Here is a 576,716-nt window from a genome sequence, read left to right as displayed (position 1 = left end):
GATCTGGCCACCTGGTCTCTGCAACTCAGGAAACCACTCCCACCTCCCACAAATAAAAGGGTGGCTTTGTCAACTACACAGTAAGGTGGTTCTTCCCTGTAGTCACTAGTTCATGGGAGGGAAAGGCATAACTAAAATATCCTTCCATTTGTTGATGATTCCACATACCCTAGTCTTATTTCATACTGTGAGGTTGGGAAGCGCAGGAGAGCAAATGTCCTGTCATCACCACTGCACTGCATAAATGTGAAGAGGTCATTGTATTCTGAAGGTGAGGCAAGAATATTCATGGAGCTGTTACCTGTGTTTGGAACACTGTGCAGGTCACTGCAACCTCTTCTCCACCAAGCTTCTCATTGAGCGTTGCCTTACAAAAGCCATATTGCTGCCCACAGAGAAAGAGGAGTTATTTTAACTGATTTAAAAAATGGATCCCCCCCTCAATTTCATTGACACTCCAACCTTAAATTAGTTTGAGAAACCATTTTTCTTAAAGTTATAGTTTCTGCTTGTGGAAGGTATATGATTCTATATATAAAATGGAAATACAGAAATACTTTCTGAGTGAGAGATTACCCATAGTCCCTTTCTGGTGGTGACCTAGAAAGAATGAGTGTTAACATTGATGCGTTTCTTTCTTATTTTAAAATACTATTAAATATGATTTAAAAATTGAGATCATTGTGACTATACAATGTTGTATCCTGTGTTTTTTCACTTGCCACAATAGCATTTTCTCATATCATTCATTATTCTTTGAAAACACAATTTTTAGCATCTGCACAATTTTCTATTTACCGATGTGCATGTATTATTCAATGACACCTTCCTGTTGGACATACAGATCTCTCTTTTTTGGTCTTTTTGTATCTATAATAAATCATTTTCATAGATATATTCTGTCAAATGTCACTGATGATTTCTTTTTTTGAGACAGAGTCTCACTCTGTTGCCCAGGCTGAAGCGCAGTGGTGCGATCTCAGTTCACTGCAACCTCCGCCTCCCAGGTTCACACCATTCTCCTGCCTCAGCCACCCGAGTAGCTGGGACTACAGGTGCCCACCACCACGCCCGGCTAATTTTTTTGTGTTTTTAGTAGAGACGGGATTTCACCGTGTTAGCCAAGATGGTCTCGATCTCCTGACCTCATGATCCACCCATCTTGGCCTCCCATAGTGCTGGAATTACAGGCGTGGGCCACCACCCCAGCCACTGATGATTTCTTTAGACTAAAATCCTAGAAGTGTACATTATCAGCTCAAGGACTTGAAAGTTTCATATCAGAGTTATATGCCTAGAAAATGTGCACGTCACACTCCCAGTGGCTGGGCGTGACTTGACTTGGCTTCATTAGGAAATAGCCTCTGTCTTTCTCCTAACTCCATGTGCTTGCAGTGGGTGAGATGACTTGGTGATGGCTTTTAAAGAGGTGAGGTGACACCCTAAGGAAAGACCTGCCATGATCCACAGGGAGCGGGCATTTGCACTGTTATTCTCTGTCTGCAGCCCCAAGATACAAACTACCCAAGGATGTTCTGTTCCACAAACAGCTCTGTCTGAGTGGTAACACCCCAAGGTCCCAGCCCACTCACCTTTTTTGCCAGCAGGTTGCAGTTGGCTGCCTCTGTGGCCTCTTTAGCAACACAGTCAGTGCCAGATATTGTAAACTCCACATATGTAGAAGGTGGGAGGGGCTGAGAAGAGTACATGAAAATGCTCTTGAGGAAACATGACTTAGAATGAAAAGGGCAGAGAAGGAGAGCGGGAAGTAGCCTCCTTCCGGGAGCGCCATTCATGCAGACCATGCGTGGTCCCAGAAGGCATGTCCCTCAATGGCTTACATAGGGCAGTCGCTATGGGGTTGTGTTCTGAAGTGCTTGTACTTTAGAGATATGGATTGTGTCTTCCTTGTAGGAGGGGCAAGTATCCATCTCAGATCCTTCAGGTTGGAGGTGAGTTTGCAGATAGGAAACAGGAATCAGAAGGCCAGCCTTAGACTGGTAGGAGTGGGAACCCTTCCTCCCCACAGCCCTCACTCTTGGGCTGCACTTGAGACCCAAGGTTCAGGTTACTCCAAGATAGGGTGGGAAAGTGAAGAGATTAATACCTCTTCCACCTACTTCATAGAGCAGATTCAAATGAAAAGATTTAGATGAAAGTATGGAAGATATCACTTGAGCTTTTTTTTCTTATAGTAGTTGCAGCATATGGACACAATAAAATATCTGTTATTTGGTCTAGTCTGGGGTGGGGATGTTCTGAGAATCACATATCTGATTAATAGAATTGCCATCTATACTAGTGTATTTCCAAGTATGGCCATGGCTGATATCCAGAATACATTTTCTTAAACATTTGAATTCTGTTGCATTCAAATGTGCTAAACCACGCACAGTACAATGAGATGTTTTCTCCAGTGACTCGAAAGACATTTTAGGATCTTGCCATTATAAGCTCGTCAGCACAAGTGAGTATTAATTACGAGTCTGTGGCAGATGTTCAGCAGAGATGGGTGATGATGGAGCCCAGTGAATTTACAGAGTGCTTCTGGCAGACGTGGGAACCTCTACCCGCTGACACCGAGCTTTGGTTTTAGCTGGAACTGAGGGAGTGGGGATGTACCTGCCTGCAACTGTGGCTGCTGGATGTTACAGTGGCTCAGCATGGCGGAGGAGCCGGGGGTGTTGGGGGTCCTCATGACACTCAGGGACCTGATACCCCTTAGGATGCTTTCTTCCCTTTCCAAGCAACCCTCTCCTTGCTTTCTCATCCCTGCCCCTGCACCTGTTCTTCCCTCCCTCCCGATCCACCACGTGCAGTACATTCCCGAAGTGCCACCAAATTGCCCAACCTGTCAAAAGAATCTCAGTCTTTACCACAAGTTGAGCCCGGGAAATTTCCTCCAGCTGAAAATTGGAGCCGTTGTTTTGGGCGTTGAAGGCGGTCACGGCAGCTTCCGCGGCGTGCACCACCCTGGTGTCGTTCAGCGGGGCCAGCAGGGGGCAGTCTCGGCACACTTTGCGCACGTCTTCGGCCGAGTCTGCTCGGAGAGGGGAAACCCGGATATAGGCAGCCAGTCTCCGTGGCATCGCCCCAGCTCTGCTGGTTAGCAAGGGCTAAGGCACGCCCCAAATGGCTTCAGGCACTTTCACTGCTTCTTACTAAACCTTCAAGCAGCTCGTGCCATGCTGACATTTCTGCAGGAGCCCTTATTATCACGGGGCAATTTTCACCTCCAATAACAATAACTTCTTTTTATTTTTTTGAGACGATCTCACTCTGTGTCACCCAAGCTGGAATGCAGTGGCGTGATCTCGGCCCACTGCCACCTCTGCCTCCCAGGTTCAAGCGATTCTCCTGCTCCAACCTCCCTAGTAGCTGGGATTACAGGCAAGCACCACCACACCCAGCTAATTTTTATATTTTTAGTAGAGATGGGGGTTTCACCATGTTAGCCAGACTGGTCTCGAACTCCTGACCTCAGGTGATCCACCTGCCTCGGGTGGGTGGATTACAGGCATGAACCACCGCATCAGGCCAAGAGCAGCTTCTTAAAACACAATTTTAAAATCCCAGAACCCAGGAAATTTGGCTTCTACTTTTCCTCACAGACAAAGCGGCTAGAACTACTTAGGTTGAAAATCATTCAGATCCTTTCCCCGCTTTCTCTACAAGGAAAAAATAAGAATAAGAATAGTCATCTGTACCTGGACTGGAGTCACATTTTGCGTACTCCACGGAAAACTTGCCATTTACTTTCAACAACTGGAAATCACAGTCTCCTTCGACAGCCTGGAGAAAGAAACCCACGTGAGGATGGCTGCCCTTCCCCTTCGCACCCCGGGAAGGCTTCCTCCAGGCATGGCTGTCAAAGGTGACCCTTGCAAAATCGCCGCCTTTGGGTAATACTGAAACATGGCACTCTCTGCTTTCAGGGATACAACAATATAGTTAAACGCTTGTAAAAAATCAGCCTCAGGGCAGGTGGCATCAAATGGCAATTTTATTTATGATGATTATTATTATTATTTTGAGGTAGAGATTCACTGTTGTTGCCCAGGCTGGAGTGCAATAGCAGGATCTTGGCTCACTGCAATCTCCGCCTCCCGGGTTCAAGCGATTCTCCTGCCTCAGTCTCCTGAGTAGCTGGGATTTACAGGTGCCCGTCACCACGCCCAGCTAATTTTTGTACTTTTAGTAGAGACAGGGTTTCACCCTGCCGGCCAGGCTGGTCTGGAACTCCTGACCTCAGGTGATCCACCTGCCTCGGCCTCCCAAAGTGCTGGGATCATAGGCATGAGCCACTGCGCTCAGCCACAAATGGCAATTTTAGAAATTGTACCCTGGCTAGACAAGAAGGCAGGTTGACAAGCTGGGTGAATCTGTGGAGCTGGCCGAAGGACCACCCACAGCCACCCTAAGAAGGGTACTCACATGCTCCTTCAGCTGCCTCACTCTGCATCCTGCCACAGGGGTGGGGTCCAGCACATGGCAGGTGGTCTCCAGGGTGTCTATTTCAATCTCAAACATCTCTCCAAAGGGCTGCTGTAGAGACAAAGAGTGAAGCCGTGAGCAGCCCATTCCCCTGATCCTGTGGTGTGGGCCACGGTGTGCGCCCTCACTGGGCTTGAGCACACGCCCCTTTTAGAGAGGTGAGGGAAATGTCATTCTTATTGTCAGTCTGCAACTCCGTCTAGCTCTGAACTGGCCCATGGGCAGGACAATGACCAGGGCTTGTCTGGTCTTCGTCTGTCGATTACGGGAGCACCAGATGATGCTCGCAAAGCAGAGGAGGTCTTGGGCTTGAACAAGTCGATGGAGCCACAGCCCTCACTCTGAGCCCTATTTGGAAACTACAAATGAGTATTAACGCTTATTTGTATTTATTATTTATTTATTATTTTTAAGATTTCACTCTTCAAGCATTGCTTTGGAAAATCCAGGTTTAGATTTTTCTCAGATAAGCTGCAAAATAAGGTTGTGTAGGGTAACATCTTACTGTCCTTTTTTTTAGTCTCCTCTATCCCTCCCTCTCCTTCTTTCTTTCTTCCTTTTATTACTTTCCTTCCTTCCTCCATTTTCTTTTCCTTCCTAGAGGGTTTTGCTGCTGTTGTCCTTGGCTTTTCCTTTGTCTCGGTGTGCAGCAGGTGCCGGCATGCAACGATGCCGCTCTCTACTTCCCCCTGCTGGCGGTAATGGGGAAGGGCGAGTCTCCCTCTGACAGGAAACTGGGTATCACTAGTGTAGACATGAGGGAGCTTGCAACAATCCTTGGAGATGTTCTTGTCAGTTCACCTGTTTTTGTATCCTGTCTTCGAAGCCTGAAAAATCCAGAAGGTACAAGTACGCCTCTTATTCTCTCAGCCCAGCTCTGCTTGCCTCTCATTGGTTCTGCCTGACTCACTAGTACCTGAAGCCTCAGCATCTCCTCCCCTGGGAGAAGCTCTGCATTTTTATGACGTCCAGGTGTGTGCAGAGTGACCGCCTGAAAGCGTCCACAGCTCTGAAGAACAGGAACTGGGTACACATGAGTTTCTCAAGGAACCCAACTCTGAGGCTCTGCCTTTAGTGAAAGTCACAATGCCCATTCATTATTACCTGTCCCCTCAGATGTGCATGTTGCGTGTTAATTTCCCCTGAATTGATCAGCATTTCCTCCTAACCACCATTGTGCTTTAATATGGCTGCAGCACTCTTAAAATCCATCCAGAGCAATCCTGATTTCAAATATTTTGTCTCTTTGTGAGATGGATGGCAGTTGTCAGCCGGTCCAGGCTTCCTGCTGTTGACCTTATTTTCCAACCTAGATTGTAAACTCTTGTGGGCACATATTATGCCTTTTTCACCATTGTATTAGGTTGAACCATTAAAACAGTCAATATTTGGTTGCTTTAGATATAGAAAAATGGCAGTTTTATATGGTTCAACCTAATATCTCTGGTTCTTGTCCAAGGAAGGCTTATAATACATATTTGCTGAAAGAATTGTCATTCATCAGAAATAAAATCTAATTTCAAAACAGGCAGTAGACAGACAGCTTCTTCCCACCTCTCCAAATCTCTTTACTGATCCCCGAGGCATATTTCCAGCTTGACTTTTCTTGTCACTGGCTTCAGGCTGCGTTGGTTTCCTGTCTAGCGTGTGAGGAGGTGAATCCTGTTTATGTCACGACTTCTCTCTGGGATGTGGGTAACTCTCTTAGGGAGGCAGTTTGTATAGAAGAAGGAACACAGATCTGGAATCAAATCCCAGCCTGAAGACTTAGTAATTATATGATCTTGGACCAAAACACACACACACACACACACACACACACACAACAGAGCCTTGGTTTCCTCTTGTGTAAGACAAGAACAATATACGCACCACACAGCACCAGGAGGCAGGACTGGGAAAGAGTAAATGAGATAATCTATGTGAATGGGCCTGGCATATAGTAGGCATCTGCCAGATGCTAGTTTTATTTATTCTCGGTCTTTGTCAGAGAGAAACCAAAACAAAGACAGATACGTGATTTTCAGCCAGTGGTAATGTGGCAACCAGGAGCTGGTTTCTTGGGTCCTAGTTTTTCGAGCAAGTTACACTTTCCACCTGTGATCTGCAAACTACCATGGAAGCACTTTTTCTTCTGCACACCACCCCACACCCTACCCAGCTCCCTCCTGAGACCCATGACTGCTGTACAGAATGTCTCCTCTCTTGGTCTCTGCCTGCCGCTTCCCTCACTCCTGGGAAGAAATCAAAGAATTTACTCCTCTGTGGTTTCCTTTGCACTGGGAGATGGTGATCTTTTGAGGCACCTGGTTGAGCTCCACATACAAATTATTTCAGCTCATACACAGCAGGTCCACTTACCTGAGGCCACACCTTCACTTCATCAATCTGGTTCAAGGTGTGTTTGTATCCCCAAGGAAGGTTTTGATTGATGTAGTCTACAGCCACCAGAGCTGCTTCCTCAGTTTCTGGATCATCGCAGTTCGGTTGTCTATAAATCAGCCCTGGGCCATGTGGGGCTGAGTGGCAGCCCCAGAGCCGAGCAAGACAAAGGAGCAGGACAAGGGACTTCATGGCTGCCCCAGAGAGGCCCTGGCAGGTGTCCAGGTGGCTGGAGGCTTCGGGACCAACCCAGGTGCTCTGCTGGGAAAGGTAGACTCATGGAGGGTAGTGGGCTTTATTTATCTGTTGGAGCCTGCCGGAAGAATTGCATAAGGATACAGGATGATTTCTGCTTTGGTTAAAAAAAAAAAAAAAAAAAAAAAAAAAAAAAAAAACACCTGCAAACATCAGCCCTGGAAAAGCAAACAGGTTAGGACATCGCTGGTCCCCAAGAAATCTGCCAAAGTCCGTGCTGCTGTGGGGGAGATGCTCCAAAGTCTGCTTGGAACATGGTAATAGCAGCAAAGAGAAGACAGCTGAGGGGATGAGGTGGACATGGTCAGCCTCAGAGTGCCATGGGTTTGGGAGCAGAGGAAATGTCTTCTACTGTGATCTGAGCATGCCATGGGGTCTGTGAGAGGGAAGGGAGGATACTCAGCAATTTGAAAAAATTATCTAATGTCAGGGGGAATTAGCTTTCCAAGAGGAGTCTTACAGGAAGAACAAGGCCCACAGATATAGCAAAGGTACAGATGTGCTATAGGAGATGCCAAGATTTTGGGGGAAGATTCTTGGAGAAAAGAAGAAAGAACGAGATATGTTTCTGCCTAAAGTGGGTAATGGAGGTGGAAGGAGGGGGTTCCCGTGGCAGGACCAGGATGGGAAATGACCAGCAAAACGTGTGGGGTTCCCTGCCTCTTCTCTTCCTTCTCCAGACCTCACTGCCAGGGCCCTGCAGGTGGCAGCACAGAGGGGCACTGACCTGAGTCTCCTAGCTGGCTGAGCATGATTAGCACCAGTAACCTAGTGCCCCAGCCAGTGCACAAGTGCAGCAGAGGGGAGTGCTGATCTAACAGCTACTCATTTGACACAGCTCTGGGTTTGAGTTCGACACTGCAGGCTGAGACGCTGCACAAGCAGCTAAGGACACAAATTCCCCCTTGAACACTCTTTGCAGACTCAGCAGAATTATAGTGTGTCTTTCTGGCCAGAACACAGGGCCAGTGTTGACTCCAGGCACTGCCTATTAAGTGACCCTTGACAATTCCAAGTGTGACCTCCAAGGAGGGTTGGCAGGATAAAGAGAGGCTTGGGAAATATCACACAAGGACCTGATTTGGTTTAGTCTGAAACAAAGAAACCCTCTCATGGAGACCAACATGATCTTCAAATATTTAGAGGCCATCATTGTGTGTGGGTGAATTTGTTCTAATGTTTGATACCGCTTCAGAGAGAAAAAAAAAAAAAAAACTGGTTAAAAAAAAAGAAAGAAGAGGGGCTCCTCCAAAGGGAAGCTTAATATTGACTTTCTGGGGTGAGGATCGGGATGAGGGAGGTGAAGTGAGTGGTGACGGGGCAGAGAAGGTAGTTGGCAGGACTGTTTTCACATTTACTCTCAGCCGCTTACACACCACACAGAATCTTAATGACAGAAGCTCAGAAGGTGTGGCTGGGACTCCAGGTTCTTTCTGAGATGGGGAACATGACTCTTCCAGATGCAAAACAGACTCTGGTCATTTAGCAAGATGATCCTCAAAGCCAGGGGCAATCTTCCATCAGCCTTATACTCCATTTCACTCAGGGCTCTGACTCCTGAACTGTGTATAGAAGCTATGCTTTTCTTTACATAATCTTTAAAAATATTGAAGAGCTGGGCGCGGTGGCTCACACCTGTAATCCCAGCACTTTGGGAGGCCAAGGTGGGCAGATCACGAGGTCAGGAGATTGAGCCCATCCTGGCCAACATGGTGAAACACTGTCTCTACTAAAAATACAAAAATTAGCTGGGCATGGTGGCGCACGCCTGTAGTCCCACCTACTTGGGAGGCTGAGACAGGAGAATCACTTGAACCCAGGGGGTGGAGGTTGCAGTGAACCGAGATGGCACCACTGCACTCCAGCCTGGCAACAGAGGGAGACTCCATTTCAAAAAAAAAAAAAAAAAAAAAAGGCCGGGCGCAGTGGCTCACGCCTGTAATCCCAGCACTTTGGGAGGCTGAGGCAGGTGGATCACGAGGTCAGGAGATCGAGACCATCCTGGCTAACATCCTGGCTAACACAGTGAAACCACGTCTCTACTAAAAACACAAAAAATTAGCCGGGCGTGGTGGCGGGCGCCTGTAGTCCCAGCTACTCGGGAAGCTGAGGCGGGAGAATGGCGGGAACCCGGGAGGCGGAGCTTGCAGTGAGCCGAGATTGCGCCACTGCACTCCAGCCTGGGCGACAGAGCGAGACTCCGTTCAAAAAAAAAAAAAAAAAATTGAATAAAGTGTGGTGTGGTGACACACACCTGCAATCCCAACTATGAAGGCAGGATAATCGCATAAGCCCTGGAGTAAGCTATGGCTGCAGTGAGCTATGATCGTGCCACTGAGCTCCAGCCCAGCCAACAGAATGAGACTCTGTCTCAAAAAAGAAATCATTCACAATCTCATCATGCAGAGATAAACAATGTTAATGTTTTGGTGCATTTATATCTTTTCTTTTTTCTATATAAAATAATATTTTAATATAATTTTGATTATACTGCATATACAGCTTTTAAAATTTTTATCACCTATCATTTTAACTTTAATATTTTCCTATGTCATTAAGTAGACTTAAAAACAGGTTTACAGGCCAGGCGCTGTGGCTTACACCTGTAATCCCAGCACTTTGGGAGGCTGAGGCAGGTGGATCACGAGGTCAAGAGATAGAGACCATCCTGGCCAACATGGTGAAACCCCATCTGTACTAAAAATACAAAAAATTAGCTGGGCGTGGTGCTTGATGCGGTAATCTCAGCTACTTGGGAGGCTGAGGCAGGAGAATCACTTAAACCTGGGAGGCAGAGGCTGCAATGAGGGGAGATTGTACCACTGCACTCCAGCCTAGGCAACAGAGGGAAACTCTGTCTCAAAAGAAAAAAAAAACAAACACAACACATTTTTTTATTTAGGAATCTCTGGCTTTTGATTCCTTTTTTCAGGATAGATTTTTAGAAGTAAAATGATTGATTCTAATGATTTGCACATTTTTAAAGCTCTTAATTTCTATAGTGAAATCACCTAGTTGGCTATGCCAATTTATCCCCTTCCATTTAGCTGTTGTGTGATATCAGCTCAGCTGTCTTCTCTTTTCCTCTGCTACTGCTTTCGTGCTGACTTTTGTGGGAGCTTAGATATGTGAACACTACCAGAACTCTTTTTTTAAAATGTAATTTATGAATATCTTTGCTTTTATCTCAACTTCTCCGTATGCCTAATACTTATAAACTGAAATAACTTTGGTATCAAGCCGAATAAAATGGTTCCTTAGATTTTTTCAGTTTCCTTAGAAAGAAATGTTGCCATTTACTTACTGGAAATGAGGAAGAAAATAGATGATATTTTGGTATGTTTTCCAAGATGGCTGTAGCATTAGTGCCAATGGGTAGTTCCCTGTGCCTGCTGATACCAGTTTTAAACTTTAAAGGATTCTCACTTACCAATTGTATATGGGACTCCTGAGTGATCTTCACATGTTGAATACATATACTCATGAGCAATCTTGGGTCAGTTTGATCTAACTGGCTCCAGCTTCTTTGCATGTCAGTAGGAGATAGGCATTTCCTCCATTTTCTGGTCCTTTGCTGCATTATTTTAGTTACTTTTCTGTGCATTTTTCTATGAGGTTTGCATCACAGCAATAAAATAATCCTCATTCCATTCACACTATGATGGCTGATAGTGTGTTGAGAATATCAAGGGCTTGTTAGAACTGGTTAAGGAGAGCAGGCCCAACAGTCTAAGGAGCAGGAGAGGATCAACAATCTCCAGGAGATGGCAGCAGGGCACCGAGCAGTGCTTGCTGGGTGCAACCCTTGTGCAGTTGATGGCAGAAGTCTCAAGATGGCAGGTTGTCTTAGTCCATTTGTGTTTCTATAAAGGAATACCTGAGGCTAGGTAATTTATAAAGAAAAGAGGTTTATTTGGCTCATGGTTCTACAGGCTGTACAAGAAGCATGACACCAGCATCTGCTTCTGGTGAGGGCTATAGGCTGCTTCCACTCATGGCGGAAAGCAAAGAGGAGCTGGTATGCGCAAGCAAATGGTGAAAGAGAAGGGAGACCACCACCTTTTTTTGTTGGTTTTTCTTTTTTTTTTTTTTTTTTAACAACCAGCTCTCAAGGAAAATAATATAGCAGGAATTCACTCATCTCCACCAGGATGGCACCAAGCCCTTCATGAGGGATCTGTCTCCATGACCCGAACACCTCCCATTAGGCCCCACCTCCAGCACTGGGGATTAAATTTCAACATGAGATGTCAGGGGACAAACATCCGAAGTAGAGCAGCAGCTGAGGATGGCACCAGTGTGTCTGAATTTGTCAAAAGGACTCTTTGCCAGGGAGCCACTAGGGCAGGTGAGGTATTTAAACTATTCCAAGGCAGAATTCAGTGTTTATAGTTGCACGTCAGGAGCCACAACAAGAAAGATCACCATAAGCTCAGGGTCAGAGTTTCTCAGAGGTTGGTTCCATCAGTGGACGTGGGTGTGGGAGAAAGAGGATAGATCTAGAAAGATGTGAAATATCCAGTCAGGCAGCAAGAGCTAAGGTGATAGCTAGAAACCAGTCTCTCACAAAACAGAAGATGAAAAAGTGCCTGTCAGCAAAAGCCAGAAGGAGGACTTGTTTCTGTAGGGAGGAAACAGCAGTGGTTGATTTTTAAATCATTAGGTCAGGTTCATGGCTCTGCCCTTTCTGCTACTTAAAGGGCCTAGGCCCTGATAGACTGAGTATTAATTTCACTCTGAGACTGGGTGTTTCTTCATTCATATGTTCAATGAACAAACATTCATTGAGCACCTACTATCTGTGTTATCAGATGCCTGGACACAGAGTAATGAGAACCACATGCTCTGGAGGAGCTTATCTTGACTCATTTAGTCCAGCAAGGTCTGATTAGCAAAGAACTTTATGTTAATATACGAAATTATCATTCTGTTATTAGACAAATTATCATAATTTCCTGTGAAGGCAGATTGGGATTTATTTCTCTAATGTAAAGCACCAGTGAATGAAAGCAAGTTACCCTTGTCCAAGGACCCATCTGGTTTCTTGTGAAGGTAACTTAACACCAAGTGCCCTGGAAGTCATCAACCCATAATTAGGAAGAGCCCCTTGCACTCGGTGCCAAAGTTGGGAGATGTGGGCCCAACCACAGCATGGCAAGAATGACCATAAGTAATGGCTCCATGTTTTGCGGTGGAAAAAGGGCTCTGCAAACCTTCCTCCAACCCTGCCTGCATGAGCAGGACCTAGCTCTGCAAATCCAAACCCCAGAAAGGACATTGCATTTGAGAACGTATAAATGGAAGAGTAAAGCCTGGACTAGAGTAGGGCAAGGGAGTGGGTAAAGGTGCAAATTTCAAGGAGGCCTCTCCCTCGGGGTTGCGGCTTCTTAAATTTTGTGCTCTAGCCCTCTTGTGCTGCACCTTTGTCCTGCCCTGGGGAAGAGGCATATCTAAACCCAGGATAGAAAAAATGTGTCTGGCAGGGTGCAGTGACTCACACCTGTAATCCCGGCACTTTGGGAGGCAGAGGCGGATGGATCACCTGAGGTCAGGAGTTCAAGACCAGCCTGGCCAACAGGGAGAAACCCCGTCTCTACTAAAAATACAAAAATTATCCAGGCATAGTGATGCGCGCCTGTAATCCCAGCTACTCGGGAGGCTGAGGCAGGAGAATCACTTGAACCTGGGAGGTGGAGGTTGCAGTGAGCCGAGATCGTGCCATTGCACTCCAGCCTGGGCGACAGAGTAAGACCCCGTCTCCAAAAAAGAAAAAAAAAAGTTTCCATTTCATCAAATATTTTTTCTCTTTCAAGTGAAGTTCTTTTAACATTTGGGCTGGTGATCCTATGTGTGCAATGGGCCCCAACACAGCAATCCTTGCAGTAAACTTTTCGTCATCACATAAGAAACAATGGGAACCTTCCATTCTCTTTTGCACAATAGAAAGGAGATTTCCAACTACACACTGTTTAGTGTGGCCTTGACACTCACTTAACATTCTGTCTTATAAGAGAATCACTTCACGGTTAAAGAAATCGGGAGATTTGAGCTTTCCAGGCCTGGAACAGCACCTCCTCAGGAAAACAGCATCATCATAGCTCCTGTTACTGACTTATTCATAAAAGGCATGAGAGCTGTACTATTCTTATCCTTCCTCCTTTACAGAGGGAAAAAGGGCTGAGAGGTTCTGGAACTTGACCACATCACACACCAAGAAAATGGAAGGGCCTGGATTTAGCCCAATCACTTTATTTCTGTATTAACCCCAAACCAAAAGTATATGGGGCCCAAGAAAAGCTGGGGAGGTTGGCTACTAGACACCAATCTCCTGCTAGACACTAAATTGAGCAAATCATTATTCTTAACAATAGAAAACATGACTGCATTAAAAAATGATGAGTTCATGTCCTTTGTAGGGACGTGGATGAAGCTGGAAACCATCATTCTGAGCAAACTATCGCAAGGACAGAAAACCAAACACTGCATGCTCTCACTCATAGGTGGGAATTGAACAATGAGATCACTTGGACACAGGGTGGGGAACATCACACACCAGGGCCTGTCATGGGGTGGGGGCAGGGGGAGGGATAGCATTAGGAGAAATACCTAATGTAGATGATGAGTTGATGGGTGCAGCACACCAACATGGCACATGTATACATATGTAACAAACCTGCACGTTGTGCACATGTAATCTAGAACTTAAGTATAATTTTTTTAAATGGCTGCATGTTGCTATATTAGAAAGGAAAACTGATTCAAACTCATTCTTGTTGATATGAAAATAAAAATATAAAACACAAAAAAGAGAAAGGAATAGAAAAATGTATTGAGTTTGGTCAACAATTAAATAATTTAAAAGTCAGTTTGTGCCCATAATTTCAGTTGTAGAAAATATCTGGATCTCAGTTTTTCCAAAAAACACTTTGACTTGTTGACTTTAGTGATGACTCAGCCGGTATTAAAGTTATCTCTATTTCAGGTTTAGAAGGTAAATAAAGGGTAAATGATTACACTGTTTCTAGTCAAATGTTTTTCAGAGAAAACACTAGTCAATGCAGATAGTCACATCCATCTTTCCTGCTGGTTTCTGTCACCAAACTTTGATGTCTTCAAAGCAAGGCAAGTGAGTGGCACTCTTCAGACAAGAAGGAAGATGGCAAGTGAAATCATCTTCTTCCAATGAGCCCCGTGCTGTGCTTGTTGATGTCCTTGGTCACGGAGATTTTCAGAAGAGCCACGGCCTTACCAGTGAAGGTTACACAGAGGCCACTGGAGTCAAGTAACTCATTGCACCTTATTACATGTAGGCACTTATTTATCCATCATGCAGATTATTGGGATTGCAATGAGTCCTTTCAACAATTAGTCAATATTGAAGATTCTATGGATCCATTTATTGACACATATCAGGTATTCCCTGGACACATTCATTATCTTCAAAACTGTTTCTTGGACATTGTGCTAGGTGCTAAGGAAACACAAATGGAAGGAATAATTCTTGTCTTCCAGGTGCTCACCATTGGGTCTGATGCTATGCAACTATTGTGAACACATGAGGGAAGTGTAAGCTGTGGTTCTTGCCCTCAGCCTGAGGAGCACAGTCCCTGAGGTGGAAGGGTCTCCAGACGACAGCACTGTCCATGTCTTATTTACTCTTGATTTCCAGCACCTGCCTCCTGCCCAGCACAATTGGGTCCCAAACCTGATCACTGATGGGGTTGCTCTGGACCAGCCCATCACTCAATGCAGAGCTTCCCTCCAGTGTTTGGTGTCTGCTTGAGGATGTGGAGATAGGAGGGCCTCTCTCCCACTCCTGCAGCCCATTGCATTATTGCTTCGCACTGATTACTAAGAGATCTCCCTGCCTGCCTTGTAACCTCACCAACAAACCCGGATTCTGCCCTCAGGAGCTACATGAACTAAAACACTATACTGACTAAGTCCCTGGTCTCTATATTATGCTTCAGGTGTTTAGAGACATCTGTGCTGTATCTTGTTTTCCTTCCCTGGCCTCCAATATCCCTATTCCTTTAGATACTTCTCAGGTGAATTAGTTTTGATACTACTTCATCATCCTATTGACCAGGCAAGACTAGCACCAATGATTAATAGGATGAATCATCCTGTGATTAGGAGTGAAATTAATTCTTAGCTATCTGAGTGGGTGTGATCTGATGCCTGCACATGTGTGTACATGTGGACAATTCAACAATTACAGGATGAAGATTAGCCAGCTGCTACTGGCAGGACAGAGGGGTTCTCTTGGTTTTCAGAGGCTTATCTGGACCCTCAGAAGGATTAACAATGAAACCAACAAACAGGTCCTTCTTCTCCATAGATTACCTTGATGAGACTTCTTGAATGTTGAGAGGGAAAAATGTATGAGGCTAATGGAAGACCCATAAGAGGGGACTAAGTCTCCTACTCTGCTTGGAACTGGCATGGCTCTTGGCTCTAGCATTTCTTCACTCTTTGTTGTCTGATCTCTTGAATACACTTGAGGATATGGGCAATCTTAGCCTCTCATGTTCTTGTTAGAATAGAAGAAGGAGACACCTTGAAATTGAGAGGGTGCAGATCACAGGGCCAGGGCAGCTAATGCGGGCAATTTTCTTCCTGTGCTGGGATTATGCAACAGGCAGTGAGATAATTTGGTGGGTTAAGCAAGAGATTGAGCCTCCAGAATTTAGATTCTTTTTTTTTTTTTTTTTTTTTTAAACAAAGTTTCGCTTTTGTTGCCCAGGCTGGAGTGCAGTGGCATGATCTCACCACTGGGTTCAAGCGATTCTCCTGTCTCAGCCTCCAGAGTAGCTGGGATTACAGTACAGGCGCCCGCCACTACATTCAGCTAATTTTTGGTATTTTTAGTAGAGATGGGTTTCACCGTGTTGGCCAGGCTGGTCTCGAACTCCTAACCTCAGGTGATCTTCCTGCCTTGACCTCCCAAAGTGCTGGGATTACAGGCATGAGCCACCGCGCCTGGCCAGAATTCAGGTTCTAATGGAGACTGAGGCGTGGGAGGATGGATACTTGCAGGAAGGTAAGGGTAAGATGAAGAGAGGCTGGATGGGTGGGAGGCTGGGGTGTGGGAGCAACCTGATCAGGGAGCTTACATCGAGAATCAGGATAGATCCAAGTCCAAACCCTGGTACCACTATTTACTTGCTATGTGACCTAACTAGAGATTAAATCTGGCTATGCCTTTGTTTCTTCATCTGTTAAATATGGACAGTAAAACCTGGCTAATAGAGATGAGCTGAAAATTTAGTGAGATAACTTGCAAAATGCTCAGCGCAGGGCCTGGCACATGGTAAGCTATTAATAAATGGGAGTCCTTTTTTTGTTTGAGATGGAGTTTCACTCTGTTGCCCAGGCTGGAGTGCAGTGGCGCGATCTCGGCTCGCTGTAACTGCCACCTTCTGGGTTCAAGTGATTCTCCTGCCTCAGGCTCCCAAGAACCTGGGATTACAGGTGCCCACCACACCCAGCTAATTTTTGTATTTGTAGTAGAGATGGGGTTTCACCATGTTAGTCAGGCTGCTCTAGAACTCCTGACCTCAGGTGATCCACTGGCTTCAGCCTCCCAAAGTGCTGGGATTACAGGCATGAGCCACTGCACCTGGCCACTAAATGAGAGTTCTTAAGAGCTCTAATAATACACTAGGACTGAGGGCACAAAGAGGCAACATAGGGAACACTAAAGACCAAGATACAGTCTTTGCCTTCAAGTGGCCTATCTCTAGAGGCAATACATCCTAATGGCTAAGAGTAAGGGCTCCTTAGCTTTATCACCTCGTGCAAGTTACTTAACTCACTGCATCTCATTTTATCCTTCTGTAAAAGGAATAGCAGCAATGCATACTTCACAGGACTAATAAGAGCATTAAATAATATGGTATGCTTAGCATTCCTGGCATCAGGTAAGCGGCTATATTACCACTTACCCAGACGGTAGAAATATAACAGGTAAACAGAGCTAGGGCCACATCTTTTTGCATCGACATGCTGACAAAGAGAGGGTTATATGTCGGCAACTTCCTGTAACAAGAGGAACCAGGAAAAAAGGCGGATAGTGGTATTGCAGGAAAATAACCGATCAATCTTTCCCCATTCTTTGTGCTACAAAGACCACTGTTCCTGTGCTACAAGGAACAGTGGCCAACTCGGGGAACCCAATGAGGCAGGACTCAAAGAAAAGAAAGCAGTAGGCATAGGTCAGAGTGGCTGGTGGGGGCTCGGGATGCCGAGTACACAGCTAAGTTTCCTGCAAGGTGAAGAAGCAGGCACAGAGGCTGGGACACTGAAACAGGGCTAAGGAAGGAGAGGGAGCAGCTCGGAAGCTTCCCTGGGAGGCGATTCCAATAGGCATTTAAAAGATTGTGTTTGCCCAGTGGACTTTCAGCTTCCCATTGGAGTCTGCAGGTATAATCCCCAGGGCTGGCTTCCCAGGTGGGTGTCCTGTGCAGGGTCCTGCACTTAAAAGGACCCTGTGCTTGTGGAATGCTCTGCTGTGGCTGCCTTGAAATTCTTTTTTTTTTTTTTTCAAGACAGAGTCTTGGTCTGTTACACAGGCTGGAGTGCAGTGGCGTGATCTCGGCTCGCTGCAACCTCTGCCTCCCAGGTTCAAATGATTCTCCTGCCTCGGCCTCCTGAGTAGCTGGGTCTATAGGCAGGTGCCACCCTGCTCGGCTAATTTTTGTATTTTTAATAGAGACTGGCGTTCACCATTGTTGACCAGCCTGACTTTTTAGCAAGGGCCTTGGGTTTTCATCTTGCATAGGGCTTGCATATAGCCAGTCATTAATCATAACTAGTACATTAGAGGAACCAAGTGGCATTTGCAGGACAGTGGGGGTGGGGGGAGTGGATCAGCTGAGGGTGGAGAGGGGGACAGGAAAGAAGGTGTCGTGGACAGGGGACACTTTTAATTTGACCCTGAAGGATGGGCAGGATTTGGATAGATAGAAATGGGAGCACGGCTATTGGTTGGAAGGAATATGTTGGCAAAGTCGAGGTGTAGGAGTATGGACTTTGCTTAGGGAATGGTAGGAATCCTTGTGAACCTGGAGTCTGCTCTTGAGCTGCTCACATCTGAGCCCTTCCACAGGAATGCCATGCTCAGCTGGCCTTTCTACAGGGAGCCTTTTTCAAGGCCTTTTAAGTCCTTTCCTGCAAGTACCACTCTGCTAGGTGCCTGCCCAACTAATAAATTAAATCCAGCCATGTTATTCACCGAAACCTCAAAGCACGGGTGGAGAAAAGCAGATTTTTTAAAGAATCAGCAATTTTTAATTGAAAATACAGTTACTGCCAGGCGCGGTGGCTCACGCCTATAATCCAGCACTTTGGGAGGCCAAGGCGGGTGGATCACCTGAGGTCGGGAGTTTGAGACCAGCCTGGACAACTTGGTGGAACCCAGTCTCTACTGAAAACAAAAATTAGCTGGGAGTGGTGGTGGGCACCTGTAATCCCAGCTACTCGGGAGGCTGAGGCAGGAGAATCACTTGAACCTGGTAGGCGTAGGTTGCGGTGAGCCGAGATCATGCTACTGCACTCCAGCCTGGGCAAAAAGTGAGACTCCATCAAAAAAAAAAAAAAAAAAAAAAAGAAAGAGAAGAAAGGGAGAAAGGGAGAAAGAAAGGAAGAAAGGAAGAAAGGAAGGAAGGAAGGAAGGAAGAATACCGTTATTGAGGCTGGGCGTGGTGGCTCACGCCTATAATCCCAGCACTTTGGGAAGCCGAGTTGGGAGGATCACTTAAGCCTAGGAGTTTGAGAACAGCCTGCCAATATGGTGAGATGCCGTCTCTAGAAACAAACAAACAAACAAACAAAAAACAACTGTTGTGGTGGCGTGCACCTGCAGTCCCAGCAACACTGGAGGCTAAGGTGGAAGGATTGCTTCAGCACAGGAGGTTGAGGCTGCAGTGAGCTATAATAGTACCACTGCACTCCAGCCTGGGTGACAGAGTGAGACCCTGACTCAAAAAAAGGAGAAAAAATTGTTATTTAAATAAAGAAAAATACTTAAAATAGGTTAAATAATAGATTAAATACAGACCAAGGGAAAAATCAATTAAGAATCCCCATCAAACTGGGTGTCATGGCATGTGCCTGAAGTATCACCAGCTTCTAGGAGTATCTAGTAGCTGATAAGACTACTAGGAGCCCAGGAGTTTGAGTCCAGCCTGTGCAATGTAGCAAAACATCATGGAAAGAAAAGAAAAGGGAAGGGGAGAGAAGAAAAGAGGAGAGAGAAAGAGCGAGAGAAAGAAAGAGAGGAAGGAAGGAAGGAAGGGAGGGAGGGAGGGAAGGAGGGAAGGAGGGATAGAGGGAAGGAGGGAGAGAGGGAGGAAAGAAAAGGGAAGGGAAGAGAAGAAAAGAGGAGAGAGAGAAAGAGAGGAAGGGAGGAAGGGAGGGAGGGAGAGAGGGAGGGAAAGAAAGAGAAAAAGAAAGAAAGAAAGAAAGAAAGAAAGAAAGAAAGAAAGAAAGAAAGAAAGAAAGAAAGAAAGAAAGAAAGAAAGAGAAAGAAAGAAAGAAAAACAGAGAGAGAGGGAGGGAGGGAAGGAAAGAAAAAAAGGAAGGAAGGAAGGAGAAAGGAGTAGGGAAGGAGAGAAAGAAGGCAGGAAAGAGAAAGGAAGGAAGAGAAAAGAAAAAAATATACAATTCTCATCATCCAACTTGCTCTCTTGGTCTTTTATATCACAACTTCTCTGTAGGGATTTGCATAGCTGGCAAGTGGTAGAGGCAGAATTCTGACCAGGATCCAAATCCTGTCCTGTGTCCTGTGCCCCACAGTGTGACAACTCCTGCTTCACTCCCTCAGGGTGGGTTTCCCCAGACAGAAGCCTGGAGTGGTTCAGAAAACAGTGCAAGTGTTGGCACTTATAAAATCACCTAGAGTCATACCATAGTGACACAGATGAGAGACAACATAAAAAGAAAAAGGCATTTTTCTTTTAAAAATCTCACAATTTCTACCCTCAACTGACAATCCTAAAATTTGCATTTCAAATTGTATGTCTATGAACATGATATGACTGTCATTATTTGTGTGAACTCAGCATATTGTGAATGACATGCCAATGTACATTTTGTTGTATTCCTTAGATCTGCATAAATATTGAGCTTCGCCACTTGCTCAACAAGCTTTAATTTTTCTTTCTTTCTTTCTTTTTTTTTTTTGAGGCAGAGCTTTGCTCTTGTTGGAGTGGAAGGTTGTAGTGCAGTGGCATAATCTCAGCTCACTGCAGCCTCTGCCTCCTGGGTTCAAGCAATTCTCCTGCCTCAGCCTCCTGGGTAGCTGGAATTACAGGTGCCCACCAGCACCCCTGGCTAATTTTTTGTATTTTTAGTAGAGATGGGGTTTCACCGTGTTGGCCATGCTGGCATTGAACTCCTGACCTCAGGCGATCTGCTTGCCTTAGCCTCCCAATATGTTGGGATTACAGGCAGGAGCCACCAGGCCCGGCCGAGCTTTGGTTTTTCTTTTCCAGTATGTGTCCCATGGCTTCTAAAAGTTTGAGCTCCTGCTCCTGAATTAAACAGGACAGAGTTGCATAGATAGGTAGTATGTTTTGTGTAGTCCCAGAGCCTCAGCCTCCTCCAAGCTGTGCTGCTGCTCTCTGGGGACTAGTGGGACAGAACACCTGTGGTAGGGCTGACGAGTCCAGACCAACAGACCTGGCCTGGTAACAGAGCCTCCATGGTCAATGGGAACAGAAAGAGTGTCGCTTAGATTTGGCTTGTGGCTCAGCCCTACTTTGAACTCCTATCCAAGTTCTGTTACAAGTAAGAACTGAAGAGACTGTCCCTAGAGGACCCCAGGAAGTTCAGACATCTCTGTTTTGATGCCTGTTGACAGCTTGTAACACAGCAGAAAAAAGAGGCCTTCTTCTACAGTCTGCACAGAGCTCTGGTTGCCCCTGGGTGCTCTGTGGCCTCAGCAGGAGAGGGCAGGGTCCAGTAGCTGGGTGGGGTCCAGTAACCAGGCAGTGCCCAGGTTGAGAAAGCAGTGCCCAGCAACAGGCAGCAGTGTCTAGGAGAAGGCAGCAGTGCCCAGGGCAGGCAGTCGTGCCCTGAAGAAGGGAGTGGTCCTCTCATAGTCCCTATGTCATTTGATCACTGCTAAAAAACAATGTCCACTCACTGTATACTAATACGCAGCATATTCTGAGAAGTGAACAGAGAATACAACATTTAACCAAAAGAAATTTGGGAACATCACATTTAAGAAGGGATAGGAAATGGTTACCAAGGACAGTTTAAACCAACAGTGACTACATGTAAAGAGGAGATTGTAAAGTGGGGCGGCAGCATTATCTCTTTGTAGAAAATCCAAAACTAACAGGTCAAGGTTCAGTGACTTTCTGATGTAATGAAGTGTAAGTTCAAAGTCCTTGTGTTATTCATGTGTCCAGGGAAAAATTATTGACCAGAGAACCCGAGCAGGGAATCAGAGCATACAGGGTGACCTGGAGTGGATAGGAGTGGGGTCTGGGGCACCCTAATTTCCATCAGCACTTCCCTTTCTTTGCTATGAATGACTGGTGTTTTCTCAGTTGAACATAAAATGCTATGTGAGTGCCACTTTGTGAGGTGTCAGCTGCCTCCCCACTTCCACCTCACCCCCGGCCAGGTTACCTGAGCTCCAACCCTGAGTAGAAATTCTAACACACCAGCAGCTACGAGCCTAAGTTCTGTCTCTGCCCAGCCACTCTCTGATGGTGTCTCTAACACACACATATACATACTCATGCCGCATGTACTTTTCCACTTACAGGCCGGGCTGTTTTGGGGTGCACAAGGGCAGAGCCAGGGAGCCTACTACTCTGGAAACAGGGCTATAACCATGAGGTTGTCAGACTTTGATTTTTTGCAGTTGCCCCAATTGCTTAGTTTTTTCCTTAGCCAAGGCATTTTATTAAATATTAAAATAAGTGTGATTTAAAGTTCCTATCATTCGAACACTTTCCATTCAGATGCATTCATCAACCAGAAAAGAAGTCACCTTTCAGAGCACACGTGTCAGGTCTGGAGCAGCTACAACTTACTGCTGTCCTGACAGCACAGGGCCTGCTTGGCACAGCTCCTCTACTATGGCCTGCTTCTCTTGCTGTGAACAGCAGTGGCCAGGATTTGGTTCCGTGCCATACATAGAGGAGGTGGTGATGACATTTTCAAAGAAGAATGTGTGTGAAGGAGGAGGAAGGGGAGGTGGGAGAAGGTGATGAAAGCCATATGCTGCAGGAGTGGAGAAAACCAGAACTAGGGCAGGCACTGTGGCTCACGCCTGTAATCCCAGCACTTTGGGAGGCCAAGGTGGGCAGATGACTTGAGGTCAGGAGTTTGAGACGAGCCTGGCCAACATGGTGAAATCCCCATGTCAACTGAAAATACAAAAATTAGCCGGGCGTGGGGCCGTGTGCCTGGAATCCCAGTGGTCGAGTGATTCTCATGCCTCAGCCTCCTAAGTAGCTGGGATTACAGGAGGTGGAGGTTGCAGTGAGCCAAGATCGAGCCATTGCACTCCAGCTTGGGTGACTAGGGGAAACTCTTTCTCAAAAAAAAAAAAAAGAAAAAAGAAAAAAAAGAAAAGTAAACCAGGCCAGGGCACAGTGGCTCACACTTGTAATCTCAGCAATTTGGGAGGCTGAGGTGGGCAGATTACTTGAGGTCAGGAGTTTGAGACTGGCCTGGCCAACATGGTGAAACCCTGTCTCTACTAAAAATACAATTAGCCAGGTGTGGTGGTGGGCACCTGTAATCCCAGCTACTTGGGAGGCTGAGGCAGGAGAATCGTTTGAACCTGGGAGGCAGAGGTTGCAGTGGGCCGAGATTGTGCCACTGCACTTTAGCCTGGAGAACAAGAGTGAAACTCTATTTCAAAAAAGAAAGAAGAAAGAAAGAGAGAGGGAAAGAATGAAAAAGAGAAAGATAGAAAGAGAGAGAACAGAGAGAAAGAGAGAGAAAGAAGGGAAGGAAGGAAGGGAGGGAGGGAGGGAGGAAGGAAGGAAAAAAGAGAAAGAAAGAAGGAGAGAAAGAGAAAGAGAAAGAGAGAAAGAGAGAGAAAGGAGGGAAGGAAGGAAGGGAGGGAGGGAGGGAAGGAGGAAGGAAGGAAGGGAGGAAGGAAGGAAGGGAGGGAGGGAGGAAGAAAGAAAGAAAGAAGAAAGAAAGAAAGAAAGAGAAAAGAAAGCCAGAAAGGAAGAAAGAGAAAAGAAAGCCAGAAAGAAAGAAAGAAAGAGAAAAGCCAGAAAGAAAGAAAGAAAGAAGGAAAGAAAGAAGAAAGAAAGAAAGAAAGAAGGAAAGAAAGAAGAAAGAAAGAAAGAAAGGAAGGAAAGAAAGGAAAGAAAGAAAGAAAAGAAAAGAAAGCCAGACTAATCTTCAGCAAACCCTAGATCAGGATGCCTACTAGATTGGAAGGCACCTTCTTATGGTGTGTGTTGGGAGGAGTCTGAGCTCAGGGATCAGCTGCGGAGGACAGGCTGGAGCACGGCCTGCACCCCACCCTGCACTGGCTGTACTCCTCCGTGCAGGAGTTGGGCTCTGGCATCCTTGGTTTCCCAGTGCCTCCTAAAGTTCATGCACATAGCGGCTGTTTAATAAATGTTTAATTAAGCAATGAAGTATATTGTTTTAATCTTATTTTTCCCATTGAAGAAAACTACAATTGTTTCTGATTGTTTCTTTATACCAAATTAAAACTTTCATGAGTGAGCTCTCCCTCTCTCCTTTGTAACTGTGCCCACTTCATCTCTACACCAGAGACCGTGGGCTTTCCTCTGGCTGCCAAGTGTACAGAGAGCCCCTCCCTAAGTCACATGGGGAGGGGTGGGCATGAATAGGCCTGGGCACCACCCGGAAAGGGGAGTTAATATGACACTAGAATAACCTGGAAGCTGGACAGCAACCAATCGGTTTCCCTGTATGACTCACCGTAGTTGATAGAATGCATGGGCTCCATCCTTTTACACAGCAAGCAGTGCCCTCTCATGGAAACAGAGAAACATTTTTAAAAATGTTCTTTGCAGACGGGCGCAGTGGCTCACGCCTGTAATCCCAGCCCTTTGGGAGGCCAAGGTGGGAGGATCGCCTCAGCCCAGGAGTTCAATACCAGCCTGGGCAACATAGTGAGATCCCCATCTCTAGATAAAAAAATTAATAAGCAGCATTTTAAAAATAATAAATTTTTAAAGGAATACAGCAAACAAAAGTGGGAGAATTTTGCCAACATACGATTAGAAAAAGACAATTTTAAAGATATTTTCGACCTCATCTCTACAAAAATACGAAAATTAGTCAGGCGTGGTGGCATGCACCTGTGGTCCCAGCTGCTTGAGACGCTGAGATGGGTGGATGGCTTGAGCTCGAGAGGTCAAGGCTGCAGTGAACCATGACTGTGCCACAGCAGTCCAGCCCGGGTGACAGAGTGAGATCCTGTCAAAAAATATATATATAATATATATATTTTATATATAATATAAAAATTTTATATTATGTATTATATTATAAATTTTATATTATATATTTATATTTTATATATAATATATATTTATTTATAAATATGTAATATATGTATTTTTCCCCCAGAGGCCTCTAAGCCTATAACCATGTTAAGTAGCCTATCTTCTTAGTATGTATAAGTGTTTAACATTATTCATTAAAATAAATGGAAAACTGAAATGAAAGCAAATTCTAATTATGCTTATGTTTTTATCACATAGTACATGCAATAATTTATCTTTAATATAAAGCAAGAGGGTGCATATACAACTTGTACCAAAGAAAATTATTTTCTCCCCTTCCCCTGCATCAATGTGCAATGTAGAATGTTGTTTTCAGTGTGTGCCAGTCTGTGACATCGGACAGTCTCAGAACTCAGCCTGGCTCTAGCCCCTCCTGTGCCTTCAGCCATCACTCTGCACTTGCTCATAACAGTTCTGAATAACGTGAGCTGCAGGGGCTTCTGTGCAAGCAGCACCTTTCACGCTGGGGCTTAGAAGGATCAACTGTCCAGGTTTGCCTGGGACTGAGAAGTTTCTGGGATATGGGACTTTCGGTGCTAAAACAGAAAAAGTACCAGGCAAACAGAGATGATCTGGTTACCTCAGTGCTGGTAGGGAAAGGCAGCAGGTCACACCAAGTGCTGTAACTCTGGTCTGCCAGATCTCTAGCAGTGAAGGTCTTCTTCCATGTCTTCAAAATGCCCCTACAAGGGCAATGGCCACGCACGAAAGGGACACACTTTAACCACTTGCTCAGCAGCAGATTGGGCCCCCGAGGCCCAGGGCACAAATCCTGGGATTGATAATGCAGGCAATGAAAAGTGTGGTCTCCTTCTCTGCTTATTGGATAGAGTATTGAAACGTGTTTTACTGTCATCATTTTTTTTTTTTTTTTTTTTTTTGAGACTGAGTCTGGCTCTGTCGCCCAGGCTGGAGTGCAGTGGCCGGATCTCAGCTCACTGCAAGCTCCGCCTCCCGGGTTTACGCCATTCTCCTGCCTCAGCCTCCCGAGTAGCTGGGACCACAGGCGCCTGCCACTTCGCCCGGCTAGTTTTTTTGTATTTTTTAGTAGAGATGGGGTTTCACCGTGTTAGCCAGGATGGTCTCGATCTCCTGACCTCGTGATCCGCCCGTCTCGGCCTCCCAAAGTGCTGGGATTACAGGCTTGAGCCACCGCGCCCGGCCTTTTTTTTTTTTTTTTGAGACGGAGTCTCGCTTTCTCACCCAGGCTGGAGTGTGGTGGTGCGATCTTGTGGTCTTGGTTCACTGCAACCTCCGCCTCCTGGGCTCAAGTGATTCCCCTTCATCAGCCTCCTGAGTAGCTGGGATTACAGGCGTGCACCACCATGCCCAGCTAATTTTTATATTTTTAATAGAGACGGGGTTTCACCATGTTGGTCAGGCTGGTCTCGAACTCCTGACCTCACGATCTGCCTGCCTGGGCCTCCCAAAGCGCTGGGATTACAGGCATGAGTCATCGCGCCTGGCCACTGTCATAATTTAATTGTGAATGCTCCTTCTGTGGTAAATGAACTCAGCTTTCCATATTTAACTAACATATTTAAGATTTCTTACTGGCCAATGATTCATCCTTTGTTAGTCTTGCTTGCTGGCTAATTAGGTGTATGCATTTGTGTTAAAAAGCTCTCTTATATATCCCAGCACCTAGCACAGTGCCTGGCAATCAGAAGAAATGGATTCAGTGATGATTATGTTGAGTCCTGTAGAGTAGTAGAAGATACAATTGACTTGAAGGACTCTTCTCGTACTGTTAGGTTTAAAAACAGATAGTTGTCCTCTTTTTCTGGAACTGGGATCTGAGAGGTGTTGGCAGCTATAGTGAGAAACCAGATCTGTCATTTGACATTCCTCTCAGTTTTGAGTGTCCATAGCTTTGATCAGCATCTCTCATGTTCTCATTAATACCACAGATGTGTAATCCACATTTCCCAGGCCCCCCAGCAGAGAAAAGGATAATCCTAGGGGCCAGAATGGTGTGACATTTACTCAGATCTCATCCCTGAAACTCCAGCTGCCAGAATGCTTTCCTTCCTTGATGGCAGGGATGGGGTTGGTACTTACGGACTTGCAGATGGTCACCTCATTCTTTTTGAATTCACTTGCCTATTGTGAGCACTATGTGGCCCCTCCATGGCTGTTCTGATGTTCCACAGTCTCAGCTGCTAATTGTATGGCTGTCTCATTTGATCACCTGGGGCAAACTATATTTTCCAAAAATGGCCACAGCAATATTTGCAGATCTACATACCCTTCAGAACCTTAGAGTCTTTTATTGAAAGGTCAAGTCTAATTCCCCTCCCCAGGAAGAGGGGTGAGCCTTTGTGGCTGCCTCCATGAATGAAAATGTGGTGGAAAGGATGCTGCATGACTTATGAGGCTAAGTCATAAGAAGAAATAAGCTTCTACCTGTTTCCACTTCCTTTTAGGAAATGTGTCTTGGGGGCCCTGAGCCAAGATGTAAGAAGTCCAGCTATGTATAGCCACCATGCTGCAGAAACCACACAGAGACAAAGATTCGTGAGGAGCCTCCCCATTTCCAGTCCCCAGCTGCTTGAGTCCTCCTACCTCCCAGAATTAACTGCCAGACATGTCAGTAGAAATGACTCCAGACCCAGCCTTCAAGCTGTTGTCCCAGCTGACACCAAGTAAAGCAAAGGAGTTGTCTCTATCAGTCTAGCTCATATTGCAGATTTGTGAGAAAAAAAAATGTTGCTGCATTAAGCCAGTAAATGCTAGGATAATTTGTTACATGGCAAGAGTAACTGGGACATCACCCTTAGGTTATCATTAGGCTCTCACCTTGTTTCTTGTGAGACCCTTGCTTTTCTTCTATACCAGTTGCTGAGAAGAATTAGAGGAAGATCCTTGCTCCCACCAATGTCAGCATTTCTTTACCAGAAAACACAGAGGCATTTAACTCATAATTTGAAGCCTTATAGCTTTTTATAATGGCCCTAGTGGTTATACTTTTTATTCAACTGTCTCTGTTTTGTTAGTTACTCTGCCCACAAAATTTAGTGCAAGACCCCTTGTGATTGTTGTGAGACATCAATTCAAATGACACCGTGATAGCATTATTGTCAAATCATGCTTCCCTCTCAATGCGGTTGAAGAAGCTGGTCCACCCCAACCCTGTTCCTAGAGGTTAAGTTGCTTTTTCCCACTTGAAACATTGTACAACAGCCAAGAGCTTATCTGGTCAGTTTTAATGTGTCCTGCCCCCTCCTAGGGCTTTTTGCAATGACAAACATATAAGAGATGTGAAAACTCTGTGACTTACACACAGTAGGTACCTGGTGTTTTAAGCTCTCTTCCTGAAATGCTCACTGACAATAAAACTATTAAACAGATCAGGATTGAAAACATAGCTTGGTTTTGTGCCAGCAAAGACTCTCTTCTCTCCTTTCCAGATTGACATTGATCCATTAATCAACAGTATGTTCAACAGTAATTAGTAAGTTATGAATCCAACTATGTGCCTCTATTTTATCCCCAGGGGATACCACAAGATGAATCATCAAACACCTTGCTGAAAACATCATCACATTTCCTGTTCTAGTTTAATGTTACCTAACTGGTAGAAAACATAGAAGACTTAATTACATGATCGTTATTTTATTTTATTTTTTTTGAGACGGAGTCTCGGTCTGTTACCCAGGCTGGAGTGCAGTGGTGGCGCAATCTTGGCCCACTGCAACCTCTGCCTCCCGGGTTCAAGTGATTCTTCTGCCTCAGCCTCCCGAATATCTGAGACTACAGGCACGTGCCACCAAGCCTGGCTAATTATTGTATTTTTAGTAGAGACAGGGTTTCACCATGTTGGCCAGGCTGGTCTCGAACTCCTGACTTCAGGTGATCCACCCGCCTCGGCCTTCCAAAGTGTTGGGATTACAGGTGTGAGCCACCGCGCTTGGCCTTGTTCTTAATCACCTAGTTTGGCCCCTTGCAGTGGCTTCCATAACTGTTACTAATTGTCAGGAACTATCCCTTAATTTATTATTATTATTTGGCAGAATCAGGCTCCAAATCAAAATCCAGACTGTGTGGAATCTGCCTTGTTTACATTAGAATTAAGGGAGGCTAAGAGAGGAGGGTCATTAAATGCATTATTGAGTTTGCATTGAAAATTATCATTATTATTGTTTTACTTAATATACTGATTTTTAGTGGCAATAGCTAGAAAATGGCTTTCCAAAAAAAAAAGAAAAAAAAGGTCTGGGGCTCCAGAGCCGATAACTCTCACACTATTTTAGCGCCACCTTCACACAAACATCATGCATTGCAGATGGAAGGAAAATTTTAAAAAATCCTAAGCCTTCCAAACCTCAGTTGTGCAACATATATTATTAACTCATTCTTTATTGCCTGTCTGTCCCAAGAGAGGCATTCCAGTTGTAAATGTCAAATCAACCAACAACTCTATGAAACATGTACTATTATTGTCACCATTTTACAGAGGGAGAAATTAAGGCACAACTAGTAAATGGTAGAACTGGAATTTGAATCTGATCAGTGTGATTCTAGAGCATGTACATGATAACCACTATGGTATATAAAACCTCCCGTTTTGTTTCTATATCCTGTCAAAAAATGATGTTTTCAACATAAAAGGGTAGAGTGAACATCAGTAAGAGGAAATGGAAGCCCAAGAGGGAAGAGGTGACTGATTATAAGAAACACTTTCTTTGAAGGAAATCCTGTCTTCTGGACTGGAGACAATTCCAGAATACTGAGAAAATCACCTAAATGTGAAAGTGAAGATCCCTAGGGTCCAGTATGGGTCCACAAAGAGTAAGTCATATCAGATACACCTAATTTCCTAACAGGTAGTCGTCTAACTGGATTTCAACAAGGTCTCTCAGCCTACCTGTGTGGACAAGATAAAGAAATACGGCAGATGCAAAATCAGTTATTTTTATGGAGGTTGATATGACTTTACCCTGATGTTCAGATGATTGTCAATCTGGAGCAGGCTTTCAGTGGCAAAATCTAACTAACAGTTGGCTTCAATTCTTTGGCTAGGGCTTTTATTAACTGTTTAGATGAAAATCTCATGTCTCAGTCAATACAGTGCACAGATAACATCAGGTGGAGAGGCTCATACTGAATGACTGATTTGGAAGATCCCAAAACATGGTAACAGACTGGACCACTGGGCCGACTGAGTTGGGGGGAGGTAACTGAATAGGAGTGAATATGAGGCCCTTTATCTCAAAATACTAGTCAACTTCTGTTGAGTGACCTGGCGCAGGCTGGGCGATACTCTTTAGAGCAGTGCAATCCACAGAAATATAATGTGAACTACATACGTAATTAATTAAAATTTCCTATTAGCCAAATTCTAAAAAGTGAAAAAAAAAAAAACCCTCAGGTGAATTTGAGTAATATATCTTGTTTTTAATATCTATTTTATTTCACCAATTATATTCAAAATACTATCATTTAAACATGTAATCAATATAAAATTGAGACATTTTACATTTTTTTAATACTAAGTCTTCAAAATCTAGTGTGTATTTTATGCTTCATAGCACCTCTGTTTGGATGAGCCACATTCCAAGTACTCAGTTGCCACATGTGGCTACCAGATTGGACTATGCAGCTCTAGAGGGTTTTCACTGACATTCAGTGTGATGAGACTGCCCCCAAATTATGTCATTCTCAGGCTGGCTGCATTATTAGAGGAACTGTGCTTAAAGTTATACTACTCAGAAATATTTTATTTCTCTTAATGGAATAAGAGAGGGTCAGGGCTCTTTGACATCTAAAATCATGATGGAAGCTGTATAGGTGCCCACTGCCTGTGACCTGTGTCCAACCCTTCACTGTGAGTCCTGGGGCAATTTCAGTGACAAAAATACTAGAATTTAAAAAAGTGAACACTTACCAAATGGTGTCTTCTTCTCTTATCTTTCAGAGTCCTTGGATATCTTTTGTTCATGGTAAAGGTTGCTACTGGAGCCAATAGCAGCTTTTTTTCAAGGAATAGAATAAAATTATCTTTCCATTCCCATTTCTAGTAACACCTGATGGAACTTTTCAGACAGGTTTTAAGTTTCCATATCCTGTTCCCTTTTCAGTGATTGCTGAGCACTAACATCCGTCTAGGATTTGGCAATCCAGCACCTAACCAATAGTGAATGCAGATAAGGGGCAGAAGTATGCGTAAGTGAATAAATCTCTGAATAGCCCAAAAAGATGTTTAAGATGCATAAAAGACCAAGCACAAAAATATCACCCTTCATCGTCTCCATTTTGCAGAGAAAACTGAGGTTAACAGGTTTCCTCAGTGTCATAGCGGTTAAGTCTGATTCCAGGCCAAGCATCCTTTCAGTCTCATTATATAGCTCCCTGGAATGGCTTTTTTCCTTGCAGAACTGAAGACACTATTATCTGTTCTTCCACATTAATTACCTAGCATCCTTCCTCTACAGTGTTTATTTTCCCTTCTTAAGAAAATCTATGGAACTTTAATATAAATCTTTCCAGAATACAATGTGCCTCAGATAAAGCACTTCAAGCTACCTGAAGTTGAGTCCAATAATGAAAGAATATTCTTAACTCATTAAATCATGACAATCTAGACAATGGATAAGAAGTGACAAAGCCCCATTAAAATTCTTCTTTGTAGGAAACACATTATCCCTCTGGGGTCTTTCTCAACAAGACTAGTAGCTCTAGCTCTTAGTATCATGACTGACCCTTGCATATATCTTGGAAAAATGGGGATTAGTAAGTGCAAATAATGATCAAGACTTCGCCTGGGCTAAGATATATAAAGGAAATGATGATGACTCCTAAGAAATGCTCAACTAGAGGCAATTCAGTACATAATGAATCTTACAGGTACAAAAAGTCCACTAAATTTACGTACGTATTTATGTGGTTTCACTTGATGTTTTTTTGTTTTTTTAGGGACAGTCTTGCTCTGTCGCCCAGGCTGGAGTGCAGTGGCACGATCTTGGCTCACTGGAACCTCCACCTCCCAGGTTCAAGCAATTCTCCTGCATCAGCCTCCTGAGTAGCTGGGATTGCAGGCGCCCATCACCACGTCCGGCTAATTTTTGTATTTTTAGTAAAGACAGGGTTTCACCATGTTGGCCAGGGTGATCTCGAACTCCTGATCTTGTGATCCACCCGCCTCAGCCTCCCAAAGTGCTGGGATTATAGGTGTAAGCCACCGCGCCTGGTGATTTCTAAGATATGTATAGCCAAAAGCAGGGATGCTGCTGGAAATATGCTGATGTCTAGAAGGCAGCTCTGCACACAATGAATTGAAATACTCACTAGCAGAGACCAAAAGCCCAAAGTACATGAGAAGTAGAGTGTGATGTGACTATACATATGAAAATGAGGGAGATGCAAAAGTCAAATGTACTCATCGCATAGCATCTGAATTGGGTGCCATGAGAAGAGCAAACATAATTTGCAACTCTAAATTCCTTTTCTGGAACCAGTGGTAGTCATTGTTCCTAAACAAACCAAAGGCTTTCTAACCATGAGGTCAACTGAAATCATATACATGAAAGGTGCTTCCTAAACAGTAAAGTGTCCATATCAGATTATTATTCCCAAATTAAATGAGAGAAAATATACTTCCTCAGGGACAATTAGATCTTTGTGTAACCTTCATTCATGGACCCCAATCAACCAGTTTCTTCCAAGCTCCTTTCTAGCAGATGCCGTGTATGTAATTAGGCATGGGGACTGGATCTATATCACTCTTTTGCATGCTTGTGCATCCATCTTGCTTGATGGGAGGACAACCCAAATAGCTCACAGAAGAAACAGGAGTCATGAAAAAAATAACAACAAAATGTATTTAAAAACAGACTTCTCCAGTTGGCATTTTGAATGAAATTGCTAACAACTCCAACCCTCTATGTGTGTTTCTTTTGCTCCTGGAGTCCTCTTGCAGCTTTAATTCTTGAAACTCAGGCGGCAGCACCAGACATTAAATCCCCAAAGGGAGAGGTATTAGTAAACCTTTTGCTGGTCATTCTTTTCTGAATGCAAATGGACAAATTCTTAAGCCCTCTTATTCATTTCATGATGATCATTAGACAAAAAAAATTAAGCCAAACTTGCATATTGAAAATAAAAACAAAAACACACACAAAAAAACCCTGTAGATAATAAATATCGCCGATTCACTTATTTTAAACAAAGTCCAATTTTATTCACTGTTAATATCCTTGCAGTCCATTGTATACCTTCTGCACTGACCCTTGTTTCAGTAGCTGTTTGATACCTGAAGAATGAATGAACAAATGACTCCATTAACAAAAAAATGTTACTTTCCTAGTGTTTAAAGAGCATATTTCAAGAAAAGGCTCATAAAAGGCCTTATGACAAACATGGATGTGAATTAAATAACTACCAATCTCCAACATAATCGCATGTAGGTAATCCCACACATGCACATATGTTTCCAGGATGATCCCTTGTCTCTTTTAGGCCCACATACCACATACATGTCCCACAAAGCTCTGCAAAATGAGGAATGAGAAGAGGCAATCAAAAGGGAAAGAAAACTCTTCAGTTAAGTCTCCCATTCCTTCTTCTGTATCCTCTTTTCAGTTTTTACCTCCTTCATTGCTCTCCTTTCTCTTACTATTTAGGACCCCGAGTGGGGCCCTCTTCTCAGCCAGTCATCCTAGACATGCAACCATAAGCTTCTAATCTTTCTATTGTCTACCTCATCTTCCCTTTTACAGAGTGGTCCAGCTCATTTGTTTTAAGGGATTCTGTTTCATTCCCACATACTCTATCACTCCCTAGGTTTCGAAGCACAGCTTACACAGACTTTTGTAACACAAAGATGTAGGATTTTTAACATATCACCTTTACAAAGTAAGATGAGTTCATTCCTATGTTAGTGTTCTACTAGCATTAATGATTGATGTCTTGATGTCTCATGTCACTGGAGAGTTCTGCTTCTATTGCCACCCTTTTCTCATCACACACACACACACACACACACACACACACACACACACACACACACACTCATATGCCATACCTTCTCTTGCTTCCTCTGTTAACTGTTCTTTTGGAAAATCCACATCAAAAGTGATTATCAAAGAGCCCTTGATATTATTGTTGTCAAAGTTGGGGAGCCCTTCCCCTTTCTTCCATAGCTTCGCTCCTGGCCTGGTGATCTTATCCCGGGAAATATGTACCTAGGAAACAAAAGGGAATGCACTGCAGCAGGAGCGGTACATCTGAAGTACATCATACAGCTTCTAGTGAGCACTGGTACACAAAGCTAATGTCACAGCTCAGCAAAAAGAAAGAATGAAGGAGCAAAGGAAATATCATTAGGACAATGTCAGTCAAGAACAAAGGATTTTATTAAAGAAGAAAATCAAACACAAAAACAAGTAAACAAAGAAAGGTTTTCATCAATAGAAACTATAAGGACAAGACTGTCAAAGGCTGTGCAATCCATTCTGAGTAGCTGAAAGGTCTGGCACTGTTATTGCAGGATGCTCAGCAGCAGAGTAAGTACAGACGAAGAATACGACTGAGAAAGGAGTCCCTCTGGTTCTCAATGACTGAAACAGCTGATACATCTCAAAACTACCCACATAAAGGCTTCAAAAGGAAGGAGAACAAGTAAATTGGTTTGTTTACCTTGTGACCATCCAAGTGAGTAATATCCATCTCAAAGCCAACCAGCGACTCAACTAATGAGATTGTCACATTTGTGTACAAATCATCTCCTCTCCTTTCAAATATTGGGTGCCTAAAAACAGAATAGGTAAACATCATTAATTTCCACTTTAAGTTCAAAGAGTTGTTAGAAAAATCTTGGAAAAAGGTGAACACCACTCTTTCAAACCATAAACATTTCTTAGACATACGTTTGTGTGTAGTATTAATCGAGAATATAAAGTTGTTTAAGTCTTATTAAATGCTACTGTTAAGGAACACACAATCAGCAAAAGCCAGAGTATAAGTAAAACTATAATCATTAGATTATGGAAAAGAGAGAAAGAAAGTTTCTGGGGAGATCATCTTCAGAAATGGGTCTACAGAAGTTTCCTGAGCTGGGCTCACAAGACTAAGTTGGCTGTAGAAATGCAGATAAAATGGGTGGAAGGAAGGGGAAATAGAGTGAGAAGGAATTCTGGCAAAGACAAGGAAGGTGTCAGGTTTATTCAGGAAACAACACACGTTCCAGTTTCTCTAAGAAGTGATGATAAAGACAAGGTAGGCAAAGAAGCTGGGGAAAACAACACTGAGAATAAAGAGTGCAGGAAGGAAAAGTCCCAGACAGTGGGCGGCCATTTCTCCCTATTCTGGTGGGAACTCTGTTTTGATGACTCCTTATAGATGCAGAGATATTACTGGTTTCCAAAGCGGTAACAAGAGAGAAATACTAATCAAGAAAGCCGGAGTCCCAGGCAAAATTGTCTAAGCAGCACTTCATGCTGAAGAGAAGCTCACAAAAGAAAAGCTCTCTCTTCACAGAAGCTGCATATTACGTAGAAAGTTCTTTCTATGGCAAAGTCTCCTATTCTTGTATGGTGCCATAGTTCTTCAGCTAAAATCTCAGCTTTGACTCCCTATCTTGTTTGTTTCTCTTTTATAACTCCTTACTTATCAATTCTTTCCTTTCAACATCTTTTGCATTTGTAAGTCCTAAGTAAATAAATAACTGGGGCTCAATCCTAGGGCCCAACCCCAAGCTTTCAGCCTTGTAGAGGAGTTACAAATCATCGTTTAGGGTAATAAGGGTAAGAAACAGAGAAAAAAGTCTCTAACTGCTCTGGTGGCCACCCACACCTCTATAATCTGACTCATCTGAGAAGACCTCTAAAATTAGATAACTTACTTGACAACTTTGATTCGGAACCGTAAATCTCCAGGCTCCCCATCCACATGAGGCTCACCTAGTCAGAGCAGATTACAGCATATTGTAAATCATACGAGTTGAATACCACACATCTATTTGGCAACTGATAATTCTTTTTAATCCACTACTTTGGGCATTGATCTGTCAAATCTGTGGCGGCTGTGTCTCTGCCTGGTTCTATCAAGTTTCAGATTATTAGAAATCATTACCTTTGCCTCAGATACAGCAGTACATAACTTGACCCATTTCCTAAACCAAGAATGATTCACTAGTCTATTGAACCTAAGTCTCAAAGCTTTTTTTTTTTTATTTTTAGAGTTTTAAACTTAAGTCTAAAGGTGAGGTCCTGAGAACATCTTATTAATGCCAACTAGAGTTACATATCTTCTTTCATTGCTGAGTTAAAATTCATTAAGGTCTGAACACCCTAAATTTTGAGGAAACTTAGGTTACCTCATAATAACTTTTGGCCATGACATTCAAAGGATAAACGGTAATGCTACTGCTTCAGGTAAACAAAAAGTTTTGTATATCCTAAAATTGGCTGAAGGGTATTGGAAATTATATATGCATTTACTATGTGAACATTAAGATGGAGCAAGGCAGGGATGAGAGGTATTCACAAACAAGCAGAGAGCAGAAAGTTATGACAATAAAAAAATCAAATATCAATATTTTACCTTCTCCAATAAAGGGGTACTCCATGCCGTCTCTCACCCCAGGCTCTATTTCTACTTCCAGCGTTCGTTCTTCATTCACTAGTCTGAGGTAAAGACAATTAAAAGAGGAGAAAAATAATGAAAATATAAACAAAACATCAGATATATATATAAAGTTTTATCTATTTTATCAGAGCTTTTTCTTGGAAGACTATAGTGTGCCTCTACTTGACAAAACTATCTGATAAATCTTTTACACCTTCTATATGCTAAAATCCAGGGTGAAGCTACTATACATTATATAAACATATAAGGCTGCTCTAATAGTACAAGAAGGAAGAAAATGAAGCATTAATACTTGTTGAAAATATATCAGAAATAAAGGGCACTGCTTGTTAGTTCAGAAACATAAAAGGAGATATTTATAAGAAATACTTCAGAAAAAAATGTACATTTTTTTGCTTTATCCTTTTGCAGAACATGGCAGTGGGGAGGGGACAGAAAAGGATCTAGTATGGACCACTAGCGTTTGACTAGATAAACGAAATTAACAAGTGTTTCTTGGTAGAACAAAGAAGGTACTTCACTTACTTGACATTAGGGCATTCATCGCAGACCACCTCCTGGGTCATTTGGAAGCGCCCAGGGCCCAGCTGGGTGGTCCGCATCTCTTGCCGGCAATTGCACTTCCGTTTGCCAGGAGCCTGCCTTGCCACAGGTTTGTTTCTAACTACCTAGAAAGTGCATAAACAACATCAGCTTCTCTCTTGTGTAAAATAGGCTTTCGTTTCCTCAACTGATCAAGGCTCTGCACATATGCCTGGACTGAAACTTCCCCTTCTCTGGCAATCTATCCCTCAGAGATCTAAAGTTGACAAAACTCTTTGAAGAGTACAAATCAGACCCCAAACAGGAATGAAGCAAACACATACTTAAATGACTCAAATTCTAAAGCTGGAGAAGTAGAGACGGGAGTAAGAAAACAAGAGAACCGAAAAATAAAGTGTATGATATCAGCATTTCTAAGCCACAATTAAATGCTACTGAGTTAAAGTAGTTCATGTAATGATTATCTTTTAAGAAATCCAAGCTGTGTAAAGCATAACCCATGAGGAACAATCACCGCCTTCAAAACCTGGTATGTGGCTACCATCCAATCCTCTGATTAACCTAATGAAAATGTCTCCTTATTTCAGGAAACTCAATCTAGGACTATTTCTGGAGCTATCTCCATTCAGATACTTTAACACATAGGAAGAGAAACAATGACCATCTCTTTGTACTTGACTGCAATCAAACATTCTGATCCCTCTAAGAATGTAAAATTGATATATATGCAGAAATGTATTCCTAGTTTTGCCTGTTTAATTAGTCAAACATCTAATCACAAGGTATGTGCTCATGCAGCAGAATGATGAATGCTTGGAGAAAAATCCCTTAAAGCCTACCAACACATGAAAGGCCCAGGTCAACAGAGTAAATATAGCAACAATAACAGTAATCAGAGCAAACACTTTATAGCACTTACTACATGCCAAGCAATGTGCCAAACACTTTTACATATTCATTTAATCCTCACAACTGTATGAGATGGGTACTGTTATTATCCCCATTTTACAGATGAGGTAACAGAAGTATAGAAAGGTTAAGTAACATGACCAAGGCCACATGACTAATACACGGCAGAGCCAGGATTCTAAACTAGGCAGTCTAGCTGCAAAGTCCATGCTTCTTAACTATTGTGCTATCCTATTTCTCAAGGTATTTTTTTTTCTTTAAAAAATAATTTATATACAGAAGGAGCAGGATTGAAAAAAAGGAAAAGAATTTAACATGGGGTTATTGAAACAGCAAAGCCACTTACAGCCTTTAGAATAGTCGTATTAAAAAAGAGTTTGTTCGGGAACACACTAACAGCAAAAAGTGATGTCTACTGTGTATTAGTGACAACTGCAGAACAGGCTTGGAAGGGAACATGGGCGCTAATTAGGCTCACCTCTTTCCTCCCATCTAAACAATCTCACTGGTTTATGAATATTTTTAATGCCCTTTTCTCCTGCAGCCTGAACAGTATTACAAGTCAGTTGCATCTTCTGTGATTTTCTACGTCTCTTCTTTCAATTATTCAGAGAAGCAGCTACAACTAAGAAGAATACACTTCTTGTCAAAATGGCACATATGCACAGGCTACCGGCTGTCTCCTCCAGTAGCTTGGAAAAACTACAAGAAAACATGGATTCCAGGAAACAGTAACTACAACACAGAATATATGAGAAAATCCCACAGATAGAGGGCTGTTTTGAACTGTTTCCCCTGACTGCAGAGAACAAAAAGACTCCAGACAGCAAACAAAACAAAAAACACCCCAAGAAACCAAACAAAACACAGTTAAAACCAGTGGGCCAGGGCTCAGCCCACGATGCTCTACAGGGAAAGGTAGTTGCTGGTACCCATAAGGGAATATCAGCTCAAAGGCCAAGACAGCTAGATACCTGAGAAGGTCAATCATCTGCCCCACAAAAGACAACAAACTGAATAACACATATATTTTAAGCAATTGTACTTTGCCTAAAAAAAGATTAGACAGACCAAGAACTTAAAACAAGCATGATAATACTTAAGGAGGTAAGGCATTAGTAAAATGATATAGAGTAAGAAATAATGCAAGAATCAAGTAGAAATATTATGCATAAAAATATGAGTTGAAATTAAAACACAGCAGATGGGTTGTTACTAGAATGGATATAGCTGAAGACTGAAGTAGTAAGCTAGGAGATCAAAATGAGGTACCTCCCAGAAGGAAGCAGTGAAGGATAAAGAAACATAATTTATTTTTCATATTTAAAAGAAAATTAAGAGCAGACAGAAGTAGAAGTGATAAAAGAATTGTAAAAAATTATGAGACATATTTTCCAGAATTTAAAAAAGATGAATAACCTCATATTAAAAGATCCCAGAGTTTTAGCAGAAAATATAGGTGAACAGCTTTCTTATTTTAAAATTTTTTTTCAGATATAAGTTTCAGTTATGTTGTCCAGGCTAGAGTACAGTGGCTATTCACAGATGCAATCATAGGACATGACAGCCTCAAATTCCTGGCCTCAAGCGATCCTCCCACCTCAGCCTCCTTAGTAGCTGAGATTACAAGTGTGCTCCACTGCACACAGCTGCTTTCTTATTTTAGAAAAAAGAATTTCTTTAACAAGACACAAAAACTAACCATTAAAGACTGACAGATTTGATCACATTAAAATTAATTAGTTCTGTTTGCTGAAAATTGAAATAAATCTTAAACATAATGAAAAGACAAGTTACAAACACATAGGCTATATTTGCATTACATACAGCCAACAAAGAATTAGCAGCAAGAGTGAAGTACTCTTAGAAATCAGTAAGAAAGAGGCAAAAGAATGAACAGGCATTTCACAAGAGAGGAAACAAATATGGCCAATAAACACAGGAAGAGATGCTGACCCTAATTGGTAACTTAAAAAAATGTAAAACAAGACCATAATGAGATAATATTTTATACCCATTTGATGGGCAAAAATTAAGAAGTCTAATAATTCCAAGTATTAGTGAGGCAGTGAATCTATAGGATCTCATAAATTGCACGTAGAAGCGTCAGGACAATCAATTTCAAAAACAGTACAGTATTAGCTTGTAAAAATGAACATTGGTTCATATTACCCAGCAATTCTACTCTCAAGCATATCCACCTAAGAGATATTCTTGTTTATCTGAACCTGGATATATGGATTAAAAAGTTCATAAAAGTACTGTTTGGAATTAAATAAAACTGGAAGAAACAAAAATGCCTATTAATAAATTATGGTCACAATATAGCAATAAGCAACACGGGTGAATCCTAGTAACATAATAGTGAGTGAAAATAACCAGTCTCAGGAAATAATGAATAAAATACCATTTCTAAAAAATCAAAAACAATATAATAAACAATACATTATTCAGGTATTCATATATACATGATAAAATAAGAATGGCAAAAGAAAAATAAAGACATAATTCAATACAGTAGTTACCTCTGAAGGGAGGCAGGGTAATGGAACAGAGAAGTAGCATGTAGGCAGATTAAGTCATGGTAATGTTTTACTTAGTTCTTAGGCTGGGTGATAAAACAATGACATCACTGTATCATGAACCAAGGATTATAATTAATTCAATTTTGTGCATTTGATCACTCCCTCTTACCCTCAAAAAGACAGAGAAGGTACATATAAGCCTCTTATTCTTAGTCAAAAGTACAAGTTCTGGGAGTCAATATGAACAGCTATATTGTTTGAACTTACTTCCACAAAATTTCCTGCATATACTTCTTCCAAAGTGACTTCTAGATCTACAATAATATCACTTCCTCTTGGAATATTTCTGTCTTGCTGACGAGGGGTTCCTCCAAACATGAAACCAAAATCCCCAAAGAAGCTAAAGGTAAGTGCAAAATCATCAGGAAAGAAAAATCAAGACTCCATGTTTCACAATTAACTCATTTTCTTTACATTGATAAACTATTGTTTCTACCAATGCGTTGTGCAAAACTACAAGGTATTTTTTAATACAATGGAGTCATACATCATACATCATTTTAAATTTATATACTATCAACCATATTGTAACTATATGGTCCCTTACTACAAAAAAATTCACTTTTTAATACAATATAGCCCATACATATAGTACAGTACATACACACACAGTATGCCAATGAATTCAATGTTGGACCCAACCAATGAAATAATAATCTTTCAATATTGGGAAAAATCTGAAGATGGTGGACTTATTGAGAAAGAGTACAGTATACACAAACTTGTATAATGCTAAACTTAATGGTTTAAGAAATTTTTATCAGTAATTTTAATATATGTAGTGTTCCCTTTACATGCTTTTTAGAAGTGAACTTGTTGAAAGAAGCTACTGTTCTGCACAAAAATCTTGAGTATGTAATTAAATAAGCTAAAAAAGCACCAGCCTTAGTAAAATCCTAGTGCTTAAGGAGAAGGAAGTTCTAGCCTCTATAAGACCCAAACTAATTTTTGTAAGTCACAAAAGAGTAACTTGAGATCAACAAAGAAGGTGACCTTCAATCCTACAGGTGGTTTAATCTAATGTTAATTTTTGGTGTTATTAAGAAGCCTCAGATATTAGCACAGCGATGATGATAACTATATAACTCCCTCTCCCACCAACCAACTCAGGTGAATGAATTCCCTGAATCTTAAATAAAGGCAAGGAGAGAGAACAGCGTGGGGGCTGGGGAAGCTTTTTCTCTTTCTGGTATCTCCTAGGGATCACTTCAGACAGCCCAGTTGATCCTGGGGGGAGAAAAGATGTCCTAATCATGTTACTCACACATCTTTACAGGCCCTAAACATCTACTCCCCCACCCCAGGCCCTCCAGCCAAGCACTAAATGGTGGTAACTACTGTATGCAACAGCGATTCTTACTTCTTTTGGGGAAGGGTTCACAGAACCCTTTGAGAATCTGAAGAAAACAATGAACTCTCCCCATAAAAATGCAGATTCAAACATCTTTTTGTTTATAATTTCAGACCTGAAACCCCAGATTAAGGTCTCTTAGTATATGTAATAATCAGGGAATGTGGAAATTCAAATGCTCAATAAAGAGAGGTTCAAAGAGTGAGGAGGAAAGGTGTTTATTATTCCAACCACCCAGCACTCCCAGAAAGCAAGAGATAAAGGTCCTCTACCATAATTCCTTCCCCTAATGCTGGTTATTATAATCACCCTCACTTGTTGATAGGATGAGAGAGAGAGGCAGTTCTGGGTATGGGAGTAGGAATTTTTCTATCTCTGCTAACAATAATTTTGCTCATTAAGTGGTTTGCAGATTCCAAGATAGCAAGTAGGCAAGGATGAACTGGTTTCCAACACAGGTCCCCACCACGAATTCTCAGCATTGATTTAACTGATATGGTTGGCTAGATGGAATGTCTTTTCAATGCCATCCATCTTTCCTGAAGGTTTGCGAAAATAGAAGACTATCTTCCCACAGGGAGGACAATAATTGATCTTTGGATCAGCTAACTTGTACTGTTCATCGAAAGCTTCTGAACTAGGGAATGAGAGGAATTCTTTAATCGCTAAGTGACCCTCTCTCAGACACTAACACATTGCAGATGGGTGAATTACTCACTGTGAAAAAATGTCTCCATGGGAGCTCTGATGGCCATCCTTTAATCCTTCTTCACCATAAGTATCGTACTGTTTCCGTTTCTCACTATCTGACAGAACCTGGGGATAAAAACCAGTGGAGAAAAAGATCACAAGCTGGTAATATCCAGTTAAGGCACAGTCATATTTATGTTTGTTTTTACTTTGACAATGGGTCTAAAATTCTAACAGAATGTAGTTTCCATTATGTACTGTATTAAGGCATATTTACAAAGTTATTTTCTCTAAGACTAAATTCTTTGATGCATTGTTCATTCCACATTGCTCAATTCATGTTTTTAAGTTAAAGTTGTCAAAACTCGCCTAGTCACTAAAAAATAATACCTGAGATTAGTAATGCAGCTGTGAAGGTCAGAGTGGTAACAGGAAAGAGGTAAGATGGATTCCTCAGGTTTACTTCCCATGCAGTTTGACTCTGGTGCTTATGCTGTTAACTACTATACTGCCTTCAAAACAACTTGGCCCCGCAGGTCTACAACACCCCCTACCCAACACACACACACACACACCCCCACACCCACACCCACACACAGAATTTCTGTCCCATAGGATCCCTGAGGTGTTGAAAGAAAGGACTCCAACAGCTCTTGGGTTCACCTGGGTATAACTCACTGTTTCAGTTCCAGTGCTTCAAAACAACTTGGCCCCACAGGTCTACAACACTCCCTACCCAACACACGCACACGCGCGCACACACACACACACACACACAGATGCACGTATTAGGAGATTGTCAAGTCAAGGAAATCAAATGACAGGCCCTCCAGAGAGGTCTATACTGATATCTTTTCCTCCTCCTTTTTTCATTTTTTGGTGTATGTAGAAATCCATTTGTGGAAGAATGCTGCCCGCCTTTTATACATATATATGTATAAAATAAGAATGGCAAAAGAACAATAAAGACATAATTCAATACAGTAGTTACCTGTGAAGGGAGGCAGGGTAATGGAACAGGGAAGTGGCATGTACGCAGATTAAGTCATGGTAATGTTTTACTTAGTTCTTAAGCTGGGTGATAAAACAATGACATCAGTGTATCATGAACCAAGGATTATAATTAATTCAATTTTGTGCATTTGATCACTCCCTCTTACCCTCAAAAAGACAGAGAAGGTACATATAAACCTCTTATTCTTAGTCAAAAGTACAAGTTCTGGGAGTATATGTAGATACGTAGAATGAAGCAAACACATACTTAAATGACTCAAATTCTAAAGCTGGAGAAGTAGAGACAGGAGTAAGAAAACAAGAGAACCGAAAAATAAAGTGTATGATATCAGCATTTCTAAGCCACAATTAAATGCTACTGAGTTAAAGTAGTTCATATAATGATTATCTTTTAAGAAATCCGAGCTGTATAAAGCATAACCCCTGAGGAACAATCACCGCCTTCAAAACCTGGTATGTGGCTACCATCCAATCCTCTGATTAACCTAATGAAAATGTCTCCTTATTTCAGAAAACTCAATCCAGGATTATTTCTGGAGCTATCTGCTCTTAATTTTCTTTTAAATATAAAAAATAAATTATGTTTCTTTATCCTTCACTGCTTCCTTCTGGGAGGTACCTCATTTTGATCTCCTAGCTTACTACTTCAGTCTTCAGCTATATCCATTCTAGTAACAACCCATCTGCTGTGTTTTAATTTCAACTCATATTTTTATGCATAATATTTCTACTTGATTCTTGCATTATTTCTTACTCTATATCATTTTACTAATGTCTTACCTCCTTAAGTATTATCATGCTTGTTTTAAGCTCTTGGTCTGTCTAATCTTTTTTTAGGCAAAGTACAATTGCTTAAAATATATGTGTTATTCAGTTTGTTGTCTTTTGTGGGGCAGATGATTGACCTTCTCAGGTATCTAGCTGTCTTGGCCTTTGAGCTGATATTCCCTTATGGATACCAGCAACTACCTTTCCCTGTAGAGCATCGTGGGCTGAGCCCTGGCCCACTGGTTTTAACTGTGTTTTGTTTGGTTTCTTGGGGTGTTTTTTGTTTTGTTTGCTGTCTGGAGTCTTTTTGTTCTCTGCAGTCAGGGGAAACAGTTCAAAACAGCCCTCTATCTGTGGGATTTTCTCTGGGAGTATATGAAGTATATGTATATGTGTATATCTATATATATACACACACACACATATATATACATGTTTAAGTTTGTAATGTCCTGAGTTTGAAATGCAGAGAAAGTAATAAGTGAAAATACTCTATGAAGGTTATTTAAGGTCAATTTCATTGCTTGAAATAATTCTTGAAGTTTTAAGTTTCAGTGAATTACATACACAATCATGACTAATGCTTCCTCTCTGTATAATATTAAAGAATGTAACAACAAAATAAGCTTCCATCCTTTTCGAAATTTGTCTTCAACATGCAAAAATTCTCTTTTATTTAGAGCAATCTGATATATATGCACATATATACTTGTGAAAATTAAATGGCTTTAAAATCTTCCTTTGATATTTATAAACTCCTACTTAGACAAGAGGCTGAAGGAGAGAGTTATTTCAAAACCATACTCACGGTGGCCCAGAAAAAGAGAGGTTCAAAGTAGATGGGGCTTGTTGACTTAAAAGAAAGGCATATTCACACAGTTTTGGCTTAGGGCCCAAATGAAGTGTTAGGAGTCATGGCAAAAAATGTATTAACATTTAAGATATCCTTGAAAGGATAAATAGAAATTGAATATACAAGAGAGTGAACATTCTTAAAAGCGAAGGCCAATGGGTTATTCCAGAAGTGACCACAGTACTTGATTAAAGCCACTATGATAGAAAAAGGGAGAGGAAAGAATGTTTTCACAAATATCTTTAGAAAATAGGTATTTTGGGGAAGCAGAAATGGGCACAGCTGACTTAAAAAAAAAAAAAACCCTTATTATTATCTGGATCTCCAATATTTTCACTTTTAGTCTACTTCTCTGATCTGATCTTGGAAAAGAAATGAACCCTGCATTTGAGACTATAAAAGACACCATTTCAAAACCCCCAAAGACTAGTTTTAAGTCAGTTTCTTTTTAGACATCAGAGGCTTCTGTAATAACCCCCTAAAAACTACTCATGAAGTCATTTATTATCATTCACTTCCTCCTCACTTTTCTTCCACCAAGGAATGCAATTTTATTCCATGGTCTTGGAAACTATTTTAAAAGAAAAAAGGTTTTTAGTTGATTGGCCAACCAATACACAGATTCTCAAGTAATTAAAATGCCAGCAGTAATCTTAGCTCTGTAGAGAAAACAAATTTGTATTCACAAAAGATTCTTCCTAACTGTACTCGGATTCTAATTTGCGAACACTAATTTACCTAAGACTAAAGGCAATCAAGCTTGAATGATAAAAAGAAAAAAGAAATTTAAACTAGTGGCTAAAAGGGTTGTTATAGTTAAATAAGCCATAATTTCATGATTGGCCTTTGTATAGTCTGCCTAGGTGATGGATAAAGAACATGAAGATTCTTTAGAGAGCATGGTAAATTCAGCTTCCCTAGAAAATGTTTTTGAGTATTGGGTTCCTAGCAAACAAGGGGAATATTCATGGAAAATACAGTACAAAATATGGAATCCATATTATCAACAAGAAACAAAATATTACATATAATTTAGGACAGGCCATCAGACTTCTGAAGTTTATTTATGTGCCTCCGGTTAAGAATTTCTGTCCCTTGGCCAGGCACGGTGGTTCATGCCTATAATACCAGCACTCTGGGAGGCTGAGGCAGTCGGATCAGGAGGTCAGGAGATCGAGACCATCCTGGCTAACACGGTGAAACCCTGTCTCTACTAAAAATACAAAAAATTAGCCAGGTGTGGTGGTGCATGCCTGTAGTCCCAGCTACTCGGGAGGCTGAGGCAGGAGAATGGCATAAATCCCAGGAGGCAGAGCTTGCAGTGAACGGAGATTGTGCCACTGCAGTCCAGCCTGGCAGACAGAGCGAGACTATGTCTTAAAAAAAAAAAAAAAAAAAAAAAGAGAGAATTTCTGTCCCATAGAATCCCTGAAGGTATTGAAAGAAAAAGGACCCCAACAACTCTTGGGTTCACCTGGGTATAACTCACTGTTTCAGTTCCATTGTTTCTTTTTTTTTTTTTTTTTTTTTTTGGAGACAGAGTCTCGCTCTGTTGCCCAGGCTGGAGTGCAGTGGCCGGATCTCAGCTCACTGCAAGCTCTGCCTCCCGGGTTTACGCCATTCTCCTGCCTCAGCCTCCCGAGTAGCTGGGACTGCAGGCGCCCGCCACCTCGCCCGGCTAGTTTTTTTGTATTTTTTAGTAGAGACGGGGTTTCACGGGGTTAGCCAGGATGGTCTCGATCTCCTGACCTCGTGATCCGCCCGTCTCGGCCTCCCAAAGTGCTGGGATTACAGGCTTGAGCCACCGCACCCGGCCTCCATTGTTTCTTTAATCTAAGAGATCTTGGGATTCCTTCCTTTCAAGGTTTATGTCTTCCTAAAATACTTTTCAATTTGTTTTTAGCCTTCTCAATATATAAGAATTTAAACTTAAATTCGGGAGTTTTAGCTCTATGACTTTTAGTTCAACTAATTTTTTTCTGTGTCCATTTAGAAAATGAGAATAAAAATATGCCTAGCTCTAATGTATTTCCTGGTGTCCTAGTGAAGGTTAAATGAGATGATACAAATGGAGAGTGTTTTGGTCCCCAGATTAGAGGTTGGAAAATCAAATTAAAACTGTGCTTTGTTTGATCTACGTAAAAAAGAAATTTAACTGAATTAGTTACCAACATTTTTACAAGCAGAACTTATATAAAAGTCTAGATTTTCAACTTTTCTGGAAAAATTAAATCATCTAGGAACATACTGTTTGCATTACTATGACAAAAACTGGCTAGGGTTGAGGTAACAGCTGCTCCCTTGAAATGGGGCCAGAAGGCTTCAATTTGTCAAAGCCCTCAACAATCCTTATTGCTTCCCAACATGGAGGCAGAATATCTGCTGTCATGTTTTAATTTATACCTGCCCTGCATGTTATTTGTCTAGTTCATATGAACATGTAGGTTTGCAACTCTCATGAAGGCTTTCTTTTTATTTTTGGTCTAGCTCCCGAACTGACTGACTGACAGACCAATCAATTGATCTACTTATTAATCTACCAATCTTTCATTTATTCTTTTGCAGCATTATTCTCCTTCTTAAAATAAATATTAATATCAAAAGGCAGAAAATGGTATCTACTAACATGAATGTAATATCTAGTACAATACAGTATCAAGTACTACTTTTACTTTCATCTACCATCTACTTTTAAATAAAAGTGACCTGGGCTGGGCGTGGTAGCTCACACCTGTAATCCCAACACTTTGAGAGGCCGAGGCGGGCGGGTCACTTGAGGTCAGGAGTTCGAGACCAGCCTGGCCAACATGGTGAAACCCTGTCTCTACTAAAAATACAAAAATTAACCAGGCGTGGTGACATGCACTTGTAATCCCAGCTACTCGGGAGGCTGAGGTGGGAGAAGTGCTTGAACCGTGGAGGCGGAGGTTGCAGTGAGCAGAGATTGCACCACTGCACTCCAGCCTAGGCAATAAAGTGAGACTCAGTCTCTAAATAAATATATGTGAGCTGAAAAGAGTATTTCTCTGTATTGTATATTTTTTCTAGAGCTACAGATCTTATTTGTTCTTTATCACTTTTCCTGACTCACCTCATAAGCAGCACCCAGATCCTGGAATTTCTCCTGGGCTTGTGGATCATCAGGGTTCCGGTCGGGATGAAGCTGTAGGGCTAGTTTCCTATAGGCCTTTTTAATATCCTTTATAGAGGCACTTCGAGGCACCCCCAAGATCTTATAGAAGTCTCGTCTGGGAAGTAGAGGGAGAGAATACTTCATCAGAGTTACATGTTACATTTTTAAAAGTAAAAGATTTATTTTTCCTCTACATTTAGGTTTGTATCTGAGCAAAGAGGTACGAAAGTGAACGTTTATGTGACACATATACACACAAAGAATGACTAAAAAGAGAACACCAGAATTTGTAATGAATCTTATATATTGAAGTAATTACAGTAAGAAGCTACATACTTCTTTTTAGATTATTCAAAACATCTGTGGCATCTTCTTTCAGAACCACCTTCAGTCAAGAAAACCACTTCCTTATTTTATGGTCTCATGTTATCTTTAGGCAATAACCATATAATCAAATTAACTCTTCCCCCCTTTCTCTACATTTGCTCCAAATGATTTTGACTTTTCTAAAAGTCAAATAACACTCTCAAGGGATGATTTTCCTTATTTAAAAAGATTATGCCACATAAATGTCCTAACAGTAGCATTGCCAGAATGTTAAAGACGAAGCAACTTAAGACAATAAATAGCTCAAGAAGCTGGGAAGCACAAGGGCTCTCCAAAGGGTCTTCTTGTTCCCCTCCCCATCCAATTTCCTTCAGTCCCAACTCGGCCTGGCATCATCCACCCACTTTAATGTCAGCCCCCCAATGGCTCTTCGCAGGCTTGGCATAGAGCATCGTCCGCTTCTCCAGCTCAGCGGGGCACAGCAACCCACCTCTTTGATCAAACAAACGTCCATCCCCCCAACCTCAGCCTAGCACTGTCACTACCTTTCCTTACAGTCAGGCATCCCTCTTTCTTCCCCCAGCTCTACGTGACAGTGCTCCAGCTCACAACCACCTTCTTTCCCTCATCCCCCAAATGCCGTTGGCAATGCATCCACCTCCCACTCCTCCGGGCAAATCTAGCTCTACCAAAGACCTTCTCTGGACCTAACGCCTTCTCACTGGTGTCACCTACGGTTCGCTTCTCACCCCACTAGTCTGGCCCATACTACCCCTTCCTCCGCCACCCCGCCAACCCACAGCGATGCCCCTCTCCACTCCCTCAGTCTGCAATACCACTTCCCCCACCCCCTCCCACCCCCTAGCAAAGGCTGACCCCCGGGCCCCGCTGTCTGCGAGTGTCTATTCCTCACCCGGCAATCACGGCCCCGATGAGGTACAGTAGCAACAGGCAAAAGGTGCTCAGGTTCTGCGGAGCCATGGTTCCTCTGTCCCGGGTCTTGTCCCACACACTCCTCACAGCCTCCTCCGCCGCCGCGTCGGCTCGCCAGCCCACCCAGCGCTGTGAGGCGCCTCACACCGGTGGGCGGGGGGGTCTCCTCCTTGGTCCGCAGAGACAGCTAGCTAGCCCCCTCCTTTTCCAGTCCACTTCCCGGGAGTCCCAAGTCCCGGTGAGAGAAGACCCCGGTAAGCGAGAGCCAATCGTTGCCCGGGACATCACACGCGGCCGGCGCCTGAAAGCCAATCAGCGCAGTACACTTCACCTCCGAGGCGGCACGCGTAGCCAGTTAGGCTTCAGAACTGCAGTCGCAGATCTTGACCAATTAGAAGAGGAGACGTCAGAGGGTCGCGCCGCTGCAGGAACCCGCTCTGCCCGAGCTACCCCGAGTCGTAGAAAATTACGTAATGGTAGGGGGCTGGTCCGAGTAAGGGCACCTGAGGTACACGAAATCCTCCTCGACTCACCCACTTCCTCGAACTTTCCACCAATCAGGAGGCTCCTCCCCAGCACCAACCAATTGTGGGAGAGAAGTTTTCTCTGTGTTTCAAGTTTGGAATTTCATTCATACCCAGCTACGCGCCGAATGCGGGAGCAGAATGAGGGAACAGCGGCAGAATGAGCGGGGACGGTTATTCCTCAACTGTACATCGGACGCATTGCTTAGGACTCTTATTTTACGTTCTCCAAGCAACTCCATAAGTCTCGGAAAGGCGACAGTGATGATTGACCGACTTAAGTGCGGATTCGGCTTGCACCGCTTCTCAGTGGTGAGACTCCTTACTCCTTCCCTCCTCCTAAGTCTGAGCCTAAGTTTCTTTATCAACAAAACTAAGGCAAAGCACTTATTGGCAGTTCTGTGAATTTTAACAGGGAAAAAAAATCTGTAAATCGCCTGGCGTATAGTAAGCAGGCAATGAATAAAAACCATTATTACTGTTCGAGCATAAGTCTTTGATTCCCCGTCTTCCCCCCCGATTTTGCTCATCACAGTTACACAACACCTAGTTGATCAGGACAAAGCTCTAGGTGTTTTTACTCCTTTCATATATAAGCTATCCAAATCTTTACCTCTGAACTATACTTGAATCTGTTCACTACATCTCCATTACTAGGTCTCTGGATCACAGTGTATCTCTCACCTGGCCAGGGCCTCCTAACTGGCCTCCTTGTCTCCACTCTTAATATCTTCCTTAATACCTTCATATATGTTGCTCATCCCTGTCCCTCACTCCTTTTTTTTTTTTTTTTTTTTTTTAAGGGCCGGGCGCGGTGGCTCACGCCTGTAATCCCAGCACTTTGGGAGGCCGAGATGGGCGGATCACCTGAGGTCAGGAGCTTGAGACCAGCCTGGCCAACATGGTGAAACCCCGTCTCTACTAAAACTACAAAAATTAGCAGGGTGTGGTGGCGAGCGCCTGTAATCCCAGCTACTCGGGAGGCTGAGGCAGGAGAATTGCTTGAACCTGGGAGGTGGAGGTTGCAATGACCTGAGTTCCTGCCACTGCACTCCATCCTGGGCGACAGAGTGAGACTCCATTTCAAAAAAAAATAAATACATAAAAAATAAAAGTCAAATCATGTCACTCCCCTGTTTAAAAGCCTGGAATGGCTCTTCATTTGCACTTAGAATAAAATCCCAGCTCTATGCTAGTTTACAAAGCCGTTTATGCTTTGTCCTCTCACCTATTATGCTCCTAACCATGTTCCAGCAAAACTTGCTTCCTTTCTTTTTTGTATACACCAAGCACATTCCTGCCGAAGGCCTTTGTGTTAGCTGTTCCCTTTGCCTGAAACGCTGTACTCTCCCTCATGTCTTACCATGGGTGATTCCTTCTTTAACTCATGTATCAGCTTAAAGGTCACCACCTCAGAGAAGACTTCCCTGACCAATCAATCAAAATTAGCCCCTACTGAGCTCTTACTCTTACACCACCCTGTTTTCTTTTTTCTTTTTTTTTTTCTTCCTGAGACAGAGTCTTGCTCTGTTGCCCAGGCTGGAGTGCAGTGGCGCAATCTCGGCTCACTGTAACCTCCGCCTCCCGGGTTCAAGCGATTCTCCTGCCTCAGCCTTCCGAGTAGCTGGGACTCCAGACGCACACCACCGTGTACGTCTAATTTTTTTGCATATTTAGTAGAGACTGGGTTTAACCATGTTGGCCAGGCTGGTCTTGAACTCCTGACCTCAAGTGATCCAACTGCCTCAGCCTCCCAAATTGCTGGGATTATAGGCATGAGCCACCGCGCCCGGCCTCCTATTTTATTTTCTCATCCCTGGTCCCTAGACTGCACACACTGTAATGCCAGTTTCATGAGAGCATGAATCTATATTGTTCTGTTCACAGCTGTATAAGACAGCACCTTAGAACAGTGCCTGGCATGGAGTAGGTGCTGAAGTATTTTTGAGTAAAAGTTACTTGGATGGTGATCATTGCATGGCTGGCTTCTTATTCTTCAGGCCTCGGCTCAAATTTGGCACTACAACGTGGCCTTCCCTGACCCCCCTCCCCCAATTTTCATAGCATTTACCGCTATCTGAAATTATCTCATTTTACTCCTTAATATGTATTGTCTATTCTCCCTGTTACACACTCCAAGAAAGCAAGGACCTTGTCTATTTTGTTCACTCCTGTCATTCTAGTATCTACCACTGTGCCAGACACACAGTGGTACTCAACAAATAACAGCAAGGTCACTGAGCTAGTAAGTGGCGCAGCCTGGATCCTAACCCAGGTCTGTGTAAATTTGAAGCCCCTGCTTTCAGGAAGATACCCAGTAGGGACAATGGAGGAACTAAAAAACAAAAGAGGAACTAAATTGCATTTTATGGTCTAAATTACCTTTGTATATTTAGGTGTGTACCTAAGTAGGCCATAAACGAACTAAAAAAAGAAGGAAACTTTCAGAAATCCTGAAATGGAAGTTTAAAGAAAGGAGTGATGGCTTCTGCCCGGCAATCTGAAAAAGCTTCATGAAAGTGGAACACGGAGGAAAAGCTAACAGAGATAAGGAGTTGACACTGAGGGGCTGTAGGGAGTGCCAGTCTCGCTTCAGACGCCCTGGGTTTGAATCTTGGCTCCATCTCTTGTGTGACTTTAGGGTTCTGTTACTTTCACCTTTCTACGCCCTAGTTTCTTCATCAGTAAAACTAATGTACTTAAAGGGCTCTTGAGAACACTGAGGAAATATAAAGTTGCTTTACACAGTGCTGAGACCATAGTAAGCGCTCTATAAATGCAAACTGCCATTAGTAGTATTTCTGATGAAAGCGTGCTGATCTTACCAGCAGCTATTGGCTGACCACAGTTATGTGGAGCAACAGAAAGCTTCCTACTCCCCCTGGGTTGAAAGGTGCAACACCAGAAAGTGGTGTGTCTGGCTCCTGGTGCCACCGTCGCGGACTCTCGGTCCCAGCCCGGATTTTCTCAGGCGCTTAAACCTCAATCTGCCGCTCTAGCAATGGGGTCCGCCAGTTCTCAGTGGTGCGGGGCCTCGCGCTTGCGCAGTGGGCACGGCGGCGGCGGCGCGCGGGAGGGGCGGGCCCAGCGAGCGGACGCGGGTTGCGGCGGCGCGCGGAGAAGTGCGGCGGAGCGGCGCCTGCCTTAGCAGGTAATCGCGCACGGGCTGGCGCCGGGGAGGGAGGTGTGGGTCAGTCAGGCTGCAGGCTTGGGCCGAGGAGGCTGCCTTCGCGCTCGCCGCGTCTCGGGTCAGCTACCGACTCTGTCAGTGTGGGTGTCTGTGTTCCTGAAGTCTCGTCGCGACGCTGGGGCGGCCCACGCAGAGTCCCACCCGGGATCAAGTCCAGGGTGGCAGCGAAGCCCCAGTACAACTGCCTTAGACCCACACCGATCTTCCGACCTGAAAATCCTTAACCCCAGCGCACCGCCAGGGTCAGAACCCATGTTTGTGTTTGTTTACGGGTTGAGCCCTCTCGACTCTCGGAGTTAGAATGGAGGGCTCATTCCTGGGATCTGGCTGTTGACAGGGGCTCAGTACCTCACAGAGCAGCCTCTTTACGTTTTGGAGAGAACCGAGGTCTTCCTCGCCTAACTTTTATCGTCTGGTTTTACTCAAAACGACGCCAGTCTCTCCACATTGGAAGACAGCTGCCTTTTGCCCTTCCACGCCCATCTTTTGAGTTTACACTCTCTGATTCTTTCACCTGGCGTCCTGTCTAAGGCTCTTTATTCTGGAAATTCTCTTCTGGATCCACTCCCGTTTTTAAGAGATTCTCCCAAAACTGGATTCCTAGAGTACATTTGTAGTAATGCAGTTCTCAAGTCGACCCGAATCCTAATCCAGGGCTGTGCCAGCTAAGTAGGTGTCCTTACGGAAATCTCTTAATTTCGCTAAGCCTCATTTTTTTCATCGAAAATGTGTACAGTCTTAAGTACTGTATCTCCAGGTAGTTGTGAGGGTGAAAGGGGGTGAAGTATGCAAAATGATTAGCATGCTACCTGGTACATAGTAAGCACTTGATTGATGTCAGTTATTTTTCTAAACAGATGATTCTCGAGAGAAGCAGTTGGCGGGCCGGGTGCGGTGGCTCACGCCTGTAATCCCAGCATTTTGGGAGGCCAAGGCAGGCGGATCACCTGAGGTCAGGGAGTTCAAGACCAGCCTGGCCAACATGGTGAAACCCTTTCTCTATTTAAAAAAATGCAAAAATTAGCCTGGTGTGGTGGCAGGAGCCTGTAATCCCAGCTACTTGGGAGGCTGAGGCAGGAGAATCGTTTGAACCTGGGAGGTGGAGGTTGCAATGAGGCGAGACCAGCTATTGCACTCTAGCCTGGGCAACAGAGCAAGACTCCATCTCAAAAAAAAAAAAAAAAAAAGAGAGAGAGAAGCACAGTTTTCTTAGAATCAAATGCAAAATATAATAATAACAATAAATTTTTTATCACTCATATAATTCATTTTTTAAATGATTTTTTAGATTTTTAAAAAATGATGTTGCTAATGTTGAGGAGTGCACAGTGAAGTGGCTACCATAGTCAAAGGATGGTACAATTTAATAAAATCATTTGGAAGCAACGAGAATATATTTCACAAGCTTTAGAAATGTCAATTACTCCATTTCACAAAAGTACATCTGAAAATTTTCTCAAGGAAATAATTTGTAATGCAGAAAATATGAAGAAAGATGGTTGTGATAGCATTATTTACACTGGTGACAACATTTGAACTTTAGTAATGAAATTTTTTAACATACACAAAAATAGAATCAATGAGCCCCCCATGTGCCCATCGCCCCACTTCAGTAATGATCAGTATTTTGCCTATGTTGTTTTTGTGAAAAATCTGAAACCTAGTAAAGTGTCTAAAAATGGGAGAACAGTTGAACAAAATGGGATACATTTGTTTAGAATACTGTAAAGCTTTTGAAATAGTACAGAATTGTATATGTAACATCACAACTGTGAAAATTCAAAAACTAACATCTAATTTATGTGTAGAAAAAAGACAAGAGGCTGGGCATGGTGGCTCACTCCTGTAATCCTAGTACTTGGGGAAGCTGAGGTGAGGGATCACTTGAGGTCAGGAATTTGAGACCAGCCTGGCCAACACGGTGAAAACCCATCTCTACTAAAAGTACAAAAATTAGCCAGGCGTGGTGGTGGGCACCTGTAGTCCCAGCTACTGGGGAGGCTGAGGCAGGAGAATCGCTTGAATCTGGGAGGTGGAGGTTGCAGTGAGCTGAGATCATGCCACTGCACTCTAGCCTGAGCAACAGAGGGAAATGCCATCTCAAAAAAAAAAAAAAAAAAAAGAAAAAGAGAAGAAGGAAATACAATAAAATATTAATTAGTTGCCCTTTACTTGGGGGATTGTGGATGATTCCCTGTTTTTGTATTTTATAAGCATTCCATAAAAATCATGTATCATTGTTACAACAAAATCTAAAAGTATCACACCTGAACTGAGCAGGGTAGAATATGCCAGAGTGGGTTCACTGTTACAGAGAATAAAGATGCTGTAACTCCTGATCTATTCTTGCAGTCTGTGTTTACATTAGCATTCTTGCCTGCTGCCTCACGTTAGCACTTCATATTGAGTTTATATGGTCAGCTAACATGTCCAGATCTTTAACCAACTGTCTTCTGTGTAAATGATTTAACTTTGTGAAATATATTTCCCTGATTTTGACCAGTGTTCCCGCTCAGAGTAGAAGAAGGTTTCCTGTGATAGGATGACTTTTTTCCCCTCATTCCTTTTCTTCCTGGGATCTCACTCAGACTTCATGCATCTACACACACTTCCTGAAACAAGGAGTTCTAACAATTTGAGTAAGATAATTTTGTTTTATCACAAATTTTTTTTCTCAGATTATAATGTGATCTGGTTAAAAAAACTGTTCTGCTCTTGGTTGATGAACTAGAGCTGCCTTTTAAGCTGATGATGTAATACATGCAACACAGTTGAGAGAGAGTCACCTTCCAAGAAAAAAATGCATAAATGAGACTTGTTTCAAATCAGTTTATGAAGAAACTTTATTTCCTAGGTATGCAAAGAAGCCTTTTCACCCAGATGTCCTTAGAGATAATATGGATCAGTCCAGCGTTCTCCTCTGGGTGAAAGCAGAACCCTTTATAGTGGGTGCCTTGCAGGTCCCCCCTCCATCCAAGTTTAGTCTTCACTATCTCAGGAAGATATCCACCTATGTGCAAATCCGGGCCACAGAAGGAGCTTACCCGCGCCTCTACTGGTCAACATGGAGGCACATCGCTTGTGGGAAGCTGCAGTTGGCCAAGGACCTGGCGTGGCTTTACTTCGAAATATTTGATAGTCTTTCAGTGAAGACACCTGAGGAGCGCCTGGAATGGTCTGAGGTTCTGTCCAACTGCCTGTCTGAGGAGGAAGTTGAAAAGCAGAGAAATCAGGTATGGATTGATATGTGGTTATATTTAATTACTTTTGGAAAGAAACCATTCTTTTTTAAATAAAAAATTTGTGTGTGTGTGTATTATTATAATTTTTACATTTTTAAATAGAGACAGTCTCACTTTGTTGCCCAGGCTGGTCTTGAACTCCTGGCTTCAAGCAGTCTTCCTGCCTCAACCTCCCAAAATGTTGGGATTACAGGCATGAGCCACCATGTCTGGCCCAATAAACCATTCTTAATTTTTGTTTTAGCTGTAAAATTTTAGGTTTTAGGCCAATGGCCATTGTAATCGCAAGATATTATTTGAGTTGTAGTAGTTCCAGTTTGGCAGCATTTCATGTATTCAGTGAATTAGTCCTTACTTACCAGACCTTACTCACCTACTCCCAAAGCAGTAATGTTACAGGAACTCTGTTATTGAAAAAGGGAAAGATTTTACTGACTTTAAAAAGATTTTGGGGTGAACGAGTGTTATAAACAACTGATATGTTACAGTCAGAGCACCTGACTATTTTAAAATGAACATCTGCTACATGATAGGATTCAAAGATGGTTAGAATAGCATCTCAGCCCTCATGGAGCTTATGGACTAGTAGAGGAAGCTGGTATTAAAAAAGAGATGCTATTTAATAGTGTGATATGTATGATAAAAGAACATGCAAAGTACATAAATTGAATAAAGACTGATTTATTTTGGTGAATCAGGAAAGACTTCACAGAGAAAGTATGTTAATCAAGTAGGCTGATTATAGTAACAGACAGCCCAGTATTTCAGTGGCTTTCATTCAGGCAGCAATCCAACACAGGTGCTCCTGGCTGGACAAATCTCTGGGCTGCTGTCATCCAAGCAGTGACCAGGGTTCCATGTTTCTGTCATTTGGAGTCACTATTAATCAGCTTTGTTAAAAGCTACTTTCATTTGTTAAGAACAAACAAATGTGAAATTCCAGTGGCTTACAGGGGAAAAGATTTATTTCTTGCCCATTTTACATGTGGGTTTCATTTTTGCTATGGCATTTGTCCAGGCTCTGTGTTTTCCCATTTAGGGACACAGGCTAAAGAAATAGCTTCTGTGTAGATCATTCTCGTTCTTGTAACAGAAAGGAGGAACAACAGAACGGAGGAAACTCATGATGGCTCTTTTTAAATTCTTATTTTATGTATACAGCTCAATAAGTTTGGGGATAAGTATATGCTGTGAAACCATCGTGACCATCAAGGACACAGACATACCCATCACCCCCCATAGTTTCCCCCTCCTCTTTTATTCTTGTTATTTTGTGTACCTGTTAAGAACACTTAATATAAGATCTACTGTCTTAGAGAATTTTAAGTATACAACATATAATTGTTATCTCTAGGCAGTATGCTGTAGAGTAGATCTTCAGGACTTAATTTTCTTGCATAATGGAAACTTTGTAGCCTTCGACCATCACCTCCCCATTTCCCCCTCCTCCTAGCCTTTGTCAGTCACCCTTCTCTCTGTTTTTATGAGTTTGACTATTTTAGATTCCACATATACGTGAGATTATATAGTTTTGTCTTTCTGTATCTGGCTTATTTTACTTAGCATAATGTCCTCCAGGTCCATCCATGTTGTTGAAAATGGCAGGATTTCTCTCTTTTATTTTTTTAGGAGACAGGATCTCACTCTGTTGCCCAAGCTAGAGTATAGGGATGTAATCATAGCTCACTATAGTCTGGAATTTCTGGGCACAAGCAGTCCTTCCACCTCAGGCTCCTGAGTAGTTAGGACTACAGGTGTGTGCCATCACACCAGGCAAATGTTTGTATTTTTTTCATAGATGTCGGGATCTCACTGTGTTGCCCAGGCTGGTCTTGAACTCCTGGCCTCAAGTGGTCCTCCCACCTCAGCTTCCCAAAGTGTTGGGATTACAGGCATAAGCCGCTGTACCCAACATGATTTCTTTCTTTTTTGAGGCCAAATGGTACTCCATTATATATGCATGCCAAGTTTTCTTTCTCTAGTCACCCATCTGTGGACATTTAGGCTGCTTCTATATCTTGGCCATTATCAATAATGCTGCAGTGAACATGGGAGTGCAGGTATTTCCAGGATCCTGATTTCAGTTCCTTTGGATAAATACCCAGAAGTGGGATTGCTAGATCATATGGTAGTTCTATTTTTAATTTTTTGAGAAACCTCTATGCAGTTTTTTATAATGGCTATACCAGTTTACATTCTCACCAACAGGGTACCAGGATTCCCTTTTCTTCACATCCTTAGTAATACTTGTTAATCTTTTGTTAATAAGTGTGAGGTGATATCTCATTGTGGTTTTGCTTTATATTTCCCTAATGAGTAGTGATGTTGAGCACCTTTTCATTTACCTGTTGGCCATTTGTATGTCTTCATTGGAGAAATGTCTATTCAGGTCCATAGTCCATTTTTTAATTATGTTATTTGGTTTTTCTTGCTATTGAGCTGTAGGGGTTCATTATATATTTTAGATATTAACTCCTTACCAGATACATGGTTTACCTTTTCTTCTGTTGATTGTTTCCTTAGTTGTGCAGAAGCTTTTTAGTTTGATATAATTCACTTTTTTTTGCATTGGTTGCCTGTGCTTTTGGTGTCATATCCAAAAAATCATTACCAAGACCAATGTCAAGGAGCTTTTTCCTTGTTTTTCTCTAGGAGTTGTACCATTTCACCTCTTACATTTAAGTCTTTCATCCATTTTGAGTTGATTATATATGGTACAAGCTATGGTCCCAATTTCATTCTTTTGCATGTGTAGATCCAGTTTTCTCAGCATCATTTATTGAAGAGACTATTCCCCATTTTGTATTCTTGACACCTATGTGGAAAATTAGTTGACTATATATGTGTGAGTTTGTTTCTGGACTCATGATGCCTCTTAAAACTTTTATTCAGATTTGACATAAACTAAGACTGCTTTCATTCCATTGGCTGAGGCATTATTCCCATGAAGATGGGAAGGTAAACCACCTTTCAGGAGATAAGGAAAATCCCATGGCCGTGGGTAGGGCTGTATAAGCCTCTTAGAGAATTTGAAAGTAAACAATAGCAAATAATAATACAGTTTGCCACAGCCATGCCCATTGGGGCCTCTGAGTCCTTTTGCTTCCATTTCTTTTGGGAGTTTTATGATTAGGCTTGAAAGTGATAAAGATAAATTCATTCACATTCAGTTGCTGTAATTCATTTGTGCCATATCTAACTGCAAGGGAAGATGGGAAATGCCATCTAATTGCATGCCCAGGAAGAAGATAAAAAGTATTTAGTAAGCATCTAGCAGTCTCTGCCATATAGGGTAATATCTAAACAACGTTTTGGAAATTGAAAAGAAGTTTGTCAAGCAATGAAGAGGGAAAGGGCAGTACATTTATTCATTAATCAAATATTTATTATCTACTATGTACTCGGTATAGTAGTGGATGCTGTGCGTATAGAGATGAATAAAACCTTCAGGAAGTTCCAGATTTTTTTAGTGCTTTTTATGTACCAGATGCTTTGCTAGTTACTAGGGGTATAAATGTGGAGAAGGCAAGGATCCTGTAGTCTCCATGGAGAAACAATGATAATGTAACAAATAATTGTTTAAAATGAAAGTATATATAAAATCAGGGAATTATGCTTACGGAAAAAAAGCCAATCCCAAAAGGCTACATATTATATGATTCTATTTACCTCACATTCTTGAAATGACAAAATTATAGAGATGGAGAACAAGTAAGTGGTTGCTAAGGGCCTAAGGAAGGGGTGAGGGGGACAGAGAAGTGGGTATGGCTGTAGAAGGACAACATGAGAGATTCTTCTGTTGATGGAAATGTTCTTGTATCTTGACTGTATCGGTGTCAATATCCTGATTGTGATACTGTCCTATAGTTTGGCAAGACAGGTAAAGCGTACATGGGATCTTTCTGTGTGAATTCTCACAACTGTATCTCAGTCTACAATTATCTCAAGAGTTCAATTAAGAAAGTAAAACTTTATAAAATATACAAATTCATGGGGCTTCACATTGACAGTTGATAAAATAGGTCTGGGTGATCCCGAGAATCTGTACTTTTAAGTTTCTCAGATGATAGTGTTTTTAGCCAAGTTGGGAATCAGGGTGAATATAGCTGTAGACCCAGATGTATTACTTTACTTTTTTGCCTCTCCTGTTTGGGGGTAGGTAGATGAGGGTAATCAGGAGCTTCAAATCGTGAGCTTCAACCACACCCTCCCTTGAATAAGAAATGACTATACATCTATCAAACCAATAGTGTTTTTGTCTTTAAGTCAAACACCCCTTTAAGAATTTGGTGAAAACCTGAGGCCTACTTCCTTAAAAAATGCACATATACCGAAGAATTACATACAATTTCAGGGATTGCACTGGTACCCTAAACTTTCTTGATAAGTTTATGAATCTTAAGTTAAACCTCTATGTCTTAACTTAATTTTCTTCTTACTTCATCTACTTATTTATTCAAATTACTAAGATTGGGTTTTTTTTTTTTTTTTTAACTGTAAGGTTAAACTTCTGAAATATTGTACTTAAAAAATGTATGTACTTCATCCTTTCATCAGTTTTGGGAGATAATTTCTGTAGCCATAGATGCTATACAGCTTTCTGTGAAGGTAAGTTATTCCACCTTAATTAGTTTTAGGAACTCTTGGCCAGGCACAGTGGCTCATGCCTGTAATCCCAGTACTTCGGGAGGCCGAGGTGGGTGTATCACCTGAGGGTCAGGAGTTCAAGACCAGCCTGGCCAACATGGTGAAACCCTATCTCTACTAAAAATACAAAAAATTAGTTGGATGTGGTGGGCACCGTAATCCCAGCTACTCAGGAGGCTGAGGCTGGAGAATCACTTGAACCAGGAAGGCGGAGGTTGCAGTGAGCTAAGATCGCACCATTACACTCCAGCCTGGGCGACAAGAGCAAAACTCTCTGTCTCAAAAAAAAAAAAAAAAAGAAGAGAAACTCCTACATCTGGGTATCAGAGACATACATATCAAAACTAGCAATGTTTCTAAGTTTGTTTTTTTTAGGATCAGCCAACTCGTGAATTTACTATCTCTACTTAGTTGTTAGACTAGTGGTTGATGTTTTAAAACGTCTGTTCGTCTTTTATTTTCTTCTTGGACAGCTTTCAGTGGACACCCTACAGTTTCTGCTCTTCTTATACATTCAACAGTTGAACAAAGTCTCCCTAAGGACATCTTTGATTGGTGAAGAGTGGCCTAGTCCCAGAAGCAGATCTCAGTCTCCTGACCTGACTGAAAAATCTAATTGTCATAATAAGGTACTCTTTATATCTTGATGTCATTCTCTAAAAGGGACAATTTGTGAGGGAGATGGTTCACTTGCATTAAAAATTATGATGGGATTTCTTACATAAGTCAGTGATTTGATGGCTTGTTTTGTTTTTCACTTTTTTTTTATTATAAAACAAAATAAGTGTGTACAGTCTTAATCAAAATAGAGAAATGGTTTCAGTTCCTTCACTGACAGAAAAATCACTTGCCTGATTTTTGGGCATGTCATTCACTATATTCAATTAGCATTCCCATTTTCAAAATGTTAATGAATGTGAATCAACTTATTTGACTAAGGATCATCAAGAAGATGTAGTGCTTGCAAAGTCTTTTGAAATCTACTGAAAAAAATTTATAAAAATATCTTCTCATGTTGTTTAAGTATAAAAATATCTTCTCATGTTGTTCAAGTTACATACGTGACAACCCAGAAGCTAAATTTAACTGCCTCACATTGTGAATTTTAGAGGTTGTCTTATTGCTTTTTTTCTTTCTGTTTTTATAAAGAAAACCAAAATATTTTTACTTATTCTTGTTTAAGTATTTTGAAAAACTTTAAGTAAAATGTAGACCGCAGTATTAATGCCATGTACAAGCTCTTTAAAAATGTTCTAAAGCTAAGAAAAAATATCTCTTTGCTATTTGGAACTTTTATAATCTCCTTTTTAATAAATCTCTCCTCCTTTATATTCCATGATGCTATTACTCTTGGTTTTGCTTCTAACTTTCCCTTTTCACTGTCTTTCATAAATTTCTCTCCCCTTGCCCTTACAAGCAGCTATTCTGTCTGGGGCAATTTTCTCTTATTCATTCAAGATAATTCTTTATATTCCTATGACTTCATATATCTCAGTGACTCCCAAGTTTGTCTGCTTCCCAGAGCTCTTGCTTTATACTCACCACTTTATATTCTGTATATTTTTTATTGAATTTAAGCTATAGCTTAAATTCAGAATGTTCAAGCCCAGATGTATTAGAGATGCCAGTCACTACCTCTCTCTCCGCATGCAGTTCCTGCAGAATGGGCACTGTTAGGAGATGTGTTTTGAGCCAAGGTAGCCTCCATTCAGTTCTGCCTCTATCATTTAATATCATTTAGTCATATGATTTTAGGCAAGTCAGTTAACTTCTCTAGGCCTTGGCTTCTCTTCTCTAAGTGGGGATAATAATGCGTATTTCTGAATGGCTATGAGACTTCAGTAATATATTAGCGTGGGACTTGTTAAGCACCAGTAAATGGTGACTTTGGTTTATACTACAGCATGACCTCTTGCAATAACTGATTGGACCAGTGATGGACACTTGAGTAGCCCATTTACTGCTATACATTTGAAATTGGCCAGATTTAAAGTGATGACCTTGGCCAGTCAGTTCCCCCAGGAAGAAATTATACATTGGTGATAGGTATTTGAACTGAAAACCCATTTGACATTGGGACTAGAACAGCCATCATGCTCATGAATGAACTAGAGTTATAAGGGATTAGAAATTCTGAGACCAAGTCGGGCAGATCACCTGAGGTCGGGAGTTCAAGAGCAGCCTGACCAACATGGAGAAACCTCGTCTCTAGTAAAAACACAAAATTAACTGGGCATGGTGGCGCGTGCCTGTAATCCCAGCTACTTGGGAGGCTGAGGCAGGAGAATCGCTTGAACCCAGGAGGTGGATGTTGCGGCGAGCTGAGATCGCGCCACTGCACTCCAGCCTGGGCAACAAGAGCGAAACTACATCTCAAAAAAAAAAAGAAAGGAAAAAGAAATTTTGAGGTAATCAGAGAAGCACAGGTTACTTATAATCAGAGAAAAAGAAGATAATGGAACAGACATGCAGGTTCTAGATGGCTTTCCAGTTCCCGTTCTAATGAGGTTTGCCTCTACTTCAGTTTGGGAGACAACTGAGTGTCCATACAGTAAAATCTCCCTTTACTTGAGTTAACCTGTACTTCTTATGTGAGTAAAACTCACCCGTGTTCTCTCTCACCACTCATACCTCATTGTCAAGCCTTACTGATTCTGCCTCAGACACTTTAACTCTGTTGCTTTTCTTCCTATTGTCTAGGCTTTTTTATCAAATGACTTTTTTTTGCCTTGATTTCTAGAATTAGGTCCTGCCTGGTCACTCTGCTTTAGTCAGCAGTCCACTTACTACCACACTGGACTTTCCAAAATGCAGATGGATTATATTTATCTCCTGTTTAAACTCCATCAACAAATCCTCATTGTCATTGTTGTTTTATATTGTACTCCATGGAACCACCTCAGGGCCTACTTTGGGGGAGGGGGATGGGGTGAGAGGGAGGAATAGGTTGAGACTAACTCTGCTTTTATCTGTTTTATTTGTCATCCCGAGGAAAATTTATTAAAAATAAAAAAAAAATACAGCTATTTAGAAAATAGTTTGAAAGTCCCTGGCATACAAAATAAAGTCCAGATGTTTTAGTATTTCATAAAAGGCCTTTCATGATTGGTCCCTGCCTACCATTTTAACTTCAGCTGCCACTTCCCAGAATGCTTCCTGTACCCCACCCAGAACTTGCAGTTCTCTAACATAGCAGGTACTTTTTCTCCTGTGGGCCCTTGATTATGTTTTCCATGCCTAGAATGCTTTTTGTCGTATCTGTTTGCCTAACTACCAACATCAATCAAGAATCTATTCAAATAGCACTCAGATACGATTTATTTTTCCCCAGATGGAGTTAGTTGTTTCTTTCATGCTTATAGAACATCTTTACAGGCCTCTGCTGTAGGTCTTATCTCACGGTTATGGTAATTTATTTATCTTCTTACTACATAGACTCTTAAGTTCTGTGAGGACTGAAAAACTATGTCTTATTTAATTTGAATATTCATCACTTAACATTGTTCATGCCAAATAAGAGGGGTAAAAATCATCTGGCAGATGAATGGGTCAAATCACTGGGACATCTGCCAACTCAAAGCTTATTCCCAAAGTTATAATTTCTTAAATCTTGTCATAGTAAGATTGGTTGCCTCATTTCACCCAGTAGAATTTGAAATTCCTTCTGTAATTGCAAAAGGCAAATTAAGAAACCCAATGCTTCATTGAATGTCCATGATAGTTATTTTTATGTTTGATCTAAAATTTTTAAAGTATTTACTAGCTCTGTGATCTTGGGCAGGTTTCTTCTTTGTAAATTCATTTCCTCATCTCTAAAGTGGGCATCATAATGGCATCTGTTTTAAGATTATTGTTAGGTTTAAATATGTTAAAGTATGTTTAGCACTTAATGCCTGGCACACACGAAGGGTTATTTATTAGTATTATTTTTTAGTTAGTTAAGGTAGAGAGAGAATCTATTTATACTTATCACATACACACAAAAAAAACTTTATGAGGTTTATATAACTACCTAATTCCTTTTGGGAGATGAGGCAGAGTATAAATACAAAATAATTAAAATATAGAAATTTTAGATCTTGTAGAATCTCTTTATTCTTTAAGAGTGCTTTCTTTTAACTTTTTTTTTTTTTTAGAACTGGAATGATTACAGTCACCAAGCTTTTGTCTATGATCATCTGTCTGATCTCCTCGAGCTGCTTTTAGATCCAGAACAACTCACTGCATCATTTCATTCAACCCATAGTAGTCTAGTGTCTCGAGAAGCTGTTGTGGCGCTCAGCTTCCTTATTGAAGGTACAATAAGTAGAGCCAGGAAGGTCTATCCACTTCATGAACTTGCACTGTGGCAACCACTGCATGCAGATAGTGGCTTCTCAAAGATCTCTAAGACTTTCTCTTTCTACAAACTGGAAACCTGGTTGAGGTCCTGTTTGACTGGGAATCCATTTGGTACATCAGCTTGCCTCAAGTCTGGAAAGAAATTGGCTTGGGCTCATCAAGGTATTTTTTTTAACATTTTAATCCACATTAAATTGAATGACAAGTTAAGGAACGTAGTGTTTTCTAATATGTTAGTGATCACATGTCTTCTCTAGAAGACCTAAACAATACTGCTCCTATAAAAGAGAAAAAGGAACATCTGTCTCTTCTGCATGACTTTTTCTCTCAAGGATTATACTAAAATATTAAAAGTGATGGTAGGATTACAAATTATTTTTATCTTCTTTAACTATTATTTTTCTAAATAACCGTATATTATGTACCTGGTACATATGTAATAAAAGTAAGCGTATGTAATAAAAATGAACAAGAAATGTTTTAAAAGAAGAATAATAGTACACTCATGTGACCTCTCAACATTTCACCAGTATTGTTTACAAGGGTGTCCCACTGGCTTGCCAGGAAGTACAGTCTGAGAAGGCAGTCATGTAATGGTGTGACTGTGTTAGGAGGGGAACCTGCACATATTTTTCGAGTGTCAGTTTGTGCAACACATTGTATGTGATAGGAAGATGTGCTCTCAGGTAGTTAACGATCTTAGAGTAAAGACATGAACTCAGGCTGGGCACGGTGGCTCACACCTGTAACCCAGAATTTGGGAGGCCGAGGTGGGCGGATCACGTGAGGTCAGGAGTTCGAGACCAGCCTGGCCAACGTGGAGAAACCTCGGCTCTACTAAAAATACAAAAATTAGCCAGGTATAGTGGTGTGCACTTGTAATCTCAGCTCCTCAGGACGCTGAGGCAGGAGAATCTCTTGAACCTAGGAGGTGGGGGTTACAGTGAGTGGAGATTGCACTACTGCACTCCAGCCTGGGTAACAGAGTGAGACTCCATCTCACAAAAAAGAAGAAAAAAAAAGGCATGAACTCAAATAGGATTCATGGGATAACGTGGCAAGTGAGGAAGGGTACAGAATTAATATTATGGTGATTTAGAGAGGTGAATTATGTTTGGGATGATAAAGTAAAGCATCTTGGAGGAGAAGATATTTGAGTTAGGACAGTGCTGCCACTTACTAGCCATATGACTTTAGGCACATTACTTAAAGGGTAGACACGAAAAAGTATCTTAGACTATAGGCAATCTTAAACGCATTATAGGTTTTAAATTTTTTTATAACAAAAATGAAAATTCCAAACATACAGAAAAGAATAGAGAATAGTATAGCAAATACCTCTATCCAAAGCCAAGATCTAACATTTTTGTCCCTACATGTGGTATCTAACTTGAGACACGTATACATGTAGACATATATAACCTCATATGTTTGTTTTTCTTTGATTTGAAACTGTCTCAAATTTATGTTTTCTTAAATAGTTGAAGGGACGACCAAAAGAGCTAAGATTGCTTGTAATACTCATGTGGCCCCTAGGATGCACCGACTGGTGGTGATGAGCCAGGTTTACAAGCAGACACTGGCTAAAAGCTCAGATACTCTGGTGGGGGCACATGTAAAGATTCATCGTTGCAACGAATCTTTTATATATCTGCTCTCCCCCTTACGGTAAGCACAGTTTTCATGGTGTTCTGATGTTCTGACGTTTTCTTTGGACTGTAACTGATTCTTTTTTTGCCATCAGAGAATAATATTTTAGTCAATTTTTTAAAATCTTATTGTCATTCAGAGGAATTTACCTCATTTTTTCCTTTTTTTCAGATCTGTGACAATTGAGAAGTGCAGGAATAGCATCTTTGTCTTGGGCCCTGTAGGGACTACACTTCACCTCCACAGTTGTGACAATGTTAAAGTCATTGCTGTTTGCCATCGTTTGTCCATCTCTTCTACCACAGCTTGCGTCTTTCACATTCTGACGCCTACGCGCCCACTTATTCTCTCTGGGAACCAAACAGTAACTTTTGCCCCTTTTCATACCCATTACCCAATGCTAGAGGACCATATGGCCAGGACTGGCCTTGCTACAGTGCCTAACTATTGGGATAATCCAATGGTTGTGTGCAGAGAGAACAGCGACACAAGTGTCTTCCGACTTTTACCACCTTGTGAATTCTATGTATTTATTATTCCCTTTGAAATGGAAGGGGACACAACAGAGATACCTGGGGGTCTTCCATCTGTATATCAGAAAGCACTGGGTCAAAGAGAACAGAAGATACAGATCTGGCAGAAAACTGTGAAGGAGGCTCATTTGACAAAGTGAGTATTTTTTACAAGTAACAGTTTGTGTTTTTTGTGAAACTCCATGGAGAAACAAATTAGTCTGCACATTTTTACAGCTGTGTTAAAGTAATAAAAAAATGTAAGCCTGGGCGCGGTGGCTCACGCTTATAATGCCAGCACACTTTGGGAGGCCGAGGTGAGTGGATCACCTGAGATCAGGAGTTTGAAACCAGCCTGGCCAACATGGTGAAGCCCTGTCTCTACTGAAAATACAAAAATTAGCTGGGTGTGGTGGCATGTGCCTGTAATCCCAGCTAATCGGGAGGCTGAAGCAGGAGAATTGCTTGAACCCAGGAGGTAGATGTTGCAATGAGCCGAGATCGCGCCATTGCACTCCAGCCTGGGCAACAAGAGTGAAACTCAGTCTCAAAAAAAAAAAAGTGTGTTTTTAAATTGCGGTTTGGATTTCAAATTAGTATTTCAAATACTGTTAGATTGGGGATGGGCGGGGGTAAATATCCAGTATTAGACTCCCTTTTCTTAAGAAGCTAAAGTTTAGTTGGCAAATATAAGACTTTTAAAATATGAATTTTAAAAATCATACATAGAGTATGCCACATAATCCAATACCATTCTAGTCACCTTCTATGTACTAACTCATTTATTCTTCATAATAACGCCTTATTACAGGTGTGGAAACCGAAGAACTGAGGAATTTAATACTTTACACAAAGTCACACAGGAGCCAGGGTTCACACCTAGTCAGCCTGGTTCCAGAGGTTCTTTTTTTCTCTGTTCTGGCTTCTCAGTAATCAGAGGTTCTTAAATGCCTCTAGTGTCTTCATCGTTTTCTTTCAAATATTGTCATACCATATCATACTGTACAATAATAACATTATAATAATGTGTTGTAAAAATGGATGATCTTGAAAAAACATTCTTTTAAAGCAATTCTGTTGTTTGAATGGTTCTAATATTTAAATGGTTAGATTCTCTACACTTGATCTCAGCCAAAAGGCCAAAAAATGATTAAATGCTTAGATTCTCTTACATGTGAAAAGCTTATACATATACATGTGCAGAGTGTGGGATGTAAGCACTTAATAAATGCTGACTCTGAATCATAGTGTTTTCAAGTGGTGAGATCCACAGTGATACCAGAAACAATGAAAGTAGTCAGTTTAACTTGGGGAATATAGGAAGACAGAAATCAGTTAGAAACAAATTGCCAGTGTGATCCTTTTAACAGTGATTAGATCATGTCATTTCCCTGCTCCGACCCCTCTAATGGCCTCCCCTCATACTTAAAATCCAACGCCTTTACCATACTTACGCCTTTACCATACTTACCAGGCTCTCTTGTCCTCAATTTCTGTCATTCTTTTCCTCATTACTCCTTCTCAGCATACAGCAGTCATCTTTCTATCACTTAATCACTGCCCTCTGACCAAAGACCACCAGGAACACATCTATAGAACAAAGGTGGATTGTGTTGACTCATGGCAAGGGGGGAGAGAAGTGTGTTTCTTCTCAGTAAAAGGTCGGGGAACATGGAAAACTGTGTTTCAACTCAGTAAATAGGTGTTAAAAGGAACTTGTTGTTGGATTTTGGCTTGTATTAGTGATTTGGGGGAGAGTTCTAGGAAGCAGGACTATCTGGAAGTGAGAGTAATCTGTGATTTGGCAGTTTAATAATTTTTATATCTAAGGCAAGAGGAAGGAAGGAAGAGCTAAAACTGTAATTGTAAAGAAGTAGCAGCCACTCCTCCAGGAAAGAAGTGTTTGGTGTTTTGGTGTTTTATGGTTTGGGTCACAACATTTTTTTGGGGTTTCTGAACTGAGATACGATGACGGAGTGATCTTGTTCTTTCTTTGGTTTATCATCATCCCAGGGTGGCTTTGTCTAATGTTGGTGGTTTGAGGTATTGTTTGTGTTCAACAAAAGAATACAATAGCAAGTCCAGATCCTACACCAAGGCCCAGCTGACAGTACTAAGCTAGCTCCTGGCTGTCAGGAGCTTCTCTTCTCTTTCTTATCATGAACATGTGAAATATGCTCACTTTAGAACCTTTGTACTTTTTTTGGTCTCTTCTGCTTGGTATATTCCTCTTCAAATACTCATTCTGCTTACTCCATCATTTCATTTAGACCTAAGCTCAAATGTTATCTTAGGGAGGCCATCTCTGTCCATTCTTTCTCTGAAATAACATTTTCAGAACTTGCTATTCCTTCACCCTGCTCTATTTTTCTCCATGGCACCTAGAACTACTTAACTTTATATTATGTTTTAATTGTATTGTATTGTATTGTCTTGTCTTGTATTGATTTTGAGACAGCGTCTCACTCTGTTGCCCAGGCTGGAGTGCAGTGGTGTGATCTTAGCTTACTGCAACCTCCACCTCTTGGGTTCAAGTGATTTTCCTGCCCTCAGCCTCCCGAGTAGCTGGGACTTACAGACACATGCTACCATGCTTGGCTAATTTTTATATTTTTTGTAGAGGCAGGGTTTCACCATGTTAGCCAGGCTGGTCTCGAACTCCTGGCCTCAAGCGATCCGCCCACATTGGCCTTCCAAAGTGCTGGGATTATGGGCGTGAGTCACCATGCCTGGCCTATTTATTTTATTTTTACCTATCTTTCCTGCTAGAATATACAGTCCTCAGGAGCATGGATTACATAGATCACAATGTGAATGGTGCCCTCTGGAGTCGTGAAGTGTCATCCTGCTTTGACAGGGGCCTTGTCTCTTCTCTTTATACATTTATCCCCATCAGTCAGAACACTACCCTGTGTTCACTTGGTCCTTGGTAAATATCTGACAATGAATAAGTGTTTAGAAAGAGGACATTGTATCTGATCAATCCTTTGTGGGGTGGGGGTGTCCAGTGTACTCTGAACAGTGAGAACAAGAGGATAACAAGAAATAATCATTTAACGTTATCCTATTAAAGTATTGTATAATTGCTTAGAGTACAATTTATATGAATTCATGTTCTTACATTCTTTTTACTCTCAATTTCAATTGTAGGGATCAAAGGAAGCAGTTCCAGGTACTGGTAGAGAACAAGTTTTATGAATGGTTGATTAATACAGGACATCGCCAACAGCTGGATAGCCTTGTACCCCCTGCAGCAGGCTCCAAACAAGCGGCTGGATAAGGATCTTACATGCAAACACTGGTAGGCATTTCTACCACTTAAAACAGATTCTTTTGGGGAAATCTTTCAAGCATAATTAAAAAGGCACAGAATATTATATACTAAACATGCCCAAATTTTCTTCTACCACTCCTACCAGCATACACAGACCTTTGTGTACCCATATTTACCATATTTTATAGTGAGAAAACCTACCAAAATATTCAGATGGAGCCTGTAGAATTTGGGGCCAATATAATGGCCAAATTTTGTCTTTTTTTGCTTTTTGCCTGGCACAAGTTATATTGTCCAAAGATACCACATTCCCCCATACATAGTTTTGTTATTAACGACAGTCACCATGTTGTACATTAGATCTCTTAAATGTATTCCTCCTATCTAACTGAAATTTTGTAACCAAAGATATTGGATGTGGCATTGTTTGAAAAAACTGTAGACTAGAAACACCCCAAATGCAATGTATTTATATGCTAATTATATGCCTAACAATCTTTGAAAGAATATAAATAAATTATAAACAGTGTTTGTCTTTGAGGAATGAGATTGGGTGTCTAGGGTAGGAGAAAACTTCTTAAAAATTTTATTGAGATAAAATATTACCACATAACATTATGGGAAGTAAAATTCACCTTTTTAAAGTAAAGAATTCAGTAGTTTTTAAGTATATTCACAAGTTTGCGCAACTGTCACCACTAAAAATTCCAGAACATTTTCATCACCCTCAAAATAAAGCTCATACACACTGTAGGCCACTCCTCATTCCTCCAACCCCCTGTATTTCCTCTTCCCCTTAGCCCTTGACAACCACTAATCTACTTTGTCTATTTTGAACATTTTATGTAAATGGAATCATGTGACATGTGACTTCTTATGTCTGGGTTCTTTCACTTAGCCTACTATTTTCAAGATTGATCCATGTAGCCATGTATCAGTACTGCATTCTTTTTCATGGCCAGATAATATTCATTGTGTGAATCTACCATTTTGTTTATCTGTTCATCAGTTGATGGACATTTGGCTTGTTTTTACTTTTCAGCTGTTGTGAGTAATGCTCTGTGTACATTTGTGTACAAGTTTTTGTGTAGACATTTGTTTTTATTTCTCATGGGTATATACCTAGAAGTAGAATTGTGAGGAATATGTTTAACTTTTTAAGGAACTGCAGTTTTCCAAAGCTGTAAAAGTGTATTTTTTACTTTATATATTTACATTTCTTAAGGATGTATTTTTTAAAAGAATTTAGCAATATTTATTCATAAATACTGAGAATTAAGAATTAGCAGTTTTGCTGAGCACAGTGGCCCATGCCAGCGCTTTGGGAGGCTGAGGTGAGAGGATCTCTTGAGGCCAGCAGTTCAAGACCAGCCTGGGCAATCTAATGAGACCCTGTCTCTACAAAAAATTTAAAAATTAGCTGAGCATGGTGGCACATGCCTGTAATCCCAGCTACTCTGGACACAGATTGGAGGATCCCTTGAGCCCAGAAGTTCAAGGCTGCAATGAGCTATGATTGCACCACTGTATTCCAGCCTGGGCAACAGAGTGAGACCCTATCTTTAAAAAAAAAAAAAAAAAAAAAAATTAGAAATCTGATGGAGATTATGCAAAAGAAATGTGAACTATAAGCAGGTAAAAATTTTTGTTTAATCTTCACTGCTTAACAATTTTTTTGTATTCATGTATGAATTTCTCTTTTATTATGATCTAACATTACACCTAGCAAAAAGGAATGTTACTAATCTTAAACTTTGTGTATTTTACATTCTAATCTATCGTTTGACCTTGATAATTTATGTGGTTTTTTAAACATAGAGTTTTAAAATCATTTACATGAAGACAATAGAAAATTAAGTGATTAATATTATTTTTTCTTTGATCTTCAGGGCCCTGGAAATACAAGGATAAATGGAGGATGGTGCTCATCTTGAAACTAAATTGGGAAGGTGCTCTTGCTGCTTAAGAGACATTGGGACTTTTCTGTCCTTTTTTTCTTTTTTTTTTTTAAGATAGTCTCGCTCTGTTGCCCAGCCTGGAGTGCAGTGGCGGGATCTCTGCTTACTGTAAGCTCCGCCTCCCGGGTTCAGGCCATTCTCCTGCCTCAGCTTCCTGAGTAGCTGGGACTACAGGCGCCCGCCACCACACCCGGCTAATTTTTTTTGTATTTTTAGTAGCGACGAGGTTTCACTGTGTTAGCCAGGATGATCTCGATTTCCTGACCTCGTGATCCACCCGCCTCGGCCTCCCAAAGTGTTGGGATTACAGGCATGAGCCACCACACCCAGCCTTCTGTCCTACTTAAGAACTTTGATTTCCATTCCATATTCATTTATTACTGTGTAGGCTGAATTTTCGCTAAACTTCTGACTTTTATATAAATGTATTGTTTATAGAACATCAGAAGACTCATCTTTGTGATGCCCAAATGAAAAAGTTGGTGAAGGTAGTACCATTGTATGTATGTTAATATTAAAGCAACTGAGTGTAGATTTGCAACTATAGTATGTATCTTCATTTGTGTGAAGAAAGAATTTTATTCTTTCTAGAGTTAAATAAGAGTTTTACAGTTCTTTGTAACTATTTAAAAGGAAATTGCTACTCCTTTTAAAAAATAATTGGAAAGAAAGTATGATGTGTTGGTATATAGATATAGCAGAAATAGTTTTATACTATATTTCAGTCCTTAAAGTATGGAACTTAATGAAATTGTGTAAAAAAATCTTTATTTTTCACGTCCTGCTTCAAATTTTCAATAAACAAACTCCAAAGAAATATTTCCTATTTTTGTAAAAGATATAGCTTTACTTTTAATTTTAGAAAAGGTTTGCAGTGTTATTCCTCAAAATGTCAAGTAAAGTTTCCATTTGACTGGGAAAACCTTCTTTCAGATAAGTGAGTGAAATTGTCAAATTACCAAACGAGTGAAACGAATCAGATTGCTGATAAACATTGGTTCGTATGCTCTCTGGCCATTTAATTAGTAATTCTATCAAAAAAGTCTTTTGTATTTCTAAAGTAAAAATTAACCCTCAGAATGTTTAATTCTAATTGAAGTTTACATAGATTTTATTTTAAGAAGAAATTTAAGAAGCAGACTATTACCGAATAAACACTGGAGTAACAGAAATATATTTTAGATATTGCTATTTGTTAATGAAATAAATGATACTCAGACACTTTTTTTAAAGTTTATAAAATTCAGAAAACTAAGCATATAGCTTAATATTTTCTCAGTAATCTTTATATCAAGGCACATTTGCCATTTTCTGAATTGACCATAATACCTCCCATTTATTAAGATATTTGTTGGATAGTTTTATTAATAGAAAGATGAGGAAGTTGGACTTTTGAGAATATACTTGATCAGTTAAAGTTAAAAATGGAGAAAAGTTAATTTGTTGTTGTTGTTGTTGTTTTGTATTTACATAAGATGCAATCTCATTCCTAAAGTCAGAGGTGTATTAGGGCCAAAAAATGTTCTCCAAACAGGTTTGAATGTTGTATTATGGGCAAAGAAGACCACCTAGCCGGTAGCAGGTTGTGTTTAATTAGGTAACCCTTGGCAAATTCAGGAGTCCCAAGTCACTTTTATACATACAGTGGCACCCTTCTTATGAATTAGAGCTCTTTTTCTAAAAAGAAATTGTGTTTTGAAAAAATTAAATAATAGTTGCAAGAATAAGTCAGTGAACTGTAACATACCCTTTATCTAGATTCGATTTGCCAGTTGTTAACATTTTGCTACATTCTCTTTACCACTCTTGACGTGATAGTATTGTTTTATTTTTGCGCAACAATTTGAGAGTTAGGTTGCAGACATCTTGAACCTTTCTTCTAAATGATAGCATACATGTCCTAGAAACAGACATTCTCTTACCTAGTCATGGTACAATGATCAAATTCAAGAAGTGAAACTTTGGTACAATAGCATTATCTAATTTACAGTCCATATTAAAATGTTTCTGATTGTCCCAGCAGTGTTCTTTATAGTGACTTTTTCCCCAAACACAAGATCATGCATTGCATTTAGTTGTCATGTAAGTTTTGTTGCTTTTAGAACATGTCGCTTCTGTCCAGAATTAGAGATAGTCTTCTGACTCTTACCTCTTACAAGCTTTGTTGAAGAAAAAGGACATTAGGAATTTCAAAGAGGCTGCTTCCTATTAAAAAAAAAAGCAAAAAGGGACTCTTTTGTTTTTAATTTTTACAACTTTGTCTGGGTTTTGGTTTCTTGACTCAGCAAAGTCTATAATGCAGCAGGGCTTGGTAAGCATTAAAGGCGGTACTGAAGCTTTCCTTTATTTTATAATCCCAGTTGTTTTTTCTAGAAACCATCAATAGCGTCTAAATGACTGACTCAATTTTTGGATCCTGTTCTCATGACTAAGCAAATGTTTGACTGAAACCAGCCCATATAAATGTCACTGTGCCTCTAACTCTCTGTAGCCATTCCTGAATTTCTTTCAGCACTGGGCAAACCAGTCTGTGCACCAAAAATGTCTAAAACTGGAACCAAGGTAAGTAGTCATATTGATTTTTAGCCTACCCACTTTTCACCTAATGATACATTAAACACACAGAAAAGCTTTTGCTTTTTTGCCTAGAGGTGAGTATGATAGTGGTTAGAGAACTGGGATTGAGAGAGAAGATTAAGAAATGCTTATTATATTCTCTACTCTTAACAGAATTACCAAACATTATTAAGGGTTTATCTTTATGTACGGTGCTATGTTGAATACTAGACAGGTAAATAATTTATAAATATCACTATTATTTCTGCCTTCTAGCAACTAATATTCTATGCAACTGATATTCTCCATAGGAATAAGACATGCTAATGGGGATTATATGGAGAAGAAAACTTTTAATAATCAATTAAAATTTTGTTTTCTGAAATATAGCCTCAATCATTAGTGTTCTAAAAGGCCAAAGTGGATGGGCTAATCAGGTGAATAAACTCCTACATCTCTCCTTCATTCAAGCAATTATTTTTACTTGTTCCCCAAATAAAGTGCTCCCTTTTAGTCAGAAAATTGCCTCTAAAGTATTTGACTCACGATTGCTGGATTGGAAATTATTCTCTCAGGTAGGGCTTTGGGAATGAGGGAATATGCCTTCATCTTCTTTTTAGCTCTTCCACTGATGAGACAAAACCGCTGCATGATTTTTACCCCCAGCTATTCGAAAATTTTCAAACCCATTGAATCTTCAAAGAATGGGAAAGAAATGTTGAATGAATATTTGTTTATCTTTCACTTATATTCTCCAGTTGTTGACATTTTGCCATATTTGGTCTCTCCTATCTCCATCTCTTTCTCTTTACTAAATCATTTGAAAATTAGTAGCAAACTTTATTATACTTTTGCCTTGAGTATTTAGGCATGTATCTCCTAAAAACTAGGGCATTTCCCTGTATAAACACTGTATCATTAGCGTGTCCCCAAGATTTACCATAAATACAATAGCTAATATTGAGACCATATTCAAATCTCCCCTGATCGTCCCCAGAAACGTGCTTCATGGTGGCCTTTTCCCCAATACAGGATCAAAAACGTGTATTGCACTTGGTTGTCATGTCTCTTTATTCTCTTCAATTTTTTTAGCCTCTCTAAAAAAGTCCCCCTACCCTTTTGTTGTTGTTGAGACACTGACATTTTTCAGAACCTAGGTTAGATGTCTTTTAGGAAGTCTTGCAATCTAGATTTGTCTAATTGTTTCCTCATGTTTAGATTCAGAATAAATATCTTTGCCAAGAAAGCTACATAGGCAATGTTGTGTACTTCCTGTTGCATCATGTCAGAGGTACCTGTTAGCTTGTTCTGTAATTTAGTGTCTTTAGTGCTCTGAGGTTCTTGAAAATATACCATGCAAATCCACTAAAAAAGAATTTTAAGTCCTTAAAGGAGGGATATCCATGTGTCTTGAGGTAAAGCTGTTATACAGCCATCTTAGATGAAAACATCTGCTTTTAAAGATTTGCAGAGCAGTAATAGTGTACTCTTTTTTATTTATAGCTGAGTTGTTCATTTAGTTAAATAACTTTTGCTTGCTAGGGTAAAGGAGATAGTAAATTATTTCTTACTCTTTCTCATTGCTTCTTCCTTTCCCACTATCCTGCTAGCAGTTTAATCAGAGGAGTTATGGGCTTGGCAAAAGGAATAGATTTAACTAAGTATGTTTTCATTACCTCTGGGATACTCAAGACATTTTTCTCTCTGCTGTATTGGATTAGTAGGCCATTTTTCCACAAATAAACCTAATAATGATAGGAATTTTGTAACAATTTCTGAGAAAACTTTCTGCACATTTCTTAGCCTTCTCTACAAAATGTTTTGCCCAAGGGTCAAAACCTCTAAGCTGACAATAGCATGGATTTCATGGTTATTCTACAAATAGAAATTGAGCACAGCTCGGTGCAACATTCTCTGGCTCTGAGATATAGAAGGTCTCCCACTGAAAAGAGAGCTTAGTCTTGGAGCTCAGTAATGATTCCATAGCAACAGGGTGAGGGCTTTGTTTCAACTGTTGGATGGTTGGCTGGTCTCCTGGGAGGGTGGACATCAGGTGACCTTATCAGGTGTCATGTATATTTTTACTTAGCAGGTATTGATAATTAGTCAAGCAAATGTGCAGAAGGCAGTAAATGTGAGAAACTATGAAGTGAAATCAATAGTATTATTAACTTCATTTCCCGTAGGATATCTTTTGCAAAGGCTCTTCTTGGTGACTATTTGGTCAAAAACCAAAGGCAAATAGAACATATGAATTAAGGAGTTTAGAATCTATCCATTCTCAGATAAGTTATTTGACCTTCCTAAAGATCTCTCCACAGGTCACGAGGAAGGGCCCCTCAGGCTTAGGCCCAGCCTTGTTTCTTGTCCAAGAGAGTAAGTGCTGCCATGTTAAACGAAGCTAACTGTGCAGGCAGAAAGACAGCAAAGGAAAATAAAGTGAACAATAGATTACTCACCAGGAGTTTTGCACTGCAGCTCACCAGCTTGTCTGCAACTAACTTGTAACTAGGTAGTGACATTAGGCCAATCACTTAACTTCTTCATCTGTAAAAACTGTAGCAAAAGCTTATTGCCAATTGTGAGTCAGCTATTAAACTAAGTACTTTATCAACATCCCCTTGGACCCTCAGAACATACCATCTGCAAGAGACACTGTCATGCTGTTTTGCAAATGAAGAGCTGTAGAGTAAGGTTAATTGCCCTGTCCAAGGTCACATGGCAAGAAAGCAGTAGTACTGGGTTTTTTTTTTTTTTCTTCATCCATAAACTGAGGTGCCATGTATCTAAATCTATATACTGTGCTAAGATGGGAAGGGAACTGAACACATAAAGAAATTTGGGCAGGGGGTAAAGGAGATGAAGTAGATGATTTAGGGGTGGGAAGGAAAAACGACCCTTTTAGGGAACAGGAAAGAGAATAGTTGAAATAAATGGGAAGGGAAGGGAAAGATTAAGGTGGAGGGAAATAATTATTAGTATATTAGTATCTAGATAGAAAGAAATACCCAGGGTAGAGGAGAATGAGGTTTTATGCCTTTTTGTGAGTCATTCTTGGTTTCTTCCTCTCCTCATTCCCTCCATCTAATTAGTCACCAAATCCTGAAGTTCTTTACTGGTTTCTCATCATCATTCACATTGGAGTTGCATTTTGGTTGGCCGTCATCATATCTCACCTGGCCCACAGCAGCCATCTGTTTCTAGACACACACTACTAAGTCCAACTCACTCATAATCACCAAAGGGATTCCAGCGTGGTTCTTGTGTCATTTTTCTGGCTTTATTTTCTAGTACTTCACCACATGTTCAATATGTACTGGGTTTAATGAACTACTTATTGTCCCTATAATGGGCCATGTTCTTTCACTTCTTTATTCTTTTGAACATGTTTGTTCCTTTTCATTTGCCTCTGGAAAATACCTACTTATCCTTCAATCCTCAGCTCAAAGATCCTGTCAAGACAATACCTGGCTCTGCTCCTTTCATCTGAAATGACTCACATAATTTTCTCCCTTGAAGTCCATAAAGTAAATCAGCCACAAGGTGGCAGCATAATGCCAGGTAATTAACTGTTCAAAGCATGACACCTGTGATTTCAGTTTATAACCTAGCATTGATCTGAAATTCCATCTTAAAAAAAAAAAAGATGAAAATATTGTGGAATTATTGAATAAGAAGGGACAAGCTCTGTAGCCCATTTGTAGTTTTCATCATGGTTTTCAGGAACCGCTTGGTGAATCCTTGGGAGTTCCCAGGAACTCTGTCTCCTGTTTTAGCCAGAAAAGCTCTGAGAGTTGTTTTAAACCCTGGACTTCCAGTCTGCTGTAGTCTTCAAATAGGAAGCTGAAGCTCAGAGAGGTGGCTGGATGAAGATCGTAAGGCTAATCGTGGAGAGAGAGCTCTGTAGTCCAGACTTACTGTTTCTGGTTTCACAGGGCTGCATATTTTTCAGTGCCATCAGAGACTTACCCCAGGCATTGTGGTAGAAACTTGATAATTGGAGGCAAGGAGCATTCTTGCCTTATCATTTTGTTACTTTGCAACTACTCTGTTGGCAATAAACTAATAATAAAGAACATAATATGATATATTTTCATATATGAAATCTCTACATCCATCTAAAATAAGCTCTCTAAAGCTAAGGTTTATGTTTTATTTTTCTCTTTGTATCTTCCATATCACCTAGGAGTCATTCATCTTCATGAAACAATTATTGAAGTCAAGTGATGGGCATAGAGGATTGATAGCTCAAATAAGGCTTGGAAAAAGTGTACTTGCCTTGGAAAAAGTGTACTAGGATTCTGGTGGGAGGCGTAGACATATAAATGGATAATTTATAATATAATGTGGTAAGTACAGAGAGCTGTGGGAACATAAAGGAAGGAAGATGAACTTGAGTCTGAGACTGCTCGCTTCTCTTAGAGCCCTCTTCTGTTTTGCTTCATGTTCAGCTTTCAGGAAGTACTCATTTCTGTTGTTGACAACTGAAGTTGTCTGTCAGAAAGCAATGTTGTAAGGTGACATACAACTACATATTTTTCCTCAAAATTGAGGAGAAAGAAATTTCTAAAGTAGGCATTATATTCCTAATTTTTATCTGTGAATTAAGCCCCCCAACTCCTCAGCTCTTTCTCTGTTGGCACTCTACTTCAGATTACCTTCTATGAAGACAAAAATTTTCAAGGCCGTCGCTATGACTGTGACTGCGACTGTGCAGATTTCCACACATACCTAAGTCGCTGCAACTCCATTAAAGTGGAAGGAGGCACCTGGGCTGTTTACGAAAGGCCCAACTTTGCTGGGTACATGTACATCTTACCCCAGGGAGAGTACCCTGAATACCAGCGTTGGATGGGCCTCAATGACCGCCTCAGCTCCTGCAGAGCTGTTCATCTGGTGAGTCTGGGGACTGTGCAGTCCCTGTCTTTCCCATACCCTCTGTCTGCTTTCTCTTGCTTTTAGGTGAAAATTTTCTTGAGTCTTTTCTACCTCTAAATGAGTAGCTGCTTGTTGGCTGCTGGGGCTTGAATAACATCTTAGAGCAGTTCATCACAAGAATGACTACACTAATTTCCAGGGTGCTCTCTCTGCCTCTTGAGTGTTTTGAAGAATTAATTTTTTCTTACTGAAAGTTAGCTGTTTTAATCAGTACATGGTGAGATGGGAGTTCAGATCATCTAGCTTTCAAGGTGATAAGTTCTGAGCAATACTGTTCTCTAAGTTCTTGACCTGCTGGTGATTTCCGTAATGGTTTCTGTTCATTTTCTCCTGTGTCTTTTCAGCCTAGTGGAGGCCAGTATAAGATTCAGATCTTTGAGAAAGGGGATTTTAATGGTCAGATGTATGAAACCACTGAAGATTGCCCTTCCATCATGGAGCAATTTCATATGCGAGAGATCCACTCCTGTAAGGTGCTGGAGGGTGTCTGGATTTTCTATGAGCTACCCAACTACCGTGGCAGGCAGTACCTCCTGGACAAGAAGGAGTACCGGAAGCCCATCGATTGGGGTGCAGTTTCCCCAGCTGTCCAGTCTTTCCGCCGCATTGTGGAGTAATGACATGAATGGGGCCATATTCTTCCTGAGGCCCAAATGCTGGCTGGCCTTGTGGTCCAAATAGGCATCATCAATAAAACAGTTGGCATGCATCCCACTGCTGACTATAACGCCTCTCCTTAAATGCTTCTAGGGACCAGCAATATAATGCTCGCCATGGTGGGCAGTTACACTAAGCAACACATCCACCAGATCACCGATCTAGATCTTTGTGCCAAACAAAATGAGTCTCATTAAAAGGTTAGAAAGTCATACTGCCATGTGGTAGTTCCTTTTGTTTATGTTTTGCATTAATTCAACAGGCACAGTAATAATGGCTACCATTTATTGAGTGCCTACATTATTTCATTTTCTCTTTACAACCCTGAGAGAGGTAGTTTGTCTGTATTTTATAAATAAGGAAACTGAGAGAAATTTAAAATTTGCCCAAATTCACCAGTTGGTGAATGGAGGAGCCAGGATTCAGCCCGGGCTACTTCTGCTCCCAAAATCATTGTTCTTCTTTCTAACACATGCATTCAACATGTTGGCTGGAGATCTGTGCATGTAGTGTCTGTAGAAGCCCCTGAAAAATTTTAAAGGTAGAAAAGAGAGGGTCCACTGATGTTCCAATTGAGGGAACAGAGTCTCTATCAAGAACAACCAGTGAAAACAGGGTTATTATTTGAAAATGATGGAGCCATAAGCCATCTGAAGTCCTTGTTTAAGATCCAAAGACTGCTGTGTTAGTTACTTCTTAACCCTAAGTTTAGACTTTTTGTGTAAAGAAAGGACATATTAAAAATGTCCCTATGTTATAATAGTTGAAATGGGAGTTTTATTAAGTGTTACTTGCTTTGAGTAACCCCTGAGATTTTATTTAATCTTGAAGAGGAGAATGATGAAGGAAACAGTATGACCAGGAGTATTTAGTGAGCATTCAGGTGAACCTGGGGATATGCGGAATGCACCCATCTGTAAACAAGATAGCAAAGCCCCTGTCGTCTAGGAGCCTTCCCCAAAAGGACAAATTAGAATTGCTAAATTCCCTTTGGGTATACTCTGTAGTGTATAGTGCACAGTTGCCCCAAAATATGTTTATTCATATTATTATCTTCCCCTCCCTTTTGTCATTTTGTCTGTTTCAAGTGAGAGACTGAAAAAAAGTGGGTATAAGTAAGGGAGGGAAACATGACAAATGGAGAAGGAATGGGAAGCCATTTGCTGGGCTGCAGAGAGCTCTGGCCTGTGAGCTGACTGCAGCCATGAGCTCTCAATCTTGTCACCATACTATGAAGCTACCTTTCCTTATCTCCAAAACAAGGGAGTTGAGCCAAATGCTCTCTAGAGTCTCATCTAACACAAACATTCTCATTCCCCAGAGACCAGCAGGAGGACACTAAAAAACTAGCTGATGACCAAGGACTACTGACACTTAGTTTTAGAGGCACAATTTTCAGAAAAGACCTCAGAGATCCACTGATTTTTTGCCAAAGAAATAGGCTGTGGTAACTGAGTTAGTATCAGTCTCTTTTCTCATATCAACTGCTTGCCATGTTCTTTGGTGAGTTGGTCACGGTCTGTTCAAAACAACTAGAAAAGCAGCTCTGGCAGCAGGATAGGAAAACAAGAAGTGTCAGGATGACTAACCACAGTTACAGAGAAGTAGAAGATGACTTTTGACAGATAAAAGCAGGATTATTATTTTGGAGTGTTGCATGCCTCCTGGTTCATGCCTTGGTCTAGAAAGAGATTGCTATCATTTTCTCCAGCTGCAGACACACCAATCAACTTTAGGCTTAAAAGGAATTTGACTAACAATTGATATTAGAGGTCAAAAACCCTTTATATCCTTATCTGTCAGTCAGTCCCAGCTCTTTTGGTAGAACATTCAGCTGTTAGGACAAGAAGCCGGTGTCTTACCTGCCACCCACACCCAGAACAGCACCTGATAATTCAGTTATCTCCCCCTACCTTTCATTGTTTTATCGCTCTGAAATGGGGGATCTCAATAAAATAAAGCAAGGACACCCTTAAACCATTTTGGCCCTATTTCCATCACAAGAATTTCTCTAAGACAAGTCTGAATATTCCCATATATGAAGCTCACTGTCTCAAAACAAAATATCAAAGGCTTCCATCTAGAACTTCCAAGTATTGGGATAGAAAAATAAATATAGTATAGATATGTCCCGTGTAATATTTGTAAAATTTGTCTGAAATTCAAATTTAACTGTATTCTATATTTGCTAAATCCAACAACCCTACTTCAAGGACAAGGCAAGTTACACAGGAGTGACATGGGGCTAAGAGCAGAGAGTGGTGCAAGCTGTGAAAACGAGCACATTCCCCAATAGAAGGACATTTAAATACATTTAAAAAAAAAAAAAATCACTGCACACCAACAAAATACATCTGTATCTGAATGTGGCTTGTGGACCACCAGTTTCCAATCTTGGCTTGTAGGACAGCTCTGAATATCAGAAATTGTTTCTGGGATTGAGCCAAAATCTGATCCCTGAAGCTTTCAACCTGCAATCCTAGTTTTCATCCACAGGATAGCTCTTTAGGTATACAAAGATGCCTCCAGTTTGCTTCTATGGTGGCATTTTTACACTGAGCAATGTCTATTTCTTTCATCCTTTCTTTCTTGATGTGTGGGCTCCCAGACTCGTCACCATCCTGGTGCCTCTCCTCGTGCTAATGGTCATTTCTCTCTCCCCACTGTCATAGCTGTATGTAGTCTGACCAGTGCAGACTACAGCTGGAGGATTATGTTCAGTTCTTTCATCTTTTTTCTCTGATTTATACTGTTCTTAACTAAGCTCAGCTCTCCCTGTGGCCCAGCCCTGATATGGATGACTGGCTACCTTTCCCTAAGAGCCAACTCTCCAGTCAAAGGGCTAAAGAGTTCTCTTCCTCTTTTGGTAGTTAGACAGAAATGGATTCAAATTCCACCACTTCCATATGTTAGCTCTAAGTCACATAATCTAACATGTATGTATATCCTCAATTTTCTGTGAAACTAACATAACACCTAATTTGTGGGCATTAAAATGAGATGGTATGTGAAAAATACGTAGCATATAGAGTTAATTCTCATTATTTTCTGTAGTTTTACTCCATAAAAATACCCCAAACACTGAATTGCAAATACTGAACTATTGCTCTTAGATAAAATACTAGGTTAAGTTCCTGTAAGCCTCTGGTCACATTTTTGTCAACTGATCAATATATAAACTTTTTTCATATGTGTTTCTGTTTAAAGACTCTGGAATATATGTTGTTGATTTATTAACATGGAACTCAGGGCCAGCAGCACTGTAAGTGCTGCCTGAAGAAAGAGGATCTAACAGGTATCTCAGTGAGGCACATTGCAGCCTTCTCAGGCTTAGGAACACTAGACAGCCCTTCAGCACTACATTTGGGGATGTTTTCAACAGTGACATTACCAATAAAGAACAATGCAATGTAGAAAGCATGGCACTAAATAGGCTGAAAGGAGACTTGTTTACAATTTGAGAGCTGAAACGAGAAGGGGGAGCATTTGTTCAACCTTAACTGGGAATATGCTCATTGGATGACTCAGATTTTTCACTGCTCTGCTCATATCCATAAATGATCACAAGAGTGCCACAATTAGTGATTTTTGCGATTACAATGAAATTGGAGGGAGTGGGTGAATTTGCAAGTATGGAATCTACGTTATAATGAGGGTCACCAGTTCTTTACCACCATGGTTGCCATATTAGTATTGTTTCTGAGCACTAAAGTACTTCTATTATCAGATTGTGTGTGTGTGTGTGTGTGTGTGTGTGTGTGTGTTTTAACTTGTCTAGCTTTTTAAATGCCTCTTTCTATCCCCTAGTTGTTTTCAGAAAAGCATCTCTGCATTTTTGGCAGATACCCCATAATTGGGAAGAAATATATCAGAATGGTCCAACCCATCCTACTACCTTGAAAAAGAGCCATATTTTTGTTATCATAGGAGTTTAGCCTTTTCTTAGCTCTCCCATAAGCTTCTCCCTTGGTTAGCTCCCAGCAATTTCCACAGCCAGCAGAATTGTCCCTAGAGTTCACACAAGTCCCCTTTATTTTTGTCTCTCTTTTCCGAGGTTCCTCAGGAGACAGAGGGTAGCTAATCACTGAGCTTTGGGTGACGAGCTTCTGACACACACAGGAGTCCCTCATGGGTGTGACTTCAGTGTAAGGGAAACCTTTCTGTCCACAGACACCTCACACCTTTACCTCTTCCTTCAAGCCTCAAACTTCAAAGTCAGGCAATTTTAGAACAGGAGAGGCTGGGGCTTCCCCATATACTGTAAAAACAGTGAGATGGGGCTTACTAACCCTAGTTTACAGATGAGGAACTGGGGCTCAAGGAGACTAAACAACTTGTCTGAGGTCATTGGTTCCAAAGCTCTCATTCTTTCCATGGTACCATGCAGCTTCTGCTTCTCAACTCTCAAGACAGAACCATGGTAACTTGTCTATCATAGAATGAGCTATTTCTTTTTAAATAACTTTATTGAGATATAATTCACATGTCATAAATCCACCTGTTTAAAGCATACAGTACAGTGGTTTTTAGTATCCTTACGATAGAGTGTGTGTGCAATCATGACCACAGGCAATTTTAGAACATATTCCTCACCTTGAAAAGAAACCCAGTATCCTTTAGGGATCACTGTCTTATCGATCTCTCCAACCCCTCAGTCCTGAAGAACTACTTTCTGTAGATTTCTGAGTCTATTTTCTATGTGTATGTATTTGCCTATTCTGGACCTTTTATGTAAATGAAATGATAAAACACATGGTCTTTTGTGACTGGCTGCTTTCACTTAGCAAAATGTTTCCAAGGTTCACAGATACTGTGGCCTATGTTGTTGCTTCCTTCCTTTTTGTGACTAAATAATATTCCATTGTATGGAAATTACACATTTTGTTTATCCATTTATCAGTAGATAGACATTTGAGCTGTTTTCACCTTTTGGCTATTTTGATTTTTTTTTTTTTAAAAACAGAGACAGGGCCCACTCTTTTGCCCAGGCTGGAGTGCAGTGGCATGATCATGGCACACTGCAGCCTTGAAATCCTGGACTCAAGCAATCCTCCTGTGTTGGCCTCCCAAAGTGTTGGGATTACAGGCATGAGCCACTGTGCCCGGACTGTGTATAAGTTTTTATGTGAACATGTATTTTCATTTCTCTTGGGTATAACCTAGGAGTATAATTGCTGGGCATCTGAGCTATTTCTTAAATGCTGGAAACATGCAGGGCCTTGAAGCCAATACAGACCTAGGTCGAATTCTACCTCTCCCACTTTCTAGTTGCAGGATTTGGGCAAACACACTTCTCTTAGTCTTAGATTTTTCATATGTAAAATAGAGGTAGTTATAACTACTTCGCAGAATTAGATGAGATAATAAGAGAAAAATTCTTAGCCCAGTGAATGACCCAAAGGAGCAGGTACCGAATAAAGGCAGCTGTTCTAAAAGATGGAATCTCTGGAAGGAGGAGACTTAAGAGGAGTCCCTCGTGGTAAACAGATTGGGAACCAGAGGGATGTTTGTCTCTCCAACCCCACTCTGCTTTAATAATCAATGATTTTATGAGATCATTTCTGGGAGGAAGTGCAGAGGAGGGGGTTGGGGAGGGGGTTGGGGAGGGGAGGGGAGGTAGTAGCAGGGAGTACAGGAGAGCCAGAGAGCTCTGTACAGCTGAGGGGGGTAGCTGATTGCACAGAAAGGGGAAGTTAATCTCACTCTATTTCTGCCAGGCCTGTGCTGCCCACTTGGTCTTCTCTTATCTCAGCTAAATGATCTCATTTCCTTTCACTTTAGTCCTGTTTCCCCAGCACCAGTGTACCCCTTTGCGAGTCTCAGCACCCTGGTTGAGTGGTTCTGGAATTGATTAGCTTTCAGAGGAAATCCTGCCAGCACTTTGCCTTCTGGGACACAGCAGACAGAGATTTATTCCTATTGTTCATGCCCCACCCCGCTGAACAGGCCACATTAGCCTGTCCATTGAACCATGGGGCCAGAACAATGGTGGGGCCTGGCTGTAGTGCTGACCTCCACAATTTCTGGGTACACAATGGATGGTTTGCTTGAGCTCACGGTGAACCCGGTGACCCTAGCTAGGCTAGTACTCCAGGATCCAGCACTCAGGACAGAAAGATGAATCTTTAGACTGTGTTTCTGTGAGCAGGGGGAGAGGAAAGGATGAAAGAAGGGGGAAGAGGGTTGCCTGCAAGTTAGTTATAAATTAGAACCACTCACAAGCTTTTGGGGCCTCCCTAAAGGCCAGAGGTCCTAGCATTTGTGAGGGAGTCACTTTTACCTGCCACATTCACTGTGTCTTGCAACCACTTAAGCAGCAGCTCATATTTGCACATAGTATTTAAGAGTTTGTAAGGCTCTTTGACATACGATACCTCATTTGACCCTCACCATGGTTATGTGAGAAACAGGAGATAGTTATCATTATTCCCATCTTACTCATGAATAAATTGAATGAGAAGAGGCTCTGTGACTTTCATGTGGATTACAGACTTTCTATGCCGCCATATTTAAGAACAGCCTGTTGGTGTGATTGGGGGGGGGGGTCATGCCAAAAGTCTTCTCTGTGATGTGACAATTTCAAGAAAGCCATTTTCCTCATTTTTGTCACAAGTCTAAGGCATGCTTTCAGTGTAAGTGGACCCTATGGTTTCAAGTAACGTTAGTGAAATACAAGTGGGAAGAAGAGTGCTAGAGTTGGGGGGAAGTGTGAATGTCTGTGAGTATGTACCCGAAAGACAAATAGAAATGTATTTATCCAGAAAATGTGGCACATATACACCATGGAATACTATGCAGTCATAGAAAAGAATGAGTTTATGTCCTTTGCAGGGACACAGATGCAGCTAGAAGCCATCATTCTCAGCAAACTAACACAGAAACAGAAAACCAAACACCACATGTTCTCACTCATACGTGAGAGTTGAACAATGAAAACACATGAACACAGGGAGGGGAACATCACACACTGGGGCCTGTCATGGGGTGGGGGGGCAAGCAGAGGGAGAGCATTAGGACAAATACCTAATACATATGAGGCTTAAAACCTAGATGACAGGTTGATGGGTGCAGCAAACCACCATGGCACATGTATACCTATGTAACAAACCTGCACATTCTGCATATGTATCCCAGAACTTAAAGTTAGATTAAAAAAAATAATAAATGTATTTATCCATGGTTTTGCTGATCTTTTGCCCTTCTGCCCTCCATTTCTCTGGTTTCTGTCTGGATCCTGCCATAATGGAAGGATGAATTTGGCAGATCTGCAGAGCATGATGGAGGCTCAGGTCATACTCTTCAGGTGCCTTTCCTTTTAAGCAAATCTAATCATGAAAAATTTCAAATTTGTACAACCAATAGATTGGGGAAATATTCACTTTAAAATGACCATGGGACTGTTTTAAAAATGTACACTCAAAATTTCAACAAAAATTCAGCGTTCATAGAATGTCTGTTATCAAATAGTTGTGTGTTAAATGAGAGAAAAATCCATAGGATGTTAAAAGTTGACCTATGCCCAGACTTACTAAAGCAGATTCTCTCAGTCAGTGACATTCTCACACTGTCATTAGGCCCTGGGAAGAGGAGCCCTTCCCTGCCTTGGGGAGGTTCCTACATATCTCAAACTCTACAATAAAAAACATTTTCTGTCTTTCCTGTCTAAATCTCTCTGTCTCTCTCTGTCTGGTTTGGTAACCAGTTGGGTGAAGGGAAATTATGGGAGAGGGCAATGGGCTGGAATAGACCCTGTAGACTAGGGGATATGGATCTGAATTCTCAAGTAGGGAGGTGGGTGAAAGAAGAAAATCACAGTCTCTTCTCTGGGAAACCAGAGAAAGAGGGTCTGATTGATTGATCAATTGCTTACTAATTACTTATTTGAAAGGTTTGCTTTATTAAGGTATCATTTGCAAACTATAAAATTCACCCTTTTTAAGTGTTTGGTTTGCTGACTTTTGACAAATGCATACAATTGGCTAACTACCAACACAATCAAAATATAGGACATTTTCATCACCCAGTTAAACTCCCTATGTCCCTTTGCAGTTAATCTCTGTCCCTGCCCCCTCACTTCCTGCTGTGGAATCACTGATCTGTTTCTTCAACCCCATAGCTTGCCTTTAATATGATGTAAATGGAATCATGCAGTATGTAGACTTCTGTGTCTAACTTCTTTCATTTAGAAAAATGCTCTTTAGATACATCTATGTTGTTGCATGCATAGTGGTTTGTTCTTTTTAATTAGAGTATTATTCTACTGTATGTATGGATGTATCCCATTGTTTTCATTTCATTTCTTTTCTTTTCTTTTTTTTTTTTTGAGACAGAGTTTCACTCTTGTTGCCCAGGCTGGAGTATGATGGCATGATCTTGGCTCACTGCAACCTCCACTTCCTGGGTTCAAGCAGTTCTCCTGCTTCAGCCTCCCGAGTAGCTGAGACTACAGGCATGCATCACCATGCCAGGCTAATTTCGTATTTTTAGTAGAGACAGGGTTTCTCCATGTTGGTCAGGTCAGTCCCATTATGTTTTACCATTCACTGGTTAAAGGACATTGAATTGTTTCCAGAAAGGTTACTATTGTTTATAGTTGCTTCAAACCACCCAAAGTGGGTATATAGCCAGGCTAGTTTCCCCAAGATAACTGTCCTCTTTCCCCTCTCTCTACTCCAGTGATGGAGTTTTGGCAGGTGCTTAGAAATACCTGGAAATCCTGAGTTGAGAAAATGACAAGTGAAACCCATCTGCCTTGGCTTCCTGGGGATCTTGATTGTGTTAGTTTCTATCCTGGGTTCAGAAGGTCATCAGCTGGGAGTCCTGGACCCATGTCCAGCTTTAGCCCCATCTTGTCCCAGCTGATCTGAGCTACTCCCAGGTTCACAGGTGGCAGGGGTGGCCTAGGCTCCTTTAGCCTCTGCGTTGCAAGTTAGGAATGCAGGCTGGCACTGGAAATAGCTTAATGTACAGATTCTAAATGTTTAGACATCGTGTATGTGGGCCTCCATTTGTATTCTTGCTCCAGGTCTGCAAATGTTAGGGAGGACCTGTTCCTGGTTGTAACTAGGGAGGACATCTCACAGTTTCTTCCTACACTCCTGTAACCAAATTACTCCATCAGGCACCAGTGGCCCTCTGGTGGTTCAGAGGAATAAATTCTTTACTAGAAGTACCTGCTTTGCTCCCAGGGTGTAGCTTCTGTGCTGGGAGAATCTTACCTCATTATTCCATCTGGTCGCCTGACTGACAGCAGCTTTCAGGACAGGAGAAAACAACCCGTGCTTGGCAGTCCTCCTCTATGTCCCCAGTCAGCTTCCTCACCCACTCTCGGCAGCAGCTGCTTCCTCCTCACTCTCCCTAAGTTCCCCCCATCACACAGCCTGGCCTCCACAGATACCTCCACCTTCTACTTAGTAGAGAAAAGAAAGACGTTTGTTCAACTTCCTCCCACTCCAGCACATTTCTTCCTGTCTCGAATATATCAGGGTTCCCTGACATTTTGTTCTTGGTCCTCTTCACGCTTGACTCTCTCATGGATTTGGCTTTCCTCTCTTCCTACATATGACTTCCAAATCTACCTCTCCTGACTCACTCTCTCTTAGCTTCAAAATCCAGCCATCATCCTATCCTCTCTCCTCTCATATCCAGCTGGTTAGAAAATCCTGTCCAATCCACCCTCTGCGGATTTCTCAAAGCCATCCTCCATCCTCTGCTTCTCTGCCTTGTGCCTCTGCACACTTCCTTGGCGCGTCCTCCCACAGGTCTCACAGCCTTCTCTGTCACTCCTCAAAAATCAAGAACCTCACTGCCTTCAGAGCATTCTTTCTACAACTCAGTGATGAGTGTGTCAAATCTTTAATTTAAACCCTCTAATCCTCTGGGTTTCAAGTGTTTGCCAAACAAAATCCCAACTTCCTGGACCATGATATGTGTCCTTCATGATACAGTACACAGAGGCATCCAGCAGGCATGAAGGGTGATATGGTTTGGCTGTGTCCTCACCTAAATCTCATCTTGAATTCCCATGTGTTGTGGGAGGGACCCGGTGGGAGGTAATTGAATCATGGAGGTGGGTCTTTCCCATGCTGTTCTCCTGATAGTGAGTAAGTCTCGTGAGATCTGATGGTTATTATAAGGGAGAGTTTTCCTGCACAAACTCTCTTTCTTTGCTTGATACTATCCATGTAAGACTTGACTTGCTCCTCCTTGCCTTCTGCCATGATTGTGAGGCTTCCCCAGCCACATGGAACTGTAAGTCCAATCAAACCTTTCTTTTGTAAATTGCGCAGTCTTGGGTATATCATTATCAGTAGCATGAAAATGGACTAATGCAAGGGGCTGCAGTGCTGCTGGAGGAAGGGGCTTGGGAAAGCCTAAGGCCTGCAGAGGGTCCCTTAATTCCACCTGGCGCAAGGGTTCATAGCTCTCCACTCCCCCAGGACCCTGACTCCCACCTCCAATCTAATATGCTTGCAGTGAATCACTGGTAATTTTTCAAGGGTGTCATGCTGTTTTCCACTGGGAATAACCCTCCCTGTGTTTTTTTTTTTTTTTCTGTGAGTCTTCTCCCTATCGCTCTTAACAGCTTAGATGTCCTCTCAGGGGCTTCTCTGACAACATACCTCTCTTCGGTGCTCCTGTGACACTCCAACTTCACCGCATCTCAGTCCTTAGTATCCAGAGTAGTGGTTTCTCATCTCCCTTAGATTGTGAGCTCCTTGAGGTCAAAGACTGTGTCTTTTGCCCACATATCACCAGGGTAGATGTTTGTTGTTAAATGCGCATTTATCATGCACTTACTATGTGTCAGGCTATTTGTGTACTGTTACCAGTACTGATACATCAAGAATTAAAAGAAATAAGAGTCCTCTTGAAGACGTAAATGTATCAAGTATCCTTATGAAGGATATAGCAGAGATCCTCAAAGTCATCTTAACAAGACAGATAGGCTCCCCATCCTTCCAGTTTAACTGTATCCTGATTGGAAGCAAAAAATGTCTTATATGCAGAAACAAGTCAAAAAACCGGAGGCCCATGGCCAGCCACAGAATATAAGAAAAGTTGAGTCCCAGGGACTAAGGTTGGATGAGTAGGTGAGTATGTCCAGGTGTTGTTCCCGAAAGAGGAAGCCTTGGCTAGTGCCTTTAGATGTCGCTGTCCCTTGGGCAGGAGCAAGCAGGACCCTCACCTACTGCTGGTGGACTCAAGCGTCTAGCTGTCAGACACTTGAATCCTCTAACATCCCTCATCCTGCTCCATGTTTCTCAGGCAAACCTCTGATTCTGACTTGGCTTTCAAGTAATGTGACTGCTATTAGTCATAAGGGCTCGTTTCCTATGATAGTTATTACTCATTGTAAATTACCAAGCTGGATGCACCCACCCATCTTCACTGTGCTGACAGAAGCTGGTTTCTGGACTCAAGGCTAGGTGAGTCTTGTGAAATGTGAACGCAGATCTTTTGCCCACTTTAAATTCAGATTATTAGATTATTTCTTATTGAGTTGTTTGAGTTCCTTATATATTCTGGTTATTAATCCCTTGTCAGATGGGTAGTTTGCAAATATATTCTCCCATTCTGTGGGTTGTCTCTTTACTTTCTTGATGGTTTCCTTTTGTCAAGACTCATAAGCCCATTCAATTTTTGCAGCAATTCTCAGCCAATGCATGGGGATGGCCAGAAATGCTGGGAAGTTAATGCTCCTGGGATCATTCCTGACCAATGATGGGTGGAAGTAGGAAGACAATATGCCTATTTCTTCACCCCCCAGGTGGAAAACGCTGAGGCATGTTCCATGCTGTCTCACAGAGATCCACAGTGGAGCTGAGCTCCACAGAGTGGTCACCTGCTCCATGCAAACTTTCATTGGTTTTCTTCTCATTCCTGTCTCAGTCTCTCACTCTCTGACCAGGGCTTCCTGGGGTCACCTCCCAAATACCTTACCTCTACTCAAATCCTTATTTTTGGTTTTAGTGGAACACAGCCTAACACATGCGGTAAGCTCAGAGAGATGAAGTAATGGCCCAGGATCACAAGTCACAAGTGACAGAGCCAGATTCAAACAAGCTCTGCCCATTTAGCCCCCACTGCCTTACCATGTGTGACTCTTTTGCTTTTCTCTCCAGTTTTGTGCTACAGATGGGGGTCATGCGCTTCCACCTACGTCTGGTTCCAGCTGCTGCTTTAATTCAGTACTTGCCTGCCAATGCTGCTGGCAACTCCCACTAGCAAAGGGAACCCCCCCACATCGTGGGCAGCCAGGCAGAGCTGGGTTCTTCAGATGTTTCCATCAGCTCGGTAGAGTTGGTACCCATGTGGCTGGCTTATTTCTGGTGGACAGAGTTTCATTTTCTGCATTTGTACAGATACTGGCATCGAGCTCCCTCTTTTTAAATAAAAAGCTGATATTTTAATACACTTAAATGTGATTTTTAAAAAATCACCAAAGGCGGATGATAGCAAGAGTTGCAAAATCCCCAGGGTGCTATTAGCAATTTGGCTCTGACAGGAATCTTACTAGCACTGTAGAAGCAGTGTCATTATGATTAAGACATTGTAACTGTAGAAACTTAGAAATGTGAACTTCAGCAAATATCCCACAGGAGCCGGTTATATACATAAGTTTCCATCGGCTCCCCCTTGTAACTAAAGTTCTAATCTGGTTACAAGGAACACCAAAAGGTTTGCTAGGATGGTTGACTGTTTGAGCTGCTGGGCACATGAGACCATCTGGTCCATCGACCTGCCTTGGAGATAGGAAACGGCTAGAGAGAATGTGTGACTGGCCACAAAGTTCAAAGTGCAAAGCCAGGAGTAGGACGCAGGTCTTTCCCCACCCAGACCAGTTCTCTCTCTCTCTATGTCATGCTGACTCTGTGCTCCTATCTCGGAGCCTCAATTTTCCCCTTCTGTAAAATGAGAATTAAAATAATCCCTAGATTTTAGAGTTCTGAGGATTAAATCAGATAGTTTAGATGAGTTGCCTTGTAAACTGCAAGTGCCATGCAAATGGAGGGAGGTGGCGGGGCAGAGCAGAAGGAGTGTGCTTTTTAGAGACAGATCTGCTGGGAATCCCTGCCCACCTGCTTATCTGAGCCCTAGTTTCTATAAAATGAGGTGGTCCCATCTCCTGCCTGAAGTTATTATGGGATACAAATGAGATATTTTATGTAAAATTCCTGGCAAAAAGTACAATTTCTCTCTTTTTCATATGCTACCCATTATTTTGAAGGCGGCACTGAAGTTGGACATTTGGTAGTATTTCTGGAAATAGAAGAATGCTTATTGTAAAAGAATTGGCCCAAATGAAACGCATAGGGTCTTTTCTTTTCTAAGCCTGCCTATCTTTTTCCAAAGGTGTCAGTGAAATCAGCAAACAGAAAAAGCAGAAATGACATCCCATGAGGTTGACAGGGTGTCAAGAGATGGTCAGAAAGGAAAACCTGTTGCTCCAGTGTTTAAAGCAAATGAGCTGAGCTGTTTGTGGGAGCCTTATTTACTTATGTAAAGAAAATACTCCAGGTTTGCCATATTTACAACCAGAAGCAGATTAGCTTGGCAGGGATGCTGTGTAAAAGCAAGGCTTCACTTCATTCCTTCGAAGGTGAGGGAGCAGGTACCACTAGTCCTGTGTCCAGCCCTCCCCTTCTGTCGTAAGAGTGCGGTACTAGGAAGATACTCTTGACCAGATTTCAGATTCTTTCCAACTCATTTTTTAGACTCAAGGAGTTCTGCTTTTCCTTTCTTCTTTTTCTTTTCTTTTCTTTTCTTTTTTTTTTTTTTTTTTTTGAGATGGAGTCTCTCTCTGTCACCCAAGCTGGAGTGCAGTGGTGTGATCTCAGCTCACTGCAACCTCCACCTCCCGGGTTCAAGTGATTCTCCTCCCTCAGCCTCCTGAGTCACTGGGATTACAGGCATGCACCACCACGCTTGGCTAATTTTGGTATTTTTGGTAGAGACGGGGTTTCACCATGTTGGTCAGGCTGGTCTCGAACTCCTGACCTTGTGATCCACCTGCCTCAGCCTCCCAAGGTGCTGGGATTACAGTCAGGAGCCACTGCGCCCGGATTTATTTTCTTTTTTAAAGGTAGGATACCTGTATAAAAAATGCACACAAGGCCAGGCACAGTGGCTCACGCCTGTAATCCCAGCATTTTAGAAGGCCAAGGCGGGTGGATCACCTGGGGTCAGGAGTTCAAGACCAGCCTGGGCAACATGGTGAAACCCCGTCTCTACCAAAGATACAAAAATTAGCTGGGTGTGGTGGTATACACCTATAATCCCAGCTACTTGGGAGGCTAAGGCATGAGAATGGCTGGAACCCAGGAGGCAGAGGTTGCAGTGAGCAGAAATAGTGCCACTGCATGCCAGCCTGGGTGACAAAGCGAGAGTCCGTCTCAAAAAATAAAATAAAATAAAAAATGCACACAATATAGAATGGTACTCAGTCTCCTTCTCATCCCTCTTCTACCCCTCATCCCGCCTGCCCCCTAACAGGTGCCCAGGAATGCTATTTTCTCATGTGTTTCTTCAAGGACATTCCTTTCATGCGGTTCCATGGACTCATTCAATAAATACTTATTGAGTGCCTGTTCAAGGCATTGGGGATAGAGCAGTAAGTGGAAAAGTTGAGAATGTCTGCCCTCCAGGAGTTACATTCAAGCACTCAAGTGGTGCTGCCATTCTTACATGCTTGTATATGCGTTTTATGGCCATGTCTACCCTATTTCAGCACATCAATCATTACTGATTATACACTGTACCTTGCTTTTTTCATTTTCTCACACATCTAGGAGATTAATAAAGGCCATGTTTAAACCTAGCCCGGAGGTTCTTTGTTTGGGTCACTGGACTCACAGACATCAGCAGCAGCCAGAAGGAAGGCAAAGTCCACAAATAACTCTTGATCAGACAGAGGTGGGAACAAAGGGCTAGCATTACAAAGCCGTCTCTTTTTAGGGCAGCTTTGGTAATCAGGTCCAGATTCCAGCAGGAAATTTAGTGCTGAATTAGTTAGGATTCTTTATGAAACCCAGCTTAAAGTGGCTTAAGCAAGAAAGAGAATACATGGGCTCTCCAAGCCAATGCGGACACAAGGGCAGCCCTAGGGTAGACAGAGGAGCCGAAGGAACTGGCTTGAGGGCACAAGGTTCCCCCGACTCTCCATCTGTCTCACGTCTCTGCTTCTCTCTGCTTCAGTAGGCAGGGTGCTGCTCTGTTCCCCAGCAAGCTGATCTTTTCGTTTTGTGGGGAATTGGCCCTTCACATCAGGCAACCACTCCTATTGGCCAGGACAGGGTAATGTGCTCACCTTTTTGTCCAGTGGGATGGAGTCTGTTACTAGGAGAAAGAAGATGGGAAAGTCCTTTCAATAGACAGCAACAATGATTAAATCCCTGTTTAATGCATATCTGGACTATATTCCTATTAGTCTAATGTATCTTGCACAAAATAGCATGCTTAAAACTTAAATTACAATTAAAATTTCCAGAAGCACTTTTGACAACTTTATACAACTTGTCTGCATTTTGCTGCACAGACATGTTTTTCTTTTGTTGGTTCATTGGCTCATGGATTCATCCAACACTAATAAAGCACCTACGATATGCCAAGCACTGTATGACATGCCAAGCACTGTGCTAGGCTGCTGAAGATACCTGGCTCCTAGTCAGGAAAGAAACTCAGTCCTTGCCACAAAGGCATGGGGAAAATAAATGGGCAAATGGCTCCTTAGATCATAGCCACACATGGGATAATGTACAGCAGAACTGTGCACAAAACACAGTGGGAAGAGAGGCACTAGCAGCTCACTCTGCCTGGAGAAGACTTCATTCAGAATGGGGAGGTGCACACAACAGAATCTTAGAAAGGTGGGTGAAGGAGCCTGAGATATTTATTAGGACTCTTTGGAGGATGACAAATAGAAAACAAATTTAACTAACTTAAGTTAAAAGTTAGTTAACTCGCTGAGCCTGGTGGCTCACGCTTGTAATCCCAACACTTTGGGAGGCTGAGGATGGCGGATCACGAGGTCAAGAGATTGAGACCATCCCGGCCAACATGGTGAAACCTCGTCTCTACTGAAAATACAAAACATTAGCTGGGCGTGGTGGCGCACGCCTGTCGTCCCAGCTACTCAGTAGGCTGAGGCAGGAGAATCGCTTGAACCTAGGGGGTGGAGGTTGCAGTGAGACGAGATGGCGCCATTGCACTCCAGTCTGGCGAGAGAGCGAGGCTCAGTCTGGAAAAAAAAAAAAAGTTAACTTTAACTAATGAGATTACAGCTGGGTTTGGGAAATTCCAGAATCAGTCCCTGGAGGAGCAAAAGTACCCAGGCAGCAGCCTTCTCTTCCTCTTTTGTCTCTACTGTGCCTCTGTTTCTCTCTTTCCCTAATTGCCTCCCCATATGGGCTTTCTTTCCTCTTCAGTCCTCAAGCAGGAGCATGGTCTACTGGAAACGGAATAAGGGGCTGGAGGGGACACCTAATGGGAGAACAGAACGGAGAGCTGGACAAAGGCTGGATGGAAAAGGGCAGAGTTGCAAGTCGAGGACTCCTGCACTGGCCCCGGACCCTCATGGAGGCCAGGTCATTGAGCCCTTCCAGGAGGCAGAATGGAGTTGGCTGGCCACACAGTGCAATTTGTCACAGCAAAGGGAGGACTACAGATTTCCAAAGGAAAAGAAAAAGAAAAGATGCCTGACCTCAAAGAGTGAGGAACATTCCAGCTGCAGAGGCCTCCTGACAGAAGAACTGTCCCAGAGCGCCAAGCAAGGGGGCATGGCCTTTCACCAGAAGAGGGAATAGGAGCAGGAGGTATTCCTCCCTTTCCACAGCACCTGCTCGTCACAAGCCAGTGAGTTTTGCTCAGAGTGCAATGCAACCAAAAAAGAAGAAAGTCCTTTCAGTTTGAGTTTCATACTCACACAGCCTTGTTTTCCCAGAAGCCCAGGCCCCAGGGACTCCGGAGTCAAAGTTACTGGTAAGAGTTACCTCAGCCGTCCTCCAGGGCTGCCCACACAGACAAGGACCAATCTCCAAGAAGCCACAGACTGTGGGCACAGCAGTGCTGAGTGATAAAGACATGAGCCCAGCAAGTAGTGCCCTGGAGAAGGATGTGATGGGCAGTACACGTCGGGCCCTTCTGCATGTCACCCATACCTCAACTGGTTTATCAGTGGCCTGGATTCTGAAATCATTAACATCACTAATGTCACACACACAAACATTCTCTCTCTTTCTCTCTCTCTCTCTCTCTCACACACACACACATATGCACACACACACTTCAGCCCTTACCCCTCCATAATCTACTGAGCAGTCTCCATATTGTTCACAGAGTTCAGAACGCTCCCAGCAGCCATTGCTCCCTTATTGCTCCCTTATTTCTCCCTGAGTGCTGGAGCAGGGAAAGTATTTATCCACCATCTAGATGATTCCAGTCTCAAAAGCAGAGGGATCAGCTGGGTGTTCAGACTATTTTATTTACATCCTGAGTGGCTTTGTTTTGGCTGTGCAAAAAATGTTTCCCATCTCTCTTTGACTGGAGCAAGGGACTGGGTAGCATGGGGTAGAAGGAGGTGTCAGAAGGGATTAAAGAGTACCTGTTTGATCCACAAAACTCTAGAACTATCCTACTCTCCTCTGGGGTGTGTCTCTAGGTAGGTGATCTCATTTCATCTCTTACAAATATTCTGTTTGCTCCCCACATTCCACCTCACCCAGCTGGTATGGGGCAACCAAGTTTCTGATAATACGAAAGGAGGTAATATATCTGGAAGTCAAAGTCCACAGGGCTGGTGGACTTTAAAATGAGATGCATTTGGTACATGCGTTTGGTCATTCCCTTTCTTCAAGCCTGGACTTTTGAAGACAAATGGGGAAATCTGGAGCCCAGCATGCCAGAGGCCCATGTGAAGAGGCACATCCAGATGAAGTCAACACTTACACAAAGTCAAGTTTGAGTGCCTGGAAGAGGGATCTGCGTCCGGCTAAAACCAGAGTTTGTATTTATTGAACTCACCTTCTGTGCCAAACATTGCACCAAGCATTTTCACATGGATTATGTCATTTAATCCTTACACCTCCGTCCTGATAAATAGAAATAAATACCTTCATTTAATAGAAGAGCAAGCTAATGTTCAGAGAGATTAATAATTCACTCAAAATCACACACTTTGTAAGTGACAGAGTCGGACTTCAAATCCAAACAGGTTGAATTCAGAACCAATACTTCACACTGTCCTACCACTTAGCTGTGTGTTTGGGGGAAATTATTTGACTTGTCTAAGCTTCAATTTCCTTATCTGAAAACATGTTTATAAATAATAGTACCTACCATTTAGGTTGTTGAAAACATTCAATGGGATAATAAGTCTGAAGCAGCTCCCAGCACACAAGGGGCAATGGGTGGTAGCAATTAGTATGCGGTACTTTGAAAGAGACAAGCAACCAGGACACACATGGGAATGACGTTTTTCTTATTTTTTTGAGACAGAGTCTTGCTCGGCCACCCAGGCTGGAGTGCAATGGCACGATCTTGGCTCACTGCAACCTCTGCCTCCCAGGTTCAAACAATTCTCCTGCCTCAGCCTCCCGAGTAGCTGGGATTATAGGTGCCCACTACCATGCCCGGCTATTTTTTGTATTTTTAGTAGAGGCAGGGTTTCACCATGCTGGCCAGCCTGTCTCGAACTCCTGACCTTGTGATCCACCCACCTCAGTCTCCCAAGGTGCTAGGATTATAGGCATGAGCCACTGCGTCTGGCTGGGAGTGGAGCTTTTCAAACCCTGTGCTGGTGTCCCAGGCTGTGTGGTTCTCAGTGCTCAGATCTCTCCAGGGGAGGGTGGCTCAGGACAGACTCTGATTCACAAAGGTGCCACCTGTGAGAAGGAGGTTCCTATTAGGCACAGTGTGGAGCCCTTAGTCCAACTGGGTGAACAGTGCTCCTGCCCTTTGCTCCCCCAAGCTAAGCTACTTGGGGCTCAGAGTCAGGAGCCCCCCTGCCTGACACTCAGGGGAGGACCTTCTTCAGTGGCCACGGGTGGTGAATGGTCTTTCTAGCTGGAATGATACTGAGAACAGATGGGGCTTTCCGAGCTGTTTGACGGTGGCAGCTTGATGTATATTAACTGGCAAACTGCTCATCGTGTAGGGGAGGTCCGGAAGAAGCTGCGGTTGTAAGTGGGCGAAGGGAACCTCAGAGGGAAGTTGGCATGCAGGAAGGCATGATGTAGGTGGAGGCAAGGGCAGAGCTGTGGGCGAGTTGTGCTCGGGAGGTGAGGAGGTGAGACAGCTTGTCTCAGAGCTTGCTTGGCCCTGACTCCTCACCAAGAGAAACATATTGGATAACATTTGCATAGCTTGTCTCATAAAAGCAGCATCATGTGAGCCAGGAATCAGAGTGTGGGGCTGCAAGAGGCCTTGCAGCTCTTCTGGTGCAACCTGCAGGCCAGGAAACTGAGGCCCAGAGAGGGGAAGGGGCTTGTATAGGTTGCACAGTAACCTGTTTTCCTCTTGGTCTGTGTGAAAGTCACTCTCGGTATAAATTCAAGTATTCAGACATTATTTTGCTTTTGTTGTTGTTGTTGTTTTGTTTTAAAAGTATAACGATCAACACAAAAGACATTTTGAAAGAAGAAAAAAAATCATCCAATACCCTAATGAGGATCATTTTGTGCTTTCATTTTCAGGCTTTTTAAATGTGTGTTTTTATGTAGCTGCAATCACAGAGGAGAGAAAATTCTGCTATTTCATTTAATAGTTTGATATTTTTTCATGCTACAGTTTTCAGAGTTGTCACAAAACACTATATCCCATTGTTGGGCCGCAAATCAATGTTTAAAGAAACAGAATTGAACCCATGTAATAAGACTGAACCTGAATTTAGTTAAGACTTGGGTGGCAACAGCTTCATGTCTGTCTCGTGTCCCTCCTGTCCTAGAAGGCCAGGCATGTTTTACAAAAAGCTAATTTGTAGCCCAGATGAGAAACAGGACAGGGCAGGAAACTGGGTTTGCCTGGAACCACAGACATCATAGCATTCATGTTCTGCAGAACAATGGTTCTCATCTCTGGCGCACATTTCAATCACCTGGGGAGTTTTAAAAAAAATATTGATGTCTAGACCCTGTGCCCAGGGATTCTGATTTAATCATGCTGGGCTAAGAACAGGCATAGGTATTATTTTCAAAGCTCTGCAGGGTCCTATTATGCATCCAGGATGGAGAATGACTCGTCTCACAGGCCAACTCCTTAGGAAGAGCCAAGCCACAGTCACACTTAGGATAGAGGCACATTAATTAGACTCTTGTCCTATAACAAAGTAGAGACTTCTGTCATCTGTATAGTGTGACAGCTGCAATTGTGTAAAACACACTTAAAATTATTTGTCAGAATATGAATGAGAATGATGCGAGGGTTGTTTAATGAGAAGGGAATGGAGGTGATTAGAGGGAGGCCTGGAGTGTGTTTTAAAAGAGGGGATAATGACATGGAAGATTTATTTCTGGTCCACAAGAGGCACTTGTGGTGGCTTTCTGATGCTGAGGCTCAACAATAATTAAAAGACTTGGGTTGGCACTGTCTGGTAAACTAAATGTTTGTAGCATCGATCTAAGCCAGCCTGTGGCGGACATCTCTGGGCCACCCTGATGGACTAGAATCCTCCAGCCCAGAACCTATGGGAGCTGTCCAGGGAGTTGGGAAGTATGCTTCTGGCCAGGAGGCACCAGGTCCGCAAACACTGAACTGCTATTGATGAGCAAAGAGTGACGGTCACTTCCAACCTCCTCCATCCCTCTTTGGTTCAGCTTTTTAAACATTGGCTCAAAGGTTTTTCTTTCCTCTCTTATGGAAAGCTTTGCCAGCACTGATTTGGTACATTCAGCCTCACTAGTCAATTCTAGGCACTCTGAGGTTTCCTTGATTATCTCTGTCGGGTCTTGAGGCGGCCTATCTGCCTTGAGAGACCAGAGAAAGGAAAGAAAATCAATTAAATTTAGCACACATTGTCTGAGCATCTACTCTGTGCCACGAACCGTGATTGGCACCAGAGTCACATAGATGAGCAAGACAAAAATCATCACCCTTCCCAACTGTTGTGAGTCAGCCCAGTGAGTCTCTGCCAGGCATCAAGAGCCATGAAGGCACAGGGAAGACAGCAATTCATTCCACCCAAGGGCTCAGGGATCCCTTCACTGTGGAGGGAGTATTTGACCTGTACTTAGAAACAAGCAATTCCAGAAATCTACTCTTGTGTCACAAACCACTCCCAAACATGGTGGCTTAAAACAGTGATTTATTATACTCTCCCATAGTTCTGTGGGATAACTGGTGATTCTCATTCGAGGTCTCCCACAGAGTTGCAGTCAGGTTGCAGCTGGGGCTGGAGTCATCCAAAAGCTCAGCTGGGCTGGGCATCCAAAATGGCTTTGTCACTGCCATGTCCGGCACTTCCTCTGGGATGGCTGGAGCAGTGTTGGCTGGCAGAGTATCTCCCTCTACATAGCCCCCCTCCACTTGGCTAACTGGGCTTTCTCACAGCATGACAAATTCAGGGTAGTCAAGCTTCTTGCATAGTAGTTAACTTCCCTCGGAGCATGCACTCTGAGAGGCCAAGGGAGAAGCTGTGAGTCTTTTTATGATCTACCCTGGGGAGTTATGCAATATCACTTCCACTACTGGCTATTGGTGGGGCCAGATTCAAATGGGAGGGGATTCCATGATCACATCATGACCAGGAAACAGGGTTCTCTGGGGAGGCTCGTTGGAGCCTAGCTGCCACCGATGGAAAAGATTTTCACATCCAAGATAGGAGGAGAAAACATACTTAGCAGAAGAGAACTCGGCTGGACACAGTGGCTCACACCTATAATCCCAGCACTTTGGGAGGCCAAGGAGGGCGAATCATTTGAGGTCAGGAGTTTGATACCAGCCTGGCCAAAATCACGAAACCCTGTCTCTACTAAAAATAAAAAAAAAAAGCCAGGCATGGCTGCAGGTGCCTGTACTCCCAGCTACTCGGGAGGCTAAGGCAGGAAAATCGCTTGAACTTAGGAGGCAGAGGTTGCAGTGAGCCGAGATCATGCCACTGCACTCCAGCTTGGGCAATAAAACAAGACTCTATCTCAAAAAAAAAAAAAAAAAAAAAAAAAAGAGAGAGAGAGAGAGACCTCATGAGCAAAGCGCTGGTGTGTATGGAGAATAAAAAACAGTATTAGTCTTGATCATTTTAAATCTAAAGGGAAGATAAGATTGTGCGGGTAGGTGGGGGTTGGGCCATGAGGAATGTGGATTTTCCTGGACAGGCCATAGGGGACCACTGCATGTTGCAGGGTTGGGAAATCCATATAATTAGACCAGTGCTTTAGGGTATGCTTGCAGGGATATGCAGGACAATTGGTAGATGGGGGAGTCTGGGGACAGAAAACTTAGACAACAGACCAGGTGAGGGAGGGTGAGAATTTCACCAAGGCCAGGGCAGCTGGGCCCAGTGGGACAATGAGAGAGAGTAGATGCAATGAATGGCTCAGAAACAAAGTTAGCAGGGTGGAGCAATGGATCATGTGTGGGGAATGAGGAGGATGGAGTAGAACAGGAGACTGGGTTTCAAGAAAGAAGCCTGAAGGCTGTAATGAATCTGCAGCATTCAGAGTCATCAGCCTGCTGGTGGCAGGTGGAGGCCTTGGAAAGGCTGGGCTACCGGGAAAGCACTGTTACTCTAGGGACAGAAGAATCTCCTGGAGAATTTATTAAAAATGCATACCTGACTTTGAGAGTGATTCAAAAGGTTAGGAGTGGGTCCAGGAGCTGCATTTTTCACATATACCCCAGGTGATGACGATGCTGATCTTCGGGCCTTGGTTTGAGAAATACTTATGTAGATAGAAGGTTAACACACCTGACAGCAATAATTGAAGAATACCCTCAGAATGGCAGATACAGTTGAATGTGTGTTCCTAGCTAGGGAATCCAGGAGTGGCCAACCCGGAGATTCATTCCTTACCCATGATAAACATCTGAGCCCCTGGCCTGTCCCATGAAACATGGTCCATACAGGGGATTGAGGCCCTGAGTTTTGGGTTAAATGAAGATTGCCAGGTGGAGGTCGTTAGGGGAGGCTGCCAAGTGACAATGTCATGTAAACTGCATAATGTTTGCAAGCAGTCGTGGTTTTCCTGCCCAGCCCGCCACCACTGAACTGTAGGCAAGGCAGATCTTTTGTCCAGCCTGCCGCCACTGGGCCATGTGTAATGTGATTCTCCTGCCCAGCCCACTGCCACTGGACTCTCTCCCCTGTATGTGAGCCCCTCATAAAACCCCATGTCTCATTTGCTGGCTCTGGGTCTCTTCTTTGGCCTCTTGAACCTGGTGCCTTCCCTATCGAGGTTAGTAGTGGTTCAATGCAACAGTAGGCAGTGATGATCATACTAGTTAGTACATTTGGAAAGTCAGTTCATTATCTTTATAGGAGACAAAGAAGGAGTCAGGGTCATTAACAGGAGAATCCCGTCTTTGACAGGTCAACCAGAGATAGGACGCTAAGAAGGAAGGAGCAGACAAGTGAGTCGTGTGCTGTAGGGAGTTGAGATGAGGCTGAGGGCGTTTTCCAGGTTGTGTTGATGAGGTCTTTATGATCTTGGGGATAGTTGCAGTCAGACTATGAGAGACTAAGAAATGAATGGGTGTGAGGATGAGAAGGCAGGTAAGTGTAGATGACTGTTCCCAGCAGTGTGGGGGAGGGAAGAGAAGAAAGAAATGACTGTGCCACCGAAGGGGTGGGTGGAGGGGAGTGTCCTTGTAGGAGGAAAGAGCCTGGGGGAAGGAGATGGTGGAGAGGGAGAGACAGGAGATGAGCGAGGGAGAAAGAGGGAAGACAATAACAGAGCATAGCGACGAAGATCAGAGGCTCTTACATCTGACTTCTAATCCTGATTGCCCCTTGCTAGCCAGGCAATGTTGAGAAAGTGACCTATTCCCTCTGAGCTTCAGTTTTCTCGTCTGTACAAGGATAACAACACCCACCCTGCGGGATTGCAGGGGAATTACAGCACCAGCACAGTTCCGATCTCACCTGACTAGTGCTATGGCTGCTGCTGATTACGGCAGCAATCATGAAGCGAGGGAACGGGGTAATAATACTACTACTAATGATATCTCATACTGGAAAAGCAGAGGGGTTCACTTGTTTTACTTTATTATAAAAAGGAAAAACTCAAATAAGAACACGCATATGCCCATCTTTCAGATTTAGTAATTCCTAAAATTTTGTCACACTTGCTTCATTTTGTTGTTGTTGAAATGTTTTAAAGCAAATCCTAGCCCTCCTATTATTTTGCTCCTTTACACCTAAAAAACCATGGATTTCAAAAACACTTCTTACATGACTACGATGTCATTACCTACCTAATAAATCAGCCCTAACTCTTTGGAAGCATCTAATATCCAGTTCATAATCAAGGTTCCCCAGTTGTATACAAATGATTGGTTCCATTCGAGATCCAATATCCTGCATTTGGTTCTTATATCTTTGAATCTTTTAATTTGTAACAGTCCCTCCTCCCCTTTTTAAAGGCATTGGATTATTGAAAAAATACAACGAGTCCATTGCTAGACAGAATGAGCTACACTCTGGGTTTGTCTTCCTCACATTGTCCCTTCACTTGTTTCTCTGTGCCCCAGAATATTTTCAGCTACAGATGAACTTGAAAGGCTTGATGAGAATCAACTCTTGCGGGAGCTAGCACAGTTCACACTGAAGCCTTGTGCTTCATTTGGCAGTGGTCTCAACCTTGGCCTCTCATTGGAATCAGCTGAAGGCAGTTTTTAACCATCTCTATGCCCAGGCTACATCCCAGGCATTTAAAATTATAATCAGTAGAAATGGATCCCAGACATCAATAGTTAAAGCTCCCCAGGCAATTCCAATGTGCAGGCAAAGTGCCACCCATTGTATAGTTCATCTCATCGGCAAATCCATAGCATTGTTTATGCCATTGTTAGCGACTGTGATAAAACTGAGCAGCAGGATCAGCTGGTGGAAGCTTTATCTCTCCATGGAAAGTTCTCCATTAATACACCATCTGATTGTTTCATCTGCGTATGATTTTTGCCTAAACCAAATGGGATTGCATAAAGATGGCTTTCTACTTCTGCACTCTATTCAAATTTTTAAAGCTTCTATGAAAATGAACTTTCTCTTATCAACCTGGGCTATTTGCTTACACTGCAATGCAATCCAGGCAAGGCAAAAGAAATGCTTAATTTTTTTTTCCAAGGGGTTAATCTCAAAAAGCATAATGTATCTCTTTCTGAGATCGTTTGAAGGAGATGGGGTTGAAGACAAACATTCTTTGAGGTGGAGATCAGAGTGGGAGGAAGAGTGGGAGGCACATCATAATAGGCGGTCAGGTCACCCTCAGCGAGTGGGGTAGGCAGGAGGAAAATAGAAGCCTGGACTACGTGCTGCTGGGAATGTGGCAGGCAGTTAATTATCAAGGAAAGAAGGAGTACTGAATGGCCAAAGATCGAACTGGGATTAGAGTGTGAGTTTGTGTTGGAACAAGGGGTGGCAAATTTCTATGGCAATGTTCAGCAGTGGAAGAGGATTTACTCAGCCTGCCTAGCACTGGAGTTGCCTAGGTGGGGACCGAAGGACATGGGGGTGAGGGAACCAAGGACACAGGCAAGGCCACTGCGACAGCAGCGTCACAGTTTCTCGGTTCACATGCCTGGCTTCCCCTGCCCAGCACATTCTCATCTGGCTGACCTCACCCTTCAGGTCTCATGTCAGATGTCATGACCTCCAGAAGCCATCTCTGGCTTTCTGTGTCTGAGCAGCTCCTTTTCTGTGCTTCCACAGTCCCCAAAGCTGCCCCGATCACAGTTCATATCACTGGCACTCCAATGTTTACTTGGTTGTGTCTCTTATTAAACTGTAAGTTCTAGTTGAAGCCAGTTGAGTCCATGAGAGAAACAATGTGGGCTCTGGAGAGAGGTGGGTGTTGAGAAGTAGTGATGGCAACAGAAAGGAGTCCTAAGAAAACATCACTTAAAACACCACTATTGATCTCATAGCTGAGGGGGACAGCACATACATACACTTATGTTTTCAAGTTTTTTAAAACATGGCGCAGATTGTGCCAGCCCCTTGCACAAGCCCCTCTGAGGTGTTTCTAACACATTGGGAATAAAATTGCAAAGGCTCTCCATGCCCCCTGAAGACCTCCAGGCTCTGCTACCATATTGTGCTGTCTCACTCTGCTCCTGCATTAGTGGGCTTCACTGTTTCTCAGTCTCTCCCCACATGAGCCACTGCAGAGCCTTGGCTCTTGCTGTTCCCTCTGCCGGGGAACACTCTTCCCCCAGATTTCAGCCTCTCTCTCCCACTCTCTTCATCAGGTCTCTGCAGAAATATCACATCCTCAGAGACAACCCTCCCTGACCACCCCCTCACTCTCTGCCATTACCTGGCTTTCTTTTTCATGGTGCTGGCCACCACGTGGCCCCGTATTACTACTCAGCTGCTGATGGTTTACTGTCTGTCTCCCCAAGCAGAATGTGACACCACGATGGTGGGACCTTGTTCTTGTCCCCACACTATGTTTTCAGCACCTAGAACAGTGCCTGATGTGTGGTGGGTGTCCAGACATGATTAGTTGAATGTATGAACACACACCCAGTGCCTTCGAAAGGCAAAGAAAAATTTGAACTAGGAATGGGGTACAAGTTTGTCAATACCCACAGCACCTCCTGAGCTCCATGGGATGAAGCACTGAGCCCCAAATAGGGGCAGGGCCAGGGCTGGAAGCAGCAGCAATGGGGTTCCATCCTCAGCACTGAGAACAGGGCCAGGGACATGGCATGGGTGAATGGAAGAAGCAAGAGTCGTGAAGATGCGTTTGAACAATGAGAAGTGGCTACTATGCACAGGGATGTTGGGCATGGACACATGTGTTCAGCAAGTATGGATTAACCCCACCCACCTACCTACGGTCTAGATACTGAGTCAAGTGCAGAGATACCTAGAGGAATAAGACAGAAGCCTTCTCCTCAAGTAGCCCGCAGAATAGAGGGGAAAGCTGAGACATCAACAAGTAAAATGAGGTGTGAAGTGGTGCTGAAGTGGCCATATGATGTGGTGGTTACAATAAGCAATTTGGGCCAGAGAGAAGCTCAGATTCTGGCTTGACCACACACTAGCTGAGTAAGCTTAAGCAAATTACTTAACTTCTTTTACAGAAAGGGAAACCAGTGACAGATTGGTTTCCTATAAACAAGGACAAATACCTGTAGATACGCTCAGTAAATCTCAGTAAACCAATTATAGACTGGTTTCCTCATCTGTAAAATGGGCAGTAATAATACCTATCTCATAGCATTGTGAGGATAAAATGAGTGTGTGGATAGATAGATAGATAGATAGATAGATAGATAGATAGATAGATACATAGATAGACAACAGTACTTGGTACATAAGAAGTACTACATAAATGTTGGCTGGTATTTAATATTATTGTGAGAGATGTGTATACATGTGGAGACAGTGAGGGCACGAAGCAAGCAGGGGCAATGCTACCTGAGGTGTGGGAGCGGGCAGAGAAGACTCACACAGGGGAATGCCTGGAGCTGAAGCATGAGAATGAGTCAGTCTGCCACCTGCAGGGAGAGGGGCCGTGTGAGGGGAGTGGTATGGGAGCTTGGAGAGCACTTGATCTTATGTGGAACATCAGCTCATAGGAGACAAGGGTGTAAGGTCATGTCACTGGCAGGAGCAGAGGGCCTGGCCAGAGCACAGCACAAGGCTTACACAGCTCAGGGAGGCCTCCCTTCCGAGGGACCTGACTGCTGTTTCCAGCCTGTCCAGTGGAAGCAGCCACAGGATGGCTCCACGTCCCCAGAATAAACCAGGGCCCTTTGCAGCCTGACTGTAATTTTTCAAAGAAAGAAATGCAATTTGCTGGTGCTGGACAAGACATTAATTTTGTTCTGTGGGCTGCATGAGTCATCTAGGAACAAAGCAAGAAATGTAGGTACACTTTCCACAGCCTCTGCATGTCACTCCATGCCTGCCCAGGGCTGGGCATTATTTCATGCAGCTCAGAACGCCCACCATGGGAAAGTCCAGGGTTGGGCCCCTCTGAGCTGGAGAAACTGTGTTGTAGACCCCCTGGGTCCAAACCCAACCCAACCCCATTTTGCAAGCTCAAAAAGAGCAGGGAACAACTGCCTCCTTTCCTTCCATGGTGGGATTTTGGAGCCAGCAGCTGTGTACTCCCACCTTGGCTGTGTTTCATGTGACCTGGGACACCTCCCAGGACCCCTCAGCTTATCAGGCTTCCCATCTGGAAAGGGGGTGCAGGGACCTTGAATCAGAGCTGTGATGAGGATGAATGAGATAGCACAACACTAAGGACAAATACCTGCAGATGCGCTCAGTGAATCTTCATCCTGCTCCTCCCAACAGGTGTGGAGCACAGAGAAGACGGTGTCCTTTTTCATGTCTCTCCTTAAAGCCCTCAGGCCAGCCCTTCCCTTCTCTGAACCTCAGTGTTGATCTGTGAGAAGAGGTACTTGAACCTGGTTGTCTCTAAGCACTCCATTGCCTTCCAGCACTGTAGTCTAAACTGCTATGACTGAGAACAAACTTGCCTTGGGTGATGTGAAGAATGTGTTTGTACCAGTAATGGCTCCCAGCAGGTGTGAAATGAATCCAGGTTGTTGGTTCCAGTGGGCAGGTACTATTTGAATTGACAGTTACGTATTTAGGTTATATATTTAGGGCTAAATCACAGGCGGGGGCTGGAGAGAGGAACTAGCCCCTCCTGGGAGGAATGTGGCCCCTCCCAAGCTACTATCAGGCTTTATTGGTTCCCTGTGGGAAGAAGATGAAAGGACATTAGCTGTGTCTCAGAACAGGTGGTTTGTACCTGCCTAGAAGCAGAACCAAAAGGAAGGCCCTCCCCACCCAGAGCCGTGTGACAAAATGTCAGCCTTATTTCAGGCCTGGGACGAATTCAGCCTCCTCTAAGAAGTAGGTAGCCTGGCCTTCTTGAAAAAGCACATGTTTCAGACTCAGAATCTTGTCCTTGTTGTACCTCTTAACTGGCTATGTAACTTCTGAGCAAGTTATTTAACCTTTCAGAACCTCAGTTTCTTCATTTGCAACATAGGGGTGACAATAATCCCATTCCTCACAGAGTTGCGTAGATTAAACAAGGGGAGTATACTGCACATAGTAGGTACTCAACAAATGGCAGCTGTATGAAGCCTTTCTAGCGCCCCCTCTTGTTGCAAAGTCTCAGCCTTCTCTATATTTCTGTGATAATTACTCAGTGCCATACTAGAGGCTCAGGATGAGTCATAGATTTGCCTTTATCTCTGTTAAATTCTAAGCTTCTAGGGAGTGAGGATTGCTTTAATTCACATCTGATCCCCCAGTGTGCCTGGCACATAGTAGGTGTTCAATTAAAGCTTCTTGAATTAAATGGGATTCAAACTCCCAGAGAAGAAACCGTATTTTTCTCCTTGCCAACCTCCTCACCAGCCTTGCTTCCTGGCTCCTGCTGTCTAGCCAGGTGCCACTGAGCTTGTGTGAGCGTGCAGGCCTGGCCCTCAAGACTGAATATGCCATGGGGACCCAGATCACAGGACAAAATTGTGCAGAGGGAAGGACTAAGGCCAGCCATGATCTGCCCAGGGGCCCATCTTTTGTCTCTTTAGCAATAAATCGTGAGGTGAAACAAGCCCACCACACTCTGGTTAGGCCAAAGTAGCTGTTCTCATCATTTCTAATGGAAGCCTCCAGCAGAATATCACAGTTAATTGCAAAGAACGATGAGTCACACAAAGCAGCCTGGAAGGAGAGGGCAGTCACTGTGAAAGGACAAAAAGACCCACCAGAAGGCAGCCCAGGGCCAGCTCTGGTGTCCAGGGACCTGCAGGGCATGCAGGGCAAAGGACAGAGAATGATCGTCATACACACGCTACCCCTTTAGGTGCCAGGGACCAAACAGGTGATCATTCTGTAAGTGTCTTTTATCATTATATTTTGAGGTTTTAAAAATACAAAACTAGTGCAAATAATATAACACATCTGTATACATAATTATTTCATCCTTGTGGCCGTGTTGTGGAGTGAGACATATCAGTCTCATTTATGGATATGAAAACTGAAGCCTAGAGATCTTGTGGTTTGCTCAGTGTGCCAGTGGTAGCTGCATGATGTGACCAGAGCTGTCTACCACCAAAGCTTATGCTCTGTTCTCTGAGCCATGGTGTGGTCCCATCTCCCACTCAGTATGGGAATGGCCTCTAACATCTCTGACATTTGTCTTGCAGCCATGGTTTAACCTTTTCCAGCAATGAGGTGCTGATCACTTCACAAGCATAATCTTCCTTAATATCTAGCACTTTGATAATCAGTATATGCATATATCAGGCACTATTCAAGGAAGCTATATTGAGCCTTTCTAGGACCGCCTCCAGTTGGAAAATCTTCTTTCTCCATACTTCTATGGCAATTGGTCAGTGCCATAGTGCAGCACTATTAACCCTCACAAATACCCACAGAGGTGGGCACTATTATTTCCTTCCCTTTACAAATGAGAACAGAAAGACTTAGTAACTTAGAAAGGTCATATGACTGTTAAGCAACAGGGCTGGGACTTGACCATGGTTGCTGCCTCCTAACACCAGACTCTTGTCCACTATTCCGTCGGCCCCCAAGAAGTAGCCCACGTTGCTGCTATGCTGCTTGGTTTAAAAGATTTTCCTTATTCTGATACAAATCTGCTGCCTTAGAACTTCTACCCATCGGTTTCAGTTTTGCCCTATGATGCAGAAAGATTCTAGTGCCTCTTAGATGTGTTAGTGCTTCAGCTAGCTGCCCGCTTGACTCTTCCTCTCCACCTGAATCTTCTCTTCCTCTGTTTCTGATTTCTCTCTATCTCCTGGTGTTGAAGTGCCTTGGTGGGGGCACAGAGCTGTCCCCAATATTCCAAACATCATTGAAATGACTCTCCAGATTGACTGAGCTTATTGGGAGTCACATCACCCCATGGGTCTTGAGTTGTCTAAAACCTCATTTTCTGTTGAACATGGTGAGTCATGTGACCCTCAACCCATGCTTATGCACTTAGCTATGAGTCAGGGGACTCCACGGTCCCACCAGCTCAGCTCTTGCCTCTCCAGGGGGTTCAGTTCAGCAACTGAACCCGAGCACAAGAGCTTCTACACTACCCCTTGGGGTGCATGCTCTTTCTGGTCTTCCTGTTGTTCGGACAGCCCCATAAGTGTATCCTCATAGATAAGGCCAAGTGAGAGCAGAGCAGAGCACAGATTCACAGCATGACCCAGGCTTGTGGATCACAGGTATGTGGAGTGAAACTCTGTCTCATCTCAAGGCTGCACAGGAGGCATACTGAGGGCTACTGCAAGCAATATGAAGGTACCACTCATGGGAATAATGAGGATGGATTGCAAGCTGTCTGATCTGATTCCTCAGCACTTACTTGAATGTTGTACATAGAGGATAGAGGAAGTTCTTCTCTTAGCCCATCATTAAGCAGCAAAGTCTTGAGGGAGAATAAAGGAAGATAGCAGAAAAGTCCTTTGACTTTTTGATCTCTTGGTGGCTTCACACTTATATCTAGTTGCTTATTTCTAAATAATCCAAAGAATGCCAGGGAAAGAAGTTGTCCTTGGTTTTGGCCAAGTCCTAAAACATGATCTATGAAGAAAAGGAAATTTATTAGAAAGTTATCGGAGAGTTCATGGAAGTGCTGGGAAGTCTGGAAGACAGCTTGGAAACAGGAAGGAATCAGGACAGGATGTACTTGACAGGGTGTTGCTTCTCCCCTTTTGGCATCTTTGTGTTACTCTGCTCAACATTCAAAGTCCCAGGGGAGAATATTATTAGTTGGGCTTAGGTCACATGCACACATGGCTGTACTGGGATGAGAGAGAAAGAATCTGGTGAAAGGAGCCCACAGTAACCCTTCTGTTTCTGTTATTTGGGGGCAAGACACACCAATCTGTCATACACCAGTCTGCAAACAATGGGGGAGAGGATTTCCTAAAAGGAAACTAGGATGTTATTTATTTATTTATTTATATTTTTTTGAGATGGAGTCTTTCTGTTGACCAGGCTGGAGTGCAGTGGTGCAATCTTAGCTCACTGCAACCTCCGCCTCCCAGGTTCAAGTGATTCTCCTGCCTCAGCATCCCCCAGTAGCTGGGATTACAAGCATGTGCCACCATGCCCAGCTAATTTTTTTTTTTTTTGTATTTTTAGTAGAGACAGGGTTTCACCATGTTGGCCAGGCTGGTCTTGAACTCCTGACCTCAGGTGATCCGCCCACCTCGTCCTCCCAGAGTGCTGGGATTACAGGTGTGAGCCACCACATCCAGCCCTAGAATATTTTCAGTTAAGGAAAGAATGCTGGATAGCCAAATACACACACACACACACACACACACACACACACACACACACACAAAACCCATCCATAAAAACGGGAGCTCAAATAATGTGTAATTAAGAAATAAAATAAAAACATCAGACTCTTTCACCTTTGAAGGCACGAAGAGTTACTATTCATAGAGGATAGACATCTTATCTCTCCTCTCTGGAGGGGTCAGAAAATGTTTGATCTTATCCTGGGGAAAGCCAGATGATAATGTTCAGTGAAGCAAAGAGAAAGTGCAAACAAATTGAGGTGTCTTACAAAGCAAATGGAAGTTTCATATCCTGCTACAACAGCTTGATACAAAGGGCCAGGGGAATGTATCCCATAAAAGCATTGTTGCAAGGGATGAATGAGATGAGGGTGTAGACCTCTGAGTATGATAAATGGTTAGTTCTTGCTATTAGTTGTTTCTGATGTAGAAACAGCATCTTTCTCCTTATATCTGGTCTAAAATCCAACCTGATAGGAGATGTTTTCGTTTGGGATTATGAAAATATACGACAGTTCTGGGGGTTGAGTTCAGGGCTAATTTTCTGAAGGATAAGAGAGCAAGCCCCAGCCAAGAGACAAGGGAAAGCAGTGATGAGGAAGTGGGCAGTAGCAGCCATTTAGAGTGGTCGCTTTGTGGGACTCCCTTCTATTTGCAGATTATTAGGCCTCCCAACAGGGGACAATAAACAATATGAATCCAGACAGGATGACGGTGGGTTGGACAAGCAGCTGGGCCCACTGAACCAGGGCCCAGATCAAAAAAGGAAGGTAGTCGGGTGCGCTGGCTCACGCGTGTAACCCCAGCACTTTGGGAGGCTGAGGCGGGTGGACCACGGGGTCAGGAGCTGGAGACTAGTCTGGCCAATATGGTGAAACCCTGTCGCTACTAAAAATACAAAAATTAGCCACGCGTGGTGGTGCACACCTGTAGTCCCGGCTACTCGGCAGGCTGAGGCAGAAGAATCGCTTGAACCTGGGAGGTGGAGGTTGCAGTGAACCGAGATTGCGCCACTGCACTCCAGCCTGGTGACACAGGGAGACTCCGTCTCAAAAAAAAAAGGAAGGTCTGCCATGGTGTTAGGACCCACCATCCCTTCCTTCTGGTCGAGTCAGCCTGCATCCCCATTGACTGGGGCATGATTGTACGTCTTGTGATCCAGTAGCATGTTCCCAGGTCCGGTGAGCATCAGATTATCAGGCATTGACCAGAGATACCTACAAGCTGAGAGCTACAGCCATTCTGGCAAGCTCTGAAACCCCAGAGCTGGTGCTGTTCATGGGAGAGGGATCTGCATGGTGACTCGCTAAGCTGATGGTTTTTGTGTTCTGTTTGGAAAACCCACACATATGTGTGTAAACCATCCCTACGCATCATTAGCCTGCTCAAAATATTGAGGAAGGCTCACTGGGTCCCTTGTTGGTTCCATAACTGGTATAACGCCCACCAACATATCTCGCTTGGGGCATTGTTGTTTCAAATCCAAATAGGTTATCCTTCTAAAGACCTCAATGCCGTGCTTGCTCCATTGCTAACCGCTCTGAGTGACGGAAATTCTTCCTGTGACTTCTACCCTCTGCCTAAATGCATCCCCTAATTATGGCAAATTCCTTTTCCACAGATGAACCCTCACGTATATAAACCCAGGTGTCCTTAAAGCTTTTCTTTCCCCACTAAGCACCCTCAGCTTCTTAAATCATTAACTGGCAATTTTTCCAGATCTTGAGCAGATCCTGGCCACCCTTCTCAGGCCTCAGCCCAGGAGGGTTTATTAACCTTTACTGTGTCAGTAAAGGCAGCCTGCACTGTGGTGTTACTCCTGCTTGTCTGGTCTGGAAGTTTTTGGAAACTGAGGGTCTCACTCTTCCTCGTGTCCTAGGGAGCTAGGGGTCAGGGCTCAGTCTGGTTGTCCCAAGCTCAAGCAATGGCTATTGTTTGATTTGGCCTTCCCTTGACATGGCAGCTGTTCAGGGCTTTCCTTCTAAGCCCCCTACTTCTCCCAGGGCTGAGTATGGGTTGTAGGCTGTGAGCTGTGAGATTCCAAAATTGGGTCCCACTAATCTTGTTGTCTGTCCCTTTGTCAAAGGCATTCGAACCAGAGCAACTCATCTTGAATAGAAGCTGGGTAAAATAAGGCTGAGACCTGCTGGGCTGCATCCCCAGGAGGGTAAGCATTCTTAGTCACAGATGAGACAGGAGGCTGGCACAAGCTACAGTCACAAACACCCTGCTGATAAAGCAGGATACAGTAAAGAAGCCAGCCAAAAGCTACCAAAACCAAGATAGTGACAAAAGTGACCTCTGATCATCCTCACTGCTCATTATACACTGATTATAATGCATCAGCATACTAAGATTCACTGCCACCAGTGCCATGACAGTTTATAAATGCCATGGCAATGTCCAGCAATTACTTTATATGGTCTAAAAGGAAGGGGAATCCTCAGTTCTGGGAACTCCTTTCCCTTTTCCCCAGGAAACTCAGGAATGATCCACCCCTTACTTAACATATGATCAAGAAATAACCATAAAAAGAGCCACTGACTATGGAGTAGCCATTCTTTTGTTTCTTTACTTGTCTAATAACCTTGCTTTCACTTTACTCTGTGGACTTACCCCGAATTCTTTCTTGTACAAGATCCAAGAACTATTTCTTGGGGTCTGGATCAGGACCCCTTTCTGATAACACTTTAACATCCCCAGCAGCCCATGCTGTAGGACGTGGCTCAGATGCAGAAAAGACAGCAGTGTTAGCCTCTTAACTCCTGCTATTTGTCCAACACCCACCCAAGCAGGAGCAAGTCTCCTCTGAGCCCTGAGTCGTGACAGTCTCTGTGCAGCCTTGTGCAGCTCTGCACAGGCAGGGCTGTGGTTTTATTCTTTGTGGGGGACCTCAGTGGGGTAGAGATGTCTGAAGGGAGGAGTGTGCATTGGGCAGGAGCCATAGAGGAGCTGCAAAGCTGACGGACAAGTTGGAGCGCTCTCTGGGCCTCCAACTCTCCGCACCTCCTACCTTCCTTAGGCTGAGAAAACAGTCCAGAGGCAGAGGAGGCTCCACTGGAGAGACAGGGCTTCAATTTTCAGCTGGGAACAGGCTCCCAGCTCCAGTTGGCCCCATTGTTTCTAAGCACTGTGGGGAGTTTCTCAGAGGCTTTTGTAGAAGCTGTAATCTGCATTTCATTTCATGGATTTATATTTGCTTTGTTCATTTCCCTTTGTTTCCTCAGAGTCGCTTTTGGTGTAAATGTTTCTTTTGAATATCTATCAATAATACTAAAGAAGGAAGGAGTCCTCCCCCAAACCCCATTCTATCTTGATGACTCCCAAGGCTGGAGGGACTAGGTAAAGATACCCTTCCCCAGACAGAGGATGGCAGCAAGAAAGAGCTGGAGGGGGAAAGTGAGGGTTGAGGATTACCCCTTCTAAGTGCCAGGCACCTTTATGTATGTAATCAGATTTAATTCTCACTGCAACCCTGCAGATAAACTTGATTATTGCCACTTCATTTTTTTCAGACGTGAAAACACAGAGACTCAGAACAGTTAAGTTACTTGGATTACCCCAAGTAGTAAGTGGCAGAGTCAGGACTGGAATTCAATCTGACCCCAAAGCCTTTCTCCTCTCCATGGTGCCTTGAGGCTCAAAGGGGAAAGAGAGGAATGCTCCACCTCTCCAGCCCAGAGCTGATTTCCTCAGGACCCTGTCTTTTCTCATGCCTTGAAAAATCCTGTATTTTATATCTATAGGCTGATCCTCTCCCAGGTGTATAAATGAGCATCCTCAGAAATAAGGCATGTCAATGGGAGAAAGAAGAAATACAGCACTTCAGTGTGAAGAGCACAAGCCATTCAGACAGTCCGCTAGACTGCACTCTGTTCTCAGAGCCTCTGGGAAGGGCATACGTGTTGGAAAGGCACCAGTTGACATGAGGTGTTCTGACTGGGCCAGGGACTTATCTCCATGCTCTTCTGCAGGAGAGAATATTGTCCAGTGAACTTTGTGCTGGGGGGTGTAAGTGTGGCCAATGCCCCCAGACACTTTGCATCTGTATTCTCGGCCAAACCAAGGGTTCTGAGTATATGGAACTTGTCAAATGGCACAGCCCCGGGATGTCAGAACTGGAGGGTTCACTGGGGTTATCCCGTCCAACTTCCTTATATAACAACAAGAGGGAAGTGAAGGAATTTGTCCAAGTCACACAATTTGTTCACCCATCAAGCTCCAGATTCCAAGTCTTTCAGGGACTCTCCCAGTAGTCTGTCCCCTCCCTAGTGCTTTTCACTGGCCTAGGAAGTCACGTCAGTTTCAGCTCAGTATCTCCAGGGGAGTGTTCAGGAATCCACATTTTAAAAAAAAGGTAATCCCTATGCCCATTAAAAGTTGCCCATATCAAAAAGTTAGAAAGATCTCAAATTAGCAACCTAACTTCACGACTGAAAGAATTAGAGAAGCAAGAACAAATCAACCCCAAAACTAGCAGAAGATGAGAAATAACAAAAATCAGAGCTGGATTGAAGGAAATTGAGATACAAAAAGCCATTCAGAAGATCAATGAACCCAGGAGTTGTTTTTTTGAAAAAAAAATCATAAAATAAACAGGCCACTAGCTAGGCTAATTAAGAAGAGAAAAGATCGAAATAAACACTATTAGAAATGACAAAGGGAATGTTACTACTGACCCCACAGAAATACAAACAACCATCAGAAACTACTATGAACACCTCTATGCACACGAACTAGAAAACCTAGAAGAGATGGATAAATTCCTGGACACATACACCCTCCCAAAACTGAGCCAGGAGGAAATTGATTCCGTAAACAGACCAATGATGAGCTCTAAAATTGAATTGGTAATAAATAGGCTACCAACCCAAGAAAGCTAATCACAAGCTAATTCTACCAGATGTACAAAGAAGAGCTAATACCATTCCTACAGAAACTATTCCAAAAAATAGAGGAGGAGAGACTCCTCCTGAATTCATTCTATGAGGCCAGCATCATCTTGATACCAAAACCCGGCAGAGACACGACAAAAAAAGAAATCCTCAGGCCAATATCCTTGATGAACATAGATGCAAAAATCCTCAACAAAACACTTGCAAACTGAATTCAGCAGCACATCAAAAAGCGAATCCATCATGATCAAGTAGGCTTCATCCCCAGGATGCAAGGTTGGTTCAACATAAATGTGATTCATCATATAAACAGAACTAAAGACAAAAACCACATGATTATTTCAGTAGACGCAGAAAAGTCTTTTGATAAAATTCAACACTGCTTCATGTTTAAAAAAAAAAACTCTCAATAAACTAGGTATTAAAGGAACATACCTCAAAATAATAAGAACCATCTATGACAGACTCACAGCCAACATTTTACTTAAAGGCCAAAAGCTGGCCTTTAAGCATTCCCCTTGAAAACCCAGCACAAGACAAGGATTCCCTGTCTCACCACTTCTATTCAACATAGTATTGGAAGTCCTAGCCAGAGCAGTTAGGCAAGAGAAAGAAATAAATCACGTCCAAACAGAAAAGAGGAAGCCAAATTATCTTTGCTTGCAGATGACGTGATTTTATATCTAAAAACCCCCAGAGTCTCGGCCCAAAAGCTCCTTTAGCTGATAAACAACTTCGGCAAAGTTGTAGGATACAAAATCAATGTACAAAAATCACTGGCATTCCTATACATCAACAACAGCCAAACTTAGAGCCAAATCAGAAAGGCAATCCCATTCACAATTGCCACAAAAAGAATAAAATATCTGGGAATACAGATAACCAGGGAGGTGAAAGATTTCTACAATGAGAATTACAGGCCAGGTGTGGTGGCTCATGCCTGTAATCCCAGCACTTTGGGAGGCTGAGGCGGGCAGATTGCCTGAGGTCAGGAGTTCGAGACCAGCCTGGCTAATACGGTGAAATCCCATCTCTACTAAAAATACAAAAATTAGCCGGGCATGGTGCCATACTCCTGTAGTCCCAGCTACTCGGGAGGCTGAGGCAGGAGAACTGCTTGAACCCAGGAGCCAGAGATTGCAGTGAGCAGAGATTGTGCCACTGTACTCCAACCTGGGTGACAGAGCAAGACTCTGTCTCAAATAATAATAATAATACTAAATAAAGAATTATAAAACACTGCTCAAAGAAATCAGAGAAGACACAAACAAATGGAAAAACATCCCCTGCTCATGGATAGGAAGAATCAATATCATTAAAATGGCTATACTGCCCAAAGCAATTTACAGATTCCATATTATTCCTACCAATGACATTATTCGATTTACAGATTCTGTATTATTCCTATCAGACTACCAATGACATTATTCACATAACTAAAAAAAATCTATTTTAAAATTCATTTGGAACAAAAAAGGAGCCCAAATAGCCAAAGCAATCCTAAGCAAAAAGAACAAAGCTAGAAGCATCATGTTACCCAACTTCAAACTATACTACAAGTCTACAGTAACCAAAACAGCATGGTACTGGCACAAAAACAGGCACACAGACCCATGGAACAGAATAGAAAGCCCAGAAATAAGGCCCCACATCTATGACTATCTGATCTTTGACAAAGCTGACAGAAACAAACAATGGGGAAAAGACTCTCTATTCAATAAGTGGTGCTGAGATAACTGGCTAGCTATATGCAGAAGATTGAACCTGGACCACTTCCTTATACCATACAGAAAAATCAACTCAAGATGGATTAAAGACTTAAGTGTAAAACCCAAAACTATAAAAACCTAGGCAATAATATCCTAAACATAGGAACAGGCAAAGATTTCATAATAAAGACACCAAAAGTAATCACAACAAAAGCAAAAATTGACAAGTGGGATCTAATTAAACTTAAGAGCTTCTGCATAGCAAATGAAAGTATCAAGAGAGTAAACAGACAACCTACAGAATGGGAGAGAATATTTGCATCTGACAAAGGTCTAATATCCAGCATCGATAAGGAACTTAAACAAATTTACCAGAGGAAAACAACCAGCCCCACTAAAAAGTGGGCAAAGGACATAAACGGACACTTCTCAAAAGAATACATACATGTAGCCAAAAATCATATGAAGAAAGCTCAATGTAACTCATCATTAGAGAAACACAAATCAAACCCACAATGAGATACCATCTTATAGCTGTCAGAATGGGTATCATTAAAAATTCAAAATATAACAGATGCTGGTGAGGTTGTAGAGAAAAGGGAACATTTATATATTATTGGTGACAGTGTAATTTAGTTCAACTATTGTGGAGAGCAGTATGGTGATTCCTTAAAGAGCTAAAAGCAGAACTACCATTTCCCCAGCAATCCCATTACTGGGTATATACCCAGAGGAATATAAATCATTCGGCAATAAAGACACATGCATGTGAATATTCACTGCAGAACTATTCACAATGGCAAAGACATGGAATCAATCTAAATGCCCATCAATGACAAACTGGATAAAGAAAATGTGGTATATATATATACCATGGAATACTATGCAGCCATAAAAAAAGAATGAGTTCCTATCTTTTGCAGGAACATGGATGGAGCTGGGGCTATTATCCTTAGCAAAGTAACATAGGAACAGAAAGCCAAATACTAAATTTTCTCACTTGTGAGAGCTAAGTGATAAGAACTTATGAACACAAAGGCTAGTCTCGAGGCTGGGTCTATAGGTGATGGCCTGATGACTAGGACTCTAGGGTCAACCTGGTGCTGGGGCAGGCCTGAAGCCTGAGACTGTGAGAGGCAGCCTAGTGCTGGGGATGGTCCAGAGTCCAGGGCCTGGATATTGAGTCTGTGGTGGTTGCCCTGGTGCTAGGTAGTCCCAAAGTCTGGGGCCACTGGGGTCAGCCTGGCAGTGGGACGGGCCTAGAGACCTTCCACCATGCAGGCCTGGAGCCTGGGGCTACAGGATCCCTCCTGGCACCAGGGCTGGTTTGGAGGCTTAGTCCGTGGGTATTGGCCTGGAGGCTGGGCTGTGGAGTCCTGCCTGGTACTGAGTTTTACTGAGAAGGCCCAGTGTTAGGCTCCAAGGCAAAGTCAGGTGTTCACTTCCCTCTCCCTCCCCGACATAGAGGGTGTCTCTCTGCCCTCTGCTGCCTGGACTTGGAGGAGGGGGGATTTGGGTGATGTCAAACTCTCCTTCCTACCCTCTTAAACACCTCTTACTTCTGTGCTACAACCCACTTGCTATAATCTCTCACTTGGTTTCCTTAGCTCTTTGAGGGCATTTCTGTGCGTGGAGAGTTGTTCAAATTGATGTTTCTGTGGATAGATGGGCACTGGAAAATCCTATTCCTCCATCTTGCTTATGTGTTGATCCACACAGTACCCCCAGTATGAATCTAGTCGACAAGCTAAAGACCTCACTGTCTTTGTGTGGCTGAGATGTGTGGCTCGTGTCCGTCCAGAGTACCTGAGAGTCAGTGAAAAGAAACTGCAATATCCTGGAGCTCACACACATCTCTGAACCCAAATCCTTGCCAAGGCCAGGCTTCCAGAGATCCCTGTGCACATAACAAAGGAAGATTCCCAGGGCTGTGCCAGCATTAACCCATTAAGGTACCAATGCTGCACTCACAGCAACCTGGTAACCATGAGACCCAATATCCATCATGACTACTTAAAGAATGATTATTCTTTGAGTTAAAGCCCCACAGTCACAGGTGGGACCATACCAGTGCCTCACATATTATATACTTTCACACTGGTTAATGAATAACCTCTGTCCAGAGCCCCTCAATTTCTTTGGAGAACTCCTGCTGCCTTGGGCTCCTCCTATAGTCCAGCTGGAGGCCTCCAAAGGCTAGGGCTGAGGTTGGTTCTGATTGCTCACGTGGGTAAGCTTCCCCAAAGTCCTACTGGACACCACCCTTGGCTTCCTATGTCCAGAGGACCAATCTATGCCTTGCCTACACCTGGCTCCAGAGAATCCCGGGTAGGTACCTATGGAGTTACGTTGGTATTTTTCACAAGCTGTTGGCCCGTGAGTCAGCTCTCATTCCTGTATCTCCCTTGGCAAAGTGAGCCTGACCTTGGTTCCTGGTGCCCAGCTAATCCTTAGGACTGCATCTCCCAATCGTCAACCAGTCTCCCCTAGAATTCTTCTCAGACAGCAGCCCATTGTACAAAGTGCAGCCTCTGAGAGAGCTGGGAAGAGAAGGGGAGGTAATTTAATAATTACCCCTGTATACGTGGGGCTTGTTCTATTGCAAGGGATAAAGACCCATTCAAGCTAGCTTGGTAGAGAGGACTTATGGTAAGGCTCCACATATAAGATTAAGGGGAGCCTCTGGGAAATCTGGGACCAGAAACTGTATTAAAGTTTGCCTCAGTAATTCCAGCTCTGTATTCAAGGCAATTTCAGTTTCCAGGAAGCAGTTGCTAGGGACCTTCCCTCTAATTTAGGTGTTGCACATACCAATACCTACACAGGCATGCACCAGTGCCTACATGTGGCAGGCAGGTAAGCTAAGTGTGAGCGTAACAAGGCAGGGTGGAGGCTGGTGGATGGGAGAACATATGGCCCAGGAAAAGCGAGCAGCTGCAGGCCCTAGCTCCAGCTGACTGCAGCCAGGGCATGCTGACCCTGTGTTACAGAGCTTCTGGCTTTTTAAGAGAAGCCAAAGAGCTGGGTTTTTATGCAAAATATCCCGAAGTCTAAAGATTGGTAACAGATTCACAAAAATGCAGAACACGATATGGTCTGGATGAGATGAGTCTTATTCTGTGACTACCAGTGTTGTGCCTTTTCAGTTCTTTCACTATTGACCTGACTTGTCCTCCACTGACTGGGGAATTCCCTCTCTTTATTTTTGTTTTGTTTTGTTTAGACAGGGTTTCACATTGTCAGCCAGGCTGGAGTGCAGTGGCACGATCTTGGCTCACTGCAGCTTCGACCTCACATGCTCAAGGAATACTCTCACCTCAGCCTCCCAAGTAGCTGGGACTTGGGCACGCACCACCATGCTTAGCCAATTTTTTTTTGTATTTTTTGTAGAGACAGGGTTTCACCATGTTGCCCAGGCTGGTCTTGAACCTCTGAGCTCAAGTGATCCACCCACCTCAGCCTCCCAAAGTGCTGGGATTACAGGCGTGAGCCACCGCGCCAGGCTGAATTCTTTCTTGACTTCCTATTCAGGCTCCTAAGGAAAGAAAACCAGCTGACCTAGCCAATCCTTTTGGGTTAGATCAGGTCAGGCCGTGATTAGTTTGTCTTAAGGTCAGGGATATACTCCTGCCTGCTCTAATCAACTGTGACCAGCAGGCAAGAGGGGATGTGGGAGCAAAGTGCATTCCCACTTTGGTATGACTCCAAAGCCCACTCTCTTAACTGCTGCACGCCATCCTGCCTCAGTTAGGTCAGAAGTCTGAAAATGTCTGAAGTGGCTTTTGTAGATATTACACTTTCCAGGAAGGGGTTTGGTGAAGAGGTATTTCAGCTTCCTCCTAAAGCGGCATCAGCTTCTCCTTTTTCTTTTCTCCCCGCCCCTCCACCCATGTTTTGTTCCATTTCTCCTAGTCCCCATACAAAACCAGTAAAGTGATTTTCTTGCTGGCTAGTAAAATTATAAAAATGATTTAAACTGCTCTCTTCTCTCTCGAAACAGCTTTCTCCCTTTCAGTAAGAAGCAGGAAGACGAATGAAAGAAAACAGGTCAGCATTTCTAGCTTTTCAAGCTGTTTTTCAATAAGGAAAGAGGCAAAGAAAACTCCAGAGATGGATATGAATTGCACTGAAAACATTTCCTCCGGGAGAAAAGTCGCTGCTTTCCTGAGAGGGCTCATTTATTGATTTAATCAGCCTGCGGGGGCACCTTCTCCAGTGAAAGACGTTGAGTTGGAGTGGCCTGGTCTGCAGTGTGTGCCTATGGTCCTGTTAGTGCTGCTGCCGCTGATGTGGATGGCACTTTTCCCCTGTGCCCATGTGTGTGATGGGGGAAGACGCACCTCCCTGTGAATGCTGGTGTGCTCCCTGTCACTCCAGGATGTCACTTGTCCTGATGTCCTATCTGAGTTCTCTGTAGGCATGCTTCAAGAAATCTGATGACTTTGGGAGAAAGAAGATGATACATTCTTTTCTTTTCTTTTTGAGACAGTCTCGCTCCGTCGCACAGGCTGGAGTGTGGTGGCTCAATCTTAGCTCACTGCAACCTCTCAACCTCTGCCTCCTGGGTTCAAGCGATCCTCCTGCCTTAGCCGCCCACATAGCTGGGATTACAGGTGCCTACCACCACGCCTTGCTAATTTTTGTATTTTTAGTAGAGATGGGGTTTCACCACATTGGCCATGCTAGTCTGGAATTCCTGACCTCAAGTGATCCACCCACCTCGGCCTCCCAAAGTGCTGGGATTACAGGCGTGAGCCACCATGCTCGGCCAGATGATACATTCTTGATTCCCCCAAATTCCTAGAGTGTAAGAGCCAGAAGGACCCTCCACTCCACCCCTTTATCCTACAGATGAGGAAACTGAGGCTCAAGAGGCAACCTGCCCACCTGTTGTGACTGAGAGCTGCACCTCAAGGAAGACTGGTCTTTCCCATAAAACTCTCCCCTCAGAGTTGCTCGGGACTGACAGAGAAAAAAGTGCACCCAGTCTCCAGGGGCAAGAGCAAGGCTCTATAAAAAGGATGATCTGTGTATTTATTCTGTCTCCTGTTGTCTTTGGCATGGCTCTGCCCGCCAGTCCTTAACCCTTTGGAGAGCTCCGGGCAGCGTCTCCATGGTGGATTAGGGTCTAATCACTAGGAGAAGGGCAAGGGCAAGCTCTTTAAAGAGCAGCAAATATGGAAAGTTCCCTAGTGAGTGTTAGGGGATATGTACTGGGGGGCTGGGGGGACGGACCTGGAGGGAGAATGAGGGCACGAGAAAACTGTCTTCCAGGACTTCCCACCAGTGGAATGGCACTTTTGACAGATTTTCCTTATTTGTCTGTGAAGGGGATTCAGATCATTCAAGATGGACTCAAGTGGTTGCTAAGGCAACAGTGTTACAGTCATCACTGCCATGGAAACCCTTTCTGTGGCATAATATAAATATTTTCCTTTAAGAATGAGAAAGAGAGTTGAGTGGGCGACAAGTTGTTTTCTAATGCTCACGCGCCATGGCCGAAGTCTGCAATGGATGGGAGAAAGGGGAGGACCAAATTAGCTCAGATTCTTTACAGTTCACAGCATCAGCTGTTTTTATTTATTTGTTTTAGATAGCAAAGCCAAAAAAAAGTTGGAAGGGGGCAAAAATGCCAACTAAAATAGTCCATAGTTCTGAAGTAGAGAGAAGTCAGAATTTCCCATTTTCTCTTGTTTCTCTCAGGGATGGTCTGTCTGTAAGACTGGAGCTCCTTGGAAGCAGTGCTGAGGGCATTGTCAAGAGTTTCTAGGGCCTCCTCCTTCTCCTGAAACCTTCTTCAAGGGAGAATAAAGTTTTAAGAGAGTTCAAGAGTACGAGAGACTTCCAGGGAGTCGTAGTTTTTGTCATGACAAGCATGGACATTTTCTTGCCTCATGCACTGTTTCAAGGTAGAGACCACATATAAAAGGATTCTTACTGTGGCCACCTTGGACATCGTCCCATATCTACAAGGTGTTGTGGCCACATCGTCGTTGCACCCAGTTTCCTCAGAAGAAATACATGTTGCTTAGGTGGGGAGACAGGACCCATTGACCTGGGAGGTAACTTCCAATGCCAAGATTCTAGAATTTCATGGTTCTTCTCTTAATAGCTTATGATTCTAAGAGTCAATGGTTCTGTATTCAAGGATTCTCTGGTTTTATTATTCTAAGAGCCTGCTTTTAAAAATAGGGTATCAGAGCAAGCCCCGAGGGCAGCAGCTATAGGCAGGTTGGAGAAAATGGTCCCTGTTTTGCCGCTGCTCTGGTCTCTGCATGATCACTCCCAGCGCCCAGAACACCGATGGCAAGGCCCTTGCCTGGCTCTTCTCCAGATGGTTTTCTATTGCAGAAGTTTTGCTGGCAGAGAGCTTATGATGCAACAGGCTTACAGAAGGCACGGCCAGGCTGCAGGGATGACTGGGACCTGAAAACAGCCAGCATCATCAATCTTGAGAGTTTGCTGACTTTCCTGTATTTATTTTCCATGGACTATGAGGAGGAGAATAATAGTGGTTCTCTAATCAAGGGGCATTCACGGAGGAGCCTAACCTGGCAAACTGACCCTGTAGACCTGCTCTGCTCCAGAGAACAGTGGAGGGAGAGGGTGGCTTTGCATGGAAGCTTACGCCATAGCAAGATGAAAAGATTGGCTTGGGAGACTGAGAAGGCTCAGAATTTTTATTCCAGTCTATCTACTAGCTCCCAGGGGATGTGTCTGGGAGAGGTCTCAGTTGTGTAATGCTGGGAGGAGCTTTAGATCCCCTCAGCCCTGGCTTACTGGTCTGCAATGGGAGAATAGCACAATTAACGGAGCAGACAATAACCAAATCTGTTAAATGATTTCAGGTTTAGCAACGAGGCATGTATGCATATTTAACAATTCTCAGAATGTCAAGGAACCCTCCTCAGAGCAAGAGCTTGAATTTACAAAAGAAACACTACCTCCTTTATCACATAGTAAAATAAAGGACCGTGTCTGCTCCAGGACATGGCTGGTTACAATTTTGTTTTAAAGAAATCACCAGGTGGGTGCATGGATAAGTGATCCTTGATAAGTTCTTTTTTCCTCTCACTGTGTAAACAGCTTTATTGCTGTTTCAGTTTATATAATTAACACTTGCTCTTTGGAATAATTTACACAGTATAAAAGTGTAGGAAATAACTTAAAAGTTCACCTTCCTACAGGAGCTGAATTTTATGAAATAATTAATTAATTAAAATTTAAAACCATTTAAAATCCCACCACCCCGAGATGATCCCATCAGCCACTTGTTGACAATATTTCGTATATACATAAGTTTTATACATACACATATTTAACATAAATGAGATTGTTTTTATTTTGGGAGATATTTTTAAACATGCAATCTTTTGCTATCTTACTTTCCTGCTTCCCTTCTGCGTGCCTCTTTATCTGCACCAACTCTCCTTCCCATTTCAGGTAACCCCTGAAAACCACCTGGTGTAGAGCCACCTTGTCTAGAAACCAGGGAAGCAGGGAAGAAATAAGAAGAAATATATTCTAGAAATTTCTTCAACTCTTCTGAAACAGATCTAACCCTTTAATTAGCTTAGTCTCCAGTGGTTTTCTGGTTTTTGTTTCTTTGTTTGTTTTCCTTTTGTTTGGATTTTAATTGGGGGTTTGGGTGGCTACTTGGAACCAGGGTGCCATGAGTAATATTGAATCTATGGCCATTAAACGCCCATGGACTCTTGCTCCTATCAGATAGATCCCAAGGAGAGGGACTCATGAAGGGAAGAGTATGTCGATTTTTTCATTCTAAAAGGAAGAGCAAAGTTGATCTCTAAAAGGGGCACTATCACATTTCTACTTATAAAGAAAGACGTTATTTGGGTGAACCTCACCCCAATATCCCCATAACTAATAGCTGTTTTCATTCTCTTCAACTTTTTGCCATTCTGGTGGGGCTAAAGTGATACCTCATAATTTTTAAGTGCTGCATTTCTCTGATTATTGGGGGTGCTGGGCATATTTTTATATATTTATTGGCCACTTTGTATTTCTGTCAATTGTCTGTTTAAAGCTTTTACCTTTTCTTTCCCTATTACCTTTTTTTACTTTTTAATTTGGAATAATTTTAAACTTTCAGAAGATAGCCACATGATATCACTGGGGTCACTAACCTTGATCACTTGGCTAAGGTTCTTCGCCACAAAGTTATTTTCCCCAAGTTCAGGGTTTCTCTTGACTTTCAGCCTCAGCGCCCAGCTCTCCAACCAGATCTAAATATTGCAGCTGACACTCGAGAAATCCCTGCCAGTTATAGACAAAGGCCAGTCATGGACGGGCAATGATCTTGCAAAGTCTGTTGGCTTCTCCACTGATTGTTATATGACAATAATAGTTGTTGACACTTTTTGAGTTCTTACTGTGTGCCATAGGAAGCCTATGGAATCTTTTATTGTTACTCATTGATTTCAAGCAACCTGTCTCAATCCTTAGCAATGTACTTTTTGTCAATAATTAATTTTTAGTCCAAGTAGCAGATGTTCATAACCTGAAAGTCAAATGGCGCTACAGGGCCCATATTGAAAACCCCAAGGCCTTTACTCACGCCTTCCACCACCCCATTCTCCAGTTCTGTTGCCTAGGGCAACTATCCACAAAACTTTTAGCCAGCTCTTCTAGTATTTGCTTCTATTTTTTTTTCTAATGTTTAACCTATCATTTTTAGCCATTTTCTACTAACCTCCCACCATGGTAGATGAGGACTTAGTTTTCATATACTAATGCTCCTTCTCATTTTGTCTCTTGCATCTTCCAAACATAATTATTTCACAATGTTTGGTTAAATTGGCATCCATATTTCATTCTGGCTATACAAATATATTTTATGGTTGAATCAAGAGGTGGGCTATATTATGCTTTAATTCTTATATGGCTCTTAGTTTTTCCAGGGCTTATAATTTATGTTTCACATTTGCATGCTTTTCTGCAGTGTTATTTTCCCCCCAAATGCTCCATCATCCCTAACTTATTCCAATCTACTGAATTTTCTGTAGGCTTAACCACATCACTTTGATGTATTTTTTCCCCAGAGACTGTTTCTGGTTTAAAGTTCTTTGTCATAGCATCATGTTCTTGTTTTATGATGCAATATAATTTCATTTTTTCCTTTTTTTCTTTCTTGAGACAGAGTCTCACTCTGTTGCCCAGGCTGGACTACAGTGGCATGATCTCAACTCACTGCAACCTCAACCTCTGCCTTCCGGGTTCAAGTGATTCTCCTGCCTCAGCCTCCCTAGTAGCTGGGACTACAGGCGCATGCCACCACACCCGGCTAATTTTTTTGTATTTTTAGTAGAGACAGCGTTTCACCATATTGGCCAGGCTGGTCTTGAACTCCTGACCTTGTTATCTGCCCACCTCGGCCTCCCAAAGTGCTGAGATTACAGGCATGAGCCACCATGCCCGGCCACAATATCATTTCTAATGTTCCCTATATTGTCTGTTTCCCCCATATTCCTTTTTCTTTTCTGGATATTTTGTCTCTCCTATGTTGGAAGCTTTCCTTTTATGTTGTATCCTTGGCTATCTATTCATTTTAAGAGAGAGGCACTAAAAGTCTTGTAGGGAGATCTGCAGTGTGTGTATAGAGCTGTCAGCTGATTGGCTTTTCTTTAGGGTTTTCAAACCCTGAGCCATCATTTTCACAGGGACAAACTCAAATATCAGCTTCCTGGCTTTGTGGGATGAAGAGGGGACCTAGGATCCCAACACACTCTATGCAGACCTTCAACCGGTGACTCTTGTTTTCAGACCAACGCCTCATCCCTTTTCTCAGCAGAGCCTCCAAATCCCAAGCCTCTCAGGATTTCTCTGGGTTCCTCTTCATGCCAATATTTTTATGACAGACCCTTAAGTTATACTTTGCTCCTGTCCACTGAGTCAGCAACCACTTCTTCATTTGCTATTTGTCCTCCAAAAACTCATCTAAATGTCTTGTCTGCTGTTGCCCTCCTGTTCTCCTTGTCCTTGTGCCCATTTTTATTCTTTACGATCATCTTGGCAAGGTTTTGGTAGGGCAGAGAAATGAACAACTGTAGTCAATCAGCTTTTTAAAACTGAAACCCATTATATGAGTTCTGAAACACTGAACCTCCCAAAAGAAAGGAAGTAGAGTCTCGATTCCTTTCTTCTAGAAATCTCCTTGCCACCTACAGAAACTTGCCAACTTATTTTTAAGGTAAATCTTCAGTTTCTCTGAACCAAAAGCTATGCATGGATAGACTTTAACTACCTTACCCTCAAAGGCTTTAAAATTGCAGACACAAGATGCAGACGTGGGGACAATTAGGAATCGGTTCAGCATGGTGGGTAATAAAGTGCTGTCTTTTGTGGTATGGGAAAATCTTTGAATTAAAAATCACCCTTTGGTCTTCTCTAAACAGAAGGGCAATGCCTCATTGTAAGTCCTGGTGTGATTTGTCTTCTGACATCAAGGTCAGACTATCTCCCTGGAATGTCCTCAGACAAACTTCTAAAATATCTCACAAAACCTCAAGGCAAGCTCTGGACATTTTTAGGCATATACAGTACCTAGAACATAGCCAGTTCTTAATCAGTTGCTTCATAGCTTGGGATTGAATGACTTTAATGCCTTTCAGAATTTGCCTTCTTCATTAGTAACCAAGGCTATAAATCCAGTTCCTATGTATTTCCTAGTTAAAAGTATGCTACAGTCTAGGAAGCTTCCAATTTGCCTTCTTCACTAGTAACCAAGGCTGTAATCCAGTTCCTGCATATTTCCCAGTTAAAATTATGCTATGGCTTAGAAAGCTTCCAATTCAAAATCTCTTCTGTGGATAACAGGAGTGAAGAATAGGAAGAAAGGGGAGGACAGCTCCTCCCATCACAGGCCCAGAGACTTAGGAAGAACAAATGGTTTGGGGGACCAGGCCCAGGGCCCCACTGCCATGCAGCCTCAGGACACTCTTGGGAGAGAACTGCTTAAGGCTGTAGGTAAGAAGGAAAGGAACTGGGGAGGTGAGGGTCCTGGGTGGGTGGTAACAATTTGTCTCATTGGTTCATGCCTATGGTTGAAAAATACTGCTCTGGGGTGTGCATTGGAATCACCTGGCAAACTTAAAAAAACGATTGATTCCTGGGTCTCAACCCAGATCAATTAAATCAGAATCTCCAGGCAAAAGGCCTAGGCATTCACAGTTTTTTAGAGCTCCCCAACGAATTCTAATGTGCATCCTGGACTGAGAACCCCTGGCCTTGACCTTCGCTTATCACTCACTCATTCAGCAAATATTTACTGAGTGTGTAGCACATGCCAGGCATCTCCCTAGGTGCTGGGGACTGGGCACTGAATTAATCAGACAAAGGTTCCAGCCTTCAGGGAACCAGCCTTCTAGTGCTTCCTCCACAGGGGGTGCCTCAAGGCTTCAGGGCACAGGCTTTAGAAACAGACCCCACCATAACCCACATCCCACCATAGGCAACAGAACCCTGGGCATGTGCCACTCCGAGTCTCCTTCAGTATGTCCATAGCTGACATATGGCTCTTCATACCCGCTTCACAAGGTAGCCACAGAGGGAAGGGAGGTTATGAATGTGAGTCGAGCCTGGCAGGGAGGAAGGAGTGGGGAGAGAGAGGGGAAGGAGCCAGGCACCTTGGAGATGTTGCGGAAAAGGTGCCTGCTCACACACCAAAGAGGAAAGCAATCAGAGCCATTCCAGGGAAAAGCAATCCAACAATTTTTTTTTTTTTTTTTTGAGACGGACTCTCACTCTGTCACCCAGGCTGGAGTGCAATGGCGCAATCTTGGCCCACTGCAACCTCCGCCTCCCAAGTTCAAGAGATTCTCCTGCCTCAGCCTCCCAAGTAGCTGGGACTACAGGCCCCCACCACCGTGCCCCAACTAATTTTTGGATTTTTAGTAGAGATGGGGTTTCACCATGTTGGCCAGGCTAGTCTCAAATTCCTGACCTCAAGTGATCCACCCGCCTCAGCCTCCCAAAGTGCTGGGATTACAGGCGTGAGCCACCGTGCCTGGCCACAATCAAACAAATTTTAAGTAAAATCTGAAAAACTGGGAAGAAAAAAAAATTAGAAGAGGCTTTTTGAGCAAAGTGCAGGAGAAGGAGGAAACAAATGTAATAACTGCCTCCCTCCTGCCAACTGGTTGACTACAGAAACTTTGCACCTTAACAAAGGTTTCACACCATGCAAGAGCCCAGCTGGAGCAGCAGGGGAGAGAGCCACTGGGAATGAGTCTGAGCAACAACAAATGGTACAAACTTTTGATGAGGCTGGTGAGGAGGGCAGGAGTGGGGAGACAAAGCCCCAGGAAGAACGATTTGGAGGAATCTAAGAGATCATATGTCCCAAACCTCTGTGCCTAAAGGGCCTGCCTGTAGGTCATACAACCGGTTAGTACAAAGTCTGGGAAAAGAGGAGTCCCAGGGCTCCCCACGGCTATTCCTCCTCAGCCCACAAATGAGAGCGACAGATCTGGAGAAAGTATTTAATTCCACAAAGCAGGCACAGCCCTGTGATCTGCGTTAATCTGATTTTATCCGCCCTATTCTGGGTCCTCCTGCAGGGGATGGAATCTCAAGGGAAACTCAGGTTTTAATGAGCTGGGCTACCTCTCATTCCAATGACCTGCTGCCCTGGCATCTCCAGAGGCCAGTGGCAAAGGGTGTCCCTCCAGTCTGACTTGTTGGGTCCAGAAAAAAGAGTCCAGATGGTCGCTAAACCACTTTACCATGATTCTTGCAGAAACTGAGGCCCAAGGTTGAGGCCTAGTTGAGAAGAGGGCTCAGAGGCACTTCACTGAGGTCTGAATAAGGAGGGAGTTTTGAGAGTTTTTGTCCATCCTTCCTCTTGTGCAAGGAAAGGACATCTTTCTTTCCTCTGAACAATGTAAGTCTGTTCCTTGTTCTGTTGCCTTTATTCATTAAGGACTATCTGAAGCATGTGTAGAGATTTGATAGGAGAGAATATCTAAAGAGGAAATTTCTATGAAAATAAAAAGCAGTACAAAGATGAGTGGTTGGAGCAGACAATAAACCCAGTTTCTGAGTCCAGAGGGCAGCCAAGATTGCTACATGTTGGACTCGAGACATCTTTAGATGGTGGAGCGAGGACAGCACTGGCAAGCTGACGGGTTTCCTTGTTTGCAGTGTGAATGTCTTTGGTGATGGCATAGACGTGAGGGTCACAGTCATGGTTATTTCTCTGTGTAGATGGTGAAAGATGTGGATGAAAGAGTGTAAAACATACCTGACAGCAGAATCCAGTTACAGGTGGATAACAAAACCTTCAAGGCAATAAACAGGACCAGAATCTGATAACCCACAAGGTTGTGCTATTTTTTCACTGAAACGCAAAACGTTCTGTATGATCAGTCCCATTTCTGATTAAAGATAACCAAACTAAGATTATTCTTGCTTGAGAAATAAGTCAAATCTTATTAGATTTGGCCTGATTATTTAGATAAGTGCAATAAGAATGGTAACTGATCACGTAGACCTTTTGAAGTTTTCTTTGTTGGACATCTCTATGACGAATCTCAGATAAGACTTTTAAAATGCTTCTCAAGACCAGACAGCCAAGCCAGGAACTCCCTACCAGATTTTACTGGCAATACCTATAGATTTGGGTTAATTCCTCTTCTTGAGGTCCCCAAAATTTCCTGGGTCTGCTGGGAAGTGGCCTTCCTTGTTCACCTCTATGGCTGCAAACACTGTAAGCCAGGTACCAAGACAAGTCTCCCTCCCTCCTTTCTTTCTTTCTCTCTCTCTCTTTCCTCTCTTTCTCTCTTTCTCTCTTTCTTTCTTCTTTCTAGATGGAGTTTTGCTCTTGTTGCCCAGGCTGGAGTGCAATGGCACAATCTCGGCTCACTGCAACCTCCACCTCCCGGGTTCAGGCAATTCTCCTGCCTCAGCCTCCCAAGTAGCTGGGAATTACAGCCATGCACCACCACGCCCAATTAATTTTGTATTTTTGGTAGAGACAGGGTTTCATCATGTTGGTCAGGGTGGTCTCAAACTTCTGACCTCAGGTTATCTGCCTGCCTTGGCCTCCCAAAGTGCTGGGATTATAGGCATGAACCACTGTGCGTGGCCCAAGTCAGGTTTTCCTAAGAGGGTTTTTGTAGGCTCCATATAGTCAGCCTTGATTTCTTAAAACTGTCTGGTCATATCTGAATCTATGTATCATTTTCAAATATAACATTATAGTCAAAGCCTTTGTTATATAACCAATGTGTCCAATTACATCTTATAAAGAGAACATATTCTTTTTATTTTTATTTCATGGGTCCATACTGTGTGTATATATATCTATATTTATGGGGGTACATGAGATGTTTTGATACAGGCATGAAATGCATAATGATCACATCATATAAAATGGAGTATCCATCCTCTCAAGCATTTATCCTTTGTGTCGCAGACAATCCAGTTATGCTGTTTTAGTTATTTTTAAGTGTACAATCAAATTATTATTGCCTATAGTCACCCTGTTGTGCTATCAAATACTAGGTATTCATTCATTCATTCTTTTTTTTTCACCCATTAACCATCCCCACCTCCCCCCATCATTCTTGTGCCACCCTTCCCAGCCTCTGATAACCATCCTTGTACTATCTTCATGTGTTCAATTGTTTTTATTATTTATTTTTTTATTTTTATTTTTTATTTTTTGAGAGGGCGTCTCACTCTGTTGCTCAGGTTGGAGTTTAGTGGCATGATCTTGGCTAACCGCTACCTCTGCCTCCTGGGTAGAAGTGATTCTCCTGCCTCAGCCTCCTAAGTAGCTGAGATTACAGATGCGCACCACCATGCCTGGCTAATTTTTGTGTTTTAGTAGAGACGGGATTTCACCATGTTGGTCAGGCTGGTCTTGAACTCCTGACCTCAACTGATCTACCCGCATCAGCCTCCCAAAGAGCTGGGATTACAGGCATGAGCCACTGTGCCCAGCCTGTTTTGATTTTCAGATTCCACAAATAAGTAAGAACATGTGACGTTTGTCTTTCCGTGCCTGGCATATTTCACTTATGATAATGAGCTCTAGTTCCATCTATGTTGTTGCAAATGACAGGGTCTCATTCTTTTTAATGGATAAATAATACTCCATTGTGTATATGTACCACAGTTCCTTTATCCAATCATCTGTTAATGGATACTTAGGTTGCTTCTAAATTTTGGCTATTGTGAATAGTGCTGCAACAAACACGGGGGTGCAGGTATCTCTTTGATAGACTGATTTCCTTTCTTTTGGGTATATACCCAGCAGTAGGATTGCTGGATCATATAGTAGCTCTATTTTGAGTTTTCTGAGGAGCCTCTGAACTGTTCAAGGAGAGCAGACTCTGACTGCATCTCTGCAAATAATTATATTACCATGAAAATAAGAATACTCAATATGACTTTCCAAATTCTGGAAAGTCTAGGCAGGAATAAAAGGTAAATATTTCGTTCTGTTTACAAAAGCATACTCTGTTAATGAGTTACAGACAGCTTCAGAGAAAAGAGAAAGGGCTTCCTTAAATCCAGCAACAGTATTTCAAACAAAAGCCATAACTATTCTTCTTCAGTTTGTTCTGTTTCATGTAATTAATTCTTGTTCTGCTTGATCTTAGTTGTATTGGTCTGCTCAGGCTGCCGTGACAACATGCCACAGACTGGGCAGTATAAGCAAGGGAAACTTCTCACAGTTTGGAGACTGAAAATCCAAGATCACGGTGCCAACATGATAGGCATCTGATGAGGGTTCTCCCCTTGGGCTGCAGATGGCCACCTTCTCACTGTGTGCTCACATGACCTCTTCTTTGTGTAAATGTGGAGAGAGAGAGAGCGACGAGCATGAACTCTCTAGTGTTTCTTTTTTATAAGAACACTAATCTTACTTGATCAGGGCCCCATCCTATGACTCATTTAACCTGAATTACTTTCTTAGAGGCCCCATCTCCAAATACAGCCGTGCTGGGGATGAGGACTTCAACGTATGAACTTTGGATATGATACAAACATCAGTCCACAGCACTTAGGTTAGCAGTTTTATGAACCCATAAGCTTCTCCACTAGAGTTCTGGAAGTTCTTACTTAGTCCAGTGCTATGGTCTTAAAGTTATGTGAGCAATGCTATCAGAATCCTGTAGCCCAGAGTACTTGACATAGTCCTTTCCATTGTCTCTGAGACAATTCCTTATTGCTGAAAATGAAGCATGCTGGCCTGTAGCTGGTTGCAAATGCTTTCAGAGAAGAATCAGAGTAAAACAAAAATATCTGTGAATGACAAAAGGCTTAAAATGACCATGGCTAAAGATCTGATGAGAGTTCATAATAAAAAATATGCAAATGACAAGGAAATTCAGTTGTCTCTGTGGCATGCAACATTTTAAATATTAAAATGATGGAATTATGATTGATAACAGTTTTCCAGTACATATTATGAACAGCAAGGACAATGACAGATTTCTATGAACTTCATACAATTTCTGAACTATTTATATTGATAACATTGACCGACACAAATATAACACAGGGAAGGTTAAGCATCTCTTTATGTAACAATGCTTTTCATGCAATTCAATATACCAAATAAACCTAATTATTTTTTAACTTTTCTGTTTTTAGAAAGTGAAAGAACAAATTCTTTGAGATTTTGCAGGGGCCCCCTGAGAAATCTCAAGTTCAGTTCGAGATCAAGATTCCACTTAGGATTTTATTTTGGGAAGGCCAAATTGTCAAAAATATCAAGAGGTTTGAATAGTTAACTAAACAGAACTCTAGGCCACTGTGAAACAATACTTAGTTACCAATTTAACCAAAGCAATAGTAAAAGAATTCAAAAGTAAATATACATAGAAAGACAATTATTTAAAAAAAAAAAAAAAAGGCTTAGCTCTTTTACTGAAGCCCATTTTTAAAAAACTTCATAAATCTGTTTGCTCTTACCCAGTTTTGATTGCAGAAGATAAGATTTCTTTTCCAATATCTGTTTCTAAAATTTACTTTTACTGAGGTAAAATATACATATATAACTTGCTATATTTACCATCTTAAATGTATAGTTCAGTGGTAATAAGTACATTTATATATGTTTTTAAATATATATATATATATATAATTTTTTTGCCTTTCACCTCCTCCTTCCCCCTCCCCTTCCCAGCCTCTGATAACCACTGGTCTACTCCCTATCTTCATGAAATACATGTTTTCAGCTCCTACATATGAATGAGAACATGAAATATTTATCTTTCTGTGCTTGGCTTATTTCACCTAACATAATGGCTTATAGTTCCATCTGTGTTGCAAATGACAGGATCTTATTCTTTTTTATGGTTGAATAATATTTCACTGTGTATATATACCACATTTTCTTTGTCCATTCATCCACCGATGGACACTGTGACTGATTACATATTCTGGCTATTGTGAATAGTGCTGCCATAAACATGAGAGTACACATATATCTCTTGGACATAATGATTCCCTTGTTTTTGGTCATATACTCGATAGTGGGATGGCTGGATCATATAGTAATTCTATTTTTAGTTTTATTTAGGAGCCTTTATCCTGTTCTCCATTGTGGTTATACTAGGAATTTGTATTCTTACTAACAACGTATGAGGGTTACCATTTTCCATGGAATTATGAGAATCTCCTCACAATATCCTCACTGGCATCTGTTAATTGCCTGTCTTTTTGATACAAGCCATTTTGAGTGGAGTGAGATGATATCTCATTGTTATTTTTATTAGCGTTTCTCTGATGATTAGTGATGTTGAATTGAGCATTTATTTTCATATAGCTGTTGGCTACTTGTATATCTTCTTTTGAAAAATGTCTGTTCACTGCAAAGCAAAGATCACACCACTGCACTCTAGCTTGGGCAACAGAGCACAACTCTGTCTCACCCAAAAAAAAAAAAAAATGTTTGTTCAGATCTTTTGCCCATTCTTTAATCAGATATTTTGTTTTTCGCTATTGAGTTGTTTGAGCTCCTTATATATTCTGGTTACTAATCCCTTGCAGATGGATAGTTTGCAAATATTTTCTCCCATTTTGTATCTTCCTTTCACTTTGTTGACTGTTTCCTTTGTTGTGCAGAAGCTTATTAGCTTGATAGAATCGCAGTTGCCTATTTTTGTTTTAGTTCCCTTTGCTTTTGAGGTCTTACACAGGAAATCTCTGCCCTGACCAATGTCCTGGAGCATTTCCCCTGTGTTTTCTTCTAGCAGTTTCATAGTTTCAGGTCTTAGATTTAAGTCTTTAATTAATTTTGATTTGCTCATGTGGTGAGAGATAGGAGTTTACGGTCATGTTTCTGCATATAATTATCCAGTTTTCCCCGTATCATTTGTTGAAAAGACTGTCGTTTCCCTATTGTATGTTCTTGGTGCCTTTGTCAAAGATGACTTGATTTTAAATGTGTGGATTTATATCAGGGTTCTCTGTTCTGTTCCATGGGTCTGCGTGTCTGTTTTTATGCCAGTACCATGCTGTTTTGGTTACTGTGGCTTTGTAGTAAATTTTGATGTCAGGTTCTGTGACACCACCAGCTTTGTTCTTTTTGCTCAGAACTGCTTTGGCTATTTGAGGTATTTTGTAGTTTCATATAAATTTTAGGATTGTTTTTTCTATTTCTGTGAAGCATGTTGTTTTATTTTATTTTTTTAAAAAATTTAAAATATTTTTGTGGGTACATAGTAGGTATATAACATTGGTATTTTGATAGGGATTGCATTGAATCTGTAAATTACTTTGAGTATTGTCATTCTAACAATATTAATTTTTCTGATCCATGAATATAAAATATCTTTCTTTTTTGGTGTCTTCTTCCATTTCTTTCATCAGAGTTTTACAGTTTTCCTTATATAGATTTTTCACTTATTTGGTTAAATGGATTCCCAGATATTTTATATTTTTTGTAACTACTGTAAATGGGATGGCTTTCTTGAGTTCTTTTTCAAATTGTTCGTTATTGGGTATATAAATGCTACTGATTTTGGTATTCGCATTTTTGTTTGGTTGTTTTTGAGACACGGTCTCGTTCTGTCACCCAGGCTAGAGTGTAGTGGCACAGTCATGGCTCACTGCAGTCTCGATCTCCTGGGCTCAAGCAACTCTCCCAAACTCAGCCTCTTAAGTAGGCAGGACTATAGGTGCATGCCACCACACATGGTTAATTTTTAAATATTTTTGTAGAGACTTGGTTTTGCTATATTGCCCAGGCTGGTATCAAACTCCTAGGCTCAAGCAATCCACCCACCTTGGCCTCTCAAAGTGCTGGAATTACAGATGTGAGCCACTGTATTCAGTTTTTATGTTGATTTTGTGTCCTGAAACTTTATGAATTTGTTTATTAGCTTTATCGGTGTTTTAGTGGAGTCTTTCAGTTTTTCTAGGTCTAAGGTTATGTCATCTGCGAACAAGGCTAATTTGACTTCTTTCTTTCCAATTTGGATGCCCTTTGTTTGTTTGTCTTGCCTAATTGCTCTGACCCAATATTCCCTTTACAATTTTTTATATCTATTTCATTTTGTTCTATGTTTTCCTCTTTCTCATTCTGGAACAGCCAGTCATTTCACTTTAAGACAGTTATTTTTATTTTTCCCATAAACATTTTCTTCCTATTTTGCAAATTGTGCTTGCAAGTCATTTCCCTTTACCTTTATTAGTTCTAGTAGTTTTATTTACACATGTTGGTTAAAATTTTTACCCATAAGTAACCTCTTTTTTTGGTAACAGAAAAAACTAGGTTATAGACAATTGTGAGTTGTCCATCATGTACCAACATTCTATAGCAGATCAGCAAATTTTATGAATATACCATCTCACAATTTTTATAGGTATGTACTTCCTTATAGTAGAATTGTTTTAATATGGCAAAAGAATATTTATTAACAGACCTAAATATATTTAGCCTCTCTATACCATATAAAAATAAGAAGCCAAAAATATATAAAATTAAACCTATTCTTAGCAATAAATTTTCAGTGGTTTATCTGGCTTAGAAATACTCTAGATATTTAATGAATATCAATTACTTAGCATAATTTTAAGGTTGCAAGTTACCAAAAAGATTTCAGAAACCATTTTTAGGCAGTTATTATAAAATATAACTATTGTCCAAAAGTTCATTTATAAAATTTTTATTCTACTCACATGAATTTAATACATGTGATAACTCAGAAGACAGCTGTTTTATTGAATCAACAATTTTAAACCAGTTTTATCTAACAAATACTTCCCAAAGTCACATGAACTTAAAAAAAATTGGGGGTTAGTTCCTATATTTCTGAGAGCTTTATAAATATTTAATTGATATAAGCAATTTGTCCCTAAGCCTATCAGAATAGAGTTTCTTTATAGGGTTTTATAAATTAATTGGGTAATGCCATCAGGAGGTAGGAAAATATCACATATACATAACATACATGTGTTCATATATAAAATACAGATAGATGCAAATGGAGACCTTATAGCTTCCATTCCAAAATTGTAGCCATGAGTCAGGTAAACACAGTAATACAGAACTCACTGGTTTATATGAAAGATTGGCTCTCGTCTTTACAGAACTTTAATTTTTTTATCCAAATTGTGTTTTTGGTGAATGGAACAAGTTGCTACCTGACCAATGTGAGAGCAAAAATATTTTTTACCAATATTATGGAGGACATTTTAAAGATAATGTAGTTGCTTTTGGAGGCGCTTGAGTCCCATAGAGTCTCCAATGGGGCTCCAGTGAGTGTAGGTAGTTGAGAGCCTGGAGTGGGAAGGGAAAAGTCTGGCAGGGCTGAACAAAAATATGGAGGAGGTGGGAGTTTAAAGGAGGACATATCAAAAATGGAAGGAGGAATGAAAGCAAAAGGAAGAGAGAGGTCTTAGAGATGCCACTTTAGGGAAGTCCCAAACTGTCCTTAGTAAAATCATATCAATGAGAAGGGAAGCAGACAGAGTTAATGCCTAAACGGGGGAGCACATAGTCAGTAGGGGTTTCGGAAGGAGGTTGGGGTGAGGTTCAGCCAACTGAGAAGCTCCCATGTTCATAACTCATGATACCTCACAAGCAATGGAGCCTGGCACTCTAATCCCAGCTCTACGTCTTAAAACAGAAAAGCCTGGGAATCTAACTCAGCCTCTTTCTTACAGAAAAACCTGAAATTCCAACCCAGCCTTTTGTTTGCCTGGGATTATAGCCCAGTTCTTACAAGCAGAGAAGCCTAGAACACTAACCCAGCTTCGAGAGTATACTCAGAATCTCAAGGATCATAATCTGTGCTGCCCATTCTTCAACAGACTGTCATCTGGAGCCCTGGATTGGATCGGGAGTCAGGCTCACCAGTGGAGCCCCAGTCAGTCAGTCAGGAGTGAAGATGAAAGCTTCAAAGGTGGGCATCTGGGGTCCTGGGTGAGAGGCCTGGGGATCCAATGATGACTCTGATCCTGTCTGAGTCGTGACACCATACCTGTTAAAGAAAAAAATTATTCTGATGCTTGTTCAGACTTGAATACAGTCCTGCAAAGAAGACTGTATGCAAGACTATTCCAATAGGTGTATCAGCGGTAGGAGGGACTCAGGAAAGAAGCACACAGAAGGTTGAGCCCAGTTGAGAAGAAGGCTCAGACTGTCAAGGAGATAGTCTTTTTCAGTGCCTGTGCCTTTTAGTGCTTGGGTTGTTTGGATCGCAAAGTCAGATTCTGAAAAACTGCTGACGGGTTTCGTGAAAATAAAATTTAATTTATGCTAAAAAATATTAGTAGGAGACTCACTCTGTCTCCTGCTCATTTTTGTAGTATCTCATATGGAGGCCTGGGGGACCTCAGTGGGTTATAGACTCGGGGATTCTGTCTGCCATCATTATTGTAAGGGCAGGGAGAACAGTGCTGAGACGCAGAGGCATCAAGTCTTATAGCTGCAAAGATCTTAGTATACTGGTTCTCAAACTTTAATGTACATAGAAATGCTAGGGGCATGTGTCAAAGAAAAGTGCTGAGATATAGAGGCATCAAGTCTTACAGCTGCAAAGACCACAGAGTGGTTCTCAAACTTTAGTGCACATTAGAAATGTCAGGGGTGTGTGTCAATGATGCAAATTCCCAGGCCATATTCAGATCCACCGAATTAGAATTTCTGTGGAGACCAGGAGTCTGCGTTTCAACACCCTCCTGTCAAAATGTTGCCAATGCAAGTAGTCCCTCCAGCAGCACTTTGAAAAACATTCCCTCTCCTTACTCCCACCCTCTTCCTGCATCTTCTCCCCACGATTCATAACCCAGAGTCCCAGAATCTGCGTTGGAACTGGTTCAAAGCAGCCCATGCCTTCGCTGGGCAGCTTTTACGGTCAGAATGTCTCTTCTCCTCTTCCCACGAGGTTAAAAGGTATCTCCCCGCTACTTACTCACACAGCCGACCTTCATAGAGCCTGTCCAACTTGGGCCTTTAAGTGCTCAACACCAAGATCACATCTGTAACCAGTCTTCCCTAGGACCCTTGGTTACAAACAGAGTCCCAGAAATGATTCTAACCCCATTTTACCTGTTCTTCCCCCTTTGTTGAGCATGACTCACACCAGCCCACGAGTAGTCTTCTATCACTCGGGCTTCTACAGGTCTTGCTCCTCTCCTACCTGGCTCCTCCGTGCAAGGCAGGAAGGCCTGTGAGATCAGGATGCTGCCGTACCTGCTGCTGCTGATCTCCACAGTGAAAAGCTGTGGTGGTGCCTCCCAGAGCTGCTGCCCTGAGGGACCAGGCCAACTGGGTCTTTCTGGAGTTCTTAGTGGTCCAGTGCCTGGCTTACTGCTCTTCAGAGCTGTAGGAGACTGTGCCATGCAGTCACCTGAGCCCCCAAGCATCCCTGTAGGCTTCTCCACATTCACAGGGCCCTTGAGAGAAACGGCTCCTTCAGCTTCTGCTTGCAACCTCACTCTGCAAAGGGTTCAGTCAGATGCCCATCCTCAGGACTGGGCCGGGGTCCAGGAATGGGCGCTTCTTATTCTCCCAACCCAGTCCCTTGTGAAGCACACACTTCTTTGTGCTTTTTTGTATGGGAAAAACAGAAAATTGATGTAGAGGATTTACCCTACTACTCAGTTATGCATGCCCAGACGTGTTAAGTCCAGCATGGGGCCCCCATCACATGGCTGACCCTGTCCCACAAGCAGGGGTGGCTTCATGGGAATGTAGCCTGTGCCATCACTTAGGCCCACCCTCACAAGGGGCCCTGTGCTTGTTTTAACACTCTGCCGTTGCTGCTGTGAATTTGCTTATCTTATCATTTTTATCTGACTCTTGTGTTTTGTAAATGAAGTCAGATAGGACAGTGTGTGGGAGCAGAGGAGATGCCCGATGACAATGAGATAGGCTGAGTCCCCCGCCACAGTGGGCAGGGGCACATGCATGCCAAGTGGTTGGCCTGGCAGCCCGCAGCAGGACCCAGGCCGAGATGGAAAATGATGACAGTCCAGCAGTAACAGAGCAGCAGTGGTGGCCCACACAGCCACGGCCCTGAGAGAGAGGGGGGACTCTGCGCGAGAGTGGTGGCAGGACCACTGGTGGCAGCCACATTGCCTACCTGTCCCCAGAACCCTTCTGTCTTAGTTCAGTAGTGCTGTTCCAGCAAAATAGGTGAAACTGGGTAAATTATGAAGAACAGAAATTTATTTCTTACAGTTCCAGAGACTGGGATGTTCAAGATTAAGAGGCTAGCATTTGGTGTCTAGTGAGGGCCTTCTTGCTTTGTTCTCACATATTGCAGGGGGGTTAAAAGGACAAAAGGGAGGAACACTGTGTCCTCATGGGGAGAAAGAGAGGAAGAGCAAAAGGGCCGAACAGCTCGCTGGAACCTCTTTTATAATGTTGATAATTCCACTCACAGGAGATCTGCCCTCATGCCTTAATCACCTCCTAAAGGCCCCACCTCTAAATACCATTGCATTGGGGGTTAAATTTTAACATACATTTCGAAGGGGACACAAATATTCAAACCCTAGCACCATCCCTGCACCATCAGCACAAATGTTAATGTGGCCTGAATGCCAAGCCAGTTGATGCCAGAGCTCAGACAGTAAACTTTGTCTGTAAATTAATAAAACCATATATATTGCAATAAAGCATCACAAGGAGTTCTTTTTTTGTTGTTGTTGAGACGAGTCTCACTCTATCTCCAGGCTGGAGTGCAGTGGCACAATCTCGGCTCACCGCAACCTCTGCCTCCTGGGTTCAAGCAATTCTTCTGCCTCAGCCTCCCGAGTAGCTGGGACTACAGGCACGTGCCACCACACTCAGATAATTTTTGTACTTTTAGTAGAGATGGGGTTTCATCGTGTTAGCCAGGCTGGTCTCAATCTCTTGACCTCTCCCTCCCAAAGTGTTGGGATTACAGGTGTGAGCCACTGCACCCGGCCAGGAGTTATTTAATGAGATTAGACTCTGGTTTTGAAAACTGCTGCAACAGTGCAAAGAAAATATCCACAGCCTTGGAAGAGAAATTAAATTTAAAGATTATTGCATTCAATGGAAAGGAACATAATTTTCATACAAAGTGTTAGGTGAACCAATTTTTAATATAACGAGGACAATTTTATAACTCATTTCCTTTGTAATTGAAGATATGGTGACAGAATGCATAAGCAGGTGTTCTGTATTATATAAAACCATGAAACCACTTTCGGTTTCTTGCAGGACTTTCACAAGTTACAGAAAGTATTAGATGAAAATTTTAAATGCCATTGTATAAAATTACTTTAAAATTAAATTCAGACTATATGAAACTGATTTATATGAAGAGTGAAATCTTTTTAGAAAAATTGTTTCATGAGAATCACCAGCTCTAGATATACTAAAATTTATGTATTTCAAAGTAATTTACCAGAAATTTATCTGATGAATTTGTCTGTTGCCATAGTCTGTAGAAACTCCTAATAGCTCAGTACCAGTTGCATCATCAGACCCTTCTCAAAATTAAAAAGAATCAATTATCAACTTCCAGTCTTGCATTTGCCAAGAGAAACTCACATTGTCTTCAATGATATTAATGGAAAATAAATTGCTAAAAGTATAAATGAGTTTGCAGAAAAACAAGCCAGAAAAATCTTAACCATCATTGGTCATATATTAATAAAGTATTATTATTTATTGTTTTATACAAAATTATGACACTAGGCCAGGCGCGGTGGTGCACGCCTGTAATCCCAGCACTTTGGCAGGCTGAGGTGGGTGGATCACCTGACGTCAGGAGTTCAAGACCAGCCTGGGCAACATGGTGAAACCCTGCCTCTACTAAAAATACGAAAACTAGCCGGGCGTGATGGCCCACGTCTGTAATCCCAGCTACTTGGGAAGCTGAAGCAGGAGAATATCTTGAACCCAGGAGGCGGAGGTTGCAATGAGCCAAGATCATGTCACTGCACTCCAGCCTGGGAGATAGAGCCAGACTCCATCTCAAAAAATATATAAATAAATAATATAATATAACTATGACTCTAAAAGTTATTTTGTAATCTGTACATTTATGTTGCTATTCATATATTGCTATTTATTATTCCTATTATATTTTATAAGTAAAAAAAAAAAAAAAATCAGTGCTACCTGACACAGAAAAACAAAACATCTGCAGTAGTTTGCCTTGGCTGGGGCCTTTTGCCTCTTCTCCTTTCTCTCTCCCCCTTTCCCACTTGCATTAACCCAAATATGCACAATTCCTCGTAGGAACTTGATCTTTAATCATCTTTTCCCTATTAGGTATTCTGCTCAGGATACCTGTATTCAGGAATAACTCTGGGTAAAATGCTTGATGCAGGCAGGGAGCGCTTTGGGCCACTCTCTCTCTTCCTATTTCCTTACGTGTTTTCAACATCCCAAGGTCATGGGGCAGGCAGAAGAGACTATTGCCGTCTCCTGTGCCTCCTTGGTGGAGACCACCTGGGTCTTCTCCAAGCTAGGGTACCAGTTACCACATCTGCAACTTTGCAGCAGCAGGAAGGAAAAAGGCAAGTCAAATGCTGAGGCCCTCGAGATTTAATTTCCTTCCTGGAGGAACTCCCTGCAGTCCAATAATACGCAGTAGATGTGGCTTTGGAAAAAGCACCTTATCTCTCTTATTGGATACCTGACAAGTTGGCTATGTACCTTACTCAGGTAACAAGAATTACAGAAAGATTAAATCTTGGGAGTATAAATAGACAGGGAGGCAGCAGAGAATAAAATTTAATTTCCTGTTCTTTGGACATTATGGCATCACCGCTTCCAAAGATAAACCACTACATGTGAGTCCTTGTCTCCAGCCCAACCTCTGGCTCTGCCTTCCAGGCAAGTGATCCCATACCTCTAAAATGTGGTTCATCTGTTCCATGCCTACAGGGCCTGAGGTTCCTTGGCTGGAGCTGAGGAACCCTCCAGCCTTCATTTTACCTATAGCTCAGCTTTCTGCCTGCATGAAGTCTCAGGACATTTGAGTCCCTGGTTCTTTACTGAATTCTGAACCACAGCTTTGCCTTATCCTTTGGCTTCCATGAATTCCTTGGTTCTTAACTACCCGTCTGGTTCCGGGCCCATGACCCCTCTCCAGGTCGAAGCCCCGTCTTGCTCTAACACAAGCTTGCTTCACTAGTCCTGGTCCATCTCTGACATCCTCCATCATCTTTGTTGCTGATGTGACAAAATATCCCCTGTTCCTTCCTCATCACTTTACTCACAAGCTGACAATTGTCTCGGTTGTACTGGTCATAGTAATGATTCACTGGGACAATCCCTTAGAAAATAGACTTAAGAATTCCAGGAAAAGTGCTTCTGCAAGTCATCTGGACATTGCCTTTGCCATTTTCACATAAACAGTAGATCCTCCTTTCTTGTAGACAAACCAACCACTGTGCTTTTGCAAACATTGCACGTTGCGAACAGATGGGCTTTTAAAAAATCATACTATATTGTAAGAGATCCGGAACAACCCTTTATCAAAGGGAATCCTGAGAAAAATCTTATGATATAAAAAAATCTTACTTTTACTAATTTAGTTGCTCCCCAAAGCTGAATTTCCATGTTTGAGGTATTCTTTAAGGGGCACGTGGCTTCTCTGCCATTTCACTGCTCCCACCACTGCTCCACGTGTTCATAATAAATGGATCTCATCCCAGCTGCATGCCTTATCTATCTCACTTACATGTTTACATCTCTCACAAGAGAACGAGTGTTTTGGATGTTATGTTGGAGGACTGGAGACCCTTTCTGAAATACAGTTTTTAAAAACATGCAGATTAACTGTGATTGCAGATGCAAGTTTTTACTGGTGAAAATGGTTTGTTATGATTGTTGCCTAGCACCAGAAAAATAGAAGTTGTGAGAGTTACAGGTGACATCTTCACAGAGAAAATGCAGCAGCTGTTCTGCTTTCAAGGACAGTCCTCTTGGAGTTAGTATATGTACTTTTTGAAAAAAAAATCTAGGTCTTAAGCATGCATGGAGGCCGCCTATTTGACAAGTCACCTTTCTGCCAAGCTCCAGCCTTTGCTCTATCAGCAGCAGATTGCACATGGGGAGAAGAAGGCTTGGCTCTCATCAAGCTGTCTCCATCTGCACAGCCACAGAGGGCTCTGTCTGCTCCCAGCTCAGCCCTCTTTGGGGGCTTTGGACTTAGAAGACCCCTGGAGGAGTTACTGACTGTGCCTCTAGCCAAAAAGGCTGATTTCCCCAGCGTCTTTCTACTCAACTCAAATAACATCGTTTCTCAAAGATGGCCCTTTCTCTTTCTTCTCCCTCAGCTCAGGGACTTGGAGGGGAGAATTAATTTGCCCAAAAGACACAGCTAGTGTCCAACAGAGCCAGATTCCAGCTATGATCTGCTTCCTTTTGAACTATATTTGACATTTGGGGCAAACAATGATCTTTGGAGTGAGTACAGGGGTGGTGGGAGCAAGGGATACCCCTCCATTTGCAGAAAATCACTGCAGGTCTGTTTATCTCAATTCCATGAAAGGAGCTGAGGGAGGATAAACTGCCGCCTCTTCTTCTGTACCCACCTGGGTCTGCATTTCTTTCCTGTCTGAAGGACCATCAGAGTCACAGGGTTTGGACTCCTAAAACGAACAGTGAGAGCTTCCATTCATATAAGATTTTTTTGAGAAACCACAGAGGAATTCTCCCATATGTTACAATTTTCAAAACCAAAAGAGCAGACCTCTTCTATAACCCTAACCCCGACATACACACAGCTCTATTTTTCTTCCAGCTCAGACTGTGTGATCACTTGAGGGAGGGAAGGGCTGGTCTACACTGGTGCTGGGAAGCCTCAGTGGTGCTGTTCTCCCTCTAAAAGGGAAGAGTGAGGGTCTGAAGAAATTCAAGCCAGCAGTTGCTTTCTAGTGGGGCAGGACTAATGCAGGTTCTACCAACTTATTAGCGTCAAATGGGGAGGATAATGGCAATAGCTGCCATATAATGATCCCTCACTGTAAATTAATACCAAAGCTAAACAGCTTTTCCCAGATTATCTCATTTAATTCTCATGGCAATCCTGTGAAGAAGATACTAGGTGGAAAAGCCAAAAAATAAAAATATATTATCAGGGACAAAAAGTGTATCAATTGATGTTTCAAAATATTATCTCTGACTATACATAAGAGGGAAGTACAAATTCTATTCATGGTCAGCATAGTAAGCCCCCATCCATCCATCCATCCATCCATCCATCCATCCCCCAGGACTCCACAGGCCTCATGTTACTGTTCTGCAATGCTCACCCCATCCATTGCTGCTGCTAAGTTCTAGCATTTCAAGTCAATGGACAGGATTGAGTGATCCAGAGACAAACCACACATTTGTCCAACGGCCAGGCCAAGTTATGGCACAATAGTTCTAGGAGAGGGCCAAGGACACAGCCAGAGTGGCCAGCTGCTCCAGAAATTGCACCTTGTGGCCTGGAGCAATGGGAATTCACCAGAGCTGAGACAGTCATCCCTCCTGCCCTCCCTCACACAAAAGAGCCTCCTAAGTCCTGGCCTTCGTGTGTGTGATGAACTGATTTAGAAATTATTCTTCTCTTTATCTTCATCTTCCCCTAAGTCTCTGTTGGAAATAGAATCATGGCAGATTTTTAGATTAACAGCCTCACAGCCTTAATTTTATTTATCTGACAAGTTTGACTCTGGGGACACCAGCTGTAAGCTTTTGCAAAATAGCATGGAAATTATTAACTTTTCGGCCAAGGGCTCTATACCTTCATAGCAGAACTGCCAGGGCTGATGATAGCAATACTCAGGACTTTTGGAGAAAAAAAACTTGTGTGACCCCTGTGAAGAGGCTGTGAGGGAAAACTGTGAGCTTGAAATCAAATTTCCTGGAGGGATTTTCTCAGCTGGCTTTGTAGCCCTATTCATGCCCCTGAAGCAGCCACAGGCAGTGAGTTAGCTCAGAGACAAACACCTCTTGTGTTTGGTGTGGGAAACGTGTTTGCGCCACTATTTATTAGATTTTCTATTCCCTCCTCTGGGGGTGGCAGATCCAGAGAAGAAGCAACTGGAGAGGAGACTGAAAAAAGAAAGTAAAATAAAAAATAGAGTAAAAGAGAGAGGGATAAAAATAGAAATAAGCAGAGCTGCCTGTTTCCTGGGCAGGTTGAAATGCCTAGATACAGATTGATGAGCCATTATGACAGGATGCTAAAGGGGCCTGGGCTGAAGATGCTATGATGTGGACTGGACAGGGCAGGGTTATTGAGTGATGGAGGGAAGCTGGAGCAGGTGCTCAGAGAAGTCAGGAGGGGGATGAAGAAAACAGTCAGGCCAGTGGGACCTGGTATCTGGAGAAATGGGGCCTGGCAAGAGGGGAAAAGGAGGAACAGTGAGTTTGCTGCATCGGAAGGACCTGGTAAGTGGTGGTAAGTGTCCCAATAGGTGACAGAAAGGGTACAGTCCCATAGTAGGTCTTAGAGAAGGCAAGTGGATAGGACAGCAGACGACCAGAGAGAGAACTGACAAGGCTAGAGACACTGCGCAGTTTCTCAGAAGGCAGGCAAGAGAGACTTAGACACAGGGCACAATCCAATGACGAAGGCAGAATCATTCAAGCTCATTCTTGTTAATAAAATTTAAAAAAAAATAATGGTGGAATCAGAAGACTTGTCAGAGCCAGAGCAAAAAGGTTAGAATGAGACCGGCAGCCAAAGTGATGATGGGGCAACATGGCTGCCCTGGAGCTCCTCAACCTAGCTTCCCAGGCTGAGGTCGTTGGCCTAGAGTCTGGGACAAGAGCTGAGCTTGCAGCGGGGAGAGAAGATGGTGCGCAGATTATCTACCTGGGTTAAAGGGGCTTCAGGCTTGTTACCTTGCATAATTTGAAGACTTTGGGTACAAAACTGCTACTGCTTAGAGCAGTGGTTCTCAGCCCTCATTATACATTAGAATCACCTGGGAAGACATAAAATATACTGATATCTAGGCAATCCCCTTCTTCTACCCCCACATCAATTAGATGAAAATCTACGATACTGGCATTGAGATAATTCCATGCCAGCAAAGGTTGCAAACCACTGACTTATGGGCAAAAGTTGCACTATCTGTATCCGTAAAGATGTGCTATGCAATACAGCAATCACTGTCAATATGCGGCTACTGAGCATTTCAGATGAGGCTAGTTGGAACTGAAATGTGCTGTAAACCTAAAACACACACTGAATTTTGAAGACCTAATCTGAATAAATAACCCAAAATGCCTCATTAATAGTGAGATACTTGTTAAAATGATATTTTGATACATTGGGTTAAATAAGTTATATTATTTCACTTCCTTGTTTTCACTGGCTCTAATGTGGCTTCTAGAAAATTTACCCTGATATATGTCGTTTGCATTATATTTCTTTTGAACAGTGCTGCACCAGAGTTTCTTTCAGTTCTGATTCACAAACTACACAACTGAAATTGCTTTTCCAATATTGCGGCTGCAGATGGCAATGCACTGGGAAGACAATTTTCTTTACCCAAATTTATCACAGTTTGTAATTATGTATTCATTTGTGTGTTTGTTTTTTGAGTGTCTCATTTCCTCAGTGTTTACCTCTCTACCTCAGCATCTAGCTCAGTGTTGGACGTAGTAACAATTCAACAAATATTTGTTAAATGGATGGATTGGGGAATGAATAAACAATTAGATGAATAAAATATTTCTTTTTCTGCTGCTGTAATCCCTAGATGCATAGGTTGATAGGAAACCTGTCTCCTGCTCATACTAGTACTGCAGAAAGGGGGCCATTGTGCATAGTAAGGAAGGGCTATAGCCGAGAGGTGAGGTGCAAAGGCTTTGGAGGCAGACGGACCAGGGCCTAAATCCAGGGTCAGTCAGTGCAACTCACTTAGCCTCTTGGCCTCTGTGATCTCTCTTATCTGTACCATGGAGCTAATACTCCCTTCAGGGTTGTTGTGAAAGGCTTAGCACAGTGCCTAACACTTTGTGGGAAGTGTTGGTGTAAGAGAGAAAAAGAACGGGACTAATCTCTGGGATGCGATCTGTTCTGCACAGGAGGTTGCACCAGTGCTTGGCCTCCTGGGGGAGCAAATTTGCTGCCCTTACCTGAGCTGAGTATACTTAGTTCTTCAGAGTCTGACCCATATTGTGTCCATGGGCAGTTTATCACAATGGAGGAATTTCTGGAGGAATTAAGATTTCTGGGGATGTGTTACCTAAAAAGATGTTTGCTTTGAATAAGAGCACAGCTAAGGTTTTTGGTTATTCTCAGACTGCATTTGTCTTCTTCCTAACTCAGCTGAGAAGATTTTGGATAAGGTCTCAGACTCAGCACAGAACCTTTGGAGATGGCAGTATCTTTTACATCCATATCTTGATTGGCATGAAAGGAATTAATTGCCTCCTCCACCTTGCTTATGTAGCCCATGACAAAATCCACATGAAAAGAGAGGGGATGTTAGGAAACACAAGACTTAACTGGTATGTTCCAAAATGTTCTAGTCTGGACAAACAGTATAATAAGAGTGGAACTACTTATCAGGCTCACAACCAAGAAGGGAGCAAGGAGAGAACTGCCAAGAAAAAGAAAAAGAAAGCAGTTTCTTCTGTTCCTTGGGGGCTACTTATAATTAATATTCAAGCTAAATTTATCCAGATAAAGAAAATGCTATTGGTATGGAAACGCTTTAGTAATTTATATGTCTCTTCAAAATGGGTAGAAGCATATCTATGTTCCAAGGCTGACACAATGGTGACCAGCAAAAGACCTCCAGAAAATCTCATTACTAGGTTTAAAATACTCTACAATCATAGGGACATGTATTCAATAGGTTGGTTCTTAAAGTTGTAAAAACCTACAGAATCTAGTGTTGTCAATGCCCACATTGTCTGTAGTCAGCAGAAGTAATAAAATATCAAAACGGGATTAGAAATAATCAACCAGCCAAGACTTGTGCAGAAAATGGATTGAAGAGGTCAGATGTACTGCCCATGGCTCTAATTAGACAACAAACAAATTCCCAAAACTTAACTCTCATGAATTATTAGCAGATGAGACTCTGGTTTCTTCCTCGGCAGCTGAGGCCAGTAGCACATTCCTAAGCCAGATAACATTGTGTTGTATTGCAGGACACTAACAAGGGCGTCAGAAATCATTCACAGACTCAAGACATTTCACCCACACAGACAGGACCATAATGTAAGGCTCCCTGCCTGATCAACTTTTATCAGCAACAACCACTGCTTAAAACTCCGTGGAAAGATCCTTAACAAGAGCTGTTGTCAAAGAATGCACTGTGTAGTGCCAAGGCCTTTGTCTTGGATTCATGCCTCCCACTAAAAAAACACATGGAACCCAACACTGAATTACTAATCTTTATTTTTCTCATTGATACAGGCATTGATGACTCACTTCTCACTTAAGTCCAGACCCATCTGGATTGCCTGCAAAAAGGTCTTGGCAGTGACCTGAAAACCGATTCTAACCAGGACCTGCTGTCTGGTAATTCATCTCCATGTTCCGGACTTGTCCAACAAGCACCCCAAGCAACTTTGAGTTCCATCCTGCAACTCTCAGTCCGGCTCGAGAAAACCCCCAATTTTATCTGGGCATGGTGACACATGACTGTAATCCCAGCTACTTGGGAGGCTGAGGCGGTTGAATCACTTGAACCCAGGAGGTGAAGGTTGCAGTGAGCTGAGATTGTGCCACTGCACTCCAGTCTGGGTAACAGAGTGAGACTGTCTCAAAAAAAAATTAAATTTAAATTTTTTCTTAAAAAAAGGCCCCAATGATGGCACTTAGCCTCTTTGACTCTATTTGACTCTTTCTAGCTTGACTCTAGTTTGTCAGCCGTAAGTGCAGACCTACATTTGCTTTATGCATTAAGATTGGCCACTTCTGAACGGAGACCAGAATCTATAAATTGTTAAAGGCAGAATCATTGTGTTTCTGTATCAGTCAGGAGAGTTAGACTGTACTGTAATAACAAACAACCATCAGATCTCAGGTGACTTAAACCACCAAGGTTGATGTCTTGCTTATCCTCTATGCTCATGCAGGGTTAGTAGGAGCTCTGCTTTACCTCATCCTCCCTCGTCTACCGTAGTTGAACCATTGCATGTAGGGGCAAACACCCCTAACTCATGTCAAGAGCTTGGAGAAAATTCTGGACTCCTGGGGTCAGGCTCCCTAGGAAACAGATTCTGTGACAGGTGTTTGTGTATGGGAAGTTTGTTTGCCTGCTCTTGGGAACAACACCTGTAAGGGAGTGAGGGAGCCGGAATGAGCAGAGAGAAGAGCTGAGCTGCAATGCAGAAGCAACAGAGGCCTCAGCCAATTCTACCATGATGTTCTGGAGCTCAGATAGGCCTTCTGAATTGTCCCAAACTGAGGCAAGGATCCTCAGCCTTTTATGCCAGACTAGAGGGGTGGTGTATTCCCTGCGTGGCCGTAGTTGGCCTCAAGGTCACTCATTTTATACTCTTCTTACTGTTGCCTTTGCTAGTCAAGGTGCCTAACCTGGTAGGATGACCCAAACCATCATCCCCAAGTTTCTGGTCATTTTGCTGTTCTCAAGCCATGGCTGCTACACTCACCAATTTACCATCAAAAGTAGGCAGGAGAGCACCAAGAAAAGCCCCCAACAGATCACCAGAGTGTCAACCTTATTCCACCCTGCCTTCACTGTGGAACAGCAGCCCTACCTCCCCCGACAATCAGGTTCAATCATCCTGGCTAGCATGGGGGCCTTGCCTTCTTGTCTTTTGGCAAAAGAAGCCCAAGGTGACTAGGAAGCCGCTAAGGCTTAAAGTCTGATGGGACACTTACCATGTCCCCCGGTGCGAGTGTTTCCCTCTGGGAAGCAGGCCCTTTGGACCCACAGAGCCTAATGTTGCAGCAATGACAAGCATTAATTGCCAAGTGTGACCCTGGGAATGCTGGTATGCAGGACCTTTCCCAACCTTACTCCTTGGTTCCTGGGCCCATGTATTCTTCCTACTGGGGATACCAACTCATATAAAAGTCTTTGATTTAGGGTGTTAACCACATCCTAAAGGAAGGAACCCTATCTTCACAGAGTGAAGTACCTCTTCCACGGTAGGTGCTCCCTAGTGGGCACTAACATGCATTGCAAAGGTCTTGACTCCATATGCCTGCTCCCGTAGGTCCAACTACATGCTCTGTCCCAGTCCTCAGTCTTACATTCTTTCCCTTTTCAGGCCCCTGGCCAACCGGCCTAGTCATTTTTCATAGCCTTGAGTTATATATTCCTGCTTCAGGCCATTTCTCTTCCCACACAAAGTGAATGACCGTGTGTTCAGTCTAATGAGAGGATTCCTCTTTACCATTGTTTTTTGGGACCACCCTGAATGGGACTACAGTGCCACAGCAGTCCAGTTTTGGCTAGCACCCCCAAACCAAGCTTATACTTCCTTGAACCAATCTCAGCCCTTTTTTCCCTCCATCAGCTTGGCTGTAAGGCACACTTCATGTGGCCACAAGTTTTGTCTAAGGGAGAGACATTGATACAGCAGTGATAGAGCCATGGGGTCTGGGCCATCTATTAGCACAGCTTACATTCACCCTCCAGCCTGCTCACAGCTAATCCCAGATGTACTGTTTCCGTTATCACGATTGCTGTTAGGCTTGCCAACTTTATGGCTTGGTAGGTTAGACACTACTTAGCTCGTGCTGGGTAGCTTTGGCCACATGGTCACTTGTCAGATGCTCCGTCTCTATTAGGGAAGTGGCATGCCGGGAGCTGTTTTCAAGTAGTGTTAAGGTCTCCTCTGCAGATGGCATGGCCTTGCTCCAGGACTCTGGGGTCTACATTATGATTCTCTTATTGGAGCTTGCCACCAGCTTCACATGGTGAATTCTTCCACCACAGATAACTAATATCAATAGGGTCTGCTCAATCATTTGGCCCAAGCAATACGGCATTGCATCTTATACCTGCTGTGACTCAGAGCTGACAGCCTTCCATGTTACCTGGTAAATGGGTCAGAGCAATATCACTAAGTACTGCCTCTAGAACCTGAAGAGGCCTCCCAGGCATGGGGCTTCTTTCTTAATGGTAAGAGGTGAGATGCAATAACTTGTCGTTTATTTTCAGGGGATGTCGCTGCATGTCCAAAACCACTGGATCCCTAAATATTTTACTTATATGGCTGTAATACACCTTTTTCAGGCATTGTATCAGGTGGCAGTTAATAAAACATTTTTCTGAATTTTGTGATATTCATGGTATTTATCAGCATTTTTAAGGTTTAAAATTTGTTGTGATTTCTTTAATCATTCTAAATAAATAGTGACTTTCAAATCTCACTTTGAGCTAGGTATGGTGAAGCGCACCTGCTAGTCCCAGCTACTTGGGAGGCTGAGGCGGGAGGATTGCTTGGGTCCAGGAACTCAAGGTTGCAGAAAGCCATGATAACACCATTGCAGTCCACTCTGGGTGACAGAGCAAGACCTCGACTCTAAAAAAAATTTTGCAAGCCTCACTTTGTATTCATAATTTGATATTCTTTTTCTTATAAAAGGTCCCCAAATTGTACAACTTTCAGGCCTCAAAAAATCAGAATTTGCCTCTTCCCTGAGATCTCAGAAAGCACAAGTTCCCAAAAACATGCCCCACCCCCCCGACCTGGGGATCAGAGTCACGACTTTGCCCCCAGTGCATGCAGGCACATCACATGCAAGAAGCTGGTAGAGTCATGTCTTTCCCTCTTTCCCACAGGGGAGAGGAAATCCCAGCAAAACAGCTTGCAAATCTCCCACTGGGCAGTCAGGACCTCTACCCCTCACCTCCCATTCATTAGACATAAAAGGATTGCCGTGAGTATTTATGAATGTGTATCCAACAGGTCTGCAAGAAGTGAGATGCTCTGCGGCCAGTTTGATTCTCCAAATGGAAACTGGTGGTGGTGGCAGCAGGGGGTGGGAGAAGAGGGTGATGACAAGAAATTGTATCAGGCAGAAGGGTTTATTAATATCAATATTTCTCACCATAATAAATGAGTGTCCTGGGGGCTCTGAGGGTCTGACAGTTTTCATTTGCTCCAGATGAAGGCCTCACAGGGCCTCTGCTTTTCCAGCCTGGGATAGATTTGCTGAAATCACAAATCCACAGCAGCCTCAAGACCATGGGTTTCTCTAAAATCACATGTTAGGCACAGGATTCAACAAAAACCACCCCAGTGTGGTGTTTCCATCTTTCTATCCCATCATTCTGTCTTTGGTTAGAGTGAAGCCTCGTTCTTCTCATCTTAACTCCTGTCCTGTTTCTTTTCCTAGAGTGCCCTTCTCCCACCTCTACCTTCCCCAACCATATCCTCCTTCAAGAACCAGTTCAGATAAAGCCTACTCAGGTAACACCCCTATAGCCCCAGCTCTCTCCATGTGTCATGCTTGTCTTAGTCCTTTTAGGCTGCTGTCACGAAATACCATAGACTGAGTGGCATACAAATAGCAGAAATTTATTTTTCACAGTTCTGGAGGCTAGGGCATCAAAGATCAAGGCACCAGCAAATTTAGAGTCTGGTGAGACCCACTTTCTCGTTCATAGATGGCATCTCTTTTTTTTTGCTGCATTCTCACATGGTGAACTGGGCAAATGGGCTCCCTTGGGTCTCTTTATAAGGCTCTTTATAAGGGCACTAATCCTATTCAGGAGCCCTCCAGTCTCATGACCTAATTACCCCCTGAAAGATCTAACCTCTTAATCCCATCACCTTGGGAGCTAGGATTTTAACATGAATTTTGGGAGAACATGATCATTTAGGACATAACATTGCTCTATCTACTCCTCTCCAAAAGGGCAACTCTTGCTCTATGCCTCAAACTATAGCTATTTTTGTACATAATTTATTGCTTTGGAACTGAAAAATTTGTAAGGGCAGGACCCAAGCCTGAGTCACCACTGTGTCCCCAGTGGGATCAGCAAAGTGTCTGTGCTTGATAAATAAGTGTTAAATGATTTGTTCCATTGACCGTGAACCTTAATTTTTCTAGTGTGTACGAAGCACTCAGCCCAGGTACTGAGAAATAGCAGATGCTCAATAAATGGTTGCAATTTTTGTTTCTATAACAGCTTTCAATGCAGCTCTAAGATGAACTAGATCCAGAAGGGAAGGGACTACTGAATTTTAGGGAGGAGTATTCTGAAGCTGGGCTGCCTCACTTTAAATCCTGCTCTGTTGCTTACCGGCTATGTGGCCTTGGGCAAGTTATAACCTATTGGCACTATAGTTTCCTCCTCTGTGAAAAGGGGCAATAATTCTGAGCTTTTGTGGGGATTAAATGACAGCACATACAAAATACATGGAAGAGGATCTGGTAGCCTGTTTAAGTGCTACGTCAGCACTAATTATTACTGTTACTGCTATGATTGTTATCTAGTGGCTTAGGAGTGCTGCTATCCATTTCTCAAAATCTCCCAGAATCCAGCCTCTCTTGGACTGGTGCTTGAAGGACTGTGGCCTAATTCCAGGCTATGACATTGGGATATAATAAAAAATATATATTTGTCCTGTTTCCACCCCTCCCCGTTTTCTGGCACATAGCTCATAAACCCCTTGTGATAAGTGGTAAGTGTCGCTCTGTGTGAGAGTGAGATGACCAAGGGCTGGAGGCTCCTGGACAGCCTTGGGGTGAGGACTGGTTGACAGGGGAACTCACCATGTGGTTAGAGAGTTGGAACTTCCAGTCCCACTACTCCCTCCCCTGCCCCACTGCTTCCGCAACCAACCCCCAGGGAGGGGAAAGGGGGCTGAAGGTTGAGTTAATAACTAATAGCTATTGATGTAAACAATAAGCCTCCATAAAACCCCAAAAGGACTGGGTTCAGAGAGCTTCCAGGTTGTTGAGCTTGTGGAGGTTCTGGGAGGGTCCACACCCGGAGAGGGCACGGAAGCGGACCCCTTCCCCACACCTTTCTCTTTGCATCTCTTCCATTTGACTCTTCCTGAGTCGTATACTTTGTAATGAGTGGAGTTTCCACCCAGCAACAATTCAGCCGCGCTGCTTTACACATCTAGAATCCCTCCAAAATTGTAAAGGTTTTGTGGCCCTACAGTGAAGGCGGGGAGAACATCTTCCAAGTCAGTAGAGTGTTTCCTTGAGTTCTGTGAGCCATTCTAGCAATGATTAAACCCAATGAGGCAGCTGCAAGAACCTTCCGTGTAGCCAGGTCAGAGAGAAGTTGCGGGTAACCTGGGGACCTAGTATTCGTGATTGGTGTCTGAAGTGAGAAGCGGTCTTGTGGGACTGGGATCTTAACCTGTGTGGTCTGCACTAACTCTGGCTACTGTCAGAATTGAATTAAATTGTAATTCAATTACAATTAAATCAACAGAGAATTAGAGAATTGCTTGGTGTGGGGGAAAACCCCACATATTTTGGTGACCAAAACTGTTGTGAGAGTACCAAAGAGAGCATAAAGCAGTTTTTTTTTCCTATACACAGACTATGTCTCTTTTCCTGTGCCCCTCAAAAGGTGCTGCCTCCCCTTCTTCTCTCTTTAGCCAGCACAAGAGCACACAGGAGGCCAGCATAATCACGAGTTGCAGCTGTCTGAAGGGCAGTCACATAAAAGAGGAGAAGCTTCACCTTTGCTTTATGAGGCACATCTTGAACCAGGGATGGAAGTTACAGAGAGGCCAAAACCAGCTCAGTGAGCAGCACTGGTAACAGACCAGCCAAGCAACAGAAGGGGCTGTCCTGCGAAGAAGCACGCTCTCTGTCATGGGAGGTGCAAGCTGAACCCACACTACCTTTTGTCACGGTTGCTATGGAAAAGATTAAGAGCGCTGTGTTAATTATCTATTGCTACCTAACAGAATACCACACAATTTAGTAGCTTAAACAACACATTTTTATCATGTCACAATGTTTGGGGTCAGGGATTCTGGAGTGACTTAGCTGGGTGGGGTCTCTGGGTTGGTCTCTCAAGAGGCTCCAGGTTAGATGTTGGCTGGGGCTGCAGTCGTCTGTCAGCTTGGCTGGGGCTGGAGGATCTGCTTCCGGAATGGCCCACTCACATGGCTGTGGGAAAGAGGCCTCAGCCCCTCACCTTGTGGCTTCTCCATAGGGCTGCTTGAGTGTCTGCATGACATGGCAGCTGGCTCCCTGAAGAGCACATGATCCAAAAGAGAGAGCAAGACAGAAGCTCAGTGTCTTTAACAACATATCGTTGAAAGTCATATTCCACCATTTTCACTACATTCTACTGATAAGTGAGTCACTCAGAATAACCCACATTTAAAAGGAGAGGAATGAGGCTGCATTGAAGGGAGCACACTGCAAAGAATGTGTGGATTTATTTTAAAACCACAAGCCCCTTCAGTGCTGAGTTATTGTGATGCCTTATGCATTCCGAAGCCAAACGTGGATGTGATTTTAATTATCAGTGATGCTAAGCTCTTTTGCTAATGTTACTAAAAAACACAGGAGTCTCTGCATTGTTCCATCCCCAGTAGGTAGCTTAAGATGCTCTATTTAATTCAGTACAATACAGATTTATTAACCATTCTCTCTGTCTCTAGGGCCTGGCAGTTCCCAACTCAAACCACTTCTTAGCTTCATTTGTTCTCATAATATTAGGATAGCCCTTCCTCCTCTGGAGGCCTGGGCATCAGCAGTCAGATGGCAGTGGAAGTGGAGAAATGGAATCCTGCTGGCGGCTCGGGAGACCTGCCCTCTGATGCTGCCGTGCACTGCAGATGTCCTTGATGAAGAAAATGAATGGAAGGTATTGGAAGGGAGCTGAAGCTCAACAAAGGACCACCTAATGAAAAAAGTCAGCAGTGGATTACTTGAGATCTTGAGCACCCTGCACTGTTATTTGTGTTTATAAACATGTCGAAAAGATGTTCCCTTCCTTCACTGTAGTGCCACAAAGCCTTTAACATATTGGGTCATGTCTGGATTTGTAAGGAATTTTGGCTGAATTGTTATTGGGTGGATACAGTTTACATGTTTAAAGGTTAGTTTTGTTTAATAGTCAGATTCCTGTAGCCCAGGGGATGGGGTGGTGGCTACAGTGCAGAATGGTCTCAGCGGGACCATTGGTCTCAGTATGTACTGACAATGGTCTGAGACAATGGTCTCAGTATGTACAATGCAATGGTGTCTGTTTATCTTACAGCTGTCTTTCTCAATGGCAAAAGGACATACTGCTGTTATTGTCAGTGAGGGGCCAGGAGGTAAGAGAGAGATAAATGGTAACAGAAAGTGCTTCCTTAAGTGAAATTAGGGGAGTGCATATATGTGTGTGTGTGTGTGCATATTTGGGGTGGGGGGGTGGTAAATGCATATTTAGTTAGCAAAAGTGCCAGGCTTACAGTATCTCTAAAGTTAATGCTCATAACGGCCATATAAAGTAGTAGTATTCTTTTCAGTTTAAATGATGAAACTCTGGGGATCAGCATAAAATAAACCAACTACACTGCACATAAGAATCAAGTAAATGAGCAGAGACAGCCCCTGGTTTACAAACACCTGACTTAAACATTGTCCATCCTACAAGTAAATTCCTCATTCTTACTGCTGTAAGAACAATTGTTAGCAACCAAAAATTTCAGAGCTTTCAAAGAACTGTAATGAGATAGCACAATGCAGGCAAAAAACCAGTGTTAATGGAGCAAGAAACTTCCAGTTCTGGCATTCACAGCATGACCTGAGCACGCGGATTCCCCTCTCTGAGTCACTGGTTTCTCACCTGCAAAAGAAAGCAGGGTGTGTGTGTCTATGGGAGTAGGGTGGGTGTTGGCTAAGCATGGGAGTCATCTGGGTGGCTTCATATACACAAAAAGGGTTCATCCCACCAGGTCGGGCTTTTGAATCCGAATCTTTGGGGTGAAGGTAGGGGCACCTATTCTGAGAAACTACCTCTCCAGGGGTTGCAGTCACACAGCCCTTGGCAATCAGTGTTTGGGAATCGGGGACCTGATAATCTCTAAGGTGCCTCCAAGATCCAGCATTTAATTCCATTTTAGGACAGGGAAGGAGGAAGAAGCTGCGAGAGGCTGGAACAGTTGAGGGAGCGCTGACATGGTAAAGGCCACTTTGCTCACCATCACCAGGCACGCTGCCGAAACTTTCCACTTCATTTTCTCCCAAGACCTTACTCCTACTATGTGGAGACATATTTGAATAAAAAATTGGCCTCTTTTAAAAGTCAAAAATCCGAGCCAGCTTGAAGGGATTGTCTGTGGTCAAACCTGTATCAATTTGGGCATCAAAATAAAAAATGTTACTGATTTATTACAACCTATTGAATAGAACAGCAATTCATGAGTCTATGTTTATATAAATAAGTAAATAAGCTGAGGAGAAGGGAAAGTTCTCTTTTATAGTAGAAATCCATCTAATAGGTGTAGAAAAAAATAATAAGGTTAGAAAATCACCATTTGGTCACCATCGTAGTAATCATGGATTCAGCTAAAAATCATCAATGGATGCTGGAACAAATGAGTGAAAGTTTAATGAGGGTCAGAATATTTATATGGCCTCACAGTGTATCCCTGTACAATTCTTACTAATTACTGACAAAATATTTATTAACTTTAGGAGAAACCTGGCAAAAACCATCTTCACCTAGTGACAGAAGCTAACAGCACCGCTTGGGTCAAGTGGGCAGTGTGTGCCACCCGATAGGATGCACCGAGGACATGGCACTGCTTCCGTGGCTTTCCTGCCAGATATATGTGAAGAGCCCAGTCTCAGGACCAAGACAGGAGACATAACAAGTGAATGCAGTGTGTGGTTGTGTATTGCATCCCAAACCAGAAAGGAAAGGGGGTAAAGAAAAGATGGCATTGTTGTTGTTATTTCTTTCTTTCTTTCTTTTTTCTATAGAGAGACAGAGTCTTGCTCTGTCACCCAGGCTGGAGTGCAGTGGTGTGAATTTAGCTCACTGCCACCTCCACCTCCAAGGTTCCAGTGATTCTCCTGCCTCAATTTCCCAAGTAGCTGGGACTACAGGCATGCACCACCATGCCCGGCTAATTTTTGTATTTTTAGTATACAGGGGTTTCACCATGTTGGCTAGGCTGGTCTCGAACTCCTGGCCTCAGGTGATCCCCCCACCTCAGCCTCCCAAAGTGCTGGGATTACAGGCGTGAACCACTGAGCCCAGCCTTCTCGTTGTATTTCTATAAAATATATTATCTGGATAATCAGCAAAAGTTGAGTGGAGGCTGTAGATTAGAGAAGTGTGTTGTGTAAACATTAAGGTACTGATTTTGGCCAAGTGTATTGAGGCTATGTAAGAGAGTGTTCTTGTTCTTAGGAGATTGTCTCAGTCCATTTTCAGTTGCTGTTACTGAATGCCAGAGACTGGGTAATTCATAAAGAAAAGAAATGTATTTCTCATAGTCCTGGAGGTTGGGAATTTCAAGGTGTAGGGACCACATGTGGTGAGGGCCTTCTTGCTGGTGGGGACTCTCTGCAGAGTCCGGAAGTGGTGCGGGGCATCACATGGCATGGAGGCAAGTACATGCGTGTCAGCACAAGTCTGTCTTCCTGTCTTTATAAAGCTACCAGTCCCATCAAGGGGGCCCAGCCCTGATGACTTTATCTAATCCTAATTACCTAGACTCCACTTCCAATCAACATATGAATTTTAATTGGATTTCCTACCCTCTTAATACCATCACAACGGCAACTAAATTTCAACATATGAATTGGGGGGTGGGAGGCACATTCAAACAACAGCAGAGATGCACACTGAAGTATTTGGGGATATGCTTGCAACTTAGTTCTGAATGGTTCCGAATAATAAATATGCATGTGTACATATGAGTGTGTATATGTGAAGAGAGAATAACACTGATATATTTTAGAAGAGAGTATCTAGAAAATCTCTTTTGTAACTTTTCCATAAGTGTGAAATTATTCTTTTTTTAAGGTTGAAAAAAAAATTTAAATCAAACACCCTTAGGTGGGGTTTTGGGTCATCAGTCATTTATATCTTACTGTGAATCAGTCTGATCAGATTCCTTCCATTTTAGTGAGACCTTGAAACACGTTTGGGGTTAGAATAGTCAGACAAAATAGCGGTGCTACCATGGGAAACCTAAAAGTCATAAAAATACACAGAAGTAAAGGACAAAGACCCAAGGAAGAAGGTAGAAGAGAAATTCAGAAAATGAGGCAAGAGTGAGTAGTAATCCACAAATTTGCCTGGAGCTGAGAAGACATCAGCCTGACTTCCCTTTCTCAGTCACGCTGTTCTCAAACTGGGCTGCAAATGAGAATCAGCCGGGGTGCCTAAACCCACCTCTGCACAGTTAAATTAGAACCCTGGTGGGGAGACTGAGCGTTGGTGTGTTTTGGAAGCACCCAGGTGACTCCAATGTGCAGCCACAGTGGAGCGCCTCTGAGCTGCCCCGTGGAGTGAACAGAGCACTTGTTCAACCAATTAGGATGGCTTCCCATTGGGCCTTCTTACTGCCAAATGCCTGTGGTTAATTTATTAAGATAATTTAATACATTAAATGCCTGTCTCCCTCTGACTCGATCTTCACAGGATCACTAGGCTGTTCTTTCTAAAGCATAGGTCTAATCATGCCAGTCTCCCATTCAGAAACCTTTCCTGGATTTCTAATGTCCTGGTCCTTACATGTGAGGCTTCCCACGCTATTCTCCTCTTTAAACTTCCACAACTTTATTTTCACTGTTTTCAGTGACACTATTTTGTCCTCAGTTCCCCAGCCCCGACATATGCTTTCTCCTGCCTCCATACCAACGTCCACCTTGCCCCATCACCTGGCCAGTCCCTCCTTCTTGCTTCTAATCTTAGACCCTCAAAGTCCTCTCATTTTCTCATGTCAAATGCCACTTCCTTCATGAACTTCCCTTGGATTATTCCAGTTGGATTTAACCTCCTTTCCAGAACTTTTTGTACCTCTACAATAGTACACAATTATAATCTGCTTTGTTTTATCGCTATTTGTTTATAAGGCTGCTTCATCCAGTAAATCGTAAAATTACCCAAAGGTGAGGATGGAGCCTAGAATGATGGAAAGGGCTAGAGCTTTGGAAGGTGGTTGTTGGGGGTTTAAAAATGTCTTCACAAATTATTTTATATGCCTTCCTTCAAGATGTAGAGCTTAATTCTCTCCTATGCCAATTTGAGTGTGCACTGGACTTAGTGACTCATGTTTTGTTTGTTTGTTTCTGAGACGGAATCTTGCTCTGTCACCCAGGCTGGAGTGCAGTGGCATGATCTCAGCTCACTGCAACCTCTGCCTCCTGGGTTCGAGCTATTCTCCTTCCTCAGTCTCCTGAGTAGATGGGATTACAGGCACCTACAACCACACCTGGCTAATTTTTGTATTTTTAGTAGAGACGGGGTTGCCACATGTTGGCCAGGCTGGTATCGAACTCCTGACCTCAGGTGATCCACCCGCCTTGGCCTCCCAAAGTGCTAGGATTACAGGCATGAGCTACCGTGTGCCTGGCCTTAGTGATTCATTTCTAACAAATAGAATAAGGCAGAAGAGACAGTGTGACTTTTAGACTAGGTCATAAAAAGGATGGCGACTTCCTCCTTGCTTTCCCTCCCTTGATGAGTGGATGTAGGCGATTCCAGCTGCCGTGTCATGAGCAGACCCAGGCTGCCCACGAAGAGGCCCTGTGGTCTCTGGCCAACAGGCAGAAGTAAGCCATCTTGCCGTGAAGCTTTCAGCCTCAGTCAAGCCTTCACTCCTGTAAGGCTGGGACTGTGTGAGTGAGGCACCAGGCCATTTTTTGGGGGGGAAGACCTTATAAGTATTGGCCCCACTAAGTTCCATTAAATGAGATTATTCACAAATGTGACATTTCAGGCAAGGCCTTGCTTGTATATTTGATTTTCCCAATTATATTCTGGTTTTTTTAAAAGACAGCTTTTTACTGAACATATACAAACAAGCATATTGACGTGAAAAGAGAGGACACTTAAAAATTTCTAATTTCAGAGGAATCGATGAGAATCAGGTATCATTTTAAAATGTTACATTTCAGTATAAAAGAGCAGAGTCGGGCAGGGCACTGCGGCTCACGCTTGTAATCCCAGCACTTTGGGAGGCCGAGGCAGGTGGATTGCTTGAGGTCAGGAGTTTGAGACCAGCCTGACCAAGAGAGTGAAATCTTGCCTCTACTAAAAATACAAAAATTAGCCAAGCGTGGTGGCAGGTGCCTCTAGTCCCAGCTACTCAGGAGGCTGAGGCAGAAGAATTGCTTGAACCCGGGAGGCAGAGGTTGCAGTGAGCCAAGAGCCCACCACTACACTCCAGCCGGGCAACAGAGCGAAACTCTGTCTCAAAAAACAAAACAAAACAAAAACAAAAACAAAAAGAAAGAGCAGAGTCTACTAAATCATTACGGATTACAGAGAGGTTAAGAAGATAAAGAAAGTGCTTGTTTGCTTTTAAATATGGAAAAGAGAACATTTAAACATCAATAGTATTCTCTATCAATAAATGCAATAAGATTTTCCTCATCAGTTTATTCAGTCCAGTATAAGTATTCCTGTTTCACCAGATTTTGAGTTAGCAATCTCACGAGCCCATATGCTCTTGGAATGAAAATAGTTCTGTAAATTCTGACCCAGCCCACTGGTATGGTCTGAGAGTGTCTCAGAATGCATCAGAAGCCTGCACCCAAACTCTATTCTCTGAGGTGTCAATAGTTTGAAGTATATGGTGCAGTCCATTTCTGTGGGGCTTTGAGGTGGTTCTTCTTTGTTGGAGACACAAACTCAGACCTGTAGCTGAGAGCAGAATCTTCAGGCAAGCATCAGAGTAAATAGTAAAAACAACAAACAAAAACAAAAACAAAAAAACCACAAACCTATCTTAAATGATAGAGAAAATGGAAAGTGTCTATGGGTAATTTATTAAAATAATTTTCTAAAGTAAAGATCTAATGAGAATTAATACTAAGAATAATGTAACTGACAGAGAAATTTGAGTGCTTCTGTGGCACACATAACAAGATGATAAAGCCATTCTGAGATAAACTTTCAGACAATATGTCTCTAAGAATAATGATTAGGCCTGTTTTTAGAGAAGTCAGTGAATGTTACATCTGATTTGTAGAATAGGAGAACATAATTTTAGAGAGGAAAAAACCTTGAGATATAATAACTGAGACATAATATAATAATATACTAAGATTACAGCAAGCATACACTAAGAAAACATCAAGAATAAAAAGAGATTCAGTAATTTTGGCATAGGTCCTAGAAGTCTGTAGTTTTAAATAACTCCACAAGTAAGTTTGAGGTGCATCCCCAGTTGAAAATCAGGCCGGGCACGGTGACTCACTCCTGTAATCCCAGCACTTTGGGAGGCTGATCACTTGAGGTCAGGAGTTTGAGACCAGCCTGGCCAACATGGTGAAACCCCATCTCTATTAAAAATACAAAAATTAGCCGGGTGTGGTGGCACCAGGCTGTAATCCCAGCTACTAGGGAGGCTGAGGTAGGGGAATCTCTTGAACCTGGGAGGCGGAGCTTGCAGTGAGCCAAGATCACCCCACTGCACTCCAGCCTGGGCGACACAGCGAGACTCTGTCTCAAAAAAAAAAAAAAAAAAAAGTAAAAAAGAAAATCAGTGGCATAGAATATGTTAAATTCAAATTAAAGAATTAAGTCTGTGATGAAGTTCATATTTTAAATATTAATGGAAATTATGACTAATAGCATACAGTTGTTGTTTAGTATCATCAGGCAAAGTAACACAAAGATTCTGGTGAATATGGAAAAAATCCACAGAGTTTAGCTCAACGTTTCCTCTGAAGTTAAAACATAGAATGCAAGGGCACTGACAAATCTCCAGGGACTTTCCAGAACCATATAATTTCTGAAATCATTATGTTAATAAAATATTTTAACTACCCAAATTTAACTGAATGTCTCTTCTGATTTGACAACTTTTTCCATGAAACTTTATAATAGTAACATATCAAAAACGCTAATTAGTGAAACCCCGTCTCTACTAAAAATACAAAAAATTAGCCGGGCGCGGTGGCGGGCGCCTGTAGTCCCAGCTACTCAGGAGGCTGAGGCAGGAGAATGGCGTGAACCCAGGAGGCGGAGCTTGCAGTGAGCCGAGATCGCGCCACTGCACTCCAGCCTGGGCAACAGGGTAAGACTCCGTCTCAAAAAAAAAAAACAAAAAAAACAAAAAAACGCTAATTATCTCTAGCACCTCTCTTCTTATAAAGTGAAAAAACAAATCTTTGCAATTTTCCAGGGACCCTCTGGGAAATCTCAAAATGGATTTTGATGTAAAAGATATCCTGAAATATTCTTTTTTTACCTTATGTGTTTCTATATTTGGATTTGGTTTTGAGAAGGTAAAAATAAAAAAGTTACCAGAAGAGATTTGGACATTTGATTAACATATGATTATGGGTGCCTGAAAATGATATTTAGTTATCTATTTAATCAAAATAGCATTTTTTTAAACGTAGAAAGTAACATGATTGTAAAGAATATATAAGTTCTTTTATAACTTGATACTTTTTTCTTGAATAATCAAGGATGTAACAAAGCTAACATAAAGAAGCTTTGCTATTAGGCAGATTTTACAGAAAGTGAGGAATAACATTTCATTTTGTTGGCAAAGAAATTAATGAGTAAATCAAGGAAGCACTTCCACTAAAGTAGACCAGACTTCACTAAAATGTCAACACATTTCATAGCTTCCTTTAAGAATCAAGTATACAAACCAAGGCACGTAAAATTCAGCTGCCTAGTGTCCTTTACTATGCTCCTTCATATTTTGGGACAATCTGACACTTTAGGAGAGATCCCAGGGTTCCATGAGGTCAAAACTAACTTCATAATAATTATATGAAGATGCTATTTCTGTTAACATGCAGTGTGTTCCACACTATCTTCAAATGAATTGAAGTGTTTCAAAGTTTCCTCAGTTTTAATTTCAAATTCAGTAAGTATTGGTAGTTATCACCCACAATGAGCTTTGGGCTTCTGTTTAAAATAATTTTAGCAGTGTAAGGGGGTCCTGAGACCAAAAATTTGAAAGCTGCTGCTCTAAATCAACTGCCTTTACATGGTTCTGTGTTCTCAATAGGTAAATCCAGAAACCAAGGGAGGCGATTAGGAGTTGCCCCGCTTCCATCAGTACCACCAACCCACTTGTGAAATTTGTATTTCCTACTTCTATAACTCTCAACTTTATGGGTTTAGAGGTTCTGGTTTTCAGACAAAAAAAAAAAAATGCTTCCACCAGGAGACCCAGGAAGGCTCCCATTAAATGTTAGCTATGGCTATCAGTGGGTCACGTTTGACTCCATGTGCCAACAGTAAGCAAGGAGAGGAGCCAGCATCCTGGCTCTATCATAAGGAGGAGATAGAGCTGCTGTTACCCAATGGGAGCAATTTTGGTAATGAATGGAAGTGCAGTAGTCATGGCTATGAAGCTCAGGCCCCTCAGAGATCAAAGTCTGGTCACCACATCAGGTCAGCCACCTGGACCAACAAAGTTACCACCCGTGGACAAGGGGATCTGGAATAGTACTTGAGGAGGAGCTGATGAATGTCAGTTGCAACCTCTATATGAGCTGCAGTGGTGAGGCTGTAGTTCCTCCCTTTCCTTTTTCTTATAAGTTTCTCCAAGAGAAATGACCAACCGAGATTCTGGAGGAAATGTTCTCAGAACTTAATCTACGAAGCAAATGGATCCAAGTGGCACCAAGTAGAGCTGCCATGGTGCTCCTCCAGGGCCTTCTCCAGGGATGAGGCACTAAATATCCGAATTGTTGATGGCCTCTCTAAGAAATGGGGACTCTGGCTGAATCCTTCTTCAAGAATTACCCTCAACTCAAGATAGCAGTTCTTGATCCAGCCCAGGATCATGACCTCTTCCTGGAAGCAACCTGGTAAGGAGGATTATGAATGCCCAGCCCCATTGCCTCAAGGCAGGACAACTCGAAAAGACCATTCCAGCTTCAGTGATACCCTGTGACAGAATGAGACCTTTGTTGTGGCTAGAACACAGTTCAAACTCTCCCTCAGCCCAGTGCTATGTCTTTACTTCCTTGCGGGAATTGAACCTGAGAACACCACCCAGTAAACTTCCCCACACAAATTTTTTATCTCGAATTATTTTCCTGAGGACTTGATTTAAAGTAAGTCCTATTCCCTAACCTATTCCATTTAAGTTCCACACATGCTTCAAAATTACATATTTGACTTAAAATTTACATAGATCAATATGTCCTAAAATTAGGATCTGGGGAAGCATAAGGAAAAATTTTAAAATGTCTGTGTTAAGGTAAATTTGGGAAACGCTTGGTTAATTAAAAGTAAATTTCTTTACAATGGAACTTCTCAGGTCTTTAAATATACTGATTGGAGAGTAAATCTCCAAGAAGAATCCCCTCTAGTAAACAAATTCTTCCCAAAGTTTTCTGACAATGGATTGAAAATTTTTCTTTCATTCACTTATTTTTGTTGTGTATCTATTAACATCTCCTAGAAGCATTTCCTAGAGGGCACAGTTTGGGAAATACTAGTCCACATTTACAGACACTTAATTAGCAAATTGTTTGGCATCTTTAAAAATTAAAATGGTTTTGGAGGATGCCCTTTATACGTGTAAGTCACTTATAAAAGCTCTTCAAGGAAATTAGAGCTGATGCCTACATTCGCTCTCAACAAATTAATCAGTAACAGACAGAGATATTGAAAAATCAATTCACTAAATTATCTTAACTGCCTCAAAATTGGAGTCATTATTTTGAAAAGCTAGCCCCACCAAGACTTTAACCGTAAGAGTGTATAAAGATGTCCCCTGAGAATAATTGTACTGAGCCAGTTGAGGGGGTTCATTCAATAATTCATGAAGGCTCCATGCATCCTTGGCCCCCAGGTGCCCTTTAGGAAAATAAACTCCAACAGGCTTCTTCCTACATCAGCTGCTGTGACTCTTGCCAAGTGAACTGAGTGGCACCATCCTGATGACCTCACCCAAAATGATGAGCCCATGAATTGACTAAATATAAGAAAGGCTAAACACCACGCCCTAGCAGGTTGGCATGAATCTTTTCCCAGTTGAAGCACTTCATTTGGATGGTGGCCACCTGACTCAGTCAAATTCTCTATTTTAGGAAGTATAAATGCCAGGGACAGATCTCTCAAGCTAAGGTTGTAACCTAAACAACCCTGAGCGTTCGTTCTTAGGGTTTTGTTCTGGTTTCCTATTAAATTTGTTGTATTTTTTTGTCTTAGCAGCAGTTGGATCCAGATTAAGCAGGCAGCTAGGGAGATGGCTTTTCTTGTTACCCTACCAATCCTGTAAATCTTTGTATAAATTCCTTACACCAAAGGGGTTCTTTGCAAGCATAAAAGAGTGATTCCTATTAACAGTGAAGTTGCAAGAGGCTCTCAGGGGAAGTAAGAACTAGATTAACATGTCACTGGGTAGAGCAAGGTGAGAATATCCACATCTTACTGTGAAAGGATAGTAGGTTTACCGCAGAGGAGCAGTTCATTAAGTTCTCATATTTTGGTCTCAGGATCCAGGTGAGTTGCCCACCAAGAATAAGGCTTTGAGCCAGTGACAGAGGCCATTTCACAGGTTATGGAGAAGTGTCCAGGTAAGGGTAAGTAGGCTGCTTCTCATGGCTCAAAGTAACTTCTGTTGGGCAAGGAATTGACTCTGGTCTGAGACTGCACTGCTCCAGCTGGATAAGGAAACTTTGACAACTTTCGGAATGTACTATTTCCCGGTGATTTTTCTTCTTGCGGAGAGTTGTAGAACAAGATCACAAACTGATTAACTTCAGAACTTAAGTGGAAGCTGAGTTCCTAGACACAACAAATGTCTACAGCCAATGTTATAGCCCTAATTGTCATAAACAAAGATTGTAAAAACTGGAGTGATACCTGGGAAGGCTTAGATGAGCCCATGATTAGAAGATCCACAACATAGCTGGAGTTACTTCAGATAACTCCGCACCATCCCTCTCATTTCCACTGGATGTAAGTATAGATTCATCCAGGGTACTATGTAAACGCCGGGCCAGGGAAGAGAAAAACTACATTCAGAATTCATTGCAGGACTGTTGACAGAGATAGACGACCGGATTTGTTGGTGGGTGGTGGGGGTGGGGGCATGGAGGGAGGATATGTAGATCTGGTCATTAAGATCACCTGATTGACTGACAGCATGGTAGGATGGAGCTGATTTTAAAGTTCTAACGCCAATGGCTAAGGTGGGCTTTAATATGTGTTTGTCTGGCTGATGACAACAAGGACCCAGCTCTGTCCCACACTGCACAGCACGAAGGAGCCAGGCTGCTGTTGGCTTAACGTAGGGTAACACTTCTCAAATCGGAGTTCCCAGTTGTTAAAGGCAATAGTTTAGATAACTCTTAAAAATTCTGGAGGACTCCCAAAAAGTTTTTGTTTATGTGGGTGGTATCTAGAAAAAATTAAAATATTTATTAATTCATTTAGTAAATGATAATTGTCCTTGGGAAAAGGGCCCTCAGCAGATATCAAATAATAATATCATGTATTTAATAAATTAATCTGATATCTTCTGCAGCTATCAAATGATAATAATATTATGGCGAGGAGTTATCTGAAGTAACTCCAGCTGTGTTGGGGATCTTCTAAACATAGGCTCATCCAGGCCTTCCCAGATATCACTCTAGTTTGCACAATCTTTGTTTATGCCAATTAGGGCCATGACATTGACTGTAGACTCTTGGTGTGTCTAGGAATTCAGCTTCCATTTAAGTTGTATCTATTGATATTCTTATATTAGCAATTAAAGCTAAGGGAAATTAACATATTTATTAATTAAATTAATTAATATTTAGTAATTTATTTAATTTATTAATTGATTTATTAAATATATATTATTATTTGATATCTGCTGAGGTTATCAAATAATGGATGAATAATTTAATAATAATAAAAGCCCATTATATGTTACAATAAATAACATATTTTACCAAAAAATCCCTGCATTTTTACTAAATCAAAAACTTGGTAAGAATGACAGTGTTTTATATTCTTACAAATCTCGTTAATGTGTGGCTTGAATCAAAGACACCTGGATTCTCATATTTGCTTCTGCATTCAATCTGTGAAATATGTTGTTTAGTTGAAATATACGAGGAATATCTGGCCTCACATAGATATGTAACAGGGTAAAAATATGAGTGTTTTAAAAGCCTTTTCAGATAATTGTGGATATTTCTTAACACTTCTTCAAAATTTGACAAGTGATAGTTTCTTAAAAGTTAATTACAGTAGAGTCCAAAACCATGCCAATAAACTTTTCATACTCCATTACATTACAATCCATTTATCTATCCTGCACTTTGAATAGATCTTTTACTATGCATGATTTTGTAACAATATGCGTTGGTCAATAGGAAAATATTGGTTTACTGAGTTACACAAATCTTCCAAATAGTGACACATTTCCTTATAGTGTATAAAAAGATAAATTCATTAATATCCCTACCATCTTATCAGAAACGTTTTTAAATATTTAGAAACTATTAAACTTATGGGTATAAGTTTTCTAATTTTTACTTGAAAACTTGCATTTTATCATTTGCTAAAAATATTGCGAGTTGTTTTCCCTAAACTATTGGGCTCACTTAACGCATCTCTGGGAAAGCTGTGTGCCAAACACCTAAGTCTGGGCAACCATCGTGTGTGTTAGTCGTTCTTAAGAGTAAATATGGTATTCAATGAAAAAAAGCAGCTGCTTTAGCTCCGTAACTCAATTTCACAAGTGATTGTCCTCAAGACAGTATCTGAACTTTAGTATGCAGCAGAAGTGGTTTGCATGTAATTCCCATTTTGTCGCTTAGAATATTATAAAGTTGTATATTTTTACTGCTTCATCATGGACATTAAATGAAATTGGCTTTTTACTTTTCCTTTTTTTTTTTTTTTTTTTTTTGAGACGGAGTCTTGACCTGTCACCCAGGCTGGAGTACAGTGGGGTGATCTCAGCTCACTGTAACCTCCACCTCCCAGGTTCAAGCGATTCTCCTGCCTCAGCCTCCCTAGTAGCTGGGATTACAGGTGGGTGCCACTACGCCCAGCTAATTTTTGTATTTTTAATAGAGGCAGGGTTTCACCGTGTTGGTCAGGCTGGTCTTGAACTCCTGACCTCGTGATCCTTCTGCCTCAGCCTCCCAAAGTGCTGAGATGGCTTTTTTTTTTCTTCTTTGCAGAAAATGCATGATGATGAATAACATAATGCCTTCTGTAACAGTTTGGAGTCATGTTCAGATTCCAGCAGTTTCACCCATTGCTATGGTCTGAACATTGGTGTCCCCCCAAAATTCATATGTTGAAACCTAATACCCCATGTGATAGTATTAAGAGTTGAGGACTTCAGGAAATCAGTAAGCCATAAGAACTGCCCACTTCATGATTAGAATTCACACCCTTATAAAAAAGGTTGAAGAGAGCTGCTTTGCTCCTTCTGCCATGGGGGCCGTGGGAGGGTACAGCTCAAAGTTTCTGTCCTTGGGGAATGCGCCCTCAGCAGACATCAACTCTGCTAGAGCCTTCATCTTGTACTTCAGATTAACTGCAAGCAGATCTGTGAGCCATAAATTTTTGTTGTTTATAAAGTACTCAATCTACGGTATTTTGTTATAGCAACCTGAACAAACAAAAACACCCAGTATTGCTTTTGCACCCTCAGTGCAAATGTCAACAGAATGCAAAAGGCAAATAACATCTTGGTTTTACTGCAAACCACGTAGACCCTAGTAACAGGACTCAGGAACCCCAAGGGATCCACAGACCACACTTTGAGAATCACTTACATAAGGACAGTTTGAGGTTTCCTGAGAATTTATAAATTTTGTGTAATCATCTTTATGATAAACTAAAATATATGTGTACAAACACACTGTAGGCCACCTCCCAGTTTGAACAGTGCCACATGCCTAAAGGCCCACATGACATGGTGTCTGGCTCTGTGGGTATCACATTTGGAAGCAGTGCAAATAGGAAAGTGCGTGGAAATACAAGGAGACTGAACTGATAAGAAACTGGGCTGTGGCAAACCAGACCACACTCATGGAAGAGGAGCTTATTGCATGGCTCCCAACTTACTAGCAGTAGGGATATTTGAAAATATTCAATTAAAAAATTTTCCACTTCTAAGACCAGAAATCTAATGGAATTAGATGCCCATTTTATGTGCCCATTTTAGATATTTTAAATAATTTAGATAAATTAGGTAATTAGATGCCAAATTTAGATAATGTTGTAAGAGTCCTTACCTGCAAATAGCGAAACAGCTGATGGAGTTAGAAAGAAGCACCTCATTAAAACTGGTAGTTGAGATCAGAACTATGAGTTCTGGTTATCCCAAACTGAGAAACAAAGTCTTTTGACAATATAATTTTAGGCTAGATGTGGTGGTTCACGCCTGTAATCCCAGCATTTTGGGAGGCCAAAGTGGGAGGATGGCTTGAGCCCAGGAGTTCCAGACCAGGGCTATAGTGAGAGCCCATCTCTACAAAAAAGTTTTAAAAATTAGCTGAGCATGGTGGTGCGTGTTGTCCCAGTTACTCCGGAGGCTGAGGCAGGAGGATCACTTGAGCTCAGGAGTTCAAGGCTGCAGTGGACTATGATTTTATATATATATATAATTTTACATACAGCATTCTCTGTATAAGTGTTACTAAATTTAAAATGTGGAAATACAATCAGTAAAAAACTAATATTAAGAACTTTCTACTGTTTCAACACTGGCAATTTGCTTTCCACAAGACATTGCCACATTAAGTTAATGTTGCCGCTTTTATTTTGATCAGTGTTGTAGTTTGTTTGTATTTAATCTAGAAAGTTTATTTGAACTTTATAACTGAACAAAAACCATAGGCATATACTTTTTTACTTGTACTGTGAGATTATAATACAAATAATTTGAGTCCACACTGGTGATCCGTGAGAATTATCAGCCCTCTAGAATGAGCGCACATAGGACTCTCTGATGATGTAGAGAATGAGAAGGTCGCTAATGGCAAGAATGAGAACGGCATGGTGGCTGGTAGGCATTTTACGGACCAGAATGCTCCCTGACAGTGCCCCAAGGGTTTCTCTGTTTCACTGATAGCAAATTTTAGGCAGATGGGAAGGGCCCCTGCAGATTCAAAGGTACCGCTCATAGTCAACAGTGCTCTTGGGAGGAGTTGGAGATGGGCAAGCAAAGGCAGCCACTGTTACTAGGAGAAGCCAAGTGGGGTGGTATTCCAGGGGCTTGAGAGCAGTGACCAATGTGTGGTGGTGTCCCTCTTATAGGTGGATGACTCAGATCCAGGCAGGCCGACCCTTCGCCAAGAGCCAGGGGAAGAATTCAAGCAGAACCTGCGTATCATATGCTTACATTTAACAGTTTTAAATCACAAAGAGTTGAACAGCATGTTTTCTATCCTCCTTCCTTGACAAATATATGTTCATAATGATTAGATAGAAAAATACATGTAAAGTCCAAAGTTTCTAATTGACTGAAAGCTGGCAAAACATCAAAGATGACTGAACAAAATTATTATCCCATGTGCTGGGAGTTCTGTTGATGGACCTGTGGTGTTTGGATGAATAATCAATTAAGATATTAACAATTCATAAATTATATGCTTTTTTATAAAATTTACTTTTTCCTTTATTCTGGCAAAATCAGTAACTACGTTATGATACAATTTTCATGAATTTGTGTTCTAGGGAAGGTAATGGTCTCAAGCTGCATTTACAATATGATATACATATATAATATGATATAATCATACTATATATGATATGATATATAAATATGATATGATATAGGATATGATATGATAGCCATGAAATAAATGTGGCTGTTTCAATTTAAATTATAGAAAATTTAAAATTTCGTTCCCCAGTTGTACCAGTCACCTTTCAGATACTCAGTAGTCACAAGTGGCTAGTGGTTACTGTATAGGACAGTGTAGATATAGAGCATTTTCATCATTGCTTAAAGTTCTACAGTCATGCACCAAATAATGATGTTTCAGTCAATGACAGACCACAGAGACAACGGTGGTCCCATCGGATTCTAACGGAGCTGAAAAATTCCTATTACCTAGTGATAGTGCAGCAATGGTAACATCATAGTGCAATGCATGACTTACATGTATGTGGTTATGCTGGTGTAAACAAATTGCGCTGCCAGTTGTATAATAAAAGTATAGCACATCCAGTTATGTATAGTACATAACACTTGATAATAAATGACTATGGTACTGGTTTATGTATCTACTATCCTTTTTGCTGTTGTTTTAGTCTACTCTTTCTACTTATAAAAAAAAAAGTTGAAAGAGTAGACTAAAACAACAGCAAAAAAAGGCCGGGCGAGGTGGCGGGCGCCTGTAGTCCCAGCTACTCGAGAGGCTGAGGCAGGAGAATGGCGTAAACCCAGGAGGCGGAGCTTGCGGTGAGCTGAGATCGCGCCACTGCACTCCAGCCTGGGCGACAGAGCGAGACTCCGTCTCAAAAAGGAAAAAAAAAAAAAAGTTATCTGGAAGATATCCTCAGGCAGGTCCTCCAGGAAGGATTCGAGAAGAAGGTATTGTTTTCAGAGGAGATGACAGCTCCGTGCTTGTTATTGCCCCTGAAAACCTTCCGGTGGGACAGGAGGGGAGGCAGAAGACAGTGATACCGATTATTCTGACCCTGTGTAGGCCTAGGCTAATGTGTGTATTTGTGTCTTCGTTTTTAACAAAAAAGTCGAAGAAGAAAAATTAAAAATTTCAAAAATAGAAAAAGCTTATAAAATAGTATATAAAGAAACAAAATATTTTTGTACCACTATACAATGTTTGTGTTTTAAGCCAAGTGTCATTACTAAAGAGTCAAAAATTTTAAAAAATTTAAAAGTTTATAAAGTAAAACAAAGTAAGTTAAGGTTAATTTGTTACGGAAGAAATAAAAGTATTTTAAAATAAATTTAGTGTCGTCTAATGGACAGTATTTATAAAGTGTAAAGTAGAATACAGTAACATCCTAGACCTTCACGCTCACTCACCACTCAGGCACTGACTCACCCACAGATATTTCCAAGCCTGCAAGCTCAATTCATGGTAAATGCCTTATACAGGTGTACTTTAAAAAAATCTTTTATATTGTATATTTACTGTAGCATTTCTGCATTTAGGTACGTTTAGATACACAAATATCATTGTGTTACATTGCCTACATTGTTCAGTACAGTAACATGCTGTGCAGATTGGCAGCCTAGGAGCAATACACTATACCATATTGCCCAGGTGTGTAGTAGGCTACACTCAAGGTTTATGTAAGTACACTCCATGATGTTTGCGCAATGATGAAATTGCCTAACAATGCATTTCTTAGGACATATCTGTTGTAAAGCAACATATAACTGTATTAAATTGCACTGATCTAAAGGATTAAAAATTAAAATATAATTGCATTGAAATTATCCCGAATTGAGTATACTTAATAAAAATATAATTGCAGTAAATATAAAAGATAAAAAACTAAAATTATTTTTATATATTTTTTCCATAAGTTTTTTAAAAATATTCAAATTGATTATTTAAATTTAAAGACACAATCTAAATGGTAGTGAATGAATATCAGTATTTTAATAAAATATTTAAATAAAGCTGAAAAATCTTTTAATTTTTAAATTTTAATTAAATATCAGATTTTTATACAATTAAAGCTATTCACAATTTTAATGTTCAATGTCCATCTACTTGACAATGTAAAGAACCATTATCAAACTTCCATGTATTATAGGTAGACATATATACACACACACATTTAATAGTGATGTGAAATGTTTAATATTGCAAAATGTTCCCCAGGCATCTTGTGCAATTGTTTTGAATAGTGCATTAATTTGTGAGAATCTTTGAAACCATGAATTGGCACACAAAAAGAAGAAAGAAAATGGATACTTAGCACTACTGGAAATTGATACTTCATTATACAAAATGCTCAAACGGAGGGATTTCACAAGTTAATCAATGTGTCTTTTCTCTTATATGGGCACTTCTGTCATTAAAAATGTTCTCCACATATCAAAGCAGTGAGTCTTATCATAAGATAAGACTCAATGATAGCAGTAGCACAACCCACACACCTTCTCATCATCTGAACACGGTGTCCTTTTGTTTCAAGAACACGGGGCAAGAGTTGTGAAGACACACTTCCCTACATGAGTTGTTGGGTGGATGTTAAGGTTATGGGTTATACTGCACCAGTAACAGAGGCAGCCATGTGTTTCTTTATAAATATGTTTTGTTGTGTGTTTGTGTTTACGTGGAGCCCACTAAAGCACAGGCTCAGGGTGGGAACCCTTCTTGCAAGGACCAATGGCATCTCTGTGTTAGGGAATTGGGATAGAAGACTGGGATTTTCATCCCAGCACGCTGCTGACCACTTTTAGTTTTTGTTTTTTTTTTTTTCTGGTTCCTTACACTCAGGCCCTGCTTCTCCAGAAAAGTTGATGCCTAACCAATGGACACAATGGTTGGAGTATTAGAAGTTTCAAAATTTATTTATTCAATTATTTAAAAAATACTTATATAGTGCTTACGAACAACTATATACTTTAAATGTGTTCATTCACTTAATTCCCATAATAACTTTGTGAAGCATGTACTACTGTTATTTAATTTCATATGTGAGGAAACTGAGGCACAGAAAGATTAAATAACATGCCCAAGATCAATCAGCTTGTATGTGGAGAAGCCAGGCTTCCAATCCAGGCAGTCCTGCTCTACAGTTCATCATCTTAGCCACACTATCAATTTGCTCCTCTTTTTACAAGAATTCTTTCTTTCCCATTTAAAAATATATTTTTAAATTTTGATAGTTAATATATTCCTATAGCTTAAACAAAAAGCAAAATGATATAAAAATATGCATCAAGTGCTGAGACAACTGGGTATCCACATGCAAAGGAATAAAATTGGACACCCCCACCTCACACCATATACAAAACTTAACTCCAAATGGGCTAACAAACTAAATGTAAGAGCTCAAACTATAAAGCTCTTATAAGAAAACATGGGCAAATCTTATCACCTTGGATTTGGCAATGGATTCTTAGATACACCATCCAAAGAAAGAGCAACAACAATAAAAAGCACAGATAAATTGAACTTTGGGAGGCCGAGGCAGGAGGATCACTTGAAGCCAGGAGTTCAAGACCAGCCTGGCCAACGTGGTGAAACTCCGTCTCTACTAAAAATACAAAAACTGGCTGGGTGTGGTGGCAAGTGCCTGTAATCCCAGCTACTCAGGAGGCTGAAGTGAGAGAATTACCAGAACCCAGGAGGTGGAGGTTGTAGTGAGCCGAGATCACACCACTGCACTCCAGCCTGGGCTACAGAGTGAGAATCCATCTCCAAAAAAAAAAAAAAAAAATTTAAACTTTTATGTATCACAAAACATTATTGAGAAAGTGAAAAGATACTGGTGAAAGAAAAAAATTTCAGTTAAACAGGAGGAATAAATTCAAGAGATTTGTTCCACAGTTAATTTGTTATTAACCACAATTAATAACAATATATTATATATCTGAAAATTGCTGAGAGAGTACATTTTAAAATTTTTCTCCACAAAAAAATGATAAGTATGGAAGGTAATACATATGTTAAACAGCTGGATTTAGCCATTTCACAATGTGTATATATGTCAAAAGTATGCTGTACACCCTAAATATATAACATTTTTAAAAATTTGTTGATTAAAAAAATTAAGGCATGCTGAAAGTTAAAAACGAAAGTGAAAAGTCAACCTATAGAATGGGAGAAAATACTCGCAAATTACATATCTGATAAGGGCCTAATATCTAGCATATACAAAGAATGCATAAAACTCAACAACAAAAATATTTAAAAACCCAGTTTTGAAAATGGGGAAATGACTTAAATTGACATTTCTTCCAAGAAGATATACCAATGGGCAACATGCACATGAAAAGATGGTCAACATCATTAATCTGTAGGGAAATGCAATTCAAAACCACAATGAGATACCACCTAACACCCACTAGGATAGTCACAATAAAAAATTTTAATTTTTAAAAAAAGTCTTGGCAAGAATATGGAGAAATTGGAACCCTCACACATTACTGATGGGAATATCAAATGGTGCATCCACTGTGGACGACAGTTTGGTGATTCCTCAAAAAGTTAAACAGAATTGCCATGCAATCCAGAAATCCCACTGCTAGTTATGTACCCCAAAGAGCTGCAAGCACGTGCTGAAACACATACTTAGACGTGAGTGTTCATAGCAGTACCCTTCTTAATAGCCGAAAGGTGGATACAATGCAAATGTTCATCAAGTGATGAATGGATAAGCAAAACGTGGTATCTAAGTACCATGTAATATTACTCAGCCATAGAAAAGAATGAAGTACTGATACATGCTACATTATATGTGAAATTTTAAAATATTATGCTAAGTGAAAAAAGCCGACAGAAAAGGTCACATATTGTATGATTCTAGTGATATGAAATATCCAGAATGGGTAAAGCCATAGAGACAGAAAGCAGATTAGGAGTTGCCAGGAGCTAGGGGGAAGAGAGAATAGGGAATGACTGCGTAGTGAGTATGAGATTTTCTTCTGGGATAATGAAAATGTTTACAACTAAATAGTGGTAATGCTTGTATAACATTGTGAATGTAATAAATGCCACTGAATTAAACACTTTAAAATGGTTAATTGTATGCTACATGAATTTCACTTTTTTTTAAAGTATGCATTGAGATATCATGCCTCCACTCCTGTCCCTCATCTTTCACCTTCTCCACATTTCCTTTTTCCTTCCAAGGCTGAAGGATGGAAACAGCATTCTGCCTTCAAAGAGAAAGACAGGCAAAGCCCCAGCAGACGTGTATTGCCCCAAGTTTCAGACCCCACAGAATATACAGAAGAGCACTCAAGATGGGACTCTACTAAACATTTAATATAGAAATAATGCCAATTCTACATTAATTCTTCTACAATATTGAGGAGAGGAAAATAGTCCCCCACTCATTCTCATTAAGGCCAGCATCACCCTGAAACCAAAACTAAACAAAGACACTGTAAGAAAACGATAGACCAATATCCTTCACGAAAACTGATGCGAAATTTGAAACAAAATTTTACCAAACAACCAACAATATATAGAAAGGACAATACATTATGACCAAATGGGATTTACACAAGTTAAACAGTACTGGGTTGGTTGAACACTCCAAAATCAACAATGTAATTTGCCATATTAACAGATTAACAGCAACAGCAATATATGATCATCTCAACGGATGCAGAAAAGCCATTTGACAAAATCTAAACACCTTCCTGATTAAAAAAAAAAGTTCTTAGAAAACTAGGAATAGAAAGGAACTTCCTCCACCTGACAGAGGCTGAGTACAAAATACCTAAAGCTAACATTGTATTAAATGCTTTTCCCCTAGTACCAGGGACTAAACAAGGATGTTGGCTCTCCCCGTCCGTATTCAACAGCATATGGGAGGTTTTATCTGGGGCAATCAGGCAAGACAGAGAAATAAGGTTATCCATATTGGAAAAGGAGAAATAAAACTGTTCTTATTTGCAGGTGACATGATCATTCATGTAGAAAGAATGGAATCTACAAAAAGCTGCTATATATAACTAATACATGAGTTTAACAGTGTTGCACAATACAAAATTAATATATGCAAATCTACTTTATTTCTATATTATAGAAATTAAAATTTAAAAATACTATTTACAAGGTTTCAAAGTATGTGAAGCACTTAGGAATAAATCTGACAAAAGATGTGCAGTATCCATACCCAGAAAACCACAAAACACTATTGGGAGACATTAAAGAAAACCTGCATAAATGAGAGAACCCCCACAGGAGGAGGGGGAGCCTGGTTCTTTGGCAGTGTCCTGGCCTCAATGGGGCCTGCTTAAATGGTCAAATCTGAACTACAGTCAGTCAGTTATAAACCAGAAGAAGTATGCAGACAAAGCTTCGTCAGTGAGCTTAGGCTGACATGTTCTTCCCTTTTGTATGGCTTATGGGGGATGCCTATGAGCTGATTGCAGAGGTAGGTATGTAATGGAAAGAACATGGGCTTTAGGGCCAAGCCTACCTAAGTTAAATCCCAGTGCTGCCACTTCAGCTGCTTGACCCTTAGTTAAGTTGCCATCCTCTGAGCCTCCATTTCTTTATCAGTAAAGTCGTGACTACAGCAATACCGGCAGATACTGGCCAGAGGCTCACTAATCTCTTCCTGGCATCAAAAAAAGCCACATTTCCCAGTCTCTCTTACGGTTAGTTTGGGGCCATATGATTAATTACGGCTAATATAATCAAGTGATGTGACAAATAACAGTTTCAGACTTGGTCGTAAAACCTCAGTTTAACCAATCATGTTCTTTCTCTCCCTGAGGCCATGGCTGGAAATGAAAGCCTCTGAGATGGCAGAGCCATGTGATAGAAGGAGCCTGGATCCCTGGGTTACTGCCTGGACCACAGCTGCTCAGGAGAGCTGCTTGACTCAATGGACTGTGACATGAACAAGAATTAAATGTTGTGAAGTCACTGAGACTTTGGATTTGTTACAGCAATTAGCATAACTATTAACTTACCTTGCAGGGCTGGTGTTGGTGTTCTTTATGGCATATCCATCCTGTGGGTCAGTTTCCTCTGCCTTTGAATAGGGTCTAGCACATAATAGGCGCTCACATAATTGTGATTACAGTTTTCAGGAGAGCTCCTCCTTCTCTCCAACCTGCTGCCGCCTTCCCTTTAAGATACTGCCAAGTACTAGCATCTCAGATACTTTGGCTGCTTAAACCTGTTTGATATCACTTAGGGACAGAGAGTTCAAAATGAGGGCACAAAAATGGTGAGAGCTAAGATAGAGACAATTTTTACAAAGCTTCAAATGGACAGATAAATGTACAACAATAAAATTTATGGACTTCCTGTAGTCACTTGGAAATTTCCTGCTCACAACCTGCCACCTTTCTCCCCACTACAACAGCTTTTGCTGCTGTGTGTGGTGGCTCATGCCTATAACCACAGCTATTCAAGAGGCTATGGTGGGAGGAGGATCATTTGAGGCCAGGAGTTTGAGACAAGCCTGGGCAACACAGTGAGATCCTGCCTCAAAAAAATAAATTAATAACTTATATGGCTACTTTATTTTAAAATAAAATATGTATATGATCTTCCTCAAGTTGTTTAAGCTAATTGACTGCTCTTCACTTACCATTTGAACCACCTATTTTACTCTACAGCATGTTTTCACTTTGACAAAAAATAAAATCATCAGGGGAATAGAAATATTAAGGTCATAGACGTCTCAACAATAAAACAGGTACTGCTGAGAGCAGAGATAAGGAGAGAAGTAGAAACCAACTTCTTATTCCTCAGCATATCTCTAGAAACTGCCATCTCTGTATTACTGGCAGCTTATCCAAACCCACAGTGTCAATAAACAGGATGAGGATTCCATCTTTGGATGGCTGGCAAATGAAAAATATGCTCTTGTGTTTTACAGTGAGTGTCAAAAGTGATATATGAGGGGAGCCCGGAATCCCTTTTCTGTCTCCATGGAGGTATCTGCCAAGTCCTTTCCTAAGTGAGAAGCCAAACTTAAGCCAACCCTCCCTAGGCACACTCCAAGGAAATACCAGGGCCAGAAATAAGGCTGCCTGAGAGGAGGACCTGTGGTAGCCAGAGGCTTACTCAGGAGCAAATCCTTTACCTTCATGGGGAAGGAAAGCGATTCACCTAAAAACACTGTAAAACTCTGAACACAAGGATTGATTCACTTTGTCTACCAAACCCTTCATTTTGGGTAGTGAGAAACAGTATAAATTGAGTACCTTTATACATTCTTACCGAGCTAAGCTTTGTGGAGGATACAAAGGTGACCTCTGTTCCCAAGAAATCAGAAATTGCAAACTCAGATGCTTGTAAGAGCCAGAGAGGTAACATGACTGAGTGAAGAGACTGGATATAAGAAAGCCACTACCATTCAGCCTCAGAGTCCAGGAGACAGCAGAGACTGAAGCAGCTGGGGCACCTGGAGACCCCACGTCTCTTTTCAAAGGTGCAGCCACCATTCAGCTCCAGAAGGTTATTTCCATGAAGGCCCAATATTTCTAGACGTTACGATTTGCGAAGAAAATCCAGAAATAAAGGTTTTCATTCAAAATAGTCCCCCCCCCTTTTTTTTTTGAGACAGAGTCTCGCTCTGTCACCCAGGCTGGAGTGCAGTGGTGCCATCTCAGCTCACTGCAGCCTCCGCCTCCCGGGTTCGAGTGATTCTCCTGCCTCAGCCTCCTGAGTAGCTGGGACTACAGGCGCCTGCCACAAGGCCTGGCTAATTTTTTGTATTTTTAGTAGAAATGGGGTTTCACCATGTTAGCCAGGCTCGTCTCGAACTACTGGCTTCAAGTCATCCTCCCACCTTGGCCTCCGAAGGTGCTGGGATTACAGGTGTGAGCCACCTCGCGCAGCCAAAATCGCCCTGTTTTTAAAGATAGATAAGTGACTATGTTTTCCAAATTCTGTGCCCTTCTAACTTTGTGAGCCAAACAAGACATCTCTGTGGGCTGGACTCAGTCCTTGGGTTTCCTGCATGCACCTGGATCCTAGATTTGTAGTTCACACACTCCAAAGATTTCAGGGGGGAAATTGGGTTTTGGCACATCCATAAAATTGCATCGCAATTATTTACCTCCAAAGAACTCTTGTCAAATCCCAGAGCCAGGGGGAAACTTAGAGTTCAAGTTTAACTTTTAAGCTTAACTTTCTCATTTTACAAAAGAGGAAACTGAAGTCCCTCTTTTAATGGCAACTAAGGCCCTGCTTAAGGTGAGGTTTTTGTCAGCCTGCTGAGAGCCACCATATATATTTGGAAAACAAATAAGGCAGTTACTGGCTAAAGTCACTGTCTTTCTTGCCACATGCTAGTGAGGCCACGCCTCAGGCTCCTGGAATGCAGTTTTTGTGCCTGGGCTGTTGGCTGTTTCTAGGTGAGCGCCCTGGCCCTGAGAACCTTGTTTGCCCCCAAGCCCGCTAGAAATGTTTTACAGTCCTGTGGGGGGCTGGGGAGGGGGTTGGGTTAAATGTGAGGATAACATTTTCATTCGTGACAAAATGAGACCAGACCAGAGAGAGGGTTATGAAGGGTCTGAATAGCTCCCTCCAGAAGATTTTTGAGCAAATTAGCATTCAGCAGTGATTTAAGAGCTAGGGAGGTCATCTTGTCCATCCCTCCACCTCCAAGGAGACTTATCTTTGCTTTCCATCCTCTGGGAGTTTCTGAAGGCAAGAAAAGGCCACTTCTGCCACCAGACCACTAGTCTGTCTTTGGCCATACCTAAGAGAAGAACAACTTTCAACTTCGTAATGTGGATATATTTTTAAAATTCCATTAGGAAGTTGTAAAGTAATGAAATACTCCACGTAGAAAAATCTGAAATATAAATAAAAGCATATAGAAGGAAAAATAACCATAATTGAATAATCCAGAAACAATCTGGTATCATATTTATTTATTTTTATTTTTTGAGATGGAGTCTCGCTCTTGTCGTCCAGGCTGGAGTACAATGGCGCAATCTCTGCTCACTGCAACCTCCACCTCCTGGGTTCAAGCAATTCTCCTGCCTCAGCCTCCTGAGTAGCTGGGATTACTGGGGCCCACTACCATGCCTGGTTAATTTTTGTATTTTTAGTAGAGACAAGGTTTTACCATGTTGGCCAGGCTGGTCTCGAACTCCTGACCTCAGGGGATCCCTTTGCCTCGGCCTCCCAAAGTGCTGGGATTACAGGCGTTAGCCAGCACACCTGGTCCATATTTGTATTTGAGGTACATATACAATTATATATATATATAAAACATGCGGCAAGATATAATATTTATATACCTATACTTTATAATTTTAAAACTTAAGATTATATTTATACCCTTTGGTAATCTGTTTTCCACTTTACTGTGAATATTTTTATACATTTTAATTATTATTCTTTTTTTTTTATAGCTTTACAATATCCCACGACTTTGAATATCAGACTTTATTTTGGTGGTTCCTTTGAGGGGATCAAAAACTGCTTAGCCAGGGAGTTTCTCATAAAATTTAATGCTAGAGTCTTGAATCTTTTCCTGAAAAAAAAAAACATAAATAACTGCTTTTGATATCTCCCAAAGCGTGGTCATGGTGAGGCAGAGTCTCTGAAGTGGAGAGGGGAGCGATGGACACAGATTTAAGTCACAGTAGCTTCCTGGGACACTCACTAAGTAATTTTCAAAAATCATTTGGTCCTCTCACTGGGATACTTGTCCTGAAACACTCACACTGAACAAAGAAAATAGCCTAAAGTTAGGGTGACGTGGCTGGGACTCTGGCTGCCATTACCCAACACAGCGCACCGGCCCATTGACACTGACACTAAAAGATGGGAATTCTTAAAGCAAAAAGTGAAGAGGATGTTGCTGTCCCTGTGCCCAGCATGGTCCCAGCCACTCTTCCCTTGCACACGGCCCCTCCCAATAGAACTCCTGTTGACAGGCCTGCTTTGCAAAGCCTCATATTGGTATTGACAGAACAATCATTCTGAACCTGAACCTGAACACCGTTTGTTTCTGTGCAGAGACTGCTGGTGTCCTCCTGGCTGCTGGTCCACAGAGTGAACGGGGCCTTCTCCAGAGGCAGCTGGGTCCTTACCAGAAAGAGTCCAAGCAGACTCAGGACAAAAAGATTGTCTTTCAGGTAAGAAGCAGGGTAAACATAGGACACCTTCGTGCAAGGGAGGGTCTTTGCCTTTGAGGATTCATTGACTTTGGTTTTCCTGCAAAAGGCCACTTATCTTCATTCTTTCCCTGCTCCCTTCCCCAGCTGCAGAAGCTATTTTTAAATCACCCTAGCAACTGGAGGACACAGGCGAAGCCTCCTGTGATGCTGCAGTCACCAGAGACGGAGCAGAAGGGTGCTGGGAGAGTATGGCTGCCACGCCACGAACCACAGTCTGCTTCTCTTTCGCCTGGCAGAAGGGTGCTCTCATAGTACACACAGACCCAAGTTCCTCGCCTCACCTCTGCCTTTGTTCCTAACTTTGCCATTGTCAGTTTGTGCTGAGATAACTTCTCAGACTTTAGCTCCCAGGGAAAACTGTGTGGGCTGAGAAACACCCTCTGGGGCAGCTGCGTGCTGGGCAGGCTGTAGGCAGAGCTGGTGGTAGAAGTGGCCTACTCCCAGTGCAGTAAATAAAAGCATACATAGTCTCTACAGAAATTTTTGTTTTGTTTTGTTTTGTTTTGTTTTAGATGGAGTCTCACCCTAATTCCTAGGCTGGAGGGCAGTGGTGCCATCTCGGTTCACTGCAACCTCTGCCTCCCTGGTTCAAGCAATTCTCCTGCCTCAGCCTCCCGAGTAGCGGGGACTACAGGCGCCCGCCACCATGCTGGGTTAATCGTTGTATTTTTAGTAGAGACGGGGTTTCACCATGCTGGGCAGGCTGGCCTCGAACTCCTGACCTCAAATGATCCATCCACTTCGGCCTCCCAAAGTGCTGGGGTTACAGGCGTGAGCCACCGCACCAGGCCTAGAGAATTTAAAATCAATAATGAAACTGACTTAAAGCTGACTTCCTCTTTCCTCCTATCATGGGGCAGCAGTTCCTTTGTCAGTGATCAATACTCCTCTATGGTCCCCTCCCTGTGTACCTGCTGCTTCAGTGGCTTTCCTGCTGGGAAGCTAAGACATTCCTCAGCTCAATCACTTCTATCCCGTCCTTTGTGCTGGAGCTTGACTATAAGAAACAGAGACCTCCCTGGTGGCATGGACAACTGCAACCAGGCACCTGATATGCAAAGTGCCTACTGTTTGAGGAACTCTTCCTTCCAAGCCCAGAAAAAGGTGAATTACTGTGAACCGGCCCCCAAAAGGCGTTCTCTCACCCCTTGTGATAAGCCTACTCGTAGAGATTCACTCCAGGACCTGAATGGAATGTGCCCTTCATAATTCCTCTCCAAAAGGAATTACCACTTGAGCTGAAAGCACTCATCCCTCAGAGGGGGTTAGATTGACCACCGGAGAGCAACAGGAGGTGAAAAGAAGATGGAAGAAGTAGTCACAAAAATTTTTCATCTGCTTAAAAGTTTGCCCTGGGGCCTCTCTGTGTGTATTTTTGGCTCTGAGACCAAATATGTAAACACAATAAACATATGCTAAATGAAGGGAAATCTTACTGCATAGTCAAATTTCATGCCATGCCCCGAAGGGATATTTTATAAGTGCAGTGAGTTCTGAGGATACACAGGCATGTGCTAAATTGGGGCCTTTGGTGACATTTACTCTTTAAAGGAATTATATGCTCTTTCTGCATTTTTATACTACCCCATCTGGAACTTTTCCCTTAACCTCCCTTATAAGTCCCTCAGTTGAGTTAAATTCTCTCTTAGTTTGGTAAAAGCACCATTCACACCGAGGTGCGTAAGACGCAGAAGTTCAGGACCTTGGCAGTCTGAAAATACACTTGTGGTTTGGATTAATATTCTCTTTTTCTGTTTTTAATCCTCTTGCATATTTATGTAAGACTTTTCCCCTCCGGGGTTCCTGTTGCTTCTTAGCTGTGATGTGTTCCTCCCAGGTTCTCCTAGAGGCGGTAAATGGGTATTGCCATGCCACTCAGGACCAAGGAGAATCCTTCATATAGTGAGCTCAGAAGGCTTCAGCACTAACAGCCCCTCACTCCCCATCCCCAGGCAACCTTGGGCTAGTCTCTTCTTCCATCTCTACCCATCTTCCTTGTCATCCTGCACTAGGTTACTTTAATAACTCTCTGGCTTAGCCAGCAGTGTCACTTCTGACCATTGCCTGAGAACAGATAGGATAACTTCACAATCAGTGTAGTCCAGACACCAGTCAGTCAGCATGAACACTCTAGAGCTGCAGCAGTGATCTTCGGGGCCAGGCATTCCCCCTGGCTGGAGTGGGCAGAGGTCTGGGGAGTCCCATTTGAGGAGCTGGGGCAGATGGGATAGCTGATAGCATTCTGGTGGTTTAGAGAGCAGTTCTTTTCCAAGGAATACAGAAATACTTCATCATTTTTAACAACTGGGGCAGTTTTGCCTGTGTGTGTTGGCTGTGTGTATTGCCCCACCAAAGAATAAAGCTTGGGATTATTATTAGATATCCCTCAAGTGAGGACAAAGGTAATTTACTCAATTTCTTAGATGCATTTATGCAGATTGTGAGCAAGTTGGGAGTCTTGCATAAGTTTTTCCTTCAAAGAGATTGAGAGCAGCCATTCTCTTCTCTCTGAAGTTCGCCCTAAAAGTCATGCCTACCTTCCTTGTGTCTTCTTTAGTTGAACCCAGGTTGTACCTGGTTGTATCATGCCCCGCTGTCTCTTCCTTCTCTTTTCTAGGAGTTCAAGAAGTCTGCTGAAGCTTAAAATAGACAATAATAGCAGACCTGGGTTTGTTATTTTGTATGTACTCCATATCCTTAACACTCGTCAAGGATAAAGACACACTCAAGAAACACACTTTGCTTTCAGTAAGTTCATTTTTCAGAGGAAAAAAAGTAGATAGAGACAGCTCTCAAGACAGCTGTAGCTGTATATTCAAGTATAGCACTACAGAAAATCAGCCAAGCAGAACCACAGAGGTGTGACCCACCTAAGACTGAGCTCTGCCTCCTCTTGTGCAGCCATGGCCGCCACTGACCAAGCACTGCCCAGCCACCTGATCTTTATGCCCGTCTGGGACCCTCAGAGCTTTCTTAAAGGGATTCCCAAAAGAACTCATTTTAACACTTGGTTTGTTTTTTTTTTTTTTTTTTTTTTTGAGACGGAGTCTCGCTCTGTCGCCCAGGCTGGAGTGCAGTGGCCGGATCTCAGCTCACTGCAAGCTCCGCCTCCCGGGTTCACGCCATTCTCCTGCCTCAGCCTCCCGAGTAGCTGGGACTACAGGCGCCCGCCACCTCGCCCGGCTAGTTTTTTGTATTTTTTAGTAGAGACGGGGTTTCACCGTGTTAGCCAGGATAGTCTCGATCTCCTGACCTCGTGATCCACCCGTCTCGGCCTCCCAAAGTGCTGGGATTACAGGCTTGAGCCACCGCGCCCGGCCAACACTTGGTTTTTGATCAATCATTCCGTAAGCCTATTTACACTAATCACTGTTACCTCACAAGAGCCTAAATATGCACTGGGTTACCTCTGTTGTACGTTTCAAGTGATTATGCCACCAAACTTTGCATCCAGTGTCTTCTGTTGTTCGTGTGGTCACATCAGTCTAATTTTACTTTTATTGTTAGTTGCCTGACGTAGGATAGTATTTTAGATTCTGAGTGAGATTGTAACGATTCACTTATATGCTTGTTGTAACTATCTAAGTATTTCAAGAGGGTAAAAAGGCTGATTGGCACAGTAATGTCCAGCTGATGCACCAGACACTTAGGATTTCCTTTCTCTGGACAGACAGTCAGAACCACTCTTGGAAGGGGAGGCACCACCTTGGGAGCTGATTGCTCCTTTTGTCAGGTGGTTGGTATGGGAAAAGAAAATCTGCAGAAAGTTGTTTCCTCTGAATGTGAATTCTATACTTGACATTAGATAGCTGCTCCAACAGTATGAGATTCCTCAGAAGTCACCATAAAACTTATTACCTTTTATGATCTGTTGAATGTGAAAGAAAATTTGTCTGGCTATTGGTTTCAAGACCAAGATGAAAAAACAGCCCTCCCATGATATTACCCTGAAAACATTTGAATCCTTTCAGTCAGTGAATAATCGAACCCAAAAGGTTATTAGCTAATTCTTATAGAAAATTGTCCAAATTATCATTCTTGGTCTCTTCTTGAGGTAATGAAATTCATAGCTGTAGAATCTATTGTGCATGTATTTTTCAGCTTCACTGGGTCTTCCTCTACTTTCTGGCATTTTGCAAACATCAGTTTGTTCTCTTCTGAAGGTTAACACTTTTATAGCTGATCATATTCCATGTCAAGCCTTTTTATTTCTAGAGTAGGCCCATTTTTAAAACCCTGACATCATGAGGCAGCATTTCTGCCCTCTGACATAAACTTTTTAACTCAATTGTGTCTTCCTTAACATTCAGCAGCCAGGATTTGGCTCACAGCTTCCTGGTCTGGAGGCCCCCATGGTTTTTATAATGAGAGGAGAGTGTTTCTGATTCATATTTCATTCAAAGTAACCCACATCCCATTAGGGGTAATTGATGTTGCCCAGCCTGTTTTACTCTTTTCGGCTCTCACACTCTCTAGAGTCTAGAGGCAACTATCTTTTGTGAATATGGTGACTCTCAAGTCACTGCCCTTTGTCTTAACTGGTCCTTTAGTTGCCTATCACCTTATAAATATAATTTGGTTTACCTAAAATACTCAGCTTTATAAGATTATACAAGAGCTTGTTCCCATTGAATTGACATTCACAAACTAGAGATACTTAATATCAGTTTTATTTGTTTCTGCATGACAAAATATTCTGAGGCCAATCTCTGTTCTTTTTAGCTCCTCATTGAGAAAAATTACCCTTTTATTTTCATGCCTTTTATTTTCTGTCTCTTAGGCATGTCCCTGGCCATAATGGAGGAAAATTGAGTTATCATTAATGTAAGGGAAATAGGGTGATAGACTTTTCACAGATCTTGTTATAGGGTTTTGAAAATATCAATAATGTCTACTAATTCATTTTCTCATGAGTGCTCCTTACCCCTCAAAAAAATATGGTGTGGGCCAGGCATGGTGGCTCATGCCTGTAATCCCAGCACTTTGGGAAGCCAAGGCAAGTGGATCACTTGAGCTCAGGAGTTCGTGACCAGCCTGGACAACATGTTGAAACCTTTTCTCTACAAACAAATACAAAAAGTTTGCCAGGTGTGGTGGTGCACCTGTGGTTCTAGCTACCCGGGAGGCTGAGGTGGGAGGATTACTTGAGCCCAGGAGGTCCAGGCTGCAGTGAGCTGTGAACGCACCATTGCACTCCAGCCTGGGTGACAGAGCAAAACCCTGTCTCAAGTATATGTATATGTACGGTGTGTAAGTCTGGCTTTAATTTTAACTTATGAGCAATATCCTTTCATGCCTTTCACCCATAGATTTGCCTAAGAACTCAATAATTATATCTTTCTGTCTAGCATCCATCAATTTACCTAACATGACTGTAACCTTCTGTTTCAGTAGCATAGCACCAAACTTCCAAATTTTTGCATTTTTTTTTTCCTGAAAGAAACACATAGATTACCTGGTCCAAGCTTCTCACTTTATAGATGTGAAAACTGAGGCCCAGAATGCTGAAGTGACTTGATTGAAGCGGCAGATGAGTTGTCTCCAGACCAAGTTTCTCACCAACTCTTCAGCATTTCAATGTGACCATTTAGATTTTCAGGTGCCTGTCATTTATAAGCAAGTATTCAAACATTCTGACTTGGCATTTCTGCCAAATCCCTCAGAGGCCAGTTGTCCAAAGGGATGGGCCAGTTACTCAGTTACCTCCATTTTTAGCCTGCCATATAGCTTCTTCCTAAATACCCTAGTAGGTTCTTGACATGAATCATGAAATGATTCAGATTTTATTCTTGGGCAGAACATATGCAGCTTGTTACTCTCCGCATCATATTATAGTTACATACTATTGACATATGTTTCTCCTGCACTAGACAGTAAACACCTTAAGGCAGTGATTCTTCATGATTAGTATCTTAGATTGTAGCAGGTACTTGGGAAATCTTTGAATAACTGAATGATTGAAAGACCCACCAGGGACATATTGGTAACCTCATTGTAATGAACTATACGTCCTTTTAACTGTCCGGTAAACACAAGTACAGGTCATTCAAATGGTTTTGGCAACTGACATCCAAATGTAAAAAAGAGAAATGTGATCCATGCCTGGTATTATATACAAAACTTAACTCAAAATGAATCAGATCTAAGTGTAAAACTTAAAACAACAAAACTTGTAAAAGAAAACATAGGAGAAAATCTTTATGTCTGTAGGTGAGATGAAGACTTCTTAGCTATAACACCAAAAGTATAGAAAAAATAATAAACCTTTTCAAAATTAAAACATCTGCTCTTCAAAAGATACTGTCAAGAGAATGAAAAAACAAGGTCAGGCGCGGTGGCTCATGCCTATAATCCCAGCACTTCGGGCTGAGGCGGGCAGATCATTTGAGGTCAGGAGTTTGAGACCAGCCTGGCCAATGTGGTGAAAAACCCCGTCTCTACTAAAAATACAAAAATTAGCCAGGCATGGTGGTGGGCACCTATAGTCCCAGCTGCTCAGGAGGCTGGAGAATTGTTTGAACCTGGGAAGCAGAGTTTGCAGTGAGCCAAGATGGGGCCACTGCACTCCAGACTGGGCAACAGAGTGAGACTTCATCTCAACACAAACACACAAACAACGACGACAACAACCAAAACAACAACAAAACAACAAAAGACAAGTGCACAATAGAGGAAAATATCATAAAACACGTATCTGGTAAGTCCTTAATACAAAGAACTCTCCAAACAATAATAATAAAGCTAACAATCCAATTTTTCAAATTGGCCAATTTCAGGAGACTCTTCAGAAAAGAAGATATGTTGGTGGGAAGTAAGTACATGAAAATATGTAAACATATTCAGTTATGAGGGCAATGCAAGTGAAATGCATTTGAAAAACCATGAGCCTAGTGTGTAGGTCTATTAGAATGACTAAAAACAACAATAAATGCTGGCAAAGATGTTGAGCAACTGTGACTCTCATCCGTTCCTGGTGGGAATGCAAAATGGTATAGCCACTTTTGAAAACCATTTGACAGTTTTACAAAGTTCAATATACACTTACCACACGATGCAGCAATCCTACTCATAAGCATCAAGAAAGAGAAAGAAAATTTATGTTTTTACAGTAACCTGGAATAGGATGTTTATAGTAGCTTTATTCATAATCTCCAAAAACTGGAAACAATGTTCTTCAACCAGTGAATGGATAAACAAACTCTAGTTCATCCACGCAATACAATACTAATCAGAAACGTTTAAAAAAGTATTGACACACACAACAAAGTAGATGAATCTCGAGTTAAATTATGGTGAGCGAAAGCATGCAGATCCAAAAGGCTACACAGTGGATTATATATGGCATTAAGGAAAAGGCAAAACATAACAGAGAAAACTGATCGGGAGTTGACAAGGACTGGGAATTGGGGAGGGGCTTACCACAAAGAGACACAAAGGTATTTTGGGGGGTGATAAAAGTATTATGTGTCTTGATTGTTGTAGCAGTTACATAACTGTATGCATTTGTCAAAATCTATAGTACTGTACACTAGAAAGGTACATTTTACTCCATATAATTATATTCAACAAACCTGACTTTTTAAAAAAGTGTTTTTTTCTCCTTTGATTAATTAAAAACATTTGAATACCAGCCTTTCTAAAATAAAGTGTCTTGGATCGCTTTTTAAAGTGTTTTTGGTGTTTCTAGGTTCCTAAATTTTGAGAAATTCATTTAAGTGTTATTAAAATCGGAACACCAGAACTGAGTGGATGCCCCTCCACACCCCACCTGACCACCTATACTCAGACCTTGGCCAGAACCTTCATTGCATTCCACATTTATGATTATTCAAATAGCTGTTAAATAGTTAACACCCGGAACATGTCTATGGTTTGGATAAGGCCAGATAATATAATCTTTACCAAGAATATACAACTTTAAAAAACATGTATACTTTGAGTGTACAAGACCCTAAAACAATTTCATGCCAAACACAGAGCTTGGCTTACAAAGACAAACCTGTTAAAGCTACTGCTACTGGTTGTGAACAAAAAGTGTAGCAAAGGTACAGATATCCCATATTTGTCTAGGAAGCTTTTTGAATATAGTATGAATTGATGTTAATATAGGGGTAGGAAAATAAGCAACATGAAAATGTTAACAATGTTTACATGAAAAGAAAATTATATAATGAATTCACTAGCACTGCAAGTTCACAGGTTTTGTGATCCCTCACCCTTTTTTTTTTAGAGTTGGAGTCTTGCTATATTGCCCAGGCTGGCCTCAGACTCCTGGGCTCAAGCGATCCTCCTGCCTTAGCCTCCCGAGTAGCTGAGGCTACAGCCACATGCCACCACCACAGCACCTCGCTGTTTTTGGTGCCTTGTATTATTCTTCATTTCTAAAAGCATAAATATTCTTATATATTTTCAAAAATAATATACGCTGGTCACAGAAAAATATTTGAAAATACTGAAAAGTTCATGTAAACATACATATCTACAAATAAATATATCTTTTAACTATTTGCTGCATGAGTCCCACTCTTTTTTTAAATGCATATATATCCATATTTTTCACATTCTTTTACAAACCTGGACTCATCCTACTTCATAACAAGCTGTTTCCATTTAATGATATTTCATTATCCCAGATTCCTCTCTGTCTGCACCCCTGAAAATGAACCCGGATGGGAGAGACTAATGTTTACTGCTGCAGCCTGATTTGATAAGTAGCCTGCATGTTAAGCAGACTGTCTTTTTCCAGTGAAAGTTTTCTAGGCTAATGCAGGAAAAATGGGTAATTAAGATAAATGCCCCTGGTGTTTTCCCAGAGTGCCATCCAACTCCCCAGAGGCTTGTTTCTACACATATGGTGGTGGAATTGGGGCGTGATCTTTCCTCTCTGCGGCCTCTGCCTTACCTCTGCTGTTGCTGCTTTGCTTCTGTGGAAACCGAGGTGCTGAAAGGGTTCAAGGCATTTGGGAACCATCTGGGGAAGCTCACTGTCATTACTTACTCAGAGGGCTGCTCTCACCTAGACCCATAACTCACTTCTGCGGCCTTGAGGTTATCTGCTTGGCTCAGTTGACTGCAGGCCAAAAGGAGCAATTCATAAAGCTGCCATCTGGTAAGGATAACCCAGGCTACAGATTCCCTGAGTCCTAAGAGCCAGCTCGCTCTGTCCCAGCTACGACTCAGTGACCATGGAAACCAGCTGGCACTCACACACCTGCTCTTCACAATTCCTGACCTCTCCCACCTGAGAAGTGTGCCTAGACTTGTGACCCTTAAGCGTGACTGCTTGGGAAGGGGCTGTCTTGAGCAGTTCTATGGTCTGAGCTATGTTTTAACCTGGCAGCTGCGTGCAGGACATCTTGGAGACAAGAGGGCTTTGAGGGAGGAGATCCTTTGGCAGCCACCAGCACAGTCCGGTGCTAGAATGACCACAGAGGTGGCCTGGGGAGGAAAAGAGAGCACTACTGAGAGAGATGTCTTTTCCAGTGGAAAAAAAGAACAAAAGCAAAAATGGAAGAAAAAAATCACTCATAACTCTACTGCTCAGACTTAACATTGTTAATAGGTATGGAATCTTCCGATCTTCTTCCTGTGTATATGGAAAATGGATCATACTGTACACACCATGCTATAGTCCACTGTTATTTGCCTAATTATAGAGAGAACATCTTTCTCTGTCACTAAATGGACAAGATGAATGAATGTTGCCTTCAGCTCTTCCTCTCTTCTCTGTCTGTCTGGGTCCTCCTCCCCAGGACTCCAGGCTCAGACAGCTGCCAACTCATCTCTGATAAAGCGCTACCCTTCCCAGGGCTGTTTGCCTTTTGCAATAAACTCTTAAGAGCAAATCATCTTCACACTCCCCAAATTAGTCATTGGTGACTAATGGCAGAATACGAGAGTGGAGAGATGGCTCTACTCTGTCAACTCTCTGGTGAAGTAGGAATCCGAAGAAAACAGGAACACCCTGGGCCTTTGGTGTGTGATACAGGGATGTCTGAATGTTCCCTAGAGCCTGACAGGATGGTATAAGTGAATTCACCAGTGCATTAAAGATTTGTTGATTATGGAGGAAGCACCGAAGAAGGACACACCCACAGCCTGGAGTAACAGTAACAACATGGGATTCCGAGTCACACAGCCATGGGTTAAAATTCTGGCTCTGTCAGTTTCTAGCTGTGTGACCCAGGGCAAGTTACTTAGCAGCTTCATGCCCTAGTTTCCTCACCTATAAATGGTGATAGTAACACCTCCCTCACAGGGTTGTCATAAGAACTAAAACAGGATTGTATATGTAAAGTATCTAGTCAGTGCTGAGCACTCAATAAATGGTAGATGTTAATTCTAAAACAATAAAAATAACAACACATACCTTTTGAAATTAATATTTGGCCAGCAGTGAAATATGTAGGTACAAACCACATCAAGATAATTTGATACATGAATATCTGACTTTGCATAACAAAGTAAGATCTGATTGGTCATACTATCTAGAATAATTTGCTTTACAAAGATTCAATCAGTTAGTCAACAAATATGCACTGAGTTTCTACTACGTGCTGGGCACAGTAGAAGATCTTGGGTACTTAGAGGTGCGTAAAGCAATCTCTGCTCTCAAGCACCTCATCTTTTAGTGGGGAAGACAGATAATTAACTCAGACTTTCATACTTGCAGTTACACATATTGAGGTATGAAGACATAGGGATAGTTGCTGACATAGACATGGACATTTTTTCCCTTGGCGATAGGCACTGCGAAGAAGATAAAGTGGGATACTCTGGTAGAGAATAACTGGCGTGGGATGGTTAGCTAGAATAGTAATTGTGGAGGTAACGTCTGAGCTCAGACCTAAGTAATGAGAAGGCAGCTGTGTGGAGATCCGTGGGGAGGACAAAGCGAGCAGAAACTCCAAGTGCAAAGATGCTCCAGCTAGAACAAGCTTAGCACGGGTGAGAAGGAAAATGCAGTGGTGTGATTAGAACCTTACAAGCCAGGCGGGGAATGAAGGGAGCCATGACTGAAGAGGCGGGAGCCAGACCATGTAGGACAGAGGATGGCAAACACTCTCTGTAAAGGGCCAGATAGTGCGTATTTTAGGCTTTGTCACACCGACTGTGTCATAGCTACTCAACTCTGCCCTTGTGGTACCAAATTAGCCATAGATAATTCATCTTTAGATGCAGCCATAGATAACTCATCTATAGATGGGGGTGATGGGGGTGTGTATGCTCCAATAAAACTTTATTTACAAAAACCGGTGGGAGAGAGAAACAAAGGGCCATAGTTTGTTAACCTTTGATTTAGACGGGTGAAGGCCTCGATGAGGAATCTGGATGTTATTCTCAGTGTGGGTATTAAGCAGAGGAGTGATAGAGTCTGACTTATATTTTTAAAAGGATTGCTCTGTTCTATGGAGGATGGACTGGAAGGCAAGGGTGGAAGCAAGGACCTGGGAAGGAGGCTGGTGAAAGAGTCCAGTGAGGGATGGCAGTAGTGCAAAATCAGAACAGCAGAGGTGTTGAGAAGTGACCAGATCCTGATTAGACACTGCATTGGAACCAGCAGGATTACAAATGAATTGAGTGTGGGGGATGAACAAAAGAGAGGAATCAAGAATGATTGCTGGTTTTTTGGCTCTAGCAGCTGGGTTGATGGCGCCACATATACTGAAATGGGGAACACTAGGGGAGAGGTATATTTTCAGGAATAAAAAGCAATCTATCAATTTTGTCCTTGCTAAGTTTGATCTGCCTAACAGACAGGCAGGCGATGACGTCCAGCAGGCAGTGGTGTTTGCACATCTAGAACTCAGTGAGAGATCCAGCTAGAGAGAGAAATTTGGGAGTCGGCCAGGTGCGGTGGCTCAAGCCTGTAATCCCAGCACTTTGGGAGGCTGACGTAGGCAGATCACCTGAGGTCAGGAGTTTAAGACAAGCCTGGCCAACATAGTGAAACTCCATCTCTACTAAAAATACAAAACAATTAGCCAGGAGTAGTGGCTGGCACCTGTAATCCCAGCTACTCAGGAGGCTGAGGCACTAGAATTGCTTGAACCCGGGAGGCAGAGGCTACAGTGAGCCGAGATCATGACACTGCACTCCAGCCTGAGTGACAGAGCAAGACTCTATCAAAAAAACAAAAAGCAAGCAAAGAAAGCAAGCAAAGAAAGAAAGAAAGAGAGGCAGGGAGGGAGGGAGGGCGAGAGAAAGAAAGAAAGAAAGAAAGAAAGAAAGAAAGAAAGAAAGAAAGAAAGAAAGAAAGAAAGAAAGAAAGAAAGAAAGAAAGAAAGAAAAGAGAGAGAGAGAAAGAAAGAGAAAGAAAGAAAGGCAGAAATGTGAGAGTCATCAGAGTGCCAGGATGGGCATCCTCCAGATTTCTCTAGGAAGGAGGAAACGAAGCCAGGAGGAACAAAGGTAGAACGCAGGTCCTTCCAGTACACTGAGGTCTGGTAGAGGCAGGGAGGACAGCAGAGGAGCCTGAGAAGGAACAGTCAGCAATCTGGGAGGCAAGCCAGATGACTGTGAGGGTCAAGGAATCACACCTGTTTCAAGAAGAAAGCCACGGGTAGGACTGCATCAAATGCTGCTGAGCGACTCAAGTAAGAGGAGGTTTCTGCGTAGGACTCGCCAGAGCAGTCCGGTAACTACTGAACTGTCCAGGACATTTACAATATGATTCCGTTTCCAAAAATTCAAAACTGCAATTTACCCACAACTTCTTAGTAACACAAATCAGCTCAACATCTATTGAGTTACTACTATGACTCACCTTTTTTGCTTAAAAATCCTTGGAACAAAGACAATTTTGCAAAATGTCTTAAATCAAGCAGCCTACACTTAGAAGGAGAAAAGCCGGGTAATGATTTTTCTTACTTGCAGGGACTGTAAAGGTAATACCAAAAAAAAGCCGGTTTTATATTAATATATAGCCAATCAGAATCGACAGGGTAGGGATCATCGAATTAATAACTCACAAAATCCACAGGTGATCTCTTTTAAGGCAATGGTTTTCACCTTTTTCACCATTTAGATCCATCTTTAAATTTGAACTTCTCCTTCCTTTTCCCTGACAGCTTTTAGGAGGGGTTGATAATAGGAACTGAACTGGCCACAGGGCACAGGGCAAGGAAGAAAGACCAGTGCACTTCTAGATTGTCATCAGTCTGGTTCTCTAGAGCGGCAGGAGGCACAGTCGCTTACGGTTCCCTGGCCAGGCTGGGCCCGCACCCACTAGGCATGCACCTGGCCCTGCTGAGGCAGCGATTCACATTTCCTGACTTGCATTCAAAAGGTTGTTCTTTCTGACCCAATTTGGTCATTGGCACAAGGGCATCACCGCCTCTTGCCTCGTTCCCTTTCTCATTTCAGTCTCCTCCCTCCCCTGACACTGCTCCTTCTTCCTGCTCCAAGAAAAGCGGTTAGGTCTCCAGAGGCTGGATGGTGCGTAGTGAACAGAGTACCTGTTCTAAGAAAAGAATTCTAAAGCTTTGCCCAGCTTTCGCCTCAAACCGTGAGCTCTGCTAGCCCCCGCCCCCACCCGCACACACACACACACACACACACACACACACACACACACACACACCGCCCCCAGGGATCGATGAACTAAGAATAGCCCAGGCTTGTAAATGAACTGGAACCTTTTCTGCTGTGTTCTTAGCCCTTCACAGTCATGGCAGGGACACAGGCAGGAGCACAACCCGGAGCTGCTGATTTTTCCAGCCATGCCTATTGGAAGCAAGCGCCCCCACCCCCTGCCGCTTGGTGGATTAATGATGGCGTTTCCACCCTCTAGCTTCCCATCTCCTGTGAAGTACAACTTGTCCTGTTCCGGGACGCCACTTGGCATTCCTCCTGGAGGAAGTGGATTTTGAGTTGCATTTCAAAAGAAATGTACTGTCACACTGATGTGCTCTAAATTAACGATCTCACAGGGCAGTCAGGGTAAGCCCCATTCCCTGCAGCTATAGTTCTTCTCCCTGGGAACATTCCCTGCCTGGCATGGTGACCGTATCCACCTGTCTATCCTCTGATATTTTTTGAATATAGCCTGTTAGGTTCTATATACCATGTAAAATATTGCCGGGTACTGTGCCAGAGGCTCAGAGTTCCACAGATGAATTAATATGGTTTATTTGTAATTCCTCATTTGTCCTGAGAGACATGGAATAGGGGAAGTGTGTTCCCCGGGTCTTTTGGGTACTGCCCAAGAGTAGCCAAGTTCAAGAGCACAGTGAGAAGGAGGCAGCCAAGGACATCTCTCCAGGGGCTGGGGGGAAGGAAGGCATTTCCCCTGGGGTCTGGAGTCCCTAGGAATGGCCTTGGCTGCTTCTGTCTTATGCTATATTTTGGCACCCAGCAGGCGCTCCATGCATGGTAATAGAATACAGTGGTGAAGAGCATGTGGTTTTTGGAATCAGGCAGACCTGGGTTCACAACCTGCCTTATGCCACTTGCAGGTGACCCAACTTCTCTAGGAGTATGTTTCTTCATCTTTAGAACAGGGTTAACAATAGAACCTTCCTGATAGGGTGATTGTGAGGATGCAATGAGACTATGTGTCTAAATCAGCTGTTCTCTTGCCTGGCACAGGGTAAACAATAAATGGCATTATTTTAAGATATAGTGTATTGGCCGGGCATGGCACGGAGGCTTATGCCTGTAATCCCAGCGCTTTGGGAGGCCAAGGCAGGGGGATCACCAGAGGTCAGGAGTTGGGGATCACCAGAGGTCAGGAGTTTGAGACCAGCCTGGCCAACGTGGTGAAACCCTGTCTGTAATAAAAATATAAAAATTAGCCAGGTATGGTGGTGTACATCTGTAATCCCAGCTGTTTGGGAGGCTGAGGCAGGAGAATCACTGGAGCCCAGGCGGCAGAGGTTGTAGTGAACCGAGATTGTGCCACTACACTTGAGGTACAGTAAGGCAAACAGACCAGTTGACAATTGCCATTAAGAGATAGTTTATTACAGTTCCCAAAAGGAGGGGTCATGCCATACCATGCATGGAGGGGGCCACGGGGAAACACTAGGAAGCAGAAGGAGGGGTAAACTGTGGGCAAGAGCTCTTATTATGGTTTTGTGGGAAGGAACAGGTCAGGCGGGGTAAGCAGGCTTCAGATTGACTGGTTTAAATAATTCCAGTGGCTCTGGTGCATAGGGGCCGTCTCTGTTGTCTGGTCCTGGCCCTGGGGTGATTAGGGCAGGTGAATAGTGACCCAGAGCCTTATCATGGAGGTGGCTGGAGCTTGGGCTCTGGATTGATTGGTTGGCATTTCCAAGACATACTCATGGACAAGTCGTTGGTTGTCTCTAGAAGTTGACTCATCCAGGGAGGGGCAGTCCCTCCGGAGTCAGCATGGCCCCCAGATGCCAAAGCATCAGAGTGCAGAAAGTAAAAGGCATGATTAATACAAGTACCTAGTATTTTTCTATACATATGTACACAGTACTAAGCTCAGTCCATAATACTGGGAAAATAAGATTACCTTTCTTCTAAATTAAGTTAAATCTTACTTGGAGACTTGATTCTGATGGGTACAGTAATTCACTCTCAGTTTCTTTTCTCTCTTTTTTTTTTTTTTTGAGACGGAGTTTCACTCTGTCATCCAGGCTGGAGTGCAGTGGCGGGATCTCGGCTTACTGCAAGCTCCGCCTTCCGGGTTCACTCCATTTTCATGCCTCAGCCTCCCGAGCAGCTGGGACTACAGGCGCCCGCCACCACGCCTGGCTAATTGTTTTGTATTTTTAGTAGAGACGGGATTTCACCGTGTTAGCCAGGATGGTCTCGATCTCCTGACCTCGTGATCCGCCTGCCTTGGCCTCCCAAAGTGCCGGGATTACAGGCGTGAGCCACCGCGCCCGGCCCACTCTCAGTTTCTTTTGGAGCTTCTCCCGGCTGTCCAAACCTCAGCTCCAGGAAAGACAGCAAAGGCCTCTCTGTCTTCTCCACCACAGAAAAATTTGCAGGGAGGCCTCCCTGCCCTTCAAGCCACCGTTCGTCTCAGTTCCTGCTGAGATGCTTGCTGTCCCAGCCCTCTTTGTTCCTCAGCCCTGGGAAGCCTGGTGGGGCTGCTGTTTCTCTGCCTCCTGGGCTACATAAGGGTTATTGCAGAGGCCAGGAGTCTCCCAGGTGCCCCATCCCATCCTTCCTCCAAGTCTGGGGAAATGTGGTCATGGGTCTGATGGAAGTTTTGCAGAAGCAGGACATAGATGTGGGCATCAGCTCAACACCAGAGCCCTTCCCCTAGCCCACTCCCATGGTCTGGCCCTTTGGCTTCCTCATCCTTAACATCTCAGGGCCACTCCTCCCCTCCTTGCTATTCTCTTGGCCTAGAACTCACTTTTCCCTCTTCTTTGTCCAACTTGAGTTCACATTTATCTAACATTTATTGAGAACCTACTATGAGCCAGATTATCTATGTAACTCCATTTTACCTCATTGTATCTATTAATTCTCACAACAGCCTATAAAATCTTATTTATACCCATTTTACAGATGAGAAAAACAAGGTTCCAAGAAGTTAAGTAATTTATTCACAGTCACACAGCTAGCAAAACCCAGCTCTATCTAACTAGAGAGCTGCTGTTCTGAACCAGTGTGCCAGACTGTTTCATGCCAGGGTCGTCTCCTCCAAGAAGCCTCCTCAGATTTCTCCCCAACTTTGAACTAAGAATCTATGGGGAAACTCCAAGTTGCTGTTAACCAGACTGTTATGACTTTTACTTGTGCATACTGCTAACGAACATTTCCCAACATCCCTTTCAGTTAGGTGTGATCATAAGACTGAGTTCTCGCTAATAGAAAATTACAATGAGTGAAGTGGTAAGGGTCACCCCCAGGCCTGCTCATAAAAACCTCCCATGTGCACTCGGTCCACATCAGCTTGCCCAAAGCAACCTTGGGGCCACATGTTGAAGATGGCAGCACCCCTAGCAGCCTGGGTCATAGATGACTGTGCAGAACAGTTCCCACCCACCCCACCCAATATTGAATTGTTATGTGAGAGAGAAGTAAAATTTTATTGTGTTAAGCCTCTGAATTTATCTGTTTGTTTATTTATTTATTTACTTATTTTATTATTATTTTTTCTTTGACAGGGTCTCTCTCTGTCTCCAGGCTGGAGTGTAGTTGTGCGATATCGGCTCACTGCAACCTCCACCTCCCGGGTTCAAGCAATTCCCCTGCCTCATCCTCCTGAGTAGCTGGGGCTACAGGCACATGCCACCACGCCTGGCTAATTTTTTGTATTTTAGTAGACACAGGGTTTCACCATGCTGGCCAGGATCGTCTCGATCTCCTGACCTCGTGATCTGCCTGCCTCGGCCTCCTAAAGTGCTGGAATTATAGGCTTGAGCCACTGTGCCCGGCCTGTTTATTTCTTACTGGAGCTGGTGTCACCTTAACTAACTTTTGGGGCTTTCTTTCGTTCAAATGCTGCATAATGGTTGATTTACATATTTATCAGTTTTGAAAGACATTCTCCCATCCTCAACAAACATAAAAATTACCTGAGGACCTTGTTATAAAACAGATTTCCAGGGCTCCCCTTTCCCCAGGTTCTAACTGATCAAGTTGTGTGTGAGGTCCAGATACCTATGTTTTAAACAAGCCTTTTCCATGATCTTGAGGAACGTGGCTCACACACAGATCAGACACTTGGACAAACTCCTCTCTAATGCCACCTCTGAGCCTCAGTTCTCTGTGTCCTGCCAGCAAGCCTGGGGTGGCGGTCAGAACGCACAGGCAGTACTCATGGGACCCGAGGGCCTTAGACAACCATTCAGATTCTTGGCAACTACTTTATGAGTGATATGGTATCCAGTGTATGTACTTGGCTGGAATTTAGTTACCATGTATTTGTGTGTTTCTATAGGAAAATGAACTCCAGTTTAATTACAAGCTCACTTGGAGATTAAAGTCAGGCTTAAGGAGAAACTATCCACACAGGCAGAGAAGATATACATGTTGGTACCTGGGTGCAATGTGAGGTGTGTCTCAAGAACCTGAAATAAGGCAAATAAGAGGGTCCTCCGAGTGGTCACCCTAAAACCAGCTCATGATAGATGATCTCAGGAGTGGCAGGAAAATCCACCCCAAAGAGACAGCCCAGGTCTGGCAGATTTGACCAGAACCTAATTGGGTGTATGAGTTCTCTGCTCTCCAAGCTTCTGTCCTTGTCCCATTTTCTCAAATCTTGAAGTATCTGCCTTCCCCCTATACCATTAATGGCTTAACATTTCTCATTAAATGGATGCCCCCCTACACATATACTTTTTAATTTTTAAAAAAATATTGAAAAGGAAGCTCTTGCACAAAAGGGAAAATATGTGTATGAAAATTAAGAAAGATCCTGGACCCAGAAAGAAAGTGATGCCCCCAAGAGTGAGAGGGCAGGGGTCCAAAAGACCAGAAGTTTGGAGGGCCTGCAGCAGGTGGAGAGAACAGGTGAGGGGCAGAGGGCAGCCTGGAGAGAAAGAAGAACTCTCACTGGGAGGGAAAGCCAGCTGGGAGGGTGCAGAGGAAGACAAAGAGGGGTCCTAAAGGCCCGTCTGGGGAGAGAACCCTGGGCACTGAGAGAGTGTGGGCTGCAAGTACGGGGAGCCAGGAGAGAGCTGCAGGACAGCCAAGGCCAGAAAAAGCACAGGCTGAGCACTGAGGACGGGCCAGAGCAGGGCAGCGTGGGCAGGTGAAGAGAGTTGGGGAGCAGGTGCAGGACGTGTGCTCCCACAACACTGGGCTGTAGGGGTTGTCTTCCTGTGTCTGGCCCGGAGCGAGGTAGTACTGCCAGCAGCCAGGAAGAGAGATGATATGCTGGGGTCTGCATTTCATCCTCAGGGACATATGACATTAACATATCCCAAGAAACATCTGTGTCATCAAAAGGAGGGCTGCTCAGAGTAGACAAAAGAGGGTAAGAGGAGCAGAGGAAGCAAATGTCAGACGTGCCCACTCCCAGTGCCATCAATGGGGGACAGGGAGAAGGACCTGCAGTGTTTGGTCCTAGAATGTCCATGAGGACAGGAGCTGTTCTATTTCCCACCATCTGTCGTGTGCCAGCGCAGTACCTAGCACACAGCAGGAGCTCAAAAGACACTTGTTGAATGAATGAGTGCCTCAGTGGGTGGGCAAAAGGTGGCCGTTACCCGTATGGTGAAGATGGTAGAGTCAGACTTAGCCCAATGTCATTAACCTTTGGGTTCTGACAAGCACCTGCTCAGCTACCAAGCTTACAAGACCCTTTCAATCCACCTGACTAAGGGAGAGAAGCCTGCATTGGGCAGAACACAGATTTCTCTCTGTAGGGAACACAGCGCCTTGGAAAGTGCACATCTTTCCAGCTTGAAATATCGATCTTGGAGACTAATTCATTCTCAGCATTTTGGCAAAACTAGGCTTCTGAGTCTGCCAAATTGATACTAGGCTCTGTACCATGAACATTATGAAAATAATGGTAATAAAACTGCTGAAATTGAGAGTTTATTCTATGCCAGTCATTGTATTACAGACTTAACATATACTCTCTGACTTAATCCTGACCACCATGTGTGGTGATCCCATCAGAGGGGTGAAGTTCCTGCCTAAGTTCACACACTGTTAAGTGCCAGCATTTGAATGCTGGCCGTGGGACACACCCGGACCTTCAAACATCTGTCATGTTTCTCCTCACTGTCTGTAGTGAATTTCACCTGGGGACACCCCCTCCGGAGTGTGTGCCTCCCCCACTAAAATATTTTGCAAGGTAGTGAAGAGGCGGTGGACTGGGAGACAGGAACCTGGATTTGACCTTTCTGTCTAAAATTGGTTGACTGTGTAGCTTTACTGGTTGTGTAGCTTTGAGCCACAAGTCAGTCAGCTTCTTGAGCCTCAGTTTATTTAGCTGTAAAATAGAGGTGGCAACATTTGCTCAATGAATGAATGAATCCTCTACCTCACCCCTTTTGCAGTTGTTAAAGAAATCAAATAGTGTAGATGGAAACACTTTACATAATACAAAGCATTGCTGGTATTTAAGGGATTATAATTTTACAGCCTCAAGTTGCTGTTGTGATTGCTTTGGTTTTAAAGGAACAGCATTGTCTCTTTTTCCTTCTGCTTTGAGCCCCGACTTGGGATTTGTCTTTCAAAGGAGTCCCTAAGGTAGTGGCTCTGTCTCAACTCCAGGAAGAGTCTGAGTCAGGCTACCCCAAGGAGGTGAGGACCGCAGGCCAGAGGCGGGGAGGCAAAGAGGAAGGGGACATTCATTCTCCTTGAGAGGCAAGGGTGGAAAAATGGAAAACCCTCCCAGAAGGGAATTCTCTAGGTATTTCTAAGTAGTTGACTGCCCCTGGGGTGGGGGCCATCTCCCTCACCTGGCCTTATCTCTAGGTAAACCCTACTTCGTCATGTTGGAGCTCTTTCTGTGGATGATAATGAGACATCTTGACTCTGACCCACCCACCGGGGTTACCGGTTGAGTAAGACAGCCTGAGATGCTGCCTCCCAAACACAAATTATCCTCAGGTTTCCTGAAATGCCAGCCTCGGGCCTGGACCTCAGAGCCTGGCATCCTCCCTCAAGCTGAAGGCCAATTTGCCCTTCAGTGACCTGGATGCCTGTCCAGCCTCTGGTCACCCCCATATGTGTCCACTGGGCCACGGGAGCTCATGCCATTCCCTGAAAAGCCCCAGGCCTTGGCCTTTCTCTTCAGGGAGGCAACCTTCACCCGGGACAGGGCCATCACCCCCTCGTCTTTTGGGCGGAAACTTCAGGCTTCTTAGAAGCTTAACTTCAGCTCTTGACCTCTCTAGCTGTTTTCTTTCTCCACTTAAAGGGCAAAAAATCTATTGCCAGGCTATTTTAGGTGAACTCACTGAAAAAAATGAAAAGGCGAGGGGGAGAAGAAGATCAACTTTGGGACGTCATAGCTATTTTTAGCTAGATCTCCTCTCCCTCCAGGACTCGGGCTCTATTTGGGAACCTTGTGTCTTGGTGGGCAGCCAACCTTGTGTTTTTTCCAGAGAGTAATCCCCTGGCGTATGGCAAAGGCTCCTGGTCCTCCTCACTGTTTTTATGGAGAGCAGTTAGTGACAGCCTGCCGTCAGTTCTGGCTTCCTGCTCGCAGGCCTCCGGCAACTCAGTATCTTTCATACTTTGCAAAGCACTTTGCAGTCAGGTCTACTGTCCTGGGACTGCACTGTAGTATTAGGTGGTGGGGACTTTGGGAGGTGATGAAGTCCTTAGGGTTGAATGGGATCGTGCCCTTATAAAAGGGACCCCACACACTCAACCCAGTTCAGGCCTCCCTCAGTTCTGCATCAGATGAGACTCTGCCCTTGACCTGGGTGGCAGGGGGTACTTGTATTTAACCTTTTCCAGTGGTGGCTAGGACCCCCTCCTTTACTACAGGCTTCAGACACATCAGAAAGAGCAACTTTTAGTAAATTAATGAGTTTGTATCCAGGTCACATGTTGTTAGGAAGCATCATTCATTGTTCGCTATCCTAAGAATCCTAGTTAACCTCAGAACTAAAATCATGTGAAATATTGCCTGATCCGGGATCCTTGGTCCTACATACAAACCCAGAAAGTCATGCACATTTTTTCATTCAACCGGAAGAAGCAACTTTGGTTTTGAGATGTGTCACCATGAAAACTGGGAGAAAAAACAAAGATAAATCAATGGAATTGAAATCCAGGCCAAGAACTAGACTGAGGAGAGCTGAGTTCAGGTCAGGGAGGCCCAGCACTGGCAGGGGAGAGATTCAGTGTTGGGGAGTAGTCAGGGATGACACAGGGTCCAGACAAAATGGACCATGGACAGACCTGATATCTGCTGGTCCCACTTACTCCCAGAAAGAGCCATCAAGAATGATGAAGTGATGCTTCCCAATATTTAGTTTAGAAGCCGACGGAGTTAGATGATATTTCTGAGAATCAAATTTTGCTCATCAATTTGAGGGGCAGCAGATAGAGTACTCAGAAATGCTGAATTTTGGCTAAAGAGGGCAATATTTCTTGGGATACATGGGCAGCTTTTCTTTTCTAAATGGAAGTAGGCTGGGCCTGCTGGCTTATGCCTGTAATCCCAGCACTTTGGGAGGCTGAGCCAGGATGATCACTTGAGGCCAGGAGCTTAAGACCAGCCTAGGCAACATAGCAAGACTCACCCCGTATCTAAACAAGACAAAATAAATAAAACAAAAAAGCCAGATATGGTGGCGTGCACTCGTAGTCCCAGCTACCCAGGAGGCTGAGGCAGGAGGATTGCTTGAGCCCAGGAGTTTGAGGCTGCAGTGAGCTATAATTATACCACTGCACCAGCCTGGGTGACAGAGCAAGACCCTGTTTCAAAAACCAAATAAATAAAATGGAAATGGCTTTTTGCTCTGAGTATAAAAATAATTTACGTGCATTGTGAAGAGAGTGAAAAGCATCCCAAACCTCACCACCCAAAAATAATCACAGTTACTGTTGTGGGGAGTAACATCGAGACATGAGCTTAGATACACACGTCTACAACTGTCCCTAAACGGGTTCACAGAATTCTTCGGGGATGGCTGTGCTTTTATTGTGGGAAAACTGCTATCTGCTTTGACTAAATAAGACAGATAGAGGGTCCTAGATTGCTAGCGAGGGGCAGGGGGACAAATGTGTTTTCCCTGACACCATCTACCACGGTGCAGTCATGGTGGGGAAAGTGGCCTGATTATCTAGAAGGAGCTGCTTTCTTTTGGAAACACACTGATCCCAATCCAGGCCTCCCTCAGTTCTGCATCAGATGAGACCCTGATCTTGAACTGGGTGGCAGGATGTACTTGTATTTAACCTTTTCCAGTGACGACTAGGACCCCTCCCTTACTCAGATGCTGCAAGATGGATGCCACCCCATAACTGGGCGGGAGGGGACCAGCAGCTTCAAAGCTAATGCACCCGGGGACCGCAGTGGCCATGATTTAAAGGCTCTGCTTTACCGCTTACTCTACTGCCCCTAGCAATGGAGTGGGAAAGGGCTGTAGGCAGAACTGTGCCCTCTCAAGGACCTGGTGTTTATTTCTCTGAGCCATCCTGTGACCTTGGGTCATCCAATAATGGTAATAGTTAACATTTGTTAACTACTTACTTTACTTTTACATGATCTCATTTACTGCTCACAACAATCCTGTGAGGTTGTATTATCCTCATTTCACAGCTAAGAAACTAAGGCCCAGAAAGGTTAAATGCCTTACCCAAAGTCACACAGCTGGGGGAGATGTAACCAAGTCCACATCCACATGACTCCAGAGCCCAAGTCTCTAATCACTGTGTTATTCTACCTGCCTCAGCAGTGACAGACAGTATGGTTTGTGATGGTTAATTTTCTGTGTCAATTTAAGGAGGGTGTGGGATGCCCAGATTAAACATTGCTTCTGGTGTGTTTCTATAAGGGTGTTTCTGGATGAGATTATCAATTGGATCAGAAGTCCAAGACGAAGATACCAGCAGATCTGGTGTCTGGTAAGGGCCACTTCTTGGTTCAAAGATGGAGCCTTCTCCCTATGTCCTCACATGGTGAAAGGGCGGGGATGTTTCTGGGGTCCCTTTTATAAGGGTGTGATCCCATTCAACCCTAAGGACTTCATCACCTCCCAAAGGCCCCACCACCTAATACCATCACATGGGTGACTAAGTTCAAATATATGCAATGTGGAGGGACGCAAGCCTTCAAACTATAAAAAATTATTGACAAATAGTTACATAAAAGGAGGAAATAAAAACATGCTCAAATTTAGTCAAGCTGAGTGAAATGCAAACTAAAACTACCGTGAGATACCATTTTTCATAGTTTGGTACTACTTAGGCAAGGCTGCAGAGAAAAAGTAACTCTCATGCATTGATGATAGAAATGGAAGTTGGTATGACCACTACGAAGGGCAATTTGGCACTATCTACCAAGATAAAATGTTGAATCCAGCAATTCCATATCTACAAATATACCTTATGGACATATTTACACAAATGTCAAAGAACACATTTGCACAAATGTAAAATAACACATGCACAAGGTTTATGGCAGTGGTGTTTATAATTTTTAAGTATACGGAAGTAACCCAAACTTCCATCAATAGAGGACTAGCTAAATAAATTGTGATTTACAGAGAATGGTTAGTCTCTATGTTTTAACCTGGAAAAGTACTCAAGATATATTAGGTGAAAACAATAAGGTCAGAACTGTAAGTATACTCTAAAACCCTTTGTGTAAAAATGGGGCAGGAGAGATAGAATATATGTTTACATGTTTGCACATATGCTAAGGAAATTCTGGAAGACTATAAAAGAAATTGATGACAATGGTTACCTGAGGCAGGGATGAGATTGTGTGAATGAGGACTAGGGGTGGGAGGGAGACTTTTTGCTATATTAAATACATTAAATTTATAAACCATGTGCCCACATCACATACTCAAAAATAAAATTAAAAAAGAAACAAATAAAGAAATCAGGCTGGGCGTGGTGGCTCACACCTGTAATCCCAGCATTTTGGGAGGCCAAGGCAGGTGGATCACCTAAGGTCAGGAGTTGGAGACAAGCCTGGCCAACATGGCAAATCTCTGTCTCTACTAAAAATACAAAAATTAGCCGGGTGTGGTGGCGCATGCCTATAATCCCAGCTACTTGGGAGGCTGAGGCAGGAGACAGGAGAACTGCTTGAGCCAAGGAGCAGAAGTTGCAGTGAGCCGAGATCGCACCACTGCACTCCAGCCTGGACGATAAGAGTGAAACTCCATCTCAAAAAAAAAAAGAGTCAAAAAGAACAGAAGGCCCAGTCCAGCTTTATTCTCGCAACCCAGTCATCACTGCCTGGCTCTGGTGGCAACCTAGTGAACACAATGCTGACCTTTACCAACAGTAGATGCTGAACCATGCCATACATAACTAACAGAGTTTGTGGAAAATAATAACATAATTAAAAATTTGGAGAACCTGAGGCAAGTTTTTGCAAGGGAAAATCATAAACTCATTAATTTTCACAAGTGATTAGAGTGTTAATTAAATATCCTGTTAATGAAATAAAGTTTATTTTTTGAAAGAAAATTGCCAAGACAGAATAAGAAATAGTGTTAACCCACCATTCTTCTCAGCGAACATACTTTCTGTGAGACTTTTTTTTTAAACTTCTTGGTATTCTTCTACATTCTGATGAGCTCCAGGTAAGTCTCCAGCCTTTTCTCCATATTTCAGACTCATAACAGTCTACTGGACATCTCTCCCCATATATCTCTCAGGCCCCTCAAACTCAACCTGTCTAAAGTCAAACTCAGTACACATCTCCAAAGCCTGCTCTCCATTACTTTAGGTGGCACTGCCATCTACCCAGTTCCCTACTTAAGAAACCTGGAGGGCATGCCAATTATTCTTCTTTCTTCCCTCTCCCTATCGACCACAAAATCCCCAAAATCTTGCCACCTTAGTATTCCTTTAAGTATTGATATATTCCCTTCTTTTTTTATCCTATTATGACCACCATCACCTCAATCCGTTTCCACCTCTCTCTTGTGCTGTTATAAGGGCCTTGTAAGTGGTCTTCTTGTCCCCAGCTTATCAAACCCATCCCTCCAATTCATCCCAAATGACCCTTAAAAAAAATAAGTCTAATTTTGCCACCTCTCAATTGCAACCTTATAGCATCTCCTCATTGTGCATAGGCCGAGGTCCAAGTTCCTTAGCGTGGACTCTAGGTGAGAGTGACTGTGCATACCAGCGTCTCCAGGACAGTTCCAGTTTATCCCTGTTGTCTTGAGGTCCCACTAACTAGCATCCTCTCTCACGTCAAAGTATCCTGATTTGGACAGCAAATTATTTGGTCTCCCTAGCCCTAGGGTCTTCCACAATTTGACCCTTGCCTGCCTCTCCAGCTTCATCTCCTAACACTTGGTGTTCCAGAATGCCAAACTGTGAATCACCCACTTCCATATATGCCATGGTTTCTAATCGTTTCACTTTTCCTCTGATTGTCTCCTCTGCCTGGAATGTGAGAGGACCTTCCGCTGCCTTCACACTCTGCCTTGTTCACTTACACTTCATCTTGCCCTTTAAGACTCAGCTCAGCATCACTCCTTCAGAGAGCCTTCCAGGCTGTTCTTTGGGTAGTTTCCTATCTCTATATTTCTGTTATGTCTTTAGCAAACTTGATATGTTTGACTGTGTCCCCACCCAAATCTCATCTTGAATCTATAGCTCCCATAATTCCCACGTGTCATGGGAGAGACTGGGTGGGAGATAATTGAATCATGGGGCCAGGCCTTTCCTGTGCTGTTCTCGTAATAGTGAATAAGTCCCATGAGGTCTGATGGTTTTATAAATGGGAGTTCCCCTGCACATGCACTCTTGCCTGCTGCCATGTGAGACGTGCCTTTGCTTCTCCTTTGCTTTCCACTATGATTATGAGGTCTCCTGAGCCATGTGGAACTTGAGTCCATTAAACCTCTTTCCTTTATAAATTATCTAGTCTCAGGTATGTCTTTATTAGCAGTGTGAGAACAGACTAATACAAAACTCTACTCTCGAATTTAGTACATTACACTGTAATTATTGATCTGTGGATCTGCCTCCCCTCACTAGATTATAGATTTCTTGAAGGCAAGAACTTTGTCTCATATATCTTTACACCCTCAAAACTTGAAATTCTAGATTTCAAGTTCTAGATTCCTGGCACAGCAGGTCACAAGAGTGAAAGCACAGTAACAGAAACAAACTGAGTGCATTTGAGGAGCAGAAAGAAGGTCTGTGTGGCTGGAGCATAGTGAAGGGGAGAGTAGAGTCCAGGACGAGGTCACAGTGGGAGGCAGCAGCCAGACCATGTCACGGCCTTAGAGCTCGGCGAGATGCCCTGACTACCCAGACCAAGCGGTGTACTAGAGAGGGGAGAATGTGGGATTTGAAGTCTGCTGTACTTGAGTTAGACAATTTCGTTTTTTACCAGCTGAGTTACCATAGATAACTTTTAAAACTGTCTCCAAGCTTCAGTTTCCTTGTCTATAAAGTGAATATAATAAAATTTACATGACTAAATTGCAATGAGTAGTAAATGAGATGAAATATATTAACCATCTAGCATAGTGCCTGGCAGATCTAAGCTGTTCATTAAATAAGAGTTATTATGACCATTTCTCGGCAGAAATGGACAGAAGGGAGCCCAGTTCCAGAAGCTCTGAGTCATACCCTCAGAAATTAGTGAGCTCCCTATGTCCTGAAAAGGGCTGAGAGGTTGCAGTAGACAGGAGACTCTAAGGTTAATAAAGTGTTTCAAGTCTGCAAAGTTCTGCAAAAGCAATTCTACATTGCAAAAGCCAGCATGCTTCAGGCACAGGCCACCGCATTCCCTGCCTGATCAGAAATGTGTCCTTCTATTCTTCAATAATAAACTGACTATTCAAGCATAATTCTGATTTTTATCATATGAATCAATAAGACAACAGGGTTTATTTGAAGAATTTCACCCTATGGTCACTTTTGCAGGCACACATCCTTTCTCACTCATGAGATCCTCTTGAGCAAACCTTCACTGGTGCTCACTTTCCCTCCCTCTGGGGAGACACCTTGTCACCCACAAGTTACCTCTGAAAGCAGGATTTTTTTATGTCAGATATTACTTAACTTCCAACAGTCCCCATTACACAGCTTTCATTCAGTCAGGTAGGAATGATGCCAACACCTGTAATACTGGTGCAGCAAAGAACCAGTCAGAGGAAACAATGACCATAGCACTGGGCAGGACCCTGCAACCCCAATGCCCAAGTGATAGCCCTTTAGTTGCTGGATTGTAAAGAGGTACTGGGGGACTGGCCAGGAAGGCTGGGGTGCTGAGGAAGCACCTGGGTGGCAATTTACCAACCAGACAACATTTTAGCAGTCAGTTCAACCTCAGTGTGTATCTGCTGCACACCAGGTGGGAACAGATGAGTTTGTTCATCTGCAGGAATATTCTATTGAGCAGTTATCATTGCGTCATTTCCCACACTCCCATGCCCTTTTCATCCAGAGTAAGCAAAATGAGCCTCTAAAGCAATATGGTGTGGTTGAAAGGTGTCCAGATGGAGAGAAAAGACCTCTGGTCCTGGTCTGGGTTTTGCTTCTTACCATCTGTGCGACAGTGGGCAAGTTAACTTCCTCATCCGTAAAATAAGATAGTCATGCTCACTTAGTAGAAATGGCATGAAAAAATAAAATATGAGAATGCATATAAAGTGCCAACACGGGGCCCAGCACCTAAGTGGTCAAGACATTACAGCTTTTATCCCTATTCTCTCTAGCAACCTGAAAGCAGTTTTTCTTGGGTGCCATCAGCCCTTCAAAGGGAAGTGGAGTCATGGAAGCTGCCCTCTGAGTTGTGTTTTGGAGGATTTAGTGCCTAAAGTCAACTGCTGGGTGGATGATCTCAGAGAGGGACGATGAAGGAGGACAGCTACCAGCAACCTTCTTCACCCCACCCTCCCAGCCCCCAGGGGAGGCATCCACAAATTCCAGCTTCCGCAATCCATTTTGAAGAGGGATTGTAGGGCACCAAGCAGGGATTTAAGAAGTGGGAGAGCAATGCTTGATGACTCACTGCCCAAAGACAATGAGGCATCTGGGGGACAGCAGAGGGTTGGAGGGATTGATGCTTACCTTGTTCCATCTTGGTTTTCCTTGCCTCCTGATCACCACTGTGTTTGGGCAATTTAATGGATTTGCCATGGGAACCTGCATGGTAGAAAGAACAGAATAAAGCAGTCTGAAGACTTGGGTTTGCGACTAGCCAAGACAATCTTAAGCAAAAAGAACAAAACTGGAGGCATCATGCTACCTGACATGAAACTATACTACAGGGCTACAGTAAGCAAAACATCATGGAACTTGTATAAAAGCAGACACATAGACCAATGGAACAGAATAGAGAACACAGAAATAAGGTCACACACTTACAACTATCTGATCTTCGACAGATCTAACAAAAACAAGCAATGAAGAAAGGATTTTCTATTCAAGAAATGGTGCTGGGATAACTGGCTAGCCATATGCAGAAGATTGAAACTGGACCCCTTCCTTACACCATACACAAAAAATTAACTCAGGATAGATTAAAGACTTAAATGTAAAAACAAAAACCATAAAAATTCTGGAAGACAACCTAGGCAACACCATTCCGGACATGGGAACTGGCAAAGATTTCATAACAAAGACACCAAAAGCAATTGCAGCGAAAGCAAAAATTGACAAATGGGATCTAATTAAACTGAAGAGCTTCTGCACAGCAAAGGAAACTATCAATAGAGTGAACAGAATGGGCGAAAACTTTTGCAAACTACGCATCTGACAAAGGTCTAATATCTAGCATCTATAAGGAACTTAAACAAATTTACAAGAGAAAAACCAAACAACACCATTAAAAAGTGGGCAAAGAACATGAACAGATACTTCTCAAAAGAAGACATACATGTGGCCAACAATCACATGAAAAAAGTTCAACATCACTGATCGTTAGAAAAATACAAATCAAAACCATAATAATATACCAACTCACAACAGTCAGAAAGGCTATTATTAAAAAGTCAAATAATGACAGATGCTGGCAAGGTTGCAAAGAAAAAAGAATGCTTATACACTATTGGTGGGGATGTAAATTATTTCAACCATTGAGGAAGATAATGTGGTGACTCCTCAAAGACCTAAAAACAGAAACACCATTCAACCCAGCAATTCCATTACTGGGTATATAACCAAAGGAATAGAAATCATTCTATTATAAAGGCACATGCATTTATTGCAGCACTATTGACAATAGCAAAGACATGGAATCAACCTAAATGCCCATTAATGGTAGACTGGATAAAGAAAATGTGATACATATACACCATGGAATATTATGCAGCCATAAAAAAAGAACAAGATCATGTCATTTGCAAGAACATGGATGGAGCTGGAGGCCATTATCCTTCACAAACAAACTCAGGAACAGAAAAACAAATATTGTATGTTCTCACTTATAATTGGGAGATAAATGATGAGAACACATGGGGAATGACATACGCTGGGTCCTATTGGAGGATGAAAGGTAGGAAGAGGGAAAGGATCAGAAAAAATAATTAATGGGTACTAGGTTTAATGCCTGGGTGATAAAATAATCTGTACCACAAACTGCCGTGACATGAGTTTACCTATAAAACAAACCTGCACACGTACCACTAAACTTAAAGTTATTATTATTATTTTTTAAATACTTGGGTTTGAATACTGGCTCTGCTGTTTTCTGGCTATATGGCCTTGGCCATGCTATTTGATGCCTATTTTCTTCCCTTCACAATCTTCGCTTCCTGAAAAATAGAGATCCTGCCTACCTTGTAGAGTTGTAAGCTTTGCAAAATATGTACATGAAAGCAATTTGTATAATGCACTCTTAAAATAAAAATCACATTACAATATTTTGAAATGTGATTGTATTTGCTAATGTAACCTGAATTTCTTTAGACTACCAGCCAGTGAGGTACAACTTCTTCTTTCACCAAGTGTCTATGGACTGGAGTTGTTTTATGTAAGTAATCTCTCTTCCCCCTCTTCTAATCAAATTCCTTTGGTTAGAGTTGATGGGTACAACTGTTTTTGGGGTATCTATGGAATTCATTTATACAGGTTCCAAATTTCATGAACAGTTTTCTATTTCTTTTTTAAAACAAAAATTTTCTATTCAGACCTAAATTAAAAAGAATTGATTCCATGAAAAACAAATCAAGGAGATTTTATTACACATCAATGTAATGAAATTGAGAAAGCCATTTACTCTTAGGAAAGCATTTTATGTCCTGGAAGAAACATTTTGATGATGATAAGTGAGATCAATTGGAATGAGGGCGGGTTTCGAAGGCCTATTCAAATATCAGATGACTGTCACTCTATTGCCCATTTTTTTTTTTTTTTTTTTTTTGAGACGGAGTCTCACTCTGTCGCCTAGGCTGGAGTGCAGTGGCGCCATCTCGGCTCACTGCAAGCTCTGCCTCCCAGGTTCACGCCATTTTCCTGCCTCAGCCTCCCGAGTAGCTGGAACTACAGGCGCCCACCACCACGCCTGACTTTTTTTGTATTTTTAGTAGCGACGGGGTTTTGCCACGTTAGCCAGAATGGTCTCGATATCCTGACCTCGTGATCCACCCTCCTCGGCTTCCCAAAGTGCTGGGATTACAGGCGTGAGCCACCGCACCTGGCCTCTATTGCCTTTTTAGAAAGGTAGGTGGGTCTTGGTGGTCAGACCTTTTCTGTTTTCGTCAGTCTCAAGACAAAGGTAAGTGTGTGAAACTAGGAGCTCTTCCTTATAAGAGCAGTTAAAAAATATGAAGGGGTGGAGGTGGTATCTAGGAAGAAGGAAAGAAGAAATGGGGGGAAAACGCCTCTAGCCACGTAGAGGCTTCTGATTTAATATAAATCAGAAGTGGTTAAGAGATGTATTTACTAAATTTGTTTGCATAGGATATACCAGGTAAAATCTTTCTCACATCTTCCCTGTGGGATCTTCAGTACAAGTCTGTATTACCCTCAATGCTTTGGAGTGAACTAATTCTTCTTACGGGACACAAAGAAATGCTGAATTCTGCAATTCTACAGGGAACAAAGAAAATAGGACAGAGCCGGAGGAATAAGGGAAAGTCAGCCTGTGGATCATACCTATAAATTGCAATCAATATGAGGTTGAGGAATTTTATGCAAATGTTAAAAATTACATTTTTGGAGAATTTTTAACAATATGAGAAATGATTTGTACAAAATAAATTTAAAGAGCAAGGTTTAAATTGTACATATTCTATGATCTTAATTATGTAAAAATTACAGAAAAGACTAGAAAGACATGTACAAGAATGTTCACAGTGATTGACTCAAGATGGTGAAATTATGATTACTTTTTCCTAATGCTTTATGCTTTTATGTACTTTCCAAGCTCTATACAATGAACATCTCTTACTTGAAAATCAGGTTTCTCAAAAATCCCATTTGATCTATAGAAATGTTTGGTCCTATTTTCACTCTCAATCATGTCTCTACTGAAATCTGAGGGAACCACAGTGGCCCAGGAGAAAGAAAGGGTGAGATAGAAGTTGAGAAACCCTAATTCTGCTGGAGTTGATGGTTCTAAGGTGCAAATAACCTGTTCAAGAATATAAGATAGAGAGGGTACTGCCCTCAGATAACTAGGGCTGGTTGTGCACCTGTGGGGCCCAGTACAGGGAGTGGTTGGAAACTCACGTAGATGGTGATTACAGGTAACCAGTAGATTCAGGGTAAGACCATGGACAGTGCTTATGGGTCTTGGCAGTGACTCCTTTCTTCCCAAAGAAGTAGTTTTATTTTGAATAATTTCAACTTTTATTTTAGATTCAGGTGGCACATCTGCAGGTTTGTTACATAGTTATATTGTGTGATGCTCAGGTTTGAGGTATAATTGATTCCAGCTAGTGAGTATAGTACCCAAGAGTTAGTTTTTTTGGGTTTTTGTTTTTTGGCTTTTTGGTTTTTTTGAGACAGAGTCTTGCTCTGTCACCCAAGCTGGAGTACAGTTGCACAGTCTCAGCTCACTGCAACCTCCGCCTCACAGGTTCAAGCTGATTTTCCTGCCTCAGTCTCCCGAGTAGCTGAGATTACAGGAACATGCCACTACTCCCAGCTGATTTTTTGTATTTTTGGTAGAGACCGGGTTTCACCATGTTGGCCAGGCTGGTCTCAAACTCCTGAACTCAAGTGATCTGCCCACCTCAGCCTCCCAAAGTGCTGGGATTACAGACATGAGCCACCGCACCCGGCCAATAGTTTTTTAGCCCTCCCTCTCATCCCCTCTAGTGGTCCTAGAGTCTATTTTTCCCATCTTTATGTCCATATGTACTCAATGTTTAGCTCCTGCTTACAAATGATAATATGCAGTATTTGACTTTTTGTTCCTGGGTTAATTTACACAGGATAAGGGCCTCCAGCTGCATCCATGTTGCTTCAAAGGACATGATTTGGTTCTTTTTCATGGCTGCATAATATTCCGTGGTGTATATGTACCATATTTTCTTTATTCAATCCACCATTCACGGGCATGTAGGTGGATTCCATATCTTTGCAATTGTGAATAGTGCTGTGATGAACATATGAGTGTATGTGTCATTTTGGTAGAATGATTTATGTTCTTCTGGATATACACCCAGTAATGAGATTCCTGTGTTGAATGGTAGTTCTGTTTTCAGTTCTTTGAGACATCTTCAAACTGTTTGCCACAGTGGCTGAACTGATTTACATTTCCATCAATAGTGTATAACCATTCCCTTTTCTCTGAAGTTTTGCCAGCATCTTTTATGTTTTGACTTTTGAATAATAGACATCCTGACTGTTGTGGGATGGTATCTCATTGTGGTTTTGATTTGCATTTCTCCAGTAATTAATAATGTGGAACATTTTTGCATGTTTGTTGGCCACCTATATGTCTTCTTTTGAGAAGTGTCTGTTCATGTCTTTTGCCCACTTTTTAATGGGGTTGTTTTTTGCTTGTTCAGTTGTTTAAGTTCCTTATAGATTCTGGATATTAGACCTTTATTGGATGCATGGTTGCGAATATTTTCTCCCGTTGTGTAGTTTGTCTGTTTACTCTGTTGAGAGTTTCCTTTGCTGTGCAGGAGCTCTTTAGTTTAACTAGGTCACACTTGTCAATTTTTGTTTTTGTTATAATAGCTCCTGAGAACTTAGTCATAAATTCTTTCCCAAGGCCTATGTCCAAAATGCTATTTCCTAGGTTTTCTTCTGAGATTCTTATAGTTCAAAATCTTACATTTAATTCTTTAATCCATCTTGAGTTAATTTTTGTATAACATATAAGGAAGGGGTTCAGTTTTAATCTTCTGCATATGCCCAGCTAGTTATCTCAGCATTATTTATTGAATAGGGAGACCTTTCAGCATTGCTTATTTTTGTTGACACTGTCAAAGATCAGATGGCTGTAGGTGTGCAGCTTTATTTCTGGGTTCTCTATTCTGTTCCATTGGTTTGTGGGTTTGTTTTCGTACCAGTACCATGCTATTTTGGTTACTGTGGTCTTATACTATCATCTGAATTTGGGTAATGTGATACTTCCCGCTTTGTTCTTTTTGCTTAGGATTGCTTTGGGTATTTGGGCTCTTTTTTGGTTCCACATGAATTTTAGAATAGTATTTTCTTGTTCTGCAAATAATGACATTGGTAGTTTGATAGGAATAGTATTGAATCTGTAGATTGCTTTGGACAGTATGGCCATTTTAACAATATTGATTCTTCCAGCTTATGAGTATGGAATATTTTTCCATTTGTTTGTATTGTGTATGATTTCCTTCAGCTTTGTAGTTCTCCTTGTAGAAATCTTTCACCTCCTTGGTTAAATGTATTCCTAGGTCTTTTTTCTTTTTATAGTTTTTGAAAATGGAAATGTGTTCTTGATTTGGCTCTCAGCTTGAACATTATTTGTGTATAGAAATGCTACTGATTTGTGTTTTTTTTAAATCCCCCAAAGCATTCCTGAAAAATGCTGCTAATTTTCTGTACATTGATGTTGTATCCTGAAACTTTACTGAAGTCATTTATTAGTTTTACAAGCCTTTAGATGGAGTCTTTAGGGTTTTCTAGGTATAGAATTATATCATCAGTGAAGAGAGATAATTCAACTTCTTCTTTTCCTATTCGGATGATTTTATTTCTTTCTCTTGCTTGATTGCTCTGGCTAGGAATTCCAGTACTATGTTGAATAGGAGGAGTGAGAGTGGGCATCCTTGTCTTGTTCCTGTTCTTAAGAGGAATGCTTTCAGCTTATGCCTGTTCCGTATGGTGTTGGCTGTGGGTTTGTCATAGATGGCTCTTATTATTTTGAGGTATGTTCCTTCGATGCCTGGTTTGTTGAGGGTTTTTATCATGAAAGAATTTTGGATTTTATACAAAACTTTTTCCACAGCTACTGAGATGATCATATGGTTTTTGTTTTTAATTCTGTTTATGTGGTGAATCACATTTATTGATTTGCGTATGTTAAACTAACCTTGCATCCCATGAATAGAACCTACTTAACTGTGATGAATTAACTTTTTGATGTGTTGCTAGATTTGGTCTGCTAGTATTTTGTTGAGGAGTTTGCATCTATATTCATGAGGACTATTGGCCTGTAGTTTTCTTTCCTCATTGTGTGTTTGATCTGGCAGTGACTCTTGATGGAGACTTGCGAAAGTTTGTCCCAGCCAAGCTCAGAACAGAGATCCAGGGAGACAGTGCAAGACAGGGGAACATAAGCTAAAACCTAAACATATAGTCAGAACAAACATTGGAGGATATGAGAAGGTTGTGGTTTGGAGGTTATGTGGATGTTCAGGACTCATTCCCTTTCTTTAATAATTTATTCATATATCTACCCATTCCTTCATTCATCCAACAAACATTTATTGGGCCTTCCAACCTAGGTACTAGAGATACAAAGCAAATAAGAGATTATCCACAAGTTATTGGATTTATGCCACATCCTTTCACCTTGGTGGTGCTAAGGTCATGAGTACACTGAGGATTTTTATGGTCTTGACCAAGTTTGTAGATAAATCATGTCAGTTACTCCAGTGTAGAGGGCCTGGGAAAGGGTTCACATCCATCAACCCTCCTTTAGATCATTCACACCTTGTTGTCCCACTGCTTCCTGTCACACAGAATTAGAGAAAACAAGCATTGGGGAATGTCAAGTCTAGCAAGGGCCACAAAAGTTTTTCCTAACCTGACCCTGAATTGCATTTCCTCAGGATTGTGTGCTGATATCAGTAGGAATCTGCCCAGAATTATGTCCAGGAAACACGATTTAATGAAATCAGTAAATGATTCCTGGCATGAATATGTCAAGCTTTAAAGGTAAGAAACAGTCTTTGTAAGAAACAGTCTTTAAGTCCATTATATCATGTAGCCCTAACATGACAACAACGAGCTAGTCAGGGATTGTCATTCCTGTTTTACAGATGAGAAAACAGACTTGGAGAGGTTAAGTCCTCTGTCCATCACCAATAAGTGACAAACTGGATTTCTGATTCAAGTCTTCATCCTACCTTCAGGTCCATGGCTTTTTTTTTTTTGTTTGTTTGTTTGTTTGTTTGTTTATAAATTACAGCTCATCCAGAGGGTCAAGATGATACCCCACCCTTCCAAGGGAAACGGCAGGCCCATGGTATGTTCAGAATGCAGGGTATGGATGCAGAAGAACACATAGGTATTGGGGGTGGGATGAGACTGAGTGTATTAGTTTCATATGGCTGCTGTAACAAATTGTAACAAACTTAGTGTCCTAAAAGCAAGTTTATTGTCCTATAATTGTGGAGATCAGAAGTCCAAAATCAGTATTACTGGGTGGAAATCAAAGTGTCCACAGGGCCACAATCCCTCTGGAGGTTCTAGTGGAGCATTTTTTCCTTGCCCTGTCCAGCTTCCAGTGGCTACCGGCATTCCTTGGCTTGTGCCTGCATCACTCATTCCAGCCTTCAAGGCCAGCGTCCTCAAATGGCCTTCTCCTCCGTGTGTGTCAGATCTCCCTCTGTCTCCCATTTATAAGGACAGATGAGATTGCATTTAGGGCTCACCTAGACAATCCAGAATAATCTCCTCTTCTCAGAATTTTTAACTCCATCTCCAGGCACAGTGGTTCATGTCTGTAATCCCAGCACTTTGGGAGGCTGAGGTGGATAGATCATTTGAGGCCAGTTCAAGATCAACCTGGGCAATAGCGAGACTCCATCTCTACTAAAAAATAAAATAATACAAGAAAATTAAATTTAAAAATTTAACTTAATCACATCTGCAAAAACTCTTTTTCCAAGTGAAGTGGCCTTTATGGGTACCACGATTTGGACCTAATCACTTTGAGGGACACTACTCAGCCTGCCCTGCTGGGCTAGAGACTTACACACTACAGCAGCTTTTTCTGCCTCTGGATAAATGTTCAGTTAGAGGTTACTATATTTGAGAAAAAGGAAATATAGTGACAAAAGAATTTTGGGAAAGCTACGTGAATGAGAGTAGGACTAAGACAACCTTCCTTAAATAACATGTTTGGTAATTGTAGCCCCAAGCCAGTGTATTGATTCTGTCTTAAATCTGATGCTTCTTCCTATGCACGTGCAGAGTTGGCTCAAGTTCCCAGGCTCTTAGTCTCCTTTCTCTCCAACTAAATCCAGGGAAAATGGGCAGTCTCAATAATCCTGGAAAACCAAAGTTGAAAAGGTCCCTAGAGATAAACTCGGTCAATCCCCTCCTTCGCTGATGGAGAGATTGGGGCTTAGTGAAATTAGGTTTAATGAGTCCCCTTCCCCCAGAAACCAGTACTTCCGTTACTTGAGTCTGTATTTTTTTTAAGAACCAGCACAGTATCCCCTAATGAGGCCTTCAGGTCTGGGACACAAATATCAAGGCAAGAGTAACCAGGATTGACTGAATCTATGGAAATTATCTCAGGAGAGAGAACCCGGCTGTGTGGTCCCTCCTTGTGTATCCTTTTTGAGCCTGGCTATGGCTCTTTCTGCTCATTCGCCCTGATTCTCTGGTCTAACTTCTCTTCACTCTCCCCATTTGATTGTGTCACTGCCTCCACTCTCACTCTCTCCTTACTTCCCCCAACCCTCAGTCCTCACAGCCCAAGTACGACTCTTTCCTCTCTCCACTCTCCCTTCCTCTCCTACTCCCTCCCCAGCCCATTCTATTCTGACTTCCTTGGCAATAGGCCTTCCTTTGTCAATTTCAAGGCCAATGTAATGGAACAGAGAAGAATAGTGGCTTTGGAGGGCAAATAATTTTTTTTTTGTCAAGTTCAATGCCTTTAAAACTGAGAGAGTATAGGGATATGAGGGAGGGAGGTTTACCTTAGCTACTCTGTCTGTGAGTTTCATTTGCATGTATTTTACTGTCACCAGAATGAAGAGTAGACATCTAGGCATCTCCTTATATAACTAAGGCTTATGTGCATGGGCAAAACAAGGCCCCGAAGTTAGGGCCCTTGAGTGGTCAGACTGAGAGTTAAAATCCTGTCAAAGCTCCAATATCATGTTTAGCCATGCAACTTTTGGACTTACCTTTTCACATCTTTGAAAATCAGGAATAATATCTACTTCATAAGATTTTTGTGAAGTATAAATGGGAGAATGCCTGTAAAATCCCTTAGCACAGAAATTAGTGCTGTTTTGTCAGTCAATAAATATCATGGAACTGATATGTGAGTCACTTCCTCTGTGAAGACGTTTCTGACCTCCTACTCCCAGGTGAACTCCTTAGTGTACCCTTTGCACCTCATTTATGCCCCGTCTTGGAATCTATAATCATTATTACCCTACTCTGCCCTCGTCCTCCCACACCCCTGCCTCTCTCTGGAGGCTCTGAGCCTCTCCAGAACAGAAGTGCCTTTTACTCATCTTTGTAATCACATGGCCAAATATAGTTAGTGACTGGTTCATGGGAGATACACTGCAAATACTGGGTAAATTTATTTGAAATGGTGAGGATTTCTGAACATAAGCCTTTCAGGCCAGGATTGTTTTTTATTTATCAGTCCAGTTTCTGCCTACTTATATTGATTAAGATCAATGGCAAAACCCATTGAAAGGCATCTGGCTATGTCCTGAATGGTACTACCTAGGTTTTCCTCTAGGGTTTTTATGGTATTAGGTCTAACATTTAAGTCTCTAATCCATCTTGAATTAATTTTCGTATAAGGAGTAAGGAAAGGATCCAGTTTCAGCTTTCTACTTATGGCTAGCCAATTTTCCCAGCACCATTTATTAAATAGGGAATCCTTTCTCCATTTCTTGTTTCTCTCAGGTTTGTCAAAGATCAGATGGCTGTAGATGTGTGGTATTATTTCTGAGGACTCTGTTCTGTTCCATTGGTCTATATCTCTGTTTTGGTACCAGTACCATGCTGTTTTGGTTACTGTAGCCTTGTAGTATAGGCATGGGCAAAGACTTCATGTCTAAAACACCAAAAGCAACGGCAGCAAAAGCCAAAATTGACAAATGGGATCTAATTAAACTAAAAAGCTTCTGCACAGCAAAAGAAACTACCATCAGAGTGAGCAGACAACCTACAGAATGGGAGAAAATTTTTGCAATCTACTCATCTGACAAAGGGCTAATATCCAGAACCTACAAAGAACTCAAAGAAATTTACAAGAAAAAAACAAACAACCCCATCAAAAAGTGGGCAAAGGATATGAACAGACATTTCTCAAAAGAAGACATTCATACAGCCAACAGACACATGAAAAAATGCTCTTCATCACTGGCCATCAGAGAAATGCAAATCAAAACCACAATGAGATACCATCTCACACCAGCTAGAATGGCGATCATTAAAAAGTCAGGAAACAACAGGTGCTGGAGAGGATGTGGAGAAATAGGAACACTTTTACACTGTTGGTGGGATTGTAAACTAGTTCAACCATTATGGAAAACAGTATGGCGATTCCTCAAGGATCTAGAACTAGATGTACCATATGACCCAGCCATCCCATTACTGGGTATATCCCCAAAGGATTATAAATCATGCTGCTATAAAGACACATGCACACGTATGTTTATTGCGGCACTATTCACAATAGCAAAGACTTGGAATCAACCCAAATGTCCATCAGTGATAGACTCTATTAAGAAAATGTGGCACATATACACCATGGAATACTATGCAGCCATAAAAAAGGATGAGTTTGTGTCCTTTGTAGGGACATGGATGCAGCTGGAAACCATCATTCTTAGCAAACTATCACAAGAACAGAAAACCAAACACTGCATGTTCTCACTGATAGGTGGGAACTGAACAATGAGATCACTTGGACTTGGGAAGGGGAACATCACACACCGGGGCCTATCATGGGGAGGGGGGGGAGGGAGGGATTGCATTGGGAGTAATACCTGATGAAAATGACGAGTTGATGGGTGCTGACGAGTTGATGGGTGCAGCACAGCAACATGGCACAAGTATACATATGTAACAAACCTGCACGTTATGCACATGTACCCTAGAACTTAAAGTATAATAATAATAATAAACAAATAAATAAATAATAAAAAAATAAATAAAAAATAAACATAAAAAAAAAAAAGAAAAAAAAAAAGAAAGGCATCTGGCTTTAGTAGCCCCAGAAGATTCTGTTGGCTCTGATCCACCCCAGGCAGACTGGCCTTATTGAGAGAGATCAAACTCTTTAGCATATTGGCCATGCCCAGTTGCTTCCTCTCCAAGCTGGCATGGGGGTGTTCCATTCGATACAGTCATATCGTTGAGATGACAAAAGCTCAAGTGAGATCCATGCGCCTCTCCAACATTTCCTCAGGGGCTGCCTCCTGGGCTCTTTTTTAACCTGGGGACAGTCTTTTCTGGCTGCCACCAGAGTCCTGTCTAGATGTGATGGGTAGAAGTGCACCCAGGGTCACATCTAAACAAGAAGAGTTCTAGGGTCTGGAGGTGCCAGAGGTCTTTCTCCAAGAATGTTTGTGGGACATTGTAAACACCTGTATTGGAACTTGGGAAGGAATAATTTGTGTGCCAAATCTGAGGATAACATTGAGGATCAACAGAAGAATGAGCTACAAAGAGATAGCTGGGAGTGTCTGAAATAGGTTAAGGAAAGAAGTGGGACACTGGCTAAGTGGTTACTAATAACTATAACTACCACATATTAGGAAACTGCTAGTGTGCCAGGCACAGGTATATACTTTATCTTTTTAATCATCATGGCAACATGTATAGTAGGCTTGCAGAAGAAGAAACTGAGGCCCACAGAACTAATTAACTTGCTTAAGTTCACACAACAAGCAGATGGCAGAAAAGGGATCAAGGCCAGGTAGTGGGCCCGTATTCCGCTCCTACCACACTCCACTGCCAATATGGGTTGGAGGAGATGTGCTGCAATGCCTCTTCATGTTGCGCTCAACATGGGCTATAGAGGCATGGGCCCAGATGATCTGGGGGTCCACAGTAGGTGGAAAGGTATGACTCACTAGATGTCTTATAATAATCCTCCTACCCCCTCCTTATAGCCTATTTCTGGCTCTTGTATCAGTGCTGGAGTCATTGTCTTGAACTGGGATGGAGTTTTCTTCTCATTCATTATTCAATAAATATTCACTCAGGTAGGCAACTATTGTGGCCTTAAGTAGAACCTCTTCCTATAACTGGGAAATGTGGCCTTTCCTGAGTCAGTCATTGTGTAGGAAGAGGCAGGACCTGAGACAGGAAACTGAGAAGTGGGAGAGAGAATTCCCTGTCTCTCACATGCACGCACTTCCAGTCTAGATGTCAAAGAGTATAGATCTCTAAGGCATGACTCTATGATGCTAGGTGGAGCCCATCATGTAAAGACTGAATGAAAACCAATGCCACAATCTGAAGAAAACCAAGTCATATATTGAAAACCAGATTATCTAGTTACAAATTATTCTCCATGCTTGTTTTCCTATTGATATCCCAGAGCATTGGGATAGAGTTGTTTAAATACTCCAGCCTGCCCTCTGCTCTATGAGTGGAGGAGCTTATAAAAGGATTGCGGTTGGGGCATTAAAGAGGAGCAGCACTCTCTGAGGTCACCATGGGAGGTGACCTTCTGGAAAGAAAAGCAGGGCTGTGGTGTTCTCTACTTCTTTTCACCTGGAGAATCTTCCTCTCCAGCTAGCATTGCAAAGTATCTCGCTTAGTATCTTTGTGGCTGTGAGGAGCCTAACGTATTGAACCGAACTGACTGAAACAATAAGGAAATGTATTATCTGACATAACTGGAGGCCCAGGCATGATGCAATCTGCGTATCAATGAAGGCATCAAATACACATTCCCATACCTGAACCAGAAACAGACGCCAGTCCAATGCCCCAAGTTGGTAATGGGTGGATCCTTGAAAAAAATCAGGATTCAGTTGGTAAATTCTTTGGCAACCAGCAGAATTTGCTACAGAGAGTCTGGGTATTATATTTTTAGGAAAGCAATTTCCTTAAAACTTGCCTTTTCTTCTTTGGTTCACTGGAATTTGAGGGCCTCTCCTTGTATCTAGGGTGGAATTTAGGCAGGATGGCAGAGACATTGTTGCCAGGCACATACAGTGTCTAAGCTTTGTGCCTGCAGATGACATTGTATGGTTTCTGGCTAATCTCTGAGTCACTGTCCAGAATTTCAAAAGGCTATAGTTGTCATGGGCTGACTTGTTTTCATGGAGGCAATTAGGATATAAAAGAAACCATTAAAATTGGGTCTCTGGAGAACTGCTAGATACCAACATGTGCCATTGTCTTGTGCAAAGTCATCCAGGCAGGGGCTGCCTGGTGACTGTCTTTACAGCCTGCAGACCTAGGAAACTGTATGTATGATGTGGTTTTGTTGAGTTGGGGCCTCTGTTCCTGGAGCCTGTCCAAGTTTTGGGTTGACTCTTACCCTACACCGTGGTTAATGTGGCCTTGAAAACACAGCAGAGCTTCCACACCTGTATCCCCCAGCCCTCATGCCTTTCATTGAACACACATGTTCTAAATGCTGCCTAAGCACCAGGCACCAAAGAAGGAATGACATTCACATGCTCTTCTGCCTTCTTGCTCTAGAGATTATTACTTACTCCATGCAAGGAAGTAAGAAATCGTATTAAAGAAAGGCACTTCAGTGAATCTATGATTTGGGTGGTACTGCTGGGAGCACTTGAGGTGGTGGATAGAGGGGTGCATGGAGTATGAACCGCACATATTTTTGTGGGGAAGGAGTACGGTGGAGCATAGTAAACAGCAGGAGTCTCATGGGTCAAGGCTATACTAAGCCAGCCTTGCAACTAGCCACTTCCGAAGGGAAGCCAGTGAGCCATACAAGGCAATACAGATAACACAGAATGGAGGATGCTTTCATCAAATATCCCATATATTACTCCTGACAGATGAGAGGGTTGCTAGAACGAAACAGAAGGCAAGCCTGGAGGTAAGTCGAGGGCCATCAATATCTGCTGTCAAGGCCCCCCTTTGTGAGCCTTCATCTGGTGTGCTCTCACTTCAGAGAGGCAAACAACATAATTTTTCTTCACTGGTGGTGTCTCAGTGGCTGAGTCAGTGGCAAAGCTGCCAGCGCTACGTAACCACTCCAGATCAGGATGGTGGAGGTGGACATGTTGCACATTAAGCACACACTCCATCATCTGTCTACTGGCTCTAAAGACAAAGAGCATGAGCTTCTGCAGAAACTCTGTGTGTGTGTGTAGATATATATGTGTAGATGTGTCAGAGTGTGTGAGTATATATGTGCCTATCAGAGGAAATGTGTTAGAGTGTGTGGACCTGAGTGTTTCCATCATAAGCATTCCCACATAACTTAGATAACTCTACCAGGCCTGAAGGCTCTATCCCCTGGCCACATGGGAATGAAGGCCAATGGTTTTGGCATGCAGGATTCCAGCCCAGGCAGACACCAGAGCCAAGCAGCACCCTTAGTGATACAGGCCAGGAGACAGCTATGGATTTATTCATTCTCCTCACAGGGATGAATTACCCTGGGACAATCTGGACAATTGTTTAGTGTCCCGGTGTCTTAGTCCATTTATGTTGCTATTGATATAAAGGAAAACCTGAGGCTGGGTAATTTACAAAGAAAAGAGATTTATTTGGCTCATGGTTCTACAGGCCATATAACAAGGAGCGTGGCAGCAGCATCTGCTTCCGGTAAGGGCCTCAGGCTGCTTTCGTTCATGGCAGAAGGCGAAGTAGAGCTGGCATATGCAGAGATAAAGTGGCAAGACAGGAAGCAAGAGAGGGGTGTGGTGCCAGGCTCTTTTTAACAACCAGCTCTCATGGGAGCTAAAACAGTGAGAACTCAGCCAACACACTCCCTACCCTCTGACTCAGGGAGGTATTATCTACTCATGAGGGGTCCACCCAAGACCCAACCAGCTCATGACCCAAACGCCTCCCATGAAGTCCACCTCAACATTGGGAATCAGATTTCAACATGAGATTTGGAGGGGACAAACAAACCCACCTGTAGCATCTGGGAAGGAAATCACACTCTGCCGATACTGGGCCTGGGGCTTTCCCCGTGTGCACTGCCACGTCAGGCTTTGGGGACTCCAACCTGCACTAAATCTTAGAGAGTAAGACACTCTTTCTCCCCCAAGATCACCCCTACCCCAATTTCCACCTTTATCCTTGCCTCCTCCTCTAGTATTTCCTCCCTCTCCATCTCTAACCACCATTATCACCCTTGTACCTCCTCCTTCATCTCTACCTTCACCTCCAACCACCATTACCACCACTACCTTCATCACTGACCATCATTACCTCCTCTGCCAACATTGCTTCCACCACTGGCCTTACTACTTCCACTACCACCATCATTGCCATCTCTACCTCCACTACCACCTCCCACTGTCCTCCCTTACCACCATCACTGCCATTTCTACCACTACAACCACCAACACCATCATGGCCACCACCCCCTCATTATTGTAATTATTGTCATTCTCATCTCCATTGTCACCTCTACCTCCATCAGACCACCATCATTTCCACCATCACTACTGTTACCAATCCCACATCACCTTCATCATGACCACTGCCACCACATAATTCTGGGTGTTTGCCATGTAAGCCTGTGCTTTGTGGGGGTCAAATCTCACTTGTTATGATTTTTTTTTTTTTGAGACAGTTTCTCTCTTGTTGCCCAGGCTGGAGTGCAATGGCGCGATCTCAGCTCACTGCAACCTCTGCCTCCTGGGTTCAAGCAATTCTCCTGCCTCAGCCTACCCAGTAGCTGAAATTACAGGTACCCACCACCATGCCCAGTTAATTTTTTGTATTTTTAGTAAAGACAGGGTTTCACCATGTTGGCCAGGCTGGTCTCGAATTCCTGACCTCAGGTGATCCGCCTGCCTTGGCCTCCCAAAGTGCTGGGATTATAGGCATGACACACCACACCCAGCCACTTGTTACTATTTCTTATAACAATTCCTCCCTTCATAAAAATCCTTTACAATCTATAAATCTCCAAGCACAAACTAGCAAACTGTTTACTTTAGGTAATGTAACTTTAATCCATGAATTGGGAATTTGAATTAAATGACCTACACATTTTCCTCCTGCTCCAAGAATTTTCGGCCTTTCTATGAGAATTTCTGACAGACTTAGATTAAGAGTCTGTAGAAGGGGATAAGGCATAATGACTCCCTGTGCACAAGCAAGCACCTCCAACTCACAACGTTCAGCATTGCCTTATAAGCCAGCGATGTGTCCCAGGAATCCTGGCTGTGGCAAAGCTTGGGAGATGTATGACATACAGGAGGAGTCATCATGGAGAATTACAGAAAACTGCTGTTAAAGCCTTTTAGGCTACTTACTTGGCTGAATTATCTTAGGCAAGTCACTTTTATCCCCCTCAGCTTCAGTTCTCTCTACCTGTAAATGGGGACAGTTTTGCCCACTTTCCAGTGTTCCTGAGAGGATTAAAAGAAAAGACAATATGTGAAAATATGTGATGCAAGTCCTGGAACACCAGGGGTGTTGGTTCCTTCCCTCTTCTCTCCCACTGCTCTGAGACCCTGCAGCCTTCAGCTGCTGGGGGAACACCATTCTCGATCTAATCCTCTGAGACAGTGGGCTTCCTGTTCTCAGTTCTATCTCAAATGGCTCTAAAGAAAGAACACAGTGATCCTGTAAAATGTCACTGAATCAGAAGCTCTGCAGCTTTGCCAACAATCTGGGGGAGAGGACTCCAGAGCGGCTTCACAGGGAGAGTGAGAGGACACAGTCCTGGGACTGGATTCTGGGATGGGGATGGATCCCAAGTCTTTCATTTTTTTCTGCTTCTGTGGTATGGGAATGTACACACCACACCCACAGGCCGATCTCATTGTTGGGCAGAGGACAGGGGCAAGCAGGGAATGGGAACAGGACCCCCAGAAGCTCAGAACGGTGCCTCTGAGCCTTGATTGGTTCATGGCCCACATTTGAATGACGCTGCCCGGGCAGTGGCTTCTGCACAGCTCTCAGCCTCAGAGCATACAGATGAGCGGACTGTCAGACTCCCTGCTGCCTGTCCACTCAGTCCAGTCAGCGGATTTTCTCGCTCTGCTTCTCTCCCTCTGTGTGAGGGTCTCTCCAGCCTTTAGCCCATGCCTCTCTCCCTCCCATTGGCCTCAGCGAGGCTGGCACACTGGCAGGCCACAAGGCCACAGAAGTACAGGCTGGGGCTAAGGAGCCATTTAGAGACAATGACTGCAAGACGATGGCCTCCCCTCTAGCCTAGCTGTTAGCACTGTCCCGGAAAGCCCAGAATCAGCTCCCAGAATTACAGTCAGGGAGCCAGCCGGGTCTGCTTGTGAGGAACCTTCCTATTTCCTTTTTAGCACAAAAGACCCCACAAAGGGAATAAATTATGACCAAACCCTGGGGTTCATGTGTTGCAATCCACTGGCGGTAGAAACATCACTGATATCCTGAGCCCTGGATTTGATCCCTGTTCTACTACTTACAAACTAGATGACTTTGGGCATGTTACTTATCCTCTTTCTTCATGCCTTGCTATCTTCATCTGTAAGATAGGAATAAATAATGACACCTGTTTCAGAGGGTTGTTGTGAATTTAAATGAGACTTACTTCCTGGCATGTGAAGATTTTCCAGTGTTCTTCAAATGTTAGCTAATGCTTTTCTTACTACAACTACCTCCACCACAGCAACCATCACTGTCATTATCAGCCAAGCTTGTTAGAAGAGCTAACCCCAAACCCCAAAGTTAGAATCACCCTTAGTTACCATTTCATTAGCACCTACTGTGTAAACACTGCTGGGTGCCGTTGTTGACATTAACTCTTCTAAGCCTCAAAATTAGCCTGTGTAGTGGGCCCTATAATTTCCCAACCTTTTGTAGATGAGAAACCTCGGTGATAACAGAGGTTTTCTAAGGTCCCAAGGAAAATGAGGGTAAGGAAGAGGATTTTATATACTCTTGATCTGAGCGTTCTCTAGTTATTTATGCCTTGCTTCATTCCAAAGAGGAGTTGAGGGCATATACAAGTCATCTGTGTGCCAAGCAGCAGTGTGCCCTAGAAAGTACAAAAGCACCAAAATTGAGGACAGCTGGGTGGAAATCCCAGTTCTATCACTTACTAGAACTTACAAGCCAAGTGCCTTGAGTATGTAAACAAAACCTCTGTAATTTTCAGTTTCTGTTACCCATGGATTAGCTATGCAAACTGAAAGGTACTCATTATTATGCCCATTTTTCTGATAAGTGACTTAATATTCAGAGATGCTGAAACTTTACAAAGTTTACAAAGCTATTAGATACGTAAAGAATAGACGTGGATACTGGCCCCAGGTTGATCTGATTTCAAATTCCAAAGCTCTTCCTATGATTCTGGGTTGTCTGAATGGTGCCCTTCCCAAGTACAGAGCTGGGGTTTCACGCAGTATAATGCTTCCTGTTACGTTGTGGTACTGTTGTTTTTCTAGGGGCATTACCCTTAGGGAAAAACAAAACAGGCCAATAGACGTTCTGACTCCTCCATTTGCTCTTGTCCCTCCCAAATGACTCAATTCCTTTTTTCAAGAATGATTAAAAATACCTCCTTCAAAATGTGAGGTGGGAGAGAGTTATCACTAGGGAACGTATCTGAGTCATGAGGTACCAAATTATGTTAGCAGCAGCGAATCCATACAGGTCTGCAGCAACCTCAATGCTTGCTTCCTCACAAGAAAGAATTCAATGGAGGGGCACAGGGCAGAGTGAGAGACCAAGGCAAGTTTTAGGACAGAAGTGAAAGTTTATTAAAAAGCTTTAGAGCAGGAACAAAAGGGAGTAAAGCACACTTGGAAGAGGGTCAAGCCGGCGACTTGAGAGATCAAGTGCACAGTGACCTTTGACTTGGGACTTTAGATGTTGGCATGCTTCCAGAGTTTGCATCTCTCCTCCCCTGATTCTTCCCTTAGGGTGGGCTCTCTGCATGCACAGTGGCCTGCCATCACTTGGAAGGCGCTGCATGTGCAGCGTGTTTACTGGAGTTGCACGCATGCTCACTTGGGGCCTTCTTCCCTTACCAGTTCAATGTTCCTAGAAGGTCACACACCAGTTAAACTCCGCCATGTTGCCTCTTAATGTACATGCTTGAGCCCACTCGCCCAGGTCTTGAGATCTTATTGGGAAGATGCTGATCACCAGTTTCAGGTTTTTTCCACCTATCAGGAGACTGCCTTTCTCTGGCACTGGCTGTGACTAATTATTATTTTAGAGAGACAGCTTAACACCACCTGACCATCACCTGATGGTTGCCTGACATTTCTGGTGGAGGGTGGTACTCTCCTGCCCTGCTCATGTCTGACTAGCTACCTACTGTAACAAGAGGATGGGCTAGAGGAAAGGGAGGCAGCCCAGATTATAGCTTGAGTTACTGGTTTGCATTCCCTTCACCCTGTATTCCATGTATCATTGCATCCTGGCATCTGCCCCAGCACATCATGAAAAAATACCCACCCAAGGTTATCAGTGATCTCTTGGTGGTCAGTCTCATGGGCCTTTCAAACACTTCCATCATTCAGTCAAATAAATACTAACAACATGCTATGCAAATGCATTGTGCTGAGTGACTCAAGGATTACAAGGGTGCCAGACCTCAAAAAGATTGCACTCTATGGGGGAGAATGACAAGAAAAAATGTAACTAGAATACAAAGGAGAGTAAGAAACACAGAAGTACAGACAGCTGTGAGGGTGGTCCTCACTACTCACCTCTCTCAACCTCCTTCTCCTCACGCTACTCGTCTTTTCTATGTGCTCTTTCCATTCCCATGAATGAAACTACCTCCCTGACAACCACACACCATTCAGCATTTCAGCCCAGACCCCTCTTCCTTAATTGAGTTCTAATCATTTAGTTGCCACTTTGATAGCTACAAAGGTTAATTTTACATGTCAGCTTGACAGGGCTAAGGGATGCCCAGATAGCAGGGCAAACATTACTTCTGGGTATGTCTGAGAGGGTGTTTCTCAAAGAGATTAGCACCGGAATCAGTAGACTGAGTATGGAAGATCACCCTCACCAATGTGGGTGGGTGCCATCTAATTTGTTGACAGCCTGTATAGAACAAACAGGAGGAGGAAGAGAAAATTCTCTCTCTCTTTTCCTGAGCTGGGATATCCATTTTCTCCTGCCCCTGACATCAAAGCTCCTAGCTCTTAAGCCTTTAGACTACATCTGCAGGTATCAATGGCTTTCTTGGTTTGCCAGCTTGTGGATAGCAGATTGTGGTACTCCTCATCCTCCACAACGGTGTGAGCCAATTCCTTTAATATATCAATCAGTCTATCTATCCATCCATCCTTCTGTCAGCTCTGTTTCTCTGGAGAACTCTGACTAACACAATGGCCTTCAAAACCAACATGTTCAAAGCTATACTCTCCATCTTCCTGCCACTAGCAACACCTTCTAGGTGAAAGGTGGCATTGTTCACCAGTTGCCCAAACAAGAAGTTTGCTCTTCCCCCTAACACCTTTCTCTCCCTCATACCCCAACTTTAATCAGTCTCCAAAATTCTTTCAACTCTTTCTCCTGGATATTCCTTGAGCACATCTGCCTTCTCATCTCTGCAGTCACTTGGTCTAGTTCCAGCCAGCCTTTCTCTGGATTGTTCAATGAGCCTCCCAGGTGAGCTCCTTGCCTCCACTTCCACCCATCTCTGATCAGCTGTTCACACTTCATCAGAGTACTCTTTCTAAAAGCAAAAAATCCGAACTCATACTTTCCATGCTTAAAATCCCCATTGCCTTCAGCATAAAAATCAAGACTCCTTAGCCTGACCCACAGGGCTTTTCAAGGCCTAACCTCAGTCTCGTCTCTCCTCCCTCTCCTTCTCCCATTCTGCATCACATCGTGGTTTATAATTAGGGTGATTGAATAGCTTCTTCATCCAAATTAGGATACTTATGAGAGAGAAAGGAGTCCCAGTCCTAATTATGCTGGGATAAACTGGGATTCTCCATGGCAAACTGGGATGTATGGTCATCCAATCCATATGGCCATACCAGCACCCAAATCCATAACTTCATCCCTTTCTTCCCAGAGCTAACTGGCAATTTCTCTCTGTGTCTCTTGGCTTAGGTTTTCAGAGCAGGAGGATCCTTTTGTCCCAGCTCGTCTTTTCAAGGCAAGCCCAAGTTATAGCCACTGGCCAACCTCTAGGTTAGTTGGCCATCTTTGTGTCAGGTGATCAAATGGGCCAGTCAGGGTGTCAGCGTGTGGGTTACCACATGGCATAGGACATGGGTACTCGAATGTTCATGGCCACTCACTGAGGTAAGGCCTCTGGGTGGGGACTCCCTTAGAATGTAGAGTATAGAGTAGACTAGAAGGTACTCTGAGTTATCTCTAGAGTATTAGTAATGCAGCAAATGTTTGTGGAATGAGTGGACGAATGAATTTTCATCTGCTTTTTTCTTTTTTTTTTTTTTTTAAAAAAGGGAGTCTCACTCTGTCACCCAGGCTGGAGTGCAGTGCCATGATCTCAGTTCATTGAGTCCTCCGCCTCTGGGTTCAAGTAATTCTCCTGCCTCAGCCTCCCAAGTAGCTGGGATTACAGGTGAGTGCAACCACACCCGGCTAATTTTTGTATTTTTGGTAGAGAAAGAGTTTCTCTATGTTGGCCACACTGGTCTGGAACTCCTGACCTCAGGTGATCTGCCCACCTTGGCCTCTCAAAATACTGGGACCACAGGTGTGAGCCACAGTGCCCGGCCAATCTTCTACTTTTAAATCATTCCCCCCCGACCTCGATATCTCTCCCGGTCACTCATTCTCTCTCTAGCACTGACATTTTTCATGCTAAAACCATAATTTCAAAAGCCCCAGAGCCAATTGAATGTCAGGCAGGCACTTACCCTGGCCAAAAAAGAAACAGACAGGGTCGGTGTTGGAGGATGGGTCTTGAAGGTAATATAGGGCAACGATGAATAGCAAGGCTTTGCAGGTTCAAATCCCAGCGCCACCACTTAGTAACTGAGTAACTTTGAGCCAGTTGCCTAACTTTTCTCACTCTTGGTTTCCTTATATGAAAAATGAAATAAGACTCATCCTAAGGGACTTATTCAAAGATTAAGTAAGATAAAGTATGAAATTAATGTCATGATATTCAGTAGCCACCATTATTATTATTACTACTGAATGAGGAGAGGTTCAGCCCAACGTGACATACTTAGGCATTCTGTAAGGGCCTATCGATCACATCCTGTGCACTCTAAAACAAAACCTACAAAAAACTTTTCCCAAATAAATAGGCAGCCTGGCTGACTCTGAGTAAATCACATGAGGGAATCACATGAAAAATGTATTGTATTCTGCTAGAAGCAGCAGGAGAAACTCTTTATCATCTCTGACCATTAGAACTTTTTTCTTTTCTTGAGCCAAGATGTATTTCCCTCTAACTTTTGGCTTGTTGTCTCTGATTCTATCTCTTGGGTCCTTCAAGGGAGTTCCATGGAACTTCCTTCCAGCCCCATGGAATCAGCTGGAGCTTCTGTGATCTTCTCCTCCACATAGGCCACAGATGGCTGGTCCAAGAGTGAGCACTTCAGTCATGTCAATCAAATTCCTTCCCTGGGATTTTAAAAGTTAGAACCAAGACAATATATCATTGTTTTTTGCCATCTACAAAAAGTTGGTCTGGAGGGTGAGAGGATGAGGCTGAAGTTCAGAAAGAAGCAGAGATAAGATTGGGCTTAGGAGGAGAGGGGAGGGGGAGATACAGAACTGATGACATGCGATCCCTGGTTCCAGTTGTTCATGAAGTCCGTTCATTTCCCTGTTCTTTCTGCAGCTTGGTAATTCAGAGATTTGTGTTCACTTTCTGCTGTTTCTTCTTAATAGAGTTTTGGCTAACATGGAACCACAATGGATTCGTCAGACCTTTCTTCCCCAGAATCCTCATCAGATGTTAGAAGACAGCTCTATGTCCTCTGCCCGTGAGTCCTGCTCCTCAGCATGGTCCACTTAACTCTGTGTAGCGTTTAGAGGGGGCTCATTGGGGCCACATAGAACTTTGCCTTTGTTTCAGTGTTGGATTTATATTAAAGGCTTTGTATGAACAAATGATTTTGTGGTTTAAAGATATTTGAAAATAATTGCCTTGATTTTAAACTATTTGAGGCAGAGCCCATCACTGTATTTTCAGTGTTTAAAATATTGCGGCGCACAGCAGAATCAATAAATGTTAGATAAATGAATGTATTCATTGGGTTCAGCTTCCTTCAATACCTTGGCTGTTCTTTGAACACACTGGCCTGTAAGTCCCCGGGAGCTGTCCTTATCCACCCTTTAAAAAATCTCCTCTCTTCCTTGGGAATATTTGCTTGGAGGTAATAGACCTGGACCAGACATCAGCAAGGTCCCACACAGTTCCTCCTCATACCCCAGCCACTCTGCCCAGCATTTATCAGCACAGCCAACTTGTCAGCTGGCTAACTTGGAGGATGTCTTTTCTCCCCAAATTTTCTTCTCTCTTCCTTTCAAATCCTGCTGTGCTGTTATTCAGTTATGGAAACAGCAGAAATCATTTTAGAAAGGAAGCCAGCTGGTTCATTAGTCTGATTAAACTCAAGCAATGGAATCTGAGCACAGTTCACATGATGAATGGTTTGCTTTCTCCTTGGCCCCAGTGAGTTTTGCAATGATTATTAATCTTGGGGCTCAGTCACCCCTCACATCTGCAACATACTGTGGGTCAGAGAAAAAGGACAGGGCTACAATGAGATGATGTCAGGGCTTTCTGAGTCGCAATGTTTCCATCTCCCCCTCTTCCTCACTGCAGACCTGGTGGACTCCACAAAGTACGCCAGGCTCCTCTATTCTGTCTTAAAAACCCTGATCTTCAGAGTCAGAGAGGCTTGTCTTTAAAGTCAGATTTTGCCACTTAGCAGCTCTGTGATTTGAGGCTCAGATTCCTCACTTAAAAGTGGGGACAAAAACATGTATTTTGGCCAGACACAGTGGCTCACGCCTGTAATCCTAGCACTTTGGGAGGCTGAGGCAAGTGGATCGCTTGAGCCCAGGAGTTCGAGACCAGCCTGGGTAACATGGTGAAACCCCGTCTCCACAAAAAATACAAAAATTAGCAGGGCGTGGTGGTACATGCCTGTAGTCTCAGCTACTCGGGAGGCTGAGGCAGGAGGATCATTTGAGCCCACGAGATTGAGACTGCAGGGAGCAATGATCACACTACTGCACTCCAGCCTGGGTGACAGAGCAAGATTCTGTCTCAAAAACAAAACAAAACAAAAACATATTTTTTGGGAAGCCACAAGGACTGATAACTACTTAAACTTCCAGACGAAGTGGTTCAAAATGTGTGGAGCACAGGAAGGAGTGTGAAGAGGTGAAAAATGGCTCAGAACAGGGTAAGCAGGGGCCAAATCACAAAGGGTCTTACAGGCTGGGCAAAGTAGTCTAAGATTTTATATTGAAAGCATCAGGGAGATTGTAACAAGATAAAATCATGGGAGAGTGATATGATTAGATCTGTACTTTGGGAAGCTCATTCTGACTGCAGGACAGAAGGTATAGATTAGGAGACTGGACTGGCACAACAATACTTGTGGCAGGGAAAATGACCAGGAGGCCAGCACAGCTGTCCAGGGAGAGAGGATGCAAGCCTAAACGCAGGCGGGAAGTGCAGCAATGAGGAATCTGCCTCTTTCACAGCAGATTTGGAAATCAACAAGAAAGCAAAATGAATTGTCATTGCTCAGGGACTGAGGGTGAAAGGGGGTCCAGGAGAGGAGAAAGGGGGCCCAGGAGAGGGGAAGTCTCAGCTAACCTCAAGGTTCCTAGCTTGGGTGAATTTGCAGAGAGTGGGAGCCATTCTCTAAGGAAAGAAACACAAGGGAGTGGGGCACTAGGATACAAGCTGAATGTGGGACATGTTGAGTTTGAGGTGCTATCTTCAAATTTTCCATTTAGTAATGTGGAACCCAATATGATGGGAACAACTGGGCAGACCCTGTCTGAGGAGGCCACCTCCCCAGGACCTATTTCTGGGAAGATGAACAGCCAGAGTAGCCAAGACCAATATTTGTGTATCCCTCCAGTTTGACATTTTTTTCCTGGGAAGTCCTTTTGGAGGTTATAGCAGTGATGGCCGGGTTTAGAAATGCTCCTAAGTTTCCTACCAAGAAATCTCTCTCACTGTACAGAACACCAAAACCTACCATTTCTTTTATCTGGCCCTCACCCTGCAGGTATGTCTGTTGCAGATATGCTTTTTCTATACTGGTTTCAGGTGTGGAAGGGGGAGTGCAGCAACCCCAACAGAAGAGAACAGCAGCAGGTTTGTGCACCTGCAGAAAGAGGCCAAAGATGACCCCAGATGACGGTTGCTATTTAGGGAGGAAAAACCACAATGATGAGGAGAATGTCAGGGAAAAGCAAAGAGGTAAATAATACACAGGGACAATGAAATAGAAAAAGAAAACGCGACGAGCAACCTACATAAAAAGAAATTCCCAAAGTGGTCTGCAATGGGAGAGAAAAAGAAAATGGACCTCAAAGTTACCTCCAGAGGATGGCTTGGCACAACAGAAAGAGCACAAACTGGCAGGCCGCGGTGGCTCATGCCTGTAATGCCAGCACTTTGGGAGGCCAAGGCAGGCAGATCACGAGGTCAAGAAATCGAGACCATCCTGGCCAACATGGTCAAACCCTATCTCTACTAAAAATACAAAAAAAAAAAAAATAGCTGGGCATGGTGGCACGCACCTGTAGTCCCAGCTACTCCAGAGGCTGAGGCAGGAGAATCGCTTGAACCCAGGAGGCGGAGGCTACAGTGAGATGAGATTGCACCACTGCACTCCTGCCTGGTGACAGAGCGAGACTCAGTCTCAAAAAAAAAAAAAAAAAAAGCACAAAGTTTAGAGTCCTATCGTCTTTGGTTCAAATTCCAGGAGAAAACTTGGTTGTGTGACTTTGGCCAAGTTGTATCAACTCTCTGAGGCTCAGTTTCTTCTTCGACTGTAAAATGCTTATACTAATACCTTCCTTGTAGGGTCAGGATGAGAACTGGCCCAGCAAGGTGACCAGTGTAGAGGAGGGGATGGGTTAATTTCAGTAGTTGTTACTGCTTTTTTTGCCTCCATTTCTCCTCTTCCAGCTCCTCTGGGGTTGGTTCCCCCTGCTTCACCACCACAGGAATGATCCTGCACCCCTTTGGGGCACTCTGACCAAATGCCCACAGCTCTAGGAGGATAGTGATGGCAGGACACCCCCTGGATATATCTCCCCACACAATGAGCTCTGGGTCCCCGCTTGGTTTGTGAAAAATTTGAGTTTGGCATCAGCTTCTCTGGATTTTGAAAACATCTGGTGACTACGAGGAGAAGCAGCAAGGTGGAAGGAGCCTGGGTCCTGACGCCCGACAGGACTGAGTCTGCTTCCTGCTACCCCAGGTGTGTGACCTTGAGAGCCCATCTCACTTCCCAGACTTCAGGGTCTTCTCTCCCTTACAGGGCGATCGCGAAACTAAAATGGCGTAAGAGAGAGTGTCTGGCACACAGTAGGCACATGATGAGTGTCTTCATTCTTTCCCTTCTTTCCTTTCTTCTCTGTATCTTCAAGTTTCCAGAGAATATTAGAAATTATTTAGAAAACTGTATAGGACTCAATGACATCAATCAATTTCTTAAATTACCATTAAATATAATTGTCAGCAGAAGAGAGCCGAAAAACACACATCCAGAATCCAACAAAATGAGCTGAATCTCACTCTGTGGATTGATGGCAAATTGGCTGAGTTCCTATTCCTCCCTTTTTTTTAATGCTGCAGAGATGAGGCAACACCAGCACCCAGGCCGCAAAAGCAAATGTCTCAATGTATTGGTTTTTCTAGTTTAATCCGTTTCAATTATGAAAAGCAGACAGTCATCTATAACAAAGTAGCCCAACGATAATTTGAGCTTATCCACAACTCAGCTTCGGGAGTTCAACTTGGGACTCTTCTCCGTCTCCATTCACCACCCAAACACAAAAGGATAAACAGCATATTTCTACTATTTATTCCTTTTTTATTTTTTTATATATTTGTCTACTGTTTATTTCTATATTAACCAATCATGAAAAGATCATGGAGTTGCAGCCCCACATTTCTATAAATTATAATGAGCAAACACGGTACCTGTAAAAAAAAAAAAAAAAACCTAAAGCATGCAGTGATGTGCTTCAAGTTTTGCCTCAAGACCTGAGGAGGAAGACACAAGTTTATTCTCCACTGACAGTAATATTTCTGTGGGAAACTTTTGAAAAGAGCCATGTGGCTCTTTTCTTTTTCTACCAAAAAAAAAAAAAAATTGCCAGGCATGGTGGTGCACAACTCTGGTCCCAGCTACTCAGGAGGCTGAGGCTGGGGGCTTGTTTGACCCCAGGCAGTCAAGGCCGCAGTGAACTACGATCACACCCCTGCACTCCAGCTTGGGAGACAGAGCAAGACCCCCATATCAAACAATTAATCAATAGAATTTCTGGTGGGTGTTTGGGACTTCTCTTTCATTCTCCCTCCACAGACTGTTCAACTCTGTCTTCTTTAGACCTTTAATCCCACTGCATCTTCTTACCACCCATTTCTCCCCTGTGTGGTTTGTAATTTTTGCTCCACCATGAACCCCTCAGAGACAAAAACCAACATCCCTGTCTGAATCGTGTGGGTAACACAGCATCTACTCACTGGAAGTGCCCAAGAAGCATTTGCTAAATGAACAAATTCACAAATGAGAGGGAAAAAAGAGCCTACTTTCTATACCTCTAATTTATATATCCCTAATTGGCAAAACTCCCAGAAACATCTAGAAATTATTTACAGAATAAAGTAAGTTATGACACTAGCCAGAGGTCTGTGAGACGGTGATTTGGAAAAATTCAGAGCCCCCCCCCCCCCCCAGTCTACATCCTTCTAGGGCCAATTGTAAAAATCTTTTTCTCAGGAACAAATAACTATGAAAACGTTAAAATACAGGCAGTTCCCTACATAGGAACATGTTGTATTCTGAAAGTCTATTTATGAAATTATTGTTTGAAATTCAGAATACACTTTCTCATAGAACTGTGCTCAGAAGAGTAACTGACAGCATAGCTCCAACTCAAGAGATTTGCAAAGGAAAATAATAGGAAGCACTAAAGCTATACTGTGGAATCACCCTTTTCTTTTACACATCATAAAATAGACATATGGAATGGGTCAAACTACACTGTAACTTTTGGACAAGGAGCAATACTTGGAAGCAATAAAATGAAATTTTAAATGGTTTCTTTTTTATTTATTATGAATGCTTTTACTTGAGAAAAAAGCACGTTGTATTTGCAGTAGCTGCTGAGGTTGAAAGGGATACCTGAGGAGATGCTTAAACCAGGCTGTCCTGCTCAGACTTCAGGGCCTGGATGAATCACCTGCAGGGCTTTTTCAAAATGTAGATTTCTAGTCTCTCCCTCTAGGGAGGCATATTCGGTGGGTCTGGGTAGAGCCCAGAAATATGCATTTTAACAAGCACTTGGGAAAGTCTGACCCAACCGATGTGAGGACCGTGTCTAAAGAACGGCTAGCCCAGAAGAGATGCCACATTGCTTCTACCTGGGCTGAAGTCTCATCTCCTGAGACTGCCTCTGTCTGTCTGGTACAGAACGATGCCTCCTCTCTCATTCTCCCAATTCCTTCTCCAGTGGGAGAAGAGGGCAAGTAATGACCTGTCACTCCACAGGCTATGTATAGAGTCAGGGATTCAGGGTAAACAGCATGGGTGAGAGATTAAAGAGATCCTATCACTCATTCAACAAACATTGAGGGCTGAGATGCAGCCAGCATGTGGGTGGTTGAAATAACCAAAAATTTTTGTAGGGTGGAAAAATAGTCTCTGCCCTGAGTACTGCTCTCGCAGGTAGTAACCTCCTGCCAGTAGCAGCTACCCCAGTGAAACTCCCCATGGGTTGGGATTAATAACATCTTCATAAGATGTGTGTGTATAAAGTGCTAAATACATTATAAATGCTTGATAAATGTGTATTTATTTCTATTATTGTGTTGCCCTGCAACTATATTAAAATACACTCGGAGAATCAAGACAAAGACATAAAAAGATATAGCCAAGCAACAATAAGCCAGTTTTATAGAGTACAGTTCAATTTGTTGACAAGTGCTGTAGAATGAAAATTAAGGCAAGTTCAGTGTGAGAGAAGCTGTCTTAGAAGAAGTGCACAGCACACTGTGGCTTCTGGTTTCTAATATTGCCTCCACCACCAACAGGCTGGGAGATTCCCAGCCATCCGCCTCTGTGTAAAGTGAGGATGGTGGTTCTCTCCTCACAGGGCTCTTGGGAGGGTTAACGTCCAAGTCTGCATAGTGCCTGGCTCATGATAGGTGCTCAGTGAGAGGAAGCTCTTTAGCAAGATTTGAAAATGGGAATAAGCCTTCCTGTAATTGTAGAATTTCAGAGCCAACAGGGACATGTAGCTGTCTTCTTTATATTCAGTTTCATATGATTGATCCCCTACTATGTGCAATACTCTGTGGGTGATAGAAAAACAATTAAGATGTAGTCTAAGGAGGATAAATTGCTGTTCCATGGAAAGGGCGGGACAATGGGTATGAAGCATATACAAGTAATTGTAATATAAGGCAGTCTGTTGTAAGTACTGGAATAAATTATAAACAAGTTTCAATGGAAGTACCAGAGAGAGAATAATTAACTTCAACTGGGTGGATTTAAAAGGCACTATAGAAGAAGCAAGAGAGAGGAAAAAAGGCAGTTCTCCCAGCTGTGGGAGTAGCCTGAGCAGGACAGGGAGGGAGCAGGTGCAAGGTGTGTTTGGAAGACGAAGCCGGGCAGCCTGCACACCGTGTCCTTGAAAAGCTTACTGGACGTGCAAGTGGATGAGTGAGCTGGGACCACTTCATGGAGGGCCCTGAATGCCATTTTAGGGACTCTCTATTTCGCTCTGTTTAAGGCAGTGATAACAATAATTCCATTCATCCAGAACCTACCATGTGACCAATCCTATTGTAGACTGTTTATAAATATTTCTTCTATCTTCCATAAAAGCCTATGCCTAAATATTATTATGTCCATTTTGTGGATGAGGGCTCTGAGGCTTTGAAGGCTTTTGAACAAAGAGAAGACTTTGGGGTCTAAACTCTCAGAAGTTACTCCGGCGGCAGCAAATGGGAAGAACGGATGAGAGGTGTTGGCACTTGGGGCTCCTTCAATTGCTAACATGTGGTGACATTTTGTCCCCCTAAATTGGTTAACGGGAGATAAATAAGTGACCAGGATTTCTAAAAATAGACTGATCCTTTCAAAAGTTTTGTGGGCTGGGCAGGCTTTGAAGCAAATGGTCATTTAGGGAGTTAGAACCTTTTCCTCTCTGTGGCTCTTCCCAGGGTTCCCCATGAAAAGCTTCCCCTCCAGGGACCACAGTGAAGAATTCCACAGAATTTCTGCTATGACCAGACATAGCAGAAAACAGACCTGGAGTAATGTAGTGAACCCAAATTAGCCTTTTCACAAGCTCATTAAAGAATAAAGTTTAACATCCTTTGCCCAAAATATAACAGAAAGAAGAAAGCCTTCTTTTTTCTCCCTACTCACTCACACCTCCTTCCCCTCTTTCCACCATCTGTCTCCTGATAGGCAATCATCAAAGCAGGATCTTGGATGGGTAGGTGTCTCCTTCACTGTCAAGTAAACACAATCAAAGTTCCTGGGAAATCCACTGTGGGCAACTCCAGTGACACTGTAGAATTCCAGACAGGGGGCAGATGTGCACTCTGGTAGTCCTGAAGTCCGCCCGCTCCTTTCATGTTAAAATATGACTATATTTAGGAGCGTGTAGACAGAGTTGCTGACCTGAATTGCTGTTTCTTAGGAAGCAGACACATTAGCAAGTAGTGTAATAATTAAGCTTTAAAAAATAGACTACCTTAAGGAAACAGACTATCTTCAATAACTATATTTTACACTTTTGCATAGCACTTCTAAAACATTTTCAAATAAGCTTCTTCATTTAATCATTGCCCTGAGATGCATGTATTACTATCCCCACTTTGCAGAAGAGGAAATTGGGGCTTAGAGACTCAGATCTAGCTCTTTCGACTCCATCTAATTCTAAATGATCTATTTATTATTCTGAACCCCATGGCTTCTCCTTTGTGTTTTCTTCAAACTTATCAGTTGATATTGTGAGAATTTTCCCAGCTTGCCTTGTGGAGGGGCCCCACCCAGGCAAGGGGGCAGTACTTAAAAGTTGTTCAGTTGCTAGTACAGTGCCAGAAAGGGTTGTAGGGACCATTTCCAGCCTTCTTATTTCACTAAGAAGAAAACTGAACTGAGGGAATCACCTGCCTACATTCCCAGGACTGGATCCCAAATTCCGTTCATGGCAGAACTGTGACCAGGAGCTCCTGGTTCTCCTGTTTCCAACCCACAATCTCATTCCATCACAGCCTCTACAGTCAAAGCCAAGAGGAAAGTTAAGGTTAGGACTTGGCTAGTATCTGTTCCCATCCTGTCATTGCTTGATAACACTGAAAGATCCTATTAATTATGAGATCATAAAATATCAGGTGGAAGACAGCTTGGAGATAATCTGGTATAATCCTTTGTGTTCTGTACATGAGAAAAGTGAGGCCTAAAAAAGCAAGCAGAACCCCCAACCCCAGCCCACCTTGCGGTTGGTGACCCTGAACTCAGCTATGCTCCAACTGTCAAGTGCTGTTCACTCAGCTTGTCAGAGACAGTGGGACTAAAAATTTCCAGACACAGGTACCTGACTCAGCCCTCGCTTTGCCTTGGCAATGGAGATCAGGCATCAGCTGCTGGCTTGGATGATGTGTTCCCGGAGCAACATGGTGAGTGTGAGCTGCCAACATTGAAGTCTCAGGGAACGTAAAGTGTTGAACCAGTTAAACATCCAAAAACGTCCCGTCTCTCAGAAACAAGGGTGACTCATCACAGCGCTTGGGCTACAACTGGGAATGGCATTAGGGTGGCTGTGGGGGCTAAAAATCCATCCTCAGAAGCCCCCAGCTTCCTTTCCTCTGGCTGTATGTTCAATGGTCTTTTCTCTGGCTGAGAACCAACATATACATGCTTCACTGCCAAACCCTCCTCCTCCATGAAGCCCGCCTTGACTCTTTCAGCCCAGAGGAGGTCTCCTTTCTCAAGCCCTGAGACTCTGCCCTGTACAATTTGGCACTTGATTCCATACTGTCATTCACTGTTTCTTAACCCAGAGGAGCGTTTGTTTTATAACTGACACGGATTGCCAAATCTTTGAGGGGAGGCACTAAGCTTCCTCCTCTGTATCCTATAGTATGTCTCAGGGTGTCTCCACAGAGCAGAGACATGCTCAGACTCACAGATAGTCCTGACCTCAAGACTCTTTCTGCTTTACCTTATGTTTGCACATACAGCAAAGGCCCAATAAATCCTCACTTGTTTCACTGTAGCTTCTCCCTTTTCAAGTAAAGAACTCAGTTGCAGGGCCTCTGTCAGCCCATGCAAATTAGAGAAAAGGCATCTCTCTCTCCAGGCAGAGATGACCCTGCCAGACGCAACCCCGACATGTTGTGTGACTGGGCAAGTGGGGCATGAGTTGGATTTCAGCCCCTTAGCTGGGTGCCCTGTGCAGCGAGCCACATAAGCCACCTGGGCTCTGGCTCCTCGTGAAAGCAGCACCAAGGACTCCCTCCCCACAGTGCTCCATTCGGATGGGGAAGGCCTACCTTGGGAAAGCCGGCATCAGTTACTTCCCAGCTTGCTTCCCAGCTCATTTCCCGTCAAAAACAAACAACAAAAAATCCACACCTGCCATAGCTTCTCACTATGGAACCCGAGGTCTATGCTCCTGGAAGAGCATTTGGAGACTCCCACAATACTGTCCCATCCTTCCTTTCTTCTGCTGGGAAGACCCAGAACTCACCATGAATTGTCCTACTTCTCTGCCTTTGCTTTCTCCCAGCCTAGATTGCCCTTGTCCTATTGATCTTTGTGTGAGATCTCTATTCCCCTTTAAAATTCGATCCCAAACCCTACCTCCTCCATGATGCCTCTATTAGCACTAACTGTGCTTGGTGCTTCTTCCCACCCCATCCCTCTTTGCCTTCCACATTGCTTCAGCCTCTATTACCACCTTTTCCTCCATGTTATTAGCATGTAACTCAGTCCACACAGCCTTCTCTGAACTCATCCTGCAGCAACCCAGATGCATCATTTGGCTCCATCTTGATCCCAAAGGAATCCATTTGCAAACAAATTGGTGAACAATATTGACTTTACGAATAATTTCTTTCATAGGACCAGGGGCTTTCATAGCTCACCCCACAGCAAACTACTTACCAATCTTTGCAAGCATCTCCCCTGTCCAAATCCCTGGACAACTTGGCAACCCTGTTGCCTGTTCTCAGGAAAGTTGTTTGGCAACCCTGTCCTCAGAGCTCCTCCCCTCTCATTACCCTTCCCCAATGTGCTCTCAACCAAGCTGAGGCTCCACACTCAGTCTCTGCATGTCTTCCCCATTTGTTCCATTCAACTTGTTTCCTTCCTGTCCTAATAAGCAGAACAACTCAATATTGTCCTAACTCCTACTTTCAAACATGTACTCCAAGTCCATTACGTTGCTCAGCCAAACACAGAGTCTCCTTCAGTTTAGCCTTCTTTAGAACGAGTTAAGAATAGACAGCCAGAATGTTTTTCTTGTGACATGTATGTTCATTTTCCTCCATTGAGCATGCAGTCAAAAAAAGCAAGGATTGTGTCTTCCACACCCACGCAACCTAGCACAGTGAAAATACATACAAGAAACCTGTGTTCAGGGCTCCCCTCTTCCAGGGATGAGGACAGTTCTAAGTCCTTTCTGTCTCTCAGTTCCTCTTTCCTCCCAAGTAAGGCCCAGAACTGGAGTTACGGGGAAGCACCTGAAGACAGAGTGGGAGTTTAATAAATAGCTGTAAAATGAATGAGTCAGTGACTGAAAAGGAAACAAGAAAGGATAAAGGAAGAACTTTGAAGGCACCCTCACCAAGATTATTTCAGTCTAGCTGAAGGGAACTTGGAGAACCGACCCAGGGTGACAGAATGGATAAGACCTGGAGGATAAGAGGAGTAGCAAACACCGGGTTCTTGTATCAACTCTGCCTTCATCACTGTGTGGAAACTTGAGGAGATCTCTCAGCTCTGTTTCTCATCTGTCTCACCAGCCTGCCTGCAGATAGCCCAGTATGAACACCACCCAACACGGTCCTCAGGGCTGTTTGACATTCATGTTTCAGGCTTCTTCCCCAAATGCGCAGACTCCCAGAGCCCCTCGGCGCCTCCACACTCTGCAGAAAGCTTTTCTTGGCTACAGTGCTGGTCCAGGGACCTTCACTGCCCACTGGCAGAAAAGAATTATCGGCTGTGGAAATGAGTAAACTCCACATATTTTAAAGATGACAGTCTAAACTCCTAATGACTCTAAATGTGGTGTGAAATGGACAGAAGTCATCCTGCTGTGTGACATGCCTGAAATAGTGTCACCACCACCATCACCCCCCACGTGGACATGCACGTCATGGAAAGAGAAGCAACAAGTCACAGTGCCTCGGCCAATGTAGCTCCCCTATTCCCCCCCTCACCCCCAGCCTCTTTTCTGTGCTTTTCTACATTTTTAAAAAAGAAGGGATCTATTTGTTCTGCAGGAATACTGTCCAAGGTCACCTAAAAGCAAAGGAGAATGGGAATTAAACACCCCCGGAGACCCGACCCATCCATCAGAGTCCAGCTCAGGCAGGCTGTGCCAGTCTCCACCGGGCTACAAGGAGAAAACCTTTTCAAGTTGAACGGCCACCAATCCACTGCCACCGAAGTCAAGGCTGTCAGAAACATCCCTCTGGACAGAGCCAGTGATTTGGAGCCTAGAGATACTGAGTTCCTGGGAAACAAAGAGAACTTGTTGATTTTATATTTTTATTTTTTCTTCGATTTGGTCTGGATATTACGGGAACCTTGACCGGAGTTGAGAAAAGGAAACGCCCAGTCGGTATTTATTAAAGTTATCCTTCGCCTCCGGGGTCAGGTGCTCTCTGGTACCCACCACTGTTGCGTACTCTCCACACCCCTAAGCCTGTAACTCCTCCTCCCAAACCAAAGCCCTGACAGTAAAAAAAAAGCGTCCTAAAGATGCCCGCGCCCAAGTTGCGCCAAAGGGGTCAGGTTCCCATTGAGCGGATCCACGTTCGTGTGTGCGCACGCGTGTGCATGTGTGGGCGCGCGTGTCTGTGTGTGCCGTGTGTGTACGCGCGCGCGCCGGTGTGTGTGGCGGGGGCGGGCTCTGCGCCCGGGGGCAGGGCTCCGCAGTAAGAGTGGCAGCTGGACTTGCCAGGCTGCGAGGGGCAGGGCACAGAGCCGCAGTGCCGTACTAGCGGGCCACGGAGATAGACGGCTTTGGAGCTGCGGAACCCCGAGCACAGGGTGAAGACCCCGGCGCTGCCAACCACAGCCTGGCCTCCTGGTCTCCGCAGCACCCACTCGGGCTGCATCCCCCTCCCCCGAGAGGGCTGCGCGGGCGGGAAGACGCCCAGACGCCAGCTTCGGTCCCCCTTCTGTCTCTCGGTTCCTCTTTCCTCCCAAGTAAGGGAATAAACCGCGAGGAAGGAGCGCCCCGGGCCACCGCGCAACCAAGTGTTGCCTGGTGAGGTAAGACGGCGGCCGGCGCGGTGGAGGGGGTCCCCGGCTCAGGGAGCGCCCGGTGCAGCAACTTGGAAAAGGAGGGCAAAGCGGGAGCTGGTCCCGCGGCCAGGGAAGGGGCTGCAGCCAAAGCCACGGCGCCCACGCCGACAGTTCCACCTGCCACAAAGCTCTGCAGGAAGGGATGCCCCGCTCGAGGGGTGCAGGCTTGGGGAAGGCACAGGGTGGGGCTCGGCTCTCCCTGCGACTGAGAGGCCCCTCAAGCCTCAAAGCTGTGCGGGTGGGAGGCGGCCTTTCTCCAGGCAGTTTGCGAAAGCAACTGGTCGGATTTCCTTCTTCTAGTCTTACCTTGGCTCCTTGATATCCAGTTCGCGCTCCAGGCAGTCGGAGAAGCAGGGGCTGTTTTTCCTAATGTCTGGCCGCCAAAGCCTCCGACCGTCCCGCGGGGTTCTAGGACTTTGGGGGCACTCCACAAAGCCCCCGGGCAGGGCGACTTAAAGCGAAGCTGAAGAGAACACGGACACCTCAGAGGATAAAGGAGGGAAGGGTCAGGAAGAGAATCTAAGGTTGATCTGTGTAGTCTCAGAGTCACAAGATGTTTCTGTGTGTGTTTGTGTGCTGAGGGGTGCGTACCCAGAGTCACCTGTGGTGCCTTCGCAGACTCCACCGGTCCTCCTCCCCTTGCCTAGCCTGAGATTTTCTTCTTTTGAACTAGTGGAGTAGAATTAGGGGAAGGGGCTGTGGAGTTCTAAAAAGCCCTACAGGTGATTTGACGTGCTGCCCGCATCCCCACCATCACTGCAGTGGAAAGCGTGGGACCAGAGCTAGAACCACCTCCCAGATTAGAGGGATCCAGCTGCGGAACTCAGGGCGGCGGTCGAGACCCCTCCCCTAGTCGCCCCCCGCGGCGGGAGGGTCTGCTGCAGCGCCAGGCGATTTGTGGCTGCGCCGCAGTGGTGCCCGGGAGCGCTGTGAACCCGTGGGCGCGCTCTCCCGCGCTGCGCCGCTACCTCCTCGGACTTCATTAGCATATGATGACCTCTCTGTGGGGAGGAGGGCCTAGGAGGGCTGTTTGTCATTCCTTTATTTCGGGAGCTTGGGGGACAACACTTTGGATCTGGAGGTGAACACCGGGGGTGTCATGATAAGAGACAGCGGTCAGGACACAGGACTGGAAACTGACCCCTGGTCTTGATGGGGGAATCAACTTTGTTATTTTGGTGCTTGGGATTCTCTGTCTGTAAAATACAGCTGGCAGAGCCACTTGCTGGCACACAGAGCACCCTGGTTGTCAGTGAAGGAAATTAGATCATAGAGGGCAAATGTCGAGGTTTGGTCATGAACCCAGGCACAGACACACACCCCTTTATGTTTTATGTCCCTCTCATTCCAGGCATGTGTCTGACATAGGAAAGTACTTCACTGTTTGTCATATTAAAAGGCTACATTTGCTGGAGATTCCAGTCCGAATATAAATTATACTCCTTAAATAAAGCGGCTGCAACTAAGCTAACTTCCCTGTCCTACTCCTGATCTATGTCTTTTTTGCCAATCACCCCACTTAACGTTTACAGCCAGCACTATAGGCATTACTACAGGTATTTTTCTGGGAGGGGCTTTAGAGTGGGAAGCTAGTAGATGAATCTTTCCTAGCTTAGAATTTTATGTAGTGGTTGGTTCAGATCAACCAAGACATGGGGAGAAAACGATAAACATCTGCGTGTCTTGAAATCTAGACTCTCAGAGATGGGAGTAACTACTAAGATCATCTATTCCAGCTCCCCCAACCTCTCCAAGTCCCCAGGCAGCACCATCAACAGATGGCAAGGATCCCTCCAACCTGGACACTCCCAGAGGCCCAGGCTGTGCATGTGTGAGCCTCTGCGAGGAAAGAACCCAGAAGCCAGCAACTGTTCCCTCTCCTACTGAGGGGAGTTGGTGGATGCTGGCCCCACCTCCTCCCCTGGAAGAGAAGGGAGAAAAGGGTGGGGAAGTACCCTTTCTTTGTGGTGAAACTTTAAAACTTTTAAAATGTCTATCTTATTGTATTACATCATTATAATGTACTCTTTTGGTATAAAAGTATTTCACATTCATTGCCAAAATATTGGGAAGTTGAAAAGTATGCAAAGAACAAATCAATCACCCTTGATCCTACCACTCCCATTCCACACTGTTAATATACCGGCATATTTCCTTTCCATCTATTTTTATGCCTTGAAATCATACAGTCCATACAGAGCCAGCATTTACTGGGTGCCTAAGAAGTATACTTTGCATGCTGTTAAATTTTGTATGCATTATGTCCTTTAATCCTCAGGAGGCCCTCTGAGGTGAGTACTATTATTATCAATCCCATTTTTCTAGGGTTGCATTTTTCTAGGGTTCTAAGAGTTCAGGTGACTTGTCCAAGTTACATGGCTAGTACGTGGCAGAATCGAGATTCAAATTCAGGTTGTCTGACTCAAAAGTATGGTTGCTCAGCCTCTGTAGCTATTGCTTCTCTGCTTTTCTTCTGAGTTAGTGTTGTAGCAAAAGACCTTTCATGAACATTGTTTTCCTGGCTGCATGTTATTACACTGTCAGTTATTTAAGTTGCTTCCTGTCTTTAGCAACTACAAATAACTCTGGGCAAAGTCTTTACTGCACACATTTCCCATTACTTCCTTTGGATAGATTCCTAGAAATAGATCACCAGGCTAAAGGGCATGAACGTTTTAAGGCTCACAGTATCTATGAGAAGCCACATTTCAAAAAGGGTACACTAATTTACGATTCCATTCACCAGAAGCAACTCAGCCATAGTTAAAGCAGATGACCTTTAGGAATTCAGATAGGCCAAGGCCTCATATGACTAAAGCCACGTCACATGAGCATTCTTCAGTCTCATGGAAGGAGTCACACATAGCACCCTGCTTTACACACTCAGGAGGGATTCTGGAAACCATACAACATAAAGCTATACCTGTTTTTATGTGAGCAAGTGTCAGCTGCAGAATTCTCTAGCTAAATGTCACATACTAACTTTGAACAAATCAAACCATCATGTAAAATATGTAAAGGTGTATAATGTCCCACTTCTCCATACAAGTAATTATAACAACCTCACTCCTATGAATGCGCATCATGATCACAGCCAGATTCAGCAAGCTTAACCCATCAGCAACAACTTCTTCACACACTGGCCATATTCAAAGAGTTGTTTATTTGTACCAAGTATCAGAATTCCACAGCCAAACCACAGTGAGAGCTGATGTCACTTTATAAGTAACAGAGTTCGTCTGACTAAAAAAAAAATCACGGCTAGTAACTATTAATAGTAATAAAACAATTTAAAAATAAGGTTATACCCATCATTTAAAAAAAAGTCCCCAGGTAGAAACAAAATGTGGCTGGAAGAAGAGAGATTGAATTAGGCAATACAACACACACACACACACACACACACACACACACAAACACACAAGGGTTAGAAGAAAAAAAATTGGCCCTAACTACGAGTCGTTCCTGGAGCCTCGTTGATCTCCAAGCCACCTCTGCCACCAGCAGTGGGTTTAGTAGCCCTGGAATATAATCTGTTGTTGCTCCCACTCTGAGATCAACTTAAGCAAAATTCAGCTCAGGTCCCTAAACATCCTTCAGGGAAGCCCAGCCTAGAGACTTCCTGAATCTGTAACACCTGTGCATAAGCTTACCTCGCTATGGTGAAGTCGCTTATTTGCATATCTCCCACTGAACCATGAACCCCCGGAAGGCAGAGACCATGTCTAATTCTTTTCTGTATCCCCAGCACCTGAGATCCATAGTCAACAATTAAAGGGGATGAATGAACAAATAATAGGATTTTCCAGGTCCTGTACTGGATGCTTTATGTGCATTTTTCTTTCAGTGTACCTTATTCTGCTCAGGCTAGTCAGTCCCAGAAAGGTACCTGAAAGGTGTCTAGAGCTGTGCTGTCTGTTTTCACATGTGACTATTTCCATGTTTAACTTTAGTTCATTAAAATTAAACGAAATTTAAAATTCAGTTCCTCAGTTATACCAGTCACATTGCTAGTGCTTACATGCTGCATGTGACCTCTGGCTACCATATTGGAGAATGCACATTTAGAAGATTTCCATCATTGCAAAAAGTTTAACTGGACTGTGCTAGAGCATAAGCTTGGTGCAAGCAAAGTGTGTGTCTCTGTCTGCCTTGTTTTCCACTGTGTCCTCAGCACTAGCACAGTGCCTAGCCCAGAAGAGATGAGGGAGAGAAAGATAAAGGAGGGATGATGGTAGTAAATGTTGTGGTAATATTAACAATAGCACTTATTGGGCCCTGACTCTGCATCCCACATTGTGCTATGTTTTGTACATGCATAGCTTCACCTGATATTCACGTCAGTATACACCTGGTATTAACTCCATCTCATAGATAAGGAAATTGAGTCTCAGAAAGTTTCAGTAATTTGCCTGTGGTCACAAAGCTGATAGGAGAGACTGAGATTGAAACTCAGGTCCATATGATTTCAAGCCTTTTCTCTTTATCTATCTTCTCTTTTTTCTTGGACCTTTTGCATTTCTGCCTCAATAACTGCTGTGTGTGGTGATGTGGATGAGGATTGCCACCATCGTGGTTTCCTGGGAAATCAGAGAAAGGGGACTTTTGAAAGCTTTCCAAAAGAAACAATGGGTATAATTTATGACTCTGAATGACATATCAAGAGTGCAAAATTTTGCTCAGGGTCTCAAGAGAACCTGTCCCTGGATGGGTGAGGGAGGGAGAAAGGAACCTACCCATAGTGTGGCCTGACCAGGGGACCAAAACCTACAAGAGCAGACCCAGTCAACCACCGTAGTCTGTGCTTCTCCTCAGGGAGTCCTGAACCAGCTCTCAAGATCTTGCAGCCCGTTAATGGGGTGACTTGGCTCTCAACTCCCTGGCCAATGCCCTTTTCACTGCTCCACCCTACCTCATGAGCCATTTGCTCCAGTGCCCTCACTATTATTATCATCACTCTTGTCCTAGTTTTCTCTAATTTCTTTATTCTTAAAGAATAAAGTGCAAAATTTCAAGGGAGTCCTAATCAGCATGGAGAAGACTGAAATTACCACCTCCTCATTCTATTTCCTATTTCTATTAAAACTCTTTAAGGTCTAATTATGAATCTATACCATTGATACCTGTTGAGCTTAATATCACCTGAAGTAACCCAGTTCTCTTTTATACCTGCTCTTGAACTGGAACTGTGTTGCCCACCTGCTCGCCTTCACCCCATACTTGCCCATACCCCCTCAGAGTCACTCTAGATAGAGACTGTGCAGTATTTCTCATTTTATCTTGTTCAGTTCAGTCTGCCTTGCCACCTTGCCCAGATAATTCTGGCCGTGATTCTATCATCCAGTGTATTTACTGGCCCTCTCAGCCAGCTTCCTACCATCTCTGAATCTGATGAGCACGACCTCTTCATCTAAGTCATCAATAAGTATAATGAACACCATAGGATTCTGAGGCATTCCATGCATGTTTCCTAAACATAGATATTAATTCAATAATTAAACAGCACTTAGAAAATTTATTCAGCTTTCTGTGCTACAACCGAGCCCATATTTCTTCCTCTTTTTCAACATTATTAGAGGAATCTTATCAAAGGTCTTGATAAAGTCCAAATATTCTTCATCACTGGTATTTCCTTGATCTTCTGTCCAATAATCTTGTCAAAGAAGCAATTTTGTTGGTCTGACATAAACTAATTTCAGTGATTCCATGTTGGTTCCTTGAAATCACAGCTTCAATCCTAAAAGCTCGTTCCAAATCCCATTCCAGAATGTTTCCTGGAATTAACATCAGTCCCTCAAATTAAGACATTTTTATAGATTTTCCCATTTTAAAAAGTAGAACTTTATTTCTCATGAAGGTGATGGTAGTGGTGGTGATGATGGTGGTAATGGTGGTGATGATGGTGGTAGGACACTGATGCTGGTGCTGGTAGTGGTGATGGTGGTAATGGGGGTAATGATGGTGGTGGTAGGATGGTGATGCTGGTGTTGGTGGTGGTGGTAATAGTGGTGGCAGTACTAGGGGTGATTATTGTGGTGGTGGTGGTAGTGATGATGGAGGCAATGATGTTGGAATGTGATGGTGCGGGTGATGATGGGGGGGTGTGATGGTGGTGGTGGTGGGGTGATGGTGGTGGGGGTAATGGTGGTAAGGTGGTGGTGGTGGTGATAGTGGTGATGATGGTAGTGGCAGTGGAGGTGGTGGTGGTGGTGGTGATAGTGGTGATGGTAGTGGTGGTAGGGGGTGACAGTAATTGTGGTGATGATGATCATGGTGGTGGTAGTGGTGTTGATGGTGGTGGTAGCAATAGTCGTGATGGTAGTGGTGGTGGTGGTGATGATCATGGTGGTGGGAGTAGTGTTGGTGGTGGTGGTGGTGGTGATAGTGGTGATGGTAGTGGTGGTGGGGGGTGACAATATTGGTGGTGATGATGATTGTGGTGGTGGTAGTGGTGTTGGTGGTGGTAGCAATAGTCTTGATGGTAGTGGTGGTGGTGGTGATGATCATGGTGGCGGGAGTAGTGTTGATGGTGGTGGTGGTGATGGTAGTGATGGTGGGGGGGTGACGATATTGGTGATGATTTTGGTGGTGGTAGTGGTGTTGATGGTGGTGGTAGCAGTAGTTGTGATGGTAGTGGTGGTGGTGGTGATGATCATGGTGATGGTAGTGGTGGTGGTGGTGGCAGTGGTGATGGTAGTTGTGTGGGGAGTTGACGGTAGTGGTGTTGGTGGTGGTATTGATGGTGGTGGTGATAGTTGCAGGGGTGATGGTGGTGACAATTATAATGGTGGTTGGGGGTGGGGTGATGATGGTGATAGTAGTGGCTTCTTCACTGTATGATTCTGAACAAATTAAGGAGCATGGTCTAATTACCTCAATTGCACACTGTCTCAGCACCCTGGGATGTTATTCAATTAGGATAAGAGATATATATTAATTTGGGACAGATCTAAGAATTTCTGGCATCATAGAAAACGAGATCAGAGAAACAGCCAAGAGAGCATCTGGTTCTAAGCCTTCATCCCGAGAAATAAGGAAACCCCCATCAAAAGATGTGCCCTGCCTGGGATTACCCAGCCAGAACAGGAGCCAGGGTCTTGCCACTCTGACCAGTGCCTTCTCCAGGGCATAACTCATCTTTTCACTTTCTTTTCTGAAGAAGCTTAAGGCTTTGTTTCCTGCAAAAATATCCATTTCTCCTCTTGGAATTCGCCTCTTAAGTCACTGATGCTTCAGTGAAAGTTAAGGATTCTTTCCTGGAATCATGATGTGTAAGAGAAAAGAAGGAAATAGCTTAAGAGCTCTCATTCTCCAAGTGAAAAATGGAGGCATCTAGAAAAGTCTGCTGTGGCAAGAAAACGGATGGAAGAGAAAAACTCAATGGCCACACAGCAGCTGACAAAACCCAGACTTGCCTGCCCAGTTAATCATTTGGGTCCATCACTCCTTTCTGTGTGGTTTGCATAGGAAATTTTCTTCTCACCTGGGGCATAAACAGTGTCGTCTACACAGAAACCAAGTTTTCACTTTGCTGATGGCTGATCTGGGGTGAAAGTTCCAAGTAGCCAAAGGTCAGTGAGGCCACTTTGATGCTTAGATGCTGAAATACTTGAAATGTTTTTGGCCTAAATGTTTCCATTTCCTGCTGCATTTCTCCACCCCTCTGCTCTGGGAACAGTGGCTCATAGTACTTCACCAGCTCCCTCATGCCCCTGCCTTGAGGTTAAAGTAAATAAGCTAGAGAAAGCTCTTTCCAACTCCCATAAGGCCAGAGTGTCCCTTCCTTGGGAGTCACACAAAATGGTTACTCTCATCTAGCCCCCCAAACTCCCCATCCTAAAGTCTCATCAACAAGGATGTTCCTGATCCCCAGAACCCAACATAAAGATATTCACGGGTGAAAGTCAGTCTCCTCCCTTTTCTCATGCCAGCATGTCCAGCAGGCCTGGATGATCACGAAGTGATCTTTCTCAACTATTAGGAAGCCAGTAGCCATATGATTCTATAGGGGAAAAAGTCCCACTGTGCCCCAAAGACCACATTGTTCTTTAATCCCTAAATTATGCAAACCATAGCAATGCTCTCCTGAGGATGCTCCATCATTTAACCAATATTCAATCAGTAAATATGTGCTCAACACCCACTTCATGCTAGTCGCAGGACTCATTTCTGGGGATAGGACCAACTGGGTTTCCAGGAACTGAGTGGAACAGAGTGTGTGTGTGTGTGTGTGTGTGTGTGTGTGTGTGTGTGTATGTATATATAATATATATATATTGTTTTGAGATGGAGTCTCGCTCTGTCACCCAGGCTGAAGTGCAGTGGTGCAATCTCAGCTCATTGCAACCTCCGCCTCCCAGGTTCAAGCAATTCTCCTGCCTCAACCTCCCAAGTAGCTGAGATTACAGACACATGCCACCACATCTGCTAATTTTTGTATTTTTAATACAGAAGAGGTTTCACCATGTTCAGGCTGGTCTCGAACTCCTGACCTCAGGTGATCTGCCCTCCTAACCTCCCAAAGTGCTGGGATTACAGGAATAAGCCACCATGCCCAGCCAGAGTCAATCTTTAGATGAGAGTCAGGGGAGGGTCACATCCCCAGCCCGGGAAGGTATTGGACCTAGGAAATCAGGTAACACTCTCTGGAGTAGGTGAGCTTGAACTGAAATTTAAAGGATGCGTGAAGTTAAGTGAAGGAATGAGGGTAAGAAATTCTAGGTAAAGGGAACCATGTATGCAAAGCTAGTTCTTGTTGTCTATACTTCAGTGTTGCTGGAGCAAAAACTGTGAGTCAGGAAGTTATGGGAGATGAGTCTGGAAATGTGGACAGGAGCTGGGCCATGGAGGGGCTCATTTGTCACATTAAAGTGTTCATTTTTTTTTCTTGTAGCTAGTGATGAGCGGAGGGGCACTGAGAACTCATAAGTGGGGACTGACGTGGCCACGTTTTAACATTAGAGCAACCTCTCAGGCTGCTGTCTTGGAAGGAGAGAAGATGGAAAGTGAGGCTGCCCCTGAGGGAGTTCCAGGCACATGAGGACTAAACCAATGGCGGTACAGGTGGAGTGGGGGAAAGAACTTGTAACTGAGTGTATGTGAGGGGGCTGAGGGAGGCAGAGAAGCCAAAGGTGGCCACCAGGCTCCTATACCTTGGAGGATAGTGGTTTCATTGACCAAGAGAATCTAGGAACAAGAGCAGGTGTGGGGTTGGGTAACGAGTTCAGTTCAGGGCATGTTAACTTTGAGGTTTCAGTGAGAGATCCAGATGGGCACGTAATTGGATAGACGAGCTCCGTGGCTAGAGGCCCAGATAAGGATGTCCTCAGTGCAAGTGGTGGGTGAAACTGTGAAAACTCATGAGATCAGGGGAGAGTCGATTTTCATGTATCTTGATCAATGTATTGCCAGTACCTGAAAGATCCATGTCAATGAGGTCCATGCCTATCTAATAATGGAAAGAAATGTCTCACAGCGTTGAGAGTCTGGGCTTGTCAACTGAGCTGTCCCAGTAGCCATTTATTGACTCAGACCAATGTCCACTTCTGCCAGGTGCATGGTCAAGCAGGGCGGTGGCTTACAGAAACACTTATGCTCATCTTCCATATTAGAGCTCACAAATTTGTAAGCGGGGTCTTTCTCTCTAAGCCAGTGGTTCTCAATTCTGTTTAACATTAACATTGCTGGGGGCGGTGAGGGGGGGGCCTTGAAAAAGCACCAGTTGTAGGTCCCACTCCCAGAGATGCTAAGTTAATTGGTCTGGGGTCAAAGCCTGGGCCTCAGTACTTTTTTACGTCTCCTAATGCTACCAACTACGCCAGTGTTCAGAAGAGTTAAGAACCATTGCTAAACAAAAAATTCAGTGATTTCTCAAATTACACAGCTTTTAATTCCTTAGCTCCTCTGGTAAATCTCCTACGTGTGCATTACAGTTTCTCTAAAAACTACTTTAAGGTGTCAGAACCGAAACTGGGTCTGCACACCAGCCATGGTTTTGCTTGCGTGTCATCCCTGTTTTTGTATTCAGTGGGTATTTCTCCCTCACGCCTGCAAGGCTCATGAAAACTTTGTCAAGTCTCCTGCACGTACATCCACTGTCTACCACATTTCCCTGAGTTATATAACTAATGTACCTGTCAAGGAGATGTAAGAATCACCCGCCATGACTTCTTGGTGAACCTTGGTTAGTTCCAAGGGATCATTCCCTTCTCTTTTAACTGCTAACACGTCACCGCTGAACCCAGCAGTTCTCTAATTTTCATTTGCATTAGAACTTCCTAGAGATTTCTTTTGTAATGAAATGTGGATCCCAAGGCTCTCTCCTCAGAGACTCTGAGCCAGAGGTGTGGGAAGGGGGCCTCGAACCAGCATTTTTAACCAGTACTTAGGGTAATTATGGTGTGGGGATACCACCTTCAAAAAATAAGGCCTTAAAAATGAAAAATGAAGCATACACATTTAACTCTTACCTTCCATGATTTTTATTGAAATAACCAAATTCATATATACATATTTGGGTATTTTTGTTACAGTACTGACAACTAGCAAAGGATATCAATATAATCCACATGTCAGACGTTTTGAAAACATTCCATAATAAAGAATGTTCACAACAGTGATTGAGGGAAAGACCAACCAACTGTAAGTCATCAGAATGGAAGGAAAAGTTGGCCTGGAGATTAAATGAAAAGTACTCCTAGAATTCCACTAACATCTCCAAAGGTAAAGCATCAGAGGCTGCAGAGAATGGAATAAATGTTTGAAAACCACATATCTGAAAAAGAATTAAAGTCCAGAATATATAGAGAACTCCCAAAACTAAACAACAGCAACAACAACAAAAAAAACCCAATTCAAAAATTGATAAAGAACTTGAAAGACATTTCTCCAAAAAAGATATATGAATAGCAAATAAGCACATGAAAAGAAGCTCAGCATCATGAATCATCAGGGAACTGTAAGTCAAAACCACAATGAGATGCCACTTCATATACATTAAGATAGCTATTATGTATATTTTTTAAAAGAACAGAAAATAACAAGTGTTGGCAGAATGTAGAGCAATTAGAACTCTTGTACACTGCTGATGGGAACGTGAAGTGGTACGGCTACTATGGAAAACAGCACAGTGGGTCCTCAAAAAACTGAAAATAGAATCACTGTATGATCCAGCAATCACACCTCTAGGTACATACCCCCCAAAATTGAAAGCAGGAACATGAAGAGGTACTTATACATCCATGTTTATAACAGCATTCTTCACAATAGCTAAGAGGTAAAAGTGACCTAAATGTTCCCTTATGGATAACTGGATAAACAAAATGTGGTAAATGCATACAATTAAATATTATTCAGCCTTAAATGTGAATGAACTTCTGACACATACTGCAACATGCAACCTTGAATACATTACACTAAATGAAATAATCCAGTCACAAAAGAAAAAATACTGCACATTCCACTCATATGAAGTACTTACAGTAGTCAAATTCATAGAGATAGAAAGTAGAATGATAGCTGCCAGGGTGTGGTGGTGGGAAAGAATGGATACTTATCATTTAATGCCACAGTTTGTTTTGCAAGATGAAAAAGCTCTGTGGAAGGCTGGACGTGGTGGCTCATACCTGTAATCCCAGCACTTTGGGAGGCCGACACAGGTGGGTCACCTGAGGTCAGGAGTTCGAGACCAGCCTGGCCAACATGACGAAACCCCATCTCTACTTAAAAAAAAAAAAAAAAAAACAATTAGCCAGGCGTAGTGGCACACACCTGTATCCCAGCTACTCGGGAGGCTGAGGCATGAGAATCGCTTGAACCTGGAAAGTGGAGGTTGCAGTGAGCCATGATTGCACCACTGCACTCCAACCTGGGCAACATAGTGAGACCCTGTCACAAAAAAAAAAAAAAAAAGGTTCTGTGGATGGATGATGGCAATGGTTGCACAACAATGTAACTGTTACTTAATGATACTGAACTGTACACTTAAAGATGGTTAAATGGTAACTTTTATGTTATGCATATTTTGCCATGTAAAAAAACTTTAAAAAGTGGCAAGAGCTACAGGAACGCTAGGTAGGCAGGCAATGGGAAACACATCTCAATCAAATGCATCTAGTGGTCCCTCAGGTGTGCCTTGTGCTGGGGCCGTGGGACTCACTTTGTGAAGCTCATGAAAACAATATCTAGCAGTTCCAAAGGAGGGAGACATCTAAGAATGCAAAGCTAATGTCACTCTTTAAAATAGATGCTAAAAAAAGAAAGAGAGAACATAAACTTAAAAATCTCCAAGTTATATTTGTAGAGATTTAAGAGGATATAGCAGCAACTATCAAAATGGAGCAATCTGAAAGAGAGCAATCTGAGATTGTGAAACTTTGCCTGCTTTGAAATGAAAAATATTTTGCAGAATTGAAATCATGCAGTGGAAGCACAAACATTGGAACAATGCAGAAAGCTAAAGACGAGCAAGAATTCTGACAAAAAACATGAAAGTGAAATAATGAGGGGAAAATGGAGACTACTATTCAATACATTAAACATATAAATACAGAACTTCCAGGAAAAGAAACAATACAAGATGTTATAATAAAAAATACAGGCAGCTGAGGCAGGAGGATCGCTTAAGCCCAGAAGGTCAAGGCTATAGTAAGCCAAGATGGCCACATGGCACTCCAGCCTGAGTGACAGAGCGAGACCTGCCTCTAATTTTTTTCTTTTTTAAACTTTAATTTACCATGGCACATGTGTATCTACGTAACAAACCTGCATATTCTCCACATGTATCCCGGAACTTAGATTTAAAGAATTTTTTAAGTTAAAAAAAAATATTTTCCTGACATTAGTTCAAAATGCTTCATGTGTACCAAGAAAAATTAAAAGTATATTCTGGTGAAAATTATTAATTATAAGAAAAATCTATTGGTATGAAAACAGAAAAACAATGTTTTATTTTCAAAGAAAAAATAAGCAAGTGTCAGACATTATGCAACACTAAATGTCAGAAAGAAGTTGAGGTATGACTGGAATTTTGGGGTAGTAAGATAATGAGCCAATCGGTGCCGTAGCTCATGCCTATAAATCAAGCACTTTGGGAGGCCAAGGCAGGCAGTCACTTGAGCCCAGGAGTTTGAAACCAGCCTGACCAACATGGCAAAACCATATCTCTACTAGAAATACAAAAATTAGCCAGGAATGGTGATGCTCACCTGTAGTCCCAGCTACTTGGGAGGCTGAGGTGGAAGGATCACCTGAGCCCAAGAGGTGGAGACTGAAGTGAGATGCGATCACAGCACTGCACTCCAGCCTGAACAACAGTGGGACCCAATCTCAAAAAAAAAAAAAAAAAAAAAAAAAAAAAAAAAAATTATGAGCCAGAATTCTGTATTCAGTAATTTGTACAGAAAAAAAAAAAAAAAGATATTCTCAGCCAAAAAAAAAAGAAAGTACCCAGCAAGTAGGCCACTGAAATCCTTTACTAAAAAAATGTATTTACTCAAACTATTCTGGTCAACAGAGAAATTAACATTAAAGCTTGGGAATGGAAGAGATGTGATATTACAACTGTAGGGTGAATAATAAAACCACACAAACATAGACTTAGTATTTACATGTTATTCATATAGTCAGGAAACAATGCAACTGTCAAAAATTAGTCTCAACAAAGAAGATACATAAGAAACTTAATGATAATAATCTGGGGGTAAAAACTCAGATTACTCAAGGCAAAAAACCTTGATGTGCTGAATGTCTCATTTTGTACTGTGGGAAACATTGAATATATTTTCATTGCTGACACAGAAAAATACAGGTTTAAATACATTTTTAAATAAGAAGAGAGTAGATGAATATAAAACTAGAAATACCATGCTTAACTTCAAAATTAGGAGGAAGATTTGGAACATCATAGCCGAGAATGAAAACTTAAAAAGGGTTGGGCGTGGTGTCTCATGCCTGCAATCCCAGTCCTTCAGGAGGCCAAGGTGGGTGGATCACTTGAGGTCAGGGGTTTGAGACCAGCCTGGCTGACATGGTGAAACCCTGTCTCTGCTAAAAATACAAAAATTAGCCTAGCGTGGTGGTGGGTGCCTATCATCCAAGCTGTTCAGGAGGCTGAGGCAGGAGAACACTTGAACCCAGCAGGCGGATGTTGCAGTGAGCCAAGATTGTGCCACTGCACTTCCAGCTTGAGCAACACAGTGAGACTCTGCCTCAAAAAAAGAAAAGAAAAGAAATATATTAAAAAGGAAATAGCAAGGAAACATTAATATAAAAAGTATAAAATAAGATGATAGAAACCAGATCAAACATACCACATTAAGTGTGAATGGTTTAATCATTTCCTTTTTTCTTTTTTTTTTTTTTGTTTTTTTTAGTCAGAGTCTCACTCTATCACCCAGGCTGCAGTGCAGTGGCTGCAGTCTCGGCTCACTGCAACCTCCACCTCCCAGGTGCAAGTGATTCTCCTGCCTCAGCCTCCCAAGTAGCTGGGACTACAGGCGCCCGCCACCATGCCCGTCTAATTTTTTGTATTTTTAGTAGAGACGGGGTTTCACCGTGTTAGCCAGGGTGGTCTCAATCTCCTGACCTCGTGATCTGCCTGCCTCAGCCTCTCAAAGTGCTGGGATTACAGGGGTGAGCCACCATGCCTGGCCAATCATTTCTATTAAAAGACAAAAAAACGTGCATATTGGTCAAAACCCAATTCTAAATATATGCTGTTTTAAACCAAATGGGAGAGAAAATGGATAAAAAATGAAAGGGCATAGATATATCAGAAAAATGCAAACAAAAAGAAAGGAGGGTGATATTAGTATTAAACTACAGCTAAAAGTAGAATTTAATACAAAAACCATTAAATGGTAAAATAAAACTGTCAAAACACAATTGCAGAGGGAAACTCTAACATACATCTATCAATCTTCAACAAATTGAGTGCCAAAAACAAGTTAGTGTTTTAAGGCTATAAGGAACTTGATGGAATGTACATATATAGGACTTTACATTTAAAAAATGAAAAAAAATATTAAAATGTTTATGAAATATTGAGATATTTTGATCCCAACATAAAAAAATTATGGTGCATTTCAAAAAATGTAGAACTTGTTCCGGCAGTAACAGGCAAATAAAACTGAAGTATAGTTACACTAGGATCATCTATTCTTCAAATTTGGTGTAAGTCTAGGACCTGTGTACATCCACTCACCATTATTGATTTTAGCATTCAGTGAGAACAAGACCAAAAAGACCTGTTATTTAACAAGCACCAAGTTTATAAAACGCTTCCTTCTTTAAGAATGAATAAAGAGTAAAACATATAGGAATTAAAGGAAATGTAAAATAAGGGAGTAAATAATAGCATATGAAATGAAAATGAGATACTCCAGCTGGGCCTAAAAAAATACTTTAGTAGACTAGAATCTTCATAAGAGGGCACTAAAAGGCATGGTCTTTAGAAATCAAAAGAGAATAAGAGGGTCCGGGCACAGTGGCTCACGCCTGTAATCCCAGCACTTTGGGAGGCCGAGGCAGGCGGATCACAAGGTTAGGAGATCGAGACCATCGTGGCTAACATGGTGAAACCCCGTCTCTACTAAATATACTAAAAATTAGCCGGGCGTGGTGGTGGGCGCCTGTAGTCCCAGCTACTCGGGAGGTTGAGGTAGGAGAATGGCGAGAACCCGGGAGGCGGAGCTTGCAGTGAGCCAAGATTGCAGCACTGCACTCCAGCCTAGGCCACAGAGCGAGCCTCCGTCTTAAAAAAAAAAAAAAAGAGAGAGAGAGAGAGAGAATAAGAATAAGGCTGAGATGAAAATGAAAAATGGTATTCAAAGATATGAATGAAATATGGACCTACTGCAAGGAAATAGAAGCACAACAGCAGAATTAAAATTCACTAGCTGGAATTAATGAGTTGTGTATTCTATCAAAAGTCAAAGCAAGCAGGTGAAGGAAGTGATAGTATAAAAGATAGGCAACTAGTACTGAAGCCAATTAAAAAAGACATCTAACTAATAATTTGGACATCAAGTTTTAAAACTGTATGCAAGGCGAGGGGCGGTGGCTCATGCCTGTAATCCCAATCCCAGCACTGTGGGAGGCCAAGGCGGGTGGATCAGGAGGTCAGGAGTTCAAGACTAGCCTGGCCAAGATGGTGAAATCCCATCTCTAGTAAAGATACAAAAATTAGCCGGGTGTGGTGGCAGGCGCCTGTAATCCCAGCTACTCGGGAAGCTGAGGCAGAGAATTACTTGAACCGGTGAGGCAGAGGCTGCGGTGAGCTGAGATCAGGCCACAGCACTCCAGCCTGGGCGACGGAGCAAGACTCCGTCTCAAAAAAAAAAAAAAACTGTATGCAAAAGTAAAATGTATTCAAACAGCATATATGCATTGATACAAAAAAGTTCTGAGATAAATTTGGGCCTAAAAACCCAGATAATAATTTTTAAAGCCTGAAAAGATGTGTTTGTCTGAAAGGATGAGGCAGTGAAAATAAAATATTCCGAATTCCTTGGTTCAATTATGAGAGAGTCATTTCATTCCTGACGCTTAAATTTAGAAGACAATAGTTATAGAGTTTTCAATAACCCACCTTCTGAATCAAGGGGTCTGAGAAAACAAGCTCCATGTAGCAAACTAAATATTAATTAAACAAAAGAGACAGCAAGGAAGCATTAAAATGATAATAAAATAGAGCGTGAAAATGAAGACACCAAACACCTCAGTTATAACAATTAACATAAGTAAACTAAATCACTCATTTTTAATAAAAGTTTTCTTGTTGGATCAAAAATGAAAACTCAGCTTTATGTTGTTTACCATAGGAGCCCTTAAAACAATGTGTCGTGCAAAAATTGACACACTGAGAAAAGGTATAGCAGGGAGATGCCACAAAAACTAAAGCAGAAGTCATGATACTGATATAAGACAATGCAATTCATGACAAATATCATTAAATAATACAATGAGCGTTGTTTTCTATAAGTGAAGAATCAAATTCACAGGGAAGATATAATGGTCATGGAAATATACACGTCAATTAATATTGCACCCCAAACTGATGGAAACACGATAGCGGTGGAATATTTCCAAATACCACTCTCAGGCTTTCACATATCAAGTAAACAAACACAACATAATATAAATACAGGAATTGTGTAATATAATGAATACTACTGAAAAAATTATATGCTGCGTAATACCCAAAATACATAATAAAATTTCTTTTCTAGGGCTCGTGGAACATTTATAAAGATTAATTATGCATCAGGTTATGGATAAAACCTCAGCAAGTTCCTCAAAGCAAAAATAGTAAAAGTCATAGTTTCTAACTGTTAGAAATGAATTTTATTTACTTACTTATTTTTTAACTTTTATTTTAGGTTCAGGAATATATGTAAAAGTCTGTTACATAGATAAACTTGTGTCACGGGAGTTTGTTGTACAGATTATTTCATCATGCAGGTGTTAAGCCCAGTACCCAATAGTTACCTTTTCTGCTCCTCTCCTTCCTCCCACACTCCCCACTTAAGTAGACCTCAGTGTCTGTTGTTTCCTTCTTTGTGTTTATAAGTTCTTTAAGTCCTCATTATTTAGCTCCCACTTGTAAGTGAGAACATGTGGCATTTGGTTTTCTGTTCCTGCGTTACTTTGCTAAGGATCACAGCCTCTAGCTCCATTCATGTTCCCACAAAAGACATAATCTCGTTCTTTTTATCACAGCACAGTATTCCATGGTGTATATGGACCACATTTTCTTTATCCAATCTGTCGTTGATGAGCATTTATGTTGATTCATTGCTATTGTGAATAGTGCTGCAATGAACATTTGCACATATGTGTCTTTATGGTCAAATGAATTATATTCCTCTGGGTACATACCCAGTAATGGGATTGCTGGGTCCAATGGTAGTTCTGCTTTTAGCTCTTTGAAGAATCTGCATACTGCTTTCCACAATGGTTGAACTAATTTACACTCCCAACAACAGTGTATAAGTGTTCCCTTTTCTCCCCAGCCTTACTAGCATCTGTTTTTTCTTTTTTTTTTTTGAACTTTTTAGTAATAACCATTCTGACTGGTATGAGATGGCATCTCATTGTGGTTTTGAGTTGTAAGAAATGGATTTTAAAGGTAAACAACAGCAGAGGGAACTGTCAGTAAATTATGTCTACTTACACAATAAAATACTAGGTAACCAGGGAAAACAGCATTGTATGTAGAGGAATGTTTAGTAACACCAAATAATGCTCACCATATACTGCTAAGTGAAAAAAAAGACAAAAAGAGCTAAAACAAATTTGAAATTTTTTTAAAGAAATGCCTACACATATATGGATAAATTCTAGAAAGAATTTACAGCAAAATGTTAATTGTCATTATAGTTGGATGAGATATTTGATTTTTATTTTAAAATCATTTAAAAATATGATTTGGATTCTTAGCTAAGACTACTATCATGCTCACACTGTTGATAGTTTGTGGAATATATTTTTTTCCATTTTTTTTTATAATAAAAGTAAGAATAGGCCAGGTGTAGTAGCTTACACCTAATCCCAGCACTTTGGGAGGCAGGTGGATTTCTTGAGCTCAGGAGATTGAGACCAACCTGGGCAAGATGGTGAAAGCCTGTCTCTACCAAAAATACAAAAAATTAGCAAGGTGTGATGGTGCGCATCTGTGGTCCTAGCTACTCAGGAGGCTGATGTGGGAGGATTGCTTCACCCTGGGAGGTAGAAGTTGCAGTGAGCCAAGATTGCGCCACTGCACTCCAGCCTGGGTGACAGAGTGAGACTTGGTCTCAAAAAAAAAAAAAAGAAAGAAAGAAAAAAAGAAAAGAAAGAAAGAAGATTAGATTTGCTTGTTTCCGGTCCTCTGGCTTTTTGTTGTTGTTCTTCAAACTTCTTCAAAGATCAGTGAAAGTGGTTCAGCCTCCCTGGAGGTTCTGGTTATCTTCATTCCCAAGCGATAGACTAAGCTGTTCTTTGCTGTTACTGGTCTAAAATGAACTGGCCCCACTTCCCAGAATTCCTCCACCTGTTTGTTTGTTTGTTTATTTGTTTGTTTGTTTGTTTTTGGCCCATAGTGGGGTTTTCTTGTTGTTATTGTCATTTAGTATTTCAGATCACTTTCAGCTATTTTTTTCACATTATAATTTTTAAGTTTAAGTTTGTGCCATCTTCCTATATGTTCCTTGGTCGTATGCCTTTCTTTTCCTTGTTTTCTAAATGTCTTTTTCAAATGGGAATCCATGGGTGAGCCTGCAGGCACATCTTTTAAAAGAACTATTTCTTTTCCCTTTTTATTGGAATGATTTTTGAATGCTTCCCCATTTTGGAAAACTTCAGTCTGCCTCCATTCCAGAATCTCATATAATCATAACTGTCTTCTTTTCAACCTTTTAGACTGCCTAAATCTAGACTTCTTGGCTGTTTATTACAGCCAGCCTTCTCTTCATTGACAATCACGGCCTCTGAGCTGGAGTGGCTTGTTTCTCCTAATATGTCTCTTCTGCTTGCTTCACCAAGCAGGGTTTTTCTGTTGGTCAGAATGAGGGACCGAGAGAAAAAAACAAAAACAAAACAAAACATTAAATAAAAAAATAAAGAATGGGAGACAGAGGAGTGTATCTAGTTAAACTTCTTTATTCCATGTCAATGAGGGAAATGAAGAGACTTGTCTGATGCTCTGTTTTTAGCTGAAAAGGGCTTTTTGGAAGTGTTTAGCCAGCACAAGACCACTTTCACTGCTATCACTTCCCTTATGGCAGAATACCAGTGGCTGGGAATCCACCCTCCATTTCTTCCTGTGGACAAGCGGCCTGTAGAAAATGCTCATAAGGAGCTCACGTGTGTTCTTTACCATATTCTGCTCACTCACGATATCTCTAGGTGCTGTATCCTTAGGGTCGTGAATTCCCGTAACAAATCAATCTCTTGCTGTCTAGACTGATCAGCCCATCAATGTAGTTTCTAGTATTCTTTATAATTATGTATACATATGTGTACGTGTCACCAGGTACCTTCCCTCTCTTGTTTGTCTGTGTTTTAACAGCAGTTCCTGGATAGATTCATGGTATTATCCCAACACTTTTTTATTTTATTTTATTTTATTTTATTTCATTTTATTTCATTTTATTTCTGAGTTGAGGGTTTCACTATATTGCCCAGGCTGATCTTGATCTCCTGGGCTCAAGCCATCCTCCTTCCTCAGCCTCCCAAGTAGCTAGGACTACAGGCGTGTACCACTGCATCTGGCTCTATCCCAGCTTTTTGATCCTCTTACTCATCACTCTGTAGTAAATACATGTCCCCCATGCTTAGTAGATACAAGTCCTTCATGACCTGACATGAACTTACCCTTTCAGCATATGATAAATCATCGTCCAGAAATATACAGCCAGTTAGTGATATCTGCTTCCTTGTTATCCCAGAATTGCAACGGTCAGCAGAAAGAACAATGACAACATTATCCCTATTCCCAAGTCCTTCACAGTCTCGCCCCTCAAACTAGTGGGAGATCCAGTTAGCCTAGGAGATAAAGTACCTTGAGTACTTGGAAAAGGCACTGAACACAAACTGATAGTTTAGTTCTTGGCCTGGAAAATAATTGAAACTTGTGGTTTTTGGTAGTCTCATGTGCAGAACAGACTGAAATGAGTGAGAAGATAGTTATGAGACCAGAGACATGCTAGGGCCATTAAGAAGCCCCTACCCAGAAACTGGAGATGCCGTTACAAGGAATTTAATGGAGAGAAAGGGGCAGAGCTGAGAGAGAAAAGACAAAACTTGGTGAGTTGGTGTCTGATTTGGTATTGAGCTATCAGAGAGGGGAAGGAGACTGAAGGTACATAAAGCCAATGTATCAAGCCCAGGAAATGTGGAGAATGACTTCTTCATTGAAAAAGTTAGTTGTTTAGTTTTGGAGATAGAGGTGGGAGAAAGGTAAGTTTGAGAGTAGATAATTATATATTTAAAAGTTACACCTAGCAACTGGTTGGAGGAATGAATACGTGCATGTGATTCCGCCAGCAACAGGGTGCCTTTCTGACCAAAGTAAACTCAGCATGTGGTTTCACACTCTGATCAAAACAATGTCAGTCAATCAAATAAAATGATTTATTTTTCTTTAGTTGGGGCTGGTTTCTGTTCGCTATTTTTGCCTAGTTCAAAGTGACTCACCCAGGGAGACAGTTCCTCCAATTGGGCTGTAATTTATTAAACACATTCAGCCAAATGACTAACTCTGTGCTCTTCTTCCAGCCCTTCCAGTGTTATTAGTCTGGCCCATGCATCCAGCCACTCCTAACCCCTGCAAGCAGATGTTTCCATAAAGTTTATAGTTTTTTAAACTTATTTATTCATTAACAGCTTCTAGAGGTGAAGGTGAAAATTTACAATATTTTGTTTTCTACAGCTGGTACTGAAAAGCGTCCTCTTTCCCTCCCATCCTCTTCCTTGAAGATTTTTCATCTCTAAATTCATACTTGCTCTCATTTTAAACCACTTCTCCATTTTATGAGGACACTCAAGGGGTCAGGGAATCTTGGCACCTTTACCTGTGTCTGATAAAGAAAAAAGGAAGGGAATTAACGTCTGCAGAGACCTATGTGCCAGGCACGGTGCTGGGAAACCTATATTCATTATCTTTAATCCTACTGTGTAAGGTGATACCACTATTCCCATTTTCCAGATGAGGAAACTTGGGCTCAAGAGATTAAGTGGAATAAATAGTATGTTCAAGACCACAAATACAGGAAATGTCATGGAGGAGATGCTGACTCAGGTTTGTTGGAGCTTGGGGTGATACTCCTTTCTGTTTCCTGGCAGATATAGATTTCCGGGTACTGCTGACACTTTGTGCTCCACATCAGAAGCCAGCGGTACAACAGAGCAGCAGAGAAACCTTCAATATCTCACAGGCTCCAGTGTACAGGCCTCTTGGCATGCCACCCACCCCCACAACCCACACACATGCTTCAGTAAGCTGGGCTCATTATTTTGGAAGATTTGGGGGAAATGAAATAGCACATTCCTAATTAGTTTGAACTGAGGAACCCATTAGCTATATTTTTTATTGAAATTGAAAATACAAAAACATAATCTCATAGCATGAAAAAACCTCTTTTAAAGTTACACGTAGTTAGGAGTCTTGAGGTTTTGATTTTAGTAGTTCCTCTCTCCAGTGGAGGCATGTAAGACACAGTTAGTAAACAGGAGTCTTTTCTGCTCTTTCTTCTCAGTCAACCATGTCAACATCGTTGCTGGCTGAGCTCTTCTTTCTCTGAGCTCCACAGCCCTTAGCACACACAGCTCAGTACTGTAGCTTTTACAGAAGCTCTGTGATATTCCCAATGAGCTTTAAGTTTACTGATGGCTAAGGTAATCCTAATTCATCTTCGCATCCCCCATAGCTCCTAGCAGAGTATTTTAAACATACTAAAAGCTTGGTAAATGCACAAGCATAATTGCCTATTGAACATCATTATTTCAACCAACTTTATAGGAAAGGATAAGCTAAATAGAAGATAGAATAGGATTTCAAGCTAGAAAAAGTCCTCTATAATTGCTGGTGTAGGGGACCTTCAGGTGAAGGTAATTCATTTATTTAACAATGGTATACATTTATGTATCGTTCACAGATACTAAAATTCACATGTTTATAAATACTCATACAGAATGAAAAGATATAATACATGTTGTTCATCTTATAAGCCCACATACATTACACGTGTTTGTATATAGTACACATAGATATGTTCCATGCAGTAACTGCTTGGGTGTCTGCCTTCGAGTCAATGTTCCGTAAGGCTCCATCTCTAACCAACATAGGTAAACTTTGAAAAGATTGAGTTGTGCCAGAAAAAAATAGAAAGAAGCAGACCAAGATGGTAAAAATAAGGATTTTCCTTCAAATTTTTAAAAAGTATAAATAATACATTAACACATTCCCTTTTTTAAAAAGAATCAAAATATTACAGATAACAAAATCTCAACTTCTAAACTTTATGTATTTCTTGGAAGTAACCATAATTACATTTCTTGTATATCCTTTCACATCTCTCTTTTTTACAGTTACATAAGAATATTTGTACTACTACAAATATTGCATGTAACTTTGAGAGGTTTTTAAATTGACATTTACTAGTTCTAACAGTCACAAAAACCTCCACAGGGGAGATTCCATTATCACTTGCATGAGGAAAGTAGGGCTCAGATAGACAAAGACTTCAAAAAATTTACCAAAGTCACGTAGCTAGTAAGTACCAGAACTAAAGTGAGCCTTCCTATCCATGAATAAAATATATATCCATTTATTCAGATTTCCCTATTGTCCTGCTATAAATGTCTATAGGTTTCTCCATTTTTCTCCATGAAGGTCTTGCACATTAATTGTTAGATTCACTCCAGTGCACATTCTACTTGTTTTTTGTTTGTTTGTTTTGTTTTGTTTTGTTTTGTTTTCCAGACAGGGTCTCACTCTGTTGCCTGGGCTAGAGTGCAGTGGCTCCTTCTTGGCTCACTGCAACCTCTGTCTCCTGGGCTCAAGGGATCCTCCCACCTCAGTCTCCCAAGTAGGTGGGACTACAGGTACACACCATCATGCCAAGCTTAGTTTTTAAATTTTTTGGTAGAGATGGGATTTTGTGCTGTTTCCCAGGCTGATCTTGAACCCCTGGGCTCAGGCAATCTGCTCATCTCGTGCTGAGCAGATTACAGGCTGAGATTACAGGCATGAGCCACTGCACCCAGCCCATTCTACTTTTTATTAAAATTTTGAAAAAGATTTTTTCTATTATGCTATATTTCCTAATTGGCTATTGCTAGTGTAAAGGAAAGCCACTAATTTTTTAATATTGATTTTGTATCAGTCACTTTGCTGAGATCCCTTAATAATTTATATTTATGTGATCTCTTGGTTTTTCTAGATTTGCTATCATATCATTTAAAAATCATGACAGATTTGTCTTTTCTATTTCAATTTATATACCTCTAATTTTGTCTTATTTAACTGCATTGGCTGGGATCTCTCATAGACTGAGACTATTGAATAGCAGAGGTTCTAACATGCATCCTTATCATGTCCTTGATTTTAATGGTAATGCTTCTAGTATTTCACCATTTAAATATGAAGTTTGCTGTGGGGTTTTGGAGGATAGCCATTATGAAGTTAAAGGATGTTTCATTTACCTTCTGATGTGCTTAGAGGTTTTGTTTTTTTGTTTTTTGTTATATTTGAGTATTGAATTTTGTTAATTTTTTCTACATATATTTTGTTAATTTTTGTTAATTTTGTTAATTTGTTAATTTGATAATTTTGTTAATTTTGTTAATTTTATCTACATATATTGAGATGTTCTCTTGTATTCTCTATATGAAGTTCTCTTATATTCTCTTATATTCTGTTAATATAGTATATTGGTAGGTTTTATAACATTGACCCAGTCTTGCCTTACTGAAACAAACCCTATTTATTGTTATTTTAATACTATACTGAATTTTACTATTTCATGTGGGGTTTTACTCTATTTAGGCGAGGCTGGTCTATAATTTGTCTTTGTATTTTCCTTGCTAAGTTTTTGTTACAGGGTTATGCTAGCCTCATAAAATAAATTGTAACTTAACATCTTTTTCTATGCTCTGGAACAGCTTATGTAAGAGAAGAACTATCTGTTTCTTGATGACTCTTAGAACGGCCTGTAATACTGTCTGGGCCAGGAGGGTGGGGCATGTAGACCTTTTAATATTGGTTCAGTTTTATCTATTATTGAACTAGTCAGGCTTTTCTAATTCTTGAGTCACTTTTGATCACTTATATTTTTGCAGAATTTTCCCGTTTCATCTAGGTTCTTGAATGTGGCGCTATAAAGTTGAATATAGTAGTCTCTCATAATTTAATAAAATCTCTTATATTTATAGTTATGTCTTCTTCTTCATTCCAAATATTGTTACTTGTTCTTCTTCTTCCTCTCCCTCCTCCTCCTTCCCCCCCTCCTCTCTCTCTGTCTCATACTCTGCCAAAGGATTGCCTATTTTATTAGATTTTTCAACAATATTAACAACCAAAAGGACTTTTGTTTTTAACCAAAGCTGTCCAGTTTTTTCTTTGTTTTCTTTTGGGTGATAGTTCGTTAATTTCTGCCCCTTTCTTTATTACTACCCTCTTTGGCTTCACTTAGATTTCTTTTGGGTCCCTTTTTTAGCTTCTTGAGTTGGAGGCTTCATTCATTTTTGTTTTCATCTACCTTGTTTTCTAAGACATTTATTTAAGGATACAAAGTGTCCTTTAAGCATTGCTCTAACCAAATTGCAATCTACTACATTGATATTTAAAATGTTCATATTTTCATTTTTATAAACATGGAATTACTTAAGAATGCATGGATCTTTTTCTTAGTTTTCATATTGTTGCAGATGAAATTTCCTGGGATGCAGATTCTAAGATGGAGATTGCCATGCAGAAGTGTTATGAACTTTATTAGGGAGTATGCTTGGGATCACCATTTGTGGAAGGGAAGGGACAGAAATGGAACTTGGTGAAGGGAGAAGCTGGATTGGGATGGTCCTGCAGAGTTTCTCCCCACTGGGGTGAGATGACCAGGCTTTTAGACCATACCACTGTGTATCATCCAGTCGCTGGATGTGGGCTGCCCAAGAAAGGGGCATGATCTTGGACAAGGCAGCTTTTTAGAGTTAAGGCAATTCCTGAAAATAATTGACAGGTGAGAGTTGTCTGCCAGCGCCACTCCCAAGCATCTGGAAGATCTGATTGGCACAGTTCAGCACCTGCTACAAATATGTATAGTATAATATTTTAGATGTACGTACTAAAAGGTATTTAACAATCCTATATTGTGTGGCATTTAAATTGTTTAGACTTTTTGCTATTATAAACTGTGCTGCAACAAATGTTCTGGGAGTTGAATTCTTGTGGAAATAATAGTAGTTGCGAAATTAATACTGTTATTACTGTCCATAGTCGCTTTCTTAAGATAAACTTGCAGAAGTAAAATTTCATGGAAATGTATGTTTTAAGGCTATTGGCATATAGTATCACCTCAGCTAATTTACTTCCACACCAGCAGCATTGGAGAATTTCTGTTTCCTTCCTTTCTTACCAACAAGGATATTAACTATTTTTAAATTGTTAACAATTTGGTAGGTGGCAAAAGTATCTTACTGTTGTTTCTATCCAATGGAGTATGGTTTAAATGAATATGAAAACAAAAGGCATTTCCCAGCCTAAAATGATGGCACCAGATACCATGTGGCAAGAGTAAAGGGTTTACATCTAACATTTCTGGAAGGAAAATGAAATTACTGTCTAAAAAGAGCTTAAATATTACTTACTTCACTCACCACAATTATCAAATTAGGAACTTGAAGCACAGACAGTAGAACTGACTGCTTAGGCCAAGACGGGTGGATCACAAGGTCGGGAATTCGAGACCAGCCTGGCCAATATGGTGAAACCCCGTCTCTACTAAAAATATAAAAAAATTAGCCAGGCACGGTAGCAGGCGCCTGTTGTCCCAGTCACTTGGGAGGCTGAGGCAGGAGAATCGCTTGAACCTGGGAGGCGGAGGTTGCAGTGAGCCGAGATCGCACCACTACACTCCAGCCTGGGCAAGCTACTAAATACTAGGACTTGGATTAGACCCAAGGGTCATACGACACTTTTTATTTGCTTTAGAAAATTAATTTTCTCTTCCTTTCTGGTTTCCAAACCCCATCAAGCTGTGGTGTTTCTGTAACTGGGGTTTATGAGCACCTTGTGAAATGATTTCAATGTTGTACTTTATTCAAATGGCAATGTTTAAAATTATTACAGGCATATTTGCATTTTCTTGATGACTTTCTTATGCCAAGTACTGCCACACGCCAATGCCCATTAACTTTGTGTCATATAACATAATGGCGGGGAACAGCCTCCAGAGTCAGAGCGCCTGGATTGGAATCCTGGATTCATTCATTAATAGCTCTATGACCTAGGACAAGTTACTTTACCTCCATGTTTCAGTTTCCTCAGCTTTAAAATGAGCATATTTGTATCCGCCTAATAGAGTTGTTATGAAGAGTCAACCAGCTAATTCATGCAAGTTGTTTAGGACCATCTGTCACATTGTAAAGGTTACCTAATATTAATGAAGAATTTATTTCAAACTGGGTTCTAGACACCTCTGGGGTAGAGGAGGCCATCCAGGGACATTGTCTGGGCCAGGCATGAGGTGTACGCACCTCTAGATGCTGTTGTCCACAGTGCTGAATCATTATGGCATGATTGCCCATTAGGACACTGTTGGTTGGTGGAGGAAGAGGCACCTGGCTACCCAGAGCCTTCCATAAACTCAACCCGAGGCTTCTGGAATGAACCGGTAAATCCACCCTCCATCAGTTTACAATCTAGAGATGGTACTAATAATCTCCGTATGTCTGAGAAGCGGTACGGATGCAGAGTGGAGTGGGGGGATATGGGCTTTGCATTCAGGCAGACATGGCTTTGAATGATGGCTCAGTTTTCTGCAAGGAACCTAGTCCCAGGTGTAATATTACCTTGAGAGATTATTTTGAGGATTGCATTAATATAGAACAGGTGGTAGACTCTCAGTAAACGGCTGCTGCTGTTTATGTTGCTATGGGAAACAAAAAGGGGAAGAGGAAAAGGAAAGGAGAATTAGCGAATGGGAGATCAGGCGCTGGCAGAAGAGAGAGGGGAGGGAGAACACGAGCGCTTCATGAAGTGGCGAATGATGACTGGATGGCTGACCTCAAGTTCCTCCTAGTCCACGGGAACTTACCAAGCTGAGCATGGTTTTACACACCGTTCCAAACTTGAATGTTTTCTCTTTAGTGTGGTTTTTTTGTGGTTATTGTTAAAACACATACACATACACACCACACCACTATCACCACAATACCTGGGCATTTTTACAGAGCTGTCTGTCTCTAGACCTGCCCAAGCCCCATACTCATGCCCAGGGCTCTGCAGTGTCTCTTCACTGACAGATCCATTTCTGGTGTGGGAATGAGTTGCTGGCCTTAATAGAGCTGTCATTTTCTTACCTTCTTGGAGTTTTGGTTTGTTTCTTGTCCATTTGCTTTATGGTAGAAAATCATATCTGTTCTGTGCCTTCTCTAGATGAGTATTTTGCACAGAATGTTATAGAAGGAGTATGAAAAACAGAACCAGATTGGAAAGAAAGGAAAATACTGCAGGGAATATAAGTCACAACATGACAATTTTAGGAGTGTGGCATGATGACAGTTTTCTGGCAGTCATGGGCCTCCAGCTTCCCTGTAATGTTTTCCTGCCTCAGGAAAGTGGAACTGACTTGACAGACCCAAAATCTGTCTGCTTAAGGTCCCCATTAAGAAGAAGAAATAGCTCCAGATACTCCAAGTTTCTCTTCTTAGTCCTGTTCCTTACATTCACATAAAGCAGTGGTTACAAAACACAGGCATGTTGCTGGGCCACCCTGAATTTCTCTAGCGCTTGTGTGGGTTCCAATAATTTGCCTTCCTAACACATTCCCCAGGTGGTGCTGATGCTGCTGGGATGAGGACCACACTTTCAAAACCACTGACAGAAAGTCTTACTAGTGATGCTCTCATAAACAGTCCATTTTTTGCTGCTTGTAACAGGATACCTGAAGCTGGGTAACTTACAGAGAAAAGGAACTTATTTCTTACAGTTATTGAGGGTGAGAAGTCCAAAGTTGAGGGACTGCATCTGGTGAGGCCCTTCTTACTGGTGGTGGCTCTCCATAGAGTCCCAAGGTGGTGCAGGGCATCATATGGTGAGGGGGCTGAAGGTGCTAGTTCAGATCTCACTTCCTCTTCTTATAAAGCCACCAGTTCCCCTCCCACGATAACCCATTAATCCATGAATGGATTAATCCATTCACAAAGGCAGCATCCTCAGGAGCCAATTACCTCTTAAAGGCCCCACCTCTCGATACTGCCACTTTGGGGAGTAAATTTCAACATGAATTTTGGAGAGGACAAACATTCAAACCATAGCAAACGTTACACAAATAATCCTCATAATAACCTTGTGAAGCATGTGTTAATATTTTCATCATTCCGATTCAGAGATGAAGAAGAACCTGCTAATGTCACACAGTTGTATGGGATAGAGCCGAGATCTGAATTCTGGTCTCTAATTCTAAAGCCAGACTTGTGCTTGGTGCTCTGGGCAGAAGTCTCCCTGACACAAGGCATGAGTCTAGGGCAGCTGTTTCCCCAGGTAGTAATTTCATAAAGGAGACCTCCACTCACAATCCCTTCCCACATCAGCCCCTCAGCACTGGAGTTCAGAATCAGACTTTTCCATTGCTATTCACAACCCTGCTTCCTTCACATTTCCTCACATGTTAAAGGACCCAAGTGGCAAAGCTGAGTGAACTCTCCCAGGTTTCACAGAGGTGGCCCCAGGGCAAGAGTAAGGGTTTTTTCCGAAGTCCCATGTTTTGCCTACAAATTTCCTGCATATTTTGCATTCTATTCCATTCTGTGCTCGTGTTTAATATAATATAGCTTTTTCCCTCTCAAATAATATTGGCTTTTCAGGAGCAGGCCATGGTTTTTCTTCTGGCTTCCATTCCCCTTCCATGTTGAGGACCAGGGTGTGGCAGCTCCACAGTTGGTTTATTAATGGCATCTGTACCTGCACAGACCCAATGCTTAGGTTCTCAGTACTCATTCAGCCAGAGATGTTACCATGGGCTTTAGAACAACACAGACTTAGATTCCTATACAGTCCTGTCATTTACTGGTAGGACAACTTGGGAGAATTACCCTGGGCCTGTTTCTACAGCTATAAAATGGGCATAAAACATACCTTCCTCACAGGGTTTGGTGCATATTACAAATGAAGTTTGCAAGGCACAAGACGTGTTGCAATCTATAAATGGAGGTTGCTGCTATTGCTTGTTATTACAATGATTTGTTGAGCAGGTGAACAAATGAATGAATGACCAGTCCTCAGACTGTGATGCCCCTGAGCTACACTCTTCTTAGACCAACACTGTCTGCCTGTGCCAAAGACAGACCCCCCAGAGTAGCAGTTCTCAACTTCTCCTCAGAGCCCTAAAGCTTTTCCTGGGCACCAGCCACTCCCAGGTCCCCCACCTGGGCACTTGGTTCAGCCTGACATTTTCATGACTATCCTGTGGCAGAGATTCTCAGATTCACTCTGAGGCCACTAATGGTGTACAAAGTACCTCTCAAATGAAATTCCTCTCTGAATTATTATGGATAGAATGCAATTCCAAGACTTTTATGTTTATGTTTGTTTAAGGACTATATGCTGGTAATCTGCTAAATGAGTTATTAGGTATTACTCATATTTGCCACTCATAAACTTAAATTAGATCATTGCTAAGTTCCCCAAGGGCTTTAATTCAGTTATCTGTGAAATCAGGCTGCTTCTAAATGCTCAGCAGCTACAGCCCCCACACTCAAGCAGATGGTTAGAATCCCGTGACCTGGGCAAGGCCCCGTTGTTATCATTGCATGTCAGTCTTGCTTCGAGTAGGTTGTGGTTTTCAGCTACTGCTATTCTTGCTTATTAATTAGAAATTATAGTTCACTTGACTTCATCATTATCATAGTAGTTTGTGGAGGATATTTGGTTAACCCTACAGCAGGCAGTGATACATATTTGCATCGAAGGTATTTTTAGCCTATAATTTTCCAATTACTAGATTTTAAGACATGAGTAAGTTGCAGTTCAAGCATGAATCATGCAGATTCTGTTGCTAAATAGACACATGCATAACCTGCCCCTAAAAGTGCTTGTGTAGTTGTCTTGGTTATCTATGATTACATAACTACCTCAAAATGTTGTTGCTCCACATTTATGTTATTAGTCTATGTGTTTCTGTGCATTGGGAATCCAGACCAGGCTGAGTGGGGGCGGGTTATCTCTGCTCCACATGTGATGTCTGCTAAGGCTGTTAAATCCCAAATGACTTCTTGTCCCACAACACAGCTAGGATGAGACTTAGATGACTGGGTGCTGGCTGGAGTGGCTTGGCTGGGGTCTTACACCTTGGGCTTCAGTTCTTGTCATCAGCTGAGTTGCTCAGTTCTCCTCTCTGTAATGTTAGATCTCCCTTCATCCATGTGGCCTCTCCACGTGGTCTCTATGTGATCTCTCCAGCAAAATGGCTGAACTTCTTACATGGCAGTTCAGTGCCCTTAGGAACACAGAAGTGGGAGCTGCCAGGTCTTCTCAAGGCTTATGCCTGATACTGACACAGCACCACTTGTAATACATTCTCTTGGTTAAGGCTAGTTACAGGTGCAGCCCACACTCAGTGGAAGAAACTAGAAAGGGCATAAATATCAGGAAGCATGGTTTGGGGGACCACCAATGTGACCGATGACCACAATAGTGACAGTTCATTGATAAATTCAAGCAACTTATGTAACTTACAAAATACTATCAGATTAAGCATAGTAAAGTCACTTGATTATAAGTCTATATCTGTTATAACTTTATAACCCTGATAGCCTATACTCGTGTAGGTCATTATTTTAATATTAAAATGTAAGTATTGATATATATTTTATGGTAAATTAAGTGACTCATAAACGATATTATCAACAACTGTACTGCAACTTGTGTCTTTTGTTCCTCTTGAATTCTTTTTATCACCCAGTTCTTCCTCTATAGGGACATGTAAATAGATGTGGTAGGATCTTTGACTCCGTGAAAATGATCTTGGTCAAAAAAGGTTAAGAATCATTTTTCTAGTGTCAAAAAAATGAACTCTTAGAAATCTTGTAATCGCTAGGGCTACAAAGTGGACAGGACATTCTTTCTGCCCTAAAGGAGTTCAGAATCCTGTAGGGAAGAGAGGTGGTAAGTACATGCACTCAGCAAACGTCATAATGGAGAAAAGCCCAAAGTGCTATTGGAGAGCAGAGTGGATATGCCCAGCCACATCTGGGCAATTAAAGAGGGCATCTTTAGGTACAACTTAAACTAAACTCCAAAGGCTGCATAAGAATTACAGGGTTGAAGAAGGAACAGTAGGAGTAAAAGCCAGAGATGGGGCACTTGTCAAGTTGTGACTTTCCACAAGTCTGAGAAGAGAGGGGTTTTTGTCTTCGTAGCTTTTAGTCTTTCTTCCCTTATGAAAATGTACTCATTATGGCTTTGTAATAAACCTTCAAATGCACATAAATAGGCTTCTCCAATCTGATGTCATATTCATGAATTAATGTTTTTAGGAGAGCAAAGAGGAGATGAGGAGGTGTTTGTTCCTGGATAATTGGGTATGGCTGATTCATTCAAATGAATAGAGAGACCCAGGGTGCAATTCAATACTCATTGAATTTGCCTTCTTCCTCCTGACTTGTGATTTCCATGCTGACATCTGTACAGAACAAATAGAATTTGATCCAGTATATAAAATTGCAGAGCTAGAAAATGCATTAGAAACCATTATTCCCACCCCCTCATTTTATAGACAAGGAAACTGAGGCCAAAGGAGCTGAAGCAATTGCTCAGAGTGACATAGCTGTAGAGACATAAAATACTCTTCTCCTAGCCAAGTCAGACAATATCCAATCTGAGTTTTATTTAGAAAATCCTATTCAACTTTTTCTGTCAGAAAAGATGCTTGGGGGTAGTAATAAGAAGATTGTTCATACTACAAAGAGCCTCTGAGAGGGGAGTGATGGAGCGGGCTGCTGAGGGATGTGCCGAGCTTCGTGAGCTACAGAAAGCCCTCCTGAGTATCAGCTGTCACCTTCATCAAAGGGCAGAAGCCAGAGGCGGGCTGTCCCATGGAATACCACCTGGAAAGTCAGGCAGTGTTTTAGGCCCCTAACTTTTCTTGAAGGAAGTAAAGAATGGTGTAAGGCCAGGCGCAGTGGCTCACACCTGTAATCCCAGCACTGTGGGAGGCCGAGGCAGGCAGATCACCTGAGGTCAGGAGTTCGAGACCAGCCTGGCCAACATGGTGAAACCTCGTCTCTACAAAAAATACAAAAATTAGCTGGGCATGGTGGCAGGCTCCTGTAATCCCAGCTACTCGGGAGGCTGAGACAAGAGAATCGCTTGAACCCAGGAGGTGGAGGTTGCAGTGAGCTGAGATCGTGCCACGACACTCCAGTCTGGGTGGCAGAGCAAGACTCCATCTCAAGAAAAAAAAAAAGAAGAAGAATGGTGTAGCTCTTTCCACTGTGAAGTCAAGCACTGAGCTACAATGGAACAATCATGATAATGATAATATGAATATTTGTTGAGTGATAGCAATGTATACCACATTACCTCATCACCCCTCCTCAGCAGGAGCATCAGCTCCTTCAGGAAGCTTTTCCTGATTCCTTGTGCCTGCTTCAGACACATTAGAGGACTCCATAAATCTCTGGGCATATCTGCACCACTTCTCTTGCCAGCTTGTGTATTAATTATTAATAGCTGTTTGGGTGTCTGTCTCCCACAAGGAATCGTCAACTACCACAATAGAGGAATATATAGAATTCTGTGGAACACAGCTGGGAGAATAGGCAAATTTGCTCAAAGAATTTCAAAAAGCTGTAGAAAAGAAGTGACCTTTTAACCCGGATCCAAAGAGATGAGTAGAGATTTGTCATAGGAAGGGAGGAGTAAAGGGCATTTCAAGTAGAACAAATGCATGGTGTATTTGTCAGTCCATAAGGCTTATGGGGTCCTCCCACATCCAGGCACTTTGCTAGTGCTAACAGTAGACAGAAGATAGATTTGGCTGGAAGGTGGAGTGTGGGGGAGGAGGTAATGGGGGTGAGAATGGGGAGGTGAGTTATTACCACAGGTAAAGAACCCTGTGGAAATAGCTAAGGAGACAGTCCTTTTTTGCCTGGAGGCCAAGGGAGGCCTCTGAAGGATATTAAGGAGGTAAGTGTCAGAATCCAATTTAATTCTAAATGAGAAAGATCTCTACGAACAGGTATGGTGTGATTCATAGGGTGTATTGATTAGTGAAAAAACAATGTGCAGATAATGATCTATAATGTGCTACCTTTTGTATTAGAAAGAAAGGGAAGCCAGGCACAAACGTTCACATATAATCTCAGCACTTTAGGAGGCCGAGGCAGGTGGATCACTTGAGCCCAGGAATTCAAGACCAGCCTGGGCAACACAGTGAGACACTGTCTCTACAAAGAGTTAAAAAAAAAAATTAGCAGATCATAGTGGCATACATCACAGCTACTCTACTGGGAGGGCCGGGAGGGGGCTGCTGAAGTGGGAGAATTGCTTGACCCAGGAGTTCAAGGCTGCTGTGAGCTGTGATTCCACTACTGCTCTCCACCATGAGACAGAGAGAAACCATGTCTCAAAAAAAAAAAAAAAAAAAAAGAAGAAGAAGAAGAAGAAGGAGGAGGAGGAGGAAAAGGGGAAATAAGATATTCATTATCTTCTCACATGTGCAAAAATAAACACAGGAAGTATAAACTAGATACTATAAGGTTGAGTGGGAATAAAATAGAAAAGAGGAGCTGGGAACAGAGTAAGAGGAATGAGGGATACTTCTTTCAGTACGTCTTTTTGTTTTTCTTTTTGTTTTTGTATTAAGAAAGGATCCCATTCTGCTGCTCAGGCTGGAGTGTAGTGGTGCAATTATAGTTCACCACAACCTTGATCCCTCAGGCTCAGGTGATCCTCCCACCTCAGCCTCCTGGGTATCTGGTACCACAGATGCGCACCACCATGCCTGGCGAATTTTTTGTTTGTTTGTTTGTTTTGTACAGATAGGGTTTTGCCATATTGCTCAAGCTGGTCTAGAACTCCTGGGCTCAAGCAATCTGCCTGGCTCAGCCTCCCAAAGTGCTGAGATTACAGGGGTGAGCCACCAACGCCTGGCTGAATATATCTTTCTATACAGTTTTGACTTTGGAACCGTACTGAAAAAGAATCAGTGGATATGAAGAAAACACCCTAAAACGAAATACCAACATAAACTGATGGGAGTGAGAAAGAACTAACCTACATAACTTTTGAGAGTAGTATTTTGAGGGTATGCTGTTGCCTGAAAACAATAGTACTGTAAACAAATCTTGAAGTCTATTTTGTTTTTCACAGAGGTGTAGACTAGCAATTCTGGAACTACTTTCTGTGTAGTAAGCAAATAAGTATGTTGTAGATGATGGAAACAAAGCTTGTTAGAGAAGAAAGTTAAAAAATATGGAAGGAAGGGAAGGGTACAATTGACTTTGTAATGTTGGACTGAAGGTGGAGGTGTAAGTATGAACTCAAGGTATTTAACAGAGAGAGAGAGAGAGATGAGGGGTTCATGTGTGTGTATATCTGTGTACATATTTTTTTTTTTTAGACAGTTTCTCACTCTGTCACCCACGCTGGAGTGCAGTGGCACGATCTCGGCTCACTGCAACATCCAACCCCCACCTCCCAGGTTTGAGCGATTCTCCTGCCTCAGCCTCCTGAGTAGCTGGGACTACAGGCATGCACCACCACACCCAGCTAATTTTTGTATTTTTAATAGAAACAGAGTTTCACCATGTAGGCCAGGCTGGTCTCAAACTCCTGGGCTCAAGTGATCCTTCTGCCTCAGCCTCCAAAAGTGCTGGGATCATAGGCGTGAGCCACCATGCCCAGTACACACATCTATTTTCTAGCTCTGTGCTTGATAGGGCCTAGAAGCAATGACACCTCAGCAGCAATGAGCATACCTGGAATCCAAGCCTTGGCTTCAAATGTCATTCTTCACTAAAGGAACTCCTTAGAGAAATGACTGATTTTAGCACTTGAGTTGAGGAAGTTCAAGATGAGGCTGAAACATTTTGTAGAGCTAGAAAATAAGGATGTGCTCAAAAAATGATTGAGATATATCTAAAGAACAAATCATCACCTTGACTGAGTTTCCACTGATCAAATCTGGAACAATTTGAGGTAGCAACAGATTTGTAATCCACAGAATAAAATAAGAATCCATGAAAATAAATATATATTATATATAAATGCAGTTTTTATACACACATATATATTCTTTATATATTTATAATTTATCTTTATAGTATACATATAAATTGATATAAATAACAAGAAGGGAAAGCTCTTACTTACAATAGACTCCTAACTAACAAATACAGAGGGAATGATGGAATTAGAAAATCAATATCATTGTAATAATTAATCCAGGCAAGAATCATTAGTGGATGCTAAAACTAGTGGATAAGAGTTTGATGAGTAATTACAAAATTACAACAACCTGGAGCAGTATCAGATCAAGTTCCAAAACCTGTGGCACAACACTAGAAACTTTCTACTCGACTACTGTCAGCTGATTTTTTTAAATTTCAACTATTATTCAGCGGGTACAGGGGCAGGTTTTTTACCTGAGTACATTGCATGATGTTGATGTTTGGGGTATGAATAATCGGATCACCCAGGTAGTGAGCATAGTATCCAATTTTTCCGTTTTTCAACCTTTGCTCCTTTCCCCCTCGCCCCTCTAGTAATCCCCAGTGTCTGTTATTTCCATATTTATGTCCATATGTACCCAATGTTTAGTTCCCACTTATAAGTAAGAACATGTGGTGTTTGGTTTTCACGTATTTTCTATTTGGTATTTGGTATTTTTATTTGGTATTTTCTATTCCTGTGTTAATTCGTGTAGGATAATGGCCTCAAGCTGCATCCATGTTGCTGCAAAGGACACGACTGCATTCTTTTTTTATGGCTGTGTAGTATTGTATAGTATATGTGTACTACATTTTCTTTATCCAATCCATCACTGATGAGCACCCAGGGTGATTCCGTGTCTTTGCTACTGTGAATAGTGCTGTGATGAACACATGAGTGCATGTGTCTTTTTTGTGGAACTACTTATTTTTGTTTGGATGTATACCCACTAATGGGATTGCTGCATTGCATGGGAGGTCTGTTTTAAGTTATCTGAGAAATCAACCTGCTTTCCACAGTGACTGAACTAATTTACATTCCCAGCAGCAATGTGTAGGCATTCCCTTTCTCCAAAGCCTCATCAGCATCTGTTATTGCTTGTCTTTTTAATAATAGTCATGGTTTTGATTTGCATTTCTCTGATGATTAGCAACGTTGAGCATTTGTTCATGTTTGTTGGCCACTTGTATTGTCTTCTTTTGATAAGAGTCTGTTTGTGCCCTTTGCCCACTTTTTAATGGGGTTATTTTGTTTGTTTTTTTTTATTCAGCTGATCGTTTAAGCCACCTTGCTACATGTTGTATTTGTAACTGGATGATAATAACAATGATTTATTGAGTGTTTGCTATGTGCGGGCATTGCGTCAGGTGGGGATCTTGTTTTTATGGTTTTTGCATTTATTAACCCACTTCATCCTAATAGCAACCCAGTAAGCCTTTTAATTAATATCTTCATGTTTTAGATGAAGAAACCAAAGTTCAAGAGATGAAAAATATGTCTAGGGTGAAATAGCTCGAAGAGGGCAGAGCCCAGATTCAAATTCCGTGCCTTCTGGTTTTAGTTCAGTGTTGTTCTGTCATGCAGTGTGCCTCTGCGTCCTCTTAGATCTCCCTCTGTGCTTCTGAAGGTGTGCAGAATGCCCAGGCAATGGAGGCATTCTTTTTTTTTTTTTTTTTTTTTTGACAGACTTTCACTCTGTTGCCAGACTGGAGTGCAGTGGTGCAATCTTGGCTCACTGCAACCTCCGACTCCCTGGTTCAAGCGATTCTCCTCCCTCAGCCTTCCGAGTAGCTGGGATTACAGGCATGCGCCACCATGCCCGGCTAATTTTTGTATATTTAGTAGGGATGGGGTTTCACTATGTTGGCCAGGTTGACAGAAGCCAGGTCAAACATACCACATTAAGTGTGAATGGTTTAATCATTTCCTTTTTTCTTTTTCTTTTTTTTCTTTTATTTATTTATTTATTTTGAGATGGAGTCTCGCTCTGTCGCCCAGGCTGGAGTGCAGTAGCACGATCTCGGTTCACTGCAAGCTCTGCCTTCCGGGTTCACGCCATTCTTCAGCCTCAGCCTCCCCCGCAGCTGGGACTACAGGCGCCTGCCACCACGCCTGGATTTTTTTTTTTTTTTTTTTTTTTGTATTTTTAGTAGAGACGGGGTTTCACCGTGTTAGCCAGGATGGTCTCAATCTCCTGACCTTGTGATCTGCCCACCTCGGCCTCCCAAAGTGCTGGGATTACAGGCATGAGCCACCATGCCCGACCACACCCAGCTAATTTTTGTATTTTTATTAGAGACAGGGTTTCACCATGTTGACCAGGATGGTCTCGATCTCCTGACCTCATGATCCGCCCACCTCAGCCTCCCAAAGTGCTGGGATTACAGGCATGAGCCACCGCCGTGCCCAGTAGGGGGCATTCTTAAACAGAAGCACTGGTGGCTCCTTCTTTCTTCTCGCCATGTTTACTAAACACCTAGCCTCATTTTTTTTCTCATCTGCAAAACAGAGAGAGCAGTATTGAATTTACATGTTATTAAGAGGACTAAATTAGATAATGTATATAAAGCATATAGCACAGTGTAAAGTACATGTCCATTCATTGATAGCAGCAGCAGCAGCGGTGACAGTGGTGGCAATGCTAGATTCCCTGGCATGATGGCAAAGATTTCTAAAGGATACTCCTCACGTTCATACTAAATTGATCATCAGGAGCCAGATCATAAAGAGCTTTGTGTTTCATGAAAAGAAGATTACATCTTATTCTACAAGCAGTAGAAACTACTGAAGAATTGTATTACTGAGAGAGATGTGATCTGGTTGGCAATTTAGAGAGCAGAGCAAGGGGAGAACAAAGTGCAAGGCAGGAAGAGCAGCAGGTGGCTGCTGTCAAAGGCCAGGCAAGGGATAAGGAAGGTCTGAGTTAATGCCAGAGATGGTGTGATGGACAAAAAGGAGCACACAGTGGACAGTCAAACTCTGGGGCTAGTGCCTGGGTTTAGCAGGAGAGAAAAGGGGAGGAGCTTAGCTGAGCCTCCTGCCTCTGACCTGGGCACTGGTTTCTCTTGGGCATAACCCGAGCGGCTGGGGACACTGGAAGGTGCAGATCAGGGATGGTTTGGGACACAGAAGGGAGTCACAGTAGATGGTTGGATATTCAGATCTGGATTAAGGCATCTGAATATCTGAATATTCAGATTCAGACCAAGGAGAGAGCTCAGGGCTGCCGCAGCATGCGGGGGGTCATTAAAACTTGGAGGTGGATGAGATCCATCAGGGAAGGGATGTAGAGTGAGAAGAGGGCTGAGGACCGGACTTTGGAAGCACCAATTTTTTCTTTAACTTTTATTTTAGGTTCAGGGGTATGTGTGCAGGTTTGTTATATAGGTAAATCGCATGTCACGGGGGTTTGGTGAACAGATTATTTTGTCACTCAGGTAATAAGCATAGTATCCAGTAGGTAGTTTTTCAGTTCTCTCCCTCCTCCCATCCTCCACCTTCAAGTAGGCCCCAGGACCTATTGTTCCTTTCTTTGTATCCCTGTGTTCTCAATGTTCAGCTCCCACTTATAAGTGAGGATGTGCTGTATCTGGATTTCTGTTCCTGCATTTGTTCACTTAGGATAATGTCCTCCAGCTCCATCCATGCTGCTGCAAGGAACAGGATCTCATTCTTTTTTATGGCTGTGTAGTATTCCATGGTGTGTATGTACCACATTTCCTTTATCCAGTCTTCCATTGATAGACCTTTAGGCTGATTCTATGTCTTTGCTGTGGAAACATTTCAATATTTAAAGATGGCAAAAGAAGAGGCTGAAGGAGACTGAGAAGAAACACCTAGAAAGATAAGAGAGTTTCAAGGTGGAAGTTTTGTGCTATAGCAAAGACTGCAGAGAGAGAAACGAGGTGAGGAAGGACTGAAAGGTGCCTGTTGGATTTGGCAACTAGGTCACTGATGACCTAGACAGCAGCAAGCGCCAAGGAGCAGAGTCGAGCTGGCTGGATTAAGGAGAGAGTTGGACTTTCAAGGAGAGAAACTAGAACTTAATGTCCCCAGGAATGTGGGTATCTCATTTCCTTGCCATGCATTCTGGTTAATGGAAGGTCTTCTTTATAAAGCTAGAATCTCTCTCTCTCTCCGGCATCTTCCCTCAGCTCTAGTTCACTCTCCAGGTCCAAAACAACCAGTCTACACACTTCCCCAGAGAATGGTCCATATATGCCTCCCAACTTGGTCATCTCATCCAGCACTGCTCATATGCTCCAGGCACCCCAGACTTGCCTTGCAGTTGGCCACAGGATGGATCCTGTTTTATTAAAACTGGGCTTGTTCTTTGGCAGCATTGGAGCCTGTGTTTCAATTGGTCTTTATTTCTCACCTTTTTAGGTTGGTGGCTTCCCAACCATGTTTGTAACCTCAACTGAGAATAAGAAAGACACTTCACAATATGATCAGTATAACCATGGGTGTATAGCTGAAGGAAAAGCCTATGACATAATACGTCCCCTTACTATGGTAGATGCACTGTAGTATTTTCAACTCCATCTCATTCTATCCTATTCCGTGTCATGTGTTTGCATGTTTGTTGTGATTCATTACATCAATTTCACAACCACAAAACTGATTTAATGACCCACAGTACAAGAGGCTCAAAGGAAATGATACTCAGTGTTTTTTTTTGAATCCATCCCCATTTCCCTGCCTCATTGAGGCCAGCAGCCCATCCCTCTAACTCTCTTTTTTATGACTCTAAGAGGACAGAGAATTGCTTCAGTCACTAGATGTTAGCCAGTCTTGGGGGTATTCCAAAATGGCTCACCAGAGCTATCATGGTGGAATTTGGAAATCAGTGGAGGAGAGAATGGCTGCATAGGCTCCTGTTCCTGTAATTACTCATGAGTCACCCAAGAGCCTAAGGCATTTTTATGCCCTGAGGATGCCCTTAGGCAGCCCTAATACCACCTCTCATGTGACACATTGAACATTTCCCAGAGCTGAGTAGTATGGCCCACCTATTCATACAGGCCACAGCTTGCCCCTCAACACTCACTCCCAGCCAGGCAACTGTCGTTATCCCCTCTTCAGACCTCTCTGAGGGGAGAACCATCCTTGAGAACCATTGAACCATTGTTCCCTGTAGATCTTTCAGCGAAGAAAATTCGGGCCTTTTTTTTTTAACACTCTCATTTACAATGTCTCTTTTTGCTTCTACCTAGGAAGAGCCAGGATTTCTGAATTTACCTTGAATACAGAAAGGAGGATGTTGCCTAAGGAATAGCAGAGATCTTGTCTCATCTTCTGAGAGGTGCCTGCTGCTGCTGTGTACACTTGCGTGCTCCCAGAAGTCTCCTGAAAGACTTACATCGCAAATCTGCAATGAGCCAAGCTTTTGGCTGGGCCTCCACTTCAGCCTAGCGAACAAAACTCCATCCCTGCCCTTTAGCCACTCACGCCAAGTTTAAAAATGGGTGAAGAACGGTGGGTCTCCCTCACTCCGGAAGAATTTGACCAGCTGCAGAAATATTCAGAATGTGAGTAAATGCATGGACAGACCTGGGCCAGGATTTCTTCTTGGCTGGAGACATCATTTCTGGAAAGCCCAGTATATTATCATTGCAAAGCCACAAAGAACGATGTCGGGCCTAATGGCTTATATTTCCTTATAAACACAGAATTAGTGTATTTAACATAAAAACACAATTATCTTTAGGCTCAGTAAATACTACGTGCTCACCATAGAAATTTGGAATATACATAGAAAAAAATAGAGTAGGTTAAAAATTCCTGACAACACTACAAACATCTTAGAGCACTTCCCTGCTGTGCATTTTGCCTTACACCGTTGAGCTCACACTGTATACACCCTTCGTTAAGCCTGCATTTCTCACCTAATGTATCGTATGTATTTTCTCACATCATTAAGGCCTCTTTAGAGCATAGTTTTGAAGGGCTGCATGCTGCATGGCTACGTTACTCAATTGTTTACTGTAATATATTCCTGCATTTGGAACCAAGGCCTTCTTGCAGTAAGTTGCTGAATGCTGATGTGTGTTTCTTTCTTGACTTTGTTCTGGGAAGGGAAGGCCTTCCCAGGAAGGAAGAAAAACAAGAAGCACAAAGGGGATGCCTACCCTTGAGGAATCAGAATCTTTTTAGGGAATCAGAAATGTGCTCGTGACACAGAGAACAGCTTTAAGGCTGCAGGCAAACAGCTCTGGTAGAGCTGGCTAAACTAAGCATAGAAACGAGAAGGGAATCAAAAACCAAGGGAAACTGGTATGGGGGTTGTATTATACTTTGCTACTTGGTTCAATCCACAATCAAGGAGTTAGCGGCGCTGGCTCCTTCTGAGAGTTGTGGAGAAGGGATCCATCCCAGGGCTGTGTTTTTGGCTTGTGGATGGCCATATTCTCCCTGCATGCCCTCACATGACATTCTCCCTGTGTGCATATCTCTGTGTCCAAAGATCCCCCTATCCTAGGCACACAACCTTATTGGCCTGGACCCCCCTATTCAGTCAGTCATGACTTCATCTTAACTAATTATATCTGCAACCACCCAAATAAGGTTACATCCTGAGTTATTGAGGGATAGAACTTTAACACATAAATATGAGGTTTGGGGCACAGTTGAACCGATAACAGAGGGTTTAGCTGGATAAACTCCATGGAGGAAAGAGGTTTAAAATGTGAGCAGTAGATGGAAGGGGAATGATGGAAGCAAAAGGAATGTTTAGGAATGTTGATTTTGAGATGGCGATAACACACCCACTATGCATTCCTGTAGTGTGCAGGGATGGTTAAGGAGAGCTTCTGGGCTGGATGGTGAGAAGGCGCAGAGAATGAGGAGGACATAAGGAGGCATGGGGATAGCAGAAGGCCTTAGGCCTTGCGTGTCAAAGTGTGGGCAAAATTTAGAGCCAGGAATCTAGAGACTGTATGCAGGGTTGCTTGGATCAGGCAGTTTCCAGGCCAGGGAATTGGGCAGGATCCTTTGGAGGAAACCTAGTCTGAGCCAAAGAGCTAGGCTAAGATGGTGAGGGTGGCCATGAACAAATGCTAATTCGTGGGAAACTGTGGTGGAAATACCATCAACACATATAGAACAAAAGAAAGTCATCAAAGATACCTTGCAGACTGAATCTGTAGAAAATGACATCAGGATGCAGGGCTGATGGGGAATGTTTGGGAATGTTGATTTTGAGATGGTGATAACATATCCACTATGCCTTTCTATGTGCCAGGCTCCAGGGATCCAGCAATAAATGAGACACAGTTCCTGCCCTCAAAGAGATCACTGCCTCACAGAGGAAGACAAACAGGACTCAAGCAAGGGTGTTGCAGTATAGCTGGTGGTCAGAAGTGGGCAGCGTGGGAGGAGAAGGCCCAGAAGTGGGCAGCATGGAAGGAGAAGGCCCAGCTCAGCCTAGTGGGAGGCTTCCTGATGCATGCATTGTTTCCAGACTCCAGGAACTGTATAGGGAGGGAGGGAGAAGGGTGTTCTGGGCAGAGGACGTGGCTTGGGCAAGGGCAGGGCAGGGAGGAGGACATCATAGGAGCTTCCAAGAACTGCAAGCAGCTCCCAGGCTGGGATCCCAGAGCTTGTGTTGGTGGTGGTATCAGTAGTGTTGGGGGAATAACTAGAAAGGAAAGTAGGACCCCATCCTGGGGAATCCTGCTTTCTAAGCAATATGTCCTGCAGGCCCCAGGAGGGTATGTAATGGGATTTGAGTGGAAATGAGGCGTCAGTCCATAGCTCTGACTTGGGAATTACATGTGGAGATGGCAAGGAGAGAAAGAAAATGAATGAAGGCACTCATACAGCAGGAATGTCAGGAAAGAAAAGAAGAGGTTAGAGAACGAGGCTTACAGTATGTCTCTATCAGGGGTCAGCAGAAGACACAGAGAGAAGAACCAGAAAGACAAGTAGGTGGAAAAGGGTGCAGCATGGAGGGCGTGAAGCTGAGAAGGGGCTCCAGATGCAGCAAAGCCACTGAGCAGGCAGAGGGATGAAAAGGAACCAGAGTATTCAGTAGGAGAGGGTTCTTTTGGGGTTGGGCCTTTTCTTTAAACATTTACCTGTGTCCTTCTCTGACACTTGCTCGTGTTGTCCATGTCGGGAGACTGGATGAGGCACTCTGCTACTGTTGTTCAAACAGGAGAGGAAAAAAAGATACAATTCTTACAAAATGATTAATCCTCAGAGAAAACCCTGAAAAAGTCATTCCCACCAATTTTAGACACATTCTGGTGTTCAGTCGGATTGCATTGCCATAGCAACCACTCTTCCATAACCACATAAACAGGAGCTCTACAATAACAAAATAATGAAGTGTACAGCCTGAGAATTGAGAACTTTCTCCAGTGGGGTTACCAGGTAGGAGAGGCTCTTGGTATTTTCCACTTGTATAGTTGTATAGTTGGCGCCTTCTCTGGTGACCTTCTATAGGGTGGGAGTGGGGCATCTTAAAACTGCTCTTGGAAGCATGTACATTTACTTTGTATGTATACATACATACATATACACACAGACACATAGACACACACACATATAGCTGACTGTAAGTTTGCTGTCAGTCTATGATGTAAAGTACTTACCAAAAGAACTAATGTGATATTAAGAAATTTATATTATAAAACAATGAAATTTAAAGCCAACCATGATTCTATTTTCCAGTGATAACCAGCACTGGCGTGTTTATGTATAAATGTAAGTATAAACATAAATATTAAAATATACATGCACATATACATATATACACATATACAACATACATATGTAAAACAAACTTGAGAATATGCATGCTGTACTATTTTGTATGCTGTTTTCTTCTCCTTAACAATATGTTTCAGTTACCTATTGCAACATCAAAACAACTTCAAAACTTGTGTGCTGAAACAACCACCATTTTGGTTTCCCATGATTCTGTGGGTCAGGAACCTGGGCAGACATGGTGGGCATGACTCATCTCTGCTCCACTGTGTTTGGACCTTCAGGCGGGAGATCTCAAACAAGTGAGGACTTAGACCATCCAATATGGCTCGTTCACTCACATGGTGGGACCTCAGTGTTCCTTCATGGAACCTCTTTCTCCAGCACTTTCTTGTCTCTCAGGGCCTCTCCTTATGGCCTTTCTTTTCAGCAGGATAATCTGGAAATCTAACATGGCAACTCAGGGCTCCAAGAGCACAAAAGAAGCTGCTGTCAGATCTTTTTAGCACCTGGGATCAGAGATCCTAGAATGGAACTCCCTTCACATTCCATTGGTCAGTGCAGTCACAGGCCTGGCTCACATTCAGTGAAGTAGAGGAATAGACTCCACATCTCAGGGAGGAGGGACTCACATAGGGACAGAAAGAATTCATGGCAGCCATCTTTGGAAACTGGCTAGCACACAAGATCAATCATGAGTCATTCCCACATCATTCTGTACTCTTCAGAAGCATAGCTTTTAGCGGTTGCAGAGATTGTTTTTACTACATCTGTACTATTTCATCTAACCAAACCAGTCATTGCAATCTTAGGCTGTATTCATAGACTCATAGTGCCTAGTAAGGCAAACTGATATCCACATTCTAGCCTACCCTGATAGACCATCAGACCTCTCTAGAGGACTGAATTTATTTATGGTCGCTATGGTTTACAATGGACATGGACAACCTGGAACTTGTTTGAGAGTTGATGAGAGACTTCACAGCCACATTATGGAGAAATGAAGATACTGTGCATATTTGTTGGAGAAGGGAAGGGAAAGGTGAAGAAGAGCTCGTTGTATTAAAATAGCTCAGTTCTGTTGTGGGAAGAGGTGTGAAGTTAATTTTGAATGGCTTCAAGAGGTAGCCCTAGGACTAATGGGAGGAAGTTATAGGAAGTCTTTAAAGTGTGGAATACATTAATTCCTAGTGGTCAAACCTGCCCAAACTGGAATCGAATTGACTTAAAAATGACTGGGTTTCCTTTCCCTGGAACTGTCTGGACAGAGAGTTAGTTGAGACACTATAGGGGAGATAAGAGCTTTAGTCATCTGGTTGATTAAACGACCTTCATTAGCTCTTCCAATACTTGGTTTCTATATTTAAATAGATTTCTACCACAGAGGATGTGTGCATGTGGGGATACCCCCTACTGACCCTCTTCCTAACAAGAATTGCTGGTGGCTAGTAGGGGGTGGGCATTTTTTTTTTCCAATTTTTTGTTAATTCCTTAAAAGTTCCATGATGCATCAAGGACAGAAACTATTCATTTATTCAGAAAGATAAAAAAGGGAAAACAACTGATGAAGCATCCATTAAATTTTTAATTCTCTAAGAAACTAAACCAAACATTTCCTACATCAGCCAGCAGTTACTTGGACTGTGTAGAACTTTTTTTTTTTTTTTTTTTTTGAGACAGAGTCTCACTCCGTCACCAAGCCTAGAGTGCAGTGGCGTGATCTCGGCTCACCGCAACCTCTGCCTCCCAGGTTCAAGCGTTTCTCCTGCCTCAGACTCCCAAGTAACTGGGATTATAGGCACCCAACACCACGCCAATCTAATTTTTGTATTTTTAGTAGAGACGAGGTTTCACCATGTTGGCCAGACTGGTCTCGAACTCCTGACCTCAGGTGATCCACCCGCCTCGACCTCCCAAAGTGCTGGGACTTCAGGCATGAGCCACCGCACTCGGCCAGAATTTTTAAAGTTGGGAAAAATCTTAACCATCATCAATGCCAAGCATTGCACATTTTAAAAATGAGACTACCAAGTCCAGAATGGCTCAGTGACTTGCCCAAGGTCATACAGAAGATCAATGGTAAAATAAAAATTAGAACCAAAAATCTCTCAATTCTAGTACAAACTCATTTGCTTCAATTCAGCAACAACAAATTAAACGAAAAGTACCCACTGGAGCTCAATCTTCAAACATACATTAATGTGTGTATGTGTATGTGTGTGTGTGCGTGTGTGTGTGCATGCAGATATGTATGTGTCAAATAAATTACATTAAAGCAAAATGTTAAGATGTCATTAAAGAGAATCAATCCATAAATTATGCTATTAGGAAATATATTTCATTCGAATCAGATTATGGCAAAGTTTCTGACTTTAAGATGTGGGTACAATTCAAAATACAAAACTGTTAGAGTCAGAGAACATATTTAGGGCTGATTTGTAGAACAATAGAAGGCTCTAAGTAAATGTTCTGTCACTAAAACCTCGCTATTTATGCTGGCCAGTAGAGTGAGGCTTGATCAAATGCTCATGAAGTCCTGGACCCATGAAGAGTCATATCTCATTGCTTCTATCTTGGAAGGATATAGCTGTAACTATTTCTCACCAATATGTGTTTCCGCATGACAGATCTTTTTTTCCTTTAACGATGAGGAGGACTCTGCCCACCAGGAGTCACAGAATCTATGGACAGGGAGGAATTTCTATGGAACAATAGCTCTCAATGCTTAATGTACACATGAATCTCCCGGAGAGCTGTTGAAATGCAGATTGTGAATCGGTAGGTCTGGGGTACTGCTGAGATTCTGCTTTTCTAGCAAGCTTCCAGGTGATGCTGATGCTGCTGGTCCAGGGACCACACTTTCAGTTGCAAGATGGCCAAGTTGTCTGATCCACTCCTCCACCTTCACTTGAAATATGACCGATGAGGCCAAATTATTTGGAGAAAAGGTGATAAAATGTTCTAGCAATACAAATTTTACTTACACAAATAAGCCATACCAGTCATTCAGATCATTTAAGATGACAAAAAAATTATCTCAAAAAGCATTTTCTTGTTACTGACCCCAATTCCCTCTGCCTCCATATAAAGTCTTTTCTTATTATGTCATATGTAACATCTGTGGCAGAGCCATCACTTCCACAGGTCAGTGGTCCTCAGCCTTGGCTCACGTTCAAATCACACGGAAGGCTTTGAATACTTCCAGTGTTCTGCCCACACCTTCCAGATCATTTAATCACAGTTTGTAGACATGGGGCCTGGGCATCAGTATTTTTTAAAGCCCCCCAAGTGATTTCAATAAGCAGCCAAGGTTGAGAACCACTAGTCTACCTTTTCTTTCTATGCCCCTGGGAATATAAGACACGTGGGACAAGTGTGACCAGCTCAATCCCTTTGCTAGCCTTCATTTATTCAATAGATCTTTCCTGAATATCTATTTTTTTGCCAGGCAATGGGTTGCATGTTGGGGATGAACAGTGAACAAGAAACAAAGTTTAGGTGGGAGAACATGTGTGTAGCAAGTATATTCGTGCTTATGAAGCTGGGCTTCTCCCCTGTGCTTCCCACGTGCTGCTCTGAGGCCTGACTCCAGCTGGCTGAAGAGGTGGGCCTTTTGATCCAGTGCTCCCGGCCCTGGCCCTTCTGTTTTGACATTTTTCAGGACCCTTACAAAACTCTGCTCTTGTTGTTGTGCATCTCACTGTATAACTTCCTAGAGTAATTAGAAAATGTATTCATACATTCCAGCCTTCACTGGAAGAAGGAAAATCTAGATTTTATTTTTTTGCTCATGTGCCAACTTTCCCTTCCACTCGTCTCAGGGACTCCCCCTGCCCACCACTTACGGTCTTTCTACTCCATGGAATATGTTCCTTTGTCCTCGGCATCGTGGTCTTTTCTGGGTTGCGACGGGCAAGCCTCAGCAGTCAGCTCCAGATCCACAGGCACATTGCTTAGAGCATATCAAGTGAGGTCCATGAACCTGCAAAATTGGTGTCACTTAGGATCTTATTCAGAATGTAGAATCTCAGGCTGTGGTCCAGTCCTACAGAATCTGCATTTTCACCGGATCCCAATGTGACTCATATGCACATTACAGTTTGAGAAGCTCATGGAGAACTTTGAGGAATGGAGAGTTATCATGTACCTTAGAATTCCACTCTCATATATGGATTTTCAGATTCACTTTTGAAAATGTTGATTTATAGTTCTTTCAAAGTTTAACAGTTTAACGATCTAATGCTCAAATACTCTGTGTTCTTAACTAGACAACAGACTATAAACTTTGGGGTCTAGTCCTGGCAGCACAACTAATATTCTGCTGTAAACACTGAAGTCTCTGATTTGTCTGCTTGTTCAGATGGAACGCATCCCTGTCCCACACCAACAAGGCAACAAAGGTGTCTGTGTGTGGGGCCAAATTTTTCCCTTTAAAAGGCTTTGAATTTGCTCGAACACTAGGAACAGTGCTTGGTTTAGGTCCCAGAGTTCTTGGCACATAAAGTATACAAGACAATTTTGGACTGAAAACTTCTTAGGGCACTGGTAACCTTGATCAAAGAGAAAAACTTTCTGAACACCCGATTTAGGATAGAACTCAATGTGGATAGTCCTGACAGTCTAGGTTAACGCAAAACATACCTCTACCTTGCCAAGCAGCTGAACAAGTTGACCTGTTGGGTAGAGTTCTTTGGTGTTGTCCACTTAAACAATAGATAATGTCTGCCAAGCACAGCAATATTAAATTTAGCAGTTATAAGCTTTTTATTCCCTTGGCAATAAGTATTCAAGTTCAGGGGCTTTTTAAGACAGTCCTCATTTACAACAATAAAATCATGTCCTAGAATGGCAGTCCTCAACCTTGACTGTACATCTGAATTCCAGGAAGCTTTTAAATTTTACTGTGTCCTGAGTTCCTCAAGAGATGCTGACTTAATTCACCTGGGGTAAGACTTGGGTTACAGTGTGTATAGAGCTCTCCAGGTGATTTCAACATGCAGGCAGGCTTGAGAGCCACTTTCATAGAGGAAGAGTCCTGGCTTCTAACTTGCCAGTGTTCAAGTATCCAGTGAATCTCATAACCATGGCCCATTATTTAGAAATATTTAAAGAGTGTGACTTACGAGCTGAGTCTCCTTGAAAGAATCACTTAAATTCCATAAGCCTCAATTTCTTCTCTACAATAAGGATAATTATTACATTAGAGGGTAGTTGTGGGGATTTAAATAAAATATGTAAGGTGACTAGGACAGCAGCTAGCATATCACAAGCACTCCACAAAATGGTAATTGTTACAAAGAGCTGTAGAAATGGCCCTATTTTGTACAGTCAGAAATGGAACGTGGTGTCCTCTGAATCTAGTGCTGGTATTATGGTAAAGGCTTTGACAAAGGAATTTTCTGTGAGGTTATGCTATTGGACCCACAGATGACACCTAAAATAAGACCAAGGAATGCTATTTCCTCATTATTCTTTTCTGTCTTAAGATGAAACAGAATAAAGCAGCTGTCACTGAAATAGATTAGTCATGCATAATACCTACTTACTCCTCATGGAAAAAGAAACCCAACACAGAAATCTATTAAGAAGAAAACTGTTATAAATTATATGAGGACATCCAAGGAGAAAGCAATGTGTCCCAAATTTGAGAATTAGGTTGATTCCCTTTTTTAAAGGGTATTGATGCTATAAGCCTATGAAAGCCCACAAAGCAAATTGAAGTAAATATGTGACGAGTAATCCACCTCATGGAAAGCTAGTTAGAAATCTCTTGGCTTGTTGTTGTGCTTTTTTTATTTATTTAATTTCAAGCTATTAATCAGATATCTTAAAATAAATGTCTTCTCTATTTTTTCTTTTTAAAACCTCTGTTTATTTTATGTGAACATATGATGAATTTATGTGTGTGTATATATATCACATATTTAAATATAAAACAGGATTTTGAAAATAGAGCAGCAGCACTTTAGAATCAAAGGAATTCTGCTACAATGAACGGTGTAATATCCAAAATGAGATGAGAACATCAAAATATCATACATTCAATTGAAATTACTCCATTGGTTCTCAATCAAAATGCTAACTCTACACTCTTCTTCCAGAAGTCACACCAACGGTACCCATGTTCTCAAATTTTTATTTTTTTTAATTTAGACATTTTAGCTGAGTTTAAAACCTCCCATTAAAATAAATTCTAATGTGTAGGATTTGTTTTCCTAAATAATTAAGCTGCTTGTGGAATAACTTGAATATATGTGTAATGGTAACTGAGCTCTGGTCTCATTCTAACTTCTCTTTTATCCTGTTTCCAGAGTGGTCTTTAGAAAACAGAGAGCTGGTTTATGATTTCACCACGCAAAAAAATCTTTAACCATTTCAAATCAATGTTCTTAACTCTACATTCAAGACCCCCCACAAATCCAGCCACAAACGACTCTCTGGTTCTAACTTGTCCTAAACTTTCTGTGGTGCCCATCTCTGCACTATTGCTCCCTTGGGCTCTTCCGAGAATACCCTTTCCACTTCATATCTGCCTTTATAAACCTTATCCAATTCTTTATGCGTCAGCTCAAGTGCTACCTCCTTTATAGGGCAGCCTCAGTTCCCACCCAATCCCACTTTCATCTTAATTTTCCTTCTTCCCCACTTGGTGCTTCATAGAACTTCATATCATTGTGTCACCCTTAATTATACCTTTCTTTATGTTAGCAAATGTTAGGAAGCTATAGTGAATAATGCTCAAGGGAAAAGACCATATACTTTGAGCCAGACTAGATCTGAGTTACAACTCTGGCTCTTGAGCAAGTTGAATTAATTTTTCTGAATTTCAGCTTCTTCATCTGTAAACTGAAGAAAATACTTCCATGGATTAGTAGAGGAGAGTTTATGAGACTATGCAGGTGAAGGTCTCCAGTAAGGGACAGCTATTAGTACCACAGTTATTTAGATCATCTTTCCCACTAGTCCATTAACAGTATCTTGCCGCATCTTACCCTCCATAGTGTTTGCTGAATTGAATGGAAGCAGCCCAAATTGACAGCATCTGCTGCCTGGCTCTTACTGAGCTATTAGATTTTCAACATCTGTTTTGAATTTCAGAAAGAAATTTCCATTTTTAGGCAACATAAGCATTTTCCTGTTGTATTTCAATATGTCTCAATCCTGAAATGATTAGAACTTCTGCTTGATTGAATCCAAGTCAGCAAAGCCATGGAGAACAGCCCAGCCTCTGAATATGTCTGCTTTACCTAGGCTTAAGAGACCTTAACCCTCTGTACACAGAGCCTGGGCAACAAAAAACACTGTGTGAGCTTTTAATAACATCGTCCTTTGGCTCAGATGTTTAAATAGCAACAATAACGGAGCTTGGAAAGCTCTTAATTACCCACAACATTGGGAGAGAGGGAGAGCCCAGGTCATAGAAACCCTGGTTTGCTTTGATGTCTAGAGTGCTGATAACTACACAAGATGAATTCATAATGTGTTTTTAATAACAATTATTGAGTCTCTTTTCTGGGTTCCCAATTCCTTTATAAAATTCCAAAAAGAAGCAGCTAGTCTTGTCTCCAGTTGCTTCTGAATGATTTCCTACGGAAAGCAGCATTTTCCAAACCACCGTGCTTCATGGATTCTCTGAGTCTTTCTTTATCTCCTTTCAATGTAAATGCAACATAGAGGGAACATTAAGGGGAAATCATGGCGCAGGGTGGAGGCCTTAACTTTCAGAGGAAGGTCTTCTGGCTGTCAGAAATACGTGAGAAATACCATGGGAACATAAAACCAATCATGCTAATTATGAGACATAATTGAGGTTATGTTTTATGTGTCAGAATGAGTAGCTCAGTTTTATCCATCAAGATAAAAAATAAAAATCAAGTGGAAAAAAAAAAAAAGGACAGAGTTGTCAAGATTCCAGAAGTAGAAGAAACTATCTTCCTGCAGTGTACAGCAGTTTTTCAGCACCAAGGACAGAGCCTCATGGGGTTTAATGCCTACCCATTCTACATACTTAATGAATTTTTAATGTTTCGAAATTTTCACTCAGATGTTTATATACTCATCTACATATTGTTTTTCTGAGCCCTAGTTACACGTCAGACAGTATGATAGACAAAGACTCACCAGCCGGTTAACAGCTTTCAAGGTAAAACTGAAGCAGGAGATGAGCAAGATAGGCAAGTTAATAAATAATTATAACACTATATGACAAGCGCTATTACATAGTTGTGTACAAGTCATGTGGGAACCAATGAAGGGAATGCTTAACTCTGACTGGTGCAAAGGAAGACTTTACAAAGGAGTTGACATTTGAGCTGGATATTGAAGAATGGGTGAAATTTGCAAGACAAAGAAGAAACACCATGAAAGAGTGCACAATATGTTCAGGGATGTCTGGAAATGTAACTTGATGTGTCTGAAACATAGAGTAAATAGGGAAATGAGGAATAGGGTAGATAAAATCACCAAGGGCTTTTATTCCAAGTTAAGGGCTTATCTTCCAAGCTATGAATGGTAAGCTTTATCCTGGGGAAACAGAAAGCCCTTGAATGGTTTTGAGTAGGGATATGATCTGATCAGATTTGTGTTCCAGGAAGATAATTTAGATGCAAGGGCGAAATCAGACGGAAAAGAAGAAGTGGGAAGTCAAAGGGTAGAAGAGGGTGACATTTCTCCAGATTTTCTGGGACTGAGGGGCAGCTCCAACATAAACGTGGTTACACAGGGAGAATTTATTTGGCCCAGCTTCCATTAGCTGTTTGCCAGTGTTTCACATGTGAATTGTGTCTCTTCAGATTCCTCCAAGAAGATAAAAGATGTCTTGACTGAATTTAATGAGGGTGGGAGCCTCAAACAATATGACCCACATGAGGTAAGAACAGTTTCATTTTAAGCCTTTAAAAATCCCTGTGTTTTAGCCTTTCCATAATTTGTTTCACTCTTGGAGACTCCACTTGCCTTGAAGAACTTGCTCTTCAGCATGTTTCCTCCTAAGTTTCAAGTGAGCCATTTGTGTTACCTGGCATCATATGTTTCCCAAGCCCATACACTCATCCCACTGTCCTAGAAGACTACCACTACTTCTCCTCTGCTCAGATCTCTCACCCCTCCTCTCCTCATCCTCAGTTAACAACTGAGTTTTCTACTTCACTGAGAAAAGAGAAACAAACAGAACATATCTTTCACAAGCTCCCTCACCCCATATGCCCACCTATGTGTACCTTTTCTTCTGTAACTGGAGATGAACTCTCCATGCTCCTGTCTAAGTCCAGCTCCCCAACGTGTGCACACAACCCCATCCTCTTTTGGCCTACTGACAGGCATTACTTCAGCAACACGTCTTCCCCAGACTCCCTTTCCCTCCCTCCACCTCCCTCCTTTTCTCTCTGTATCTCTACTTCCGTCTCCTTCATATCAACTTTCTTCTGTATATTTTATTTTTCCCATCAACATGTAAACATTCTGTTACTTCTTTTATATTAAAAAACGTTTTCCTGACTCCACTTCCTCCTCTAGGTACCACCTCATTTCCCTCCTGTGTTTTATAGCAAAACTGTACAAAATACTTGTCTATACTCGTTGCCTCCAAATTCTGTTCTTCCTACTTTCTCGAAATGCCTTGCATCAGTCTGTAACCTTCACTCCTCCACTCAAACCACTAGTCAAGATAGCCAAGGGCCTCCCTACGGCTAAATCCAATAGCAGTTTTGCTCAACATCACTGGACATGGTTGGTCAAGTCATCCTCCATTTTCTTCACTTGGTTTTAAGATGCTACCTTCTCCTGATTTCTTCTTACCCCTCTACTTGACATTTACACTTAAAAATCAAATAGGGATCTCAAACTTAACACGAACTAAAATGATGTGTCCTTAATCTTCCCCTATAAAACCTGTTTTTTCAGCAGTCTTCCCCATTTCAGTAAATGACAACTCTACCCTTCAAGTTATTCAACCTGAAACTATGCAGTCATCATCAACTTTTGTCCTTCTCTCACATCCCACATCCAATTCATTGGCAAATTCTGTTAGATCTACCTTCAAAATATACCCAAAATACAGACACATCTCACCACTTGCACTGCTAGCATCCTGACCTGAGTCATCACCATACTTTGCCCAGATTATTGTAAGAGTCTCCTAACTGGTCTCCCTGCTTCTGCCCTTGCTGCTTCAGTCTATTCTTCACACACATCCTGAGTAATCTGTCAAAATTTATGTCAGAGCTTGTGGCTGCTCTACTCCACAATCTCCCATGGTTCCCCCCATTCCTACTCAGAGTAAACATGAAGATCATTACAATATGCACCTCCCCCAGCTCTCTGACCTCATCTCTTGCTACTCTCCCCATCTTCAGCATATTAGCTTTCTTGATGCTATCAAACAAGCTGGTGTCACCATAACCTCAGCACCATTGCTCTTGCTGTTACTGTTTCTTAGAATGTTCCTCCTCAGCACATCACATTGTCCATTACCTTACCACCTTCCAGTCTATGCTCAAGTCACCTTCTCAGTGATCATCACCTTCTTCATCTAATACTTGAAGCCCTCTTTCCCAACACTTCCTATCCCCCTGCTCTGCATTATTTTCCTCCTAAGTACTTCTCACCACCTGTCACACTATATAATTTACTTAATTAATTGTCTGTCTCTCCCACTAGCATGTTTTTATTCACTGCTGTGTCTTCAGTGCCTGAAAAAGTATCTGGCTCATAGCAGGCATTCAATAAATATTTGTGGACTGAATAAATGAATACAAGACCTCCCCCTACTTTCAAATTCAATGAATCTAACATTTCTTGGGCTTCTATGCACTGTACTGGGCACTGTAGAAGGCATAAAAATACAGAAGCACAGTTCCTGCCCTCCAGGACTTATTTCCTACTGGCCGGGTCAGGTATGACAGCCATGACCCTGGAATTATACAGTCTTAGGTTAGACTTCTACCTCTGCCATCAACAAGTGGTCTTCAATAATATTTCATATCTTTGAGCCTCACTTTCCTCATCTATAAACTGTACATAACAAAAAAAAAGCCTCAAAGTTTGTGGATGAGTGAATTAAATGGGAGGATCTTTGCAAAGTGGCTAACACTCTACAAGCACTTAAAAATTTGTACCTGTTGTTATCCCGCTTCCATCTCCTTTCCCCAGAATGTTTTTAACTCAATTCCGTTTTCCCTGCTCCTGAGTCCTTTTATAAAGACAAACCACAGAAAAGTGACTGATCTGCAGGATTAACTCAGGGAGAGACTGGCCACTTTCTTATTCACGTTGTCATCCATTGAACAAAACTAATCAACACCATCTCTGCTGGACACTGGAAATGAATCAACAGAGCCTGTGCCCTCAAGGTACACCTAAGAGGGGCTTTGGATAAAATGCACCAGTTGCAGAGAGAATGAAGCAGGAGGAAGGTAGCCAGAACAGGGGCGAGATTGAGAATGCACCATTTCAAAGAACATTCCTGAGGAGAAACCACGCAGAGAAGATAGCAGAACCAGCAAAGAACTCACTGCCCCACACCCCCACCCCCAGCTCCAAAACACAGGAACAAAGCCTGGCGGGGGCTGCTAATCAGCTTGTCCGCCCTGGGGCTGATGAGTGGGAGAGGAACAGTTTGGTCAGGGCCACCGCGGGTGTGGAAGCCACAGGAGCTTTCAGAAGCAGGGAGTCGCTTGGCTGCTATGAGCATGCAGCCGCCCTCGCCTCTGTCGGGGCTGGCCCCCACTTTTTGTACGCCAGGCACTGCTGGGTCCCAAGGGAGCTCTGCCACTCTGATTTTGTTCTCTCGCACAGTGCAGCTGACTTCTAGTAGGTGTAATGTCATGGCACGGGGGTTAGGGAAACAAGAAGGGTTTAATTTCTCTAGAGTTTGATGGCTTACTGCTGCTAAAATGTCTCAATGAGAAACGAGTTAGCTGTGGGAAGGGGCAGATTGCTAGCAAAGGTAGGATGGGAATAAAACTTTGCAGAGTGGCAGAGCTGCATCTGGCCGTGATGAACATGTGCTTGCCCATCAGCACCAAGTGATTCTCTGGAGAACAGAGTGGTGGCAGACAACTAGAGAGTGGACAAAACCCAAAAGAGCAAAAGAGACAGGTGACTTGGTGGCACTGTGAGCCTGGACCCAGACACCTGAGCACAAAGCCCAGCTCTGCCACGTGCTTTATGATCTTCAGCAAGTTATTTATGTTGTCAAAATTTGTTTTATCCCCAAAATGACAGTAACAGTTCTTCCCCACACTGCTGTCCTGAGAATGAAAGTGCCTGATGCCTGCTAAGCTCTCCATCTAGTTCTCCTCTCTTCTTGGTCTGTGTAAGGATTAACACACTCTCTTTAAGCATGTTGCAGCAGGAGCAAATTGCCCAGCTAATTCCTGCGTAAAAGCTGCTGGGGGAAAACAGAGTTCCTTTGGCCTGAACCATGAGCGTGCCTGGGATGTTATTCCAGGTCTCAGAGAATTGCCAGCAAGCCTCGTAGTAGTTGGTCATCTGGTTTGGGCATGACCCCTAGCCACTCCCTAGTTAGTCTCCCATAATGCATTTACTAAGCAACTACTCTGTTACTGGGCTGTGCTTTTAAAGAACTTTTGTATAACCCAGACATCACCTTGAGAATGTGGCACATTTTTGCATGTCTTTGCCTGCTGAACATGGAATACTGGAAGGGAGTGTCAGAGAGCACTATGCCAGTTCTGGACCCTGTGACAGATATAGAAGCAGGAGCACTGGACTAGGGGTCAGGAGGTCTGGCCTCTGGTTTCACTCTGCTGCTAGCTTGCTGGGGCTCATCACTCAATTTCCTGAGCCTCGGGGGCATCAGAAGACCAAGTCCTCTCTGAGACTCTTCTGGTTTGCAAGTTCTGTGCTTCCAGGTTTATTCCGTGCATCCTGTTCTCTAGGATAGGGACATGCATGACTGGATAAGTTCTGTCAGTATTATTTTCTAAGTTCTCATAACAGTTTGTCAGCTCTTTTCCTATGGCACTTGCCACTGATGACCATGCATTGCAATTATTTCAATATCTTTACCTCTTATATAACACTGACTCTTTGAAGATATGGACCAATACCTAATTCATTGGTGCCCAGCACTGTTTCTTGTGCTTAAGAGGCTCAGGATATATCTATATCTATATCTATATCTATAGATATATCTGGTGTATTTCCCCCCTTTTTCCAATCTGTTTCTTCTTCAGCAAATTGTGAGTGGAGAGATATATATATTGTGAGTGGAGAGATATATATATTGTGAGTGGAGAGATATATATTGAATGGATCCCATAATAGCTGATGACATCCAGGGGCCAGGCACCAGGCTATTCCTGAGGTGACTGATTAGGGTTCATCATCCATTCACATACCTAAGAAGAACCCTGTCGTAGGTGGTGTGGGGAATTCAAACATGGAAGACGACATTCTCACTACCTTCCAGGAGCTCTGGATCGAGTAGAGAACCAAGGTGTGTCACAAACCACTGTGTATCAACGCACAGCAGCAGATATGAGTGTCACAAGACAGGAACCAAGGTGCCAAGTATGGAAATTCAGGGACAGAAGATCACAAGGCTTTCTGGAAAAGGCGGAATCTGGGTTGGGCCTTAAAGCATGACTGGAACTTTAACATGTAGAGATGGAAGCAGTTCATGCAGGGCAGAGTGCATGGAGGGTTGGTCGGGAAAGAACACAGAGGTCAGCATGGACAGAGTGTATACATGCACAAGGGGAATAATAACAGAAAATACCAGAATCATCTCAGAGCTTGAAGTAACTACAAATCTAGGTTGGAGGGGATTATCGGAGGCTATGAATTCCGAAGGTCTAGGAGAGTACACAGGATGACCCACTGGACTGTAGAACACTGCATATTAGACTTTCTATTTACATTCATCTAATTTCCACTTGCCAATTTAGTTTTGCAAATATTTTATAATGTATAGTGCAAGAACACAGAAGTACATCAGCTGATCTCAATTTAGTTCCATGGGCAATTAGAAACCATGGAAAGTTTGTTTTTTATTGGTGGTGGTGGTGGTTTTTTTTGTTTTTTGGTTTTGTTTTTTTTTTTTTGAGATAGAGTCTTGATCTGTCACCCAGGCTGGAGTGCAGTGGCGCCATCTCAGCTCACTGCAAGCTCTGCCTCCCAGGTTCACGCCATTCTCCTGCCTCAGCCTCCCGAGTATCTGGGACTACAGGCACCCACCACCATGCCCAGCTAATTTTTTTGTAATTTTAGTAGAGACGGGGTTTCACCATGTTAGCCAGGATGGTCTCGATCTCCTGACCTCGTGATCCACTTGCCTCAGCCTCCCAAAGGGCTGGAATTACAGGCATGAGCCACTGCGCCCGCCCCATGGAAAGTTTTTGAGTAGAGAAGCAATCTTATCAGAGTTGTGCTTTAGGAAGATCAACAGGGCAAGGATAGGTAAGATAGGTGGGAGGACCAACAGATGGACATGGGGATAAGGAAGCTTTGGAGGGGTATTGCAATGGTCCAGGTGAATTATATGGAACAAAAGTCAGAATCCAGGAATTTTGGTGATGGCAGCAGGGACAATGGACATAGAAAAGGTCTGGATGTGACAGACGTTGCAGAAGAACAGTGGACAGAAGGAAGAGACAAGAACTAGTCTCAGACAACTGACAGTTCAAAGCTCAGCCTGTAATGTTGGGAGCATAATGGTGTCATTGGCATTAACAGAAATTGTGGAGTCAGAACGATCAGCTGGTTTTCAGGGAGCAAGCTAATTGAAGTTTAGAACTTGAAATCTTCTAGTTCAGCACTCACAATTTGCTGAAGAAGAAACAGATTGGAAAAGGAGGGGAAATGCGCTTGGTCTGAGACCAGTCATGAGGTTTGCTGAATCTCATGCTGATCTTGTTTCATGATCTTTTGGCTTTGGTTCTTTACAGCATTATGTTACACTGTTTAAACTTTCTTTTTATTAGATCATTTAGTACAGTCTGCTTTCCAGAAATATTTTATTCTGATAGTTTTCATTTGATGCTAGCTGTAAGAGATTAATAGTTCACTATGGAACTGAAAACTACCTTTTAAAATAGTACTTGTCAATTAAAGTGATACAAAAAGACAAAGCAAAAAGAGCTTTAGAAACAAATTAATGAAGAACAGTGCCATATTATTCAGTCAAATCAAAGTAAAGAATGAAGAGAACCAAAACAGAACAACTGCACAGAAAATAGAGAACTTCAAAAAGAAGACAGGATGAAATGCTGCAGAGAGGCCAAAGATAAGACAGTCTAAAAAGAGATGATTATATCTGTGACCTTCAACAAAGCAGTTTCAGAGGTAATGGGCTAGGATCCAATCCAAATGGGATTAGGGAGGTGAGGAGGCTAATCTGGTCTGTTTGGAGAAATTTGAAAGGAAAGGGGAGAAGGATGGGCCAGTAGCTCTGGTAGACAGCACTTTCTTTGGAATAGGGGACATTTAACATATTTGCAGGTAGATGAAAAGAAAATGCTGGAGGTGCAATCAGAGCCAGCGAGAATGGAATCAAGGATCATAGTGGGTGGGTTACAGTTGGAGAGGAGGGGCTGGGCATGGTGGCTCACGCCAGTAATCCCAGCACTTTGGGAAGCCAAGGCAGGCAGATCACTTGAGGTCAGTAGTTCAAGACCAGCCTGGCCAACATAGTGAAACCCCATCTCTACTAAAAATACAAAAATAGCTGGGCATGGTGGCACGTGCCTGTAAGCCTAGCTACTTGGGAGGCTGAGGCATGAGAATTGCTTGAACTCAGGAGGCAGAGGTTGCAGTGAACCGAGATGGCGCCACTACACTCTAGCCTGGGTGACAGAGCGAGACTGTCTCAGGAAAAAAAAAAAAAAAGAAAGAAAGAAAGGAAGAAAGAAAGAAAGAAAGAGAGAGAGAGAGAGAAAGAAAGAAAGAAAGAAAGAAAGAAAGAAAGAAAGAAAGAAAGAAAGAAAGAAAGAAAGAAAGAAAGAAAGAAAGAAAGAAAGAAAAGAAAAGAGAGGAGGAAGAAAATATTTTGTTATTGTGTATTAGGAGAAAGGAGAAGGATGTGGGAAGAAGGGACATTCTGAGGCGATGAAGCTACAGAGACAGCGAGGGACAGAAAGAGTGTGAAATAAAGAGACACAGAGACTCGGGGACAGAAAAGGAACAGAGACATGGATAGCTGTCACAAGAAATGTGAGCCTACCATTTGCTTCGAGTTCCCCTGATCTGGTAAGAGCCTCTTACCAGATTCAGACTTCCTTCACTCTGCAAAGGAGATGGATAGAACAGTCAAGCCTGGTGCTAAACAGAAATTTATTTGTGGGCCCCCCAGTGGGTTGGGGAGGCCATTACTTGCTTTTAAGGTCAAGATTTTGAACCCAAACTTGTTTATACACATGTAAGCCAGTCTTTGGTTCTGGGAAGTCCCCCAGATCTCCCAGAACACACAAGGGGTTAAATGCTACCAACATTTTGATGGGCACACCAAGTAGACTCCTGCAAAGGGATTTTATTCTCATGGCTGCTATTATTCACAAAAGCTTGCACAGCAGATCTCGGAGTAGTGCTTCCTCAAATGGTTTCCAGGAGCATCTGCCGATTTGATGAAGAATCTGATGCCATCAAAGCACAAGCCAGTGATGACTCACTGCAAACTGTTGTTGTTGTTGAGTGTTTGCTGAGTGCAGCAGCCCTTTCTGGCAAAGCTGCTCCCAGCCTGGGACCAGAAGCCAGGCGGTACCGGGAGAGACACAGCAGGAAGAGGGTCTAGTTTTTGGCATATCTCTTGGTTCTACCTTCTGTCCTTGGCTTCCTGCTCTTCTCCTGGTGCCTAAAACCTTCACAAGGACATGTTTTGAGAAGCAGCTGAGCCAGAAACACACACCCCCTTGTTATTTGAGGGTTTTTCCAGGGAAGATCAGGACTATGAAAGTAATGAAGGATGGAGCCTGTTCTTTTCTCTTCCAGGTCTTTCCTACTTTCTGAGACCTGAATACTCAGGCATCACATCCATCATGGCACAAGAGGGAAACCAAGATACTACAGAAGAACCATTTCTTTCCATCATATTTTCAACTACATCCTTCTTCATCTTAACTAGGATTCCAGAGCACAGACCTTGTCCCCGCTCATTAGAGCCACATCCCTCACACGGGCCTGGACTAAGGGAGAGCCCTGCACTTTGGCCTCCACTCCCAAGGCTCACTCTCCAACATCTCCCTTTTTATCTACATTTACATAATATCATTTCTTATTACAGGAGCCTGCCCTGGTTCTGTGCCCCACCAACCCCCAATATGCAACCGCAGCATTTTCTCTTTCTTACATCCATCCCCCGCACCCTGTGCCTCTCATTCTCTATCACTTCCCTGGCCTTTTCATTCCTGTCCCCATCAGCTCCTCCATGTCCTGCTGCCTCCCTTCCCATTTCTTTCACCTGCCAGCTTTTCTATTCCTTTTCCTTCTCTCTTCCTCTCTGTCCCTTTGCTTCTCTCCACTGATTTTGCCCTTTTGCTCCTTCTCAGCCAATTAGCTATGATGTCTTCAAGCTGTTCATGAGGGCATACCTGGAGGTGGACCTTCCCCAGCCACTGAGCACTCACCTCTTCCTGGCCTTCAGCCAGAAGCCCAGACAGGAGACCTCTGATCACCCGACGGAGGAGGCCAGCAACAGCGAGGCCAATAGCCCAGGTACACAGAGTGTTCCCCAAGATGGGCAGACCTTGTGCAGCTCTCACCCCCTACCACAGCCACAGACTGCATTCCTAGAGGGTCCCCTGAACATAGTAACTACCCCATGGGTGCGAATATGAACCAAGAGACAGGGACGCCCTTCCTCAGAGCGCTTTACAGGAAGCCCTGATGAACCTCTCAGCAAAAGGAATAAAGAGGAGGCATAATTCCTGCCACTACAGATCAAAGAGCAGGGTGGGGAAAGAGGAGACACAAAATAACGTATGGCAGGGGAAGAGAGCCTTCAGCAAAGGCTGACAGTCCACGGATGGAGCACATTCAGCTTCTGTGTCCAGGCTGGGACTAGCCTGGAAGTGTTAGAGGAGAGGGAAGCCATGATCCCTGTATTCCTGGAGCTTGGGCTATAATGGGGGAGACACAGTCAATCCCAATAAGTGAGCATGAACCCAGCTGACAGTAACAACCAGAGACAGACACAACCCAGGTGAACCAGGTTCCATGGGGAGGTCCCGTACCTGCCCTTCCAAGAAGCTGGAAGGCCTGGTCTGGTCTTTAAATCTTCTTTTTGTTCCTCAGATACTAATATACAGAATGCAGAGAATGCCACCAAAGCAGATGAGGCCTGTGCCCCTGATACTGGTAAGTCTTTGGAATATAAGATTTGTGGGAAAAGTGGGGAATATTTCATCCCTGGGGAGAAGTGGGGAAACCTAACCAATAGTGCTGTCCTTATATAATTGTGCAATCTTATGCAGATCTGGTCCTCCTGTGGCCTTCAGAACCTCCATCTCTGGGGCTCCTGTCATTTGAATGTTCTGGGATTCTGAGGCTGGGTAAAGGTTTTTGCTTTACTTGCCCTAGAACAGAGCAAGTCGGGACTTGGAACAGCTTGCTAGATGTTTCTCTCTGATATGTCTGCCTGCCCAGAAAGTGAAGAGCCTTCTCAGGAGAAAGTGTGTGTGTGTGTGTGTGTGTGTGTGTGTGTGTGTGTGTGTGTGTGAGAGAGAGAGAGAGAGAGAGAGAGAGAGAGAGGGAGGGAGAGAGAGAGAGAAGTGGCTGTGGCTCTAAGGCTGAGGTGCAGATTACCAGTGGTTAGCTGGAGAGGAACAGAGCAAGAGGGTAAAAATGTGCTGTGGTTGACTTCCAACAACATATATACACTATTTTGAGTAAGTTGAAGAGTTGCTAATAAGTTAGCAAGGGAAGCCAGCTCAAACGGTCTTGAAGATGTATTTGCCAGGCATCTGCTCATTACACATTTCATTTAAGCTTCACAATCACACCACTTTACACATGAGGAACTGAGGCCTTAAGAAATTATATACCACTGGTGTGACCTGTGGAGCCAGGGATTCAATCCAGAATCATCCAACCTCAAAACTCCTGCAGTCTTTCCTATACCAAGAGAGGACACAATGGTCCTGGTGGTGTGGTTGGTTCCTGTGGAATGAGCAAGGCTGCACTCTCAGCGGGGCTGCTGTAGTGGTGCCTGCTGCCCAGAGGCCCACTGTTGGGCTGTCAGAGATGTGGAATCTTCCCTGACACATTTATCAATGGGAAGCCATTCCTCTCTGCTGTTGACAGGCCAGGCCCAAGGCCAGAAGCTCCTGCGAAAATGAGAAGTAAAGGTTACCGTACTTAATTTCTGTTCTCATATACAATATAAATGTCCTGAGTACTATCAACTCAAGTTGGATCAGGCAACAGAGCATGTTGCTTAAGGAGCCAGGCTGCCTGGGTTTGATTCTCAGAGCCAACACTACTTAGTTCTGTAACCGTGGACATGTTTGAACACTGTCTCTGTGCCTCAGTGTCCCCAAGTGAGATAACAAATGTTGTTATGAGGGTTAAGTGAGTTAGATATGTTAATGCTTAGAATAGTGCCTGGCATTATTCAGGCCACCTTCCAGAAGTACTCTTTATTCCTTTTTTTTTTTTTTTTTTTTTTTTTTAGATAAAGTCTTGCTCTGTCCCCTAGGCTGGAGTGCAGTGGTACAATCTCAGCTTACTGCAGCCTCGACCTCCCAGGTTCAAGTTATTCTCGTGCATCAGCCTCCTGAGTAGCTGGGATTACAAGAGTGTGCCACCACACCTGGCTAATTTTTGTACTTTTTTAGTAGAGACAGGGTTTCGCCATCTTGGCCAGGCTGTTCTCCAACTCCTGACCTCAAGTGATCCACCCACCTCGGCCTCCCAAAGTGCTGGGATTACAGGCATGAGCCACCACACCCAGCACAGAAGTATATTCTATTCTTAACTCAGTATGGTCTGCCATTATCTCCTTCAACCTGCACCCTCAGTCTCCAAGTATGTCAACTGGGCATCCTCTTCTCATGAAAGGTCTCTCATGGGCTCTCTTTCTCCCAGGTTGCTCCTGAAGCTTTTAATACAAAGACCCAGAAAGTCAGATCTTTTTGTTTTGTTTTGTTTTGTTTTTACTGTGCATTATCATTTTATTGAAAAGCTTTATAGATATCCAAAGGTGAATTCCAGCTCTTGGGATGTGCCCAGGGGAAAAAGAATGCAGTTTTTATTTTATTATTATTATTATTATTATTATTATTATTTTGAGATGGAGTCTCGCTCTGTCACCAGGCTGGAGTGCAGTGGTGCGATCTCGGTTCACTGCAACCTTGGCCTCCCAGGTTCAAGTGATTCTCCAGCCTCAGCCTCTCGAGTAGCTGGGACTACAGGCCCGTGCCACCATACCTGGCTGATTTTTGGTATTTTTAGTAGAGACAGGGTTTCACCATGTTGGCCAGGATGGTCTCAATCTCCTGACTGGTCTCAATCTTGTGATCTACCCGCCTCAGCCTCCCAAAGTGCTGGGATTACAGGCATAAGCCACCCCGCCCAGCCTATATTTTAAATATATATTTTAAATATATATAAAACAAGATAGACTAGAGATACTGCAGCTAAGAGAAGGGGAACTCATTGCAACAGGGACCTGGAATGAGAGAGTTTCTTCAACGTAGTTCTAATCTTTTTTCCTGTCACAGCAAAAAGAGAAACTGGAAGGATTATTGAGTTTTCAGTGTTTAACTAAAGGCCTGGTGGGATAAACAGTTCATGATAGATGGAAAGCAGAGCATGGTTGGGGAAAAACAGTTACCGCCGGATCATAAGCTCAGCAAACTCCAGGCTACGCACAGAGCACCAGAAAGCAAAGACTAGGAGCACTTGTGCCTTCCTGATGGTTTCAGGGACAGCAGCAGCCGGGCAGGACTCTGCAAAAATGCTGGCTCATCCACGCCCTGCCCAGCACGCCACTCAGCCATGCTAGTCCAGAGCCACTTGGTGAAATGGACATAAGGCACAGATAACTCTTATATCTTCTAAGGACTACAGGAGGCATATTCTGGCATAAATCATTCTCCTACTAGGGAGGAAAGGGTGAAACTAGTAGCTCTGAGATTTTAAACTCCCAGCAAGAAACTCAGTGGTGAAAAGCATCCTGCCCCAAATTCTTTACCTAGAGACTTTTCTTTTTTTTTCTTTGAGACGGAGTTTCGCTCTTGTTGCCCAGGCTGGAGTGCAATGGCGCAATCTCAGCTCACCACAACCTCTGCCTTCCAAGTTCAAGCGATTCTCCTGTCTCAGCCTCCCAAGTAGCTGGGATTACAGGTGCATGCCACCACACCAGGCTAATTTTTCTATTTTTAGTGGAGATGGGGTTTATTTTATCTGGAATTTCAAGAGGAACCTGGAAGAAGATACAATTCATTCATTGACGTTCCAAATTGTCTGGGCAGGTTGTGTTTTAGTGGGTAATGTTTCTGAGCTACCAAGGAAGAATTTATTGGGGATATGTCATTATGTGATATTTGAGAAAAGATGATCGATGATGATAATGGAAATTAGCTGACTTATTTGACCTCCATATGTATTTGCAATAGTTGTATCATTCTGGGTCTAAAAGAGAAACTTCCAGAGATTTCCTCCTGGAGAAGTGATTTTGTGATGTACCATTTTCCTTGTGTATGGGAAAAATCAGCCCCCTATAGTAAAATCATGAAAGGGCAATTATCTGACTCTTGGCCCAAGGAGTTACATAGCATTTTTTTCATCTTCTTTTGACACTTGAGATTTAAGGGGAAAAAACCTTTTCCTGCTAGGCCCTCTTCCACAGATGTCTTAATTAGATGTCCCTGTTCACCAGGAACAAGAATTATAGGGCCAGGCGGTCACCACAGAAAGGGGCCTCTGCCAGCAAGGAAGAGCCAAGTCTTGGACTCACCTTCAATTAGGCCATCTGCTGGAAAGACCAACCTTTTCCTGTTGTCCAGGTGGAAGCCAGGGGAAGAGCTTAGATTCTTATTTCATGTGGCCTGTCTAGGCCTATCAGATCAGTCTCCAAGCTCAGATCCAGCAAAGCCCACTTCATTCCCAGAGCAGGGCAGGCATGTGTTTTGCCTATAAAGACAACAGAGCGGGGCTTTCAGGGTCCAGACTTTGGCTCAGAGGCCTGAGCAATCTATCACTGTCAAAATGTCAGCTCAGGAAAGGCTGAGCCCACCCTTCCCTTCATGAAGGCCCAGGACTAACTGAGATGAACAAGGAGAACTTCAGTGTCCTGGTGTTCCGTTAGTTTCTTGGCCTGTTGAGATGTTTCAGCAACTTGGAATATTGAAATATCAAGGAAAGTCTCCTAATATTTTGTGTTAGTTTTTCCAAATTGTAAAAGCAATATACTCACATTGTAAGAAATTTGAAGGACACAAAAAAATAAAGAAACCACAAAGATCAGTGGTGTCAAGGGTCAGGGGAAGGGAAGGATGAATAGGCAAAGCACTGAGGATTTTTAGGGCAGTGAAACTACTCTGTATACTATAATGGTGAATGCATGTCATTGTACATTTGCCCAAACCCACAGAATGTAGAACACCAAGAATGAACCCTAATGCAAACTATAGACCTCAGGTGGTAATGATGTGTTGATTTATTCATCAGCTGTAACAAATGTACCACTCTGGTTGGGGAGTGAGGCATGGTAGGCTATGCATGTGTAGGGAAGCAGGGTGTGTGAAAAATCTCTGGACACTTTTTTAGTTTTAGTCTGAATTTTACAGTGCTCTAAAAAGCGTGTTTTTTAAAAAGCACAATAAAAATCACCCATAATTTCACCAATGCAATTACATGTGTGTGTGTATGTGTGTGTGTGTAATCTCCTTGTAGATTTTTCTATAGATTTTTTACAGAATTGGGATCAGACTGTATTGTATAGATAATCTGGGACCCAGTTTCTTCTTCTTTTTTTTTTTTTTTTTTTTTTGAGATGGAATCTCGCTCTGTTGCCCAGGCTGGAATGCAGTGGCACAATCTCAGTTCACTGCAACCTCTGCCTCTCAACCTCTGCCTCCTGGGTTCAAGCGATTCTCCTGCCTCAGCCTCCTGAGTAGCTGAGATTACAGGCACCTGCCACCATGTCCAGCTAATTTTTGTATTTTTAGTAGAGATGGGGTTTCACCATGTTGGCCAGGCTGGTCTCCAACTCCTGACCTCAGGAAATCCACTCACCTTGGCCTCCCAAAGTGCTGGGATTACAGGCATGAGCCACCATGCCCAGCCTTGGGACCCAGTTTTGTTCTTCACTTAGTTAAGTCATTTACTTGAAGGATTTCTGTAGTTCAAGACTTTGGGTAAACATCAGTTTTAATGCAATCCCCTCTTTAAACAGATGAGAAAACTGAGGTTGAGTATGGTAGAGTAAGCCTGCTTGTGTTAAATCACACACACATACTTTGTGTGTTAAATCACACACAATTGAACACAAACTCAGTGCTGGAATCACAGTCTTCTGCTGCCTGGCCTGGTGCTCTTCCCACTATGCCACACTGCCCAACTGGTAGGGAACAAGTAACACAGATACCAAGAGAGAAAGTGGAACAAGTCAGGTCTGCCCAAGAGCCCTCACATGAAAGCGTTTAGGACATGGCACCAGGACAGAACCTCTGCGATCTGGAAAAGAGTGTTGGCCTTTTTACAGGTGGTACCTGAGGGACATACTCAGATGGCCATAGGTTAAGTGTAGTTCATATAAGGCAGAGTGAAGAGGAAGAACACTGTCATTCATAATGGGACAATGGCAGTGCCTCTCAGTCTTCCTGGACCCCTGCATCTCTATGACAGGAGTGAGCAGCAGACTTCAGTGAAAACTAGAGAAATAGTTCAAGATCCAAGGATTGAGGTATAAATTGGCATAAATTGCATGTTTTAAGTGTATAATTAATTAATAAGTTTTGACATATGTATATACCTGTAAAACTAGTACCACAATTAATATAATGAACATACCCATAATCTCTAAAAGTTTTCTTTGTAATCCCTGTTTTCCACCCTCTTTACCCACCCACGCTTCATCCCCATACAACTACTGATCTGCTTTCTGCCATATATATTAGATTGCATTGTCTAGATTTTATATACATGGAATCATACACTGTCTACTCTTTTGGGTCTGCCTTTTTCCACTCCACATAATAATTTCGAGATTTATCCATTTTGTATGTATCAATAGTTCACATATTTTAGTTGCTGATTAGTGTTTTAATATATAGATATTCCACAATTTGTTCATCTGTTAACCTACTGATGGACATTTAGATTGCTTCCAGTTAATGATTATTATAAATAAAAGTGTTATAAATATTCTTGTGCTTTAATGATGTTGAGTGTCTTTTCATGTTCTTAATTGTTTGTTTATTTGGTCTTATTTAATTTCTTTTTATGTATTATGAGGCTCAATTTGCTAAAATATTAAGAACGTTTGCCTCTGTGTTCATGAGGGATATTGATTTGCATGTTCATGTCTTGTCATGTCATTGTCTGTTTTTGGCTTTAGAGTAATGCTGGCCTCAAAAATGGGTTGCGTAGGATTCCCTCCTCTTAAATTTTCTGGAAGAATTTGTATAGAATTTATGGTACCTCTTCACTAAATGTTGAGTACTGGATTTTCACATTCCTACAAATACTCCTGAGCTTTGTTTTTAGGTACAGTTAGGTTACTTGGAAACAGTCTGATCTTTTTGGATCTATCTTTTAAGCTTCACCGGACAGGACCAGAAAGGCATTTTCTCACTACTGAGAAACAATGCTTCTGAACACTCTATCGATGGTTCATGAATCATGGGGGTTTTCTACCCTGGTTGGTGGGAATAGGCATCACTCCTGGTTCTCTTTGCATTCCAGGGATTATTCTCTCTAATCCTAGTTCTTTCCCCAGCCTTAGGTGTTTTCCTTCCACAAGTGTGCTGATTCTACTCAGCTGAATAACTCAAGGGAACTCTCTGCTGTCACTCAAAGGGGACCTTCTACACATATTCAGAGCTAGCTGTCTGTGCATCCCCTCCTCTCCAGTGCCTGCTCTGTGAACCCTAGCCACCATGGGTTCCAGGTTCCAGCTTCACCTCCACTCAGAGAGACTGCCAGGGTTAGCCTAGCTTCCCCTCTCTGTGCTGCAGCCTAGAAGCTCTTTCCAAACAGTCTGATGTGGCAGTTGTAGGAGTCGTCTCATCTTCTCAGAGATCAGTGTTTGGTCCTCCCTGATAATGTAATGTCCTATGAACCATTGTTTCATACATTTTGTCCAGTTTTGTCACTGTTTTAGGTGAGAGGGTAAATCTGGTCTCTGTCAATCCATTTAGTCAAGTAGAAGTTATTGATCGTGTTTTAATTGATGAATAATCTGAGGACCTAGCAATAACTTTGCGTGTAATGGACTACACAGTACAAAGGCCTGTTCCCATGTTTTCCTCCAGTGACAATCTTAATACTTCATTAAATATGTAATTTTATTACAACCTCCCCTATCTCACTATCCCTATCTTTATCTCATCCTATTGTATTTTCATCTCTACTTGTCGAACCCTGAGGCTTTCTGCTTTTGTTTAATAAAGGTGATATCTTCTTGCATCCTGCTAAGGGTCTTGTCCAGCAGAAAATTACTTTTGAAAATCCGGTCTTCTGAGACCTCAGGATGAAGCTTTCTTTCCTTACTTTGCGGCTGCGTTTCATAGGCTCCATCTTGGTTTCTTCATGAGGCCCTTTGTAATATACAAAGTGTGTCAGTGACTTTTGGTCTCTCCTATTGTCCATCTGGATGATTGTTAACTCCCTTCTCAGACCCACAACCGAATCCCTGGAACCTGGAAGGCTTTCATCTAGCACAGCCCTGCTTGCCTAAAATGGAATATTTACTTCCATTGCTTGGTTGTTTGTTTCTCCGAATGAAGCGTGTACAGGTAACATTGCCTTCCTCAACAGACGTTACTATCAAGGCTGTCTCTCCCACTGCCTCTACCTTCAGTACTTTGTTACTTGGTGGTATAATATTACAACACCTAAAATATTGGATTTTCCACTGCCCACCTTCCCTTTGTTCCCTGGTTAGTTGTTTTCTGTGAGTTGTACACTCCTAGCAGATATTAAGAGATCATTTCTGATGAGCATGGAGGTAGAGAGGGAAGACAGCACTCAAAGTATCTCAAAAAGTAGAATTCACACAGGCAAATAGGGGTGCCCCATTTTCTTGTTAGTAATAGATCTTATATTTCTGAACCAGAGAACAAAGTGTGGAAGAGACAAAGTGTTTTCCTACCTTAGAAAGCAGAAATTTTAAAGGAAAAACTTACCCCATTCTTGTGGTACAATAATCTACTTTCTGCATTTTCTTCATCCAAATGATTAGACTTGCAATTAGTTTGAGTTCTTTCTAGTTTCTAGAGATGGGTTGATCATCAATCCCAGTTTTCTCTTTTGAATATTCATCCTTTATGTGTGTTTAAATGTGTTTGAAAAGAAAATCGCAAGGTCTATTAAGAAATGACTGTTGGCCATTTACCATTTTGAAATCCCAGCCAAAATTACTTCTACAAGTTGGGTATGTTCCCAAAAAAGTAGGCCATATGACATTTATCTGTTGATTATTGATATTACCAATAATCACCATCATCTTTTCTGAATATTCAGAGTATAGATGAATTTCCTGCAAGGAAATAGACTCTTAAAGGGGTCAGCATGGGATCCCTTCGGAGACCATGAACTCCACAAGTTGGATTTCTAGGGCCACTAATTTGATCACATCTATGTAACCAAAGCTTTTGAAGACACTTCTACAAAATTCTTGCCTCTACCATGAAAAGGATGGGGTAACAAAGAGGGGTTAATATTTACTAAACAGAAAATGCCCTTGGATGTTTTCATTTTGCCTATCACAGAATCAAATATGGCTGAGAAGCAAGCACCAACTGAAGACCAAGTGGCTGCAACCCCCCCGGAACCCCCCGTCCCTCGGTCTTCAAGCTCGGAATCCCCTGTGGTGTACCTGAAGGATGTTGTGTGCTACCTGTCCCTGCTGGAGACGGGGAGACCTCAGGATAAGCTGGAGTGTAAGTGCTCACCCTGTCAAGGGGCTTCATCTTTTTCCTACAGAAAGATCTGGGGTTCTGTCCATTATTCCTGAACACACTGGAGATTGAGCTGGTATCACGGATATAGGTCCTGCGTCTTTGGGGAGGTTTCTTTGTCCTGTTACCAGCAGTGATATGAACAACTCCTAGAATCCACCCTGGGACATAGTACCAGTTGTGTATCATGTGGGAAAGGCATCTGAAACCCAGGCATTGAGAACCAGAATCTGGAAAGGGGAAGGGGTTCCATCAAGCGGTCAAGACTTCCTTGCTTTGCTGGCAGGACTTCCTGAAAGCCTTTACTCAGAAAACTGCTACCTCCTCTTAATAGATTTTTTAAAGAAATATATTCAACATCTGTTCTCCTTCCCCCTATTCCGTGCCCAGGCAACTCTTTATGAGGAAATATTCTTTTCTTGAGATCTCATCAGTCTCTGTCTTGATAAGGCTTTGTCCATTTCTCTACCTACGCCCCACCCCAAGATTATTGGCCTCTAGAGAACGAGGAGGCCAGTTAATTAAAGGAGTTGAGCTTGGTTTGGTGGTGCTACTAAAGTAGGTTTTAAAAATATGTCTTCAGGAGGAGAGTAAGAGCTGGGGGCAGAAAGTTCACGGTGGCTGAAACAGCCTGCAGTCTTGTAGATGATTCAGTCCAGGTATGGTTTCTCTGGCTTCTGTGAGCCTACAGACATACTTTTAAAAAATAGAAGATGATAGGACCTTGTTAAAAAATTTGTATTGTCTTTGCTTCTCTTGGGAACTTAAGTAGACAGCAAGGCAAAAAAAAAAAAAAAAAGGACATTATAGCCAAAGTCAAAATTCAAGTTAATAATAAGACTAGTCAACAAAACTTAAACATAAGCAAGGGAAGTCTGCCAAAGGTTAACTCTTGCCAAAAACAAAATGAAACAGTTTGCTCATTAGCTGAGCTTAAAATCTCTCCCATAGGTTGGAAGTGTTAACAATTGCAAGTCTTAAGTGCTAGTTTGGTGGCAAATGTAGCAGATTGCTGTTTTCTTCTAGCTAATGTTAAAAGTGAAACATCAAATTATTTCCAGCATTTAGCTGGATTTTGAATTTCAGGCATTGTATTTATTGGTAACTACCAAAGAGAAGGTGACAGATTGTTTTATATTAATGACTCTCCAACTGAGTCTTATAATGGCCATGCAAAGAAACGTTAAAACTTGTTATTATAGAAAATTTCAAAGATAAAAGTAGAGAGGACAGTGAACGTCCATGGCCCCATCACCCAGCTTCAACAATGATCAACTCATGGTCAGTCTTGTGTTTATACCTCCCACCCATTCCCTCTGCCTCAGAGTATTTTGAAGCAAATTCCAAGCACCATATAATTTTATCTGTAAATATTTCAGTATGTACCTCTAAATTCACAGACTCTTCTTCTTTAATATAACCTCAATACCATCATCACAGCCAAAGAAAATGATTCCTTTTACTATTATCAAATAGTATTCACATTTTTCCAATTATCTTAGATATTTTTAACTGTTTGTTTGAATCAGGATCCGAGTAAAATTCATATATCACCACTGGTTGTTATGTGTCTTCACTCTCTTTTAATCTTTCGGATCCCTCTCCATCTTTTGCTAATTTTTTCCTTGCAAATTTTTTTTTTTTTTTTTTTTTTTTTTTGAGACGGAGTTTCACTCTTGTCGCCCAGGCTGGAATGCAGTGGCGTGATCTCTGCTCACTGGAACTCCACCTCCCAGGTTCAAGCGATTCTCCTGCCTCAGCCTCCCGAGTAGCTGGAATTACAGGTGCCCGCCGCCATGCCCAGCTAATTTTTGTATTTTTGGTAGAGACGGGGTATCACCATGTTGGCCAGGCTGGTCTCGAACTCCTGACCTCAGATGATCTACCCGCCTCAGCCTCCCAAAGTGCTGGGATTAGAGGTGTGAGCCACCGTGCCCGGCCTGCAAGTCTTTTGTTGCAGAAACTTGGTCATATAGAGTTTTCATTTTGGTTTGCTTTTTACCAAACCATATCAATTTATATCCTTCCTTAACTTTAAGGACGGAAAACAAGTTAAACTTTTCTTTGTAAAAACCAAGCATGTATTTTTTTGGAAATAATAGACTGAAGTCCCACACCTATTGCCAATGCAATAATAACAAGAACAACTATCATCAATAAACACCTTATATTTGCTAAGCACTTTGAATGCCTTCTCATTTTAACCTCACCGTAACCTAGAAGGAAGGCACAAGAGGGTTAAAAGACTTGTCCAAGGTTACACTGCTAAAATTAGGATGCTTACTCAGGCCTTTCTAGTTCTATTGTTCATGCACAGTAGGACCAGAGAGAGGTCAGCGCTGGAGAGTCGCCTAGGCCCAGAGACCTGGAATAATGCTAGCAGAAAAGGTCTGTTTATGTCATTCAACCATCTGCTGGGTGAGTCATCAGCGTATGATACATGCCTCAGACTGGGGCCTTCTGAGGAATCACAAAGAATCGAAAGCCCATGACCCTACCTTTAAAGGACTTTGACTTCGCCAGCGATGCACCCCTGAAAAAAACACAAGGTACAGAGACATTAAAACATCTAGGAGGAAATGATGACACAAGGGCAACTTTGCAGAAATAAGGGGACCGGGCTGATACGTGCCCCGAGGTGTTGCACCGAATGGGTGCTCCACAGAGAAAGCAGGCATGATGAAGGGTTTTAAGGAATAGCAGGAAAGGCCAGGGAGCACGGAGGCTCATGCCTGTAATCCCAGAACTTTGGAAGGCCGAGGCGGGCAGATGACCTGAGGTCAGGAATTTGAGACCAGCCTGACCAACATGGAGAAACCCCGTCTCTACTAAAAGCACAAAATTAGCTGGGCGTGGTGATACATGCCTGTAATCCCAGCTACTCGGGAGGGTGAGGCAGGAGAATCACTTGAACCAGGGAGGCAGAGATTGCAGTGAGCCAAGATCGCGCCATTACACTCCAGCCTGGGCAACAAGAGCGAAATTCCGACCCAGAAAAAAAAAAGCAGGAAAATGAAGAAATGCTTATCTCTGCTTCCTGCCATCCCGACTTATGAGACCACAGACAGGATCTTTGCCTTTTGGTTGAGTAAAATATAGGTTTCCAGGTCCCATAAGTAAACGTGTAGTTCCTTGTCCAAAATTTTCTCCCAGAACTTCCTTATCCTACATCACCTCCCTGCAGTTAGAACATGATTGAAGATGTTTCTGAATAGCATGTTTCCAAATACCTTTTAGAAAAAGGAAAAAATGGCTTCTGTAACAACTACTTCATAGCATTATGAAGGATTAAGTAATAATGAGAAAGTATATAGGACAATACCTTGTATATGTTAAATGCTATATATAAATGTTCATTTTAAAAGGAAAATAAAAATTAGTGACATCTGTTGAGTGTTTTCTATGTTCTAAGCCCAGTTGATTTGGCCTATCAGTTACACATTAATCTTCATAATAATCCTAGGAGAAACCAGCTATTATTATCTCCACTTTATAGATAAGGAAGCTGAGCTCAAAGAAGTTATATAACTTATTGGGCACTCCCCAGAATAGGCAGGGCAGCCCTAGGATTTAAATCTGCCTAACTGTACACTTTCTATGCTCAATAGAAGCAAAATGCTGTTGCCTCTGCCCCACCCCCAGCTGGGCATTTGCTTTAGGTTTTGTTCTAGTGACACTGAAAGGTGTTCATGCTCCCCAGGGAATCATACTCATGACCTGGACTTCATCAGCCACATAGGTATTGCTTAGACAGGTCCAGAAGCCAGGTGGTTCTCCTCCCTTGGCCCAGCCTCTCCTTAAGGAAGTCAGACTCTGCGCTCAGAGGGAGGAAGAGCTGGCTGCCACAGCCTTCATCACAGTGGTGACAGAACTAATCTAAAAACTTGGCAGCATCAAAACTTCAGCCATCCCTGCTTCTTAAAGGACACCTCAAGGCTTACCTCTGTGTTTCTTACAGTCATGTTTCGCCTCTATGATTCAGATGAGAACGGTCTTCTGGACCAAGCGGTAAGTTCTCACTCTAAATATCCCTCACGGACCTGAGAAAGGCTGGGGGAGCAGGGAGCAAGCAGAGGAAGAATCTGAAAATGTTCAGTTCTGTCTTTATAGTAATAGCAATGTCTCGATGCAGGCTGAGGAAATCCGACTGGGACCTCTCCACCTGCTATTTCCTAAGGGCCAGCCTTGCAGAGCGTGAATGCCAACTTTTCACTCTCAAAGCCTGGGATCATCAAATCTCAGGATGGAGGGATGCTTTAGCATGTGACCTAGTTTAAATTCCCGTTCAGTTCACAAGGTCCTCCTGCAATTTCCTGCAGGAGTCCTGAGGCCAAGAGGAGAGGGCAGGGGAGGCAAAAAGACTAGGGGAAAAGGGCACGAGAAAGGAGGCTGCTGGTCACTGCTGATGTGCTTTGGCATCACCCTTGGCTGCTTCTCCTACTCCAGGGCACTAGCCTAGGAGTCTGGTTCTGTCTGCTCTAATGTCAGGTCATGTTCCCATCCTGTTGCACCTGAGAAAGCCTGAGACTCACCCTTACCCCTTCAGGAATAGGCAAGGATCAGTCAAGGCTCATGGAGTAAAAGGAAGGATGGAAAGAGAAGAAGGCAAACAGAGTCAGATAGGCCCTGTGATCCTGACTGTCAATGTCAGAGATAGGGCTCATTAACAGGAAGGCCCTGAGGTTGAGATGCAAGGGGTTGAGTCAGACCAGAGGAAGGAAGGAGGGGAACAAGTCCACTAGACCAACTGAATCATCCCAATTCCCTCTAAACCCCAGGGTGCCTCTGTGGGAAGCACTGTGGCTCTTCAGCCACATTGCAATGCTGTGGGTTGGGTCATCTGCGGGAACATCCAGAGGATCACATATTTACTGGTCATCACATATTTACTTGGTCATCACATATTTACTGAGTGTCTGCATTATGTCAGGCACTCTTCTAAGCACTGGGGGTATGGCAGTGTAGCCAACTGACAAACTTCCATGCCCTCATAAAGTTTTCATTCTAGTCCAAGCACAGACACTAAGCAGCATAGTAAAAACATGTATCAGGTAGAGATGGGTGCTAAGAATAAAAATAAAGGAGGGGAAGTGTTGGAAAAAGTTGCAGCTTTAGTGAGGGTGGCCAAGGAAGGCCTTTCTAGGACGGGGCATCTGAACAGAGGCATGAAGGAGGTGAAGGAGTAAGTCTAGGGGAAGAGCCTTCCAGGAGAAAGAACAGTGAGTGTGAGGATCCTGAGGGTGCCTAGGATGTTAGAAGATTCGCTCCAGGCCAGTGTGAATGGAGCAGAATGAGTAAACAGATGAGATCAGAGCGAGGGAATGAGATTAGAGAAGTCATGGGATGGGGGTAGGGGAGTGGGGAGTTTGCAAAGCATGTTAAATTTTATAGGTGATTAAAAGTGTTTATCTTTAGCCAGGTGTGTGGCTCACACCTGTAATCCCAGCACTTTGGGAGGCCGAGGCAGGTGGATCACGAGGTCAGGAGTTCAAGACCAGCCTGACCAATATGGTGAAACTCCGTCTCTACTAAAAATACAAAAATTAGCCGGGCATGGTGGTGCACGCCTGTAGTCCCAGCTACTCCGGAGGCTGAGGCAAGAGAATTGCTTGAACCCTAGAGTTGGAGGTTGCAGTGAGGCAAGATCATGTCACTTACTCCAGCCTGGGTGACAGAGGAAGACTCTATCTCAAAAAAAAAAAAAAAAGTGTTTATCTTTTACTCCAGAGAAATGGAGAACCATTGACGATTTTGAGGAGGGGAGTGATGTGATTGACTTATGTTTTAACAGAATCACTCTACTCCGGGTGCGGCGGCTCATGCCTATAATCCCAGCACTTTGGGAGGCCGAGGCAGGCAGATGACCTGAGGTCAGGAGGTTGAGACCAGCCTAGCCAACATGGCAAAACCCCGTCTCTACTAAAAATACAAAATAAATTAGCTGAGCATGGTGGCAGGTGCCGGTAGTCCCAGCTACACGGGAGGCTGAGGTTGGAGAATCACTTGAACCTGGGAGGTAGAGGTTGCCATAAGCCGAGATTGTGCCACTGCACTCCAACCTGGGTGACAGAGGGAATGCAAGCAGGGATACTGGTTAGGAGGCCATTGAAATAATCAAGGCATGAAATGGTGGTAGACTTGTGCAGGGCAGAATCATTGCAGGTGGTAAGAAGTTGTTAAATTCCAGATACATTTTAAAGGTAATATTGGTAGACTGAAGCAAATCTCAAAAGAGTTATCTGATTCAACCTGGAATCCCTGGCATATGGACTCCCAGTAACGGTGAGGTCATCCACTACCTTAAGACAGCCATTCCACTGCTGGAGGTGAGGCTGGAGAGGGCTTCCTTCCCGAAAACAGGCACTCCTCTGTCCGCCGGGGAATCGTTTTCAACTCAAAACCTGCTTCTGCTCCCCTTCTCCCTCAACCCAGCAGGGAGGCCAAAATAGCCAGTCCTCAACTCCTCCCTTCCCTGCATCCTTCTGCTTCCTTCTGTCCCCCGTACCTGGCCAGGACAAGTGGAATACCTATCCCATACAATAGACCTTCGAGTATTTGAAGGTGCTATCACATCTCCCCTAAAATCTTCTCCAAGCTAAAATTTCCCTATTCCTATGCTGGTTCTCATAAGGCAGGATTAAATATCCACTTTGAACAAACTCTGGTTTGTCAATGCCATTCCTGAAATGTGGCACAGAACAGAATCCATCCCCTATGACGCTTTAAGTGTCCAAACGTGGCCCAATCAGGAAGACCTCAGGAGAACTTTTTCTTTATGAAATCTGCCAACTCTGCTTCTATTTACATAGCCCAAGACTGAGTCCAATTCTTGGTTCCTGAATTACATTTTCTCATTAAATCTTGGACCCAACCAGATTCACAAGTTCTTTTCTATTGGAACTTCTGCCGAAGCCTCTCCCCACCTTTGTGCCCACTTTCTTACCCTCATCTACTGGCCTATCCTGTAGTTTTACAATGGATTGTTTCTTAATTTAAATGAAATATAATTTTTTTAAATCCCTGCTGGGTTTTAGCTGGCTATTTTGACCCAGCATTCTATCTGGTGGAGGTAACACTTTTGAACCTTGCTTCAGTCTACAACATGTCCTCCCAAAGCAATCTTACTATGAACATCTTAGCTGGTGCCTAAGTGGTGCTAACGTTGACACCAAATTCCTCTGCAGTCTGGTATGTTTCAGCAGGGCTCTCAGAACACTGACTCATTGGCAGCCAACAATTCTGTGAGGTTTTTGATGGAGCCTGGCCTCAGTACCAAAGGGCTTATTCATCAAGTAAACATATTCCTCATGAGTTTCCTGTTCACGGACTCCTGGGCAAAGGGCTGGACCATGGTAAAAAGGAAACAGAGGAGATAACAAAAGGAATCAAGATCGTGGTACCTGAGCTAAGACACACACAGTAACCCTCCATGCAAGAGAAACTGGCCTTGAGTGGGGAGATGGATCCCAAGTTGCTAAAGCTGTGGGGATGAGTGATAAGAAGTGACAGGAGAAACCTGCCTTGGTTTGTAAGTATTTGTGGAAGTGATAATCACAAAGAGGGATAAAAACAGGAGTGCTTTCTATGCATTCCAAGTTAAAGCACAGAATAAGGGAGAGAAGGTGGGTCCAGGAGAAGTCAGTGTTAATGAACTTTTTGCATACCTCCAGCTTATGCATGCTCTGTGCTTCTCGTGAGCTTTGTGGTCGAGACAGAAATAAACTGAGCTCCTCACAGAATGCCAGTTACTGCACCAGCTTCTTCTCTTGCCCTGCCCTGTCCCTCTTCCCACTGGGCTTAATTTTGAGTTCAGCTCTTAAGGACACACTTTTGGTTGTCTCCTTTTGATATTTTCTCCCTTTGCTATTTTCTAGGAGATGGATTGCATTGTCAACCAAATGCTGCATATTGCCCAGTACCTGGAGTGGGATCCCACAGAGCTGAGGCCTGTGAGTTTCTGTAAGGATGGGGTGGCTTTGGAGTGAGCTTCTGAGATGGGAGGGGGACACACTCGGGACATGAATGAGTGTTTACTCTGCAGGTGCTCCCAGACTCATCTTCTTATAGGCAGCTTCTTTGGAGTCCTGCACTTTACCTCCCACCTCTCTGATAGGAAAAATGTAGGCATCAGGAAAATGTGCAGACATAACTGAAATAACCATACTAATCTTTTCACCAGTGCTAAAATGTTATAACAGAAATTCATCAGTCAAAGAATTTAGAGAGAACTGTAGAGATTTCTGTTAGAAAGAATTGTAGAGATTTTCCTCAATCACCAGATAAAATGAATTATAATAATTACATTTGGGGGCTCCTATGTGTCAGGTATTTTATTATTCACTTTACATTCATTTTCTCTAATCCCTGCTACAGTGTTGCAAACACAACAATATTATTTCCATTTTTACAGATAAGCAAACCAGAGCCCACAGAGTCAGGGTGACTGACCCAAGGCCCAAGGGCAGAGCCAGACCTGGAAGCCTGACCTCCTCACTCCCAATCTGCTCTATTCACACTTAACGGGAGGGGAAAGGGTAAAACACAAACCAGATAATGCAAGACCAACAAGACAGCAGAGGCAGAAGGCAGGTAGACAGGTTGATGATGAAAATGGACAATGATTGCTCTTCGGATTCCACAGATATTGAAGGAGATGCTGCAAGGGATGGACTACGACCGGGATGGCTTTGTGTCTCTACAGGAATGGGTCCATGGAGGGATGACCACCATCCCATTGCTGGTCCTCCTGGGGATGGATGACTCTGTAAGTCAACAAGCTGGAGTTCAGAAATCTCTTGCCATTCAGGAACATTGGGCTCCACATTAATATCCACATATCACTTTGGCTTCTGCTCCAGACTGCCCAACAGATGTGCCATGCATTCTAGACCAGCCCCAAAGTCCTCTCTATTCACATTATCTTGTATCCATTAGTGCCTGAAATATATTCATTTGACAGACATTTACTACGTTATTACTACATTAAAAATACTGCTGTGAGGGCACACAGACACAATATCTGCCTGCAAGAACCTTATACTCAACCAGGCAAAGGGCCACAAACTTCAAAGAAGAATCCTGTCTTTTCAACAAATTAGGTTTAAAAATGCTAAGAAAATTGGGGAAGGAAAGGTGAGAGGAAAGAAAGAAGGGAGAGAGGAAAAAATACTGACTTGTTGTAGGGGTGGCTTCCATGAGTGTATCTTATTTAACAATCAAAACAACCAGATAAGGTAAATATTTTTATCCCAATTTACACAGATGGAAAACTGAGGTTCTGACCCTAAGGAGCAAAAGGAGGAGTGAGGATTTGTCTCTGACACCAAAAATAGTGCGCTTTGTAATATCTCACACGTAAGAGTTAGGCCAGTGGGAAGAAACCTTGGAAGGTGTTGACTTGTCCCTGAAGAATGCATGAGATTTTGATGTCCCATTCTTGAGAATAAAGAGCAGGTGGAAAGACCTAGAGAGAGTTTATGGCTTGGAGAACAGCTTGATTAAAAACACAAATGAAAGAAAGTTCTGGGTGTGTTAGGCAAATCTCCCATTTGATCAGAGTAGGGCATATGTGTAAAGGCTTAATGTGAAATTGATGGTTATATATACCTTCATCTGACCCAGTTACTGCATTCTCTACCTATTTACCAAGTGAACTCACTTCCATACATGAGGTAGGGAAGACTAAAACTAGTAGAAGCACAAATGGTGACATTAAGCGTCTACTAGTCACACTGGTGGTGTGACAACACTACTTTGAGATTACAGATCTCAAAGATTACACTTCTTTCACACTATTCCATAGAGAGGAACAGAGCAGCAAGTGCAGCTGGGTGAGCCTCTAGCTGATCAAGTTGCCTATAATATCTTCATTTCATAGCTCTGCAATTCAGGACTAAAGCTGAGCCCCCATTTCTGAAACTCAAGAACTAAGAATTGGGCTGGGCGCGGTGGCTCAAGCCTGTAATCCCAGCACTTTGGGAGGCCGAGATGGGTGGATCACGAGGTCAGGAGATCGAGACTATCTTGGCTAACACGGTGAAACCCCGTCTCTACTAAAAAATACAAAAAAAAAAAAAAAAAAACTAGCCGGGCGAGGTGGTGGGCACCTGTAGTCCCAGCTACTAGGGAGGCTGAGGCCGGAGAATGGCGTAAACCTGGGAGGCGGAGCTTGCAGTGAGCTGAGATCCGGCCACTGCACTACAGCCTGGGCGACAGAGTGAGACTCCGTCTCAAAAAAAAAAAAAAAAAAAAAAGAACTAAGAATTGTACAATCATTTCATAGCATGTCCAGTGCTTTCTAAGCGCTAAGGAGAAATCAAGGAACCAGGATCTACATGACCCCCTTCTCATTCCTTAGAACCCTAGAAAGTCAAGCTGGAAAAGATCTTTGTGGTCCCTGGTTGATTTCCTTTGTTTTACAAACTGAGACCCAGAGAGGTGAAGGAACTTGCCCAAGGACATCCACTGAACTGGCACTAAAGATCATCCCTCTTACTCGGTCATATCACACCTCTCACCCAATGATCCTTTGCCAAGAAGCTTTATGTACAAGAACCCAATCTAGGAACTGGAGGAGCTCAGATAAGTTAGATATACTTTCTGCTGATTTTACTCACTCAAGATTATACTCAAATCAAAACGGAAGTTCTGCTTGGTTGCTGTTCCAAAACACCATTTTTTTTTCTCATTTAGGGAATAAAGATGGGACATTTTAGTTACAGGGAACCAATTTCCATTTTCTGTTCTACTTTGGACTTGCTGAGGTTCAGAATACCACCAACTCTTTGCATGGAAAAGACCCGCTGTTTTGTGACTGGAGGAAGGAGGGCCCATCTACTTCCTCAGCGTTCTCCCCAGTGTCTCCCCTAAATGCCACATCAGCCTTGCAAAAAGCTCTATTTTACATCAGGAAAGTGGCCAATGCAAGTTTAGTTTTATTAATCAAGAGTTTTGTGCACTTATTTTTAAATATGTACTTTAAAATTTTTTGACACTATTTGGGGTTTTGGAGAAAGCCCCCATCAATGTCTTAAAAGTCCATGGCTTCTTGGGCTTTTTCAAAACCCACATACAATCACTGAAAAGTCTGGGGAATCGCTGAATGGGATATTTGCAAAACAGACTCTCTACCAGGGAAATCGTAGCAGCAGCATAAAACCTGGCGAGCACAAGGAAGGCTCCTCCCACATTCTGCAGCCACCATCATGTGGAAAGGAAAGAGCCACATGATGGTGCTATAACCCAAGCAGAAACATTACTTTATCCCTAGTCATGGTCCCTGCACTTCTTATATCCATAAAAATAGTAGCTGAGAAAGGGGGATCAGCTAACTGACTTAGCTACTAGAGGTGTTTTCAGATACATTGACAGCCCTTTGGGCTACATGAAGAAGTCTGCTGAAGAGTGCTATCATTTTCCTTCCACCCATACAGGAAAACCCTGGCTTGCGAAGTAGAGAAGAGGGATGGAAAGAGCATGGGCTCTGGCCAGCAAAAGACCCAAGTTTGACTCCTCCTTCAGTCCTTCATTATCTGTGTGGGTTTGGGCTAGTTACAGAACTTCTCTAAATCTCTGTTTCTCATTTCTAGAATGGGAGTAAATCTACCTCCTTCCATGTCAACAAACACTTTTTAGTTTATTTTGTGTCTCCCAGCATCTGGAATGAAATAAGAACTTAATGAAAGTTTAAATTTACAACGTGTCAGGCATTGAACTAGAAGATTTACTTACATGATATCACTTAATTCTTACAAAAATCCCTTGAGGTAGACCTTGGTCAAATGAGTAAATGAATGAATCAGTCTTTTGGTAAATCATTATCAATTTGTGAATGCATTTACTAAAGTGGAGACCATTAGATAAGAGGGTTTTAATTCTATAAAACTCATATCCTGGAATAAGCAGAGTTTGAGGTAAGGAGAAGAAAAGAGCTTCTCTGTCCCAGAGGAGGAAGCTAGCATTTGGAAAAGAATGTGAGCTCCTCTGGAGATCATAACAGAAGCCTGGGCACAGGCCGAGGTCTGGTTGCAGTGACCAGCTCGAATGCATATGCACCCCAGAATTGCATTTGAATTGCATTTGAGTCCCGCACATTGGACACTATGTCCATGACCATCGGTCCTCATCACCTTACCGTAGCTTTTACTGCTCATAAAACCAGCCCAAGAGTGTTACCTTGCGATGGAGCCTACGAGAAAGGTTCAGGGATCGCACATGCAGGAGGGACGTTCCTCCAGCCACAGCCTCAAGCCGTGCAGTGCTCCCCTGGGGTGGGAGGTGGGAGATGCGGTGCTGCAGGAAAAGTGTGTGTCTGTGTGAGGCTTGGTGTGCCTAGTAGGTGGAGGTGATTTCACTTCTGAACAAAGTCAGGAGGAGATGGTCTAACCCTCTCTCTGTCTTTTTACTATTTTATCTGTGTACTGAAAGCTGATAGGAGGAATACATTGTTTTTTACTAAACTCTTTCATCTTGATTATCACACTAGTACATGCATACTGTAAAAAATTTGGAACGCACAGAAGAAAGTAGAAATCAGAGAATACAATAAATCCATATTGCTACCAGCTATAGGCAACCTCTATTAACAGGTTAGTGAAATTAATTCCCATCAAAGATCTATTAGATAAAACTCAAATCATAACATATCATCGAAATGGCATTCTGTTTTTTCACTTAGCATCGTATCATGAGCACATTTCCATGCCATTAGATAGTCTTATAAATACCTTTTTGATTGCCACCTAACATTACATCAGGTGGATGTACTGCAATTAACCTTTTGGTAATTTTGAGACCTTTAGGATATTTCCAGCTTTTCATTATTTTAAATAATGCTGGGTTCAGCATCCGGCAGGGCCCAAAAAGGCTCATCTGACTTTTAAAAATTATTTCTTTAGGACAAAGTCGAAGAGGAGAGATTGGTAAGTCAAAGGTTATAAACATGTAAAGGATCAAGATAGATAGATAGATGATAGATAGAGAGATAGATAGATAGATAGATAGATAGATAGATAGATAGATGATAGATACATAGATAGATGATAGATAGATAGATGATAGATACATAGATACATAGATAGATACATAGATAGATGATAGATAGATAGATAATAGATGATAGATACATAGATAGATGATAGATAGATAGATAGATAGATAGATGATAGACACATAGATACATAGATAGATACATAGATAGATGATAGATACATAGATAGATGATAGATAGATGATAGATACATAGATACATAGATAGATGATAGATAGATAGATAGATGATAGATACATAGATACATAGATAGATGATAGATAGATAGATAGATAGATAGATGATAGATACATAGATAGATGATAGATACATAGATAGATGATAGATAGATAGATAGATAGATAGATGATAGATACATAGATACATAGATAGATGATAGATAGATAGATGATAGATACATAGATACATAGATAGATGATAGATAGATAGATAGATAGATAGATAGATAGATAATAGATACATAGATACATAGATAGATAGATAGATAGATAGATAGATAGATAGATAGATAGATAATCAGATTGTTGTTGTTCAGTGTATGCTTCTGCCAGCCATGTGGGAGAGGGTTTATTTTATCCCACATACACATACTCCCATTCAGATGTTTCTTGCTTTTAATATTTGCTAATTTTTAAAACACACACAAAAAAACTTTGTTTTTATTTGTATTTAAAACAGTAAAAAAAAATATCAATAACTCATCTTCCAAATATTAAAAAAAAGTCTTATTTAGGAAAAGGAAGAACGTGCAAGAGGCAGCCCCTGGCTTCATCCATCTCAGGGTGGCCAGCTCGGGATCTCACCTCCTATTACCCCTGCAGGGCTCCAAAGGGGATGGGCGGCACGCCTGGACCATGAAGCACTTCAAGAAACCAACCTACTGCAACTTCTGCCATATTATGCTCATGGGCGTCCGCAAGCAAGGCCTGTGCTGCACTTGTGAGTAAATTTCCTTCAAACCTCTTTCCCCCAGGCACCATCTTGCTCTGCACGTGGTTGGTTGATCCATTCCAGAGAAAATGTTGGTATTTCTGCTTCCCAGCTTGAGGGACCACCCATATTGTTCCAACAGAAGGAATAAAGTGAGGCCTTCATGTCCCGTTTTTACTCTACCCAAGTCCAATGGACAGGTCTTGGACTATTTATTATTAGAGGCTTTTTATGGGCCACTGACTCGCTAGAAAAAATTATTAAAGTTCGCATATAATTTAAAATTTCTCATACTACTTTTATTTGGGTTTTCTAGTCAATATTTATTCTGGATATGTTCAGAGGAAACTTATTTTTAAAAAACTAATAAGCATTTGGGGCCAAGTATGGTGGCTTACACCTGAAATCCCAGCACTTTGGGAGGTGGAAGCAGGTGGATTGCTTGAGGCCAGGAGTTTGAGACCGGCCTGGCCAACATGGAGAAAACTTGTCCCTACTAAAAATACTAAGGTGCTGGAAAGGATGTGGAGAAATAGGAACACTTTTACACTGTTGGTGGGACTGTAAACTAGTTCAACCATTGTGGAAGACAGTGTGGCAATTCCTCAAGGATCTAGAACTAGAAATACCATTTGGCCCAGCCACCCCATTACTGGGTATATACCCAAAGGATTATAAGTCATGCTGCTATAAAGACACATGCAAACATATGTTTATTGTGGCACTATTCACAATAGCAAAGACTTGGAACCAACTCACATGTCCATCAATGATAGACTGGATAAATAAAATGTGGCACATATATACCATGGAATACTATGCAGCCGTAAAAAAGGATGAGTTCATGTCCTTTGTAGGGATGTGGATGAAGCGGGAAACCATCATTCTGAGCAAACTATTGCAAGGACAGAAAGCCAAACACTGCATATTCTCACTCATAGGTGGGAACTGGACAATGAGAACACTTGAACACAGGGCGGGAAACATCACACACCGGGGCCTGTCATGGGATTGGGGGAGGGGGGAGGGATAGCATTAGGAGATATACCTAATGTAAATGACGAGTTCATGGGTGCAGCACACCAACACGGCACATGTATACGTATGTAGCAAACCTGCACATTGTGCACATGTACCCTAGAACTTAAAGTATAATAAAAAATAAAAATTAAAAAATAAAAAATAAAAATACTAAGAAAAAATTAGCTGGGCATGGTGGCATGCACCTGTAATCCCAGCTACTCACGAGGCTGAGGTGGGAGGATCACTCAAGCCAGAGGTGCTGGGAGGCAGAGGTTGCAGTGAGCCGAGATCGCACCACTGCACCCCAGCTTGGATGACAGAGTGAAACCCTGTCTCAAAAACAAAAAACAAACAAACAGAAAATCATTTTACATTCTGTAAATGCAATGGGAATTAAAACTCTACCGTTGTTTCACTTTTTAATTCCTTTAGTAAAGTCAGAGTGGAAAGGTGGGAAAAACTACAAGTGGTAGAGGAAAAAGCAGAGAGGAAGACTAGGAAGGCGGACAGGAGAAAGGGATGGGGGAAAAGAGTGATAAGGAGTAGGAAAGAAGGGGTCACAGGGAGCAGGAGGAGAAGGCAGAGGGGCTGCAGCAAGAAGGCATGGCAGGCACCAGAGTATGTGGGTGCAGAGCCCTGCCACCCACCCCATGATGTGGACAGTGACACTCAGCCTGAACCCACCAGAGACCAGGGAGCTGCTGCTGCAGGGAGGCCCCTTGGCTGATCCAGGTCGAAGAGCTTCATCCAACACGCGCATGTGAATGAGGCAGCAAGTGACCTCAGCCACAAAAGTTGCCTTGGCAGAGCTGGACCCACTGTCCACAAAGACCAAGCATCAACAGGCTGAAGAAGGGGCCCACCAGGCCTGGCATGGTGATTCATGCCTGTCATCCCAGCACTTTGGTAGGCCGAGGCGGGCGGATCACAAGGTCAGGAGATCAAGATCATCCTGGCCAACATAGTGAAACCCCGTCCCTACTAAAAATACAAAAATTAGCCAGGCATGGTGGTGTGTGCCTGTAATCCCAGCTACTCAGGAGGCTGAGGCAGGAAAATCACTTGAACCAGGGAGTTGGAGGTTGCAGTGAGCCGAGATCATGCCGCTGCACTCCAGCCTGGTGACAGGGTGAGATCCCATCTCAAAAAAAAAAGGGGGGGCTGCACCAGTCTCCCCAGTGCCAGTTCAAACCCAGCTGTCACCCACATTTTATAGATAGATCTCATTCCCATTAAGTTCCAGGCCCATGGGCCTCTGCTGTTCACATAATGGTAGTAAAAACAACAGCAATAATATATGGAGTAGCTACTCTGACCCAGACACATGATGCTTTACACAAACTGTCTTATGTACTACTGCAACATCCCTGCAAAGAGAAAGAGGCCGTTTTCTTCCCTTTTTACAGAAAACCCTGAATTTCAGAGAGGTCAAACAATTTACCCAAGGTCATGTAGATTGTTACAGGGGTCTACCTAGCCTTAAAAAGCCCTGGCCTTGGCCGGGCCCGGCGGTTCACGAAAGTACTTTGGGAGGCTGAGGCGGGCGGATCACCTGAGGTCAAGAGTTTGAGACCAACCTGGCTAACGGGGTGAAACCTTGCTTCTACTAAAAATACAAAAAATTAGCTGGGCATGGTGGCACATGCCTATAATGCTTATAATCCCAGCTACTTGGGAGGCTGAGGCAGGAGAATCGCTTGAACCCTGGAGGTGGAGGTTGCAGTGAGCCGAGATCACGCCATTGCACTCCAGCTTAGGCAACAAGAATGAAACTCTGTCTCAAAAAAAAACAAAAAAAAAAGCCCTGGCCTTTCTATCCACTCTCCAATGTCCTGGGCATGCAATACAGTGGCACTGGCATAGCCAGGAGGATGATGCTGCACACTCCCCTTCAGCAAAAAGCGCCTTTCCGGGGATGTGTTCCTGCAGCATTCACTGCCTACAGAGGGAGTGAGGCAGGTGGAGGTGCTGCCGCAGCGGATAAGCAGTCTCCTCCAAGAACGATTGCAGACTATTTTGAATTTCCATTAGAAAAGCCCAGCCCCCTGTGTCCCCTGCCCCTCACCAACCACCCAGAGGGAGGTACAGGCCTTGGCTAGGGTGGGAGGGCAGCTGGGCCTCTTCTACGTGGCCATTCACAAGCACCTGCCTTGATTTTTTTTTTCTTTTCAGACTGTAAATACACTGTCCACGAACGCTGTGTGTCCAAAAACATTCCTGGTTGTGTCAAAACGTACTCAAAAGCCAAAAGGAGCGGCGAGGTTGGTGACGTCTACTGCCTTGTTCTACTGCATGCCTCATCCAGGAAACATGTCCATCAACATGGATTCCTGGGCAGGAAGGCTTGCTGGGAGCTTCCTCCAGTCCCTTCTCTGCCTTGAGGACCACCTGTAAACCATCTCGTTCATTCTTCAATCCATTCATCACCTTCCTGGTGCCTGCTGTGTGCCAGGCTCCATGCTAGGGGGTACATGGGTTGTAAGAGATGCTACCCAGCCTGCTCAAGAACTGTGCTGTCTAGGAGGAGAGACAGGCATATACGCAAAGAACAGAGTAGTGAGATGTGTGCTACAGTAACACAGCTGTGTGGGAGGTACAGTGCAAGCACGGGGCAAGTTGCACAAAGGAGCTGGCGTTGCAGTTGTGTCTTGAACACAAATTGGGAGGACTTCATGAGACATCGAGAAGGACCAGACTCTCCAGGCAGAGGAAGCCTCATGTGTAAAGGCATGAGACGTGGCTTATTCCGGGATCCATGCTTGGTTTGTCGTAGCCGGAGTGGAGGATGCTTAAAGGAAAGTGGCAGGAGATGCACTCAGAAAGTGGTGAGATCTGGCCTGAAGCAGGTCTTGTGAGGCCAGCTGAGTGAGAAAGGCGTTTTCTGTGCAGCCGGGGGCTACTGAAGAGCTTCAAGCACAAGAAGATGTGATTGAGTTTGTGAATTAGGTTAATAGCTCTGAGTGTGATGTGGGAGAGAAATCAGGGGAGGGAGACTCTTCCAATACTTGAGGCAAAAGGCAGTACTGTGCTGAGGGCCCAACTGTGGTGGGATCCACACTCACTGCTGTAGGATGGTCCTGTGCTGAGGGTCCCCCGGGCCATGCCGGTTATTGGGTATTTTGACTGTCATGCTGGCTAAAGAAGAGAAAATGAAGGGAGAGTTTGAGAGGTAATTTGGAAGTACCATCACCATGACCAGGACATGGTGATGGGGATGCAGAGGATGAGACAGGGGAAGAGGTAGGGAATGGCTCCCAGGTTTCTAACCCTTCGGCCATTGGGTGATGCCATTCTCCAACTCTGGAAATAAACTTACCTTAAAATTAGCAGGGAAAGGGCACTTTGCCTTCCTGCAAAGGGAAGATGACATGGAGGATTGTGAGTCAGGAGATGGTTAGCAGTGAGAGTGGTACCCAGCCCTCCTGCAGAAGGACTCCTGGGAGAGAAAGGCGCCTCCTAGGATTTGTGTGCATGCCCCATGGACACTGCATGGTCTCATCCACGCTGTCTGCACCACCCTATGCACACCCTGCTCCATGTCCATGCCATTCACCGGGACACGTGGTGTACCTGCTGGATGCAGGCCCTAAGCCTGCACTCTGGCCACTTGTCACACAGAGAACAGAGTGAGGCCGATGAGGGGCTGGCAGGGCACAGTCACAACCTTCTCAGCCTGCAGGAGCACCCCTAGTCTTTCACCATCTCCTCGATTCCAAAGAGAATGGGGAAGGCAACGTGGTGTTGGGGGAACGGCTCCGGACTTGGGATCAGAAGACCTGGCTAGGAAACTCTACTTGGCTATTCACCAGCCTTGGAACTTAGGGCCAGTCAGTTCACCTCTCTGAAACTTTCATTTTTTTCCTCTGCAAAATGGAAATAATAATCTCAGAGCAAATTCAATGTGGCCATGTAGATGACAGATTAATTAGCAAACCGAGTTATTTACACCCTCGGAAGTGCAAGGCACAAGGTGATAAGCTACCAACCACACTGACACATTTTCTGGAGCAATAATTTTACCAAAAACATTCTTAGGGGAGGCCTTAAGCAACTTAATTGCTAAGTAATTTAAAACATTTATTTTTGGACCAAGTGCAGTCACTCACACCTGTAATCCCAGAACTTTGGGAGGCTGAGGAAGGCCAATAGCTTGAGCCCAGGAGTTTGAGACCAGCCAGGGCAACATGGTGAGATCCTGTCTTTACAAAAAGAAAATACAAAAATTAGCCTGGTGTGGTGGCATGTGCCTGTAGTCCCAGCTACTCAGGAGGCTGGGCTGGGAGGATCGCTTGAACCTGGAAGGTTGAGGCTGCAGTGAGCTGTGATCATGCCACTGCACTCCAGCCTGGGCAACAGAGTGAGACTGTCTCAAAAAATCACATTTATTCTTATTTAATACAAACCTGGACAGAATTACACGAATATTTCGTGGGTTTTTAATACTGCGCTTGTAGTTAGCCACTTCAGGGTATGTCCCCCACCTTCTCCTAGAGTCTGTATCTACTTCCTTCTGTTATTTGTGGTATCATGGTGAAAATTTTCAAGGGAGAATTTTGGTGAGAATTCCTCAGCCTCCCAGATAGTGGGGCTACTAGCCAGCTGCTGTTGCTTTAGCTGCACTGACACACACATAAAAAACATCCCCACCATTCCCACCTGTTTCCAAATGCCTAGCCTGCCCTCGTGGTATTTCCTGGTCATGGAGCAGATACAACCAGCTCTCCAGGAAACAGGTGTGAAAAGCACCAATGGACCCACACTAATTTCTTTTGACTTTTCTCTAATTTCCTTCTAGAGTGCTTTTCAGTCTCTATTTCACATTATAATCACCCAGAGTGCATTAAAACATATTAATCATGTGCCCCACCCTCAAAGACTCTAATTTATTTGCTCTGGAGTGTCCGCTGGGCAGTGGGACTTCTAAAAGCTCCCCCAGGTGCTTCTAATGAGCAGCTAAGGCTGAGGAAGGAGAAGGGTGTTACCCAGTTGTGGGTACCCCCAAAGGGCCAGCACTGTCCCAGGGAGGCCCTTCCAAACTTGCTATCTCATTGCATTGCCCCAGTAACCCCAGAAGTGGGGCTTCTTATACCAATTTCTACAGGTCAGGGACCTGACACTCAGAGAGGTCTAAGAACTGGCCAAAGGCCACCACTTCAAAGAGACTCCAGCCAGTTTTGTCTGTGGCCCACCCAAGCCCTCCAGAGTTCCTCTGCACCACGCTGCCTTCCACAAGAGGGCGCGTACAAACACATCACTGCAAGGAGTTCTGCAAGACAAACAGATGGACTGCCAGACAAGATGCTGCTCAGAGGCCTGCCTGCCCGGGCGATTGAGCTGTTCAAAATGTGGCAAAGCGGGTTTTTAATCTACTTCGATTCGCATACAGGGAGGAACCACATCGTGCCATTAGGCAAAGCAATCCAACCTCCAATAAGCATCCTCTACACAGGAAACAGTCCCTCTGGTTCTCGTCATCCCCTCCCAGATCCTTCTCCTCCAGCCCAGGGCCCCGGGGGGCATGGTTCTGCCGTTTTCCCTGGCATCCTTCACTTCCCTTCCGCAGGTGATGCAGCACGCATGGGTGGAAGGGAACTCCTCCGTCAAGTGTGACCGGTGCCACAAAAGTATCAAGTGCTACCAGAGTGTCACCGCGCGGCACTGCGTGTGGTGCCGGATGACGGTGGGTTGGTGCCCAGGGCGGCCCTGCTTCTTTTCAATGTTTTTTTTGCCCAAGCTGTGGCCCAGGAGCAGTGAATATCTGGCCAGAGGGCATGAGCAGAGCCAGGGGAGCGAGGGAGCCCCACAGCCCCTATGCAATGCCCTCAGCCTAACGATGCTCCAGTGAATTACCAAGCTGCCCAGAGAGAAGGCACCCCCGAACCAGGGGAGTGAGGACTGCTGAAGAAGAAGCTGGCCAGTCCACTGTCTCTGTGGCCTGGCAGCTGGGATCAGCAGGCCCGACTATGAACTTCTTTCACCTGGGTGTCACCTGGGGCTGGGGACACTGACAGAATGGGAGAAAAATTGGACAACAGGAACATCATAGGAGGGGGTGCCTGCCCTGAAGGCGCATTCCTCAGGGCAGCCCCACTGCCAGGGCCAAAGGTTTGGACCTGGTGCCACCAGCCACCGCACATGCTGTGTCCACAGCCCCACTGGACACCCAGAGTGCCACTGGCAGCCACTGAGCTGGCCGACCTGCCTGACAAAACTCAGTGCCAGCTCTTGTCCTTCTTCCCAGGTATCAGCCTCAAAATGTAGATTTCTCAAAACCAGACTGCAGAACTCTCAAAATACAAAGGTTGAATCACAAGGTTTACTCTCAGCCATCCATGAGTTTTTTCATCAAGATCTCCCTCCTCCCAGAGTCTCAGGACCTGGAGAGCACATATCCAAGGGGGCTCTGGAATCAACATGGGGTGCCACACTGAAGGGTCACAGGCCGGCTCATGACCCTGTTGCTTCAGTAGCCATGAGCAGCTCTTGGCCTCCTTGTTCTGCCCACAGCTGACTTTGCACTCTTAACCACACACACACACGCGCGCGCGCACACACACACGGCAATACTGTCAAAGTCAGCAGTGCATCAGGATTTGGGAGAGCACTAGACAGCTCGCGTCTCCCCAAAACCTCTTTACCTTCATGTTTGATGTTTCTTTGCTCACTTTCGCTCACTCTCTTTTTCATCTTTTTCATTTCTCCCCGCAGTTTCACCGCAAATGTGAATTAGCAACGTTGTGTGACGGTGGGGAACTCAGAGACCACATCTTGCTGCCCACCTCCATATGCCCCATCACCCGGGTGAGTGCTCCTGCCCTGGCGAGGGCTCTAGCTTCTCTGGGTTCTGGTTTCAGATGCAGGCAGCTTTCAGACATTCACATCCCTCACAGGGCTTCCCTGACAACTCTTTGGGTTTGTGTTTTCTTTTCTTTCTTTTTTTACTATTATTTTAGGTTAGAGGGTACATGGGATGGTTTGTTACACAGGCAAACACGTGTCGCGGGAGTTTGTTGTGCAGATTATTTTATCACTTGGGTTTTTAGCTAGTGCCTAGTCGTTAATCTTTTCTGCTCCTCTCTGTTGGGTTTGTGCTTTCAGCATGTGCTTGAAAGAGGTCAGCGCTGCACAGATCAGATTTTGAGAGAAAACTTCTCTGACCAAACTGTTTCCAATTGCTGGCCATCCTGAATGCCCTGAAATGACCCGTCAAGGAAAGCACATTTGTTCTGAGCCTCTTGCAGGCAAAGCACAGCACACACCACCTATGCATGGCCAGGCTCCCAACCTCCCTCATCTCTGCCAATCTCCCTGCCACATCCAAACCCTATCTCCCTCTACCTCCTGAGTTTCCACTTGGGTGTCTCAGCCAATTTGGAAATGAAAGCAGCAAAATTAAGCTCCTTTACCACCACCTGACACTTTGTCACCTGTGTTGAAGACTCCTCTTTCAACAAACACCAACACTTAACCATGGCATCTTCCCATCTTAAAAATGTTGCAAGTCCCATTCATTCCTCACATCTCACTCTGAACTTGACCAGCTACTTCTTCCTCATTAAAAACCTGAGAAAAAGGCCAACCATAGTGGCTCATGCCTGTAATCCCAGCACTTTGGGAGGCTGAGGCGGGCGGATCACCTGAGGTCAGGAGTTCAAGACCAGCCTGGCCAACATGGTGAAACACCATCTCTACTAAAAATACAAAAATTAGCCAGGCGTGGTGGTGAGCACCTTAAATCCCAGCTACTGGGGTGGCTGAGGCAGGAGACTCGCTTGATCCCAGGAGGTAGAGGTTGCAGTGAGCCACCTCTACCTGGAAAACCCAAGCATTTATTCCACCAAAAGACATGCACAAGAATGCTCATAGCAACTTTATTCATGACAGTTAAAAACTGGAAACAAGTAAATGACCATTAACAGGAGAATAGATGAATAAATTGAGGCATATCAGCATCTGGCATTCATAGAATGGGAGACTACATTGTAATGGGAAAGAACAAACTATGCATAGAGTAAAAACATGGAGAGTCTCAAAAATATAATGCTGAACCAAAGAAGCTAGACTCAGAAAAAGATATGCTCTATGAATCCATTATATTAAATTCAAAAGCCAGGCAAAACCCATATGGTATCAGGAGTCACAACAGGGTTATGCTTGAAGAGGTAGTAGTTACAAGGCCATCCCCGTATACAAAATTCATCAAGTTATACAATTTAGATTTGAGCATTTTACTATGTGTGAGAAAATCTTAATAAAATAAACATTAGAAAAATAAACAAGATAAACAAAACCAAGAAAAATGACAACATCATATCATTAGATAGTGCTCAGCAGAAAAGCCAAGCCTATGGCCCGGCGCAGTGACTCACACCTGTAATCCCAGCACTTTGGGAGGCCAAGGGGGCAGATCACGAGGTCAAGAGATCGAGACCATCCTGGCCAACATGGTGAAACCCCGTCTCTACTAAAAATACAAGAAAATTAGCTGGACATGGTGGCACGCGCCTGTAGTCCCAGGTACTCAGGAGGCTGAGGCAGGAGAATCACTTGAACCCAGGAGGCAGAGCTTACAGTGAGCCAAGGTCACATCACTGCACTCCAGCCTGGTGACACAGTGAGACTCCGTCAAGAAAGAAAGAGAGAGAGAGGGAGGGAGGGAGGGAGGAAGGAAGGAAAGGAGGAAGGAAGGGAGGAAGGAAAGAAGGAAAGAAGGAAAACAAGGCCAAGTCTAAGAATTTGCTTCTCAGAGCTCAAGCTTCTAAATCAAGCTTCTAAGTGGAATTCTGCCAATTTCAGTGCTCCGCATTATGTCCCTTGCCTCAAAGGTAAAGTCAGCCAGTGATGTCATCACTGGAGGCTTGGAGAATCCTAGAAAAAGTCATAGGGGTACATTTCTTTATTTAGGTCAGAAGCCCTATGTTGAAAAACTTGTCTCCATACTACAGTAGCTTTCTGATCTCTTCATATCAGCCATTTGTTTTTCATCTGATCTCTCTCTTTGTATTAGTCTTCTTTTTCCAAAAGATGCTTGTCTTTCCTTTCTTCTCACAGGACAGGCCAGGTGGGAAGTCTGATGGCTGCGTATCCGCCAAGGGTGAACTTGTCATGCAGGTACCTCATGAGCTCTAAATCCGATTGCACTTTCTAAGTTGTTCCAGGGCTGTGGCGGGCAGGATGGGGTTCAGGTGCTACAGAAAAGCATTTCATCATTTGCCTTCTCGTCTGACCAGTTATACCACCCAGGAGGGCATTTTTTTCTGGCCTCTGGAGTTACCTTTGACAGCCACACTGTCAGCAAGTGGTGAGAGGAAAGGTTGGCTGATCCCATTGCTGGTCTTATTGGGCTTTATTACTATTTTAGGAACAAGTTACATAAAACTTTAATATGCAGATGTCCTAAATAATAACAAAGATGTGGCCTAAAAATAGACAATGGGTTTTCCAGGATTGCCAAGCTGTCTCCAGAACATGATCTGCCAAAATGAAGCTAACCAGATCTAAAAGTTCTTCTTAATCCTTAAATGTATACTTAAGAACTCATTTTTTTACTTGGGTTCACCAATGAACATTTTTTGTGCCTTCCACAGAGTTCCAAGGAATGCAGGGAAGGCAGTCTGATGAGGAACAAAGAGTACTAGAAAAGGAAATAGAAAACCGGGGCCTCCTGCTCTGCCTCTGAGCCTTAAGTTTCCTCCACTCAAAGGGGACACAGTAATCCCTGCCCTGCCCACCTCCCAGAGGCGCTGTAAGCTTAAATGAGAACATACAGATTCACGTGTTGTGAAAAGTAAAACAGGCCAGGCACGGTGGCTCATGCCTGTCATCCCAGCCCTTTGGGATGCTGAGGTGTGCAAATTGCCTAAGGTCAGAAGGTCGAGACCAGCCTGGCCAACATGATGGAACCCCGTCTCTACTAAAAAGCAAAAATTAGCTGGGCGTGGTGGGAGGTGCCTGTAATCCCAGCTACTCTCAAGGCTGAGGCAGGAGAATCGCTTGAACCTGGGAGGTGGAGCTTGCAGTGAGCCAAGATTGTGCCACTTCACTCCAGCCTGGGCAACAGAGGGAGATTCTGCCTCAAAAGAAAAAAAAAGAAAAGTGAAACATAAGTCAGAATGAGGGGAGAATCTTAATATGTGAGAAAGCTCTAGAAACCTAGAAGGGCAGAAAGGTGGGAAACACACACAGGCACACACACATCCACACCCGATACGTGTATGCCAGTTGTTTAGGGCAGGCAGCCAGCAGGATGTGCTGCATCTATTATGATGGGACAGAGTCCATGCTGTAGGGTTGGCTGTTAAATACATTGAATGTCATCTCCAGAGGTGAGGGATTATTCCTTAGCCTCCAAGATGCTTCTGGGCATCACATAGTCACCCTGGGCAGGTGAGACAAATTTTTTAGATCATTAGGAATGCTACTATCCTTTTCAAACAACATGGCACTGTGTTTGCTGGACTTTTAGCTTGAGATCTGGAAAAGCAGGCATTAGATATTGAATATGGAGCAGAGCTGCACATCCACATTGGTGTATCCTTCCACTGAACCCACAAGTATTTGCTGAGTACACACTCTTGTGTCTGGTGCTATACGATCCTTGGTAATAGGGTTACACACACCCCACTCTGCTCCCAATGCATTTTAATCCAGTTGATGTTTTGAGTCATTTATCTAAGAAAGTTAAAAAAAATACAAATGAACAACAAAAGAAACTCCAGAAGATAGTACATGGTTTGTTTGTTTGCTTGCTTGCTTGTTTGTTTTTTGAGATGGGGTTTTGCTCTTGTCTCCCAGGCTGGAGTGCAATGGTGTGATCTTGGCTCACTGCAACCTTTGCTTCCCGGGTTCAAGCAATTCTCCTGCCTCAGCCTCCCGAGTAGCTGGGATTACAGGCATACGCCACTACACCCGACTAATTTTTTTTATTTTTAGTAGAGATGGGGTTTCACCATATCGGCCAGGCTGGTCTCGAACTCCTGACCTCAGGTGATCTGCCTGCCTTGGCCTCCCAAAGTGCTAGGATTACAGGTGTGAGTCACCGTGCCTGGCCAATAGTACATGTTTTAAGTGCAATCATTTTAGTTGCAATGATCAAGAGAAACTTCATATAGGAGATGTCTCTTGAATTGAGCCCTGAGGATAAGAAGGTTTTTGTTGGTGGTGGTGGTAGTCTTGTCTTGTCTTGTCTTGTCTTTTCTTCTTTTCTTTTCTTTTCTTTTTTTTTTTTTCTTTTCTTTTCTTTGCCAATACGGAGTCTTGCTCTATCACCCAGGCTGGAGCGCACTGGCGAGATCTCGGCTCACTGTAACCTCCACCTCCCAAGTTCAAGTGATTCTCCTGTCTCAGCCTCCCGAGTAGCTGGGATTACAGGCGCACGCCACCATGCCCGGCTAATTTTTGTATTTTTAATAGAGATGGGGTTTCATCATGTTGGCCAGGCTAGTCTCAAACTCATGACCTTGTGATCCGCCCGCCTCGGCCTCCCAAAGTGCTGGGATTGTAGGCATGAGTGGTCATGCTCAGCCAGAAGTTTGTTTGTTTGTTTGTTTTTAAGAGTTTGCAAACAAGGAAGTAGGCATTTCAGGTCATGGAATGGGAGAAGAAACAAGCAGGAGCAGACCCATGGGTGGGAATGCAAGAGACATACTCTAGACTTACTAGAGGAGCAAGAGCAGGACTTGGCTGCACCTGCAGCTGAGGGTTAGCAGGAACTAGGAGATAGCAGTAGAATAGGGCTAGACTGAAAAGGCCTTTAACACCAGGTTAGGAGATTTACATTTTATCCACAAAATCCAAATCCTCCTTTAATAATGAGATGTCATTACCAGTTTTTGAGCAAGAGTGGCATGGCTGACCTGGTGTCCTGGGAAGGAACTGTGTGGGAATGGCATGCAGGACTTACCTAGGGTGAGAAAGGCACAAAGCAGCATGGGGCTGTGGCAGCCAGAGGTAAAGGGACATTTCTGGGAAAATCTGACAGGACAACACCTTCCTTGGATGGATGAATGAATAACAGAAACAGGGAACCAGGAGAAAGACCGAGTTTCACAGGGAGAGAAGACGTGTCATGTATGAGGCACGTTGAGCTTGTACTGATGGTGAGACGTCCAGTCGACAGTACCCACTGGCCAGTGAGAAATGTGGGACCAGGGTTCAGGAGGAAACTGGGGCCGGAAATCAGCATTTGGAAGGCGCCAGGGTGGAAGCGGTGGCTCACTCCATGAGTGCTATTTCGCTTACGTGTACGATCAGACAGCCGTGATTCCTAAGATCATATTCAGCTGTGTCCCCCACAAAATTTACTCTTGTGCTGTAGGTACAAGACCACATCACTGTTGAATGATTTGAAGCTACAGCACCATTGTCCCATCGCTGATCCCGACCTCAAATCCTCATTTCCGTTAACACTGCTTAAAGACCATTCAAACTGGAGACACTTAGCTACTTAGCCCCTCAGAAAATTCAGCCAGTGGACAAACACCTGACCGCCTGCCCGCCTGCTTCTCATCTGCCTCTCCGAAGCTGTCTTGGCTTCAACTCTCATTCCACCCCCCTATTGGAGGAAGCAGAGCTAATTTCTTTTTCTTTTACCTTTCAAGTATAAGATCATCCCCACCCCGGGTACCCACCCCCTGCTGGTCTTGGTGAACCCCAAGAGTGGAGGGAGACAAGGAGAAAGGTACGTTCTCTTCTGTTTCAAAGTGGAGCAACTAGGGCAACATGACTCAGGCCCTTCCTCCCCTTGGCAGTAACACAGCAGGCTGTGGAGACAAGCAGACTCAAATCCCAACACTGCCACCTGCCACTTTATGACCTGGCCCAAGTGACTTAAAGTCCCCAGGCCTCGGTTTATCCCTCTGTAAAATGGAGATAATTATCATTCCTTCTCTCACAGGTGAGAATAGACATGGCGATTAGCCCACAGCCTGCCACGTAAGCCATTATTAAGACCACCAGGGTTAGACCACGCTCTGAGATGCCTGTGCCTTTCTAGCCTCTCAGATCTCTTGATTTAAGAGATGATGGGGGTCACATTGATTAGGGCCTCCTGTGCTACCACCACCCATGAGAAGCCAGGGCATCCACCTCATCAATTTGCTAAAATGCCCAGTTCAGTGGTGGCTAGAAACTGCTAAACAGCACAGGAGGACAGAGAGAATGGTTAAAGCAGCTCTGTCTCCCAATTCCAGGATCATTAACAGAGGGCACCATGATCTGGAATCCAGGTTAAAAAATAATAATTAGTAGAGTTAAAGCAAGAACTATGAGGACCCCCATCCTCGTCCAAGGGGCAGGACACCCCTCCTGAACTGACCTGACTCCAAGCTGGAGCCAGGAAAGCAGGCCTGAGTGCAGTCAGGGCCTCTCAGCCGCCCCTGCCCAATGCCACCTCCTGCATTTCCTCCTGATCCCAGGACTGCAGGGGACCTCCCCCTGGGGAGGAGGGGGGTCCTGTGATGCTTTTGTATAGTCTGCAGAGGGCAGAATCACACTGCCTAGACCATACAGAACATTTGGGGAAAGGTCTCTGTGGAGGATAAAGCTTTAGAATGAAAGTTCTGTTCTCTGGGTTTCTCTGCACTGTTCTCTTTGTAAGGAGTGATGCTTCTGGGCTTAGGAGCTAGGTTGGTAGTGCAGCCTTGAACCGGGGCTGATAATACGGGGATGCCAGGTGGAGCCTGGACTCCAGGGTCAGCAGGCAGTGCCTTCCCCTCCAGGGATGAGGATGAACCCTCATCCCTGCCACCGGTGGGCTCCAGAGGTGTTTGCCCTAATGTGACTTCTCACGATGACATATTCCTTCTCTGTCTCTCTCTCTCCCTCCTTTTCTTTTTTTTTCCATAGAATTCTTCGGAAATTCCACTATCTGCTCAACCCCAAACAAGTTTTCAACCTGGACAATGGGGGGCCTACTCCAGGGTATGGAGATCATGATCTTTACCTCTTATTTCTCCCCCTCCCTTTTAATCTCCAATGAAGATGCCTCTTTTGTCACCTTTTTTATCTTTCGTCTCTCCACTTGTCCCTTCCTGCCATTTTACTCCCTGTCTCTGCTTTTTCTCACGTCCTACTCTGACTCCTGGAGATATTCGGGATGCCCAGGAAGACTAACTCTGTTTGAGAAGTGGCCTCCTGTAGCTTGTCCTAGAAAAAGTTGTTGATTTTATAAGAGGGGATAACCGCACACACCATTCATTTGATTGACAGAAGGAACAGGCTGGTAAATTATTTTAACTTATTTGCAAGGCTCTGTTAGCTGGTGTCTTCATACTGAATCATCAGAGAAGAGAAAGTTTTCTTATCGTTGTCAGTCAGCAGTTTGGAATTCTAGACAGTGACTCAGAGCTCTGCCTTGGTGTTCCACTGTGGGGGCATTTTAGGATCAAGACAATTACTTGTTCAATGGAATCACTTTTGTTTTCTAAATCATTCGATTTTGAGGTTGTTTTGCTCCTCCTGCCACTTAGTCATTGGTTATTCTCTGCTTGTTAGCATGGGGTTGAAAAGAGGCCGGGTGAGAGGCGTGGTCCCTGTGTCTGCGGCTAATGGTGAGCTGCAGGTCCCTGTTATGCAGCCCCTCCAGCACCTGGGCTAGAAGGCAGGGGAAGCCTGGGCTTCCTCCCAGTCTGGGCCAGCGCTGGAGAGCCCTCTGCTGGCCGGCCCTGGACCCGGGGCTGTCTGCATACTCTGGGCTGGGCTTGCCCAGCACACAGCCACTTTGCCCAACCTCCAATCAGGATTTCTATTCCGGGTTCAGCAAGACCCCTCAGAGAGGTTGGAGTAAGGACTCTGAAAAGAGAATTTGACCCTGTTTTTGGTTGACTGACACCAAAGCTATTATTTGTGGCAGCGGTAGTACAAGGCCCAGTTAAAAAGAGAAAGAAAATATAAGTACAGATTCAGTACTCCTGCCATGATTTGCCTGTAAAACTAATTTCAGAACAGAGCCCACCTCTGTATACCACTGCAGTTGCCCTCACAGTCACCATGATTGCCATCACTGCTGAACAGCACAGCCTTGTGACAGAGCAGCCCCCCACAGACACCTTTACCAGCCCACTGCCAAAACTTGCAGACCGTCCTCCAGCTTAACCTCATGTATTCTAAATTGTTTTCATCTGAGATGTCGAGCCAAGTGGCTGCTTCCAGGGCTGATGCGCCCTGAGGGTCTCTCATGCGCCTGTCACTCTGTAATCAGACAGGTTGCCTAGCTGGAGGGAGCCTCTGTTCAGAATTCACTTCCTGTTGGAGAGCAGAGTTCTGCAAGAGAAGTAGAAGAGAAGGAATGTTAATTTGCCTACACATGCATCAGTGACTGTGAAAGCTCCGGGGCTCTTCTCAGACCACCAGGCTGGGCAGATTGGAAATACTGACCTTCGGCTTCCCAAGTCCCACCCCCAAGGTGTCCGCAGGTCACAGTCACATTCGTTCTAAAGCAGAGGTTCTTAACTTTTTTGTGCCAGGAACCCCTTTGGCAGTCTGGTGAAGCATACAGACACCCTCTTAGAATATTTCTTAATGCATAAAATGAAATAATAAAAGGTAACCAGGGAAACCATATCAAAAAATAGTTATCAAAACAGTAAAACAAATTAGTGATATGAGAATATAGGAGCTTCACCAACACATTAAATAGGAAGACCCAGACGTGGGTCTAATAACTACCGTAAATTCCGAGCAGTGGTAAGCATGATGGTGCTATGAGACATCTGCCACAACCGTGATGAAACACTAACATGCCTGTGATTTTGACCGTTGACAAAGTCATGGCTATCGTTCAGACCGCTGTGGTTTGTTGCCTACATGCTGAATTGAAGGAAATACTACTAATTTCAGTTTGAACTTAGGGAAAATAAGAATGTAATATTTTCTCCTCCAAGTTCATGGCCCTCTGAATCCAATCCACAGAACACTTGGAGGTTCATGGACCCCAGGCTGAACACCCTGCTCTCCAGTGTTAAGGCTCCTGAGAAGAGAAGGGCATCACTCCACTCACTGTGGCCCACAGGAGAGTGAAGTGAAGATCCAGCAAATTCAGTGCATCTCGCTTACCAGGGCGGATGTCAGGACAGAGTAGGCGGGAGAGCCCGAGAGGAGTGAAAACACTGGAGGCTATTTGTATTGATGCCAAAATGCACAAACTCTGGACTCCTCGGCATAACTAGTAGAGAATTTCTAGAAAACCATTTTCCATTGTGTTGAATGTTGATTCAGATTCTCCTTGTACAAGGATGGGCCCCTTGGCCTTGGCTCCATGTTCAAGGCACTGCATAGTAACTTCTGGTCTCAGAACATTGAGTGACCCTTTCAACCGCAAAAGGAACTGAGGTCTTAACCTACTCCTGGGGAACAGGGGAGACTCTGACTCAACGTGTATCAATGTCAACCACAACCTAGTAACAAGTCCATTTTGGCCTTTCTTCTTCCCAGGTTGAATTTTTTCCATGATACTCCAGACTTCCGTGTTTTGGCCTGTGGTGGAGATGGGACAGTTGGCTGGATTTTGGATTGCATTGGTAAGCATGGGCTGAGAGGGCCTTTGCTGCTTATTTATAGTAAGCATATTTACAATCGGCAGAAGGCAATAAAAAAGGAAGGGACGTGGAGCCATGTCTGTTCATCCTTGTATCTTCCCCTGGACCAAGACTTGACTAAATATTTGCTTTGGGTGGAAAAAAATAAAATAAAGAAATAAGACAGTGAAATGATTCCCTCCGATACAGAGGTAACAGTTTAGTTTCAGGCCTTCCCTATAAAGCAGATCTGTCATGGCTGGTGTTTGGGCAGTGGCAGGACAGGTCAGATTTGGGTGGTGGGAGGACAGGAGTGGAATTCTGGGCAGATCCTTTGGGGTGGGTAAAGGCAAGAGAACTAAGCATAGATCATAGCCTGGGACAAATCACCTTGAGATGAATAGCCGGAGCCTGAGTCCAGAAAGTGCATCTGCAAAGTGCAGATCAGTGCAAGCAAAGAAGGACCACACTGAGCTGTGTCCTCTACAGTACACTTAGATAACAAGGCCCAGGCTGGAAGGCTGGTAGCCTGAGTTCTACCCAGCTCTACCTGGATCTGTGGGTCCTCGGACACATCAGCCCCAGTAAGTGATGGAAACTGACTGAAATTTTGGGATGGAAGCAGAGTCAAGATCTAACCCTAGAGAACCCAGACAAACACTGCAAAGTGTAATATAGGTACAAGAAAGCGGCTGGGGGGAGCACTGGGGAGGACAGTCATCAAAGTCGGAGACTGGGCCCTGAGCGATGAGCCCTGGGCTTTCCATTCTTCATTCCACAAATGCCGCCTGTGCCCCACGATGGCTCAAGCTCTCCCCAAGGCACTGGAGATACAGCAGGGAATGAAGAGACAAAAATTCCGCTTTTATGGAGCATACCATGTAGAGGAAAGAGACAGGCAATGAACAACTAAATAAGTGAGACATAGTATGTCAGGAGGTGTTTAAAATACAGCAGGGAAGAGGCACAGGGAGCTCAAGGCGGCAATCTAACACCTCACAGAGAAGACAACATTTGTGTGGAGATCTGGAGGAGGGGTGAGCCACATGGATACCTGAGGAAGGGCAGTCCAGGCAGAAGGAACAGCAAAGACGAAGGCCCTGAAGTGGGAGCAGGCCTGGCTGCTGGAGGCAGGTCAGCATGGCCAGAGCAGAGTGGATTCAAGAAAAGCTACAGAGGATGAAGCAGAGGTGATGAGGGACCAGGTGACTAGGACATAGAGGGCATTCTATGGAATAAGGCTTTTATACTGGGAGGGTCCCATGACATTGGATGGTTTTTAGCAAAGGAAGAACATGACAGATTAAGAGAAGAGGGCAGAAGCGGGGAGATCGGTTAGTAGGCCACTGCAGCAGTCTAAGAGAGAGATGTCCAGGGCTTGGACCACAGTAGAAACAGAGGGGTGGTGAGAAGGGGCCAGCTTCTGGATATCTTTAGAAGGTAAAGGCAATACGATTTGCTGACAGACTGGATATGGGAGATGAGAGGAAGAGGGGAGTCAAGGATAAGCCAGGACTAGACCGTGACCAGGGCAGAGAAAGCTGTGCCTCCAGGGGTTGTAAGTAGACCACCTAGCTGGGTGAGAAGGCTGCAGGACTGTACACCTGCCGCCCGCCACTCCCCCGGGCACTTTGGTTGCCATGGACACAGCCCTGCCAAGCAGCCACCCACGCTCTCCTGTCACCTTGGGCTCTGGAGCTGTTTGTGGGAGGAGGGAGGAGTCCTCTGGGAGCCAAGGAAGGAAAAGCTGATCCGCAGAGGGTGGATGGCTGCGGTACTGGACTACTCACACAGCTCCCTCCCCACCATGAAGGAGAAAGTAGGCTTTGGCGGAGAGCTTTATGCAATTCATCCGCAGAGGACACAGGTGATAAAAGCTGCTCAAAACAGAAAGAAGATCACAGAAGGAGGAAGAAACATTAGGTTTTTTTCACAGGTTAGTGACCCAAAGAGAAAAAAAGCAGAAGTAAAAGGGATAACTATGTAAGATACTCATCCGTTCAATCTCATTTAAGCACTTGTTCAGTGCTCTCCAGTGTCCCTCCATGGTCCCCTCTCTGATCTGTTCTCTCCCTATACCCATAGCAATCTTTCCTGCATGTCACTGGGTACGTGGTGTGCGTAAAGCACACCAGTGGCTTCCATTATTCTTAGAATAAAGACAAAACCCTTGAAGTAATCTACAGGGCCCTGGGTGACCCAGCTGCTGCACACCCTTCCAGCCTTATTTCTACCTCCATCCCTCTCCATCTGGACTCAGACCCTTGGGCGTTCCAGTCTCCCTTGTACCTCAGGGCCTTCGCACAAGTTGGCCACCCTGTTTGCAGTGCTGCCCCAGCCTTCACTCAGTCAGCTTCCACTTCAGATCTCAGCTGACATGTGGCTTCCTCAGGGGAGCCTCCCCTGACACACCCACCAGCCTCAGCCACCTTCTTATAGGACAGTGCTCCTCTCTTTTCCAACGTGAATGTGAAATGATGCATTGTCTCCATGGATTCCTCTTTAATATCTGTCTGTCCCACTGGACAGTAAGTAGGCACCATGAGAACCTGAGCCACGGCTTTTTTGCCCACTCTCAGAGCTGAAGCACCTAACACTGCATCTGCATATAGCAGACTTCAGTCGATATGTGTGAAGATGCTGTGAGAACAAGACCCAGCCTCCCTTGGGGAGGTTACAGTACATTCAGGGAACAAACAAGGAAATAATTACAAGAGAGTACAATGAGATCATTTCTGGTGCTAAGGAAATATTCTGACGAGGCACCAGGTCCAGGCTGGGGCAACTAGGGAGGGCCTCCCAAAGGCAGCTTCTGAGCTGAGCCACAGAGAGCTTTGTGCTTTAAGGAAGTGAAAACACTTGAGAATGGTTGACATGTTGTGTGGGAGGCAGGATGTGCAGAAGGGTGAGGCTAGGGAGAAAGGCAGAGCCTGGTTCCTGGGCCTACTGTGGCAGGCTATGGGGCCATGGGGAGCCACACAGCCCCATCCCAGAAGTGAAGGCAGTGAGCCAATTCAAGAGACTGTGGTTCGTGGACTGCCCTTCTTGGTGAAAGCATGGGCGACACACTAGGAGGGTGGAACTGGAGGCGGAGAGAGCCAAGAGGAGGCTGTTGCAGCGATACCAGTGGGAAGGAATCATACCTGCATTCAGGCATCACCATGGGGATAGAAAGAAGAGATTTCCTGGAGATCCGTTAAGGAGACAGCACATAGAATGTGATATGTGAATGGATGTGTGGGGGGAAAGGAAAAACCCAGGGTGGCATACAGGTTTCTAGCCTCAACACCATAAGGACAGCTGACCTGCCAAGGTGGGGACACAGAAGAAGGGGCAGACACAGGAAACAAGAGCCTTCTAGGCAAAGGGAGCAGGCCATGCAAAGGCAGGGAGGCGGTGCTCCAATCACATGTTCTGAGGACAATGAGAGAGGCCATTGCGTTGCTCTGCTCTCTATCTCAAGCCTTCCAGTGGCCATCTCAGTCCTGGGTCTCGCCTGTACTCAGCCATTTCTGACATAGGTCAGACAACCTGGAGGACCTACAAGCTCCAGTTTGCCAGGGCAGCCCTAGCTTGAGCCTCCTCTGCTGATTCCTGCATCTCTCCCAACCCCACAATCACATTGCTCACATCCAGGGGCACCATGAGTGCTGAGGTCTCATGGAAATACCCACCCAACCCCAAAACTGATGGATGCCTGTGCCCCCTTGAGCTCTCCCAGCCTAGACAATGTGCCACGGTAGATCTGAGACCAGATGAAAACATGTACTGTTATGCTTTCTCTGGTGGTTCTATCTGATGTCCTTCACAACTATCAGAAGAGGAATGATTAGGAATCTGTGTCATTGCAATCCTGAGAGGTGTGGAAGTGAGAAACTGGTGTAGGGGCCAAATAACACCTGGAGGTTTTGTTTGTTTAGCTAATGTTAGTTTTAACTTTTAAACTCGAATGGTGAAAAGTTGAAGGTGAGCATCTTCAGCTTGTCCAATGTCCCACTATTCCCTAGTGTCCCAGCCCCACCTGTTTTACTAATCTGTGTACCTGCCTAGCCCCTGAAGAGAGGAGGGGAATGGACTCAGAGCCATAGAGATCTGGGCTTGGATCCTGGCTCTGGAATTACTTTCCCTCTCTCCCATTGAAATATTGACCAGGCCTAGCTCCTGCAATCTGATGAGACTGAGCGTGTTCAGGGTAGAATGGCTGTAGACTACTTTCCCTCTCTCAGTCTCAGTTTCTTCAGCTACTTGAAGGAGGATAATACCTTGCAAGGTTAGGCTGAGGAATAAATGGAGTAAGTGCTGATTATCATTAAGGATTAAAAACATGCAACTTAATGTTTTGGGGTGTATGCTGCCACCCCAAAGGACAGATTTAGGATGAAATTTGAATAAACATGTGCAAGTTGCAGGGATACAGATTTAGCTGAATATAAAACACAAATGGACAGATTTAACTCAATTAGTGGTGGTTAACATGCTGCAGATGGGATAGATGGCTTTAGGAAGTAGTGTGTTTCCCATCGGGGTGGTATTCAAACAAAGAATGCTATGGAGGGGTTCAAGCATCAGATCGGGGATAAAAAGACAACTTACCATTCTATGGTCCCATGGCATATGGTCCTCTGTTCCTCTGTGTGTCTTGCAGATAAGGCCAACTTTGCAAAGCATCCACCAGTGGCTGTCCTGCCTCTTGGAACAGGAAATGACCTTGCCCGCTGTCTCCGCTGGGGAGGAGGTGAGTTTGCATGCTAGTGGTGCTACCCTGGGAACAGGTGTTCCTGTTGACAGAGATGCTCTACAGAGCCAAGCTGAACTTACCCTTTTGTGGATCACATTCCGCAGCATAATACTCAACTCTGTAGTCATGTCAAGCCCGTGACCCTTTCTCTGCCCTCCATCCCATGCTGAATCTAGAAGAAAAGCCCCTCTTCAGGGCTCTGGGAGTTTTTGCTCCCTCACCCCCATGTTTAATATCATCCTGAAACCATCAACTTAGAGCCTGCTTTCCCCAGTAGAAAGCAATCAACTCCAGAGTGAAGACAAAGTCTCATGTGTCCCATCCCCAGAGTCCCATCCGAGAAGATGCTCACTTAGATGTTTTCTGTGTGAAATTCCCTCTCCCACAAATGGCTGATCTTCTGAATAAGGACTAAAACTGAGGACCAAAATGCTCCATCTCCAGTTACTTAGTGTCACTAGAAGCATTCAGATTATCCTAAGCCCCGTGGCCATGGGCCTTCATTTTGAAATTTCCCTAAGAGGAAACACAGAGTGGTGACCAGTTTATAAGGCAAGGGGCAGAGAACTTTGCAAACTGCAGTAGCCCCCATGGAGTTGGGCATGCGCCAGAAAGTGGAGAAGTTCAGCTCAACACATGGAGCAGACAGATCAGGCTGCCAGCCAGGAAAAGGGTGGGAACTCCAGATGGCTGATAATTCAGAGAATGAGTCAAGACCAGGCAGTGCAACGGTCAGTGTTCAATGATCGGCCATGCTTGGTGGGCAGTGTCAGAGCAAGCAGGACCCAGGCCTAGGGGCCATCTTAAAATTCTGCCTGCCACACTGTCCATCTCCTACATGACACAGTCTCCTACATGACATCTGCTGTTCTCCCATGCAGAGACTCCCAGCCATCCAGCCCACCGCTTCTCCAGGGTTTGCTTCAGCTACACAAGCCTGCAACCTTTAGCCAGCACCCACTCCCTGCCCTGCCCCCAGCATCTTAGTATTTTCAATTGTCCTCTCCTTCTCTGTGGTTCAGGGAACATTAGTGTCTCCAGCCCACAGACACAGTGAGGAGTCCCCTAGTCACAGATGCCCTGGGCTTACCTCCCCTGACAACTACCTGTGCATTAGCAAGAACACTGCCTTTCTGCTGTGGTGGCAAATGCAGTGCTGTCCTCCACAGGTTATGAAGGGGGCAGCTTGACAAAAATCCTGAAGGACATTGAGCAGAGCCCCTTGGTGATGCTGGACCGCTGGCATCTGGAAGTCATCCCCAGAGAGGAAGTGGAAAACGGGGACCAGGTCCCATACAGCATCATGAACAACTATTTCTCCATTGGTGTGGTGAGTTGGTCAAGGATCACCTTTCTGCATGGAAAAGAAATGCCCAGGAAGGGTTCCAGCCTTCTGTTATCCCCTCTGGGTCCCTAGTGTCTACCTGTCTTACCTGCCCCGCAGCCCTGACTTGGGTCCAAGCGTTCTGAAACTTGGCCTAAGTGTGGACACCCTGATTGTACCCCACTTTATTCCCCGTCTCTTGTTTAGGGAGGAATTCTTTCCTCTGTCATTTTAACTAACACAGGAAAAGACTGAAAATTTTTCAAAAGACATATTTACTCCTGTAATTTGTAGCAGTCATAGAAAAGCAACACCAAGAAATAACCAGGGGAAAAGGTTGGTAGGAAACTCTCACATGAGCTTCAGGAACTGGGAATTCTGATCCTCAAAGGAGGACCTTGTGGTCCCAAGCTGCCTTGGCTGGCTTAGCACTCAGATATCCTTCTCTCCTATTCTCTCTTCTCTCAACCCATTCCACTCCCTCCATGTGCTTCATAAACCTCTAGGGGCGTCTCCTCCCAACTGACCCCTTAGGCTGAAAGTTACGAGCCTCCTTGATGCTCCCACAGCCCTTATGCTCACCCCATTCATGCACACTCTGCATTAGATTGAAGGAATTGGTTTAATGTACTTACATGGTACCCCCTACCCCCATGCACACACATACACTCCCACAATGCAAAGACAGCACTCTGTTCCTTTTTCATCCACTAGCCCCAGCACATCTAGTGTAGCTCAGCTTCTGGTCCAAAGAGGATTGGGGTGGGCACTGCTTCCCAGGCTGCTGTGAACAGGATGGGAACGGGAGGGGAGAGATCAATCATTTCTATAAATGAAGCTGGGGGTTGGGAAGGGGTGGGGGTGCAACAAAGAAATTTACTTTCTCCAAGAATGACAGAATTGGCCAGGTGCGGTGGCTCACACCTGCAATCCCAACACTTTGGGAGGCTGAGGCGGGCAGATCACCTGAGGCCAGGAGTTCAAGACCAGCCTGGCCAACATGGTGAAACCCTATCTCTACTAAACATACAAAAATTAGCTAAGTGTGGTGGTGGGTGCCTGTAATCCCAGCTACTCGGGAGGCTGAGGCAGAACTGCTTGAACCTGGAAGATGGAGGTTGCAGTGAGCTGAGATCATACCATTGAACTCCAGCCTGGGTGACAGAGCGAGACTCTGTCTCAAAAAAAAAAAAAAAAAAAAAAGACAGAATTATTGAACTATTTATTCCTTTTTTCAACAAATATTTATCAAATTTTTTCCCTAAACTTTTATTTTAAGTTCAGGGATACATGTGCAGGATGTGCAGGTCTGTTATGTGGGTAAACGTGTGCCATGGTGGTTTGTTGCACAGATCATCCCATCACCTAGGTACTAAGCCCAGCATCTACTAGCTGTTCTCCCTGATGCTCGCCCTCCCGCCACATCCCCACAGGCCCCAGTGTGTGTTGTTTTCCCCCTTGTGTCCGTGTGTTCTCATCGTTCAGCTCCCACTTATAAGTAAGAACAGACACTAGCATTTATTGAGTACCTGTGTGCTCTCTGCAGTGCTAGGCTGTACATAGTCCAGTCCTCACAGTAGTCCTGCAGGTATCATTATCCCGCTCATCTCACTCTACAGATGAGGCTTCAGGACCCTTGACTCGCATGGCAGTGCCTTGCTCTGGAGCCAGGTTCTCTCTGCTCTCTTCCCCTGTCTTTGGAGTTGTGCTGCCTAGTTTCACATGCGTATGAAACAGACCAATTCTCTGCCCCAGACTCTGTGATACCTGCACTCCTCAACCTTGCTCAGCTGTGTTTCTTTTGACATTTTGGTATTTTAATTTTTTTAAAAAAAGGAAAAAGAAGGAGAAATGATAGGTGGCTTGAGGGGATAGCAAGTTTAAGTGAAAGGTTGTTTTGTTTTGTTTTGTTTTGTTTTTGAGACAAAAGTCTCACTCTGTCACCCAGGCTGGAGTGCAATGGCACGATCTCAGCTCACTGCAACCTCTGCCTCTAGGGTTCAAGCAATTCTACTGCCTCAGGAGTTGGGGATACAAGCATGCACCACCACACTCAGCTAATTTTTGTATTTTTAGTAGAGACGGGTTTTCACCATATTGGCCAGGCTGGTCTCAAACTCCTGACCTCAAACGATCCACCTGCCTCAGCCTCCCAAAGTGCTGGGATTACAAGCATGAGCCACCGTGCCCAACCTAGGTTTTACTTTTTTAATAAGAAGGCTAAATAGAGAACCATGGGAGAAGAAAGGATTAAAAATAATAATACCTTATATTTACAGAAGGATTTAAAATTTACCATATTCACAGATATATTCTGAAGGGGGTTATTATCTCTATTTTATGAGTTAAGAAAACAGAGACTCAGATTAAGGGATTTGCCTTCATTTTCTGACTCCTAATCCAGTGCTCTTTTTCTGTTACTAAAGCAGAAGAGGGAAGCATTGCTGAGCCCATGATGAGGTTCTGAGAGGGTGGAGGTGGTGGACTGGGAGCAAGTGCCCCAATCTGATTCATCCCACTGGATCCCCGGCCTCAGCTGAGGGGAAGCTTTCCCTAGACCTCTTCCAGGTGCCCCTCCAGTGACCCATGCAGATGCCCTCCCTCCTCTTGCTGCTCAAAGGCCCCTCTCCTTTTTGGACCGGCTGCTGAGGCTCCACTTCCCCCAGCAGGAACATATGCAGCCTTCAGCTCCTGCAAATTAGATGTGACTGACAGGTCTGGGGTTTTGGAGCGTGGGTTTCCCATCATTACAGTTTTAAAAACCTCATGTCTTTTTCCTGTAGTAACCAGAACACAACTTGCTAACATTTATTGAGTACCTACTGCACACCAGACATAGTTTCCCTGCCAGTGGATGCAGGCATTATCCATTTGTGTTTTGTAAGAAGGAACCATAGCTTAGAGAGGTACAGAAACAAGTTCAGGCTGGTGAGTGGCAGAGCTTGGAATCATAATAGTTGAGCTCTAAAGCCAACTGAGCTGTGGACCACTGAGCTTTGTGCCTCTTTGAAGCCCCCTCCATCTTCATGTTGCCAAATGTAACATGGTTTGAGAGAGGGGAATCTCAAAATTTAGTTGTGGTGGCTCACCACCACCTCTTATCAGAAATGTAAATTCCACCCCCGCAACAGATGCTGATTCGTATTCCAACTCAGTAGGTCTGGGTGAGGTCCGGCAACTGGCATTTTTAACAAGCCCCTGAGATCATTCTGAATCAGATGGTCCTGACCAAGTTCTCAGGGAGCGAAGACAACCTACTAGAGCAGAGAATGGTCAAAGGAAGTGGCTCTTCACTGGCACGGAAGCCGAAACTGAAATAAATGGAAAGGGAAGCAGGGAAGGAGGGGAGAACTAGCCCCTCTAAGCAATGGGCTGGAAGCCAGAGCTGAGGAGCAAGACTGGCAGAGCTGCCTGGGAACTTCTAGACAGCAGGTTACAGCGCAGCTGCCTGCAGAAGCTTCAGCCCCACCTCTTCCCTTTATAACACACCCTGCTCTGGCTGACAAAAACATGGTTCCCGACACCTCACTGTCTCAACACAGTGCCCTGTAATAAGATGGTCATCCTTAGTATCTGCTGACCAAATGGATTAACACATGAAGAGGAATGGACAGCCTTCCCTCAACTAAATAGCCAAGCCCTAAACCCAAGAGCCAAGACTATTCAGTAATCATGGTTTTAATTTATTCTAGCAAAAAAGTAGGAAAAAATGAAGGAAAGAAGGAAGGAAGGAAGGAAGGAAGGAAGGAAGGAAGGAAGGAAGGAAGGAAGGAAAGAAGGGAGGTAAGAAGGGAGGTAAGAAGGGAGGTAAGAAGGAAGGAAGGCCTGCTGGCTGGCTAATTAATTGTCCCCAAGGAAATGCATATAAACAGATTCTCCATCACTCTCAGTGGTCAAGATAATTTACGAGACGGGCGGATCACGAGGTCAGGAGATCGAGACCATCCTGGCTAATATGGTGAAACGCCGTCTCTACTAAAAATAAAAAAAAAAACTAGCCGGGCGAGGTGGTGGGCGCCTGTAGTCCCAGCTACTCGGGAGGCTGAGGCAGGAGAATGGCGTAAACCCGGGAGGCGGAGCTTGCAGTGAGCTGAGATCCGGCCACTGCACTCCAGCCTGGGCGACAAAGCGAGACTCCATCTCAAAAAAAAAAAAAAAAAAAAAGATAATTTACCTACCCTGGGCTGACTTATAATAACCCAATCTATTCATCTTTCCAATTATGAACAACTTCACAATATCTTTCTCTTGATTTTTTTCATACACCTTTAGCTTATCCATGTTTAATATTATATTGCAGAAGAATGAGAAACCAGGGCTGTTCTCATCTCATTGGTGTGCCCTTGGCTTTCTCTCAATAAAATGTTTGCAGGGTTTGTATGCTCGCTCTTTAAAAGTTGAAAAGAGAAATTCTTGAGAAAACAAGTAACCAACACGCAACCCTAACAGAGTCTGGGGCTGACATTTGCAGAAGGTCTTGCTCCCTATTTGACTTCCCAAACTTTGTAAGAGAAGTAGGTGTGTAAACCAAGGAAGTTTTACTTCCTTATGATGATCAAATAGAGGTGGACTCCATTGGCAAAGAGAGCCTTGCAAGGTCTTTGCCTCTTTTGAAGGACTTAGAATATCTTATGATATCAAATGTCTGTTGCTTTGTATTTATAAAGATGATGACAATGACCCCTGACACAGTGCCCCTGGGTGCTGTGGATAGAATTTTCTCTGATGAGTTTACTGGGACCCGTTGACGCCAATAGAACCCACTTAATAGATAAGGCAATAAATAAGGCAGGGTCTCCTGGCCTCTCCAAGGAGTGACTGTGCTCTCATTGCTTCGAGAGCCCCATCCACACATCAGATTCTCAACAGTGAGAAGCTAAGATAGTTCGCCTTATCAGTCCTTCTAACCGACAATATCTACTGGCAGGAGATTTTAAACACAGTCATTCAGGATGCCACTTCCTCTGACTTCTCTGGCCTGCTCCTCCCTGTTCTTTATTTTTGGATTAGCAGAAAATGTCAGGATGGCCAGGTATCAGTGACAGGAAGTTTGAGACTACAGAATAATTCCCAAGGTATGTGTAACTCTGAACTCCTCACAAGCTCTGCTTTCATGAGCCTTAACAGGACGGGTGAACAGCTAATCCCTTGATTCAGTGAAATCTATTTCTGATGCTAGGGGAGCCCTAGGAGAGGGGCCAAGGAGAGGCCACAGTGGTCGCACTGACCCACACACCATTTTCCACTTTGCAGATCATTCCTAGCTATCACTAGACAAGCTTCTCACCATGATAAGCATCCTACACATAGGGAATTTCTCAACAAGACATAATTTTTCCTGGAGATTCATGGATTCTGCTGGCACCAAGTTCTTATTTGTCACCTGTGAGAGCCATGAAGATACTAATACAGTGGGACTCCCCAGAGGGACACGGACAAGGGTCTACACCCTTTTCCATTCCCCAATCTCCCATAATTTTCAGACCAACCCAAATTCAAATAATCTGTCTTATGGTCTCCTTTCCATCTTTTTATCTCCATAAATTGCCAAAGTGACTTAGACCTGCGTTATCCAATATAACAGCCATCAGCCACATGTGGTATGACGTGCTTGAAATGGGGCTTGTCTTAATTAAGATGTCAAGTGAGCTGTAAGTATAAAATACACAATACATTTCAAAAATGTGATATAAAAAATTTAATGTCTCAATAATGTTTCTATTAATTCCATGTGATAATATTCAGGGCTTATTGGGTTAATGAAAATATACTGTTAAAATTAATTTCAGGCCGGGCATGGTGACTCACACCTGTAAACCCAGCACTTTGGGAAGCTGAGGCGGGTGGATCACCTGAGGTCAGGAGTTTGAGACCAGCCTTGCCAATGTGGTGAAACCCCGTCTGTACTAAAAGTACGAAAATTAGCCGGGCATGGTGGCGGGCGCCAGTAATCCCAGCTACTCGGGAGGCTGAGGCAGGAGAATCACTTGAACCCAGGAGGCAGAGCGTGCAGTGAGCTGAGATCATGCCACTGCACTCCAGCCTGGGCAGTGGAGTGAGACTCCATCTCAAAAAAATAAAAAATTTTAAAAAATTTTTTAAATTAACTTCATCTTTTGTTTTTAACTTTTTTATGTGGCTACTAGAAAATGTTAAGTTACATTTACATATGTAGCTTACTCTATATTTCTATTGGATAGCACTGGCCTAGACATTCCAATATCTCAGAGTCCAAATGACTGCTGCATGTACTTGGAAGGGGCCCAGATTTCTTTGTCCACCCATGTGCTTGGAGTTGTAGTTCAGGAAAGAGGCCCTATGTCCATACCTTCCACCGTCTCCTCTTCACTCCACACCTGAAAGAAAGACCTCAGATAGCAAGGCTGTGAGAAATGCTATCATCACCTCCGTGGATTTGTAATTCCCATCTCCCGCCTTCAGAACAGAAGTCTTGCTTTGCCTTAATTATCATCAAGAAAGGGTTTATACCTTAGTAACCAAGAAAGGGTTTGAACCATCGTAGCCCTGGTTTCCCAAATTTAAATGAAGTCACTACTGATTGTAAATAGGCTCAGGTCATTGCCTGACATAGAAGCTCCGGAGAGTGAAAGTGAATCTCGACTCTCTTTTTAATCCCCAGGTAGAGAAACGTGTTCAGAGTCTTTACCGTCATAGCCTTTTTAAGACTTAGAAAAGGCGCTGCTCTACTCTCCCTTGCTACTTTGTGTATTTGCCAAGGGATTACATTGTCAAATTAGGGACCACGTGCTTCACTAATAATGTTTTAAAGGCTGGTCTTTGTGAAAAGCAGCTTTGCAAAACCTAGTTATGGAAAAACTAAGGACAGCCAGAACTCTACGGAAGGAGGGGGTCTGTACATGTATCCCAGAGAATAAAAGAGCTGGGAGTCAGTCAGCAGTATTGGGGGTTGGGGATAGTGAAGTACAAATTGTGCCAGGCAACATGTGATTGCTTTTTTCTTCCCTCCCCTCCATTTTTTTCCTGACAGAAGAAAATTAGTGCTTCAAAGGAATAGAAGTAGATGGAATATTTTCATGAATTTTAGAGAAGTATTTGACAAATGTCATATGAATCTTATTGAGGGTGTTCACTGAAATTTGCTGAGAGAGTGGGAGGTGGGCACAGTCTGGGAGCATGAAATGCTGTTGCCCAGGGAAGCAGTGCAGGATGGACAGGCCTTGGAGACAGAGGCCTCCCTGGGGTCCGCACATCTCACCTGTGCACCCATGGGGATGCCTCTCCAAGACCTTAAACTCTTAATATATCTTAAACTAAAAAATAAATCAGCCAGGCACGGTGGCTCACGCCTGTAATCTCAGCAGTTTGAGGGGCTAAGGTGGGCGGATCACCTGAAGCCACGAGTTTGCGACCAGCCTGGCCAACACGGTGAAACACTGTCTCTACTAAAAATACAAAAAAAATTAGCCAGACATGGTGACAGGCGCCTGTAATCCCAGCTACTCAGGAGGCTGAGGCGGAAGAATCTCTTGAACCCGAGAGGCGAAGTTTGCAGTGAGCCAAGATTGTGCCACTGAACTCCAGCTTGGGTGACAGAGTGAGACTCTATCTCAAAAAAAAAAAAAGCTAAAGTTTAAATTTTAAACTCTCAAAACATCATTTTAGCAGAGAATGTTTGCCAATCACAAAATAAGCCCATCTTTCTCCTCTTGCCCTGCCACCTTTCAGATGTGGGCTGGTGGACTCCTGTGCCTGGTGCACCTCACCACACAGAGTTCATGCTCGAAAAGCTTCTTCATAGAACTATACCTCCTCTTGATGCTTAAAAACACACACAGAGGCTGGGTGCAGTGGCTCACATTTATAGTCCCAGTACTTTGGGAGGCTGAGGCAGGGAAGATCACCTGAGGTTCGAGACCAGCCTGGCCAACATGGCGAAGCCCTGCCTCTACTAAAAATACAAAACTTAGCTAGGTGTGGTGGTGGGCACCTGCAATCCCAGCTACTCGGGAGGCTGAGCCAGAAGAATTGCTTGAACCTGGGAGGCAGAGGTTGCAGTGAGACGAGATCACGCCACTCACTCCAGCCTGGGTGACAAGAGTGAAACTCTATCTCAAAAAAAAAAAATTAAAAATTAAAAAATTTTAAAATTTTTAAAAAACCACACACGCAGAAATTTTCATATAAGAAACAGAATTAATATGCATTTGATGAAAATTCACTGCATGGAATTTCTGGTGTCTTGTAGCCATGTATTCCAGTAAATGGATTTCTATATTTTTCGTTGCAAAACAAATCTAGTCAGCTCCCTGATTTCTGTGTCACCCCCCATCTCCAGTCCAATTAGCCTGTTTATTTCTGAAACCCAGCACCTGCACCCGAAGTGCCAGCATGGGGCGTGAGCAGTGAAGGGGTGTTACACATTCTTCTGCTGGGAAATGAGACCAGTGTCAAGGGTGGAAGATCGAGTTTGAGGAGGAAAGACGAGTTCCGTTTCAGGTTTGAGGCTTAGGGTTGGCTCTAGAGATTGAGACTTTGAAGCTATCACCATTCAGATGCTGATAACAGCTGCGAGAACTCACGAGATGGCCACAGTGTGGAGTGGGGGCCACAGGTAGAACCCAGGGTTAGGAAGTTGTGGTCAGAGGATGGAGAGCCCAGGAGCACAGTGTCATGACAGCCTCCTAACTGTGAGTGCTGGAGTGCAGGGGGCCGCTAGTGTGGCAAAGGGATGTGCTCATAGGAGGGCAGTGTCCACACGGTGTAGTAATGACTCTTACTGGTCTTAGAGAGAGTCCTTCGAGTGAAGTGATCAAGAAGCAGAAGCCAGAGTTTAGTTTTCTTTTATTATCTATTAAGCATGTTATCCAATGCCACTAATTATTTCTATTGGTGTGGATGGTTAGGACTTAATATCTAATAGCATCTACCAATGTCAGGTTTCTAGTGTTGACAATATTCTATAGTTATATAAAATGTTATTATTGAGGGAAGCTGAGTGAAAGGGACCTAGGAACTCCATGCTAATTTTGGAACTTACTGTGAGTCAAAATATTCCAAAGTAAAAACTATTTTAAAAAGAATTATCATGGAAAGTCATTTCCAGAGACTCATGCTCAGCCCCAGACACAGGGTCCTGTGCTCACAGACTCTCAGTCTCCCCAAAGAGCAAAGGCTTTCCCCTCCACTCACCCCTGAACTATCTGTTCTCGGCGGGCCTGGGCTAGAGTGAAATAGCAAGGACTCCAGAGTCTACTGGCACAGGCTGTAAGAGTATTGATGATGCTAGCTCATCCCCTTGGAGGCAGTGTTGAGCCTCTATTGGTGCCGCGGATGTGACCTGGAGCCCCACCATGCAATAGAGTCCCAGGGTTGGCATGACTCAGCGAGGGCATGTGTGTGTCCCTTCCCTCCACACTGCACTGTCATGACCACTCACCAAGGATCTGCTTTGTCTCTTTCACTTTCAGGACGCTTCCATTGCACACAGATTCCACGTGATGAGAGAGAAACACCCTGAAAAATTCAACAGCAGGTAAGTTGCAGGCCCGGCTGCACTGCCACCCACCCAGTGTGGCCCTGGCGGAACAGAGGCCTTTCACCTGCTCTCCGGAAATGTTCCCAGCCAGGGCCTCCAGGGACTTGGCCTTCCTGCCACATTGCCGGAAGGAGGGTTTCCATTTCCAAGAAAAAAAAAAAATTTCAGAAACTTGGCACAGGCTAACTGCCTGTCCTCTCCCAAAAGATCTGTGCAAAGGGAGGGGCTGGGAAGCAGGAGGTGGGTATGAAGGGCCTGCTTTTGCAGGGGAGGAGGTGGGAGGGTATCTGCCCTTGGCTAACTGGAACCCCCTCCTGAGTCTCTTCTGCTTCCTAGTACAGCGCTTCCAACCCCAGCCCCTCATGATTCTTTTGTGGAAGGGTGGGGAGGCTGGAAGAGACCCTAGCTTCTGTCAGTCTCAAATGGGAGGAGGTGGCAGCTCCGGGGCTTGGACCAGGAGGCCCAGAAGGGCGTCTCCTTGGCCTCCCCCGACAGCAGAGGGCAGCAGCAGAGAGGTACCTGCAAAGGCCGGAGACCCGGAACCCATTAAGTCCCAGCCTCAGCCTGGGCACTCTGTGAAGTTGCCAAGTTAGGTTCAGAAATGAAAGGAAAGAGGAAACGAGGTCATTTGCAAACGAAAGCAAACCCGTCTTCCTTGTAGGAGAAAATTTGCCAGAACTGAGTTGTGACTGACATATAGCTACCCCTTTCTCCCTCCTTCCTTCTTTCTCTCTTTCTTCTCATTGGTTAATTTTCATTCTTTCTTTTTCTTTGCTGTACTATTTCAAGATGACCACTATTTTGACACTGTTCCCACCCCAGCCCTAGGTAGGTGAGGAGGAGGACGGATAATGATTTGGACTTTGTCTTTGAACCTGAAGATGTTGACTTTTGTTTAGCCCACAGAATTGTCTTTATTTATTTATTTATTTATTTTATTTTATTTTTTTATCTATGAGACAGAATCTCACTCTGTCACCCAGGCCAGAGTGCAGTGGCACAATCTTGTCTCACTGCAACCTCCTCCTCCCAGGTTCAAACCTTTCTCCTGCCTCAGCCTCCTGAGTAGCTGGGACTACAGGCGTGCGCCATCATGCCCAGCTAACTTTTGTATTTTTAGTAGAGATGGGGTTTCACTATGTTGGCCAGCTGGTCTCAAACCCCTGACCTCAAGTGATCCACCTGCCTCGGCCTCCCAAAGTGCTGGGATTACAAGCAAGAATTGTCTTTAAAAGAGAGGTTAGAGTGTTCACTGAAGACATTCATTTAAAGCCTGTACCCATCATTTTCAGCACTTGCCATTTTCACTCTTTGTCCTGACCCCACAGCCTGAGAGGTCAACCAATAAGGAGATCTTTTCAGAGGTCAGATATTGAACACTGCAGCTTCAGGAAGACTGATCTATGAGATGTGATAGTAGCCGAATGAACCTTTTAGGAAGTGCATCCTATCACAGCGTCTTCTTGCTCTCACACGCACAGACTCTACACACTCACTGCACGCTAGGAACACGTGTACTTCCAGCCCCTGACACTGTAGTCACAAACGTACAGTTCAGGTGATCTCCTCTAACAGCCTTTTGCACTCCCAGATATACACAAACCACTTTTTTAAAAAGTACTCCTCTTCAACTCATTCCTCAGACTTTTAAAGTCCTCTTTCCACACAAGTACCTTTTTTTTTTTTTTTTCAGTGGCATCTCACTCTGTTGCTCAGCCTGGAGTGCCGTGGGGCAATCTCGGCTCACTGCAACCTCCACCTCCTGAGTCAAGTGATTCTCCCGTCTCAGCCTCCCAACTAGCTGGGATTACAGGTGCCCGCTACCACACCCGGCTGATTTTTGTATTTTTAGTAGAGACAGGGTTTCACCATCTTGGCCAGGCTGGTCTCGAACTCCTGACCTCAAGTGATCTGCCCACCTCAGGCTCCCAAAGTGCTGGAATTACAGACTTGAGCCACCGCACCCGGCCTCACACAAGTATCCTTATACGTACTCATGCACATGTACCATACACTTGTGAAAGCCGTGGGGCTCTGTTCATTCATTCATCCATTCATTCAACAGATCTTTTGAAAACATAATGCACACCAGGCACTGTTCTACAGGCGTTTTGGACAGACCCATGTAGGGGACTCACAGCCCGGTGCTGGAAACAGGCTGGCAAGCAGATGTGCAGAATGGTTTGTGTTAAGGGATGTGACTAGAAGTGACCTATGGGAGCAAAAACCAAGGACATGAAACGTGGCATGGAGGGTTTTCCAGTGACAGAGATGACTGAACCAAGGCACAGAAAAAGAGGAGGGCAACTCAGGGAGAAGGAAGCAAATGTACGAAAAGATACGAAGGAGTGAGAGGGTACAGTATACTGTGGAAGAGCAAGATGTTCAGTGTGATCAGTTGTATGGTCTCGGCAGGGGAAAGAAACCAAACCTCTGTAATTCCCAGAAAGCAAGGAAGCAGAGGGAGGGAGAAATTTCTCCATATGCCAAAAATCAATAGTCAGGCCAACATATGACATAAATAGAGCAATCATCCATCACCCACATGATTAAGTACAATTAGAAAGACACATCAGTCAGAAAAAAAAAAAAAAAAGATTGTAGTGTGCATTTTAATGCAAAGTATGAACAAATTCACTGTGATCTGTAGAACTGTTTTTCCTTCTCCCTTCCGAGATCCCATAAACAAGACTACTCTTTGAGGGTAGGTTCTCACCTCACTCTTCACCTGACTGAGGTCAAGGTAGCATGGGTGACGTGGTGACAGGCACACGGATTTGCACGTAAACCTGTGTGCTTTCCTAACATCTGAAGACAGAAGGGCTGAAGTAGCACCTATTTCACCAGGTCACCAAATGCTTCCTATGAGGAGCTTTGCATACATACTGCTTCTACCCTGCCTATTCGCCCATGTCTAAAATACCCAGGAGTGCCCAATTTGTCCACTGAGAGGCAGGCAAGCAGCCATTTTCTTCAGGCTTCCTTATTTAGCATTGGAGATGGTTTTAAATAGGCAGGTGGTTGTTGCCATGGTTACCCCATTACACCAGCGGCTAAACTTAGGAAGGGCCGCAAGGGATAGGAAGAAAGCTTGATACCCAGGATTTGGAAATGTAAACGGTATTATCAAACAAGGCTTATTTTACTCAGCTTAACTTAGGTTCTCCAAAGAGTAGTTACTGCTTGGCTGAAAGCCCTTTGCCATTACTGCCCAGGTTTGGACTCTCAGGGATAACCTTGAGGTTAAATCTTGGGAGTTGTCATTGCTGTGTTTTGTTCTGTTTTGTTTTGTTTTGTTTTCAGCAAGGGAGAGTGACTAGTCAGGGCTAGAACTTACCAGGAAACCGGAATCATTCACATTGCTGATTCCATTTTCTTGGCTATTCTAACAAGAATTCTTAATCTGGGACCCAAGGGCTTCAGGGGTTTTGAGAACACCTTGAAATTGTACTAAGGTATTGAATGTATTTTTCTGCAGAGAATGTCCATAACTATCAGAAGATTCTTAAAGGAACCTATACTCCCCAAATGTTTAAAAGTCACAGGTCTGAGGCCTCTTTGAATCCTAAAAGGCATCAAATTATGACTCAAATGTTGGGGTTTCAGGAAATTCTTCCTCCATGGCCTCTCTATATAGGTTGTTACCAGGGAGGATAGTAGATTCCAGAAAACCAAGTTATGTTCCCTGAGGGAATAGTTTCGTTAACGGAGCAAGAACGAGAACCGAGGAGGCAGGAATATGAGCCATGTGTGATGGACAAAAAAGAAAAGACCTTTCAGGGCAGAGATGGGGTTATTTTTTGCCCTGTCTATCTCCTAGTTATCGACAGGCTAATTATTAATTGCTAATTGAGGAATGTTAGGGAGATTATCATCTCACTGTTGGCATAAGAACAAAAGAGAAATTCGATTCAATTGAGATTCTGAAGTGTTTGAAAGTGATCTGGAATAAAGGGCGCATAAGACATGGCCCCTGCCTTCAAGGAACTCATAGTCTAGCAAAAGAAAAGGAAAAATAGTGCTCAAATATGTTTTACAAAATTATTTTAACATACAAGGTGGTTACATTTCACAGGTGATACAGTATACAGGAAGTTGTATAATATATAAGAACTTATTAATGGTCATATCCCAAACATCATTTGCAAATGAATTGTTTTCTTTTTAAGGGGTATTTTTGGTCGTGTTTTTTTGTTTGTTTGTTTTTGTTTTTTTTTTTTTTAGAAAGAGTCATTCTGTCGCCCAGGCTGGAGTGCAGTGGTGTGATCTTGGCTCAATGCAGCCTTTGCCTCTTGGGTTCAGGTGATTTTCATATCACAGCCTCCCGAGTAGGTGGGATTAAAGGCATGCACCACCATGCCTGGCTAATTTTTTTTCATATTTTTAGTAAAGATGGGGTTTCACCATGTTGTTAAGCCTGATCTTGAACTCCTGACCTCAAGTGATTTACCTGCCTTAGCCTCCCAAAGTGCTGGGATTACAGGTGTGAGCCACCACTCCTGGCCAAATTGGTTGTTTTAAGTGTAGCAATAGTGTTAAAGGGGAACCTAACTAAGAACTGTTATAATTTTTTTAGCTCCTCCTAGCAATATTGTTAAAGGGAAACCTGACTAAGAACTGTTTCATTTTTTAGCTCCTCCTAGATGCCAAGTGGTGAACTAGGGTTTTTAAATACATTAAATTATTTAAATCACAAAACAACCTTACAAGATAAACATTAGCATTCCCATTTACAGATAAAGGAACTGACGCTGGAAGACACCAAGTCAACTAACAAAAGTCATGTATTTTTTAGGCAATGGGGCTAATTTAATTTCTGACCTAGCTCTTCACTCCAGAGTTCAAGCTCTGTTTCCTGCAACTGCTATCTCCCATGGATTTCATTGAGCAAGCACTGATGTATACCAGACACTCTGATAAGTACTTTATACATCATCCCACTCATTGCTCATAATAACATGCAAGGGTAAGTGCCACGGTCCCCATTTTAGAAATGAAGGAACTGAGGCTAAGGAGGATGGAGTTATGGTTGGCATCATCTGCCTTTATGGATTGTCTCTATGGGAAAATGCCTGCCCAGTTCCAGAGGGGAGGAGAACAGGTACACCATCCAGTCATACATTGTATGGTGTGAGTATCCTCCCTGTTTCCATGTCCACAGCAAGGAGCAGGACTGGCTATATGATCTGTGTGGCCCAGTGCAAAAGTAAAAAGGTGAGGCCCCTTCTTCAAAAATTATTATGAATTTCAAGCCAGTGACAGCCAAGCATTAAACTAAGCACTGAGCCCTCTTAAGTGTGGGGCTCCGGGGTCCATGTCTCACACCTATGAGCTGGCCCTGCCTAGCAAGGAGAGAGGAATTAATAAAAAGACACATTTGCCAATAGTCACGGAGTAGAGTGTTTGCAATAAAGTCAAAAGAATGGAGGAAAGAGGGTTTCAACTTAGAGAGAAGGAGAGGGACTCTCAGTCCCACAGACAGGCGGCAGTCAGTACTAGCAGAGGAGACAAGAATCCCATCAAAGTCTTCCAGATAGCCAAACCCCAGCCACCATGGAGTTTCCAGATTAAGTCACCATGAAGAGTTTTGCCATACGAAATCTATACATAAAAACCACCTAATTCTAATGTCACTGTCAGTGAGTGTCTAGAAAGAGAAGTCTAAGCATGGAATGTTTTCATTGTTGGTTAGAAACTCAGAGTACTTGAGGAATGTGTTATTCTAAACCTGTTGAGTGTATCCACTTGACTATGTCTCTCAGCAGTTGAGGCTGAAGCAAGTTATTTCCTGTTAGACCCTTCAAAGGGACCGAAGCAGTGCTTCATTCCTACTAGAAGCTGACCACCTTTCTCAAAAGCCCTTGAGTAATTAACAGGTTCTGAAATATTAGCTTTCTTGGAGCAGGTCCCATGGAGTCACTGATGAGGGGCTCCCCAGAAGCCCTAATGTAGCTTGAGTTTTTAAGAGGTTGGAAATATACCTTGTAAATAACTAAGCACTTAGTAACTATAGAAGAAGGCAGCAGGGTATAGAGTAAGTTGGCATCAAAACTTGGCTTTGCCACGTATTAGCTATGTGACCTTGGGCAAGTTAATCTTCTTAATCCTTTGCTGCCTCTTTTGAAAATCTTGCAATGTTGCTATGAGTATTTAGTGACATTATACCTAAGTTTTCATAGTACATAGTAGGTTCGCCATAAACATTTGTTGTTGAATATCATTAAATAACAAGCATTGCCTTAAATTGACAATAAAGTATTGACAATAAATGGGTTTTTTTAAATGGCGTGGCAAATGGGATTCAGTTATCATAGAATCAATGCTCTATTGACATGGCCTTTAACCTGAAAAGTTGGAGGAGACCCCAGCAGTGATGCGTTGAATCTGCCCAAATCTTTCTCTTGGGGTTGGGAATATGGCACCAGTTTGGTTGGTTTGGATTCTGCAGGACAGAAGCTCTAGAGGAAATCCCCTTCACTGGCTCCATGGAGGTCCGAGAGGCAGAGGTTGGGGATCTGAACTCTAGAGATTCGAAGTCCAGTGCCAAGTCCGGGCTAGCAGGATCAAGGGAGGGGGTCACAGACCCCAGGTGGAATGGTATCAGGAGGAACAGGGCAGGAGTGAGTAAAGGAGAGTGGCAAGACAGATTCCATGTGCTCTCTGGGTGCTTCTGGCTTACTAGCAGGGGTCATGGACTGCATGACAGGTAGGCAAGTGGCCCTGTGGTCAGATGCTGGGGATATGACTACCCCTCCCTCACGGATACTTCTTTCCCCTCACCCACCACATACCTCTCCCCAACCCTGACCTCAGATAAAGACAGAGATGTTCTGTGGGAAACCAAATAGAAACTGACAAAGCTCAAGTCATACAGTTCTGAAAATGAAAGGAAGGGTTTCCTGTCTTGAATACCTGCGGTATGCTCTGCCGTCACAAGCATAAAATATATCACGATTTACATAAGATTTTCTTCTTATATCTAAAAATGAAACCCTTCTAAGTTGTTCTTTCCTGGCGCCCTGTGAGGTAGCCCACTATTACAACCCAGATGTGTGACTTTCTCAAGGCATAAAGGTTCAACAGCAGCAAATATAGCAAAGTTAAAAATCCTTGCCATCAAAGTCTTCATTCTGTGCCCTGAATTGGGCTTTGCCTCTCTTCATCTAATATTTGGCACCTCAAAAGAGACCTGCTGTAGGTAGCCAGAGGTCCAGACTGTCTGCACCTGCTTCCCTCAATATAGCAAACTATTTTTCTTAAATATCTGGGATTCAGAAAAGCCCCAAATGAATTTAATTGTGGCATTTTCTATGTTTTTTCTTATTCCTGTAGGTATTTATAAAGAAATGCAAACCTTATGTTTTGTGCTCAAGAACCTTTGACTTTCAAGTCAATTCTGACAGAGCAACTGACTTAATTACTTGAATGTTTAGATACTAAGCCACAAAAATGTTTTGTCCCCCACCCTCCCCACCCCTCTTTGCGAGAGATGCAGAGAGTAAAATGAATGAAATATGGGTTCATGTTTTTTTCATCAGATGCTCATTACACAACTGCAGAAGTCCAGGGTTTTTTGTTGTTGTTGTTGTTCATGATGATTGTTTATAGTTAAGCCTTGTTTATTCGCAGAAATAAGGGAGCAACCACGTGGATCATCTAAAGTGGTAGATGATCAAAGATTTGGGAAGTCTGTTATTAATATTTGTGTGCAGTTCTCTCTGCCCTAACGTTCACAGTATTTTATATAATATGATGAAATCACATTGACTCTTAACAATCCCTTCATTTTCCTCCTGGGTCCCCAGTCCGCATGGGAACAGACAGCACAACCTCTCAACTGTTGCACAGCAGCAGCCTGTGGCATCTCAAGCCTCCCTACAAGGTTACCCACTGGCCAGAACCGTTTCTTTCTGTAACTTAATGGGCTTTTCTTCTAGCCCCTGCCAGGCTAGAACAGGAAAGGTCTTATTCATGTCAACAAAGAGTAGAATCAGTTTGTGATCATACCAGAAGGAACTTGAAAGCACGCTATGTTTTCAAGACTATAGGCCAGATAATCCCAGTTATCAGAATTTACTGACTGATTGATTTCTAGAAATATTTCCATCGAAGAGCTCAAGATGTAGTATGTAATCAAGTTCACAAGAGTTGAGGCTAGCACGATAACCTTATGGAAGAAAATCAAAGCACACAAATTCAAAGTAAGGTAGGAACTGACTGGATCCTAACGTGAGAGTTAACAGTCTGGATACTTTCCAGAAGGGAGTGGTTGAGAAGGTGCTAGAACTTTAGATGTCTTCGAAGAAAAGGCTGAATCTGGAATTGTTTCACCCAAAGAAGAGAAGCCTTAGAGAGGAGTGATTATTGGCCTCAAATATTTAAAAGGCTTTTCTTATAAAGCAGGAATTGTGTTATTTTGCACAATAAATCAATGAAAAGGTGACTGGAATGCAAGACTGGGTTGAGCCCCAAATAGGACATCAATTCTACCGGTCAGAGGCGTCCTCAAGTGCAATGAGCTATTGGGGAAGGTGATGAGTTTTCATGTTTTGCGTGCAAGCCCATGCTGGCGATCATTTTGGAAGCAAGTGCCCAATAGGAGAGGTTCCATGATCAGACAACCTGGATTCAAATCCAGGAGTCCTCATTAACCACCATGTGTGACCTTGACCAAGTTACTCTTCCTAAACCTCAGTCTGCTCACCTGTAAAACTGGAGTATAATATTATATGAGTTTCCTATTGTTGCTGTAATGAGCTGCCACAAACTTAGTGACTTAAAACAACACTACTGGCCGGGCGCAATGGCTCACACCTGTAATCCCAGCACTTTGGGAAGCCGAGGCAAGCGGATCACGAGGTCAGGAGATCAAGACCAACCTGGCTAACATGGTGAAAACCCGTCTCTACTAAAAATACAAAAACAAAATTTGCCGGGTGTGGTGGCGGGCGCCTGTAGTCCCAGCTACTCGGGAGGCTGAGGCGAGAGAATGGCGTGAACCTGGGAGGTGGAGCTTGCAGTGAGCCGAGATCACATCACTGCACTCCAGCCTGGGCAACAGAGGGAGACTCCATCTCAAAAACAACAACAACAACAACAACAAAAACTAGCACTACTGTATTACAGTTCTGGAGGTCGGAAGTCTGAAATAGGTGTCACTGGGCTAAAATCAAGGTGCATCAGGGCTACATTCCTTTCTGGAGAGTCTGGGGAAAAAGCTGTTTCCTTGCCTTTTCCAGGCATCACCACTCTTTGGCTCCTGGCCCCCTCCCATTGTTGAAGCCAGCAGTGGCCAGTCGAGTCCTTCTCATATGGCATCCCTCTGACATTCTTTCTCCTGCCTCCCTCTTCCACTTATGAGAACGCTGATTGCACTGAACCCACCCAGATTATTCAAGATCCTCTCCCCATCTCAAGGTCAGTTGACTGTCAACTTAAACTCCATCTGCAACCTAAATTCCCCCTTTGTCACGTAACCTAGCATACTCACAGGCTCTGGGGATCAGAACGTGGACATCTTCAGGGCATTGTTCTGCCTGCTAACCTCATAGGCTTATTTCGAGGATCTAGTGGAACAATGCACTTAAAGTGTTTATTACAGAGTCGGGCACATCAGTAGTAGCTATTATGATTGTTATTAATATTCTTATTAAAAAGAGATCCTATATCAGATAATAATCATGTTAGATGATTCAGAAGCCCTTAAAACTCTGAATGTTGGTGATTATCTAATATAGGCAGATAAAAATCTATTTAATATTAAATAGGGTGTGAGTCATCAATGTAGAAATATATGGAATTATTTTTCTCGTCATTTCTCTTAATTAAAAGTTTTTCAATAAAATATCAATATATTTATCATTATGTGATTTAATAATACATCATAAGTATTATTATATAGCACATTGCAATATCATTATAAATAATTTGGAACGTTCAGAGAAGTTAAAGTAAGAAAAAAAACCAGTCACTCATAGTCCCATCATGGAGAAACACAATATTGCCATTTTGGTGCATTACAGCAGTTAACTTGATATATATACGTTAAAATATTTATGATAAAGTGTTTTTATAAAGCTATACATACCATTTTTAAAATATTTTTTCGTTATATAAGTCATTGAGGCTCATTGTAAAAAAATCATATTTTTCATCCCCTCCTCCAAAAAATAAACTCAGCACTATAACATATTTTCTTTCAACACTTTAATTGAACAATTTTATTGACTTGAGATCACGCCGTAAACACTAGTTTAAAAGGTTATTAACATACTAGCATTTATAGGTTATGAAGGGAAGATGATAGAAAGGAATTGAATGGAGTGAGTTCATCGGCTGTAGGAGTTGTATTGGTCTTTTCCAAGTAAAAAGTCCCAATGCTTTGGTTCAGTCATTGAGTGCTTTAAAGATACCATTATCCAAGTCCCTTCACAGTTGAAATAACTATTTCATATGTTATGCAGCTCTACTATTGCACAGGGTAATGAAAAATATTTTATCCTTTCAACACGATTCTGGGTCCTGCCCATAGTTTTGCTGTATCTCAAAGGAACCAGTTTGTGTTTTATCTGACCATCAGAGATAGCAAGAGTTGCCTTCTGAACTATGCAGTAACATCGTTTTTGTTTTCATTTTTGTTTTTTTGAGATGGAGTCTCTCTCTGTCACCCAGGCTGGAATCAGTGGCACAATATCAGCTCACTGACATGGCCGCCTCCAGGGTTCAAGCAACTCTACTACCTCAGCCTCCTGAGTAGCTGGGATTACAGGCATGTGCCACCACGCTCGGCTAATTTTTTTGTATTTTTAGTAGAGAGAGGGTTTCATCATGTTGGCCAGGCTTCTCTCAAACTCCTGACCTCAGGTGATCCAACCACCTCAGCCTCCCAAAGTGCCGGGATTACAGGCGTGAGCCACCACATCCGGCCTAGTATAGTTTTTAAAGCATGAATAACCATGTCATTTATTAAAGTGTTTAGAAAGGTGGTTTTCCCAGTGTAATCAGTTCTGCTCCAACCCATACCAACAATAGTAGCCATCATTTATTGAGAGCTTTCAAGGATCTCATGTACAATATTTTTAACTGGCACAACTCACCAAATGTAAGTATTATTGATCCATCTTACAGATGAGAAAAGTGAGGCTCATAGAGAAGATGGAACTTGCTCCAGACCACACTAGTTACTAGGGAAGCTGCTATTCGCATCTAGGCCTGTCTATTCCACAACTCCTCTTGCCCTGCCACACTTCCCTGCCTCTCCATGTGCCCAGTTTTGTGCCCCATGACCAAAGATGCACCCAAAAAAAAGACTAGAAAAGAGCCACAGATATGATTATAGGGTCAATGAGAAAGCCACAAGTCATCCAAAATCACTTTTCCTGGAGAGAAACAGCGAATGTGCTGGGAATGGGCCTCAAGAGTGTGAAGGATTCACAACTGGAAATAGTGACTACACCTCCTTACTCTTCATCTCAGTTCAGGAAAGAATGAGAGAGGGAAAAAATGTGCTCTAAAATTAAAGAATTGTCTTTTGGATGGGAGCAGGAATCTTCTGGCCTGGAGACATATTAAAGACTGAAATGAGTTATTGAGAGTAGCTTTGGAATGTCTTGCAAAGGCTTCCAAAAACAGAGAGTTCCATTCATCTGGGATGATAAACACACCACCTTCTCTGAGCCCAGGGGCGGACTCATTGCACCCACCAGGTCGCTACCCAGATGGGAGCTTTCTGCCTCCCATTCCACAACTGACGAAGCTGCACTGTTTAACTGCACAATTTTCTTTACTTGTGAGACCGCTTGCCCCCTGTGCTCCTCGGTTCCCAATTGGTCCCCAAGATGTCCCATCCTCAGGATTTCCTCAGCCACCCTCTGGCCCATCTCGATGCCCTTCCCACTCAGGCCCACCCTGCCTAGAGCTGCCCGTTCGTTAGTCTCCCCGGGATACGTTTGTGGTCCTGTTGCTGCTGCACAAACACCTACTTCCCTCAGCCCCATCCCGTGTTACATCCCATGCTTGCATTTAGTGCCCTTTCTAACATTCTCCTCTTCAAACACCAGCCTCAGTTCTTGCTTGCATGCTCCGTTACTCTTACCTTCCCCACACCGCTGCTCTCAGGCCCTCAATCCCTCAACCTAGACGACATCTCCTCTTGTGGCCTAGTCATCACTTGTTTCAAAATGCAGCACAGAATATTCTGAACCAACCTACTTGACCAACCCATTTTGTACTCCACTTTCTCTTAGACTCCATCTCCAATGTTCTTTTGTTGTTGTTTTGTTTGTTTGTTTTTGAGGTAGAGTCTCACTCTGTCGCCCAGGCTGGAGTGCAATGGTGTGATCTCAGCTCATTGCAGCCTCCACCTCCCAGGTTTGAGCAATGCTCCTGCCTCAGCCTCCCAAGTAGCTGGGACTACAGGCGCCTGCCACCACTCCCGGCACATTTTTTCGTTTTTACTAAAGACAGGATTTTACCACGTTGGCCAGAATGGTTTTGATCTCCTGACCTCGTGATCCGCCCACCTCGGCCTCCCAAAGCACTGGGATTACAGGCGTGAGACACTGCGCCCGGCCCATCTTCAATGTTTCTGACACATTCTGTCCCACTTTGCTGCACCCTCTTTGTCTTCTATAATTTATTGTTTGGGATGCTAAACTACTGTTATGTCTCCAACTTGTTCATAAGCTTTCTCACTTGGAGAGGAGTCTGACTCTCTTCGGGATCCACTGAACTAAATCCAGAAGGGTGGTGCCAAGCATGTTTCTTCATTCAGCCAAAATGCATTGAGCATCTATTTGTGTTAGCATCATGCTAGGTCTGAGAGGGACGATGGAGCACCACAGCCCCTGCTTTTCAGGAGTTCGTGGGTGTAGCTGGGAAGATGAGCACATACAGAAGTTAATACCAACTGTATCAGTGTGCTGGGCTGCCATAACAATACACCACAACTGGGTGGCTTAGAACAGCAGGAATTTATTCGCTTGTGGTTCTAAAAACTGCATGTCTGCCCTGGCGCGATGGCTCAGGCCTGTGATCCCAGCACTTTGGGAGGCTGAGGCGGGCGAATCACTTGAGGTCAGGTGTTCAAGACCAGCCTGGCCAACATGGTGAAACCCCGTCTCTACTAAAAATACAAAAATTAGCCGGGCGTGGTGGCGGACTCCTGTAATCCCAGCTACTCGGGAGGCTGAGGCATGAGAATCGCTTGAACCCAGGAGGCGGAGGTTGCAGTGAGCCAATATCATGCCACTGCACTGCAACCTGGGTGACAGAATGAGACTCTGTCTTAAGAAAAGAAAAAGAAAGCTACAAGTCTGAAAGATGTCAGCAGGGTTGACTCCTTCCCCAGGCTCTGAGATAGAATGATTTCTGTGCCTCTCTGCTTGCTTCTAGTGGTTGCCAGCAGTCTGACATCCTTAGCTTGTAGATGTATCAATCACACCAATCTTTGCCTCCATCATCACACTAGTGGAGAGGCCGGAGGTTCCCAGGTGGAGTGAAAAGGCAGCAGGGAGCAGTTGCAGCAGATCTCGGTGGTCCGTACGAGAGTTTGCATCTTATCCTGGGAATGGGTGAGTGGATAGTGAGGGTATCCATCAGTAAGTGCTTTTTGAATAGATTAATGAAGGAGTGGCTTACCTTTCAAAGTATTTCTGGAGCAAAACTTTCAGGGCTCCTAGAATCACTGGGACTTTAAGATACTGAACCTTGATGAAATGTTAGAATAGTACAGACAGAGTGTTAGTCAGAAAGACCCAGAAAAGAGGCAATCCCTGTGGGGAGACAGAAGGAAGAGGGGCATCAGGAGAGAGATGAAGGAGCCAGCTCTGCTGCCCTGGAGGAGTCAGTACACATCAGGGCTAGAAAAACTGGAAACCAGCGACAGAGCTTTCTTATAAAGCCTGAGCTTTAAAGCATGCTATTTGGTTGTGAAGTAGAAATCCATACTGAAAAAAAGAATCCACATGTCTTTCTCCCTTCCTCACCACCACGGTTTCAGATGCCTTCAGGGAGAGGGCAACTTAGGAGGCTTTTAAACTTAGTTTAACATGTCTCTTTGTTTTTATATCCAGAAAAAATACTGTCAGAGTTTATTGGCCTTCTATTGTACTTTACTAATTAAAACTTCAGAAAATTGTTGCCCTTTTGCATAAGGGTATTTTGGTGATACAACAGAGTCCATATCTGTATTTAGAGCTGATATGATTAGCATATTCAGTCCTCCATATTTTCTTTAAACTTTTCATAATTGCATGTATTTTATTATGAAGAAATTAAAAAACAAGGCAAAAAGGTAATAGATGTTCTCAGAAAAGATTCAAGTGATTAATTTTAATTCCCCATTTAAATCAGCATTTACTAAAAAAAAAGCTGTAATGCACTTATTATTGGGCCAAAGGAAATTTCGAAAGCAAGCTTTCACTGTACTCATCAGGAAATGCACTCTTCCGTGAAATAAGTAAGTTATTTCACAGAAACCCGGAGCAAATGGCTTTACAACTCTGTTACGCCAGGTCGTGTCACCCTCATGTGAAATACAGATGCAAATTCCTGAGTTTCATTGCATTCAACATCAAAAGAACTCAGTTTCAGCCCTTACTCTGCCTCTTACTTACTGTGTGCCATTGGGAAGGTTACTCGCTTCTCTGATTCCTAATGTTCTGATGTGTAAAATGGAAATTACAACTGCCTGACAAGGTGCCTGTAAGAATTAGAGTAAATAAGTCAATGGATTTGAAGTTTATCAGGTATTGGTATGAAGCTATTGATTACTATGGGGATTTGTAAGGAGAACATGTAGCAGTATATGAGAATCCATTGTAGAATCTCTAATTTTAGTGCACGCTGTCATGGTTCCTGTCTGTAATAGTAACTTATAGACTCCTAGATTTGGATAGGACTTTATATTTCAACCCCCTTCTCAGTATAAGCATCCCCTCTATAAACGCTCCTCCAAAGGGGGTCATCAAACCTCTACTTTGAAGACTATAGATCTCTACTTTGAAGATTGTAGGAGTGTTTAAATTTGAAGGGGGTAGGGGGTATTTACCACTTCACATTTTACTAAGAAGGCATTTTCCCAATCTTCTAATGCTCTTCAATGAAAGAGGGGCTCTTCTCACTTCAAGAATGTACTTATACCTTCAAATTACTAACACAGCAGGGACTTACGTAATTGCTGAATATTCATGTTTATTGAACCTACACTTAGATTGAAATTCTTCACTGTCTAGTAACAAGATGTTTTCTATTCTGTTGAATGGAGTGTCCCTTTAATCCTGAAAGTGGGCCTGTTTGGAGAGCATTCCAAACTGCCAATCAAGCCAAGTACCCTTTCTTGCCTTTGAACTCAATAAGCTGAAAGTGGGTCCGTAATCTCCAGTTTTGGGTTACCATAGAGTAAGAGGGAGTGAGAAAGTCCTGGGTAAATGAAAACCGCCAACTGTTGATCTCAGTGAAACTTTCATTGGAGCTCTCAACACAGTGTTGTAATTAGTCAGGTTCCCCCTTTCCTCTTCTGTACCACCTTGCCCCTGAACTTGGATGGGGAGAGGGGGAGCGGCTGCTCTTAATCATGGTTTCTGTGGGTATATGCAGGGTTGGGGTGGAGATGACGCCACAGGATGCCCTCTGATTTGAGCTGACGTTTTGGTTCATGCTTTGTACTCATTTCCCCCTCTGGCCCCATCTCCACAACTGGTAAAAATTGCACTAAAGGAAAATGAAATGGTTAACAGCCAAAGGGTGAGAAAAGAAGAAATTTGAAGGATTGGATAATCTACTTACTAAAGAACTTGTCCCTTAATAATCAAGACTTCGTGGTATAATCTTAAAATTCACAATAATCATGGTTTGTACAAAGTAGTGAGTTCAGGGAAAAGATAAATGTGAGCTTAGGCTACTTTTCTAATAGTTAGAGTCAAGTTCATTTCTCAGTGTTCCATAATTGTGGAATAGTTGATCTATCTACCAGGTTGTGCCCTAACTTCCAAACACAGAGCAACTGCAATATTATTTCCTGGAAGAGGTAGATTTGGATGATATTTTATTTCTGTGCGTGTGATCTTTGCAAATGCCAATATGATTCATCTGTCACCCTGCTGCAGCTGGTCAACCCTTGAAATCAGACATGTATTAGGACTCATGACCAAAGACACCAGCAGCTCAGACAGGAAGGATCTGAGGAAGAAAGTAGCGTAGACACTTTTGAAGCATCTTCCAGGGAAATTCCCAGGGGAAAACTACAGAGGTCTATATGAGGGGTCACAAATCCAAACGCGTGCAGAAGCAGGCAGTTCGTGTAAATGAGAGAAGTGGGTAGATGTGAGGCTCTAGGGAGTGGTGAGAACTCTAGCCTGAGACCTGTGTAAAGGGAGCAGCCAGTTCTCAGTGGCAGTCGATTGTTGCCAGGTTGGAAAGCAATCCAGTATTAACAGATCTGATTTCTCAAGAGAAGCTGGGCTTCAGGTGTGTATGTAAAATTTTCCAATTTTAAACACCACTGTGCAAGCCAAATAAACACATTGCCAGGCCCCATAAGAGCCTTGGCCCTCCAAGTTGTCACGTGGATGCCCAGGAAATATAATCTTAGGGTTGTGATGGGGGCCAATTGTTTATTTTTCTTTCTTGACCTTGGTCACAAATTATTGGTGCTGTAAATGTGAACTGGTCTTCTGCCGAAGGAGAGAATGAATGGGCTTGAGGAGAATTTAAAAGCATTGACAAAGGGTTCCTAGATGTCATTAAAAAAAATGATTCAGGGCCAGGCGCGGTGGCTCATGCCTGTAATCCCTGCACTTTGGGAGGCTGAGAGGGGAGAATTGTTTCAGCCCAGGATTTCAGAGCTGCAGGGAACTATTAATATAATCATACCACTTGCACTGTGGCCTGGGCAATGGAGTGAGACCCTGCCTCAAAAAAATAAGTAAATAAAATACACTTTAAAAAAAAAAAAAGAAAGAAATGATTCAGAAAGAAAAGGTACTCAGGAGGGCAAAGAGAACATAAAGAAAAGTCGCTCTGATTAATAAATAGATATGGAAATAAAGAGGAAATGCCTAATTCCTGTTTGGATAAAAAATTAAAAGTATAGTCTCTGCACAAGGAGGATAAATTTGGACCTTCTGGAGAAGGGAGACAGAGCAGCTAACAGACTTATCATGAGGTTCAACTCCTGATGAGCCTGCAGAGGTAGCTACCCAGATTGTCTTCTTCCAGCATGTATTAAAGTATGTAGCATTGGTTAAAATGCATTCCACAGGATGTTAAAAGGAAATTCACAAGAATATGGGGGGGGGGTGTCAGTCATTGAATACACTTAGAAAATTGAGTTAAACATAATTCTTTTCTGTTTGATATTGTAGAGCTTTTAACGTAGATTCTAACCTGCTGAGATCACACAAAAGCAAGAGAAACTATTTCATTTCCCAAATTTACCTGACCACAGCATCCCCTTACCCCAGAGCCTCTTGAGACCAATATTTTACTGAATTCACATTGGTGAAAGCCCCTGCATTCAAGTGTACATATTCATGTAACTTACAGACTCTTTCTCCTGTCTGCTTGCGGGCATGGTGGCAAATGACACATTTGGAAGAATCCTGGTTAGTATCTCTAGTGACCTTTGATGTCTTGGGTAGGAAGCCAAGGGACACGGGCAAAGGCAATGCTTTAGTCTCTTCCTCAGCCATGAGTCATAATTTTAGAAGAAACAGGCACATATGGGGAACACAGAGCTGCTCTGTAGCTCATCTGAAAACGACTGTTCTTCTGGACCATGGATTTTGATGCTGGAATGAGAGGACCCTGGCAAGGAATTGGGAGCTTATCACATAAACCAAGAGGAATATTTTTGGCCAGATACTTGAAGACCAAACAGAAGAGCTTTAAAATGAGATTTAAGTAGGATAAAGTAGAGTGTTCAAATTAAACTCTAAAATCACAGCCCGCAGAAGGGCAGCAGGTGCAAGCTACAATTAAGAGGCATGGCTAAGGTGATGCCAAGCAGCTCTCCCAAGGAACTGGCAGGGAGGACCACTGGGGCCACACCTACAACTGGGACGCATTTGCCAACCGCATAGTGAGAGGGCCAAACTGAATTAGTCGTGTTCTTTAGGGGAGAAGAGCACGACCTTAGAGATTGCAGACAGAGACATGGTGGGGCAGGACGCACAGCAGCACCATCAGGCCAGGTGAGGATGACAAGTTCACATAAACTGTAGTCTCTGAAATGGGTGGCAAGGATGTATACACAAGAATAAGAAGTCACAAACGTCAGAGTGGAAGCAAAGTAGAGAGCATATGGATGAGATTTTCAAAAGGATGAAATAGAAAGGATTTTGCTGGCAGGGTCTACCACAGTCTTCTCAGGCAGAGCGAGGCTCTGGCTCATGCTTTTCTATTTAAGATTTTTTAAACTGGCACAGGAAGAAGATGGAATAGGGAAGAGAAGGGGGGTATTTATCCAGGCATCTGCCCTATCGAGTGCATTTTTGACTTGCCTTGCTAGCAATTCCATGATGGGAAAGGTAAGGGAAACAATGAGGGAATGACTTACTGTGGACTTAATTCTAGACAAGATGCCTCTAACCGGCCGATGGTGTGGAAGGCACAGGAAACATAGGCGGAAATAAACAGACCAACCTGGAGTTTTATGATCGCAAAAGAAAGACACAGGACACATACTTCAGTGTGTGCTCTCTGCTACCCTTCCGCTTTTGCTACTTCACAGTCTCCCTCTGGCATCTCCATTCCCTTCCTAAGTAGAACTCCAGCCCAGACTTCAGGGTCACCACCAGGGATGTAGGGTAGAAGAGTCTCCAGGTTTCTTTCCCAGGAAGTTGAGGAAAGCAAAGATCCCCAATCCAAATTCAGCAGAAAAGATGTGCTCCCTGTACTTTAAGTTGGAACTCAGAATCATGAGACCACAAAACCAGTTTTATATACAGGATTGGAGTTCTACTGTGCCTTTATTGGAGTGTATATCATGAGACATACATGTGTGTGTATTCTTTTGTGCTTTTTTGTTGTTGTTGTTGTTGTTTGTTTTCCTGAGACAGAGTCTCACTCTGTCGCCCAGGCAGGAGTGCAGTGGCATGATCTTGGCTCACTGCAACCTCTGCCTCCCAGGTTCAAGCGATTCTCCTGCCTCAGCCTCCCAAGTAGCTCAGATTACAGGTGCCCGCCACCATGCCTGGCTAATTTTTTTATTTTTAGTAGAGATGGGGTGTCACCGTATTGGCCAGGCTGGTCTCAAACTCCTAGACCTCATGATCCACCTGCCTCGGCCTCCCAAAGTGCTGGGATTACAGGCAGGAGCCACCATGCTCGGCCTAATTTTTGCATTTTTAGTAAAGAGAGGGTGTCATCTGTCTCCTGACCTCAAGTGATCCACCCGCCTTGCTCTCCCAAAGTGCTGGGATTACAGGCTTGAGCCACCATGCCCAACCATGTGTGTGTATTCTTAATTAATATTCCCAGCAACCCCTGCAAGGTAGGTCATATTGTGTCAATTCAAAAATATAGAAATAAAGAGACAGACTAAATGATTTGCCCAAGGGCACATGGCAAGTAAATGACTGAACTGTGGCTTGAACCCAGGCCTTTCTGCCTTCTCACCACAGCTCCTTCAGCTCCAGTAAGCTCTCTCCAAAACAAGACATTGTATTTTGGGTATCTGATGGGTTAATTGACTCTTGTGGGTTAGCCTGGGAATCCAACCTCAACATAACATTGTTTCTATGGGGAAATGTGCTCAGAGTGACAAACAACTGGCTTAACCAAGGAACTTTTGTAACCCGACCTATCATAAAGCAGGCACTGCCTCGTGTTCAGAAAGACTGGCGGGGGAGCAAGAGGGGAGAACAGGATCAGTCAGCCTGCATCCCCTCAGACTCTGCGATCCCATTCCAGTCTAGCTGTAGGTTTGCCAAGGAACAACCATCTCACACATCTACAAATAGCCACCGTAGTACCTACCGCAGGGGGTAGATGTGAGGATCAAAAGAGCAGGACCTTTGAGTGTAGAAAGCAGCCAGTGCAGGTCAAACCCACAGTCAACATTTGTGAAGTGGGAAGTGAGATTCCTCCCAACAGCTGGGGGCTGGCAGAACTCAGCTGGCTCCCTCAGGACCCACCTGGCGGTCACGGTACTGTGAGGGTGTGGACCTGCTTCCAGGGTTTGCCTCTGCTCCTCCAGACAGTTCCACATTTTAGTCTTGGTTGATTGGGACCCAGGAAGTCACCTTCCACAGCGAGAGGCTCAGCTCCAACAGGGCAGCTACCTTCTCTAAGCCTTCAAGGCTCAAGTTCTAACACGAGGCCTCGCCCACCTGTGTCTTCACTGTCCCCTTTGCCTTCAGATACCAGTTCCCAGGGCTGATGGATGTGTAAATGCTGGAAAGCACAGCTAAGGAATCACTACAGAACCTCAGCAGTGAGCATTCCTGTCCGCCTTTTCCCCGTCCCTCCAGGCAGGGATTTCTTTTTGTCCCAGTATTTGACTTTGCTCTCTGATAACTGCCAAGAGCAAGCTTATTCCGTGCCCTCCAGCCTCCGCCAAATCGGCCTGAAGGGGATTTTCTTTCCATGAATAACTCTTCAAAGGGAGAAAGGATTGCTAAGAAGCAGCCAAACTGTGAGGGTTTCTTCTTTCTTTCCTTTTTCCTTTTGGATGAGGGAAAGGAGCTATTTTCTCTTGGTGAGGACAGATACTAACTGGACAAACACCCTGGAGACCAAGGCCATCAGGAAAGGAAACCCCTGACAACATGGTCCTGGCTTTGCCTTTCCCTCAGCATTCTCCCCTGAGGGCCACCCCCAAAGTGGTGCCTTTCACAGCACACGGCCGGCCATTGTCCAGTCAGGATGCTGGGCCTTTGGAGAGACTCTCTGGCCTCAGAGGGGCAGTGTCTGCGAGCACATTTGGTAACAGTGGATCATGAGTCTCAGAGAAACCTTCTTGTTGCGGCCTGTGTGTGTGCCCGCACGTGCACACGTGTGTCCTTGTGTGCTGCACTGGGAAAGGATCCGATTTCAGACTTTGGCAGTCTTCGTGCTTGGAGTCCTGCCCTTAGGAGGAGATACTGTCAGGTGCCAGACAGAATTCGGAGAGCCTATCAAAGGAGAATGTGTCCTTGGTCCACAGAAACACACTCTCTTATATGGAAGAGAAGGGTCACTGTTCAGAGGCAGTAGATTCTTAGGTACCCAGAATTACCCTTGAAGGGGTATGGAGGCTGCTCTACACACGAGGCTCATGAGTTTGGCCCTTTGTTAGTCTGGGACAAGAGTGGAGACTGGAGACCAATGGGGAGGTCCAGATCACTGACTCTGCTAAAGAGTGTCAGGGTCCCAGCCTACCTCAAGCTGGAATCCTACAGCCATATAGGTGGCCCATGTGGTAGATGTGAGTAAACCCAGCCCACAAGCATGAATGAGAATGACTCACAGCTTTGCAGTCACTAGCTCTGGTGACTTTGGTTGACTTTTCTGTTTCTCTAAGGTGCCTCTGGGGCATAGCAACAGGAGCCAGGGAGAGTAAACCAGTAAGGAGTATGAGCTGGAAGACGGGGTTTGTATTCCAGCTCCGTACCTCCCAGCTGCATCATCAAGAACTGATCTCGGTTTCTTAAGCTGTACCATGAGAAGGCTGCCATAGCTTAGAAGAGAACCACCAGCCATCCCTGGTATAGAGTAGTAATTTTACATGTACCCTTATACTATGGAATAGTGCACTATTTTTATTCATTCTCCCACTGCCTCCCGCCATGGGTGCCATATTGAATAAGACTTTTGTCAGCCATAAAGCTGTTCTAAATAATCATTTGTTTCCCCATTTTTATTATTCAGGATTCAATTGCCATTCAATCCGTGTCTCTGGTTACCAAGCAGTAACTGATATAACTGATTTAATTCCATTGCCCATCAAAAAAATTATCATTTAACCCACTAGTTAGTCTATGCTGTCTTTATTATGATTAAATGCACAAATACTATTTTACATTAAGAAATATTAACAGCAGCTCATGGACTCCATTCATACTTTGGAAGACTCTTTGGAACCTGTGATCCCCCAGCTATAAGTCCCTGAACCCTGAAAACCTTTTAAGTGCAAACAGTATGTCATCTGTGATTTTACAGTTAATTTCTCACATATGAAAATGACTCAAGAAGTGTCTTTAGAGGTTATTAAGAGGATTCCATAGTTATACAATAAAATACATCCTATGCAAGTTTCTCCCTCCTTCCTCAGTCTTTTTATTTTCCTGAGCCCCTTCTTGAGATCTCCCCTTTCCTGTTCTCCATCTCTCTGCCCACCCTTTCTGGTCTCTGGCCTCCAGTCTTCCCATCATTCACCACCCGAGACTTTTCTGAGTGCCATGAACACCAGTCTTGTCCCAAGTATGGAAAAAAGCCAGGGAATACCTTGCCCCTTGAAGCTGAAACACATCGAGCCAACACAAATCTGTTGGCAGGAACAGCAGGCACAAGAGTCACATTCAGAGTACAAAAACAGCTATTTATAAAGCCTCCTTCCTGATTGCTGGGTGTTCACTTTCCCTTGAACCAAAGGGGCCACTGCCCCCTCTTGGAAAAGATGATTCCATCCACAGCTCTGTGCCTGAGGATCACTGAGTGCCTGTTCTGATGAGCAGTGAGAGCTGGGGACAGCATGCAGGGTGGATTAGATGTGGTGACACACTCTCTGATGGGCCAAGGCAGCTGGGTGTGCGGGTAACACAGATGGCCTCTGCAGCACCTGTGAGGTGACAGTCATGGGCCCCTTATAGGACTTGACATCCTGGCCTTAGAGCAAACCCCACCTGCCTTTGCTTTTTTTTTTTTTTTTTTAACTCTTGATGGAAACTTTGGTTAACATAGTTACTAAGCTTCCAAAGGTATTTGAGATTCAAGTAATGTAAAATGTTAACAGGCAAAGTAGTGTCAATATTATTACTAATATTTATCAGTCAATTATAATTCAACTCTTATTGCATTTCACTGTTCTGCATTTCTATTATACCTGATTTGCTAAATTATTATTTACCTTAGTAATCCAATGCTAGTCTATTATCTTCAGTAGTGGTAGCAATAACACCACTAATTACCCAGCAAATCCCAAATGGGATTGAGAGCATTTGTTTTGTTTTTTAATGGAGATGAACCTGATGAAAATTTATAATTCATATACAGAAATGTCCTGTTGGCTAGCTACAGTTTTCCCAAATGTGTAGTTTTTGGCTTAGGTTCTTAAAAACTTGAATTAGTTGCCAATTCCAATAATCAGATTTTATATGAAAATATATTTCTGGATTCTCTTTCAAAAATGTCAGCTCTGACAATACTTGGGCCCACACTCCTACATGGCAGCAGTTGTGGAACACGTGAGTCCTCCCATCCTGTTCTGAATTGTGTCATCTCAAGTTGTGTCTGGGGAGCTTGGAGAAACCTTGGAAAGCAGTTGGTCCGAGTCCTTCATTTTTTTTTTTTTTCAGACGGAGTCTCGCTCTGTCGCCAGGCTGGAGTGCAGTGGTACGATCTTGGCTCACTGCAACCTCCATCTCCCTGGTTCAAGCGATTCTCCTGCCTCAGCTTCCCGAGTAGCTAGGATTACAGGCATGCACCACCACGCCCAGCTAATTTTTTGCATTTTTAGTAGAGACTGGGTTTCACCATGTTGGCCAGGATGGTCTCGATCTCCTGACCTCATGATCCACCTACCTCAGCCTCCCAAAGTGCTGGGATTACAGGCGTGAGCCCCTGTGCCCGGCCCCAAGCCCTTCATTTTTAAGATGAGGAATCTGAGGCCTAGAGATGCTGAGTGACTCTCATGAAGTCAGGTGCTGGTGTGTTTGATAATGGGGTCTGGGAGGCAGCTTTGCCCGCTGGTGCAGCACGGTCTCCACTAAATCATTCTGCCCTCCCTGCATGCAACACAGAACACCATCTTGTGGGTGGCATCTGTTTCACCAGGCCTCCCAACCTAATGCTAACTGACACCCAAGGCCTAAGTAACTATGTGAGGCATGAGTCACTCCGAGAACCTGATTATCAAAGTCCAAACCACAAAGAGGAATACCTTCACTTCAAGGGCTTCTATTTCTAGAAATAACTGTAGTGTTCTCTGTGTAGACTTCTAAGCCCAAATAAATGTTTTCATGTTTTGACAACTTCAAAAGCCCGTTGCCCTTAAAACTTCCTTGATTCTCAGGAAAGGGTCCCCAGAAGCTCGGGGTGGTATAGGAAGCTGAGTACGTAGCCTCTGCTGGTAAAGTGAATGGCCAGCAGCTAGCTGGGTTTCACTGTGGACATCCTTGAAAACAGGCTATTCATAGCTGTCAGGATGATGGATTCCAGCCCTAAATTGCTGACAAACATGAAAGAACATTTTTAGTTAGTCTCATTTTTTCTCTCATCTGTCTAATGAAAAGATTCAACTAGCTAGTGTGCAATTGATGTTGTTTTCTTATAAGCCAGGGGGCAACTAAGAAAACGCAGAAATAGAGTTGAGCCATGGTGTCACTATTTGTTTTGCCATTTCTCCATGTGGCTGAGAGTCCCTGGGAGCACACAGGAGGATCTTCTGCCTCAAGAATGGGTTCATCTGGGTAGTTCAGAGCCTGACAATAAACCTAGGAGTTTCATGGAACGGGAAATCAGCCTCAGAACAGCTGGTTCAGGATTAGTCATTTCCAGCTGAAAGGTGATTATAAGAGGGGAAAAAATGGTGGGCCAAAGACAACTTAGGAAGAGAGATGCAGAAAAAGCATTCCAGCAGCCATTAAAACATTGTTAGTTTTATTTTCTTCAAAAAATATCGGCCACCTACGATAGACTCCCCACAGGAGACCCGCCCTTACCCCTGCAGCCTTTGGGGAATGCGTCTTCTTCCAGTGATTGTGTCTCCTAGCAACAAGGAAGGAGAGCTACTGAGCACTTACTATGCATTAAACACCTGCTTGGTACTTTGCATTTGCCACATAAGCCTCACAACTTTGTGAGTAGAAAATAATGTTCCCATTTTGTAGAAGAAGTGAAGGTTCAAAGAATTTAAATAACTTGCCCAGCCAGTGAGTGGCAAAGCCAGTCATGAACCCTAGCCTCTCAGCTCTCAGATGCCATATTCTTGTACAATAGGAGATGAAACAGACAAACGCTCAGTGCCACATTCTGCAGCAATGGTCCTCCTACAAGGGCTAAGAGTAAAGTAGCTGGGGAGACATCTTCAAAAGAGAAGGAGGAACATTGCACTCAGGCTCTCTGGTGGTCAGGGAGAGTGGGGACTGCATCTCCCAGCTCAAACTGCAGGGTACCACATGTCTATAGGCTTTTCCTAAAGGCTTTGGAAACGGGTGGTGATGGTGGTGTGCTGGCGATGATAAAGCAAAAGGAAGATGAGGCAGAGAAGAATTCGCTTCCATCTGTGAATGTCCTTGTTTGTAGCAATAAGGAAGTCCTAGAGTAACCTACCAGTAAGCTTCTTCTGAGAACTGGTAGGTTCTCAGAGAAGGAGACGGTGTGTGTAAAATGTTTAGCAGAGTGCAAAACAAAGGGCCATGGGAATAGAATACATTCACTTCTAGCCAAAAATGCCTGCATTGAAAGAGGAGAAACAGAAGCATTTCCATTTTGAACATATCTAAAAGCCACGTCCCTCATGGGTCAGAGGTGCAATGTTAGGTCTTGGTGAAGCTATTAAAAGCGTATAGGCTCAGCCAGGCATGGTGGCTCACGCCTGTAATCCCAGTACTTTGGGAAGCCAAGGTGGGCAGATCACATAAGTCCAGGAGTTCAAGACCAACCTGGCCAACATGATGAAACCCCATCTCTACTAAAAATATAAAAACTAGCCGGGCATGGTGGCACATGCCTGTAATCCCAGCTACTCAGGAGGCTGAGGCATGAGAATCACTTGAACCGGGGAGGCAGAGGTTGCAGTGAGTCAAGATTGTTCCATTGCACTCCAGCCTGGGAGGTAGAATGAAACTCTGTCTCAAAAAAAGGGGGGGGGGCGGGGGCGGGGTCTTGCTTGTCTTATTCATCACTTATCTCCAAGCCCTATACAGCACCTGGCCCATAGTAGGGGTCCATAAATGTTCAGTGGATGGATGGATGAATGAAAAGATTAACCAAACACAAAAGTGTTGTCTTCCGGTTACAAAGATGACTGCCACAGGAGAATCAATATCCTGTGCCCCTCTGTCAGGAAATGACACCTGCCATCTACATGCTGTCTAAGACAAAAACTTGGCCATCGCTGTGACCCCTCTTTTTTGTTCTGTAAGCTAAAATAACTCCTAAATTGTAGCTTGTGACTCTCCCCTGCTCTTCTCTTCTAATACTATTGTCATGACCCTTGTTGAGGCCCTTCTCAGCTATCTCCTGGATTTCTACACCACCTCCAAACTATTTTCCAAACTTCCAGTCTGTACCTCCCTTTCCAGTCCCTTCTCCACAACTGGAACAGAATGATCTTTTAAAAACCAAAATCTGATCAGGTCAATACTGTCACCACCTCGCCCTCCCATACCACTTGAGAATGGTCCATGACTCCCAATAGAATTTTTTTTTTTTTTTGAGATGGGGGTCTCACTCTATCACCCAGGCTGGAGTGCAGTGGTGCATTCTCAGCTCACTGCGGCTTCTGCCTCCCAGGTTGAAGCAATTCTCCCACCTCAGCCTCCCAAGCTGGTGGGATTACCGGTGCCTGCCACCATACCTGGCTAATTTTTGCATTTTTAATAGAGACAGGGTTTCACCATGTTGGCCAGGCTGGTCTTGAACTCCTAACCTCAGGTGATCCACCTGCCTCTGCTTCCCAAAGCACTGGGATTACAGGCATGAGCCGTCGCGCCCCACCAGATTTTAAGATAAAGCACAAACCCCTACGTGTGGCATGCCCATCCTTCACAGTCTTGCTCCTGTCTGCCTCCAGCCTTACCTGGCCAAGCCCTACCTTGAGTTCTGTGTCCCCTCCGGCAAGACTATTCTCTCTCTTGCCTGTCCCATGGCCTAGCTTCTTTGTCTGCCTGAAATGCTCTTTCTCCACCTTCCATGTTTGCCTTCTACATCCTTCTAAGAACTGGGTGTCTCTCTCGCTACGAACCCCGGTGCCTGGTTCTTGGCTGACCACGCTGTGGTCTGCTTCCTGTCTGTCTTTCCCAGATGTCCAATGCATGGAATGCTATTTTGTTCTTTGTTGTACCTAGCACACCTTCTCCAGTCCCTGGCATGATGAATGTCTGTTGAATTGATGAATACTTCGTCTCACACCAAACCTGCAATTTCTCAGAAGTATATTAGCAATTAACATCACTTTGGCCAATTGTGTGACCAGTCAAGATAATTAATCAAGGATTAGGGTGTGGTATGATTCTGAAAAAATCTATTAAACTAGACATATGGGGAGCATATTTTTTTTCACCAAAAGTCAAGGCACATAATGTAGTAAATATGATCACATTTTTTCTTGCCTGGAAAAATATTAATATATAATATCTGTAGCTACACATCCTTATTTGTCATTTTTGCCTCACTATGTTATCCAAATATGCCAGCTCAAGACACTGAAATAATAATAGCGAATAAGTAAGTAGCTGGCATTCTTGATGAGCCTTCTATACAGCAAGCCTATGTGAAGTCCTTTGCTGTCATCTCATTTAACTTTTCAACTACCTCTTGAAGCAGATATTTTTCTTATCTCTATTTTAGAGATGAGGAAACTGAGGCTTAAAAATGTTAAATCACTTGTCAAAGGTTACACAGCCAGCAGTGAATGAGTAGTCCGTTTGATCTTCTCAGTTATTCTGCGATGCTGACCTAACCATGACCTCTTAACCTTTATTAGCTCATCAGAAGAGCTACTACTGGGCAAAAATAGCTGTGGCTTCCGGAAACTTTTATTAAAACTCTAAATCTCCTGGCAATAACTTTCAAAAGTCATGATTCAGGCCAGCAGTGATATTTGAAAATGGAATCACAAGCAAGTCTCCTGGCTACAGAGATCCTCTTGCTGCCAAAAAGGAATGCTCAGCTTTGGTATTTATGACAATCTGTGTTTTTCCTGTTCCTTAGTCTTTTGCCATCATTGACTGTGGAAAGGCACTGACCCTCATTCTGTCCTCCCTGGAGAATCCTCTCCTTCAGGTTTAACTGGTTCTGTCCTTTTCCATGTTTTCATTTCACTGGGATCTGCAGCAATGTTTCTCAGTCCTGTCCACTGACCGTTTGCATAATGATCACTTGGACACACATAAAAATGCACAATCCTGGGCCCCGTTCCCCAACTATCTCATAGAATCTCTATAGATTGGAGTCCTGGAAGCAGCATTTTAATCATATTTCCCGGGTAATTCTTATAAATACCAATGTTTGAGAACCACAGGCACAGTCTCCAGGTCCACATGACTCACAGTATCCCCTGGACCAGCAGCACTGAAAATGAGGAATCTTGGGCCCTAACCCTAAACCACTGAATCAGAATGTGCATCTTCATAAAATCCCCAAGTGATTAGACATTCACATTACTGTGCATACAGAGAATCAGTGATCTAGAACAATGTTTCCCACAATTATTTCCCATCATCATGGCATGCACAGAAAATGAAAATCTACGTATGGCGCACTGGGAATACAAATGAGAATGTTTGCCATGGCATTGGGGCTCAGCCTGTCCCAGATCCCACCTGGCCGCTCTGCAGGCTGAGGAGATTGACATCCCAGGTATGCCTGTGCCACACACAGCACATGGGTTGAGAAGCACTGGTCTGCTTACAGTATACCCAACTCTTCTAACTTTGTTCATGAGGCATAATTCCCACAGCTTGCTTACTCTTACTCTCTTCATCATTGATTAGTTCTTTTCATGCATACTAAGAGTCAGAAAAGTTATTTCCCAACCAACTAGATCTCAGAAGTCTTCATACAATGGAAGAACACAGTCTCATCTTCAAGTTCTAGGTAGACTCTTGGGAAAATCTGCAGAAAAGAGTTGTGTCTACTATTCTGGAGAGTCATCTGCTACAACCTAAGGAAGATGAGGAAAAAATAAGAGCCCTCTTCCCTCTGAAGACTGCTCCTTTCCCCTTCGTCTGCAAACCTGAGGAGAAAGGATTAGCACCATGCAAGGTGGCATCCTCTCTTCTGAGTGCCAAAAAGAATGTGATTTTGTTTAATCCTTCCTTAGCAAAATCTGTCAGCTCGTAAACTGGACAGGTGTCCCTTCTCTTAGCCAACCTCTGATAATGGGGTAACAGTTGGGGTGGAAGGAATGGAATACCTTCAGAAACATTTCCTAGTGAGACCATCTGATCCAAAGCACCAAGTGTCAGGACACACCATCTGATTTTGCAAAGCCCCCAGCTACATGAGAACCCCATTGATTGATTTCTTTTTTTTTCTCTTAAGGAAAAGGCTGAAAATTTTTAAAGCTTAAAGTAGTGAACTCTTACTATGAAGCAAATATGACAAGGCTTGCTCTTAACTGAAGGATTGCCATGGCCTAAGCAAATACATTTGAGGAAGGGGGGAGGTGATTATTACTACCAATCAACCCTTCTTTTTTTCTTGGCTGCAAATCTGTATCTAACTCTTGCCACTCTGCTTCCCCCAATCACAGCCTGGACAATGCAACACGCATTTTAGCTGGGTTAGTGTGGGGCTATCCCTCCTCTGTCCTAAGACTGCACATCCCTCAAGTCTTAGAAGAATCTTCCCTTTACACCCCAAACATACCCAAAAGAGAATTCTGCCTGAGTAATGGAAAGGACAGTGACCAGAGCACTGTATCGATATTTGCCACCTCTGGCTTGACTTCTCATAGAACTCTTTCCTTAATGCAGTTACAGAGACCTTCTTCCTGTTCGGACCAGGAAGCTCGGGGAGCAGTTGGTAGTTCACCCAGGGTTGCCGTGATGTCTAAGAAATAAGTGGATTTTCTCTAAGTTCCGAGCAAGAACAGTTGGTAAAAATTTCTATTCCTTGATCATCTAATTAACAAGTGCAGAAAATGTAAGATTGGGGAAATTGCTGAAGGCTCAGACCTCCCAATCCAAAGAACGTAGTTATTTTACATGACCATTTCAAGCATGGAATATTGAGGCATCTCTCTGCTTTGTGGTCCAGGATGAAGAACAAGCTCTGGTACTTTGAATTTGGTACCTCGGAGACTTTTGCAGCGACCTGCAAGAAACTGCATGACCACATTGAGTTGGAGGTAAGTTCCCAAGTGGGGAGAAGGCTTCCTGGATCTTGGTTCCGCTCCTGGATGGTCACACATGCAAAGGATGTATCCTCTCAGGACCTTAAGAGGTGACCCACAGTGTAGTCTGTGTTGTTTCTCCATCCTGTTCCAAAACACCTCCATACCCTCACTCAGAAGGCTCCAATGACCTGTCTAGAGAATCCCTTGGGGGCTCTGGAACTCAGAGGCCCCAAGACCCCTGAGCCACACTTCATTCCAGCCCTCAGCCCTCCTTCCATGGCCTTGCGATTGCCTCTTTTCTGAGAGGTAAAGTCTCCATTGCCGTCAGCACAGGGAGAGGGGCTGCTATTGGAGAGACAATGTCCCAAGCCTGGTAAAAGTCTGAGAACTGGTGTTACAGGGCAGCAGGGGTGGGGAGTATAGGAGCTGCAGCCAGACATCCCCCAGCTGATCTGCCTTGATTTTCACATCTGCTTCAAGGAGCTGACTCACAGTTACCCAGGGTCAGTTTTGTGGGTATGCAACCTTTGTGGTCACAAAATGTCCCTGTGCTTAGAAGGGCCCTTGGTTTCATGCTATTCTGTCACTCTCTTGCAATCCTTGATAATTTTCTAACAAAGAATCTGGCATTTTCATTTTGAACTAGGCCCCACCAATTATGTAGCCAATCCTGTTGGTGCACTTGTGTTTCACTAACTCTTCCGGCACTTGTAGGGGCCTGCCTCAGACAGTCTGCCTGCTGGCTCCCCTCCCCTAGTTGATAAGCTGCCCACTTCCCACCCTCTCACCCCACATTGGCTGGGCTTCGCTCCGGAAGCCATTTCATTGATGGCTATGAGGATAGCTCCTTGGTCTCTGGCCACCTGAAAGTCCAAACTTCTATGCACACCTGCTCCATGGGACTTTACGCCCATTGGTTCTCTTGTCCAGAGTTCTTGCTACCGGGCCTACCTTCCCACGAGATTTAGGCCTGTAGTCTTGTTTTCACTTGAGGAAAACAAGTGGAAGAGGCAGCCAGAGAGTTCAGCCAGGGTGGGCTCCTCTTGGCCCACCAGCTTGGCCTCTAAACCTGCACTGTAATCCAGTGGGACCTGGGCCTCCCTTGGAGGAGGCGCATGTGGCCTGGAGCAGTGTAGGAAAGCCCTGCCGCTCCCTGCCGGAAGGGCCCCTGTGCTCCTCACTCACAGGGAGTTTTCACAAACAAAACACGAAGCCAGAGGTTCTGTGCGGCTGCCTTTGACTCATCTGCCTGCCTCTCCCCTTCGGTTGCTGGGTTACCAATGCCAGGGTGGGAGGCGCCGATCTGGCTAATCCCCTGAACTTTTGGCCAGCTTGGTAAGAGGGCAGAGAGGCCAGGCGCCAGGGTATGTGTCCCCAGGTGCTACACAGAGAGTCTGAGAAGACGGTCCTCCTCTCTTGATGTGTGAACGCAGTGCTGGGAGCTGAGGAAGGAGGAGAGGCCTTGGCAGGGGAACCGAGTGTGGCTAACAGGGTTATGTGTGCATTTTTTCCCCTTGGCACGGCAGTCTGGTGGGGTCTCTTTAAATATACCACAAGTGAGGGACAGCCCTGGCCTAACCACAGCCAGCTGCAGGCGCACAGCGACTGCTTGTTCTCCCTGCAGCTGGCCTTGAAATTGTGCCCAGAATACAGCAACTTAGCTCCCCTGCCTCTGGCCTGCCCTCCCGGCTCCAGGCCCCACAGTCCCCTCTGGGTTTGAAAGACAGAGGCTCTTCCTCAACTGCAGAGGGGGCCTCGTTGCTAAAGACACTGGTGGCCTCTGGAGGGGGTGGGGTTGTTCACTGGTCTGGAGGGGGGGTGTTGTTGGGAGCTTTCAGAAGTACTTCCTGTTTTCCTTATCTCTCCATAATGAGTCTTTTTAGTATTTATTCATGAGGGTTAGCTGGGGGAGTGGGGCTGAGCATGTCATGTGATGGGCAGCTTCTGACAGCCCTTAGGATTGGGGCAGGCACCATTTCTGCATCCAGAGAATAGTGGTGGATGGTCTTGTGCCTTGTGATCCAGAGGGGGACTGAGAGAGACAGACAGGGGTGAGGCATGGGGTTAACAGGTGTAAGGAGACTGCAGAGCCTTGCAGGGAGATGGGAGAGTGTCAGGGGCCTCAGGAGGAGCTGGTAAGAGCAGCTATACTAAGGGACCTTCTAAACGTGGTTGCCGCAGACAACAGGCCAGGCCTTTGAGAACCAGCACATGACCCACCAGGCCAAGGCCATCTGATAACCTCACTGAGGCATTGCTACTACATTTCACCATCTTCAGTTCCCCACCACAGCCTTTATTTCAAAGTCACACAACCAACCCTGTGAACTAAGTAGTCCAGAGATTATTATCCCCATTTTATGGAGAAGCAAGCTGAGGCACAGAGATTTAGAAGGGTAAACTGGGCCAGGTGCAGTGGCTCACACTTGTAATCCCTAGCACTTTGGGAGGCCGAGGCAGGTGGATCACCAGAGGTCAGGAGTTCGAGACCAACCTGGCCAACATAGTAAAACACTGTTTCTACTAAAAGTACAAAAATTAGCCAGGTACGGTGGTGGGTGCCTGTAGTCCCAGCTCCTCCGGATGCTGAGACAGGAGAATCGCTTGAACCCAGGAGGCAGAGGCTGCAGTGAGCCGAGATCATGCCACTGCACTCCAGCCTGGGCAAGACAGAGCAAGACACCATCTTAAATTTAAAAAATAATAATAATAATAGGGTAAACCGAAGGGAGAGAAAAGTCCAGTGGGACAAGAAAAAGTCACGTGCTTTGACTGCCAACCATAGCATGTGCTAATACACGATGACCACACAGTGAGGCAAGTATTGTCACATTTTAAAAATGAGGCTCAGGTGCATTCAGTTTCTCAACCAAAACTTCATTGCTGAAAACTGATAAGAGAAAAGATTCTAGGTCTTTTAGAGTGATTTTAGCTTGGAACCCAATAAATAGAGATTTACCTAACAGGTGCTAGAAGCGGTAAAGTCTTCAGCAGGAGGCACTGTTTCTTCCTCCTTAATATGCTGATTTCCTCTCAGCTCATGCAGCTGGGCAGGTGTGCTGAGAAATGCTTTGCAAAGAACAGAAGACTCAGTCCTACTTCTCATTTGAGGAAGGAATAGATTCAGGCTGCATCATAGGAGAGAGAGTCAGAGAGGAGGAAAACTGCCTTAAAGTTTGCAAAAGGTCTTCCCACACAGCGTCTCATTTATTTTGACACACAAAACAGGCAGGGCCAATATTAATGTCCTCACTTTACGGATGAGGGAACTGAGGCTGACGGGTTCAGCGATTACAGGAAGGGCACAACTGTAAGGAACTTAGGGGAACAGACAGTGAAGTCTATTTCAGTTCTTCCTTTTTTTTTTCTCTTTTTTTTTTTTTTTTTTTTTTTTTGCCAATGTGGTAAAAAGTTGGATGGTGAAACTTAAAGCTCAAATGAGAGACTGCAGGGAAGGTCTCCATTAAAAGCCATTCGCGTGGCGAAGCGTGGTGTCTCACACCTGTGATCCCAGCACGTTGAGAAGCCAAGGTGGGCGGATCACCTGAGGTCAGGAGTTTGAGGCCAGCCTGGCCAACATGGTGAAACCCTGTCTCTACTAAAACTACAAAAATTAGCCGGGTGTGGTGGTGCAGGCCTATAATACCAGCTACTTGGGAGGCTGAGGCAGGAGGATGGCTTGAGCCTCGGAGGTAGAGGTTGCAGTGAGCCGAGATTGTGCCACTGCACTCCAGCCTGGGGGACAGAGCGAGACTCCGTCTCAAAAAAAAAAAAAGAAAAGAAAGCCATTCATGTGATATGCAGGTGATTTCTCTGAGGCTAGGGGCTGTTTGAGAAGGAATAAGAGACTTGGTCTCATCTCTGAAACAAAGCTTGTGGCCAACTGGGCCAACTGGACAAGAGAGAAACTGAAGGGAGTCCACAGAACACACAAAAGCTGTTCAATATGGCACTTGCTTAACTAGTGCTAAGGAAACTAGATCCAAAAAGTCCTGCGGAGCCACATGAGTCAAATCACCCCTGACCCTGTTTTTTAGGGCCTTGTGACTCAGGTAGAGGAGAAGGTGACTCTAAATCTCCTGCTCACCTGCAGACACTTGGCCAGGGCCCTGACTTGGAGTCACAAGGCCTGGCAGTGAGCCCTGGTCTGTGCTTAGGTAAAGCAACTTATTGAACTGTATATCTGAGCCTCAGTATTCTCATCTAAAAAATGGGGGGCATAGGGGTTAGTCTACCTCCTAAGGCCATTATTAGGATTAAAGTTTTCAGGGCTTTTTGTTTTTGTTTTTTTATGTAACTGGCAGTGGTGCTAAGTGCCTCACGGAATCTGCAAAGCAGCCCTAAGTGGCAGGTGTCATAATCACCTTTCCAGAGAAGGGGGACAGAGGCTGAGAGAAGGTAAGAAGCTCACCTGAGGTCCATAACCTGCGAGCGATCAGGTCAGGCTTCAAATCCAGATTTGCCAGACACCTGAGAGTTTTGGGCAGTACTGGCACTTGAGAAGCTCAGTCTAGAGCAGAGACTCTTAACCAGGTTTGGGCATATCCAATCTCCTTATCATTCACAGTCTTTAACATTTCAGATAACGTTAAAAGCAGGAATTAATTCTTTCCATTTATCAAAACGGGAGCATAAAAAAAAAATTGCAAACGTTCACCCTAGATGCTGCTTCTATGAGACCACAAAGGAAGGTCTGTGAACCTGAGTGCTGTACCTGGAAACTGGGTGCTCCATAAATCATTGTGGGCTCTAATTAAGAAGCCGGCCTGTCGGCCAGGTGTGGTGGCTCATGCCTGTAATCCCAGCACTCTGGCAGACCGAGGTGGGTAGATTACCTGAGGTCAGGAGTTCGAGACCAGCCTGGCCAACATGGTGAAACCTCATCTCTACTAAAAACACAAAATTAGCCGGGTGTGGTGGCACATGCCTGTAATCCCAGCTACTCAGGGGACTGAGGTAGGAGAATCTCTTGAACCCGGGAGGCGGAGGTTGCTGTGAACTGAGACCATGCTGTTGCATTCCGGCCTGGGTGACAAAAGCAAAACTCTGTCTCAAAAAAAAAAAAAAAAGAAGCCAGCATGTCACCCACACCCCACCCTCACCAGCCCTGGTCTAAGGCAGTCTCTCAGGGTGCTCCTCTCTGACATCTCTTCCCCTCCAGAGGCTCTTAATATTCATTCTAACCTGATTTCACCTGATTAAGCAGGTGGGGGGTGGGGTGAGGGGGGCACACAGTGAGTCACCTCCCCCACCCCAGGCCCAGAATAACCTTACAGAGCTTTCTGGATGGGATCATAGTTAGGTAGAGCAAACCAGACAGGCTTCAACTTGAGCACTTATTTTACATTTTGTAGAGATGTTTCATTTTACTGGCTAAAAATAAGAACTTACAAAATTCCTTGATTTTTTTTTTTTTTTTTTTTTTTTGACAGAGTCTTGCTCTGTCACCAGGCTGGAGTGCAGTAGTGTGATCTTGGCTCACTGCAACCTCCGCCTCCCAGGTTCAAGTGATTCTCCTCCCTCAGCCTACCAAGTAGCTAGGACTACAGGCGTGCACCACCACGCCCGGCTAATTTTTGCATTTTTAGTAGAGACGGGATTTCACCATGTTAACCAGGATGGTCTCAATCTCCTGACCTTGTGATCCACCTGCCTCAGTGTCCCAAAGTGCTGGGATTACAGGCATGAGCCACTGTGCCCGGTTCAATTCCTTGATATTTAATCCAATCTTTAAAACAATATTCACAAGGGAAGGCCAGCCAGCTCCACTAATATGAACTAATATAAACTTTGATGGAGGGGAAGTAAGTCCAAATCTGGAAGCTGCTCAAAAAAAAAAAAAAAAATCTGGTTATCCAGTATATTTTGGGCATCTCTGCACATCAATTGCTCCTTTTAGTTGAGGGTTTTTTTTAAAATACTGAAAAGTCTTGAGAATAGTATATCAAATACTGCCAACTCCCCCTCACTCAGAATTGATATTGTCATCATTTTGTCTTATTTCCTTCAACTATTTTTCCTTTTCTTGTTGTTGTGGTTGTTGTTTAGTTTTGTTTTTTGAGATGGAGCTCACACTGTCACCCAGGCTGGAGTGCAGTGGCGTGATCTTAGCTCACTGAAACCCTTTCCTCCTGGGTTCAAGTGATCCTCCTGCCTCAGTATCCTGAGTAGCTGGGATTATAGGTGCCCACCACCACACCCAGTTAATTTTTGTATTTTTAGTAGACACAGGGCTTTGCCATGTTTGCCAGTCTGGTCTTGAACTCCTAACCTCAGGTGACCCACCCACCTCGGCCTCCCAAAGTGCTGGGATTACAGGCATGAGCCACCGCGCCCAGCCCCTTCAACTATTTTTCAACAGAAGAAATAAAATACTACAGATAAAGCTGAAGCCCCCAGTCTCTTCATTCTCCAAACTTACCTTTTCACTCACCTTTATGTTCTTGAGATCACTCCATGTTAGTGCTGATAGAGCAGGTTGGTCACTTTTTTTTTTTTTTTTTTTTTTTTGAGGAGTTTCACTCTTGTCACCCAGGTTGAAGTGCAATGTCACAATCTCGGCTCACTGCAACCTTCGCCTTCCGGATTCAAGTGATTCTCCCGCCTCAGTGTCCCAAGTAGCTGGAATTACAGGTGCCCATCACCATGCCCAGTTAATTTTTGTATTTTTAGTAGAGACGGGGTTTCGCCAAGTTGGCCAGGTTGGTCTTGAACTTCTGACCTCAAGTGATCAGCCCACTTTGGCGTCTGAAAGTCCTGGGATTACATGCATGAGCCACTGCACCCGGCCTGGTTGGTCACTTGTAACTGCTCTATGGTGTTGCATGAAAACCCAGCCACTATCTGTGAGGAGGAGCAGAAATGGGAACTCTTAGACCCTGCTGGCGGGAACATCAGTGGTAAGCCACTTTGGAGGGTGGTTCGTCAATACACACCAAACCGAAAATGCATTTATATGACCCAGCAAGTTCTTCTCGACATTGATCTAGAGAGTTTCTCACACATGAGCATGGAGGTGAAATGCAACATTTTTTTATTAAGGCAAAACGGAACCAACCCAAATGACTATGTTATTCTAACACTTTAAAAAGGCAGTGTGAGTGAACGTACTAAATGCCACTGACACTTTAAAATGGTTAAATTTTAAAATTTTTAATAAGCACACTAGTCTGCTCTGTCACCCAGGATGGAGTGCAGTGGCACGATCTCAGCTTACTGTAACCTCCGCCTCCCAGGTTCAAGTGACTCTCCTACCTCAGCCTCCTGAGTAGCTGGGATTACAGGCACACACCACAACGCCTGGCTAATGTTTGTATTTGTAGAGATGGGGTTTCACCATGTTGGCCAGGCTGATCTCCAACTCCTGACCTCAAGTGATCCAGCTGCCTCGGCCTCCCAAAGTGCTGGGATTATAGGCATGAGCCACCGCACCTGGCCAGTGCCATTATTTTTAAAAGAGAGACATTAAGGACTTCACAGGTTAAGTACCTTAACTAAGTTCACCCAAACCAGTCTGTGCAGAAGAGAACGCACAGCTCATAAGCTCCAGCTGTGGGCATTCTCTACTCTGTCTTAGCATCCACCTGCAGTGCTGCATTCTCTTAAACTAGAGGGAAAGAGGTCTTCAAGTCTTGGTCTCTCCTGATATGATCTGAACCTTCTTCTCAGCTACCAGAGGTAGAGCCTTTCGCTGGAGTAAGGAAGGTGGGAACTGACTGACGGGCAGCCCGTCCATGCAGCCACAGTGGCAGAAATGGAAACATGCATGGGGAAGGGAAAGTTGAGAAGAGCATTAGAAGGGATTTTGAGTTCGTGGAAAATAAGAGGGCCAACCTGATTACATAGCAAATCCTGAAGTCAAAAGTAAGGCTAGAATGGTCCTGAGAGAGCTCCTCCTTCTAGTTTATTCCCTTCCTCAATCCGGTCCAGCAGCTCCCTCACTCCAGCACCACCTTCACTGTGAGACCATCCAAGGCAGCTCCTGCCAGTTCTGGTTGCTTCTTCTTGCCCATTCACCAGTTCTCACCACTTGGTTTCTTTCTGCTTCCTCCTAATTGGTTTCTTTCTGCTACTCCTAATATGTGTGCTAACCTCTTTTCCTGATTACAAATGTAATCCAAATTCATGGTAGAACATTTTAAAATATAGAGGAGCAAAAAAGAAAATAACCCCCAATCCCACCAACCAGGAATTAGCACTGTTACAACACTGGCCTCGTTTCAGTCTTAACATCAACCCTTGTTTCTTTAACATCAGGCCTCTTGAGGACCTCTATGATTCTTTGGCTTATTACATCTTTATTCATTTTTAAATGCAGCTCCATCATCCCCATCTCTGTCTCTTTCAATCACGCGCCGACTACAAGTTTCCTTCACCGATGCTTAGAATCGTTCAGCTTACCAAGGAAAAACTGTTTCCGCCAACTTTCCCTTACAGAATTCCATTGTTTGCTTGCAGTTTCTGGCACATAAAACTTTTTCTCTTTCTTAAATGACCCTCTTTTTTTATTTCTTACTAATGCGCACCCTGCAGTTCACTTCAAACCTCTATTCATTCATATGCTTTTATTTTCCTGTTCTTTTCCATTTCTTTTGTTCTTTGTGAATTGCTTTGATTTTCTTTTGTCTTCAGACTCCTGGCTCTATCTACTTTGTGTCTTCCGTGGACTTGGGAATAACTTTTAAAGATTACGTTTTATGCCTACATTTTCCCAAAGTAATTGTTGGGGGATATGCAGCATGTTTAATAGATGGGGCCCAAGAAAGTCTCAGGAGACCGAAGTTGGGAGTCATGTGATTCAGCATGCTGGGTCAGAATGTGCTCCCACAATACATTTTTTTCAGGAAGATTGTCTCAGCCAACCTCTGTCCCAGCCCCAGGAAGCATAAGTCTTCTACCACCAAGGTCCCTTACTAAAAGAATTAACTTTCCCCAAGCAATGTCTACCAAACAAATGCATCTTTTAAGTAATAATAAACTCTGAGGCCCCGTCAGTGGGAAATGACCTAGGCTTTTTAGAATATTCAGAGGAATTCATGATCTTCATCACCACACCCGGGAGATTTGGGAGCCTCAGAGAAGAGAAACATTACAATCCTTTTCTTCCTCTACAATCACAGGTTATTAAACAGAATATTATATACAAATATGTCTTGTTGGCTATAGTGGATATGTCTGTTTTTCTAACTTATCCTGTGAGGTCCTAAACTGACTAATCTTAGTCTTCACTAGAAGAGGAATTAAGAAGGTAGAAGAATTGAATCTTTAAAGAAGGTCATAGAATCTACAAGGGATTGGATAAATACCACTGTGCACACACACATGTTACATCTCAAGCCCTTTAGGATAAACAAATGAATAACCATCGCAGCAACTTACTGAGTACTTACCATGTGGCAAGCTCTGTCTTATTTCATCTTTATAACAGCTCTGCATGGTTGTGTATTATTCCCATTATTTACCCAAGGAAACTGCATCTCACAAAATAAGTAAGTATTCCCAAGATCAGATGAGTTTCAAGCCTCAATCTGTGATCCCCAGCCCATATGCCCTTCACAATGCCCCAGGACCTGCAGTAGGAGATGACCTCTGCATTACCCTCCTGCTTTTAGAAAAGTCATGGGTCCATTTTGTTGATAAAGGGGCTCCCATTCAGGACTTGGCATATCTATCAGGCAGTCAGCTTTCTGAAGCAAGGACTTTATCTTATTCATTCTATACCCCTGGACTTAGCACAATGCCTAAAATGAACTAATTCCTCAATAGTTATTTGTTGATTGTAAAATTGAACCAAGTATAGGAAATTCCACAATTGGTGTGAACATTAGAAATGATCACTTGACCAGCCTCAAGTCACGCCTTTTTCTTGGAAGCTACCAGGAAAAGGGGCCCACCTTGCTGCATTTGTAATACAAAGGGGAAGATGGCGGGCACTCAGGCCTTCTCCTAACTGCACGGTGAGTGAGAAGGCCTCCCATGCCCATCTCTAGGAAGCTATTGGTGGTATCTTTGATAGTAGCAGAGGGTCCGGGACAAGTGTGAACCAGGACAGGAAATGCCAACATTCTCCCACCTCTTTCCCACCCAACAGAGTTAAGACAGTGAGTGGGCAGAGCCCATGTGGCAGTGAGGGTGCCGGGTGGCTGTAGGGTGGAAATCACCCTGCAGGGCAGAAAGGATCTCCATTCTGAGCCCTCTCTTGTGGCTCCCTCAAAAAGCCCCATCCACTCCAGGTTGGCCTTAGCTTCCCAGACAGACAGCAAAGCCTATTAATCTACATCCAGAGCAAGAATCCCTTAACACACCAGTTAAAAAAAAAAAAAAAAAAAACCACTTGGGGAGGGTGGAGCAGCGGATAGGAAACAGCTTTGCCTTCTGTCCAGCTCTGAAGCAACCCACCACTGTGAACTCTGAGAAACAGCAGTTTTGTTTTGGAAACTGGCACCCAGTGCCGGCTCACTCCTGGAAATGGATTTGGGCACCCCCACCCCCAGCTGCAATATTCTACTTCCAGTCTGCCTGCCAACACCCCCTTCCAGCTGCCCCTCTCAAAGGCACCATTGTGCCCGCCTGGCATGGCAACAGAGGAGGGCTAAAGAGGAAGAAAACATTTTCTGCCCATGGGATGTTCTTAAGCAGGTTGTGTGTACATGGCTTCAATGCCACATTCCTTGAGCCCACACAAACCCGCCAGAACTCCATCATCCCTGTCACAGATGCAGCCACTTTCCAGTCTAACTGGCCCACCTCGGCTCGCTGTCAGAGAACTCCCAGCACACAGCAGGGCGGACAAGGCTGGGTGGAAGTGGGGGTCAGGATGGCACTCTTTCAGCACGGCGCACACTAGTCTGCCAAAACAAAGCTGAACGTGGATATGGAATTTTGGAACTGGAAGGGGATTTAGTTCCACTTACCACTCCACAAAAGACCCATCCTAGCACATTCTGATAAGTGGGCACCCAGCCTCCTCCTGAATACTCCAAAGATAGGAAGCTCACTAATTTTCAAGAAGCCTGCTGCGCTACTGGACAGCTCTGATTTTCAGAAAGTTCTTCCTGATGTTGAACAAGGATTGTGTGTCCCATTCCTTATCATCTTCTTCCCTAGACAGCACTTAGCACAATACTTGGAGCAAAATAGGCGCACAATAAGTGTTTACGGAGTGCATGACTGAATTCACCATCCACTGGGCCCATTTTCACCCTCCAGGGGCACACACAGCATCCTCTGCACTCCTCCACGTGACTGCCTTTCATAGGGCTGGAGATGTATCTTCATGGTGTCTCCTCTTCATCTTCACTGAGCTAAACAGCCTCAGTTCCTTAGATGACTTGATTTACGGACCCATAAATATCCTGGACCACTCTTCTCTTGATATACTCCATTTTTTTCAGGGTCCGCCTTAAAATGAAAAATCAAATTCCTGTTCTATGATACTCTAAATGTGATCTCATAGGTAACAAAGCACAAGAGTAAGAGGCATCGGGTGCGTGCACTCTGTAAGTTGGGCTGACTGCTTGATCTCATCACTTGCATCTCATGCAGGAAACCTGCAGGTTCATGAGGACTATCATGAGCCTTGACAAATTTAGAAAGACATTCCTTCCTTAGTGTCACTGAGTCAATGTTTCCTCATCTGTAAAAATGGGAATACAAGGCCAGGCGCAGTGGCTCACGCCTATAATTCCAGCACTGTGGGAGGGTGAGGCAGGCAGATCGCCTGAGGTCGGGAGTTCAAGACCAGCCTGGCCAAAATGGTGAAACCCCATCCCTACTAAGAATACAAAAATTAGCCAGATGTGGTGGTGTACACCTGTAATCACAGCTACTCAGGAGGCTGAGGCAGGAGAATCACTTGAACCCAGGAGGTGGAGGTTGTGGTGAGGTGAGATCATGCTACTGTACTCCAGCCTATGCTACAGAGCAAGACTCTGTCTCAAAAAAAAAAGGAGGAATACAAATACTGACATTGTAGGGTTGTGAAGATTAGACATAAAATATATAAAGTGCTGGTTCATAATAGTTACTTAATAAATGATATATATTAATAATATATAACATATGTGTGGATTAATATCATTATCTAACTGCCCACAATAGACATCAGCTCCTAAAATGATATAAACCAGCACCTCTGAATGCAGAAGAAGCCACTGTTCTGTTAGAGTTGCTACAGACCAGGCCAGTTTGTGTATGTGGATAATACTGGATTGTCTTAAAAGCCGGGTGAGGTGGCTCACGCCTATAATCCCAGCACTTTGAGAGGCTGAGGTGGGTGGATCACAAGGTCAAGAGATTGAGATCATCCTGGCGAACATGATGAAACTCTGTCTCTACTTAAAAAAAATACAAAAATTAGCTGGGCATGGTGGCATGTGCCTGTAGTCCCAGCTACTCGGGAGGCTGAGGCAGGAGAATACCTTGAACCCAGGAGGCAGAGGTTGCACTGAGCTGAGATTGCGCCATTGCACTCCAGCCTGGGTGACAAGAGCAAAACTCTGTCTTAAAAAAAAAAAAATACTGGACCGTCTTTCCAATAATGTTGTCACCACTCATCAGCGCCACTCAATACATCACCTTTTCTTCCCTTCTGAGCCACATAAGATTATTGACAATAAAAACATTCTCTCTAGTTTTTCTCTAGGGAAAACAGATATTGTTGTTTGCCCTGTTTTTCTTTCACTCCCAGTACATTTCTCTAGTATGGCCATAGGCCCTGCAGACATGCAGATAACTACTTCCTTTTCCTCCCCGTTGCCTCCAGCCAGTGGTGTGCTAGAGCAAGCTTGCTTGCTGGTGTATCTCTTCCCAACTTGCCTTTCGGTGATGTCATCATGGTCACTTGAACTTGGCCATAGTAGGAATATTTACACCACCATGGAACACAATAACAAAGGCTTTTTTTTCCTCCAGGGGAGTCTGCTGTTAAGCATTTAGCAGCACACCATTGCCTCTAGTATTGACCCACTGGAAGTACCTTGAGGACAGGGACTGTGTCCCATTTCTGCTCCATCCCTAGAGTCTAGCACAGAATAAGTAGGTTCTCATCATTCTTGATGGATCAGTGAGTACTCCTTTCTTCTGCCTGTTAATGTCTCTCTCATATAAAACATGCCTCATGTGCCCTACTCTTGTTGCCTATTCAAGTGTTCAGGTATGGATTTCCTTCAGCTATGATCAGAGGACTACTTGATGGAGACTTGGATTAACCCTCCATGTCTCTCCCTATCCTGGAAATTTGGTCCACTTTTTTTGTTCACTATATTCATCCTGAGAGGTTGGGGGAACTCATCTGGAAGCAAAGAAACTGTATCACGTTTCTTCAAAGAACACCTGGGTTTCCATTTTAGGATTTTTGCACACATTATTTCTTTCAACTCACAAATGGTTACATTGGACACCTGATATGGGTAAGACATGCCAGGTACTATGAAGAACACAGAGCTGTCAGATATGGTCCCCACCTTCCATGAGTTTGAAGTCTTTTGGGGACAGAATAATATGCAAAATGCATGGCAGAATATACATCCATATAAGAGGAGAAAACAAGGCAGTGAAAATTCAGAGAAAAAGAAGATTCATTTCTAGCAAGAGCATTGGGGAGAACCTCATAGGGAGAAGGCTTTTGAGCTGCAAAGGTTTTTTAACAGGCATAAAAGAGCTGATGGACAATTTAGGCAGTGTGTACAGCAGAAAAAAAGGTAAGTAGTCCCCAACTTTGTGGCCTCTATGCAGAATTCAGGCTACTACAACTGACATTTACTAAGAGTCAGCTAACCCTCTCCCTCAGCTACTCTCCTGTGTCCAAACCAAAGGAGACCCTATGGCATCCAGCCTTCCTCATAGTCTGACTTACATTCCAACCTGCCAAGCTAATTCACAGAGAGAGCCTGCTCCCCTCCTGTGGTAGCAGAAATGCTCTCGCTGTAAATGAGCACCATTGCCTTGTTCTTACCTAGGTCCCACAGGACCCCCGGGGGCTGCACAGGCGCACAGGGTGGCTTATTGGTGCTTTCTCTTTCCCTATTGCCTGCCAGTGTCCTGTTCCCTTAAAAAAGAGGCACTGTGTGGGGTGGTGGGGGATTTCACTCAGGTCTAGGTCAGCTACCCTCTGCCTTTTAGTGTATCTAGGGCTCTGATATGGAGCCCAGGCATCAAGGGAGGCCACCATCACCTCCTGCCCATGCCCCTCTCAGCCCACCAGAACCCCTATTCAAGTGTGTCAGAATACTGCCCACCTCTTCCTCAGCCCTCTCTCTTCCTTCTGACTATAACTGAAGTACTATTTTCCCTGGACGTGGCCCAGCATTTACTACTTCCATCTTCAAAAGAATTACCCCCTGGCCAACTCTCTCACTCACTGAGAAAGGAAGGACTCTGGTATCATCCCCAGATCAATGTCCCAGCACTCTGTTCAGCATCTTCTCTTCCACTCCATCTACTTCCCATCCTAGGCATCCCAACTTCCTCTTCTCATTCATTCATCCAACAAGATGTATTGAGTATCTTCTCTGCCTCAAACATCCACAAAAAAACCTTTTCCTCAATCACCTTATCCTTTTAGATCCCATCTTCCCTCTCCAGCCCGTGTGCCACCAAACCACACAGACTCTGACTCTGTTCCCTCACTACCACCACCTGACTCATCCCAGAGTCCCTGGTTAAGCCCTTATCTCTCCCAGGAGAGAGCTGTGTCATCTGGGAAGGTCAACTTACAACTTTAGGCCTCACTGTTCTCATTTTGGTAATTAGGAATGGTCTCTAATGTCCCATTTTGCTTTCCCATTCTAAGACTCCATGCTTCAGCCCTCATCCAATAGCCAAAATTCCTCTTTATAAAGTCACTCATGGCTTCTTGGTTGTCAGTCCAAGCAATCACAGGTCTAATTCTGGATCAGCTCACTCTAATTAGCTAAGTAACACTGGGCCATTCCCTAAACGTCTTTAGCCTCAGTTTTCTCATATATAAAGTGAAGTATTTGGACTGGGTGACTTTTCAAGCCCTTCAGGTCTTTGATTCCATGAGAGTACAGATGCAGAGGAGAAAAAGAGAGGCTAGGTGCGGTGGCTCACACCTGTAATCCCAACATTTTGGGAGGCCAAGGCGGGTGGATCACCCGTGGTCAGGAGTTCGAAACCAGCCTGACCAACAGGATGAAACCCTGTCTCTACTAAAAACACAAAAAATTATCTGGGTGTGGTGATGGGTGCCTCTAGTCCTAGCCACTTGGGAGGCTGAGGCAGAAGAATCACTTGAACTTGGGAGGTGGAGGTTACAGTGAGCCGAGATCGTACCACTGCACTCTAGCCTGGACAACAGAGTGAGACTCAGTCTTAAAAAAAAAAAAAAGGAAAAGAAAAGAAAAAGAGAGAAAGATCCTTTTAAAAGACTATACAGGAAATAATTTATGGAGAAAATAGCATCTGTAGAGATTTGGATGAAAAGTACAGGGAGGGTGCTAGGGTATCCTCAAGGGTATCCTACCATTAGGGGACTACAGTAATCGGTCTAGACAAGAACTGTATAATAGAAGGTGCAGGCTGACAACACCTGAATCCACTGATCAGTTTAAAAATCACAAAAAAGAGACAACCAAATTATGTGCTTGCTAATGAGATGCAATAGGAAATATACAGCCGCACTAATGAAGTAATCTTGCCAAAAAGCTAACCCTAAATCTAGTCAAGCCTCTAGATCTAAAAATACCAATTTAGTGAAAATACAAGGGATAGACTATGTTTCAAAGATACCCCAGAGATGCAGTTGGCAAAATCCAGAATCTGCACAGCACTACAGCCTTACTACTCAAAGTGTGGTCCACTGACCTGCAGCGTCAGCATCACCAAGGAGGGGGTCAGAAATGCAGTCTCGGGCCTCACCCAGACCTCCCGAATCAGAATCTGCATTTTAATAAGACCCTGGAGTGATCTGCATGCACATTAAAGTTTGAGAAGCACTACTCTAAGTACAAATGACCCATTTCTTCAATAAACAAAAGACAAGGATAAAAAAGAACAGGAGTCTATAGATCCAAAGAGACCTCACAGATATATATCAACAAATGCAATGTGAAGACTTTTCAGGCAAGCTAACAATTTTTTTAAAAAATGATACTATCAAGGAAATTTGAACAACTACTGGATCCTTTTTAAAGAATTTTTTAAAGAGTAACAATAGTATTGTAATTTTCTTTAAGTTATTAAAGACACATAGTCAAGTATTTATGGATAAAATGATAGAATCTCAAGAATTTGCTAAAAACTAGTTTGATCTGGAGGTGATAAAGTGAACTGGGGTAGAGTTAAAACAAGATTAGCTGCCAGTTGCTAGAGGTGCTAATTACCCAAACTGGGTTTTGGGGTACACAGGGGTTTATTATTCTCTATACTTTCCCTGTATGTTTGAAAATAACCATAATTTGTTGTTGTTGTTGTTGTTGTTGTTGTTGTTTTTATATGGAGTCTCGCTCTGTCCCCTAGGCTGGAGTGCGGTGGTGCCATCTCAGCTCACTGCAACCTCCACCTCCTGGGTTCAAGCGATTCTCCTGCCTCAGCCTCCAGACTAGCTGAGATTACAGACGCCCCCCATCACACCCGGCTAATTTTTTGTATCTTTAGTAGAGACGGGGGTTTCGCCATGTTGGCCAGACTGGTCTTGAACTCCTGACCTCAGGTAATCCAACCACCTCCCAAAGTGCTGCGATTACAGGCGTGAGCCACAGTGCCCGGCTTTTTTTTTTTTTTTTTTTTTTTTTTTTTTGAAAGACCAAGAAGGAGTCGTGGAAGATGGGAGGGACAATAACTCAGTGGCAGGGCATCCAAGAAAGAGAAAATTTCCAGCAGGAAGGGGACATATGCCTCCGGAGCTACCGAGTCCTGGCTTCCACCTCCGATCTGGCCTGGCGGAGGTCATTCCTGAGAGCAGACAAAGCCGAGTGGCAGGCCTATAAACAGAACCATCTGCCTCCAAACCAAATCTGTGGCACGGTGAATCGAGGTTAGAAGAAGGGGGAATTTCCTAGTTGCTAAAACTGAAACAGGTCATCAAATAAATTGTGGAATCTCCTTCCCTGAGGCCCTTCCGAAATAGGATCGACGGGGCTGGAGTGGAGGGGCCCCCACCCGCCGCCCTTTTGAGGTCGCGGCGCAGGACAGCAGGAGTGCGCGGAAACGCCGGCACCGGTTGGGAAGCTTCGGTGCTCCAGGTCCCTGTCGGTGAGGGCGGAGAAGTCGGCTGCCTCTGCCTAGAATTCTGTGACTGTAGGGATCGAGACGTCAAGGGCTGGGAGGCGGAGAGGAATACGGGTTCCCCGTGCGTTTCATTTGCACATAAATGCGCTCTGCCTCCTCACCCAGTCTCTGTTACCTGTGCACTGGCCTTCCACCAAACCAACCAATCACCCGTGGCTCAGGAAGAAACCAGAACTGGGGGGATTGTCCTCCCAAGGGGGACACAGTCGAACGTGACCGGCAGCCGCTGGTCTCCCGGGCCTGGGTTCAGACGGACTCCGGCCCTGCTTCCAAGCCCGACGTCGGGCACCTGGCCGCCAGCGCACCAGGGAGCACGATTTCAAGCGTGCGCACGTTCTCTGCTCTGGCCAGGAGCTGTTTCAGCGCCATTCCGGGCTATAAATCCGCGGTTCCGCCCAGCGCAGCCTGGGCTCGGAGGGCAGCCTGCTAGCCAGGTCCTGGGTTAGGGATGGCCCACGGTGCGCGAGGACCGCCACCCTACTTCGCGCCACGCCGGGGCCGCTCGGGCCGGAGCAGGGGGAGGGGGCCCGATGACGTCATGGAACAGTTGGAGGATTTAGCTCCGGAACCCGCCGGGGAGCGGTCCCCGGGGCCGGCGTTCCGTTTAGGCCGACAGCGTCCCTTGCTCGGCTCCACTTTCCCAGACAGCACGGCTAGCTTCCACTTCCAGAGCGGGCCTGGGGTTCTGAAGGAAATCAGGGCACGATCGCGAGGCCAGGAACTCTGGAGAATGGGCACGCAGGCGTGCGCTTGCCAAAGCTCTTACCAGCCTGGGTCGGGCCAAGAGACCATCAAGATGCTTCCAGCAAAGCCTCAGGTGTGGGGAGTGAATTCAGGAAGATAAATTCCTCTTGGCACAGAGGTTGGGGAACCTGTAATAATAATGCAGACAGTTACAGAGTGCGACTGCTTTCCAGACACCATTCAGCCTCTTAAAGCAGATGTTATTCCCCCATCCTCCATTTTACAGATGACGAGTTAAACCTCAGAGGGGTAAGGAAACAACCTGGAATCACACCGCTGGCAAGTGACAGAGCCAAGATTTAAACCCATGTCTCTCTGCCTCCAAGCCCAGGCAAGCACATTCTTTCCAAGACACTATATTGGCTTTCACTTTCCAAGTAGGTGCATTCCAAGAGGAGAGGACATCAGCGTCCGGCAGACCCCAGGCTTCTCCCACCTCCTCTACTTGCCCTATCTACATGGGACCCACTGCGGTAATAGGGAAGGGGACAACCTAGAAAGCAGGGTGAGGATTGTCTGCTCTTCCAGGAAGCGGTAAACGTTTACCAAGGTAATAGCAAACACACTTAGCTGGCTATGGATAGAGATGAAGGGACAGAGTGCACTTAAAACTGTAGTACAGGCCGGGCGCGGTGGCTCAAGCCTGTAATCCCAGCACTTTGGGAGGCCGAGACGGGCGGATCACGAGGTCAGGAGATCGAGACCATCCTGGGTAACACAGTGAAACCCCGTCTCTACTAAAAATACAAAAACTTAGCCGGGCGAGGTGGCAGGCGCCTGTAGTCCCAGCTACTCGGGAGGCTGAGGCAGGAGAATGGCGTGAACCCGGGAGGCGGAGCTTGCAGTGAGCTGAGATCCGGCCATTGCACTCCAGCCTGGGTGACAGAGCGAGACTCCGTCTCAAAAAAAAAAAAAAAAAAAACAAAACAAAAAAACAAAACAAAAAAAAAAAAACTGTAGTACAGAAGAAAGGTGACTTTGTGGAATACTGTTTGTCAAGGACGGTGCTGGTGATGTACTTTTTTGAAAAACGAACCTGGTGTGGAGGCAAGATATAATAATATTAATATCCAACATTGATGTGCCAGGCATTGCTCTAAGCACTCAATAAGATAGAGCAGTAGTGGGAGATCTCAATTATTCAAACAGCTGGAAGTTTAATTTTGCTATAAGCCTAGCATCAGCAAAAATCCCGATTTGCCTCACTGACTCATCTCCAGCGTAGGATCTGGCATCTGCCTTCCTGGGTTTGCATCCTGGCTCTGCCATCTTGTAGAGTGGGAAGCTATGGAGCCTTGAGCAAGCATCTTAACCCCTAAGAGGCTCTGTCAGTTGGGGGTAGCAATGCTGCCTCCCTCATCATGTTCATGTAAAGATCCCAAGAGATGCTGTGGGTGAATCCCAGCACAGTGCCCTAGGAAGCTCTCAACTAGCATGAGTTGCTAATATTATTATTATTACTGCTTAGAAGGGAAAGGGATGTTTTGACCAACAATGAATAAATTGAGATGATGTAGAAGCAACTACAACCAAGACGGGGAAAGTGGCCGCTTCATCTAGAGGGTGACAAGAATAAAAGAAAGTGTGGGCCAGGCGCGGTGGGTCACGCCTGTAATCCCAATATGTCGGGAGGCCGAGGCAGGTGGATCACCTGAGGTCAGGAGTTCAAGACCAGGCTGGCCAATATGGTGAAACCCCGTCTCAACTAAAAATACAAAAAAAATTAGCTGGGCATGGTGGCAGGTGCCTGTAATCCCAGCTACTTCAGAAGGCCAAGGCAGGAAAATCACTTGAACCCAGGAGGTGGAGGTTGCAGTGAGCCAAGATCACGCTACCACACTCCAGCCTGGGCAACAAGAGCAGAACTCTGTCTGAAAAAAAAAAAAAGAAAGTGTGATCCAATGGGACTCCAGCCTAAATCCCTAATTAGGAATATGTGTATGAAGGATAGGAGGGTAGAAGACATTCCAAAATAAGTTTCTAAGAAGTCATGAATCACATTGAAAAGAAAAGAAAAAGGAGTTGGTTTTTGTTTTTCAATCAATGTGACAGCAACAGAGAGAGCTGGTTGAGCCCATGCTTTCAGGGAACTGTGCGAATACACACAAAGGCAGAGCCTGGGCATGCAACCAGGTAGGAATACACAAAAGCAACTCAGAGCTATGAGCCTGGCTTCAGGCTAACTGAAGGCCAAGCTGAATGCTAGACAACATTTGAAGCAAAAAAGAACATAGAAAGCATAGCTCAACAGGACTTTGCCATTCTGGAAGAGTTTTCATCTTTTCCAAAGAGAGTGGCCTTAAACTAAAAGTGGAAGAAGAGATGCCAAAGGTGGATACTAGAGCCCAAGGTAGATCAGCGGAGAACTAACTGGCTTTGAAAAACACACACACATTTGAATCCAAGTTGCCGGACAAGCCTGTAGATATCATTCAGGGGCCGCTTTGACAAATCCAGAAAACAGAGTAGGTTCTAGCCAATAAGAGGCAGACAAATATGGCTTCAGTGTTCAAAAAATAAGAATAGGGTACATTCTGGAAACCACAGACTGATACACTTTATTCTGATCCCTGGCAAGATTCTAGAGTAGATTATTAACCAAGTATTTAGGCTTTGCACAGAGATATTGGTGACTTAATTGAGTTCTCTTATTCCTTTTCTGATAGAGGTTGCAGGGTGGTCATTTAGGAAACGCTGTTTGATCTCGGCACAGTGTTTTATGTTTTCGTGGAAAGAACACAGGATTGAGGTCTGGAGACCTGGATACGTATCTAGTTCTACCATTAATAAGTTAGATGACCACAGGGAAGTTTCTTAACCTCACTGGGGCTATTTTTATGAATAAGGCACCTTCCCTTATGTGCCTCTCATCTCTGAATTCCATCAGTCTGTCTTATAATAAAAAGTAGCTGGGTGACAGTCCAGTCCAGAAGATGCAGCTCCGATAGGGCATCCATACCCCTAGGGATGTTAACGCATAATGTTTGGTGTTAAACTGACCAAGGAGAGGGCTCGATCACTGTTTTTTCCTTTTATGCACACATATTAATGACTTAATCCCCAAATGATGGGAACGCTATGACAGAAGGTCACAGAATGAAGATTGGAAGTAAACTGGGTAGACTAGAGGAAATTTGGGCTGAAAGCCAGATGCAATTAATTAACATAAATGTAAAGTTTTATGTCTATGTTATTTTTTTAAATCTACACAGGTTCAGAATGGCAAAGAATTGGATGAAAAATAGGATCATGAGATGGTCTGGGCAACAAAGATGACCACCATTTAAGCTGAAGTGATGTTGTCATCTAGTCGCTAACAAAAGGGCCAGTGCAACCTTGATCATATTGAATAATAAGGATAAGGATAAGGATAATGGATAACGTGCTGAACTCTTACATGAGCTTTGCACGTCATCTCATTTCTGGGGCAGGATAGTATCATACAATTTCAGCCACAAGAAGTACTGGTGTGGTAGCCACCTGCCCCCATCAAATCCCATCATTGGTGTTGTTTTCAATGCTAGGGACCTTGCCAAATAGCAGGGTAACAAACTACAGTGTGTGCAAAACAGGGCAGCCAGGATGGGAAAAGATCTGAAAACCAAGTCCCATGGGAGAAGATGAAGAGAGTTGACAGTCCAGAGGTGGCACAACCTGGTAGTGTGAGAGGGAGGAGAAATAAAAGACTTGGGCTCTGAGTGCCTGCCCTTAAATCCGTGTACTTCCACTTGTAAGTTGTGAACTTTGGGCAAGTTATTTAACCTCCTCTGTGCCTCAGTTTCTCCAGTGTAGAAAGAGGATAGTCATAGTAACTAACTTATAGGATTATTACGAAGATAATCAATGAGACGTGTATAAAATTGTGTGTGGTAGATGGCAGTGCTTAATACATGTGCACGATTGTGATCATCATCATCGTCGTCATCATCATCATCATCATCTGTCTTGGGGGTGGCCCATGGAGGAGGAAGGAGGGTCGGTCTGTATGAGTTCAGAAGAGAGAACAGGACCAACCGGTGGAAACAAGAGTGAGAGAGAATCCAGATCAACATAAAGAGACCTCTCAAATTATCAGAACTTCTCAGTGAAAAAATGAGTTCCCAGTTACCAGAGATGCTCAGTGTATTCCATCTTGTAGTTGGGGAAACAAGATAACATAATGTAAGACCTGCAAAGAAATCAGGAGATGAGTCACTATGAATGGCAACAAGCCTTCGAGTCCTCCTCTGATGGCAACAATACCTTTCTAGTCCTCCTCTGTTGATAAGTCTCTGGAAGTTTGGGTTTGTACGTAACCTCAGAGATAGTGGGTTTTTATTGTATGCATTTGATTTTTTCTTTCTCACAATAAACAAGATAAAGACCATGTACTTTGTAGTCAAAGCCCCCAACTTTGAACCCCTGCTCTGTTATTTATTAGCTGTGCAATCTTGGATAACTTAGCTCAACTCTCTGGGTCCAGTGTTTGCTTCTGTAAGTGAAATAAACTACCTACTATTCTGAGGAACAAGGATCAGAGCTGATATTTCTTGCTGTGTTGGTAAGCACGATGCCAAAGTGGGCTGACTTTATAGACATGCGAGATGAAAATTCAAGCCTTCTGACTTTTCATACCTGGTGGGGATTGCAAGTTGTGGAGATTGGATAAAGAAACTCTGCTCCTTCAGCAAACACGTATGCCAAAATTGCACTTATGATACAGATACAGGAGACAGGCAGATTCTGAAAGCCTTCCAAAGCTTAAAGTCTTGTGCTTCTCACAGAGAGATAAAATAGGAGGGGGTAAAACAAAAAGTTTCTGACCAGGCGTGGTGGCTCACTCCTGTAACCCCAGCACTTTGGTAGGCCGAGGCAGGCAGATCATGAGGTCAGGAGTTTGAGACCAGCCTGGCCAACATAGTGAAACCCCGTCTCTACTAAAAATACAAAAACTAGCCACGCGTGGTGGTGGGTGCCTGTAATCACAGCTACTTGGGAGGCTGAGGCAGGAGAATCACTTGAAACCAGAAGGTGGAGGTTCCAGTGAGCCGAGATTGTGTCACTGCACTCCAGCCAGGGCGACAGAGCGAGACTCCATCTAAAAAAAAAAAAAAAAAAAAAATTCTGTCATTTGTTAGGTTCTGAATTCAGTTCCACTAAATCTTCTAATGGTTAGGAAGGGGCAAGATTGATGATAATGAGATTAGACTGGAGAACAGTTTGACAATTGACTTGAGAAGCAGCCCTAAAGCACTTCTAGACCTAAAGATGACCCCTGGAGCCTTGTGCTGTCTTCCCCAGAGCTGACCAGGACTGGATCTCTCGTCTCACCACAGTGGTCAAAGCATTAAGTCTGAGCGACTTTGCCCATGACTTCTCCTCTTACAGTGGCAGGGTGGTGGCTGAGGACCTCTCACATCCTTTAAGAGAGTACCCACCACACACACACACACACACACACACACACACACACACAGAGCACCTTGGGTTGTGACACGCTGAGGACACTAACAGATGGCCTTTTCTCTCTGTCCTCCAGTGTGATGGGGTTGGGGTGGACCTGAGCAACATCTTCCTGGAAGGCATTGCCATTCTCAACATTCCCAGCATGTACGGAGGCACCAATCTCTGGGGAGAAAACAAGAAGAACCGGGCCGTGATCCGGGAAAGCAGGAAGGGTGTCACTGACCCCAAAGAACTGAAATTCTGCATTCAAGGTAAGCCAGGAATGAGGATAATTGCTTCAGGTCAATGCCCAGTGGTAGGAGCCCTCAGGTGGGTGTCAACGGGCTTCATAAGGCCCCACAGCCCAGCAAGGACTCTGTGCTCTGCGCATGTGCTTACTCGTCATCCGATGTTGCAAAGTTTACAACTTAATCCAGAAGACAAAAATTCACAATAAGGGTGTCTTCAATGACAGTCAGTTGTCAAACTGTGGGGCTCCATGAGGTTCAGAGTCAACTGCTACCTCTGTCAAGGTTACCAGTTCTCCAATAGCTAAATCCAATCGTCAGTTCCTAACCCTCATCTTGCCACAGCTGTCAGTGGCATGTGACCCAGCTGATCACTCCCTCTTCCTGGAAACGCTTGGTCCACTTGGCTTCTAGGACTTGACTTGCTCATGGTTTTCCTCCTCCCTCCCTTCTCCTCCCTCACTCCTTCTCGGTCTCATTTCTCTCTGACCTCTTGATACTGGAGGGTCCCCAGGCAGGGTCCTTGACCCTCTTCTCTTCACTGCCTGTGCTTAATCCCTTGATCACCTCATCCAGTCATAAGACTTTATTTAAATACCATGTGTATACTCAATGATGCCTCCAGCCTGTCTCGAGTTTTCCCTGAGCTCCAGGCTCCTGTGTCCAGCAGCCTGTGCCGTACTTCCCTTGTGTGTTTAGCAGACACCTCAAACTTGGTATGTCCAATGCAGAGCTCTGCTGTCCCTCCCCCAAACCTTCTCCACCCACAGTCTTCTTCCTCTCAGTTGGTAACTCCAGCCTTCCCATCACTAGAGCCAAATGCTTGGCATCATCCTTGACTCCCCTTTTTATCTCACATCTCATAGCCAGTCCATCAGAAAATCCATTAACTCTACTTTTTAAAAACATCCAGGATTCAACCATGTCTCACCACCTGTATTCCTGCCATCTTGATCTGAGCCGCCAACCTCTGTCCCCTGAATTACTGCAAAGCTTCCTCACTGGGTTCCTTGCTTCTATCCCACTGCCGTAGGTAACCTGTTCTCACCACCACATCAGAGCAGTCAGGTTATGACACTCCTCTTCTCAAAATTCTGCAGTGGCTTGGAGAAAAAGCCAAAGATCACGTGGCCTAGAGGGTCCCGTATGTTTTGGCTTCCCATTACCTCCCAGACCTCCTCTTCTGCCACTCTCTCCATTGCTCACTCTGCCTCCGCCACTCTGGTTCCTCTAACACAGCAGGCTGCTCCCATGAACCAACTATTCTTTCTGTCTGGAACAACTGGGTAGTATGCTTTAGAGGCCACCAGCTGGGCCTTCCACTTTTAACTCACCAGAATACAGAACACAGCTTTCTGAGAATGTCCTTAAAACCACCTCTACCCCAGCCTCAAAAGTAGCCATTTTCCACCAGTGATCTAAATGGAGAGATTCAATCAAAGCTCCTGGCAGCTGATTCCCCTGTGGGCTCACGGGTCCTCACAGGTCCTTAATGGACATGTGGGATGGAAGAGAAAGGCAGGTGTAAGAGCACTGGCAGAGACACCATACCAGCAGGAAGAGGACCAAATCCTAGTCCAAGTCCTGCTACTAACCTATTTTTGGCACCTCAGTTTTCTTTACTGTAAAAGCAGTATCTTGTATCAAAGTTTTGATAGGTGGATGGATGGGGTTGAACCAGATCCTTGGTTCTTAAACCAGCTGCTTGTTGAAAATGAAGATTTGTGTACCCCAGCCCAGATTTACCTAATCAATCTCTGGGCTGGTTCCTGGGAATCTCAATTTTGATGAGCTCCCCAGATGACTCTGATGGGCTGCCAGGTTGGAGCACCATTGCTACAGGCAAATGCCCGCAGTCTTTCCCGTGCCTGGCATTCCATGGCTCTGTGTCTGTGTGCTTTGATGTCCCCGGCTGTTAGTACTAAGGTGGGATGTGATCCTACCACTAGAAGAAAACAAAACTCCCCTGACATCAATGCGGGGGTTGGGGAGGTTATTCTCTTGTTTCACACCCATCTATTTGACAATCAGATTGTTATATTCCAGGCCAGGTCATCAGGAAACATCATCTCCACACCTCTGTCCTTTAAGAGAGGATTCAGGAATTGTTGACCTCTTTTTTTTTTTTTTTTTTTGAGACAGAGTCTCACTCGGTCACCCAGGCTAGAGTGCGGTGGCACATGATGGCTCACTGTAACCTCCTCCTTCCAGGTTCAAGCAATTCTCATGCCTCAGCCTCCTGAGTAGCTGGGATTACAGGTGTGCACCATCATGCCCGGATACTTTTTCTCTATTTGTAATAGAGATGGGGTTTCTCCATGTTGACGAGGCTGATCTCAAACTCCTGCCCTCAGGTGATCCACCCGCCTCAGCCTCCCAAAGTGCTGGGATTACAGGTGTGACCTACCGTGCCCAGCTTCTGTTGACCTCTAAAGTCTCCTTTATTTCACACAGTAAACTTTTCCATGTGTAAAGCTGAATAATGTGTTCCTTCTTCCTCTCTTGACAGGGGAAGTTATGGGTGCTAACGGAGGGTGGAGGAAGCATTGAAGGTTGTATCAAGTTCCTGCAAATTTTCCTACCCTGGTGCTCCTATCTCAGCCCCCACTCTGGTATCTAGCTCCCTCAGAGCAGAGAAGGGAATGAGCAGAGCCGAATCCCCACCACCACCCTCCCGCCTCCCCACTTCCACTCTCCACCACCCTGCGGCTGGGGGAAGCTCTTGATGAAATCATGTGCTGATCAAGGACAACCTTTATCTTCCCCTTACATGTCTGACCTTATATCTTCCCCTTCTTCAAGCAAGACCAAAGTGTCTGCTGATTGCTTTTGACTATCATGTACAGGAACTCTCTTCCCCAAATCCCCCTTTCTCACCCCTACAATGTGCTTTCAGAGCTAGAAGTGAAACCACTTCCTGTTCTTTAGATGAGCACATCAGCTGATCAGAGTGGGGCACTGACTTCTGGGCTTTGCAGAGATACCAGCACTGAGCTTTCTTCTTGAAAGGGCTATGATCTCATGTAAGTTGAGTTGTTAATGGGAAAAGCTAAAGAGGCAATGTATTTTAGTGAAAAAGCATTAGCCTGGGAGTCAGAAGACTGGAGTTCCAGTCCAGACTCTGCCTATTGCTAGTGTGTGACTTGAGGCAGGTCCTTTCCCCTTCTTGAGTCTCAGTTTTCTGAATCTGTAAAATAAGCAAGTCTGATAATTATATTTTAAGATTCCTTACAGTTCTGCAAAATTAAGGCATAGTCAGATTTTGGTCTATGTGAACTCTTTCTTAGACAGAATTGTATTCAAATTTCTCCCTTCTCTCAGTGTATTTTGTCCTGAGATTTGTAGGCTAATGGCTGAGGAGGCAGGGTGCTCTCTCTGCAGCCTCCTCATGTATTGTGATTCTTAACTCCTTGGCAGTTTCGCTGGGGTTGGAGGAGAGGGAGAGGTCAGGAGAGCACAGTAGGAGGGAATTAGTTTATCATAGGAAGTGGAAGAGGAAATGATGATGGGAGGGGTTACTGTAAAATCTCTCTCATCAGGCCGGGCGCAGTGTCTCACACCTGTAATCCCAGCACTTTGGGAGGCCAAGGCAGGCGAATCACTTGAGGTCAGGGGTTTGAGACCAGCCTGGCCAAAATGGTGAAACCCCATCTCTACTAAAACTACAAAAATTAGCCAGGCATGGTAGCACATGCCTGTAATCCCAGCTACTAGGGAGGCTGAGGCAGGAGAATTGCTTGAACCCAGTGGATGGAGGTTGCAGTGAACTGAGATCACACCACTGCACTCTATCAAAGATTAGTCTTTCTCCTGGGAAAAGCAATCCGAGTAAGAAGGTCATTCAAGATTAGCATGGAATGGGTTCTATAGAAACATTGGCTGATAAGAAAGCAACAAGGGATATTGGGAAAAGCCCCATGCTTACAGTTAGATAATCTGGGTTTAAATTTCGCCTTTATGCTTCTAGTTTTATAGATCTTGGAAATTACCCAACCACCCTGAGTCTCAGCTTCCTCATCTGTAAAACTGGCATAATAATACATGGCTTATTAGGAAGATGATGGATGTGAAAGTGCCTGGAACATAGTATAATAAGCTCAAACTTAAAAAAAAAAAGTCCCTATGCCTTTAATTCTATTTTGTGTTGGAGAATGCCAGTTGATTCACATTTGAAGTTCTTGTCCTAAGCATTACTATCCACCTGCACTACCACTAAGAGCAGAGCTCGGCCAGGCACGGTGGCTCACGCCTGTAATCCCAACACATTGGGAGGCCGAGGCAGGTGGATCGCCTGAGGTCAGGAGTTCAAGACCAGACTGACCAACATGGAGAAACCACTTCTCTACTAAAAATACAAAATTAGCTGGGCGTGGTGGTGCATGCCTGTAATCCCAGCTACTCAGGAGGCTGAGGCAGGATAATCGCTTAAACCCGGAAGGCAGAGGTTGCAGTGAGCCGAGATCGCACCATTGCACTCCAGCCTGGGCAACAAGAATGAAACTTCATCTCAAAAAAAAAAAAGAAAGAGTAGAGTTCCTGCCAAACTCCAGCCCAGCCTTTGTAGTAGCACATTAAACTTATATTACCAATTGTACCTACTATCTCCTTTCCTAGACCTTCCAGATTCCAAGGATGGAGGCTGGGTGTTATTAATCTTTGTATCCCCAGTGCCTGGCCTCAAGTAGTTGCCCTACCCCCTCCAAAAAAGGCTTTTAGCTACATGAGAAGCATATGGAATTTGCTATTTTTTAGTTTTTGTAACAACAATAAGAATAGTGAGAAACAGTCTCTTGTATTTCTATTTCATTTTGGCTTGAAAATAATTTTGCATGTATTCACTTAGTGTAATCCTAACCAGAAACCCATGAGCAAGGATATATCCAGCCTCCTCCATATTCCTATTTCATAGTTGGGGAAAATCAAAGGCCCAGAGAAAGGGTAGGATTTATACAATTTACATCCAGTGGTGGCATCAGAACCAAGATTCAAGCCCATGACTCCTAGCCTAGCCCAAGCGGCTAGTGTTTAGAAAATGTGTTAGGGAGCCTACTGTGTGTCTTGCATAAGCCCCGCACTCAGGAAATAGTAAGTATTTAATCCCAGTCTGAGGAGAGGCTCCACAACTACTTGTTGAAATTCTGCTCCCTCTGCAAGGCCTACCTAATGACCATCTCCCTGCTGGAAGCGAGCCCAGCCTGTGAATTCCCTGAGCACTTAATTTTGCCTTCTATCTCGTCAGTACACTAATCGGAAGTTGGCCTGTGTCAGGGGCATGTGTGTTCTCATCATATGTTTTCCCTGCCACTACCTGGAAAATGAGGATCTTGTGTTTTTTATCTTTGTGTCCCCTTCAAAGCCTTCTACCCTGCCTGATGCACATGTGTTCTACAGAAACATTTGTTGGAAGAGGGCAGAGAGGGTTAGGAATCTTGCCTCCGGTTTGCCAGTGGGCAGTAGATTCTGGAGCAGGACAGGAACAGGCACTTAGTGGAAAAGTCTTAAGAAAAAAAAAATCTTAGAGTTACATGTGAGTATTTTTGAGGCTGAGAATTCAATTTCATGGAGCTATTATAAACTCATTTGATAAGTAAGATATGCTGGCCATCTTTAAATAGGTAATTCAAATATAGCTTAGAGGACTTGCAAGTGAGAGAGGGTAGAGTAGGTACTCACCATTGAACTAGAATTCAGAAGACCCAGAGCTTCTCACCACCAGCCATGGATTCGATGAGCCGCTGGACATCTCCAGCCTCCATTTCAATGCTTACAAGATGGAAACAAGTATGGTCTCCCTCCCTCAGCCTTGTTTTGAGGGTTAAAAGAGATCATCCATGTTAGGAACTCAGCAGAGTGCCTGGAACTTGGTGAGCACTTGGTCAGCAGTAATCAGAATTATTGTTAGGTGTGGGGGAAGGTATTTAGAATATTATAAGAAAGGGGCCAAATTTAGAATTTCACTCTCTTGACTACGGCTTCAGGATTTGATCTATAGATTTTAAATTGCCTGTGGCTCTAACCACCTGTAATTCTAGGGTTGTGTATTGGCTCTGTGCCTACACGTGTGGCTGTTGTTGCCCATGTGGAGTTCCACCTGAGCTGGCTGTCCAGTGAAGCAAGGGGAGGGAGAGGGTGCCCAGTCTTGGATCCTGGGGAAGCACCAAGGGCATGGCACAAGGCTGGGTCGGTCCCCCCCCTGGGGTTGAGGAGCAAAGTCCTGGGGAGCTATGCCATTGTTTCTCTCTGGCCCCAGCCTAAAATATAAAGGCAGAGGCTTCCTGCATATTTTCTCAGCCTCTTCACTGATCCTCATACCCGCTCCTATCCAGCCTTCAGTTTCAAGCCAGCGGTGGTCTTGAGCCTGTGTTATCCACACCTGGCCCCTCTGGCTGTCTGATATTAAAGCAACTTTCCTCTCAGTGATTTCTTGGTCAATCCTATTTGAACTGCAAATGGTGTGTCCTATAAAAGGTTTTATTTTATTTATTTTATTTTATTTTATATTTTATTTTATTGTTTTGAGACGTAGTTTCTCTCTTTTTGCCCAGGCTGGAGTATAATGGCGCAGTCTCGGCTCACTGCAACCTCTGCCTCCCAGATTCAAGTGTTTCTCCTGCCTGAGCCTCCCAAGTAGCTGGGATTACAGGCGTCCGCCACCATGCCTGGCTAATTTTTGTATTTTTAGTAAAGACTGGGTTTTTGCCACGTTGGCCAGACTGGCTTCAAACTCCTGACCTCAGGTGATCTGCCTGCCTCAGCCTCCAAAAGTGCTGGGATTACAGGTGTGAGCCACTGCGCCCAGCCCCTAGAGAAGGTTATAAATGGGTAGCGCAAAATCTCCCAGGATCTCACTAGATAATACTTTTTGCAATTCTTGGTAAACAAAGACAGGGAGACAGATACCCTCGGTAGTGTTTACTTTGAGTCATTTTCCCAGCAGTGGAGACAGGCTTCCTGTCAGTTTATTCAACACATACTTAACAAAGCCCCCACCAAGTGCCAGGCACCATGGTACAATGGCGAACAAAACCAAACACAAACATAGTCTTTATAGCCATTGGGAGTGGGGGAGCCAGGCCTCAATAAAATAATCCCATAGACAGGCATATAATTAGGAACTGTGCTAAGTGCTAAGAATTGCTTAGCTACCCAGAAAGAACCCAAGCAAGGCCAGCAAGCCAGTGTGTAGCTCATGTGGCCTCACTAGCCTGCACTCAAACCAACTGAGCAGAGCAGGCACAAGCACTCTTCAGGCAAGTATGTGCAGTCATCAGATCTGCCCTCCTAGATATGGACAATTTACCTGGGAAGGGCAATACCTTGGCTCTGCTACTTTGCAAGCACATATGGTTCAATCTGTCTGTGCACTGTACCTGTGTGGATTCTCACTAATTGTATGGATTATGCTCTGAATCCCAAAGCAAGGGAATGGGATGCCATCCAGCCATCTCAGATTCATACTCCCAGGTGAGGAACTAGAGATCAGTTGAGACACCAAAATAATCGTGAGCACGAGTTCACTGTTTCTCATGGCTTTCTTTTCACCTTTATGAAGCCACACCAGAATGTGGCCTCAGGGGCTCAGGAGCTGTCCAGGTCTGTAGATTCCCAATTTTCCCATTCAGTGGAGATTTGACAGTCACAGTGAGAAATGATCCGCCACCACTCCTCCGAGTTGAGAGAAAATAAAAATGTTCAAAGTTTGCATTTAACAGAGATCCTCTCTGGCCCAGGTCTCTCCTGTGGGCCAAGACAGAGCAAGGCAGGTAACCCCCAGAGAGCCCCAGAAGTACTATGGGTGTGTGCACTGGGACTCTTCTCAGCTCTGGGAAGTAACCATGGCAACATATATGTCATTCCCGTTCAACATTTGCAGGCCTACAGAGACGCTGTTTTGCTTTTCATAGGAATTCACAGCTTTGTCATTTAGTCCTTCAAGCAGCCCACGTTGAAATCAACATGCCCCAAACTAGTCATTATCTTCCCCATCTTTACACATCCTTCCCCCTTCTAAAAACACTGCCTCTTCCCGTACCCATGTTCCCTGCCTTATTGATGTCTCACCTGTTGCCCAAGCTGGAGACCCAGAGTCACGTGTTTCCCTTCACGGCTGGCTTGAGGAACTCTCATATAATTATTTATTCACATGGTGTTTCTCCCATCAGACTGTGAGGCCCCCAGGAGGCCCCAGATGTCATAAACCCTTCTGTATCCCTGTGCCTTGCAGAGTCTCGGAGGCCTCGAAAGGGCTTGTTAATATTGGTTGACCAAATGCACCCAGTCAGGAGAACATGGAGCAGTGAGTTAGGGAATTGTTTTTGAGTTGGTCTCTCAGCAAGAATGACTTTGTGTGAGTGATGCTGGCATGAGCTGTGCCAGAGCCCCTCTGCCAGCATGCACCTGTACTGGAGCTCGGGAGGCCAGCCTCCAATTCTCACTCTTCCCTCCTCTTAAGCCCATTTCTATTCCGAGCTGACTCAACATCAGAGAGTAGCTGTGGTCTGTTTCCATAGACTTCTCATGGCATCTGATGGGATCTGCCTTGCTAGACTCTGCAGGGTTAGGCCAGGTATGTTTTTGCAGCTTCCAAATGCCGGCCATTCAACGTGGTTCTCAGATGCCTGTTTCTATAGAAACTATGATGTTTTCTATGTAATATTGAAATCCCAGAATCACAGGCTGCCTAGAAATGTAGATATTATTTTGTTCCCTGGATAAGGAAAGTGAGTACCAGCAAGGTGAAGTGGCTTGCCCTTGGCCAAACCCAGATAGAAATGCAGACCTTCTGGCTCACACAGACCAATCCTCAGTCCTCTACAGCCGGGGTTGGCAAACCTTTTCTGTAAAGGGCCATGTTGTAACTATTAAAATAATTAGGCTGTGTGCATTATACAGTCTCTGATGCAACTACTCAGCTCTGTCCACTTAGCATGAAAACCACCATATGCAATATTTAAATGAACAGGCATGGCTGTGTTCTGATAAAACTTTATTTACAAAAGCAAACAGTAGGTTGGATTTGATCCTCAAACCATGGTTAGTCAATCCCTGTGCTAGAACACCATGTGGTCCATGAACCAGGAGCCCTGGCCTTGCATGGGTGTGTGTCAGAAGCGCAGACTCTCAAGTCGCACACCAGGCCTGCTGAAGCAGAATCTGCATTTCAACAAGATCTGCTGGCGATCACACGTACACTGAAGTTTTTGAGAAGCACTGCACTGGTAGGTCTGGTTTCTCCTCCAAAAAATACCAAGAATAAACTTCATAAATTAGAAAAAGGAAGCCCAGGGAGGTTAATTGATCTATCAAAGGTCACACTAATTGGTGCATCTGGTACTGGACCCAAGTCCTAGTATTCCAAACATACAATTCTTTCTACAAACCCCAGAGTAACCACCCCAACCCCACCCCAGCCTCCCAGTTTCTGGCTGGTCCTGACCCAACTCAAATTCACTGGAAATTCAAGTGAAGCAATCATTCACTCTTTCTCAGCTGATGTCTGAATGAGGAAGACTCTGACTCCAGCTGTGTCTCCTCCCCTCTCCCACTCCCTTCTCCAAGACCTGGGAGGGCCTGGAGAGGTGGAAATGTGCCTCAGGAGGCTGCTCAGCATCTGCAGAGGAAAAACTTGCTCACACAGGTTCGAGCTGGAGTTGAACTCCAACTGAATTCCTGCCTCAGGAGGTTTGCTGCTCAAAATAGAACCACAGAACCAAGGAACCTTTCACTTTTCACATACAGAAGAAAATTCTAGGCTAGGCTCTTTGGCAGGACTAGACACTTTAGTTTTTCCCTCTTGCGCTTGCCCATCTTGACCCCCAAACTGGTCTCTGTTCCCCTGCAGAAATTCATAGACCATTTAATATTGGGCACCACCTAAGATCCATCCCACAGCAAAAGTCCATCCTGGCCACATGCTCTGCACAGCCTGAATGTTGGTATTCTCTTTGGTCTGTTTCTATTTGGTACAAGAAGTGTTTTTCTTAGTGAGTTGGGCTTCTGTAACAGAATACCATGGACTGTGTGGTTTAAACTACAGAAATTGATCTCCCACAGTTCTGGAGGCTGGGAAGTCCAAGATCAAGCCACAAGCACACTTGGTTCCTGGTGAGAGTCCTCTTCCTGGTTTGCAGATGGACGCTTCCTGCTGTATCCTCGTGTGGAGAGATCATCTCTCCCAATCTCTTCTTATAAAGGAACTAATCACCCTAAGGACTCCCCCTAACTAAGGACTCCACCCTCATAATATGGTTATGTTCCTAAGGCCCCACCTCCAAATACCATCATATTGGAAATTAGGGCTTCAACATATGAATATGGAGGGAGGGGAACACAAACATTCAGTCCATAGCAGTGTTTAATCTTCTTAATCAGCAAATATATGTTGGGCTGTTATTTATTGAATACCTACTTATGGGCCAAAACCATTGCATAATTATTTAATCCATTTTGTCTCAGGACATAATTGAAGCTCAGTGGGATTAAGTAACTGGGCCAAAATCACACAGATAACACATGATAGAGCTTGAACTCAAACCCGTCTTCAAGTATCTAAGGTGCTCCAAGTCTGCAGAGGAGGGGACAAAAATGCAATGTGGTCCAGGCCTCAAGTAGTTGACAATCTACTATTTATATGTAAGAAATATCTGTAGAACAATCATGTTAATATTGGCATAATGGGCAAGCACCATGGAATGGAAGACATGAGTTTGTAAGAGTGTGGGAGGTAGCCAAGTGTGGTGGCTCACGCCTGTAATCCCAGCACTTTGGGAGGCCAAGACAGGCAGATCAAGAGGTCAGGAGCTCGAGACCATCCTGGCTAACATGGTGAAACCCCGTCTCTACTAAAAATACAAAAAAATGAGCCAGGCATGGTGGGGGGCACCTATAGTCCCAGCTACGTGGGAGGCTGAGGCAGGAGAATGGCATGAACCCGGGAGGCGGAGCTTGCAGTGAGCCAAGATTGTGCCACTGCACTCCAGCCTGGGTGACAGAGCGAGACTCTGTCTCAAAAATAAAAAGAGTGTGGGAGGCAAGGAGGCCTCCCCTTCAGAACATGTGCCCCAGCTGCCCAGCACCATGCAATGCACCTAGTAGGTGATCAACAAATGTTTGATGAACAAATGAATGAACAAGATGAAATGCATGTGTGTTAGTCCTGGCAGCTCGAAACGATTTGAAAAGACAGTGAGTAAAAGAAAGGCAACATGGGTTGGGCACTGAAACACAGAAGGAGCAAAGCAAAGACTGGAAGATGGAGACCGTTCATGTAGTTTGAACATGATCCTTTGAATAATAAGAGATGAAGGTTTTTCAGCCAGGAGCAATAGGATCTGAGAGTCACGTGCAGTTTGGATTAGAAGGAAGGGAAAGAACCTGGTGGCAACGAGGCAAGGAAGGGAAAGAACCTGGTGGCAACGAGGCCAGTGAGGAGACTAATGCAGAATGCGAGCTTCCAGCTCCAGGACCTCAAATTGAGAGTTAGTAGCCCGAAGGGAAGAATGGACAGAGCCAACAGTAAGTAAGGGGTGGACAGAGGACACTGCCACACAGGTGATTCCTCCCTCCTCACAAACCACCCAGCAGGACCCCTGCTCCTTCTCCCAACAAGCTCAGCCTCTTCCTGCCTGCCTCCACACTCAAACCTCTCCCCATCAACAGGGGCTTCTGTTAGCAGAACAGAGACATCGGCAGAGACCTTTGCCCCTGAGCACCTCTAGCGTGAGGCCGGCGCCCATCTCTTTTCATCTTCAGGTCTATTCATCCAGCATGTGTTAAGTACTTACTTGGATCTAGCACTAGATGCCAGGAATATTTTGCATTCATCATTTCATTTTAATCCCCTACAGCACCCCTGAGGAATACTTTATAGATTAGAAAAACAAGGCCCAGGGAGGTTAACTGACCTCTCCAAGACTGTGTTAGCTGGTGGATCTGGGACTAGAGCCCAAATCCTAGTATTCCAAACATAGGATTCTTTCCACACACACCCAACGCCCTCCCACACCTCCCCCTTTCTGGCCAACCCTGACCCAACCACCAGAAAAAGGCCCTCCCTGTCGTGACCTTCCTCCAACTTTGCCTTTCTGGAGAATCTGAGATGATCTTAGTGAATGTGATTAGTTCCTTTATAAGATCTTTCTGAGATGATCTCTCAATAGTAGGTGCTGTAGGCAGCCCGTTGAGCTGTGATTAGTTTGGCCAATGCAGATCTCTGGAATGTACCTTATATATGCCACGCCTGAGAATCAAGATTGATTTAAGCTGGAAAATCTTACCACTAATTGATTTATTTTATTATATACAGTGTACCCTGAATGAGATTCCTGAGCTCAGTGGGTAAAGTAATGCCAGATACTATAGCAACTAGTATTTTACCTTCAAGCCGAAGAATTCAGCATTTCATTTAATAAGATCATGTAGCCAAGGTTTCCCTAAGAGGAGATGAGAAGAGGCTCACCCCCACCCAAGCTCACCTCCCTGCCTTCAGACACCCTGTCACTCCAAGGTACTTTGTCTCTGCCTTGCGTCCTTTCAAATGAGCTTATTTTTTGAATCGGGCCTTGGTTTGAATTCTAGCTTTACGGTATGCCAGCTCTCTGATATTAGGCAAGTTTCTTAGCCTCTGAGCCTGAAGGGCTTGTTGTTGTTGTTGTTGTTTATGTTGGGATAGTAGTTTTTAACGGAGTTGCCACGAGGATTGAAAGAAAAACCTTTGTTGGATGCAGAGTTTCCAACATTTTTCTCCCATTCTGTAAGCTGTCTGTTAACTCTGTTGATCATTTCTTTTGCTGTGCAGAAGCTCTTTAGTTTAATTAGATCCCATGTGTCAATTCCTGCTTTTGTCCTTTGTAAAGGTCTAGGCTGTGGAGTCTGTGCCCAGCACTGGACCTCACTGGGACCACCAGATCAAGATTCCATAGCTCTGATGGCTCCCAGGCCTTAAAGGACATCCCCACCCTTGGCTTCTCTTAGGGCCGTGCTCATGTCAGACCCTTGCTTCAGAGCCATTGGGACATTCCCCACCATACAGCTCTGCCAGTGCACTGCCTCCCACTCTGAAGCACCTGACCCTCATGCATAGAGCTTTCAAAGCCCACCTCCCCCAACATACAGCACCTCCATTGGAGCCCTGGGGAATCCCAGAAGATAAAGCCACACAGAATGGAGGACATATTTTTCCTGCCCCACCCACCACATAAGCAGGTTTTCAGGAACCAACAACAATGGCCATTGTGTGCAGGCCCTCACACTTTCTCTTGCCTCAGTGTAGGGCTGTACTGAATGTTCCGTCTTCTGCACAGTGTGAGGACAGGTGAGGTCTCCTACCCGTCTGTCCTTGACTCAGACCATCAGGAAATCCAGCCTCCATCTTGGCTGAAAAAGTGCAAATAGGCCTTAGGGATAGGATGCCTCCACCCTCAATTGGGGGAAACTGAGGCCCTGAGGAGGGAAGTGATTTTCCCAGGTCACACAAGTGGACAGAGCCAGAACAGACACAATTCCAGTCCCGCCTGCTGGGCCCACACGTCGCTTCTCCCTCAGGCTCTGCAGGCCCTCTCCCTGTCAGAAAGCAGTGGCTCTCCCTGCTTCTGCTTCCTACCTCTTCCCAATGGGATTATCCAGACTCAAAGGCCACTCGATGCCCTCTGGCCACTTGTATGCTTTGATGGGGCTTACAGAGCCCTGAGAGGAGCAGAAACCCACAAACCAGTGTGACAAGGGCATGGCACAAAGGAGCGGGGTACCCAACTGGCCTAAGAGTATCCAACCCATGCCTTAAAGATGTCTAGAACCTGCTCTGCTCCCACCTTGCTCAGCCCAGGAACAAGAGAAGGCAACCAGGATGGTTGTGGGATTGCGTCACACACACAGACATACACACACATACACACACACACACACACACACACACACAGCCACAGGGAAAGGAGGGGAGTTCATTTTCAAATAAAAGGGTGAGTTTCCCCCCTGTTTTGGAGTAAAAAGAAAAAAAGGAATAGAGATGCTTCACTTGCCAGAGGGCAAGTCACCCTAAATTCTCAAGGTCATAATATCTCTGCTCTTTACCGTCTCTCTGCCTTTCTCTTACTCAGAATCCTCCCTGCCCCTCCCTTCTCCTTTTTTTCACCTATCCTTCCCCTCCCTCCCTCTCATCTCCTTCTCTTCCTCCATAACCTTCTCTAAGTCACATGAATTACCATCTACACAAGGCCGTGCACTTACTGTGTGGCAAAGATGGAACTTCCTGAGGATATCCCTTTGTAAAGAAACATAAAATTGCAGTAAGAGCAAGTGTTTCTTGAGGGCCCTCTGTGTGCTGCTCTGATCCCATCCTAATCATACAAGGTACTTGAGGGCATCCCTTCTAAACTTCGAGACAACCCTGCCAGTGACTTATTGTATCTATTAATACATTTTCCAGATAAAAGGCAGACTCAGAAAAGTTAAGAGCCTTCTTCCAAGTGACAGGATCAGACCCAACTCTGTCCGAAGCTCATGCTGTTTCACAACCTGTCACGAGGGTACATTCTCTGTGCTGAGTTCATGGAAGACCAAGGAATAAGCCCTCTGCCTCTCTCTTTATGACAGGGTCAGTTTCTCTGGGGAAAGCATTAATCATAGAGTATTCTTCAGCTTAGTTATGGTTGGGATGCCTGAAGGCCTGGTGATTTGAGAGGCCAGGCGGGAACATGGGAATGGAGATTGACCAGTTAGAGCTTTCCTTTCTTACTCATTGGTTTGTTCCTGGGGAACCCCAGTCCCCTTCCCCTGTAGAAGATCAGGAAACAGTCTTTCAGGATTCTTTCCATTTTCCCACCCCTAGGCCTTTTTCAGACTACATTGCCTTTGAGCTGTGCTTTGAAGCTCTTTTGCCAGGAGCAGTGTTTCATCTGTGCAGACCAGTCCAACTGGGAGGTTCAGAGGAGCTGAGCAGTGCCCAGCTTTGTTGAGCTTTGAGTGCCCGAGCCACCAAGGACACATGCCCATCTCCACGGAAATTTGGAGGCAGGAGAGGAGCCGGAGGACATGCCTGCCGCAGCCTTAGCGGGCTAAGTCTGCAAAGAGGCCTGCCAGCTCCCACGCACCTGTCTAGACTGTGGGGACTGAACCTGGCCCCACTGCAAGCAAAACTGGGCTTGTGTCCTTTCTTTCTGAGGAGGGTAAGAAGATCCCACACACACACAGCACTTGTCAGCTTCTCAGTAGCACAATGCTAAGGGACGTGGCTTTTTATAGAACACCTTGATATTCTTTATCTCTTTTGTTCTCAGAATAACCCACGAAGTAGGGTTTATGATTATCCCTGTATGGGCAGAATTGTGTCCCCCAAAACTTCATGCATCAAAGAAGCCCTAACCCCCAGCACCTCAGAGTGTGACTGTATTTGGAGACAGAGCCTTAATGAGGTGATTAAGTTAAAATGAGTTTATTAGGGTGGGCCCTAATCCAGTCTGACTGGTGTCCTTATAAGAAGAGATTTGGACACACAGAGAAACATCAAGGGCCATATGCATGGAGGAACAGCCCTGTAAAGAGGCAGCCAGAGGGCAGCCAACTGCCAGCCAAAGGGAGGGGTCTCAGAGGAAACCCACCCTGCTGGCACTTTGACCTTGGACTTCCAGGCTCCAGAACTGTGAGAAAATACATTTCTGCCTTCTAAGCCCTCCAGCCTGTGGCTGCTTGTTTATGCAAGCCTGGTCAGACTAATACAGCCCCTGTTTTCGAGATGTGAAAACAGGCTCAGAGACAACAAATGACCTACCCTAAATGACACAGCAATTAAGCCATTAGTCCCATCCTCAAGAACTTAGTGTAGAGTTTCCCAGCTTTTTTCTTTACCTCTGTGACTCCAGTTTTTCTATCAGCGGCCATGTATTAAGTAGTGACAAATTCCTGTTTGCATTTCTAATGAATCAGATGCATACCCCTGCCAGTCAGAGCTCAACATGAGCATTGGCTAACTACTGTTATCCACTGAACTGACAGGATTGCAGCCCAAACAATAGCACCTAACATCTTAGCATGCCAGTGCTGCTGTAACCCAGGTAAACGAACAGGGCCCACAGGTTTTATCACATGACACAGATGCTCTAAGGTATGGGGCAGGCTTCCTTGCCACTATGGCGGTATGGTTTAGAAACTCTGTTGGCTCCATACATAGTCAGGCGCCCTGCACCTCCTTTCAGGGTTGTTTGATTCCCCGGGCTGCTCCATGGCAGCCCCAAGACCTGAACCCTCGTGTGCTGATGGAAGGGGAAGTGGAGTAGGAGTGGGATTGAGGGTAGCAAAGCATCCTCTTAAGCTAAGGATATCCCACACTTCCCAAAGGCACTGTAAAAGAAGAGCCCAAAACAGGACACCCAGAGATTCCCCTGCCTCTTAAATGACTGAATTTTCACTAATGCAAAAAAGCAACCAGGGGCCGGGTGCGGTGGCTCACACCTGTAATCCCAGCACTTTGGGAAGCCAAGGCGGGCAGATCACCTGAAATCAGGAGTTCAAGACCAGCCTGGCCAACATGGTGAAACCCCATCTCTGTAAAAATTAGCTGGGCATGATGGTGGGTGCCTGTAATCCCAGATACTCAGGAGGCTGAGGTGGGAGAATCTCTTGAACCTGGGAGGCAGAGGTTGTGGTGAGCCGAGATCATGCCATTGCACTCCAGCCTGGGCGACAGAGCAAGACTCCATCTCAGAAAAAAAAAAAAAAGAAAGAAAGAAAGAAAGAAAGAAAAGAAAAGAAAAAAGCAACTAGGATGAGAATGGACAGAAAAATTATGCAATAAAGGAGAGAAGCAAAAACCAGGCTGGGTAGAAATTGACTGTTATATGCAGATTACATGAGTTAATTCATGGAAAACCTGTTACCCAGTACAATCTGGGCAAGTGCAGTCAGGTTTCTATATTCATGGGTTCTGCATTTGTGGCTTCAAGCAACAGCAGATCAAAGGTTTTTTTTTCCTAAATGGATGGTTATGCCTGTACTGAACACGTGTAGACATTTTTTCTTGTCACTATTCTCTAAACAATACAGTATAACAACCGTTTACAGAGCATTTGCATTGTATTAGGTATTATACGTAATCTAGAGATGATTTAAAGTAACAGGAGCATGTGCACTGGTCATATGCAAATACTGCACTATTTTATATCGGGGACTTGAGCATCTGTTTTGGTATTTGCAGGGGTCCTAAAACCAATCCCCCATTGATAACCGCAGGCAACTATAGTTATTATTATTATTATTATCGATTATTATCTCTTTTCTTCTTCTAGCCAAACTTGTCAAAGTCTTTGGCTCTAAAGCATCTATATTATTCAGTTTATTCAACAAACATATATCAAGAGCCTTCTATATGCCAAAGGCTGGTCTAGTTGCTAGAGATACAAAGATAAACAAAACAAGAACACAGTCCTGCAATGGAGTTGAGAGAGTGATACGTACAGAGCCAGTTGTTGGGTGAGATCCACTATCTAAGCACAGAAGAAGGAACTACTATCATGGTGCCTGGGGCATCCCAGGAGGCTAAACAGGAGTTATCCAAGCAGAGGGATATTTGCACACCTAGCTAAGGAACTTGAACATTGTTTTTGTTTTTTGTTTCTATTGTTTGTTTTGGCTTCCAGATGTTCCCAAAGAAAGACTGGACATGTCAGATGTGCCCCAGAGTGTTCTGCTAGCCTTTACTCATCCGTATTAAGCTCATCTGGAGTTCTGACCTTTACAGGAAGCGTAAAACTATGAGGAACATTGAAGATTTAAGAAAATGTTTTTAGCCTTAATATTATGGCCTAGGGACTCTTGTACACAGCTCTAACAAGGTAGATAGACTGACCATTGGGAGTTGTCAGGGTGAACGTGGAGAAAAAGGAAAGTGAAACTAATGTATTTTGAGTGCCCACTCTGTGCCAGCCGCTTTCACATACAGGTCTGCCATTTAAATCTCATAACCCCATTTTGAGGTCAATATTATTATTTCAAAGTTTCCATTGAAATAGCAATAGATCAAAGCAGTCATGAAATAACTTGTTGACATTCTTCTTCACTCCAACTTCTGTATATATTTTGGGCAATTTTATTGCCTAAGGCCCAAGTTCTCAAACTTAAGCATGCCTCAGAATCTTCCAGAGGGCTTGTCAGAACACAGACTGCTGGGCCCAAACTCCAGACTGTCTGATTGGGTAGGTCTGGGGTGTGGCCTAAGAATTTGCATTTCTATCAAGTTCCCAGGTGATGCTGAGGCTGCCAGTCCAGAACCAGACTTTGAGAACCACTGACCAATGGGAATGATCTACCCAATAACTTAGCCCAGCGGTTCCCAAACTGTGCTGCATTTTTCAATCACCTGGAAATACTTAAAAACAAAGACTGATGCCTAGTTCCTATGCTCACACGTTCTGATTTAATTGGTATAGGGTGCAACCTGGTATTGTTGATTTTAAAAGCTCCCTAGGTCATTGTAACACTCAGCAAAGTTTAGGAACCACTGGCCTAGCCTCATTTCTCCTTGACTCTAATCCCACCCTCCACCATCCATTTCAGCTGCCCACCACTGGGACTACAGGTGGAATTTGTCATCAGCTAGTGCTGTTCACAGCTCCTCTCCCCAACCCTCTCTTTCACTGTCTCAGAACAGCTGTTTCTAGAACTCCTTAAGTCTCTTACTCACCTTCTCCCTTTTCATTCAGTCCATCTCCTTTCCTATTCAACCTAGACCCTGTGGCACAGTAATTACTGCAGCCATCTCCTGCCCACAGCCAATATCATCAATGCCCTTGTCTTCCTTGTTCTTTCTTTGACTATATCTACCTGGGAGAGTTTGAGGAGGAGCATCTAAGTCAAACTGCAGGCACAGGAATTTGAAGTTCCTTTTAAACTTCTGGAAGTTGATGACACTTGACCTGAGTTTTGATAGATAAATGAAAGTGGGAGAAAGCATATGTAGAGTATATTTAAAAGCACAGAGGAGGAAACAGTAGGGTTTGCCTGGGGAATGACATGTTGTGTGTGTCTGCAGCAGGCATCTAGTCCCACAAAGACAGGAAGTAAACTGCAGAGGCAGCCCCTTGCCAGATGGAAATTGGACCTTGGGCATTAAACCGGAGAGTGTGAGCATTATTTTTATAACTGTGAAGAGCAGTTGATATGTTTTTCTGCATGACTTTTGTTATAACATTAATGCATACTTATGGAAAATAAGAAATACTAAAAAGCATAAAGAAGAAAATAATAATTACCTTTCATTTAATTACCCAGAACTCACCACCGTTAAGATTTTGTTGGGATTTGTCCTTCTCTTTTATGCATATTCTTACCTAGTTGAAAGAACGCTATACAAGTAAGTTTACATCTTGCCTTCACACTTAACATTTTAACATAAACAATATTTAATGTTATTGAAACTTCGTAAATATTTTAATGTCAGCAAAAAAATTTCATCACATAGATACCATATCACTTATTTAACTATTCCCGTGCAGGAAGAAATGGGGGTAGGGAGATTTCCTGTTGCAAATGATGCCTCAATGTACATATTTGTATGAAGTTAGTTTCTATCAGTGATTTTCATGATCAATACCAAGAAAGAAATTAATGGATCAAGCAGTAAGGAAGTTTTATACTCAGTAAAATTGGCCAAATTGTTTCCTTCCTACCAGTTTACGTTTTCAGTGTGAAAGTATGCACACTGCATGTTCCCTTCTCCAGCATTTGGTGTTTTCTGTTTGTTTGTTTGTTTGTTTGTTTGTTTGTTTGAGACAGAGTCTTGCTCTGTCGCCCAGGCTGGAGTGCAGTGGTGCGATCTTGGCTCACTGCAATCTCTGCCTCCCGGGTTCAAGCGATTCTCCTGTCTCAGCCTCCCAAATAGCTGGGATTACAGGCACCCACCACCACACCCGGCTTATTATTTTTTATTTTTATTTTTTTGCATTTTTGGTAGAGACAGGGTTTCACCATATTGGCCAAGCTAGTCTTGAACTCCTGACCTCAGATGATCTGCCTGTCTCGGCCTCCCAAAGTGCTGGGATTACAGGCGGGAGCCACCGCGCCCGGCCAGCCCTTGGTATTATAATGGGTGCCACTGAGGATTTTTCATATGTGGATGACATAATCAGATTTGCATTTCCTGGAGGCTGAACTGAATGGGCCAGATTGGAACCCCTACTGTCATCCTTGCTTTTCCTCCCTTGCCTCCACATTCTCCTTTTTCTATTTTCCCATTTGTTATCATCCTCTTTTCTTGGAGCACTTATATTATGTGTTCACTACACGCAAAACACTGTACAAGGCTTTGCTACCAAGAAATAAATAAGAGCAGCACTGAAAGTCCTAGCTCTATGGATGCGACAAGCTCATGCTGGCCCAGAGACCCTCTTCCTCTAGCTCTGGCCAAAAAGAGTCTCTGGACAGTAATTCTCCTGAGGAAATAATACATTTTATATTTCACAGTGAAATTGCCAAGTGGGTTTATTGCTTAATTATTTTTTTTTCTTCATCCTGCGACCTTCCAGCCCCACCCATGATCATCCCTGTGCCTGGAATGTCCTTCTTCCTTCCTCTTTTCAACCCAAAAATTACCTTGGTGCTCATTCAACCTTCAAGACCTCTTTTAGAGCTCTGGAACACCTGCCTTCTGTACCTTGCCCCAGCAGAATCAGTCACTCAGGTTTCCTTGATCCTGCAGTCCAATTACAGCATTTTCTACACCTAACTTGGTTTCTCCCTCTTGGCTAAGAGCCCTTCAACAATAGAACATTTTGCATCCCAACTCTTACAAGACAGTGTCTGGCACCGAGTTGTTACTCAGTAACTGTTGAATGAATGAGTGAGTGAGTGAATGAATTCCTGTTTTACTAAGGTGCATGCATACACATTCCATCTTAAATACTAGTGAGTTGAAGAGTGTAAAGGCAATATGGAGATGACATGAATTGCCAGCATCACACCCTGAATCATTGATGCTTAAGGTAAAACAGACACCCGGTATACCAGATGTCTCAATCTAAACATTAATTGTTCTGTGTGCCTAGACACTGACTTGCATTCTGTTCTCTTTCATTTTAACTCCAAATTTAAGTTGTACCTGAGTTTCTCTGTGATAGAGGAAGTAAAGGGGATTAAGTGATACCAGAATTTCCCAAAATACATTCCTAAAAAATGGAAGCTGTGGGTTGTTCATAGACATCACACACAAGAAAAGGGTCTTGTGGTCTTATAACTTTGGGAAACAATGTTACATAGATTTCTTTACCTCAAGACCTCTCTGTAGGCATTCTCGGAAGTAGAAGGAAAGATCAGTTAGGCAATGGTAGAGAAGTAAAAGAGCAATCAGGTCTTGCCTCAGTTGTAGTCATCCCAGCCTCTCTCTGCCAGGGAAAACTCAAAGGCAGGATGGCAAACAGTATGCCAAGATCCTAGCCCCTTTCCCTACAAATCTCCTCAGTCCCACATCTGTGTAAGCCCCTGCCCCCACCCACCCACCATGCTGATGAGATCAGCCTTCATTACTTCTCTTCTAGAGCCAGGAAGCAAGGTAATGTGTGGGAAGTGATAGCTGCAAGGTAATGTGTGGGAAGTGATAACAACTTTGGAGTTAAAGCCATTCAACGGGAAAATTTGTTAAAAGACCAAGACATTGTAAAGCTGAAACACTTGAGTCTATTAAGTTCCCTGCTTCTTAGAACATTTTGTTACCAGGGAATGTTTTAAGGAGGGAAAACATTGAACTATCACAGCACCATCAGATACCAAAGCCTGGTACAAAGAACAACATTTTACAAGACATCTGTCTCTGCCACTCAAGAGACTTCTGAAAAGTTCTGCTTCTCTTTTCTCCCCCTCTCTCCTAGCCCAACATCAACCCTCAACCCCCCTCACCCCTAGACATACTCTATACCTTTCTCTCCTCCTCTTCCCTGTTTTCCTCTCCATCCTCCTTCTCTCTCTACCTTACACACACACACAAACACACACACGCACATTCATAGCCCATGTTTTCACAGACACTATTGGAATGACACAGTGAGCTAGACCATCCAACGTTATTCAACCCTCTTTGGTAAGAAGGAGGCTAATTAAGTGACTAGAGGTTTAGACATTCACTGTTTATTAGGTCCAAACTCCAGAGAGCCTGGAGCATTCTCCTAAACAAACATTACCCTTTCGTGGATTCTTATTCCAAGTCCAAATGAGATGGAGTGTTTAAGGAGAAACAGTATCTTTTCACAAACATGAAGAAAGGAGTATGAGGGGAGAATGTGATTGTCAATAGAGGTAGAGGGGAAAAGCTATGTGCCTGTCACAGAAAGACTGATGCAAGCCGTGTATCTGTTGGCAGCTAATGTCCATTAGTGATTGTCAGTAATTTAGACTAGCAAAGTTAACACATTTGTGGTCAGCCCAATGGTTTGTTTAACTGTCTTCACTAGGAATACATCCGTCAAGAGACTGTTTTTTAAACAATAGTTAGCCTTCTAAACAAGAGTAACGACAAACTCAAATATCTCCTTGCCAATCTTAACACTGTTATACTATACCAGGAGGCACTTTACAAGATAGAAGCCACCTGTTAAATAAGCAACAGCATTAACATAGACACAGTTTTCTAGTTTGTAGATATTAAGGGGATGTTAGTGATTAGCCACAACTTATGAGAAAGCTACTTTTGTCTTGGTAGGCAGAGGAATGGAAGCTTTTTAAAAATCTGCCTTTTTATTTTGCTTCTGTTTTAAGTAAATGAAAGTTGTGCTGGAAAAGCGAGTTTTGAGCCCAACATCAAACATTAATGCTGCTATTGCTTTCACAAGAAACTGCGGAGCCACCATCCAAGCCTCAGCAATGCTGAAGAAAAGGACCTCATCTAAGTTCTGAATGAGAAGCAAATCCCACTGTGGGAGACCATTGGTCCTGAGTGACTCTGAGCCTAAGCCTCCAACTTCCTGCCCCTCCTTTTCTACTGTGGGCTCACAGACTCTGATGTTGGTGAAATGTTCTTTTCCTTGGCTTAGATTAGGCACCTGGTGTCCTGAAAGAGGTCACTGGTTTTCCTGAGGATATCCAAGGAGGTTGGCTCACCAGTGACTTACCACAGGCCAAATTTGAGGTTAATTAACCATCAGTCGTTGTCAGTGGGGCCAAATGTTATTCAGACATTCAGAGAAAAGAGACTTGGTCCAGCTTTGGGTAATGGCCCTCATCAACATTCCTTCCTATCCTAGTTCCAAACCAATATATCTTTAGCTGCACTGGGAGGTTGAAAATGATCAGAAATAGCTGGTTTGTCATTTATGTCACTCTACATTTGAAGAGGCTTCTTGATATGGTAACCTATTTATTGGATATATGTGATATCTGAATCAAAATCTTTTTTCACTAAAACTGACCATCTCCTCATGAAAAGGTACATTTATTGATCTTTGGGGAAACACCCTATTCAGAGTGAGTATGAAAAAGGTGTTTGGTGGGAGATGAAGGGATACAGACATTAGCCATCTGGGGACCAGACTTTCTGGCCAGAACTTATCTGAGGAACAGAGAGATGTATATGCACTACTTTTGCTGTCTCACTTTGCAGACCTCAGTGACCAACTCCTTGAAGTGGTGGGGCTAGAAGGAGCCATGGAGATGGGGCAGATCTACACCGGCCTGAAGAGTGCAGGCAGGAGGCTGGCCCAGTGCTCCTCTGTCACCATCAGGTATGCCTCTTTGTCACCAAACAGCCTCTGCGTCTCCCCATCTCCCTACACATTCGTGCAGACAACTAAGAAGCCATCTTTGGATTTTAGGGCAGGGAGAGTGCAGCACAGAAGCTTGATGATGTTTGTAAAGAACGTCTTTGTAGACCATTTCCCAAACAGGATGTAATGCGCCCATCTAAAACATCAACTGGAGGACCCGCCACAACCAGTTTGCTGTTCTATTAAACTGACCTGGTGGGCCGGGCACGGTGGCTCACGCCTGTAATCCCAGCACTTTGGGAGGCCGAGGCGGGCGGATCACAAGGTCAGGAAATCGAGACCACGGTGAAACCCCGTCTCTACTAAAAATACAAAAAATTAGCCGGGCGCGGTTGTGGGCGCCTGTAGTCCCAGCTACTCGGGAGGCTGAGGCCGGAGAATGGCGTGAACCCGGGAGGCGGAGCTTGCAGTGAGCCGAGATCGCGCCACTGCACTCCAGCCTGGGCGACAGAGCGAGACTCTGTCTCAAAAAAAAAAAAAAAAAAAAAAAAAAAACTGACCTGGTGAAGTTCTCTAAACAGGAGTATAAGATTAAATGGTCCAGAGACCAAAGGTCCAACTCCTTGGCGTTTTTATATTTGCAAATTAAAATGTTAGATAGATGGCAGAGGGATGCCAGAGGGCACACTCTGATGAAAAAACGATGTCTCTGCTCTGCTCTGCTCTTTCTCAGACAGTGACCTGAGAAATGCTATTTCCTATATGTCTTTGTATGCTAAGCCATCAACATCAGCAAAACTGGCACAATTGACAGAGAGGATGACAACTCTAGGATACGGACCACACAGGTTAGCCACTGCAGGCTCCTGGAAGAGATGACGTCTAATCGAGAGGATCCTCTGATTTCAGTTGCCTCTGATTAATCAATGCAGCTCATCACACTTTGTCTGAGATTTTTCTCCCACCTGATTATGTCAGAAGTCTTTATTCCTTTCCTTTTTCACTGAATTACTATGGACCAAATCTATTAACACGCCTTGGGGATCGCCTAGAGGAGTCCACAGGATGCTGGGTTTCCCAAAGGTATTTGACCACAGAATTCTTTTCTCCCATGGGCAAGTATTATCAGAGCACATTGGAAGAAACTCTGCCCTTGGCACTACATTGCATTCCTCAGAAAGGTCCCCACAGCAGATTCCCTGAGGTCTCTTAGCTGAAGGTCTGCTCCATCAACCCCTTTTCTTCATTTCCTCTTTCTGTCTTTTCTATTCTCCAAAGCTTTGCTCTCCTTTCTTTCTGAGCTGTTGTCCTGATGCGGTCCCTGTTTTCCAGATTAATTCTTGAGTCCTGTCCATTCTCCAGGACTCTAATACTGAGTAGGTCCAGTCTGTTAACACATCTAAGCCATAACTTATGAAAACCACAGAGAACAGAATATCCTGATCCTTGAGGAATCCAAAAGCCATGTATAAGGAGGAGGACTTTTTCTTCACATTCAGTAGCTCTATTTCCAGATAGAAACAGAGGGAGTGAGCCAGGAGCCCCATCCTCCTGGCCATTTCCTGAATACCATCCCCAGCCTCAAGAACCAAAATGCCACTCTTTACTCTTGTTTTTGTTAGTAGATTTATTGTTTTTATTATTAAATACCCTCAGGGTCGATCAGAGAATCATCACATCAGAAGACAGCTTTTCCCTCCCATTTTATAAGTTGCCAAACAAGGTGAGGGCTTCCATGTCAATGGGTGATAACTGTTCCCTGCTCACCCAGACCAGAGGCCTCCAAAAGAGCCTGCCTTTTCTTCCAAAGGCAATGTAGTATGAATTCATAACTCTTCTGCAGAGGGACGTCAGACAACTTCATCTCTCTCCTTTTAAAATCTATGGCAGGGGGTGGTGGCTCACATCTTTAATCCCAACACTTTGGGAAGCTGAGGAAGGAAGATTGCTTGAGGCCAGGAGTTCAAGACCAATGGGGGCAACATAGCAAGACCCCCTTCTACAAAAGATTTTTAAATTAACCAGGTGTGGTGATGTGCACATGTAGTCTTAGCTATTCAGGAGGCTGAGGTAGGAGGATTGCTTGAGCCCAAGAGGTCAAGGCTGTAGTAAGCTATGATCACATGACTGTACTCCAACCTGAGAAACAGAGTGAGACTCTGTCGCTTTTTAAAAAATCCATATGCCAAGGCCAGAAAAGCCTTGTCTCAAGCAAGAAGGCAACACTTTTACCTCTCCTCTGGGGAGAGTATTCCTGGATGACCCCGTTTCCCAGGTAAGCCAGGCCCACAATCCATGCAACCCCAGAGTGTACTTGTTCAGGAGATCTTTTAAAAGGATTGAGGTTGGGCCGGGTATGGTGGCTCACGCCTATAATCCCAGCACTTTGGGAGGACAAGGCGGGGCAGATCACGAGGTCAGGAAATCGAGACCATCCTGCCCAACATGGTGAAACGCCGTCTCCACTAAAAATACAAAAAAATTAGCTGGGCATGGTGGCGGGCACTTGTAGTCCCAGCTACTTGGGAGGCTGAGGCAGGAGAATGGCGTGAACCCAGGAGGCGGAGCTTGCAGAGAGCCAAGATGGCGCCACTGCACTCCAGCCTGGGCGGCAGAGCGAGACTCCATCTCAAAAACAAAACAAAACAAAAAACAGGATTGAGGTTAGAATAGATTGCAAGGCAAGACACACTCAGACCTGAGCTGTATGTTGTATAAATTGGAGACATTACCTCATTGACATGATGCAACCTCTCACTCAACATAGAGACCAGGCCAGTTCCCCTTTCAGAGTGGAGTTTTTGGCATGCACTCCGGGCCTTCTAGCTGATTGTTTGAGGAGCATCTGCTCAGTGGTGGTGCTGCCATGCTCACTGGTCACTGTGTCCCAGACTTCTGTGGATTTCACTGCTCATCCACAGCAGTATTTCTCAAACTGGGGTCTGAGGACCAAGGCAGTAGAATCCCCTGTAGTGCTTATTAAAACACAGACCTGGCCGAGCACGGTAGCTCACGCCTGTAATCCCAGCATTTTTGGGAGGCTGAGGCAGGCGGATCACCTGAGGTCGGGAGTTCGAGACCAGCTTGACCAACATGGAAAAACCCCATCTCTACTAAAAATACAAAAAATTAGCCGGGTGTGGTGGTGCATGCCTGTAATCCCAGCTACTTGGGAGGCTGAGGCAGGAGAATTGCTTGAACCCGGGAGGTGGAGGTTGTAGTGAGCCAAGATTGTGCCATTGCACTCCAGCCTGGGCAACAAGAGCAGAACTCCGTCTCAAAAAAACAAAACAAAACACACACACACACACACACAGAAACACAGACCACTGGGCCTGGCCCCAGACCTGCCAAGTTAGACTCCCTGAGGTGGTCTCAGAAATCTATTTTTAACAAGTTCTCCAAAAGAGTCTTAGAGAACCACTCTTAGGTGGGCAGATAAGGTTTTCCTACTTCTGTTTTCCTGGTGGGAACAACCTTGATTCTCTCACTTGAAAAAGCTCACTGAGTTCTCTTGGTGTTCTGGGTTCCAGGACAAACAAGCTGCTGCCAATGCAAGTGGATGGAGAACCCTGGATGCAGCCATGTTGCACGGTGAGTCTTGCCAATCTTTGAGACGGGGATGAGCAGCCTTATTTTTGAGCTCTTTTGGGCACTGACTTAATATGAAATCACTGAATCTCGGAGTTGCAGGGATCGTGGAAGACTATCTAGTGCAACCCCTCTTCCACTTTGTTTATCCACCCACTCATTTACCTACCAGCTCTTATCAAACACCTGCTATATGCCAGACACTGTGAGGCACCAGCCACAAAACTGAATGAGACATAGAACTGACTTCGAGGAGTTCACAGTTCTAGTCAGTGAATTCTGAGACTTCACCTACTGTATCCTGGACAGTCTCAGCTTGAATCATGTCAATGGCAAGGAATTTAGTACCTCAAGAGGAAGACTGTTCTGCTGATGAACAAGTCAAATTGCTTCCTTATGTGGAAGCCAAATCTACACACTTACCTTACCTAGAATTTGGTAGGGTAGCTCCTCTGACTGCTGGAGCTCCCGGGAGAAAATCTCTCGCAGAGCACAGACATGCCTCCCAACCAGTGCACCCACAGCCCTGATAACCTACTTGAAAATTCCACTGAATGAGTCACCACACGGGTTATCTATTTTGTTTATGGCACTATCACCCAGAACGTAGAACAGTGCCTGGTTTGTAACAGTTGCACAATAATATATGTCAAATGATGAATAAAAGATTGAACAAATGAACTAACAAAAATAGAGTATCTCCATTCCCAGACTTACTGTATTCGTTAGCTCTCCTTTTAACACCAGTACAGGAGCCATGCATCCTTCCTTCTTAGAGTTTGTCCTCAGTTAGAAACGCAGTTAGAATTTCTGTGGTGAAGAGCAATCATTGTTCTGGTTTTCAGGGCCTCTGCTGGGATACTACATGTGTCATACCCTCAATAAGATTGCAGCTATGCAAATTTCAAAAGATAAAGTGGAGTTTCTAAGCTTCCTCACTCTAGTGGAGTATTCAGATACTTTGATCACCTGCTATTTTGAGCCCTTTAGAACATCAAGTTGTCTTCTACTAGAGAGAGGGTTTCCTGAACCTGCTGAGAAAAGGTAGCATCTCCTATAAAGGTTATCAAAAACAGAAATTTCTCTGCAAAAATCTTACCTCGATCTTATGAAGACTAAGAAAAAAATGAAAACACACTATATCAAATAATGGCTTTCCACCCTGCTGAAGTTAGGACGGACGGAGGGAGTTTCTACTGTTTATCATTTGATGGAACTGAATTGAGAAGAATCTATCCAAGCTCCTCCTATCTCCAACCCCCCTACAAAAAAAAGGTGGAAGAAATCAAACGCTCTCCTACCTGGTTCAGTCCTAGCTGAAAACTGGATTGCTATTCCTATCAATTCAAGCACTGGATTTTGAAGTAGCTAAATACTTCTCCCTATGCCCACACCCACCCTTCCTCCACACCAGGCTTTAGAGATTACAACTCACTATGAAAAAATTTGTGAACCAATGATTTCATAGTGTGAGGTCCAGAAATCCATATGGAAAGGTATATTCATCTGCTTTGACTGCCATAATAGAATACCACAGACTGACAGCTTAAACAACAGAAATTTAGTTTCTCACAGTTCTGGAGGCTGACAACACAAGACCAATGTGCCAGAAGGGCTGGTTTCTGGGGAAGCCTCTCTTCCTGACTTCCAATGGCCGCCTTCTTGTTATATCCTCACATGGCTTTTCCTCTATGTTTGCACACTCCTTTCTCTTCTTAAAGGAACACCAGTTCTAATGGATTAGGGCCCTACCCTTGTGACCTCATTTAACCTTAATTACCTCCTTAAAAGCCCTATATACAGATATAGTCACATTGGGGGTTAGGGATTCAACATATGAATTTGGGGGGACACAATTTAGTCCATAACAGAAGGTAACAGAAAATCATTCTTAAACTTGCAAGGGTTAAAACCCATGTACCCCTTGTTGAAACATCTTCTTGAAGGTATACACCAACTAAGAAGTGATTCAAAATTAAAGCCTTAAGAATGGACTATCGCAGCCCAAAAGAACTTTTGGTAAAAATGGAAACCACTGAAATTAGAATGAAGTTTCCAAAAACCTGCTAAATATGGTTATGCAACTAAATGCTAACGGCAAAAATCATTCTTTGAAAGTGAAGACATATCATGTGAACATTAATAACCTGTATCCCAAACCTAAGATTATGTTAACAAAGGCCAAAAACGCAGGAGACACTGCTGAAGGAATAGTAAAGATACGTGAAGTTTCTCATTGTCTCTCTTCACTTTGATGATAAAACATATAAATCAGAAGATAATTTTAATAGGTAGACAATCACTAGTGAAACTAAAAATAGGGCGCACGCCTTTCAAATCTGGAAGAATTCAAAATATATAAACTCTATTAATGTAGCACAGGATAGAAAGCAAAAAATAAGCCAACATTTAAAAATTTTTTGAATCAAGTCGAATGATGTTAAGACTATATATACACAAACACATATATATACACATATACATATATATACACACATATATTACACATATATAAAAGAAAAATAGATGAGTTAAAGTTCCCTATTAAAAGACCAATACTCTCATATTGAGTTAAAAATGAAAATCCAAATATATGCTTCTTACAAAAGATACATCTAAAATGAAAGGTTATACATATGTATATATAATGTATATCTTCTTATTTTATCCTTTATCAGGTACAGAGAAATTAAAAGGAAGAAATAGTAATGTTAATTGTGCTAATTTTAGACAAACTAACCTTCCCATGTTTCTAAAGCATAAAGCAGAATAAGTAAATGCATTTTTTATTTGATAAAAAGTACACTCAATTATGAGATATAGTGGTCATAAAATGTTAGATATTTAATAACAGAATAAAAATATATACTGTGAAAAAATAATATCAATATATATTCTGAGAAAAGGTTGATATAGAAGAAGTTGACAGACAGATATTGAGAAGCTTTAAAATATTTGTTTCCATCTTTGAGGCTAAGTAGCCAAAAACAAAAAAAGGCTTGGATGAAATAACTCTATAACTCATAAAGAAATTAAATATGATATTTGTTCAAGCATTCATATTTACTAAAATAGATCAGAAACTAGTTTACAAGGCAAAAAGCGCCATAAAACCCAGTTGCAGAAATTATAAAGGTCATTTTATTTGACCACAAAGTAATAAAACTAGAAATTACTAATAGAAGATTAAGTGAATAAACAAAATTTAGTCACTTGGAGACTTAAAAATTCTCCTAAACAAGAGATTTATGAGGAGATCAAAGCCACCATGGTTGATTACTCAAAAAATTATAAAAATAAGAAGGCTCCAGTTTAAAAATTATAGAATATAGCCTAAACTATGTTTGGAAGTAAATTCAAAGCCTCATAATCTTCCATCATATAAAAAAGAAATAAAATGTAATGAATAATACTAAAATTAGAAGAGCAATAATAAAACAATCTTAGGAGAAGCAGAAGGAAGAAAATAATAAAGACAAAAGTAGAAATTAAATAATTAAAAACAGGAAACTCTAGAACTAGTTCTTAAAATATGTCAGATGTTTGAAAACCTAATTTTTAAAAGAGAAAGGAATCAAAGATATTAAAATGTAAAAAACATAAATGTAATATAAAAATATAAATATAACTGTTTCCATGGCTTTATTTAAATATAAAACAAGGCTAGGTGTGGTGGCTCACGCCTATAATCCCAACACTATGGGAGGCTGAGGCACGAGGATTACTTGAGGTCAGGAGTTTCAGACCAGCCTGACCAACATGGCTAAACCCTATCTGTACCAAAAATACAAAAATTAGCCAGGCATGGTGGCCCATCCCTGTAATTCCAGCTACTTGGGAGGCTGAGGCATGAGAATTGCTTGAACCCAGAGGCAGAGGTTGCAGTGAGCCAAGATCACGCTACTGCACTCCGGCCTGGGTGATGGAGTGAGACCCTGTCTCAAAAAAAAAAAAAAAAATATATATATATATATATATATATAACAAAATACATAATCATCTTGATTCTAATGAACTCGAACATCTTAAGAAGATGAGTGAAAATCCTGGTAACCATTAATGAAATCAAATTATTTCAAAGAATTACATACTAAATGATCTTAAAACAGGTGGCCTTATTGGGGAGATCTTCCATACTACTATGAAATACATACTTAGGTAAACTATTTCATAGTATAGACAACGATGGAAAGCTACTGAATCCATTTTGTGAAATGAAGACATGCAATAACCTAACAAATATTACACTTAAAAATAGAAAACTATAGACCACTCCCAAATATAAATATGACATAAGAATTATAGTTAAAAGTATTGGTAGGTAGAATTGAACAATGTATTAAAAGAATCATTCACCCCTCTGAACATATCAAAGGAACAAAAGAAAGTCTTCTAATATTAGTTTAAATAGAAAAATTACATGATAAAATAGATGACCCAAAAGTATACAATTACATTCAACATTTCTGATTTTTAAAGATAAAAACTCTTGAAAACTAAGATCAGAAAGCTTCTCCCCCACTAATGAAAACCTTTGTTAAATATATGTTAAACCATAACCAATGTTTTACTTAATAGTAAAACACTAGAGGAATTTTCACTAAAATCATGAACCAGACATGTATTTTTAACATTGGAAATTTTAGCCAATGCAATATATACTTGAAGCAGAAAAGAAATATAATTATTTAGAAAAGAGTCAAAACTGTCATTATTTGTAGGTGGTAAGATTATGTACATTAAAAGCTAATAGAATAAACTGAAAATCTCAAAGGATAAATTACTTCAATAAAACCCTATAGAAAAATGGACAAATATTAGTAGTTTTCCTATATACTGGCAATAATCAATTCAAATAATATAATTAAAAGCTTAAAATATCATTATATAAGCAACAAAAGACATAAAATACTAAACTGAACTGTGTAAAATGAATGAAGATGACTATAAGATTTAACCAATAAAGAAAAAAAAAGGATTTAACACAGAACATCCCACGTTCCTGAACAGGGATTCCCAAATTCCAATGCAATTGTTTTTTTAACTCTACAAACAATGCAATTTCTAGGATGTTTTATAAAAGAATGCTGAGAAATAACTTCTCACAAGATATTAAAATAATTATAAAGCCACAATAATTTGAGTAACATGCTATTGGCATGATATTGGATAGATAAATCAATAGTACAGAAGCAAGCCTTGAGAAACCCTAGTATACATAAAAACTAATGAAGGAAAGACAAAGATTATAAACTAATTAGATAGGAATGAACAGTTTAGTATACAATATCCAAGAAATTGCGTTTCAGAAAATGTCATTATATAGAACCTCTCACCTCAAACTATATTCCAAAAACAAAACCAAAACAAAAAAAAACCCTCCAATTCAATTACAGAATTAAATGTTCCTAGCTACCAGAAAAAAAATAGATGATCATAATTACACTGTGGGCAGGGATTTTCTAAGGAAAAAGTGGCATATTTGACTATTAACCAATTTTAATTTCTACAAGTCAAAAAATCAATATGGAATTTTTAAAAGACTAAGGACAAATTGTTTGCAATCGCTATTCCAAAGATCAGGTTAATTCTCACAAGGTATAAAGAAACGAGCTATTAGAATCCAGTGGAAAAAAAATACTAACAATGCAATAGTGAACAGAGAATTCATAGAAGAAGTGCCATGGGCTAATAAATCTATGAAATAATATTTAATATCACAAGTTTTTTAAAAAGGAATAAAAGATTTTTGAATTAAAACCGTGAGAAAGCTATGCCATGTTTCACTTACCAATTAGCACAGCTTTTTTGTTTGTCTTAATATTCATTGCTGTCAAGGGTATGGGGAGACCAGTACACTCATACAGTGAGGCAAGAGTATCGACAGTTACAGCCATTCTGAAAAGCATGCAGACCCATGTATCAAGAACTGTTGTTATAAATATCAATATACATTGATCTAGTTCATTTACTTTCACTTTTAAAAATTGTTCATATACTTCTAGGAACTTATTCTAAGTAAAATACAGATTACCAGAAATACAGAGATTGATATATAAGAATGTCACGTCTATATTACTCATCATTGCAAAAAGTTGGAAATTTCCTAAAAATTTCCTTTAAAAGCCCAACATTTAGGGAAAGGTTTCAGCTGGGCACAGTGGCTCATGCCTGTAATCCCAATTCTTTGGGAGGCCGAGGCAGGTGGATCACAAGGTCAGGAGTTCAAAACCAGCCTGGCTAACATAGTGAAACCCCGTCTCTACTGAAAATACAAAAAATTAGCCGGGCGTGGTGGCGGGCACCTGTAATCCCAGCCACTCAGGAGGCTGAGGCGGGAGAATCACTTGAACCCTGGAGGCAGAGGTTGCAGTGAGCCGAGATCGTGCCACTGCACTCCAGCCTGGGCGATAGTGCAAGACTCCATCTCAAAACAAAAACAAAACAAAATAGAAGCCCATATTTGTTTACATATGTATACACAAAAGTATATATATATTTATTAAGAAAACTTGTCTCATTATTGTAACACTGTAAGATGATCTTTCATGCTTCACCATCACAGTTAGGTGGCATAATTTGAGCCTCAAAATTCAGAATCTTCTCCCAGAGTTAGATGATAGCAGAATCTCAAAGTCAAAGATGATCCTAGTTATCTAGTCTGGTGATTCTCAGACTTGAGTATGCATCTAAATAACCTACAGGGGTTCTGAAACACATATTGCTGGGCCACATCCCAGATTTTCTGGTTCAGTAAGTCTGGATGCTAGAGAGTTTTCATTTCTCACAAGTTCCAAGGTGATGCTGATGCTGCTGGCCTATGAGCCACACTTTGAGAACCAACGATGTAGTTGAACTTCCCAACTCATCAATAAATCCCACACTTCTTCCCCACCCTCTGCAAAATCTGATTGATTGTCCAGTTACATTCTTTTGTTTTTTTGTTTGTTTGTTTTTTGTTTTTTGTTTTGTTTTGTTTTGTTTTGTTTTGTTTTGAGACAGAGTCTCGCTTTGTTGCCCAGGCTGGAGTGCTGTGGCGCAATCTCGGCTCACTGCAACCTGTGCCTCCCAGGTTCAAGTGATTCTCCTGCCTTGGCCTCCCAAGTAGCTGGGATTCCAGGCGCCCACTACCACACCTGGCTAATTTTTGTACTTTTTAGTAGAGACGGGATTTCACCATGTTGGCGAGGCTGGTCTCGAACTCCTGACCTCAGGTGATCTGCCTACCTCGGCCTCCCAAAGTGCCAGGATTACAGGTGTGAGCCACCGTGCCTGGCCTTGTCCAGTTACATTCGAAGGCCTCTGATGGCAGGAAACACTGTCATGAAGCAGAGCATTCTAGGATCTTGGAGGGCCCAGAAACAGCTAAGACCTGAAAACCATGGAAACCTTCACCCCTCCCTTAGGCTCGCTTTAAGCAGATTCCTGCTTAAAGCATAGTTTTCTTTAACTTTTAAAACATCACAGAGACTATTTGAGACCTTTCAGATTTGTGCCTTTCTATGCATCTCCAGTTAAAATTACAGCAGATCTCAGACACTTTTCTTTTTTGTTGTTTTGTTGTTGAGACAAAGTCTCACTTTGTCACCCAGGCTGGAGTGCAGTGGCGAGAACATGGCTCACTGCCGCCTCGACCTCCCAGGCTCAAGCAATCCTCTCACCTCAGCCTTCCAAGTAGCTAAGGGTGCCCCTTCATGTCTAGCTAATTTTTGTATTTTTTGTAGAGACGAAGTTTCACCATGTTCCCCCGGCTGGTCTTGAATTTCTGCGCTCAAGCGATCTGCCCACCTGGGCTTCTCAAAGTACTGGGATTACAGGTGTGAGCCACTGTGCCTGACCCCTCAGACACCTTTCAAATGGTTTGGGAAGGGTTCACACTTAAAGTTATGGGCCGTTTTACTAGGCATTATCTGAATTACTCGCCCTGAGAAGTCCCTCAATCTCTTGCTTCTCTTGAAGTAATAAAAATGTGTTGGTTTGCAGAAAACAGCCCCCAAACAAAGTCAATCGCCAGCACTAGTGAAGTTCACATTTTTGTTCTATTTTAAAGGGGAAATTACATGCTGCAATAGTTTTGTGAACTTCGAACTATCATGCAAGAGTCTAGTGTATCAATTCTCTCTGTGATCGAGCAGAAAACTATGCACTAAGCTCCTGATCTTAGCACTTGGCCAGGTGCTGTCAGTGTTGTGAATAGTTTTTAAGAAAATCATAGACTTTAGTTAATTGCCTGACTTACCCGATTACCAAAGAAGCTTGGGTGCTAACTACAGAAATGTGGGATGACCTCTTTCTATCAGGGATTGAAAAGGCAGGCTTAGCCACATCCAACTACCTCCTAAAATAGGATCGTAACTATTTTACCTGCTAGCCCCTAATTTAAGGGTAAGGGACTGATATCTCTTTGACTGGAAATGAGGATATGATTTCATACTTCTTTCGGTTCTATAGTAATAGAATCCACAAAGCTGATCAAAATATTATGTTACCCGGGAGCCCCAAACTCCTACCCTATCAAGACCTTTGTCAGAACTGCTGAAAAACATGCAGGAGAGATTTGAGTTTTACTTCCTCTTCTGTGCCCTAGAGGTACTAACTAGTGAATAAATAGCTCAGCTAAAGGGAGAAAAAAGAGAAGCGAGGGTCTTGTATCATCTTAAAAAAAAAAAAAAAAAAACAAGGCCAGGCACTGTGGCTCATGCCTATAATCCCAGCACTTTGGGAGGCCGACGTGTGCGGATCATGAGATCAGGAGTTCAAGACCATCCTGACCAATGTGGTGAAACCCCGTCTCTACTAAAAAATACAAAAATTAGCCAGGCATGGTGGCAAGTGCCTGTAGTCCTAGCTACTCAGGAGGCTGAGCCAGGAGAGTCGCTTGAACCTGGGAGGCAGAGGTTGCAATGAGCCGAGATTGCGCCACTGCACTCCAGCCTAGGCAATAGAGTAAGACTCTATCTAAAAAAAAAAAAGGGGGGGTGCTCTACCAGCAGGAAAGGTAGGCACCAGCTACCAACCTCTGCCTCAAACATAGCCATCTCCACTGCCAGCACGTACGGCTTATCAGTCAGTACTTCCACAACGTGTTGTACCCTGAACAGGTACCGCACTGGCTCAGAGAGTACCATGGTGAAGAAGCTGAAGTCCTTCCCCTCATGGGCATGGGAGATCAGGAGTGAGAGATGGCTGACCACCGGGGAACATGCCACAAAGAATGCTACATTGCATGCCACAGATAATTGCTGTCCGAGTGTCCAGTCTCCAGCCTATGCCTCACTTCTGTGCATTCTGGGATAAACATAATGCCCACAATAAGACACACAGCACAAAATGATGTTGATGCATTCTCGGTTTTCTCCTCTGGTGACTATCACAGAACAGTGACTCTCTCCCCTTTTAGGTCTCCAGGCTGGTGGAAGCCAACATAAGGGTCATTTTCAGCTTTTAGCACCAGTTTATGCTAATTGTCCACAGTGTCTTTTGGTCCCATCCTTCCCTTCCATTTCCTGGAGCCCTTTATTTTAATTTTAATTTTTTGAGATGGAGTCTCTCTCGTCGCCCAGGCTGGAGTGCAGTGGCGCAATCTTGGCTCACTGCAACCTCCGCCTCCCGGGTTCAAGTGATTCTCCTGCCTCAGCCTCCCAAGTAGCTAGGATTACAGGTGCCTGCCACCACCTCCAACTAATTTCTGTATTTTTAGTAGAGACGGAGTTTCACCATGTTGGCCAGGCTGGTCTCAAACTCCTGGCCTCAAGTGATCCACCCATCTCAGCCTCCCAAAGTGCCGCGATTACAGTTCCTGGAGCCCTTTCAATGTCAACCTGGCTTACAGTAGTACCCTCTTAGCCAGGCACTCACTACCCCAGCTCACCTTGACAACAGCTGTTAAATAATTTCCCTCAAACTCTTTTTTTTTTTTTTGTCATGTTATTCAGCAGTGTAGAATGCCATCTCTCACGCTTCCTCATTTCTTCATGTGAACCCAGTCTTTCTGCCTCCCTTTAAAACCCACCAGCTACCCCACCTGTGCCATGACCACATTTCTCATAGTTTGCCCTGAACTCAACCTGCTCATCTGTGACTTCTCTACCCACGCCCTTTTCACCAACACATTTCCTTTCCTTCCTTCAAATTTTAAAATTCTTTCCTCCTTGTTCCCATCAGACTTTTCTCATTCCATGCCCACCTTGTTTTGGACGCCACTGGTTTAGCCGAGATTAATTTAAACTCGTTGATGGTCTCTGTGTTCAAGAGTTCTTCTGTTGTTCCCTGTGGTCACACTATCATTTCCTACAATGCGGTAAAAACCACAAGAATGAGTTCATAGGTTCTGTTTCTTTTTACCTCCATCTTTCTCTTTCTCTTTCTCCATAAGACAAGGATTTCACTAACTGTTACTTTCCATTTTACAGTTTACAGTGGGCTTTCATTGACAATCTATTATTTGATCTTTGTGAGGAAAATAAGACAAATGTTATCCTCCTCATTTGCAGTTCAGTAAGCACTGGCTCTGAAGATTCAATGATTCGTCTGAATTTTCACAGCAAAGAAGTGGAAGTGTCTGGACTCAAACCCAGGTCTTTGAATTCTAAGTGCTTCCTGTTCCCACATCATCATCCTACTCTGAGCATTATCATACTTAATAAATATTGTGGATGGACTGATAATGTAGATTATTAAGGTTGCAAGGCCACACTCAAGTAGGAATTAATGATTTCAAAGTCATGACCTGAGGATAAGGTTGGGAAGAAAGGCAAAAATGAGAATACATCGGTGTCTTTCACTTCCAATTGACTTAAAGTTTACAGCAGAAAACACTTATAAACCCTAAAATTTAAAGAAAATAAAGTTTTAAAAAGAATTTAGGCTCTTCCCTAGAAGGCCAAGAAAAGAGGAAATACCTAAGGCACTCACTTGGGAACTCTCCACATAATGTTGCTTAGTCAGAGGTCAGACCAAAGTCTCGGTCACTTGATTGACATCTCAGCACTGCCTTGGCAGGAATGACCAGGAGCAATGGAGGCTGGGAATCTGAAAAACTGGGCTCTAATTGTTCTGCTGCTCTGTTTGTGAACTTAGGCTAGTCTAATGGGCTCCTGCAGAGGGGTCGATTGAGTCCCTGAGGTCTCCTCTGGCTGTGACATTCTGAGAGTCTGTGAATACCAAGGACACAAGACAGGTGTGAGCTGATCACCACGTGGGAAGCTCACACCTGTCTCTCCAGTGCTTCCGCCCCTCACTCCCAGCCGTGCCAAACTCCAGGCCCAGTCAGGGTCAAGTTGCCAATTTTGAAGCCGTTCAAGGACAGTTGTCCTTCTGCATGGGGCTCCTTCCAGCCTGAAGCTGGCCTTTCCTTTCTCTGTGGCTCACTCTCCCTTAGGCTACTGAGATTTGCATGCCACTAATTCATTTCTGCCTCTTTGCTTTTAGATTAAAATTACTCACAAGAACCAAGCGCCCATGATGATGGGGCCTCCCCAGAAGAGCAGCTTCTTCTCGTTGAGGAGGAAGAGCCGTTCAAAAGACTAAACAGTGTGCCAAACACCAGCTAAACCAAGAGAGAAAACAAGAAACTATAATGCACACTCACACACACATTTACGTGCACACTCACATGCACACACACGCACACATATACACTCTTCTCTAACCAGTGGAAGCAAAGCCACCCTTCGGGAAGAAAACGTCACCTTGCCATAGATTCTATTTCAACAGTGGGTACACCCCTAACAGAGCCAGTGCCAACAAAACATTTTGAATGGACTTAGGGCCCGTGAGGGCTCATGCAGCAACCTCCACATTCCCACAGGCCTCGAGTAGAATTTTCTGAGACTGAAGAGAAATCCCCCTTTCTTTCTACCAGCCCTGCAAGTTTCCTCATGGACGCTTGCAAGGGGCAGGCTGCAGGTTTCCTGCCTATAGTGAGATCGGATGTGGCCAAGGGAAAGAGCTCTGGTTCCAGAGAATTTGCACAAAGGTCCCTCTGTACAGAGACAAAACAGCCTCCAGCTCTCAGAGCATAATCCTTGGCAGGGCTCAGCAGGCGCACGTTGGTTTCTTGGTCGTCCTTTGAGTGATAACTTCTCCCTCAACCTGCTGAGGAGGCAGAAAGGCCGTGGAAAGCTGTATTTCCATTCCTGGGTTTCTGCACCATCAGTGGGCACTTGTTATTTTCCCGGAGCCTTCTCCTGGTGGCTGTATGTTTGTTTAGAGGTGGCTCCAAGAGCTCCCAGAGCTGCCTGCACAGCACACCTTAGATGTGGTATTTATTTTCTTAGTTCTGTGAACACCTGGGAGGGAAAGCAGAGAAACTGGGATTTATTTTTCAAATTGGTGTCATAATATTGTGTAAAAAGGGAAGAAAAAAAAAAAAAACCACCCCCAGCTTCTTTCTTTTTCAAGCCAAAGCGTGTTTCCTGTTTGAGTTCCAAGCCCTGGTGGCAGACTATTCCTGAAGGCAGAAAAGATGGGAAGGAAGGAACTTTGCTGGGGAAACCAGGAGATGGTTCCCTCCTGCTTCTTTGCACTCACCACTCCCAGAGTATGACCTGAAGGACCTTCTGATGGTCTTACGTGTGTATGTATATATATGTTTAGCCTATATATATTTATATATATATAAATATTTATTTACTGATGGACTTTTCCTGATTGGAAAAAATAACAGAGGTAGTATGAGACAGAAAGTGGTAAGGAAAAAAAAGGTTCTTACTCCCCCACTCCACTGTTTCATTATCAGGACGCATCTCCCTGCGGTGATCACAAGGGTTAAGGGGAATGAAAGTAGCTCCCTACTTTCATGAAGAGACTGAGAGCTCCTATTCTGGATCCTCAAAACAAGCATGAAAGACTTGCTGGGCTGGATTTACTCTCCCATTTGTCAGATAAGAAAATTGAGTCTCAGAAAAGTTCAGAGACTTTTTCCATGGTGTCTTGGCTAATGCAGCTTGAGAGTAGGTGCCGTTACAAAGATATTTAATGGAGAAAAGAACCCATGCATCTCAGAGTAGGGTCATTTCCGGTCACTGAAAAGTGATTCCACTTGGATCCAGGTTGCCAGGGAGGAACAAACGTACAGCACATGCGTGGACGGGATATGCCCACACAAGAAAACGAGTGCCTCATGCTGCTTCCCAGAGGTTCTCTCTGGCCTGAATGGAAAAGAAGTTGGTCTGAGGTTGAAGGTACTAAACAGATCATCAGATTGAACTCTCCACATGTCACCTCATCATGGTCATCATAGTCTCTTAGTTTGGAAACAACCTTGGCTGCAGGGATGACCTCAGTGGAGAGTCACAAGGAGGACTGAGGCATCTTCTGCAAGATACTGCCAGCCAGGACAGAGGGGTCTCAGCAGAGCTCAGTGGGCTTCATTCAGCAAGTGCCAGCATTACCATCCTTTCCCAAAGGCAAGGCCGCTCAGCGCTTCATTGGGCCTCCATCCCTCTCTGAGATTTCTCAGTGGAAACTTGGACCCATTTAATATCACTCCGCTGAGCTACCTCTAATCTCCTTGCATTGGACAGGAGCTTTGGACAAGGAAGGGAATATTAAGATTGTGTGTACAAATGGCACTTAACTGTGAAGGACCATCTAGGAGCAAGATCTAAGACCATTCTGCTCAACCTAATAGTGCAGAATGCTGACTAAGGGGAAAACTAGGCCACCTGAAGTATATCTTTAATGATGGTATTCTTGGTGATGGGACCAACAAGCTCCAGAATTACTACAGGTACTATCTTGGAAGCCACTTGATTCTGAAACTGAGGCAGGTTCAGGTTTAGGGTCACTGATTCTAAGACATTTACAGAAGTTCATGCATGTGTTTCAGCCAAGTTCCCCCAAGATTGAGGCTATTGAGACATGGCACTATCAACAAGTGAAATTGATTCTCAGAGACTCACAAGTCTCATGAAGGGGCTGTGCAGAAAATGGCCCTTACCTGCTGTACCCTAGTGCACAGGACTTGCAATGTTGCTTGAGAGACATATCCCAAGTCCTTCTTAGAGGCATGGAGTATAACAACTTCAGTGGAATTGCACTTCCAATTTGGTAACCTTAGTAAATCTTGTGTTGTTTAATCATGACTTGCAAATCATCCTTTAAACACTATGACTGTGGTTTCTTTTTGTGGAGTCCCTCATCATAGTGACCCTCATAGCAACCTCTGAGGTTAGCCGAGAAGGTATTATTATCTCAATCTCAATGAGAAGAGGTTTAGTGGTTAGTCAGGGGAGAACCTAGTCCCTTATTTCTTATTCTGATTCTGGCCATGCTACAAACATGTTCTCACCTGCCCCCCATGCTTCTACCCCAATAGCAATAAAAACTGTAAAGCAGGAACTCTTTAGTACATTGTGTTGTCCCTAAACTGATGAGCTAGGAATTGTGTTCCATTATGGCTTAGTCTTTTTGGAGTTTCCCCAGTGTGTTGAGAGTGGAGATAGACCTAGTAGGATGATTATATTCAGGTCAGAGACCAGCTCCTCTCAAGAGAGTTCTTTCCACAGATGGAAAAGATACGTTAAAATTGCCAAATAAATTAGGAAATACTTGGCAGAACCTGGAAGAGCCTCCAGACTGGCGTTACATAACATGCATATACATTATACATATGCACATTATATAAGGTGACATAGTACTTAATGTGCTGTATATATTATGTAAATTACATATTTGTGAGTAATCATGATAAATATAGAGACCCACTAATCACTTTTTTACACATACTCAGTGACAGATTAGGAAGTTACTTTGCCAGAGAGTCTTAAAACTTACTCTCTTCTGCTGCTTTGGTTCCAACTCCTGCCAAAAATAATTGCATCAACTTTTCCCATCTCTAGCCCCCTCTTCTCTTGGCCAAAACTCTCAGTTACCTCCTGTCCCAGCTAGTCTGTGCCTTCCGTGCAACACTACACAATTGGGATCCACAAAAATAGAATCATGGGGATGGGAAGGATCTAGATGCTCAGATCCCCTATATGTCAGGCCTACACCTCGGCACTCCCAGGCAGGTGCATGCCTAATTCTAGTATTAAAAGAGGGGGAGTTGGGGGAAGGAGGAAGAGTCTACCAACCTTCCAAGGAAGGAAACTTCACAGTCTTCCTTGGCCACCAGCTCCAGGATCTAACAGTAATCAATCAAGAAATTATTTCAAATGTTCAGTCTGAGTCCCCACAGCATATCTGAAACCATAACTTCCTAAGATGTGTCTCCCAAAACACAAGTATCCATCAAATGTTCCATGAAAAAAAGAGTTCTGTGGTCAAGTGCTAAATCTTTTCTGGGAAGTACATAGAGAGTCTCTGAGAACTCCTAGTAAAGAACCATAGAGTCCTTTATTTGTCAACATCTATAGATTAGAAAACACTGCCTTCAGACCACCATTTATTTTGTTGTTGTTCTCAGTGGAGGTGGAAACAAGCAAGTAACCATCCTCTACAATAATATCTCAAAAAGTGCTTTTTCTAGAACAAGAAGTCTCCATTCTTTTTTTTTTTTTTTTTTTTTTTTTTTTTTGCCGGGGTAGGGGATGGAGTTTTGCTCTTGTTGTCCAGGCTGGAGTGCAATGGTGCAGTCTCAGCTAACTGCAACCTCTGCCTCCCCGGTTCAAGCGATTCTCCTGCCTCTCTTGAGTAGCTTGGATTACAGGCCTGTGCCACCACGCCCAGCTAAGTTTTGTATTTTTAGTAGAGACGGGGTTTCACCATGTTGGCCAGGCTGGTCTCGAATTCCTGACCTCAGGTGACCCACCTGCCTCAGCTTCCCAAAGTGCTGGGATTACAGGCGTGAGCCACCGCGCCAAGTCTCCATTCTTAAGACACCTTTTCTTGTTTCTTTATGAGATTGTTTGTCTATTTTTATTGTTCCCCTCTATCCATCTTCAAGCAAGAATCAATGATCTAGGCCCTTTGTTTCCTGAGTTGGGAAGGGACTGGAAAGGGGATTGAAGAGAAAAAAAATAAAAGGGTAGGCATGATAGCGGATAGAGATCAGACTTCATCTGTGTAACTCCAAAGAACAGAATCAGGTCTGAAAAACACAGTTGTAGACAGGTTAATTTCTATTCAATTTAATAACTGCTCCTGGAGCTGCTCTAATATGGAAAGGACTGCCATGTGCGGAAATGAACATGCACCTGCAGTTATAGGAAAAAGCTTTGACCTGGTTGGATGGGAAACCAACAGTAACTAATCTACCTTACCCCAAAAGCTATTTAAACTGTTTTCGTAGGCATTAATGTTAAATCAGTAAATCTATTAATTCCTTTTGAACGGCATTTCTTGGTGTCCCTTATTTTCTGAAAGAATGAAAAATGACTCCAAGAGCAATTTCTGGATTGGGAGTACTGACCATTTAGACCAGTCTTGGACATGGCAGGATTGACCTGACTCACTGGCACCCTCAGGGGTCGCTGATGGTGGTTGTGATTGCTCCTTAGTAGCTCTGAGAACTTAAAAAAATGGATTACAGTATTAAAGTCAAACAGATTTTGCCTTTCTACTGAGGTCCATATTAGCAGTTTGGAACTTCTAATCATAAATATCAGACCTGTATCAGACTTGCAATAGCAAGGAAAAAGAAACTATCCTACATCTCAAATTCAAACAAGTTTTAAATAAAACAGGAGAGCAGAATTGTACAAACTTTCACATGGAGCCATTGATTTTAGCTCAACTTGATGTTCTACCATATTAGAGTGCATCTTTCAACTTTCTGCTATAAAGAGAAAGCAGGAAAGGGAGATAAGAAAGGAAACTCCCAGCCGGGTGCGGTGGCTCATGCCTGTAATCCCAGCACTTTGGAAGGCCGAGGTGGGCGAGTCACGAGGTCAGGAGTTCGAGACCAGCCTGAACAACATGGTGAAACTCCGTCTCTACTAAAAATACAAAAATTAGCTGGGCTTGGTGGTGCGTGCCTGTAATCCCAGCTACTCAGGAGGCTGAGGCAGGAGAATCGCTTGAACCCGGGAGTGGAAGGTTGCAGTGAGCCGCGATCGCGTCACTGCACTCCAACCTGGGTGACAGAGCACGACTCTGTCTCAAAAAAAAAAAAAAAAAAAGAAAGGAAATTTCCATTCATTGCTTACTAGGTGCCAGGCACGGTGTCAAGGTCTTTTCATGTGCTTTCCCTTTTGATCTTCAGAACAGCCTAAGATATTGGCATTGTACTTTTTTACAGATATAGAAATTCATGCATAGAAAGGCGAAGTACTTTGTCCAACAGATAGCAAGTAGTAGAACTGGGACTTGACACGGGTCTGTCTCATATGAAAATCTATGCTCAGCCAGGCGCAGTGGTTCACTCCTTCAATGCCAGCACTTTGGGAGGCCGAGGTGGGTGGATCACCTCAGTTCAGGAGTTTGAGAGCAGCCTGGCCAACATGGTGAAACCCCGTCTCTACCAAAAATACAAAATTAGCCAGGTGTGGTGGCACACACCCGTAATCCCAGCTACTTGGGAGGCTGAGGCAGGAGAATCGCTTGAACTTGGGAGGCAGAGGTTGCAGTGAGCCAAGATCATGCCACTGCACTCCAGCCTGGGTGAAAGAATGAAAATCCCGTCTCAAAAAAGAAAGAGAGAGAGAGAGAGAGAAAGAAAAGAAAAAGAGAAAATCTACACTTTTCCCACTATATTTTAGTGCCTTTAAAATTCTATTCTAATTGTTTCCAACCATACTAGTATTCTACTTGAAATAATATGACATTGACAAATTGATATCCCATCTGTTTAACCTCTGTATAGCTAGCTAATCATGTTCCTACTGAAGAACTTCCAGTGCTTGTTCATATTTAAACTCAATAGCTTCCATGGACAGCTGGATCCCAAAATCCTGGCAATCAAATCAGCAGCCATCCCTTCCTCAATCCTCAATGTCTTCATGTTCTAGCTGAATGCAACTCATTTCCCAGGACCTACACCTAATAGATTTTTTTGTTCAGCTCTGTGAGTGGGAGAGCAGCAAACAGCCTTCTCAGATTTAAATGCCATGGTCAACAGTGACTGGCCAGCAAAGGGAAGGAGCACTGGGGTTGCTGAAGGGAGCCTCCAGCAAGGAGGCTCTGTATGCAATCCTCATTAGTGATAGGCGTGGGCTGGGCCATCTGTGTTCCACAGAAGAACAGAATGGCAAGCTGCCTTTCAGATGCCAAGAGATGCTATCTAATGGGAAGATCCAGAGAGCTCAAAAAGCAGAGAAGCATCTTTCCTCATAGGCATCTCTGTGGGAAACCAGGGGCACAGAAAACCAAGGGGTTTTGGAAATTAGCTACTTAACTTGCTAGGCGTTCTACCCTTGCTGCCACTTCATTCTTCATGTCCAAGGTGCAGGACGACAAGCAGAGCCTTGCAACCTCATCTGCGAACTAAACTCCCCTAGATAGAGCTGTGGTGAACCTTTGTAAGTCTGAAATCTGTGCATGGAATAGCAGGTACATTATAGCAAGACATCAGAGTTTACGATTGAGCTTCCAAGTCTCCCAGGGGTCAGGAAACCCTGCAGGTAGAAGAGACGGCTTAATTGGATGCTCAATGCTGATTCCAGAGAAATCATCAGAAAACCTGGAGGACTACTCTAAATGGGTCAGATTAAGAAAATGCAATTTGGAACAAAGAGGATAACATCTAACCCAGTATCAAGCATGCAGTAGGTAATAAGTAGGTATCTGTCAAATGAATAAATGAATGAACAGCTAAAGTGGGTATCTGTACTTCTACTCTGGAATGGGTGGGGGCAGGGGGATGAAAGCTTTTTAACTAACAACTCAGGAACTTGAAACCACAGGATGTAGAGGGAGCTCATGGGGGCCTTTAACTACCCAGACATCTGTTGAGTGATGGATACAGCTAAATATGGATCATCAAAGGGCTTTCTAGGTCACATGGAGGTCAGCTACGTGATTCAGAAAATATGAAATTCGACTTGGACAGAAAGACAGAAATATTTGCAATTCACTTCTTAAAGATAAGGTCAGAACTGACAAAGAATAGAAGGGCAGCACAGAAGTAGAGTTACAACATAGTAAGAGATCAGCATAATAAGATTCAGGTTCATAAGATGAAAAGAGATAGAGAACTGGATTTTTTGGCAGATTGATTTGGGCAAGGGAGGTGGGCATGAACACTATAGCCCAAAAATAGAAGGAAGAACTGAGAAATCCTCAAAAAAAAAATTTAAGCCTAAAGCCAAGTAAATGATAAAATAGAAATCCCCAGGTATTAATGAAATTGTTACTAAATAACAACATCATTTATTATCTAGTCCAAAGCTTACTATTTTTATGACCACTTTTGAACTTCGCAAAAACCAATATGTTCTCTATTTGACAAGTGAGGAAAACTGAGAAACAGAGCAAAGCTCACAGTGACAGATCCAGGAGTCAGACCTGTCAGTACCTGCCTTCAAAGTCCACATTTGTGCCTGCAGTGCCATTACCAATTCCTCCGAGTCGCAGGAATGGACAGGGATTTACTACCCCAAAACTAATCTCCTGTGTAGGACTTATTCCCTTCTCAAACTGGAAACCCAAGTCCCTCTCCTCCCTCTTCTGCAGAGCTGGAGTGGAAATAGCATTCATGTGTCTGGATGCAGGGGCGCACTGAGGTGGGGCAGCAGCCCTGAGCAGCAGGAGGTCCATGTCAACCTCCTCCTACCTTCCCAAGTCCTTGCTCCCAGGCACCAGCTGGGCAATATCCTAAGGCACTACTTGAGAAGGATGGACAACGGTGGATACCTGGTGAAGAACTCACCCAGATCACAGTATTCACATAGTATTAAAGATGCTACTAAAACATATGCAGAGACCATAGTAAAGATCAGGGGCAAAAGAAATAAGGTCAGGTAGTCAAATATCAGAATTTAGTAACGTCTCTAAAGGTGGAGTGGAGATTTGAAGTGGCCTTTTAAAAACCTTTCAGGTGAATCATAATTTGGGATAAAAAATACTGCCTAGAGAAGGCGGTAAAACACAAAAGTGATTTTTTTACTCTAACCTCCATTTGAAATGAAATTGGCCCTAGCTTTAGAGGGAACAAGAAAATGTTTGGGACTGCAGTGCATACTAACTCTACAGTGGAACTGGGCCTGAAAAATCTGGCTTTATTCTAAACTCTGAGGGTAATATGCCTCTGCCCTTTAGTCAGATTCTGTGCAAATTGTGAAATATAATTTTATTATTTTGCCAAGATTAAAAAACACTTTTACAAAAAAAAATATACTGCCTAGAGTAATGCAAAAAAAAATTGAGCATTTTTAACTCTCCAAAAAGCAAAAATCTTTTTAAAATGAAATCTTAAGAGGAATTACAAGGTGAGGAATAATAAAAATAATAATGTATTTGTACCCTAAAAATAGAAATTGAAATGAATTTTAAAACCCTGCAATATAACTGGCAATCCGGAAGAAGATTCCAGAAAGTTTGCATTTTCTGTTGAGGGACTAAACAACAGTACTTTCAAAGTAATGAATGAAATTGTTCTGTGTTTTTTATTTTTTTAAGAAAACTGGTACCAATTGGTTACCAGAAAATGGCATGATCTTCAAGAAAAGAAAAGTTTTCCTGGTGAATATTTCCTCTCTCCCCAACATCCTTGAGGTAAAGGGATTGAGAACTACACCTTTTAACTCAGAGAACCGTACTTGCATGGAAGGTGTTAATAACAGAGGGTGTCACGGAATTGCTGTTTGGGGTTTGCTATTGTCGTACTCTGCTACTAGCAGACATTAAGGTAATGATAATAGACCTAGGAGAACTAAGCAATTCCTGCCTCCCATCTGCTGCCTGTCAGCCTCCCAAAGCCCCCACAGGTTAAATATGCCTCCTGAAATTAGAACATCTGGGAATAAATTCTTTTTATGATGAAAATGCTCAAACATACAAAAAAATTGCAGCCATGAGTATAATGAGCAACCATGTGCCCATCACTTAGATTTAACTGTTGTTAACATTTTGCCCTGTTTCATCTTTTTCTGGCTGAATTTGTTATAAGTAAGTTATCATGACATCTCACACCAAAATACTTGAGCCGACATCATCACGGAGGATTCTCTCTGAAGTGTTGAAGGTTGTGTGTATCATCCACATTGCTGAAGGAAGGCTTCAAGGTGTTGTGCATATGAGCTCTGATATTTCTCAGCTGACTGAGTCCAGTTGTTCCCAAGCAGAAATTCATCAGGACATTTACCATCACTCATGAGGAGAAAGTGTTGGGTGGAACCAAAGATGGTCTTAGCTGTATTTGAAACATTTCTGATTCTTCTGGAAACAGGAAAGCAAACAGCTCATGAACTAAATTCTCAAAAGACACTAAATTGGAAAGTGCTGTAAGCACTAATGACACCAAAGAGAAAATGCAAAACACTTGGATGAGTTAGAAATTCACCTGAAAGGCAGGGCGCGGTGGCTCACGCCTGTAATCCCAGCACTTTGGGAGGCCAAGGCAGGCGGATCACTTGAGGTCAGGAGTTCGAGACCAACCTGTCCCCAATACGGCGAAACCCCGTCTCTACTGAAAAAAACACAAAAAAATTAGCCAGGCGTGGTGGCGCGCATCTGTAATCCCAGCTACTCAGGAGGCTGAGGCAGGAGAATCCCTTGAACCTGGGAGGCGGAGGTTGCAGTGAGCCGAGATCGTGCCACTGCACTCCAGCCTGAGAGCAAAACTCCGTCTCAAAAAAAAAAAAAAAAAGAAAGAAAAAGAAAAAGAAATTCACCTGAAAAATGCATGTTCTTAATTCTGAAATAAAAAGACTGTTTAAAGCATTAGTAGTTACAGAGTGGCTGGGCACATTATTTTGAACAGGTAAAACAATAGAACATGATGTCTGTAGATTTATCTGTTCAGCTAAAGGACAGTTATAGTTATTACCGAATCATGTGAAGACTAGGAAGCTAGACTCAGAGAGGGGGTAGTCTGCTGTGATGTTCAGATACCCCCCTCCACTAGGGCAGGACTGATCTGGAAGTGTGTCAACCCCCGAGAGAACATCTGGGAAGCCTGGTTGAAAAGCTTTGGCTCATTTACGCAGGGTGAGAGATAATTTTCAATAGGCAAAATGTATGGAAAGCAGGTTGCTCTGTGCTTAGCTGCTGGGATCAGGGTGGGCTGACTGCACATGTTCCGGACAAGATGGTGGGCAAGGTGGGTGGTGAGTTTGCTTGCAAAGGTCTACCAGCTCAGTGATTCTGCCAAACAAAAGAAAAGCAGGCAAAAATGAGTGACAGCAGGTGCCAGAATATTCAGCCTGTCTCAGTCAATGAACAAAATGAGTTTCCCATTTTAAGCACGCCCTAAGGGAGAAGCAACAACTAGAAACCAAGGCCTGATAGATTCCCAGCCTGTGCATGGTGGAGCTAAATGGGCACCTACCTGACTTCCTACACATCAAGAGGAAAGCTTTCTTATCCATACCCCAAGTGCACATCTGCCCGCCTTTGAATCATTAAACACCACCCCTCCCTTCGCCACCCCTTTCCTCACACCATGGAGTTCATAACACCAAACGTCACCTTCTCTTCTCCTGATACTGACACCACGAGAAATGGAAGTCTATGTTGACTGGCACAGAGATGAAAATTGCCTCCATCACTCTGAGTATAGGAACATGTTTTCTTCCCAGATCGCCCCCTCTTTGGAAGAACACAGTCTCTTCTAAGCTCCCTCCTCCAGCCTAACCCCTGGCCCTGAAGCCCAGGATCTGCTGATCAAACACATGAGCTCACTGCAGCTTATATAAGAGCTCTTGGCAGGCGTTCCCAGAGACGGATGCTGGGCTAGGTCTCTGCACACTTGCGTTTGCCTTGCCTAGGCAACATGATTTTTTGTTTCTCTATCTCCTCAGAACAGAGAGGCCTATTTGTACTACTGTTCATCAGTCGTTTTGTAGTAGGGAAGAGGAAGCACAAAGTTTCTTCCTATTTCCCACTGATTAAAAGTGGCCCAGCTTCCTAAGGGGGAAAGTAAGAATTCCAAAGCCAAAGCTCACTTGAGTGTGCTGAGCCCCCTTCACTTGGCTGTTTTCTGTGATGGGGCCACACTGCTGTGGGTCACCACAGGGGAGCAAGGATGGAAACAGAGTGGCAGCTGGGGGCCACGCCTCTGTGACATTTCAGAGGACTCCAGCTCGAAGGTCCCTTCTGAGATGTTTGTGAGCAGGGACTAGGGCAGAGGGAGAGACAAAATATTAGGTTGGAGCAAAAGTAATTGCTGTTTTGTTTATATTTTTAATGGCAAAAACCGCAATTACCTTCACACCAACCTAATCAATGAGAGTTCCCACCTTCCCCCAAAGGGGAAATAAAAGGACATTCAGGGAAATCTGTCAGATAGTCTCAAAGGTAGGTCATCTGCAAGAAATCCATCCTGCCTCCGACTGACTTGGTGAGAAGTCCCATCCATTCCCAGACTCCATTTTCTTAAAGGAGGAAAGAAACTTCTGGAAACTGCACTCAGGAACTCAGAGAAACGAGGAAAGAGAAAAAGCAAGGAAATGCCATTCATGAGCCCAACTTCCAAATTCAGTGGATATTTTGCATGGCTCCCAAGAGGAGAAGGGACGGTTGTATGACAGGATTTGGTTCTCCTACTGCCACTGACGAAAGGCAAGGCAAGGCGTGAGGCCCTTTGGAGTGTCCAGCTCCCTTCTGCTGCCTCAGTCACTCCGAGCCTGGGGCTCTGAGGCAGGGCCGGGGAAGGAAGACGCAGGCCTTAGCTATGCCCATTCTCATTCTCTTTCCTGAGCTTCGAAGCCGCGCCCTGAGGGCACTTCCTATACACACATCCTCAGCCCGGGAAATGTGCTCTGCCTCCTCCACTCAGCATTGGACTTATCCACCAAGGCCAACTCCGGTGCCTCCCTTGATACCAACCGGCAATAGGGACATAGGCAAGTCATATTACAGCTCACTTTCCCCACATGTAAAATGGGGCTGGATAGGGTGATTCACACACTTACTAATGGATTCATCAGTAAATATTTTGTTTTTAAAGAATGTCTATCTGGGCTGGGTGCAGTGGCTCATGCCTGTAATCCTAGCACTTTGGGAGGCTGAGGTGAGAGGATCACCTGAGGTCAAGTGTTCAAGACCAGCCTGGCCAACATGGTGAAACCCCATCTCTACTAAAAATGCAAAAATTAGCTGGGTGTGGTGACACATGCCTGTAATCCCAGCTATGATAGGCTGAGGCAGGAGAATGGAGTGAACCCAGGAGGTGGAGCTTGCAGTGAGCTGAGATCGGGCCACTGCACTCTAGCCTGGGTGACAGAGCGAGACTCCATCTCAAAAAAAAAAAAAAAGAATGTCGATTTGGGCTGGGCACAGTGGCTCATGCCTGTAATCCTAGCACTTTGGGAGGCTGAGGCAGGAGGATTACCTGAGGTCAGGAGTTCAAGACCAGCCTGGCCAACATAATACCATCTCTACTAAAAATACAAAAATTAGCTGTGTATGGTGATGTGTGCCTGTAATCCCAGCTACTCAGGAGGCTGAGGCAGGAGAATCGTCTGAGCTCAAGAGGCAGAGGTTGCAGTGAGCCGAGATCTTGCCACTGCACTCAAGCCTGAGCAACAGAGAGAGACTCTGTCTCAAAAAAAAAAAAAAAAAAGAATATTGATCTGTCAGGGACTGCACCCTAATCTCTTAATACGTTGCAATGCAGTTCTCTTACTTTTTCTCCATCTTTTCCCATCACATTCTGCTTTTCTCAACCTCTACCCACACCCAGAGCCTACTTCTTCTGCTTTTTTCTTTTATTCTCATGATATTTTTCTTCACTCTCTGCACCCTCCCCCACCCCAGCATGGTTCTATTTTTAGAATGTTCATACATAAAATCAGAGGATTAGAAAAGGGTTTTAAGGGGCCATCTGCCCACTTTGTTACCTCCAGGCAAACCTGTGCTTAAAAGGCCCAGGAAAGATCAGAGGGCATACTCCAAGCCCAATGTCAGGGCGCACTCCAGCGTCTCACAACTTCTCCCATAAAAAAAATGGCCTCAATGTCTAACTTAAACCTCTCCGTTCAATACTACTCTCCTTTTTCTCTTCACCTCTTGAGTCTCATCACAGACATAAAGCACCTTTGGGGAGAACTGTTGGGAAGTTTAACCCATAATGACATAGTGGAACATCCCAGGCCATAACGATCATAGTTTCAATGTAAAAACAGATTCAGGAACACAGAATGGGCTAGAGGCTATGGCAGTTAGGTGGATTGGGCTTCTGTAAAATCAGCAAAGACAGAACAAATAAGCAAAAACCAACAAGCACAACCCTACTGGACTCACAGTTTCTAGCAAACTATCTCAATTAACATGAAAAGTCCACGAAGCAAGGAATTCTAAAATCATAGCCCCCTTAGCTTGGAAAGGCCCTTCCTTAGATGTTATCAAGTCCAACCTTTTATGCAGAGTTGGCAGCCTGCATAGCACAAAGTCTATCTCTGTTGATTATAGTTGAATAACGAATGGCGGTCATTCAGTACTGGTTCTTCCATCAGCATATAAAAAATTTCTTCAAAGCAACTCTCCCAGGACCCTGGATAGGAGGCAAAGCAGGTGTTCACCTGGACAGGGCCTGATGCTCCAGATGTTACCCTTTTTGGTCTGTGCTAACCTGCCGAAGTAGTCTACAGTCTTAATAGAGACAGTGTGGTCTAGTGTGTAGGTCACTCAACAAGAAGGCAGATTTCAAAACCTGCCGCATTTTCTTGCTTCCTCCTTCAGATGGCAAGAGGCAGACAACTCAACTAAAGAGAAGAGGATTCACAGCAAGTTGCTGACCCAGCTTACAGCACAGCTGTCCTCTTCCATAGAATGGGAAGAAGTTTTATGCTTTTATGCTTCTCTGTACCGTTGACCTCAAAGTTCGGTGGCTATCTCAGAGAAAGTGTTATTATTAGCAAGTAGTCATAATTCCAAGAAGCCACTTGCTAAGGGGTTTCTGATAGATGATTTTCTCTCTCTGTAGAAAACAAGTAAGAACCTTCTATCTTGGGGAAGTCTGGCAAATGCTCCATAGAGGCTGCTGTGGAAGGGAATCATTCCACATCCCATGTTAGGATAAGGCCCGAAACCCTGCCTGGGAAAACAAGAGCAGCACAGGGAGTGGGCTTCAGTCCTGTCTCATTTACATGGTCTTGGACACACATCCTGTAGGCTTCTGGGACCTGTTTTTCTCTGTCAAACAAGGTGGTGCTCTAAAGACCTTCCTGCTGTAGCGATCTTGCTTCACCTTGGGTAAATGCCGCAGCCATAAGAGAGGAGGTAGGGTCTTTGTCCTCATGGGTCTCCCAGCAGGCCCAAGGCTTCTCCAAGCCTTGCTGACCCAGGAGGGCAACTCCTAGCCCCTCTGCCAAGAATCTACTTTCCTTCCCTCGATGATTGATCATGCTCAGAAATCAGCCAATTTTGGGGGTGGGAGGCGTCCAACATGAAAGAAACACTACAAAGAAACGCTTAGGTAAACTCTCCACCTCTACACACACCTATACACATACACTGACACAGATACATACATGAACCCTGAAATGTAAGTATTTTCCCTTCCATGTATCAAACCTCTTTTGCCCTCTCGAATTGCCAGTGTGCTGGGAGAGAATTCAGTCCCACCGTGGAAAAGCACTACTTCCACTTACGGAACTCAGCTAAACCTCAGTGTTTAGGGAGGACCCTGGGCACAGGTTGAAGCTAAAGGTCCTAACACACCTCAACTGCAGTGCAGAAATGCAGAGTTTACCAGCCATGACTGGGGCAGTAGCTAACTAGAAGCACAGGACCAGGATCCAGATCCTTCCTTCCTTGCTCTTCCACTTCCACTGCCTCCCCAACCCTAGACATGTTATTCTGTAACAATGGTCGCCTGCTCGAGCCTGCTCATCTGCCTGCATAGAGTGCTGTGGACTTGCTCTGCAATGCACTGTATATTGTGTATGTTCTGACTCTGTGGTTTACTGCAAATAAAAATGACAGCAGGTGGCTGACCTCTGACCTCCTGGTCATTTCTTTTCATGCCATTGCTTGTGAAATCAGGATTGGCTGTCCAGGCAGAGAGCACTGGGGATGTGCGTGCTCCTCCAGACACTTCTATGACCATTCCACAGGTGCACACTGCTAGAAAGGCACCACTAATGTGTCATGTCTAGGAGGGGTTGAAATTCTCTGTTGCCAATTCCCTGGTGCTGAAGGAGGGGGAGAGAGAGCCAAAAGCCCTATTTAATAAACCCCAGCAAGTTGAACAATGAGAACATGTGGACACAGGGAGGGGACTATCACACATAGGGGCCTGTTGAGTGGTGGGGGGCAAGGACAGAGAGCATTAGGACAAATACCTAATGCATGTGGGGCTTAAAACCTAGATGACGGGTTGATGGGTGCAGCAAACCACCATGGCACATGTATACCTATGTAACAAGCCTGCACCTTCTGCACATGTATCCTGGAACTTAAAGTAAAATAAAATTTTTAAAAAGCCCCAGCTAAACACTTTATGTACATCTTCACACCGACATCTCCCCTGAGACATGGTCAGCATTTTATACATGATGAAAACAGGAGGCTCAAAAATGGTGATTAACTTGCTCAACACATAACACAATAACCCAGTTCTGTCTCTCTCAGACCCCAAAATTCATGTTCTTTCCTCTAATGTTTCTCTAAGTATGGCCCAGGGTCTGCTTACATCAGAAACACCTGGGTTCCAGATTCCCGGGGCCCACCCAGATCTCCCTCATCACGATCTCTGAGAATGGACCTCTGACATCTGATATTTTAAAAGCTGGGGCTGTCTCATTCCCACAGAGGTTTGAGAACCATTGCATCACTCCATTCAGGGAAAGCAGGACTACTTTGGAAGGACAGAGACAAGTCAGGGTTTTAAAATGACTTGGTAAGAAGTCCCTTCCATTCCCAGACTCCATTTTCCCAGACTTCTATAAGCTCAGAAACCAGAGCTTATAGAAGACCACCCCTAGACATAGACTGGTGAGGAAGCAGGTCTGGAGTAAAAGAATGAGTGGGGGCCAGGCATGGTGGCTCGCACCTGTAATCCCAGCATTTTGGGAGGCTGAGGCAGGTGGATCACCTGAGGTCAGGAGTTTGACACCAGCCTGGCAAACATGATGAAACTCCATCTCTACTAAAAATACAAAAATTAGCCAGGCGTGGTGGTGGGCACCTGTAATCCCAGCTGCTCAGGAGGCTGAGGCAAGAGAATCGCTTAAACCCTGGAGGCGGAGGTTGCAGTGAGCCAAGATCGTGCCACTGCACTCTAGCCTGGGCGACAGAGCAAGACTCTGTCTCAAAAAAAAAAAAAAAAAAAAGAATGAGTGGGGAGTAAAGCTGTGGGCTTCAATCAGAGTTGGCTGGTCCCTCTGTCCAGAATGTAGATCCAAGAGCAAATCCACCTGCTGGTCTCCAGGCTGAGGCTGTCCTGAGCCCAGGGTTCAAGGGCACACTGAGGTGGAGCTAAGGCAACAGAACGTGGGTTCAACACAGCAGCCTCAGAAACTGGGTCTGCAATAGGGCAGCAGTCTCAGAGGATGACCACGGACACTGCAGCTCCTACAGATTGCTGCTGCCTCTTCAGCACCCCACCACCCTGCCCAGCCTGGCCCAACTGGCCAGTCTCCCGGATTTGAAGAACCATTACTGTTGTCTCTCCAGGGTCTTCCTGCCACAGTGGACCAACAAGGCTCCCAAAGTATTGGAACTCACATCCTGATCCACAGTTTTCTCCATGTCTCTGCTGTCATTCTCGGGGCTGGGCAAACACTCTGACCTCAGGGAACCTGACCAAAATGTTCCCACCCATGCCCTCCTCCTTCCACCTGGATCTGCTGAGTTCTATTTTGTGCCTTAGAGTCTAGGTGGAGGTTTCTGAAATGACGGTTGGGATGTCTGAGGTGGAGCACTGTGAGACAGATGCATAATTGCTACTTGGGGGCAGAACAAAATCCTGGAAATAGCTCAGCTGCCCACTCAACTGCAGAGATTCAGCTAGCCTCTTACTCTCCCAGCTGCAACACTAACTATGCGTGAAAAAATATTTTCAAGAAAATGGCTTTTCTGAAGTCGAGAAATCATGAAAACACCTCCTGTACAGAATTTGATATAACCAAATCAGCAAAGCACTTAAATTATGAGTCTGCAAAGCAGTTTATGATCTAGAATTCTTATAGTGAGAATTTTCTTGAATCTCTGCAGCTAACAAAAGAATTGTATAAACAAGGAGAATGCTGGTCCATTCAAGAACAAAGGCCTTTAGCAGTTGTGCTTGCATTTTAAACAATAGCTAAGAATAAGGGATGCCTATTCGTTTGCTGTAGTATTTACAAGACTCCCAAACACACACCACCATGTTTCTGCTTCTACCCCCACTTAACAGGTTACTGTGTGTCCATCAAAGTAACAACACTGCCTTTGTTCTTAAATGTTCCTCCTTCCTACTTTCCGTTACACTGGACTATCAACGATTACAGAAATATTTCTGAATCTAAAACCCTAAAACATTCTCAGAAGGAGCAGACAGTCAACAAAGACATCAAAAACAGTGAGGGAAGCAGATCAGCAAGAAAGATCTGAGAGAGCAGAAGGAGATAATCGTGGTCTCAGAATTGGAGGGATCACAGAGAATACTTGGTTCAACCTCTCAGCCAGAGCAGGACTTCTCTTCACAGCACCCTGTCCCCATAAACAGCCCCCTTTGCTTGAAGACTTCCACTTATGGACAGCTCACTACTTTCCCAGGAAGTTCATCTGGGAACAACTTTCTGAGTTTTAGATAGGCTCCAATGGCACCCAGATCTGCCTCCTATTAACTCCCATCATTGGGCCCTGGCTTGGCCACTAGCAACACAGAATGAATCTTTCCTCTCTTCCGTAGGAAACTTGCAGATATTTGGAAAGACCTACCTCATTCTAGCTAAGTCTTTATTTTTTTTCCTCCAGACTAAACATCCTCCAGATCCTTAAATCATCCCTTATATGTCATAACTCTCAAACCCTAAGCTATTCTTGCGATTTTCTCTGGAACAAAAACAGTTTGCCAAAGTCCCTTTTAAAAGGCAATTCCCGGAACTGAACACAGCACAATGTCCCAGAAACGGATGGTCAAGTGGAGAGTCGCGTCCCTTACTCTCGATACCACATTAGCTTTCTTTGGCAACCATATCACTCTGCTATTTCATCCTGCTGTCACAGCCAACAAAATCTCCTAGCATCATGTGAATGATAATAACCACCACTCATATGACGTCTCAGAGATGACAAAACCTTTTCAGAAACATGCTCCTATTTGCCCCTCATGACAACCCAGTGAAGTTGATTAAACAGGAGGAAACTATGGTTTTCCAAGGCCTCATGGCCAGCCCTCAAGCCCTGAGCCTGTGATTCCAAATCTATGCTCCTCCAAACACACCCAGGCTGCCTTTTCACCTGAACAATGATTATTTATTTATGTATTTATTTATTGAGACTTTTGCTCTTGTTGCCCAGGCTGGAGTGCAATGACATGCTCTCAGCTCACTGAAACATCCACCTTCTGGGTTCAGGCAATTCTCCTGCTCCAGCCTCCTTAGTAGCTGGTATTACAGGCACCGGCCACCACGCCCAGCTGATTTTGTATTTTTAGTAGAGACGGGGTTTCACCATGTTGGCCAGGCTGGTCTCGAACTCCTGACCTCAGGTGATCCACCCGCCTCAGCCTCCCAAAGTGTTGGGATTATAGGCATGAGCCACCGTGCCCAGCCCTGAACCACTGTTAAGGCCACCGAAAATCTCCCTGCCTTCATTTGTTGGTGTCTTTTTTTTTTTCTTTTTTTTTTTTTCTTTTTGAGATAGAGTCTTGCTCTATTGCCAGGCTGGAGTGCAGTGGTGCGATTTCGGCTCACTGCAACCTCTGACCCCCTGGTTCAAGCTATTCTCTTGCCTTAGCCTCCCAAGTAGTGGAACTACAGACATGTGCCACCATACCCAGGTAATTTTTGTATTTTTAGTAGAGACAGGTTTCACCATGGCCAAGATGGTCTTGATCTCCTGATCTCATGATCCACCCGCCTCGGCCTCCCAAAGTGCTGGGATTACAGGCGTGAGCAACCACGCTCGGCGCCTATCTCTTTTTGACACCTGTTTCTGTTGCCTGTTATATTAAAGACACTGGGTCAGAGAGAGAGAGAAGGCAGCAGAAGAGGATGGGGACAAACAGGAGGAGACTTTGGGAGGTAGGAGCAGAAAAGGGAGCAACTCAGAATAGAACGGGCAGTGCGGAATGATGGCTGCATGTGGAAGCGAGGGATGGAAAGACTGGGTTCCAGTCGCTGAGCACCTTGGTTGGCTCTGTTACCCTAGGCAAGCCCCTTAGCCTCTCTGAGCTTCACTTTCTGAGAAGGAGGGTCAGAAGTGGGACTAGTCAATTCCCAAGACCCTTCCCAGTTCTTTGAATCTAATGGACAGATAAGGCCTTATCATTAACCTAATGTGCCTTGTCTTTTTCAGTCCAATAAAGATATTGAAAATCAGACTCTCCTGAAATATTTAACATGACTTCCTTTTGCTAAAATAAAGAAAAGCAAAGATACCTAGGGGCCATGGCAACAAGCAACATTTATTTCATCTGACTGTCAGCCATGGGTTTTTCGGGGGGCATGGGGGAGATGGGTTACGACAGCTACTTCTCAAGATATAGGACCCAAAGGAATCCCTGAGGGGACTGAACAAGCTCTGCAGCCATGTCACCTAATACCTTCTCCACAGTACCAGAGGACTGAGGGTTCCACAATAAACAACAGCCTCTTAAACCATGTGTGGAGGGAGAGAAGCTCCTACTCGTTAAGCATCTCTTGTGTGCCTTCCTGGGGAGGTCACAGGATAAATGTTCTTTGATTGTTGCATTAAGATAGGATATATCTGCATGCCTTTATTCTTCCACAGCAGCGCTGTCCCTTAGAAATACAATGTGAGCCACGTATGTAAGTTTAAATTTTGTTTTTGTTTGTTTGTTTGTTTGTTTTTTGAGATGGAGTTTCACTCTGTCGCCCAGGCTGGAGGGCAGTGGTGTGATCTCGGCTCATTGCAACCTCCACCTCCCGTGTTCAAGCGATTCTCCTGCCTCATCCTCCCGAGTATCTGGGACTACAGGCATGCGCTACCATACCTGGCTAATTTTTTTGTATTTTTAGTAGAGATGGGGTCTCTCCATGTTGGTCAGGCTGGTCTCAAACTCCAGACCTCAAATGATCCACCCGCCTCAGCCTCCCAAAGTGCTGAGATTATACCCATGAGCCACCATGCCCAGCCTAAGTTTAAATTTTCTAATAGCTACATACAAAGACCTAAAAAGGAACAGGTGAAATCAATTTGAATTTGAATAAAGTAGTTTTAAACTCAGCATATCCCATAAATAATCATTTCAACATGTAATCAATATAAGACATTATTAATGAAGTGCTTAACATTATTTTTTTGCACTAGGTCTTCAAAATCCTGCAGGCATTTTACACTGATAGCACTGGGCTGTGGTTAGCAGCTATTGTATTGGACAGAGAGTACCTGAGGCTTCCCATCACAGCACTTCTCAAACTTCATTGTACTTGCCTATTTCATTGTCTGAATTATTCATCTGACTGGAAGCCCTGGATGGGCAAGGACTGTGAAGTTAGACCCCAGCAGAGTGCTTGACACGGATATAATAGGCCTCAATTAACACTTCACAAGGGAGCAAGGAAGAAAAGAATGCAAGGTCAGGTACCTAACCACCACAGAGGAGAACTTGGGTTTAAATCCATTCCTATGTAATGATAAAACCCACCATCAGCCGGTCACGGTGGCTCACGCCTGTAATCCCAGCACTTTGAGAGGCCAAGGCGGGTGGACCGCCTGAGGTCAGGAGTTTGAGACCAGACTGATCAACATGGAGAAACCCCGTGTCTACTAAAAATACAAAATTAGCTGGGCATGGTGGCGCATGCCTGTAATCCCAGCTATTCGGGAGGCTGAGGCATGAGAATCGCTTGAACCCAGGAGGCGGAGGTTGCAATGAGCTGAGATGGTGCCACTGCACACCAGCCTGGGCAACAAGAGCAAAACTCCATCTCAAAAAAACAAAAACAAAAACAAAACAAAAACAAAACAAAACACCATCATTTAACCAAACCATGCTGCCTCATAAACTTCAGGAAGCATTATGAAAAAAACATGGTCTTTGGTGCCAAACAGACTTGGTTCAAATTTCAGTGAGACGATCCATGGTGAGGAACTCACGGAAGAGATTGAGTGGTTTTGTCCCAGTGACTTTACCTCTCTTAGCCCTAATTTCCCCATTTGTAAAATGGGGAAGATACCAGAAAACATTTACCTCGCAGGTAACCACGAAAATGAGCTGAGACAATATGACCAGTATCTTGCAAACTTTAGACTTTCTGTAAGGGTTTCCAGTTCCTGTCTAGTAAAATGGAAATAAATCATTCTTATCTGGCCAACTTAATCATGAGGCAGCTTTGACCCTATCCAGTAAGGGGAAAGTAATAAAAAGCAAACCAAAATTTGAGGAAGAAAGCCATCTCCGGCCATCTGCCTCCTTATTCGTTTGTTGTTGTTGTTGTTTTCTTTTCTGAGACAGAATCTCACTCTTATCGCCCAGGCTGGAGTGCTATGGCGCAATCTCGGCTCGTTGCAACCTCCGCCTCCCGGGTTCAAGTGATTCTCCTGCCTCAGCCTCCCAAGTAGCTGGGATTACAGGCATGCGCCACCAAGCCAAGCTGCTTTTTCTATTTTTAGTAGAGACGCGGTTTTACCACATTGGCCAGGCTGGTCTCAAACTCCTGACCTCAGGTGATCCTTCCCGCCTTGGCCTCCCAAAGTGCTGGGATTACAGGCATGAGCCACCGTGCCTGGCCCCTTGTTCCTTCTTTAAACAGCTCCACACAGTACAGATCTAGCCAGGGCAGCCATCCATTGTGAGAGAGCTGGAGATCCCCTGCACTGCCGCACTGCCCTTTCTTCTAACACTTGCCTCAGGGATCGTCATATTTAAACCTCCTCTGCCCCAAGTCCAATAGAACCCATCTTTGCCATTCTGCTCAAGAGGCTGGAAACTCTAAGAACTGTTCTGGGTGCAGCAGCCCAGGTAGAGAAGAAGCCCAGTAAACGCTCAGAGATTCACCTACAGGGCCCTTCCCAGAATGGAGGCCCCAGCGCTAGTGAGCTTTGGCCGACAGAGAAGAACACAGCAATTCTAACCCAAAATCCTCACATGAGTTTAGGAAAAGGAACAGCTGCAAAACTGTTACTGTCTTGATTAGAAAGTAAGGGTCAACAGTAAAAATGCCTTCCTAGCTCACCTCCCACCACTCACCTCCCCTTGCACATACCCTCTGGAGTTGTCTCATCTCCGTGCCTTCGCAGGCTCAGCCCTCTGCCTGCGGTCCCCCCTCACGCCCTGTGACCACAACTCCTCCCCTTCATCGCTGTCAGGAAGATCTAGGACCTCATTCCTGCCTCCGTCTGGACCCACGTATACGTGTACACACACACACCACCCTCCCCCATCACTACCACACACACATTCACCACCACCACTCATTACACACATACTCCCATACACACTTTCCTCCACCACACACACGCACACACCACACAAACACCACCATCACCACTACACACAATTCACCACCACTCACCACACACACACACCCCCAGCACACAAACATACCATCACCACCACTACACACATTCAACACCATCACTCACCACACACACACCGCCCCACAAACATACCATCACCACCACTACACACACACATTCACCACCACCACTCACCACACACACCCCCCACACCACACAAACATACCATCACCACTACACACACACATTCACCACCACCACTCACCACACACACACACCTACACCACACAAACATACCATCACCACTACACACACACATTCACCACCACCACTCACCACACACACACACCTACACCACACAAACATACCATCACCACTACACACACACATTCACCACCACCACTCACCACACACACCCCCCACACCACACAAACATACCATCACCACTACACACACACATTCACCACCACCACTCACCACACACACACACCTACACCACACAAACATACCATCACCACTACACACACACATTCACCACCACCACTCACCACACACACACACACACACCTACACCACACAAACATACCATCACCACTACACACACACATTCACCACCACCACTCACCACACACACCCCCCACACCACACAAACATACCATCACCACTACACACACACATTCACCACCACCACTCACCACACACACACACCTACACCACACAAACATACCATCACCACTACACACACACATTCACCACCACCACTCACCACACACACACACCTACACCACACAAACATACCATCACCACTACACACACACATTCACCACCACCACTCACCACACACACACACCTACACCACACAAACATACCATCACCACCACTACACACATTCACCACCACCACTCACCACACACACCCCCCACACCACACAAACATACCATCACCACTACACACACATATTCACCACCAGCACTCACCACACACACACCTACACCACACAAACATACCATCACCACCACTACACACATTCACCACCACCACTCACCACACACACACACACCACACAAAATACCATCACCACCACTACACACACACATTCACCACCACCACTCACCACACACATACACCTACACCACACAAACATACCATCACCACCACTACACACATTCACCACCACCACTCACCACACACACACCCCCCACACAAACATACCATCACCACTACTACACACATTCACCACCACCACTCACCACACACACACACACACACCTCCAGCACACAAACATACCATCACCACTACACACACACATTCACCACCCCCACTCACCACACACCTACACCACACAAACATACCATCACCACTACACACAATTCACCACCACCACTCACCACACACACACACACCCCCGGCACACAAACATACCATCACCACCACTACACACATTCACCACCACCACTCACCACACACACACCCCTACACCACACAAACATACCATCACCACCACTACACACATTCACCACCACCACTCACCACACACACACACACCACACAAACATACCATCACCACTACACACACATATTCACCACCACCACTCACCACACACAAACACCTACACCACACAAACATACCATCACCACCACTACACACATTCACCACCACCACTCACCACACATACACACCCCCCACACAAACATACCATCACCACCACTACACACATTCACCACCACCACTCACCACACACACACACCCCCAGCACACAAACATACCATCACCACCACTACACACATTCAACACCACCACTCACCACACACACACACCCCCCACACAAACATACCATCACCACCACTACACACATTCACCACCACCACTCACCACACACACACCCCCAGCACACAAACATACCATCACCACCACTACACACATTCAACACCATCACTCACCACACACACACACCCCCACAAACATACCATCATCACCACTACACACACACATTCACCACCACCACTCACCACACACACCCCCCACACCACACAAACATACCATCACCACTACACACACACATTCACCACCACCACTCACCACACACACACACCTACACCACACAAACATACCATCACCACTACACACACACATTCACCACCCCCACTCACCACACACACACACCTACACCACACAAACATACCATCACCACCACTACACACATTCAACACCACCACTCACCACACACACACACCTACACCACACAAACATACCATCACCACTACACACACACATTCACCACCCCCACTCACCACACACACACACCCCACCACACAAACATACCATCACCACTACACACACATATTCACCACCACCACTCACCACACACACACACCCCACCACACAAACATACCATCACCACCACTACACACACACATTCACCACCACCACTCACCACACACACACACCCCCCACACAAACATACCATCACCACCACTACACACACACATTCACCACCACCACTCACCACACACACCCCCCCACACCACACAAACATACCATCAGCACTACACACACACATTCACCACCACCACTCACCACACACACACACCTACACCACACAAACATACCATCACTACCACTACACACACACATTCACCACCACCACTCACCATACACACACACCCCCCACACAAACATACCATCACCACCACTACACACATTCACCACCACCACTCACCACACACACACACCTACACCACACAAACATACCATCACCACTACACACACACATTCACCACCACCACTCACCACACACACCCCCCACACCACACAAACATACCATCACCACTACACACATTCACCACCACCACTCACCACACACACACACCCCCACAAACATACCATCACCACCACTACACACACACATTCACCACCACCACTCACCACACACACACACACCTACACCACACAAACATACCATCACTACACATACACATTCACCACCACCACTCACCACACACACACACCCCCCTACACCACACAAACATACCATCACCACTACACACACACATTCACCACCACCACTCACCACACACACACACCTACACCACACAAACATACCATCACCACCACTACACACATTCACCACCACCACTCACCACACACACCCCCCACACCACACAAACATACCATCACCACTACACACACACATTCACCACCACCACTCACCACACACACACACCCCCCACACCACACAAACATACCATCACCACCACTACACACATTCACCACCACCACTCACCACACACACACACCCCCCACACCACACAAACATACCATCACCACCACTACACACATTCACCACCACCACTCACCACACACACCCCCCACACCACACAAACATACCATCACCACCACTACACACATTCAACACCACCACTCACCACACACACACACACCACACAAACATACCATCACCACCACTACACACATTCACCACCACCACTCACCACACACACACACCCCCCACACAAACATACCATCACCACCACTACACACATTCAACACCACCACTCACCACACACACACACACCACACAAACATACCATCACCACCACTACACACATTCAACACCACCACTCACCACACACACACACACACACCACACAAACATACCATCACCACCACACACACCCCACCACACAAACATACCATCACCACACACACACACACCACCACACAAACATACCATCATCACCACACACACACACACCCCACCACACAAACATACCATCACCACTTCACACACACATTCACCACCACCACTCACCACACACCACACACATTCAACAACACGACTCACCACACACACACACACACACCACACAAACATACCATCACCACCACACACACACACACACCACCACACAAACATACCATCACCACTACACACACACATTCACCACCACCACTCACCACACACCACACACATTCAACACGACTCACCACACACACACCACACAAACATACCACCACTACACACACACACACACCCCACACAAACATACCATCACCACTACACACACATTCACCACCATCACTCACCACACACACACAGCCCACACCACACACACCACACAAACACCACCATCACCACTACACACACACATTCACCACCACCACTCACCACACACACACACTCTCCTCCACCAAACACACACACACCCCACACCACACAAACACCACCACCACTACACACACACATTCACCACCAGTCACCACACACACACTCCCATACACATACTCTCCTGCACCACACACACACTCCCACACCACACAAACACCACCATCACCACTACACACACACACACATCCCTATACCCACACACACTTCTCACACGACACACACTGAACACCACCCATGACCATCACTACCATACCCACACACATATTCACCACTGTCACCACACACTCCCATACGCAAACATACTCCCCACACCACATACACACCACATACACATAACCTACACACATTCACCACCACCACTCACCACACACACACCCCTACACCACACAAACATACCATCACCACCACTACACACATTCACCACCACCACTCACCACACACACACACACCACACAAACATACCATCACCACTACACACACATATTCACCACCACCACTCACCACACACAAACACCTACACCACACAAACATACCATCACCACCACTACACACATTCACCACCACCACTCACCACACATACACACCCCCCACACAAACATACCATCACCACCACTACACACATTCACCACCACCACTCACCACACACACACACCCCCAGCACACAAACATACCATCACCACCACTACACACATTCAACACCACCACTCACCACACACACACACCCCCCACACAAACATACCATCACCACCACTACACACATTCACCACCACCACTCACCACACACACCCCCCCACACCACACAAACATACCATCAGCACTACACACACACATTCACCACCACCACTCACCACACACACACACCTACACCACACAAACATACCATACACACCATATCCCATACACACCCCATACACACCATATCCACACCACCCCACACACCTCACCCTTGCCCACATACCCCACAACACACAGACAGAATAATGACCTACCTCAAACACTTCGTCTCCTGGGTTCTGAAGCTTATCTTTGTCACCTTGATTTGATTTATTAATATACAGACACTGCTTCTCTCCCCTACTTGATTAGGAGCCCCTTGAGGACAGAATGTGTTTCTCTCTTTATTTCTGTAACCAGCATAGTGTTTGGTATATCGTTGGGGCTCAACAAATATTCCTGAATCAATAAATGACTCAACTAATCAGCTCATAGGTGTCTATAGGGCCTAAATGAGGTGAGTGCAGAGAAGCAATTATGTGGAACCAATTGTGCAGGCGCTGAGCAGGCCCAGCGTGGGGCCTGGGGGCCGTCTTTGGTGGCTGGTCCTGCCTGGTCCTGCTCCACTGCCTCGGTCTCATTCCAAGGGAAATATTTGTTCTGTGAGCAAATAAATTGTGAATATGTTCTAATCTGTTGCAAAGATACACAGAGCTGCCTTCAGCCTGGTGCTTAGATCTCTGAGGGCAGTTCAAAGAACTGCAAAAATAAAATGTCCTCTGTGGAGCGGGAAACATGGAGCTCTTTCCTGCCCAGAGAGAAGGGCGAATGAAGGCTGGATGACAAGTCTCCCGCTTGAAGGTATGTAAATCAAACCTGCTGTGGGCCTGTCAGGACCCCAGACAAGAGAGGTGATTACAGGCTTCGTTTTCCTATCATGCTATGTACTTAAAAGCGCCGAACCTGCCGTTTGAAAACACACAGGCACACACACCAGAAATCTTTACTTCATGCCCATGTTTAACTAATGAGGGAGAAGTTCCAGCTCCCAGCAATGTGTGTGTTGAACCACATCTTGTCTGCCTTGCTGGCCGGCTGAACTAGCCTTCTGCCCACCCAAGTATCACACACCGTGGACCCTGTGTGCCTACATTTTAACAAACATGCCGAATGGATGGGAGAAGTGAGGAAGAAAAAACAAAAATTCCCAGTCGCAGAAAATTAGGAGGATATCTTTGTGTTTTGTTTGTTTCCTACTAAGGAATTCTTAGAAGTTCAGAACCTTCCATAATAAGCTGTCATCGGATACACTGGTTTCCGAATAGGGCCTCGGGTTTGATTGCAGGGTTTTTAAGCTTCTGACAGAGGAATGCAATGTTTCAACCTTGCCTTAGCCCAACCCCGTCCCTTTTCACAGGCTGGGGCAAAAAAAAAGAAAAAACAATAGTGTTGAACTGTCCAGTGTGCAAATTAAATCATTTATTCAAGGTCTGAAGAGAGAAGGTTTAAGATCCCTACAGTGGATTCTGAAACTATAACCCAGGACTCCATCTTTACATCCATGTTCTGTACGTGCGAGTCTCAAGTATTGCGCTGTCCTGAGGTCAGGCAGGCCTATTTTGAATTCTGCGTTAAGAACAAGCCTCAGCCATCCCTTAGGCACAGCCTTAGTTGCCATTTACTAATCCTTCCTTGGTGTTTAAATCCTCTTAACAACAAACTGCAGGTGAGAAATATTAGTGTCATTATCCACCTCATTTTGTTAGTGGGGAATCTGAGGCTCAGAGACACCAAGCAACTTGCCCAATATGGCCCAGCTAGTGTCAGAATTCTGCTTTTCCAACTCCAACACTCCTCCTGTTACCCTGGTGAACTCATCAAGGAAGTCAGCCTGCCTGGAACTTCACGAATACTATTCCCACTAGTTTATCATTCAAAGTAACTTCTATTCTCTACTTCATTAGATCCCCCATTTTTTAACATGTGTAATTTAATTTAAAAATCACACAATACTAGTCAAGTCCATTCAAAAGGCTTTTTGAAAACCTCTGTTTCCTTTGAAAATGGATTGCTGTCTATGGCCATACCACCCTGAACAAACCCGACCTCATCTGAAAATGGATTGTATTTTAGGTTCCTCCATTTCAAAGTGGACGCAAGACCTCCCTAATGTGTTTACAACATTCCTGTGCTGAGTGTTATCCCTTCTCCCAGGAGCCGGATTGACAGTCTCTAGTGCAGCCCTCCCTTTGGCTGACAGGTGTCATTCATAATGGCAAGGGGGCAGTCCCATCCCCATCTAAAATAGGCAACAGAATGTAGCCAGATCTCCTGCTGTCATACCTATACTAAAACATACACACGCATACACACACACACACACACACACACAAAGATATTCATGGTAGTGTTGTTTTTTAACCTCAAAAAATTGGAAACAGCCTAATACTCAACATTGGGGAAACAAGCAAATCATATTATAAGAAGGTATATTACGCAAACCTTAAAAATTGAGTTTCTGAAGAATGTTTAATAACCTAGAGCCACTCCTATGACATAATACTGGGAAAAAATACAAAACTTTTTATCTTTTAAAATCCCCATTATGTAAAACAGCAAGGAAAAAAGACAGGGAGGAAATATGTTTAAATGTTAACAGTATTCATGTCTAGAATGATGGATGTTTAGTTTATTTTTAATTTTTTTTATATTTCCCTAATTGTATACAATGGATATAGAATGATTTTACAATTTAAAGTGTCTTTATAACTCCCAATTTGGGTGAATTGAGAAGATTGATTTTAAAACTTAACAAAAACAAATGCTTTTGGAGAAACTGTAACAAGTGAGATTATTAAATATCTGAAACTTCTCTGATTGGAATTAGGCCATAAGTTTAATTTTTTTAAGTATCATGACAGATAGGCATGCCTACCAGTTGAAAGAACTATTTTACTTCCCACAGCACTCCCTTACAAATAATGTACCAAGTCTTTTTAAAACAACAAATGTAACAGCCTACAGGATTCTGTTACTTGTTTACCCTAGAACTGGGCTCAAAATGGCTTGAATCTATCTCTACCATTCAAGATCAGCCCTGACGAACAAATCCCTGGTGTGCCTAGGGGGAGGGAGGGTGGAGAAGAAGTCGGGGAGGAGCAAATATGAACTTCCCCAGCCCCCTACTCACACCTGGTGTGGAGCTTAGTCAATTACTCACTGAAGGAATGTAAAACTCTGTTCTTCCTACCGGATCCAAGCTAGCAGAGGCAGAAAGCAGCAGCAGCAGGACGTGCTGGGTTGATTCCAAGACACTCAGAGTGTTGATAGCCCAGACAGCCTTCCCTGTTCTTCCTTGTGAACCCAGTCCTGCTCCTCTGAGCTTTTTCTGATCCCCCATCTCTTCAGCCAGGTCTGTGCTCTCTTTCTCTCACCTCTCTGCTCTGATGCGCTTCAACCCACCATTCACCCTCATCAGGTTTGTCATTCCCAAATTTCCCCCTTCCATTTGTCACTCCTTTACTTTACAACTTACCATGGCTTGAAGAATCAGACCCACATTCCTCAGATCCCCAATATACAGCCCCCACCCAACTTCCTCCAAACTCACCTCCCTCTGCCAGACTACCCTCACCCCCACCCCATCCCACCTAACTCCCACCCCACCCCCAGCACCCAACCCAGCTCTCCCTGCAGACTGAACTTCAGTGGCACTCTGAAGTTGGAAAGAAATGTTCCTGCACTAAAATAGAATAGTGGAAGCTTGTCCAAATTATGCTCAAAGATACAATTTTCTCAATGTTAAGTTTTTCCCATCAATTTTTGTTAAACCTTTGGCACTCACAGCTCTGCCTATCTCTAGTGAGAGCCCACAGATGGCAAGGCGAAGGAACAAGTCCCGTGTGAATAATCATGGAAAAGCCTCAGGAGCAGCCCATCACATGTCCTTCAACAGCTTGTTTATTTCAGACACGTGCTCATGGTTGTGATCTTACATGTACACATAAAATAAATTCCCATTTTCTACTAATAAAATTGTTTTGGTTCATACGATAGAATTATATACCACATACTTTTCTGATAGTCTTTTTTTTTTAGAAAAAAAAAAAGTCATAATGTTCTACTAAGAAAATTGTGATTGCTGAGAGCCAGGACATCTCAGTGACTATACAAAGTATTGCCTCAGACACACTCTTCTTCTTCCAACATATCAGATTCATACACATTTATGCCTTCATCATACCATTCTTCTTATGGTCTCCATGACCCCTTTACTGCCAAAGAATACCTGGGCATTCTGCGAGGTCCCATCCTCCAAGAAAGCTTTCTCATTTCTGTCCTGAGATCCACTAGAATCCCTTTCGTTTCTTTGGAAATCAGTGAGGAAGACAGAAACACTCGACATGAGAGAAAAGTAGTAAAGAAGAAAACACTAAGTGAAATCTATGAAGGAGGAAATATCACATTGAGAAGGAAGGTGTGGGAACTATTTAATTTACCCCAGAGAAGACCATTGTGGATCTTACTGAAAAGGTCACTAGTGGTCATGAAAAGTGAGCTCCTAGCGACAAGATTCATTCAGAAAAGTTGGGAGACAGCACAATGTAATACATTTCTACTCTATTCCAGATACTCTGCTAGATGCTTTTCAAATATTCTATTTATTCCTTTTGGAAACTTTAAGGTTTGCATTATTATCCCTGTTTTACAAATGATAAAACTGAGGCTCAGAGAGATTAAATTATTTGCTCAAATTCATCCACTTCACAAGATGGAAACCCGTTTCCACTGCCCACATCTACCTGGCACTGGACATCCTCACATACATTATCTCATTGAACAGTCAAACAGCCCTGTAAGACAGGAGTTACTATTCCCATTTTTCAGATAGGAGATTGATATGCAGAGAAATAAAATAGCCTGAACCCACAGTCCCCTAATCAGTGATGACAGAGGTGAGATAGGATATGAGGGTTTGGTTCCAAGTTCATGATCTTTTCACCATACCCCAGCTGCTACAAGGAAGCACAGGAATAAATTAGTAGCTTTGAGAGAAAACAGTACATCCGGGAAGCAGGGAGAGGTGGTTTACGCCACTGAAGATCTTTGGATAAATAGAGAGCTTCTTCCAAACGAGAGTCTATAGAGCTATTACCATATTACCATATGGATTACCTAGTTACCATTTACATTTACAAGGTGTACACATAGTTGTAAATGAATGCTACTCGCATTCCAGTCAGGAATGTGTGGGTTGGAATGGGTAAAACATGGATCCTGTAATGAAAAATTGCATCTTGTCATCGAAAGCAGTTTAACTAATAGGGAGGAAGGGGAAGTCCATATTTAGCTGGTATATTCCCCTGTGACGGAGACAGACCCTGTTGGAGCAGGCCTAAGGTCAGCTCACAGGTTCAAGATGAACATTCCTAGGTGAGAAGATCTAGATGAAACCCAGATAAATATACAAAGCAATTAGGTTATGGAGCAAGAAGAGTGAAGAAAGATTTCAAAGGTAGTTCAAGTCAAAGGTATACAAAATTCTCCCAACCAGGATGCTACTTGATGAAGAAAATTCCTTGATGGTCAGGCAGAAAGGAAAGCCTCGGAATGTTGATTTTTCTTGGCTGCCTAAAGACCCTCCAGATGCAAGGGAGTGTATCACAAGGAAACTGGCAACAATGGTGAGGACCAGGAACACCAGGGGTGAGTGAGACACTCTTTTTAGGGGGGACACTGAAGCCTCCCAGTCTTCCCAGACCAGAGGAGAAGTGGAAAGTGGTTCTTCCAACCTGATCACTATTGCCCAGTCCCAGTGGATAAAGGGGCACCTGTCAGGGAGGGAAAGGGACGTAGGTGGAATGAGTCAATGAGGAGATAGAAGTCCTCCTTCTGAACAAGACTTAAATGAGGACATGCAAATGGGAGACTTGGGAATTTGGGTGCAGTATGAACTCCTTCTGAGTCACTAAATGCTAAGATGAAACCCTAGGGTCCCACTGAGCTTCATGCCATTCCTAATCTGACCAAAACGAAATTCTGTGTCCCAGGGTCCAGGTACTGCTGCTAAGGAAATGCGGTGCTTCCCTCCACACACACTCTGAGCTATTGCAGAGGCCAGGTTACCAGTTCCTCATTCCTCTTCCACCATGTGAGCAAGGCAGAAGCTGCGCACCTGTAAAACTTACGTCCACAAAGAGAAGGTAACCCAGCCACCCCCTTTCTCAGGCACAGCGTTTTGCTGTGCAGTAGAAATCACTTGCTCATTTGCTCATTCACATTTTCATTCATCTTTTGGTGACCACCTCCTAAGTGCCAGGTGCTGTATTTGGGGCTGAAGGATTCAGACAAGAGTCTGAGAGGTTCCCTGTTAGAGGAATTTGTGTCACAGGAAATACAGATGCACAAATAATGTGATCTGTGCTTTAATTGAAGACATCACAAAGGCTATGATGTTTGAAGAGGTTTTTATCTTTTGGTTGATTGGTTTTTTGTTTTGTTTTTTGTTCGGTTTGTTCGGTATTTGTTTGTTTGTTTTTTGAGTCAGGGTCTTGCTCTGTCGCCCAGGATGGAGTGCAGTGGTGCACAATCTCAGCTCACTGCAACCACCACTTCCTTAGATCAAGTGATCCTTCCACCTCAGCCCCCCTAAGTAGCTGGGACTACAGGCGCGCACCATCATACCTGGCTAATTTTTGCAATTTTTTGTAGAGATGAGGTGTCGCCATGTTGCCTAGGCTGGTCTTGAACTCCTGGGTTCAAGCCATCCACCCGCCTTGGTCTCCTAGAGTGCTGGGATTACAGGTGTGAGCCACCACGCTCAGCCTGGTTGATTGCTTTTAAGTACCTAAGAGATGTATTAAATGATTCCAAAATGTGAATTGTCACTCCTTTAATGATTACCTAAGACCCTTGATGTCCTGTCCCTAAAATACCCATTCTAGCCCTTTCTCAGTCATATCTCCCCCCGAGCTAACATTCTACAGTTTAGACACACATGAGGAATCGACAGTCCCTAGATGCGTCAGCTATTGCCAAGCCCCCATATGTTTGTGTGTGCTGTTCCCTCTGCCTGGAAAACTACTTGCTCTGCAAAGCAGAGTTGAGTAATTAATCATTCAAGGGCTGTCCCAAATGTCAACCCTCTCTAAAGCCTTCCTTGACCCTCACAGGAAGTACTCACTGCTCCTTCATTTGTACTCCCAGAACCCATTTACAGGGCTCTATTACGACACCTGTAAACATTGTACAATAGCTATTTGTTCCTGTGCCCTTCTTCCACCTCCCACTAGATGTGACCTTTTCTCAGACAAGTCGTAAGCTGAGGACACCAGCAACTCAACAAATGCTTCTAGAAGTGAAAATGAAATTTACTGCTGTGCAAACTCCTATGTGTTTTACCTTAATAAGAACCCATTAAAGGTGATTGCCCAGGCCAGGCCCCGTGGCTCATGCCTGTAATCCCAGCACTTTGGGAGGCCAAGGCAGATGGATCACCTGAGGTCAGGAGTTCAAGACCAGCCTGGCCAACAAGGTGAAACCCTGTCTCCACTAAAGATAGAAAAATTAGCAGGGTGTGGTGGCGGGCATCTGTAATCCCAGCTACTTGGGAGGTTGACATGGGAGAATCACTTGAACCTGGGAGACAGAGGTTGCAGTGAGCCATGATCATGCCATTGCACCCCAGCCTAGGTGACAGTGTGAGACTCCATCTCAAAAAAAATAAATAAATAAAAAGTGATTGCCCAGCCTTATCTGATAGAAGGAAGGAACAGTCACTTTCCATGGTCAGATACACTCACCCACTTATTGCTGGGACTCTATAGTGTTATGGGGTGGGGTGGAGGGGACCTAAGGGCAGAAATACAGTATAATAAAATTTAATTTATATTTTTAAAAGGTTGTAACATATAGATATAGTTGTTTAGGCAATAGAAAACAGAATGATACACAAGAAACTGTTAATCATGCATGAAAATGGATACAGGCTAGGAGGTTATGTACGGGCTTTGATTTTTCATTCTACACCTTTCTGTGATGCTGAAATTTCTGTTATGAGTCTCTGACACTTTTCGAAGAAATAAGAGACTAAAACAATTCCTGTGACTGCATCTTAAGTGAACCAACTAAAATTAGGTTGATGTTTACCAAAAGATGTGCTAGAGTCTCACTACAATGTTCATAGCAGCATCATTAAAAATAGCTAAAACTGGAAACTGCCCAAATGTTCACTAACAGTAAAATGGGTAAATGAGTTGTAATATACTCATACAATGGAATACTATACAGCAATGAGAATGAATGAAATATAACTACATACTACAAAATGAATGAATAACCCAAACCTAATGTTGAAGAAAAGAAGCCAGACACCACATTATACACTGTATGATTCCATGTATATAAAGTACAAAAACAGGCAAAACTGATGTCAGAAGCCAGGATGGTGGCTGTCCTCATGGGGAAAGGGATTTAGCAATCGGTAAGGGCTATGAAGGCGGCTTTTGGTGGGATGAGGAAGGGAGCCGGGAGTGTTCTATTTCTTAATATTGGTATTGAATGCACATAGGTGGGTTACTTTGTGACAACTCATAGAGTTATATATTTACAATTTGTGTATTTTCCTGTATATGTTATACTTCAATTAAAAAGCAAACATGCAAAATAGGCCCAAATTGAGACGGCTGAACATTCCCTTACATCAAGCTAATAATACCTCTTGAGAGCTGGATGCTGATCTTCCAGCCTCCTAGAAATAAATACAGGTCAGCAGGGAGATGGGAGTGAAACTGTGCCCCCTGATCATTTCATGAGCACTAGTGTCTTGCACCCAAGTAGAGCCTTAGGGTAGGAAGGAACAAACAGAGAACCTGGATGCCTTCAGGGCTGTCCTGGGATGGGATGCTGTTCTCATATTGTATATCTTTAGGCATATAGTTTGGCCTCTTGAGAGGAGAGAAGGCAGAGAAGGGAGAGGAGCGGGGATGAGAAGAGGTTTTCAGATGGGTCTGGTTTAAATTGAGGCTGCCTCCTGCCCCAGAGCCAAGAGGCAGGCAAGACAGACTATTAGCAAGAAACATGATGGGGAGAGGAGGGAAGAGGATGTATACTTCCGTTTAAACACTCACTGTGGTTATCTGGTTTGACGTGGCCATGAGTGGGAAGATGCCTCAGGCGAAAAGGGCAGACTGGACCCTCCATTTGAAGCCAAGCGATCAAATCCACTGACGGGACATTTGTTCTGGGGGCTCAATTGTCAGTTGGCCATGGTTGATCTTCCCTTTGTCCAACTCAAAATAAATACAGCCCACTCCACAGGCCCAGCAGAGCCTCAGCAGAGGTGGGCGTCTACAGACCAAGCCAAGAGCTGAAAGAACCACCCGCCTTACCACCCGCTCTCCAGCTGCCACGTTGAAGCAGGCCCATGAAGAAGCCCCGCTCCAGCCCTGCCAGCCCCTTAGTCTCTTCCAGTGGAGCTGCGGGAGACGCTGAAGCAAGGCCTTTCGTAGCTTGAGACAGGCAAGTTCTGAGTCAGCCTGTTCCTGCTGTAGGCGCCGAAGTCCAAGGAGGGCACCGAAGGGGTTAACCCTTGGTCGCATAAAACTCACCACCAAGGGCATAAAAGGAAGCAAAAAGAGGACTCTGAGCGGTCAAAATAGATTTTGCCAAGTCTACACATCCGAGTTTGTCCACTTCCTCATTGGAGGGGATGCTTTTGCTGCCACTCAGAACCTGTGGACTCTTTCTCTATGCCCGTTGCAAACATACTTGGTTTGCTGGTTTCCATGCCCATGGCAGATCACAGGCAGAAAATTACAACAGATGTGAGGGGCTAGAGAAGCATGTGCTGAATGCATCGTGATGTTCTGATTAACAACCTGACATTGAAAAGGGAGCAGGAAAACTCGGAAGATCCAACACAGGATCCACCAAAAGTCCAGTAGCCCGAGGCTCTTTCATGGGGGACAGGCAGTCCTTCAAATTTCTCAGAGGTACGGAAGGATGCAGGCATGTGACTGGCTCTAGGAGCTCTTCCCTGCATGGCGAGACCAAAGGACTCAGGAGGCCTGGGAGGGATTGCAGGGTCCCATGGGTGCTGCAAAGATTCTGCTGCAGAGCTGGACTCAGTTTTGAAGTCAAGGAGAAGCCATGGGAAGTTTCCTAAGATTTCCACCTCTTTCTCTCCCTCCCTCCCTCCCTCCTTCCCTCCCTCCCTCTCTCTCTCTCTCTCTCTCTCTCTTTCTTTCTTTTTTGAGGTGGAGTCTTGCTCTGTGTCCCAGGCTGGAGTGCAGTGGCATGATCTTGGCTCAGTGCAACCTCCGCCTCAGTTCAAGTGATTCTCCTGCCTCAGCCTCCCAAGTAGCTGGGATTACAGGCGCACGCCATCATGCCTGGCCAATTTTTGTGTTTTTAGTAGAGATGGGGTTTCACCATGTTGACCAGGCTGGTCTCGAACTCCTGACCTCAAGTGATCGGCCTGCCTCAGCCTCCCAAAGTGCTGGGATTACAGGTGTGAGCCACCATGCACGGCCGGTTGTATCTTTTTAAAGCTGTGGGCTTAAGAAATAAACCTGTCAGCCATCAGAAATCTAAATAGGACATGCTCTTCCAGGTTTTCTTGATAGTGGCTGTTTCGTAAGAATTGAAAGTCAGGAGACAGGAGAAAGGATGTCTTCAAGCTCAGTCAAGAGCCAGGAGAGGAATAAGGTCCCCCAGGCTGGCTGGATCTGAGGGTCAAGAACATGTATTCTGTCAGAGACCTGACTTGCTCCTTTCTAACTGAGAAAACTCAGACATGGTTTTAAACCTCTCACTTTGAAACTCAGTTTTCATATCAGCAAACTGGGTATTATTACCACCTCTAAAAGAGATTGGGCATATTAAATGAAACACTGTAGTATGTAAAGTGTCTAGCACAGAGCCTGGCATATTGGAGATGCTCAGTAAACATCATTTCCATTCTCTTTCTAAAGTGGCTTTCATGAAGACAAATCCTTGCCAGCCCAGGACAATAATTCAGAAGTCTGGCTGGAGTTGCTGAAGCAGGTTCCTAAGGAAGCACAGCAGCTCTCATTGGAGTGGCAAGCAAGCAGCCAAAGCCCTGAGGGCAAGGTGAGGGGCAAGACAACAAAGTGAGAGACTGCAGGAACTAAGGCAACAGAGCAGAGCGAATAAGAGCAAGGACTCTGTTCAAGATCTACGTTCAGTGCCTAACTCCAACTCTTACTAGCTGTGTGACCTTGGGCAAGTTACCTAACCTCTCTGTGCCTCACTTTCATCTATAAAATGAGGAGAATAATGATATCTGCATCACAGGGTTATTAGGATGATCAAGTGGGTTAATATAAGCAAAGCCCCTAAACAGAGCCTGGCACAGGGAAGTGTTCTTGCAGTGCTGGCTGCTGTCATTAAGCACACACAGCTTCCGCAGGGCAGCAGAGTGGCTACTGGGCAGGCCCTAGGGGAGCGGGCTCTACTGCTTGGGCACACTCCCTTTTTTACTGTGTGCTAGCTATGTGGCCTGGAACAATTGATTGAACCTTTCTCTACCTAAACTTTCTCATCTATGAAAAGTGGAGGTGATGATAATAGTACCTCCCTCAGAGGGCTGTTGTTGGGACTAACTGTGCCAAGGCATGTGGAGTGTTTAGCAAAGTGTCTGGCTCATATTAAGTACTCAGTAAATGTCAGCTATTACTATTCCCCGGCTAGAAGGAACCCTGACGACAATATGGCCCTATTTTTTAAAGAGACATTGAAGCTAACAGATGTTCTTTTCCCCCTTAAGTTTCTAGAGCCTTTATTTCTGAATTTTAGAAGGGAAGATAGGATTCTTTATGTCTCCCTTAAATAAACACATTTCGGTACCTTTTTTTTTTTTGAAACGAAATCTCGCTCTGTCTCCCAGGGTGGAGTGCAGTGGCATGATCTTAGCTCACTGCAACCTCCATCTCCCAAGTTCAAGCGATTCTTCTGCCTCAGTCTCCCGAGTAGCTGGGATTCCAGACATGCACCACGACGCCTGGACAATTTTTGTATTTTTAGGTGAGACGAGGTTTCACCATGTTGGCCAGGCTGGTCTCAAAATCCTGACCTCAGGTGATCCGCCTACCTGGGCTTCTCAAAGTGCTGGGAATACAGGCATGAGCCACCACGTATGGTCAACATTTCAGTACCTTTTTGACCCTTTCCTCAAATCCCTTCCTTCCCCCCATACAAGAATGGGAAAGGACTCCAGGAGCATTGTAGCCCACACCCCAACCTCTAGGCAGGCCTACACTCACCCCAGCATTTCTAACAGAGAAAGAGGAGGCATTTTCCCAGTATGAGAGACCAGGATCATGATGCTTCAATATTTCCTACCATCATTTTGGTGATCAGCTCAAGACAGGGTTGCCTGCCTTATACGGTAACTTGTTTTTGGCATTTTAGGGGAAAATTCTAAAAGCAGTCCTCTAAAGGGTAACAGTTCTCAGGCTTGGGGCAAGGTCTTTCTTTTCTATTCTTCTACACTGTTTCCCTCTAGACACATTGCAAATTGAGTTTAAAGAACAAGGGTCTGATTATCGTGCTGTGATTGAGTTTTGCTACTGCCAGAGGACAAAGGCTAGATTGACATTAGATGAATGTTCCAGAGGACTGGTCTCTCTTTTTGTTTTCTTTTCCAATCCTGTTTCTCTCCTGGAGGAGAGGGAATGATAATGAGAACACACGCTTGTTCGACAAAACCTCCCATGTAAGCAATGTTCCTAGGAGGGAAGACTCAATGTAATAGACAAAGAACTTCTAAACCCTTAACTCTTATAAAGGCAAAGATAACAAGAGAAGAAGAGGAGCCGGGGAGGTAAATCATAAAGAGAAGCAAAGAGAAGAAGGAAGAAGAGTGGAGAGAAGATATCAGTAAATATTTAACAATGAGGAACCCACCCTGGGCCCAGGAGCTGGCTCAGGTCATCACAGGTTGTACTCTGACTTTTAATGCTTCGGCCAAAATGGCTGTGCCAAGAGTTGTACCCCTTGTCCAGCACAAAGCTCCAAATTCCCAGAATCAGAGACTCTGAGAGATGCAACAATCCTCAGAGTTCTTCTATCCTGGAAAATGCATTAGTCCCTCTACCCTATCCCTAAATCTTTCTGCATAAATGCTTCCTGTGATGGGAGACTCATGGCCAGATACAGTCTTCCTTTGTTGGACCACTCCAGACATCCCAGAGTCCTTCCTAACCCTATTCGGAGCTAAAATCTGCCTGCTTTCACTTTGACCAGCTCTGTCTTTTACCACTCTAGGTTGAAATGATGTTTCCTGGTGGTCGCTGAAGAGAGGCACATGGTAGGTCTCCCATATATGGGCTCTGGAATGTGACCACCTTGTTTCCTATCCAAGTTCAGCAACTGACTTTCAAGCACTGTGACCACTAGCAAACTACTTAATCTCTCTCAGCCTTAGTTTCTCAACTATATATTATAGAATGGAGATATTAATAGTCTGACCCGACCACTTTGGTACTATTATTATGAGAATTAAATGAGATAATCTGTGAAGAATTGTATATAACATGAACAAGTCATATATAAAGTGCTGAGTAAACTTCAGATACTGAAGATACACAGTAGACTGTGGGCTCCTCCAAGGCAAAGACTGGATCTTATTCATCTCTGCAACTTTTTTGCCTGGCACGAGGTCTGGCTGAATATTTGGTACCAGATAAATGTTTACTGGGATGACTAAATAATCTAAATAATTAATTGGCAATTACTCTATTCTGGTGTAAATCCCTACACATGATCACGTGTTCAAGACAAGCTTTTTTGAAGAAAATCTATCACCCAATCCTCCCCTGCCCTAACTGAGCCACTATTTGTTACTACTCAACCCAGAACTATCCCACTTCTCTTTCCAAGGTGGAATGGAGAGACTTGGCTTGAGGCAAAGGTCACAAGAGCCAAACTCCAGGCATCAGGTCCAACCCTGTGAGGAAGCTGCTGTGAAGCATGCTGCACTGTTTTCCTGTAGCCAAAGTTATAAAGTGTGATTGATGTGTTACGGTTTAGATGGTGAGGATATGTGGCTCTGTGGGCTGTAAGCCTTCCGGAGGGCTGGGGCCTGAGAGACTTAAGGGAAGAGGAGTAAGAAAGCCCCTTTGGAAAAATGAGTTTAGAGAGCAGGATGTCATGGGATGGGATAGGGGAGGAGTGGGAGTGGGGGTAGACAAAGTTGGGGAGGAGGAGGATCTGGGAGCTTACCTGAGCCCTTCATCTAGCTAGGGAGATAGAGCTCTCAGGAACGTCAGCAATAAGCTCAGAGCACAACTGTAATAGTGTAAAATCTCCAGCCACCAAACAGAAACGGTACCACCTGGAGAAAGAAAAAGGGCACTGAGGGAAAACTGGAGTCAGAAGCAAAATGTTCTACCAGGAAACTAGATCTCAAGGAACCGCTAGTTACATGTTTAGAGCACTTTCCATCCATCAACTCATGCCCATTTCAGTCTTTCCAAGTCAACAGCTCCAGCGTGCCTGGTCAGTGCTGAGCCCAGGACTCAACACCTGTGCTGCAGGTTGCTTAGGTGCACGCCAACATTTCAAAGACTATAAACGACAGACCAAGTGACCAAGTGTCCACTCTGTTTAAGAGACACAAGTGGAGATAAGAAAGAAGGTAGGCAACCTTTGACTTAAATGTGGGGGTGGCCCCAGAGTTGGCCACCCTGGGACCCCCATTGCTAGGGGCTCTCTTTATCACTTAGCATCTTTCCTCCCCACCGATGGCATGCGGCGTGAATGGCAGGGCACTCCAGCAGGACGAGAACAGAGCTCCGTCACAGGCCCCAGCATCCCCGGGGAGAAGACAGAGCCGCCCGGCGGCCTTTACAGGAGGGGGTAAGGGGGCGGAGAGGGGAGAGGGTTGTTTGTTTATTTGTTTCCTGGAACACCCTGTTAAGAATCTCAGCAATTGCAGTTAGTGCCCTATCGTTTGGCAAGCAGAGCCGCTTCTCGTCGTTCCAGCTGCACGGGATCTAATTCGCAAATACACCATCTTGCATTCAATACTTAAATGGAAAACAAGCAGCCCGGGGAGGGAAGCAAAAAGTCTAACTCTGCATGCCCGTTTCGGAGGGATTTAGGTTTCCAGGTCGGTGGACTGGCTGCTGCTGTCCCCGGAGAGGATTTCTTAGAGCCCGAACCCTGTCTCACCTCGACTACAGAACCCACTCTGGCGGAGGTTACGAGCCGCAATTAAAGAGAAAACGGGATTTGGTTGGGCCTTAGGCCTTGCCAGTACAAAATAGTAACTAAAATCTGTTTGGGAGCTGAGATTTTAAAAGGAGATGCTGCTTATTCTTCCCACTGGAAACCTGGTTAAAAGAAATTAAGGCCTCTCTTAAAGGTAACTAAGATTAGAGGGCTCCGTTTCCGTTTTCTGTGTTTCTGTGGGCTAAACGCCCAGGTCGGTCAGCGAGTTTCTCTGTGTGGAATGACGAATTCCTCTCCCCTGAATTCTAAAATGATAACTTTGCTTGGTGCTGCAGCTGCGAACGTCTGGCGCCAAGCGACCCAATTCTGGTCGGGGCTTTGCTGGATGGAGAAGTGGGGGTGAGTGGGTAAGGGGGAAGAGTCGTGCCTCGGTGAAAAGTCGGCAGAGCGGCGAGAAGGGAAGTAACGGCGGCTCCTCCCGGCCTCGGCCCCTTTAAGTGCTTCACTGACTCAGCTAAGCTTCCCCCTCAGGTCGCGTTTTTTATGAATGAAAAACGTCCTTACATTCATTATATAAACAAGCCTGTGCTGATTGGCCAATGGCCCCCGGTGCATAAATTATGTAAAACAGACCCCTGAGGGGGTGGAGAGAGATGCATCGTTGGCCAATGGGGGCCGGAGTTAATGGGGCGGCTTGGTTGGATTTGCCCGCAGACAGGGTAAACAAGAGGTGATGGACAGCCGCGGGAACGGCCTCGGGCCAATGGGAACAAGGCTGGGCTAGGGCCGCGGGCCAATGGCGGCGGGCGGAGCAGCGGGCCGCGGGGGGCCGGGCCAGCGCTCCAGCCTGGTTGGCAGCTGCGGCGCAGAGTCCAGCCGCTGGTGCGCGGAGCGGTTCACCGTCTTCGGAGCGGTTCGGCCCAGCCTTTTGCCCAGGCGCCCAGGCCCGGTGCGCGCGTGCGTGAGCGCGCCTGCGCCGCCGGGGCCGCTGCGAGGGGAGGAGAGCGGCCGCCTCAGGTGAGGGGGCTTTGCGGGGGCAGGAGGGAGATCGGAAGGGGCGTCCGGCCACGGGTCCGACAGGCCCAGCTGGCTAGAGTTCACGGGTTGATTCAGAATCTTCAAAGTCGGGGTGCAGTACCTGGGGTGACCCCCCCCCGGGTTGACCGCCCCCTCCCCCCGCGGCTCGGTCCAGTTTGGTTCCTGGGAGGCGCCCGGCGGGTGCGGCTAACGGTTCCGGAGCGCGGGGAGAGCGGCTTTCCACACGCCGTGGGGGAGGCGCGCGGGAGCGCGAGTGCGGGGGCTCCCGAGTGGATGGGGGATCGCGGAGTTGCGAGGCTTTCACAGTCTCTGGAGATTCGAGAGCCCCGAGGGGACTTGGAGGCTCGCGAGAAGAGACGCTTGGCGGAGCTCCGCAGTTGGGAGGAGGGGGCGGGAAGCAGTTTGAGGGGAATGTCTGAGAGGCGCTGCCCCCCAGAGCACCGGGAGGGGGTAAATGACACAGGCAAGTGCAGCCTGCGGGGGCGGGGGTCGATCAGGAACTTACGCAGGCCTTGCAAGTTTCAGGTAGTGGAAAGTGGACATGCAGTCGCCCTGCTCCCACCTAGCAGGCTGAGGGCGTCGGGCTGTGCTGCGACTCGAGAAAAATCGGGGCGCACCGGAACAGCGGCCTGGGGATGGTGGGGATAACACGGGTGTGGAGGGGGCAGCACCGAAAGATGCTGGAGCCTCGCGGTGGATTAGGGTTCTGGCCGCATTTTCAGAAGGTGGAGAAAACTCGGGGCGGGGAACTGAACTCCTGGTCGAGGAGGGGGTGCCAAGGAGAGATGTTGGGGGTGGGAGGGATTGGAAGCGGTTGGTAGCGCCGGCCGCAGCACCTCGTTTTTATGAATGTGGGTGACTTTATGAATGAAGCGGGTTTCTTTCGTTGGCTCGCTGCTCCCTGCGGCTTTTTTTTTTTTTTTTTTTCTTCCCTTTTTGTGAATGAAGCATTGAGCTTTCTTCCTAAAACGCTGGGGTGAGGGGCCTGCGTCGGAGGCTGGGCGTGCGTTGGAAGTGGGGGCGGGGGCGCAGCTGAAGGAGTTTTCATGAATGGGGAAGGCTGGGAATTGGGTGGAAGTGTGTCTTATTTTGTGAATGGGGCCCAGCGCGAGAGATCCAGTTACAGCCTCTACCTGATGTGGCGGCCGCAGCTCGCTCTCCCATTCATAAAACCGGGCCCGCTGCGCGCCACAGGGGAGGGGCCTGGATCGCGCCGCTGCGCTGTGCTAAAGTTTTCCTGGGGGCACCCCGGGCGCGGGTGGTGGGGGGGGGCAAAGGAAGTGGTTTAAACTCCTGGATGAACTCGAGCCTTTCCTTCAGGCTTTTTAAAAAATTATACTTGGAATAAAATTTTTCTAACCTTGGAATGTCTCTTTTCGGTTCGTTTATGGCAGTTTAGTTCTTTTAATTTTTTTCGAATTTTTTTTGCTCTTCCGGGTGAAGTATTTCATCATGAGACTGAAAAATATCTCCCCCTCCCGTCTTCTACTGGTTGTCCCCTTCCCCCTAACAAACATTCACAAAATGTCTAAGGCCACGATTTAATCTGACAGATTTTCATAAGCGACAGAGCACACTCTTTCATGCCCCCTCAACTCACTGCTGAGGTTTCTCAAATTTTGTATACGGTTTGGTGGCATTTGAGAGAGGTATTATTCTGAACGTTTCTTGGGCTGTTTGGACGGGGCACGCAGGCAGGCTGGCGCGAGTGTTTTTCTAGGAAGTTACGAACTGTGTGCTATTTTGCTCCTCTCTTTCCTTTGACTTTGAAAATAATCTGATTCCTTGGGCCAAAGTGCTGAGGAGGAGGCTGGCTGTGAAGGGTTTCCTTGTATCCTGCTCACTTATGAAAAATTTGATATGCTACACATAGTGTGAAAAACAAATTGGATGGAATTGCTTACGGGGGGAAAGTTTCCTGTTTAAAATTTGTGTATATGTTAAACAAAAGAAATTAGCCTTTAAGCATTTTGAATTGCTTAGAGCTGGAGTGAGTGAAATTAATGTTTTTCCACCTTTTGTTGACTTAGCGATGTTTTTATTTGGAGAATAAAAGTGTTTAGGAAGATGGTACCTTCCTAAAATTGTTACTTTATTCCACTCACGTTAGAAGTTTTCTCCCTTCTAACCCCCCCCACCCCTTTTTCCCCAGACTTAGCACTTAACCAGTCCTGAAATGAGTTTCATTTGGGGGTAGGGTGGGGGGTATGTCTAGAAAAAATGACTCCACTGTAAGAAACAGCCTAAGTTTTAAAAGACCTTTGGTAGAGATGCATTGTACCACAAGCAATGGAATTAGTTTTTTTAATCCATTACTTTTCATAGGCATTTTATTCTTTTAGAAGTTGGAGATGTCACAAATATCTCTGTAAGTAACCAGGGAGATATTTGTGACATTACAGATGGCTATATCTGTTTAGACCTCTTTTAAATAAAGAGTTGTGTGTGAAGATAAATATACCTCTGATCAATTTATTCTAGGAACTATATATAGTGTTTTAACACTGACCTACAAAATGCTTTTAGAAACACCATGTATGTCAGGTGTTTAATTGCCAATAATTTGGAATACTTAAACTCAATTTCTCTGCTTCCTGACACTGTACTGTTAAAAATTAAATTATCTCTTTTTTAAAAACTCTACTACAAATGCCCTGGAGTATGTGAGAGAATCTTGAAATCACCGTTTTATAATGAAAATAAGGGCTTTTGGTTTGTTTTGTTTTGGTAGAGGACAGACAGTAGCAAATCTGTAATTTTAATGATTTAAAAACAAAGAAAAAATGATGACTGGGTAAATGGATTTGGCACGAAGTACATCATGTACCTCTGATACCATTAATCAAGCCCGTCTTTGGTCTGTAAAGCTTGCACCTTGAGTAAGTTTTAAGTACTTCGCAGAAGGGTAATAATTTTGCACAGGCCCTAAAAAAAAGGCAATCTAAAATTGTTTCCCCCCCTTAGTTTCTTTTCCCCCCTCTTAGTTAAAATCTCCCAAATTCATATTACAGGAGGATCCCTTTTCCCCCAGAAATTACTCAATGCTGAAACCTCTCAAAGTGGTATTAGAGACGCTGAAAGCACCATGGATGGGTTTTATGATCAGCAAGTCCCTTTTATGGTCCCAGGGGTAAGTTTATGTGGCTTTTGGTTTGTTTTGTCCTCCCTCTCCAATATGACTCTTCCCCCTGTTGGTTTAGTGAGTCGACCCCCTTTGGACCTCTTTACTACACTTGAGCCTTCACTTTCTGTTGGCCTCTTTCAGAAATCTCGATCTGAGGAATGTAGAGGGCGGCCTGTGATTGACAGAAAAAGGAAGTTTTTGGACACAGATCTGGCTCACGATTCTGAAGGTAGTAAAGCTTTCCCTGCCTATGTTGTGGCTTCCCTGCTCCCAGTGACAGTAGCATGTAGATTCTTCCCTGTCTTCTCCCTAGCAGAAGAAATATCCTCATTCTGGGGTCTTCTGTTTTCAATTTCAGAGCTGTTTCAGGATCTCAGTCAACTTCAAGAGGCTTGGTTAGCTGAAGGCAAGTTTCATGGATGTCCTATTTTCCATATAAAACATTTTACTGTGCTTTTTAATAAAACTTAAAGGTCTAAAATAAAAATCTATTTTCCAGCACAAGTTCCTGATGATGAACAGTTTGTCCCAGATTTTCAGTCTGATAACTGTAAGTACCTTTCTGGTGATGGCACATTTGTTCTGAAATTGTTTGGTCTTGGATCATCCATGTCTAGAATATGCTTTTTTCAGCTATGGCCAGATTTAGACAGTAGTATGCATTTAGTTTCTTCTAATAATTCAGAATTAACCCTGAAAACTTTTATTTCTTATTAAAATTATTTCTAAAGTGTTTCTACTGTATTGCAGGTAAGACTTACTGAACATAATTTTATCCTAAATTTCTTTTTCCTTAAGAATATTGTAAAGCTGACTGGGCGCAGTGGCTCATGCCTGTAATCCCAGGACTTTGGGAGGCCGAGGAGGGCGGATCACTTGAGGTCAGGAGTTCAAGACCAGCCTGGCCAACATGGGGAAACCCCATCTCTACTAAAAATACAAAAATTAGCCAGGCTTGGTGGCGGGCACCTATAATCCAAGCTACTCAGGAGGCTGAGGCAGGAGAATTACTTAAATCCAGAAGGCGGAGGTTGCAGTGAGCTGAGATCGCGTCACTGCACTCCAGCCTGGGCAACAGAGCAAGGCTCCATCTCAAAAAAAAAAAAAAAAAAAAGAATATTGCAAAGTTTTAAGCTCAAAATTATAAATTAACTGACATAATATATATGGTGTTGGGCCAAGCATCTATTAATCACACATTGTTTTGTGGCTTTTTGGGGGTTTGTTTTATAAATTAAGTCCTTGATGTGAATCATGAACCTGATATTTCTCTTTTTCTTAAAGGTGCAGAAAATAGTTAATGGAAAACTCCAGTTAACTTTGGCTTCATCCAACAGTTGTCAATTTTGTCTCTACTCCAAAGCTGACAAGGGGTGGTCACAGAGTGGCCTGATTTACTCTTACTTTTCATGTAGTTGCTGTGGCTTTTCTGTTCAGAGAAGAGAAACTTTTCCTTAAAATGGCCACTAAGCGCTCATTACTAGAGATAAAATGCAGTGGGAAGCTCAAAAGATGGTTTTCAGCACTGGCAGGGGCATGGTTACTTTGCACTGATCATTTGGGGCTGTCCTCAACAGGTTTGGGAGCTTTTATGGTCTAGGCGGAGTTATCAAGGACAAAGCTGGCTGATGAAATTTGAGCAGCACAGGGCTGCTCTAGAGAGCATTAGTCACTGGCGAATGAGCAGGTTTAAGAGAGGCCTGGAGAAAATGCTGCCTCTCTTGAGAGTTGCATCATAGAGAAATTCATGTCTCTTAGTCATAGTTTATAATAGCAAGCACCTGAGCCATGCAAGGACTCAATTTCTCATTTTGGACCAACAGATTCTTCCCAGCTTTGTTTTATCTCTGGGTAGGTGGGTGTATGTGTGTGAAAATGCCACTGGAGAGACAGTATCTTAGGTCTGTCTCTAAGTAAAAAGCTGGGTATTCCAAATCTTTTAAATGTAAGAACAGAGGTAGCAGCTAAACATTCCTTAATGATAGGCCTCATGTCCAAGGCACAATGCCATGAAACTGTAAAAGAGAATAAACTGTAACACACACATGCATGGTTACCTTAGCTTTGTCACAGCTTGCTGTGGATGTGTTCTATAGGAGAGTAAATGCATGTTAATTATTGCCCTTTGATTGCTTTCAAGTGATGGGGAAGCCTGCCACTGAAAGACTAAATAAAGATAACCCAAATTGTGTGTGTGTGTGTGTATGTGTGTTTGCAAGATGAAAGACAGGGTTTGTAATCCAACTTTGTTCTGTGTTGACAATTTGGCCCAGCCTTTCCAGTTCTTGCTCAAAGCAGCATAAACTGCAGTCTGTTTGGGAGGTGGCTTTCTTGGCAGAGGTTCTTTGAAATGCTTTTATGACACTTTTGTTTGTTTCTCTGTAACCCAAAAGAGTTAAAAGGGAGATGAGATGGCTGCATTCAGATTGATTGCATGTGCTGAAGCAAGGGTATGTTCTTTGTCAGCAAGCAGGATTTATATTTGGAGAGATTTTTATCTGTGGGAATAGGCTAAAGTGAAGAAATCAATAAATGTGTTTTGGCTCTTTAGAAATAATTTCTGCTCAGCAAATAGAATGTACTAAGTTCTTTAATTAAAATTCTGTACCTTAAATGGAGGTGATTTGGGAGATGTTTCTGCTTACCAAGTATGATTTTTTTTTTACTTTGCTTACTTTTTGTTTTAACTGCCTAAGGTTGAGCCTTTCTATCTTATAAGGATATAAAAGATGGTTGACTAGCCTAGAAAAGGTCTTCTAATGATTCTTTCCCTCTGACTTTATTTCTTGAGGTAGAGCTTCAAGAAGGGATAGATTCAAGTAGAATAACTTGCCTAAGAAGCAAGGCAAGAACACAAATGTGGGTGGTGCATATTTGAGCCATTCATTCTTGCTCTTATGTTTTCCTGTAGTTCAGACTGACAGCCAGAAGCATGAGGAGGAGCTGGCAGAGCCCACAGCCGGCTGCATGCACTTACTTTTCCATGAGCACTTTCCACAGCCTCGAGTTCAGGACCAGCTTCACTCTAGTCATTTTCTGGAAGAGCCCATGATTTTTTTCAGGGGAGGGAAAAAACTCATTCAAATTTAATGAAACCTTATGAGTTGGTTTGACTCACTTAACCAGTGAATATTAGCCAAACTTAGATTTGCCAGGGGAAAGAAAACCTTTTTTTTTTTTTTTTTTTTTTGAGAGAGAGTTTTGCTCTTGTCACCCAGGCTGGAGTACAATGGCGCAATCTCAGCTCACTCACTGGGATGTCCGCCTCCCGGGTTCGATCATTTCTTCTGCCTCAGCCTCCCAAGTAGCTAGGATTACAGGCACCTACCACCACACCTGGCTAATTTTTGTATTTTTAGTAGAGACGGGGTTTCACCATGATTTCCAGGCTGGTCTTGAACTCCTGACCTCCGGTGATCCGCCCACCTCAGCCTCCCAGAGTGCTGGAATTACAGGTGTGAGCCACTGTGCCCGGCCTGTAACAAATATTCTTACTGGTGGCCACTGGTAATAGACTTTCCTATTAATAGTGATTTGAAAATTTTCCATTGTATATGTATAAATTTATTGTATACATAAAAGAAAGAGAATAGAAATGTAGGTAATATTTTTATTTTAGAATGTCAGTTTTAAAGATTATGGCCTTTTTTTTTTCTCTAAACAATAAAAGTTCAACTTCTAAAGAGATTATATTTTGTAAGTTTCTCAGAATTGGGTTTCCTGCCCATAGGGATACATCCTTAAGTCTGATTTGAGTGAAAGAAACCATTGCTTTTATATCTTATAGAAATGCCCAGCTTACTTCTAGCTGTACAGATTTCACCTCTACCTCACACATAGAGATATCAGTAAAGCATGGAAACTCCTAAAGGTCAAATTCAAGGGATTAGAATAGAAATCTATAGATCATAGGGATTCTACCAGTGTACCTCATTATCCTTTGGTCCTAAGAAGTAACCCTGAAGATCTCAGATTGCTTGAGTTGGATGTCCCTTGTAGAGACAGTCTTGCCCAGCCCCCTCCTTTCACAGCTATTTCCAAATAGCTGGAGAGACTGACCAGTAGTGGGGGCAAACGGGAAGGGTTAGGTGACGTAAGAAAAAGATAAATATTCTTAAAGAAGCTCTCACAAAGCTGCAGAGCCAGGGAGTAGTGGCATGTTCAAGTGTATTCAGGGCTCTCCATTATTTCAGATATCTAGAGATGGCGTTCAGGAAAGCATCAGGTAGACCTCTGACTGTCCAATTCAGCAGTCACTTCTCTTCCTTCTATGATCCTGAGAAAGTTACTCAATACCTTGATGCTTTGAGTTTTTCTGTCTAGGATTTGGAAGAGAGAGAACAATTATAAAAGAAAAAAATTATTAAAAAACTGACATTTAGGCTCACACCTGTAACCTCAGTGATTTGGGAGGCCAAGTCGGGAGGATCACTTGAGCCTAGGAATTCAAGGTTACAGTTGCAGCAAGTAGTGATCACACCACTGTACCCCAGCCTAGGTACCAGAGCAAGACCCTATTTCTAAAAAACAAAAACAAAAAAAACTGCCATGTTTCCTAGAAGACACCTTTAGTGTGTATACAGATAAAACTGTGTACATATGTCCTACATATGAAGAAGTGTTTGTGCATGTGTGTATATCTACGTAAGTGTGTATGTAGCTAAATGTGTACCTTAACACATAGAGCTACTAAACCAGGGAATCTGGGTCAGTGCATAGATGTGTGTACATCTTTCCTACACATTTTCATAGAACTAACTATGCCTTGGATAAGATTGGAACTGAAGAATGTTTCAAAGTGGGGGTAAGGCGATGTGTTCCATTCATTTTTCTGAACTCTTCGGGTACTTAAAGAGTGTATTACTCGATTTTAGTATATATAAATAGCAGGTTTTTTAATAGACATTTCGGGTCTGATTTTTAATCTCACTTATTTATTTCAGTTATGATATTGTAAATATATACCTGTTAGCATCTTGAATAAGATATTTTATGCTGAGTAGAGAGCATGATAAAAATCTTATTTCAAAATCATGGCCTCTATACCAAATATAGCCTAGAGAAGTGTTTTAAGATCCAGATGACCCCATTTTCCCCTTGAAGTGTTCTTTTAAGATCTGTGTTTCAAAAAGAATGGAACAACTGGAGGAAGTACAAGTAATTTCCTAAGGACCAGCTAATTAACTGATAAAATCGACTTTTCATAAATACATTGCAATAGACGGCTGGGGAAATAGGATTAACTGTTAATGACAGCCCTTGAGCCTAAAACACATTGATCTTAATCCTGTTTCACGATGAGATTATTCAGCTGGATTTCTTTATTAATGTGTGAGGTTAGTATAGTAGAGGCAGTGCCTTTCCTTTGGACAGGGTACATCATTTTGGTCTTTGGTCCTAGGTGTGGTGTAGCAAAACACATTTTCCTGCTTGGGCCACCTCTATTCAAAAGGATCATCCTAAAGTCTTTTTGTTTGGCAAGGTAAGAAAGAAAACAGTGGGCTTTTAAAAAATAAGAGGTTTGAGGGAAAACAAGGCCATCGGTTTATACTTTTCAGGAGTCAGTAGTTCTGAAGGTAGAAAAGAATGCTGAAGAAAGTGTGAGGAAAACACGGAGGAGAGATTCTCTGACTCCAGGTTTTACAGTGTTACTTTCAAAGTCTTTGTTAGCTAGCCCAGTACCTTACTGCTGGGAGGGTGCTAAATGATTTGAAATCCTTCCTGTTTTGATAGCCTCAAAGATTCCTAGACTCAGTATTCTCAAGGACCCCAGACCTACAGTACCTATTTACTTAAAGGAGCCATCTGTTTTACAAAATCTGCTTTCGTCTACCTTTAATTCAGTTAGACTTACTTAAACTGAATTTTTCTCTTACCCTTCTGTGTCTCTGTGCTATTAGTCATCTAACAAAACCCAGTAGGCTTACCAGTCCTTTGTATTTGGTGAGAAAGACTTGGGATGGGGAGTTACATCTGTGTCAAGATCACTTGTGTAGGTGACAGAAGTAACAAAATCCTGGCATCCATCAAGAAATTACCATTTATCCCCTCCTCTTTCAGCATTCTTCAGTTTTACAAGAGTAAGACATGGGTAGCATAATGAAGCTGAAAATGTGTACTGTCTCCCATTTCTATCATCTAGTAGTATCATTGTTTTAATTTCAGCCCCAGAAAAAAAAGTTTCTTGTGGGGTGGGGTGTGTGATTCTCTGCCGAGAAACTGTTCCCTCCACACATTTCTTGGGTTTTAGTGGTGGTAAAGTACATCCAGCCTCAGAGGCTGACAGCCCCCTCTCGGGCATACGGCTGCCCTTGAGGCAGCTTGGGCCCCATCTGTGCCCTGGCACACAGTGCTTCTCCACTTGGAATCCAAGGAGCTCAGAGGCTTGTCATGTTGCAGCTCCCAGCTCTTGGACAAGTGCCAGGCATGCTGATGCCATTACCGGATTAGGTTGCTTTTTTAAAAATTCATTTTGTGAACTCATCAAGCTCATTTAACAGAGGCTTTGGTCGTCAGTTTCTATCATTGTCCTGTCCCTCTAGACTTGGCTTAAAGGAGTGGCAAGATACCAGGCCCCTAGTATGTGCCCGCACTAGTTAGAGGGTGTATGTATAAATTATAACCATAATGTAAGTACACCTTTGGGCCTGGCAGGCAAATGACAGTGGGCTAGCAACTCAGATGTTAAAGGGAAAAGAATTCCACATAAGAGGATTCTGCATAGAAAATAAAGGGCGCTCCCTTGTTTAAAAAGAAAGAAGCATCTAGGGAAAAACTGAAGCAGAGAGTGCAAGATTCCAGGGAGCAGGATAAGATCTAGTTATTAAAAGGCCAGGAGTTTGAGGCTGATCTGAAGAGCCAAGGCATGGATTGGGGATTCTGTGGTCAGAAGAACTTCTTCTTCTGAAGAGAAATGCTTCCAGTGGCACTGAGCTCACTGGAGGGGACATGAGGGCAGGCAGTGAGAAGTATACATAAGACATTTGAAAAGAGCCAAATATGTGATGAAAAAAAGGAGCTCAAATGTATCCCCTGCATTTGCTTTTCATAAAGAAGTATGCTTTTCCTTGAAATAAAGTGTGGTTGTCAGACCGGCTCCATCAGCTTTCCCTCAGGGTGATTATTGAAGGTTTGGAAAAAATACCTAAGAAACGAAACCAGTTTTTTTGCCTTGTACTTTGCAAAGTCTCGGCGTAGATTTCACCTTCCAACCTTAGATCTCCACATTCTTCCCTTTTGATGTCTTATGAGCATTCAGGAGGGTATTCCGAACTCTTCAGGCTGGATCCAAAGCTAAAAAAGGAACTGTGAAATTGTTGTAATAGGTAGCTTGTCCCCTCCTCTGCAGCCAGAAAATCTAGTAGTGTCTCCAGAGCCCTCCTCCCCTGGGGAGGAAGCCAGGTGGCGCCCGGCGCAGCTACCAGCAGTGAATGGGAAAGAAAGTCTGGAGAGGCAGGCTTCCAGAGAAAGCTGTCCCCTAATGCAAACCAGCTTACCCTGGGGCAGGAGAAATACCACTGAAGTCTCTTTCTCTCAGCTGGTGGCTACAGCCAGATTCTGAACCGAGTGGCACATGATAGTTTTTCTTTTGCCTTTCCCCTTTTGCCAGAGGGCACTTTCTGACCTTACTTCTAGCGGACTTTTGCACACCCTTGCAGATTTCCACAAGGGTCTTGGCTATTTGAATCCTAGGAAGGGTGCACAGCAGGCAAGAGCCCCTGCCGTGTCTGAATTTCTTACATAAACACAGCATACTGAGCGAGCAAGCGTCCCTGCGGCGACAGCTGGGCGCTGAGCACTATTAGGTCTGCCCCAGCTAGCAGAGCTGCAGATTCCCCCTCTTGCCTGAATGGAGCATTCCAAATTGGTTGTGAATGGAGGGCGGGGCTCACTTGCAGACTTTTTCAATGAATAACCAGACCCCATTGTGCAGCCTGTGGAAAAACAACCAACTCAAACAACACTGGGACTGTTAGAAATATGCTTGTGATTGGCAGCTTGGAGAGCCTCCAAAATTAGTTTCCTTTGGCTTCCCTGCTGCTCCCTGTTCTCCAAGCCTGGGCTTAATGGGGTTTGAGTTTTCTTTTAAGTGCTCACTTTAACCCTTAAACTGCCGGGCTGATGGCCTGGGTTTCTGGGGAAGAGCTGCTACTGACCTACAAAGCCAGTGAAGCCCACTCCTCTTTCTTTGTCTCTCATTTTAGACGGTAGCTGTCTAAAGGGAGTGATAATAGAGGAGAGGCTGGTTTAGCTTCCCCTGGAGAGGGAGGTGTTGAGACTTGATCTGAGGCTGTTACCCTTTTATCTCCTTCACGTGGGGTTGTGGCTTTAGCTCCCCATTGAGGATTCCTGCCTGCTCTTCTCCTCTAACCTCCAGTCTACTCCAGGCCTGAGTAGCCCAGGTGTTTGCCTGCCGCGACACAGACACTTCTTGCTTAGGCTTACAGTTTTAACATGGGGGAGACAAAGTTGTAGTTTCTCTACTCCTTTGCCTTCACTCCTGTTTAATTTTCCACTGTGGTCAGGTAAGTATCATTTTTTAAACGACCATACTCAAACTCTGGTACTGAGCAATGAGGGAATCTCACTGGAATCACCCTTCCACTGGACACTAATCAAATGCAAAACCTCCCAAAATGAACATCCTTGGAAGTACCAGAAAAACCCAGCCTCTGAGCAACCCCCAAACCAAAGTAGCCTCATCATGCCAAAACTAGGCCAGGTTTTAAGGGTGCACGTGCCTCAAACTAGCATCCACCCTTGATTGATTGATTGATTGATTGATTGGCCAAGGGGATTGATTGGCCAAGGAGGTGGGGTGGGGGTAGTCTTGCTGTGTTGCCCAGGCTGGTCTGGAACTCCTGGCCTCAAGCAATCCTCCCACATAGCTGGGATTACAGGTTCGAACCACCACACCCACCTGCTTCCACACTTAAACATCCTCCAACATCTTACCCGGTAGCTCACCGGCAGCTCACAGATACATGTCCAGTGTGCTCTGTGGGATAGCCCAGGGATGTATGATGAGCATAAAAAGGACAATCAGTTAAAAGGCAAAACAAAACGTAATAGTAATGATCCAGAGCAGCTTCCTCAGGATTTTAAAGAGCTTTTCTTAGTTCCTACTCTTCATCCTCACAACCTTAATAAGGCAGTTTGCACTTGTGTTTTGCCTCAAGGATTTTTTTTACCTTGCTGTAAATTGGCCTTGCAAGCATGCCTTCCCTTCCCTATTAAAAAAGAGCAGGCCTGGGCAGATTGTCCTTTTGTGAGAGAGTTTGAAACCTCTCAGGAGGTAACACTAGATATCAGCTGTGTAGGAGGATGCTGATACGTGTGTTTCTCCAGAGGGACTGAGAAGGACTTCGCTTACATAAACACTTTCAGCTGAGTGCCTGGAAATGCTTTGTAATGACCTGCAAGAGCACTTAATGAGGGTCTTTTATACTTTTTCCATAGAAAAGGTAGAATAGAAGAGGAGGGGATGTCTCTTCCACATGGTCACCCACAGTAAAGGCCAGATCCTGGAGCCTACCCCTAGTTTCCTCATCTGAATTTTAAGAGAGAATAATTGAGGGGGGATAACTTTGCTGTGCTGAGGGATATCTTGACTCGAAAAATTTCTGCTTCTCAACTCCATCTTCATTTTTTTTCTTCCCCAGCAGCAATGGAATTTTATTTCTTGCAGAAGAAGGTGGAAACAGCATAGGGCTTTGAGAAGTATTTAGTATTTTGACAACTAATAATCATAGTCCCTGCTTCCCAATTTTTATTCCTATTGAAACAGGAAACAAATCACGTTTCTTAGGCTCTGAGTGTCTGCAAAAGCAGAGGAGCCCTGTCACGTGTTTATGTCCGCCTCGGCCACAGCGCCTGCTCTGCACACTGTGGACACCTGGCGCATACAGCCCGCACACCACCGCATTCCCTACCACAGGCCCTTCCCATCCCAGCTGCCCCAGCCTCCAGCTGGTGGGGAAGTAACACTGTAAAGGGTCTCAAACCCAGAGTTCAGAGTCCTTGGGATGACCTTCTAGATAAATAGAACAAAAGCTAGTTAGGGCTATTTCTCATTTTCTGTTTCCTCTTTTAAACACATACACTAGCCAAGTGTTGCTAGGCTGCATTTAGACTTTGAGCAGCTAATGCTATGTTTCCCAGTAAGACTGCATGTGCTAGAGTGCAAGTCACAGTTTAGGCACCCTTGACGTACTTGCTGAGTTTCTGCTTTTAGGAGAAGTGGGGCTATAGATAGAAGGGAATGGTTCTGGGGGAAGAAACTCATTTCCCTAGGGTTTGGATTTTCTTCTGTCAGATTTTACGGATGAATTTTCAATTTGAAATTAAAGATAAGATTTTCCACAGTGCTTAAATCCTATTTCAAGTACTGTTAACATTTCACTTTAGTGCCAGTGTAGATGAGAATTATGTAAGTTGGGAGTAAATTATAGAAGGGATGTTAAAGCTTAAGGTTTAGTTTTGCAATTTTTTTTCCTTTCAGGAAAAATGTCCTGTTTCCCCTTATCCTGATTGCGTGATCCACTGAGAGCAGCCCTTCATGGTAAAATCCACTGTGATCGATGTAAGGGCACAGTACAGGAAGCCGCCCTGTCATCTCTAATGAGTTGGGAGAACAAGGGTTTCCTTAGACCTCTTTCTCAATCTTGAAAGTAAAACCAATAGTTGTCTATCATATTTCTACAGGTTGGCTATTAAAATTCTTTGAACAGCTAGCTGCCCAAGGAAAGTAGCAAAACACTGGTTCAAATAATGCTCAGATTCTCCTTTGGTGTCATCAGGCCAGTCCCTCACATTTGTATCCTGCTGGTCTCTTAAGCATGAAAGTAACCAACATGCCAGCTCTGTGGCTGTAGGTCTAAAAGCACCCAGCCTATGGTAGTCGAAAGGGGGTGGCGCATTAGAAGTCAGAAGAACCTCTTGTTTTTTATCTTGACTCTCCTGGAGTCAGCTCTGTACTCACAAGCATGTTACTTGACTGTGAAATGCTTTGGTTTCTCCACATCCCACAAATTCTGAGATGCGACACTCTTATGCAATTAGAAATATTCATCCCGTACAAAATGTTTTTAATGGAAGAGCCCCATATCTACTAATACTGGAGCCCTACCTCAATCGAAGTTGGTCTAATTCTTTTCTAGTCTCCTTTACTGACCTTTAATTTCTAACGCTTACATTCAAGCCATCTAGGTTTCCATTTTTGGAGTTCTAAAGTAACAGTCCTAAATTGTTAGGCTAAATGAGTCCTTCGAAGAAAAGGAACTGTACAAATCCAAGCTGTTTCAAGAAAAATGCTGAAGTGTAGAAAGAATATGAACTTAAAGGAAGTAAATCTGAAACTAGTTCATCTGGGTCAAAAAAAAATCACTCTACTACCATTGGCATTCAGTTTTCTTCTTTATTTGATAACAGAGGTTTTCTGTTTGGAAATGACTGTCTGTCTGAAAGAGGCATTTTTGTCCTGAGAATAAGATGCAGCTATTCAGTGACAGATAATCGTTCTTACCCACAGGTCACCATCTATGAATTAGGACATTGCTGATTTAGTACTTTACGCCCGTGGATGGAAGGCTCTCCTCCCATGCCTGACCACTTCTTTTGGGAGGAGGAGCAGTGACGAAGCATTAATACAAAGAATTTCTTTCCTTGTATTTTAGCCAGAGTTAGAATAGAAACCTTTACAAATCACCCATGTCATTCACTGATAGAAGTGAAGAAAGAACAAGACCAGTATCCCAAAAGCCAGCTCTCCTAGTTGATGACCAAAGGCGTGACTTGCCAACTTCTCTACCTTGGCAAACTTGCTAGTGCCCCATAGGTCACCTTTGATGACTCTTTTACTCTGAAGGCCTGCAATAGGCCCATTGCCTTGAGCTCTTCCCTGGGCCTTCTCAGGCTTTGGAGAGTGGGAGCAGCTTTCAGCCTCATGCAGCAGAAAAGGTAGACAATGTTCAGGATGACATTTGCTCTTTCTAGCCAAAACTATCACCCCACCCCATCTTTCCCTCGTCTGTCCTTGAGGACCTGCGTGTCATCTTAGACTGGATCACATTTCTTCTCTGGAAGGAGTACAGAGGTAGGGCAAGTCTTGAGCTCCCCCTGGAGTTTGGAGTGCCCCCAACCCTTTGGCTGGTCAGCCTGAGTTGTACTGTACAACCTGTGGGTTACAATTTTATGTTAGACAGTAACCTCCCAAGCTGACTTTCATGGGCAGAATTTAGTTTTTGTCTTCTAACCAATTGTATTTCAGTTGGGGATTTGATTGCCAGATACCCTGTGCTGGTTCTGCTGTCTAGCTGCTACCATTGCTGTAAGCGGCCATGGGAAACGGGGGAGGGGAGGGAAGCAATTGTTTGCTGAATGTTGCAATCATTGAGCCAGGCTTAGCGGAGGCAAACCTTTAAACCACCTCCCCTTCCCCAAGGTTATATGAAGCCACTAGATAATATAAACCTTATAGTTCAAATAATAAGATTTTTAACAGTGTGAGAATGCTCCCAACTAAAGCCCCTTTTCTGTTAAGTGTAACCTCCTTGTCAAGTCATTCCCCCTTCCCACAAAGAAATTAAAATTCCTTTGGAAGTGTAAAATCACCATTTTCATCTTTCCCTGCTTTTACAAAACCCTAACTGGACGGGCTTTGTTCTGGGGTCTACTAGAAGCTACAACCTGTGGGTCCCCTAAGCTGGAATTGCTGATACGCTGGATTTCTCCGTTGTTGAATCTATCCTGTATCTCATATAGCCCACATTCCAAGGAGCAATAAAGGCATAAAATATCATAACACTGGTCTTATATAAACACTTGACTCTCCAGAACTCTGCAGGATCTTGTCTTCAAGCACCAATTCTATATACAGCCAGCATTTCCCCAGAGAAAGCAATGTTCTACAAGCCCAATACATGCTATGTGTCACAACCTAGACCCATGTTGCTATTGTCAGCTCGAGGGCATAGCAGAGGCTTAGGGTTATCTGAGGTAAACAAGCAACGGAGGAGAGACTTACAGAGAATGGCCTCATGGTTTTAACTGCTTCTTGGTACCAGTTCTATCATCTATTTTAAAACCCAGTTTTGAGGCTGGGTGCAGTGGCTCAAGCCTGTAATCCCAACACTTTGAGGGGCTGAGACTAGAGGATCACATGAGGCTGGGAGATTGAGACCAGTCTGGGCAACATAGTGAGACCCTGTCTCTTAAAAAAAAAAAAAAATTTAGCTGGATGTGGTGGCAGGCGCCTGTGGTCCCACCTACTCAGGAGGCTGAGGCAAGAAGGTCACTTGAGCCCAGAAGTTTGAGACTGCAGTGAGCTATGATTGCGCCATTGCTCTCTAGCCTGAGTCACAGAGCAAGACCCTGCCTCTAAAAAAACAAACAAAAAAAGATAAAATGAAACCCAGGTAGGGGAACTTTTATCAATAACTCTTAATTCCTGTATTCTGGGAGAAATTCCACTATTTTTGCAGACAACCTCTTAGAGATGTTTCAGATACCATTGTCTACTAATGCTATTTATACATTTTCAAAGTTGGTTCAGTTCTTTTCTAAGCTCCATTTCTTCTCTTTAGTTTCTGTTATATTCAAGGCCATTTTCAGAATTCTAGAGTAATCTTCCAGTGTCCTTAATAATTGTGTTTCTACCACCACCCTTAGGAACTGAGAGTGGGCTCTCTGGAGATAGTCTCTATGCTATCTTTCAAGCAAGGTGCCTAGCATTTTTTAACATAGCACTCACCAGCAAAATTCCTCAGCTTGCATTTCAAAAATCTTCCCCAAAAGGTCTTGGCTCTTGAATTTCCAGACACTTGATACAACCTCATCTATTCTCATGAGCAAGAAAGGTGTCTCCTTCCCTCACTTCCTTTCCCACTGTGGCAAGACCTGGCTCTAATTTCATTGGCTGCTATTTCATCCTGGTATTTCTAGCCATTTTCATGCAAGGCCATCAAAACTTGAAAAACTTGAATCTGGGTCTTAGGTTGGTCTTATTCCTATACCAATGTAACCCTAACCCCATTTTTTGGATCTGTCTTTCCCATAGTCCATGTCATGATAATACATTCAAAGCCTTTTATTTTTAGCTGATTGTATTACCCCAAGTTTCTAGGTCTAAATCAGGAAGAATAGAGTGTTTTGTTGTTTTTTTGTTTTGTTTTGTTTTTGTCCACACACCAGTTCCTGAAGCCTCTCTTCTGCTGACTGTAGTTTTTTCCCACCGCATGGGAGAAATCTGATTCCTGAAGCCAAGTGTTCCAGGAACTAGCTTTACCACTCCCTAATTTGGCTCTTGCGTTATTTATTGTACAGAAGATGATAATTGGCCTTATAGGAAGGGATTCTATTCTATAACTGTTCATTGATGAATTCTGCTACCTCATGGTTAATCTGATACCCTGGAGCCCTGAAATATACCACCAGGGTGACAGTCAGTCCTTTGGTTCTTGCTGAGAAATAGGACAAATCGCAAAAATACCCCAGAGTCATCAACATCATAACCCCCTTCCACCACCGTGATTAATTGCTAATCTAAAGTCCTGAATATTATACAGCTGTGCCAGTTCTGAAGCTTCTTTGCCTGTACCTGCTAATAGCAAACCCTATCCCAAAGCACAAGCACAAAGCACAAGTCTTACTTTCTTCATGTGGAACTTTGCCCAGGACAAATGCAGCTGTTCTTGCAGAACGAGCCTGCCCTGAAATCTCAGCCCTGGCATGTGGTATGGCCAGCCAATTGTTGGCTTATCAGGTGTTTGTCATGTCCCCCGTGAGTCGTATGGAGGGCCTTGATTCCACACTGAGGTCCAACTGCCATTCTTGGTTCCTAAGACATAAATGCATAGGAGATTTTCCAAACCAGTGTACTTACTTTAATACAGTTTAGGTCTTCAGCCCCATATTCCTTTTTATCTAGCCTGGTAAACTAGGCTGAACAGTGGGAGCCCCTAGGCTCAGAGCAGCAAAAGCCTAGGCCACCTATTTCCAGCTTCCTCTCATCCTGATCCCAGCCCTGCTCAGCGTTTAGGGGTAGAAGGGGCTAACCCAGCTGCTTATGAGGGAAGAAAATGAAGGAGAACCATAAGAAAGAGAACTTTAATTCTGCCAACCTTCCCAGGTTGATGATAGCTGCCTTGCACTCTCTTGAAGACCCTGGGGATGAAATCGAATGGGTTGTCCAGCTCTTCTGGACAACCTATTGTCCTAAACCTGTTTTACATATAAATTCACAAGGAGTGGAAATTCTCCATTTTTTCTCAAGAATGGTTGTGGTTGACTTGGGCATATATTTTAGTTCCTGTTATATATGCACTAATATGAATATAGAGTTACTGATAGGTGTTATTTTAATCATTTTGCATTTGTGTAACTGCTGTCTTTCTACCCAAGCAGTTTGGTGGTGGAAGTATTAGCAGCAGGCAGTAGTCACAGTAACAGCAGTGGCTGTTTTTATTTTGCTGTCTCTGGAGTGTTCCCTTGTCCTTTCTAAGTGGGCCAAAGCCAACAAAATGTTTGAGAACCACTGGCGTAGACATTAGGTGTGACCAGCATTTATCCTTGTTTAAGGCTAGATTCCCAGGGGTGTATTATCCTTCCAATTCAGTAATAGGCCAAGGGTGGCTTTCTTCATGTGTCGATGTATGGTTTCGAAGTTCTTAACATTTCTACTTTTGATATGTTAGTCAACCGTAAGATAAAGGATTTTTTTCTCCAGATATCTCAGAGGAAATGGGACGGAATCACTGTTTTATTTATTTATTTTTAAAACGTATTGCTACATTTGCTTCATCTCTGTGTATGTGTAGTTTTTTCTTAACCATTTGAAAGCAAGTTTCAGGCATTATAACATTTCACCCCAAATAATCTGGTGTGCATCTCCACAGATTGACATTCTGCTACATAGCCTAAGAAAACCTTTATTCAGTAATATTTAGAATTCCCCAATTGTCTCCAGATATCTTTTTAGCAATGTTGATAATGGTTTTGATCTAGGATTCAGTATAAAATCACACATTGCATTTATGTTTATGCTCCATTTATCCTCTTTAATATGCAACAGTCTCCCTAGCTTTTTTATTTTCCCTGTAACAGTGACTTTTTTGAAGTCTTGGCCAGTCATTAACTTTTTTACGGTCCATTTTTAAAGAATATATAGAAATGCAAATAGCATCCAGAAATGCTGCCCTTAGGCTTAGAAATCTCCAATGTTGTTGATTCTCTCACTTCTCACATTCATGTGTTTGTGTTGGCCTTAAAACAGTGGTGAAAGAACAGAGTGACACAGATGGAGAGAATTGGGTCAGAGATGGTTTGTGCATGTTTGAGGAGAGGGCTTTTGGAGGACTCATTAAAGAGTTTTTAGCACAGCTTGCTCGATGGTTGATTTTACTATGTGTGGGTGATTTTTCACATATTAAATTCGAGAATTTATCCTTACACAGGTTAGCTGTATGAGATATTAAAGAAAAACGGCACATTCTTCCATACCTACTCCAGTTCTGCTTTTAGAACTTGTGTCCCCTAACTAAATTTGATAACATTGTCGATTTTTATTTTTGGAAACTGTTGCCAGGCAGGATCAATGTTAAACAAGTTTGAGCATGCCTCTTACTTGGTTTGGAAATCCAGACATCTCCTTTTCCAGATGTTCTTTTTTTAAGTGCCAGAACCTGTCCACTTAACCTTATCTCCTTGTGAACCTTCTTGTTTCCCAGAACAGGGTATTATCTACTATTAGAGACATTCACTAGTGCTGTTAGAGCAATTACAAAGAATATTGAGGTATAATAGATTTTATGTATGAAATGAGTTTTTAATCTGCTCAGTCCTAAAATAAATATTTCTGACCCTCTCTGGTAATATAGTAGAACTTAAAAAAAAGGTCTTACCCTATCTACATCTTTTTTCCTGCTAACTAAGTATTTGAGCTCTGTCTCAAAATTCATCAAAAAAGGCAAGAGCTAAGAGTAGACAGCACTATGTTGGAAGCACAAGGTACGCTCCCTCTGGTGACTCAAAGCCCTCTGGTCTTTGCCAGTGGAGTCCTCAGACAAGTTAAGGGTAAATCAGGGAAAAAGAGGTCACACTTGCTCTTCCCTGATGGGTTTTTCGGTTCTGTTTTGCCAGTGTCCTTGTTACATTTCCAGGTCCCTCTTCTTGATCATCTTTTCCTCTGCCTTCTTTCCCTGTGTTCTATTCACTCTCACAACCATAGAATATTAATAGTATGGGCAGGTGTCTCGGACTTCTCTCCCCTCCCACCCCCATTCTTAGACTACACAGTATGTAATTCTTCCTCTAGAGGGAAAGGATGTGAGATGGCAGTGGTCAGAGAGAGGAGCAGTGACCCAAAAAGCTGGTGGCCAGGAGACTTAGGAGAAGGCCTTCATTTCAGGATGGTAGCTCTGGAACCCTGAGCAGTGTATGGTCACTACTATTTGTGTACATTCCACATCGTATCTGTTCAAGTGTAATGGGAGGTTCTGGAGACCTAGGCCAGCCCCCTGAGCTGCAGCCTCATGGACACACCATTCAGAAGCACGTGTCAGTGCTCTGGTCAACTTCTGTCATGAGACACAACTTTCCATGTGAAATAAGAGGATCATGGCTATAGTGTATGACCAAATAAGGTCTTCCCTGGAAGTCAGGCCTGCACAGCTGATTTGGGAAAGATGAGTCTGGCCCAGATGAAGGTAAATGAAACTGAAGAAGGGAGAAGGAAAACCCTAAAACGGAACCTGAAGCATGGCAACTGGTGGAAGGTGGTCAAAGCCTGTGTGTGAAGTAGGAGAAATCCGGATGCGCTTAGTCCTTCTCCCCTTCAAACCGCAGGGTAACTAAATGGCAATTTCTTTAACACTCAGCAGCTACATAAATGTTTTATGTATTCACAACAAAGTCTGTGGCAAACTGAAACTTTGATGATTATGAAACACCAAAGAAAGCCTTATTAGACAAGATGGGTTTTGTCTTTTAAAAAAAAAAAATCCTTTTGAATGGAACTGTCGCTCCTCATAACATCCAACGAAAGTGTTTTCCTACGTCTTGATCCTTGGGGCTGTAACAGTGAAGTTTACCGTTAGCAATGGGCATGGGGTGGCTGCCTTGAACAGTCCACAGGCCTGTACTTGTGGGCAGGAAACAGATTTTGTCAGCAGAGGGAATTATTATTTCTCTTGAATGGACCAGTTTATTTTTTCTGTTTTAAAACAACTGAGTTGTTTCTTTGGAAGACTGTTTCTAGACCATCACAGAAGAAAGATTTTCTAAAATTTGATAAATCTTAGTATTAACTCTGTGGTGCTATTTGATGAGGACCAGGCTGCTTTTTTTAAAAGTAGAAATGTAATTGAAGTAACATACAGAAATCATAAGAGTACAGCTGCATGATGTATTCTCACAAACAGTGTAAGCATTTAGATCAGAAAATGGAACTTATCAGACTATAAGAAGACTCCTGTGCCCCCTTAACAGGCACCACCCCATCGAGAGTAACCTCCCTCCTGACTTTCAAACACCGTAGATTAGTTTTGTCTTTTTTTGAACTTTATATAAATGGACTTACATGGCAGGTACCCTTTTGTGCCTGACTTCTTTTAGCTCAGCATATTTGTGAGATTCATCCATGTTGTTAAGCATAATTGCAGTTTCTTCATTCTCCCTTCTGTGTAATGCTGAGATTTTGTTGGGGGTTACACTGAACCTATAGATAAATTTGGGAGGAAATGGTATCTTTATAATGTGAAGCATTCCAGTCCACCAGCATGATCTATCCTTCCCATTTATTGAGAGTTCTTTAATTTTCCTTAGTGTTTTGTGGATTTCAGTATAGGTATCTTTTTTCTTTGTTTTTTCTTGAGATGGGGTCTCACTCTGTTGCCCCGTCTGGAGTGCAGTGGCATGATCACAGCTCACAGTAGCCTCAGCCTCGTGGGCTCAGGTGACCCTTCCACCTTACCCTCCCTCATAGCTGGGACCACAGGTACACACTACAGTCCCGGCTGATTTTTTTTTTTTTAATGTATTTTTTTGTGGAAACGGGATTTTGTTAATGTTGCCCAGGCTGGGCTCAAACTCCTGGGCTCAAGCGATCTGCCCTGCCTTAGCCTCCCAAAGTGCTGGGATTATAGGCATGAGCCACCATGCCTGGCCCAGTGTAGACATCTTATATATCTTTTATTAGACATTTTCCTAGGTATTTGATGATTTTGTTGATATTGTGTATGCTTTTAATTTCACATTGTTTTAGTTACTGTATATTGAAAGTTTTTTTAACATGTTGACCTCATAGCCAATGACTTTGCTTACTGATTCTTATACTTTGTGGTCATTTTTATATTTTCTATGTACCCAACCAGGCCACCTGTTAATAATGACAGATTTCTTTCCTTCTTTCTAATTTGCCTTGTGTTTATTATTCTTGCCTTATTGCACTGGCTAGGACCAGGCTTGGATTTTGATCCCTGTATCAGATAGAAAAATCTAAGGAGTTCCCTAGTCTAATAAGAAAAGCAACTATGAAGTTGGTTGACTTGTGAGCATCACATCTAAATTTAAAATGGTGTTACGGTTGTCTACAAGGCAATACATATACTTGATTGTGCATACCCACAGATACAGACTTAATTACATCTTATCAGCTAGCTGCTCTTCTTTTTCCTACCCCTGACGAGCTAAGACTGTCATACATATATTTGCGCATAGATCCTTAGCAGAGTTCTTATAGTCAAATTGGGGTCCAGACAGCTCACTCAAGGTCTTCCTGCCTCAGTGGTGGCAGTAGGACAATTGTCCAGAAGCAGTTTCAGGGCGGGGCAGGGCTTCTCGGGAGAGAGACGGCATCCATGGCTTCAGTGCAGAGTCTGGGTAGTAGTGACTGGCTGTAGAAGACAGCAGGTCTTCTGAAGTGCTGGCAGCTGTCTGAATGAGCAGAAGGTTTTGATCAGCTTAACTATAGACGGGAGAGTGAGACCTTTTAGATGGAATGCTAGAATGGGAGGCAAGGATTACAAAAAGTGAAGGCTGCCAGGGGCGGTGGCTCACACCTATAATCCCAGCACTTTGAGAGGCCGAGGCAGGCGGATCACCAGAGGTCAGGAGTTCAAGACTAGCCTGACCAACATGGTGAAACCCCCGTCTCTACTAAAAATACAAAAAATTAGCCAGTTGTGGTGGTGCATGCCTGGAATCCCAGCTACTCGAGAGGCTGAGGCAAGAGAATCACTTGAACCCGGGAGGCGGAGGTGGCAGTGAGCCGAGATTGCGCCATTGCACTCCAGTCTGGGCAACAAGGGTGAAACTCCGTCTCAAAAAAAAAAAACAAAAGGCTACTGGAGTCGGGGATGTCATTGCCTGTGATAATGGAGGTGAAATAGAGATCCTGGTTAATGTTGGTATCCTAGAGCCAGACAAAGGCGTAAGTCCTTGAGTGGATTTAGGGGTATGAGATGTGGCTCGCACTGGGGAGTGTAGGGTAAACGTGAGGATACAGCCCTGAGAGCTGGAAAAAAGTATCCTTCTGTTTTCTTCTCCTGTATTGTCTTCCTTCTCTCTTTCCCTTTTTCTTTTATTCCCTCTTTGATTGGTCTTTTTTCTCTCAGATTCCTTCTGGGAGCCAATAGAATGAAAAGACTAAGAACGGCATAGGTAGGAATCCTGGCCACTGACCAGCTGTGAAACCGTGGCGAGTGACTTTGAGCCTTGTTTTCATGTTTGTAAAATGAAGGCAGTGGAAGCATTAATAGCTTTCTCATTAAATTGGGAAGATTTAATGAAATTAGGTGTATAAGGGCAACTAGGCATAAAGGAAATGGTAAGGGGTCTGGCTGGCTGCTTCTTTCTTGATCAGCCTTCTCTGTTCTTTTCCAGAGGTATTAGTTCTTCTCAACTATTTTCCCTTTGTTCTAGAGCATTTTCTCTTAACCAGGTGTAAGTGGTATTTTTGTTTAGTTGAAAAAAAAGGTTTATGCCTTCTATTTTGAATGTACAAAGTGAGCGAGCGGAATATCTTGCGTTTCTGTCAGTGTGATAGAAGATGACTACAGTGACAGTGCAGGGGCCCTTGCCTCTTCTCCCCTCAAATAGCAGCAGCCTAAGACCTTTAGTTCCTTTGGGCCTCAGGATCCTTATCTATAAATGTAAGGACTTGAATTCAGCATACTGAGGCCCTAATCTATCTCTAATTGCATCGTTGAGAAGATGCTAAATTATGCAGCCCATGAGCAAAGGACCATGTCTGTTTTGCTTAGCATCATATACCCCTGATATCCAGAATACCTGGCCCATTGAACATACTCTGTGAATGAATGAATGAATTGAATGAATGAATGAATGAATGATGAAGGAAAGAAAGATCTTCATGACAAAGAGGGTAGTCCCCATTCAGCAAGAATTATTGTCAGGACACCCCTGACTTTGTGGGCCCTCTTCTACAATTCTGAATTTAAACTCAAAGTTTCTAATTGCAGAAGATGTTTATTAGCTCAAATGTCAACTCTTTTTTTTTTAGCATTTCTTTTCAGACTTCCTCAAGAGTTCATGATCCCTTTTCAATTCCAATTTGTTGCCATCCTTTATAGTCCTGGGTCTCTGTCATCATCTAGTAAGTCAGCTGTGCAAAGGTAAATACTATTTTTGAAAGCACAGGGTATAATTACACAACATCATAGCACCATCTGCAAGGTGCTGTGCCCTTTTCTTTATTTCTCAAGGCAGCATCGCATACCTCATTTTACAAATGAAGAAACAGACTGAAAGCAAGGAGCATTCCTTGGGCTTCTGAGTTCCTGCTTTAAATACACCACTATCTCTGACTAACACATGCCAGAATTAGGCTCCTTCACACATCCTCTAGTCCTACAGACCTTTAAGGAGCTGAGCCGTGTTCCTCACCACTCATAGGGCCCCTCGTGGCTTTCCTGTCAGTGTAGATCTGTGAAACTTTTTCCGTTCTCGTTCCTGCCGTGTTTTATCCTGGGTAGGGAAAGTATGTATAACAATATCGTACCCAGCCTTGTAGGGTAGATGTGGTCCCTGCCTTCAAGGGTAAGAACAAATTGGAAATACAATCCATTTGTTCACGCAAATACTTTTTGAACTCCCCCTTTGTATAAAGAATATACTATTCCACATACAAGACATTTTGGGATAGAAGGTACTATATAATTTAGAGCCAAAATGATGTGGTACACACTAAGTACTGTCTAGATTTGAAGAAATCAAGACATCAGAATTCGCTGGCAATTTAGATCCTTTTAGATATGTGCAGTTCCCAAAACAAATACAAAATGTTTCTTTCTGGGCAACTTTGGCTTACCCTCTGGTGTTAGACTTGTCAGCAGAATTGGTAACTGTTATAATAATATTGTGACAATGTCAAGACACTTCTAAAACCTGAAATCAGACCACTGAATAATACACTAATTGTTTTCTTTCCAAACAATTAGGTAAAGTGATTGCAAATGACTATCATTAGATAAAGCAAGAAAGGTAGACGTTTCAAGGACATGTAGCTTTTGTTTAAATTGGGTCATCATTACCTTTCCTCATTATTTTGCCAAAACTTTTATAGCAGAAGACTGGTGAGAGGAAGGGCAGTGACCAAGGGGCAGTGCTGAGAACTGCCAGACTATCTACTGTGTTGGAGAAAGGGATTTCTGTGTCAAATTCTCATTTACTACCAACATTCAAACAAGCTTCACTATTTTCTGTGTCTGAATATTTGAAACAATTGGTAACAATTGAGTGTTGGCTGCCATGATGTCACCATCAAAAAATCACGAGAGAAACTCTAATGACTTCTAAATATAATCTGCTAGTTCTCAGCTTATTTTATGTATTCAGGAAAAGCAGTTGGCATTATGTAAGAAAGGAATTATGAAAACCTGTCCTTTCAAGTCAGTCACTGGCAGGACTTTGCAGCAACATTGCTTTATAACCTTGTCATCTGTGATAGAGTCATCTGCCTCGTACTCACTCCTGAGTTCAGAATATGGGATTATAGAGGCACCTGAGAGGCCAGTTGGCTGGAAGATTGTTCGGTCTTATCAGATATTAATAGAAAAGAGATGATTGTTTAGGCTGGGCGCAGTGGCTCACGCCTGTAATCCTAGCACTTTGGGAGGCCGAGGTGGGCGGATCAGGAGGTCAGTAGTTCGAGACCAGCCTGGCCAACATGGTGAAACCCTGTCTCTACTAAAAATACAAAAATTAGCTGGGCGTGGTGGCGGGCGCCTGTAATCCCAGCTACTCAGCAGCCTGAGGCAGGAGAATCATTTGAACCCAGAAGGCGGAGATTGCGGTGATCGCGCCATTGCACTCCAGCCTAAGCAACAGAGTGAGACTCCATCTCAGAAAAAAAAAAAAAAGAGAGAGAAGTGATGATTTGTTTAGCTAGTTCTACCTAGTATAATTACTAAGAATTAACCTAACTCCTAAAGATGTTTCAGGTTTAAACATTGAGTCAAACTGAAAATGTTATTGGGTCACCAGATCACTGACTGTAGTTAGCTATTTAATGAGACCTTTGATACAGTGGCCAGCACAGAAGCTTAACTTGCTCTCCTTCCCCACCTTCCAAGGTAGCTAGACAAGGAGTAACTGTTCTAACTCAACTAGAAGGCAGCCCTTATAGCGTGAAATGCATCTTTCCACTTCGGATAAAATGCTGTCTCTGCAACAATTTAGCTCCTAGAGAAGACAGAAAAGGCAAACTCGGTTTTTTGTTCTTTGGGTTTTTTTTGGTTTTTTTTTGTTTTTTTTGGCCACTACATGTAAATCACCTTGATTTGAAAAATTCTTGTTACTCTGCCCTCTCAGGATCCTACGTGGAATATGTAGTTGGCTTCCAAACCAAAAGCAGTAGCTCCATGCATTTATTCCATGAATTCAGGAACATTCACTGTACCATCTATGAAAGGACTGGTTATACAAACCCACCCTTGCTGGTCAGTCACTGAGACAGGCCTGGAGCAGATGTAAGCACAAAGGTAGCCAGGCTTTCTGCTTTCTGTATTCATTAGCCTTTTCTAGGTAGTGGATTGGTCTGTTGTTTTATTCCTTTGCTTTTAAAATTTTTGGAATGAATATTTAAAAGCATTCCAATGCTTTTAAAGTTGAATATTTCTTGCTGAGAGCTGATATTTAAAGTTACTTGAGGAAGGACTTTTTAAAAATTCTATATTTAATTTGTAAATATGCATCTGAATAAGAAATATATTTGCCACAGCAATTTTAAGCCTTTGATAAGCTTAAATGTGTTGGTAATGTCTACCAACACATTTTTGGTCGTTTCGTCCTTTTTGGAAACAAAATTCTTCATGTCTGCAGCCACTTGCATTTTTGGTGGAGACCCATTACCTGCAAGGTTTTTAAGGGTTTTGCAGCTTCTGGAAAGCAAGACCCATGACCAAAGAAATTTGGGAAAAAAGACTTGGATAATTAAAAGTGTCAGATGATGACTTCTGACTTTGAAGAATTTAATTGGCCTTAGATGGGAGGTTGTGTGTTTAATCGTTTTGCTTTTTCTGACATGTGACTTGACATGAGTTCCAAGAACAATCAGCTAGTTAGAAGGTTTGCAGAAGGAAGCATTGTGCTCCCTGTTAATCAGCTGTTCTCTCTCTATTCCCCCCCTCATCCCTCTTCTGATTTCAGTGGTGCTTCATGCCCCACCTCCAACCAAGATCAAACGGGAGCTGCACAGCCCCTCCTCTGAGCTGTCGTCTTGTAGCCATGAGCAGGCTCTTGGTGCTAACTATGGAGAAAAGTGCCTCTACAACTATTGGTAAGTGGGCAAGTGGAGTCGAAGAAAGGCTGCCCAGAAAGGCTCTGGAAGTAGCCATCAACCTGAATGTTCCTTCCCAGTGTTACTTACCCAGCAGACCCTGGGGTAGAACACATCCTCCTTTCATGGCAGTGTCATCCTCCAGGTGTAGCATAGTCCCCTTGGGATCATCGTACTGCACACGAAAGAAAACCGTTAAAGCCTTGTGGCTCCGCAGGGCGCTAAGTTCATAGGGTACCCAGTCCTTCTAGGGAAAGAGTCTCAATCCTGGGATATTTGATCTGTGGCTTTGAGGCAGGTAATATATACTTCTTCATGTCTATCATATGTTAATGTGAACTTTAAGCACCAAAGAAGTAATCTCCAAATCAGAATATATGAAAAAGTCTTGAAGCTTGTGCCCTTTACTTAAGAATATCCAGGCCTCAGGAATGAAGCTTTAATTTTAAATCATTCTTTGCTCTAGAAGATAAACATAGATTTGCCTGAAAGGGGGAGGAGAAGAGTTGTTAATTCAAATGATGTCACAGCACAGACGTACCTTCAACACAGATTCTGACTAATTCCTGGGAACCCTGGAATAGTTAGGAGAGGGGACCAGAGAACACCTGGCAAAGCGTAAATTCTCCCCTCACCCACCCACCCTACACAGGCATACACGGAGAATTCTTTTAGAAGGAGGGAGAAAGGAAACCGGAAGCAGAGGCTAAAATTATCCTTGAGAAAAATCACTAGAAGTGTTAAACAAGTCCCTGTGACGCAGTGTGTTTGTCACTTTTCGGAGGTACAAATATCCCCTCAGGGCTACGAGCGATTTAACTATGTTAATGCTGTTATTTCCTGGCAACAATGGGCTGCAAACTAGCTTTCTGCTGGACTTGGTAACCATGCTAATGGCTTCATTTCAGCTTAATGGTTCCTTCTCTTTTTCTGTTTACAGTGCCTATGATAGGAAGCCTCCCTCTGGGTTCAAGCCATTAACCCCTCCTACAACCCCCCTCTCACCCACCCATCAGAATCCCCTATTTCCCCCACCTCAGGCAACTCTGCCCACCTCAGCCCACGCCCCTGCAGCTGGCCCTGTTCAAGGTGTGGGCCCCGCCCCCGCCCCCCATTCGCTTCCAGAGCCTGGACCACAGCAGCAAACATTTGCGGTCCCCCGACCACCACATCAACCCCTGCAGATGCCAAAGATGATGCCTGAAAATCAGTATCCATCAGAACAGAGGTGGGTATTGATCTGGCCTTCTTCCTTACCTGCCTCCCTCATCCCTGTCCTTTCTTAGTGGGAGAAGGGAAGCAGTTTTTCTTGTTTACCAGGTTCCTAAAAAGTTACGATTGCATTGAGGCAGCTTGTGAAGCAAGACTAATAGCAATATGAATATGACTGTTTATATACTACCCTGTTCCCAAGGTACACCAGATGGTTGATGGACTACGACATCCTTATGAAGTAGGTAAGGGAGAGGTAACTGGTATTCTCCCTTCTCACAGAACTAGAGGAAGAATGACTTGCCAGGATAGTCTTGTCCCTCACTGAGGGCAGGTTCCTGACTCCTCATTGGATGCTGCCTACTATTAATAGAATCGAACTTTGGTTGTTAACATTTCACTTACATATAAGGGACGATTGCTGAGTTATACAAGGTAGTATTACTCATCTGACTTTAACATGTTTTAACAGTAGGAGATTAGCTAAGGACCTTGTTTATACGTCTGCTTTTGAGATAGAAATCTCCTGGTTACACTGCAGGTGGGGTTTTTATATTTCTATAGACATTGAGGCATCAGGAGTAACTTGTCCAGAGTCATTCATTTATCAAAAAAGTGTGTAAAGGGAACCTTCTCTGTGCACTCCAAACCTGACCTCTTAAAGTTCCAGCCTTCTAAGTTTATTATCTGTGGCATTCTAGAATCTCTGATGCTTGTGGCCTTCTTTTATAGAAGATGTGCTGGGGGCCTTTTTTTATTTCAAGTTTCCTTGGGATAAGGAGATAACCATGGGTGGGTAGTTGTCAACAATATTACCAAAGGATGCAAGATGGTGTGGGGGGGCGGCAATGGGGCAGGCGTAGGGAAAATACATGAGTGTCCCTTTCCCAGGCCTGGTCCATTCCAGATGCCTGCCAGTATTTACTTGGAGATCACTTTATTTCTAGATGAAATGCAGGGAAAAAAATAAGGTCCCTTTGTCTGGTTCTGATCCACTTCCCATTTTGCTCTGAAAGTCACCATTAAGAACAGCAGAATATGGCTAGTTGCTGTTTATTCCTTGGTTAGGCCAAGGGACATGAACACTCGTGTTACACAGGGCTCAAGGGGTGAGCACTGATGGAGTTGGCGAGGGGGCTGGCTTGGGAGTGGGCCTCTATTGCCACCCGGGGCTCATCTGGAACACACAGCTGCCTCTGAGCTTTTGGCAATTGTTACCTTGTACTAACAACCTGTACTTGTGCAGGAGAGTTTGGATACTTGGTTTTTTATGTAAAAATTGTAGATTTTTTTTTTCAAGTTGGCAACTAATTCAAATTAAAAACAACATCACTCTGCAGACTAAACAAAACTTCTCTGGGCAAAATCACCCCGCAGGCCTGCCAATTTGTGAACTCTGGCCTAGATATCATTTTTATTTCAATGGTTTTTTGGTGTTTTTAAACAGCATCTTGCTGATTTTCTGCAAGGGTTATGGGGAAACTGGGGAGGTGGGGTGAGGTCGGGTATATATCCAGTATTTGAAATTCTTAGCAAACTTCTATTTGTTGTACCATGAAGTATAAAAGAAAATTCCTTTATCTAATATTTCCCCCTCAATCCTTGTTCTTTATCCGAGGGGCTTATGTAACATACTGTATTAACAGTTAACTGAGTTGGGAGACAAGTATCCTAGTTCTCCTGGAGAATTGGGAGACGGTAGCCCCAGTCTCAGCTGTGAAATAAGCCTGTCTCCAGTCCACCCAGCCTCCTGAGAAGGAAGGAGGTTTGGATTCCTGGGATTGATGAGTTATTTGCCCTTGGGTGTTGAAAGGAAGAGAGGAGGGAACCAGAATGCAGATATTTCTTTTTTGGGTGATTCCTCCTTGAAGTCTGCCTGTGCATTTTGGACTTACTTGTTCTTATACTCTGCCTTTAGGACTGATGGGTCTAAAATTCAAAGTTCTCACACACACTATCCTTGAGATAATTGAGGTAAAGGGGGAGGTATTCTGTAGGCTACCAAATTGATTAAAAACAACACTTTGCACTTGGCTTTCTACACAAGAATGCTCTCCTTTCAAAGTTGAAAGTGCACAGGAGTCCCCACGGAGTGTGGAGGGGGGATTTTCAATGCAGATTCCTTGTTAACATTCAGAGATAGAGTCGGTGGGCCTGGGGTGGGGCTTGGATATAGTCTTGTCACACTTTGAGAAATTGTGATGCAGCTCTCTCTACCCTCATCCTTATTCCACCCCACCTTTATTTAAAGCATATATTACCAAATTTTGTTTCTACTGCCTTTGTCTACTAATATGGTCATCCACGTGATATCTGTGTGACATAAAACACATCAAAAACATGACTGATTTTGCTTTTAGATACTGGATAGTACACAGAAAATGAGACAGACTAAAATCCCTGGTTTGATTTTTGTAAAAGTAATAGAAATTACAGTCATGGATAATATCAAGCTTAATAATCATACATTTAATAACTTTTATGCTTGCCGAAAACTGGGACAGATTACTTTTATTGGTGACTAGGTTGTCTCTTGGCTTAGAACTTAAAATTAGAGGGACTGTTACTTCAAAACAAAATCCCTAATACAAATACATGATATTTTGCATGATAGAAGTAAATAGAGTCTCATTTGAAACTTTTAACAGCCCTGTGACATAGGCAGAGTAAAAAAAAAAACCATTTTGCAGGTTACAAATCAGGCCTCAGCACGGTTAAGGGACTTTCTAAAGCTCACATAACCAAATACAGGGTCCTACATTCAGCAACCAAAAACTTTCATGACGTATAATTACGCCATTTGTTTCAGTTATGATTTTATTTGGGCTGCTGACATCCACTAATGTCTACTATAAAAACTGCGTAATTGACCTTGATAAATATGTTTTGACCTTGAACATGATCTCTTTTTTTATTATACTTTAAGTTCTATCTATCTCTTCAACTACAAAATCTTAATAAATTCCTATATCATTTAATCCAAACCCATGTGCTTAACATGTGTCCTTTTTTTTCGCTGGGTGTGCCGTATCTGTTCAGTTGAATAGAGTAAGCTCTTTGAGGATAAAAACCTGTGATTTAGACTCCTTTCTTTAGGCCATATTTAGCCCTGTATCTTATTTGTCCTCCATTTATGTTTATTGATAGTGATGGAAATTTGCTAAATTATGCCGTAAATAACTAAAATGTAATCTAGTCAAAAGTACATCCTTGCCGCACATGGCGGCACACACCTGTAGTCTCAGTTACTCGAGAGGCTGAGGCGGGAGGATCACTTGACCCCGGGAGTCCTGGCTCTGTAGTACACTATGCCGATCTATCAGGTGTCCACACTAAGTTTAGCAACAATACGGTGACCTCCTGGGAGTGGAGACCACCAAGTTGCCTAAGCAGAGGTGAACTGGCCCAGGGGTCAGAAACAGAGCAGGTCAAAACTCCCATGATCTCACTGTGCCACTGCTCTCCAGCCTGGGCAACATAGTGAGACTCCCATCTCTAAGAAAATAATGAAGAAAGAAAAAAGTACATTCTTAATGTTTTATATAGTCTTAGCATATAATTCTTCACAATTCAGTTTATTTTTAGAAGATAAATACTGTGTTTGAAAGCCATGATTTATACTGGTGATTTCCTCCCCACAAGGAGAGGGGAAAAGATATGTAATTGGACATGTTCAGACATGTTCCACTTATCCTGAAAGACTGGCTGCTCCTGGAAGAGGAGAAATATTTTTTCCTTCAGCCTTCCCAATCTTGAGAGTTTTCTCATTGTATTATTTATGATGTTTACATGTGCTGGGTGGAGGAACTTAGAAAAATATTCCTATGTCATGCCTATAGTACTGGCCGCATATATTTTTGGCCTTTATTAAACTATATCTCATTATATCTTGTGTTGAGGAAAGCCCTACAATTCAACTGAAGAAGCTCCACTAAGAAAAATGTATCTCTTAAGAATTTTGGAACACATTGCTTTGTCATTTACTTGACATCAACAAAAGAGGTTAAAACCCAAGAAGCAGCAACATTTAAGGAAAATGCTCTTGTAGTAGAAGAATCCTCTGCTTCTGGATAGCCCCTAAGGGCATCAGTATTGTGGTAGGCTAGCACGCTGTAAATTGACAGAACATAATGTGCCGTGCTGGAGTCATCAGGAAAAGGTCAACTGGGTAGTGTCTTCTGAAGGAGGAAACGGCCTAAGCTGTTTGAGAATGTCAAGAACGTCTCCCTCAGTGGTTATTATTGAGGATTCAAAGCTTAAAGGGATGGGCTAAGTTTTCTGGAATTTTGATTTAACAAAAACTACCAATTCCTTAAGGATGCTAGATAAATTAAGAGATTTAATATACTTGTTTTTCCTCGTTTTTTCTTCCTCTCTTAAAGTTCATTACCCTTAAAGTAAATTGCTATTCATTTTTGTCCTTCAGATTTTGTAGTACAATAATTTTTAGAGAGGAATAAACTTAACTGTGAGTCACATTTGTAGCCTGGCCTGGAATAAAGTGAATGTGTCTGATGCATCTCTTCTCCAAGCGCCTGTTAATAGCATGTTGTGTATGCAGCACAAATTCACTTTGGGATCTGAAACTGAGTTTCGTGGATGCTTAATGGAACCTTCTTTGACAGACTGAATAATGTTCTTGCAATGGTTAGAGTGCAGAGATTTTTTAAGTTCTGAGTCTTAAGAGGGTTTGTTTTCAGCGTTTCATCATGTTTACAGTAGGCTTCTTATTACCTTTTAACAAGCTAAAGGACACTTCCTTTTATCCCCAGTTTACTGAAAGTTTTTAACATGAATAGAGGTTGAAATTCATTAAACATTTTTACTGCCTCTATTGGGATGATCAAATAATTTTCTCCTTTAATTTCTTAATATGGTGAGTTACATTGATTTATATGAAACCAACCTTGCATTCTTGTGACAAAGCTAACTTGTTTTTTTTTTTTATTTTTATTTTTTGGAGACAGAGTCTTACTCTGTCACCAAGCCTGGAGTGCAGTGGCGCCATCTGGGCTCACTGCAGCCTCCACTTCCCAGGTTCAAACAATTCTCCTGCCTTAGCCTTCCTAGTAGCTGGGATTATAGGCGGGCGCCACCATGCCCAGCTAATTTTTGTATTTTTTAGTAGAGACAGCGTTTCGCCTTGTTGGCCAGGCTGCTCTCAAACTCCTGACCTCAGGTGATCCACCCACCCCATCTTCCCAAAGTGCTGGGATTACAGGCGTGAGCCACCACATGTGGCCCTTGAATTTGGGTTTTCTGATATAAATATGTAAGACTTCCACACCTGTCTTCATGATTGAGAAAGTACACAATTTTTCTTTCTTATATTGTCCTTGCTAGGTTTTAGCATTGAGGTTATATTCATCAAATGAGTAGAGGGTGTCTTCCCTTTTCTGTATTTTAGAATATCTCATGGGAAATTGGAAGTCTTTATTCCTTGAACTTTTTGAAGAATTTACTGGTAACACCATATGGGCCTGACATTTTCTTTGTAGGAAGATTTTTAATTACTGGCTCAGTGTCTTCACATTTTACAGTTTTGCCCTGGATTTCTCTTTAGTTGAATAAATAAATAAATTTTTCTAAGTTGTCCATTTTGTGTGAGTTTTAAAATTAATTGACATAAAGTTATTCATGGTGCCCTTTCTAAAATCTCTATAGCATCTGTAGTTGTCTTTTTCATTTTTGATATTATTTATATAGACCTTTTTTTTTTCTTAGTCTTGGCAGACAATATATTGCCTTTTCAACAAATCTGCTTTTGGCCTTATTCTCTCTCGGGTGTTTTCTGTTTCATTGATTTCTGCTCTCACTAAAATACTTTATTCTTTGTTTTCTTTGGGTTTATTCTGTTTTTCCAACTTCTTTTGTTGTGTGATTAGCTCACTAATTTTTAGCCCTTTTTCTTTATAATATATAAGCACAAAACCATATAAAATTTCTGTTAAGGCTGGGGTGACTGTACATGGAAGTTTGCCAAGTCACTTATGGTCTGTCTATGCCTTGTCTAGAAGTGATTGCTAATAGCTGCTTCTTGTACTCTCCAAAGGATCCTGGTTTGGACAATCAGTTATTTGATCTCCCTATCCAAGTTCTGCTTTAGATACATTGCACAAGTTCTGATTTGCAGTATTTTAAAAATTCAGCTCCAAGTATTTTCTATTATTTCTTTCAACCTTGGAGTTCTTTATAGATATGTTTCTTAATTTCTAAACATATGGGATTTTTCTGGCTGCCTGGACTATATGATTTTTATTTAAATCTCCTCCAGAGAGTATTTTAAAACGATTGTAGAAATACTGTAGACCAGTGGCTCTGGAGTGGGACAGACTGACAGATCTGGGGTTGAATTGCTGCTCTGCTACTGTGTGACCTTAGGCAGGCACTCACCTTCTCCAAACTTTGGTTTCTTCATGTGAAAATAGGATAATAGACACCACATAGAGGCATTGGGTGGATTAAATAAAATCACGCTTGGATAGAGAAGGTGTTCAGTAAATGTTAGCTTCTATGACAATTTTACTTCTTAAAAATCACTTTTATTTTACACAAACTATACTAAAGGATGCTTCCTTAAATGAAGTAGATACCGCAAACTGAGAAACTTCATTATTTAATGTTAAGTTTTTAAAATGTAATGCTCCCTTTATCCCTAATCTTTCATCATCACACTAATATTTTTTGTTTTGTTTTGTTTTGAGATGGAGTCTCACTCCGTCGCACAGGCTGGAGTGCAGTGGTGGGATCTCGGCTTACTAAAACCTCCCCATCCCGGGTTCAAACGATTCTCCTGCCTTAGCCTCCCTAGTAGCTGGGATTACAGGAGCACACCACCTCGCCAGGCTAATTTTTGTATTTTTAGTAGAGGCGGGGTATCACCGTGTTGGCCAGGCTGGTCTCGAACTCCTGACCTCAGGTGATCTGCCTGCCTCGGCCTCCCAAAGTGCTGGGATTACAGGTGTGAACCACCACGCCCAGCCAAAGTTATTAATGTTATATCTACAACTAATACTTTCACTATCTGATATCCTGGGGATATGTCTTAGTTTCAACACCATCCCTCTCCCATATTTGATCTTGAGAAGTCAGACGAACATGTAGGCCTAGAAAGGACATGCTTTTTGTTCCTTATCTCTCAGTGTCTTCTCACAGTTTAAGTGGGCCCATTTGAGTCTCAGCAGTGTTGGCAGGCCTTATGGAGTTGTTTCGGAGTTCTTTGGTGTATGTTTAGGGACAGAGTCTGGCTCTTCATTGTATCTCAGGAAAATAAACATTATTGTGAAGTTGGCACATTGCCACCTCCGACAAAAATCACCATTCTCTTTCTGCAAAAGGAGAATGGATATTGAAAAGGCAAACAGTGGGTTCCTTTGATTTGTGTGTGGCTTGTGTGTATCATAGTCTCCCAGTTCCTTAAGATCTTCTCTTTTATTTGCTTTTTTTTTTTTTTGAGATGGAGTCTCGCTCTGTCACCCAGTCTGGAGTGCAGTGGCGCGATCTCGGCCTCCACCTCTCGGGTTCGAGCAATTTTCCTGCCTCAGCCTCCCGAGTACCTGGGTTTACAGGCATTTGACACTGCACCTGGCTAATTTTTGTGTGTTTTTAGTAGAGACTAGAGACGGGGTTTCACCATGTTGGCCAGACTAGTCTCAAACTCCCGACCTCACGTAGGGAACTCACATGGTGATCTGCCCGCCTCAGCCTCCCAAAGTGCTGGGATTACAGGCCTGAGCCACTGCAACAGGCTCACGCCTGTAGTCCTAGCACTTTGGGAGGCCAAGGTGTGTGGATCACTTGAGGTCAGGAGTTTGAAACCAGCCTGGCCAATGTGGTGAAACCCTGTCTCTACTAAAAATACAAAAAAATTAGCCATGTGTGATGGCAGGCGCCTGTAATCCCAGCTACTTGGGAGTCTGAATCAGGAGAATTGCTTGAACCTGAGAGGCGGAGGTTGCAGTGAGCCGAGATGGTGCCACTGAACTCCAGCCTGGACGACTAAGCGAGACTCCATGTCAACGGTGAAACCGTTACAGGTTTCAGTTCACCGTGTTGGCCAGGCTGGTCTCAAAACTCCCAACATCATGTAAGGAACTCACAAGGTAGTCTGCCCACCTTGGCCTCCCAAAGTGCTGGGATTACAGGCCTGAGCCACCGTGCCCAGCCATATTTGCATATCTTCTGATTTTAGCTTGGGAGTTGTGGGGAGAAGGTGGGGCAGTTGAAGATAATGTTCATTGAGAACTTACCAGTGTTGTAACAGGGCTGGGCCTTAAAATATACATTATCTTACATCATCTTTACAAGGTATCCTGGCTGTCCTTAGTTTTTTGGAGAGGAAACTGAGGCTTCAGAGCAGTTAGAAGCTCATACAAGGTCACACAGCTACTGAGTGGTAAAGGTTGGATTTCAGCCCAGGATATTCTGACTTCACAGCTAGAGCCTCTTACCCAGCTATGCTGCTTCTCAATTTTCCATCTTCTTCTCTGAGCCTTAACGGAAGTACTAAGTGCATGATGTTGATTTCTTGGCAGATTTTATGTATCATTTCTCAGCCGGCCTTTAAACGGTCACTGCTTCACCTGGCACCCATAATCACCATATAGCCTTTGTGAGATCCTTTTCTCCTTTTTTTTTTTTTCCTGTAAGCATTTTGTTTACTCTGTGTGCTGGCAGCAGAAACCAAAAAGGAAATGCAGAAAAAGCATCTAACGGTTTTCATAACGTAAACCAAATGTTGGGAGTGTGGGTGAGCTCGTGGGAGGAAAGGCGCTATATAAATCTGACAAATAAATAAATAACTGGTTCTTTAAATAAACTTGCACCGAAAAAGCCTTAAACTGTGACCTATTGAATTTAGGCTTTTTCAGAGTCAGAAGTCTCCCTTTGCTCACCAAATGTGAGTTCCCTACACGTGTGCTCTGTTGGGCTAATGGTGGGAGTGGAGGGAGGGGAGGAAGAAGAGGTTTGGTAGGAACCAGGCTGTGCCTTCACTGAAAGTGATTGCCTGCCTTGGTAAATTAGAGGCATCTTTGTCATGGTTGTATTATGTATACAACACATTCTCACATACTTCAAAAGGACTGGAGAAGGGAGGGGGGTTCAAATGAAGGTCAGTGAGTAAAGTTCACAGGATGTATTTTGAGGACAAGGACTGAATGACTTTACTAATCTCTGCACATAAAAGACATTATCAGCAGCAAGCTCTGAGAATCTTTCTTCCAAATACACTGGCTTTGTGACCTACCCCTGAGATCCCCCTTGGCCACTCCCGCTCTCTCAAAACAAACCAGTACAGAACAATCCCAGTTATAGAATCTGTTCTGCAGATCACAGGCCTCTAAGCTTTGCGCATCCTTAAAGTTATGCTGCGGGGAGGGGATGAGGTTGCTGGCTAGTGCCCATGTGGAAGTACCTTTTCCTGAGGAGGCCATACCAGGCCAACTCTAGAGTTTCATTGTGGAAGGTGAGAAGATGAGCACTAAGCGGAAGTGAGGCCATCGGCCTGCCAGCTGCAGAGGCTCTGGTTACAGAACTGAGCAGCACATGCCGACTCGGAGCTATCAAAGGAACTGATTTATGGAGGTCACCTTCGAAGGTGCTGGAATAGTGGCAGAGGGGAAAGGGAGAGAAAATGGAAGGTGTTTTTACCATTCCTTTCAAGTAGCACAAGATTTGGGCACTTTACAAAACCAAGGCCTTAAGAATATCTTCAGCCGGGTGCGGTGGCTCACACCTATAATCCTAGCACTTTGGGAGGCCAAGGCGGGCGGATCACTTGAGGTCAGGAGTTCGAAAGCAGCCTGGCCAATGTGGTGAAACCCCATCTCTACTAAAAATACAAACAAAATTAGCCAGGCATGATGGCAGGCACCTGTAATCCCAGCTACTTGGGAGGCTGAGACAGGAGAATTGCTGGAGGCTGAGACAGGAGAATTGCTTGAACCTGAGAGGCAGAGGTCGCAGTGAGCCAAGATTATGCCACTGCACTCCAGCCTGAATGACAGAGTGAGACTCCATCTCAAAAAAAAATAAATAAAAAGAGTATCTTCATTGGCCAGGCACTGTGACTTTCGCCTGTAATCCCAGCAAACTTTTGAGAGGCTGAAAGAGGCAGATCACTGAATCCAGGAATTCAAGCAGCCTGGCCAATATGGTGAAACCCCGTTTCTACTAAAAATCCCAGCTACTTGGGAGGCTGCGGCAGGAGAATCACTTGATCCCAGGAGGCAGAGGTTGCAGTGAACTGAGATCAAGTCACTCGAGTCACTGCATTCCAGCCTGGGTGACAGAGCAAGACTGTCTTTAAAAAAAAAAAAAAAAACTTCATCTTTCTTTTCTGAAAGAATTCCCTTTAGGTTTGCAACACAGTGCCGGTGCCTGTGTTCTAAATGTCAAGTGTAAACCTGGGAGTTTACACTTCTTTAAAAACCATTGAAAGGTTTCTTTAAGTAACAGCAACCTGAAGAAGTTCTGCTGCAGGGCATTCAGTGACCCGTGAAAGGCTGTCAGCCCACTGAACCTTCAATAGTTGGTAAAACTTGTTTAAGACATTGGCCAGGTGGATTCTGAGGCTTTTGATGTCTGGGATAAAAGGATAAGTATATGTAAATTGCCCAGTAGTTTTCATATTATGAAATGATCTTACCGTGCTGCTTTAGGTAGAGTAGTAAAGACAGAGCATGTTGTGCTGTGCTATACCCTGCTGTAAACAGTATCCTATCTGCCCACAGATCTCTTCAGTTTAAGATCGTAAATCTTGATGTTCTAGAAATCTGCTGGCCACCTGTTCCCACAGATTGATTCAAATCAAATTCGAACTATTTTATTAAAGCTATTCAAGAATCCTATGAATTAATAGAATTTAAGCTAAAAGTAGAGAATAAGACCTTAATAGTATAGGATTGTATTATTTTCCCTTGAACCTTGGCTCCTACTTTCTACCTGAGGGTATATATTCATAAATGCTTTTCTTTATACACGTAGATTAGTGCTTCCTGTGTATTTCATGGACTGAGGGTCACACATCTCTAACCTTCCACAGCCACCTTCCTAAACTCTATCCCAGTCTGTCAATTATGGCTGTGGCAGAAACCATCCTTTACACACATGATTGTATTTCACCATTTCAGAAGCATTTGGAGGATAATACATCCCTATGTCACAGATAAGCAAACAAAGCCAAGAAACTTTGCCTTTGGTCACTTCCCTACTAAGGGATGGCAGGCTTTCCCTTCTACACTGCACACCCAACAGGGAAAGGGCAGCTGGCATGCATCTGGATCTATCTGACAACTGAAGAGTGTTAAGGAAACTCAAATAATAGCAACAGGTTTTTATTGTTCTATCTTGTTATAAAAACAGTGCATATTTATTATCAAACTATAGATGAGCAAAAAAAGAAATTCACCTAAAATTATAACCACCCCACAGATAGGCAGTGTTAATATTTAAATGTCAATCTTTCTGTGGTTTTATGTGACACCATACTACTACTATTATTTTTGCTAAGCTTTGATACTCTACTGTTTAGCAACCTTCCTGAATATGTCAAAAATACCTTTCCAAGCCCTTATATATTTACATATTATGTAATTTCTAATGGTTGCTTTCAACTAAATGACTGTATCACAATATATATAGCCGATTTCCTTGTTAGACAGCTGCATTGGTGACCATCTTTGTAGTTACACATCATTTGTGATTGAAGTGCTGTTTAGGTACCTGGCACAGAATTATTAACTGCCTGCTCATCTTCCAAGCTAAAAGGAAAAAAATACTTCTCTTTTGACTTTGTTACTTTTTTAATTACTAATGAGTTAAACTTTTTGTTTATGACCATTCCTATTCTGTAAGGATATTCCTATGTCCTTTGCCCATTTTTTTCCTCTTGAGATATTCATCTTTTGTTAATTTCTAAAAGCTCTTTATGTCAACAATGAGATTGCTGTATCTGTGGAGATTTTTCCTCAGTTTTACTTTTGGTTTTGTTTCTGGCGTTTGGTTTGATGTGTTTCTTTCGCCTTGGTTTGAGGTGTTTCTTTTGGTTTTGTTTCGTTTCTGGTGTCTTTTTAAGTTACAGAAATTTTTATACAGTGAGGTATATCCAGGTTTATCTTGATGATTTCTGCTATTGGTATGATACTTAGGTTTTCCCTCACTCCTAAGTTTTGTAAGTTTTCATATATATTTACTTTCATATTATGGTTTCACTTTTTTTTTTTTTTTTTAGACAGTCTTGCTCTGTCGCCCAGGCTAGAGTGCAGTGGCGCAATCTGGGCCCACTGCAACCTTCGCCTCCCGGGTTCAAGTGATTCTTATGCTGCAGTCTCCTGAGTAGCTGGGATTATAGGCGCACACCACCACGCCTGGCTAATTTTGGGGGGGTTTTTTTGTTGTTTATTTTGAGAAGGAGTCTTGCTCTGTCACCAGGCTGGTGTGCAGTGGCGTAATCTCAGCTCACAGCAAACTCCGCCTCCCGGGTTCAAGCGATTCTCCTGCCTCAGCCTCCCGGGTAGCTGGGACTACAGGCATGCACCACCGCACCCAGCTAATTTTTGTATTTTTAGTAGAGACGGTTTTCACCGTGTTGGCCAGGACGGTCTCAATCTCTTGACCTCCTGATCCGCCCACCTTGGCCTCCCAAATTGCTGGGATTACAGGCGTGAGCCACCACCATGCCTGGCCAGTTTTTTTTGTAGTTTAGTAGACATGGGGTTTTGTCATGTTGGCCGGGTTGGTCTTGAACTCCTGACCTCAAGCAATCTGCCCACCTCGGCCTCCCAAAGTGCTGGGATTACTGGCATGAGCCATAATTCCTGGCCTGGTTTCACTTTTTATATTGGAACCTTTAATCCATGTGAAATTTATTTTGGTATCTGTATAAAATGGGGTCTTTTTCCCCAACTAATTTGAAATGCTAACCTTAACAAGTAGTAAATTTTGAAATATACTTGACGGTTTTTGGCTTGCCACTAAATTCCTTTGATCTGCCTATCTCTCAATTCCTTGTATTACTGTTTTAATTAGTGTAGTTTTATGACATATGTCAATAGCTAGTGGGTCCTTTTGTCCTTTCAAAATAAAGTTTAGAATCATTTGGTCAAGTTAGTTGGGAAGGCATTTGCTTTTACAGATTAATTTTCAGTGAATCAATAGCTTCAAAGTCCTAAATATCTTCTCTTAGATCTTTTTTCTTTCTTTTCCTCAGAGAACAATTTTAAGATTTTATTCTTATATGGCCTATACGTTTCCTGATTATTCCTAGGAATGTTATGTTTTTTATTGCTACTGTGAATGGGATTCTCTCCTTTTTAACTACATTTTCTAACTGATTAGTTTGTATTCAGTCTAAAAATTCCTTCTATCTGTAGGTGAGAGAATGGATGAACTAGTGAACAAATATTTATGTATATGTTAGTGCTATTTGCAAATAATTGGTCTCATATATTCATATACATAATCTGGCCCATCTTTACAGATAGACTGTGCATACAGTATACATACATGAAAGAAAAAGAGGCTACCACATCATTGCTTTGATTTTTTTTTTTTTTTTTTTTTTTTTTTTGCCACTTCCTGACTCAAGAGCTTCAAAATACACAATGTAATTTTGGGAAGAAGGTAAAAATGTCCAGAAATAAGCATTATTAAATATCTTGCAAATAATTTCATTAATTGGAACTTCTTCTAGTCCCCAGTGCTCAATCATAGTAGGTATTCATCAAGTCTTTGTTCACCACGAAAACCTCTTTCTTCTTACAGATTTCAGAGACAACTGTCTGAACCCTGCCACCCCTTCCCTCCTCAGCCAGGAGTTCCTGGAGATAATCGCCCCAGTTACCATCGGCAAATGTCAGAGCCTATTGTCCCTGCAGCTCCCCCGCCCCCTCAGGGATTCAAACAAGAATACCATGACCCACTCTATGAACATGGGGTCCCAGCCATGCCAGGGCCCCCAGCACACGGGTTCCAGTCACCAATGGGAATCAAGCAGGAGCCTCGGGATTACTGCGTCGATTCAGGTCAGCATCAAATTGTGCTATTCGTTGCTTCATTCTTGCTTTCTTCTGTCTCGTTATTCAGTGTCTTATACATGCAGGGCCTTGGGGACAGGAATTTTTATAAGAATTTTTTGTAATTTTTATAAGAATTGCCCTCAACTTAGGAGCTAGTAGAGCTGACGTGTTTATGCACAACGGAATACAAAACAAAACGGAAAAGGTATGTAAGTGGTAGGAAGTGCAGTAGGCATTCAGAAGTGGTATGAAGTACATCTCTGAGTCCAAGCTTGAAGAGTGTTGGGGTTCAGTTTTGGATGGAATTTGCTCTTGACCTTCTCTGAGATAATACGTAGATTGATCTATTCAGGCACCAATTGGTTATGGGAAACACTGATAACATGATGCTTGAAGAAGAGGTCACTTGAGTGTGGTTTGGTTTCAATGTGACAGTCCCAGCATGGCAAAAATGGACCAAACTGCAATCCTGTACCCCCCATCCAATGCTGGTCCTGGCGTCCTAACTTCAGGTCTGCTAATCCCTTTGGCCTAAAAATACTCCCACCTCTTGGAGCAGAATTGGATGTGACCACGAGGAGTAAAGGGGAGCAAATTGGCAAAGATCTAAAGCAGTCATCTTCCCCTTCCCACCCTAACACCCAGGAGTCAGCATGGGGCAAGAGGCCAGGCTTGGCCTTTTGAAAGCTAATATTTTTTCCACTATCATTGGCTCTTTCACCAGATTTGGTGTTAACTAATTGCTAAAATGAGTGAACAACGAGAGTGAAACATCTTTTTCTTTCCTCCCGTGACTCTTGAGTAGGAGAGCCTGCCTTTCAGATGGTGGGTTGTGGTGTTTGCCATCTTGCTTAGTGGTGTGGCACCTCTTTCCCAGGACAAAGCCAAAAAGACATGACCCCAGAGCGTTTAGGGGCTTTACCACAGAGCTGCAGTTGACCGATGTGCTGTGTCTGCTGCAGAAACTATTGACAGGATTGTGTCCACCTTTGCTTTCCTTTCAGAAGTGCCTAACTGTCAGTCATCCTACATGAGAGGGGGTTATTTCTCCAGCAGCCATGAAGGTAAGGAGCCTGCTTTCTTTCCTCTCCTCTCCTTTCTTCCTTTCTTTTTCTCTTTCTTTCTCCTACCTTCCTTCCTTCCTCTTTCTTTCTTTCCTTGAATAATACTCAAGCTTAAAATTGCTTAGTTTCCAGGCTAAGATTTGAGATCATAGATTAAACCTTGCTTAGCTCATGAATATAAGAGCTAATTGGTTGCAATCTTCAATTATTTTGCAGGCAGGGTTTAAGGCATGCCCCTGAGCCCTGTGAGGGCTGCCATTTTCATTAGCAATGACCCCAACTTTTTAAGAGGATAGGACAATTTGGAGAAAAAACAAACCCACCGTATTTCCACAATTCCAGAAATGAAGGTTATGTTTATATAACTATCAGCTTAAACTGGAATTTAGGAGTTATGTCAGTGAGAGTGGTTTTTATACATTTTATAGTTATGTCAGTGAGGGTCCAAGGATGTCTTAGAGTTTTAAAAATGTGTCTCTAGGTTTTTTACTTAGTTTGAGTGCTCGGGGTGGGTAACTCTTCATTGTAATTATTATTATATGATAAATGGTTGCCACTTTTAACATGGGGGGGAAATTGAAGGTATTCTTCACCAACCTTGACACATATCCTAACATTTACTTTTATGTGAAGATGATCATTTTATATCAACGGTATATGTTATCTGCTCAAGTTCTTGTGCCCAATCCCTTTGGGACCAACTCAATTCAGTAAGTCTCTGAGATAATCTCACCTAATGAGGAGCAGGAGCAGTGGGCAAGGTTGAGCCTGTGACTTTGCCTTTATTAGTGCTGACCTACCAATTAGGTGAAAGTAATTGGGAACAAATAAGATGCATAAGTGTTCCATAGCATATGGCTTCAAGGAAGTAGTCAGAATGGAGCTAGAATGTCAGTTTCTTGGAGGAGCTTGCTTTTGAGCTAGTTTCTGTGTTTTGTTTTGTTTTGTTTTGTTTTGTTTTTTGAGACGTAGTCTCCCTCTGTCACCCAGACTGGAGTGCAGTGGCATGATCTCTGCTCACTGCAAGCTCTACCTCCTGGGTTCTCGCCATTCTCCTGCCTTGGCCTCTCAAGTAGCTGGGACTACAGGCACCCGCCACCACGCCCAGCTAATTTTTTTTATTTTTACTAGAGATGGGGTTTCACTGTGTTAGCCAGGATGGGTCTCCATCTCCTGACCTCATGATCCACCCACCTCAGCCTCCCAAAGTGCTGGGATTACAGGCATGAGCCACTGCGCCTGGCCTAGTTTTCTTTAAAATACAAACTTTTGTAGCTTATTCTTAGCACAAGCAACAAATACTAATTACACAAAATTCAGAAAATACAAACAGGCAAAAAGATGAAAATTAAGTCTCACTACCCAGAGATAACCATTAACTTGCTACATAGTCTTTCAATCTTTGCTGTGCATATGTAAATATAGAATTATACAGATCATACATCAAAACATCCTTGTTTTATAGTCTTTTTTTAAACAATAGTCATTAACTCAAATTGAACACTTACTATGTTTCAGACACTGTTCTGTGTTCTTTACATGCATAAATTCAGTTGTTTAATTCTCATAGCAGCCCTATAGGATAGATATTTCTGGGTTTTTGTGTTGTTTGTTTTTTTTTTTTTTTGAGACGGAGTCTCACTCTGTTGCCAGGCTGGAGTGCAGTGGCGCGATCTCAGCTCATTGCAACCTCCACCTCCCGGGTTCAAGTGATTCTCATGCCTCAGCCTCCCAAGTAGCTGGAATTACAGGCGCGCGCCACCACACCCAGCTAATTTTTTGTATTTTTAGTAGAGATGGGGTTTCACCATGTTGGCCAGGATGGTCTCAATCTCTTGACTTCGTGATCTGCCCTCCTCAACCTCTCAAGGGATAGATATTTCTATTTGCCCCATAGGGTAATGAAACTGAGGCTCAGAGAGGATAAAAGATGTGCCTAAGGGCATGTGGCTGTAAGAGTAGAGCCAGAACTCTAAGCCAAGCCCTGTGGCTCCAGAGGCCATACTCTTCATCTCCTTCCATACTCCACAGCCAATGTCATCTCTTTAGCACCCAACATTCCCCTGTGATTTCCTCGTTAATGGCTGCACAGTACTTATTGCATGAGTATGCATTTAGCTGATCACCTGTTGCTGAAAAGTGGGTACTTCCAGATTATTCTCAAATTCTGTGAACATTCATCTAGCTGTTTTCTTGTTCTCTTGATTCTTGAAGCTAAGTTTCTGAAATTTCTGGGTAAAAGGGGGTATGACATTTTTTAAGGCATCTGCTGCTGGTTTTTGTGAGGGTCTGTTTTGTTGTTTTTAGTGCATTGTCACAGATTTTTAAATTTTAGGATTTCTCTAAAGAAGTCATTAGATGTGAATCAGAAGGAAGAAGGGAGCCTTTTGTTGGGGGAGGATAATTGGGCTTTTAATCTCCTGCATAAATGAATGACAGTAGCAAATCAATGGGCTCATTTGACGGAAAGGAGCCCTGGTAGGGACTGAGATCATGCTTGCGGGGCATGAAAGGCCTGGAGAGGTGGGCTCAGAGCTTAAAGTTACCCTTTTGGGCAAAGGCTAACTTGGGATGGTGGATTGAGGAATTCCCTTCTAAACACTGAAACATTGAAGTTTTTTTATAACACCTTCCCCAGTTGTATGTCTTCTTTTTCTCAAATACATTTCTCCCTAAAGATTTAAAGCAGTGTGATTCCCAAAACCTGTGGCAACAGCGTCACCTGGGACTTTTTAGAAATGTACATTCTCGGGACCCATCCCAGGCCTACTGAATCAGAACCCCCAGGGGTGGGGCCCAGCAGTCTGTTGTTTTAACAAGTCCTGCAGGAGATGCTGATGCAGCTTCAAGTTTGAGAACTACTGAGTAGTAACGGTTCTCAAGTTTGGTCAAACATTGGAATTACCTGAGGAGCTTCTAAAAATGTTGACTTCCAGGCTTCATTCAGAGCAATTAAATAAGAAATTCTGGGGTGGGACCCAGGCTTTAGTAGTTTTTAAAGCTCCCCTGGTGATTCCAGTGTGCATCCAAGGTTGGGAACCACTGGTCTGTCATTTTAAATGCAAGTCAAAGGAGCTGATACTCATGAAGCGCTGGGTGGCTTTTATAAGTGATTGGTTCATAAGAGTCGTTTTTATGGGTAGCTGCTTCGCGCTCACTTGGTTAGATGGGAGACCAAGTGTTGTTTCCCCGGGTACCCTGTGATGTTCTGAGTGAGTGTCTAGCCCTGGAAAGGAAGAGCTGTCTCCCGGACACTGGCTGTGATGGGCACAGCTGCTTGGGGCTCTCTGAGGTTCCTGAATGTTTCTACAAAAGCAGTTGATGTCTGCAGCAGGCAAACTAGGAGGGAGTCGGGAAGAGAGGGAGGAAAACATTTTGCATAATTACAACATTTAGGAAAGAGCATGCTCTTAAGGGAAATATTTTTAGCAAGGCATTGGGTTGCTTACTACACACAGACTATCTGGTGCATTTGTGTGTGTTTTCCCTCCACCCTTTCCCATTCCTTTCCCTGACTTCACACACATCAAAGAAGTTAGTTTCAAAGAATCCAGCATTTTTAATTGTTCTAAATTACCCTGACATGCTTTTCCTATCCTTATACAGGCTTGACCACAGATGCCTGTGGAACAGTTAATGAAACAAGTGTTTCTGATTGGCATCTGTGATTGCTAAGATAGCCATCCTGCCTTAAGTGTTCACCTGGAGTCCTTGCATAATAACGTTTTGAGTCTTTCGTTTCTAGTTTGCTCCTCAAACAGGTCTTCCTTCCTGCCACCTTTATTTGAGTGATGAGATGATTGTGGCCACAACTGATATAACTGCTGGCTCAAATTGAACTGACTTAAATTTCACTTAAACCAATAGTATCTTCCAGGTGGTGTAGAGGACCGCATGTGGCGATGACTAGAAACCACAAAATATGCCAAAGTGATACTTCTTATAGGCAGACCTTTATCTGATTAGTTTTGAAAACCAAACCGAGAATTTCATCTAGATGTAGGTGGTTGTATTTTTTTTCTACATACTGTGATTACCTTAGAGGAGAAGAACTCTAAAAATAACATGGCAAGTTTGACAGATACGTAAACTTTGAAGTAGTTCACTTGTAATGACTTTATAATAAGACCATTAGAACATCACCAGAATATCAAAATACATATGGAAGATCGGGAAATACATAGCTTTCTGGCAGACAAGGCAAAATATTTGAAGCATAGTGGATTATGAAAGTCTTTTTGGTAATACAGAGTATACCAGTTTGTCATAAAAGTCAGTTGAGTGCCAAATTGGAAAATAAATTTTTCAGGAGTCATTTAATCCCTGACTTGAAAGTTAGCATTATATTCTTAAATATTTTTTAATGAAGACTATAAAACCTCTCATTTATTCAAATATTTACTTAGTACTTATGTGTAAGGTGCCATGAGGACACTAAGATACCAAGATACGATCCTTATCCTCAAGGAATTTAGAATCTTTCATGGAGGATATACGATCAAGCTCTCACATTATTCAGTTAATTTCTTAATAGCACTCAACACAATGTACAATGACTTTATTTTTTTAACTATCATTTATTACACACTTATGTACCAGGAGCTACTCTTGGCACTCTGGTATGAAGATAGAGAAATAGATCAGTTGAATGATACTAACTCAATTAAACTCTCATAACAACACCATAAGGTAGGAATTATCTGCTGCAGTGAGGACACTGGAGCACAGAGATTAATTTATTCAAGATCACACAGCTGACTGGGGTCCATCAGTGCTGTGCCACCTCTTGTTTCTTTTTCTCCTTTATTGTCTGTCTCCCCCAGTTGAGATACAGGCTCCATGAGAACAAGGACCAAGTCTATATTCGCCTGGCTACTGACTCCCTTCTAGCACAATGCCTGGCATAAATACTTAGTGGATTAAATAATATATAAATGTCAATAAAATAGACTTCCTTTGATGTCCTTAAGCAACAGAGAACTAATGCTTAGGGCTAAGAAAACAAAAATGAATAATACAAACCTCAAAACAGTCTCAGTTGTGCAGAGTTTCTTCAGTCCCAGGCCTCTTAAAAATGGTGCTGGTCCTGCCAAGAAGCTACTTGATCTGGGTTGACTGAAGAAACAAAGAATGGCAAAATTATATCTTGGCACCTTTACTCATGGATTTTTCCTTCTTTCTTTTTCTTCTTTTGTTTTTTGTTTTGTTTTGTTTTGTTTTGTTTTAGACAGGGCCTCTCTCTGTTGCCCAGGCTGGAGTACAATAGCGTGATCTCCACCCACTGCAACCTCCAACTCCCAGATTCAAGCAATTCTCCTGCCTCAGCCTCCCAGGGAGCTGGGATTACAGGCGCCCACCACTATGCCCAGCTAATTTTTTGTATTTTTACTAGAGACAGGGTTTCACCATGTTGGCCAGGCTGGTCTCGAACTCCTGACCTCACATGATCCACCCACCCCGGCCTCCCAAAGTGCTGGGATTACAGGCTATTTGTCTTCAACAAACCGATCTAAAATCACTTATTGCCTACTCCTCCATAAGCCACATAGCACTTGTTATTATGCCTATCCTCATTCAGAACCCTTGAACCTTTACAGGTGCAGTCATCCTTATAATTGCTCATGGAATTATAATTATAATTGCTCACCACCATGCCCAGCCTCGTGGATTTTTCAAGTCGTAGTGAATCCTTCGCAGACTCTAATGAAAGTCCTTCATTGCAGAGCCTTTTCACCTACCTGCCCGTACTGCATATCCAACACACATAGACCTGTACTATGAGCCAGGTGAACTGAAGGGAAAATAGAGCACAGGGAAGCACCGCTTATCAGACGGGAGCCCTGGGGCATTGTCCTAAGATGTGTGCTGGTAAAGGAATATACACTGGAGACCTTACACCTTGAGACAGGCTAAACTACAAGGAGGGATGGGACCCCCATCAGAGTTACCTGTTACCTGGCTTTGATTTAAACCAATCTTGACAGGGTGCCTAGTGACATGGTGGTTAGCACTGAATGTATATTAGGGGTTTGTGGAGGAAGACTGTCAGGCCATCCTTCCTTCTTGAGCCCTTTAACTTTTTGCCTTGCCTTCTTTTATTTCCTTTGCATGTGTTGTTGGGCCAGTTCCTCCTTCTTGACCTCTGTTTTGTCATCTATACAATGAATTTGTTTCATTGCTAGAAAGTCTTTTCAGATCCTTTCCACTGTGTCTGGTAATAATACCTCCAATACTGCTTTCGAAATCCTCTACAGGCCCAAGTCTTTATTCATTTTGGCAACATTCTTTACCCTTCAAGCTCTTTCGTAATTGAATGAGGTATGTGAGTAGCTTGGATGACTTTATAGGAAAGGTTGAAATTAATTTTAGCTAAAAGGAAAATGGCAGGTCTGTGTACAGATGAACCAAATCCATCCAGCTAGGCCAACTGAAATAGAGATGTGTTTTCAGATGTAAAGGCTTAGTCAGAGCAACATTGATCCAGGCGGACCTCAGAAGCAAAATGTGAAGGAACGTCCTGGTGACTCAGCACTTCCCCGCAGCCTTAGCTGTAAAAGCAGGAATTGATGCGGCTCTGACTGAGGCGCAGGTGATTACATCGGAATCGGAATCGGAATGCCTGAGCCCTCTCGAAGTCCCTGAAAATTCCGTCTGTCATAGATACAGCAGTAGGACTTAGGGTCTGAAATGACAGGATGCCACTCTAGTCCTTAAATCCATAGTTTTTTAGTACAACACAGAATTTGTTAAGCAATGTAGTCTTTCTTTTTAAATTCTCTTTCAGGTTTTTCATATGAAAAAGATCCCCGATTATACTTTGACGACACTTGTGTTGTGCCTGAGAGACTGGAAGGTAAGTAGCCCCATCCAAGGTTTGTTGCCAGGTAGAGGTTGGCAGATGTCAGAACACCTCAGCCATGACTCTCTTCCCAAGTCCAGTGATTAAATCAGCATGAACAACTCCTTTTCGTCCCAACCACCTGAGATACTTAGGACTAAGCTATTGTGTGATGTGTCCTTGTCCTAAACAGGCAAAGTCAAACAGGAGCCTACCATGTATCGAGAGGGGCCGCCTTACCAGAGGCGAGGTTCCCTTCAGCTGTGGCAGTTCCTGGTCACCCTTCTTGATGACCCAGCCAATGCCCACTTCATTGCCTGGACAGGCCGAGGCATGGAGTTCAAGCTGATAGAACCGGAAGAGGTATGCACTGGATGCTGAACTCAGATGGGTTTTGATTTGTTGTTGTTGATGATGGTGTTTTTTGTTTAGATTTCCATTGAGGCTTCGTATTGTGTCAAGTCTGCTTTTCTTTCTCATTCATATTCTGGTGTGGCTACTGGGCTTGGCAGTATCCCTCCTATTAATGGGACAGTTTATAATGCATGCACAGGCAGAGTTCTCCACTGTAGAATACATTAAAAGTATTTGTAACACTTCTGCAAAATCTAGGGAGCAAGATCATGAAGTCTTATATTCAAATAGGATATGGTGTCCCTCTTGGAAAGTCTTTTTCAAGTATTGTTTCAATGATACAGACTTGTTTTGGTCTTAGCCCCTGTAGGCCATAGTCTGTCTCTGAGGCTACATGAACATATTGTATGACATTTTGACAATATATTACAGGATACAGCTACCCACAGTGTATTACAAATGGCTGTGGCCTGGAGAAATAAAATTATCAGAGGTGACTCAATCTTAATGAGCTTAGATTTTTTTTTTTTTTAAAAGGTGTGTTATGGCCGGGCGCAGTGGTTCACACCTGTAATCCCAACATTTTGGGAGGCTGAAGCAACAATATTGCTTGAGCCCAGGAGTTTGAGACCAGCCTGGGTAACATGGCAAAACCTTATCTCTACAAAAAATACAAAAAAAATTAGCTAGGCATGGTGGTGTGTGCCTGTAGTCCCAACTACTTGGGAGGCTGAGGCAGGGAGGATCGATTGAGCCTGGGTGACAGAACAAGACCCTGTGTCCAAAAAAATAAAATAAAAGTGTGTTATGTGACGTCATAATAGAGTAGTTGAGAGATGATACAAACCTCAATTATTTTAATAGGAAAAAAACATTGTTACTGTGTTTGTGCCCAGAACAGAAATAACTCTGTTGACAGAACCAGTACTGTTTCTTCAATGAAGAAGACACACCCTAGAATCCCTTTCCTGAATATCACATAACAAAGTAAATTAAATCAGGCTCTCAGTATAGCATATTCTAAAGGGGTTGATTTTTAATTTCTGTTTGATTTAGAATCTAGAGAGATTATAAATGGAACAGAAATAACTGCCCAAAAAAACTGACATATGCTTCTTTTAGTAGCATGTTCTTAGGCATATAAATTAAACCAGCAGATCAAAAGGCATCTTTGGGTTGGGTATAATTAAATTGGGAACAACACTCTTAGACACTCTTAGAAAGCATTTGAACGACAATTGCTGTTTTCAGTGTTCAGTTAACTCTAGGGCTCGCTTTAGCACACCAAGGAAATACGTTGGCATGGGGTTAACAGGAGGAGGTAGCAACCTGAGACTTGGTTTGGAAGAAGAAAGTGGTCTAACGGTTCACATAGGAAAAGGAGGAGAATGTATGGATTGGAAATTTATGAAGAATCCTGATTGATAGAAGGCAGACTTCATTAAAGGCAATTAGAAAACAAGATACGCATATGTGTTCCCTGTTTTACATTCAGTCACAAGAATGGAAATGTGTCAGCATCTCTAGATGGACTAATTAAACAGCTTCTCTTTGGTTCAGTCTACCTTCAGAGCTGGAGTTGAGTGCCACTGTGTTAGTTTAGTGCCTACGTGGTTTTTTCCTGCTATGTAGAAACAAAGCCATGCTTCAGGCTTCTAGCACCCCTAGAGAGCCATCCACCCCACGTGGACCCATGCCTCTGCTCACTGCTTTCCAAATAACGTGGCCTGGTTTATGTGAAGTTGGAGAAAAGCGTGTCACCTAGGTTCACTGAGGCTTTCTGAAAGTAGTTCTGTCATGTGGGCAGCCTTTATTGATCTATCTTGTTTCACAAACAGGAGCTTTTATTATTTTATTGCCACTGCCTCGGGCCTAAGCACAGGCCGTCCAGCTGCAGGTAAACCTGGTTATGACCCTTGGTAAAGCTGTTATTGAATCTTCTGCACTCCTACCAGTGGCATAGAGAATGATGAACAGATGGCAAAGGGCCCCTGCTTTCTTACTTAATAAAGAAGCTAATATTAATACAGAATGCTCATAAGTGCCAGGCATCCAAGTCATGTGAGAAGCCTGTGGTGTCCTTGAGCCTCCCTCGGTTGACCGGGCAGCTTTGTTTCTTCAGGAAATGGTGCTTTCCACCCCACCTTGAAGTCCCCAAGCTTTCCCTAAGCTCCAGATGTTCCTTTCTCTTCACCCAGGATCAGTTGGGTGCCACATGTGCATGCTAGCCTCAGGACAGGTGACATTTGCTGAGCTCCCCCCCACCCCGCCCCTCCTTGTATACTTGTGAGGGCCCTGTTCTTGTTAATGTCAGGAAGATACCAGCTTCTGGAAAAAGCTTTAAGAAGTCGTCATGGGGGAGCTTGAAGGGTGAAGCGGAGGAGGAAGCTGTTGGGGACGTAATTGTAGGCAGCTGTGTGGCTGAGTAGTGCACTCTGGGTAATTATCCATAATATCCATTACACTGTGCATGGAAATTGTGGTTTTAGAACTGCGTTTTGGCAGGCCCCCTAATCAAATGTCTTTTGATAGTCATCCAGCTTAGCACCCTCTCAATTATGACTGACTCGGCTTTAATCTGGAGCCATTTTAACTGTGAATCTGCATTAATGAATATTTTGGGGGGTAGGGTTGTTTGTTGAACATGTGGCAGATAACTGCTGCTGGGAGGTTTGAAGGGATGGGCTGCTAGAAAGAGCCACTCCCTGGGCTGTGGCTGCTCTCTCTTTAAAGGGGAAGAGGAATAGGTAGATCCGTTAACTCCTTCAGCCTCAGTCCTCAAGATATGTGCTACCAAAGTAACTAATGAGAGAGAAGAAAGATCTGATGACAAGCTATTGCCTGCCTCCCCAATCCCAGAAGAGGGGCAGCCCTAATTCCCAGCTGCTCTGGAGCTGAGCCGCACCATGCATTACTGTAGAAGGAACAGCCGTGGTGAGGGCTACAGAATCACAGGGCTCTGGCCCGAGAGGATGAGTCAGTAACTATGGCTACCAGAGCTGCTTTGAAATCTGTGCATATACCAAACCTTTCTCCAGTAAGCAATTGCATATGCAAGTGACAGCTGAGAGGTGGCCGCTGAAGTTGAAGAATATTCAAAGATTGTTTTCCACCCCTTAACGTAGTAAAATGATGAGGCTGGGCTTCTTTGAAATTTTCCTGTGTCACTTGTGGCAGATAGCAGTTAAAGATTAGTTTTATAAAGCATTTCTGAACAGGGTACAATGACGTATGTTATTAGGTTAGCAGATTTCTCTTCTTACCATTATTTCTATTGGTTTTAAATGTTTATCTTCTCTAACCAGGATGTAATTTTTGGTTAATTTCGCCTTTTCGGCTGTTTCAAAGGTAGAGTTGAGTGGGTACCATATGGAGAAAAGAGGAGACCCAAGACATGGTGTCTGCTGTGGGGACATGAAGCAATTGAACGGAAATTGAACTTTCATAAGGTTTCTTGCAAGGCAGAGTAGAATCATTGCTATTATTGTAATTAAGAGAGATGCATTCTTATCAGATAATTTTTGGTTTTTATTAAAGGTCATTTTAGAATCCTGAATTTAGAAGATGTTGCTTTCATTCTGCCCAGATATTTTAAGGAAAAGGTTTATGTGAAATGCTGTTTTCTCTCTGCCTCCTACTCCGTGTCTAACATTTGGCTTTTAAAATATCGAAGGGGCCAGGCGCAATGGCTCATGCCTATAATCCCAGCACTTTGGGAGGCTGAGGCAGGTGGATCACTTGAGGTCAGGAGTTTGTGACCAGCCTGGCCAACATGGTGAAACCCCATCTCTACTAAAAATACAAAAATTAACCGGGCATGACGACGGACACCTGTAATCCCAGCTGCTCAGGAGGCTGAGGCCGGAGAATCACTTGAGCCTGGGAGGCAGAGGTTGCAGGGAGCCGTGATCGTGCCACTGCACTCCAGCCTGGGCAACAGAGTGAGACTCCATCTCACAAGATAAAAATAAAATATCGAAGGAATATAGTTTTTTGTTTTTGTTTTTGTTTTTTAAGTTTCCAAAACTGACCTAAAATGCTCAAAACATGACCCCGACCCACGGTTTGCATACATTTGAAAACCTCCGAGTAAAACTCACATTTTCAGGGTTATTCTCTTACCTTGACAGCCATTCTCATGAGTAGGATTTTGGAAGTTGATATGCTTGAGTACAGAAATTGCTTGGCTGCCGTGATAATTGGGTAAACTCTACTAGGAAGTTTTCCTGCTATAAGGCTTCTTTGCCCAGCGCTCCAATTATATTGCCCTATCAGCACACCTCAGGTGGACTGGGTTGGATATAATGCATTTCAGAACTGTTTGGAAAGCCCTGTTAATTTTTCATTAAGTGGATAATGGTGCTACATGCTTTAATGTCCATTCTGTAAGTCTGCTGGGAGCGTGGGATTGGATGGCAGCAGGCTGAAATGATCTGATTCCCCCTTAGTCCGTGAGCTGCAATAAGTAAACATCTCCCAGCCCCCCTCCAATCTTATTAGAATTGAACTTTTGCTCTGCTGGCCCATTAGCAACTCACTAGTGTGTTTCTAATGTTTCAGGAATGACCATTCTAATTATTCCTTATTGACTGCTACAGAAACCATAGCACTTAATGGCAACATGTTAATGGTCTATGGGTATTGGTCAATAATTCATATGTGGAGAAACAGTAGAGGGCCTGCATCCTCTGGGATGTTAGCCAAGCCCTCTGCAATCTTAAAGTGCTAGGATTCTTCCATCTCTAGGTCTCACCTCTTAGTAGTCATCACTGAGTCATCGCCTTTGCTGAACATTTGGTCTGGAAGGAGCTAAATGCCTTCCCTTCCAGGTCAGAGTAGTGGATCATTGACCAAAGCAATCAGGTTACAGAACTGGCTCTGCTGGGATTGGGAGAGAACACAGGGCCCAGGGAATGCGTTTTCATTGCTCTTCACTTTACTGTCTCTTCAGGTTGCTCGGCGCTGGGGCATCCAGAAGAACCGGCCAGCCATGAACTATGACAAGCTGAGCCGCTCTCTCCGCTATTACTATGAAAAGGGCATCATGCAGAAGGTGAGCCATTATACAAGACCCTTAGCCCACTCTGGTCTCTTAAGGAAAAAGTCCAGGGCTTGTATAGTGAGACTGGTGGTCATCACTAGGAGAAAATGTTAGCCCCCTGATTCTGTGGTAGGAAACAATCTTGAGAAGACAAACTTGAGACAAGAATCAAATGAGATACAGGGTACGTTTCATGCTCTTGGGCATGTGGAAACTAGAAGTTGCATGTAGAACACACAATGGAAAATTAGGCTCCTCTGCTTTCCCGAAACTGCCTCTATCTATGAGAATTCCCAGAAACGTAGGCCAACTGTTGTATCCGAAAGGGACTCCAGGGAATCAGCTTGAAGGTCTCTACTTCAACAGCTTGGTTGAAGTCTTTAGTTGTTAAAACACCTAGACTTCCAAATCTGTTAGTTTGATACGCTCAGAAGTGTTAGAGGAATAAGAACATCTGATTTTTATTTCAGACTTACAGAAACTGGAACTCAAGTTAAAAACCCAAAGTTTGTAGAATGGCAGCAGAGTCACCTGGTAGCAGGTTGCTCTTTGTGGAATAAAGGATGAAGCATATTTTGAGGAAATCAGTACAAAAATCTTAGTGGGATAGGTAGCGAGGGCCACAGTCTCAGCATCCCATGGAGAAGTAGAAGATGGGAATGGCAAGTCTTTCTTAGCTACCAGATTCGTAATGTACAGTTGCCCAGATCCTGGCATTTATATGTTGAGGCAGTCTACCTGGCAGTAGCCAATGAGATGAACTTGGCAGAAGCATATGGGCAAAACTGCTGAGAACTTGTCTACAAGAAGCCAGATTCCTCTTTCTCATAGGTGGGTAGTAATGTGACCCTATATTCTCTTCGCCACCTTAAAAAATACTCAACAGCTCGTTGTGATTTTCTAGATAAACTCTAGACTTGTTAGTGCTTCATACAGCCTCTGAGGCTATTCCCACTCTGGTCACCACCCAGCTCTCATTTCTTCACTCAAACTTGACGGCTTTCACTAGCATGGCCACCTTTTACTTTAATGCAGTATTTGTTTGCCAGAGAATACATGTTACATACATGTACATTATCACGCATACCATAAAATGGAAAACACCTGTTAAACTACATCCTCCTTAAGACCTAGAACATTCCTAATGCTCTCAGTACCTGCCCAGCCCCTCCTTGTTTTCTGTCTCAGTCATCACCTTTCCATTTCAGATTGGGTTAGGTGGTCCCCTTTGCTGCTTCTGATGGCACCAGTACTTGTTCCTACCACTGCTCTTCTCACTGTGTCTCAAATAACTCCTTCCTTGTTGCTACCCCCCACTGGAGTATGAGTTCCCTTGGGTTAGAAATTGAGGTTTAACTTGAGTGCTTGACACAGAGTTAAATGCTGTAGGACAGGTGGTCCGCTACCCTACCCCTCCTTTTTTTAAAGTATACGGTCCAGTGGTTTCACAGAGCTGTACAACCATTACCACAATCAATTTTAGAACGTTTTATCACCCCAAAAAGAAACACCATAGCCATCAGCAGCCACCCCACATTGTCCCCTGTCCTCCTTAGAGTTGACATCATCAGGTCAAATCCTAAGTTCAGGTGGGAGAGCCACCATCATTCCTTTGCTGTTCCCAACTCCACATCCAACACGGGGAGATGCAACCCAGGACGCAGTAACTTGAACCAATGGAAATGAGCTGTCCTTATGACTAGCTTCTGTGTTTTCTAAGGGAGTAGAAGAGAACTTCGTTTCTGAGAATAAATAGGCAAAGAGTACAGGAAGGCCCAGGAATGAGGCTTCGTGGGCTCAGATCCTAACACTTCAATTTGTTGGCTGTATGATTTGAGGAAACTCACCTAGTCTCCCAGAGCCTCTATTTCTAATAAAAATGTAGATAGTCACTTAATCTCCCAAAGCCTCTATTTCTAATAAAAATGTAGATAATAATTCTTGCTTTAATCCCACAGGGTAATATATTTGAAAATATTTCAGAAATAATAATGTGCCATCCAATGTAAAGAAGGGGTTATTATTGTATTTGTTATATGACTCACAAGTAAATGAGAGCTGATTAAAAGGTGAATGATAGCCCGTCAGTGTGTAGAGAGACTTAGAAAAGCTGTAGTGCCGTACCCTCCATTTTTGAAGGGAAAATTGAGGTTCACAGAGGTTAAGACTCATTAGTGACTAAACCAGGACTGGAAGCTGGCAGCTCCCGGCTTCTGATCTAGGATTATTTCCACTGTGCTCTCCTGCCGCACTCTTCCACACAAACTAATTTTCAGGGTTGGGCTTTAAGGTAAAACTGGCATATAACACTAACTAGAGATGGTTGATTGATAGAGATTTGGAAGCAGAGCCATACTTGTTCAATTAAAAAAAAGATTTTAGAATCACAGCAGAATGACTGAAGGGCAAGATTAAACTCAACAGTTTGAATTTTTAAATCTAAAATGTTTATCTTATCAGTAATTTTGGCTGCCTTCCCTTGCCCCTCTGCGTCTCCAGACAGACGCCAATTACTGGGTTTGATTTTCGGTATTAGGTGCCTCTTGTACTGTTGCTAAACAACCAGCAGAGAGAAGGTGATCCCATTGACACAGATGGCTCATCAGCCACATACCATGAGGCCCTTGAATAACCAAGACCTTCTGGTTCTAATATTATAATGCAGAAAACCCATAGAAAGGTAGTTAGCGGTTCCCTCAGTGTGACAGAGCCATGCGATGAGTCATTTAAAACTGCAGCGTAAGCCAAAAGCAATTCTTTTCTGTTTCGGAACATACTTAAGGCTTCTGCACAGGCTCTCTCTCATCAGATTTCTAACCTTTCAAATAACAAGGCCATACTGCAAAGACTGTAAACTCCGGAGGTGACCAAAAATATGGTCAGGCTTCTGCCTTGCACCTGTCAGTCCTTACACCTTTTTGGAACACCAAACTCCAGGCTCAGTATAACCATGCTTTCAAAGCTGTCACTGGAAGACAGAAAGTGGGAATTTTCTTTTAAGAGTCCATCTAGTGTGAATTCAAAATTCAGATACCTTCTTTTTTAATTGCTGTAGTGTCAGTAAAATACTTGGCAGATAATAGGTTCCCAGGATTTCTCAAAATAAGTCTGAGTGATGGGGATAATCAGCTGCTCCTTTGGTCCCTGCCTTTGTGACTTATGAATACCTTGTTCTCGTCCCCTGATCCCATGCCCTGTTCCAACTGGGCCCTGTAAGGTGTGTTTTCTCCCTCAGGTGGCTGGAGAGCGATACGTCTACAAATTTGTCTGTGACCCAGATGCCCTCTTCTCCATGGCTTTCCCGGATAACCAGCGTCCGTTCCTGAAGGCAGAGTCCGAGTGCCACCTCAGCGAGGAGGACACCCTGCCGCTGACCCACTTTGAAGACAGCCCTGCTTACCTCCTGGACATGGACCGCTGCAGCAGCCTCCCCTATGCCGAAGGCTTTGCTTACTAAGTTTCTGAGTGGCAGAGTGGCCAAACCCTAGAGCTAGCAGTTCCCATTCAGGCAAACGAGGGCAGTGGTTTTGTTTGTGTTTTTGACTGTTCCTAAAGCTTGCCCTTTGAGTATTATCTGGAGAACCCAAGTCGTCTCTGGATTGGCACCCTTAAAGACAGATACATTGGCTGGGGAGTGGGAACAGGGAGGGGCAAAAAACCACCAAAAGGCTGGTGCCTCAACTCTGATTCTGATGAGGTTTCTGGGAAGAGATCAAAATGGAGTCTCCTTACCATGGACAATATATGCAAAGCAATATCTTGTTCAGGTTAGTACCCGCAAAACGGGACACAGTATGTGACAATCTGCATCGATCATGGACTACTAAATGCCTTCACATAGAAGGGCTCTGATTTGCACAATTTGTCGAAAAATTACAAACCCATAGAAAAGTAAGTAGGCTAAGTTGGGGAGGCTCAAACCATTAAGGGTTAAAAATATATCTTAAACATTGGAAAGCTCTTCTAGCTGAATCTGAAATATTACCCCTTGTCTAGAAAAAGGGGGGCAGTTAGAACAGCTGTAGCCCAGTTCGTGGTTCTCAAAATCATAAACCATGGCTACTCTTGGGAACCATCAGCCATGTGCGCCAAGTAGAGCAAGCACCCTTTCTCTTCCCAGTCACATGGCTGAGTGTGGATGACTTTTAGGAGAAGGGCGATTAACACTTTTTGACAGTATTTTGTTTTGCCTTGATTTGGGGGATTGTTTTGTTTTGGTGGTGGTTTTGGAAAAACAGTTTATAAACTGATTTTTGTAGTTTTGGTATTTAAAGCAAAAAAACAAAAAACAAAAACAAACCTTTTGGTAACTGTGCACTGTGTCCTTTAGCCAGGGCCGTGCCAACTTATGAAGACACTGCAGCTTGAGAGGGGCTTTGCTGAGGCTTCCCCTTGGCCATGTGAAAGCCCGCCGTGTTGCCTGCTTTGTGCTTTCTGCACCAGACAACCTGATGGAACATTTGCACCTGAGTTGTACATTTTTGAAGTGTGCAGGGCAGCCTGGACACAAGCTTAGATTCTCTGTGTATAGTTCCCCGTGTTCACTAACATGCCCTCTCTGGAAAGCATATGTATATAACATGTGTCATGTCCTTTGGAAACCTGGTCACCTGGTGAGAACCCTTGGGATTCTTCCCTGGGCATGACTGATGACAATTTCCATTTCATCAGTTCGTTTTGTTTTCCTTTTTCTTTAAATCTTGGACTTTAGACCCTACCTGTGTGATTCAGTAGGGTTTGAGACTTACGTGTGTAACTGACAGGTAAGCAACAGTGCTAGCATTCTAGATTCCTGCCTTTTTTAAAAAAGAAATTATTCTCATTGCTGTATTATATTGGAAAAGTTTTAAACAACCAAGCTAAAGCTACGTGAAAGCTGAGCTCAAAGTAGAGGAAAAAATTACTGGTGGTACCTTGCTGCCTGCTCTGCTGGTAGAATTCTGTGCTCCCCATGACATTTAGCACATTAAGAAGGACTGCACTGTTCCTCGTATGTGAAGGAGGCAGTGCTGACTCCGTGAGTGTGAGACACATGTTTGAACTGCTTTTCTATCAATGGAGCACTCCATAGTCTCAAACTGTCCCCCTTATGACCAACAGCACATTTGTGAAGAGGTTCACAGGGATAAGGGGTGTACTTTATAGCTATGGAAACGTGAGATTCTCCTCTATTGGAAGCTAATTAGCCCACAAAGGTGGTAAACCTGTAGCTTGGGCCTTAATTAGCGTTGTACTCTAATCAAAGGACTCTTTCTAAACCATATTTATAGCTTTCTTAACCTACACATAGTCTATACATAGATGCATATTTTACCCCCAGCTGGCTAGAGATTTATTTGTTGTAAATGCTGTATAGATTTGGTTTTCCTTTCTTTACTTACCCTGGTTTGGATTTTTTTTTTGAATGGATTTATGCTGTCTTAGCAATATGAAAATAATCCTCTGTAGCCTGAGCTACCCCTCCCCTGCTGTAACTTACGTGGCCTGTGCTGTCACCGGGCATAGGACAGCAGCATCACCATTGCATTCCCATCGGACTCATGCACCTCCCGGATGGTTTTGGGTTTTTTCGGGGGTTCTTTGGGGTTGGTTTGTTTGCTTCTTTTCCAGAGTGTGGAAAGTCTACAGTGCAGAAAGGCTTTAACCTGCCAGTTGATTTGAAATACTTTCCCCTGCGCAGGGCCGTATGCATCCTGCCAAGCTGCGTTATATTCTGTACTGTGTACAATAAAGAAGTTTGCTTTTCGTTTACCAAGCACCTGAACCTGCCTCTTTCTTGCCCTCATTGGTCTAATTCTAAAGCAGGCAAAAGCCCTCTGCCTTTCTCTCCACCCCCACCCTAGCCCTCTCAACAATATAACCTTACCAGTGGACAGTGGAATTGAGGGCAGTTCAGGAAACTCTGTTACCTGGAAATAGACATAGACAACTGCTCTTAAACTCCAGCTAAAAATGTAATCCAAAGAGGTAGAAAGTCAAGAGATCCTCTTCCCAGCCAATGGTAAGCTGAGATCGCCTCATCCCCTTGAGCCCACCGAGCCACCAATTCTTAGTAACTTTTTTTTTTATTTTATTTTAAAGTATAGCCCATGTTTGGCTTTGGGTTGTGTGAAAAGATGACAAAGTAGTCTAGGACTTTTGAGTCCCAGGATTATTCTCAGCCCCTTATGTGAATACTTTGAAAACCAATAAGAACTTAAGACCATTCATTTTCTAATTTTTCCCCAATAAGTTTTGCTTTTGACAAGTAAAAATTCAATTAATGGTTGATAAATAACAAAAAAAGGTCAGGAACGTTTTGCCCACTATGTTTGTTTCTGGCCATGCAGCAGTAAAAACCTTTCCTCCAAGTTTGTCTTTTTCTCGTGAAATATATACCACTCAGGAAATACGTGGAAGAAAATAAAGTTCGCTGGGTTGGATGCAGTATTATTACGGCTTTTAGTGCTCTTAATTTCACCCTGTTTCTGCACCTCTAATTTGGCCTTTTCAAGACTCCTATTACAGTGGAGAAATAAAGTAGAGCCTTTTTTGAAGCCTAGAACAGAAGGCTTTCTGTCGGTTTATCTGCTATCTTTCTTTACTGTTTTACAAGCCTCTAAGTGTAGAAACATCGAGACTGAATCCGTGCACCGCCGCTTGAATTGGAACTTGTGAGGAATGAATGTCTGCCACATAAACCCCATTAGCTTCGACAGATTAAGAAAAGATGCTTGGGGAGAAGGGGCAGGGGTGCGCAGGAAAAAGCCGTCTCCGCCTCTCAGCTTCACCATGATAAGGCTTTAACAATCCGCTCCCCATTATTCACGGGCTCGTTATCCAGCCTGGGCCCAGACCCAGATCGTTAACCTAACGCAGGAGGTCACCAAACACTGCCGCCCTTCTAGTGTTGGGCGCTAGGATAAGGAAGCCCAGAAAATGGGCAGTTTACTCTTCATCAGGGTCCCCTTTCATGAGCCAAGCCAGGGGAACAATGCGTATTCAGTTGTTAGATGACAAAGAGGTAGTGTGAGCACAGAAGAATGTGGTTTTGAGAGCCAGAGTATGTGCAGAATCTAAATTCTAATGCAGCTGGGACAAATGTAAACTAATGTGGAAGAAAAACACTAATGTACCCAGACGGTTGGAAACTTTGGAGAGGCAGTTCATTGCCCAGCGGTGCAGGTGGCTGCTGCTCAATGTGTGGCCTCTGAAATACAAACGAAAGGAAAAAAGTCCAAAAGATCATCAGTTTAATACAAATGCATAGTGTAAGTATTGTTTAGTACAAATACATAGTCTAAGTATTCTAGTCAGCATAAGTGTATTGTACTTAAAATAGGGGGAGGGTGTGAGGGTGGTACCAGGCGAGCAGCTATGTCCTTTTGATCCCAGCGAGTACACTGGTGTCCCATTCAGAAGGGGCCCTTTGAATGACCAGCCTCAGCTCCTCCAGTTTTAAGCGCTGGCTCTACACCCAAGCCTGGGTTTGTTGACCTTGGCAGTCAGATAACCTTTCGGGTAGCACTTTACAGTTTACAGAGCACTTTTTCATCTCCATTATCTTTTTGGCAGCCTTTCTTAAACAGTAATACTGTTGAAATTGAGTCTGAAGATGCCATGGCTGTTAGCCTCCAAAATTAATTTCTTTTTTGGAATTTTCACAGTGGCTACTGTGGAAAGAGGACTAGTCCCATGGAGGCTATATAGACATTTGGGTTCTGGCCCCAGTTCAGTGGTTGACTGGGTTTAACTAGATGGTCTCAGGGGCCATCTGGCCTAACCTCCCAGGTTCATTGAGGGCACTGATGAAGTACTACTCCCCCGATCTCATAGGCAGTAAGGGAGAAAGAAAGGAGTTTCCTAGGGAAGTCAAGAGGGGTTGTGCGTGTGTAGGAGAGTTAACAACTAGTTAAGAACACCATTCTCAAGTCACCATTTTTAAGCAAGCTCTGAAGATGGCTCAGTTCCACCATTAAGGACATGTTTCTTCATTTTCAGTCATCTGCTGAGCACCTACCTACTAGGTGCCAGGCACTGCTGGATGCTAAACATAAATGAGTTAGACGGCATTTTCAAGCGAAAGCCCTGTTTGTGGTATAGTAATTGTGTGACAACCTCTTACATGTTTAAATGCTATACTTTCCAGGTCATACTTAAACACTACTGACACCATCTTATCCAGACCATGTTAACCAGAAGCTGGAGGGGCTGGGGCATTTATCCTCCAACTCCTGCCCCTATTGGTTGGAGGTTATCCCCAGAGATGTTAACTCTTCAATATATATCCTATCAGGAAGAGAAGAGAGTAGACACAGATAATCAGTGTGCTAGGAACTGTTTTCAGATGCAGTTAGCTCAGGGGGTTGAGGGTACATGGAACTGGCATCAGTGATGTCTGTGACACCTACCTTTAACAATTAGCCGGACTGTCCTGGATGACCTGTTTGCTAGAGTGAAACAAGGGTGAGTCTGTGCTTTGATCGTTGAGTTACCACGTATCAATCATCTATGATGTGTAAGACACTGTAATAGACACTTTGCAGGTGGAGATAAGGGAGTGACAATGAAGCCCGCCCTCTCCTTCAGCACCCAGCAATCTAGTGGGGAAAACATTTCTCCAGGTGAAACTAGAATACAAGGTATAACATACTGAGTATTACTCATCCAATAAATAGTGCCTAGTTTATGCCAGGTACTGCTCTAGGATTAGTGGAGGGAAATAAATCTCTGCTTTCAAGGATCTTACATCTGGGCAAGGGAGGAAAAAAACAAATGATAGAATTTGTTAAGTATTAAGTACTATGGGAAAAAATAAATCAGGGAAAGGAAATGGTGAGTAGTGGGAGTGGAGGGTTGCAATTTTAAGCAGGGAGGTAGGTCAGGGAAGGTCTCAGTTGAGCAAAGACCAAAAAAAGTAGCTACCAGATGGATATCAGAAGGAAAAGCATTCCCTGCAGGGGGAAGAGCAAGTACAAGACCCTGAAGCTTTGAACATGCTTGGAATATTTATGGAATAACAAGGACTGTGAAACTGGATCCAGAAGTCAGGCAGAATATGGTTAAAAGAAAAGTAACGGGTTGTATCATCTGGGGCCGGGTAGGCTTTTTAAGGACTCTGGCGTTTACTCTGTTTATGTCTAGCTGTTAGAGTTTTTTGAGCTAAGAAGTGACATCATCTGATGTGTATTTTGAAAGATCACTCTGACTGCTAAGTTGAATATAGACCGTAGGGAACAAGGAAGGAGGGAAGAAGACCAAGTTGTAGGAGGCTGCAGTAATCCAGGTGGGGTGAGATGGTGGCATGGGTCAGGGCATACAGAGAGCATATATCAATACATTTGTAAGACAGAGCCAGTAGGCTTTGGACATGGAAGGTGAGAAACGAAAGAGAAGTCAATTATGGCTCCAAGGTTTGTGGCCTCAGCCCAAGGAAGGTTGATGTTGCCATTTACCGAGAGGGAGAAGACTGAGGAGGAACAATTTGGAGAGAGGTGGGGGAAGAAAAGGTATTCTTTAGGGGGCATATTAACTTTCACATGCCTTTGAGAAATCCAGATGGGAACACATTAGGTTATACAAGTCTGGAGTTCAGGGGAGAGATCCAGGCTGCAGATAGCAATTAGGAATTGTCAGTGTGCAAGAGAGTATCTAAAGCTAAAACTGGATTAAATGATTAAGGGAGTAAGTATAAATAGAAGAAAAGTTCCAAGGACTGAGCCTTTGGACACTCCAAGATTAAGAGGCTAGAGAGACAAAGAAGAACCTGCAATGGCCAGTGCTTCATCATGATGTGTCCAGTATGGTGAGGACTGTGGCTGGATTAGCAATGTGGAGGCCATGTATGACTTGCAGAAGCCATTTCCAGAGTAGCAGAGGCAGTAGAACTGATCAATACTACTAGAATCCAAAGGAGGTTTGAATGTACCCTCAGTTGGGGACAGGGATCAGAGAAGATTCCATGGATTTCAAAATCCTGGATTTGAGTTCAGCTCAGCCTCTCTGACTAGCCCTTCTACTCTCAAACCCTCAAAGGCTGAAAAAGGCCTAGGAACCCCTGCCAGGTAGCCGGACCAGAAGATACAGGGTGGGAAAGAATATCTGAGGATAAAGGAAGAAGGATCAAGATCCTGTTATCACTACCTTTCCCATCCCCTTGGGGCTCTATTTATTCTCATTTTGTGCTCTTAAAATAAATTTCTATTTTTGAAATGTTAAGTGTTTTAAAATAACTTTTTTCATATTACACAATTAGCATATGTTCTTTGTAGAAAACCAGAAAAAAAATCATAGCCCAAATTAAAAACTTTTCTGAAAACTCAACCTAGAGATCACAGTTAACACTTTACATCTTCCCAGATGGCTTTTCTCTATACTGTATTTTAAATATTAAAAATGGTCATGCTGTACACTTTACGAAGTCTTTAAACTTATTTTAAGCATTGTATTTTGAACATCTTTCCATATCAAGAAAAATTCTTTTACACCATTTTTAACGACAGCATGTGATTCCATAGTAGATATGTAACGTCATATATTTAAGAGTCCCCTTTGCTGGAGTTAAAGGGACCACAAATATGATGTGCCCATGCCCACCAAACCAAGTAATCTACACTCCCCCCAGCCCAAAATCAAACAAATGGCAAATAATAATTTGGTCTTTTCTATTGTTTTAATTAGTAACCGACTCCTATTAATTTTACCTTCTAAATATCTCTAAAATCCATCTCCATCATCAGTACCATAAATCTCCCAATATCTCTCACCCGGACTGTTGCAGTCACCACCTAACAGTTCTCACCACATCTACTCTTGCCCCACCCCTGCCCCTTCTCCATGATGTAGTCAGAGTGATTTGTTTTTAAGCACAAGTTACTCCCCTACTTGAGACTTTTCAGCGATACCCACTGGAGTGGCTAAAATAAAAAGGACCAGCAACACCAAATGTTGGCAAGTATACAACGCAGGCAGGAGTGTTAAATGACACAACCAACTTTGGAAAACTATTTGGCAGTTTATTACAAAGGTAAACATACATCTACTCTATGATCCAGCAATTCCAATTCTAAGTATTTGCCAAAAAGAGATATAAACATGTATTACAAAAAGACATATGCAAGAACATTTCTAGAAACTTTATTGATAACAGCCACTAAAAACAACCCAAATGCCCATCAACCAGAGAACAAATAAACAAGTCATGGTATCCATACAACAGAATACTACTCAGCAATAAAAGAAAATGAACTACAGATACACATAGCAGTATGGATGAATCTCAAAAACATTATGTTAAACTAAAAAATAACACAAAAGAATACATACAGTGTGATTCTATAATAGATGAAATTGTAGAACAGCCAAAACTAACCTATGGTGATAGAAAGTGGTAGCAAGGGATGGGTGGACAGGTATTGGTTGGAAAGGGGTAGAGGGAACATGCTGGGGTAATTGATAGAAATTGTCTATATCTTGGTTTGGGTGGTAGTTATACGTATATGTTTGTTAACATTCATTGAACTGAACACCTGAAGTGTGTGCATTTTATTTTATGTTAATTATTCCTCTGAAAATACTTACAGTCATTGTTTGAGATAAAATAAAAATCCTGAACTTGGCCTTACCAAGCCAATACCTCTTCAGCCTCACCGTGCACCATCCTCTCCCCTATAACATGTGTTCCACGGCCCCTCGCCTTCTTCCAGTGTCTCCGCCATACCTTGCTCCCTCCTGTTTCAGCCTTGACATGAGCTGTTCCTGGAGCTGAAATGTTATACTGCCCCTGAATCCATCCCTAGCCTCCAAGCAGCTTACCCTCCACACACTCTTTACCCCCATTTCTAAGAGCACCCCAGGGAAAACAATCAGTTTATCTTTCAAATAAATGATTAATTTCATTTTCCAAGCCTTCCTGGATTTACTCTCATTCCCCTCCAACACCATTTTAATACTCTTTCCGTGCTTGCTATCTATTTTTTTATAGAATTTCTCACAATTTTTAACCTTTCATTTGCAAGATTAGTTACTTGGCCTTCTCCAGTAAACAATAGATTTTATGAAGGCAGGACCATCCCTAACTGCTTTATCTATGATAAAGAGTAGGTGATTAAGCAATATGTATTGACTGACTGAACGCAGTTATGAGTATCTTTGTTCACTTACGACTTCCAGGATAAATTCCTAGAAGATACATGATTTGGTCAAAAGGGAGGCAAATTTTAAAGCTATTTATATAAACTGCAAAGAGCCTTCCAGAAAAGATTGTGTGGGATTTGTACCTTTACTAATATCCTGCAACTTCTTTTGCTAAGGTTCTTATAATCTTTGTCTACATTGGGCATTATTTATATGTACACCCCTGTTTGCCATTCATTCTTTCTTATCTTTATTCAAATAATATTTATTGAGCACTTATTATGTACCATGTTCTGAGCCAGATGTTGAGGACAAATGATAAATTAGATCAGTAGTTTTCACATTTTTTCCTTACATTCTCTCTAAAAGAATTTTGAAAATCTAGGTACCCTTTAACACTATTTTAAGTTGACCCTTAATAATTTCCACCATATTATAAAAATAATTTCCCACTTATTACAAATTCTGACATTTAAAAATATTATCACAATTTAGTGGCCAGGTGCAGCAGCTCATGCCTGTAATCCCAGCACTTTGGGAGGCCAAGGCAGGCAGATCACTTGAGGTCAGGAGTTCAAGACCAGCCTGGCCAACATGGTTAGTCTCT

The 576,716-nt window shown here is 43.4% G+C and overlaps 6 protein-coding genes and 12 long non-coding RNA genes across 56 annotated transcripts in view; 9 read left to right on the top strand and 9 right to left on the bottom strand.

Moving 5' to 3' along the window:
- AHSG (alpha 2-HS glycoprotein) overlaps positions 1-7,271 on the bottom strand; it is an 8,341-nt gene extending 1,070 nt beyond the window's left edge. Inside the window, exons 1-6 of one of the 5 annotated variants that reach the window (XM_001091623.4) lie at positions 6,856-7,271; positions 4,435-4,545; positions 3,708-3,792; positions 2,877-3,040; positions 1,593-1,694; positions 302-385 (exon numbers count right to left, since the gene is read on the bottom strand). In XM_001091623.4, coding sequence (XP_001091623.1) covers positions 302-385; positions 1,593-1,694; positions 2,877-3,040; positions 3,708-3,792; positions 4,435-4,545; positions 6,856-7,068 — 759 coding nt within the window. In that variant the 5' untranslated portion in view covers positions 7,069-7,271. Of the gene's footprint in view, positions 1-301; positions 386-1,592; positions 1,695-2,876; positions 3,044-3,707; positions 3,793-4,434; positions 4,546-6,855 lie in introns of all 5 variants that reach the window. The other 4 variants (XM_077992029.1, XM_077992031.1, XM_077992030.1 and 1 more) reach the window with 4 other exon arrangements.
- A 25,542-nt stretch (positions 7,272-32,813) lies between these two features.
- Positions 32,814-49,604, bottom strand: DNAJB11 (DnaJ heat shock protein family (Hsp40) member B11). 2 transcript variants are annotated; one of them, XM_015131407.3, is made up of 10 exons: positions 49,329-49,604; positions 48,047-48,203; positions 42,349-42,446; positions 40,487-40,619; positions 36,768-36,910; positions 36,198-36,280; positions 35,497-35,554; positions 34,293-34,404; positions 33,679-33,838; positions 32,814-32,907 (listed from the first exon to the last, which is right to left on the bottom strand). In XM_015131407.3, exons 1-10 carry the CDS (start codon positions 49,394-49,396, stop codon positions 32,843-32,845), a joined length of 1,077 nt encoding a protein of 358 aa, XP_014986893.2. In that variant the 5' UTR covers positions 49,397-49,604; the 3' UTR covers positions 32,814-32,842. The 2 variants fall into 2 exon arrangements, with proteins under 2 accessions (XP_014986893.2, XP_077848154.1); XM_077992028.1 differs by lacking the exons at positions 36,768-36,910; positions 40,487-40,619.
- A 147-nt stretch (positions 49,605-49,751) lies between these two features.
- TBCCD1 (TBCC domain containing 1) lies at positions 49,752-73,503 on the top strand. 6 transcript variants are annotated; one of them, XM_077990282.1, is made up of 9 exons: positions 52,953-53,023; positions 53,920-54,047; positions 55,917-56,295; positions 61,425-61,580; positions 65,088-65,454; positions 66,774-66,960; positions 67,114-67,611; positions 70,605-70,755; positions 72,618-73,503. In XM_077990282.1, the coding sequence occupies exons 3-8, from the start codon at positions 55,960-55,962 to the stop codon at positions 70,732-70,734; spliced, it is 1,674 nt and encodes a 557-aa protein (XP_077846408.1). In that variant the 5' UTR covers positions 52,953-53,023; positions 53,920-54,047; positions 55,917-55,959; the 3' UTR covers positions 70,735-70,755; positions 72,618-73,503.
- Positions 73,504-75,109: 1,606 nt separating this feature from the next.
- Positions 75,110-80,894, top strand: CRYGS (crystallin gamma S). Its single transcript, XM_028843921.2, has 3 exons — positions 75,110-75,248; positions 79,896-80,138; positions 80,525-80,894. Exons 1-3 carry the CDS (start codon positions 75,228-75,230, stop codon positions 80,795-80,797), a joined length of 537 nt encoding a protein of 178 aa, XP_028699754.1. The 5' UTR covers positions 75,110-75,227; the 3' UTR covers positions 80,798-80,894.
- Positions 80,895-125,366: 44,472 nt separating this feature from the next.
- Positions 125,367-161,538, top strand: LOC144339104 (uncharacterized). The gene is made up of 8 exons (XR_013413776.1): positions 125,367-125,930; positions 126,747-126,925; positions 141,043-141,281; positions 158,873-159,159; positions 159,893-160,332; positions 160,495-160,552; positions 160,748-161,084; positions 161,345-161,538. It is a non-coding gene; the product is annotated as an uncharacterized LOC144339104 (long non-coding RNA).
- LOC144339096 (uncharacterized) lies at positions 140,027-252,443 on the bottom strand. The gene is made up of 3 exons (XR_013413767.1): positions 252,199-252,443; positions 215,789-215,863; positions 140,027-141,359 (listed from the first exon to the last, which is right to left on the bottom strand). It is a non-coding gene; the product is annotated as an uncharacterized LOC144339096 (long non-coding RNA).
- Positions 171,454-176,372, bottom strand: LOC114676314 (uncharacterized). The gene is made up of 4 exons (XR_003727234.2): positions 176,269-176,372; positions 175,582-175,722; positions 174,633-174,868; positions 171,454-171,787 (listed from the first exon to the last, which is right to left on the bottom strand). It is a non-coding gene; the product is annotated as an uncharacterized LOC114676314 (long non-coding RNA).
- On the top strand, positions 251,571-463,377 carry DGKG (diacylglycerol kinase gamma). 19 transcript variants are annotated; one of them, XR_013413759.1, is made up of 26 exons: positions 251,571-251,859; positions 293,017-293,331; positions 305,305-305,381; positions 314,017-314,182; positions 314,762-314,824; positions 323,404-323,574; positions 327,551-327,600; positions 331,467-331,541; positions 332,234-332,356; positions 337,462-337,579; positions 340,766-340,854; positions 344,157-344,273; positions 345,302-345,394; positions 347,645-347,704; positions 351,193-351,272; positions 352,439-352,513; positions 355,025-355,110; positions 359,753-359,842; positions 361,015-361,175; positions 370,619-370,683; positions 400,810-400,900; positions 424,401-424,578; positions 448,127-448,247; positions 451,763-451,823; positions 462,314-462,397; positions 463,251-463,377. XR_013413759.1 is itself a non-coding variant. In XM_015131408.3 (25 exons), exons 2-25 carry the CDS (start codon positions 293,265-293,267, stop codon positions 463,347-463,349), a joined length of 2,376 nt encoding a protein of 791 aa, XP_014986894.2. In that variant the 5' UTR covers positions 251,571-251,859; positions 293,017-293,264; the 3' UTR covers positions 463,350-463,377. The 19 variants fall into 19 exon arrangements, 13 of the variants coding, with proteins under 13 accessions (XP_014986894.2, XP_077848143.1, XP_028699752.2 ...); XR_013413762.1 differs by lacking the exon at positions 462,314-462,397 and adding an exon at positions 405,193-405,286; XR_013413764.1 differs by lacking the exon at positions 327,551-327,600.
- On the top strand, positions 379,131-387,733 carry LOC144339103 (uncharacterized). Its single transcript, XR_013413775.1, has 3 exons — positions 379,131-379,640; positions 383,712-383,997; positions 385,395-387,733. It is a non-coding gene; the product is annotated as an uncharacterized LOC144339103 (long non-coding RNA).
- Positions 389,719-392,073, top strand: LOC144339101 (uncharacterized). The gene is made up of 2 exons (XR_013413773.1): positions 389,719-389,862; positions 389,997-392,073. It is a non-coding gene; the product is annotated as an uncharacterized LOC144339101 (long non-coding RNA).
- On the bottom strand, positions 390,443-404,672 carry LOC144339102 (uncharacterized). Its single transcript, XR_013413774.1, has 2 exons — positions 404,406-404,672; positions 390,443-392,708 (listed from the first exon to the last, which is right to left on the bottom strand). It is a non-coding gene; the product is annotated as an uncharacterized LOC144339102 (long non-coding RNA).
- Positions 407,373-420,773, top strand: LOC144339099 (uncharacterized). Its single transcript, XR_013413771.1, has 3 exons — positions 407,373-408,084; positions 416,167-417,373; positions 420,692-420,773. It is a non-coding gene; the product is annotated as an uncharacterized LOC144339099 (long non-coding RNA).
- Positions 407,415-416,255, bottom strand: LOC144339094 (uncharacterized). The gene is made up of 2 exons (XR_013413765.1): positions 413,145-416,255; positions 407,415-408,270 (listed from the first exon to the last, which is right to left on the bottom strand). It is a non-coding gene; the product is annotated as an uncharacterized LOC144339094 (long non-coding RNA).
- LOC144339098 (uncharacterized) lies at positions 446,265-460,633 on the bottom strand. Its single transcript, XR_013413770.1, has 2 exons — positions 460,310-460,633; positions 446,265-447,475 (listed from the first exon to the last, which is right to left on the bottom strand). It is a non-coding gene; the product is annotated as an uncharacterized LOC144339098 (long non-coding RNA).
- Positions 461,879-500,881, bottom strand: LOC144339097 (uncharacterized). Of its 2 annotated transcripts, none has more exons than XR_013413768.1 (4): positions 500,447-500,881; positions 473,203-473,328; positions 472,831-473,078; positions 461,879-464,110 (listed from the first exon to the last, which is right to left on the bottom strand). It is a non-coding gene; the product is annotated as an uncharacterized LOC144339097 (long non-coding RNA). The 2 variants fall into 2 exon arrangements; XR_013413769.1 differs by lacking the exon at positions 500,447-500,881 and adding an exon at positions 474,330-474,465 and having other exon boundaries at positions 473,203-473,325.
- On the bottom strand, positions 464,795-472,037 carry LOC144339100 (uncharacterized). The gene is made up of 2 exons (XR_013413772.1): positions 469,350-472,037; positions 464,795-467,190 (listed from the first exon to the last, which is right to left on the bottom strand). It is a non-coding gene; the product is annotated as an uncharacterized LOC144339100 (long non-coding RNA).
- On the top strand, positions 467,307-469,427 carry LOC144339095 (uncharacterized). Its single transcript, XR_013413766.1, has 2 exons — positions 467,307-467,456; positions 468,720-469,427. It is a non-coding gene; the product is annotated as an uncharacterized LOC144339095 (long non-coding RNA).
- A 6,497-nt stretch (positions 500,882-507,378) lies between the features above and the next one.
- Positions 507,379-569,750, top strand: ETV5 (ETS variant transcription factor 5). Of its 10 annotated transcripts, none has more exons than XM_015131414.3 (13): positions 507,379-507,530; positions 510,563-510,681; positions 510,817-510,904; positions 511,034-511,081; positions 511,175-511,225; positions 535,339-535,468; positions 536,409-536,696; positions 550,445-550,704; positions 551,703-551,762; positions 558,547-558,615; positions 558,794-558,963; positions 563,906-564,007; positions 567,231-569,750. In XM_015131414.3, exons 2-13 carry the CDS (start codon positions 510,637-510,639, stop codon positions 567,450-567,452), a joined length of 1,533 nt encoding a protein of 510 aa, XP_014986900.1. In that variant the 5' UTR covers positions 507,379-507,530; positions 510,563-510,636; the 3' UTR covers positions 567,453-569,750. The 10 variants fall into 10 exon arrangements, with proteins under 10 accessions (XP_014986900.1, XP_077848134.1, XP_077848135.1 ...); XM_077992008.1 differs by having other exon boundaries at positions 510,563-510,710; positions 510,790-510,904; XM_077992016.1 differs by having other exon boundaries at positions 507,492-507,530; positions 536,409-536,770; positions 550,374-550,704.
- The last annotated feature ends 6,966 nt before the right edge of the window (positions 569,751-576,716 follow it).

This window comes from Macaca mulatta, chromosome 2 (genome assembly GCF_049350105.2).
Source record: "Macaca mulatta isolate MMU2019108-1 chromosome 2, T2T-MMU8v2.0, whole genome shotgun sequence".
NCBI lineage: Eukaryota > Metazoa > Chordata > Mammalia > Primates > Cercopithecidae > Macaca > Macaca mulatta.
The sequence above is the reverse complement of the archived record's forward strand: the minus strand, read 5'-3'. Positions and strand labels throughout refer to the sequence as shown.

Bases quoted from the DNA above. Each gene is read 5' to 3' on its own strand.
- TBCCD1 (XM_077990286.1), top strand. From the start codon at position 55,960: ATGGATCAGTCCAGCGTTCTCCTCTGGGTGAAAGCAGAACCCTTTATA. The intron at 65,455-66,773 runs GTATTTTTTTTA...TTTCTTAAATAG, and splicing joins ATTGGCTTGGGCTCATCAAG to TTGAAGGGACGACCAAAAGA. The intron at 67,612-70,604 runs GTGAGTATTTTT...TTTCAATTGTAG, and splicing joins AAGGAGGCTCATTTGACAAA to GGATCAAAGGAAGCAGTTCC.
- DGKG (XM_077992017.1), top strand. From the start codon at position 293,265: ATGGGTGAAGAACGGTGGGTCTCCCTCACTCCGGAAGAATTTGACCAG. The intron at 351,273-352,438 runs GTACGTTCTCTT...TTTTTTCCATAG, and splicing joins GGAGGGAGACAAGGAGAAAG to AATTCTTCGGAAATTCCACT. The intron at 451,824-463,250 runs GTGAGTCTTGCC...CTTTGCTTTTAG, and splicing joins GGATGCAGCCATGTTGCACG to ATTAAAATTACTCACAAGAA.
- DNAJB11 (XM_015131407.3), bottom strand. From the start codon at position 49,396: ATGGCTCCGCAGAACCTGAGCACCTTTTGCCTGTTGCTACTGTACCTC. The intron at 36,911-40,486 runs GTAAGTTCAAAC...TGCACTTTCTAG, and splicing joins ATGCAGGAAATTTTGTGGAA to GTAGTTAGAAACAAACCTGT. The intron at 34,405-35,496 runs GTAAGTTATCTA...TTCTGTTTTTAG, and splicing joins TTCCGAATCAAAGTTGTCAA to GCACCCAATATTTGAAAGGA.
- ETV5 (XM_077992007.1), top strand. From the start codon at position 507,825: ATGGGGGATCGCGGAGTTGCGAGGCTTTCACAGTCTCTGGAGATTCGA. The intron at 511,082-511,174 runs GCAAGTTTCATG...TCTATTTTCCAG, and splicing joins AGAGGCTTGGTTAGCTGAAG to CACAAGTTCCTGATGATGAA. The intron at 558,616-558,793 runs GTAAGTAGCCCC...TGTCCTAAACAG, and splicing joins TGTGCCTGAGAGACTGGAAG to GCAAAGTCAAACAGGAGCCT.
- CRYGS (XM_028843921.2), top strand. From the start codon at position 75,228: ATGTCTAAAACTGGAACCAAG. The intron at 75,249-79,895 runs GTAAGTAGTCAT...ACTCTACTTCAG, and splicing joins TGTCTAAAACTGGAACCAAG to ATTACCTTCTATGAAGACAA. The intron at 80,139-80,524 runs GTGAGTCTGGGG...GTGTCTTTTCAG, and splicing joins CCTGCAGAGCTGTTCATCTG to CCTAGTGGAGGCCAGTATAA.